This window comes from Cydia strobilella, chromosome 3 (genome assembly GCF_947568885.1).
Source record: "Cydia strobilella chromosome 3, ilCydStro3.1, whole genome shotgun sequence".
In the NCBI taxonomy this organism is placed as follows: Eukaryota; Metazoa; Arthropoda; class Insecta; order Lepidoptera; family Tortricidae; genus Cydia; species Cydia strobilella.
The window spans coordinates 18,396,034-18,972,749 of NC_086043.1; the positions used below are offsets into that span (position 1 = coordinate 18,396,034).

The 576,716-nt window shown below is 36.4% G+C and overlaps 4 protein-coding genes, 2 long non-coding RNA genes and 1 other non-coding gene across 7 annotated transcripts; 5 read left to right on the forward strand and 2 right to left on the reverse strand.

The window, feature by feature from the left end:
• Positions 1–8,521: 8,521 nt before the first annotated feature.
• LOC134756301 (carboxylic ester hydrolase-like) lies at positions 8,522–11,464 on the forward strand. The gene is made up of 3 exons (XM_063693131.1): positions 8,522–8,719; positions 9,333–10,585; positions 10,869–11,464. The coding sequence occupies exons 1-3, from the start codon at positions 8,537–8,539 to the stop codon at positions 11,368–11,370; spliced, it is 1,938 nt and encodes a 645-aa protein (XP_063549201.1). The 5' UTR covers positions 8,522–8,536; the 3' UTR covers positions 11,371–11,464.
• Positions 11,465–12,690: 1,226 nt separating this feature from the next.
• LOC134756052 (uncharacterized) lies at positions 12,691–310,681 on the forward strand. Its single transcript, XR_010129098.1, has 2 exons — positions 12,691–12,808; positions 308,334–310,681. It is a non-coding gene; the product is annotated as an uncharacterized LOC134756052 (long non-coding RNA).
• LOC134756036 (peptidylglycine alpha-hydroxylating monooxygenase) lies at positions 120,333–139,523 on the reverse strand. The gene is made up of 9 exons (XM_063692807.1): positions 139,197–139,523; positions 134,586–134,643; positions 133,348–133,435; positions 132,007–132,082; positions 131,426–131,552; positions 128,819–128,867; positions 128,218–128,363; positions 126,631–126,820; positions 120,333–125,912 (listed from the first exon to the last, which is right to left on the reverse strand). Exons 1-9 carry the CDS (start codon positions 139,302–139,304, stop codon positions 125,741–125,743), a joined length of 1,014 nt encoding a protein of 337 aa, XP_063548877.1. The 5' UTR covers positions 139,305–139,523; the 3' UTR covers positions 120,333–125,740.
• LOC134756037 (cytochrome P450 6j1-like) lies at positions 158,124–170,509 on the forward strand. The gene is made up of 9 exons (XM_063692808.1): positions 158,124–158,330; positions 161,399–161,528; positions 162,128–162,334; positions 162,603–162,790; positions 163,150–163,286; positions 164,676–164,770; positions 165,508–165,634; positions 165,998–166,252; positions 170,319–170,509. The coding sequence occupies exons 1-9, from the start codon at positions 158,146–158,148 to the stop codon at positions 170,489–170,491; spliced, it is 1,497 nt and encodes a 498-aa protein (XP_063548878.1). The 5' UTR covers positions 158,124–158,145; the 3' UTR covers positions 170,492–170,509.
• LOC134756047 (tyrosine-protein kinase Drl) lies at positions 240,430–310,681 on the forward strand. Its single transcript, XM_063692830.1, has 13 exons — positions 240,430–240,870; positions 284,820–284,947; positions 287,692–287,798; positions 289,136–289,266; positions 295,905–296,091; positions 300,508–300,635; positions 301,241–301,356; positions 305,354–305,531; positions 305,927–306,089; positions 306,818–306,961; positions 307,311–307,470; positions 307,772–307,908; positions 308,093–310,681. The coding sequence occupies exons 1-13, from the start codon at positions 240,762–240,764 to the stop codon at positions 308,202–308,204; spliced, it is 1,800 nt and encodes a 599-aa protein (XP_063548900.1). The 5' UTR covers positions 240,430–240,761; the 3' UTR covers positions 308,205–310,681.
• Positions 310,682–426,391: 115,710 nt separating this feature from the next.
• On the reverse strand, positions 426,392–480,739 carry LOC134756053 (uncharacterized). The gene is made up of 2 exons (XR_010129099.1): positions 480,644–480,739; positions 426,392–426,477 (listed from the first exon to the last, which is right to left on the reverse strand). It is a non-coding gene; the product is annotated as an uncharacterized LOC134756053 (long non-coding RNA).
• Positions 437,178–437,250, forward strand: Trnav-aac (transfer RNA valine (anticodon AAC)). Its single transcript has one exon. It is a non-coding gene; the product is annotated as a tRNA-Val (tRNA).
• Positions 480,740–576,716: the final 95,977 nt, after the last annotated feature.

Sequence of the window (576,716 nt, forward strand, 5' to 3'; positions counted from 1 at the left end):
TATGCGTTTAATAAATCATTATTACTAAAAAACGATAAATAACGCAAAAAAGGCGGACTTAATGCCAATGGCACTCTCCTGCAGCTGTTTTTGTCATAGGCCACTTCCGACATCCGATATCGGAAAGGCGCTTCCGAAAAATTCAGCCATGTCGAAGCCCCCCGTCAGCTGTCGGACCGATAATATTTGTTTGTGTGCGTATGTGTAGGCATAATGCTTATTGTAGTGTGCGTGACCGCTAAAGTCGCTCCCCCGCGGCCTGAATACGTGGATGTCGGATCCTACATCCGTTATCGGATCGGAAAATGTGAAAACGCTCTAAAGATGGGTATTAATTATGAAGTTTGCCTTTATTAGATGAGAGAAGAAAAAGCCGGAGGATTCCTTGTGATATGTTAGCTTTGGTCAGCGTAATTGAAAGCTTTTTTTTCTTGTTTTAGATATCATATAAGTACACTACGTACATTATACGTAGAGTTAGTCCTCAAGGTACCTTTAGTAATTAGAAGGCCTTTAGAAGGTAAAACATGTGGGCAAGCTACAGATACATTATAAAGAAACATATGCTTAAAACGAGAGAATAATTTATTCCCTATCTTGTAACAACATATAAAAAAATATGTAATAGTATTGTATAATTAAACCTAGACTCCTTAACTCAAAAAAATCTTTTTATTTTAAGATTAGTAGTTAAGTTTTGTAAATAGGCATGTATTTTTAATGAAATAAACAGTTTTTTTTAATACATATTAAAAAATACACAAAGGATCCTCACAAAATTAGAACAACGATTTGTTAAAAGGTAAAAAAGTTTTGGTAAGCAATTTTGGTAGAGTCGGATCAAGGTAGCTGGCATTTGTAATGATAAGTGTGTCAATGGCAACATTAATGTAAATTTCTATGAAAATATGACGACTGTAATGTCACTCCCTCACTTTGTTATATTCAAGTCGGTGCAATGCTACTTGACGAACTCTATATCGGTAAGTAATAAATAGTATTTAGAAATACATAGTTTCATTCAGTTTAAAGGCACTGATTTTTCTTTTTAGTGTGAGAAAATAAACATTAATTCTGTTTTTTATTTGCTGTGTAAAGGGACCCACTGATTACCAGTCCGCCGGCCGATATCGGCCTGTCAGTTGTTCGGAACTTTTAAATTTTTGTTCTAACTGACAGGCTGATATCGTCCGGCGGACTGATAATCAGTGCCCCCTTTAATATGTTTCCTTAGTTAAAACCAAAGATAGATATAACTCCGTAATAGATGGATACAGTCTAAGGAAAAAACGTGCCTCGAAAATCAAGAAAATTTGATTCTCGCTCAGAGGGCGCTACTAGTTTTGGCCTACAGTCGTATAGATGGCGTTGACGGTTTCGTTTGTTATTTAACAATTTTAACGCATATCAGTGAATGAACATGGGTCAAAATCATAAAAATAATTAATGCAAATAAAAAAAATCATTTATCTATATTTAAGTACATTTTATCGTATTTTTATAAATCTTCATTTTTTGTTTTAAAGTGTGTCGACAGATGGCAGTGAATTTACTGGGGTTACAAAATTTACTATGACAGTACCGCTCTAGTATAAGTTACTCTATGTTAAAACTAAGGAAACAAAGTCTAAAGACTTTTTTGCTTTATTTTCTAGAAATTTTACGCAGATTACACAAATACAGTGTTTATTTTTAACCTATAGTAATGTCTGCGAGGTGAATATGCCTTGCAACTAAACAACTTTTAGTATAGGACCAAGATTAAAATCCCGGACAAAATATGCAACTGAATACATGTATATGAATTGTATGTATGAAGTGTATCCCATAGTGAACTTTGATCAGTTTTACCTACATAATGCAGCTCGCAAAATCGTAAGGTTAAACACATGTATAACGACAATTAAAACAACATAATCAATGCATAACGACCAGTGTAAGCAGATACTACAAGACCTATACCAGGGCGAAAAGTAAAAAGTGTTAGGTACGAATAAGTGCATGCTATTATGCCCGATAATGTTGCCTTCATAGCTAGAGGAGTGTCTCTAATTGTTAATAATTACACTACTTTCTTTGAAGGTATGTCGTGAGTTGCAGTGATGGTTGGCAGTTTTAAAAGATATTATACTATGTCGATAGTTGACATCCGTACGACTTACGATATCTCAAATCGATTCAATAATAGTAGCGACAGTAGCGATCCGCCCCGGCTTCGCACGGGTTATACAAAACCTTTACGCCTCAACTACACGCCAAATTATATACCTGAACCTTCCTCAAGAATGAATCTATTGTTAGGTGAAGGTGAAAATGAAAACCTCATAAAAATCCGTTCAGTTGTTTTTAAATTTATCGCGAACATACAGACAGACGCGGCTAAGGACTTTGTTTAATAAAGTGTAAGTGATGTAGTGATAGTGATATATGCTTATAATAAATCATATACTTGAATTTTGGTGTTGTAGGCATTATTTAAAAGCCTATCTATAGCCATATTAAGCTGCAGATCTGACAACTGTCGTGCCGTAAAGGTAACTTTAGGATGACAACCGCAGCAACATTGCTATTGCAGCGTTACTGCTGCAGCGTTGTATGTATGTATAAACTCTTTATTGTACAAAACACAGAACACAAACATGCGTTGTCGCAGAAGATGTTACTGTCAATTTCAGTCACTTGCCGACCAAATATTAGCATTATGTTTTCGGATGGAGACCGTCATACTACAGAACATCCTCTAAGTAACGGTGTCCAACCCCGCATATCACTCAACCACTCTTCGTTAGTCGACAGATAAGCCAAAACATTAATACATTTAGATGAAATCTCGAGTTTTTACAGTAGCAATAAAATAGCATCATTAAGGCACGTGCGTACAATCTAGTTTCATTAAATTATGAACGCGAGCAGGAATCCCTGAGTATTCTATTTCGGTAACGCTTCCCTGCGCTGCGCGTGCGTTTGGGTTTAATGTACTGGACGTGAACATTGACTCAAATGTTTTGTTTCAATCAGTGCTGAAGGAATAAATGAGGTGGTTGGTAGGCTGTTTGGATTAGGTAGGTTTTGATGGATGGGTACATTTATCAAACGGTCGCTTCTAGGTTTGAGGCCTCTTAGTAGGAGGAAGAGGAATTGGAGCTTAATAACTAGTGATGCAAGTGTGAGTCGGACTCGCGCACGAAGGGTTCCATACCATTACGCAAAAAACGGCAAAAAATCACGTTTCTTGTATGGGAGCCCCACTTAAATATTTATTTTATTCTGTTTTTAGTATTTGTTGTTATAGCGGCAACAGAAATACATCTGTAAAAATTTAAACTGTCTAGCTATCACGGTTCATGAGGTACAGCCTTGTGACAGACAGACGGACAGACAGGCAGACAGACAGAAGGACAGTGGAGTCATAGTAATAGGGTCCCGTTTTTACCCTTTGGGTACGGAACACTAAAAACAAGAAATAGATTGTACTCAGGTAAATAGGTATCTACTGTTAAGGAAGTCCATCAGAATAGGTATTCTTTCCAGGCGTGGGTGGGTCTCAGGATTTAAATAAGTATTACCTATAACAGGGCTCTGTAGAAATTATGAAACATCCTTCTTTTGAAGCATTTAAGAGCTTATATCTAAAAGTACATATAGCGGAAAAGTATGAAAATTTTGTTGTTAATTGATCTCATCTACCTATAAAATTGATTCCTTAGTGTTATGAAAAAAATCACACATTTATGTAAATATAACATTAGTTAAGTACACCGTGGAATCAATTAAATTGTGGCCGAATAAAAGTATTTCACTATGTAGGTAATTATTTTTATTAATTCTCGTCGGTCGTGTTTATATTATGATCACTTCACAATTATGCTATTCTTTATTCGCACCCAGTTTAATTCTTATGAGCCTTCGAATTCGAAAATAAAGCCTTGGAAAAGTGTGTGTAAAAACATGATCTGCTCCTTAAGCAAAATTATTGAAACTGAAATATTCGTATTATTAAGGAGCAATTTATTTTTCAGTCGGATGAATCGCCAAGTCTAAGTTACCCTTAGAAGATTTAAATTTCAAAACAAAATAACTAATCGGAAATTACTGTAAGCTTATTCTCAAAACAGTAGCAATAGTATGATTATTATTTGTTGCCAGCAAATTGAAACAAACAAACGAAGAACGTGCCCGGAGCGCACTACAGCGTTCAGTTTAAAAAATATCCTCCACTAGTTAGTCGGAAACGATTGGAATATAAGAATTGATTTTATAAATAACGTAGCATTTGTTTATCGTATCGAAGTTCCTAATAGTTAATATAATACTCTAGAAACTGCCTGAAACTTTTTCAGTCATATAAATAAAAGAAGAAAGAGAGAAAGTTATAATATGTAGAAGGCTCTCATTTTATCGTGTTACCATTTTTTTTAATAACATTTACAATCGGGTCTATCGCGAATTTATTTTGTTACCTTTATTTACCGACGTTTCGACACAGGTTTCATTGGTCGTGGTCGTGGTCGCGGCCAACTAAATGTGATTTAATATGCGTTCAAAACGAGAAAGTTTTAAATTATATTTTATGTTTTAAGACACACCCTTAAGTTTTAGTTTTTCCACTATTTAATTATTTTTCCGAATTTTGCCGTTATAATTCGGTCTTTATGCATAACAATAACAAGAGATCTGAAAAACGCATGTTTTCAGCTGATAAATTGAATTATAAAACTTTGTAGGATTTATTTGTGTAGTTCATAGTTTGAACTGCCCAAAATAATAGACAAAACAAATATTTTTGTCTCTACAAATATATTTTTTGTATAAGTCTAGTGATATTTTTTTATATTTTGTGGTCCTTGAAATTCAATTTATAAGTCCTCATTGTTATCAGACAAATAATTACAATTCATTTAAATTGGCGCGTTTTTAAGTCCTAACCTCAATATGTTTAACCAATGTAGCTTATACGAGTAGTAATATCGTTAATAAACTGTAGTTACGAAGAAAGTTCGTGATAATTCACCTGAAAACTGAGACTAATTGGAACTTGGAACACGCAACGTGCGTTGCTCGGGTTGCATGTTGCAGTATGAATTCGGGTTAATGATTCAATCGGGTTTCGAGAATTACATGCAAAGCCAATGATTAACCCTTAATAAGGCCCCAGGGGATATCAAAATTTCATTTTGGATTAGAAAAATATATATGTACTGATCATTCAGGGTTCTTTAGGCCGCGGAAAAAAGCCGGGAAAACATTAAGATAACAAGGGAATACATTAATTTTACATTATAACATATTTTATTTAGAATCAAAAATGAACTCGGCACATCACACTGGCTACGAATAATATGAAATACAAATGTTTTATAAAATTAATGCTTTCCTAAATTTTCCAGAAAATATTTTAGGCAATTTATCGTCGATTACACACGAAATGATTTCTTTTTGGGATTTTATTATTGTTTAATGAACAGAATCAGGCAGAGAGTCGTCACAATTCCCGTACTCAATTTAATAGGACAACGTTCAATGTTTTCCTTATTTCCTTGTCATTTCAATACCTAAATTAATTAACAAAACGCTCTCTCTACGTTAATTTGAATATATCAACGAAATTTGCAGAAATTCGATTGCTTCTTAAAATGTTACAAAATCTATTGCGCTTTATAATGTACAAGAATATTTGAATTCAAAAAATGGCAAGACATATAAACAAACTAATTAGACTTTAAATTACTTCGTAGTTTGAAATTACGTATTATATAAAACACTTAAACGTTGTGTTTACATATTTAGGTTAAAATATATGTAATTAATTAAAAATTACCCTTAATATATTTATATAAAGTACGCATACTTTTGAGTTCTTTCTGCTTGTCTGGGATAAAACTACGAACAGAAAGCTATAATAGTAAGTATAAAACTAAAATTATCGTAGCAGCACTAGTAGCAATGGTAAGGTGACTATGGGACCGTTACGCGCAAAAAGCTGAAACGAAACCCCGTGTGGGCCGCAGACGACTTTTTGTAAGAATCCCTGAACTGGGGTTCCTTAAAACAAGTTGCATCTATATTGACGTCAGGGTTCTCGTTTTAGTTTGCCATTATACATGATAGTTGCAAATATTGTAGCTAACTATTGGACGCTTGTAAAGTCAAACTCCCGTGAGACTCAAACATATTAAATTATTTTAAACCGGGTCACTCACGTATTATTAAGTCGAATAGACATGTGTCGTAAATTGGACCGAAACACATCGAGCTATTCGACTTAATAATACGTGAGTGACCCGGTTTAAAATAATTTAATATGCTTGTAAAGTCAAAAATTAACTAATATTTTGATGTACATTATCTCTTATAATATCTCTATTATCGTCAATTTAGCTCATACTTGTAGGAATTATTGGTAAATTTAAATTATCTAATTCATTTTCAATCACTTCAGAATTGTGATTCATCGAAATATATCTACAGATGGTATGGATAAATAGATTTGAGGCCCCTATATCCGTTAGGGAAATTGCAACATTCAGTTTGTATTTCTCGGGAAGTAAGTACATTATTTGATAGTTACCTCGACGGGCTTTAACGGGGTTTACAAAAAATAAGATGAAAAAAAAAAATTGTTACCTACTTACAATACGATAGTGAGGAGAAAATAAATCTACAATTTCACGCAGAACTAGGACAAAACATGCTGATCACACTTGACCTTTTTTTGTCCGAATGCACATTATACAATATGCTACGCATAACGTTTAACCTTTCGCCTTCCCCAGCGTCTCCCACAAGGTAAACTACTTAGCCTAAAACGACCTAAGACTCGTCACACGCCTATACCATCTTCAATCTAAAGTCTTAGGCTATAAGGTTTATTTTAGTTAAGTAGAGGGTGAGATATTGTGACGTTTGCGTGTGTGGACACGGACCAACGTAGTGCAACATGTGGCAAGGACCATCGCTGGCTCTGCCCGGGAGATGCTCAGATAGCAGTTTACGGTAAATTAGATTTTTTCAGTTTTTCGTTGTTTGTTAAAAATTAGGTCAGTCTTGGTTTGATTGAATAGCAAAATGTTATGGCTTAAGTCCGCGGCAAGCTCAGCCGAATTTCACCTTCCCATACAAACGGAGATTCGTTTCATTTTAAAACTACGTGTTGGATTCTAATGAAACTTTGCACATACAATGACATTAGGTATATCTAGTTCTGTAATTAGTTTATTCAGCTCTAGTGTAACAAACGAAATAGAGCAAAAACAAGTTTTCTATGACTAACTTAAATTCGCTGTATTTTTTAACTATGATATCTGAAGCTATAAAAACTAATTACAGACCTAGATATACCTTATCCTATTGTAAGTACAAAGTTTCAAAGCAATCTAGCTAGTAGTTTTAAAATGAGAGCGTTACTACGTTTATACTACGTTATGGAGAACCAAGCTTGCCGGGGATTAAATAAAAAATTAAGCGCGTTTAAAATGAGACAGACTTTTTTTAATTTTTTATCTTTACTCACGCTTTTAAAATGTCTTTCTTTAATCGAATAACGTCTCTACTTAGTGTCCCTGTCAAATTTAAACTAAATTAAATTAATAGAGGTAGGTATCATAAATTACTAAAAGGATAAAATAATTACTCTTAAAGAAATTATTTTCATTATGTTAGCTCCTTCAATTATTTGCTACTTAAAATTTGTGCCTGCACTAATTTTTAAGATAAGGCAGCCTTGGGCTGGTGCCTTTAGCGAATATGAATTTCGACTAAGTATGTTTGCTTAATTGAATATGCCAAAAATATTATTATACTATATTGTTCATTAAATACGAAGTAATGACACACAAAAATCAATCTTTGAAGTAAAATAAAACTACGGTATACTTATCCGATTCACGCATAAGATATTACGAGTAGGTACCTATTCTGGTTAGATCTGCGTTATAGGTACAGGTCTCAGAATCTTTATTCACTTATACGAAAAAAGCCAGTGAATCAGTAATTCTCGTGAAGATGAACGTCGCAGGCGATGGCACATCACATGTGGCACACATTTCGTGCCCCCGCGCAACACCCCCGCTAAGGGAACCGCTGAAAAAAACGGACCACTACTTTTTCAAGTCAAGTGAAAACATACCCTAGCATTTGACAATACAGTCGATTTTACGGGAGGCAGTACTGTGGCATCCCTTCGATGGTACAGTTAGACTACTACAAGGGACATTTTTTCTGCGAAATGATATTATAAGGTCAATGACCTCGTTTCTGCACTTAAAGCGTTCTTTAAATGTTGAGTAACGTAAAATGAGAGACCTAGAAGACATGATTTCTAAGGAACGCACATTGTTTTTTTTAAACTAATGTCACGTGAACAAAGATAAGCCCACGTCAAAGTTACACCACTATAAGTAAATAAAATGTTATCTTACATTGGAGATTTTCCGAGAATATGTATCTATCTGATCGAGATAAATTTGAGGCTATTTGACGTATTTCCAATATGGACTTCTAGAGAACTGCATGTGTAACGAAATATTGAAACGCAACAATGAGACCAATAATATTTATTGGATTTTGTTTCTTCTTTGGTGTGTGGGGACAGGATGTGCCCGTGACAAACCCAAGCGTGGAGATTCAACAAGGGACTGTTATCGGTACGCTTAATAACGGAATTTACGAGTTTCATGGGATACCGTATGCTGATTCAACTTCAGGGACTCACCGGTTTAAGGTACCTAAATAGTAAATCAATGATAAGTAATTCTATTTATCAACTTTTCTACTACATATGTATGTAATTATCGTCCATAACACTAGGCAATGCCAGGCATACGTCCAAATCCTTAAGCTTCAAATGTGGCAAGTACCTACGTACAAACGAAATAACTGATTTGTGACCCCACCATAGAACGTTATCAGTTAATCACAGTACTTAAATATCAAAATAATTTTACTTTTTAAATCAATGTAATGCCAAGGACGTAGTCATAGTCATAGTATTTATTCATGAAAAATACAGGATTGTGATTGAAAATACATGAGGAGAGGGAAAAACAACAACAAAGAACTTAATATACAATACAACTAGACAAATATCAATCAAAAAATTACAGAAAATGTGAAAAGGTGGGTCAGGAATCTAGTTGATCGAACTGGGGTACATTTCAGTTTTATTTTTGTTAAGAAAAATAATATTTTTAATTAGAACTAAGAGAAACGAAAGCTGCTGCGAAAGCACATACCCAGTTAATGAATGAAATTCATTCACTTTAACAGCTAGCTGTAACATGCTTTTCTATATATTCCATGTTTCTAATGTACCACGCTCTTTTTTTTTATTTTAGGCACCCTTGCCAGCACCTACATTTGAAGCACCTTTTGTCGCCAATCGAAAAGGTATTAAATGCGTTCGAGCGTTAGGTGTCGGCTACGAGGGAGTAGAAGATTGCTTGGTAGCAGACGTTTACACCACAACCCTTGACAGCACCCACAAACTCCCAGTCATGGTCTGGATCAAAGGCAGAGAGCTCGACAGAGTCTACGAACACGAACTGTCCTTTAAAAACTTTCTCGAAAAAGATGTCATAATCGTGTCCTTAAATTTCCGAGAGTCAATATTCGGTTTCCTATGTTTAGGAACGGAAGTTGCGCCTGGTAATGCTGGGCTCAAGGACATTATCGCAGGCTTGCACTGGGTTCAAGAGAACATTGAAAACTTCGGTGGCGACCCTGACTCTGTAACGCTCTTTGGACATGGAAGTGGTGCCGCTGCTGTTGATTTAGTATCTCTATCTCCAATGTCTGAGGGCTTAGTCCACAGAGTGATAGCGCAAAGTGGTTCTGCTATCGCTCCATGGGCAGTTACCAGAGATAATTTGGAATATGCGATACAAGTTGCTGAAGCTCTTGGTCATACAGTGAGTGATATTAACAAGCTTTCGGAAGTGTTTACAAAAACTAGCGTAGCAGCATTGACAGCAGTCATAAATGAGCTTAAACTCTATGACAATTCATTAGCATTCGCACCTTGTGTGGAAAAACAAACGTTAGTATCTTCTTTGCCATTTATGACTAGATCACCATATCAAGTCCTCCATGATGGAGAGTTCTTGCAAATACCGATAATGACTGGCTTTGTTGATAAAGAGGGCACTATAAGAGCCGAAGAGGCGATAGAAGATAATTGGCTGGAGAAAATGGATGAGTCGTTTGAAGCATTTCTGCAACCTGATTTAGAATTTGAAAACGAAGAAGATGAAAAACGTATAGCTGATAATATAAAACAGTATTATTTTGGTAGTGATGCTATAGACATGGATGAATATCTTATGTATCACGGTGATACTATGATAAAAGTATCAGCTATCCGAGAGGCACAGTTAAGAGCGGCTTCATCGACATCTGTATATTTATATCAATTTTCTTACAAGGGAACTTTGGGAGATCCATTTGTTGGCCCAGTGGAAGTCAACGGAGCAGCTCATAGCGAAGAACTGGCTTACTTGTTCCATGAAACTACAGAGCAGGAATCCTCTCAAATAGATCTAACAGTAAGCGACATTTTAATTGAGCGGTGGACAAACTTCGCTAAAACTGGGTAAGAGCCTAGTTTTCATATTTTTATACTGTGTAAATAAACATAATGCTTAGCTTTTCTGATCTTTATTATCAAAACTCATAAAATATAGTAAGTATATGAAAAAGTATGAGGACATTAAACTCATTTTTCAAGAAGCATATTTATTTGTATTTGTAGAGGTGAGATATCTTATGATGAGAAATAAAACTTTTGATAATTTAGCAAAACAGCTAAATCAGCAGCTTTTTGTTTTATTTATTTAAATCAGTCAAAATCACTGCATAATGTTTCCTTTTTTCAGAATCCCGACTAGCCTTACTTCCCAAGTAACTTGGAATCCATTCACGTCGGACAATAATAACTTCCTCCACATACTAAATGATGACAGCCAGCAGAGTTCCACTTTTGAAGTAGAAATGCAGAACCCTCATGCCGTCACTGTTGCGTTCTGGAACAGTATCTATCTAGGACACTTTAAGGATGCCGAGGGTCAGTTCGACCTCAATGAAAGGCAAGAACCTGATGATATCAACGTTGTAGATAATGTAGATAATAGCAATGAAAACACAGAAGACGGTGAAGAAAATCCAGAAGGCAGTGGCGAAAACCCAGAAGGTAGTGACGAAAATACAGAAGGCGGCAATGAAAATACAGACAGTAATGAAGATATAGATGCTGTTGATACTGATGAGAACGATGACGGTGAACCTGATTCAGCATCTACGGCTGTTGCATACACGTTTTCCTTTATTGCCGCATTCGCGCTGTTGAACCAATTTCATATGACGTGGATTAGTTCTTGAAAAACGAGTCACTAGTGTGAGCTACTAACTCAGTTTTTGAACATTTGTTAAAACTTTCGTGGATTTAATTTTTAAATTCGACGCAAAGTGATTAACTCAGTTTTTGAACATTTATTAAAACTTTTGTGGATTTAATTTTTAAATTCGAAGCAGTGATTTATTAGAAGTAACAGTTACTTTAGTTAAATATCGCCTAAAATAAAGTACGAAATTACATATTTACATTTACACAATTTTTTAGTACGTAATTTTAGTACACTTAGATGACCTTTACGTAGATGAGTTAAATAAATAAATCCTACAATTTACATAAAGTCTTCATTTGTTCACGTTGTCTTATTATCCTGTAGGTACTTTTTTTGTTTCTTTAACTGGGAATTTAGAAAATCCTTAAGAAATGTCGTTCTTTATTGAAGATTATAAATTATAAGACAAAATTTGTAAGTCCCCTTTATTTTAAACAGTTCTTTCATTGAATTTTCAATAGTGTTCATGGCTGGATAATTTTTTTGACAGTCTTTACCATGGTTGCCAATAATTTGTGACATATATAGTTTACAAAAAATATGATGGGTTAAATTGCACCATTTGCTCTAGGTATGTATAAAAAGCACTGGATTTCGTAATATCAGTTATAAACTGCTACCAGCACTTAAGTTCTTTAAGCCTTACCGACGTACCGTTACGTGTCACGCGATGAAGCGTGTTTTATTGCCAAATAATGTCTTATAACATAGAAGAACGTATGGTGGTTACTCCCTTGCTTAATAGTGGTCCTATAACTTCAGGTGTAGGTGAGTGGACGGGGTCGGAAGGTCAGCGTTTAGCCATGCAACTTGATGCTCATAGATGCGTTATGGTTTGAATGTCACCTGTTTGTAATGTTAGCTCTGGGGAAATGTTTAAGTCAGGTTAGTGGATTTATCAACTTGTTTTTTAAATCCATATTTTTCTTCAATGTTTATTACTAAATTTAAGATCGAGAAAAATATCTAAATATGTACATGGTAGTGTGTCCGGCCAAGTTCGAAAAAAAAAAACTGTGTGACCCAGCTGTAGTGTTTTTATGCGAACCCCTTCGAGTTTTTTTTTATGTAAAAGTATAATGACTTAAACTTTACTTTTTAATGAGTTTTTGATTTCTTGTGGAATATTCATCTTATATCAACTTAATTGGTAAGTATTAATATTCAAATTCGACTTCATAGTATAATCAGGTAACGACATGTTCGTGCCTAATATAAGTAAGTATCGGCCCGATTCGAACTGTAAAATACGTCAAATATTCGGTCTAGAAACAATGTAATCCATAACATGTGTCAGTGCCAAAAATGACGTTTTTGTTTGAAGAAACGTCACTTTTGACATTGACATATCTAATCCATATCGTTTCTAGATCTAATATTTGACGTATCTTAAAGTTCGAATCGGGCCGAATGTCAATAACTGTAATTCAAATAATTCAAATTTGATATTTGTACTCGGTAGGAATCAAAGGATTGCTATCCAAGCAAGATTTATCCCTGTTTTCTACAAAACTACTAAACAGTTAATTTAAATTTAATAATTTATCCAAATAATTATATAATAAGCTTACCTTAACTACTATTAAATTAATGTGTTTACTTTATTGTAATATCTTATTTTTTGTTATTAAATGAGTTACAGAATACGAACATAGTGAATATTCTGAAAGCAGATGTCAATAACGTAAATAATTTCAAAAAAATCCTCATCCGCTTCAAAAACCCACCGAAGTATTTTTATGACCATACACACATAAATGTATTTTGAACAATATCGGTGCTTTAATATGCTTTCCGTTAAGTATGTTTATCAAACTGCAAAGCTGCCTATTAAGTACTACAGGGCTGTCCAAATTTGAGTAAACCATTCTTTATTAAAAAAATATAAAAAAAATTACAGAATAGCTTCTACAAGATGGAAAAAGGAAGCAAGGTGGCCAAATTAAAAGATGGAGAGATGACATCAATAAAATTGGAGGAACAGAATGGCCTTAAAAAGCTAACGAAAGAGAGGGTTGGAAGAACCTGGAAGAGGCCTTTGTGTCACAGGACACGCTGGACACCAAATCAAGAAAAACGATGCGAGGAAAAACTGATAAACAATGATACCAGCAATAAAGGCTATAATAAATAACAATAATAAAAACATTCACTTAAAACATTATGGAAGAAAGATGACTATGATTATGGAAAATACGCAGTAACGTTAATCAAGTTAAGGAAAAAGTTGGGATCCTATCATATCAAAAATTCAAAAAGTTGGCGCACGTGAGATAAAGTTTGGAGATACTCCACTGATAAGCGCTTATATAAGATAAAGGATGTTATGGTTTTGTGAGTACTTTATTGCTGATAACGGTGAAAATTTATCTACCTATATTGCTTCAGCAATTGACAGAATATAAAAAATAAACATTTACCATACAACCAATTAAGTGACTACGTGCATATTTGCATAAATCCATTAGCTACATAATGCAATAATAAAAAATTCAATGAAATACAAAGCCAACTCCCAACCCCATCCAGCGTTTAATAGCCGAGAGGTTTGACTGCCCATATATTTATGAGGCACTGTGAGTACATGCATGTTTCTAGAAGTACTTATTATGTATAAGCTACTTGGGTATGTACTTCTAGGAACATAACTAAATTTTATTTCAATTTTGTTTTTTATCCTAATGTTAATTTTATTATAATAATTATTCTGTATATTAAGTAATAGATGTAAGCATTTTAACATAGCTATAAGTTCATACTAACACAAGCTATGAGTGTAAAAGTTACTCGAAATAAAAATGATTTATTTTTTAAAGCGTCGCCTACACGCCCTATATTTATGAAATACTTTCTTATAAAATACTTAACTTTACGTAGGTTGTAGGTAGCTAAGCCTCAACACTACAAAGTAAATGACACAGTGAAATAAAAATAACTCGTAATTGTCAACCCTGTGCTCGTGGAGGCAATAAACAGTGCAAAAGTGCAGATTTGCAGCGACGGTTTATGTTTCGTAGCGTAACGCAGCTGGTCATAAATGTGCCGTAGAATGTTGAGAGCACACGTAAGGGTATATTATTCTTCTGGGCAAGTAATTATATTTTGACTTGAGAAGTAAAATGTTCCTACTTTGCTCCAAAATTTGCTCCTAAATAAGGAAATTATGAACATTGTTTACCTATCCAGGGGTGCAAATTTATATACCTATATATTTACGTATACCTGAGTATATACAGAAACTATAGAAATGTAATATTTGATTTGAATATAGGTACTAAACGTTCAATCATTTTACAGAGTTCAAGCAGAATTAACTATCCACAGGGGAGTAAAGTAGGACCTGTCTACGCAAGTTGGCGTTACAAATGTTGTACTTGATTAAAAAAAAATTCAGTTTAGGTAATTATAATACAGCAATTTATCACCCACAGAAAATATTTCCCACTTTTTACAAAAAATTTACTATCTAACAAAATTAATCGGCAATCATCGGAGGCCCTATACATATAACGTCCGCCGACAGCAGCCAACGGCAATCTTCAAAAACATATTGAACGACAAACTCGAGTTGTACTGTATTTAATTTAATTATAATTTACTAGAATAAATCTTTGTACTTACACAATTTTTAAATAACAAGTCTTCATTGAAGATGACTAGAAAGGGGCCTAGGCCTCAACAGGTGAATGAAAAAAGTGATTGCATTGCCAAATTGTTTACACCTCACCTGCACACCAGTCTACTTTGCTCACTTTACAAATGTGACGAACGAGATGAATTACAATGCTTGTAATTATTGATCGTTGATAACAATATAATATTGAACGTCGCTGTAGGAGCATAAATCATGAGTATTTTAAAAACTAGACTATATGTCAAAAAATATTATAAAATATGAATAAGGAAACAGCACCTAAATAAATCTTGACTATGTTGAATACAAAATAATACTTAATACAAACAGCTATTTTGATGAATATTTTGACTGTGTATTGACAGGATGATGTCAATATTGCCATTGTTTTCATTTCATGTCACAAGCAAAAATTACCTAAACCTTGTATATGTAGACACAAATCCGCTGGTTTGAATTTACGTATATATTCAGTTACCTACGGTGATTTGCGCGGCGCCGCACACGTGCTAACCGCTTCCTTTTTACCATGCTGAAGGTTCATGTGTAAACAGTAGTATGGACATACCTTTCATTGTTTTATTCTTATAGGAATCACAGGAATTTTCTTATTTAATTAAAATCATTTCGACTACTTTGGAATTTTATTAAGTAAATGTCTTTTTCACCCGTTCAGAAATGTGTCTATAAAAAAGTTTAGAATGATTAACTAGTAATGGTACCACTCTATTAAAATAATTACACGTGTCGAGCAAAGTACACGTGTACCAAGTAAAACTTCTTAAAAATGTATAGGTCTTTATTTCTAGGCTTTTAGTTAAAGCAAATTCTTCAAAAAAATTATAGAAATACTGAAGGGCTATTAGAAATCTTGGAATTTAATATTCACGCTTCAGAATAAAAATCAGTTTATAAAAAAGGAAACATTCTTTTATAAAATAAAAGGTATCCTAGCTAAATAACTACTTCATTAACTGTTAAGAGCAAAATACAAGGTTTCTTATTTATAAATTTTATACACCGAGCTTGGGAAAAAATGCCGGTTGTATGACCAGATTTTCGCTTCTACAGGTCGCATTTCACAACCGATCCGAGATTCGAGAGGAATACAGCTCACAGACCCACTAGTAATATTTTTTGATGTAATAAATACCTACATTTAATTAAACATGTTGGAATTGGTAGCGCATGGGACCGGCAATCCAAAGATGTGCACAGTTAATTTTTTCCTTGTGATAGACATCGGTATTATACAATTAGTATTTTAGTAGGCAATAATTAAAATTATTCGAAGCTCACCCACACAAGTCCGCTGAAGCACTCGTGCGCAGGCCATGTGCTCAACATCCGCCGCCTGCGCCTGCGCCACCTTTGGCCGCCGAAACATCACACTTGATCATTGCCAAACCTTATCTCGATGGAATAAGGCTCACCAATAATCAGCTAACTGGATGCGGTGGTGTCGACTAAAGTTTACTTGGATCAACCATTCTGAAAACAAACTTTTGGTTTTGAGATGATCGATTTATTGACATAATTGGGGTCCGTTTGGCATATTTGGTCATATGTTGTTACGAGTACATAAACTTTTCTTTTTTATTTTAAAGTTGACCTTTGGAAACCATTGTTACACTTTATACAGTCAAATTTAGGAGATTTAAAACAGAGATACAAAATTTGTAAGTGCTCGTTTATGACGAAATAATGAAAATTTTTAGCTGTTGAAACACAAAATATTTATATATTTGTATTGCCCACAAGGGTGGTTTTTTACTTTTTCAGAGGAGTTATTCTTTCATATTCATAAAAGTTGAACAACTAAAAAGCATCGAGAAACTCCTGTTACCTCAATTTTGACTTGGAATATTCCTACTGATACATATATAAGTATGGTTTGCTTTTATTATGCATAACGTCTTCTGAACAAAATTTGTTTGTTTCCAAAATAGGACGAACGATTTCACTCTATGATGTGTTAACGATTCTAAACTAAAATTTAACGATTTGACACCAAGCAAGTTTTATGACAATATAAAACACTGCGCTCCAAAGTTTTGACGTTTATAAACTTATTAACACAAACTTTACAGCTTCTACGATAATAAAATTATAATTGTATAGACTGAGTTCAATTGATTTAGAAAGTGATTTTAAAGTTTCCGAGTCTGAAGCAGGTAAGTATTTGATTGGTTTGATGCGAATTGAGAGATAAAATTGAATTATGTCTTACCTGATTCAACCATCTTCAAATATAGGTAGGAAATAACTTTAATTGTTTTTGAAGGGTAGGTATTAAAGGTAAAAAAATATTTTGCTGAATATATTTAAGTTTATAATGGTTATAGTTGCTTTGCAAAGTCAGTCATTCATTGTATCTGAAGATGGTCTGCCTGTAAGACGGTTGTATAGTTTTATTACATACTAAGATACGAGTAGGTAACAGTAAGAGCAGTTTACAATTAGTCGTTATGGAGATTCTTAGACGACCTTCCTTAGTCTGACAGTTGTCTTTCGGTTGACATAATTAGCCCTATGACCCCAGGCCCTATGGGCCCTATGGCTCTATGGTTCACTGGTAGAGAATGCTTTTAGGCATTAAATCCGCCATTTGTACATTTTTTGTATTTTGTGCATAAAGTTTAAATAAATAAATAATTTATCAGGATTGTGATCGGTCGCTTCTTCGTACAAACGCAATCCCCATTTTCTTTTCTGGGTGGAAAATATTTTCACACCATTTGATATAGGTATATTAGTTTTTAATAATTAAATTTTTAAGCGTCCCTCCGCTTTCCTCATAATAACGCTAGATTCTAGAACATGGATATTTCATAGTGTATGGAAACTATATCTACTTGATAACCTAACTTTTAATATTCCTCTCAAAGGTATTAATGTGATTATATCTGACATTGGTGCCGCACACTTTTATTTCGTCCTTGAAAAACTAGGATTGCGTATGGAGGTATTCCCCCGGCTAATTTCCATAATAAAATAAATTTAACTTCCCATGTGACTAGAATACATTTACTGGTAGTTTTATGTGACAATGTTGCGTGTTACTGAGGTTTGTTGTATGTACAATTTATGGGATCGTTGTTTGTTCACCACGCTTATAATATTCCATACCGTAAATTGCTGGTCCAACACGTTAATAGTACATTGTGCAACATGGGGTGTAAGTTAAATATTGCAAACGAGAGTATAGTTAAATCGCAAAGGCTTGCCGGAGCGATTTATAGACTCGAGTTTGCAATATTATTACGCCCCGAGTTATACACAATGTATTTCATCACACTTGCGATACAACCATGAAGTATAAAGACAAAAAAACTGTTAATGCTACTATGTGTATGTGTACTGTGTATGTGTGCTGTTGTGTTATGTGTGTTGCAATAGAAACTTCATAACTCCCTAGGGAAAACGCTTTTTCTATAGTTCCCGCTAAGCTTGCGTGCAATTCCGCATTTACTGAGCGAGTGTGCTGAAAAAATATGTATACCGTCGTTTCGTACCGACCCTGAAATACCTATATATACGAGTGTCACTGTCAGGAGTCAAAGCCCCGCATAAACCCATAATATATTATGCATCTAATTGATTCATTAAGCGTATTTGTATTTCCAAGTCTATGTACCATTTACTCAAACTTTGTCAAGAGACTTTCAAACCGACGATATCTCATACAAGTTGTATCTGCTAAAATCGGTTATTGATCGGACACTTATTTCTGTGAATAGCTTCTAATCCTTGACCGACAATCCGAAATATCCTGCATTGAAAACAGTACTGAAATAGTAGCATGAAGTAAAATTAACCCGTTCAGTGTCTAGGCCGTTAACCTACCTTCTTTTTTAGAATTAGATGTTATTGGTAAACAGGTTGGGGCATTTGTCGGCGGAGAAAATCATTTGTGGTACATTTTTTTTTATAAATGTACCTCCTTTTATGATACGCAAATACTTCTATTTAATTGTGTCTATGGAAAACGTTTAAGTGGAGTTAATTATGTTAAAATTATTTTAATATTTTTTAACATACTTAATTAAAAATGTAGAACTCAAACAGTAGAATAAGCCCGTGGTACAAGTGTCAGTTTATAATTAACGTTTCATGTGTGAATAGTAGTAGTAGTAGTGGATTTGGTATTTTATAAAAATACTATCTTTTACCCGCGACTTCGTCTGCCTGGAGTTAATAATTTGGGTAGCTTATTTTCTATCCAATCTGCTTTGTATCGATTCCCCGTACAAACTTCCACCCCCTTCCTTCCCCGGGACTCAAACTATCTCTGTACCAAATTTCAACTAAATCGGTTCAGCAATTTAAGCGTGAAGAGGTAACAGACAGACAGACAGACACACTTTCGTATTTATAATAGTAATATGAATACTACTTAACACTGACACTCAGGCCAATTCGAATGTACACTGACATGAGATTGACGGCGCGATTCGGGAAATGATTTAGAGATTCACTAGATATGAAATATTAAAGACATGTGACGTCCCACGGTAAAGGTACCTTCCTTATGGCGGTTGGAGCTTACGCTATTATTAACGCCGCTCCAATTTATATTGGAAGTGCCAGCCGCCATACCTTACCGTGTACCGGGTACCTCTTGCCGTGAAATGTCACATATATGTTATTTAGTTATCGTGCGTTTCGCCTATTATGCAAATAGTCATGTACGGACAAGTACGAGATAACTGAATGACATCAGTTAGAGGTCTTTCTGATATCAGTGTCTGTTCGAATTGGCCTGATACAAGACACATACGTGCCTCCAGAACACGTAAACTTTTTACGTCATCCAATACAATCCATTTTCTCCAACTTCAGAGCAACAATGCAATTGAAAAATGGAGGCCTGAATTATAGAGCTGGCTGCAACTAGTTCGACAAGCTCTCCGAGAAATGAACGGGCCGTCTGTCTGATGGGCGTCTTGCACTGAGTAATTGCTACTATTTTGGGAGTACCTGGAGCCAGGTAGCTGCAGTGTAAAGGATATGGTTGAGCACGAATTTGAAATTCATTATGGAGAAATGTGAGCCGGATTTCCATTCAGATTTTGAGATCCCGTTTTCAATTGTTTATGCTGTTACTTTTTTCAAATTTTTAATTTTATATCCTTGAATATAACCAAAGATAGATATAACTCCGTAATAGATGGATACAGTCTAAGGGAAAAACGTGCCTCTAAAAATCACGAAAATTTGATTCTCGATGAGATGGCGCCACTACCTTTGGCCTACTCTCGTATAGAGGGCGCTGACGGTTTCGTTTGTTATTTAACAATTTAAACTCATATCAGTTAAAAAAACATCGGTCAAAATCATAAAAATAATTAAAGCAAATAAAAAAAATCAATCCGTATTTAAATACATTTTATCGTATTTTTATAAATCTTCATTTTTAGTTTTAAAGTGTGTCGATAGATGGCAGTGAATTTACTGTGGTTACAAAATTTACTATGACAGTACCGCTCTATCTTATTATATCCTCATTGATATAACTGAGAAATTGTAGTCTCATAAAAACATAAATTAGGTGATTGCATTTTGGGAGAATGAGCCGTGTGCATTTCAGGGTGAATCGATTCTAATGAAAATTTATACGTATTAAGAAAGAGTTTAAGTATGCATCAACATACTCATACTCATTCTCGTTTATTGATAAAATATTCTTAAAATATTACATGTCCACATCAGAAAATAGATAGACTGCCTAATTTACAGTTTTCTCTACTTTCAAAACTTTCAGTTGCCCCCTCGTAGGTATATTAAGGACTTGAATTTGATGGGTTGATAAATTGACAATGTAGTCCTTTATTTCCACCGTCCAACCCTATTATCAAGCCCGCGGGCTGTCTTTAAACAGCATTACGAGAAATTCTTTTTTTTTCTGAAATGGAATACTTTTGACCACTGACTCTATTGAAATTATCACAGAATACGAGGACAATCATTATTTAAACTAAAATGAAAGTATGTTTTATTAAAAAAAAAAAAATTGTTGAAATAAATACCCAGTATATGCTTCATTATGGAATTTGCTTAAGTTTAACAACCACAAATAAGTAGGTACCATTAAATTGCGGTTTTAAGAGTTATCCAGGAGAACGTAAGTAACCATGGCAACGAGGGATACTAAAAAGTACCTGGATAAACATACAATTAAAATAATCTTAAAGAAGGTTACTACTATCTCGCTAAGCGCCACTTGCACCATTCCACTAACCCGGGGTTAACCGGTTAAACCTGGAGTTACCATAGTTACCAGTAAAATTTGACACTGGGTTAACGGTTTAACCGCTTAACCTTAGGGTTAGTGGGATGGTGAAAGTGAATAAGTATAATCCTAAATTGGGAGTTTTTTTCTGGAATTCGTTTAACAATATGGCTTACGTTACGACACAAGATCCTATTTTACCTAGAGTTTTTGTATACAGAAGCCTAAAGACATTCACCCTGTCAGTTGTTACACAACCTTCCAACTTTTATAGGGCGAATACGACTCACAGCCCGGTTCGAACAATGCTTATAAAAAATCGGTACGATACCGATCTGTCAGTGTCAAAAGTGACGTTTTTTGGTTGAAGAAATGTCACTTTTGACATTGACAGATCGGTATCGTACCGCTGTGACTTCTTATAAGCATTGTTCGAGTCGGGCCGTCGTTTTACATGAACGAGTTTAAATTATACAAAGCTTTGAAAAAAAAATTATTTTTCTAACTTCTATTTTGCTCGACTGGTTACATTATATTTAATGCCTATAGAGAGTTAGGGATCGACGACCTTTGACATATGTATTTAGTGTAAGAATACCTTATATAACACGCCAATAAATTTTCATGACGAAACGGTTGGATGCTTGGTATGATTTGTAAATAAAAAGTTATTATTTATAGGTATATACCACTCAAATTGGTAAGTTGGCACAATACACATTTTGATTTTTCCGTCATCATTTTACCTATATTCTGTTTCTATTTAGGGTTCCGTACCCAAAGGGTAAAAACGGGACCCTATTACTAAGACTCCACTGTCCGTCTGTCTATCTGTCACCAGGCTGTATCTCGTGAACCGTGATAGCCAGACAGTTGACATTTTCACAGATGATGTATTTCAGATGAGGCACTGTAGTGCGTCAGGCATGTTCGCCGAGGCGCGAACGGACGACTTTTATGCAATTAGACGAAAAAGAGTGGCCTCATTACTACGACGTGTGCGCGGCAGCACTAACAGCATGCTAATTGCTAAGTGCGTTAGACAAGCGCCTCGACTGCCCGCTGATTAGTTACTGGACAAAAGTAGTCATTGGTAGGTCTAAGTATATATAGGTTACTAACATAGTGTTAAGGCTAAAATGTTACTAACAAAATATGGATTGTTTTTGGTCCGGAATAAAGAATTTTTATTTATTTTAATTTAATTTCTGTTGCCGCTATAACAACAAATACTATTGTCTCCGGTTACCGCGATAGTTACTCATGAAATAAAAACGGATTATATCGCGTATATTGAATTTATAATACATCCCGACGTTTCGAACCCTTTACAGCGTTTGTGGTCAACGGGTGACTGAGGAAAAACTACAAAGTGTAGCAAATACTAGCTAAAAATTAAATTTGTACGAAACCCCTCGGTGGGCGAGCCAGAAGTACTATGTGAAATAGTATGAAACGCTTATTTGTTTCTTACATAGAAAATATATGGCGCATTACTTTATAGTAAAAAAAAACGGACTACAGAGTGAAGTCTCGGTAGCTCAGTTGGCAGAGCGATGGGCAGTGATTCAGAGTCGCGAGACAGTGAATTTTCCACTCTCCATATATTTCTAACCATTATCGCATCGTTTACAGACGTTTCTGCTTACTAAAAAACCGGCCAAGTGCGAGTCGGACTCGCGTACTAAGGGTTCCGTACCATTACGCAAAAAACGGCAAAATAATCAAGTTTGTTGTATCTTAAATATTTATTATATTTTTTAGTATTTGTTGTTATAGCGGCAACAGATATATATAATTTGTAAAAATTTCAACTGTCTAGCTATCACGATTCATGAGATGCAGCCTGGTGACAGACGAACAGAAGGACGGACAGACAGACAGACGGATAGCGGAGTCTTAGTAATAGGGTCCTGTTTTTACCCTTTGGGTACGGAACCCTAAAAATTAGACTTTAAGCGAGGTTTAGATTAGCAAGAACTTGCATGCAATTTTTATTACATTGCGGTATCTGATCAAACTTTTGAATGCAGTTTACCTCAGTAGTCGGCAATGTAACGTAAATTGCATGCAAGTTCTTGCTAGTCTAAACCTCGCTTTATACTCACTTTCTGTAGACAATTTGCAACAAGTAATTCTATTAGGTGCGGGGTGGAGCGTATCAATTCTGCATGAAATACTATTACTTATTCTGTGGTTTAATTAAAAGGTTTCTCGAACGTACTCTCAAAAATATAATAAATAAGGAAACTAAATGAAAATCTGAATTGAATTTCGTCAAAAGTCGGATGGCTTCAAGATTATTGCCAAAAGGAAATGGAATTTTTCTTCTTTCCGTTTCAAGCTCTCGGTTAGTAAAATATTAAATAAAAATTAATGCAAATATTCTTGACAGGGTCGTATTGGTATTGGTCGGAATAATTAAATATTTATGTTACGAGAATTATATAGTGCGACGGTGTATGTGGGGCAGCGTGGCATCGGAATGAAGAAGGCTTATATGCAATGAATAATTATTTTTATTAAGGGCAGGTGGGGTTAGAGACACCGGGGCAAAGGAAACACTTGTATGGAATCTTCATACGGTTTCTCTTCCCAAGCAAAATAAAGTATGTTTCACTTACCCAACTTGACTATACCTATATTTTATATTAATTTTGATAATAAAAATTTTCCGTGCGAAGAATACATGTTAAATAAAGTAAAACAGTACGGCTACCATCAGTTTTGCTTTGCATAATATGAGAGTACGAGCGAGATGCATAGAAAGTAAATTACGTTCTCGATGGCGTTTATGTCAGTGCCAAACTGATGGTAGCCGTACTGGTCACTCACGTTTTATGACTTCGCACGTTTTGTTGTTTTTAGTCTGCGTTGGTCCGCCAACGCGTACTCCTGATAAAATCCCTCGTTATGGAGCGAATCATGTCCAGCAATCTTGACTTCTACTCACAAAACGTGAGTTTTAATAAATTTTATACTAATCTGTTTTTCTGTCATGCCATCTGGTTATGTGGGTAATATTTATGTTTAAATTCGGCTTAAATTCCGAAAACGGCGTAAAACGTCTTTCATAACTGTAACTGTAATATTATAGATGTCGCTATTTATTTTAAATCATAATTTTTAACGGGCATTTTTATACGTATTCAAACCGCGAAAGTTTTAAATGCTATCTAAATACAATATAAAAAACTGTGTTACACAACAAAAGTCAAATAACAAACGAAACCGTCAACGCCATCTAAACGAGAATAGGCCAAAGGTTGGTACCTATTGGTGGTAGCGCCATCTGTGCGAGAATCAAATTTGATTTCCGAGGCACGTTTTTTCCTAATACTTTATTCATCTTATACCGAGTTATATAGGTCTTTGCTGCATGTTTTATATTTTATCTCTATCCCGTATACCTAATGTCCTGTGCTGTAATTTTTCCTTAAACAGTTAATTTCCTGAAAACTACAAGTGTACCATTTTTCAAATTTACACGGCAAACACTGGAAAGAGCGATTTATCAATGATTTTGTACGGGATCGGTTACAAACAGCGCCCTTTTCAACAATCAAGTTAATTTAGTGAAGAAAGAAGGCTTCTGTCAATAAAATCGCTGTCACGTCATCGATTACACCCAGTACTCTGCAGTGTTGTACCATTCCCGGAATAATTTTCCATGCGGAAATATTACCGGTAATGTTCCCCACTCGAGGAAATATTTATAAAAATATTGGCCAAGTTCCCACGGTTTTTTCCGTATTATTCTCGAAGCCGCGCCTAAGCCTAAGCCCAAGTAGGCTGCGTCGTTAGTTTTAAATTCTTGTTTACAAATAATATTCCCGGTAACACTAACGTATAATATAGTACTAGAATATGCTTATGTGGAAATAAGTGTTGAACATATAAGAGAATGGAGACTCTTACTAAATTATTAAATTAAAAAATATAGTTAAAAGTTTGCACATTTGGCCATTTCGACGTGTAGGTTATTTGATGTGATTGTGTTTTTGATCCTTACAAATCTTGAATAACAAATATGGGCAGAAAGTGCTCCAACTTAGGTACCGACGTCGCCATACTATCTGTATAGAAAAGTGGATACTTACGTTAGGGCACTGACTGTAGTCGGTTCCCTGACATAAGAATCTACTTTTCTATACAATTAGTATAGCAACTTGGGTGCACCGTCCGTACATATAAGTAGATATATAGTAATAAAAGTTAGTTGGTAGTAAGTTAGCAGCTCTAACGAGGTATAGGATGTCGCGAGAGAAATGTTTGTGAGATATATCCAAGAGGAAATTTTCTCCAGGAGAGGAATAATATATTATAATTATATAATGTCGTCTAGTACGCATAACACAAGCTTTTTGAGCTAATACTGTTGGGACTAGGTCGGTTAGTGTCAGATTGTCCTGTAATATTTATTTCAATCCCGCGGCACATCACTAGCACATCGATTCTAAGGAATCACACGAGCCATTACGTGTTCTTTTGTTGCACACCGCCAATTGCTATAAAGAGGGAAGTAATTTCTTGTAAGTGTAATCAACGATTGTTTGCGGTTTGATTATTAATTTCACTTCAAACGGCCCTTTATGTGATTTGATGGTACGGTAAGAGTCGATATGAGTCTGAACAGGTGCCTTTTTCTGACAATTAGGTACCTCACTTCTACATATGATTGTCTGATATGATATGACAAAAACCTTTTACTAGATTGTGTCCATCGTATGCTGAAGATAATAATGTCAAATTGTTAATAGTAGGTAGGCTAACGAAATTAAGTTATAATCATTCACTCTGATTATCAGGATCAGCAGCCACGGGCGGTTTGGGTGCGGGAATGATTTCATGTCAGTATTTAGAACTTTATTAATTACTAGCGATGCCCTGGCTTTGCACGGCTACACACAACCTAAACAAATTAATACACCTGAACCTTTCTCAAGAATAAACAAATAAATAAATATTACAGGACATTCTTACACAGATTGACTAAATCCTTACAGTAAGCTCAAGAAAGCTTGTGTTGTAGGTACTCAGACAACGATACATACAATATCCAAATACATAGTTAGTACCCCAGACTCAGTAACAAATATCACACAAATAATTGCCCTTACCGGGATTCGAACCTACGACCATCGGCTTCACAGGCAGGGTCACTACCCACTAGGCCAGAGTCGTCAAAGAATCACTCTATTTATGAAAATCGGTTCATACATACAACATACAGACGCGGCGGGGGACTTTGTTTTATATGTTATAGTGATAAATAAAATATTTACCCAACTATGAATTAAAAAACCGGCCAAGTACGGGTTGGACTCGCGTTCCAAGGGTTCCGTACATTACACAATTTAAACAATGTATTTTTTATGTGAAATGTCTTTAAAAAATCCCGTAGGGGTCGGATCAAAAACTAAGTAATTAAATCCGACTCACGCTTGACTGCACATTTCTAACAGGTTTTCCGGTGATTTATAGGTAAAGATCTATTTTGTGTATTTTTTTCAAAATTTTTGACTTAGTAGTTTCGGAGATAAAGGGGGGAATGGTCATTTTTTGCCTATTTTCTTGAATAACTTCTAAACTGTTTATCTTAAAACTATAAAAAATTATATTTGAGATTTTCACAATGAGCTCTTTCATTTGATATGTAACACGATATAGTTTGACAAACTTTATTTTTTGATATTCTCATTTACCCCCCAAAAGTGGCCCCTGTGTTTAAAATTATTTTTGTTTACGTTACATGTCCATCTTTGGGTCACAAACTTACATATTTGTACCAAATTTCAACTTAATTGATCCAGTAGTTTCGGAGAAAATAGGCTGTGACAGACGGACAGACAGACAGACAGACGCACAAGTGATCCTATAAGGGTTCCGTTTATTCCTTTTGAGGTACGGAACCCTAAAAAACGGGTAGTACGCTCCATACTACCTATTTTTAATGTTTTTTTTTAATACCACGTCGGTGGCAATCAAGCATACGGCCCGCCTGATGGTAAGCAGTTACCGTAGCCTATGGACGCCTGCAACACCGGAGATATTACACGCGCGTTGCCGACCCTTTAAAAACCTGTACACTCCTTTGGAGCTCATTCCACAGCCGAAGCGTACGCGGGAGGAAATTCCTCTTAAACCGCACAGTACGCGACCATTTAGGAATTTATTTGGGTTTTATGTGGTTAGAAATTTTAAAATAAGTAGTTTCTATTTTTCCAGTTTACCTATTTTGGCTAGTGTACATTAAATTTTTCATATCAGGATCAATTTGCACGGAAAATGTCAAGATCTCAAGAATCACAAGGCCGGATAGGTCCAAATTACGTCATCAATATAAAGAAGCGCTGTTGGGCCACCAAAATATCTGTCCTAGATTCGGTCCAGCTCAGGTAAGCTAGCTATATCAAGCCAGCGGTTACAGCGATTGTCGCTCAATTCTCATTAATTCCTGGACGGGGTTAAGCGGTTTTCTGTGTTGGCGATTCCAAAAATAATTGCCAGCCTTTTGCATTTTAACTGCATTAATGTAAATGGAAGCGGAATTGATTAAAAGTGAGTGTCTGAATAGAGTGCCGGTTGTTATGTCGGTATTTCAGTATGTAGATGTTTAGTATTGTTTGACGTTTTTTGAATTTGATAATATTTTGTGGCTACCTAGCTTTAACTAACCACATTTTACCTTCCAAATTTAATATTTATGGTACAGTCTACTGCAATAATATGTTACTCTTCAAAGGCCGCAAAAATATATGACAGGCTCTTATGGCTCTACAAAATAAATAAGATCGTCTCAGATATTGTTGCGGCCTGCGTTGTGTAACATATTATTGCAGGGACTGTTCCACGATTTCTTTTTGTTTTGATTATATGTAAGTATATGATCCCAAGATTTGCAGAAAACCAAAGCAATCACAGTGCATAAACCGATGTGTAAAGATATTAAAGACATCGTCTCAGGTTTGCTTAGCAGATCTATATATCTTTTGGTTGACATCATGATGATTAAGATGATTGCATATTTTAATAATTTTGTTATTGCATACATTTCTTCAATACACAACTCTTACCATCTCTGTAGATCCTACGATTATACACCGTAAGAGGTGGATAATTGGATATATTTGAAAAAAAAAACCTAAAACAACAGGCAGCGAGTTATTTTAAGATGAACTCTATCGATCTGCCCTCCATCGATTTCCTTAGTTTCTGTTTATCAGTAAGGTTATAAAAGGCCAATAGGTCTGAGGGTCATCCTACCCTAAGTGCGGGTGACATTTCAGCGTGTGCATAATTGGGAGTGGGACTGACGCCTCCCCCCATCCTCCTTCCCAGCGGGCGGTGGCGTCGACGTGTCAAGTCGGGAGGTGAATAATATATGGACAGAGGAAGCGGATGGCTCTGCCACTTAGCGGGACCTGAATAATGTATACGTCAGCAGTGAGCAGTCGCATTGTTTGCTGGTCTCGGATGCAGTTAAGTTGCAAACTGCGTACCTAGTTTGGCTAATGAGTCGTTAGACTCGTTAGTGCGGGAGCGGTATTATATTTTTTTATTAAGGATAGTGACTAGGCGAGTTCGCTAAGTTTGTGAAGAGGGTCGTCACTGACGAACGTGCCATTTTTTTTTACAAAATGCATTTTTTTATATAAAACTTTACTGGATATGTTATGCGACAGTGAAACTTTCTTTGTGATGTTAGGATAGACATGCCACTGCGCACTACTAGTTGTGAAATTTAAGTTATTCTTTCTAGACAGTGTTAATATAATAATATAAATGTTGAAATAGAAATCAAGACACGAGGATCTTCAGGAGTATATAGACATATGCCTCGATATTGACAAACAAATGCAGATGACTAACTAAAATAGTAAAATATACGTAAGACTGTTCAGCGCAATACACTAAAATTTTAGTTTTTTTGTTCACCGTATATGCATGTTACACCTGGTATAAGTAATAATAAACAACTGACAAGTTAAAAAGTAAATGTTTCAAATAATAAAATTCAATGGAACCCCAAATTGATATAGGCAAAATGTGATACCGTTAAGTAGATAATTCAATTATTCAAGACTTTCATTGCACTGAATAAAACCTAGTTTCAGGAAGACAGGAAGGCAGAGCAGGCAATTAAAACTGGTGCTTCGTACCTTTGAAATAAAGTCCTTATTTACCTAACTATGCTCATTAAAGTAGTAGCTTCTCGTATTTATCTAGGTTAGAAGAAAAAATGGCGACCGTTAGATATTTTAAAATTTGGGCTTTTAAAAGTAGTGAACATTAGCGGTTAGTCAAGGTATCTACTCTGCTGTTTTTTTCTAACGTTGGATCCAAAGTTGCTAATCAAAAATGCGCATTGTTTAGAGCTCCAGAATAAGCTCTAAACAATGCGCATTTTAAAAATGATTTTAATTTATAGAACTTGATATTTTGAAGTAAAACTACTTTAGGCGCGACTAGAGGGTAACTCAGATTTTTTTCTGACGGAAGTAACGCTTAGTAGTGACACACGCACAATAGGACATACGTCAAAGTGCCAACATAGCGATAAACGTCATCGTCAAAGAAGTTTTACTTCAATCGCGCGTAAAGATTACACGCTCACACTTTTTTTTGTTGCCTTGCCCTATTTGTCACGGACTCACGGAAACTAATTACGTAATACGTATACTCAAGCAACTTTCAACACTATATAAATGGTTGTCAAAATCACATATTTCAAAACTATCAACAGTGAAGCAAAAAAGTTCATTACTTTCCGTTTCTGAGTGCATTTAAAAGCAATAACTCGCGGCAGGGCGGCGTACGCGCAGGTGGCCCGGATACTGAAACGGGGGGAAAGGTTGGGGGGGAGGGGAGTAGGGGAGCACCCTCTTTACTTCCGTCATGTTTCAGGGTACGGCGTAGGTACAAACAGCAACACTCCTAGCTGTACATTGGTGGACCTTATCACAAAAGGTGTAAGATTCACCGATGGACAGTTAAGTGTGGGCGATGGTACGTGATGTTTTATCATCCTTTGTATTAGGGCAGCTTATTTTGGCGTTTACGGGGAATGAATCAGTGCTTGATTGGAAAGTGATTGGGGATTAAGTTTTGAAACGATATTAAGTAAGTTAGTACTGAAACAGCTGTAACTTAAATCGTTTTCTGTTTTATACACTAACGACTTGTCAAGAAAATAATAGACGGTTAGGTAAGTTCACACATACATAGGGTACGTACATAGGTTAGATATTGCATTAATTCTAGCCTTAGAGCGACATTACCGAGTGACATTAGGTATAAGCTCCATAAAAATGCTCCCACGAAAGCTTCTTTAAAAAGTAATATATCAACTTCTCCTTAACCTCCCCAAAGATTCCAGCGTCAAATTACGAGTAGACGCAGGCATTAAGGGATGATGAAATAATGAACTTAGTAACGCGATAACTCGATTTTATGCTACGCTCAAGTTTTCAGAATTAAATTTATGTAAAGATAGATAAAAGATAATTTATTCGTGACGATCACAAAACATGTACGAACATGTACAGACAACAACAGCAAGAAAAGAAAAAATCATTAAGTGTGCATCACGAAATGAACCCAATTTAGCATAATGCTAGCTATAAAGCCAGCGCTGGTCTTCCGTAGAGCTTATTCGGTGACACGACAGATAACACATAAAGATACATATTAAAACATTGTGTCCTTTAATTATGACTTTATTTTTGTAAAAATGGGCCAATGATAGTGTTTTAACGTGTCAATCAATGGGTAGCCTAACTTATCTAAATATAACGTGTGGAAATTGAAAAACAAATTGACTGAAAATTTTACATTTCTCTGCCATCTAGATCTCCACGATACAGGTTGTGCCTAGTGTAGGAGTTTGCTGTATTGTGTTCTTTTTGTGAAATAAATATATTTTGAAATTTAACAGTAAGTACATTTTATACATCACAATAATAAATTAGAAATGGTTATATTTATTTTGTCTATATGTTACAAATTTTCAATTTCAATTTATTTAAAAAACACATTTACATGACATTACAGTGTATAAAAAAAATGGAATTAAACAATAAACTACAAAACTAACTAAAATATTTTATTCAAAAAGACCTCCGCGAGCTGTACCGGGTGCAAAGGTGCCCATCACACTTGCCGCGTTACCACGTTGGATAGCGATGGCCAACCTTTGCACCAGGTACAATAAATTACTCTTACTCTAAACTATACTACCATAGAAATTATATTATAATATTTTATTTATATTTTATTTTATTATAATATTTTTTCGAATTTTGATATTTTTGAATTTTGATTTACTTTACTTTATTTATACCATTTTGTTTTATTTTACTATAAAGTTATGTAGCGCCTTACAGAATAATAATAAGGTATATTAATTAATTCCAAATAAAATGCAATGAAAACAGTACAGACGCTTTATTTAGATTTTAATTTTGAATACATTTCTGTGTTTTTCGTTTTGTTATTTTTTATGTACAATAAAGTATATACATACATACAAACATACATTTTGATGGACTGATGGAAAGTAGTAGTAGTAGTAAATCACTTTATTGTACAAAACAAAAATTGTTAACATGAAATTCATATAAATTTAGGTACAAAGGCGAGCTTATCCCTATAAGGGATTTCTTCCAGCTAACTTTAGAGTAAATGAGTGGAAAGTTGTAGGATTCCATTTTCGCCATTTCAGCCATGGAACCCTAATGAAATACCCACTGCCCAATTGAGTCCCATTTACCCACATACAATATTTAACATGCAAAAGGACATTTAAAAAATGTACATCCACATTAACCCTTAAATTGAGGTTTAATGTACCTCAAAAGATTTTAAATATGGATAGGGTCAATGACCGCCTTTTAACACCGGCTGGGAAGACTCCACGACTTCTATCTAAATAGACGTAACTTCATCCTTAATTCAGTAACACATATGCCCTTTGTCCATTAAGAAGACGGTACTTCCTGTGACAATTTGTCTGTTTTTGTGAGCAGGAATTGCTTTTTTGTTATCCGTTAACGTATGTGAGCTAATGATGAATGTTTTTGTTAGTTTCAGTTAGCTTGAATAATATGTTCAACAGATTCCAATAGCGGCTTCATATTTCAGTCATGTACGCAATTATCTGCGTGAGTCTGACGTTCGTTTGGTTCAAGACAAGACTTGCCACTATGTTGACCCTTGTATAGCGATTTCTAAGATCAAGTTCGCCATAAATTTACGATAGTACTTGATCTTAGAAAAACGGAGAGACTATAACTAGGTTGTTCATTCATTATGCTCCCTGATGCTTACGTCTCCCAAGTCGCTCTGTGACTAAAAATTAGTAAAATAAACTTAAAATACCTGATGGGTCTTGTACAGTCAGCAGCAGAAGTTGCTAAGCAGGCGAGGTGTTCAAAATTACCTTGAAACGCTCTTATTCTCTTAACAATAAAGTCGCGTCATTTTGAACACCTGGCCCGCTTAGCAACTTCTGCTGCTCACTGTACTGACAGAATAACAAAATACTAGTGCGTAATTTTCGATTGAGAATTGTGTATCCGTATTTTCTTTCAAAAAGAGAAAAGACAAATTAGATTGAACAAGTTTGGGAACAAATCAAATTATTTTATTAAATATTTTGATTTGTTTTTTTAAGTAGTCACACTACTATATATAAATTAAAAACTGTAATAGATGTCATATATTAAAGAAAAAGTGACGAAGGCCGGATCCGGCCTTCACCACTGGAGGGCTTCGTCACTTTTTCTTTAATATATGACATCTATTACAGTTTTTAACAAATTAGATTCTTGAAATAAGAAACAGTTTATTTAGTGTAAAGTAAAAACTTAACCTATATATTTGCATTTTTGTGTAATCATTTGAACAGATTCTAGACCCGATGAAAAATCCTAGCTAAATTCTTGATGGAACGTTTCGCTACCTTGTAAATTTGTAATTCAATCGCACCTACTCATTTGCAAACCATGTTTTAGCCCTAAAATGTGCTATATATAATTATATACATGTTTGCACATTATGAGATTTAGTATAAAATTAAATGGTATAATAAGTAGACATATATAATTATTCCTTTTGAAATTTTCTGCATTATTCTGGTATAGTTAATTATTATATAATTATTATAGTAATAGTAATAGTAATATAGTAATAGTAATTTATTTGCTTTAAATGTAGTACAATTGTGGTGTTACAATGGTTAAATGAGCGTACATTCAGACTTTAATAAGTCATGCAAATTATTTCCTTAATAGCTTAATCTGAACTTATAATTACTATTTAAATATTTAGTTAAATTATTAACGGTTATTACATGTAAACAAATAAGAATAAAAAGAAACAAAGCAACACAATCAAATTACAAATTAAAAACTGAATTTAAAATAATATAATCAGTATAGTCAGTTATGTATATTTGAAAAATTACTGACATTCATAAAAAGATTTCAATACAAAAGGAGAATAAAACATTAAAATAAAAACTGTTTAATAGAGATAAAATATTGAATCACTATTTCATCGATAACTCTAATGACTATTACTGTCATTTGCCTACAAGTTATAAAAACAAATATATAATCAAATAAAACATCATCTTTTCAGTTAAGTAACTAAGGCCCATGGGCCTTAAGACAAAAATAAATACAATCCAAATCTAGTAAAAAAATAAAAAATCACTGGCGACAGTGGCGACGCTATCCGTTTTTCTGCCGTGACTTCATAAAAGAAATAATACTTCATCGTCATACTATAGAAATACCTAAGTGCAATAAGAACTAGCTTCTAGAAAACATAATGACCTACCACAATCGCAGCACGATCGCTTCGCCATGTCGTGATTACCCATTCTGCATTCGCTAATTCAAATTGACACATCAGGCCAGCCCGAAATACCCCGTCTGGCGGTGGGGGCGCCCCCTTCTCCATTTATATCCGCGAACTGTCGTCATAATGCTTTTTGACAGTACAAAACTCATACAACTCGTACATTTTTAAATGCAGTTGCAGTTGGATTTTTGTGATTTTTTTGTTATTGGTTGTTGGAGTAAAATGTGCCGGTTTGCAAAAAAAGTGCAGGTAAACCAAAGGAATACTCACAAAAATATGCAAAAATGTAACACAAATATGACTAAAATGTATGGGAATTATTTGTGTTACCTACGTCACACTAAGTCACACAAAGGAAGCCAAAATCGACGCCGGAATATGTTTCACCGCGTGTAAAATAAAAGTGGCGTAGATTCAGGAATCCGCAAATACCATGCTGATGGCCAAGTAATTTATCTATAGAACAATGTGAAAACAGTAGTAGTAAACGGGTAGCTTGTCAGTTTTAACTGCCATCCAAATTTCCATTTTTTTGCTACAAAATAAGTACTAAAACACACATTTTCTCACCATTGTCCGAAAACCAATATAGCTGACGACACGTGCGTTTGCGCCGGCGTAGGTTTAAAGTTTTTAAGAAGTAAAGATAAACGCTTGCGTTCATATTTTTCCTTCAAACGCGTAATAGTCCAAATAGCGTAACACATGTGTGTAACACAAAGAAACGAAATCTGTCCCCGAATGTCAACACAAGATTATGTTATATAAAATATACGTTAAAACCGTCTAACAAACATTTTGATACAAAGTTTTTGTATGTATAAAAGACATCATTTAAAAAAAACACGCTTAACCAATTTACACCAAGGTTATGAATTTTTATTTACAGTGGAGTATTGCGAGAACATAATTATGCATTTTGTACCTATGGGAGAAAAAATACAACATTTTCTTAAAAAAAATTTTTTAAACTACTGAAAGCAATAATCAAAATTAAACTATCGTGAGACATAATTATTTCAAAACATTTAGATCAGTACGGTTTCACTCACTATTATTTTTAATCGCTTTTGGCGACATGTTTCGGATTCGTCGGGAATCCTTCCTCAGGCACGACTGTCCGCGGCGGCGGATTAAAAATAATAGTGAGTGAAACCGTACTGATCTAAATAGGTACTTAAAGCAATGTTTTACTGTATAAGTGTAAAATTCCTGTTAGCATTTGAGTTACACTACTTATATGTGTTTAAAATGATTGTATGTGCAATATTTTTTTTACAGGTATTTTAATATTGAAAACATTTTTGATTGTGAAAACTACACGTTTTTTGCAATTCACTCATAAATTATTTTACCGTTCAAAATTTTCCCTGCTAATATGTAATAACTAATAAGAGTAGGTACGCATTACACAGATTTGAGTATTTCATATTAAAACTGTCTGGTTTATTTGCTTTTTGAATGATGTTTACTATCATAATCGAATCTCTCCCGTCCACGATTTTCTATCCATCTATTCGATTAGAAAAACACGCTAATTATGGACGGTATAGAAAGGACGACAATCTCTTATGGCAGAACTATTGCAAAAGTGACCAGCTTTCAGCTGCAAATAATAGTTCCTAATCTCTCCGGTGGCGCTAGTTAGGCTCTGGGACATTAGTATAACATGAACCAAATTACGTAGGTTGTTTTTGGTAGTATTTCGGTGTATGGTGGCGCCGCCTAATTACTGTTTTTTGATGGACACTTTTCATACATAAAGATTTGGCTCCTTTATATAGTCTCCATAACGCTAATAGGAGAAGCCTCAAAAATAAAGAAAAAATATTTTCATGTGACTATCCGGAAAGTTCAAGTTTTTAATTAGTTAAGAATGCGATTGAAAAAGATTTAGTCTAATCGGGACCGCTTCTTTTTTCGGAAATTTCTAAATACAAAATTAATATTGGGAAGTATAATGAAAGAAGTAGATTTTGTAGTTTAATAATAAATGATATTATATAGGGGCATTACAATAAAGAAGTGGATTTTCTTTAAATGTTACTTTATAAATTCAAGCTTTATCCTTCCGGAAGCAGCCATCGATCAACACTATTTATAGGCTCAGTTATACTCGATCAATATTTCCCTTAATCAATCCGTGCGAGTTCGCACATAAGTAATGTGCCAACTTAGCCTCCCACGCGATATTGTTACGACAGGTTACATATCAATACCAATTTACCTTTACTTTAGCTTAATGTAGGTAAGCATTTTACTTAACAGTTTTCTGTCTTTTTTTTACAAACTTAATATGCAGTCAACTAATAACAACAGATGTCCAAGACGTTGTATTCAAAACTAAAAAACCGGCCAAGTGCGAGTCGGACTTACGCACCGAGGGTTCCGTACTTTTTAGTATTTTAGTATTTGTTGTTATAGCGGCAACAGAAATACATCATCTGTGAAATTTTCAACTGTCTAGCTATCACGGTTCATGAGATACAGCCTGGTGACAGACATACAGACGGACAGACGGACAGACGGACGGACAGACGGACAGCGGGGCCTTAGTAATAGGGTCCCGTTTTTACCCTTTGGGTACGGAACCCTAAAAAGAAAATAAAACTCGAAAAAATCCTACCAGTTCAACAACAAGAAAAATCCTTTGTTATTCTGAGTAAGGATTAGGATATTGAATGGCGCTGCAACGCCGCGCCCGCGCCGCCACAAGTCCACAAATCCTCGTAATCAAAGTATAAATAATCGTTTACCAATGCGTCCGAAAACACGCAAACCACCGGCCGTAGTACGATATTTCAGGAAGGTATTCCCCCGTCCGTCAGACGCAACTTCAGCACATCCTATTTATAAGCGTCTATGTATAAATTCACTAAAAGTTAACACCACAACACACGTAACGAATATAAACTCGGAAAAGCCTCTATTAATAATCGACCGACTGACTTTGCTACCAAAAATAATAGTCTAATTGTGAAAAGTTTATGCGCGATGGGTCGTGGACCGGTGCTATCTTGGGGAGGCTAAACTTAGTGGTGCGTGTGAGCCAGATAGTATGTAAAATTAGTGCTGAGTCTCCGACCGAGACGGCGTCTACTCTGGTGATGATGACGCCGTTTGCGTCCATTCACTGCGCCAACCACGGTGACGAACCTCAGTAACTGCCAAACTTGTGACATTCCTCCGCATGGCCCAGGTGACATGGTGGTCTTGCCAGGGTATTTTGCGTACGCGACTGTTGCCTTCGCGCTAATGAGATAATGACTGCATACGGCTCAATGTTTACAATGAGATCATCGGCCATGCACTACAACTAAATCATGTCATAACTTGTCAGCAGTTACTATACCTAGCTATTATGGCTGGCATGTCTCAAATTAATCTATACAATTAGGAGTTCACTTTAGGAAGAATCTGCGCCAAGTGCCTGAATTATTTGACACTAAGCTTCTCAATCAGCTTAGTGTCAAATAATTCAGGCAACTTAGCACAAGACTTTGCTAGGTAAAATTCTAATTTATTTGAACAAACTGATATTTTTGTGTTAATACAGTTTATATTCTATGATATCTTTTATTAAAAAAAAAACTTGTTCATTGAAGCATGCTCTTGTTTCGTAACTGTATGTAAAAATTAATGAGCTGTTTTTTTTCGATAATGTTACATAAAAGGGATCTCATTCCATGTCAAGGCAAGGCTCAAGCGCTTCGTGAATTTTCAGGCCCTATTGAGTTTCGAATATTCGTCCCCAGAAAATGAAATGAAGCGGCAAATCAAAGGGTTTTTGAGGGCTCTTGTTGACCGGTAAAAACAGAATTTGTAAATTGACCTACCCTTTGTTCGGCGATAAAATCGATGTAATAAGCACGGCTTGCGTAAGCTAACGCGTAGGTACTATCTGTGTCTACTGATGTTAAGAGGATAGGGGACGATCGGTTCTCCATACAAACGTAGTCCTCATTTTCCTCCCTGGATATTGACATTATGGAAAATATTTTTACACAATTTGATGTATTTTAACCGTGTCTCTATGGTTTAACATAAGTAATTATTGAAAGTCATAATGTAACTCATTACATTATTGACTTTCAATAATTATGTCAAACAAACTATGACTAATGATAATATGACTATCAAGTCATATTATCATTAGTCATAATTTGGTTTTTCTCAGAAACGCGTAACTTTTCAGGATTGCCATAAAACAAACCTAACCTAACCTATCTATAGGATAACCCGAGGAAAATCCTGAAAAGTTAACGGTTTCAGAATTATGACTAATGATAATATGACAATCATTACATTATGACTTTCAATAATTATGTCAAACAAAGGGACCCCATTTTAAATCATAGCTAAGCCCGACCGTTCGTTTTTTTTTTCGATTTTTACTTTATTATTATCTTTTAAAAAAATTTATGAAACCAGATTTTCGCTCATAACCTATCAGATCGTGTAAAAATATTTTCATTAATGTTCAGTTTCCAGAGAGGAAAATGGGGAATACGTTTACATGGAAAACCGGTTTCCAGGCGGTGGTAAGGTCTTTGTTTGCAGTATTTTATATTTATCTTAACATGCTTTGTTGGCGGGATGACGGGTGCATTCAGTTGATAAAGACCCGGAAATGATGCCAAGCAACTTACGAAGACGAACTACTACTACTACTAGTTTAGCCTGTAGGTATTGTATACCTAGTCCTGTTTTTTTTTTAAATAAATAAATAAAAAAAGTATAAATCTTCTTAAATGATTTTTACGTCTAAGACCCTTATCTGTTAAACAAAAGCCATTGTTTTTTTTTCTGCTAGCGGTCGGCCATTGTGTGCCATTGTCTCTAAGCGCGTGCCACGGCACGTGTCATTGTATCTAATAATGGCACACAATGGCCGACCGCTCACATAAGAGAAACAATGGCTTTTGTTTAACAGATTAGGATCTTATACGTAAACATCATTTGAGAAGATGCAGACTATACCGCTCCTGCAACCTTACATACATTTCGATAAATATCTTTATTATAAATAAATAAATAAATATTATAGGACATTCTTACACAGATTGACTAAGTCCCACGGTAAGCCTAAGGAGGCTTGTGTTATGGGTACTCGGACAACGATATATATATAATATATTAATACTTAAATACATAGAAAACACCCATGACTCAGAAACAAATATCTGTGCTCATCACACAAATAAATGGTATGGTTTTGTGGTGGTCATGGTTTTTATTATCTTCTACTTCTTCTCAATCGGATACTCTTGTCAGAGCAGTCGTGGTCATACGTTGTGATACATTCCCAAAGTTTCAAAAATATGTGTACGCTCTTACACCTTAGACAATAAAGTCCATATTTTTGAGCCATTTGTCTGGATCGATATTTTTGCCTTCGACTGTACGGCCTTTTTCGTTATTTCCCACCATGCTTCTCTATTTATTGCATTCCGCAGGCACAGATTTAAAGTTGACTCGGTGAGAGCTTTGACTATATCTTTATTATAATTTTGTTTTAAAGTGAAAGTTATTTTCACGACAAAAAATATTTTTAATACAATATCGTCGTGTCGGTAATTTAAAGCGTAAAAAAGAAACTCTTGTGAAACAATTTGGCAATTGTTATTTAATTTAATACGTTTATTGTAAAATAAAAGAGATAAGTAGAATGAATTAAGGGGTGAAAAGATGACAAAAGTAACGTTAAAAGACATTTTCTGTCTATAATAATATTTACGTAGCAATGTGAGGGCGATTTTCATGGTTTTTCAATGAACACCATTATAGTTAGGTATTTGTTTTACAAGGGGGCAGTCGTTGTTTAATTACTCGTGCTAATATTGATACCAGAGCAAGCGAAATATTCCAAGCATTTTTCACCACGCCAACACGAGGAAAATACTAACTGTAAAATATCAAACAAAACTAAACCGAATCAACTCCAAATGAACGTTATTAATTATTTATAATTCAAAATCATCATTTAAAAGTCAATTCTACCAGCCAACATAAGGAACTCAAAATTTGCATCAGATTACTTTGTTTGCCCCACATGTGGATAAAAAGCAACTTTCTTATCAGTTTTCAAATAATCAAGAGAGCCTTTACCGTGTGGTGTGGTGAAATAGTTATTTGTTATACAAGGGTGCAAAGTTGTATTTTACCCGCGAGTGTGGAATTGAAACACGAGCTAGCGAAAGGATTCTATAGTTGAACCACGAGCGAAGCGAGTGGTTCTAAAATAGAATCCTGAGCGTAGCGAGTCTTTCAAAACACGAGAAGTAAAATACATTTGCACCCGTGTGTAACACAAAACTTTTCCCCTCACTATAGCGAGGAAAGTGCAACATCCACAGGCGTTAAATCATCTTCATCACTGGAATCACTTATTTTTTTACGATATTATAACAGAAAACACTGGAAATTCTGATTTTTACGTGAGTCGGTGATCGGTGAGAAGTGTTTTTAAGTAAAAAATTTGTTGACAATGTTGACATTTCTGTTCTGACGTATGAAATGTCAACGATGCGTTTTGAAATTGCATCGACTCAACTTGTGCCTTCAGAATTATATTTATATAAATAAAAAATCTAACGTTTCCTATGGAAATTTAAGGTTTATGACTTAAAATTATTAAATAAAGCTAAATTTGGTCTTTTTTATTAGATTCTCAAACCATTTATTTAATGATAATTAATATCGAACGAACCATTATTATGAGCGTTTTACGTTTTGTTATCTGTCAAGCTACTTAAACACGCTCCATCCAAGGTCAAATTACTTTCCCCACTAGTGGATAAAATGCGTTTTTCCCCGCTTGTTTTAAAGGATAAAAGACGGCTTTCCGAGCTAGTGAGGGGAAAAATGCTTAAGTTAGCTAACCAGCAATAAACATTTTGTTTATTACAACATTTACAACACTTTCAAAGCGTTTTGTGCTTGTAGCAAAAATGCGTAGCTGTAACGCACGTTCATACAGTTAAGTACAAGATGGCTAAATAACATACAGTTAAGTACAGGGTGGCTAAATAACATACAGTTAAGTACAGGGTGGCTAAATAACATACAGTTAAGTACAGGGTGGCTAAATAACATACAGTTAAGTACAAGGTGGCTAAATAACAGGTATACACTTTAGTTTTGTAAAATTCTATGAAATATAAAAAATATTAGGTATTCCTTGTTAAATATAGTATTTAGGGCCGGCAGTTAAACATGAAAAATAATGTCAGAAAAATGTCCACCTCTAGCAGCATGGCAGATGTGAACCCTTTTCATCGAGTTTTTCATCACATTTTCACACATTTCCTGCGTTATCTCAGTGACTGTGTCTCGAATATTTTGTTTTAATTGCTGAAGGTTCATTGGCCTGTTAGCATAGACACGTCCCTTTAGATAGCCCCACAGAAAAATGTCAGGAGCTGTTAAATCAGGCGATCTTGCGGGCTAATCAATGTCACCGTTTCTCGAAATTGGCCGCAATTTTCTTAGAGTTTCCGCAATACATGATTGGGTTGAGTAAAACGTTTTAATAATTAATACACACGTTAACGTTGTTCCGTCGTAAAATGCTCCATAACAAATTTGCCGTATCTACACAAAGTAATTTTCATGCAACAACTGTCATATTTACCGCTAAAACCATGGAGACTATATAAAGGAGCCAAATCTCTATCTACGAAAAGTGTCCATCAAAAAACAGTAATTAGGCGGCGCCACCATACACCGAAATACTACCAAAAACAACCTACGTAATTTGGTCGGGTTATTTGTTGCCTTATATGGTTCATGTTATACTCATGTCCCAGAGCCTAACTAGCGCCACCGGAGAGATTAGGGACTATTATTTAAAGCTGAAAGCGGTCACTTTTGGAACAATTATGCCATAAGAGATTGGCATCCTTTCTATACCATCCATAGCTAAAACAATGGTTCCATTTTTACCGCCTGTCACTATGCCTGTCAGTTTCGCACTTACATACTTGTTAGAACGTAACAGGCATGATGACAGGTGATATGAAAATGCGACCGTGCTACGGCCGCTGTACGAGAACAGATGGTATCGACGTGCGCCAGTTTCATCTCGAACCTGAAGGCCTACCGCGAACCACGTTCGACGTGTTGCCTGTCTGTCGCACTTGTAAATTCATACGTAAGTGTGACGTGGCTCGCGATAGCCCCTCTGGACAGGACAGCATGTGCTTCATCGTTTAGGAAGCCGTGCGTACCCGAACATAAGCTGCTGAAGGAGGACGTGCGACTCGCTTTATAGGTCTAGAACAAAAAAAGGTAATGTAACAATTCAGTAACAAGGCACCATTATAAAAAACACATTTTTAGGGTTCCGTACCCAAAGGGTAAAAGCGGGGTCCTATTACTAAGACTCCACTATCCGTCTGTCCTTCTGTCCATTTGTCTGTCTGTGTCACCAGGCTGTATCTCATGAACCGTAATAGCTAGACAGTTGAAATTTTCACAGATTATGTATTTCTGTTGCCGCTATAACAACAAAGAATAAAGAATAAGAATAAAGATCATTTATTTTCAGCTAAAGGTTACAGACATTCCAGGGGTCTCCGCACTAGGCAGTGCCTGTATCGCGGGGAACCAATTATAATTTAAATTTCAGACTTTGTTACAATTAAAAACTATCATTTAGTAAAAAACTACTACTAACTACAAACTAAGACTTAATCTAGACACAATATTGAAACTAAATTTTGTTAAATATGGCTTCTGTCTCGGCATAATTTTGTGAGTGCAGCAGTTTGAAAAGCAGTTTTTTCGCTTCCATTTGTGTGCAATCCCTGAGGTTACATAGTTTATTTATAGCATTGTATGTAGACGCCCTGATGCGTTCCCCAAAACTAAAAAGTACGGAACCCTTGGTGGGCTAGTCCGTCTCGCACTTGTCCGGTTTTTTTGTCACTTAACTATGCTCCTACGCTCTTTAAGAAATACCTTAAGCCAATTAATAATTAAGTAGACGTCTTTAGCGACTAATAAAATAATATAATATAAAGTGCTGTCAGCCTACGCCTGAAATATGGAACTGTATGAGTTTCAAAAATAACTATAACTTTTTCAATCACCTTGTTGCTAAAAAAATATCATTACATAAAAATGTCATAAAAATATCTATAAAAATAGGGGTCCCTTTGTTTGACATAATTATTCAAAGTCATAATGTAATGATTGTCATATTATCATTAGTCATAATTCTGGATTTTCCTCGGGTTATCCTATAGATAGGTTAGGTTAGGTTTGTTTTATGGCAATCCTGAAAATTTACGCGTTTCTGAGAAAAACCAAATTATAACTAATGATAATATGACAATCATTACCTTATGACTTTCAATAATTATGTCAAACAATAGAGACTCATAAAAATAGTGTATTATAGTCAAACTAAGGGCTCTACGGAAACATAGGTGCATGTATTTAATAAAAGCAAGCGATACAAAACACCAACAATATAAATAAATAATTTAATGGGTTATTTATACTGTAAATTAATTAAATTAAAAATAAAGTTGAACCTAGGAATAAAATAAAAACAAACTATAACAAGGTTATTTGAATATAAAACCACAATTTACACAAATATACTAAATAACAATATTATACATGCATACATATAAACACGCTTATTTCCCGGAGGTGTAGGCAGAGACCACGGATTTCCACTTGCTACGATCCTGACATACCTCTTAAAAAAAAAATGTTGTCTTAAATATACATAGGTCCTACTTTAACTATCAATAATTTTCCATTAATTTTCCATATTTTGCGCGTAAATAAAAAAAAACCGGCCAAGTGCGAGTCGGACTCGCGCACCGAGGGTTCCGTACTTTTTAGTATTTGTTGTTATAGCGGGAACATATATACATCATCTTTGAAAATTTCAACTGTCTTGACAGACAGACAGACGGACAGACGGACAGGGGAGTCTTAGTAATAGGGTCCCGTTTTTACCCTTTGGGTACGGAACCCTAAAAACGCCTTATTTACAAAAAGGTTAAGAGGCAATTAACGACCGATGAAATTATATTTTCCCTCATTTTCAGGTTTAAGGGTACTTCCTACTCAAACCGGTATTGATAGCACGTTCCACGTGTCTCAGAATTTACTATTTAATGAAATATTGACACAAAGACATATGAAATTAGTATCCATATAATCGATTACAATTTCTTTATAATCGATTACGTGCATACAATTTTTCTAATTTAAATAATATTTTGTTGTAATTGTAAACAATAAATGTAATTAGCGTATTTTAAATTTATTAATAGCATATTTAAATTAAGTAAATTAATTAATTAGCGTAATATTTACAAATAAACGTAAAAAAACATTAGTTTAATAATTTAATTTTTATTTTGACATTTTAGGTCTCCTTAAACGCAGCCATACTTGTCTATGCAATTTAAAAAGTTTATATTTAAAAAGTTTTGTACAAATATTTCACAAAGCATAATTATGCGGTTCTGTATTGTGTATTGTAAATACTTAGTTTAAATCAATAACTTTATAATAATAAATATAAGTGACATCCGTCTTCATAGTGTTCTTCCGAAGATTTGGTTCAAAGGGGTAAAAGCTAATTTGTTACCAGAAAAATCTACAAAAATAATGTACTTGATTTTCATTGTATCATTTTAGGTGTTTGCTGCTGTCTTTGAAAATATAATAATATTAGGTACATAATTATGAGCTGTAGGTACTTTTAATTTGTCAGTACAGTCATGTCTGAAAATATCGATACGGACAAAGTGCCAGAAGTACTAAGGTCGTGAATACATATTTTTGGCACTTTGTCCGTATCGATCTTTGCTTAAAATAATAATGTTTTGAAACCTAATATACCTATGTATGTAATTTCCTCATAGGCGATGTGAAACGCAGTATGTGTCACATGGTAGCAAAATTATTTTCACCTTGGGCGTTAACACTTGAATCCCTCACTACGCTCAGGATTCTATGTTAGAATCCCTCGCTACGCTCAGAATTATATTATTGAATCCTTCGCTTCGTTTAGGATTCAATTGTACGCCCTCGCCGTAAATATGTCATTTTGCTCCCTTGTGACATTATCTACTATTCCACGTGATTTTGAACTTTGTTTTAAAGTGATAGGGTTCCATTTTGCATAACCCTTATACCTTACAAAGGATTAAAGATGTTAATAGGAAGGTAATTAACAAATATCTGTTACATTTAAATTGTAATATTAAGTTCATAATTAATTTTCGAGTACTTTAATAGATCTCATTAAACAAAATCACAAACATTTTGTAAAAAAAACAATCACGATTGTCGTTTTTCTACAGAGCAGTAAACAAGTATGAGTCACGTTAAAGCTTCTACACACGTTGCAAATGGCATCCATCTTAGATAATTGCTAAGTAGGAGCAACGAATTCAATCGATCGATGAAATGCCGCAATGTATTGCAAATCGACGATGATGTTTGGAGAGGCCATTGAAACAGGCACTGAATTAAAAAAAAAAAACAATAAAGCATCAAAACATCGCACCGCAAATCGCAAACAAAACAAACCGACCTACCCCCATAATCGTTCAAAATTTAAACTGCAACTTCTCGCAGCTGTCAAAGCGTCCCTGTCTCCAGACTAAGAACAAGAGCCAGGGGCATCAGTTATTCATGCTGTGAGTGCTTGTCTGCCACCGAACGAGTGTCGGCTCGTGTTCGCTCTGTTTTGATATAATCTGTGTTTTTGATTTTCGAACATTGGCTGATATTTCATTTTGTTGATATTACACTACTTTTGTGTTTCTTTATTTGATCACGATGTTTATCATCACTTTTATTAAAAATAAATAAATTTACTAGCGATATCTTACTGATACATCCATAGCTGCCGTGAACTGGTTAGTGGTTGACATGTCAGAGATAATATATGATTGTGTGAGAATAAATACGTATTTATTTGCGTTTTTATAAAGGTGTATTAGCCTTCATTAGTATCATTATCAACCTAGTTAGCTAAGTACTTAGGTCCAAAAAAATAAAAACGAGTATTGGCGTATTAATTTTTACAGATCGATTCACCAAAGCAGAAATTGCCGAGAACTGTTAATTGACGAGGATTGTATACTCGTGACTTAAGAAAAAATACAAGAAAGGCCGACCCCAAGGTAATGGGACATCGGTGAAGTAAGATATGATGGTCTGATGATTCATAAAATCTCAAGCAAATGAAATTAAGAACTGTAATAGATGTCATATATATATATTAAAGTAAAAGTGACGAAGCCCTCCAGTGGTGAAGGCCGGATTCAAACCGGCGTCTTTAGCTATCGCGGCTTTCATTTCGTTCCATTTGGAGTTGAAACTCTAGGTCCATGGGGTCCCAGCGCGCATAAGTTGTTTGCAGAAATCGCGAAGCGTCTGGTTGACGTAACTGGTGACCGAAGAGCTGGCGGCTTTCTCGCACAACGTATCAGCATTGCGATACAGCGGGAAAATGCCGCCAGCATCCTTGGTACAATGCCTCAAGGGCCTATTTTAGATTTAAGCTAGTTATTAATTTCGTTTACGTAGTACCACTGTATATATCTTGTATGTAAATAAATTTGTAATCATTTATATATAATAGTGTGACTACTTAAAAAAACACAAATCAAAATATTTAATAACATGATTTGTTCCCAAACTTGTTCAAATGAAATTAATTAAAGAAATGACGATTATCACTTATCATAAGTGTTGACACTGGCCAATGATAAGTATTCTGACAGATTTTGACTTAAAACATATGACTCATTGTCACTTATTCGGTTAGTTTACGCCAGCTTTGGTAGATTTCTGAATTTGATTCAAAACACGTCTCCGTGTATTATGGTTAAAACTTCGCGTTGATATATTGGACTCTTTTGCTGTAAAGTTAAAAGTTATTTTTTAGACTTATAACCAGGCATCCTAAACTGCGAGTGAAATCCATTAAAGTACTAGGGTTTTCATATGTCTAACTGGTTGTCATACGTCATTTAAATGGATTTCGCTCGCAGTTTACGATGCCTGCTTATAACATAACTGTTGATATAAATTTTGTCGTTATATACCCATAATATCTTGTCGCAAAACATTTTCAACTTTATGCTCTCATAATAAGGTACTTTTAACGTCATCTTAAAGTAGATACTTATCAGCAGTGGCTGCACATAGAATTATGGCTGTTTATAAAGGACCTGACAGAATAAATAAAAAAATACAGCACACCGGCGCGACTAATCTCTCGTCATAGTAAACGGGTCATTAAAGACGCCATCAAAATGGGAAATGTGGCGGGTCGCCGGCGTTCGCGCGGGGCTACCAAAGAGTATGAAAGTACATAAAAGAATATGTAACGCAGATATATATTTGACTGTAATTTATTGTACTTGTCAGCTGGAAGACATCCACTAGCTGCTAGACGAAGGTCTTGCTTGAAATGTGTTCACAACGAACGGTCGTACGCTTATCCTATCCAAAAGGTTCGGTTTTCGGTTTGACTAGATCAACTGCCTTCCTTAGTGAAAACCTACGTACGCTTTGTCTTGCGGTACGTTGCCATTAGGTACTAGAAAATATTTCTGCCCTGTCGGCTATGGTTCACTACTTACTTACCTATTTGCTACTACCATTAAAATCGGGCTGGTTTAGTTAGGCTTCAGTACAAATTACTTGCATGAATGCTTCAATGGTTTTTAAACACATTTTGAATTCAGGTAGTTATAACAAAATGCAATTTACATCGAACAATGAAATCGAAAGTACACATTAACTCACTACGTGTCGGCACGATTAATGCTGCAGAATATTAGATATATGAAATCAACGGTAAATTGAATCAAATCAAGAAGTAAATTGAACTACATCACTTTAATAATCAGTACAAAGTCGCTTCTACCTCCCAAATCATTGTGCAAGCGGCTCGGAGGGGCGCAGGGCAGGGCGGGCGCCGCCCAAAATAGCTCGCACGTGCCGCTCGCCGCCGGCTGCCCACGCGCAGCCAAGATGGCGGCCGCGCACCCTAGTGTGCGCACGTACATACAACACACGCGCAATTGTACCACCAACATATAAGAAAACGAGGTAGCTCTTATCACTTCGTCCTAAAAGCTTTTCTTGCTTGATTCGTTTCTAGGTGCACTCGCGTTAGTGCTGTCCTATATGATAGTTTCACGTGGCAGTGTGTGTATGTGATTGATACGCAATTGTGGTACGTATAGGCGGTCGTGATTGGCTCAGTTGAATTGTTTGTTGTATGTTGGCATGCGATATTAAGAATGTAGCGGTTGATGGACGAAAGTTTATGAGAATTATAGTGGAAGAGATTGATTACAATCTAATAGGATAAGAGTAAAATATTGACAGCAACCGAAATAATACCTGTATTTTCAAGTAAAACTCATTATCTTTGTCATAGTAAATATCTTTCATCTTAGCACTTTATCAATTACGTCGGTTCAATTCACTTGACTTTAACGAAGGACTCAGCAAGTATGATGTATACTCAACTCACACACCGCAGTGACCTACCCTCTTTCTGATTCGCACAGTTTCTACTATCTGGGCTATAATCGCGAAAATCGAAGTTCGCAAATGGCGGGAATCTTTCTCTGTTACTCTAATTACGCCTTCATTGGAGTAAAAGAGAAAGATCCTCGCAACATAAAAAGCGAATTTCGGTTTTCGCGGTAGGTCCCCTGTACTCTCACAGAACCCGTTCCACCACACGTCCACGACACACAACTCTCACAATGTCAACTTTCTTCTAGAAAGAGTCATTAATATCGTTTTGTAAAATGACTTTCACTGGAAGCCAGATATTTGAAAGTACAAACTCACAAAATTCATCTACAATTAACATGATCCTTTGCCGAAATATCGAAAATTCTTTAACAAATGTACTCATTGAATCCCGTAATTAGAGTAATTTTCCAATATAATGTAAGAAGACCGCAAGCAATTTGTGTGTTGTGTCCTAAATATGTCTAAAGGTGAAGACACCTGCTTGGCTGCACATTACCGACTCATTAACAGTATTGTCTTTGAATTGACGTAATAAATAGAGGACGAGCGATCCAACAAGGGAGATTAGAGGATACCGGACATTAGCACATACCACGCTATCTGTACTATTCTGTACAGATAGGTAATATCTTGATGTTCGGAAGTTCGGATACATGTCCATTACAGTTAATGCAATCGTGTGTATACTTGTATAGGTGATTCATCAATTATGTCATTGAGTAGCTTAGATTGATAAAATTAAATGTGGAAATCGTAATTTCATATGTACATTATATTTTTCATTTCTCATGCTCTGAAAGAGGGTCATTGTTGTTCTGAAAGGTGTGTAGAAAATGATACGTGTCTGCACTAGAGCATTTTACGTTCGAAGTACGATTTTTTTTAATTTTTTTACTATAAGAAATTTGAATTTTAATGGATTTGTTATACAATTTCAATTCTGATATTTGACTCTCCATTCCATAAATAACGATACTTTTGCCTAAATTGTTAACTGAAAGTACCCTTAAGAAATACTATAAAAATGTATACTTGGTCATGTTTTTTAAAAAATACATGCATTTTACTTTCCTTGTATTGGAAATGAAAAGTAGAGTGTTTAACTCGGGGTGAAAGGCATCATTTCAGCCTTGGACTATTGGCGCACTCACTGCGTTCGAGCGCCAAAATACCTCGGCGGGAATGAGTGCCTTTCATCCCTTGGTTAACAATCAACTATTACTATTCAGTGACAAGTGGCTAGTTCGAGTACGGACAAGTTATAGTGAAGACGTCTTAGAATATTTATTGTAAATTGGTTGTTATTATGTTTGTAAAAACGCTATTATTCTTTAAATGATTTCTTAAATGATAATTTGGAATAAATTGAATTTTATAATAATAATGTAAAAATTTGTAATTGTAAAAATATTAATATTGGGATAATTTTATGATAAATTATAATTTAATATAATTTAAGCTGGTGAATAATGTATAGCTGTTAAAATATAATTTAGACTAAGTATTATTTAAGTAACTATGTTGCTATGCCCTAACGGGTGCATGTTGTAACCTAAGATATAAATAAGACCTAATGTAAACACATGTATGCAATAAATGATATGACTATGACTATGAACAAACGATTAAATTTAAAATATTGGTACAAGTATAGTTTTCATCATCAACCCGGTAATAACCCAACATAGTAGATTGGGTAATCAAACTCTCTTTTAATATAATAGGATAAAAAGACTTTCGAAGTTCAAAAGCAACAGCAAAGCCACCTGAGCTTAAGATAAGTTTTACAGTAGTCCTTTTGTAAGTGGCGGAGCACTTGAGACTATCTTAGAGCTACTTAAGTATACCTTCATTAATGACGAATCATTCATCATCGACATGTGCGGAGAATTAATCGCTAAAGAATGAATCAACTACCCTTTTTTTATAAAAGGATTATGTACAATCAAGATTACTTGAAACTTAAGCTGTTTTAAAACCACATAATTTTGTATAGTTGAATTTATTTGTGATGATTTCTAATGCCGAAACAATTGCTTCAAATATCGTTCTTAAGTTCTAGGCAAGACGATTCAAAATTTAATAAATATTCTTTGAATTATGTACATCTTAATTTATTTTGACTGCAGGTGTTCCGGATTCCAAGACACATGTGGGACACTGTCTCCCAGACATTTGTTGTCAGTTCTGGAAAACTGGTGATTCATGAAAACGTTAATAAAATAAAAGGTGCCGATCAAAGGAAACATTTTTGTCTGGTTATTATTTCCGTTATGCTGTAGACTCGTCTAGTTCGCGATTCATCAAGCAAACATATTTAGATCCTGACACTAAAGGTCAGAGTGCTATGTTTTGGATTTAGATTTGCAAAAGAGATGTTTTTATCTTAATTGCTATCGAAAATATTTCCGGGAATTATACATTCTCGGAATGCGTAGTAGCAAAAAAATGTTGTTATTTAACGGCTTCTAATGAACATTTTGCGACTTACAATCTGGCAGTGAGTCTTGATTATCTAAAAAAAACTTTTTTTTAGACTCGTATAGGTAATAAAACTATGAAAACGGATTATATCGCGTATATTGAATTTATAATACATCCCGACGTTTCGAACTCTTTACAGCGTTCGTGGTCAACGGGTGACTGAGGAAAAATTACAAAATGCAAAAATACCCACATACTAAAATAATGAACAATCATAGACTACAAACTTTAAGGCTGGTTGTACATGCAAAATCGGTTCATAAGGCTTGTTATACACTATAATTATTTTTCAAGTAAAGATATATATATATACGCGATAAAAATAAACTATGCCGGCTCCAACCCTACACCACGGACCCGAGAAGATTTAATTCCCTCCTAAATTGTCCTAAATTGCCGGCATAGTTTATTTTTATCGCGTATATATATATATCTTTACTTGAAAAATAATTATAGTGTATAACAAGCCTTATGAACCGATTTTGCATGTACAACCAGCCTTAAAGTTTGTAGTCTATGATTGTTCATTATTTTAGTATGTGGGTATTTTTGCATTTTGTAATTTTTCCTCAGTCACCCGTTGACCACGAACGCTGTAAAGGGTTCGAAACGTCGGGATGTATTATAAATTCAATATACGCGATATAATCCGTTTTCATAGTTTTATTTCATGAGTAACTATCGCGGTAACCGAAGACAATATTTCGTATAGGTAAGTTTATGTATCATGGAAAAACAAGACGTCCAATCTTCAGGCAAAAGAAAAATTCTCAAACTCAATTGTTTTAAGATAAGATAAATAATGATAACTTCGCCATGGATTTTGTGGCAAAGGGACGCTATTCTAAGTACAATCCGGGCAACTGTAATTTAGTAATAAGATTTCTTGCAGTTGTCTGATCTTATTCATAATACCACTAGCTAAGCTAGCTTCTATAGCTTTTGACTCGACTGCAAGATAGCGGAGATTTGTATATATTATTATATATTTCCTCGTGCAAATGACTATCTACTACTTCAAAATAGATGCTCTGGAGAAAAACAGCCCTGAACGCGAACATTCCTCATATAATTTTCAGCAAGTTTACTCATATAATGCTGCGTATGCCTCAACACCACACACCTCAAACCGTCCCTTATCTACCGCACTCAACTAGCATTAGATTTCAGTAAGTTCAGTGATCTCTTCAGCCTCAGGTACGGGTGCCTGAGCACGCACACACGCATGCGTGCGGGCAGCGCAGCGGCGCGCGCGCTGCTAAATTTAGACGCCTCCCGGCGAGCTCGAGACGGCTGGAGATTTCCAACATTCTATGCTTTATACCTACTAACAGTTACAGTATTTAACCATCAGCATTGATCATGTCTTTGCATTTATTTTTACGAATTGTTAGATAACACTATTAACAATGGTACAAGCGTAAGATCTGCCATGTTACTAGGCAATTGCAATTAGAAAAGGGTAAAATAAGTTGACATGGTTGAGTATAGGTATAAATTGTTCAATGGTACGCAACCAAACAATGGGCAGAATAGAACCCATCGTGCTTAACATTCCAGTTTACAATGCCAAATTGTATTTATCAACAACCCTCCTCTCAAGAGGGTTTGGACTACTCGTATAGTCATCTTATGGACACACTTGAATTTATTTTCAGATGTACGAGTAAGTTTATTTTGATACGATTTGGACACGAAAGCCCTCGGTTTAAAAACTGCACTCCTTAAGGCCGTTCCATCGGTTTGCCGCTGTCACTGTCACATTTCGCAAGAAAGAACGATCTTTCCGCGCGCCAAGTGTAAATTTTGATCGAATTTTGTCGATTTTTATTTATTTTAAAAACGTTACCTTACAATATCGAAATTCGAAAGCTATGAAATTACTATTTAAGTTAAGATTGTTTTTTCTTCTTATTTTGTATCTCATTATATAGTATCACATAATAAATAACCGAGTAAAGTAGGATTAAAAGTCCGAGTTAGAGGTTACTTTGGGAATTAATTGTATCGAGCGAAGTGTCAAAATTCGTGTATCGGAAGCTATGTTGTTAAAGATAATATAGTCAAGAACTACATATATTTTTTACACGTCTACGAATATCAACACCTCTTAGAAAAACATGATCACTATAAGGAGATTTTTCGCCTTCTGGCTCAGGGAACCGCCTTAAGCTACCATTGCCATTTTATTCTATTAGTTATATTAATTAGTTTTATAATTTATGTATATTATTATCATTGTAACATTGTTAACTCATATTTAGGTATATTTTACACCAGCTTTTGCCCGCGACTTCGTCTGCGTGGAATTAGTAATTTGGATACCTTAATTCTTAAACAAATCTGCTTTTTAATTACTCCTTTTTTCACCCCCAAATTAATCCACACTATACATTTCCACCTCATTTTTTACACCCTTAAGGGATGATTTCGGGAATAAAAGTTATTCTATATCCTTTCCCACAGCTCAAACTATCCCCATACCAAGTTTCATATAAATCGGTTCAGCGGTTATTGATTCCCCATACAAATTTTCACCCCCCTTTTCATCCGATGTCCTTTCCCGGGACTCAAACTATCTGTATACCAAATTTCAACTAAATCGGTTCAGCGGTTTAAGCGTGAAGAGGTAACACACAGACAGACAGACTTTCGCATTTATAATATTAGTATGGATAATACCAACTACCCGGTCAATTCGAACAACGTGACAATTACTAGATACGAGAACAATACGAGATCTAATAGATACTTTATAGTTTAGTTCTCAACTAGTTATCTTTTGCAGTTCGATTCTAGAAACCAATTGTTATTTCACGCTACAATTATTGTGACGTTTTGGGATATCCATTAGATATCCTTTGGATGTCTAAGTAATATCTTAAGCAACTCTTAAAAATATCGTTCAAGAGGACATTCGGAATCGCGGAAATGTCAAATATATTAAATATCTCGTTATCGTTTCTGTTTCATATCAGTGGATATCTAGTTGATATCTAGATCATTGTTCGAATTGGCCCGTACCTTGTTTGTTGTTGCAGAAATATCATTAAAAAACAAACGTAGAATAAGTTAATTACCTACCTACAAACATTCATTTAATAAATCATGAACTGATATATTATAAGAGATGTTGATGAAAAATTGGTTTCACCTTTGTAATTGAAATGGCGAAATTGCGCATTCTTTAGAAAATCTAGCCACTTTTCTAACCTCAATCAACTAATCACACATAGCAATAGCAATTGGATTTCAAATGATCTCTAACATGTTTAGGTACTATATTTCAATGGGTACCTAATTACGTAATGTAGAAGTCTGATTTAACAAGATATGTTGCTACATACATAGTATATCAAATATGTAGTTTCGTTAACGATATCAGGAAATATGTGAGTTCAATAAAATTACAGAATTTATCATTTAGGATTTTATGAACTATTCCTAAATATCAAATCATAAAAATATGACATAAGTACTTACAAAAAAACTTAGATTAACAGGAAAAAAATACTCACTACTCATAGGTCGTCATCCAGCTCTGTAGAATACGGATAAGTACTGAAAACCGAAACCAATTTCATTTCGTTTTTTTGTTTCCTTGGAAGGTGAAAGCAGCTGTCACGAGCGAGCGAGACAGACGCCGCGCAGCTGGTTGACGCAAGGCGATATATAAATATTTTACTCAGTGAGGGAATTAATGTCCCTATATATTTTTTTTATTTCAACGCTCACCTTGGGAATTAGCACAATCCTACTTTATTATTTTGATGACACTTCCTTTCATCGTATAAAATAGGAGATCTATTTAAATATTGGGGTTAGTGTAGGTACAATTCAAATTTTCGCGATAAAGTTATTTTCCGTCAACAAAATGTTTTGTATTGAATATTACAGTATTGCTCTCCTCATTAATAGGTGTAATATGTAGAATTATCATGAAAACAGTGTCGCAGTTTCGTTTTAAATCGATCACTATGCGCGATCGTACCAAGTAATGAGCTTTCGCCAGCCGAAAGTTGTATAATGTACTCTTTCATGAAAAATAGTACCTAATAAAAATTATGAATAAAATATTAAAATATTATTAAAATATTACGAATAAAAATTGCATAATTACTTAATAATATCTGAGAGACCGAGCTTTGCTCGGAAAACATAAAAATAGCTAGATCGATTTTTCGCCCCCGAAAACCCCCATATAGCAAATTTCATCGAAACCATTAGAGCCGTTTCGGAGATCCCCGAAATATATAAATATACAAGAATTGCTCATTTAAAGGTATAAAATGAGTGCAAAAACCAAAAAGTTCACAAAATACCACAAGTAGAAGATTCTAAATGCAACTAGTAAACTGATAGGTATAGGTATAGGTTAAGATACAATGTGATATGCAATAAAGATTATGAGTATGAGTATGAGTATGAGTATGAGTATGAGTATGAGTATGAGTATGAGTATGAGTATGAGTATGAGTATGAGTATGAGTATGAGTATGAGTATGAGTATGAGTATGATCTAAGTAAATAATGTAATCAACAAAGCATTTCTCCATGTAATATTAAACTATCGCTTGTTGAAATGTCCAGAAATCGCAAACAAATCACGTATGACGAATCACTAAGTCCCATGGCCGTTCGGCGTGGGCGGCTCATGATGAACGTTGAGGGATAAACAATATGGCATACCTCGTAAACTTTACATAAGGAAATCGATGCTTTTTGTATGGAATACGAATGCGATGCCAAAAAAAAATTTTATCTTGGTAACAGAATAACGATATCCTGGGTATCCGGGCCGACTTTAGAACTAATGTCAGAACTCCGTATCAAGCAGCGCCTTTCGACTCTCGTAAAGACCCGCATGCTCAGTTTCTTCGGTCACGTCTCAAGGCGAAACAATGACTTCCTTCGTCTAGTGGTGCAGGGTAGAGCAAACGGAGCAAGACTGCGTAAAAGGCCACCTATGCGATGGACTGACCAAATCACGTCTACCATGGAAGGGCCCCTGAACGTATTTGCCAGAATAGAATAGAATAGAATGAGATTTTATTCGTAAGCACAAACAAAAAAGACATTACATAATACAAAAGAAAACATAAAATAAGATTAAAGTGCCACGAAATGGCCTCATCTCAGCATGTTGCTGGTGACTTCCAGCGCTGATCTTCCGATGAGACCATCAGGTGAGAAGAATCACGGAAGGTAAGAGACAAGAAGAAAAGATACATAAAATAACATACAATGATCAAATAGTTAAATACAACAAGCAAGAAGATACAACATAACGCTTAAATTAAAAAAATATTTATATAAAGTAAGCATCGTACTTGTAACATAACAGTCAGTCCCAGAATGACCTCCAAACACGGAAAATGGCGAGAAATCGTACGGCAAGTAACATCTGTGCCCGATGTCAGCAGTTGACCACGACACTCTGCAAAGAGTACAACGACAAAGAAGAAGAAAAAGAGAAAAACGACTAGTATTCTTAGGAACTTGATAATATTGTTTACTATTGAATAAATTAATAGTAAAGTACTTATTTATACATGGTGGCGAACAAGCGTGCGGCTCGCCTGATGAGCGGTCACCGCAGCCCATGGGTGCTTGCAACTCTAGTAGAATTACACGCGCGCTACCTTAAGCGAGGTTTAGACTAGCAAGAACTTGCATGCAATTTTCGTTACATTGCGGTATCTGATCAACCTTTAGAATACAGTTTACTTTAGTAGTCGGCAATGTAACTTAAATTGCATGCAAGTTCTTGCTAGTCTAAACCTCGCTTAAATTCATCGTGGTTTTGGCTTTCTATTAATTTCATAATTGCGTCAAGGAAATTTTCTACTAACAAAAACATTAGCGTTCAAAATACCCATCAAAAATTAAGTCCTTTAAACCAAGAACGAAAACAAAATCTAACCAAAACATTACGGGGTACAATCCTTGAAGAAATTGGAAACCGACTTTTATAAATCCCTCCGCCAAAAAGTTTCTTATTGCTAGGTTAATAGTGGTGAAATTGGGGTGAATAAAATGCTGTTTGTAAGTCGTTTCGGGTTGTTTTGGTTGGGAACGACACGTGCGGCCGTGCGCAAAGTAAACTGAGATCCTTTGGCAGCTGCGGTGTGATTATGACGCCTTGGCTGAGTCAGTTCCGTACTGACGTATTCTGCTGAAACTGTAGCAAAGCTTTGCAGTAAACGCCGAATGCCGTAGCGGGTGGAATATTAATGAAATCATTTATTGTCTGTGCGTGATTTTTTTGCTGGCAATTCAAAGAAGAATTAAGTATATATCTATCTCACAAAGTTAATATATGTATATATTATATATACTATGTATGTATGCGTATATAAATAATTTATTTATATTTATGTAAGAATGGTATGTATTTAGTAGATATTATGTAATTTATGTATGTGTATTGTATGCATTGTACGAGGTTCTTATAAAAAAAAATCTAATGCACCGCCTACAATCTTCTCTGCTGCTTTACCCTAAGGTTTTCTCTACCAGAATGCCTGGTGGCATTAAGTTCGCTTTTGGACAATAAGTTTTTTTGTGCAATATAGTATAAATAAATAAATATAGTATAAGCTTTTTACGCAAAATAACGCATGCTACCTGAAAATAAGAGTAAAGTCGAAACATGTATAGTTGAAAGTAACTACTCAACAGTGTGGCTACCACTAGCTTGGCAGCTTGGCACTGACATAAACGCTATCAAGAAAGTAACTGACTTTCTATGCTAGTCGCTCGCACTCGCATATTATTGTGAGCGAGAAGTATAGAAAGTAAATTACGTATTTTAGACGTTAGCGTAATATGTCAGTTTGACACTGTCAGTGACTCATGGTACGGGTACCGGTACAAATGAGCAAAAATAATACGATGGATTTTTTCTTTGGGTGAGGATGTAACGGAGTTTATTCCTATTTTATATTTATTTCACGTTATTTTGGTTGGTTTTTGACGGTCTATCGTTTAAATCTAAAAGATTATCCATCTGCTTATTCAGCTAAAATTAAAATATGTGGAAAGTTTTCTATAGAGTTTCTTACTTTATACGTAAATAAAAATCATGTACACTCAGCGTCAAATACTTTGTAGCAACCAAAGTAGTCAAATATTTAGTTCGGCACACGGTATTTAGTGTGGCGTACCGAACTATTTGGCTACTGACTGCTACAGGAAAACGACGCTGAGTGTACCTACTGCCTACGAGTTGTGATGGTCCACATTTTCAACATTTACTGTCTCAAAGACTAAAATTACTCAAAAGCAAACAAGTTTCGTAAAATTTCCATAAAACTAAGCCCTTGGGTACCTATAGATAGGAAGTTAGCTTTATAATATTTGATTATAATTAAGGTGTGCTACCTTGCGAAATCAGACGAAAATTTGTATAAATTATTGGGGTAATAAGTATACTTACTAAATATGTTGTGGTAGAACTGAATCCTTAGCCAAGTCGATATTGGATTTCAAATGAGTACGGGTTTACCAAAAGTAGGGCCGAAAGCCGGAAAGCAGATAGAATACCTATCATCCTAAAACTTGATTGCCAAATATTTGATTTCAATTTATTGTAGGACACAATTCAATCAGATTGCCTATAGTTAGGTACTGTGTACCTTCTTATAGATGAACTAAATAAAATCGCAATCCTACAAGTGATAACTGATACCCACTTGTTAAACAGACATACTTGAAAACTCTCCAAATGCAACAGGTAGCTCTTTCACAACATTAAAGTCCGAAATCGCTTAACCAACCAACAAACATAATCACATCGCTCGCCCGAAATTCAACCTTATCGGCATAGAGATTGCATCGAAAACCGATTGGTTGATGCAATCGATTGGTTGGTAATAAAATCGGTTATGATAATTGAAGTTAGTCGATAGTACATTTGATCTCAATCGTAACGTCTACGCCAATAAGCTAAGAATGCGTTTCAACTATGTCCTTAGTTCGTTGATCGTGTAAGCTTTGCTGGGCTTAGCGGGACAGGGCTATAACCGCGAAAATCGAAGTTCGCCTACATTGGAGTAAGAGACAAAGATCCCCGCAATTTGTAAATTTCTGTTTTCGCAGTAGCCCCGCAGGAGTCGAAAAAGGTTTGCAATATCGACAGCGTCCTATGTCTTATATGGCTATAAACTGTTGTTATTTAGTGTAGGTATGTATTACGTATTCCTTAAATATTATATTGATATTATTTTTCCTGACCTTTCCGAAGTTACAATAATTAAAGGGGCCCATTGACTATAAGTCCGCCGGACGATATCGGCCTGTAAGTTAGAACAAAAATTTGACAGTTCCGAACAACTGACAGGCCGATATCGTCCGGCGGACTGATAGTCAGTGGGCCCATGGAGACTATATAAAGGAGCCAAATCTCTATGTATGAAAAGTGTCCATCAAAAAACAGTAATTAGGCGGCGCCACCATACACCGAAATACTACCAAAAACAATCTACGTAATTTGGTCGGGTTATTTGTTGCCTTATATGGTTCATGTTATACTCATGTCCCAGAGCCTAACTAGCGCCAGAGATTAGGAAATACTATTTACAGCTGAAAGCTGGTCACTTTTGCAATAGTTCTGCCATAAGAGATTGTCGTTCTTTCTATACCGTCCATAGGTGGGCCTCTTAACAGACATAAAGTCACTCAATCTACATTAACTATACTAAATAATTGCATATTACAGACAAAACCCCTCATCATTAGAATAATTGTGATGTTTTTGTTCAATTGGGACTTCGAAGGAAAACTTCTTTACCAGACATGTTTTCTAAGATCGTTCCATCACCATCATCGTTATACTGGCGACGATCATGATATTCTTCTTTACCTTTACGAATTTCGTCGTGACAACCGTTTAGTCCATGGTTTCATAACTAGGTAGGTACATGTCATTTAAAAGCCGTACTAGATACAAATTATAGATTGAACAAATTCAATCTCGAAATTGCTGTCCAAATGTTCGACTATCGTTTTCAAGACGTTTCGAGCACCCGCTCGGCCCAAAGAGGGGGTGATTTGGTGGGTTGGCCGGGTGCCAGGCGGCGTCTCTGGCGCGCAGCCAAATCGGGAGCGCGCATTGAAAAAAAAACGGGCGTCGCGCATCTTTGATATGCGTCAGAAGCGCGCGCGCAACCATCGGGGAGAAACATTTTTTTTTTCAACTGTTAAGTAGTTTTTTTTGTTAGACGTTAAGATAGATGAACAAGTCTTTTTCTATTGTAGATTTCTCTGTTTAGATGTTTCCTTGTATTTTCCTTTGCTCTGGAGTTGAGTAACTGTAAACAAATTAAAATAAACTAGCACTAACGATCACGGAGCAAAGCCTCGGACGTACAAACAGACAGACAGACAGACATACAGACATACGAACATGGCGAGACTATAAGAGTTACTAGTTAACTACGGAACCCTTAAATGCACAATTTTAAATCAGTCATACGAAATGTAATACGAGTATGTATAGGTAATATTCAAATAGGTATATCATATAGATTCAGGCACACATATTGCGGTGCTGAAAAATGACAGTAAAATATTTATTATTATTGTTTATTTAGTACATGACTATACCTAAAACATCGTTACCTACATTCATTAAAGTGAAAATGAAAATGTTGATAGCCTAATGTGTTCAATGTTTTCCACTGACTAACACTTGACGTCAAAGCCACATTTTGCCACATAAAAACATAGTTTATTAAATTATACATTTTGAATACCAGCCAAGTAAGAGAACATTAATCAAATCAGTTAGTTAAATGACTTATCAAAAGAATGAGAAATCAAGAACTAATTAGTACGTGTTTTCTTGTTAGAGACATATCTAAGACTGAAAACTAGCGAAGCAAAAGTTCTTTACATGTTATATAAATAATATCATGTAAATAACTTTTGCTACATAATTGGTATAAGCATAAGTATTTAAACTGAATATATATCGATGAAGATCGAGTAGTCGTCTTTTGTGTTGTGTTTGTAAGTAGGTAAAATATACCTCTTACAAATAAAGTTATTGACTTATTGTCGATGTAACTATCTGAAACTGTTCCCTCATACCTACAGCAGATTTTCCAAAAGCTAGCGACCAAGTGGGAAACAATGGGCATTGTCATCGACGGCAAAAGGTTGACTAACCAACGTTTTGCCGATGACATAATTATGTTCTCCCACACTGCACCCCATCTAGAACAAATGGTACAAAACCTTAGCAGGGCAAGTCTTGAAGTCGTACTCGAAATGAACAGGGCCAACGGCGTGAAACGTAGCGTCAGAGGGCCTACCGCGAACCACGTTCGACGTGTTGCCTCTCTGTCGCACTTGTAAATTCGTACGTAAGTGTGACAGGGAGGCAACACGTCGAACGTGGTTCGCGGTAGGCCCTCTGGGTTGATGGGCATCCAATATGTCGACGAACACATCTATTTGGGTCAGATAGCATCCTTCGATAATAGGCAGTCTAAAGAAATCGATCAACGTATCGGACATGCCTGGAAGAGCTTCTGGTCCATGAAGGCACTCATGAAAGACAACCTTCCACTGACACTAAAGCGTAAACTCGTCGACATGTGTACTCTGCCTTAACCTACGGCGCCCAAACTTGGTAATTAACGGAAGCCCAGAAGTCCCGACTCAAGATTTGCCAGCGAGCAATGGAGCGCAGCATATTAGGAGTTCGTAGAACCGATCGGGTTAGGAACACGGAACTGCGCTTCAGAACTGGTATCGTAGATGTGGGTGCTAAGGCCACTAAGCTTAAGAAGCAACAGGAGTGGTCATTTCTCCATACAAACGTACTCGACTGTTTCCTCCGTGGTTTTTGAAGCTAGAGCAATGAATTTTTCAACACAGATTATTTATTATTAATGCCTATCTGTGTCGGACTGTTTTGCTTTTTTTTGATATTTGTGTTTTTTAAAGCGTTAGAGCACTTCAAATATTTCCATATATATAAATATTCCATAAATATAACCATGCTTCTCTTTACGGCCTTATTTACTAGGCCGCAAAGAGAAGCATGGTTGGTATTCAAAACTGACATCAATTAGCCTAAAAATCAAAACAGTCCGACACAGATAATTTCATTACCATTTAGATCTCAATATTTCCGTGAAAGATCCATGTCTGTGTGATAACCTTAAAAAAAACCCTCCTCACTTTTCAGAAAGCTTAATCCCTCGCACCTATCTCAATCTCGCATCACTAACATTCGACCACAATTTACGGCGTCGATTTTCGAACACTCGATATTGTTATGAAAATCCAACCACAGCCGGAGTGCTGGCATCGAGCCAGTAAGCAACAGGCGTCTACGCTCTATTGCCGAATGACGCTAGAGATACACGATCGCTGGGGGCCTGGGGGGATTATTTCCTTTTACATGTGTTCAATATAGGTACCTACGTACCTAATGTAACCGGTATTTAGAGCACTCAAGTGAATATTTTCCACCCTAAAAGTAAAACGCCAATGAACGACTTGAATTTGTGAACTACCGCTAAGAAAAGCGTCTTTAGGCGTTTAGATCAAATACAAAAAATCACAGTATTATTTACACTAACCTCGTGAGGCTAAATGTACATTAAAATGTACATATTCATTGCAATCTAATTTGAACCTTTTGATGAAACAAATAGAGTAGCATTTCTATTGTTTCATTGCGTTGTAAAACAAACGAAATTCGATCCAATTTACTTATAGAATAAGGTTCAAATTAAAAATTGAAAAACTTTATATGGTGGGTCTTACGAGGCTAAAACATATCGCGAAGTAAATATGGTTATTCCTATCTGACTAAGAGTTACCTAAATTACCGCAGAAGTTAATGAGAACTCATATATATATATTTCTTTTTCCATGTAAGATTTCTTGATTTTTTTTGGGTAATATATAATGATAACCAAAGTTGATACCTACCCACTTGACTGTATCGAGAGCAAAGTTAATAAGAAGCAGTCGTAGTATCTCTAGGCGTGTGTCCATTCGGTATAATGGTTATGTATATAGCTACTTATGCACACAATTCAGTCATGATAACAACTAAACCCCATCTCTGGCTGTTCTTGCTGATGAGTATGTACAGAAACGTGAGATGGCTTTCGTAAATTGATTAATTCTTATAAAATAGCGCCAATATAAATATATAAATATCTTGTCGGAAACATATTTTCACGGATTTATGTCTGTACATAATAATGACACTGTTGTGTTACATAATGTCGATGTGACAGAAAGTATGCAAAATGGCTAAATCATAGTAATGTACACGTGGAGTTGGTCTCTGCAAGCTAGGCAACTCTGCACATACTTATAGGCAAGCAACTAAATGTGGCACGCCACGCATCAAGACAGCCTAGCTAAATTCACTAAATTATTTGTCAAAATAATATTAAAATACAAAAAAATATGAAAATACTTTAACACTGATAAGCATAAATATAATTAATTGAGAATTGAAATGAAATATTGCAATCTTAATGAGAAATAATGACGCAAATGAAAATGAATACAGAATTTCCACAACAAGACTAGGAAAGCGGCAAAATTAGATATTTATTGCTTTGTCACTGAGTAAGAAAATGATGGTACGGAAACGTTACAAGTATAGGTCAATGGTACCTGTAGGTTGGTTTAGGGTGATAAGTTGTTTATGTCTTTGTTTATGCACTCAAACAAATATGATCAACAAAATGCGCCGTGAAACACATAAAGTCTAAGATATTTTTTTAAGGCGCTTCGCGCAGTTTTTGGCTAAAAACTGTTACATTTTAGAGCTTATAACTTCTAAATGAGTCAACCAAAAATCATGAAAAAAATATATATGAATCTTCACTCTATGGACAACAATCGCAACATTTGACTTCTTTCCTGAAATTTGTAGTTTCACCGAAAAAAAAATAACACGACAGGCCGTTTTGCGGCTAACTTTGCTTATAACTTCTAAACGGCTTAATCGATTAAAATTATTTTTAAACTAACAAAAATGTTTTAACAGGTTCTACAAATGCAACATAGCTTTTCTTAATCAAAAAATATTTTCTTAAGAAATCGAACGTTTTTCCACATTTCATGCGTATGCAGCCTGAAAATGGCGTGGCCGGCAGTCGTGTGCCAGCTTTGAGACGAGGAGGCTGTGTCGCTCGTCGCTCCGTGCCTTCCTTGCACTATGTTCGCTTATGCACAAGCAAAGTGCTATAATATCAGAGTTATTGTGGCCAAAGAATAAATAACTGCAGAGCGCTGATTTGGTTGCGAAGCGCATTAGCGAGCGCAACACGGTATTTTGCGGTCTATTACAATGAATGTAATGATAATATCCGTATATATTATATTATAATATACGTATGTTTGAGAAAACTTCATTTGAAATAAATAAATAAATGTTTTCTAACCGACATATTAATAATGTCATTCAAGTTTTACGTTTTGAAAAATGTTCCATTCCATTTTCGTGAATAACTTCTAAACAATTTAAAAGTGCTTGTTGCTAGGCCTATTTGAATAAAGAATATATTGAATTGAATTGAATTATATTGACTGTTTATCCTAAATTATAAAAAATATACATTTGAGATTCTCACAATGAGCTCTTTCATTTGATATGTAACACGATATAGTTTGAAAAACTTTTTTTATTTTATTTTCTCTTTTACCCCCCAAAAGTGGCCCCGTGTTTAAAATTAATTTTTTTACGTTACATGTCCGTCTTTGGGTCACAAACTTACATATATACACCAAATTTCAACTTAATTGGTTCAGCCGTTTCCGAGAAAATAGGCTGTGACAGACAGACAGACAGACGTACGAGTGACCCTATAAGGGTTCCGTTTTTTCCTTTTGAGGTACGGAACCCTAATAATGATGATATTCCCACGTAATGATTGAGAAAACTTCGAACTTCGAAAAATAACACATTTATAGTAGTATATGAAGCTAGTAGGTACTTTAATTTTATAAGTTAACTATTAATGGCATTATTTATATTTATTTATTACGGATAAAAAAAACTGTATAAAATAAACGCACTGTACGCCTCAATTTAGTACATACCAAGCTTTAGCTATAAATCTTAATCCGTCGATTTGACTTAGGTATTTATTTGTAAGAAACAGATAAAACACAAATTAACTAATTGAGGCTTGTAAAGTATAATGCTTAAGGGAATATATTTTTATTATAATTTACGACCTCCACTACACGCATGATCTACTCATACTCAAACAACAAAATATCTGCAAAAGATACAAAAATAAGAGGTATAGCGCCAAATGCCGCGCGCCTCTGGGCTGTAGGTTATTCTTTGAACCTCGTTCCGCCGCAGTCGCCGCACCGAGACGAAATTCACGTACGATTGCAGTGAGCGGGGTGCGGGTACAGAGACGCTGAGACGCTCAAGGCCAAATCAGCGAGAATCGTCTTAAATTCTTACCACACTTGTCGATTTTTAATAGTATTATTAGCTTGCCTACCTTGCCTACAGTTCGTATTGATTATTATAGGAAATATGACTTTCATTTTACATATTTATGTTACAGGCCAATTATTATATTACAACTTAAGTTTGAGGTCTATGTCGACCTTTTGGTAATAATGGTAATTTCAAATATGTCTCCCGTGTCGCCTCGTATTTACTTAATAAAAATTAGTCAATGATTTATGGTTAATTTAATCCTAACAACAAGCGAATTTCGTAAGTAATTCGCCGTTATTGCAGAGCTGAAAGCATGCCAGAGTACTTACTCGCTATTTTACAGCTTTATAATAAAATAGTAAGTCCAAAACGCGCTTACCCCAATTTCAACCTTAACACAGTTAGCATAAAAACGAAAACGGTTTGACTAGTTCAATAATTTTGAGACATTTCAGACCTGATGCCTTAGAAAGATGCGTGCACACAGATACAGTGGACGACATTATTGTTAATCATTTGGCACAGGTGCGAGGAGAATTAAATTCTCCACTTCAATAATGGCTCGCTAAATATTCGTTTGACGATGATTTAAGTCGTAACTATTTTTTTGTTTTTTCAGGTGTTCGTAACAAATGTATATCAATGAATATCTGTTGTTACCCTTTTTTTACGTTAACAAGCAAATTAAATTTGAATAAGTGTTTGTCATTTTCATTACCATTAGGTAGAATAAAATGATAGGTAATAAATTAAAAAGCCTTTTAGATTTCTTTAACTTAAGACGAGAGTAAGATATTTAGAAACTACGGTCAACATTAAATTCGCCAAAATGGTTAATACTGTCAAAAACTGGAACGAAATGGCATAACTACGAACGAGAAAAGGTCAAGATTTGAGCGGGCGGGCTTCCTATATGTGTAATTTTCAATCTTGCTTATTCATCCTTATAACAACAGTGTAAAATGGGAAATTTACCAAGTATGTACTCTACTGAAACTTGCATGGAGCACGACTCGCAAAACAGGCACGTTGGATGTTGACTTACGGAAAATTCCCAGAAATACTTACTAAATAGGTTCACTGAGCAGAATATGAAATGTTCTTGAAGTGATTTTGATTATATTAGTATTCATTAGATTATATTGTGATTTTGATTATGCTGTTAATATAAGCGAATACTACTTCATATGATGATTGAGCTCCTCCTATATTCTTTGCACTCGTTATACAAATCTGACAATAAATAATACAGTAACGGAATAAGAAGGTTTGTCACTTTTGAACCTTAATGCCATTACATAAAATCGAAAAGCGACAAACCTTTAAATTCCGTGACTGTGCCTTCATAAGTTAGAACGTAATGAACAGAAGACGCAACTTTCCTCTATCTTCAGGAACAAAGATGATAGGTATAAATTAAGCTTCGTAGGTGAAATATTGAATAGATTATGTTCGAGTGTACACAGCGGCGAAGATGCTATGTGGCGATGACCTCGACTGGACGTCTAGCCAAATGTTAACGTTGCGTCGCAGATAAACAAGATTTCTATTTGCTACTTTCTCAACCTCGTATTTTCCTTAGCGCTGCTTTGAAAATAGAACTTTCTGGTGTAAGGTTCAGGGTTTGTTTTGTATTAATTTAAATTAGAAAAATAAGTTGATGAGAAGTTGATCTGACAATCTGAAACGATTTGCGTCTAAAATAGGTAGTACAAAGGAGCAGTGACATTTAAAGATTAACTGCATTTAAATATATGATTTTTGTTACAACTGCATATCTACTCCTCGAATAATGTTTAGTTGGAATAATGGAGTTGAAACTCTAGGTCCATGGGGTCCCAGCGCGCATAAGTTGTTTGCAGAAATCGCGAAGCGTCTGGTTGACGTAACTGGTGACCGAAGAGCTGGCGGCTTTCTCGCACAACGTATCAGCATTGCGATACAGCGGGGAAATGCCGCCAGCATCCTTGGTACAATGCCTCAAGGGCCTATTTTAGATTTAAGCTAGTTATTAGTTTCGTTTACGTAGTACCACTGTATATATCTTGTATGTAAATAAATTTGTGAATTATCATGTTTAGTGCAATTAAAGAAATAATATCGGAAATCCTGCACCATTTTAGGACGTGTTTACTTTTTACGAAATATGCTGGTGTTGTGAACACAAAAGAAAACATGTGCAAATAATAAAAATATTTAAAAAAACATCCTCTCTTCAAGACAAGCGGTCGTGAAATTGGGAACACACATCATTATAATAAGGTTGCTAAATTTATAATTTTATTTTTTTGCTTTTGAGCGAAAAGCTTCAGTGCTAAGTACGAAGAATTGCAGGCAGTGTTAGTTTAGCCAGTAGCCGCTGGCGCTAGCAGCTGCAAGCTGGCTTTTGACACATGGTATGGTCGCATTCATAATTATTAATTGCCTATGGATTTGTTTGTTTCTTAAATGTTTTTCTTTTTCTTGTAAGAAAAAGTATACATACTTGTTTTTATTTTTGTTTGTGCTTATAATGTTTTTTTTTTGTGGTTTGGTTAATAAGATTGTAATTATTCCTTGTGTGTATTTTTGTAATGTTTTAATATGTATCTTTGTGTGTTATCTATCGTGGCATCACCGAATGGGCCCTACGGAAGACCAGCGCTGGCTTTATAGCAAGCATTATGCTGAGTTGGGTCCATTTCGTGATGCACACTTGATGATTTCTTCTTTTCTTGCTGTTGTTGTCTGTACATGTTCGTACTTGTGTTGTGATCGTCACGAATAAATATCTTTTATCTTTTTTTTTAAAGAAGGGGCCAGCCCTACCTAATACATATGTATTGACACTGTATATGAATCGCCATTATTTCAGATTGGGTCAAGTGTTCTTTCTATGTTTTTGTATAAGTACATAGATCTGCTAGTTAGTCCATTGTGCATACATACACAAAAATTCTACCATCAAGCAATCTGTTCATTAACTAGGCCAGAGCGAAAGATAATAAACATGTGTGCGCTGAAAAGCATTGCCAAGAGCTTCCGTGTCGCGTGCTAGCATTTTACACATTTCTAGGTCACGCTACTTAGGTATACCTAAACGCCTGCGTTTGTTTTTGAGATTTTTTTTTGTAATTAGAAAGTTACAGGCAAATAGGTAGAACATTATGATATTTACTGCTGTACACAACCAATAACGGATGGGTTTAGTTCATTTGATTTTTACAGTAGTATTATGTAGGTACGGTAGATATGTATGGAAGTAGTTCCTCTAGACTTTTTACAATAAACTAATTTAGCTTGGGACATATATATGGAGAAACAATACGTCAAATATGGATATTTCCATTATTTGAAGCATCCTGTGAATGCTATACTGTCCAAACCATTCGAATTTGTATTTTTTATACACTTTGAAATCGGTTAATGAATCGGAAAGAAATTAAATTTACAACATTAACCATACCTAGTCGAAATAAAAAACTAATTGTATCCGCTAAGACTTCTTAATATTACTATAAGATTTCGGTTTCTGCCAAATTGCTACCCACTATAACTTCAATTTTATTGCAACAATACTGTAAGCTAATAATCTGAACACCTATCGGAGTATCAACAATATTTATGTTTCCTCTGCCAAGAGTACTCTAGTAGGCGGTGCGCTACACTTTCTATGATTTAGGTTGATGAGGAGAATGTTCTTTTTTTGCTAATTTTTGTCAATACATCACACATTTTTATTTCTACACTTTTAATAATTTATGTCCTGGAATGCCCCTTTCTCCCTGGCTTTTTTTAATGTTGGGGAAATGCGTTTACGCATGCCACCTGGTCCCGCGAAACCAGGAGCGATGACGGACTAACCAGTGGTAAGAGTACCATCACAAACTACCAACGAATGCCGACTTCGCCTTGTAGAGAAGCGCCGCTGCGCAGGATCACTATTTATCAGCATTCGACTGCGTGCGTTCCGAATATCTCCCTGCCCTGCTTGAGTTGCTGTATTCTCCGTTTTATTTTCTTTTATTGAGGTGTGCAATAGAGTATTTAACACAGTGTATTGTATTGGATAAAGCATCATATTCATCATACTCGTAATACATTAAATTGGCATAATGCTTACCTTTTAATGCTTTAAAATCACAGAACGTATCATCATGTAAATACTTAATTTGTGCAGTTCGAATGACCCTTTAAGCATAAGCATTATGGGATATACTTAATAGCGTGAAAGACAGATAGAGTAGAAAAACATAAAGTTTTCATATAATAAAGCGCAGCAAAATTTGGTCTTCCCCTTATTCTGATTCCATGGACACACTAGTGTCTGACGAAAGCAGACGTAGGCAAAAGCGAAAGAAAATTTATATGCAGCTAAATGTCTCGGAGACGTGAAATATCGGTCGGCGGTGGCGACATGGCGATGTCTGCTCAAGGATGTGGCTGAGAAATATACGAACACAAATATATATTACCTGCTACCTACATATATGTGATTTCCAAAAAAATACATTGACTCACGCCTCGACAGTGTAAATATTATTAAAGAACTATATACAGTCCGTTAACTCTCAGAATTACCTTCGGATTTTAGAAAGATACATCGGGTATCGGCGATAATACGCGAAGGTGATATTGCTGTTCTGCTTTCTTATTAACTCACAAAAAGTTTTAAACTTACCGCAAAAAGTTAAGGATACCTAATGTCTCAATGTAAAATAAGCCCTAATTTAATGACATTATGCTTAATATTCGGTTTATGGATGGTATAGAAAGGATCGCAATCTCTTATGGCAGAATTGTTGTAAAAGTGACCGCTTTAAATAATAGTTCCTAATCTCTCCGGTGGCGCTAGTTAGGCTCTGGGACATGAGTATAAAATGAACCATATAAGGCAACAAATAACCCGACCAAATTACGTAGGTTGTTTTTGGTAGTATTTCGGTGCATACATATATAGTGTATATAGTGGCGCCGCCTAATTACTGTTTTTTGATGGACACTTTTCATACATAGAGATTTGGCTCCTTTATATAGTCTCCATGATTCGGTTGATGACTATATTGCGATTTGACTTTTTGTCATAATCTAAATAAAATAGAATCAGAATTTGAAATTCGAAAACAAATTTGAAATTATATAGAGTTGATAATACCAGTCACATATTTCAATTCATATGGAAAAAGTATACAATTGGAAAATTGTGATATTATTGTAATGGTGGTATTAACTACTCTTATATAGTTTAAGGCTGAAAAGACGACTGCACTCTTTGGGTGTTGGATTGCAACTAAATCAGTAAGACACTGTCATTTTCTATTACGCGATTACGTCCGATTTTACCCGAAAAACGAATGTCATTCTGAGAGTTAACGGACGTACTAACCTATTGATATTAACTACCGCCCCGGCTTCGCACGGGTTTCACTTCCTCAAAAATCACTCTATTGATAGGTAGGTGAAAACCGCATGAAAGTTTTTGAGTTTATTACGAACATACATACAGATAGACGCGGCGGGGGACTTGTTTTATAAGGTGGTCTTCCCATAAAATGAAATTTCTACGAAAGTAGAAATTGATTTTAAAACGACTATCTTTACAAGAACCAAGTAGCTAATCGTCGAGCAGGTCGACATTTCCGAATATGAACAAATTTGAACTCCTATTTAATTATATTATAAGTGTTCGTTCTACACATATCCCAACTTCAACAAAAATATTCCATCCATTGACCATTTCATACAATATATAAACAAGCTAAAGTAGTTTCTAGAAACTATAACTGTTAGGCTTCTAAGATTATTAAAATAGGTAGGTTGAGAAATGTGGACTAGTTGTGAAAGTATCAGGTACTTTTAATATCAAAACACTTTATGACCAAATCTTTAGCTTGCAAAATAAAGGTATATGACAAAGACTTTTGAAATCAATGCCGAATGTGTATACTTACTAGATGCAGATAGATACATAGCAGAGGTAGGTACAAAAACTTACATAACGGGGGAACCATTGTGGAAGTAAACATTCCAGGTAAGATCATTTACTAAAATTAATTACAGGCTGTGCACTCTATATTCTGTTAAACACAAGAACAAGAAATCAGCGCTACATAACGTACCTACGTACAGTATGCGTTGAGAAAAAACAAATGCATCACGGACGACGGCCTGTATAAGCAAACACGAGGCAGGTGAGATCAGCGACTATACTGCACTGCAGACTGTTCAATTCAATTAATATTCGAATTGAAAGCTAGTGTAGGTATTGTAAATAGGTAAAATGCATTATTTTCCACATAACTTTCATTTGTCTTTATCCAATGAATACGAATAAATAAGATATAATTACAAATGGTGACTTACGCTAGCTACACTCAGTAGCTGTATCGTTTAAGACTTTGGAGTAGGTGAATAATACGATAAATAAGATAGATTAAATACAACTGCTATTGCTTTTTCCTATTAATAATATTTATGCTTCAATTTAATTCACCGCAATTGATATTATGTTACCTAATATGTACTTAGGCTAAGTAATAACAGCATGTTTCGGTTACTCCCTTTTGTAACTATAGTCAACCATACAATGAATTCAATTATAACGAGTGGTAAAATAAATAAACAAAGTTTTAGCCTCATTATAACAGGGAGGACCCTTCCCCCTGATTCAGCGTAAGTAAATTTCGTTTTAGTTGCCGGTTTCATTTTATTTTGGAAAATGTTTAGCTTACAGGGCAGAAGGAATAGCGATGGATTGTGCAGTTTGCCATCAACCTTAAGGGGGTTTTCAGAAAAGATGATACCAATTAGACTCAGAATCACGAGTACTACCTATATGAAATGCGAAAAAGAAAAAGTGTCCCCAGTTTTTCATACAAATTTTGGGTGTCAGTCCATACAAAATGTATGTGAACATGCGTTACAAAACATTCGTCATGTCTTTGGGACATATTTTTTTCTTCTTTTTAAATCGATAGTCCTCGTGATTCTGAGTAGAAAATATCCAAAAGTTAATGGATTTTCGAAAAAAAGTAAATGGTACACTTTTGAGTGAAAAAGGGTTAAACGTGATGACAAGAAAAAATAATCCTATTTAGATACTAACTTAGACTTAATAATATATTTATGTAATTCTATAACCAAGCAATGACAAACCAAACTTTAGTAAACATTGCCCACTCTGCGGTATACAGTCTCATTAGTCTGTGCCGAAACGTGAGCCAACCAAACGCGCGGAGGGCGGGCGGCGCGCGCGCATATGCACGTATATGGCGCGCGAGCGCTATAATACGCATCACGGCTCTATGGAAGATTTTTTAAAAGCAAATAATGTACAGTCGGCCTTAACCTTGTCAGACCCAAAGGTAATTTTTATGTTTTTTTAATTTGGGATTTTTTCATTTATTTGCACTACTTAGTACACTGGGACTTATGCAAACTCTTGCCCGAAGAAATTGGCAACACATACCCCCAACAGAGTGGACTGACGATGTGCGGGCGTGTGGTAGTTATCCACGTTAAAACACCCGTCACTTTTTAAAACCGCGAGATTGAAAGAGACGGACAAGTACTTACAATTAAAACCAACATTTACCATACTGGAAAATCATATCCATACTGGTCAAGCACACCGGCTGCTAACATAGGTCTGACTGTTGTGATATTCGGAAGGCACTTGTACAGCAACGAAGGTATTCGTTTGAATTGACGTTTGGTTCATACAACTAATGTCGAAACTGACCTATTTGTCTCTGTTAGATGACGTGTTCACAGACGTTCAGTGCACCTATTTAGCTCGTCATAATGTCAGAATGAGACGACGTAACGTAGCCAACATAATTATGTAAAATTCTGTTTAAATTTATGAGAAAAGTAGGACATATAACAGCCGCATCACGACGAATCAAACCATATTTAAAATATCTTAATGAAAGAGGTTGCAACAGCATAGCTTTTTTGTCAAATAGTAATAAAAAAATTGTCTTCCTTAAATAATGATATGATTCTAGACGGCTCATTGACAATCATAACCTAATTTGTGCGACAGTCGCTATCCTAGTAGGAAGACAGTAAATAGGTCGAGTCACTGGCGCGTTGCCAGATTAGTCACTGGTGGCCAGTCGGCGATGTTAAAGGTTACGCTTGATATTTGGAATTTTTTACATCATTGGCAACTTCGTCTCTTTTTGATTATACTTATTGTGTGAAATTTGTGTAAGATATGAATTCGACTATTTCGACTTTGTACATAATTTAAATAGGTTTTGTTGTTGTTTTGTTGTTACTCGACTACGGGAAGGGAAATTTTAGTATTTGTTGTATGTAGTTATATATATTCTTATCCTTTTTATGTTACCATACCGTCAATAAATAGCTGGAATATTTTAAACGAGAAAACAAATTATTGGTACCCCATTCATGCGTGAGTCATGCTGAGTGGCAACCTTGACACTGAATCGTTATTCGCTATTTCTTTCTTCACAATAATAGAAATTATACGTTCGTTGTCGCTTACTGATACTGATACTTGGGGTAACTCCAGGATCCTGCAGCAAGGACTAGGAAGCGGAGACTACAAGGGGAGGCGATGTTGATACAAAATAGCACTGTAAGCTCGCATGGCTCTGCTGATTCAACCTAAGTGGCAGCGAGTCGGTGGAGTATGTGAGCGTCATCTCACACCGGCTGAGCCTCAAATGCGAAATCAAACAAAGTACGCGCGCAAACCTGCTTATTACGCAGCAACCCCTGCCACCCCTTCGTAGGCACCCGCAGCCTGCCTGAGACACCGGAGCACCCGGTAGATGGGACTGGAGTGTAGGGTTTGCAGTCAGGATAGTAGAAGAGACGGGAAGTTTTTAGCCGACCCGAATACAGGCATCGTGAAGTCAGCATGGGGTAAATAGATACTATACTCGGTGTATGATGAATACTTGGTATAATAGCTTGTGAGGGAATGTCTGCTATTTATATATATAAGCCCCCCCCCTTCTTTCCGCTTAAAGAGCCGGGATAATCTTGTCTTTAGTACGTAATGATACATTCGTTGTCGTTTACTTTACTAAATAAGAACGAAGAAACGTTTATAAAAGTAATAAATACTTCAAAAAACCGGCCAAGTGCGAGTCGGACTCGCGCACGAAGGGTTCCGTACCATTACGCAAAAAACGGTAAAACTGTCTAGCTATCACGGTTCATGAGATACAGCCTGGTGACAGACAGAGAGACAGACAGCGGAGTCTTAGTAATAGGGTCCCGTTTTTACCCTTTGGGTACGGAACCCTAAAAATTAACTCTAAAGAAAAAAGAAAAGAGGAAGTTCAAAAGATTATAACGGCATGTATACGAACGATATTCCATGCCACAATTACATTTACTTATTACTTATACAGAATTATTTTTATGATTGCTAGTGACGCAGTGGCCAAGGTACTGATTTTCCGTCATAAGGTGTTCAAAATAACGTAATTTTGCACATATAATATGTAATTTCGGAAACTTGTCACATTCTGGCATTATATTTCTGAAAAGAAAACATTCTTTGTTACTTATACAATTCCGTACAAATTTTCCAGATTTTTGGAGAATTTCCACAATTTGTACATAAGTTGAGCGGCTCTTGTGAATTTACAGAACACAAAGTTACATTTTGTTTTCGGTGTGCTGTAAGTTCGTAAGTAAATATACTTTAAGATTGCACCACTAAGAAAACAAATTCAAAATAGTTATTTGTTAAACAAGGGTGCAAAGTTGTATTTTACCGGCGAGTGTTTGAACACACGAGAAGTAAAATACATAGTAATCATCATCAGGTTAATTATAATCATTTATTTATTTATTTAAACTTTATTGCACATAAAATTATAAGTACAAACATATGTTTAATCATCATCAATATAAGTAAAAAATTTGTTGACAACGTTGACATTTCTGACGATGCGTTTTGAAATTGCATCGACTCAACTTGTGCGTTCAGAATTATATTCAACATCATTATAAAAAAATCAAATGTTTCTTATGGAATTTTAAGTTTTATGACTTAAAATCATTAAATAAAGCTAAATTTGGTATTTTTTTATTAAATTCTCAAACCATTTATTTAAATGAATATCGAACGAATCATGAGCTTTGTTATCTGTCAAAAGCTACTTAAACACGCTCCAAGGTCAAATTACTTTCCTCACTAGTGGATAAAATGCGTTATTACCCGCTTGTTTTAAAGGATAAAAGACGGCTTTCCGAGCTAGTGAGTGGAAAATAGATTTACAATCCTGTACTGTAGTTAAGTGGAGTTGTAGAGAATGTGCCTGTTATCCGGTAACTGATCACACAGCAAACAAACAAATAACAAAATCATAACCCTTCCTTTAGCCGTAGCAGGGTAAAATTGAGCTGAACCCGAACATTGCAGGTAATCGGATAGAGTAACGCAGCGGAAGCGACCCGACCATTATTCGGTTTACCAAACATCATTAACTGCACCACGTGACCGTGGGTGGTCAAATAAAACAAATGAAATATGTTTATAATCAGTGTGTACTAGGAAGGTTAGGCTTGTAGGAGGTCAATTCGAACTTGTTACACTTGACATTAAAACGATATCTAAATTATGTAATTTAGTTATAATTTTCGCGTTCATTTCGCTCGGACTTGTCTTGCGTCTTGGAGACTGGGCGCGAATGAGGACAAAATGACTTCATTTAGATATCTTTTTTTTTTATGTCAGTTGTAAGTTTGATTTGATATTGTGTCCGTAATTGGTATACGGTAGAAGTCCGAGTAATCGGCTCTATCACGGTACCTACAAGTCATCTTTAAATTGTCATTAGAGGTGCCCTGATGTCACCTCAGTGCCTTTGTTCGCAGAAAGCAACAAACGTACGGACGTTTGAGTTTTTTTTTTCTTAAATATATGAGTTCGCCATTCACGAAAGCAAGAATTGTTTGAGTAATCAGTACAAATTATATTTCGCCAACTAGGTATAATAATTGAGTGTCAAACGTAGTTGTATTTCAGCAGGTCTAAGCGCTCCAGTTATCATTGAGGTATTCATACCTATTTTTTCTCTCAGTTGCGCGTGATCACGCCGAATGATCTAGCGCCGAGTCGAAACATGATACGCGCTCGCGCATTCCTTATACGGTTGTAATGGGCGCCGCCGACCAATCAGGGCCCGGCCCGCCCAGCCCGCTGATTTATGATTGTGTGTGTACTTAGTCTGATTCATTATGCCTAGATCGACTAGGATGCGATTATATAAAAGGTATATTAGGAACGTTATACATAAAGTTCTAATTTGTAGGTGTGTTAAATATGTTACCTAAAGTCTAGACATGGTAAAACAAATGCTCACAATAAAAATTACATGGCGACTGTAGCAGAGTTTGTGCGGCAGCGTTGACGCAGTCATTGTCACTATCAATCTCCTTGATAAATTCCGTTGTTTTCACTGCCACATTGTTGTAGTGATGAAAACATTTAATCCGTCATTCAATTTATAAAGGAAATCAAATCAAAGATGTAAAGCGTAAGCGACATCTGTGAAGACAGATCTGTGAAGGAAATTAACGGTGACATTTCCCATTTCCAGCAACCTATTCCATTTGCACCAGCAACGACTGTCATATAAATAATCATACTTGTACTATAATGTCTATAATCAATTCATCTACCACAGATTTGTGGTAGATGTATTAATTATAGTACAAGTAGTACAAGTATGATTACGTATCAATACATGTGCAAACCCTTTTTACCCGGGTCCGGGTCGAAACATACGACACTTCGTTTTCTATAGAAATCATCACGTGATCACCGGTCACCTGTCATAGAAAATCAAGTAGCGGTTGCCTCGGCCCGGATCCGGGCCGTTTCAGCATTTTCGCACACTGTATTTCTTTCCTGTAATTTTCATACAGGACAAAATAAGGAAAAAAAACCATTCAATTCAATTCAATTCAATTCAATTTATAGCCTGTTGCGGATTACATCATTTGTAAGTCGATGACGAAGCCTGTTGCTGATTTGATTTTGTGTCCACTTGACGAAGCCTGCGTTGCCGATCACGATCTATGCATGGATGTTATTTACTGTTTTATTTATTGTGACGTGAAAATAAAAGAATTGTTCTAATATTCAATTTATTTATTTCGCTTGAACATACACAGTTGTTATGGTTACATGTCATTGGGATGTTATAGGTACATAGTGTAGCTATTAAGTGTTACATGCATGTATGGTCTACCACAATATGGCATGCAAAATCTTAGACTAACCTAAAATAATAATCTAAATAATCTAACTACAATGTTTTAGGTTAGTTTAATTTTTATACTCTATGTTTAGGTAGTTATTTATTTAATTTTAAATTGTATTTCAATAAAAATTCCTTAAATATTACAATTAAAATGTCAAGCTATCAAAATATTCCATTCCCATGAGAAGGCACTTATTCAAATACTTATTAATATTTTAGCCAAGCTGACGGATCCCAAGGGTCGAAATCTGTCTCATCGTATTTGTCAAGCGTGTTCCATAGTTTATCCAAAAATCAAGAATAAACTAAAGTTTTCCTCTGTAATGGAAAACACGCTCAAATACCACTTACTTCACCGTTTATTGTAAATAGGGCCCATGTGTTATCAAAATTTGTATGAAGTTAAGCCATTTTAGAATACCTGAGCGGTATTTACGTAGTTCAGGCCATGTTCCCTCTCAGTGTGAAAAGCCAAGTGTTCGTCTCAGAGTCCTGTATAAATGTGAGCTTTTCTTTGTCGTTCCCCTATGATTGAGAATCGTAACTATGTGATGCGGTCGAGGACCAAACTGGCTGCTCTCTGCAGGGAACAACGAGTACGATATCTATCGCCCTTTGGTACGCTCGCCCTCTACTGGGTGTATTCTGATGATTTTTTTGAGCTGGTGCTGGTGCACAGAAGTATGATTTAGATTTAGATTTATTTATTTCATAATATTAAATTACAATATAAATTATTTTTAAACTAATCTATACGAATTTATATTATGATCGTCAATTGGAAAATAATAATTGATTATAATTATACAAAAACAATACACAATTTAAAAACCATTTGAATAAGCAATCGATTAATTAATTAATTAAATTTTTAACAATGTCAAATAAAATAAAATGAGAAAAACAATGTCAATACGGCTAAGCAAGATATCTCATAATGATCGTCAAAATAAAATGAAATACACGTCAATAGAAAAATTAATAAATTAATGAATAATAAATATTACATTTAATTTATTATATTACATGGCATCGTAAGTATCAAAAAATTGAGGATCTTCTCGCAACAGAGAGGGGAGAAAGTCAATAAAATAGTCATAATATCTAGGGAAGAAAATGGAGACTACATTTGTGAAGTGCTCGTCCACTACCATCTTAAATTAAAACAATGCATAATCAATCATCACATGTGACTTTAAGACGATAAATAAGGTATTATTGATTGCTTTATTGGTACATTTTATAATTGGCTTTGCTAATAATGTAATTATAATAAACGTATTATTGATAATGGTATTTGATATTCTCGGGTTTGCTTTATAATGGTTTGTAAGGAAATTAAACTATTGTTAGTTCATAAGAACGGAGCGAGGGTCAAGGTGCCCGGGATAAGACACTTTGTTAAGTAAGGCACTACATATACCTGAGATGAAACGGTCAAAACGTGATATCCCCTTTAACGTAATTGTTTTGTGATAAGACAAATAAGGACAGAATCACTGTTTTATTACACTTAAATATTTTTTTGCATAACAGTTACAGAATATTTTGTTACTACTTACACAAAAATTGGGACTTGCGAACTTTAGGTACCTACTCCGGCCAAGGTGGGTTTGTAACAACAACATCGGTTTTAGAATATTGATCGATCGAATCGTTTGTGATAGTGGTTTGACCTCTTAAAGTAGGTAAGTACCCACTACATACTATGAAAACCTGAGATAAAAATAGTCAAAACGTGCTATCCTCCTTAAGACTTGACTATACTGATTATATTATTTTAAATTCCATTTTTAAATTGTAATTCGATTGTGTTGCTTTGTTTCTTCTTTATTTTTATTTGTTTACATGTATTTACCGTTAATAATTTAACTAAATATTTAAATAGTAATTATAAGTTCAGATTTGCAGACTTATTAAAGTCTGAATATACGCTCATTTAACTATTGTAACACTACAATTGTACTACATTTAAAGCAAATAAATTACTATTACTATAAGAAAATTAGCCTGAATATTTGTGGTCTAAGCTAGATTTAATTCATCAAATATACTTTAGCAACAAGCACTTATGAATAGTATAATACCTGTACTATCTTAACCTAATTATCAGAGCAATTTATTGATGTTAATATTATTCTATAATAATATTTAATTATTATACAGATCGAATTTATTAATGATAAACGCTTTTTTTCCACATAAACACAATACAAAAAGTTAAGTTCCACTATCGATCAGAGTCGGGTAATCACTACTTCAATCATTCATACGTCGCTTAGTCAGAGAATAAGCTGAAATAATCATGCTGCTGATGGCTATTTGACGATACTCGTGTGACTCGTTTATGTATTCTACTAGTTATAATCTGTTTTTAGTGCTTTGTACAAAACTTTGTTCACGAAGCACTATTTTAAGATATGGTACCTATTTTACATTAAAACAATTAAGTAACTTTAAGAAAACTTTTCATATTATTATTTTGTTTTCATTTACCGAACTAAAATTAAATTATGTGATAGATTCACCAGAGTTAGGTATATCTATAAATAATCATCATGTGCATTTAATTGACATGTTTAACACTTTGTCATGTCAACAATTGTTTGTTTTAAATCCCATTAATTCATTATCAACGTGTCATTTGATTTATCAACGTGAAGTGGTCAGTTAAGTGTTAGGTAAAAGAGGTTCTAACTAGAATAAGGATGTTTTTACTTTTAATTTTCTCCAATAAACATTATAAAACCTATAATGTTTCATATAGTTTATCAAAGGATCTCATTTTAAATATATAGAAAGAATCATACTATTTTTGTCTTACACTAGTACTAGCACCCAAAAGAAAAGGATGAGTGTAGTTTTTTTAATTCTTATTTACTGACAATTTGGTTTGACCAACTATACTTAAATATACTCCAGGAGCTGATCCAGCCAGCCAGGATCTGTCAGCTTTAACAATATTGGTGACTAATTTATGAGCGAATATCAATAAATGAGCGTTCCATACTATTTTAGTCACAATCAGACCATAACGGGATTCGTAAAAGTTACCTGAGAGCCTATAGCCATTATCGAAAATATAAATTTACGATTACGCAATATTGTAGAGAGGTATATATACTGAAGTTACGATTTTCTTACTGCTGACGTGTGATGAACCCAGTTATCGAAAAATAATTATGGATGAGTGCGATGAGATGCGTTATAATTTCATATAAGTTTGCCGTTTAAAATAACACTTGCACTGCGTGTGTTATCAAAATCGTTCCAGATTTATCTTGGTCTTACTCTAACTCTTTCTGTCGAGCAGTGTTAAAAAGTGACGTTTGCATGATGTCGTTATTACGCGATAAACGTGTCTATGTTTGTCTACGAATTGGCAAATTCGAACACTCGCCGAAGAAAATCTGGAAAACATAAACAACCACAGCTACACAATAGGTCATTAAGAGAGGACAAAAGACCACAATATCTCGAACCACAAAGTTGTAATTACTATGGGGAAAGAACACTACATTATATAACTCCTAGAATCTATAACAACATACGATTTCTGTCTGTAAATGAAAATATTACCAAAGCAGCGTTTAAAAGAAAATTAAAAATCGAGATGTTGGAAACATACTTACCTAAAAATGCATAAGATCAGTGTACAAACCTAACATGTGCGTATTAAAATATATTAACAACATACTTACATAAAATGTAAATTTATTCTAACACAAATAAATGCATGCTTTCTTTTCCTTTTCTTCTACTAACAATAGAATAAGTCACAAATGTAAACATTTAATTAAGTAAGAGTTGAGCGCGGCGCGCCAACAAACTGGTTACTCCAGTTTGGCGCATTTATAGTATATGTGTTACTGTGTAACTGTATTATATGAATAAATGAATAAAAAAAAAAATGCGCAAATGCTCCTCAGCTATAATTGCTGCCGCAAAATAATTGCAACAATTTTCACCGAGCGTCATTTCATTTCTTTGCACGGATTCTTTTACAAGTCCGGAATTATAGATGACACATACCCGCTTCAAAGTCACTTAAACAAGTAAAATGCCACATCATTTTCATATCAAAACAGACAAGGAAATATCTAGAAATTGTGATTGGTTTACGGGTCAAGCGTATGGCGTATGGGAGTAATATCGTAAAATCATTGGGAAGTAACAATTTTTTGACATTTCTGTTATTTTCGGGTTATGCAGGAAAAAGGAAGAAAGAAAGTAATAATGCAAGAACATGTGCAATTATAATGCATAATTCTGTATAAACTCGACGAATGCTGGTGTGATAAGGCTATTGAGGCTTAATATGTAGTAATTTCTAATACAAGTGTGGATAACCAATTCCATGTGAATGTCAATATTGTCAAATAAGAGCGAATGTGGGGCGCTTAATTGGGAATTATTGGGAAAAGGGTTTTTGTGTATTAGCAATTATTAGGGTAATTGTAGTCCTTCCTGTCAGTTTGTAGTTCAGATTTTAATTGATTTTTGGCTGATCGGTATTCTATCTATGTATGTAGTTTTGTGGCCGCTTTCGCTGCAGTGTCTGCAAATTCGTTACCATGGATACCACATTGAGCTTTGGTCCACAATAGTTCAACTTAGGTGTTTTGTTCATGTCCATGTACCAGGATTTGTATTCCGTTAGTGTACTTATCGACTTAACTACTTCAAAACTCCAATTGAAATCAAGCACCAGCAGTAGCCTCAACAAGTAATATAATACTCAGCCTGGAAGAGTTGTAAGTATCGCCCACACGCACTCAATTAATCGCTTTCAAAATCATAGGAAAAATAAATCTATGTTCCCTAACTTAAGGTAGTATTTTGTTTGTTCTTTTTCCTTCGCATCTCACCGTCCTTGTACAGTCAACTACAAAAAGATGTATCCTAATTTTCAACTTATTGCTGTGGAATAAGGTCCCAAAGTGGATACATCTTTTTGTAGTTGACTGTACGGTGGACAAGAATATCCCAATTATCCCTGAAAAATATTAATAACTTAATTTTTTTCAAGATTAAACTGTTCTACGATTTATTTTCGACAGATATGATGAAGGTACCAATGTAATATCGCCCACCCTGTTAACTGACAGTTCATAAACCTTATTACAAAAGCCTTAAGGTCCACCGATGGACAGTTAAGAGTGTTGCTGTTTGTACTATTTATATACCTTTCATTAAAGGATATTATCATCATTATAACATCATTTCACGCAGACGTATTCGATATCGCGTCGTACTAATGGGCGGCGTGTTTTTTTTTATCGACTATGATGTTTGTGTTAAAATTCAAATTTATCAATCTGTTAATCACAAACTAGGTGTCCGTTTGGTCGTCAGTTTTCCCTGCTACTGATTTATTCTTTCAAGCGTTAACACAGTCAGTGCTACCGACCCGCTAGGCGGGTTCTTTGCTCGTAGGCATTTTTCGCTACATTTGGGTTTTCCCGTGTTATCGGCTACGAACGTAGAGCGTAGCTCGCGCTGGCAGTCAACCTTTGAAAAATTGTGTGACAAAAACGTAAGATTGAAAAACGAGCCTTAAATGAGAAAGTCATAATAAATATAAAAACCTATCCATAACACATTATCGGAAAAGAAGACACATTTGATTAATTTATCAAGTACACAAAATATATAATTGACACCCTAAAAACCTTTAAGAGTCCCCGGCAAGCGCGGCCGAATTGCACCTTCCCATACAAACGTAGTTCCGCTCTCATTTTAAAACTACGTATTGGATTGTAATTAAACTTTGCACATACAATGACATGAGGTATATATCTAGGTCTGAAATTAGTTTATATAGCTCCAGTTTATAAAACAAACGAAATAGAGCAAGAACAAATTTTGTATAAAAAATTTAAATTCGCTGTATTTTTAAACTATGGTATCTGAAGCTACATAAACTAATTACAGACATAGATATATTATTGTAAGTACAAAGTTTCAGGGCAATCTAGCTAGTCGTTTTAAAATGAGAGCGGAACTACGTTTGTATGGAGAACAGACGTTGCAGACCCTTAATATGACATAATAAAATCGCTTACCAGACTTACACCATGAAACGGCCAATCCCGGCGGAGACCTGGAAACTCGGGACAAGGCCACCCGTATTCGCTGCGGGGACCTGTCCCAACAAATCAGTTAACCTACAAGTTGATTCTAGTTCTATCCGGCAAAGAGTAACCGACCCCCCGTATATTTAGCGCGGACCGATTGACTCACATAACTGATACAAATAAAAAAGTAAAAAAACATAAATGATACAGCAATATTATAAGGTACTAAATACAAGTTTGACCGGGGGTTCCCTTAATATTTATAAAACTTTCGAGTTTCCAACAAGTGTCCCTACGAGGTCAGCTAATAAACTTCGATGTTAACAACCATTTATACGATTTTAGATTAATACATCGATTCTCAGTACTGAGTAAGTATTATAGACTGTAGTACAGACAATTCAGATTCCTCGCCTACAACACCGTACATCTTCGGAGCTCTAAAACCTGATTATATTGACACCCGAGTAAGCGAACGATTTCAAAATTGAACCGCGAGCGTAGCGAGAGGAATCTTGAGTGATGCGAGGGTTTCAAGGCACGAAGAATAAACAAAGTTTGATCATAAAATTATATCTACCTCTCATAAAATAAAACAATATCTACCTCTTAAACTAGATTAGAGATAAATGACGCAGATCCCTATAGCAATGACCTGAAGAGGGTGCGCAGACGCCGCGCGCCGGCTTTGTGACGCCGCCAGAGTGCTTCAAGTGGTCAAGTGCGCATTACGTTTATGACCTACTCATATTTACTGGCTTTCTAGTGGCTGAGTTACTTTGAGACAATAAATAAATAAATATTATAGGACATCCTTACACAAATTAACTAAGCCTCACAGTAAGCTCAAGAAGGCTTGTGTTGTGCAGGGTACTCAGACAAAGAAATAAATATACAAATACAATATTTAAATGCATACATAGAAAACACCCATGACCAAGGAACAAACATATGTGCACATCACAAAAATAAATGCCCTCATCGGGATTTGAACCCCGATCTATCGGATTCATAGGCAAGGTTACTACCAACTAGGTCAAAGAGATTGTCAAAGGGGGAACCAGTAAATTAAAAATACTACACTGAAAATCCGCAAATGGCGAAGGCCAAATAAAATCCTATTAGGGCATAACGTCAACTAGAATATCTGCAGGTAAATCTTCATCACGTAACTGTGTTTGCAATCACTGCAACCAGGTTAAAAAAAACCTTTGTTGTTAATTTTCGCTAACGCCTATAAAATCAATCTTCGCTCAAGCCATGCACGCTATGAAAAGGCCGCATGGGTCAGTGCGTGTGCTCACTGCACGTGAGCGGCCCACGCCTGACCACGTGCGCAGCCAGCTTTATTGTGTTATAATATAAAGCCGTAGATTTTCAAGTTTATATTATGGCGGGTTTTATGTGTAATTTGTTGGTAAAGTTTGAAAAAGGGTCTTGATTGTAAACGGATTCTTAACCACGCACCCACGAGAAACTAAAAGATGTGCTGACCTAAAAACGTGATGCAATAACAGTCAAAGTAATGTTGGTTCATCCTTAATACATACTTAATCGCATAAAAAATAGAATTGGTACTTACCCGAACGTACGAAAGATTGGAATGGTGATGAATTTCATAAAATTATTATATCAAGCACCGGTAAAAACGTTTTTTCTTATTTAATTTCTATACGACGGCACGCACGTCGTTCAACTTTTGCTGTCAAACTAACCAACAAGGTTAACAGCTGTGACCAAAGCGTTCGTCAATCAAACTATCTAAGAAGGCATACTGCGGTGTCATGGTTTTACCCCGTGTCCCGGTTTTGGACCAATCTCCCTAAAGTCGCAGTGCATCTCACTCGCAACAATATATCACATTAGCAAATGCTTCATTCCTTGGCGTCATTTTGAAAAACTAATATGCAATAAATTTACTGCAACATTATGCTGAGTCGAGACTCCTTTTTAACATCACGCTGTTTTTAATGCCAATGTCAATTAATTTAGTTAAGAAGTAATGTATCTAGTTAGGTACATTAGTAAACTATTAACCTACATATTTTATGTTTCATGTTTTGTGATGTTAAATAAATTTTCTCTCTCTCTCTCTCTCTCTCTCTCTCTCTCAATAACGAAAATCCCGGGTTTTTATGACAGATAAGAAAACCATAGATGCCATGACACCAAAACCCTTATTTTCTTTTTATAAGTATATAATTTTCAGCCAGTAAGATTTTGAAAATTGTCTCTAGGTACTTTTGGGACACCCCACTATTACTGCAAATATATTTTTCATGAAGTCTTAATAAATGGTTCAACTCATCCGTATTATTCAAGTATCCCAAACTCCCCTACACAAGCTACAGGTTTACACGATCGATCTCGACCCTCATGACCTCAGAGCATCCCAGATCCCAGGTCGCTGGAACACTTCCTCCGCATTCCTACGCCCACGCACCGCTCCTTGTATAAAAATAATTGCTCATGTTACACAATATCCGCTAGATTGTACTCATGAAATTACTGTATAAAATTAAAATTCCTAAACATGCCCTGAAATAATGTTTTTTTTTTTAAACTGAAGCATGATGTTGCGAGCGCTTTTATGAGAAGTGCCGGCAGTGGATTTTCGTACAACTTTTAGAGGATTGGTTAGTAAAACATTATAAATTCCTCGGCTAGGAAAATGATTGCTAGGCTTGTATCCTTATTTATACTATTTCAACTTATTATATGTCTTTGTAATATAGGTACTTACTACTTATTATTCAAAAGAAAAAAAGATGGAAGGCGTCATATATACGGGATGTAGGTTAGGACTTTCTGTAACAACGAATAAGAAAATTACATAAGTAATAGATTAAATAAAAAAACCGGCCAAGTGCGAGTCGGACTCGCGTTCCAAGGGTTCCGTATATTACACAATTTAAACAATGTATTTTTTATGTGAAACGTGAAACGTTTTTAAAAAACCCGTAGGGGTCGGATCAAAAACTAAGTAATTAAGTCCGACTCACGCTTGACTGCACATTTCTTATAGATTTTCCGGTGATCTATAGGTAGAGATCTATTTTGTGTATTTTTTTCAAAATTTTTGACCTAGTAGTTTCGGAGATAAAGGGGGGGGAATGGTCATTTTTTGCCTATTTTCTTGAATAACTTCTAAACTGTTTATCCTAAAATTATAAAAAAATATATATTTGAGATTCTCACAACGAGCTCTTTCATTTGATATATAACACGTCAACACGATATAGTTTGAAAAACTTTATTTTTTAATTTTCTCATTTACCCCCCAAAAGTGGCCCCCATGTTTAAAATTCATTTATTTGCGTTACATGTCCGTCTTTGGGTCACAAACTTACATATGTATACCAAATTTCAACTTAATTGGTCCAGCAGTTTCGGAGAGAATAGGCTGTGACAGACGGACAGACAGACAGACAGACAGACTCACGAGTGATCCTATAAGAGTTCCGTTTTTTCCTTTTGAGGTACAGAACCCTAAAAAACATATACTTCCTATGATGTTTGTTTACGATGAAAGTAATGTAAATAACCACATTTTGTATATCATTAAAAGTACAAAAAGGATTTAATTCAAACAAAATACATAAATATTCAGTTTTACTCTTAAAATAACCATTTTGGTAATGCCAAGTCATTATATGTATTAAAAAATAAAGATATCCAATATTGATACGATTTTAACACCCCCTGGCACTGACTAAAATACCGACTTGGTTTATATTACATCTCAAAACTTTTTTGTAACAGAATTGCGTTGCGAGACGCATCTTCTTACATGTTTTGGACCCGGGTATATCCTTAAACTGCGTCCGGACCCGGATATGTCCCTAAACTACGTCCAAAAGAGAGGTATGGGCACTGTGAATGACATCTCCTTTGTGTGGTAGGGCACAGGACAGCGGATGTCATTCCAGATCTAGAGCAGAGCCCAACTGGGGAAGTACCTCCACCTTACAGAAAACCGCAGCCAAATAACACTAGACGAAGTGAAGTGTAGGCATAGAATATTAGGTATTTATAGGATTCAAATAACATGTAATTAGATCATAGCTTAGCGGTACCATATACGGAGAGTCATGTAAGATGACTCTCCCCCATATTAGGTTAGGAATGTAATCCATATACGGAAAGTAATGTAAGATGACTCTCCTCTATATAAGGAATGGAATTTAGGTAAACAACCATTTGACACCTTTCACGTGTAGACCTCCCAAGTAGTGTGATTCATAGTTAACCTCGATAATTTAGTATATAAAGGATTGTATCTTTTGAATTGAGGCATTATATCTACAGTTTCTACTCGACAGTCTTGTGTTTTACTTCTGTCTTGGGTCCCATCCTTACATGGCGATCCTGCCAGTGGCGTAAAGTCTACGCCATATGGCGCCTGCCGGTGCAGTAGGTGGTTCTGCACTGGCGGGGCGCGCTTCAATGGCAAAAATTCGTGTGAAAAATACAAGAAAATAATTTAAAACTCTTAATATGTGGACATTCGCAAGAAAAAAAAAACAGTGTAAAACTAAAATATCAAAAAGCAAAAACTGAAAGTGAAAAACAAACAATAATTTAAATAAACTAAAATAATGTGTGGGAAAGTGGACTCTAGTGATAAACATACGTAAAATTAAATAAAGCAAGACATAATATGGACAAGAAGGCAAGTGATATACCAGCGCCGGTTTGCTAATATAACGTAAATAAAACTATTTTTGTGAAAAATCTATCAGCGTGAATGTGAAAACGTGATTTAATTATTCGGATAAAGTACTGTGCAAACCAAGACTGCATGTGTATGTGATGACGGTCATTGCTAGCCAGTAACCAGTAACGAAAGCTGTGGGCGCGGCTAGATGACTCTAAGTGGACCCAAATAGACAAGAAGAAATGGACTCTTATTATATTAAGGTACACTCAATAATTGTGTTCGAGATTTTAATTATTTTTTAAGTGTACATGTGGATATTTGACTTGATTGTCATAACAAGCTGTATTTTCGGGATAGTTATTTATTTTATTTATTGCAAATATGCTAATAAAATGCTAATATATAATATGCTAATTGGTTAATAAAATGTATTTAAAAAAAACATAAATTAAATTCTTAGATGTAGATTCAATAAATTTAAAAATGGAAATATTAAATTCTTTTAATTTTTTCTTACTAGATTCTTAGGCGAAATGCATTAAATTTATTTATTTTATAATGTTTTTGTGATTAAATAATGTTTTATTATAAGGTAAATTAAATAGATATATGTCAAGTATTAAGGAAAATACATACGTGATGATTGTGATAGATATTTTAATTATTATTAACAATATTTTTTTAGGATAGTTTTTTTTTAAGTTTCAAATAATGTTAATACAATACTTATATAAATTCAATTCGTAGAGGTAGATTCACTAGGTAAGTTTAAAAACAGAACAAAATTAACTATATATAAGCATACCTATACATGCTTATATACCACAGAATAAATATATTTTTTTTAAATTACTTCTTAATAGTTCCTTGTCAGAATACATGTTTTTTTTTGTAATGTTTTGTAATTTAATAATATTTAATAATGATAAGGCAAATAAATAGATATAGGTATGTCATGTAGTAAGGAAAATATATGGTAAGACGAAATTATTTCTCTGGATTAATTAGTAGTTCAGAAAATGAGGTTAAAAAAAAGGGTATTCAACATGTAAAAAACAATAAATATGAATTACATTTCAACATGTATAAAAGCCAGATAACGCAAAATGAGACAAAAAAAAATCGAAATTTCGGGGAAAACAAAAAAAAAATTAATTGAAACGATAATTATGTAGTGTGTCTATGAACCAATAAGATAAATACGAGTAGAGCATAAATTCAGCTGAAAGGTTGAGGAAACTGTAACGGATAAGTATCTTGATGAGTGAGTAGCCTGATCACCTACGAGCTGTTGAGATTCTTTTCTGCTTAAGTTTAAAAGACGTACGAATATTAACAGATGATAAAATTCCAGTAATAATGACATTGAACAAGATAAGGGCTAAAATAGCATAAAATTAATTATAAAAGAGAATAAATAATATATCGGAAATAAATGTAAAGAGATACATAAGAAAAGAATGCACATTGAGACTATAGTTAATAAAAATAAAATGAAAATGCCATTCGTTAGCTTCAGCCCGACGAGAGCTGGTTTACGAATAAGAGCATTTTAGCAAGGTACACAGGATACAAGGCAGGCATGGGAATCCTTGAACCCCTCACGATACGCTCCAGGTGGCATTCGGGAAGGTTCTTGGACACATGGAATGGATATTGAGTATAGAAAGTAATGAAGTGTCAAAAGAACTGCCTGAAAATACCCACTAATAGGGATAATAATGATAAACAAATAATATATATAATGTGTGCGCGCACTTATACTAATTCCTTGTATCCTTAATTGAATGAATCAAATATACGAAGAAATATGATAAGGTCGGCCGACCATGAAAATATTGTGCAGTGTATCTTTGCAGACGTCATCCAATATATGAATGAAAATAATGCACAATAAATGGGAAAAAAAAAACAACACAAGACCATATTCCCCAGGGCAAATGACGCGAGCCGCCTTTGTCAAAGGAATTGGTAACTTATGAAATAATGACGTCATAAATAGTGATAAATGTGCATTAACGTAGAAAGAATAGAGGGATAGGAAAAGCTGAATAAATCCGAAATGAATAAGAAACCAAGAAGGTATTAAAAAAACTACGAGAAAAGTAAACCAAATAGGAAAGGCAATGATAATAATAATAAACGAAGTTCCATATTTAAAAAAAATAAAATAATAAATAAATATTAAATTTTTGCTTCACATTCTTATTTCATCACTATTCACTGCTTGTACTTTACTTTTTAATTTTATTTTGTTGTAACAAATAAGTAATAAAACAATTAAAAAATAATAGCAATAACAAATAAATTTATAATAAGCGAAGAGTAAGAAATAACTTTCATCAAACTGTTGTGTAATTTATGTGATGTGGGACGTAAAGGAGAACTAATAGAAGAGGAGATTGGAATAATTAAGACAATAAATTAGAAATTAATTTGTTATTAAATATTATAGTATTAATAGTTTATTAAGTAAGAGATTTATGTATACTTAATGTTTTATTTTACATTAATATGTTAAATTTTATTTTAGCATAATTATGAACCATACTTATTATAGTGGAAGACATATGAATATTATTTTTGTGTTATGGATAAATAATTATGAAAAAAAAATGTAAAAAAAAGAAAAAAGAATGTAAAAATATATATATGTAAAAACAAAAATATAAAAAATGTAAAAAAAAGAAAAAAAATATATTCAATAATATATTTTTCCTTTTCCAAAAGGAGGGAGATGAAGTGTAGGCATAGAATATTAGGTATTTATAGGATTCAAATAACATGTAATTAGATCATAGCTTAGCGGTACCATATACGGAGAGTCATGTAAGATGACTCTCCCCCATATTAGGTTAGGAATGTAATCCATATACGGAAAGTAATGTAAGATGACTCTCCTCTATATAAGGAATGGAATTTAGGTAAACAACCATTTGACACCTTTCACGTGTAGACCTCCCAAGTAGTGTGATTCATAGTTAACCTCGATAATTTAGTATATAAAGGATTGTATCTTTTGAATTGAGGCATTATATCTACAGTTTCTACTCGACAGTCTTGTGTTTTACTTCTGTCTTGGGTCCCATCCTTACAAGACCCTACTCATAGTGTTTTGTTCCTGCCGGTAAGTAAGGTTGCCAGAGCTCAACGAGGGAGACGAGTGTTAGGGTCGGCAACGCGCGTGTAATATCTCCGGTGTTGCAGGCGCCCATAGGCTACGGTAACTGCTTACCATCAGGCGGGCCGTATGCTTGATTGCCACCGACGTGGTATTAAAAAAAAAAATTCGTGTACTCATACCCATACCATACTCATACTATACCATTACACACACACACACACCATACCATACACACATACACATATCATAATTATACACATTTTCATTCATACGCACATCGTACAACGTATCGTACCTTATACTTAACCTACTAATTGTATAATCTGCAAACGTAACTTTGTTATCGCATATATTCATATGGGATTACAAACTTACTTGTGCAGTTATTAAATCTTTAAAACGTGACTGATATTGCAGTATTTTTAAGTTTTTATTGGCTTAATATAACATATACTTAACATTACTTTTAAAAATTATGTCTTATTCATCATTGTGCGAAACAATTTGTCAAACATTAGCACTGGTCTTGTTCATAAAAATCAATGATGATTGAAAATGATCCGGTAAGTATTTTATAAACCATGTATAAACTTTATGTACAAAAACCTTAAAATTATGAATATTGTTCACATAATATGTATAGTTTACTTAGGCAGAATTGGATCATAATTACCCACAAAGGAACCAAGTAGGACCATTTTACGGTAGGTGACGTACAAAAGGCGATTTTAATGTCATAAAACATTATCGAGCGATATATAAAATAGGTACGTATCAAACATTTAAATCGAACTTTACCTCAAATTCCCACTTGATCAAATTCCTAGTGCATATTCCCACCCGAGTAATGGTTTTCGTACCCGGCGGGCGGCTCCATGGCGACGCGCCCACGCTACCGCGACCCGGCAGACCTTGACCCCGCTCAGCTGATCGGCACGCGCGAGACATGCCCGGTAGAAACGTGGGGCTGAGATTGGAAGTTTTAGTTTCTATCTAGATTGGAGGTAGTTTAGCACCTATGTTTTCACGTATGTGTGTTGTATAAAGTATTGTGAGTGTTGTGTGTCGACCCGGTGACATCCCTAGTGCGCAAAACGTTCAAGTTAATAAAGAAGACCAAGTGCGGGTAGTTCGAAAAACTCGCGCGCCTAGAAGATGTTGATGTCAACTTTAGCCAGTCTTCTCCGAGACCACGGCGACAACGCCGTCCTCGAAACGTCGGAGGTAAATTTAAAACTTATGTTACGCGATTAAGTCCCGTCGTTGTGAATAATAATGAATTAAATATTTGCTCACTTAGATCCGATGTCTGATGATAAGAAACAGTATAACCATAAACTAATCTTCATCATCATCATATCAGCCGAAAGAAATCTATTGCCAAATATCGCTCCCCCAAGGATCACTAAAACAAGCTCAAGAACGCCTTCTAATGGTAGAGGGAGAGCAATAATAAATACAATTCCAGCTTATTGCTGTTATTACTTGCGCATTTAAGAATTAACCCCAGCTCAGCCACAGGCACCAATGTTATACCTTTGAAGTTTCGCTTATAAGAGCACAAAATATTTATGGTACAATTTCCGTTTCTAAATACGTAAATGTTTACTAAAGTTGAAAATTTCAGTAAAAGGTACTTGATTTCAATGACAACTCCTTATTGAAATATTGATATTAAATATTGCTGTTCATAATTCTAATATTGACCATCCATACTAATATTATAAATGCGAAAGTCTGTCTGTTTGTCTGTCTTTCTGTCTGTGTGTTCCCTCTTCACGCTTAAACCGCTTAATCGATTTAGATGAAATTTGGCATAAAGATAGGTTGAGTCCCTGGGAAGGACAAAGGATAGTTTTTATCCCGAAAATCATCCCTTAAGAAAGTAAAAAGCGGGGTGGAATTGAGATAATTAATGAAGTGCCTGCTACCTTGTGTGCATAATATGCTCAAATTGAATGATTACTATGAGAATTTTTCCAGGCGCTATACTTACTTTAGCTGCTGTTACTAAGTCCACGCAGACGAAGTCGCGGGCAAAAGCTAGTATTTTATAATTACAAGTCACGCCAGGGCCAAAGATTGAGCCTTATATTTGACCCTAGCGTGAGCAATAGTTCAACATCATTACAGGTAATTGAATTTCACTTTTTAGTATAATTTACATTATTTATTTATTTGTCGAACCTACAGGGCAGTGTAGATTTAATACGAAAGAATTTTTTACAGGTTCATGTAGCGGGAAGCGTAGCACCAAGCCGCGGCTTGCTACGAAACCGCCGTGGGCAGCTACGCGCTACGCATAACCTGCGCTACGAGTCAAATACAACCTTTTACACACCATACGCCGTTTTATAGCAGACATTAAAAAATAACAAAAGAAGGGGTTATTAATAATATATTTAGAATTATCTATAGTAAAAATGTATGTCAGAGAGTTTAACTAGCGCTTTCCAAAGCTTTGGATTTTTTTTTCGACTGTTCTAAAACCTAAAAAATATAAACTACTGACTGACATTCCATTTTAAAAGTTTTTATATTTAATCTTAAACTAAATTTTAATATACGTTTAGGTTTGCAGTTATAAAATTATTTTAGGTTATAGAAGACTGTCTATTAAAAAGTTTTGAACGCAAAGAACTTAATTTTCATCAACACGTGAAGCGAAAATAGAAACCCAGGTGCAACTGACGTGGGTGGGCCGTGACGCACGCGTGACGTCATCACCTATCGCCATGAAAATCAAAAAAGGCTTATATCCTTACCCGTTGAGTAAAGTTACTACAGTTTTGTCCTGAGAGGTGTGGTCGTGTAGGGTTGAGTGGAACCATATATTAGAGTTGGCAGCTTCGCGCTTTTAAGTGCTGAAAGATTTTTTTCACCTCAGCAGCTCGAACAAGCCTACTTTTCTCACTCCAGGGAGTGAGGAAAGTGCGACTTTCCTCACTCCAGGGAGTGAAACAATGTAGCTTTTTAATTTAGTGAAGGCCATGAACTGCCACTTCATACTTCGGAGTCTATTACAAATTCGAAACACATATTTGAACTTCATTCGCTATCCCTTTCTATTCGTTAAGAAAACAGAAAGTGACAGAAATAGGTCGATTCATAGTTCGACATTCAAATTTCATAGTAGACGCCCTAAACACCGCTAACAAGTAACACGTTCGAAAACTCGCAAATTAACTAAATATTATAATTTTTAAGAAATAGTTTTAAATGTATTTTTAAAATTAAAAATATTTAAACATAATGTTTAGTAATGAAGCCAGTGCACTTGCGGATAAAACACGTAAATGAATAATTCTAGTCTTAATAATTGTTATTTCTGTGCACGTATACCACGCCACGAGTGCGGTTTCTGAACGCTACCTAAAAAAAAATTGCGTTAGCGCCATTTCATTATTTTTTAATTCTTCTTTTCTTGTTTGGTAATACATATTAAGTATTTAGTGTTGAATAATATTAAAATAAAGCGAAAAATATGAGTGATTCCAGTGAAGATGACAATATTTTGACTCCAGAGGAGTTAAAAAGAACAGTAAAGGAAGCCGAGTTAAATTTCCTCCCGGCAAAATCGCGCGAGAGATATCTAAAAGCCTATGATTTATTTAACAATTGGAGGCAACAAAAGAGTGCCAACACCTGCTCAGAAACAGTACTTCTGTCCTATTTCATTGAGCTATCGCAGACGAAACAACCATCAACAATGTGGGGTATATACTCAATGTTAAAAGCAACTTTAACAACAAAGAAAAATATCCACATTGACAAATATCCAAAGCTCATTTCATTCTTGAAAAGGACTTCAGTAGGCCATAAATCGAAAAAATCCAAGGTTTTTACGGCCTCAAACATCGAATCATTTTTAAATGAAGCCCCGGACTGCTCTTTTCTCGCTGCAAAAGTAAGTGTGATCTGTAATCTGTAACTAATTATAGTATTTGTTGCACAATATCTAAATTAACAGTGCCGTATTTAATGTACCTAATTCACTAAACAATTGTCACGTTTAGGTTTTAAATACTCATATTTCGTATTTTTATTGCAGGTCATCCTCATTATAGGAATAAACGGAGCGTGCCGCACAAGCGAACTTTTAAATTTGACTGTGAATGCCGTTGAAAAACACTCAGATGAATTGCTATTAATAAACTTACCAAATACGAAGACAAACATTGACAGGTCCTTTGTTATTCGTAAGGAATATGCACATGTTGTCGAGAAGTACAAAACATTACGCCCTCCTAACACGAAAACAGATCGATTTTTCTTGCAGTATCGCAATGGCACATGTTTTAGACAGCCTATGGGAATTAACAAAATAGGCAGGACTCGAGAGAAATTGCCAGTTATTTAAAATTACAAGAGCCGCAGCTCTACACCGGACATTGCTTTAGGCGAACGTCTGCCACGCTTTTAGCAGATTCAGGCGCCGACCTAACCACATTAAAACGCCACGGCGGATGGCGGTCGAATACGGTTGCAGAGGGCTACATCGAAGATTCAATAGAGAATAAGAGTAAAATCAGTAAACGTATAGTTGAAACCATACACTTGAACCAGCCCTCAGACCCGTGGTCTCGTCCTGGTACATCGAGAGACATGAATACTGACTTGAATCAGCCCTCAGACCCGTGATCTCGTCCGGGTACTTCCAGAGACACGAATACTGACTTGAACCAGCGCTCAGACCCGTGGTCACGTCCTGGTACTTCCAGAGATATGAATATTGAAAACCGTCCCAAGTCGCCTACCTTTACTATTCTTCCATCACAATCGCAATCATCGGTTACAAATAGTCAAGTCGCGAACACAACCATCACTGTTCCTAACAAAACTGTTACTTTTAATTTACAGAACTGTAATAATTGTACGTTTAACTTTTAATTTTTTGATTCACGTGTTTTTGCAATTGATATTTCTAGAAGCTTTCATTTCATTCATGAATGTAAATAAAGGTGGTTAACTTTACTTGATGTTGAATTTTTTTTACCTATAATATGTTCTCACTACTGAGGTGAAAAGTTGTATGTGTCACGCGAGAGTAAAGTTATTTTACATCTCGTGTTTTTGAGTCCCTCGCTACGCTCAAGATTCTAACTTAGAATCACTCGCTTCGCTCGTGATTCAATTATAGAATCTTTCGCTTACTCGGGACTCAAAATCAACACTCGCATGAAAAACCAACTTTCCTCTCTTGTTGCACAAATAACTATTTTCCGTGCCATCTACAATCTACATAGTATTGCCGTTATTTTGTGTACGTAATGTTACGTTAGTTTTGCAAAGCTTTGTTAAGTCCCCGGCAAGCTCGGCCGAATTGCACCTTCCCATACAAAAGTAGTTCCGCTCTCATTTTAAAACTACTTGTTTAATTGTAATGAAACTTTGCACACAATGACATGAGGTATATCTAGGTCTAAAATTAGTTTATATAGCTCCAGTTTATAAAACAATACATACAACAATATATACAACAGAAATAGAGCAAAAACAAGTTTTGTATGAAAAACTTAAATTCGCCGTAAACTTAAACTATGGTATCTGAAGCTGCATAAACTAATTACCTTATCCTATTGTAAGTACAAAGTTTCAGAGCAATCTAGCTAGTCGTTTTAAAATGAGAGCTTAACTACGTTTGTATGGAGAACCGAGCTTTCCGGGGGCTCTTAAGAAGGGTGTGAAGTTGTAAATGTTTCACATTACTGACATAAAATTGAACATTTTTACACACATTTCATGAAATGAAATCGGTCTCATCCATTATATGTGACATTCCACGACGAAAGGTACCTTATGGCGGTCGGCGCTTACGCAATTATGAGCGGCGACCCAATATTAATGCGGTACTACGCGACGTAAGCGCCGACCGCCATAAGGTACCTTTCGTCGTGGAACGTCACATATATCCTTGAGGCGTATTAAGATTGTAATAATTTGTTATGGCTAATGGTCTGTTAGTGTCAAAAGTTTCTGGTTGAGGAAAGGTCACTTTGACACTGACAGATCATATTCATAACAAATCCAGATCAAATGCAAAACCTGTTATAACAATCAGAATACACCTTCTTGTTAAACAAGAATCACCGTCACCTCTAACATAATTAGAGTTTTTATTTATAGAATACGGAAACGAGTTGTCGATCATTATAATTATGCTGCTAATTGCTATTATTATTCACCACTGACAATACAAACGTTAGTTGACATTGTTTTATAAATGGTATCAGTCGATCAGGTAGGTTTTTGCGATTGTGTCGGTTTTTTATTTAATCGTATGGCATGCATGTTTAGGCAATCAGAGTACAGCTTTGAGGTTGTTAAGCCGGGTAACCACGTCGGGTGTCAGGGCATCCAGGTCCTCAGCTGGGCCAGGATAGGAGTGAAGCGGGCAGCGATTGTGTCGGTAAAATATTGTGTTTTAAATAAAATGTAAGGATTCCAATGGTACCATTATTTTTTTTTCCTTTTTGAATGTTTAAAAAAACTTGCATTTTGAAACTTTGAGGGCTTGTTTTTTTTTATTATTGCAATATTTTTATTAAATTTTCTATTTATTGTGATAAATTGCTAATTTTCTAACTATTTAACTAGAATCAATTTTTTACTTTTTTATTTTTATTTTATTATTTAACTAGATTTAGTTATAAAATTCAACATGTGTTAATAATTTTAATAACAAAACTTCCGTGAGACACAGACATATTAGCCGGGGTTCTGCGGTGACGGAACACGTATTGGATTCGGATTAGACTCACTATATACGTTTCGATAAGGTAACCGTGCTGGCGAAAGAAAAGTTTGTGATTCAGCGAAAAGTACGGGAGGCTAACGAAATTAGTCGTCATCCGAATTTTAATCGTGATTGTGGTTGGTCAGTGCCTCCGAGCTGGAAAACTGTTTTGGGTACTACGGCGGTGGACAGTGTGGACGAACCATTAGCGAATGACGTAGTGAGTGTTGTGTGCAACCCATCATTTGTCAATAATGCCGTAAACGAGGGTAGTTTCTCGCCCCCCCCCCTGCCGCCACCGGCGCCCGCGCCGAGTCATCGGGCGCGGAGGGCTGCGGCCCGCAGTCTGCGCCGGTCCGTCACCGTCGACGCAAGCTCCTGATGACGCTACTCGGTACGAAGTGAAACATGTCGAGCGTTTTCGACTTAAAATACGTGTGACCCGTTATTAATATGATTAATATGTGTTAATAACCCTACTATATAAAAAATATATTATTGACTAATACTGTTCATTAAATTTTAAAGAGGGCTTACGCAAAATTGTAGTTTTTCATTGAATTAGTATAGAGTAGTAGTAGAATTAGAAACTATATTTACACGGGCAAACACCAACCAAAACCCTAAAAGGTTTAAGGTATATAAAAAAACTTATAATTTTAGTATAAAATTTCTAGAATTAGTCCAAGATAAGTCTGTTGATAGCACACGCAGTGCAAGTGTTATTTATACGTCATAATTTCAATAACACTTGCACTGCGTGTGCTATCAAGATCGTTGCAGACTTATCTTGGTCTCACTCTATTGACCTAGCCGATGGATCTGACGAGCAAAATTTTAAAAGGTAAAAACCCGTGTGAGATCTCAAGTTTCGCGCGGCCTCACATGTCTTTTGCTTCCTAATAATTTCGTGGCTCTACGCCCTCTCTTAAAGGTAGTTTAAGAGTTGAAGGATATGCAGAGGTAAAGTCACTATTAAAACAAAACTGTGATTTCATAACACGCCAATTTTCACGTGTGTAAGTACCTATGCGTGACACGCACACATTCACAACTCGAGGCTGAGCGATGAATAGTTGAAACCGGCTTGTAATGAAGTCACAGTTTTATCATCAGGTATATATATATATATACCTTGCCTTGCTATCTGTCAACTCGTGGAATAAAAACCACAAGAAAAATCTTCTTTCGAAATAAAATTACATAATAAAGTACTTAGTTTAGTGACCTACAGAAAATTGTTTAGGTAACTAATCTTTTGATAGAAACTCCATCCATAGTTCGTGATCAGCAACGTAGGCTTCGTCAAGTCGACATAAAAGCAAATTAGGTACAGGCTTCATCTGATGATATATGATATGATGATGATAAATGATGTAATCCGCAACAGGCTTTGTCAATCTTAACCACTAGATTAAACTAGGCTATGGTCCCCATGACACTGACATCGTTGCCCCGTTGAATTGCGAAGGAAATCTGTTGGACCAGGTACGATCCGAAACGAGGCTCGCAACCCCTATCTTTCAGTCGCCGACCCAATTCCCACACAAACTCCTTAGCCTCCGCACCCAAAGGAAAGGCAAAGCATGCAGTACAAAATCGTACATTGGTTCTTTCATTGGATCTTTAAATTGACTGGCAAAACCATTTTGAACACTCCTGACGAAAGCAGTGACGAAAAACTTAATAACGTGAAAAAGTTTCATTATTATTTTGAAAATAAGTGTACAGAAGAAATAATCTTTTCTAAAAAAATGTGATATTTATTAATATTGTGGAACAACATTACGAGACTGAAACTCAATGAAAGTCCGAAAGAAACCGCAGAAATATTAGAAACTTTGTTGAATGAAATGTCGTCTACATTTATGGGACTTTACAACTTTGTAACAACTGGGCATTCAAGGAACAAGTCAAATAATTTTTATTGAATATTTTTTGATTTGTGTTTTTAAGTACAAATCAAATTACTACTATATTTATATATAATAAACTGAAATAGATTTCATATATATACTACAGAAAAAGTGACCAAGCTACTCGGTGGCCTAGGCTAACGTCCTGACTACTAGAGCACCCCGTCGTGCCATGAGGCGTGGTCGGGTGGTGTGGTGTTTAGGACGCTAGCCGCGTCCATTTTTTTCCGCGTCCAGTTTATAACTGGGGGTTCATTTATTAAACACGCTAGCCTCGGATGTATGTTTAGCACTGAGTATTCAGGTGGCTTCAAACTTATAAATTGATATTGTCAGTTTGATCTTATTTTTTATTTCCTTCATAAATGCACATATGCATTATACATTATTTAACAATTTAAACACAAATATTTGGCCTTTTTTGTTCTCTACGCAGCTGAAGACTCGCCATTTTGCTTTAGAACTGCGATATTCGAATAATATTCCCGCGTGAACAAAGATTCAAGTTAGTTTTGTACCATAATTGTAAGTTTTTGGATTTTAGTTGGGTAGTTTTACTTTCGCCGTACGTACCTACCTACTAGGTTTATCAATCGCCTAAACTAAACCAGGAGCAAAATGTTCGTGCTCATCGACAAGTTATCCTGACCAAGATTCTAGCCCAGAACCGCCAGTTTGGTGTATTCACACCGGGCACAGATGACCCGTTCCAGGACCCGGATTCGAACCCAGACCCGGAAATGATACTAGAAAAGTGGGTTAGATTAGGGTTGAACTGCGATCCTCACAGAACCTAACTGCTATCAGAAAATTGGAACATGGAAGTCAGTTTTTTTTCTTTAAAATTATGTAGTAGTATATTTAAAGATATAATCACCCACCGTATCTCCTGAATACAGTGGTTCGTATTTTTCAGTCAGGTCGTTTTGGTACTTTCAGGCAGCTATGAAGATTGAAGCTTAAGTGGTCATATTTTTTACATTGTTGTCTGCCTCTTTCGCAATCATGAAATATTCATATAAGTAATGGCTTCCCTTTTGCACACTTTAATTTAGATTTAAGCGTAAGCGTCATTCTAGTCCTATGACATGACCTCTTCGGTCAATCATACTCGTACCCTGGACTAGTATACAAATACGATAAAAAAAAACATATAAAAACTAAGACAAAAGAACAAGTCCATACATATTTAAGTTAGCTAATTTACCATACGTACCATGTTACTTTGCACCCACATAAAACATTAATCATGACAAATTAATTATAGGCTACCGGTTATTTTGCTTTTTTCTAAAACACGCCGTATTACCACTGGTTAAGGTCTTCGTATGAATTTAAATCAGTTGCATTCGTTCTAGTAATCCTTATTAGACATTCTTGCGTTCGTATGTTGAATAATTGTTTTGTAACAACGGTAGCTGGTTAATAAGGGCTTGAGTAAGAAGCTAAAGCGAGCTATAGATACCTAGTGAACTATCTACGGCCCATATTTTCACTGCAATATGTGGCCGGCCACATATTGCAGTGAAAATATGGCCCGTTTAGAAGCCCCTTTAATAATTCAAAATATTTTATTCCGTATTTAGCTGAAATTAGAAAAAAGGGCAACGATTTTGATAGCATACGCAGTGCAAGTGTTGTTTATACGTCATAATTTTATAGAAGTTTCACGTTTAAAATAACACTTGCACTGCGTGTGCTAACAAAATCGTCGCAGACTTATCTTGGTATCACTTTAGTGTCTAGCCCTTTACCTACGGGTGTCAACCAGAGTTGCCAGGAAGGCAACACCGCTGCAGTACAGGTGTCAACTATAGTTGATCGAAGATATGTTCTTGTTCAATATTTTTTAAATCAAAACGAGACCTTGTGTCTTGGTAATAGCGGTCACATTATGCATTGGGATTAATATAGGTGCAAATAAAAAAATATCATAATGTTTCGGTAGATGGCTCTGACATAAACATATTTTTAAAATTACCGCTTTTTAGCTGTCAACTGGGGTTGACACCCGTACTACAGAAGCGCAAATAATTGAACTCAATATGGCCGTCCTAGTGTTGTTTTATATTTCATCGACTTGTTATAGAGTGAGTGAGTGAGACGTGTGGGTGTTTTGAATGTTATTTTTAGTTTTTTGAATTTTCTTTGTCCAAATAGTTACAAAATTGGAATATAATATTTTTTTTAACTAAAAACATAACTTGCTGAGCTTCTATCCCGTACTTACAGAAATATCGACAGTTGTATCGATATGCGCACATTACTATTTTTCGTCAGTAGCAGAGATTTGTTTCTATGCAACATTTTAAGTAATTGATTTTTTGCAATATTTCAATAATTATCATCATTTAAGTATTTAGCTGTGTCACATATATAATAAACTAATACTTTAAAACTTAACCTTGAGAAATTCGCTAATAGTAACTTAAAAATCTTCAATTTCTTAGTGATTAATATTAAGTGTGAAATAAGAAATATAAAAATAAATAATAAATAAATAGTATTATTTTAAGTGATTAGTTATTAACTAACCATATTATACTTAGTGTGTGTGTGAAATTTCAAGCACGTACTCGTAGCTGTAGTACTTCAAAAGTTACAAGTAAGTGAAATTATGTCAAATCGCTGACTCTCGCCAATACATGCCCGTATCGAACGGTGACTGGGTGTTCAAAGTCCCCGTAGGTAATGGGCTAGTGAATACCTCCTGGTAAGTATAGCAATACGCGTGTTAAAAAACATCACTAATGTAAATAACTATAAGCAGGCGAATAATATATGGCGTTTTCTATGTGATAAAATGACAGTCACTTTTTTAAACTGACCGAATGAATGAGTTAGACTGTGTAAGCATAAATTTTAGGTCTGTGAGTTAGACACTGTCGCTGTTACGTTGACAACTATGACAATGATAAGGTAATAACCGCACAGATAGCATCAAATATATATAGCGACTACCTATGTGGTCAAATATATCGAAATATATCCTTATTTCTATGGTTTCAAATGTGTGTTAATTACGATATATTTAGCCACATCGAATGGTGAAAATTATTGAAACTGCAAAAAATATATACGAGGAACCATATATAATACGGCGGAAAAAGAATGTATTTTACCCTTTTGCCTTACCGTTACCCCACATAACTTTAATTGCCGTTAAATCAATTTTATCAATTATTCAAGGACTTCAAATAAATTATTTCCCTTGGCCCATACCCGACGGCACGTGACGTCAAACCAATTTCCATATGGAGAAAAGCCGTATTTATGTAAACTTTGATAGCAGTTACGTCGTTTTTCTTTTTGAGCTATTGGACGTACGTCAAGCCAGTTTAAACTGGAGTGTAGGAAGAAATCACTAATGAGGTTGTAGCTTTATCCTGCGGAAATAACTTCCTTCATTAAATCATTAGCTATTAACGTAGGTAAAAAGACGTATCAAAAATTACTGTCCAAATATCTTTAATTCTACAGGGCCGTATTTAGTATACCTGTAATTTGGCCACCGCGTCAACGTACCCATGTAGCTTGGATACGGTGACACTGTCATCTTCATTCAATTTATAACCTTAAAGGATGACTCACGTTAGACCGGGCCGTGTCCGAGCCGGAGCTTCCGGCGCTTACTTTTCTATGACATGACAGGTGATCACGTGATGCTTTCCATAGAAAACGAAGCGCCGGAAGCTCCGGACCGGACATGGCCCGGTCTAACGTGAGTCATCCTTAAACCAGCCATTTGTTATATATTTATATACAGTTCTGTACCGACTTATTTGTATTTAGTAAATATTATATGACTGAATTTTTATTTAGGTAGGTAACTATATTTTCCTTCAACAAAAGATTAGCAACGTATCCTATCAGCTGCGCAGCTAGCAGTCCTTCCGAATACACCGAGAAAAAAAGGTATATGATATCGAATTATATTCTCCCACACGGGACACACCGTCACCGGAATCTACAGCCGTGACAAAACCATCTTTATAACCATTCTGATTTAAGAATTTGTCACGGTTTTGATCTTGTTCTGACCTTGACGAACAATTAGGTATCTCACGCGCACCAATAAATGCGAGCGAAATGACTAATAATGATGATGATAATGATGATGCTCTCCTGACCGATTTCGACCACAGCGACTGTGTGCTCTGGAGTAGGCAATTTTTAATTCGCGTTATTAGCGTGTAGCTGATCCGCTCTCTGGTGCGCCCTTAGGTGGCTCACGTACCCTATCTTCTTGCTAAATACTCGAGCGCATTTTGGGCACGTCAGCGCACCACCTACATAGTTGAAGGGAATCGAGATTGGTGGCCGAGCCTTAAGCTCATCTCGTTTCCTGTCGAGCTCACTGCGGCGTTCAGTCTCGAAATCGGTGAATCGATCGTGAATGAGGCTCCGCCACTCGGGTCGCTGCGCTGCCTTCCGCTCTCAGACCGAGGGCTGCAGTTTGCATCTCTTCATATGTCTAATAATATGACTCACTGAATTTCGTGTGCACCAATCAGCGACAGCGTTCTTCAAGTACGTATAAGATCAAAACCATAACAAATTGATAAATTAGAATCCTATATCTCAGGATCAAAAATACGTCCGAAAACGTAACGCCAAAGATCTGGCCAGGAGATTGTTTGCTCTGGAGCTGACAGTTTGGTAATGAACCGATACATCAGTTGTGAGACTGAAGCTTCATAAAAGACCTTGTGAATTATATTTGCCGTGGAATAGTTGCTACGTATTACTGGAAAGTGCATGGTAGCCGTAATTATGAAAATTTAACTAATATACACTGAACAACTGGTGATTTTGGGGTCGTGATCCCAAATGTCAAAAATGCATTAAGTAAATGGTCACACTGAACAAGGTTTTCCATGGAACCTATATGATCGTGAAAAAAAAAACCGGACAAGTGCGAGTCGGACTCGCCCACCGAGGGTTACGTACTTTTTAGTATTTATTGTTGTAGCGGCAACAGAATTACATAATCTGTGAAAATTTTAACTGTCTCGCCATCACGGTTCACGACAGACAGACGGACAGCGGAGTCTTAGGAATAGGGTCCCGTTTTCACCCTTTGGGTACAGAACCCTAACAATACCCCATACGTTTCGTCTACTTTGCGCCCTTAAACTATAGGTACACTCAGCGTCAAATATTCTGTAGCAGTCAAATTGGCGAAATAGTTCGGTACACCATACTAAATATATGGTGTACCGAATTCCTTGACTACTTTGGTTGCTACAAAGTATTTGACGCTCACAGTACCTACAATAGTTTTTTTTTTCACAAATTGGTTTGTCCCATGGGGAAATTTGGTTAGGATGACTATCTTAACACGTTTTTGATATTATACTGGAATCGCGTCTTACTTAACATCTACGCTTATATGCGTAACCTACGGGGAGCAGAACGTGCTTGCACCTCCTAAATTTACGATCGATCCCACTTATTGATTCTGGTTCCTATGAATAGTAAAACTGAATTACTTAATGAAACATTTTACACACGCTTTTATTACGCCAATATTTTGGACTTGTGAATCAATTATATGAGCTAGATGTAAATTAAAATCTTGCAAGCTTTACCTAAACACTTAAATTCATTCAATCGTTAGTTACAAGACTTACAAGTTACAAGTGAAGGTAACAAAAAGTATTAAAAAATTATAAATTAATACTTACCTAATGATCGCCATTAAAAACAAATTGTACTTAGAAGGTAGTTAATTGTAACGTTTGGTAAACAATTTTTATTCCAAATTATTTTACTTTTTATGATTGAATTCAGTTAAATGTTACTAGTAATAAGTACAAAATAATCTAAGGCAAATCTTTAGATTTATAACTATAGATAATAATAGAAATAAAAAATTACCTTTATTTTCTGAAACTTTGTTAGTTGGTTGCTGAGATTATAATTGGTATTCCTACAAAATGACCCGTCTTCAGGTACTAATGTACATTAGTCATGATTTCCGAGGAAAGCTTTCCAGGTGTGCTTACCTACTACTTCCATGATTCAATAGTACATTTAGAGTATAACATTTTATTACGCGTGGGCGTATTATGTAACATGTTTGGATGGAAAAGATTGGTATGAATAAATAGAATACACCCTGAAAATGGTCCATATAAATAATAACCTTGATTTAGATAATACAGTGGATTATTGAGATATTTCGTCTGCGTGAAATGATGATAATAATCATTGATATATACTACCCTATGTCCTTCCCCGGGCCAAACTGTCTCCAATCTCCATACCCATCTAAATCAGTTCAGCGGTTTAACTGATTTATGCACGAAAAGGTAACAACATACTGACAGACAGAAGTTACTTTCGCATTAGTAATATTATTAGTAGGGATAAAATATAGTTAGACAACAATAACTAATGAAGTAAAATTGTGCAGATCTTTGGAACTACGAGTAGGTATGAGTGGAAAATCGAAATAACCTTAAAAGACATGTCTTTTAGCTCATGAGCTTAAATCGAAATAGGACAATGACGTCATAGGCCGTGCGCTTTTTGTATGAGCACTTTTACCAGGGGTGCACCTTTATTTTCGCAATTTTTGTAGCTTTTGGGGTACAATAGATAGTGTTTATTACAAGCATTTCAATTACAAGGCAAGCTAAATCGATTGACATCTTTTAAAAAATCATGCACGTTGCTAATTATTTGCGATTACATATTATAAGGGATATCCCACACTATCGTCTCCCAAGTGTTGGCGTCTAGTCAACTCTATGGCTGCTGCTCGACGCAACGTTGGCGCAACTGCGCAGCGACGCCATTTTCCATAGGGCTGATAAGGCGCTGACGGTCAAAAGACGCTAAAGCAGTGGTTCCCAAAGTTGACTGGGGCCGACCCACCTAACAAAAACTACCAAATTCTTAAAAAGGGGGCATAAAATATTATTGGTAACGCTCAAATCTTCAGGGCCCACTCAGTATTCGTTCGCGACCCACCAATGGATCGCGACCCATAGTTTGGGAAATGCTGTTCTAAAGGGTTCAGGTGATCACTTTCTACGCACACGACGCGTTAATATAACGAATACCCATATCGCAAGATGAAATATGCTTTCTTCTTATCTAATGAATCAGTAATAAGTTCTTTATTGGCTAATAGAGACAGAAGACATGCAAAAGGACCTAAATGAATTGTATAGGTAAATAAAAAGATATCAAAATAGTTACGATTTGGTCCAGAATTAAATACGAATGATGCGTTTTTCTCTTGTTTTATTTTTATTTTTGTACAATAAAGAGTTTTACTACTACTACTACTAAATACAATAACCGAGCCGATAATATAATAGCCGACGCTGCCATAACAACACCGTAGATAATGGCGCTTAATGCGGTAAAGGTTACACAATGTTCATTTTATAAATCGTCTATGCAACTGTAGTTCACACCTAATCCAATAAGGCCGCCGCAACGCAACACTCGTGCACGCAATGCGTTTAATACCCCGGAGTTAGTAAAGCTATAATGGAGAGCTATTTTTAGGGTTCCGTACCCAAAGGGTAAAAACAGGACCCTATTACTAAGACTCCGCTGTCCGTCTGTCTGTCACCAGGCTGTATCTCATAAACCGTAATAGCTAGCTAGTTGAAATTTTCACAGATGATGTATTTCTGTTGCCGCTATAAAAACAAATACTAAAAAAAGTACGGAATCCTCGGTGCGCGAGTCCGACTCGCACTTGGCCGGTTTTTTTTTGTGTATAAAATTTGAGTGTCGTGAACACGGCACATTCACAGGAGCATTATCGCGTCTGCATTCATTTATTTCAGCCGGGTCAAAAACTTCTTTAGGTAATACCTCCCAACTATAGTCCAAAGCTAGGCCTAACTATGGTCCAAAATTAACTGTATTTTTTTTCATTCAGGTGTGTCTGTTCAGCAAAGATAGATATAACTCCGTAATAGATGGATACAGTCTAAGGAAAAAACGTTTTTGAGGTCTGGTCGACCTATGGTCGGGTTTTCATGTTTTTCAGAAGTAAAATATGTTAACAAGCTTGAAGCTTTCCTAAAAAACTTAGGTATTTTCTAACTTTATATTGTTGTTTTGGGACACAATTAAAGCATGACTCACGTTAGACCGGGCCGGAGCTTCCGGCGCTTACTTTTCTATGACATGACAGGTGATCACGTGATGCTTTCCATAGAAAACGAAGCGCCGGAAGCTCCGGCCCGGTCACGGCCCGGTCTAACGTGAGTCATCCTTAATAGGTTTCTAAAAAACAATACCAGTACTATTACGATGATGGTATCTTAAATTGAACTTGAAGAAAAAGTCTAGAGGTATAATAAAAAGTTAAATTCTCCTGTCAAATTCTTCTATCATCCTTAAGTTGGAGAAAATTGATGACCTGTCATGAATACGGTAAGTTTTTACTCTGAAATATTTTAATTTAGGTTTACTCTAAAATATTTTAATTTAGGAAACGGTAATGTCTCTCTCTCTATCACTTCGATCCATATAAGTGCGACAGAGAGACATTAGCGTTTTGTTGGCTACGGCGCAAACAATTGGCATCTTGGCTAGGCCCCCAGATATACCTACAGGCAAGGGCCTGACACTCTTTGATAGAGAAAGATAGTCTTTTTGCGATTCTTATAAGAGGAAAGAAAAAATGGGACCGGGTGGCATCATAGGTAGGAGGCGATGGCGAAATACCGAAATTTATGAGTGAAAGAGAAAAAATCCTATGCTGCCCAAATTTTATATGAATATTGTATAAGAAAATACCTATTGTGTAAGAAAAGTACGATACATAGTTCTATGCTTTACAGTACCTATATATAAGAAGTGCCGATTAGTACATCACCTCACCACCTGCACTCACACGATCTCATACACCTACACACACACATACACACTCACTCACTCTCACACACACACACACACACACACACACACACACACACACACACACACACACACACACACACACACACATATACACATTTAATGTAGATAAAATTGTATTAGCTTAAGTTTTCTTTCTGCTTTTGTTAAACTAAAAATTACTTGTTGCTACGGAGGAGCGGGGCTTCCTGATACAGGTATAATATACTTAAAAGGAAGTCCCAACCTACTACCTTGTAATGTAACATTTTATGAATGAAATAAAATATTTTCATTTTCATTTTTTCATTTTCATTTTCATTCTTTCTCTTTCCCGCGGTCGCTCGGTGGCGCGTCTATAACTACTTGTATATACTACGTCTATGCCTACAGGTCTCATTTGTTTTATGAAATTGATAGAGTCCGATAAGCTAACTCTACCTACGCCGAATGGGGTTGGCCGGTCGAAGTGTTTAGCAGATGGCGCCAGCATAGCTTGCCCTGTCAATCCCTAGAATTGTGTCAATTTTTTAATGCCCTGGATGCCAGCTCTGTAAACCAAATCTCATAGAAAAAGGGGCAAGCTATGATGGCGCCATCTCTGCAAACCTTTGACAGTTGCCAACCCCATTGGTAAGCATCAGAGTGTAGAAGGGCAACACGGTAAACATTAAACTCCTATGAAAATATAGGTAAATGTTTATTGTGGCTCCGCCAGACTTTGTCGCTGCCAAGTCAAGTAGTAAAAAAAATGTTGTAAGTATCTCTGCTATTTCTGTTTTCCACCGTCTGTTAAGTGTCAAATGATGACTAAAAACTAAGCTCCTTCTGAATAATCATTAAAAAAAAACTATTTACCATTTTATTAATGACAGTTTCAAAAATAAAACATTCATTTAATAGTAATCTTAGTTCACCGTAATCCTACTCGAGTATTGTGGATTACTTTATGCGATTTTAGAAATAGAAATGCGACTTCATTTACTTCAATAACATGAACTTAATAGGGTATTTTCCACATGTTAAATTTTGTAACTAAATCTAGTTAAATAGATAGAAAATGAGCAATTTACCACAATAAATTGGAAGCTTAAAAAATATACGGGTTTAATAAATAAATACAAGACGTCAAAGTAAAAAAAAAAAACAATAATTTCCAAATAGGAAAAAAATAATGGTACCATTCGATTCCTAACATTTTATTAAAAATATATATATATGGCAACAATATACATAAACGCAATATTTGACCGACAAAATCGCAATTTCCTTGTTTTCCTCGGCTTTTAACTTCTAAGCGATAGCGTCGTTACATGCTGACGTCACGATGTAATGTCATTTTGTATAAAGCGTTTCGTCAGTAAAGTGCGGGTGCCAGACTGACCATCATTCGTGACTTTTGTATTGCTTTAAGACAATGGGTCCCATACAGACATTTGATCCTCAAAACAAACCTGATCGACTGATATCATTCATAAAAAAATGTAGAATACCCTATTTTCATAGTTCCGTGTCACAGTAAGCTAACACTCTTGTAACACTTACAAGTACATTGCACGAGTTATACATTAAATAGGCTTACTATATCGCGTAAGGCCTATTTATAGGCTTCCGTGGGTGTGTCTAGGATAATTCTAGTGACCAGTATGAAATAAAGACTAATAATTTTAGAACAGTTTCTCAGAAATGAGGATTTTAACTATATACGTAGATTAAGATTTTGTCTAAACAGTCTCTTCCTCGTCGATTTCTAGGTAGAATAAAGGATGGCCCACGCTAAAACTACTTATATACTATATACTTTATGTTTTAAATATATTTTTTCTTTGTAATACGTTTGTATGAAATGTAGTTTACCATGAATAAATGAATTATATTTTATTTTATTATTCTAAAAACGGTCCGGGTCGAGGCTTCCGAAAGTATCGGCAACATATATATACATATATAACATATATACAGTAACTTAAGACAAAATGAGGGTTTTTACACTGCCACGCAACCTAATTGTGTTTGGGGATTTTAGAATTATCTTGATGAGTATTGAATAGTTATTGAATAGTTTATAGTTGCCTGTGGAAAGAAACGTACAGTTAGCGATAAAAGCTTGTAGGAAAATTGATATTTTTGCCAAAAACTGATTTTGTGAGTAAAAATATATCCGTTATTTAAGGATACATACATCATAGTGAACAACGTAAAATTCGAGCGTGCTGTCAAGGGTGCCATCCGTCAGTGTCACTTAACTCTCCCTCCTTTTGCTAAATTACTAAAAGACGTAAGCAGCATAGTGTCCCCTCTCCCCTCTAACATGCGCCGTTTCAGGAAAAAATACAGATTTTTTTACCTACCTATGTAGTATATTCATGTTTCTTATACTGGAGAGATATAGGTATGTCTTTATTTTTGTCCGACCATAATATCAATTAAATACCTAGGGCGAATTTGCCTCCAAATGTTTTTCAATAGTTGTGGAACAGGAATAAAGTTTATTTAAACAGTCATTATGACGTCGCTGACGTCACTGCTACTTTTGTAAAACCGTGTAACAATACAATATACTCTTAATATGTGTTGCCTCTAGTTGTTACTTGATTCTTGGGCTGAATAGTCTCAAGTAAACAAACCTCTTGAGCCACCCAAGTGTCTGATATCGTGAAAATGTAGGATGTTTGGACGGTTCAGACATCTTGAAAGTATTTATGTTACGTGAATAATATATTAAAATTACTATAATTTGTGAAGGTTAAAACATAATTATGAAACAAGTGCTTACTTTAGGTACTTATTAGTTTAATTATCTAATTTAAGTAGTGGAAACTGTTTTGGCTTATGTATGTATTTAAGTGTTGTCACGTTACTCCCTCCTCCACGTATATTGGAGGAGTGAGTAACGGAGCTGGGAGTGAGGAGGTAGAAAGGAAAAGATAGATATAACAGGGGTAGGTTCTTTATTTAACGGCTATTGTCTAAATATGACACGCTACAGATGGTTTAAATTACAAAAAGAATAAAATAAAGTTTATAGTCGCGCTAATAGCACGTGCAAGGCAGGAGCACGCACACGGATAGGCGCGCTGATAGCACGCGCAAGGTGAGGCGCGCTGGTAGCACGCGCACAGTAAGGCGCGCAGATAGCACGCGCAAAGGTAAGGCGCGCAGATAGCACGCGCAAGGTGAGGCGCGCTGGTAGCACGCGCACAGTAAGGCGCGCAGATAGCACGCGCAAGAGTAAGGCACGCAGATAGCACGCGCAAAGGTAAGGCGCGCAGATAGCACGCGCAAAGGTGAGGCGTGCTGGCAGCACGCGCACAGTAAGGCGCGCTGGTAGCACGCGCACGGTAAGGCTCGCTGGGTAAGGCGCGCTGATAGCGCGCGCACGGTAAGGCGCGCTGGGTAAGGCGCGCTGATAAGCACGCTCTTCAAAGAGGCGAGGCGCAGTGACAACACGCGCCTGTTGAGGCGAGGCGCGCCGATAGCGGGCGAGGCGCGGTGACAGCACGCGCCTGTTGAGGCGAGGCGCGCCGATAGCGCGCGCCTAGGAGACGAGGCGCTCCGCTAGAGCAACTGCAAAGCACCACCGGACTTGGGGGCGTGCAGAGAGCGCCAGACTTCGCCAGGAACACAGGTAACCTTTTAATGAGCGCGATCGAGGGTTTCTTGATGGTGCGGGGCCTGGCTTGGCCCCGCACGGACCCTTACAACTGATGTTCCTTTGTTGGGAACTAGAAGCAAACTGAATTCAGATGTCCGCTGGGCCGCTTATATAGCTAGCAATAACATTTTCTAGAATTCTTCTTTACTTCGTTATTAATTTTGAAAATATTTGAAAATATTTGTTCACCAGTAACAATTTTTTAGGTAAAATTTAGAACAAACTAATTGAAAACTATACGACCTAAACTTCATGCTAAGGAATTTAGAGTAAATTATTAGTTTGACGGATTATGTCAAAACAAAGAAACAAATATGTCAAGGAAAATTTATAGTGAATTTTAGGTCGATTAGCTTTGAAATCATTATAAAAACATGAAGTGATTAGAAAAACAGCAAGGTAAGTAACCGGACGGGTCAGGGCCGTATTAGGGTAGAAGGAGTTTAGGGAGAATTGGAAATGGTAGCCAGAAAGTAAAACATTTTAAATCAAAAGTTTCAGAGAGTAATTTGGAAGACGAGAATCAGACAGGAAGACAAGGCAAAAGCGTTAAGGAATTATAGCCGATTGGAGAATCCAGAGCATCAGCCCGTGGGAGTAAGAACTGGGAGTTAGGACCCAGGTATGAGATGCTACATTACCCCAAAAACCACGGAAAAAAAAACTTTGTCGTAATCTTAAACGGAAAAGTTTTTTTTTTGTGAAGAGTTAAGTTTTAGGGGAAAGTAAAGGAAGTAAGTAGTTAAGTAAGCAGGTAAGTAAGTAAGTAAGTAGGTAGGTAAGCCAGTAAGTCAGAAGAAAGAAAGAGCAAGCTCGTTAATGGGGATGAATAAATGGAATGAGGGGATGAGTGATATAATGGAGAAGAAGATGAATAGATCGAGGAACTTCCCTGCACTCATACATCGCCTGTCATAATCACGCATTCATAAGTCTCTGGCAAAGGAAGGGGATGTGGTTCACGCTCTATGACGCACACTCCTAAGAAGTCCTCGCTATGACCTGAGGCTTCTTTATAGAAGGGAGTAGTCAGCCGCTCCACTGGAAAAGATAATAAGATAATAATGAACGACCTAAGGCTTATTTTAAGGGAGTAGTCAGCCGCTCCGCGAAGATAAGTTTATGTACAAGTTCTAGTCGGTTTAGAGCCGACGAGAATAGAGAGTAGGGGTAGAGCCTACTTCTAGGTTGTGGTAGGGGTAGACCTACCACAGTAGAGTAAAAAAAAGTAGTGTTTGACCATAAGGCTTATTTTTTTCTTCAGAGTTGGACTACCGCTCTGCAGGGTGAAGAAAAGAAAAAGAAGGGCACTTGGCTTATTAAGCCACCCGAGAATATGAAGAAATATCTACAGATGACACACACACAAAATGAAAGAAATGGAAAATGGCAGTTAATGAAGAATGAAAACGAGTTTGAAGAAGGACAAAGGGGAGGAGGAGGACGGGCTGAGCTGCAGAGTAAAAGAAGTACAATTATTATAAAGTTAAAGACCTATAAAAAGTACATCATTAGAAATAAAAGTGATAAAAAAAGTAGCTATCTAGTCTGATTGCTATAATAAGATAATCTAAAAAAACGTGCCATATTGACTAAGGAAATAGAAAATTAAACAGAAAGAGGCCGAAAAGTTATTTAAGATTTAAAGACACGGATTCTGTCTATAATTTAGAATTTAGTGGGTTAAGAAAGCCGGTAAATTTAAAAGTTGGGCGCCAAAACTGTCACGTTACTCCCTCCTCCACGTATATTGGAGGAGTGAGTAACGGAGCTGGGAGTGAGGAGGTAGAAAGGAAAAGATAGATATAACAGGGGTAGGTTCTTTATTTAACGGCTATTGTCTAAATATGACACGCTACAGATGGTTTAAATTACAAAAAGAATAAAATAAAGTTTATAGTCGCGCTAATAGCACGTGCAAGGCAGGAGCACGCACACGGATAGGCGCGCTGATAGCACGCGCAAGGTGAGGCGCGCTGGTAGCACGCGCACAGTAAGGCGCGCAGATAGCACGCGCAAAGGTAAGGCGCGCAGATAGCACGCGCAAGGTGAGGCGCGCTGGTAGCACGCGCACAGTAAGGCGCGCAGATAGCACGCGCAAGAGTAAGGCACGCAGATAGCACGCGCAAAGGTAAGGCGCGCAGATAGCACGCGCAAAGGTGAGGCGTGCTGGCAGCACGCGCACAGTAAGGCGCGCTGGTAGCACGCGCACGGTAAGGCTCGCTGGGTAAGGCGCGCTGATAGCGCGCGCACGGTAAGGCGCGCTGGGTAAGGCGCGCTGATAAGCACGCTCTTCAAAGAGGCGAGGCGCAGTGACAACACGCGCCTGTTGAGGCGAGGCGCGCCGATAGCGGGCGAGGCGCGGTGACAGCACGCGCCTGTTGAGGCGAGGCGCGCCGATAGCGCGCGCCTAGGAGACGAGGCGCTCCGCTAGAGCAACTGCAAAGCACCACCGGACTTGGGGGCGTGCAGAGAGCGCCAGACTTCGCCAGGAACACAGGTAACCTTTTAATGAGCGCGATCGAGGGTTTCTTGATGGTGCGGGGCCTGGCTTGGCCCCGCACGGACCCTTACAACTGATGTTCCTTTGTTGGGAACTAGAAGCAAACTGAATTCAGATGTCCGCTGGGCCGCTTATATAGCTAGCAATAACATTTTCTAGAATTCTTCTTTACTTCGTTATTAATTTTGAAAATATTTGAAAATATTTGTTCACCAGTAACAATTTTTTAGGTAAAATTTAGAACAAACTAATTGAAAACTATACGACCTAAACTTCATGCTAAGGAATTTAGAGTAAATTATTAGTTTGACGGATTATGTCAAAACAAAGAAACAAATATGTCAAGGAAAATTTATAGTGAATTTTAGGTCGATTAGCTTTGAAATCATTATAAAAACATGAAGTGATTAGAAAAACAGCAAGGTAAGTAACCGGACGGGTCAGGGCCGTATTAGGGTAGAAGGAGTTTAGGGAGAATTGGAAATGGTAGCCAGAAAGTAAAACATTTTAAATCAAAAGTTTCAGAGAGTAATTTGGAAGACGAGAATCAGACAGGAAGACAAGGCAAAAGCGTTAAGGAATTATAGCCGATTGGAGAATCCAGAGCATCAGCCCGTGGGAGTAAGAACTGGGAGTTAGGACCCAGGTATGAGATGCTACAGTGTAATTATCTATGTGTCATTTTTCGCTGTTTGTTTCCCATTATCAATAAATAAAAAAAAAAAATACAGTTATATGAAACAAAAAAATGATTGTAGTTTGTAGGTACTTACCTAGATATTTCTATTTGTTTCGATGCATACATTTTACATATTTTCACACGAAATAAATATGTTCCTATTGTGTCTCTCACGTAGTCTTACTACTAAGTTACAATAATTTCTCAAAAATCAAATACTAATAGAGTGAGTGATAGATACCTCAGGGTGGCCAGAGGGCTGGCAGTTACCTCGGCCAGAGAATATAAGCCTGATCATCCAAAGAGATAAAGCTGCCAAACGCATGAAGGCGACAGGGAGCTATTTTTTTAATTATAAGTTTAGTTTTAATTTTAACGATTAGTTAACTGTATTTAATATTTGTTGCTATTGTACGTTGTTCCCAAATAAAGCGCAATACTATATTTTTTTATAACGTATTCAAGCTCAATAAATTTCAAGTCCGAACCGATTTTTCAATATCACTTACGGTTGTTATGAGCGCCACGAGCGGTAAGACAGTTTAGTACTTTTCAGTTAGGTACCTAATTGTTTAACTTGGCCTGAGGTTTGTATGTCGTGTGACAATGATACCTGTGCTAGAATTAGACCAAGACAAGTCTGCGACGATTTTAATAGCACATGCAGTGCGTGTTATAAAAAAAGTATTTTAAACGTCAAACTTCTATGAAATTATGACGTATAAAATAAATAACTCGCACTGCGTTTGCTATCTAAATCATTGCACGTTTCTTGGTCTAACTCTATTTAATCCTTCTTTGCATGTTTTTTTTATTTGTGAAATAAATCAGGATAATGTTAGTTGATCTCTAGATTAAGAGAAAAATATAAAAAAAAGATAAAACAAACAGAATTATATATGAAAATGTATGCACAAAAAGTAACATATCAAATTACATACCTGATACACATCTACTATCCTGCGTAAATCAATATCTTCGCAGTAAAATCCTTCAGAATACAGGTTGAAAGTCAAACGTCTTCGTAATTGGCGCGTAACGGCGAACCCGCGAATTCAAATTTGAAATGTTAAAATTCTGTTTATATTTTCTTTCACAACTATAGGTTCCATTTCAAGCTGTACTGTTGTTGAAAGTTGACAGTTTTAAAAATAAATCACATCCAAAAGTTTTAATTCATAGGACAATGTTATGATGGACATTTCCATCACCATGCAAATAAGGGTTAAGCTTGACCATTTATAAATTGGAAATGTAGGTAGTTTCCAAAAGTACCTATATATATATATATTACACCATCATACTTGATAAAGTTGTTTCCGAATTTATTTTTAAATTAATTATTACTTGTAGATACACTAATAGGTACGTATGAAGCGTTGGTAGGCACATCATTAATTTCACGGTATACCAGGCGGGTTCATATAGACATAGGTAATTATTGTATTGTACGTCAATACGGGCCGTGAAAGAGCTGCGCTAGTATGGAGTCGAATATGTTGTTTAGGTGAGTAGGTATATACCTATACCTACGTACAAATTTGAAATGACGTAGGTACGGGTTCTCAGACTTCTAAGGCCCTACCAGGAAAATCTAAATTTCGTTATCTGCCCCTCTATTACTCTTGCATATTCGAACGACAGAGAGACAGATAACGAAATTTCGATTTTCACCCTCTGGAATGACCTAGCAACAGTCTGCACAAGAGGTCCGAGGAATAACGTGCGTGTGACAGGCAAGAAGGGCCCGATTCTTCAGCTGAAAGGGTTGCCAACAACACTGACAGATAATATACAACCATTCATTCAACAAGGCCAAAATACTCACCTTTGACCCTCTTTATGCGTTTCCTTTTCTCTGTCCATATAAAGGTTAGGGTAGCGGCTGGGATACCTACGCTGAATGAATGTTGTCGTGCGTAAAACACATTTTAAGTTAATATAAATGTGCCGTTTTCAACCAAAAGGGTACTTATTGTCGGTTGTCAATAAGGCGCTATTTCCATATAGCTTCAATTCGAAATCAACCTTATCGACAAGCGACAAAGTGGTACCTTTTGGTTGAAAACGTCACATATACTCTCCAACTCATCTCATTTGTTAGCGGCGACTTCATGCTAAAAGTTCTAGAATAAATACCAATAAAGTCCGTCTCCTTACTACCCAACGTGAACGAAGCACCCACGCAAGGGCAAAGTGGGGGACAAACGCAGCTGGAGAGAAAACGTGCCCTCCCCACCCCCCTACCGCCATGCGAGAAATAACTCCTGCCCATCCATGCTTAGCAATCACTGTTCATATAGATTGTAGGGGAAGGTCATTTCCATTTTTTATAAGGTCTTGACAATGAGTAGGTACATCTTGATAGATAGAATCAGTTTTCGCCGAATTTACGGATTATTTTTGATAAAAATACATGAAAGATTCTTTTAGTGGAGGTACGTAAATACTTTCATCGGAGAAAATGTAATAAAGATTCTGCTTCGTGCCTGGAATCTACATAATTGTCTTATAATATTCAATTTTATTAGGGTTCCGTACCTAAAGGGTAAAAATGGGACCCTATTACTAAGACTCCGCTGTCCGTCCGTCCGTTTGTCACCAGGCTGTATCTCATGAACCGTGATAGCTAGACAGTTGAAATTTTCACAGATGATGTATTTCTGTTGCCGCTATAACAACAAAACGGAACCCTCGGTGGGCGAGTCCGACTTGCACTTGTCCAGTTTTTTTTTTATTGGGTCGGACTAAGCATACCTACATTGCACAAGCCTGTGCAGTGACAGAGTACCTAATAGTTAACCATAAACGTCCAATTCCTATGAAAGTATGAAGTCTATAATGGCACCGCCATACTTTGTCACTTCAAAGTTTATGCAAAGTCGGCTTAGAACAACTATAGGCACTCGTAGCTAGTACCTACTTAGGTAATTTTCCAGGTATAGTAGGTAACGAAGGGTTAGGTAAAGTATGCCTTTGCTAAAATTTGGGAAATATTTAAAGCAGGGATGCGAAACTCCTCGCTTCGGGCAAACTCTGCTCCATTCGGCTCAGCATTGCTCCGAGCAATTATTAGGGTTGGCACAACTTGACGTCCCTTTGCGTGCACGACCACAGATAAGATAATGACCTGAATTTTGACAACCCTAAATAGCCGAAAGGCCAGTGCCATATATTAGAAAGGGACATCATGGTTCGACCCTGAACCGCAGTCAAAGGAAGTTTCCTTCCTACAAAACCGAAGTTAGAAGGAACCTTCTATTTATTCTGTGCTCCTACCTAGGTAATTGTGTTACTGGTTTCAAATAAAACTCTGCATTATATTATTTTAATGCCTCTGAAATTACAGTTGACTGTACCTAACCGCCTTTATGGGTAAGTTAGTTACCTGTCAGCACAAGGTCTATAAACGTAGGCATATTGCTCATCCCAGCTTAATATTAAATTCCTTGGCTTGCATTCAGAAATCATCTTTCTGGACGCTAAGCGCTACTTGCACCATCCCACTAACCCGGGGTTGACCCGTTAACCCAGTGTCAAATTGTACTGGTAACCATGGTAACTCGAGGTTAGTAGGATGGCGCAAGTGGCGCTTCGCTAATACAGTCAAAAAAATATATTTGCGACCCATTTCGAACCTTGTCACAGTGACAATTAATATGAAAGTCGTACAAAGTACAAAAATGGGTGGGAAATTAAATTCTTTGACCGTAAAGTCGCCATCGGATAAATCGGAGCGGCCAAGGCGCTCACAAATATCTGAACACGCCTCTATTGATCAGGCGTCAGAGCGCTTGTTCAGATATTTTTGAGAAACTCGGCAGCTCCGATATATCTGATGGCGACTGTACCTAAAACAAAGCATAAGTTTGTACGTACTTAGGTACTTAATATCTGGGAGACCGAGCTCTGCTCAGAAAACATATTATAACTCAAAAATGCGCGTTTTCCCAGAGATAAGATCTAGTTACATCGATTTTTCGCCCCCGAAAACCCCCATATAGCAAATTTCGTCGAAATCGTTAGAGCCGTTTCCGAGATCCCCGAAATATTTAAAGCATACACATATACAAAAATTGCTCGTTTAAAGGTATAAGATATGGTTTTGTAATAATATTTGCAGCTGTGTAACCAAAATTGTATTGATTAATAATTAAAACTACCATCATAAATTAGTCCAGTCCACTTAAATAAATTCGTTAAAATCTATGACTTGACAATTAATAAGTTGTTTAGGTAAACGAGTCATCTAAATAATGAATAAATAAAACAATCAGGAAAATATAGATATAGTATATTTATTTTGCACTTCCCCGTTTCAATACAATATGAGATTTGTAGTAAATAGGAATGTTAGGTTTTGAAACTAAATTTTGTAAAATTTATTAATTACTGGTAACTCTGTATGTTTGGGTAACAATGAACGGACTTCAAAAGTTTTTGTAAATAAAAAGTGTCTAGTGTCTTTGATATTTTGGCACCTAAGATCCCAATCGTTTGCGCCATAGCGAACGAAACGGTAATGTCTCTCTATCACTCTTCCATATAAGTGCGACAGAGAGCTTTGATTGGCATATTGGCTAGGCCCTCTGAGATACCGTCTGAAAGTTTCCTAAATTGCGAAATTTCCACATAAAAAAAATTCGGAAACCTCATATTTTTGTATGCGAATCGAAATTTTCCATTTCTGTAATAAAATTTCCTCTTTTTCCTGTAAAATTTTCCTGAAATCTCCTAGTACTTTTCCAACTTTAAGAAACTTTTTTAGCAACGCATACCTGTAGTATAATGTTACCCAATCATTCTAAGTTTCCAGTAAATCATATACAGTAAGTGATATTAGAAGGTATAAAATATAGCTTTAGAGAAAATATAACATTTTTTTATATTTTTTCATGGGTTTCCCATATTTGCCACTCACTTATTATGACGTACTAATTATTATAACAAGTTTTGCTTTCAGCTTAGCACATCGATATGATTAAAACATTAATTTTAAAGCTAACATATGTTATACTAGTTTAACATCCATGGAATAAAATACATTGTAAATTAAATGATATATACATAATAATGTGTCATTTTCAACCAAAAGGGTACTTATTGTCGCTTGTCAGTAAGGCGCGATTTCCATATAACTTCAATTAGAGATCAACCTTATCGACAACCGACAATGTGGTACCTTTTAGTTGAAAACGTCACATATACTCTAGTAGTTATCGCATAAATATGATTTACTTACTCTAGCATTTTACTATACATTTCTTATAGATATTTTAATGTATAATAGTTAACGTAATAATAGAAACCGTAAATGATGTCATAGAAATTGACTATCCAGTTCATGTAATTGATTGATTCAGGCTTTATTTTGTGAAATTGTATAAGTATTCATTTTGTGAATTAAATAAATGTAAAATACTTATTTTGCTGTTGTCATTACTGAAAATCAGATAGCTACATCAAGTCTTGTTGTATAATATTCTAGGTCTAATGCGCTGTCTTTATGCGCATTTTTTTACGTATAAATTCAAGGTTCATTTTGGAATAAATTTACGTGCTCACTTTTGTATAGGAATGTTCACTTACTGTCTAATAACGACAAATTATAACGTAATAATACTTTTCCCAGGCCTTTGCCACAGGTGCATGGGGCTCTATTAGTTCTATTTAACAATATTTAATAATAGCGTGACATGGTTATTCATTAAATTTTGACAATATCCTTCATTAAACGCTTTTCAAGCTGCAAAAAGACATAAAGATCATCACAGACAGTCGGGAAAGATTGTCTGTGAATCCCGAATATCGTCCAGTCACACTGTGAGGCCCTATCAAAACCAATATACAACCCAAATTTCAAGCGAATCATTCAGACACTTCTGAAAAATCTATTATTATAGAAATACATATAAAGTTCAAAAGTCTCTGAATAAGCGTTAAGTTTATTATACTTAGGGATATACATAATTTTTACATACATTTTCAAAGTCCAGATCGCAAGCCAAAGTCGTCCGTTAAAGATATAATTTAGGGAAATAAAATTTCTCAATCATAGGCATAGGTTAAATAGTTTTTCTTGTCACTCTAAACCAGCCATTCTCAAAGCGTGTTGCGCGGAGCCCTAGGGCTCCGTAAAGCTTCTGTGGGAAGCGCGAATACTTAAAATACTTAATAAGAAAAAAAACAGCCCAGTTGTATAGAAGAGCTGTTTCTACACTCTTTTTTTTTGGGCTTCATCAAATATTTCGCTTTCCAAAAGGGTTCCGTCACCAAAAAAGTGACGCTGCTCTAAACTAATAAATTAATCGAATTTAAACTGTTGTGAGACATACTAACGCGGAGTGGCTCACTCCGCGATTTTGTCGCGTCGCTAAAAGTACATGCGGCCCACACCAATTTTGGTGTCTAGCCATAGTAGTTGCTGCGCACCGCTACGGAACGGAGACCTGTTCGCGCTTGCGCCACCTAGCGGCCATATTTGTCGTAATAGACGCGTTTTGTTAGAGAGTTAATTTTCTGTACCTAGTACTATTATTTATTCTGTGCCATTACATTAGCATATAATATTTATTTTTTATTGTTGTTACCAAATTAAATTATTCATTTACGACAAAACACTGAGAAATTTTATTTCATGATTTAATAGTTATCTATAACATAAAAATATGTTGTTGGTCATATTTATACATTCATATTCATAAAACATTACAAGCCTCAATTAGTTAATTTGTGTTTTATCCCTTTCTTCAAAATACATATGTCAAAAGGTCAGACTAAGACAAACGATTAACAGCTAATTAAGGCTAGTAGCGCGTTTATGAATAGAGCCAGACCAAGATAACCCTGCAGTGATTTTAATAGCATAGACTGTATTCATAGAAATTTGACGTTTAAAACAGCATTTGCACAGCGTGTGCTATCAAAATAGCTGCGAGTTCTCTTGGTCTGACTTTAACACCATTAAAATACTACTTTATCCTAATCCTTCGCTGAAATTAGAAGTCATCGCCAAGGAAAAAACATTAATGAAACTCGAATACAATAATAAATATCAACATATTTATATACCATTTTCCTCAAATTATGATGACTTTCTTATATAATTTTTAAGCGAAGTTGTAGGATTAAACCAGTGCCTAACTATATTTTTTACAAACACGACTAAAATAGTACAATAATTATTATGCTCTTACAGTTTTTGTAAATAACAGATCAATTGTTTGCACTTCAGATCATCATTAAATAATAAATAGATCAGTATTATTTGTATGAATAAGAGTTATTCGCCTTATTTATAGCCGTTCATATATTTTTTTGATATTTTGGATCCAAATCCACAAATTGTGCGTTTGTTTAAAAACTGAGAACAGCTAAATAATATGCTGTAGTAATTTTAGTACATTTTTAATATGATTTTTTAAAGTCTTTCTTATTAAATGACTAGAAGTAGATATAAGTAACATGTTAGTAAATACTGAAGAAGTTGATAATGCTACAATATCTTTGTTTTTTTTTTCAGATCTTTTTTTCAGATTTTTAAATACAATTATATATATTTAAACAAAGGAATGTTTGTTTTTCTTTCTTAGTCTTCGCAATTGGAATGCATAAATTAAATAATATGTCAATTTGAAATAATTTACAAATACATTTGGAATATCACGACAAAATAGCAAAATTAGAGTCAGAATCACATGTGGCTAAGAGGAACAAGTGTTTATAATGATGTGTGTACGCACGTTCTTGTTCTTTACAACAAAGGTGTATTATTTAGATCATTTGAACACCAGACCGGCTTAGCATTTCTGCGGTTGACTGTAGGTCTATCAATACCTAGTGTTACCCCGTGTAGAAGACTTTTCATAAAGAGGTAGGTTCTCATAACAACTACAATATCATACATTTGTTTAAAAGAAGGAGACGTATATTATATAGTTTACCATTCAGGCAGTGTTTCTACTAATGGGGGAAATTTTAGTACATAACCTATAGCCGTCCATAAGCCTGGCCTTTCATTCCATTGTATTATGAATCTTTATTGAAAAAATCAAAATTGCATTTGTCTTAGCTTGATTTGTGGGCTAGAGGTTAAAGGCAAAGTTGTTTTTGCCAGTTTTATGTTACTACAAGATTCGGGACGGCACATTATTTGAGACGTATGTACCTAGTACTAACGAGAGGTTTTTATTTAATATAAAATTCTACACCACTAAGTGAAAAGGCGCGTACCTAGGTCTAATTCAACAAAATTGTATACGAAAAAGGTACGAACTGAATACAACAAGTAACATTTCTTATTTTCTTTCCCTACTTTTCCGTCAAAAGAAAATAGGTATGACACTATTTATTATGTCAGTGGCTGAAAAGGATGCCAACCAACATCTTTTTCTAAACACTGACACGATATTTGTAAGACAGTTTCAAGAACAGTGATGTTCCTCATTTTTGCTATGTAAGATTTTTATATTTTTTCGCTATAGTTAAAAATAAAAATAGAAACTGAAACCTACTTTGTAAGTAAGTACGCGACCTCCAAATGATAGAATAACATATCACATCCTCCTAAGGCCCAGCCATACAAGATCAAAAGACCAAAATTGGCCAGTGAAATTTGAACCTATTATGTAGGAAATAGAGTAGTTTTTGTTTTGTTTTAAAATTGAATGAAACAAAACAAATGCAAAATTTCACCGAACTTAATAAGTAGGTAATATAGGAGGTAGGACCGTGAGAGGATATAACAACTTGTAACTAATCAATCCATTCAGCGTCATGATCGTTCCTGCACTGAATAGATCAAGATTTAGACTCACACATCAACCAGCTATGGCTACGCGAGATGAAGGCTTCAGTGAACGATGAGTCGCCATGAGTGTTCATATTTAGCACATAGCTAATTTAATTTTCAAATGCATTTAATGCTTTTTAGGGTAAAAACGGGACCCTATTACTAAGACTCCGCTGTCCGTCCGTCTGTCCGTCTGCCTGTCACACGTCACCAGGCTGTATTTAGTTTAAGAGCAACATAAATAACCATCTAGATTGATTCTATCATGTCGTCGGCCGATTCGTACTTGGGTCAAAATTGTTTTCGTTGTCTTGTTTTTTGTCCCCAAAAAATGTGACGGAGTGGAGTTTTTGTATCAGGTGAAATTTAGTTCTTAATTTTTCTCATTTAAAATATAATCTACAGCTAGCACACATGCGATAGCAATCGAGTTTTTCATTTATTTGATAGAAGACGGAAATACAAGCGTGACAGAGTGGTCAGAAACAAGACAACGAAAATAATTTTAAGCCACTTTCTTTTTATGCTTGTCGTGTTTAAATAGGTATTCAAATTAGACTTTGCAACGACATGAACGCGACATAGGCCTTTAGTAATTTTTATTACCGGAATCGGCAGTGTTAAGATTAAAGTCTTTTTCACATTATGCTACCTAGAACGTGGGTCGAGTACCGGTAAATTCACGAAATTGTGATCAATCTGTCATGCCAAGTGTGACAGTACGTATTAACGACATCTTTTTCCTATGAAAATGGGAAGGGGTCTAAAAATCGTAATTTTGTGTGATGAATGGACGACCCCGTACACGCTGCGAAAATTATGTTGAAGTTTGTCCTTAAATCTGCTCGCTCGCATTCCTTGGTAGCAAAATGTGAGAGAGACACACTCAACCAATTTACGTGTACTTGGAGTTGTCTTGGACAGGTATGCGGTTGAAGTTCTGCGGCGCGCGCGACCAGTAGTAGTAGGGGGGGCCGGCCGAGAAGCAGTACTTCTGGTCCAGGGGGGTGTCGCGCTCCACCCAGTACATTAGGTAGAAGTTGCACATCTCGTCCTTGTTCGTGGCGCTGGAATGGATAAAGTTCATTTGAAATACTAGTAATCTCGCCAAATCAGGAAAAGGCTTATCAAAGTCTACATCTGGAGCTGGAGGGTGTGAAACGTGGACAATGACACAGAGGGACAGAGAAAGACTTGAAGCCTTTGAAATGTGGTGCTGGCGGCGGATGGAAAAGATTAGTTGGACCGAGAGAAAATCTAACGAGGAAGTTCTCAACCTTGTGCAGGAGAGGAGGTCCCTGTTGCGAATCATTGAGAGCAGAAGAGGGAAGATGGTTGGGCACCTGTTACGACAAGACGAATTCATAAAAAATATTGTGGAAGGGAAAGTAGAAGGAAGGCGGAAGAGAGGGAGACCAAGAAGAACATACATGGATCAACTTAAGGAAAAGAAAAACGTCGTGTCGTATCAGGTGGTCAAACGAAAGGCTCAGGAAAGAGATACATAGAAATTGCTCCACCGACAAGAGCTAGGCTCTTAAATTAATGATGATGATGACGGATCTTGTATGGGGTAGAATATCGGGAACTCCTGGAGTCTTTCTCACTTAGGTACTAGATAATGATTTTATGAGACTCATCCGATCCTAACAGTATGTTCGTGAGTATTATTCATCACACACTTGGCAGCAACCATGTCTTCCTTGTTCCTTGTTAATGGGGTAGAACATCTGGAAGTTCTGGAATACCTGGAATCTTTCTCATTTACTAGATATTGAGACTCACCCAATCCTAACAGTGTGTTCGTGAGTATTATTCATCACACACTTAGCAGCAATGATGTCTCCCTTACTAATGGGCGAGGGGTCTTGTATGGGGTAGAACATCTGGGGCAGCTGGGGGTTCTTCTCGCCTATCAGGTTCCATTCGTCGCCCTGCTCGTTTTTACGGACCACGTAGCCGGTTACCACTTTTCCTGGAATGAGCAATGATTTGATTAGTTTATTGTACGATGAGCCATTCCGTTAATGTCTGATGTTCACTAATATCCTTCCAAGTAATAAAGTTTTATTGTCAAATGATCATAAGAAAATATTAAATCTATATTAAATAATTCAAATGGATGTTCGTTACATTCAAGATTGGATATGGGCTGTCATTGTAAAAATCATCCCAAAATCGTTTACACATCAACATCATTGTCTGGAAGAGACCGCTTTTAAGTGATAAGACCGCCTGTTGTTACCTCTACGTAATTGTCTTTATGTGATTCTGTACATGTATTGTAACTGTGTGAGCTGTACAATAAAGAATTTTGTATAGGGTATTTGACTGTATTAAAAATAAATTATTTTACACCATGAAAGAAATAAAGCACCAGAAGGTTAATAGAGAAACGTAGACAGCAGTTATTTTTAAACACAATTTCTATTTTAAAAGCAGTATATAACTATAAAGAGTGGTAATTTGATTGTGACGACACATGCAAGTGTTTCATATAAATTCCTTAGTAGAAAGTAGTTTTGACAGTTCGAAAAAAGAAACTGATTTGACTAGTAGTCAAATACCCTATTGTGTATCATTGGTAAACCGCACTAAAAGTAACTTTTAAAAGTCATACTTTATGTGCACACATCCTTAGGGGTTTTTGGCGTTCAAAAGTGTAAGAGAATATTTGTATATCGTATTTAATACATTTACAATCAAGTATTTAAAATAAGGAGCATTCCAATTGAATGTCGCTTACGAATGCTACTCCTTTACTACTTCTGAAAATGTTAAGAAGCCGATGTTTTGTCTGATGTTTCATGGCTAGGTTTTTTATTTATTTAACCAAAACATATCTTCCTAGCACAGTCACAAAAATAGTGAGGACTACCGCGACCCAAAATGAGTGTTGGCCTCCGACACGAGTACACGCCAGTCGTCTCGATCCTGTGCCATGTCCCGCCAGTTATCGGCATGGAGATCGCGCATGTCTACTCCAACAGCATCGCCCCAGCAATACCTGGGACGACCGATCGGTCTCCGCCCCACCGGGCGTCCCAAGTAACAATAACCTGACCTGACCTTTAAACGCCACGCCTATTGTGCGCGGTGCGTCATCGTGAATTTTGTCGGCAAGCATATTGGGCTTTAGCCGCGCGCGCCTCAGTCGGGCTAGCACATGATTAGCGCGAGAGTATCTGGCCGAGACACAGACGGGGACGGGTATCCCTCTTTAATTTATACAGTTAGTAAAAGGTAGTAGATAGGGTAGTCTATCTCGAGGCGAGATACTGTCGCGCCAATCATGTGCTCGGCCTACAGTTGACATCTTTCGCGGTCAAAGGATTAAAAGTTAAAATAGAGCAAACCTTAATCATTACTTACCGAGAGAATGAGTATGAGTTCGGAACGCGAAAGGATGGATGACTTTGTCCTCCGTCATAGTGCAGGCCGTCTCCATATGTTCCACCTTCTTAGGAGGAATGGCTCCGCTGGTGCCGAGCAGGAATACGCCGGCTTGGCGGGGCATCCTGCAATGGGAATTGAGCTGTGAGTCAAGGGGATAATGGTGAGTTTAGAACAGCAAGAAACACTTTTATACCACTTTATCGTTTATTTCGCATTGCGCAGTACTTTGGCGAAACATGAACAAGCTTTATGCAATGCGAAATGTACCCTAAGTCGAGGTGGTAAGATCGAGTTTTGATAAAAGACAACCCTCACAACAAGACCAAATCACGGCAATGGTGGATATGTACGATGCGACGGTCAACGTGAAACAGCAAATTCAAAAAATGTAGGCGCAAAGTTCAATTGGGATGTTAGAATCAAGATACTTTTGTATAAGTCGCAAGGTTTGCATCTTATGTGGATGTTTGTCTATATAAACGTAACTTTCAGACTTCGAAAACGCGAAACCATTTCGACTTTTATGTCTGCTAGTGGTATTAATTATTTTGATGATACAAATAACGTGAATACTTACTGTTCTTGTGTATACTTCAGAAGGACACCCGAGTTATCCGTTTTGCCTTCTGTAAATAAAAACAACAATGTCAATATCAACATCTTCATTGTTGCAATAACATAATCGCATCACTTCTTAAATAATTTATATTTGCTATAGTTAAACATATTGATATCATGTAAACAGAAACAATGTCAACAATACGTGTACATCGTTGACAACGAAAACATTAGTTAATAAATATAAAAACCGGCCAAGTGCGAGTCGGACTCGCGCACGAAGGGTTCCGTACCATTACGGAAAAAAACAGCAAAAAAACACGTTTGTTGTATGGGAGCCCCATTTAAATATTTATATTATTCTGTTTTTAGTATTTGTTGTTATAGCAGCAACAGAAATACATCTTCTGTGAAAATTTCAACTGTCTAGCTATCACGGTTCATGAGATACAGCCTGGTGACAGACAGACAGACGGACAGCGGAGTCTTAGTAATAGGGTCCCGTTTTTACCCTTTGGGTACGGAAAACTAAAAATGGTCCCTGCGGCGTAGTACCGAAGATGCTGGCAGCATTTCATCGCTGGATTGTTAAGCTGATACGTTGAGCGTGGAAGCTGCCAGCTCTTCGGTCGCCTGTAGCATCTGAGTACTTTCGACAGCTTTTTGAAAAGGCTCAGAGCGCCAGGGACCCACGACCAAGGCCCTAATCGCCGAATGGAGGAAAATTATAATCGGCGCCGAGACCTATGTATTTTTCAAAATAAGCCGTCCAAATATCGACTTTATTGCCCATGCGAGAAGATTTAAACTGAATTAACAGGACACGATTTATATTTACCTCAAATTGTTTAAACTAACAATGACAGGAAACTCTAAACGGTGTAAGTAATCAACAACTACGTGAACTGAAGCAGGTAAAATGTACGTCAGTTGTATTTTGTACTTTGTCAAATTGTACTTGGACAAGTACCATTTTCACCACAACCGAGAATACTACTAATGTCTATTAGCTTAAGTATCATCATGTCAATTAAAAACATGTAGATTTGGTTCACTTCACTCTGACTATGAGACAGAGAACTGTACAAAAGCATTGTTATCGATATCTCTGCATCTGTATTATACTCTAGGAAACCAATTATCATTTGTATGCTAAATGGTTTAACATAGCCAACGGTAAATACAACAGGAATTGTAAGCTAACGTATTTAGAGATTTTTTTTTTTTTTAATTCAGGTGAATTCACAAAGTCCTAATTCCCTGCCACCTTCTTAGCAATGGCATGACGAAGTCTTAAGTACCTTTACTTTTTACCGTTTCAAAAAATTTAATATGCGAAATAAGTTGTATAAGTGTACCTAAGCATAAGCATAATATTGACATCAACTGTACCTAGTAGGTATATAAAATTAACCGCTACCTTTAATTGACATTCTGGCGACCGCTTTTAGTGCCCTGCCGAAGTTGATGTTCCTTGGTCTGGGGTTCGAACCTCCGTAAAGGGCATTTATTAGTGTCGTGAGCGATATATAGCGATATATTACATAATATACGTCGTCAAATTATCACACGAGACTTATTGCGCCTACCGTGGAACTGTCGATTTGTGTAAGTAATACCTACTCGTATCCTAAGATATTTATTTAATTGTCTCCGCACGCATGTCTAAGAAAACTGTACAACTTGTACATCATTTTCTAATTTGAGTAACATGTTTGAACAAAAATTGATTTGTGTAGTTGTTCACTCAACGTGTTTCGATAAGGCGCATGGCATACAGCCATAAAATTTGATTACGTATTCCGTATTTAAGACTGCGTACAGCAAAATCAGCGAATAAGGCAGTCACCGTTTAATGGCCAGTGTTCACATTTCTCAATAAAAAAATATAATAAATGTAATTAAGTATTATCCCAAAGAGTGTGTTTACAATCTTGAAAATCTTAAATCTTTTACAATATAATGAATAGACTTTTGCAACGTTGTACCTAAAATGAGATGAACGAGTGTCAGCGTTTAGTAAAAATTGTATGAAAAAGTCGATGCTTAAAAGGATGACTCACGTTAGACCGGGACGTGTCCGGGCCGGAGCTTCCGGCGCTTCGTTTTCTATGGAAGGCATCACGTGATCACCTGTCATGTCATAAAAAAGTAAGCGCCGGAAGCTCCGGTCCGGACACGGCCCGGTCTAACGTGAGTCATCCTAAGTTATAAAATCGTGTGATTTTGAAAGCCAGATAACTGGGCTACAACCAAACAGCCTTTTGAGATATTCAATCGTAAATGTAAACTTTCGTAAAATTTCCATACATTCCATACATCTGTCAAAATTCTCCGTTGATTTAGATGCCCGCCGGGGTTCGTCAGAGCCGGTCGAGTTGCTGGACGTGAAAAATTGACATTTGATGAACAAATGATGATCACTTCACTTCACTTCACTTGTATAGACTAAAGCAACAAGACAATTTTATAAATCCGTCATGAAATACATAACAGTATAGGGGCATTAATAAAACTTTATTCGGTGTATTAATAGGCGCTTCATATAAATCATCCCATTTGTCCACGCTAGGAGCGTCTCAAGTATTGCGTCCACAATCTGAAATATGATAGAACTTCCACTAACCTGGGAACATCGACATGTAATGCACTTGAAGCACCAAGTACTTGATGGGCGAGTTCTTCCCGATTAGGAAACCGACTCCCTCGGGGAGCGTCAAGCTAGGAGCGTCTCGAGCCCATGCGTACACGATCTGAAATGTGATAGAAATAGCAATTTAGAGTTGAAGATTCTGTACAACACTTTGCGTAAGAGAATCAAAAGCAAATTTTTACGTTACAGACGGATATTATTTTAAGGGTTCCGTACCCAAAGGGTAAAAACGGGACTTCACTGTCCGTCTGTCCGTCCGTCTGTCTGTCTGTCACCAGGCTGTATCTCATGAATCGTGAAGCTAGACAGTTGAAATTTTCACAGATGATGTATTTCTGTTGCCGCTATAACAACAAATACTAAAAAGTACAGAACCCTCGGTGCGCGAGTCCGACTCGCACTTGGCCGGTTTTTTCAATACTTGAAACTCAAATAAGGAAATCACGATATAAATGTACCGGGGCCGTTAACTTAATATTTTGTCCACGAATGTAAATCTTTTGAAATGTGTTTGACTCAATTAATTTTTCGCATAAATGTATCTGTGTGAATACCTGAGATCCTGAGCGGCACGGGCTTGCAGTGTTGTACTGAGCGTCAATTTCATTGCTTGACATCTCACCACAACTCCTGTAAAAAGACAATGTTTACAATAAGGTCTACAACCAAGTTATTCTATTATCATTCTATAAATGGTATCCTTAGATTTAAGGACTGCTGCAAGAGGGACCTGATCTGCTTCGATATTCAACCTCACAATTGGGAGTCTCAGGCTGAAATGAGACCAGAGTGGCGTCGAGATCTCAAAGCGGGTGTAGACAAACATGACGAAGACTGGTTAGAGAACCTTAGGCAGAAAAGACTCCGCGCTGCTAGACCTCCTCCCTTGGGCTCTCATGTTTGTGATTGCTGTGGCAGAAGATGCCGCTCTGGTATTGGATTCTTCAGTCATCGCAGACGATGCAAACAACCTCCCCGTAACACCTGATTTTACCCGACGCTGCAAAAATCATCTGCTATAGATGTCGTGGCAATTATATGTTCCTAGTGTTATAATTTTGTAACTACAGCCGATACTGTCCCAGTTCATTTCTCCGGCGGTACCTATTATCAAACTAGACCTTATTGGGATAAGTTTATTTATAATGTGTAAACTATAGGTACTTAGATAAGCAAATTACGTAAATATATATCATCATCTTCCTCACGTTGTCTCGGCATTTTTGGTACGGCTCATGGGTGCCTGGGGTCCGCTTGACAACTAATCACAAGAATTGGCGTAGGTACCAGTTTTTTACGAAAGCGACTGCCATCTGACCTTCCAACCCAGAGTGTAAACTAGAGGCCTTATCGGGATTAGCCGGTTTCCTCCTCCTCCGGATTGAAAGTCGCACGCCCTTACCGCTAGGCTTTTAAGTAAATTATATATTAGATTGAATACCGAACGCTGTCCCGCCTGCATTATTTACAATATATATTACAGACGAAACATTATATCTCAAAGGCTTGTAAGATGTTTTTGAATTGATATTTTAAATACCGGTGTATTAGACCGGACATGGGACCAAAGGCTGTAAAGGACTCATCAACAATGGCCTTAGTCTATTGCAGACTATAGAAACAGTGTCAGGTAGGGCGACAACATTTTCTGTGGCTATGTAAGCCAATACGGGAGCGGCAAATACGCCCACAAGCATGGCAGTTGTACTGTGCCCGTGGCGGACAGATGTCGCTCTGATGACGCTTGGCTCGCTTACTAAGAGAGTGTCTTAAACCAAGCGTCATCGTGAATTACTACGCATCAACGCATCGTGTAAAGGACTACGCTGTAAGAAACTGGGTCATCTTACCTCCTTAACAGACTTTAAGTCATAGAGGACAGGTAAAATACTTACCAAACACTATCGTTCGAGCCTGGTTCTGAGCATCCATACAGCAGCATGTGATGGGCTGTGTGCATACTCGCGTTTGGTTCAAATCCCACTACAAAACAAACAAAATCATTACTAGGAGTATAGTGAATGCTTCATCTGTAGAGTTAAATATAGTAAATCGAACAGTATTACCATAACAAATCCTACACATGTATTTCTGCAAATAAACCCATCATCTTCCAAGCCGGGACAACGGCATTTTGCCATGGGAAAGAACCGCTTTGTATTTATTATCGGAGTACAATAAAGAATATTGTAGGTATTGTATTATGTATATCCTCTGCAACTTTTGCTGTTTACTCTGATACGGTTAAGCGGTCGGTATTTCCCCAGAAAGGGGAACCTCCATGCGTAACATTTGGCACTTCAATGATAGTTAATCGCTCGAGTAGGGTCATTATCTGTAATTTTAATTTAACCTCGGTCCAATTTTGTTAAACATACTGTTATCAAATCGATTACCCGCATTTTATTAATTTCTTTAAATTTTTCTTGTAGGTAATAAGTATACAGTGAAAACCAAGTTATAAATCAGTGCATTCGGGACCAGTTCTCTCACACATACCCAATTATTTTTACCTACTCACCTATTTTTATTACCTAAATAACGCTTTTAAAAAAAATGCAACTACTTAGGCAAAAATCTAGATGGATAATAGGTTCACAACGTTGTCACTGTGTTATTTAGAGGTAATTTAATTAAAAAACTTGCCGAGATAAGGCACTTATTTTACAGTAAATCTCTACGATGTCAAATGTTGATGCTAAAATTTTTCAGATGAATCACAGCAAGTGTAACAAGTAGGTATAACAACTCTATCGGCCCGATTCGAACAATGCTTATAAGAAGTCACAGTGGTACGATGTCGATCTGTCAGTGCCAAGTGACGTTTCTTGGTTGACCTGACTGACGTTTATCTGACATGTCACATGGCTATTCTTACGTTACATATACATTGCACGTGCCTCTCCTCCGCAAAAATCGGCAGACTGTTTTGTACAAAAAATTACAGACATGGCGTCTCCGTTTGGTTATATCCTCTAAGGAAAACCTCGTCCTATGAGTTATCGCACGCTGTGCGTTGTGGTTTGTTGTCGCTTGTATAAAATTTCCGCATCACACACTTCGCAAAATGCTGTCCTCTCTTCCTAGCTTAGCATAGCTAATATTTATTGCAAGGGTTATCAGATTGACTCACCTATGGAATAGCTTCTGTCTGGGAAGATCCGGATGGGAGTGCAGAGGTATAGCTCATCCTGTAATCATTCAATGTCAATTAGACATTAGAAATGTTTATTTGGATTCTTACGGGAAGTATTTACGTATACTGAGTTGTCAGTTAAAAATACTGCCTTTCTAAATTATTTGCGCTTTATATTTCTCGCTTTTAATCCCATTCAGAAATAATTTCATCGTTATGATGAAATTTAAAAAGAGATTATGTAGAAGAGGAAGAGGTACCTACAGTTACATATTAGTCTGTGCGGAAAAGAAGAGTCGTAGAATGTATGGGCTCCCTTACATTTTACGACTCCTCTTACCGCACAGACTATGTAACAGTAGGTAAAATGTGTAAGTACTAATGTACTTAAGAAATAAAAAACTTATCATTATTTTGTATTGTTATGTTATGAAATGTGTGCAGGACCGATATGGAATCAATGTCAAATCTCAAGTGCTCATTGGAAATTAATTTTTACAATAATTTTAAGTACAGACTTATATATAATTCTTGTATTATATTTTATTATAGACTAACAAGTGTTTGATGTTAGTCTCATTTGATGGAAAATTATGACAGGGCCACAAGACAAGTGTAGCTTATTGGGTCAGAAACATCTCCAAGAAATAGGCCTCCTTAATATTCCCTAAAGCTAGAGTCTAAGCTAATATTTGAATAAATCTATTATCACACATAATTTCAGATCTTTTCATGTTTACCCCGTATTTCATATGGAAAGCAGCAGTCCTGCTTTACTGTGTGGGTGTATTCATCAGTTTATTCGTTGTATGTCGTGATGTGACTGTCCAGTCATAACACGATATACAACGTATAAACTGATCAATACACCCACACATCCCAAGGCTATAAGAGCCATCACCACCCACGCATCGTTATCTGCCTAATAAAATCGTTCAATAGCTTTGATAAGGTTATTTTAATTAATGATTAGATGGTAAAGTTCAAAAGATAATGGGAGAAGCGGAAATTGATTTCTAAATTCTAAATTTCTAAGTTAGCGGCAAAATTGAACGAAATATTTAAGGGGACCCATGCCCCAATGACCTTCGATCTTATCTTAGTTTTCTAATGTTTTTTGTAGCTTATCATATTAACAACAACGGCTTTAAGCAATATAGTATCCCATATTTATTTCAAAGTTCATTGCTCTCGAGATATTTGGCATCAAAGTTGAACAATTTTAGGCCAAAAAACTGGTTTTCTGGCCATAACTTTTGTGTTAGTTTAAAATTAAAACCTTAGACAAATTAGAGACGTCAAAGACGAACCCAAATAATGTAGATTTCGTATATGTAAGATCTTTCACAGCAATCGAGATACGAAAAAAGGGTTTTAAAAAAATCCGGTAGACTAAAATTGAGATACAAGATTGAAGAAACGATAGCCGTTCGTCTTATAAACTCTATATCTATCGAGTGCAAAAGTAGGAAATACGATTCAAAACTTGTCAAAAATCGATAAGAACCTCGGAGTCAAGTGCCGATATTTATTTAAACTTTTCTAGCTACTTCTGCTGCCGACTGTACTTTCATAATTTAAAATTCGACACCAAAAGGTAGTCATAGTAAGAAGAACCATTTTCTTATTTCAAAGTAACAATGAAGTTACATCACAAATTATATTAATATTAATTATATATATTAATTTTATATTAATAAACAAATTACACTAATATTAATTATATACCTATAAATTAAGGGACAAACATTTAAGGCTATATCCTGAGACTGTATATGTAAATTTAAAGCACACTATACATTGAGATTTTAAAATAAAAATTCTGAAAACTCATAGGTTGATGTACATTCGCCATCAGATATATCGGAGGGGCCAAGGTGCTCACAATTATCTAAACATGCCTCTTTTGTCAAGGTGTTAGAGTGCTTGTTCAGATATTTGTGAGCACCTCGGTCGCTTCGATTTATCTGATGGTGACTGTACCAACATACATAAAACATAGATTGCCATTGGCTAATCAATTATATTTAAATAGCTGACATAAAAACTTATCAAATAAAATAAATGATTGTATCACATTTATTTTCCTCATTTCACACTTGGATGCCTATGATAATGATACGAACATTAAGTATGTGTTTTGGTAATGGTTATGTATGATGGCTGTGTTTTTATACCCAATTCCAAAACGAAATGATTCAAACTTACAGAGTATGCCTAATGAAAAATAATAAAGTTGAATTTTACAGGAAATCCATGACTTCCTACTAAAAGTATTTTCACCACACCAGCTCTTAAAGGCTCTCTTGATTGTTCAAAAACTGATGAGAAAGTTGCATTTTATCCACATGTTGGGTGAAGTGGTCAAATGCAAATTTTGAGTTGTTTCCTTATGTTAGCTGGCAGAATTGACTTGTAATTGATAATTTTGAATGATAAATATTTAATAACATTCATTTTGAATTGATTTGCTTTTGATTTTGTTTGATATTTTACAGTTAGTATTTTCCTTGTGTTGGCGTGGTGAAAATTTTTGTGTTTCACTTGGTAGCAAAATTTGTTTAACCCTCATGCCTTCAAACCCTCGCAACGCTCAAGATTCCATTTTTTTATTTTGGAATCTTTTGCTTGCTCGGGTATCAATATTGGGTGTTATTTTAAATATCTTTTTATACAATAAAGAGTTTACAACTACTAGGTTAAACAACAACTTTGCCCCCTTGTGAAACAGATAACTATTATTGACTAATATCAAGGGCCTGACACTCATTGATAGAGAAAGATAGTCTTATTGCGATTCCTATAAGAGGAAAGAGAAAATAGTGCCATGCTTTGTCCTTATCACCGACCAGGTTTTTTTTTCATGGTCTGGTTATGGCAGCATAGGTAGGAGGCGATGGCGAAATACCTAAATTTATAAGAGTGAAAGAGAAAAAGGATTATGCTGCCATACATTAACCTGTCAATACATTTCTCTTACCCCTGGTCGCTCGGTTTCATGTCTATAACTACTACACTATGTCTATGACTAATATTAATTATTGTCTATTGACTGGCTTAACCTCTTGTCTATGTATGATAAGGATCCTAATCCTGACTGAATTGTTAGTCATCTTGAATTTTATTTGAGAACTGTTTTTAGGGTTACGTACGTAAGGGTAAGAACGGGACCCTATTACTAAGACTCCACTGTCCGTCTGTGATAACGGTACCTGTAGTAACCGTGATAGCTAGATAGTTGAAATTTTCACAGATGATGTATTTTTGTTGCCGCTATAACAACAAATATTAAAAAGTACGAAACACTCGGTGGGCGAGTCCGACTCGCACTTATCTGGTTTTTTCTGCTCCTTATGGAACAACCAAGATTTTAGACCGCTACACACATACGAAAGTTTAATGGATATTCAAATGATAATAATAGAGAGCATTACTGATAAGCTTCATAAATTATTTTTTTAACAATTGATCCAGTTGTGTAACAGAAGTAATAATAAAAGACAATGTGAAAGAAATATGAGTATCGGGATTGACATGTGAGGATTTTTGTTTCTTTGTCAGTATTGGGGAGTCAAGTGTTAGGGTTGTCAAGAAACTTCAATTAACCACTTTTTTTATTATTATTTAGCTTTATCCCACATATGGGTCCCCAAGGGTATAAGCCTCCTCTATTTGTCTCCAACTCTCTTTGTCGGTGGCAACATCCATCCATTTTTTTTAATTAATTACTTTTTTAACAATTAACCACTAGCACAGAATAAATAATAGCACTACCGTACAGAAAGGAAAACTGAAGTTTGACAGCGGTTCAGGGATGAATCATGCTGTCCCTTTTTAATATATGGCACTATCCCTTTTGACTAATTCAAGCCATTATCTTATCTGTGGTTGTGCATGCAAAGGGACATCAAGTTGTGTCAACCCTAATAATTGCTCGGAGCAATGCTGAGCCGAACGGAGCTGAGAATACCCGAAAAGAGGAGTTTCGCACCCCTGCCACTATAGAAAGCTAGTTAAAAGTTTGGAGCTGGGCAGAGGAAAGGGAATTTAACATGAAAATAAAGATTTTTTTTTAATAGAAGAATTCTTTGAATGAAAAAAAAAAATTGACTTCACTTCAGTTACCATCTTTCTCACAGTAATGCAAAACAGAGCTATAATAATAATTATTACAACAACATTGAATCAAATTACAGAACTATAGTTAACACAAGAGAATTATAATTTTTCACAGGCCTTAAAAATCTGTTATTAAATGAAGAAATGTTCTTCTTTAAAAGTTTAAATGTAGTACATACAGCCAGGTGTGTAAGAAATGTTTTAAAAGTTTTTCACTGTAATATTTTATTTTCACTGAAATAAAAATTTATGATAAGTTGACATAATTATTATCATAATGTTGCTGTAAATCATTTGACAAAAATTATCGTAAATTAAATTTAGTTTATTGGACGGGTATAGCAAATATAACTTTTAATTAAATGTTCGGCGAATTAAAAACCAATAACAAAAAATGAAAAAAATCCAATACGAATTTGAATATGGCCTTGATGCAAAGTTTGGTTGCGAAATATTTAAATTAAGAATTAATAAAGTTTTATAACTTACCCTGTGTGGATAGACATTAGGCATTAAAAGCTCGTACGTTGTCGTTTCGAGACCGAAAACTTTACCGCAATTTCCAAACGCACATAACAGAACAACTAATTTAATCATGTTAAAAGTAATTTAAAAAGCAAACAAGCAAGTCGGACGCCGTGCTGACCACGTCCTGTCTCTGAGACTAAACTAAATGAACGCGCGTCTGGCGAAACGTTGTTATGATAATTTTGTTTGATCCGCGTTGTTTGGTCAGCGAATCGTGTCTACACGGCAAAAGCTACAAGTGTTTATACGGAACTATTTTTATCCGCGATCGATAATCGCTGCGAACGTCATTTGTGTATTGCCAGTCTACTTACAAATCTTATAATAGAGTACTTTCCAACTAGTCAAATCAGCTTCTCTTTTATATGGAATTTATATGAAAACGAGTATAGTGACGTTACGGTCAACTCGCCTACTTTTGATATTTCTATCGGATTTATTAAATAGAAATTGTGTTAAAACAAGAGCATTAGCACGATTTCATAGAATATGTATTGGCAACACTTTTCCGTTTAGAAATGAGACGAAGTATGAAATAAACATGAAATAAGATTTTTAAATATGATATATTAAACAAAAATGCCTCAAATAATTTCCTTAAAACAAGTTTTGTTTTTGTTGCAAATTATATCATTTTGCTTTTATACTTTGAAATTAGTTTCCTTAATAAAAGCTCTGAATATTACTGAACGTTGCTGAATGTCTACAAGTTACTCGGATGGACAATAGATGTCACTAGCTGTACAAACCGTGAAAGCCGATGTGGGCGACATGATGGCGACGTGTAACACGATAAATATAACAGATGGCGTTGTTAACCACAATTTAGTTTTTGCAAAGTTTTTGATTTAAAAGTTGACCAAGTATTGTATGGGTTACCGTGGCCTTACCACCTCACATAAATGAAATGTTTATACCTACTTGATAACTATTTCTGGTTTAGCTTTACTAATATATTTCAATTAAAATATATGATACAAAACTAAACTGACGACCTTATTTATATTAATAGACTTGGTTCCTATTATGTACGTTACTTTATCCCATTATTTTCAATACTTTAAGAACTAACCCACCGAGCAGCGTAATGGAGTTGTCTTGTAGTAATAATGTGATCTGTCAAGTTTCAAAACTACCGCTACCGCTCCCCTTTGAAAAATGCTATTTCGTTTAGCGAAATTGGAGACGACAACTTCAAATTGAATAAGTGAAGCCTTCACTTGTGTGGACGATACCGGGTTTTAGGGAAAATTGTAGCTAGAAAATTAGTTGGGTAGGTATCTTGTTATAAAATTCTAGCTAGACGATAACAAATGAACGGAGTTACCTGTTTTGGATGAAATGAATTTCCGATGAATTATATAGCTATGTATAGTGCGACATAAAATAGTATAAATAAAATAAAATGAAACTAAAAAAAATTCCATACTAAATAGTTGCCATGTTGCCTTTACCTACGGGGACTTTGAACACCTAGTCACCGCGCCGCACCAATTGAAAAATTTTAAGTTACTAAGTATTAGCGAATTTCTCAAGATTAAGTTTTCAAGTATTAGTTTATTATATACTGAAAACAATAAAATAAATATTTAAGTGGGGACCATACAACAAACGTGATTTTTTTGCCGTTTTTGAGCGTAATGGTACGGAACCCTTCGTGCGCGAGTCCGACTCGCACTTGGGCGGTTTTTTTTATCATTAGCATAATTCCAAGACGAGGTTGCGGGCAGAAGCAAGTGCAATAAAAGGTGCAGAACAATATAGCTATGACCATAAACAGTATTTTCGAAAACTGGGCAAAAACGCAAAAAGGCAACAGCCAACAATTCACTAAGGCTACTACTACTGTTAAAACTCATATCACGTGCAGATGTATCGAGCCATGCGTCAAGCAGCGAGCACGTCCGACCTTGACGTGGATTTACGTGGCAACCCTAGTTTCCTTTCCGAAGGAACGAGTTTAAGCTCTTCACTATTATAACTTGAACTCTAGGTCTGTCTGAATGTAGTAAAAGACCGCGGGCGAGGAGCATAACATATCGTCACTATCGTCAGGCATCGCCTCCCGGCTGATACTTTGTCAGCTGATAGTTTACGCTGCCATTCCTCAGCCTACCAACGGAGCGGCAGCAGACGTCCACAAGGGTTCAATCATATCATACACAGCCGTTAACCACTATACGAGTTATCGCCCGGGAGGCGATTGGTCATGGAAATTTGTTCCTGGCTCGCGATCTATAATGTTTAGTTTAATAAATAGTTGCCCAATTATCACAGTAGATGGCGCTGTTCCAGGGGCTATTTCGCGCTGTTAAGATTTTTCTACAGCCCCTTTTAAGGTCGTAAACGTCGTATTTTTGAATCTCGAATTTATGGTAACAAACTTGGGTAAAGAGAGTATCTAATAGAATTGAATTTGTCCGGCCGACTTCGCTTTTCCATAGTAAATTGTCAAGTAAAGTGTTTCAAATCAAAAAATAGTAAGAAAGTGCAGTGCAGTACAGTATTAAGTAAACAAGATCCTTTACAACTAAGAGTAAAGGATGGTTCAGGGTAGAACGGCCTGACGCGTCCGAGACTTCAGTTTTCTATAGAAAGCATCATACATTATGATCACCGATCATCCGTCATCATAGACATAGTATATACAAGTAGTTATAGATGCGCCACTGAGCGACCGGGGGTAAGAGAAAGAATACGCACTTATTCATATAAAATTCCGGCAGCATAGGATTTTTTCTCTTTCACTCTTATAAATTTCGGTATTTCGCCATCGCCTCCTACCCATGATGCCACCCGGTCGGTGATAAGGACAAAGCATGACACTATTTTCTCTTTCCTCGTTAGGAATCGCAATAATGTCCGTCATAGAAAACGAAGTGTTAAAGCCCTCGGCCCGGTGCGGAACGTTTATAGCGTGAGTCATCCTTAATCCAGGATCAGGTTTTTACTGGTTTAGCCACGAAGGCGTTGGGAATAAACCTAGTTTTGTGGGTGAATGGGGCATTTGATTTCCCCTTTATTGATATTGGAGATTGTTATGGATTGAGGGTCTTTGTTTGAATGCTTAATGTGTGGGATCTGGAAGGAATAGCTACTGGATTTGTGAGGAAATTTCATTGATGATTGTCATGATTCCATTTTTATCGAACTACGGTAAAGGAAGGTTTTACACTTTAGTTCTTCGGAAGTCCGGACGGTATTTGCGCAAGATTTGGGTCGTTGTTGTTCTAAAAAGTGTGCAGAAAATGATACGTTTCGGCTCTAGAGCATTGTACTATCTAAGTACGTTTTTTTCTTCTTTTTTTTACGATAAGCAATAACAATTTTGGTGGATTTGTTGTACAATTTCCATTCTTGTAATTAAGTCCCCATACCATAAAAATAATGATATTTTAATCTTAATTGTTAATTGAAAAAAAAAAACCCTCAAGAAATACTTCTTATTAAAGTTTATACTCAGCCGTTTTTTCAGCTGGTATTCGAAATAAAAAGTAGTGTTTAACTCGGGTTAAAGGCACCATTTCAGTCTCGGACTATTGGACTACCTCGTCAGAAATGGGTGCTTTTCATCCTTTGGTTGGCAATGTGTTTTTGACTTTCAAAAGGGACGAGGTTTTATTAGCAGTAGAGGTGGACTCGCTGGTTCAGTAATAGATGGGCGAGGAAACAGAAAGCCGTCTTGATATGGTCACAATATATTTTATTTTATAAGCACGATATAAGCACCTGTAAGGTGAAATGTGAAGAATTAGTTATAGCGTTTACATGGTAACCAAAATAGAAAAGTAAAAAGAAGGAATTAATATAATTAATATATTATAAGGGCCTGACACTCTTTGATAAAGAAAGATAGTCTTATTGCGATTCCTATAAGAAGAAAGAGAAAATAGTGTCATGCTATGTCCTTATCACCGACCGGGTGGCATCATAGGTATTAGGAGGCGATGGCGAAATACCGAAATTTATAAGAGTGAAAGAGAAAAAATCCTATGCTGCCCAAATTTTATATGAATATTTTTTCTCTTACCCCCGGTCTATGGTATATTAGGTTCTGTTGGTGTTGCTTGGTTTTATACAAAAACCGGCCAAGTGCGAGTCGGACTCGCGCACGAAGGGTTCTGTACCATTACGGAAAAAAACAGCAAAAAAATCACGTTTGTTGTATGGGAGCCCCATTTAAATATTTATATTATTCTGTTTTTAGTATTTGTTGTTATAGCGGCAACAGAAATACATCATCTGTGAAAATTTCAACTGTCTAGCTATCACGGTTCATGAGATACAGCCTGGTGACAGACGGACGGACGGACAGCGGAGTCTTAGTAATAGGGTCCCGTCCCTTTGGGTACGGAACCCTAAAAATCATAGTGGTACGAGTAGGTAAATAGAGTATCTTGGTACCTATACTGGGTTAAATTAGTTTATTTTTGACGACCGCTCTGGCCTAGTGGGTAGTGACCCTGCCTGTGAAGCCGATGGTCCTGGGTTCGAATCCCGGTAAGGGCATTTATTTGTGTGATGAGCACAGATATTTATTCCTGAGTCTTGGGTGTTTTCTATGTATTTATGTATTTGTATATTATATATATCGTTGTCTAAGTACCCATAACACAAGCCTTCTTGAGCTTACTGTGGGACTTAGTCAATCTGTGTAAGAATGTCCTATAATATTTATTTATTCTTAACACTATTCAAACAATATTAAAAAAACTTTTAACCCTTTCTACGCTTGTAAAGTAACGTTGTTTATACGAAAATACGATAGAAAACACCTGTGTTATCACCTATGTTGATATGAATATTTAAAGTAAAAACAATTGAGGTACAGATGTAGGGTATAATTGTTTTCCATCGTATTTTCTCGGAAACGTTCGTATTTGTCATGCTACTAACCTTCAGTCAACCTCAGTAGGTACTTTTTGTACCGAAACTGACTGAAATAGCAAGACACGTTCGTGCGTTTCCGTGAAAATGCGATGGAAAATAACTAGGCACTACATATCTAGGTCCCTAGATTCCAACGCCCAGACATTTACGTTTTAAATGATTATGAGTAAATAATATATTAAAACAGACCACCAAAACATTTGAGTAAATAGAGCTGCTACAGTAAATAGAAAAAAAAACACTCCTATCTATTCTCCGAAATATATCCTTTAGCGATTTTAGCCACTTTATACATAAATATTATTGCAAAATATTTTCAGCCAATATCAATTTTTCCTCATAAATATTTAAAATATAAATTTTCATCCCTCGATAAACAGGACGGACCGGTGCCTTAACAAGGTATTTATTGGACTCAAATTGAACACAGAATTCTTGTTCGTTTCCCTTCTGACTATGAAAATTCTGTGCGTGGTGTGATTAAAGAACGACGAGCGACAAATTTTGAGTTCACTATTTTACATAGAGAAATTACACACATGTCGTTGTTTATTTGCTTTTTACCTATCTGTCCCAGAAAATTAAACGAGTGCGAGTCGGGCTCGCGCACGAAGGTTTCCGTACCATTACGCAAAAAAACGTATAAAATCACGTTTATTGTATGGGACCCCCACTTAAATATGTAATTTACTCTGTGCTTAGTATTTTTTGTTATAGCGGCAACAGAAATAGAACTGAAAATCTGTGAAAATTTCAAAGTGTGAGATACAGCCTGGTGACAGACAGACAGACAGACAGACGGATAGACAGACAAACAGACGTAGACAGACAGACAGCGGAGTCTTAGTAATAGGGTCCCGTTTTTACCCTTTGGGTAAGGAACCCTAAAAATGGTATAAATCTGCGAAATTAAATTATTGTTAAACTATTTATTACCTTGCGCAACTTCGAATCTGTGCTGTTATGCACAGTATATAGTACTCCACATCGATTTCGATGACGGCGACCTCAATAATTAAGGCTTTTTCCTCTCATGAGGTTATGTGGCTGTTATGTTAGTACCTATGCTACGAGTACCTAGGTTATGTTTTGCCAATTTAAATATAAGTATAGATGACCAATCTTCACTTTAGTGCTACCTTCATAACTAGACTTTCAAAGACAGGTTTTAACCATTTCTTAAAATTATCGACATAAATAAAATTTATTAAATTATTAAGTACAACGATTTAAAGTGAACTAATTGAATTGACAGTAGATGTCGTTTCTATTCGAGGATAATTAAATACACAGGCGGCCTAGCCAAGGTGACGATCGCTTGCGCTTCGCCATCGAATCGCTTTGTGTCTCTCTATCACTCTACCATATTAATGTGACAGTGACAGTTGGGTTTCGTTCGCTACGTAGCGTTAGCGATTGGCATGTTGTCTACGGGGCCTGTTTACCAGCCCGCCTTTTCCCATAACTTGCGTCCACTCCGCCTCCCCCGTCAACTCAAGTGAAAAGAAATCAAAATACCAACCGATACGTACATTTTATCGGCAACTTGCAATCGTTGCACCGGACCCCTTACATATCTAAGCATTTCTGTTCTCCGTGTAATACTGGCCTAAACGTTCGGGTGTGATTGTGACTTGTGACATTTTTCTGGCGTGTTTTTTAAGGCCCCCTAAAAGGGCGGTGTTATCTGTCACGTTATTGGTTTTCTTTTATTTCTTGTTGTAAAAAGTTGGAGCGACTTGTGTACCTATACGTATATGTGATGCTTTGTGGCGTTTGTGGCCTACCGCGAAACACAAAAATCGATATTTCGTTATCTGCCTCTATCACTTGCATATACGAGTTCAGTTACGACAGTCATAATGTGCGCTTACGGAAAATGCTGGAGACGATGAAAGTCTTCGAAAAATGTATCCGAATTGTTATCTTTTGTATTCAATTTCATTTATTAAATAAAGATAACAATGATCTTAATTTTTGTTAGTATATTCTTAAAATAATGTTAGTACTTAAAAATTAAATTAGATTTTTCATTTAAAATTATTTCATTAATATTGTATTGTCGACAGGAGGTTGTCGAACGTTTTTGACCGTGGTTTAAAAACACCACCCTTTTAAAAGTTCAAAAAATTAACTAATATTGACATAAACATTCCCCTTTACAAAATAGGTTAACTTGAAATGCCCAAACTCTGAAGGTTAACAAACTTGGCACTCAGCGACATTACCGCAACAGGCCTAGTTGCGTTTTAATTAAGCAGTTTCGGAGACGCTTTACACCTTCTTGTCACGCGAGCTGATCCCACAGGCTTCGTGACGTCAGTAGAGTCATAGAGTACAAATACAGACTGTAGATTTATTAGGAACTGCTGAAAATGCTCGTCCGCCAACCTTGACTGCCTCGCCTTGCAAGGAGCTTTCCACTAAAAGGGCCCACTGACTGACTGGTCCACCGGACGATATCGGCCTGTCAGTTGTTCGTGTCAAATTTTTGTTTTAACTGACAGGCCGATATTGTCCGGCGGACTGATAGTCAGTGGGCCCTTTTAGTGGAAAGCTCCTTGCAAGGCGAGGCAGTCAAGGTTGGCCCCTCGGCCCCTTTAGTATTGGAAGCCAATTCAAACTCTCATCATGCATTGTCGGCATGGATCTCTGATACTTACGCTTCTTAGGAGTAAATGTTTTTAGAAAGAGTATTTCATTCAATAGAAACCTTATAAAATGTACTAGGTTTAAAATACTGCATTTTATAGGAGTATTTATGTCAACGCATCAGTCTATCAACGTAATAGAGCCTGTCAAACAAATAACAACACCCCATTTTCTGGTCGTTTAAGGAAAGGTCAAGGCGATTTTAGGGAAAATCCCCCGACAAGTGAAACGCGCCGGATGTGCCAGGGGTTGACTAATGTAATATTTCATACGGCTGAGAAAACTCGGAATAAAATAAGCTGATCTATTATTACCTATATTCAATTATTGGTTACTATTTTATTTGGAAACAATTTTGGCTCTTGTCGGTGGAGTATGCGCCAGTGTTCTCGGTCCTCGGCTAGGTTCTTTAGGTCCCTGTAAGACACGACATTTGCTTTTGCTTTCAGTTGTTGTGTTGATGTTCTCCTGTACAGGTCGCATTTCTTAATCGATTCTTGTGAAATTTAGTGAGCAAGCTTGATAATTAAACTCAGTTTTTTTTCGTTTCTGTTTTTGGAAAGTTTTCAAAATGGCGGAGCCATGGGGCTTCGCGAGTGTACAGCTCACAGAGCTCTAGTGACTATTAAATGATTCAAGGCTTTATCTGGACATGTCTTACGGATTTCACCTATAACTACTTATTTTGTTATTCTATAGGTATAATAAGACCGCAAGCAAAATATATTATCTACTTTATGCTTGCTCTAAAACCAATACCTACTCTTTGTCTCGCTATAATGTACGGCGGATAGAATTTACGGCCTGTTTGCGTGTCGGGCCGCCATTTTTGAAAACATCTGTCATGTGACTTAACCGGCGTATAGGTTAGGTTAGTGGGTTAACGGCTTTATTTTGGGAAAATCTTACACCTTGTTGTAGGTTATGTCAGCCTTATCTCTTTTTGAGGAGTCTTAGCGATATAAAATACCCATGTTAATGTCTGCAAGATGTTTTTACAAAGGCAACTTTTATAGATCTGGAAGCATCGTGTACTCGTATATTCGCAACCTACTGGCAAAAAACAAAAAAAATGCTTGAAAGTTTTTACAAATCATTATTAGTTTTAAATTTACCTCCGGCGTTTCGAAGACACCACCGAGACCACGGGGACAACGCCGTCCTCGAAACGTCGGAGGTAAATTTATTAACTTATTTTACGCGATTAAGTCCCGTCGTTGTAAATAATAATGAGTAAAAATCGTGAAAGTTTAAATCAGTGTAAATCATTATTAGGTATTATTTTAAACAATTTTTCCAGTTGGCAACAATTATAGGCATGCCACTTCTCATTCTGTTTATGTCAAAAGGCATAAAGTGACCACATAATTAAAACCATTTTTGTCCAAATAAAAAACTTCAATGCATCGTTTATTAAGTACCTATACTAAAAGAAAATGATAAATGAAATACATTTTTTTTTGCATTACAAAAAAGGTAAACAATCTTGACGTGTCTTCACATTCACCGCTGAGCTACGGTCGTAGTGCTACGTCGTAGGCGATAACATGGGTTTCCTGGTATGTAGCGAAAATGCTTCGTAGAGGCGAAACGAAAGCGTGTCGTGATTAGCGCTGAATGGGTTAAACACGTTTATGAAAGCAAAGGAATGTATGTAAATGATTGTACATATATGATTTATAAGTGTTGTTTTTCAATAAAAAACGTCAAGATCGCTTACTTTCCTTCTTTCTAATGCTAAAAAAACGAAGTATATTCACCGTTAGCCATGTGAATACAACACAACCTTTGTCGACTTCAAGAAACGTATAATATAGATAGATCTAATCTCGACAATCCTGAGTCAATTTGACCAAGCCTATTTAAATAATCCAACATTACAGAAAGTAATTTCTCGAAACGAAGACCACGCACGAAAATTTCCGTAGTTAAATATTGACGCATCTATGCGTCAAGGTTATTTCAAAGTTAAATGTAGCATGAAAAAATAAACAGCCCAGCGCTGGTCCGCGACAGCCTCAAACTGGCACTAACATGGACCTTATTATGAGTGTTTTAGTGTTTATTTTGGCTTGTTTTAAATTTAAGTAGGAGTCGGTTATTGAATATCCGTTTGCAGAGAGCGATCCCTTCCGGTTGGCTAGATTTTCCATATTGTGCCTCCTACCGGAACCCGGTTGCTTTCCTAATTTGAAATTTGTTTGTGTTCCCGCCTGATTGACTTGTGTATTGTTTTGAACTTTTGGGATTTACTGGTTTTATAGTTCTGTTTTGTTGACGTGAGGCTGTTTGCTTTGTTAATAATTATTTGAATAGTAATCTGGTCACGGGGGCTAGCCAAGATGCCAATCATTTGCGCCGTAGCGAACGAAACGGTAATCACTGTTCCATATTAATACGACAGACACATTAGCGTTTCGTTCGCTACAGCGCAAATGATTGGCATCTCGACTATTACCCAGGTAGCAAAATGACGTCAAATGACGTCAGCGACGTCGTAATGACGTAGTAATGCCGTCATTATGACGTCGCTGACGTCATTTTACGTCATTTTGCTACCTGGGTAGGCACCCAGATACTGGGTACATTCATACGCGTCAAAATGTATCGACCATTCTGTAACAGCTTAACAAACATAGCTATGTCTATGTGTATGTTGTCCTGTGTATGTGTGCTTTATGGAATAAATGTCTTTCTTCTTCTTCTTCTATGTCTCTATATGTAGATCAAAGACTGCAACAGATAGTTTTGTACGCAGACTATAGAGATTTATCTCTAGGTACGGGTTGGTCGCCACTTGAAGGGATACAGGTAGTTAGACTATTAAGTAATACATATACTGAATACAATTATGTATATGACCGACGGACAGACGGACAGACAGACGGACAGCGGAGTCTTAGAAATAGGGTCCCGTTTTTACCCTTTGGGTACGGAACCCTAATAAAAAAGGACGGAAGGCCGACGGTACCCCAAGTAAATGGGATAAGGTCCAGGCAGAAGAAGATGAAAATGTCACCTATATCATCAGCATTTTCGTCTACATGTTTAGAAGTAGGTATGAAAATAAAAACAAGTCTACATAGGTAAATACATATACAATCAAGGCTATAATAACTCAACGTTTTAATAAGGAAATTTATAAAGTAATCCAAGTTTTAGACATCTTCCTACTTATTTAACGGCTCCGCTTTTAACATGATAATTGGGACATCAAATTAAATTAAAAACGGTAAATATGAGTATTCACGAATGATAGCTATACGATGGAACCCCTCAGTCTATTTATACCCCAAGCTACTTAGAGTTTCTTAATTTATAAAAAAAAAATCTATACTTTTATTTATTGTGCAACATATTTATACCAAGTATTAAAATTTCCGAGGTGGTTTAGTAGTTAACAAAAAAAATTAATATTACAAAATTCAAAGTAATAAATCAATACCAACAAATTATTTGTTTTTAATTTTTAATTCAGTTTATCTAGGTATATCGTTTTTAACTGATAAAGGACTGAACTTTTTATAAATAATTGCAGTAATAAAAAAAAACAATTTGTTATGCACATTTAGCGTCAATCTAATTAAACAATATCATGAGGGTAATAGGTACTCACGTGCAATTAATGTTATTATAATATCATTTTTTTTTTCAATATCTCCATCTCCCCAATATTTCAAATATCTGCATATATGTCATAATCTTTTCATTTGAATAATGTATAATTATTTATTTATTTCATACCGCCGTCGTCGACTGGGCTTATAACATAAAAGCAACCTGTGAGTATTTATACGAGTAGTGGGCCAAAACGCAGACGGTTTTAATGCAATTAGCTGTCAGCCGAGCTCCAAAGCGTATGTCTAATAATTCGATCAAATTAGGATAATTTCATACCTACAGAATTGTGCTGGAATAGCCACAGAAGACGAGTTTTATTTTAAAACATATGCTATATTGATTTGAAAATTTTCTTAGTACTTCTCTCTAGCAGTAGAGCACTATGCGTAGGTTTACCATTAACATTAAAAGAAAACCGGCCAAGTGCGAGTCGGACTCGCACGCGAAGGGTTCCGTACCATTATCTATAAAAACGGTCACCCATCCAAGTACTGACCCCGCCCGACGTTGCTTAACTTCGGTCAAAAATCACGTTTGTTGTATGGGAGCCCCACTTAAATCTCTATTTTATTCTGTTTTTAGTATTTTTTGTTATAGCAGCAACCGAAATACATCATTTGTGAAAATTTCAGTTGTCTAGCTATCACAGATCACGAGATACAGCCTGGTGACAGACGGACAGACGGACAGCGAAGTCTAATAGGGTCCCGTTTTTACCCTTTGGGTACGGAACCCTAAAAATTAAATTAAAATTAAATCTAAGGCAACTAAGGCCATAGATACATACTTTACAAACTAACATACACACTATTTTTTATAAAGCTAAATATAAACGTCCATATCTTGAAGTTTTTATAATCTTTTAACCTTATTAAGCACTAGTTTTTGGCAAGAAAATTTCGCCATCACCATCACCACTAATATGTTATAGCTAGAGCACACCTTTCCCTTTCCTCTGTCTAACTACTTTTTTCCGCTCCTAATAAATTCAAATTAGCATTCATTTTCCAAGTATCATTTCTAGTAAATTTTATTTCTATGGTGTAAAATTTTTCATCAGTGAGCAGCAAAATAAAATGAAATGTTTTAATTAGAAGTATTTCATGTTTTCTTAACATTCAGTGATAGCACCGTTCTTTAATATTTTTTTCAGCCTTAATTTTTTAAAAGAGTGCTTTACTTTACCTCGTATATGCCCAAAACTTGTTTTAGCTCTGAATTCCTTGAGTTTTTAAGCTCATTCTCCTACTAATTTTAATGAGTAGGAGCGAGTTTTATAAGGTGGGTCGAAAACGACCCAACGGGCATATCTGGGTTAGTGTTCATAACGTCAGCTAATCTTTGCCGTTCTAGAGAGAGTGGCGGCGTCTCTAGTACCAGTCCAATCCCTAATATTTCAAATTATTTGAACCCAAGACCATCGGCTTCATAGGGTCACTCTCACTACTGACTAGGCGAGACAGCTGGTCGTTAAAATATAGGTACTTAACTACCGAGAACATGGCCAATGTCCAAAACACTAGCTAAGCTACAGACGGATTTAAAAGAAGACATTGTGAGGATTTATAAGGCATCGTAAAGTTAATGGTGGGACAGGGAAAAACTTTTGGCACGTCCATCACTAATGTTTACCTCGTAACTTACTTTTAACCACGCGACTGTTTATTGTGTACCCGTACTAGATGTGAACAGCGAACGAATATGTGTGTAAATCTATTGAGATAAATTTTGCTTAGAAATACAATTAAAATAATTAACCATACAAAATAATTCGCAATGTAAAGTAACACACAAGTTACGAGATAATAGCTTTTTAGGGTTCCGTACCCAAAGGGTGAAAACGGGACCCTATTACTAAGCGGAGTCGCTGTCCGTCTGTCCGTCTGTCTGTCTGTCACCAGGCTGTATCTCATGAACCGTGATAGCTAGACAGTTGAAATTTTCACAGATGATGTATTTCTGTTGCCGCTATAACAACAAATACTAAAAACAGAATAATATAAATATTTAAATGGGGCGCCCATACAACAAACGTGATTTTTTTGCTGTTTTTTCCGTGATGGTACGGAATCCTTCGTGCGCGAGTCTGACTCGCACTTGGCCGGTTTTTTTTTTAAGTAACCGTCAACGCTTGTTGGCACCTACTATAAAAAGCTCGTATCTCGTAACGGCAAGTGCATAATTATTTTCCATCGTATTTTCACGGAAACGTACGAACGTCTCTTGCTATTTCAGTCAGTCTCGGTACAAAAAGTACTGACGTTGACTGAAGTAACATGACAAATACGAACGTTTCCGAGAAAATGCGATGATAAACAGTTATGCACTACATCTATATCTCGTAATGTTTGCTGTACATTGCTTCTCGGTAAATTTTCATAAATTAATCGTAACTTTAAAAAAAAAGTGTGGAGTGTCGTAGAACACTCGGTTGGAACTTGGAACGAAGTTAAGAAAGGCTGGTGACGTGTTCATGTTCATGCTCATGCGCATGTCTTGTCTAGTCTAATTGTGTTGTGTTGTGTTGTGTTAATTGTTATCTCTTCTCCATAAATGTTCCCCGCCCGCACTTTTGAATATTATATAGGTACACAATATCAAGATAGAAAGGCGTGGAGGGATCTTGTGGAGGCCTTATGCACCTCCGGGGTGTCTTAGGACAACAACAACAACAACACAATATTCCGCTATAAAAAAGTTGTGATTGCATCAACGGTCACTAAAATTTATTATTGGCTAAAATAAAATTCTGTAATGTTTTTGTCAAACCTCTTGCTCGAAATTATATATTTGACATTGTCAACTTGCGCGCTGTACAGTTGAGTCACTCGCGGAACAATAATTTAGGTAATTCAATTTTTTTACTATATTTTTAATTGTAATGGATTTTTATTCTTTTGATTTGTGTAATTAATTAAGACATTACCGGTGGTGTAATGTCTAATATAAATGTATTTGCATGCATTGTACTATGTTTTTATCTGCAAATAAACGATTGATTGATTGATTGATTGGCTGATTGAATACACGTGTCATCTTTAAGCCAGATTTCTACCTATAGTTATTCTAGTTCGTTGCAAGTATTTATGATATCGCTGTATGTCTTTACGCACATGTCGAATTGAACCGTCTGTTTAACAGATTGCTAAAAGCAGTTTAAAATGTCCGTAAACAAATCCACCCGAGTATAATATAATCAGGGCGGTCCCCGGCTAAAAGCCCCGTAACGACATTACTTTCGTTTTTGAGCATGGTATAAATCAATTACTCGGTTTCACGTAGTTTTCATACTTCAGGCTATATTTCAAAGGGCGGTGTAGATAGTGTAAATTTATGGAGTTTAAAAGTCATGGTAATAATTAGTAGGTACGTGTTTGACCTTTAGTCTGCATTTTGATAATTCTGCTTCCATGTTTAACGAAAATAAAAACTTACGTCGGAATAGTGGGCGGTTTCCTCGGTTTAAGGCGGATAAAATCTTAAACTTCTTTTTATTTTACTCTCTCAACAAGATCGAACTTTGATAGAAATAAAGTAGATGGGATCGTAAGAACAATAGCGGACTAGGTTGATGATATCACTACGCCTTATAAAGTCGCCCTCCTGTCTCTGCATGTTCGCGACAAACTCAAAAACTACTGAACGGATTTTCGTGCAGTTTTACCTATCAATAGAGTGATTTGAAAGGTTTAGGTGTATATATAATTTGTTACGGTTTTGTGTTCTTTACCTGTGCAAAGCCGGGGCGGGTGGCTAATTAGTTATGTAATAGCAAGTTGACACAAATAGTGTACAAATAAATTTACATTTACTATACAAAGTAATATGTTTTCATTGCTTTACAGTGTACAACAAACCATTCGCATTTATATTTTCAGATTTGTAGGTATCGCAATAATAACGTTAAGGTTCCGGTCGTTCTAAGGTCTCTTTCAGTACCGAGTTATATATAGGTATATTATATTCTCTCAGCCCTTGTGGGGGTCAATTCCGTATCTCCATGAGCACAGGCTGTTTGTACACGAGGCCTTCACGCTTGTGTGGTTCGGTTAATTACATTTTGGCTAGATTCGCAACACCCTCCCTGTTGCACAATCTGAGAAAATATAATATTGTAGTTATAGGATTTTCACTAGCAGCGTTACTGTAAAGAAATACTCAATCAATGAATCAATCGTTTATTGATAACAAGCGTTATACGTCATTTTTTGTTTCGCACACTTCACATACAATTATAAATATGTCGTTATCAGGCATCGTAAACTGCGAGCGAAATCCATTGAAGTGACGTACTTTGACACTTTTACTTGACTTGACTAAGTAACAACCCTAGTACTTCAATGGATTTCGCTCGCAGTTTACGATGCCTGGTAGTTATTCATGCTTTACTATGTGCGTCTTTTTCTTATTTAAGCTAAGTTACCTGAACGTAGTCCGTGTGTGATATTTGGTAAAATAGGTACATTTTGTAAATACAGTTATACTAAACTAACATATTCTGTCAATATGTTTACACATAACCACAGAATAAATAATAGTACTACTGTACAGAAAGAAAATTTCCTATAAAACTGAAGTTTGACAGCGGTTCAGGGTCGAATCATGATATCCCTTTCTAATATATGGCACCATCCCTTTCGGCTATTTAGGGTTGTCAAAATTAAGGTCGTTGTGCCAATGCTGAGTCGAACCAAAGATAGATATAACTCCGTAATAGATGGATACAGTCTAAGGAAAAAACGTGCTTCGAAAATCAAGAAAATTTTATTCTCGTTCAGAGGGCGCTACTAGTTTTGGCCAACTGTCGTATAGATGGCGTTGACGGTTTCGTTTGTTATTTAACAATTTTAACGCATATCAGTGAAAGAACATGGGTCAAAATCATAAAAATAATTAATGCAAATAAAAAAAAATATTTATCCATATTTAAATACATTTTATCGTATTTTTATAAATCTTCATTTTTAGTTTTAAAGTGTGTCGACAGATGGCAGTGAATTTACTGGGGTTACTAAATTTACTATGACAGTACCGCTCTAGTATAAGTTACTCTATGGTCGAACGGAGCCAAGTTTGCCCGAAGCGAGGAATGGATTTAAAAATATAGGACAATTGAAAATGGTTGCCTTTAATTAAACAAGTTGGAACTGCCAATTATAGGTAGATTATAACTCTTTTCTTAAATAGTTTTGTTTCTGTTACTTTTTGCCTATTTCGGATCTTAATACCACCCCCCCGTAACAAGTCAGGTCAACCTTGCACTGAAAGTAGGTAATAATAGGCTTGCGAACCATACAAGCACGGCAAACTGACTGATTTAAAAACAATAAGCAATCAGCATCACAGAGCGCTGAAAATATTAACAAAAGAAGATCAGAACTACATACAATCAGAGCCCTTTTCAGTGTGAAAAAAAAATTGTAAAGCGCGTTCTACACTGTCACCTCCAATCCAGTTTCAATTAACGTGTCCAGAGGAGCGTGAACCCACGCGTTCCATGGGCGGGGTACACATGTGCGAACTGGCAGTTTCGAATCTGTGGTGATGCTTGGACAGCGAATTGAAAATGGAATTTTGATGTAGCGAATAGTCCATCTTGCGCGTACTGAGACATTGTCTAATAGGGTAGTTGCCACATGTTGAATTTTATAACTACATCTAGTTAAATAGATAGAAAATGAGCAATTTATCACAATAAATTGGAAACTTAAAAAATATATGGGTATAATAATAAAAAAACAAGATCTCGGAGTTTCTAAACAAAAACTTTTTTTTAAACTTCCAAATAGGAAAAAAAATAACGGTACCATTCGATTCCTTATATTTTATTAAAAAAATTGTATATTGTATAGCAACAATTATACAGAAACGCAACATTTCACCGACAAAATCGCAATTTCCTTGTTTTCCATACATCAGAACGGCTTCTAAGCAAAGTGACACAGTGACGTCACGATGTGACTCAGTAGTGATGCCAAACTTTGACCATCATTCCTGACTTTTATATTGCTTTAAGACAATGGGTCACATACAGACATTTGATCCTCAAAACAAACCTGATCGACTGATCATAAAAAAAAATGTCAACTACTCACAACAAGTGTCTCATCTCAATCTTATACTATAAAGTAGTAGGTAGTGAAGTTTGAGGTTTATATGTTCAACCATCTTTAGATAGGTAGGTACAACAAATCCAAAAACAAAGTGTTTTTGTATGTTAGGTATCTTTTATAAGATTCAACCCGATCACAGGCGGAAATGCTAACAGTGACTGCGAATGGTTAGTTAAGGACCTTTCTGAATTTAGTAACAGACAACAGGGACGCAGCAATGCGTAGAAGCCTAAATTTAGGTAGGTGTGTAAAGCCTTTTAGTTGTCCTTCGGCTTCGCAAAAACATCACACCTGCACGGCAAATGATTACTAATTAGTATAAGTGAAATGTTAGTAAATAATAAAATAATTTTCTAATGTCAAATCAACCATCCCATTCATATTTATCCCGGTTTCATCAAACCATCATACCTTATGGACACTGATTACTTCACTTTAGTGTACCTTAGTTGTAGTAGTAAAGAAGAGAAGTTTATTGAGAACCATAGGTGACAGAAGAGGAAAGATGCTTGGATACCTGTTACAATACGACAAATTTATCAAGAACACCATAGAAGGGAGAGTCGAAGCATAAAGGGAGAAGGATAGACCAAGACCAAGCGTATATTGACCAAGTAAAGGAAAAACTATACGATATACATGGAAATCGCTCCACGGACAAGCGTCTAACTCCTAAATACATGATGATGATACCTTTGTTAGTAATGGTATAACATAAAATAATCTTCTAATGTCAAATCAAGCATCCCATTCATATTAATCTCTATCACTCCATCATACGCTCAAGCAGGCAACCAAAGACGTTCTTAATCCAATCAAAGCCCGATTGAGTTTTAATCCAATTGAGTTTTAATTCAATTGGCACGTTGTATTCCTGTCTTAACGCACCCTCCCAGACGGGGTAGCTAATTATGCGCCTAGGGTGTCTAGGGCTGAAGCCTAGTTACTTGCCGAAACGGGAATTAATTCTGATTTAGAACTCGAAAGTGGTGAAGACTCTAATTTGTATACAAATTGGCTGCACCTAGGAGGGACGTGAATATGTGTGTAAATGCACACACGCATAATTTAGTGGGATCGTCCAAACTGTAGTGATTTTTTTAGTGTAAGAGGTAAAACATGATTTACACACTTGCTCTTAAAAGGCGTTATTACACGTAGGCTATGCGGTCCGTTAATCCTAAATTTCGACCTAGGGCTGTAATGTTTTTTTTTTCATCATACTTGCTAGGCGAGGCTTTTTTTTCCTTACCTACAAGTGTAATTAAAAACATAGTGTGTGCCACGGGCGAATTACGAACTTGTCTTAATTAATTCAATACACACTTGTTCATAAATTCTTGTTTACCGCCCTAAATACACAATGTACTATTTATTTGGTCGTGCGTCAATTACGTTACATACTCTAAAAAAGGTTCAACGATTGGGAAACAGACACAATGAAATGACAACAAGAGCAGCTTAGGGTTTAATAATGAGCTAATAAAACGTTGGATACAAAAACAAACAAGACAAACTAAATCATTACAAATAAAACTATGTATCATATATTGTACATATTATATCGTAGAAGCCGATGTGGCAAGAAATTCAGTATACACTGCGACATCAAACTACGCAGACCCTTTCAAAACATGTGGCTATATATAGCACTAGCGTTGATTGCCCTTGTATATTATGTGTTTACAAGTTTCAAATATGATCATTGGGAGAAAAAAGGAGTGCCCACAGCGTCCGGAAACGAAAGGTTTTTTGGACACTTAAAGCCTATTACACTGGTGAAAAAACATTTGATCGAATTTTATGAAGCTATGTACAAGTAAGTTCCAATGTAGCATTTACTTCACTGCATGTGATGTTTTCAGGGATACAATTGTCGGTTGTCAATGTTCAATTCCAGTAAAAACTACCAAAAAAGTTATTCTGAAATCAATGAAATTTTAGACTTAAACAAGAAATATGTACATATTCATTTATTTACATATAGAGTATAAGAAACTAGGAAGTTTGTTTATTCTTTGGTTGTTTATTATTATTACGCCTTCCTGCATCACTCATGTAAAGAATTTGTGTTTGTTTATCATTTAATTGTAAACAAATGATATTAGGGCCTATTTTAGATTTAAGCTAGTTATTAATTTCGTTTACGTAGTACCACTGTATATATCTTGTATGTAAATAAATGTATATAAATATATTGTAAACAAACATGGAGGTATACAAGTGGATTTTCTTAATGGGTCGGTGAGAGCAGCTACCAGCTAGCTGCTACGCGAAAATGGTCTTAGAAGACCTTCCCTCAATTTCAAATAAATATAGGTTGGCATTTACAGATTTTGGAAAAAACATACAGGGTTCGAGAAAAAGGTATCATTTTTGGCAACTTTTTTTATGTCTATCGATCCCATTCCTATGGATCAAAAGCTTGTATGAGACCAAAAAAAATTTACGGCTAGAAAAGCCTCAAACCGAGGAAAACTTCCCATAATTTGTATGAAAATGAAAACTTTTATTTTTCACGTCGTTTTTTATGCCAATCGATTCCATTCCTAATTATAACTATGATGTCATTTTTGCGTGCAATTCGCTTGTAATCGTTTGTTGGTACATGTACAGAGCGAGACGCAAGGTTGAATAACAAATTGACATCATTTTGACATCTACACACGAAACACAGTCACGAGATAAAAACCCAACGTGGTGCTGTGTAGAAATTGCAAGTCACTTTTAGATATTCTAATGACAGGATACCAGACTCAATTGATATTTGTGGGAGCATTCGTAGACCAAATTTAAACTGGGGGCCGATTCTATATAAATGTTTGTTACGGCTTTGAGCTTGTTATGACTAGTGGCTTTGTGAGCTGTAGACCTCGCGATAAGATCTTCGTTGAGTCATTATCACAGCGTAACTTGTAACATAGGTAGATCTAACTTACCTTAAGAACTAAGGTGACTTACATGTGTCTTGACTATGACAGTACATCTTATAAAAGCATGATTTAATATATTTTGTACTAAAAAAATTCTGACACTCATAGTACGTACTCTTATAGAGGTTTAAAAATAATCGTTGTAAGACCATTTATCAGAACTATTAAGAACAGTAGTGCATATTAAGTGCATTTTCAAAGAGCTCTTGATATTTTTTTGCACAAAAGTAACCTTAAAGTGCATTCTTTATTAGTAGAGTCTGCGTTGAGTGTTTTATTAGTCTTTTTTTATGATCTAGGAGGCAAACGAGCAGACGAATCACCTGATGGTAAGGGATTACCGCCGCCCATGGACACCCGCAACACCAGAGGGGTTGTAAGTGCGTTGCCGGCCTTTAAGATGGGAGTACGCTCTTTTCTTTCATTTATAAGTACAGTGGTCTTATAAGAGCATTTTCAATAAGAAATAGCTCTTAAATATTTTTTGCACTTAATTAACGCATTCACTGCCAGGCGTGGCCTAGGAACAAACTTGTATGACGGTGAACGCACATGTGTGTTGAGGGCAGTGAATGTGTTAAGCATCTTAAAAGTACATTTTCTCTTAGTATAGTATGCAGTGAGTGTTTTATTAGAATTATGACGTGCCCGAGTCAAAACGGTGACCTTCGCTAACGCTTCGGTCAATAAGAATTTTGATACGGCTCGTAGAGTGCATCTCACGTGCACCAATAAGTCCACGGTCCAGTCAGCGTGAGCCATTGTCAAGGTCGTATTAAAACAAGATCAAAACAAAGTGATTTAAATTCGTTGGATTTTATTGGTGTTACATATTTTCCCTAGTGATGATTTTCAAAAAGAAAGTAGCCCAAATATGAAGACATATCCCCAAGAGAAAAATCCTCAATTGAATAAGCAATATTTATTAGTTATTGTATTTTATAAATTTAATCATTATTTATTTATTCGATTTTATGTATATATATGTTTATTTAATATTTTTTGCTCAATACATGATGGTACAAATGGCAGACCTAATGCCTTAAGGCATATATGCTCCACTATATATTAAAATAGTAATAATAATAATAATACATGCTTGACTTACACCTCTTTATATATATTTTTACATATTCCCAAACCACTCACTTCCACATTCACTTTCAAATTTTTCCTTGTATATTGTTTCTAATTTGTCTTAATTATTAGTTACTGCCTTTACTGTTCTGAGCTATCTTCTTGCCCTGGGCTCCACGGAAGACCAGCGCTGTAGCATATAGCTATATGTTAGAGCATATACTGAGTGGTGTCCATTTGTAGCCTCTATAGCAGCATCAATATTGTAATCATTGCATGTTAGTATAAGCTACTTGTATTTAGTGTATAAGATCTTCTTCTTTTTAAACTTGTATGGTGCGGTATGTAGATTTTTACAATAAACGTTTTCTATTCTATTCAATAAACTCAGATGAGAGGAAGACGTGCAGGATTCATTGGTCGAACCACGGCAGCGGAGAAGAGATATGGACTACGACCAATGATGTTGGTTGATTCCCTCACGTCTTCTCTCATCTCCGCCTTCAGTGGAAAGGCAGTCTAATCCGAGGGCCACGGAACGCGCGCTCCGAGCGTCGACGCTGCGTCTTTTTGTACCCAAGGCATTTATTGTGCCTAATAATAAAGGCGTTTGTGGTGCGCGTGCCGCGGCCGCTGCTGGCAACCATCGCGAGCACGGACTTCTGGTCGAAGTGTGATATTTCGGCGGTGACGCCGCAAAAGAAAACTGCGTCACGAAAAAGATTTTTTAGTTTTTAGTATTTAAGTTTTATTATTGTATATATGTTAGTTTGTAAGGTATGTATTGGGCCGATTATTATCGATGGCTATTGGGCCTTTAGTTGCCTGAAAATAAGTGATTTGACGGATTGATTGATAATGCCTCCATTTTTGACAGAGAATTTCCTGACGCGCCATTGATCGGGTACTATATGATGTGCGTCCCCGCATTAATGGTAAAGGACATGGATATTATCAAAACGATTCTCGTATCGGAATTCTCCAGTTTCAACTTCAATGGATTTACGGTAAGCCTCTTAGCTTTCAGTTGTTACGGGTAGTCACGGTAATTAAAAGAACTAACTTTCTAAACAAAATCAGTGTTTTATTGGCAAAAATTAACAACTAAACCTAAATAAAATTAAAGAATAAATCTAAATTATAAATAGTGGGCGCCAGGACAAATTTCGTCGGTTGTTCGACGGGGAATCTTCCAATCTCTGCCAGACTTGCTAGCTCAGTCTATGTTCGTTTATAACTTATCGTAGCCGTACTACGAGGTCGTTTCGGTAGGCTAAAATGAAATAAAATAACATTAAAGTTACCCGCCCATTAATGAGATTGATAAACTCTCTGTACTAAGATTCTTATACTCATACATAGCACTTACCCCTTTCGGAGATATTGCGGCACTTTTATTATAAAATAAACTTCGTCACTGCCACTGACGGAATGTCCAGAATTTAATTACATGTATTAACAACAGACAAAAAAATCACGTTTGTTGTATGGGAGCCCCAATATTTATTTTATTATATATTAGCAATAACTTTGCCTCCTTGTAAAACATATAACTATTATGTTTCTTTCCTTTTGTCTTTTTTTAACAATATTTTTTTAATTATAGGTAGACAAAAACGCCGATCCAGTGGCTGCTGCACACCCATTCGTTCTCAAAGGCGAGGAATGGAAGTCTGCTCGGGCTCAAGTAACCCCATCTTTGAGTTTAGCCAAGCTGAAGGGATATTTGCCCAGTATACTGAAAGTGGGAGACGAAATGGTTAAATATGTAAAGAAAAACTGCGTTGGAACAGCCGAATTTGAAGCCCGCAAAGTAAGATTATTAGTAGGATATATAAAAAATAAGCTACCCAAATTACTAACTCCACGCAGACGAAGTCGCGAACAAAATTAGTAAAAAATAAAAGGGCACAGCAGAGGCTTTTGTGTTATGTTCGAGTGTTTTTTTTTTCGAGTAAACCAGCATCTTTTTGATTTTATTTTATGTCTTAATACTTGCTTGGAACAAAACTCCCCATTTTAAGAATGAATCATAAAATTTTTGCAACAATTTTCTTAGCTTTCTCTTTCTTTTATTACAGTTATCTATGTTGTATGCCACAGATGTCATAGGAAATGCCTTTTATGGTATTGAAAATAATTCGTTTGAAAATAAAGACTCATTGTTGTCTATGTTAACAAATGAGATACATTTTGAGACCACAGTTTTCAAGAACATCAAACAAATTTTTCAACGTATGCCGATTATAAATAAGTTTTTCCCAGCAAGGTAAGTTGCTTTTCTAATTAGAGGCAAACCGCACTATTATTTCAACCTTTACAAATGTCTTCGTTCAGCAGTACTTATTCTTCAAAACTAATTAAGCTTTTCATGTTTATAAGAAATACTTTCTGCCTGCAATTATTATAATAATTAATTTTTATAGGGGCCTGTCAGCCTCTCAGTTAGAAAAAAAAGTTGACAGTTCCAAACAACTGACAGACTGATATCGTCAGGCGGACTGGTAATCAGTGGATCAACTAACTTGTTGTTACTATTCGTCACTTCTTTTTTCTTTGTCGTGCCTACTGAATGATTTTGTAATGTTAACCAACCATTTTATACACTAAATATTGTTTTTTCTGCAGGTTTACTTCACAAAAACTCACGGACGTGATGGTTGCGATCACGCGCAAGGTAATAAAGGAAAGATTCGCGAGTGGTGAAAAGCGAAATGATCTCATTCAACTTTTGCTAACACAGAAGGAAAACGACACTAAAGGAGGTACGTCTTACAAGTTTTAATTTCAGCATCAAAAGTAACGGATCAGATTCCGCGTCAATAGTATAATCAAACATCAAACATATAAATGTTTGCTGAATAATCAGCAAATAGGCCACAGGGACACTTTTACATGTCAATTTTTACAAGCAATAAAATTAACCAATAATTACAAAAAAACAATTACAAATATGGAAACAACATCTATTTAAATAACTTAACAAAATTATATATTTCCCTATATGTAGAATATTTAGACTGGCAGATACTTAAATGCGAACTAGTACCTACTCGTACATAAACCCTGACCAGGAATATATGATCACGCGCCATGTTGTGGAATTTCACTGGAACGATTTTTTTCATACTATACTTAACTGTCACCCTATACATGCGCAACAACAGCGCCCTATTGACAATGATCATATATTACTGGTCAGGCTTTATATATCTATTCGGAAGAGTACACCAGGATGGCAGATACATTGGCGCGTTGTTTTGTTTCTTCCTCTAATATTGACGCTGACTGTACATTTGTTCAATGCAGAATATTTGTAGTGTAGGACGTATCATTGGAATACAAATGTAGAATTAACATTACATAAAGAGACCGTGCCAAGGTGTATTAGTGCAAATAATATGCTAATAGTATAAATGATCCGTAATGCTGTGAGCGTTCTACAGAAGATATACTTAAACGAGTAAATAAAATGTGTAACTACCTACCTACTTTTGTAAAGGTTTTTTTATGATATAGGTGGCAAACGAGCAAACGAATCGCATGATGGTAAGCGACCGTCGCCCATGGACATGCAACGCCATTCATGTATAAGAACGTCAATTAATGAGTATGCTGCACGAAATAAGTAATTATATTTTGACATGATAAAAAATACCTACTATTCTCACAGAAGGAACCGAGACTCCTAGCCACCGCAACTCGGTATTTGGAGTCGATCTCCACACCCACGACTATACCGTCAAAATTTAGTATTATTAGCCATGTATATAGTATAGTAGTAAATACAATAATTTGTTATGTTTATACAGTTTATCCGTTTTGTCTTGTCTTGTTAACCACGAACGCTGTAAAGAGTTCGAAACGTCGGGATGTATTATAAATTCAATATACGCGATATAATCCGTTTTCATAGATTTATTGTCTTGTTAAATTAAGTTCAATGTACAGTAACCTAGCTATAACTTACATGTTTGATATACCTGTTAATGTAAGTTAGGGAAAAAGAAATTAGGGATTTGGCCGGACATTTTGCCGGATATGCAAAAAGCCGTGACGATTGGCGAATGACATGCCTTTGCCCAGCATGGACACGATATAGGCTATACATAAAAATGGAATATATGTTAATGATACAAATTTCTCATTTTCAGTATACACAGATGAGTACATGAGCGGACAAATGTTCGTAATGATTGTGGATTTATACGAGACTGCTAGCAATACTCTGGCGATTACGTTATATCTAGTAAGATTTATTTTTAACTAACAATAACATTTATTAGACTTATATTGACCGGGATATAGACCGTGATTACCTTTTGTATTATTTGTGAGTTCCCGATATTTCGACGCAGACACCCACCCGCTATCTTCAGTCACCCGTGAACATGATGCATGTAACTGCGTCGAAATATCGGGAACTCACAAATAATACAAAAGGTAATCACGGTCTATATCCCGGTATATATAAGTCTAGTGAAACTAACCGTGAAACATTCAAAACTCTAATAACATTTATGTCTATTTTTACTCATGTTTTTCATATTTATGCTTTACACTGTATATCAATAATAAGCCCGTATTATTTTCAGTACATAAAATAAAAATAAAAAAAATTGGGGACAATCTTACAGAGATCGACCCGACCTAGTCCCAAACTAACCTAAGCTTATGCTATGGAGACTAGGCGACGATATACATACTTATATAGATAAATACATACCTCCTTACATACATAGATAACATCCATAACTCAGGAACAAAATATTCGTAATAAACACGAAAATAAATGCCACCTCCGACTTCGTAGGCAGCTAAGGTCACTACCGAGTACCGACTAGACTAAGAAGTCGTCGTTAACTTTTTTAACGTTAGATATAAATTTCCCTTTCAGAATTTTCCTCGATTTATCTCTAAGGCTCTCCGTAGCAAAATTAGTTTTATGGTAAACGTGCAGCTTATTTCCAACCATTATTATTTCAGCTCTCGAAACATCCAGAAATTCAGGAGAGACTCAGATCTGAGGTCAAAGCAATCAAATCAAAAAACAATAGCGAATTCACAATTGAAGATATCGAAGGTGCTAAATATCTCGACATGGTTTATAATGGTAAGACTAACAGAAAATAAAGAGCACAGCTGTAAATATCCATAACGGAAAGGAAAGTTCGGATAGATACAAATCATGCCAGTTGATTCATTTGTTTTTTTGATGGTGACAAACTATGCGAATTTAATATTGTAGTTGGGCAAGCCATTTCCATCAGTAGCAAAAGGTGGAAGCTCATAGAAAATTTGAATTATGCGCCTTTTTCTACTGACGAAGTGGATTGGCTAGAGTATACTCGTATTCAAGTAGTTTATTTGCTCGTACCCAACTAATGCTATAATAGATAGCAAAAAAAAATCTTTTAGCACTTAATTTCCCTTCTTTTGCTATTATTTCAATTCTTAACCCAATTTTTGTTTTCAGAATCATTTCGGATGTTTGGCTTCTTCTTATCTAGAGAATGCACCAGCGACTGCTACGTACCCATGCCAGGATCTGAACCCTTCAAGATCACTAAGGGTACACCCATCGTCATACCAGCAGGGGCCATCCATAAAGACCCCAAATACTACCCGGACCCGGACAAGTTTGATCCGGAGAGGTTTACTGAAGAAGAGGTGGCTAAGAGACCGAGGTTTGCTTTTCTGCCGTTTGGAGATGGACCGAAGAAGTGCATAGGTAAGTCAAATATAAAAAATGTAAGTTTTTATGATATCAATTCAACGAAAAAATGTGACATTCCACGACGAAAGGTACTTATGTACCTTATGTTATGGCGGTCGGCGTTTACGTCCCGTAGTACCGCAAACCAACCACATCCTATGCTACAGCGGCGAGATCGCAGGACGTAATGGCGTAGGCTTCCTAATAAAAAAACAGTACAAGGAAAATATTAAAAATTTCATCGGCTTATCTGGAAGAGTGTGCGTACTACAACTGCAAATAGGAAAAATAGACTTGACACTCATACAAGCATACGCGCCGACATCACGTTCAAACGAAAACGAAGTCGAATCCTTCTACAGCGACCTCGAAAAAGCGCACAGCCTTGCTACGAAGTATATTATATCTATGGGCGACTACAACTCTATGATTGGAATACCAAAAAGCGAAGATAGTCTCATAACGGGAAAGTATGGCTATGGCACAAGGAACACTAGAGGTGAAAGACTACTTCAATACGCAAATGAAAATAAACTAATGATTATTAACACTGTCTTCAAGAAGAAACAAAATCAAAAATGGACTTGGATTTCGCCTGACAGAAAAACAAGAAACGAAATTGACTATATTTTATCAAACTCACCACACATCTTCACCAATTTCGAACTTATATCCAATAAATTATTTTCTTCAGATCACAAGCTTTTAAGGGGAACTATACGACTAGACACCGTAAGGAAAAGCAGAAAAAAATACACAGAGAAATGCAATCAACTTATAACGGAAGAGAGTCGTAAATCATATTTAAGCGAACTTACAAAACTGAAATCTGACCTCAACATACATCAGAACGAGGACGCTTTGACGTACTACAAAAAACTAGAAAGCTCCATACAAACATGTCTCAAAAAAGCTCAAAATACTAACACTAAAAAAGAAAGTATACTTTCAGACAAAGCCAAAGAGCTCTTACAACAAAGAAGTTTACTACAGCACAAGAAGCTTTCGTCGGTGGAAAAACAAGAGCTTAAGATACTATACAAAACAACAAATAAAGAAATTAAACAAAATTACAAAGAATATAGACTAAGAAAAATTGAAAAACACATGCTAGAATCCGGAAGTATGAAAAAAGCAATGAAAGACCTCAACCGAGAAAAACAATGGATAACATCTCTAGACACCACAAGAAAACATCAATCTCGCTCCGATGTCATTACATCAGCAACAACTTTTTACAGAAAACTCTACAATAACCCACAAAGCTCGGTGAGTCGCAATAATACTGGCATGAGTAACAACATAGCGAGAGACATAGCTATTTGCGAAAATATCAAACAGCTAGATGAAATAGAAATACTCAAACAAATATTAAAACTAAAAATGGGCAAGAGCTCGGGACCAGACGGAATCTCCAACGAAGCCATCAAAATTGCGAAAGACATTCTTTTAACACCCCTCGCACATCTTTTCAATAAAATAATAGTCGAGGAAAAAATACCAAAATCATGGACTGAATCAGAAATAATTCTCTTATACAAAAAAGGAAACCCTAACGACGTAGAAAACTACCGCCCCATCAGCTCAATGCCCTGCCTGTATAAACTATTTGCAGCATGCTTGCTAGAAAGAATATCCAGCGACATAGAATTGCACCAACCTATCGAACAGGCCGGCTTTAGAAAAGGCTACAGTACAAATGACCATATTCAGGTATTAGACCAGATCATAGAAAAATATGTAGAGTTTAGAAAGCCATTATACATCGCCTTTATTGATTATAAAAAAGCGTTTGACTGTATATCGCACCAAAGCATATGGGAGGCACTGGAAAACCAAAATATTAACAGCAAGTACATACGAATAATAAAAAACATATACTCAAATAGCACAAGCATAGTCAAGCTAGACCGAACTGGCAGCAAAATAAATATACTTAGAGGAGTAAGACAAGGAGACCCACTCTCTCCAAAACTATTCATATCAGTCCTCCAAAACATAATGAAAGAGCTGCCGTGGTCAAACAAAGGCGTCTACACTGACGGCAAATATCTCAGCCACCTTCGTTTCGCGGACGATATCGTCTTGTTCGCGGAAAACGCCGTACAGCTAGAAAGTATGATGACGGAACTTCAAGCTGTCAGTAGCAACATCGGATTGGAGCTCAACGTAAACAACACGAAAGTTATGACAAACCACACCCAAGACCCAATTCACGTAGCTGGCGCCTCAATCAACTACGTCGACGACTACATATACCTCGGCAAGCAAGTGTCATTCCACAAGGACAGAAACCAAATAGAAGTTGATAGACGAATCGCTCTGACATGGAAGAAATACTGGAGCTTTAAAGAGGTAATGAAGTCCAACGTACACCCATCTGTAAAGAAAAAAATCATGGATACGTGCCTACTACCATGCCTTACGTACAGCTGCCAAACATGGATATTTGATGCAAAAGCCAGAAATAAAATATTAACTACTCAGAGAGCAATAGAAAGAAGCATGTTAAAAATAAAATTAAAGGATAAGATTAGACACAGCAAAATTAGACAGCAAACAAAAGTACTCGACGCTCTATCCTACGCCCAAGGCCTTAAATGGAAGTGGGCCGGTCACGTGGCTAGGTACCAAGATGACAGGTGGACAAAGAGAGTGACTACATGGAAAGGGCCAGACGGAGACCGCAGATCTGGAAGACCAAAAGGAAGATGGAAAGACGAGATCGTAGAGATAGCCGGGGAAAATTGGACGGAAATAGCGTCTAACAGAGACAATTGGAAATGCCTGGAGGAGGCCTTTACCCGCCGAGGGGTCCACACCTAAAGAATGTGTTCAAATTAAAAAAAAAAAAAAAAAAAAAAAAAAACACTAAGAAATTAATAATTATTCTTATCTAAATATTTCAATGAACAATTTATAAATAATGAAAAATTATAATATGTAATTGCACGAATGTGAATTAAAATAATAAATTATATTCAATATTATTTGCTAGAACACCACATAAATATTTTAAAGGTAAACTATCGATAACAAAATATATCATGTTATGTATCAACTGAATTGGAATAATAAAGGCTTTTTTATTTTTTATTTATTTATTTAGTACCGCAAAAGTATTGGGGCGCCGCTAATAATGGCGTAAGCGCCGACCGTCTTAAGCTACCTTTCGTCGTGGAATTAAATGTCACAGTAGCACATTGTTTTGCAATAAAAAAAAAAAGAGAAAAACAAAATATATGATGCCACAGAAAACGTATAATCAATATTTTTTTATAGGGATAGAAAGGTGTAACAAGTTAACAACCGTAAGGCCAATACGGGTAATTGTGGCTGCGGGCTAAGTGTGGCTAGCTTTCACATTGGGGCCTATTTACATATTAATTAGTAACTTGTTACTTGCGTGGCAAATGTATGAACTCGTAATAAACACTTATCAATGTATAAACAGCTTCAATGCGAAGGCCAGTCACACTTTCCTCGCAGACACACTAAGGCCCAACTGCACCATCCCACTAACACGGCGTTAAGCGGTTAAACCGTTAACCCAATGTCAAATGAATTTTATTCTCTAAAGGATTTCTTTGAATTATATTCTTCATGATACTGTACAGTATACTCTGTAGTTTTAATTTAGTTCTAAGTGTCCATTGTATACCCGAATTGGGTCACCGTTGAAACTCGCATGTCACATAACATCTCTGTAACACGGTTGTACAATAAAGAACAATCAACAATGATACTGGTAACCATGGAAACTCCAGGTTTAACCGGTTAACCCCGGGATAGTGAAATGGGCCATCCGTGTTGACCCATTGATTTGTTATTACTATAGAGAAAAGCCATATCAAACTATGAAATTGTCGCAATCACAACCTGTTACAAGCGACCAAAATGTCGTAAGCGCCGTAAAATTCATGGCGCTTACGCGTTTAGGTAGCGAGATTCACGCTCTGCTTCTATGGTTTGATATCAAAACCGCATCAACTTATGCCGCAAAATACAGGTTCTCTGTGCAGGTTTTATACGTTAATAGTAATAATAGTTCAATGAATTACCTTATAAATATTTGTTTCAGGTGCTCGCCTTGTCGCATTGCATATAAAAGCAGCGATCATCAAGATCCTCGACAACTTTAAGTTGACACCTTCACCAAAAACCAAATACCCCTTCGAAATCGATCGGCATTACTTCCTCACTTTCCGGCCTATAGGTGGCACTTGGGTGAATTTCGAACCGACTACTCAATAATAAAATGTCCTTCTGCCTATACCTTCCTATGACAGTTTCTTCATGTCTCTTTTGGTTGGGCTTAAGTCATAAGTCATAAGTCATTTATTAAGAAATAAATAAATAATAAATAAATACTTATTTCGTACAAAAACTTAAATGATAAAAGGCGTCCTTTTTTTAAGAAATTATTGGTCCCCTACACCCGCGATGATTTCGGGGATAAAAATTATTCTATATCCTTCCCCGCAACTCAAGCTATCACCATACCAAATTTCATTTTAATCGGTTCAGCGCTTATTGATTGCCCATACAAATAACCACCCCCCTTTTCACCACCTTAAAGGATGATTTCTGGGATAAAAACTACCCTATATCCTTCCCCGGGACTCAAACTATCTCTAAGTATACCTATACCAAATTTTAACTAAATCGGTTCAGCGGTTTAAGCGTAAAGAGGTACCACACAGACAGACAGACTTTCACATTTATAATATTAGTATGGATATATTTAATATATATTTATATTATGGAAGTATGGATGGTTAACGTGTAAAAGAAAAAGCTGATACAATTGCAAGAAACATGTTTATCCCTACATTTTCCTGCTTCACGGACCAACACAAAAACACAATCAGCCTCACAATAACTAAACCAACACTTTATTACGTATCGGTATTACGAAACCCTTTGTCCACAAAAAGGTTAGGGAAGGAATATCAGTAACCGCTTTCCGTAACGCTCGTCATTCAATACCCGGTGATATCTCATTTTGACGCGCGAGTGAAGCAAAGAATGGCGATTCGGCCCTTGAGGGCGGGCGCAAGTCATAGGGGAATAGTCTAGGTGATTTTGGGATCGTGATCCTGAATATCAATAATGTGTTAAAATGGTCATGCTGAAAAAAAAAACATATGACTGACCAGACATTGAGGGGCCAGCGGTATACCTAATTATATTTATTTTTTCACGATTTTCATATCGGTCCCGTGGACCTTGTTCAGTATAACCATTTTAAAACATTTTTAACATTTGGGATCACGATCTTAAATCACCCAGTAGAAAAATCTGTACGGATCTAATGCACCAGTGCAGCACTAGCCTCTTTAGTAAACCATAAAGTAACTTATACATACTGTACCATTACTGTACCTTTAACAGGTTTTTGACAAGTTTTCAGAGATAATAAAATATGACATTGATGCATCAAGGCGGTTTGTTTACAGAGGACCTACCGGGTAACGCGAATCCGATATTTCGCTATCTGCCTCTTTATCGAGTGACAGAGATGTTAGATAACGAAATTTCGATTTTCTTGTTTCGCGATAGACCCTCAGATTGTGGTAGTGGCAGAGTTTCGAGTTTCGAGTAATATTCCCTATTGCAATCATTAAATCTTTGGTGCCAAGTCCACAGGTCTAGAATTGCGCTTAAGCTTAAAGATAATAAAAGTGTGCAAAAGGGAAGCCATCGCGTATATTAACATGTCGTGGGTGCCAAAGACGCAGACTACAAATGAGAAAACGTGACCACTTTTGATCTTCATAGCGGTCGGCTTGAATCTTCAATAACCGGACTGGAATATTCGCAAAGCTGTACATATGTACTAAGTATATTAAGGTGGGTGGTTATATATTGGAAAATATTGTTACAAAAGCAATACGGACATATTAATTGTGATTTCAATACTTTCAGTGACACTTGTCATCATTCCGATTTTCGTCCCGCTTTTTAGGGTTCCGTACCCAAAGGGTAAAAACGGGACCCTATTACTAAGACTTCTCTGTCCGACTGTCCGTCTATCCGTCTGTCCGTCTGTCTGTCACCAGGCTGTATCTCATCAACCGTGATAGCTAGACAGTTGAAATTTTTACAGATGATGTATTTCTGTTGCCGCTTTAACAACAAATACAAACAAGTACGGAACCCGCGGGCGAGTTCGACTCGCACTTGTCCGGTTTTATTTCTGACAGGCAATCATGTACATTCTAGATCTGTGGGCCGGTCAAACCTCTTCTTACTTGCTCCACACTGAATAAAATTTATCTCGCCAGAGGCTGCGGCCTCTCGGCACTGAACATTGAATTTTGTGTCGCGTCGCATTTTTCCGAATATCGCCCCATATAAGAACAGAGATTACTTTGTATTGAGAATTATACAATACAATCTTATGCCCTCGCTTGGCTTTTTGCGGTAAGGAATGGAAGTACCTACTCCTTCCGTATAAGCTAATCGAAAGCTAATCGAAAGTAAATCGAAGTGTGGAAGCGGCGTGCAAAGAAAACTAGAATGACTCTAGTAGTCCGGTGGCCGGCTGCATGAGACCCTACCTGACTGCAAAAACTGCCAGGCTAAGGTGAGGCCGACCAAGACATACGTCAACAGGTTTAATTTAGCTATTATAATCCGTTTTGTTTTTTCATTCTATTTTTCGAGTAGGTAAATTTTAGCTGCCACATGGTACCATAAATTCAGTCGGACACAGGAAACTGCCAACGCAGGATTTGGCCGACCACTTTTTTTAATTGTCCTCAAAGGCAGCTATCCTAACATACAAATTCTATTTTTCGATTAGATTTGCATAGTGCTGCACCGGTAACGTCGCAACAGTAGTGCAGCTGCAGTCAGAAATAGACTGTCACCTTAAATTTGCATAGCGTTATTTAACGCAAGTATGAAGTGTCGCATTGACCGAACGAAACATCGGACTGTTTCAGTTTGGGCAAAAATGCTTTCGTAATTTTCGTATGTCCGACTCTATACTACCTATGCTATGATCAAAAATTCATCCTCATTATCAAAAACTAAAGAGCTGTCTGCTCTGCTTTTGTCTGTGAAGCAATCTCCATATTTTCTTTTCTTAAACCTTTTCCTTAGCAGCCTGATACGACACTTTCTCCTTTATGTTCACTTTCACTTCTTTCTTCTTCACTTAATCCATGTATGCTGAAAAATTTGAAGCCTTATTTACAAGAAGCGTTGAAATCCTCTAACCAGTCAAACACATCCATTTAAATTTTCAGTCTTGAGGGTTAAAGGCTCTACCTGCACTGTATTCAACCCGTCAAAACCATTCTCAAATGACGAGGGTAACCCATTACAATACCTGCTTGACCCCATTCTTGATCGAGGATAATTTGAGCGATTAATAAAGGAATCTCTCAGTTTGTTTGTAAACCATCAAACTTAACTTTGACTATGACATTTGATTCACATATCACTTCATAACCAAACATTTTCTAAAGCCACTGTTGCAAAAAATCAGCAGTTGACGGATTCAGAGCTTTCCGGATCTGCTTTTCTATGCTATAAAAACAATTAAATTAGCAAATAAATGAATGATATAATATATGTATTAACATATCACTTTCGTGAGACTATGGAAATAAATTAAAAACAGTGGAGTATATTACCTACTTTCCTTCTTTATATTTTCGCACTTTTGAAGGCACTGTTAGTTGGGGGATTAAAATCCAAAATTTCGTGACTATCAAAGGCAGTCCGCCCGCCCGCGTCAAGACCATCCGGATTACAAGATTTACCGGATTAGCGAGACTACCGTAATTAAGCGGTCCAGGTGTTCACAATGATCTACACAAGCTAATTTTCTTAACAATAACGTTAGCTACTAAAAAGTAAAGGGGTAAATACAAACATGAACGCTGAAAACATTACACTCTTTTTTTGGGCAGTCGTGTAAAAAATACTTTATTGTCTTAAACTTTAATATTGAAAGAGGGAAATGAATATTTTATTTACACAGGGCAAAATTTGGACTTTTTATTAACGATAAATTTAACTTTTTAGGGTTCCGTACCCAAAGTGTAAAAACGGGACCCTATTACTAAGACCGCTGTCCGTCTGTCCGTCTGTCTGTCACCAGGCTGTATCTCATGAACCGTGATAGCTAGACAGTTGAAATTTTCACAGATGATGTATTTCTGTTGCAGCTATAACAACAAATACTAAAAAGTACGGAACCCTCGGTGCGCGAGTCCGACTCGCACTTGGCCGGTTTTTATTATTTTTAATAGCCTAAACATTTGAGAAGATTGGGACGTCTGGGTATTAATTAATAATAATGGATAATGATAACCTTATATAAATATAATCAAAATAATTTCTACACAAAATATACAACTTAAATAACTAAAATACGAGGAGTACCTAAAAAGTTTCAGTATACGATAAATTTTGCAATTTTGTAGACTGCGCTGTCAACAGCTGAAAGTGACGCTAAAAGCAATATCTGCATACTTTTTAATAACACGCTGTAGGTATAAGTATAAGTAGTTCAGTAAGACTTTAGAAAAACGTTTGCATAGGTAGGTACAGTCAAGAGTAAAAATATGGGTGCACTCATCATCATCATTCGCTTGCCCTTGTCCCATTCACTTGGGGTCGGCGCAGCATTTCTTTTTCTTCCATACATCTCTGTCACCCGTCATCTCATCATTCACTTGCGTTAGTTTCATATCATCTTTCACACAGTCCATCCACCTTTTCCTCGGTTTTCCTCTCCTCGTACTTCCCTCCACATTCATTCTTAATACCTTTCTCGTCACATGACTTTCATCCCTCCGCATCACATGCCCGTACCATGCTAGGCGATTTGCCCTTACTTTTTCTGTTATAGGTGCAACTTTCAGGCTTCCTCTTATATACTCATTCCTTATCCTATCCATTCTCGTCACGCCACGGGTGCACTCATCATACTCAAAAATATGTCCCAGTCAGCGAATTAAGAACTACGGGACATATTTTTGAGTAAGTTGTATGATATTTTCGAAACGAAAACGAAAGAATAAGGTTAGGTACGAGTAGGTACTTGATATTGATAAAAAAAACGAAATTTCATTTTATTCAGTATAGTTACGACTATAACCAAAGCGAAAAGTAAAACCCAAGTCACGCCAGCAAAACTAAGATTTCCTCAATATTCGAAGACCATTCAATAGAATCTTTGAATCGGAGCATTCATTTCCTCTTTACATCTCCCTCGCACACCGGAAGTGCTGAATATCTCGACGGCAGCCCCTGCAGCAGACTGCTGTTTCCGGTTTCTACGTCCGTTTTCAAATACCCTTTTTGGTTTAAAGTAACAATTGCCTTTTATTTATGTTTTCCTTTCCAATTGTTTCGAAGTGAACGGTCGAATTCTTGTCAACAAGTTAGTTACCTATTGATAATGTCTTATTCATATAATTTATGAATTTGCTAATATTATTTATGTGATAGTTTGTATGTTTGGATGTTTGTTTCTCCGTCACGCTGACTGCCAAACAAATTTGTTTGTTGCACATGAAATTTTTTTTAATTGAGAAAGGACAAAGGATGCATAATATTCTGGAAATCATCCCCTTAAGGAGGTTTAATTGTTATTCCAATTTCTACGACAGCAACATTTCAAAGACTTAGGTACCTACTTGCGGTCGAAGGTATAAAAAACCGGGCTTCCGTACTTTTAGTATTTGTTGTTATAGCGAAAATTTCAACTGTCTAGCTATTACGGTTCATGAGATACAGCCCGGTGACAGACAGACAGAGAGACGGACAGACAGACAGTGTAGTCTTAGTAATGGGGGTCCCGTTTTTTTACCCTTTTGGTACGAAACCCTAAAAATATGATACCCTTGAAAAGGGATGATATTGAATTTATTCGATACTCTTGCCGTCCAAAGTTCCCTTTTTCTGGATCAACCGCGAATCGGTAACTAAATCAGCCTGTAACGCGATTATTATGAATTCCTAGAGCTAAACGTCGTAAGCGACATTAAAATAACACAAAGATAAGACGTTTTGCAGGTGAGTGATGTTTTTGAGTTTCGAATACTACAGGATGCTTTTATCCGTAATAGAATGTAATATTGTGTGCTTCGCCAATGTCTACTTATTAGAAACTACGTGTAAAGGAAAGTAAATTTTAAAATAATGCAATTTTAAGATGGTGAGAGTGATTTGTGAAGGTAAAAGTGAAAAATGTGGATAGATAATATTAGGTTGACATTTATTATTTTATTAATCGTCAGTGTAAATACAATTTGCACCTTATCACAATGAGATACAGACCTTTTAGCTCTTATTAAAATTAAGATTAATACAGTAATACCCCAAAATCCTAATTTTCTCAAGTTTTCACGTATTAAATATTTGAAGAAAATAAACGCATGTGTTCTTTTACGAGCAATTCAAACAAAACTAACATTTGTCGGACAACCTGATATAGTTATAGTGAATTTACACCACTTGCACCATCCCACTATCCCGGGGTTAACCGGTTAAACCGTTAACTCAATTTCAAATTGTACTGGTAACCATGATAACTCAAGGTTTAATCGGTTAACCCCGGGTTAGTGGGTTGGTGCAAGTGGCGCTTAGGTACGACTAAATTGTCTACATATATTACCATTATAAATTACCACCAAATTTCTGATACCTACTTTTAGAAATGAGTTTGATTGTAAATAATTCGACAGTATCAACATCTTCTCAATTGAATAACTACTTATTAAAACTTTTGCTTATAGTTTCAATTTACTCTTTACGTTAAACATGTCGCGCTAGTGACTAAAACAAGTGAGTCTAAACCGTGAAATTATTTAATGTTATTATGTTAGTATGTCTCACAACAGTTTAAATTCGATTACTCTTTACGCTTTTAAAGTTCCGTAATTTCAGTTATAATTCAATCAAAATGTTTACTTTTTCATCATCCCGATAATTCCATCATTTTCCGTCGGGCCAGCTACCGAACCCTTTAAAATTCAATTATCTATGATGCATTTCACAGGAAGGTAACGAGATTACGAAATTCCCGGCCCCCATCGGCTCATATTTGAGAAGTTAGAGGATTTGTCATCGGAGGCGTTCGACCGGCAGACATTAGGTACTTACGCCTAGATACTCCCTTGATGCAAGGAAGTTATTCCAGTAGTCATAGGGTGCGCGGCAAGTTGACTGTTCGTGTGAACCAGTACCTATAAAAAAATGGCCCAGCCATGATTTTTGGCAGTAAGCGGTAGTCAATGAGCTATCGGCCTTAGACCCTTGGTGAGGCGCAAGATCGCCACGCTTGGTCGATGTGAATCGTGAAAAGCGTGTTCTCCGATAATGCATAATTATGTTGGATCTCATGGTCTTACTTAATAGATCTAGAGAAATAAAACCTTTCTCACTGGCCATGTGAAATTAAATCTTATGTTAATCTAAAAAAGACTGTCAAGAGGTTTTTTTTATCGGTACACAGTATTTTTGAGCGCTTGACTCGCCTGTGCAATTTGAATACTGACTACGCGACCAGGGGTATTGATGTACACGGGTTGTTATTGGTAGGCGTTTCGGAGGGAGGCCGATACGTTGCGCTTGCTGCTGACAGTTTTTTTTACATTTTGCACAGTAAAATCAGGTAAGCATATATACTTATATTCTTAAATATGACTTAATGTTTACAAATTCTAAAAAATCACTCCAATTCGAACGTACACAAAACACATCAAAATGATATCTAAATCGCGTGGGTTGTATTATTGTATGTATTGGCGCGAGGGAGACACACGGGTGAAAGATACTTAACAAATAGACATCATTTGAATGTCAACATGTATGTTTGAATTGGCCTCTCGGTCACCTTCTCACCTCTTCTCCACTGGAGGAAATTTAATTTTTTTAATAAATATACTTTAATTATTTGAAATAATGTCCTTTGCATAAGAGAATAATTATAACAATTTACTCCATACCAATTTATGCACGATATTTTTAATGGAAGGTACATTTTTAAAAGTAGAATATTCTTTCAAAATGACCCAAACCACCCGGTCATGACATGACTAATAACGTCAATGCTATTGTGTATCAAAAGCGAAATTAAGTAAAGATCAACATTATGTTCCTATTAAAAAAAGCTATGAACCACAAAAATGCGCCATGAAATGTTTATAAAGCTCTTTTATGATTACTACTCGTGCAGTCATTAAATTGATGACAGCTAACGAACAGAAATAACTATAGAAGGAATTAAGTACTATTTTTATGATGGAAGTTAAAATTGTACTAAAGAAAATAGATGAAGATGGCTCATGAGTCATAAAATAGTGATAACTGGCTTTTACGTAATTGACGATTCTACTGATACGATCGGAGCGTCAATACGAGATGTATAATGCTATGATACGGGATATTATACAATGATATTTTAAGTGCGGACTGCCGTTTGGAGTGGAGACGCTTAGGCCGTGGGGTCAAGGCGCGCACAGCATCTACAAAGAGTTGGCCAAGCGCCTAATAAACGCAACGGGTGAAGGCTGGAGCATACCTCGCCCAACGCATCGGCGTTGCCGTCCAGCGCGGCAACGCCGCCAGCCTTCTGGACACTCTACCGGACGGCACAGACCAATTTGGGGCCAATTTTCTGTTTGCAGGCTTTTACTTTTTAGGTAGTTTTGGTTTAGTTTGTTTAGTTCGTAGTTTAATTTATTGTTTGATTAATTTTCGCATTCCATGTCTCTTTCTCTTTCGGTGTGCGGGAGCTCGTTAGCACGTGCACATTTCTCGCTTGCCCAGCCGTGACTAAAGGCAAATTGTATAATTTGTCACAAGCTAAGCGCTTCTTAAGTTGAAAATCATTGATAATATTATATGCAAAAAATGGTTCAAAAAATCAGTACCTATAAGAAAAATTAAGACGAATTAGATTGAATTTTGATAAGTTTTAAATTAAATTATAATTAATCATATTAACTCTTGTACATTTCGATTTCTCGAGCGCGGAGGCTTTTTATAATCAAATGACTGACAGGCGTATTCGGATTTTAATAACATGTTGTGAATTAGATCCATAACTGATCCAGATCTAATTCTAAATCGGTTATTAATATCCGAATACGCCTGACATTTTCATAATTCACTAATCACAAGTCCTTATAATATAAATCTAGAATATCATTTAGACATTTATTTAGTTAACATTTAAGAACCTTCGTGCTTTGAACACATATTAAATCACATTTATAATCGGGACTATCGCGAATTTCGTGCGCGAGTCCGACTCGCACTTGCCGGTTTTTTAAGACCGTTGCCCTATAAAGGTTTCAAATGGTATTTCTTATTAATAATCAAAATAATAAATTTATAAAAATACCTACATTCATATTAACAACACAACTGCTAACAAGCAATAATAAAGCGAAAGTTCATACGGACACGCAAACAGCCAGCAACTCCGCAGACAGAATGCAAGCAAATAATGAAAGTTCGTCACCGTTTGTTCGACGTCCTTAAGGGGGAGGCGTTTCATGACAGACAGACCTGTATTGTACATTAATATGTATTAAGTTTGTGCTTTTCCAATTAACAGTAGTTTTCGCGAGTAGTTACAGCCTTATGGTGGGTGTTGCAGATAGTCACAGCACTATATTGGACTGACAGGTGAGCATCGCCGCCATTGCCGGGTGCCGGCGTGGCGTCGTAAGGTCGTAGGTAGCGTGTTTACAAAGCTTTACAAATACAAACTGTTTACATAGCTTTACAAAGCTATGTCTGTTTTCCGTGTTTTATCGTGAATAGTTTATTCTGATGATAATATTGATGATTGGTTTAGTTAGTTTAAAATTTGGTACGTTTTTTTACTGATGATTGGTTTATTTAGTTTAAAGTTGGTACGTTTTTTTCATTGGTTGGCGTCGCATTGTCGCGTCAGCAAAAACGTTAGCTTAGGAACCCTGTATTACATATTAGTATTCAGTGGTGCTAAGCTAATAGGTTTGCTGACTGTACATCAGTGTATCAGAAGATTAAAACCCCCTTATTCATAAAACTTTACGGGCCTGATTTAGTTACGTTATAATTACGTTTTATCCCTTTCTTACAAATACATCAAAATGACAGATAAAGACAAACGATTCATTGCTAATTCAGGCCCGTAGCGCGTTTATGAATAACGCCATAAAGGTTTATTATTTATAAAATCCAGTTTTTCTACAAGCAATAACAGTACATGACACCTTGTGAAAGAGCTTCTTAAATAAACTAAAAACATCGAAAGAAGTATTAAAAGTAAGTAAGTAAAGTATTAAAATAAAAATAAATTACAATACCTACTTTTACGGTAAGTAAGTACATGAGCTCAGTCTGCGCCGGTCCGTCACCGTCGACGCAAGCTCCTGATGACGCTCCTCGGTACGGAGTGAAACATGTCGAGTGTTTTCGACTTAAAATACGTGAGTGACCCGTTATTAATAAAGTTTCATTTTAGCGTCTAGGATAAAAAAATCAAAGGTTGATTTCGTGGGAGTGTTTGAATTAAAAAGCCTCCTCCTCCTCTATTATTCCTAGATCCGACTAGGCTAAGAGGAAGTAATGATAAAGTGGACTTTTGCCGGCACTGAGATGACTAAAAATATTACCCTTAAGTAAGCATGACGGCATCCTAATTAAACCGTGTTACAACAGGCATCGCAGTCTTGTACGGCCGCCATTCAAACAACTCAGCAACGCAGGTAGCTTCCGTAATTAGCTTTAGTGACAACAGACGCTTGTTTACACTTGAACGTAGGTTACATGGCTCTTATTTATGGTACATCACTATTCTTATCTTCCTCGTGGTTGCTTAGGTGGCCGAGATAGGTACACTTTTTTTCTGTACTGTACTTTGGTACAAGTATTTCATTGTGTCAAAAAAAATGTGTCAAAATTTAGCACAGAAAATCTTATCTGCACATGATTTACTTAAATACAGAATTATACGATATTTTTATAAATCCTATACCCAATACTAAAATTTAATACGCGTTTGTATTTAAACCTCTTACAGCCCTCAGATCTTTCTGGAGTGGTTCACACCCCCGCATCAGCCGTTCAAGGACACTTCAGAGCAGATATAATCCAACAAAATATAACGTTTTTTAAATAAAAAAGGTCACTATTACGTTAATTTTAAGGTTCAAAATTCTGTAAAAGGAAATGGAATTGTGGTCTTTTAAAACGATCAGTTTTGCTGTACAAGCGCTTAGGCTGAGGGTAGTATTTGCTTGATTTCTAGGGGATGTTATTTGTTAAAAATCAGAATGTGTAAACGACAGCGTCTTGAATTAATATAATGTACACGTTGCACATACTCGTAGCACCCTCAAAGCTTTAAACTCTTTCATGTAAATGTTAAGGTAAAATAGTAAATAATATAGGTATTTAAATACATATTTTTATACAAACATATACTTATTAGATTATTTTAAACCGGGTCACTCACGTATTATTAAGTCGAATAGCTCGACATGTTTCGGTCCAATTTACGAGGACCGTCTTCACGGAGACAACATGTCGAGCTATTCGACTTAATAATACGTGAGTGACCCGGTTTAAAATAATCTAATATGTTTGAGTCTCACGGGAGTTTTATAGTTAAAACATATACTTGTTAAATAAATACTATAAGTTAAGATAAGTTATGTTTTGCAATAGACAAATATGAAACAAAGAAGTGGCCTATCACATATATTTTTAAAACGATATTTCCATAGACAATGTTTTGCGGGAATAAAATACTTTCTTTTTAAATCTACTTAGCTATTAAAATAGCTATTTATGCAACAAGTGCGGAAAGTGTATGATTTCCGACGAGAGGAATTTTATTCACGAGCGAGCAAAGCGAGCGAGTGTATAAAGGAATAAGAGTCGGAAATCATCTTTACGCGCGTGTATCATACAATGTTTTACTATGCATAGTGCGAGTAATTAAAAAAACATATCATGGCAAATAAGTTTAATTATTAGAAGGAGTGTTTTAAATCGACACGAGTTGCGAATTACCTATTCGCACGTGTATCGTACAACGTTTTACAGTACATATGGCCCTTTAAACTTTCGACATATGCACGAAAAGTGCTCTTTTCCGCACTAGTGCGAGAAAGTAGCACCATATGTACTGTAAAAAAAAATTGAAAACAAAAAGCACTAGTGCGGAAAAGTAGTACTTTGCGCATGATATTGGCTTCGTAGGAAACGCACTTTTCGAGCACATGCATTGTAAATGGATTTTAAGTTTGTATGAAATGAAAATATTGTATAAAATATTCGTAAGTCGTCTCTAGCTCACGCCGACATTTTCAAAGTTTAAATCTATTTAAAGAAAAGAAAGTAAATGTTTTCCCGCCAAACGTTGTCTATAGAAATATAGTTTTAAAAAGCATATGTGATAAGCCACCACTCTGTTTCATATTTGTCTATTGCAAAATTTATCTAGCAATACTTGTTCTAAATTGTGTTTTGTCAACATCAAAATTGAGAAGCTCAAAATAACGGAGGCACTTACCTACCAGTAATCTTTTAGAAAAGTGCCCTTTGCACCATTGTTACTTTATAATAATTTATTCCGCAGATGGTTGTAATGAGAAACTCGTACCTAGGATACCTTAAAAATCCTTTAGAATTCTTTAAAGTCCTTCATAAAACCATTATCTTTTGTAAAAGCTGCATTTATTTATAATAAGATATTGAAAATACAGCTTCTAACATCTTGCCAATTCTACAATATCAGGAACACATCAGCAATAAAATCACATCGTAAAACTCGGAAACTTTCGCAACACCCTATATGTCATTGAATATATCACTCCGGTCGGTGTCGTGGAAAATTCTCTTCAAATACTAACAAAAACGAAACAAGAAGACCGTGTGCCAAGTTTCATCTTCATATTTTCCCGAAGAAATGTCTGCAGATGATCAGAGACCAACCAACATGGATCTTCCGATCGCGACCAATCGCCTTTATTTCTTGCTAATGAAGTGTAAAGTTACAAAAGCGAGGGGTCAAGGTAATTTTGTGGTAGTAACGCTAAGTGAAATCGAATATTTTTTTCGTAAACTCCGACCTCTGTTGGTGGCAGGCAGGGTTTTTTGCGATGCTATTTTGTTTTTAACACGTAGGCAATAACTATATTACAAGGTGTTGTGAATTGATCTCGGTTCGTTTCAATATCGTGAAGAGAGTTCACATGAGTTTTATGCGTGGTAACTTTTTACGTTAGGTGTTAAAACTTTTCTTATTTTTATAATATTGAAAGAAATATAGTAATTAATAAATATAATATAAGAAATATAATATTTATATAAAAATACCTCATGATTATTGATAAGTTGATAACCGCTTGTTCTTTTTTAGAATTAAAGAAGATACTGAAACATTTAAGACACAAAGTTTTGTGTGTATTTTCAGTTTAAAAAATAATGTCAAGGTGCAAATTTCTTAGCTAAATAAATAATGTGTATGCAAACCTTACACTAGATATATTACAAATTTTACATGTGGAATATCTATCCAAATAAATACTTTACAAACACATTATGGGCCGAATTCTTGTGTGGGACGTTATTTGCGTAGATACACCGGCACCGTCCTATATTCTAGGCACCAAAATTGTGGCTGGTGTGGCTGCGTCCTCGGCCGTTGCTATTCAGCGGGGCGACGCGCCCATTTTCTGGGTAGTTTGTGGCTTTCTTTTATTATGTTTTACATGTATTCCGTTTTAAAGCATCATAAATACTATCTACAACAGGCACTTTTATTTACATTTTTACCTACACCACATTGATGCTTAAATAGGACGCGCATATTTCCCTGTCTATAATGTGGGAATGACATCACCTGAAGACGGAACTTCTAGAGTTCATAAAGAGCTCTCTACGTTTTAATAAATTCCACGGATATTTTCATAAATTTGCAAGCAACATTAACATTTTAGTTGAACATGTTTGCATAGTCATGAATAGAGGATCGTACCGAAGCTTTGGGTATTAAATATATTAATTTGTTATATTATAATAAATTTTATATAAAATTTTATTCATGCTTGTAGCTAAGCTTCCCTTGTCTATGAAAATGGAAACCTTACCAACGTACACGGATATGTGTACGTTGATGATGTTTATAGCAATTACCATAGAGTAACTTATACTAGAGCGGTACTGTCATAGTAAATTTTGTAACCCCAGTAAATTCACTGCCATCTGTCGACACACTTTAAAACTAAAAATAAATATTTATAAAAATACGATAAAATGTATTTAAATATGGATAAATGATTTTTTTTATTTGCATTAATTATTTTTATGATTTTGACCCATGTTCTTTCACTGATATGCGTTAAAATTATAAATAACAAACGAAACCGTCAACGCCCTCTATACGAGTGTAGGCCAAAACTAGTGGCGCCCTCTGATCGAGAATCAAATTTTCGTGATTTTCGAGGCACGTTTTTTCCTTAGACTGTATCCATCTATTACGGAGTTATATCTATCTTTGGCAATTACCTACGAAGATGAAACAAATACAAACTTTGATTTGGTTGTTTTTTGAAAATGTATTTAACATTTTAAGTAAATCTAAAAAAAAACTAATCGGAAACGACATAAGTACCGAATCAAACAAGAAATAAAAAAGGAAATAACATAAAACTAAATTTAACTATAAATCCCCAATCATAAGAAGAACACCCCGTCCAACAGGTCGGTCTGCGGCACGGCGTGAGCCCTTTCATACTGGCGGCTTTACCCCTCTGTAAATAAAATAATAATATCTGTGAAGTTGCAAGTGAAGAGATTATAATGAACATAATCCAAGTGCATTGCAATAAGAATCAATAATTTCAATTAAAACTGATCTACGTACTATCTACCTACTTAGTACAGTCAGTAAAAGATAAATAAATAAATATAATAGGGACATTCTTACACAAATTGTATAAGTCCCACGGTAAGCTCAAGAAGGCTTGTGTTGTGGGTACTCAGACAACGATATATGTAATATACAAATACATAAATACATAGAAAATATCCATGACTGAAAGAATGATTAAAGATCTGAGCACATTTTAGTTTTGAAAAGAATAAAAGCGCGTGGAGATAATTTTGAATACATGGTCCGCTTACTTCTGCCGCTGATTGTATAATTAAAACTTAGGTTAATATTTAAATTTATATTTTCAATGCTTGCAATTTATTTTGCAAAAATATTCCAATTCAATTGAGTTCAAGTCCACTTAACCCTCGCTAGAATGTGCACAAATCGTAATTTTCTCCAGAAGATTGAAGTAGAACCCCATTAAAATGTACACATTCAAATTTATCTGGAAAATCTCTAGGTAGCCCATTACTGATTGTATAAAAACCTTTAAGAAATATGTTCAAATATAGAAACGTAAACGCTAACTTAACTGGTATAACTTACTCAACAAACTATATAATTATGTAGGTATATCTAGTTTTTTTTATGATATAGGATGCAAACGTGCGTGGAGGATCACCTGATGGTAAGCGATTACCGCCGCCCATGTACACCCGCAACACCAGAGGGGTTGTGAGTGCGTTGCCGGCCTTTAAGATGGGAGTACGCTCTTTACTACAGATTATAAAGTATAAGAGGTAAAAAAATTTCTTCATGAACTGCAATCATAATTATTGGCCTGTAACAGTTATGGTAGACGAGAATTTGTAATGCCTTATTGAATAATATTTAAATTAAACACGTAAGGTGCCGTACAAATTAATAAGGGACTAGGTACAGGAATATGTTTAATGAGGTCAAACCTCGCTGTAATTAAATATGATTATGTAGTTACATCATACCTTACACCTTGCGTCTATAGGAAAGAAAGATGGCCAACGATCACACTACAAAAACCCTAGCACACCCCATACCTTATCCAAAGTAGCACGCATGGCTTCGCTTAAGCCTTCACTGTCTTCCAATCCAAAAAGTACTCTCAAGGTTACAGGATCAAATGAACTTACGATCTTCCATCCTCAGTCGTGTATTACCGACTACATTAATATTCATCGATGTTACACGTCTATTGACATATCAAACCTGATCAGTCTCCCATGTAGGGCCATAATTCACCCTGTCAAAAATATGGATCAGGAAATATTATTCGGAGGATGACAAAATACAATTTTCTACATGCTCGATTGGGAAAGAATACGTTTGTACAGAACGGTTCATAGTAAAAATCAGGTAAATATTAACTAACTTTAGCTATTTATCAGTGAAACTGGGTCTTTTGGGTCTGGGTATAGATATGGGTCGATTGTATTAGTATCGGGCTTGTTCTCTAATCATGCAATGTAATTATGTCAGTCTAAACAAAATAATAGAAGATTCATTAAGGTAAGGTGGGGTAAGAGCAACATATTTGTCATTTAAGTTGTTTGTTACCCATCAATCAAATATACATTTGTATCATAAAATTTATAAGGAAGCGGTGTGTAGCTCGCTGTTGCGCTGCTGTGCACGTTGGCCGACCGGTGAGACTCACCGTGGCCAAGCGTGGCTCACTCCGCGATTTCGTCGCGTCGCTAAACGTACATGCGGCCCACACCAATTTTGGTGTCTAGCGTCTAGCCATAGTAGTTGCCGCGCACTGCTACGGAACGGACGCTTGCTCGTGCTTGCGCCACCTAGCGGTCATATCTGTATTAATAGACGCGTTTTGTTAGAGAGTGAACCTTCTGTATCTAGTACTATTATTTATTCTGTGCCATGGCTAAAGTACTGGGTGCAGCTATGTAAATATGAGTACATGCCCCATTATGTAAAGTTTTGTTTTAATGTTATGTTTGTACTAACCCTAGATTTAAATATTAGTATGTTACTAACATATTGTACATTATGGACTTTGTTCAAAATAAATTTTTTTAATGAATATACTTTTAGGGAGACTTACTTTCTGAATCATTTATTCTTTGACTCCAGTAGCTCTCAAAGCGCTTTATATCGAAGGATTTAGCTTGACGTCGACATCTGAAATAGAAATAAAATTGATTTTACGGAATAAAGGACGCTGGTATAAGGCTTGAGTGGGGAATTTGAAAGTAAATCACTGTTAGAAATACAGTCAATCGTAGGTATAGCGAATGCGGGCGGGCGGATAATAATCTAATAATGTAAAGCGAAATATAGACAAGTATAAAATGGAAAGCAGCAATCGAAAACCAATCAAGCTATAAGTACAATCTTAGACTTAGTTGTTTTAAATATATGTGTTCGTAGAATAGCACGAAATTTTAGGCTAATTCTAATCAGAATAACGAGCACTATCGATTATGAAAACATTTAATACGGGTCTCCATTTATAGCTACTCTTTCCTAATTCATACGTTACTTCCATAAAAGTGTAATATTTCTCGTAAGCTTAGCCTTAATTTTATTGGAATCATAAAAACAAAATGAACTTTTACACCCAAAACACTCCTCAATCACAACATAGGTTACAAACATAATTTCTATTTTAGGCTTCATTTAACTAGCAGTATCAAAACGCGGCGCTGCTGGAAAATGGAAAGCATAACACCATCAACCTCCTAAATGTCTTGAATAAACAGTTTAAATTAAACGCAGCACAATCGTTTCGTTTAGTTATTGCTAGTGTTCGAGCTGTCATAGGTGCACAGTGGAGTTTGAGTTCTGTCAATACCGCATGTTTGTACGGGATTGGCGTAATGTTTTTTGGGGGTAGGTTAATATTACTAAAATATTGAGCGTTGTTATAAGTAATATTTCATGATTCTATTACTTACGTAACTATCAGCTGGATATTTGGTTGTGGGTCTTAATTTAAATCCAAACTTAACTTAAAGCTGTACCGGTAAACTGGGGTTATTATTTGAATCGCGGGGAAAAACTTGTCATCGATTATACTATAAGGCAATGGTTACTTCTCAAGGAGGTTCGCTCTCCATACATAAACAATTGCGTTTTATTAAGTCATTACACCATATTACTACATACATATGTGCGCATCTATCAACTTTCGAATATTCGTTTGCGCTAAATTAATAGTAAAAACTTTGTTTTAAACAGAAATCACGCAAAATATTATTTTGATGTTCCATTGATATAATATAACGTTTTATTGCGAGTTTTTTTTATCAATTTAGCGCAAACGAATATTGGAAAGTAGATAGATGCGCACATATTTATGTAGTAATACTGTGTAATGACTTGATAAAACGCATTTGCTTTTTGTATGGAAAGCGAACCACCTTAAGCTTGCGTTCAAAGATCAACTCCCTATTTCTCAAAATAAAATTCGATAATCAATGTTTCCCACGATGTACTTAACTCAAGATTACGGTAACGATTCTACGGGTTATTGTAAATAAACCTGCAGTACTACGATTTAAAAGTCCGTTAAAAGATTAGCAATGGCTTAGGCCATTTAAACAAACCGATTCTGCCGAAACCATACATCACCTTCCGAATTCAGGCAACTTCGGACAACAATTTAATCAGGGAAATTATAACTCAGTTAATGCTATTAACTAATAGGTAAATATACTTAGTAAAAGGGGTTCCTTTCAAGATGCAGTAGGTACCGACCTAAAATGGTTAAGATTATTCTTTTAAAATATTTTCTCCGTTCAAAATTACACCACGGCCGCAGCCGAACAGTTCAAATATTTAGCGGCCGCCGAGGCCTGAAGAGGCCAATTTGTGCCCAATTTGCTGCGTCCGCATTAGTTGTGTAAATAAAATATTTGACGATAAACATGGAAATATGGAATACGTGGTCGATGCGTGTTATAGCGCTTAATGAACTGTTGAGTAAGTTATCACGAATACATGTATGATATTTGGTAGATATGTGTTTGGTAATCAAAATAAAATAATTAACGCTTAAGAAAACATTATCTCCCTATTATTAGTTCTTCGATGTGACAAAAAGTTGCCGTTCATCATTTCGATTTTAAAATAAGTCTATTATCTTGTAAAATTTGACAGTTCCAAAGTGAACCGTGACTACTGCTATACAGTTACAGTATACACATCTTCTGATTTTTTCTCGAGTTTTAACACGCATATTTTAGGGCATTCCTTTTCTGATTCACAGAGTATACGGCAAATTCTGTAAAACTAAAAACGATGGTTTATTTATATATACACTTTAGGCATCTAGGGCATATGATAGATACTTAAATTGCAAAGCTATTGTAGAAAATAAAATAACGCTAAACTACATTCCATTAAACAGTGAGCTTGTGAGCATGTGTGTGTATTTCCTGAAGCAATAATAAACACAATCCATTTCTAAGATTATAGGATGACTCACGTTAGACCGGGCCGTGTCCGGGCCGGAGCTTCCGGCGCTTACTTTTCTATGACATGACAGGTGATCACGTGATGCTTTCCATAGAAAAGGAAGCGCCGGAACCTCCGGCCCGGACACGGCCCGGTCTAACGTGAGTCATCCTTATATCTAAAACACTCACCAAAATTTTCTTTTGAACAATGTAATATACTTACAAAGTATTACAAACCAAACAATACCTTCGATACCATCTTAAGTCATTTCATTAAAACCGTTGTCCCGTAATATCTTTTTAATTGCCTTATAATAAATAAAAGACCCGTCACCTCCCACAATCGAAAATGAAAGCAATCATCGGTCACTCACCCCTGATCAATATTTCCGCTTTTCATACATTTGACAGTTCTGACTCAGTGGGTCACTACTAATTAGTTAATTTAAAAAGATCATACTACTCGTACAAACTTAAATGCTCATACGACCTTTTGTATTTAAAAGGTTGTTCTATGGCGGGAGTGCAAAAGGTTGTATGTGCATATTCGCTCCGTGCAAAGCGGGTGGTGAGGGAAGCCGAAACGATCACAGCGCTCACTACGGCTAAAAAAGTCAACTACGTCGGGAGGCATGTCCTGTCAAATGTATGATTTTGTAGTAAACATTCGATGTTTTTAAGATAAAAATGGTCTACACAGCAAGCTGTGTTGTTATAAATTGTGAAAACACTAGCAGAAATAGTGACTGCAAATTTTATAGATTTCCTACAACATTGTGGAAACAAGAACGGAGGTTCATAAGATGTTTTGGATGTATGTTCGAATATAGGAATTACGTATTTAGTGGTTAGGGTGAGGTAATGGTTGTAGGATGAGTTTGGAATTTAGGTTTGGTGAAGCTTAATAGACAGGTTGCCTTTCGAAATTGCAACACCATTTGTTAGTACTCAGTGTACTCAGTGTATCAGTAAGATCCATCTTCTAGAATAAATAAATGAATAATAATAAATTGACTTGACGACCGGTCTGGCCTAGTGGGTAGTGACCCTGCCTGTGAAGCCGATGGTCCTGAGTTCGAGTCCCGAAGGGCATTTATTTGTGTGATGAGCACAGATATTGGTTCCTGAGTCATGGGTGTTTTCAATATATTTAAGTATTTATATATTATTTATATATATCGTTGTCTGAGTACCCATAACACAAGCCTCCTTGGGCTTACCGTGGGTCTTAGTCAATCTGTGTAAGAATGTCCTATAATATTTATTTATTTAAATAATGACCGATATATACGCACCGTAGGTTCAACACCAAAGACCGATTAATCGGTCATAGACTACAGAGCAACATAGACCTATATGCATATGCATTAGTGTTCAATTTTATTTCAGTTTTGACACTTCGGTGACGTCTTGTTTTGTGTTTGAAACGGCGTCGAAAAGGTTAACACTAGGAATATCGTATAGTGCGACATGAAATAGTAGAAATAAAATAAAATGGAACTAAAAAAATTCCATACTAAATTGTTACCATGTTTAAGCATTTACGTCAAAAATGTGACAGTTACATAGGAAGTGGCGCCCTCAATAATTTTCTACAATTTCTTGTCGCACTATACTTTGACCCGCCTGTTCCTATCTCTATAAAATAAAAAAGAAATAAAAGGGTACAACTACATAATTCCGAAAAAAAATATTCCGAATTTTAGAATGTCGAATTTTATCATTCCGATTTTTAAATGCTCGATCCATCAAAATTCCGACTGTCGTAATTACGAATGATGAAAATCACGAAAATTTATTTTTCTGAAAATCCAAAAAGCCGAACCACATAATTCCGATTATAACAATTCTGATGGTGACAAACACCGAATTTAACAATTACGATTTTTTAAATCACGAATTCCGAATTGTCATTATTCCGAAATTTTTAATTTCGAACCACATAATTCCGACTACAACAATTTCGACAGTGACAAACGCCAAATTTAACATTTACGATTTTCAAAATCACGAATTCTGAATTGCCCTTATTCCGAATTGACGTGATTCCTATTTTAAATATCCCAATTTTTAAATTTCCGAATAACGATATTCCGAATATATTGTTAAAGTTCGTTTTCTTGGGGGTCGCAGTTCTAACTTAACCTAACCCACTTTTCTGGCAACAGGTCGTGCCAAAAATATTTTATGCCGAATTTACCATGATGCTGCACGACAGGCACACGTAATAATGACTAAAACGTGAGTCTTCATTTGAATATCACGGATTTCATTTTTTCGACCTTATAAAAAACCGAATTTTTGAATACCGAATTACTAAAGTAAAACGTGAGTATTATGAAAATCGTGGTTATAAAAATCCGAAAAAGGTATTTCGGAATATTTGGGTGTTCCCGAAATAAGACTATGAAAACGGATTATATTAACGGTTAAAATGATTAATAACGGATTAAGTTAAAATCGAAAACGAAACGCAATCATAACGGAGGGCTTCAGAATAATGGGATGTAGTATAAATTCAATATACGCGATATAATCCGTTTTCATAATTTTATTTCATGAGTAACTATCGCGGTAACCGAAGACAATATTATTATCTATAGCACGTGCATAATTATATAGCTGTCCCACTCGCACAGTGTCACTGACCGCCGGCTTCGTGGGCGGGACAGCGATAGAATTACGAGCGTGCGATAAAGATAGGATCAGGCAGGCCCAAATTCCTCGTGATAAGCGTTCTTTCTTTAGCCTATTATTACTTATAGTTGGTCAAACCAAATTGTCAGTAAATAAGAACAAATAAAACTATACTCATCCTTTTCTTTTGGGTGCTAGTATACTAGTGTAAGACAAAAATAGTATGATTCTCTCTGTCTATGTTCGAAAAGAGACAGTCCTTTAACAACTCTTAGAATACTAAATATACGAATAAACCGATAATAATCCTGTGCTACTCTAATTAACCTATAATTCAAAGCATTATTTAGTAAGCCACTAAAATTGGTGGATTAAGAAGTATATGAAGTAATTAAGCAATTATAAATTGTCAAACTTAATTATACAGTATTTATTAACTAGGGAACAATCAAATTATTTATATGAAATATTTTGATTTAAGTAGTCACACTACTATATACTCGTATAAATTATAAACTGAAATAGATATCATACAATAAGGGACCAAGTGTATTATGAGTGTTAGTTACAGATAATAAGAAAACTCCAGATCTTAATATTAGTGACGTCTCCAATCAAAAGGTACCACATTGTCGCTTACCATTAGGACGAAAATTACTTGTATCTATTTACCTAACTGTAACGTGATCTGGGTTCCGGCAGAATATCAGTGCTCCGCTCAATAGAGTGGAGCGTATAGCTGAGTCGGAACCCTTTTGTTGTTGCTGCAATGCACACAGCGTGCAGCTAACCACTAAAAACTAATTTTTCGTGTTTAAGTAAAATTTTTATTTTTTGTTAATTTAATTTAGTACATAAGTTTTGTTCTGACTGCAATGTACCTACTTACACCTTACATTAAAATTGTGTGTTTTGCAGCATCCAAATAAACGTTTTATCTATCTATCTATCTATCTATCTATATTTATACGAAAAACGTTTTTTTGAAAACGACACATTATTTAAGCAATAATTTGTAAGTATAATAGTCTGCAAACAACTGTTTGTTTCTTAAATACATACCTAATTAGAGAAAAAGATTTTTACTAATTGCACAACAATATTCCACTGTAAGTCTTTACGCAAAAAATGCAACTGGCCGTTTACATTCCCCCAGTTTGCAAAAGCCTATCACGGCATACCTTTTCGAATTAGTCTCAGACTAAGCCTTTATTGTACCGCGTGTGCTGCACTGATACCGTGACGTCACGAGTCATGGTCACGAACAAACGGTATTTCACAAAACTTTTTTCATTTCAAGGGCCACTTTATGAAAGGGGTGCGAGTGGTCATCGTGATTTTATTGGCAATTTTATTTATCCATTTATCAAAAGGTACTGTTCATGTTCAGCCAGACGCGTTTAAAAGCACAGTGCTGCTGATACAAGTGCCACTCGTACATGGAAACTTTTTTGATAGTGAAAATCCCACTTTTGCACTAAAACAGCTAACCCCGGAAAATGGTTAATGATAAAGAGAACAACGAAGGTTGACATAGTTTGCTATATTGTCCTAATTACTGGACCCGGGCATCTGACAGCTGTTCATCGCGTTAAAAAAACACCAATGGTAACAAAGTAATTAATGTACAGTTGCTAGTTAGACCAAGAACAGTCTGCAGAGATTTTGACAGCATACGAAGTGTCAGTGTTATTTACGAGTATATGTCATAATTTCATAGAAGTTTGACGTTTAAAATAACACCTGCACTGCGTGTGCTGATAAAATCTCTGCAGAATTTTCTTGGTTTAACTTCTACATAGTTTTACAACATCGACTATTATAATAAAAACCGGCCAAGTGCGAGTCGGACTCGCGTGCCAAGGGTTCCGTACATTACACAATTTAAACAAATGTATTTTTATGTGAAACGTGAGTGAAATGTCTTTAAAAAACCCATAGGGGTCGGATCAAAAACTAAGTAATTAAGTCCGACTCACGCTTGACTGCACATTTCTAATAGGTTTTTCTGTGATCTATAGGTAAGGATCTAATTTGTGTATTTTTTTCAAAATTTTAGACCCAGTAGTTTCAGAGATAAAGGGGGGAATGGTCATTTTTTGCCTATTTTCTTGAATAACTTCTAAACTGTTTCCCCTAAAATTATAAAAAAATATATTTGAGATTCTCACAATGAGCTCTTTCATTTGATATGTAACACGTTATAGTTTGAAAAACTTTATTTTTTAATTTTCACATTTACCCCCCAAAGTGGCCCCCGTGTTTAAAATTTATTTGTTTACGTTACATGTCCGTCTTTGGGTTACAAACTTACATATGTATACCAAATTTCAACTTAAGTGGTCAAGTTGTTTCGGAGAAAATAGGCTGTGACAGACGGACAGACAGACAGACAGACAGACAGACAGACAGACGCACGAGTGATCCTATAAGGGTTCCGTTTTTTCCTTTTGAGGTACGGAACCCTAAAAACTGGAATCGATTAAGAGCTACACGACAGGAGCACATCTATACATACGATAGACGTACGTTAAATTTAATTGCGTAGAAATTTACAATGCCATACCACTGAAACTCAATTCATGTCAATAAGTGTACTATGAAAATCCTTTTATAACATTAAAACTTATTCATATAATGCATCTCCTCATATTTCAATATTGAATCAACCTCAATTGTATGCGGCGAACAATATGCGAATCATTTGGAAATTGTTCATTGTTCAATATAAATCAGCCTTTTATAGTAATAATTTTTCGATAAATCGGTCATTCGAGCTTTTATCACCTTCGTTTTGCATTAAAACTGCTTTATAAGCGGTAATTTGACAACAATATGTGATTTTTATTTAGTAACCTCTACTAAATAGGTACCAATAAAGATAAAAGACAACAGCTTCTGGTTGTGAACATCATCATTATCATCAGCCATTATGCACGTCACATTTCTGAGTAAAGGCCTCATCACAAGAAGGATTGCCCGCCGTAGGCCAATGCCAATCTCCAAACACACCTTTGTATTTTTTGGAAACATATATGTATTTTCGCACCACATGCTCGACATTGCCCAATTATATATCATGCAAACCTCGCCTAAAGTAAGTCATTATTGCTGTAGGTCTCTATGGAACAATTTTTCATACGAATTCGAATCTCATTATTAACCAGCGGGTTATAATGAGATTCGGTACCATATTATGACCCGGCGGGTTATAATGAGATTTAGTACAAACCGGCGAAATTAGAACTTATTTGAAAATCGAACTGGCCACTACAAGCCATATACGCAAATCAAAGACAATAAAACAAAAGCCGTGAGTGTTGCAAAACGGTGTAGTGTTAGCAGGAGGTTGAAGTTGAAAGAATAATTTGTACGTTTTTAAAAAAAAATAAGTTACTTTAAATTTTAATAAAACGTTGTTTCTATTAAGTAGCCTTGCTTTTCATTGTCTCGCAAAAGGTGAGAAAAGTACTACTAAAGTAAGTATTCTACTTTGGGATAAAGCAGTTTTCGTCTTGGGCGAGCTTGAATCCTCGCTTCGCTCAGGAATTAACTCTTAACATCCTCGCTACGCTCGGGAGTTAAATTTGGAGTCCCTCATTTACTCAGGATTCAATATCGAGTCCGTGACATAAAACAGTGCTTTATCCCTTCGGTGTATAATCCTACTATTGGATGTTAGGATTTCGCATATTATGATACCTATAACTATACAACTGGGACCTTTGTCTTGTTTTTCGAAATTTCATTTATTCTGTTTGAAATAATATATTTCAATACAAAAGTGAAGCCGTGCTGTGTCTTTCGGAGATTTTACATTGTCTTTCAGGCATTAATACATTCAGTGCCAGCCCGAGCTACGCGCTACGAGCGTAGCCGATAACACGGGAAAAACCGTATGTAGCGAAAAGCGCCTACGAACGGAGAACTCCCCTGGCGAGTCACTGGCACTGAATGTGTTAAGTTGATAATTTGGCCAGTAGATTTATTATAGGTACAGAAAATCGGGAAAATACTATTCTGAACATTTATTTTTTGTGAATATGCAAAAATATCGAAGAGATTATTCATTCGTGCAGTTTCGACACGAGTGCATATTAAAATTTAATGAATTAATACAGCTGAATTCGACGGCGATTCTGATATTGGATGAAAAATATCACAGAGATTTTAACTTTGTATTTGATTGAAATAAAACTATGAAAACGGATTATATCGCGTATATTGAATTTATAATACATCCCGATGATTTTTTTATCGCGTATATATATATATCTTTACTTGAAAAATAATTATAGTGTAAAACTAGCCTTATGAACCGATTTTGCATGTACAACCAGCCTTAAAGTTTGTAGTCTATGATTGTTCATTATTTTAGTATGTGGGTATTTTTGCATTTTGTAATTTTTCCTCAGTCACCCGTTGACCACGAACGCTGTAAAGAGTTCGAAACGTCGGGATGTATTATAAATTCAATATACGCGATATAATCCGTTTTCATAGTTTTATTTCATGAGTAACTATCGCGGTAACCGAAGACAATATTTGTATTTGATTGTTATTTCTTACTTTTTTTTATGAAATAGGAGGCAAACGAGCAGACGGATCACCTGATGGTAAGCGATTACCGCCGCCCATGGACACCCACAACACCAGAGGGGTTGTAAGTGCGTTGCCGGCCGTTGCGTTGCTTTACTACAACGTGCCTCGGAATATCAGGAAAAAGTTATACTCGAATAGATGGCGCCACACCTTTGGCCTATACTCGGGTAGATGGCGTTGGAGACACCGTTTGATATTAAACAATTTTTACACATCTGTGAAAGAACATGGTTAAAGTCATATGGCGTTCTAAAAAAACTATCCATATATGTATACTTATATAATTGTTTTGATATTTTTATACATTTTCATTTTTAGTTTTAAACCTGTGTCGACAGATGGCAGTAAATTTACTGTGATTACATAATTTACTATGACAATAACCCTCTATACTATATTCTCTTTGCGCAAACTAAGGGATATGTCTAACTTGTCGTAAGGAGTCGAAGTCTAATCGCACTCAACTCATGTGTTTGTGATAGTACCAAATAAACAAGGATTCGTAATGAACTACACGACGGTAGGTATTAAAACTTTATTTCTATTAAAAACTCTCAACATAAAGTCAGGAAGCAAAACATCGTTATGCTTTCCAGTCGCATCAACCTTTCACAAGACAGACTTAAGACGAAAGTGGAGGACCCGCGCGAAATCGCCTTTTCATACAAACGTAGTTCTCATGTTCCTCTCTATGACAAAATTCGTTGTATATCAGCCATAGCTATGCCCAAACATTTGTTTTTTTTCGAATTTTGAATTATTATAAGATTTAGGAGCATTTAAAATTTTGTATGAAATCTGTTTTTTGCTCTTCATTTTTAAAGTAACAAAAAAAATCGAAAAAAGTCAAACCTAGGGGCATAGCTATGGTTACTATATATCGATGTAAAAATATTCTCCATAATGTCAATATCTAGAGAGGAAAATGGGGACTACGTTTGTATGGAGAAGCGGCCGTCTCCTTTCCTCTTAAGCACATTTCCAATTTAAGAAATAAAACCTTGCGCACACATTATCTAGCTAAGTGCGTCCGCAAACAGCTTTAACACACTCTTTTCAACGATATCAAACAAGTCTAGACATGACAAAAATACCAACATCCTTGCCATTCCCTACTAAATCCTCTGACAACTCGAAATTTGCTAGGGCTAGAGAGGGGGACACGAGCGCTAGACTCTCTGGTCGACATGAAGATAAGGGTGCATACAGACTAACGGGGAGATCGACAAAGAAATGCAATTAAATGTAAAATAGGGGCTGTTTCACACGATTGTTGACACGGCGTGACGAATGGGGAGCGCGGGTGTTTCGTCTATTTATTTGATCAGTCTTGGTAAGTGGGAATTGGAAAAGATCTGTCACTATTGATCTAATGCTTTAAAGTTTTTTTCTATCTAGAAATGTACAAAGCGAGACTATTTGTGTCGTTTTGTAGTAAAAGGATACTTATTTCCGTAGACAATAAGGTGCAACATTCATAGTTCAGTTGACAATGAAGAAGTAACACTATCTCAACAACATAAAAATATTTTATGGAATTTAAATTTATGAAAATACCAAAGAATGTTTTTGGATCCGGCTCTCAGTAAACACACCATATTAATATAGGACAGTAACTATATAATTTAAAAACAATATAAGACAATACGTACCATTAGCAATCGTACTCGAATTATAAATACTTATTACAGTTATTACTCATTATTAAAATGATAATGAGCTTAAGGCATCATAAGCACCCAAGAGCAATAGAAAAATTTCTAAGTGGTTATTTTGATATTTTTATATGGATACCACGATTTCTGTATTTCCTATCAGCTGGCATGTAGTTAGCTGGAAATAAATGACGTCCTTGCTCAACTATCACTGCAGATATTAGTCAAAATGTATTTGAACTAGTATTATCAATTAAGCCTCAATCAAAGCTTGAAGACTTGAGGCTTCAAAGTAAGCCTATAGTAGTAAGAAAGCTAATTTTTTTGAGATTCAGCTGAGGCCATACTTACAACTTTATTTGAACGTTAGCGTAGTCAAAGTACTGATTATACTTATATTTAAAAGTATCATAGCAATTACCAATTCATAATACAGAAAGTTAAGCCCGCGGGTATCGTGTTAACTTTCCGACAGAGCCAAGGAGATTGCATTTTAAATCACTGCCGAAACGCCGGGATCGCGTAACAGCGTGCAATTCGAGTTGTATTTAGGTTCACTTTCAAATTTGTGATGCCCTAGAACCAATATCGTACAGGAGTTTAAAGAACTAATTAATAAATGTTATAAAGCTCAAGTCAATTGTGGTCAAAATGTCTTATAGGTCTACCAGAGGCAGTTGTTAATTTAGTTTTTAGTAGAAGCGACCGGTGATTTTTTAATAAAAGGTAGCTACAATTCGGGACTAAAACTAGTTTATATATGTGACGATCCACCAGTAAAGGTACGTGGCGTATTAGCACCGCATTAGTATTGGAGCGTCGTTAATAATAGCGTAAGCTCCGCGCTGACCACCATAATGGTACCATTACACTTGGAACGTCACATATGTTAGTTTTATTTACTGAACATAACAAATCAGCTTCATACAGCCAAGCCTTGAACCAGTCTGCTACTGACCATAATAAATTCTTACCTCAGTTAAGCGGATTTTGAATCACATAAACCTGAAAAATTGTTATTTGTAGCAAAGTTTTCTATATTTTCCGTATTTTTTCCTAATCAGATTTCGATGGATCATCAGTATTTTTATCACAACCGTAGGTATTTTTTTTATTTTTTTAAACAAGTCAATATTGTCATCATTACACGCCATAAAGCCGGAACGCTCGGAGTTAACGAAGCACGCTCGACTAAGTATTTCCGCGGCGCTACGCAGTACGCACCCCACGACGACGGCTGATTAGACCGAGACGGCGCCATTGCTTTACGGAAAAAAATACGTGTATTTAAAAAATTACACGTACGTCATATTTAAAAAAAAATTGTAGTTTTGACATTTGTCCGCGAGACAGTAGATTGTCGCGCTTATGCCACAGATTATATAATAGTGCGATTCGCGAGAGAGCAGCTCTATTTCGCAGCATTTTCTCGCCTGCCGATTGTCGCGTCTGTCGCGCCCATCATGTGCTAGCCGTGCAGGTGCTTTTATTATATGCATGGTGTAAAATAATTTATTTTAAATACAGTCAAATACCCTATACTATTCGCTTTTGTCACAGTTTATTCCAAGATAAAATATAACAACCCACCGTATCTCCTAAATGCAGCTTTTTAGGGTTCCGTACCCAAGGGTAAAAACGGGACCCTATTACTAAGACTCCGCTGTCCGTCTGTCACCGTGATAGCTAGACAGTTGAAATTTTCACAGATGATGTATTTCTGTTGCCGCTATAACAACAAATACTAAAAAGTACGGAACCCTCGGTGCGCGAGTCCGACTCGCACTTGGCCGGTTTTTGTACTTTCCAGTCCGCTAAAATTACGTTTTTTACATTGATGCTGTGAAGCTCAAAAGTGGTCACGTTTTTCCATATGTAGCCTGACTAGCCTGCCTCTTTCGCAATCATAAAATGTTTATGATTGCGAAAGATATTACGTGATGGCTTACTTTTTGCTTTCAATTATTTATCTTTAAGCGTAAGCGTCGTTCTAAATTAAAAAAAAAAAAAAAAAAAAAAAAACTGGCTGGCGATAAAGTAGTTAATGGCTATCTCGTCTAACCAATACACTTATACAGTGAGCGAGTAGCCGCGAGGTCGAGCGGCGTCTCCGGCGCATCAGTCTTGCTGCCTCATCCATCACCGACCGCATCTTGAGGCAAAAAGTTCAGCAAGAGGAATTCAATTTAATGTTCTAAATAATAGTTTTAAAAGACCTCCTATATAGGTAACCTAATAAACAGTTATTTTTTTCCGAATACCTTTTTGTAGTAAGTTTTTAATGTTTTAAGGATAAGTTCCCTTAAAGGGAACCGCCTTTGTACTGCCTATCCTGTGCCATATTTGTGTTTTGTACAATAAAGAGTTTACATACATAATACAGTACTCTTTTTACAATCTTTCCTTTTTATATGACACTAGCTTCTGCCCGCGACTTCGTCTGCGTGGGATGATGATGATGATTGATAAAAACTATCATATGTCCTTCCCCGGGCCTCAAATTATCTCCATTCCAAATTTCATCTAAATCAGTTCAACGGTTTAAGCGTGAAGAGGTTACAGACAGACAGACAGACAGGCAGTTACTTTCACATTGATAATACTAGTAGGGATACGAATTAATTATAAAACAAAACCAAACCTTATAGTAAGCCCAATTATGCTGGTAATACATTAGACAACGAGTACGTACACAAACACCCACGAAGTTGACGGAGTGTACTTGTAAATAGCTTGTCACACAAATAAATGTCCTTTCCGGCTTTAAACATACGACCATCGGCTTCGCACCTAGACCACTGTGTAAAGTAAGGTCACCAAAAATATAGAAAAAAAACTTTATAAAGTTCTGGTTTCCTAGAATAGCGGTGCCATCCATATATCGGCCATCTCCATGCAAAATATTACGGCTAAATATGGATGAGTAGTATTTTGTATGGAGACGGCACCGCTATCCCAGGAAACCATCAGAGCTTAAGCACAGAAATACATAGAATTTTACATCAAAATTAATTCCATTGCTCATTTTTATCCACCAGAGTAAATTTGAAGACAGCATCGAACTCAAACTTCAACACCTAAAAAAACACATCAGAGAAAATTTTAAATCACTCGTGAATAAATTACCCTAAACCACCAAAGAAAATTTTAAACAGATTTCCGGCCGAAAATATGTATCCGGGTGAAAACAGGGTTGAAAAACACCCTGACGAGGTGTCGCAGTCGCCCCTTCGCCCCCTGGTGGTTGATGGCAAGTTTATACTGTGTAACACGAGCTAAGTGAATCAAACTGTCATTCTGGCTGCATTACGTAGCAACTGGAGGTGCTAGATTGGTATGGATAAGCTGTAAATGATTATTGGCTCGAATCCTGGTAAGGCCATCTTTGTGTGTGTGTATCACAAATATTTTGTTCCCGAGTTGAGCAGTAATACCGCAACAGCAATGCAGTTGTAGTTGTCAGCCGAATGTCACCTTTAATATGTTTTTATAATGATCCTAGTATAAAATCAGCGGGGAAAGAAATCTTACAACTAGCCAGATTTTACTTCACGTACCTTAAAAGTTTCTATTTATACTGTCACAATAAACCATTGATAAAATTAAATCATAATTCAATCTATATACGTCCTTCTGCTGCTACTCATGCGTGAGAGGGCTTGGTCTATAGACCCCACGCTAGCCCAATGCGGATTGGGGACTTCACATACACCTTTGAATTACTTCGCAGATGTATGCAGGTTTCCTCACGGTTGTTTTCCTTCACCTAAAAGCTAGTGGTAAATATCAAAAGATATAAACATAATATCACCGTAAAAACATTAACCTGCATTAATAGAATAGAATAGAATAGAATAGAATAGAATAGAATACATTTATTAACGTCACATGATGGTTGGTTACATTACAGGAGAAATAGACAAAGAATATAAAAGGAACAGACGAAAAAAGGACGGACTCAGCGTCAAGCCGCAGCGCTGATTTACTGTAGGGACCTAATTGCATGTACAAATACGGCTTAGCACTGATTGACTATCACATAAATCACGTTATTATTTCGCGGATTAGCAAACATTTTTGTTTCCGCAAAGTAACGCCTGATTCTATTAATTATATTGACATGTTTTTTTTGATTCCAGGTCATATCCTCATTATTGCCAATTCTCACGGTTTGCGTAATATCATCCCTTGCAGAACAGGGGTGCACCTTTCCATCCTCGCACCCTTCTGAACCGAATCTTTTCTACCGTAAAAACATACCTCCCATTTTTTTCCAATTTGTCTGCCGTTAAAAAACTTTGGGCACCAGTAAGGTGAAAAAAGTGAAGTATCTTATGTCGACAAGTTAGAAATGACATAAGGTTTATTTCAGTGTGATTGAATAAAAAAATATGGGACAATCTTACACAAATCGACCTATCCCCACAGTAAGCTCAATAAGGCTTGTGTTGTGGGTAATAGACGATGATATAGATAGATATAGATATATACTTAAATAAATAGATACACTGGCCCCGTCCTATCTTCATGGCACTTCCGTCTCACCGGGTGCGGCTGCGGATGCGGCTGAGCGGAGAAAAGGGCCAAGTACGCTGTATCGGCCAAGAATATAGTTTAACCCCTTTTGGTGTGGCAATACTCGGCCCGTAGGGTCCCGGTGCCCTGAAAATTTTCGGAGCCTTTTCAAAGAGGCTGGTGGATGTGACTGGGGACCGTGGGGCTGGCAGATTCCTCGCATAGCGCATTAGTATTGCAATTTAGCGGGGTAATGCTGCCAGCATCTACGGCACCTTGCCGAGGGGTGAATTATTATTTTAATTTAGGTTTAGGATTTAGTTACGTTTAGTTTTTAAGTTTTGATACTATATTATTATTTATTTGATCCAATAAAGATTTATTAAATAAATAGAAAAGATCCATAACTCAGGAAGTGTTTAATATTTGTGATTTGTAATGAACACACACAAATAAATGCCCTTACCAAGGTGCAAGGATTTGAATTCGAGACCTCCTGCTTCGTAGGTAGGGTCACTACCGACTAGGCGTTAAACTTTTGATATAAAAGTATTTATCGTTTAGAATGGTTGCCATTTTGTTCTTTACCTATTTGTTCTGTTTGACATTATGTATCTCCGTTTGTGACGCGTTGGAGCCAATAAATAAAACCGCTAAACCAGCTGAAAAAGCGCTGCAAATAAAAGGTACGTGTGACCACTAGACGTGATCAGGTGATGCTTAAGCGCTTAAGCGATTTAAGCCAAAGGATTTTACGCCCGACGGATTTCAGCAATCCACGCCTCCGGACAGCGACTGGGCGTTCAATACGTTTGAGTTATTGCTATGTGGAAAGGAATAGAGTCGGACCACGCAAGTGCTACGTCAAGTATAGAGCTTATAGGGATATGAATGCATTCTTACTACCAAGTTTGTGCAAAGTTAGCGTGGTCAGAGCATAGTATATGGCACAAAATAAATATTCAAATTAACTGATCTGCAAAAAATCTATTAAAAATCTTCATTAATGCAATGTACGTGCTTACGTTACAAGAGGTTTCATCAGTGATGTTTTAATCACAAAAAAAAAACACGTTAAAATTAATTTGTAAGATGAGACAACACAGAGGAAATATGACAGCTGGAAGTTTCTGAATCTAATTAAGAGCAAAAAGATATGATGGGGGATACTATTGATAGGGTTGAAAGCATAGGGAAGAGATCAACAGTTTGCGACAATAAATATTCGTAACATCGGCGCGAGCGATACGCACGGGCGAATTATAAAAAAATTGCATTATTTAAATATCAAAATGCAATTGTATTGGCCTCTATCACACGTAATGAGAGCCCTTCTCGCCCTGCGGACAGTGCGGACTGCTCGCGTGGAATTGCGAGCCGCACGACCGCCGCCAATATTGTCTTTAAATGCATGCAACTATGCGGAACCGGAGCAAAGTGATTCAATTTTACTATTTCAATACAATTTTTTTCAATTTATTTATTTCCTTTGAAGACAATTTTAATTTTACATCATGGTTTAAATCACAATTAAAATCGGGTCTATCGCGAAGTTATTTTTTTACCTTTATTTACCGACGTTTCGACACAGGTTTCACTGGTCGTGGTCGCGGCTAACTGACGTCCCAGCAAAATGTGTCGAAACGTCGGTAAATAAAGGTAACAAAATAAATTCGCGATAGACCCGTTTGTAAACGTGATTTAATACCTACATTATAACTTAAAACTGTAATATGTGTTCAAAACGCGAGTTTTAAATGTTATATTTTACATCATATTGTTCATAAGAGTAGGAAATTCCTCCGTACTAGTAAAAACTGTAGGTATGACGGCAGGAAGCACCACCTCTCCCAGATCACATTTTAATCTAAGTCTAGATTATGTTTTATAAATTGTAACGTAGCTCTGTTTAGTGAAGTTTTACAAAAACAAAGCTTAATTTCCTCTTAACCGATCGAAGAAGATTATTAAAAATATATTGAACTAAATATTTACCAGAAATTAAAAAATTATATTGATTATGTTACTCATAAACGTCTGTGAAATATAATAAGCCGAAGCCGATGTAATAAATTTCAGGTTAAAATGACAAATTATTTTCATTTTCTGCGTGCTTGGCCGTCCATCGTTTCTCAATCCACCAAAGTAGCGATAGCTGACATTTACAAGGCTTCATAATACATTAAAGTTAAGGGAATTATGCACTTTGCGCATGCCCGGACAGAAATAACTGATGCAGTAACTGGCTTTCATTTAAGTTTCAACAGCTTTGTGCCGCGCCTAATGGGTAGTAAAAATAATAACCTGCAATACCTGATTACGGTTTGAATCGACGCGAAATAGGCTTTTAATTCTATCTAAATCAGCGTCTATAATTGCAGTATGCAATAAATAGGAGCACATAATCAGACCGCAGTCACCACGTATGCCGTTCATATGCGGTCCGCGGTTGTGTCGGTAATGTCCGGTGCAGCAGTTTGAAATGAAACGGGCAGATCAAGTTCAGACGTTGGTTCAGTTTGAAATGTTCAGCATGCAATTAGCATATAATGCAATTTCTACATATGTAGCATGATTTAAATAAAGAATGACTCATGCTAGAATGCTGGGTTCAGTCTTCCGATACTCCGTTTTCTATGGCGGATGATTTGTGATTACGTGATGCTTGTAAAACTGAAGTGTCGGACACCTCCTCGGCCTGGTCTAACGTAAATCATCCTTTAGACTTGCAAATTTCATAATATATATGGGTGATGCAATTTTATATAGAGACAGAAGTATTTACAGTTCATCTCTGCTCTGCTGCTATAACTGGGCCAAGATAACAATCGTACATCGAAAAACGCTAATGAAAATAAAAAAACCGGCCAAGTGCGAGTCGGACGCGCGCACGAAGGGTTCCGTACCATTACGCAAAAAACAGCAAAAAATTACGTTTTTTGTATGGGAGCCCCACTTAAATATTTATTTTATTCTGTTTTTAGTATTTTTTTGTATTATTTTTTATTTATATTTTATTGCACATAAAATAAGTACAAATGGTGGACTTAATGCCTTAAGGCATTCTCTACCAGTCAACCACTGGGCCAAAAAGAGACGTTTGTTGGTGCAGGCTTTGTACTGTATTTGAAAATAATTGAACGATATCACTACCTACTATTTACAAATTAAATACTAATTATAGTATACCTATTGTATTTAAATCATAAACTTAAACATATACATGAAATAAAACTATATACAATATACGCGATATAATCCGTTTTCATAGTTTTATTTCATGAGTAACTATCGCGGTAACCGAAGACAATATTAAACATATACTTTGTATGATACACTTACATACATATATACTTATACATGTACCTTCTGTGAAACATTACTTACATATCAGACAAATGCTTGCGCAGCAAACGCTTGAACGTGAATTTACTTTGAGCTTTTCTGATATTGAGTGGAAGGTCGTTCCACAGGCGTGTCGCCAGAACAGTATAGGAGTTGGTCAGGAAACCAGTGCGATAAGGGGGAATGGAAAGCTTAAGGCTACGGGAGGGACGGAGAACACCACCAGGGCGAGCAGTAACAAATTTAAATTTGGATTTGAGATATTCTGGTGTGTTGGGATCAAAAAGAAGAGAGTAAAGTGTACCTAACAGTCTCAAAGATCTTCGTCGGGTTCCCACGTAAGGCCACTGTCTATAATCAGACCCAGATTTTTCACTTTAGGTGATAGCGGTATCACGACATCCTCATACCTGATAGGTGCTACACTATGTAAATCCATCAACGCCAGCATGCGTGGGCTCCCAAGTACGATCGCTTGACATTTGGTTGGGCTAACTACGATCCTAAAAGAACGTGACCATGCAGAAAGATGGCTTAAATTGCTATTCATGATAAAGACTGCATGATCCATGTCCTTAACATTTGCGTGTGTATAAAGCTGCAGATCGTCAGCATATAGATGGTAAGAGCAGCCAATGTTAGGGGTAACCATATTGATAAAAATTGAAAAAAGAAGAGGCGAGAGAATGCCACCCTGTGGAACTCTAGCAGAAAGATCACACCAGTCAGTATTTGTTGTTATAGCGGCAACAGAAATACATCATCTGTGAAAATTTCAACTGTCTAGGTATAGTTCATGAGATACAGCCTGGTGACAGACGGACAGACGGACAGACGGACAGCGGAGTCTTAGTAATAGGATCCCGTTTTTACCCTTTGGGTACGTAATCCTAAAAATGTATCTGGATGACAGATGCTACAAAAAGTCACGTGAATATTTGTTATTTAGCTTTTGATTAACGTTTTCTTTCAACAATTCTTATCTTGGTTAGACCACCTGATGCTTTATTAAAATAGAAATAAAATAACAGACCGGAGTTAGTGTGAGCAATCTCAAAACTTTTCCAAACCTCACCGTGTCATTTACCAACTTGGAATCACGCGAGAACACTTAGGGCCCACTTAAAATTTCCCAACACAAATTCGCTAAATGCAGCAATGTTTTCAGTGCAAGTTGCTAAGTACAGAATTTCTTAACTCCTAATTACTTGAGAGTTGTTGATAAGTTGCGGTTAGTTCGAGACGTGCAGTGCGTGGATTAATATTGCTGATGTGGAGTTAATAAATTAGTTAATATTAGGGAAGCTTTAATAATGATTAAGTTTATAAATTTACGTTACAGATGGCAGGCATATTATCGTAGAAGAGTTTGATAAATGCCCATGATTATTTTTACCATCACATCACTCGCCGTCTATTGGCCCGCCGGCCCGCCCGCCCGTCGGCCTAGCCCAGATGACAATGGTTGACAAATGATAGAAAACGCCAACCGTTGACAGAAAACGCCAACCGTTGACAGAAAACGCCAACCGTTGACAGAAAACGCTAATCGTTGACAGAAAACGCCAACCGTTGACAGAAAACGCCAATCGTTGACAGAAAACGCCAACCGTTGACAGAAAATGCCAACCGTTGACAGAAAACGCTAATCGTTGACAGAAAACGCCAATCGTTGACAGAAAACGCTAATGGAAACTTAAGAGGCAACAGGGCTGGTCATTTCTCCATGCAAACGTACTCGACTGTTTCCTCCATGGTTTTTGAAGCTAGAGCAATGTTTTTTCAACACGGATTATTATTATTAATATCTGTGTCGGAAAGTTTTGCTTTTTTTAATGTTTTTGGATTTTAAGGGGCTAGAGTACTTCAAATATTCGCAATAACGGCCTAATTTACTAGGCCGTAAAGAGAAGCATGGTATTCAAAACTGACTTCAATTAGCCTAAAAAGCAAAACAGTCCGACACATTTCATTACTATTAAGATCTCAAATGCTGTGAATATCTGCTTTACGTTGACATTGAATAAAAACTCAATCCAATATAATCAGCAAGATCTACATTAGCATGAGAGTAATATATTCCGAGGCGCAAATTATCCCGGAATATAGGAGAAAGGAAATAAGCAGTAATTCTCTGACATATTCTACTATCCAAGCGGATATTTCGATTGCCGAGGTATTTGAATAAAGTTAACCCCCCTTCCGGGTCAAACAGTGAGGAATTGAAAACAGTACGTAAAGGCATGTAATGACATAATTAAGGGTCTCTATTGTTTCCTATAAAGTTTTAAGTTATAATGTAGGTATTAAATCACATTTACAAACGGGTCTATGGCGAATTTGTTTTGTTACCTTTATTTACCGACGTTTCGACACATTTTGCTGGGTTGTCAGTTAGCCGCGACCACGACCAGTGAAACCTGTATCGAAACGTCGGTAAATAAAGGTAACAAAATAAATTCGCGATAGACCCGTTTGTAAATGTGATTTAATATGTGTTCAAACCGCGAAAGTTTAAAATGTTATAATGTAGGTATTGTTTGTCCGCATTTTCGTTAACATAATTTGTTTTTTCTCAGAAGCGCGTAGGATGTCTGATATCTATATGATGATGTCTATGTGGGTCGGGAGTTCGATAGCCCACTTGAAGTCTTCTCCCTGTTCTCCCTAGGTATAGTACCTTGGCGATAGGTTCACCGACTGTCCATTGGCTCATTGCAACGGGAGTAAACTAGGCCTTATTGGGGTTAGTCCGGTTTCCTCACGATGTTTTCCTTCACCGAAAAGCGACTGATAAATATCAAATGATAATTCGTACATAAGTTCCGAAAAACTCATTAGTAGGTACGAGCCGGGGTTTGAACCGGCGACCTCCGGATTGCAAGTCTTAGTCTTGCCGTCTACTTCACGTTATTAGTTTAGTTAGGAAGTAACCAGTTTCGAATGAACTCAACAAATGTATGCAAACACTTATATGTATGAAATCTTAGTCAATAAAAAGTACCTATCGTTGAAATTGGTATTTAAGTGCTACCCACGTCACCCTACAACTTAAGTTTGTGATCGGTTGCTACGAGCAAGCTGTAAAAGGACCCCAAAAGCAGGTTAAAGACCAACTGTTAGTAAACTGTATACTGCGGCAAGTCGTGATGAAACGATGATTGATTTCTGTTTGCACTGAGGGTGGGTTGCAATTTAATATCTTATTGTTAATCGAAGGAGCGTTTGCGTTGCGGGAGAGCTTAATTATTGTAAACGCCATCATTGTTTTGCTTATAAATTTAGTTGCGAAACAGGTCTTTGATGTTTGTCTTGGTAACGGATTGTTGGCGGGAATGGTTTCTTGATTTGGATGGAAATTCAAACAATTTCCATCCAAATTAAGAAACCATTCCCGCCGTTGTAGGATATTTTACGTAAAAAGACTAGTAAGTAATTCAAGACGAATAACCTCCATACAACATCGCGTTTCACTCGGGCTTTTTTACTATTTTTCCGTTTTGGCTGTAAACATACATAATTATGACATCTGTCACCTACTGTTTTTTGACTTTATAACGTAAAATCTAATTTTACATTTCCACAACACACAAAACAATATACAATATGAAGACGTGAGTGAACGTGCTATGTCACATTTTTCAGATTTTGATTTTAGGCGATAAATATGGATTTGAAGCTATGAATAGCTTCATACTTTCAGATCTCATGTTTTTAGGCCTTAAAAGCCTTAAAATTATGTTACAAACATAGCACGTTTATCCACTCACGTCTTCATAAGTATAAGAAACGTGTGATGCAACATGCACGTATAATATACGGTCATATTATGACCGCTTTGGCTGTCACTATCTATTTGATGCTGATTTTACAAGCCTAATTAGCGCCATATATGTTCAGTAGGTCTATCGAAAATTATATCTAAAACTCAGCATCAGCACATCAGTATCCTTCCAGGCGCAATCTTTCAAAGTTTTATTGGTGGCAATCCTGTGAAAACGGGGTACATACAACAAGTATTTTAGGTGTTACTACATGGGCTTTTTAATTATCACAGGTTTTGTTCGAAATACTACTATCTATACCTCATCTTAGCGTTTATCTCGGTTGCATCCTCCGCTATTGCTTCAAAGCCCATCAGGGTCTTCGTTTCTACTTATTCTTCTCCACTTCGCACGGTCTTCGATATCCTTTTTAGTAAGGTCATTGGCACGCAATTCATTCCTCGCAACGGCCAGCCAGCATCTCCAGGGTTTTTCCCCTTTTTCCGAGTCCAGGCGTAGGTAACATAGCCAAAATGTTACCCACGTAGCTTGCCGGTCTTCGCAAAATGTGGACGTACAAAATTACGTTCGAAATACCACTGTGTAGATAATTAAGTAACTTTTAACTGATTATTCATGTACACCCCTGCTCAAACATCTAAACACCATTGTGTAGACACTAATTCAATTTCTTGGTCGTCAAATACTTAGGGATATTTGATGAGATTAAAACAGCATCCATCTTTATTAAAACAGTTGAGTTTTAAGGAAACTCTAGAGATTATTCGGTTAACTTCAAGTCAACTTTTCCATTAGACGAGTGTTACCGAGCCTAAGCGAAGGGATTGAATTGTAATTTGTGTGATACACACAGTCACCTAAGCTCATGCGCTATCTATTGTGTGTCTGCAATCTATTCAAATTTATAAGCGTGCGTATAATGGATGCGTCAACGGAATGTAGGAAAAACCGGCCAAGTGCGAGTCGGACTCGCGCACCGAGGGTTCCGTACTTTTTAGTATTTGTTGTTATAGCGGCAACAGAAATACATCATCTGTGAAAATTTCAACTGTCTAGCTATCACGGTTCATGAGATACAGCCTGGTGACAGACAGACAGACGGACAGACGGACGGACAGACGGACAGCGGAGTCTTAGAATAGGGTTCCGTTTTTACCCTTTGGGTACGGAACCCTAAAAATTACAATGAGAAAGTCAAAAGTCAAAGCCAAAATATTCTTTATTCAAATGGGCCTAGCAATAAGCTCTTTAAAATTGTCAAGTTTTACAAATATTACCTTAATCTAAATATCATAGCAATTTATTGATGCAATTATTATTGTTCTTAAATGCGCTTACCGCGTCGTTCACGTCGTAAAACAATGTAGTATCATGTATATCATGATTATCAAATGTAAAATGGGTGTGCGGCAAACGCTTTGCGCTAAACACTGCGTTTATCGCATGAACCAACCGCGCGCTTTAATGAAAATTCAGTTCATAATAAATGAAAATATTATGCGTCAGGTTAGTTAGGAGTAAGTTTCAATTGTTTTTTTAACCGACTTCATAGTTCTAAAAGTAAGTTCTTAATTCGGTTGTATGTTTTTTTGTATGCTTGTCACCACAAAAGTCTGTAATTTATACATACAAAAATTAGAGAAGTTTCCAAAATTTTTTCATGTGGAAATTTCGAAATTTTGGAAACTTTCCGATGGCACATCATTACACGTGAGCATCACCAGTGTGTCAGCAAGCACACTCACCTAATAACATTAGTGTAATTGCGATGCAAGGAAAGTTTGTCCATTAGTGGCATTATAGATGGGTTTCAAATTGCATCCTGCCCACTGGGACCTAAGCGGAGGGTGATGCGAATATTTCGATTGCTTCCGTAATAGTTTCCTTCTGTGACGGTACTCGGTGGAAATATTTTTGATTTTAGGTTGCGTTTGGCGTATAATTCTTATTTATAACTTGACAAGATTTTATTTGGCCTTCGACATGTTTCGGATTCTGTGGTATATTTACCTACTTTACTGGCAAGGAAACTCTTTGACAATAGACTTTGGAAGTCATCAAAATAAATGTCACCGATGTAAAAAGAAGAAAAGAGTTCGCAATTTTAAACGGTCTATTAAATATATTAATAACGGGTCACTCACGTATTTTAAGTCGAAAACGCTCGACATGTTTAAAAGGTTTTACCACAATGCAAGAAAAATATTTTGACTCCAATATAGCATTTACATCAATTAAATTACATCAAATAAACATTGTTTTAAAATTAGGCGCTGACATGACGGGTACTCACATTTTATTTGAAGATACATGATGTACGCATATTAGACTTATATTGACCGGGATATAGACCATGATTACCTTTTGTATTATTTGTGAGCTCCCGATATTTCGACGCAGTTACATGCATCATGTTCATGGGTGACGGGTGAAACTAACCGTGAATCATTCAAAACTCTAATTGTACGCATATTATTGCCATATTTGTAAGCTGCTTGTAGTAACACTATCTCAGGGCCAATTATAATCTTGTCAAGACTTTAATAATAATAGGAATGGAATTTAATTTCAGTAGCATTTCGTCACGTTAGACATGTAAGAAATAATGAAAGAAAAACAGTTTATTCATATAAATCACACACAAAAACAATAAAATTAGTTGGTAGTACTTATTCAGCTACATATGTGGTGCATAATTATTTTCCATCGTATTTTCACGGAAACGTACGAACGTGTCTTGTTATATCAGTCAGTCTCGGTACAAAAGTAGTGAGGTTTGACTGAAGTAGCATGACAAATACGAACGAGAAAATACGATGGAAAACAATTAGGCACTGCATCTGTACTTGTACTAAAATACAGGTTAACTAGCATGCAAAAATCTCAATACGACTACAAATATATCTGTATATCTACAGAAAATAAATCTTTTACACTTTAAAAGATTTCTCAGTCAGTAGCAGCTTGAAGATCTACCTTTCTCATTTTTCGTCCTAAGGTTCGACCTACAAACTTAGTTTTAAATGTCGCACACTTTACCGCTAGAATTCCAATCACTTGCTATTCAGTCGCTTTTTTTCAATAGAATTTATAAACGGCACCAATAGTTCAAAAAGTTACCAACACCCGAAACTTACTTCATAAGTCCCGGGTCAAAACATGAAAGTGGCCAATTTCCCACTTGGAAGTCCTCACTAGCCCATTGTCTTGACCGAAATTAAGTTTGTCAGAGTAAGTTGGCACGCCGCCGAGTTCGGTGTTATATATCTGTATTTTGTACTTGACTATTTTGAAGTTACTTATTTAAATCTACGTTACTTTAGGTTACTAGCCTTAATAGAACACTTTGTTTGATGCGCTCTCGTTTCGGAGGACAAGATTCTCTTTAGATCACTGAGCCAAAATAGTTAGTTAGTTGTTTGATGAGGAAGTTTAGGTTAGTACATCGCGCAATCCTCGCCAATGTGGATGATACCGATTAACTGGTTGAAGTCTAACGCAGCATCTTACGTAAGCGAACAACTCGCGAACGCGAATCGAAACTGCGCGGCGCGGCGCGGTGGGCCCACGGCGTTCGCTTTCTCAACGAGATCGCCCACGTATTAGGACACTTCTATAGGTAGGTTTTAGATGATTGAAACACCACGCGCCGCATCGCTTCGCTTCGCGTTCGCGTGTTGTTCGCCTACGTAGTACGCTGCGTTACGCTGCGTCTTACCTTACATAAGCAAACAACTCGCGAACGCGAAGCAAAGCGGCGCGGCGCGGCGCGGTGGGCCCACGGCGTTCGCGTTCGCAACGAGATCGCCCACGTAGGACACTTCTATCCTAGGTATCAAAGGATTGATTCACCCCGCGCCGCATCGCTTTGCTTCGCGTACGCGTGTTGTTCGCCACGTAGTACGCTGGGTTACGGCTCGGCCACGACATTGCGCGACTAGCCGCGGCGGCAGCGGCAACCATAGGTTGGAGCGAGACGCAACGATCGGACCTTTCGTTCCCACCTATGGTTGCCGCCTCTGCCGCTGCCGGTCACGCAAAGTCGTGGCCGAGCCGTTAAGTGCATGAAGCTGATTAGCATTATGTTAAGTAAGTCATAACTGTATTATACCGGGTGTTTCCTGTAACAGGAGCAATAAATTAAACTGGAGGCTGTACGCCTCAAACTGAGCAACATTTATTTAGCAACTTTTTAAAATTATGAGATTTTTAGATTATACCTTTTTATATTATTTTCAATGTACGCTGCCATCTGTGTGTTTGACGTTGCTTGTCACTCTTTAAACATAACAAATTTTGCAATACATTGCGTCTTAGAATAAACTTTAAAGTGTAATAAAAATCAAAACACAAGTTATTTTTAAAAGTTGCCGAACTAATGTTGGTCAGTTTGAGGAGTACAGCCTACAGCTTAATTTATTGCTCCTGTTACAGGAAACACCCGGTATATATTTAAACTTGCTTTAGTCCCAAAATTTAATTACCTACCTTCTGCTAGAAAATAACCGCGCAACTATTAGCCAACCGACTGAGATAAGTGGTAAAAGTTTCTCACTGCGGAAAATGAAGAAAAGTCTTCTTTGTTTCCGGCTCTGTAATGTGCAGGCCAACATAATATCTAAGAATTAAAGTCAGACCAGGCGAGCGCATTGTTTAAAATGCACTCTACACAATTAACTGATTATAAACCTTATGTCTTTGACCTTAAACCTCAATGAGTTTTATCTGGAATCACCAGATTGATAATTATAAGTTAGTCAGTAAGCTGGTATAGTTAGTAGTTTTAAGATCATATTGTATGTTCGAAATGGGCAACTGTGTAAAAACGTACTAGGAAAGTAAAATGCTCTAGTGGAGAAACGTATCATTTTCTGCACACTTCTTAGAACAACAACGACCCACTTTCAGAGTATGAGAAGTGTAAACTATATTCCTTCGTCAGGTAGGGAAAAAGCGTTCACAGAGTTTCCTCCCACCCTGTCTCAATTCGCACTCGTAGTACCTATCTCCTAACTTTGCATATTACAAAAATAACTTTTCTGGCAGTTACAGGAAACTTGAAAACCTAACTTTCATTTACTTTTAAGGCGCCTCTGAAAATCACAGACAATTTGGAAAATTGGCTGAAAATACCTGAAATGTCCGATACGGTTTAAATATTACGCCTCTTTTTAGAGTAAACTTCCTGTGGTGGTTAAATCGCAGCTTAAATATGGACAAGATATTACACATTTCTCGCAATTTTTTTTTGTTCGCGGTATTTCCAGACCATTAAGACTTTCAAACTTCAAAATTCAACATTTATTCAGCAAATAGGCCACAAGGGCACTTTTACACGAATAAAACAATAATACAAATATAATGATGATGATTATGATTGTTTCATGTCCTAATCTGATAGATTATTCAGTGCGTGGAGTATCAAAGGGTAACGAAAATTTAAACGACGCACGGTTTAGGAGATACAGTCCTATAAATATGTTTTTTTTTCTTTTTTCTGTTTTTTATATATTACTTAGAGATTCCTGAAACGGGGACGAAAATTTGATTATTTTTGCGCTACTACGCACGGTTTAGGAGATACAGCCCTATAAAGATGAAAAATAATTAAAAAAATATAATTCAGCTGTTTAGCCTGTACATGAACACAGACGCCATGTTTACATAAAAATTTAAAAAATATATACTTTCCGGCCTAGGCCTTCAACTTTGTATGAAATTCCTTTACAGTTCTGACCGAAACGTGAGACTGAAGCCTGTTATAACGCACGTACCTAATGACGAGATTTCATTGCATGTTTGAGAGAAGTTTATATTAAAGTTGACATTTCCTGCTGTAATGCAGTCGTCATGACTGCACCAGCATTACAGGGCGACATTACTGCCGAATGTTGATGTCGCCGCTCGGAATTTTGGCATTTGCGGCATCAATGCAGTCAACAGCAATGCCGCGCCGCAATACTGCAGCAGTAATGCTGGTGCAGTCTGAATCCGAACGTCACCTTTAGACACAGTCGTCGCTGAATACAAGTCACCCAGTTTTGTTGTGGCCCGTACTGGTGATACTGTCAGGGTGCCTAGACAATGTGCCAATCGTTTACGCTCCGTAGCGAAGCGTAGTCATCTCTCTGTCACTCTTCCATATTAGTGCGACAGAGACAGTTTCGTTCGCTACGGAGCGTAAACGATTGGCATGTTGGCTAGGCACCCAGGTGGTGTAAATAGATACCTAATATTTTAATGTAATTTTATTACACAGTGTCTCACTTAAAACAATAGCACCATCTTAAATAACTGTAGCTGTGGAATTCTCTTCTGAATTTGAGCGCGCGCCAAGTTTTACAATCACAGCCGTATGTAGGCCAAGAGGCTGCGGAGGCTTAGGCTTTTTTACCCTTTGTATATTGGCGGGAAGGTATGTTAATGCACATTCTGCGGGTCTTTTGTTTACAAAGACATTGTAATAAGGAGCTAAAGGGGGCCACTGATTACCAGTCCGTCGGACGATATCAGCCTCTCAGTTGTTCGGAACTGTCAACTTTTTGTTCTAACTGACAGGCTGATATCGTCCGGCGGACTGATAATCAGTGGTCCCCTTTACGGATGCATGTTATTGACGTGAACAAAAATGAGTGGAATAAGATCGAATGAAAGTAGCAAAGTAGCAAGTAGTAGTTATTTATCTTTGGTAGTGGAGAGCAGAGCAGCTGTTAAAAAGGTGGAACACGGAAAATGACGGACTGGATCAGTATTTTGCTATAAATAAATAAAAATCGGCCAAGAGCATGTCGGGCCATGCTCAGCGTAGTTTCGTAGTTTGTAGTATCATATACGTTACAAGAATAAGAGACTAAGGGAGTACCATCCCAGCGCTTTGTAAGTACGTCTTTTTACGAAGAAGATAATATTTTTCGCTATAGTTTTCATCGAAAGTATTTATTAAGGTTTTGTTTCACGATTTTTTTCATATTTTTTGGACCTATGGTTCAAAAGTTAGAGGGGGGGGGGCATATTTTTTTTTTCTTTCGGAGCGATTATTCCCGAAAATATTAACTTTTTAAAAAAAATGTTTTGGAAACCAGTATTTGTTTTTAAAGACAATACAACGAACGACCCCTCACACTATTGGGTCAAAGCTAAAAAAGTTTTTATTTTTCCGTTCTGTTGCCATGCATGATTAACGTATCCATGCCAAATTGCAGCTTTCTAGCACTAACGATCACGGAGCAAAGCCGCGGACGGACAGACGGATATGGCGAAACTAGGTATAAGGGTTTCTGGGTGACTACGAAACCCTAAAAACGTACAAAAACAGCTGAACCAAAAATGAAACACTATAATAACAAATATAACTTTTCAACCCTTTTACTAAGCAGAATATATGCGGGATAAAAAGGAACTAAGTATATATGTATGTAGATAAGATATATTTATGGAACTGTTAGTATCCTTATAAAAGTATTTTAGTGCCTACTTAAGTATATCCTACAGAAACACCTCGCAATATATAAGGGTCAACAAAATACCTTGTTTACATACAAAACATTTCAGATTTAAAGGTCCAAGATCCTTGTTAGGATCCTATTTGTCGATGTCCTTTATTATAATATCGGATTTCCGTCCGTGTCCGTGTCAGAGCCAAAGCTGTGTATCCACATTTTGTCGGTAAACATGTCTCGCGATCAAACAACATATCCGAGAGAATATTTACTCGGAACTATCGACATTCTCAATGTATTTTGGCACAAGTTATAGGAGGAGCGGGTTGAGATAACTCGAAATGAGTACAAAAATATTTTAGGTACCCAGCGTTTAAAAATGCTCATATCCTATGTATTTTACTCGAGGAAACACTTCTTGGATAAAACGGATTGGGCGTCGCGTTTAATTTTAATTTTGTTTATTTAATTTTTTGCCGTTTTGGGCTGACATGACATTGTGTCATGACAATACGTCTGTGCGGTGACAAAAATGTTACCTATATACAGTACAGCGTTGTCTTCAGAACTCTAAATTTTAGATAAAATTTTCCTCATTTAAAGTTACTTCTAAAGTCCGAAGTTATCAAAACTGTTTACTCACCAAATGTTATTAGCAAAATAGTCTGAAGGAGAGTTGAGCCAAGTACAATCAACGTTAAATCTGGCGGCAACAGATGTTATTTTATAGGAAACCGTTATTTTACAACCAATTTTGTAATCCAATGAATTACTAGTGTATGATTTATGAAGAAGTTTAAACTTAACTAGATATGACGGTGCTCTCCCTCCTCTTTTTATCTCGAGGTGTGTGCCTAAAACTGGCTACCAAAATTTCTGTTTACATGGCGATCGTACTGCCAAACCCTTTATACTTTTCCGAGACGTGGTACGTGTACCGTCATCACAATTGTCCCTTAGACCGGTTCTCCACCTCAAATGCTTGCGTAAGTTCATGAACTGATGGTCTGATCGAGTACCGAAATACCGTAGTTCTGCGATGAGCCAAGGTCGGTGAAATAGAGGTTTATCTAATGCGTCGGCAGCTTCGGTGGCGCGGTTACGTATCGCGTATGGCGGAAGAGAGAGTGGCGAAGTGCATCTTTTATTCTGAACTAGAGGAGGGTAAGCCGAAACTTGGCGGACAACTCCTCCGATACAAAGATGTTCAGAAGCGACACATGAAAAGGTGCAACATCGAGCCCTCTCAGTAGGAAGATTTGGCAGCACAGCATAATCCTGAGTGGCGTAGGCTGGTGCAGGACAAAGTGCGCGATTTCGAGGAGCAGCGTAAAGTTGACCTCGACGCTAAGAGCGACGAGTTGAAAACCCGCCAGCCTGCTCCCATTCACTACCACTACGTGGCTGGTGTCCTCACGTGCCCGTAATGTGCGCGAGGGTTCACCTCGAAGATCGGCTACGTCAGCCATCTTCAGGCGCACGAGCGCCTAGCAAACTAGGAGTCGAAATCTGCCGGAAGGATCATCATCATCATCAGTCATTCTTTGAGAATAATATGTTTGCGGTTGCGTCTAATTCCCACGACTCTTTTCATACATTTTGTATGAAATTTATATAGGTCGCGGCAATTAAACCGCAGACATATTTTTTGAGAATGACCCTTAAACCAATACTAAGTGACTGTTAATGAGTGAGTTTTAACTTACATCGACTGTCGATAACGTTGACAGACGGTATGGTACAACTGCTGCGGTTCGGGTATCCAATAATTTGAAAACCGCTAACGCCTATGGCTTAGACTCTGGTCTCAGTTGTGAAGAGAGAATAATGTTCAGGATAGTTTCACTTTTCCGCACCGCTGAACTGGATGCCATGAATATATCGCGCAACTTTTAAAGCGGAATCATTATTGTCACTGCTAAGTTCGAATTTTAAAATATTTCTCTCACAGTGAAGTTTTCCGGGCATTTTATGAGGCGTATTCAACTGAAAATTTTCAAGTGCGTTATGTTTTTTGAAACTTAGACCCTATTTTTTATTTAGTAGAGTTTTTGTTACAATGACGGAGTTGTAGGATGTGAACGTTAAGAAAGTAACTAAATGAGTTTTTTCTTACTTTTAGTTCAAGAATAGCGCCGTTGGCAAGTTTCCAATTTTTCTGAATATGTTTTCTCATATATTAATAACTAACAAGAAAAGACAGTAGAATTTAAATAGGCATTTTATGATAAAAACAAACCTAGGCACGATTTCAGTTAGCTTATTGTCAGTTCGTTAAATCACGAATGGTGATACGTAAATTGATCGAGAACGTTTGTATGGAAATGACCGCTAATCTATCCTCTTAAATGCTGATTTTACTTACAAATCTTCCGTGATTTTCGTTACTTTCAAGTTTGAGTCTTTTATTTTAACGTCGACAAAACAGTTTATATTTTAAATGTATCACGTATAAATACAAAAGCACCCATTTTAATTGCCCTAGGGAGTATTGTGTTGCAGTCCGGTACACTGGTAATCTACATTTAAATAGGCTAAGCTGTTTAAATAAGTTAAGTGCATGTAATTCGTACTTCATTTTATTCTTCCAAAAAAATGGTTTTAGAAAAAAATACTTGCCGTCTGGAATTTACATGAAATGAGATGGTGTTTAAAAGTATTAGATATGTACATATAGTAAAGTTTTAGGTAAAAGGCACGTTAAGGAGGAATTTCAGCAGTATGAGGCACTGTGCGGCACAAGCATTTTTGTACTGAATTTGCTTGTGCCGCGCAGTGCCGCACACTGGTGGAATCCCGCCTTAAAGGTAACATTTTTGTATCGTACAAAAAGGCATCAAAATATGACATACTGATGGACAGACGGTTATAGCGATACTTTCGTTTTTTGCAGTTTGGCTAAGAAACCCTAAAAATTAAACAGTTCAAAAGTATCATAAATACGAGTGCATGCATGCTACTTTGCCCGCTTTCCTAATACAATCGTCCAATAATAGCTAAAAAGGTATAAAAGCGTACGCAAGAGTGCTCCATTTCCTACTTCAAAAGCAATGGTCGGTGTCGGTCCTCATGGGCCAATTCTCCCTATTCTCTCCAATTACGAGGAGAGCGGGGGAAATCGCGCGACGAAACAAAGGGTAGTCGGGGCACTTAGCCGCAGTATCTGGCACTAGATATATTGCATTTTACAATTTGAAATCATTCATTTTAAAAACAGGTAGGTATTGGTAATACTTTTGCAAAAGAATTTGTCCAAAGAGTCACAAAAACGTAAGTATATGATTCAGCAATTATTTATATAAGAAACTTTTTGGCAACTATCGAAACTAACTCTACATTTTGTTGAAATTATTTCAAATCGACGGTTTACATCAATGTAAACCTATTTAAAAACATGAAATAAACCTTTAAGATATAATTATTAGGTATATTATATTATCTTAATACTACCTTAATAGTTCATTTAAATAGGTTTACATCGATATAAAACTGTCGATTTTAAATAATTTTAACAAAATGTACAGGTAGTTTAAGAGTAATTCATAAAAAAAGTGGCCTTTTATTTTATATTTATATCTATAACATTGGAATAACTTCGAAAGCGGATTAATTTTAAAATTGGCATTATCTATAAAACCAGAAGCACTTCATACTTTACCAACATAGCAACACTTACGCTACTGCAACCGGTACCGACGAACGGCAAACCGACTGCAACTTGTATGGGTACTGCACGCCGTCGCAGTTGCCGTGCAGTTCCCATACAAATAGGCTAGATGACAAATTGTTATTAATGGTATCAATCGATCAGGTTTATTTTTAGGATCAAATATCTATATGAGACCCATTACATTAAAGCAATACAAAAGTCAGAAATGATAGTCAAAGCCCGACAGTCGTACTTGACTCGCGAAAAGCTTCTAACAAAACGATAAGTGAACGTGACGTCAAGTTCACTGAGAACCCATTTTGAATGTATGGACAAAATAAGAAAATTGCGTTTTTGTCGATGAAATATTGCGTTTATGTATATAGTTGCCGTACAATATTTTTTTGGATAAAATGTAAGGAATCGAATGGTACCTTTACTTTTTTCCTTTTTGGAAGTTGAAAAATTACTTAAATTTTGAAACTTTCAAGTCCTGTATTTTTGTATTATTTCCATATATTATTTTAATATCTACATTATTGTGATAAATTGCTCATTTGCTATCTAATCTATCTATGTTACTAGATTTTGTTATAAATTTCAACATGTGTCATCATCCCTATTGTAGTCAGGTTGCAGTCTGTCTGTATCGGCCCTTACAAAATGGTGTATAGGAAATAGCTACTTCCATAGAGATAGGAAGTGCAAAGCGTAGTCTAGCAATTATTTCAGCTTGAACTCTGCCGAGCGGAAAACTTCTTGGATTGGAAGCGGAGTTTTTGTGCATTTTAACAAAAACATTGCACAAGGGAGAAAAATGGGACTGGTAAGATAAGTTAAAAAACCGGCCAAGTGCGAGTCGGACTCGCGCACGAAGGGTTCCGTATCATTACGCAAAAAATGGCAAAAAAATCACGTTTGTTGTATGGGAGCCCCACTTAAATATTTATTTTATTCTGGTTTTAGTATTTGTTGTTATAGCGACAACAGAAAATACATCGTTTGAGAAAATTTCAAATGTCTAGCTCATCACGGTTCATGAGATACAGCCTGGTGACAGACAAAAGATCAGAGGAGGTACGGAACCCTAAAAAAGAGCAAAAAAGTATAGGAAATTGTTTTACTTAGCAGGTTAAAAGAGATTAGGAGGTTTATGATGTATGTACAAATTGTAGGTCAGATGTGTTGGAAATATTGGTACCTATTTTACGATTGTCAATGTGATTTTTCGAAACGCCAGGATAATCTGTACGAGGTATAATTCTAAAGCTGACCGCATCTTATCAAAGGAATTATGATAAACTTGGACTAGATAGGTGCTTAAAATCAAGAGGAGATTATTCTATCGAAAACTATATCCTAATACTAAACTATTACACGTTTCAAAACAACGTACCAATATGCAACATTGTTGCGCTTCTTAACCGACCGCGATTTGCTGAAGTTAACCAAGTAGCCCGAAGTTTGCCGAAGTTCACCGAAGTTTCACGAAGTTCGTTTAATCTGGCCCGAATGGAAGGCGAGGCGTGACGGCGTAAAGTTTGGTGACTCGGTGTTTGGTAACTGGTACTGGTCTTACTCCTATCGCCTTTGGGGCGAATGAGAATATAATGGACCTTGGTTACGCATGGTTATTGTGGATCTTATGATATTTCGTATGATGTAACATACGTGTATGTGTGACTCAAGGTGTAGCTATACTTTACATTTTGCTAATTTCGGCAGACGTCATTATTTGGTACCTACTCAAGCAATATAGAGATGGGCTCACGATAGTTTTTGAATTCAGGTCAAATTGTTAATAATATACTACCATCATTGGCCACAGCATCTTGACAGATGATTGTTGCAGCGACAGTTTATTATGAAGAAGAGTTCTGTGCGCCATCGGAGAAATATGTGAATTTTGTGGAAAAATATTAATTAGATTTTTTTTAGACTTTAAATATTTATATGCATTATTTCCCCAATTTTGGGCTGATTTAGTTGCTTGATAAGTATCTTTTAATATTGTACCTAGTAAGTGAATTGTTTTAACGTCCGATTTTTTATTTTGTTGTGAACCCCAAGTAACCGTATTTGTATACCATTTTGATTTCTTTGACCAACATAATAACAATAACCTGTCAGTATGGTCAGCAGTTACAAAATCATCCTACCTTTTGTAACGTATTTTATAGGTTATTCTGTTTTTTTATTCCGTAGACTAAAATGACATTTCATGTGTAAGAAATGTCATGTCTTACAAAGGAAACGTAATTTTAGTCGGACTTCCGGTTCGAACGCCATCTTGATAGTAGCCTCGTGATTAATTACTTTGTTTTTTGCTCATTAATATTTTAATAACAAAACTTCCGTGAGACATAGACATATTAAATATATTAATAACGGGTCACTCACGTCGAGCGAACATGTCGAGCGTTTTCGACTTAAAACACGTGAGTGACCCGTTATTAATATATTTAATATCTCATTAATATTGTTTAAAGTGTAATATCGATCATAGATTAGTATATGTTATTACTGTAATAGATAAGAAACTCTCGGACATTTCACGTTCACGTCTCTACTAGTGCTGCCCCTAGCGGTCCTGCTCTCAACTAATGAGACTGTATATGCAGTAAACACGCACACATGTACACACACACACACACACACACACGTACTTATGGGTTCTTTACCTACAAGTAACAACTTTAATATTGGAAACTGATTTATGTAGTAATCTTTGTCGTACCAATTTCCATTTGCTTAGAAAACTACATAAATCAGTTTTTCAGAATAAATAAATGAAAACTTATGTTGAATCAAGTACAATATATTATTTATAAGTACCTACTTATTTACATACGTTCCATTCCAAGTAACTAAGACACATGCAAATACAGCGACGCTTTAAGCGCACTTCCGTGAAAATAACTTAACAGCAAGTATGTAACAATTTATTTCCTGACTATGTTTTAAACAATAATTAGAGGCAACCTAATTCATTTCTTCTTCTTGATCCCAAAATAACTTGGAAAGCTTCAATAGTTTGATCCAACTTTTTTTGATTTAATTTAGATCCATTTTTGTCGCATATTTCATAGTTTTGAGAACATTCAAGCTTTTTATCCACAATTTGTGGTGCGGTGATCTGGGTGTTACAGCGCATTAGATTAGGTAGATTTTCCTTTTTTAGGTTCACTGAAATTGCCATTGACAACATCGAAAAACTTATCGAAGAAAAGCACGATACCTGCCGTGTCGCAACTTTATTCTGAAAGCTTTTTAATACCTGAAAATATATTAACAGTTAAGATGTTATCAAAAGTATAAAAAGGTTATTTTACAGCGAAACAGGACAAGTGTTGAGCATGCATTTTAAGGGTGTGCTATTGTCACATTTAATGTTAGGTAACAAGAAATCAGTGAATCGGGATATTATTCATGTAAAATGTCGACAAAGGTAACGTATTGTGGTTGGATTTTATCAGTAGATGTATGTCTTTCTAATTTTGGCAGGTTGTAGTTGATTTATCAGATTAAGACCTAGGCACGGAAAATAGTATCTTAATTATGATAATCAGAGCAACGTGTATGACGGGCCTTACGGGCACTAAGAATGGTGCTAGTTCAACGGCTGTTATTTGAAATGTTACAATGTTCCATGTTCCATCGCCAACATTTCATAAATATGCTTTACCCGAAGCCTCTATCAAAGCTTTTGATAAAGATGAAATAATAAATAAATGTTCAGGAGGTATATATATATTATAAATTCGAAAATTTACTTACCATGCCCTTATACCGATGTACATACAAGAAGGTACACAGATTCGGCGCGGCCCGGCCGGCATTGCTTTTCATCTTGCCTGCGTTGGTTTGGTTGAATGAGTACGAGCACAACTCAACACAACTTACAAGGTTGGTTGTGATATAAAGAAACGCTGTTTGTTAATATCTTAACATAAATCTGACCAAAAATATGTTTAAACGGAATTTATATTAAAAAACAACTTAGAAATAATTTCAAAATTTCCCGTCAAACCAAACGTCATTTGGTTTTTTTATTCGTCTAAATACGTCAGTCTGTCATTGTACGGTGTTTGCACTACATATTAAAAAAACTACTTTTACGTTTCAAATTTATTTTGTTTCCTAGTTCATTTGCAACGTAAGGTTAGTAACACTATCAAAACATTTTTTATTAAAATATATTCTTCTAGATTTAATTAAATACGATTAAGTTACCTGCTTAAATATTTGTTTTGGTATATTTTGTTTTCTACTATCTACACACAAGAATGATATCTAGCCACACTCAGCCCTCCTTATGCTAAAGGCGGTATCTCAAAAACGAATGAACTGGAAATGGAACGTTATGATTCAAATTTAAGGTACTTATTTGCATGCAATCTTCAATTGAGATACCGCTTTTTAGCTCAGCAGGGCACCACGGCTGAGGAATATATGTCCAGCATAACCCAGAGATGGCATTATTATCAGCATTACATTACTCCTCTTCAGAGATACTATACCATGATATCGATAGCTTTATTATACAGTAATCTAATGTAGTAGTGTGCAGTGAATGGAGAATTAATCTCAAAGCGTGTTTAAACACCATTTTGGAGTCAACGGCCGGTAGTCCACGTGCTTCTCGTAAAATCCAGCTATCGGTTTTACGAGTCAACTACAAATAATAACTACCGAACAACGTCGTGCTCTAAGAGCATTTGGTATTTCTACCTCTAACCGTGTCTGGCTAGAGCCCTAGAGGCCCATTATTTTATTATTTACCGTACACTGGCTGAAATATTAATTCGATCCCACGTGGATCCCACTTTGACGTTGGCGAAATCATCGACAGTATCGATGGAGCCATACTACCTAAAGATTGATTGATTAATTTTAGTCTATGGAATAAAAAAAACAGACCTTAGTTTCTCCTTAGTCCAATGCCCGGCAAGCGATTTTGCCCATGCCGTGGCCATGTGTTATTGCCATTTTGTTGTATACCTTGATAATATTATAGTTGCAAGATTCTTGTTTCATTTTGCCGAATAACGCCAAACGCAATCATTGACCATAGCGAGCATTAACCATAATCAGGGACCGTGATAAATATAATGTTCATCAAATAACTGCGATTTATGAGGAATTTCCACCCGCGGACGCTTCGGCTGTGGAATGAGCTCCCTGCCAAGGTCTTCTCGAGGGGCTATAGTATGCGGTTCTTCAAAAAAGGAGTGCACAGGTTTTAAACGGTCAGCAACGCGCATGAAACACCCCTGGAGTTGCAGTTCCGTAGCCTACGGTGACCGCTTACCATCAGGCGGGCTTTAAGATTAGGTAGGTACTACATCCCAATCTACTACATGTACATCCAGGTACATATCAAAATTAGGATTTATTTATGGTTGGTCTTACGAAGTTAAACATTTCTTCTTAATTTCATGCAAAGCTATTAAATATAGCTACTGACTATGCGTATAAACCTCCATTTGCACTAGCCCTTCAATTCGGACACTGTAGTCCTAAAATATTCCACACAGTCGACTGCACTTGTATAGCCGGTTAATCCATCACCCTATAACCGTACCTTATCCAAAACGCCGTATCTTCAAACAAATTTCATATAACCGCCGTCTTTTTGTTTTATGTTGGCACAAGACGGAAGCATTCAGGGAAAATGGTCGACGCAATTGGCTTAGGGATTCACAGCTTGGCGCTTTGAGGTGACCGGAGATAAAGGATAGGGCAGATTAAGAGGAAAGGGACGACCGCTTAACCATACAAAAGTAAGCCCACAGTTTCCTCTCTGTGGCCAATATAAAGCAAATTGTGTAAACATATTTTTGCACAGCTATGCCCCGAATCGAAAAAAACTGGCCAAGTGCGAGTCGGACTCGCGCACGAAGGGTTGCGTACAATTATGCAGAAAAGGCGAAAAAATCACGTTTGTTTTATAGGAGCCCCACTTAAATATTTCTTTTATTATGTTTTTAGTACATACTTATTTGTTGTTATAGCGGCAACAGAAATACATCATCTGTGAAAATTTCATCTGTCTAGCTATCACAGTTCATGAGATACAGCCTGGTGACAAACGGACGGACGGACAGTGGAGTCTTAGTAATAGGGTCACGTTTTTACCCTTTGGGTACAGAACCCTGAAAAGTATCGGGATATTCTGAATGACAGATGCTACGAAAAATCACGTGACTATTTCCACATCAAGGAACGAGTCCCGTGTATATTTTATTAACTTATTATTTTGGTCGAAAAACAGTTGTTGCAATATTTGTATCTGCATTAAATAACATAGAGTTAGACCGAGAAAAGTCTGCAACGATTTTGTTAGCATACGCAGTGCAAGTGTTATTTATACGTCATAATTTCATAGAAGTTTGACGTTTAAAATAACACTTGCATTGCGTGTGCTATTAATACCGTTGCAGGCTTCTTACTCTAGATTCTTACTTACCTTATACTGTTTTAGTAAAACATAATGTGCTTTTTAAATAAAATGCTTGATTTAGTATTTTTACAAAGTAAATTAATACATTGCATATTTTGGTGTAAGATAATCAGCGGGTACACAATTTTTCCTGTTTAGCGGGTAGTTATAAAGTCGTAAACCTAGAAACCTATAATTCTTTAAGTTTACTTTTGTAAGTACTAAGAAATAAGCGTCAAGCGGGTTTGAATAACAGTTTTCATCGACAATATCGAAGGAGCCATACCCCAAAAATTGATTGATTGAACAGCTTTTTTGTCACAAATAACTAAAATAAGTAATATGTACAATTTTATAGGTACCTTTCGGATTTATAACCCGGGTGTATATAAAACCACTAAAATAGGTTAGTGTACTAAAAAAATGTAAGGGGGCTAAGCACGAATATTTTAGTAAGTACATTGACCCGCCTGTTTCTTCTTTTCCCTGCAGAAGGGTGCCTAATAATGCTGGCTACATTCCCCCTCTGAATGGCAATGCTGATTCTTTGGCCAAGAAATGACAGCCCAGCTCTAGTGCAAACATAGCGTGACGTTTTCAATCAAAAGGTTCCACATTGTTGCTCGTCGATAAGGTTGATTTCGAATTGAAGCTATATGCAAATAGGGCCTTATTGACAACCGACAATAAGTACCCTTTTGGTTGAAAATGGCACTACAGTTATCATACGGAATTTATTGTACGCCTAGTTACATCCGTTTCAATATAAGTAAGCGTAGGTATCATCATCTTCCTCGCGTTGTCCCGGCATTTTGCCACGGCTCATGGCAGCCTGGGGTCCGCTTGGCAACGAATCCCAGGAATTAGCGTGGGCATTAGTTTTTATGAAAGCGACTGCCATCTGACCTTCCAACCCAGAGGGTAAACTAGGCCTTATTGGGATTAGTCCGGTTTCCTCACGATGTTTTCCTTCACCGCTCCATCCAAATGATATTTCGTACATAAGTTCCGAAAAAATCATTGGTACGAGCCGGGGTTTGAACCCGCGACCTCCGGATTGCAAGTCGCACGCTAGGCCACCAGCGCTTCTCAAGTAAGAGGTATACGTACACCCCAGGCCAATAATATGGAAACAAGCTTGTATTTCAATAGAAAAGTGTGATCTTTCAAGCGATGGATTTTATACTACTCATTGACAATTTGGTAAAAATAATAATAGAACATTTCAAAAGTAAAATACTCTGGCTGTGATAGTTGCCAATTCAACATTTTGTCATGTAATTAAAGGGTAGGTATGATTATGTAACTTTGTCCTACTTTATTTTTTTAGCTTTTTAACAATATTTTAGGATGTTTTGATATTAAGCGTGTGTTTTTAATCTTTTGGGTTTGCCTAATGTAAGTCTTAGTTTACAAATATATAGAACAAAGATAGAAACATGAGATATTAAAGAAAACAACGTTGTTTCCATACTTTGGGCCTGGGGTGGATACTAAATATAGTTAAGCTCTAAAGTCGTTTACATTACACCGCACCCTTTCAAGACTTGTACCAGTACTCGCCTACTCGAACGGTGGACAGTCATGCAGCGTGGCATGCCAGTACAGTATAAACATTGTATCGCCCCGTCCACGCCACAGGGCAGCTCTGCAGCAGAACAAGGCTGCCCTTATCATGCTTACGAATTACTTCATACGGTTATTTTTAATTACTTTTAAGTGTGAAATTGAGTTAACTTTTGTGCGTGTATATTTTAAGATCCCTTTATTTGATATAATTATTGAAAGTCATAATGTAATGATTGTCAGATTATCATTAGTCATAATTCTGAAACCGTTAGCTTTTCAGAATTTTCGTGAGATTATCCTATAGATAGGTTAGGTTAGGTTTATTTTATGGCAAATTATTAGATTATTTAAAACCGTTTCGGTCCAATTTACGAGGACCGTCTTCACGGAGACACGACAAACATGTCGAGCTATTCGACTTAATAATACGTGAGTGACCCGGTTTTAAATAATCTAATATGTTTGAGTCTCACGGGAGTTTTATAGTTAAAACCAAATTATGACTAAAGAAAATGCGGAAAAATAGAGACCCGTATATTTTTTTTTATTTTGCACGCCATTTCGCAAATATAGAAGGGATACTAATTACGAAAAAGGATATTTTATAAAAACTTGATTTCAATATCAGATATCGTGACCAAAGCGAATATATTAGATTAGATTCGATATAGATTTTAAAAGTTCGGCAGCGCGCATGTGACACCGGGAGTTGTAGGTGTCTATAGGCTATGATGACTGCTTACCATCTGGCGGGCCGCATTTTGGTTTAGCACTAATGTGGTAGGTAGTTCTATAAAAATTATGAATGCAATGTGAATATTTTAAATAGACATCGGAATTCACTTAACATTCTACTTAATTCACACTTAAAGGCATTATCATGTCTTTATTCAAGTCACGGATAACCGTTTGTTTAGATCCGGCAACTCGAGACGCGACAAGAGTATCCGGGCGCAGTATCGGGTGCACAGATTAAGTACATAATGAGATACGCCACTCATGTCGTAAATTTGCGTTGTTACATTTTTAGGGTTTCGTACCCAAAGGATAAAAACTGTCCGTCCGTCTGTCTGTCTGCCTGTCCGTCTGTCATCAGGCTGTATCTCATGAACCGTGACAGCTAGACAGTTGACATTTTCACAGATGATGTACTCGTATTTCTGTTGCTGTCAAATACTATATTTAAGTGGGGCTCCCATACAGCAAACGTGATTTTTTTGCCGTTTTTTGCTTAATGGTACGGAACCCTTCGTGCGCGAGTCTGACTCGCACTTGGCCGGTTTTTTATTATTATTTTAAACGATTTTTGAAGGGACCCATAACGATTAAAAATTCAATTGTTTCTTTTTTCTAAAATAAAATCTTTTTTTATATAACGCCGCCCTTATTGAATATTTTTGTGATTCTAATAAGATGCAAGATAATAAATAATATCTACTAAACTAGAAGTATATTCTGCTGTAGCAATAGTAAGCAAGATGACTTAGTAAGCGTTGCAGTAGCGAAAGTGTTGCCAAAGTATAAAGTGTAGATATTAGTGATTTTCAAATATTAACCCGTTTTCGAAATTACCCCAATGCACCTTAAAATATACCAACCTAAACCTGCGTTGAGGACATGCTTCTAGCCTTAAGAAGCTTGCTATGGTTGACTGCGTTGAAGTAAATAGGAGCACAAGCAGAGCTCATTCGCAATAAACAAAAGTTTACATAATGCCACGGGAATCAACAAACAAGAAATGTAGAGTTCCGTAGAGTTCTTTAAGGATCGTTAAAGAAGAGATGGACACAAAACCTCGAGTGCCTTGACAACTCAGCATAGAATACATTAAATGCTCAAATGAGTGAAAAGCTAACAAGCCACACGTTTATTAAATTTGGCGCATACATGCATCCAAAGTTTGCCACCATCATGCTATCAATTATTTATCTTTTGGTTTTTCTGAACCTTTCATGGCACATCGAACTTGCTCGCGAATAATTTGCTTTGGATGGTCGCGCGGAATCAATATTTTAGGAACCTATTTTTGGTGGCGTATCTATCTACCTTATGGCATTTTATACTCTGTGCAAGTACCCTAGCCCCGCTAGGGGCACTCGAGAAGAGATTTAAAGCTTCGCCAGCCAATATTTGCCCGGGTTTGCTGTAATGTGAGATAATGTATTTGGATTACAATTACAGGAAATTCGATTATGGACCTTATTTGGGTTTGTAGGTTTTTCAATAATGTGTTAAATTTCATCTAAGTATTATTTGTTTAAAGATTTTTGTTTTACTCGTACAGTAGGTAATGCGCTTAAAGACATAGGTAGTTGTATAATTTATAGAGCTTCTTACTTAATTTGTAAATGATATCTCTATGAAGTAGAATGTTTCTATTGATGGGCTTATTTGAAAAAAAAAAAACTGACAAGTGCGAGTCGGACTCGCCCACATAGGGTTCCGTACTTTAACTTATTTTTTTATTTGTACAAAAAAAATCTTAGATTTTTTCCTGTACTTGTAGTGTTAGACGATATTACTTGCCAAATTTCATATTTCTAGGTCCACGGGAAGTACCCTATAAATTTGGATTCCCTTGATAATGTCGAAACGAAATATTACGTTTTTTGCGGCATATCCGGCCGTAATTTTATTTTAAGTTCACTTAGAAGTTTGTTTTTTTACAGCTTCAAGGGTCTGTTAAAGTCTATTGCGTTTTTGCAAACGATTCTGTAAGACGAGTGGCACAAAATAAAAAGTATAGCTACAAAATACATTAAATAACACAATAAAGAACCCCTGTAGAAAACCAGCGATAAAACTAAAATAAAACATTTTATCGAAATCATTCCCAACTCTCCCAGCAAAATTTTGCAAATACATTCAATACAGAAGCATCGAAATAAAATATTACGTTTAAAGATAATTTTATCGCAGCGCGTTTATCGTTGCCATTTTAAAAACAGGTCATTAAGATAAATGGTTTATGTGGCTTCATTTATTTTTGAATACAGCGGAGTGCTTTTTTTAACTTTTTTTTTCACAGTTAGTAGATTGTGCAAGTGTTGGCAGTCGCGAAATAACCCACTTTAAGGTTTGCGTAGGTTGCCCAAACGGCTAAAATGGAGTCTTTATAATTTCGTAATTCATGCCAGCATTTAACTTAATGACGATCGGTTTGGCCTAGTCAGCAGTGAATTTGCCTATGAAGCATAGATATTTATTTATTATTTATTTAATCTTCATTGCACAATACATGATAGTAAAAATGACGGACTTAATGTCATAAGGCATTCTCTACCAATCAATTAAGGAAGATATTTGTTCATGAGTGGTGTTTTCTGTGTATTTAAGTATTTGTAAATAATAATTAAGTATATACTATATCGTTGTCTGTGTACCTACAACACAAGCCTTCATGAGTTTATTGTGGGGTGGGGCTTAGCCAGTTCGTGTAAGAATGCCCTATAATATTTATTTATTTATTATAGAAAATTATCTTTATTTTTTTTCATTCCGTAAATTGTCATAGATCATCATAATTTAAGAGCATGGCTCTTGTCGGTGGAGTAGTACTTATGGGTCATAGATAAAAAACTTTATTGTAAAATATGTTGTTTAGTTAAACTTAGTGTGACCTGTAATACATTATTACCAATAAATGATATCTATGTCTATAATATTCTTATAGTACTTATCTATGAGGCCTGTAGAGTATCTTTCCACTATCAACAAACAACACAACAAAACAATTCTATTCTATTCTATTCTATCATAAAAATCCTGCGTAAGCTAGCGACACTTAAATCGATATTGGTATAAAGGATGACTCATGCTAGAACCGTCCGGGTCCGGGCCGAGGAGTCCGACACTTCGTTTTCTATACACACGTCTTCACGAAGAACTGTATATTATAGAAGAAGACTATAGAAAACGAAGTGTCGACGCTTCGTCGAAGTGCATTTTTTAATGATATTTGTACAAAATAAATCTATTCCGTCTCAGAAAAAAGGGGCAGAAAAAAATTCCAAAATATTATACTCGAGTAAATAGCTAGAAGCCGAAATGAAGTCTTAATGCCAACATCCCTTGTATTACAATAAAACATCTCCGTAAACAATCCGTCCAATATTGTAAGAGATCGCTAAATGTTTGAGCAGACTGGGCAAATTAAATGGGATGGGATATTCGTGGATAGATTTAAACATTTGAAACAGCGTCCAGCGATCGGCGTGAGATTACCGTGATGCGCAAGAACCTGCAAATAAATAAATACTTATAGGTAATGTTTGCCGATTTTGCGACAAAATAAATAGCACACTACTTTACCTATTTAGTACAAGAAACAAGAACAGACAGTAAAGAACATGTTTAATCACAATGTCATGTCAATACGTTGATAGCTAGAATAACAAGAAGGATAATACTAGTTAACACAAATTAGAGAGCTATGGAGCGCAGCATAATTAGGTGTAAAATTAAGGGATCGATTCCGAAACACCACGCTGCGCTTTAAAACTCAAATAATAGACGTAGCTCGGAAAGCGGCTAAGTTGAAATGGGACTGGGCTGGTCATGTCTGCCGAATGCCGGACGACTTGTGGGCCAAGTTAACCACTGAGTGGGAGCCCCACGAGTCGATGGCGGGATAACTTGGACTCCTTTCTGAGAGGCTGGCCAGACATAGCACTAAACAGACACGAGTGGAAAAAGAGGGGGGAGGCCTTTGCCCAGCAGTGGGACACAGTGGGCTCTGAATAATAATAATAATAACACAAATTAAACGTGTAACACGAACTCTCTAACACGGTTTAACACATATTTTTAGTCACTCGCGCGCTTCGAATGTTTCAAAGAGCCTAGCAGGTCATTTCGAACGTATACTGACATCAATGATATTTGAATTATGTTATTTAATTATCGTGCGTCAAAAGTAAAAATAGCCTTAATGATAGCCAACCTCCGGCAGAAGACGGTACTATAAGAAGTGAAGAATTATCGTGCGCCTCGCCCGCGCCAATACATGTATGGACAAGTACGATCGAAATGCACGATAACTGAATGGCATCAGTACACTGACATCAGAATGACATCTACATTCTGATGTCAGTGTACGTTTGAATTGGCCTGTGAGACTCCATTTTCTAGCACAAACAGTGCATGAGCATGAGCAGCGGTCACGATAGCCGCACGCCGCGTTGTGTGTTAATATGTCGCGCGAGGGACTGAAAATACCACGATAATATGTGAGTGAAGGGGCCCACTGACTATTAGTCCGCCGGACGATATAGGCTTGTCAGTTAAAATAAAAAAATTCCGAATCCGAACAACTGACAGGCCGATATCGTCCGGCGGACTGATAGTCATTGGGCCTCTTTAAACCGTAAAATTAGCTTAGTCATCATTCGAACAGGAATCTCTTTTATTGAATCGTCTCGGTACTAACTAAGCAAACCAAGTCACTTCGATACCTAGCTCCGTTGTTTGTGATCTTAGAGTTACAAGATTGTTATAAGGGTTTGTGAGCGCTTGTCGAAACTGTTTCTGATTATGACTTGCGCAAATGTACCGTATATATCAATGTATAAAGGATGACTCACGTTAGACCGGGCCGTGTCCGGGCCGGAGCTTCCGGCGCTTACTTTTCTATGACATGACAGGTGATCACGTGATGCTTTCCATAGAAAACGAAGCGCCGGAAGCTCCGGCCCGGACACGGCCCGGTCTAACGTGAGTCATCCTTAAGTACTCACGAGCGAGGGATATTTAGTGTTAGTAAGAACTCCAGTCTTTCAAGTCAAAATTTTATTGTCAGCCGAAACTGTGTCAAAACCGAACCTTTGGTTTTAGTACCGTTTTGTACAAAAAATCCGGTTTCGATGGGACAATAACATTTGTTTCGCCTTTTTGCTACCTTAAGCTTTTCCTGGTTTGTCACTAGTAAAAAAAAGTTTTAAATCTTTTAAGCACAAAAACAAGTGAACTGATTGGAAATACAATTAAACCATAGGTACGTTCATCAATCCATCATTGAATATTTAAATACTATCACAACTTCACAGACTCCACAATTTTGAGCCCGATACGATTTAAATAATTTTATATGGTTTTCACCTTACTTTAATAAGAGATTCAATCAGCGTTAGCATAGAGTAATATAATTATGATCAAATCTGTGGCGTTAGCGACTTATGCTGATTAGTGCTGGCGATATGCAATCGGGGTGCCTAGCTAAGATGCCAATCGTTTGCGTTACCACAACGAAACGCTATCTGTCTCTCTATCGCACTGATATGTATAAGAGTGATTGAGAGACAGATAGGACAGGTTTGTCACTAGTAAAAAAAAGTTTTAAATCTTTTAAGCACAAAAACAAGTGAACTGATTGGAAATACAATTAAACCATAGGTACGTTCATCAATCCATCATTGAATATTTAAATACTATCACAACTTCACAGACTCCACAATTTTGAGCCCGATACGATTTAAATAATTTTATATGGTTTTCACCTTACTTTAATAAGAGATTCAATCAGCGTTAGCATAGAGTAATATAATTATGATCAAATCTGTGGCGTTAGCGACTTATGCTGATTAGTGCTGGCGATATGCAATCGGGGTGCCTAGCTAAGATGCCAATCGTTTGCGTTACCACAACGAAACGCTATCTGTCTCTCTATCGCACTGATATGTATAAGAGTGATTGAGAGACAGATAGGTGTCGTCTCATAAGACACTTCGCTCGCACTTATTGGTGCGCGTTAAATTATTGATACGTCTATGGGGATATTAAGGATCACGCTAGAACGGACCGGGTCCGAGCCGAGACGCACGACATTTCGTTTTCTATAGATCGCATCACGTGATTACCAATCACTCGTCATTGAAAATGAAGTGTCGGACGGCTCAGAACGGCCACGCACCGTTCTAACTTGATCGTCAACTCGACTCAAGGTCATATTAAAAATTGTTATATCCGAATCAGACTCTTGAACCGTAAAAAACATAAAAGTGGTGAAAAACTAGCATAAGTTTATTTGTGACTGTCGAATAAATTCCGATAATTTTCGCTGGTATGGCGCCCGTTTTGTTCGGCGTTGCAGACAATAACATTGATTGGATTCGAATACGAAAATCGTAGTGTATTTTAATTGGTCTGTGTATAACTAGCAGGTGATAAGATTTGAAAATAATAACATTTGTTTGAATGATATGCACAATTTAATATATCTACAGAACTATATTTTAGTTTTGAATCCTGTTAAAATATAAACACAGAACAGTAAAATTGCGCTAACCAAATTTGACATGATAAAAATATTTGAATGATTTTTCACTTCTATAGAATCTTACGATGTTGGGCGTATTCAACCATCTACACCTGCTTATTCCAAAAATATAAGCAAAACTTAATAGGAAAAAAATAGAAAAGCAGTTTTGAACGACGTTTAAACCTTTTTTTATACATTAATGTATATATAACTAAAAATTATTTAAATTAAACGCTAATTTTAATCTTTACATTAAACTATATGTATACTCGTAAATGAACTAAATTAGTCTATACCTTCACGTTGAAGGTTTTCTTCCAAGCTAAAATAAGAATATATATTTAAATATAGAAAAAATGCAAGAAAAGTTTGCAAGCGCATAGCTCGCGTTTTTCGAGCATTTTCCGCGAGAGCGCGCTTCGAGCATTTCTCGCGCGAGAAGGCATTGCTTACACTGACGTAGAATATGTGAGGTGTAGTCGGCGTCATGTCTGAGTGGGAAATCGGGTGCTTTTGGTGCAAATTTTACACATTTCTTTGTAGGTAACCAAAGTCAATTTACAATTTTTTGCAGATTTTATGGAATTTACTACATTCTGTCTATAAAGTCTTGGTACTCTCATAATTTCAAAGTTTTTAGCATAAAAAAAGTGAAAACCATTTTTCAACCGTTCACTAAAGCATAGTTAACTTTTAACACTAATTCCTAACTTTACATTCAATAGTATACTCGTTAAGGAACTAAATTAGCATAACACAAAGGTTGAGGTTTGCAAGCTACCCGACCCGTTTGGAATAAAAAAAAAAATAAGAAAAAGACAAATGCAGGGTAAGCTTGCAAGTGTGTAGCTCGCGATTTTCCGATTTTTGCTTACACTGACCTACGATCCAATTTGAGCAATGCTTATAAGATGTCACACCGATACGATACCGATCTGTCAGTATCAAAAGTGACGTTTTTTGATTGAAGAAATGTCACTTTTGACACTGCAACATCGGTATCGTACCGCTGTGACTTCTTATAAGCATTGTTCTAATCGGGCCGGTAGAATATGACAATGTGAGGTGTTGTTGGCGTCATATCGGGGCGGAACAAAATATCGGTTTATGGTATAAATTTTACACCTATTTTTTTGTAGGTAACAAAAGTGGATATTACAAAACGAATTCGTATTTTTTTAAGACTGGCCTACAGTCTTACCTAAACGGCGCGATTCGGGAAATGAATTGAGATTCACTAGATATGAAATAGTAAAGATATGTGTCGTCCCACGGGTCAAGGTATCTTATGGCGGTTGGCGCTTACGCTATTATTAACGCCGCTCCAATTAATATTGGATGCGCCGCTTACGTCGTATAACGCCGCAATAATTTGTGGCGCTATGCGACGTAAGCGCCAGCCGCCATAAGGTACCTTTTGCCGTGGAACGTCACATATCTTTACTATGTCATATTTAGTGAATCTCTAATTCATTTCCCGAATCGCGCCGTTTTTGTCTTGTTTAAGCAGACAAACATTTTGATCAAAACGCATCTTGATTTTGGTAGAGCAAATGGTAGTAGTAGTAGCAAAGATAGATATAACTCCGTAATAGATGGATACAGTCTAAGCAAAAAACGTGCCTCGAAAATCAAGAAAATTTGATTCTCGATCAGATGGCGCCACTAGTTTTGGCCTACACTCGTATAGAGGGCGTTGACTGTTTCGTTTGTTATTTATAATTTTAACGCATACCAGTGAAAGAACATGGGTCAAAATCATATAAAAATAATTAATGCAAATAAAAAAATCATTTATCCATATTTAAATACATTTTATCGTATTTTTATAAATATTTATTTTTAGTTTTAAAGTGTGTCGACAGATGGCAGTGATTTTACTGGGGTTACAAAATTTACTATGACAGTACCGCTCTAGTATAAGTTACTCTATGGTAGTAGTAAATAAACGTAAGTTTGTACGCGATTAAGTCCCTTGTTAGTTTTAAAATTTTGAGTTAAAATCGTGTTAGTTTAAATCAGTATAGAGCAAATAGTGTTGTGTGGAATTTATACTTATTTGTATTCCGACTTAAAAAGTTGTATCTAACAACTTTAAAAGAAAAATGAAAGTATGTAAGTGTCAGCGTCACTGGGCAAGAAGTCAAAAAGTAAAACATTTGAAAAGAACTCTTCCACGACTTTGCCGTATTCGTGTAAAAAATAAAACAGTGCAGCCCTAAAGGATTTACCTGCTCGTCGCAGCCCTAAAGGCATTTCCTGGCCGTCGATCTACCACTATATACTTCTATTTTCATATTTTACAGGTAGCAACAGAAATTGCTAAGCGGGTAGGGTAATCAAAATGGTCTACTACAACCTTCCAGGAAAGGTGGTCAAAGTTTTATTTCTGACTAATAAGTTATAGGTAACTTGTGTTTAATTCATTGTTTTTTAAACTGATTTCACAAATAGTAATTAATTATTGGCTTTCTTTCAAAAGTTAATCAAACTAAAGAAAAATTCTGAACAAAACAGTATACTCAACTTATTTTGATCGTTTAGATTATTAAATTTCCTAAGGTCGAGGACGAGGTCTAATTACCTACCTAAATGATGAAGTTGTAATCAGATATTTTTGAACACCTCTCGCTCGCCTACCTATTTCTGCTGGTGACGTTCGGATTCAGACTGCACCAGCATTACTGCAGCAGTATTGCAGCGCGAAATTACTGACGACTGCATTACTGCCGCGAATGTCAAAAATCCGGGTATCAACATCGATATTGACATTTGCGGCAGTAATGCAGTCGACAGTAATGCCGCGCTGCAATAGTGCTGCAGTCGACTAATAGTAATAGTGCAGTCTGAATCCGAACGATACCTTAACAGTCTTTGATACAGGTGCAGCATTTAGCAGTTCTTATTAAGCACACCATCCATCAGTGCCACGTATTACTTATGCATTCGCCACCGGCCGGTAATCCAGCGCGGCGGGAAGTAATGTTTTATTGTACTTTATTTAGATAATTAGTTATCGGCGTGAGGTATTTTTGAAGCCACCTTTGGCATGTTTGAATTGTTTGCTTAACCCTTAAATGCCAATTTTTTTGCCTGAAAATAATATACGTAATTGTTTGCTGATTATGGGAAAAATAGTAAAAAAATATAACATCGATTTTCACTGAAAAATGAGTGTTAGAAGTTGCATAGGCTAAATCATATTTATGTAAATATATAATTTTCAGTAAGAGATATATGGAAAATCTTACTGCCATCAGGAAGGTACACTATTTGTGATACAGCTATGATAAAGTTTTTCAATATAAAATAATTACAAGCCCCGAAAAAAGACGTCCAGAATCACATTCTTTTTAAATTTGCCGACATTTTGTCTTAAAACGAATGTAATGTTTATAAATAAAAATATTGCGTTAATTTAATTTTGAATAACTATTTATCACTTTTTAGTAAGTTAATTAGGACAGTCACGGATTAAAATTAAACGAATAGACACAATTTTAAGACTAAATCAGATTTGGTTCAAGCTTTAATAGGTATATTTCTAGCGAATATTCAGTCTAAAAAGTTTGTATGTTACATCAACATCGTATTTACACATGATAGTAATAATTAGTCTCCTAGAGCCCCTAGAGTAATGTAATTAGGATGCAGCAAATTGCCCTTTTCAACCCTATTAGTCATCTAATGCAAAATATTGAAGCGCAGAAACAAATCTATTTATCGCCACTCTTACTCTGTCACGCTAAATAAACCCAACAGTATCTGTATAGAAAATAGAGTTTAATTTTATTAGTACTCACCAAGCGGGCGTAATGCAAAACGGAAACTCCCTTAAGAGACAAACTCAATTAATTCCCTTTAAAACACAAGTCGCTTTCAATGAAAGCCTGAAAATTTAAACATTTTCTGATACAGCTCTAAAAGCTTCACATACATCGCTTTCTTTCCTACCATCTTTTCTTTTAAATTATGAACAAAAGCAGCAATGTACATAATACGAGTCCTTGTTCAAACTGCGAGAGGGTTGTACAGTGCGCATGACAGTAAGTAACTTGTTGGCTCGGAAAGCGTTTCAAAGCGGCAGTGCGGCGTCCGACGTCCTCAGCGTATCCCGCTGGGGTTTACCGCTCCCAGACTAAGTTTCCGTTACGAAAAATCCGCGAAGAGGGTTCGAATTTTGAATTCGAAATGGATTAGGCGTGTTTTGTTTTTCATTGACTTTTCTGTCATGTTGGAAGCGGGGTTTTACGAAATATGGATACAACGTGACTTTAAAGAAATTAAGATTGATTTTGATGGAATTATTGAACTGTAAGTGTTTGTGATGGCGTTGAAGAGACTTGTTATCGCCTGGGCGGTCTGGCTGGCGTTGCCATTGGCAACGGGCCATCTTAACGTGCTCATCAGCCAGGCTGAAGTGATGAAATTGCTCGGTGAGTCTGATTAGAAACTGCACTTGTCTAAGTCTTGAGACTTGGCAAGTTTTCGGCGTTGTTCATCTTAACTATGTGATGAAACTATGTTGTTGAAAATGAACCTTCAGTGAGAGTACATAAACTACCTAGGTATTAGAAGAATAATTTCAAGGTATTGGTAGGTTTAAGTTGTACCGTATAGGTGTTGTAGATAGCTCAAAAATGTAATTAAGAACTAAGTTACAACTATATTTATATATTTTTATATATTCACACGTGGTTTTTGCCTACCCTTCAAACCAAACCGTGGCCACCTTTTTTTTTAACGTTGTGGTAATGCTGTTACGCATACCTACCTACCTAGACCTAAAGAGACCTAGAGAGGCGTCGGGGGTTATGTGGGACTCCCATCTCCCATTCCTTTCTCTTAGCGAGAGAAAGGGGAGAAGTCCTACCCACTAAACCCACATCGGTTTTACCCGTATTGCCGTATGGGAAAACCGTGGCCACCTGCGGTATTACCAAACCAAGTTTTAATTATTTTGTTCTACCTATGTGATACGGATAAAATTGAAATTGACAATGTCATAACGACACCAAGGGTCGGTTGCACCAAACTGTTTGTCATCGTTAAAGAGTTCGCTAAGTTTCATAGTAAACCGCCGCGGCGCGCCGGCTGACGTTGATCAGTCTGTCAAGTGCGGATGGTGCAACTAGCACTAAGAAATGACTGCGGTTTTGGTAATGACAAAACCTCTTGCTCCTTTAAAGAACAATATAAAAAATACTTGATCCCTCCACTTACTCACCTATTTAACATCTGCTTTTCTACTGGCGTATGTTCATCACACAAATAAATGCCCTTACCGGGATTCGAACCCAGGATCATCGGCTTTACAGGCAGGGTCACTACCCACTAGTCCAGACCGGTCGTCGAATCGATATGTTTCTGACAAAATTATATTTGTTGTAAATTAAGGTGGGGTGAAATATTTACCAAAGGGGTGTCGACACTGTCGGAAGTACACAAAATAATGGACAGGTAAGGTTATTGCTGAAAATAAATATCTAGTTTTAATTATGTGACTTTTTTATCTACTTTAGCACTACCATCTGTCAATGAAATGACTGATCAGCCAAAAATAAAACAATAGACTTTTCAGAATAACTTATACAATTCATTGTTGATTTTTTAATAGTGTGACTGGTATAATTACAATACCAACATTATTTAGTGTAATTCTAAAATAAACTTGAAGTGGTAACAGTAAGTACCTACGTATGTTCGGGTCAAATCTTGCTATCTAAATTAGACCCACTTTCCATTATTCGATTGATCTGAAACTTCATATACATACTACATATATTATGTAAGGTTTTGCCGAGGTTTTCCCGAGGGGCTACAGTATGGGGTTCTTCAAAAAAGGAGTGTACAGGTTTTTAAAGGGTCGGCAACGCTCATGTAATATCTCTGGTGTTGCAGGCGTCCATAGGCTTCGGTGAATGCTTACCATCAGGCGGGCCGTATGCTTGTTTGCCACCGTCGTGGTATTAAAAAAAAGGTGGGTGACGACATCTTGATGGTAACGGGTGAGCAAAGTCAAAGAGGTACCTCCATTTTATAATTAGAGCAATCATAGATATATTCATAATAAGTTGTTGCGTTGAGTCTGCTAAAAAGGATATCACCAATGTTGCCTCTTTTCTGGAAATACCCTTTTATTTTACATCAAATTGCGACTCATATCATTCGTACAATTACTTTTACGTATCGCTAAGCAAAGTCGTTCCATATATTAAATTTGCGACGTGACGACATTTCACAATCAGAACATTGATATTTCTCGTATTTAATATGTATTTATTTAGGTACATACGATCTGATACATGTCATATGTAGAGATAACAACGTGAGCTACCAACTAGGTATAGTTTGCATCTTCTCAAATGATTTTTACGTCTAAGACCCTAATCTGTTAAACAAAAGCCATTGTTGATTTTGTGTGAGCGGTCGGCCATTGTGTGGCATTGTTAGACACAATGGCACGCGCCGTGGATCGCGCTCAAAGACAATGGCACACAATAGCCGACCGCTCGCACAAAAGGACAAGGGATTTTGTTTAACAGATTAAGGTATAAAACTCCCGTGAGACTCAAACATATTAAATCCTATCATATTAGGTCCTCGTAAATTGGACCGAAACATGTCGAGCTATTCGACTTAATAATACGTGAGTGACCCGGTTTAAAATAATCTAATAGATTAAGGTATTAGACGTAAAAATCATTTGAGAAAATTTGTACTATAACCTCTTTAAATTTTGTATAATTTTATTGGTTACTCTTTATAAAGTAAAGAAAGTGGAAATAGAGAGTTTACTCTCCAGGCGGGTGTTGTTCCTGGGGACCGAAGTTTACTAAGATTTGAGAGAAGTTGTATATACTTATAGTAACAGACATTCGTAATTCCGTAAGCGCGATGTAGAAAGTGCTAACGCCATCTATTAGAATATTGTGGCACGACGTTGGCAGTGGCAGAGGAAACGCCGCAATTCTATTTACGCGTTTTGATCCGCTTCTATAAAACGTTATTCCAGATTCATCATATGCGCTATTATATAGAAATAGCTTCTGCCCGCGACTTCGTCTGCGTGGGAAGATGATGATGTTTGAGAAAAACGATCCATGTCCTCTGGCCTCAAGCTATCTACATACCAAATTTCATCTTAATCAGTTCGGCGGTTTAAGCGGGAAGAGGTAAAAGACAGACAGATACTTCTTGACGACCGGCGTAACCAGTCGGTAGTGACCCTGCCTATGAAGCCCATGGTCCTGGATTCGAATTGCATTGTATTTTTTTTTTATGAAATAGGAGGCAAACGAGCAGACGGATCACCTGATTTATTTGTGTGTTGAGCACAGGTAGGTATTTGTTCCTGAGTCATGGGTGTTTCCTATGTATTTAAGTATTTGTATATTATATATATCACCTGAGTACCTACACCACAACACAAGCCTTCTTGAGCTTACTGCGGGGCTTAGTGAATTTGTGTAAGAATGTCCTATGATATTTATTTATTTTTAAACATTTATAATATCAGTAAGGCCACCAGAGTGCAGGACTAGCCTTTTTAGCAAACCATAGAGTAACTTATACATACTGTACCTTTAACAGGTTTTTGGCAAGTTTTCGGAGATAATAAAATATGACATTAATGCATCAAGGCGGTTTGCTTACAGAGGACCTACCGGTAAACACGAATCCGAAAATTCGCTATCTGCCTCTTTATCGCTCGAATATGCAAGAGTGACAGAGATGTTAGATAAAGAAATTTTCTTGTTTCACGATAAACCCTCAGATTGTGGTTGTGGCGCCCTGGCGCCCCCTACGCAGCGTTTCGCGTAATATTCCCTATTAAGATCACAATATTATATCAAACCACCAAATTGCTATACATTAATTATCAAACCAGAACACCATGACACAGTTTAGGTATAATCACATTAAAACAACAAAGACAAATTACGTGTTATCAAAATGGATCGAATTCCTGTGCTAATGGAGCCTGAAAGCGATACTATTGATACTATTAGAGGACGCATTGTCGAAAAGGCTTTTGTATAACCGGTTTTTATGGGTAAATAACAAAATGATTCCCTTTTTTTATAAACGAGAAATATTAATAGATATTCGTTGAAAATAAAATGTACCGAATATACTTTTATAAAAAAAAACCGGCCAAGTGCGAGTCGGACTCGCCCACCGAGGGTTCCGTACTTTTTAGTATTTGTTGTTATAACGGCAACAGAAATACATCACCTGTGAAAATTTCAACTGTCTAGTTATCACGGTTCGTGAGATACAGCCTGGTGACAGACAGACGGACAAACGAACAGCGGAGTCTTAGTAATAGGGTCCCGTTTTTAGCCTTTGGGTACGGAACCCTTAAAAAGAACCGACATCATCATCATCTCACGCTGATGAAGTCGCGGGCAAAAGCTACTGTTACACATGAGGTCACATTTGGATTGACAATGCACCAGCGTTACTGTGCAGAATTGCTGCCAACTGCATGCGGCAGGAAATGTCATAATCATAACCAAACCCCGTTATCAATATGGCAATTCATTGAAAATTAGGGTTACTTACTTACTGCTGTGGCGCGACGACCCGAAGTGGATCCTGGCCTCCGACACCAAAGACCGCCATGCTACTCTGTCCAAAGCCGTCTGGAGGGCGTGCTGGAGTACCAAGTGGCCGGAAAATTTGGGTTGGCAAATCTATATTTCACAGGGAACCCTAATATCACAGTTTGTACCTAACATGGCCCAAGTAAAATATTACAATAATAATTTTACCAAGAAATAATATCCATTAATTCACAACATAATTATTTAATACCGAATAATATTCATTTAATACCGAATTCCCAACCCCCGCTTAAGTGATTTTTTTTTCTGATTTAAAACATTTGTAAATATAACACATACACATACTCATATTTGTGTTTGTGGACATTATCGTGTGAAGCATAGACAATCTTTTGTTTTGGAAGTTGGTTCAAGTGCCTACTTATTTTTACACCTTTCTCTTTAATTATAAGGTCTTAATGAGAAATTCTCAGCATTGTGTTTGTTGCGAAAAGGAATGCTCGAGGAAATATCAACTATAGAACTAACACAACCAATTAACAATGAAAATATCATCCAATCACTTATTTCCTGGTTGATCGGTAAATGACATATCAACTTGTTTCCAATTTCCTCCAAAATATTCCTATACCGCATTGCGATTGACTTGCGTCACCTCCGCACAAAACCTCTCACAACTGTTGATACGCCACAAAGGCATTGACGACCCCTGCCTTCGAAGATCAAAAAATGTAATTATCTACCCCTGATCTACCCTCAACCATTTATATTTGTACTACAAATTCGACGTATGTGAGTGCGTGTCCGTTTATTGAGACGGCACGGGAAAGTATAAGAGCTCTTTCCCACTGGCGTCCAATTTATTGCAGTTACGGTTTTCTGCAGGATCCCGTTTTTAGTAGTACCTATGCGTGCAGTATCCCGCAAACAGAATGCTCGTGTGAAGGTTACTATATGAGCATTATGAGCACGTATACTACTAAAACGGGATCCTGCAGAAAACCGTAACTGCAATAAATTGGACGCCAGTGGGAAAGAGCTCTAAGACTATATTTTTCCGTTAATACTTTAAGACACCATCGTTAGCTTTTCATGTTACTACACATTTCTTTCATCTTATTTTATCTTTTAAACAAGTTATTAATGTGACTACCAATGACGAACATTTTATGTCTATTTCAACGGGTTTATCTCAACATTGAGGGTATTTAAGAATCTCTTATTCCAAATTTAACTAGAAAAACAAATGAAAGTAGGTACCTAATCTTAATACAAAAAGCTAGAAAACAACTGATTTATCGTTACAATTCAACTCTTAAGTCTATTTACTTCCAGCACTAACCATTCACTTTCCCAACTATGAATTCGCTTTCCAACATGTAACTTTCGCCATCCAACAATGGAAACAATCATAGTGCACCCGCCACTACTTTATTACTTTAGGGAGTACCTACTGTCAGATCTGAATTAAAATCTTATTAGAGATAAAAGAAACGCCACTGTGCAATGCATACGGAATTGAGACATAAAACAAGCTGTCAGATAAGTGCAGTGGCTGAATAATGGTCAGTGCATGATGGTATGAAGGCTGCATAGTTGTGATATTGTTGGATATCTAGAAATGCGGGGACGTGAGCTACATGCGAAAGATACTCGTGGTAGTGTAATCGGGCTTTTGTTTGAGAAACATATACAACTTCCTTGTAGGTACATATATTATATAAGGACTTTTTGACAGACAAAATCAGGGGGGTGTCACTGCGCAGTTTAGGTCTATTTGGCCGGCGCACCGCCCGGGCAGGTGTATGGCAGTGGGCTGCCGCTCGCGCAAAATTGAAAATACGCAATGGCTTCGAAACCTAAATCGCGATCTAATCTGTATAAAAGATAATGTTCTGGTTACGGAAGAACAAGGAAGCAGAAAAATCATTTTTTTTAATTCCGGACTATATTGACCGACATATTTTCGAAGGAATAAGCACTTCTGTGGCATACATACTTCCGTGAGAATCAGACATACTATCTCCGGCTAAAAATTTTATGTTTACAGAATCAACGTTTGTAATTTCTACATATTTATCTTAAAAATAATAAATCAGTAGGTATAGGTACAAAAACTTGTCAAGTAACAACCCCGTGTCGACACTCGCAGCTCGGTCATAAAACTGCGGCGCACAAAGAAGATTCACGGTTCGTGCGCGGTTATAAGTTTCAATTTTTCTTGCAGGCGGCGAGTGTAGGTATAATTTTGTACCTAAATCTGGCTTTTGTGAAGGAGTGAATTTTCTGTACGGTAGTACTATTAGTTATTCTGTGACAAAATGTCTGTAGGAAACCAATCAATTATATATTTGTTATATTCGTACTCTCTAAGAAAGGTTATACTTTGTCAAATCAAAATGGGACCGATTTGGACGACATTTATTCTTGAGTTATTTCAAATAATAAAAATAATTCTTGTAAATAGGTACTCGTTTGCTTTTAGAACATCCTCCGCTATAGTGAGTATAATTAATTATTTAGTTAACTTCGGTATTTAGTAGACAAAATACGAGTAGGTAGCATAGGTAACTAGTGAGACGTTGTGACTGTAACCTACCTGTAAATAAGGATAACTAGAATATTCGACCTGTATTTTGAACGTAGAAAATACTTCCACTTATAATTTACTACTAAAACATGACTAAAACTAAATAGGTATCTTACGTGTTTGTTATTTGTATAGTTACCGAGCCATATTTAATAATGAACACTTTACTATTCAAACAGTTATTTCGAGAAACGATTCGCTTAAAACCCTTCTCAATAAGTCTGTAATAATGCTTTTATATATTCCAACTCACAACTTCTTATTGAAACCAAATAAATTACTTCAATAAACTATTACTTTTATAGAACGACAGTTCAACGTACACTCGATTAGACAAGTACATAAATCATTTTAACGACAAATGACAGTCGTATGTGTCAAAAATAATAGACTGGAGCGACATCTGTCGTGCGGGGAATTAATGACAGTTCAAACATCAATTTGGGAGTCTTATCGTATGGTTGCAGCGGTGGGGTGTCAATGTATGGTCGACGTCAAAGATGTGTAACAAATTTAAACCATATTCCTTTGTGATAAGGTTTAAAATATGTGGATATCTTTAAAGGCGTTCGTATGGGGTTATTTTGCGATTTTTGTAGTGGAGTTTAGGGTAATGGTGGAATAAATGGGGTGATTCGGAGCGCTGAAGAATGGCAAAGTTGTGTCTTCATTTTAAATGTGTGGGGTGCCGTGATTACACACGTGGTATCGTATAATTAGATCTCAATTATTCTGGTTGCCAAACAAAGTGATGACTAAATGGAGTTGTATTTATTGTTGTAATATACATACAAAACCTACTGGTGTAGGATTATTGATGAAAAGGCCTTGAGTAGGTAGGTTTTGCTGTATCGGTATTCCAGTTGCAGACTTAATACTTTCCTATTTCAATTCGAGTCTTATTGTCTTCCTATATATGTACAGCATCAACAGGAGACAAACTTCATAAGCTATACAAAAATTTCTCACGACTTGCTACCACTAAGCTTTTCGGGCACTAAGCAAAAGTTCATTTTGTGTCGCTCTTTATAAAAAGGGTGTTTTGTTTTAATGGGAGTATAATAATAATAATACTCTATAATAGTACAATAAACTTCACGATGTAAAGCGCCAATCATCATTATCATATACATCACATCACTGCTCTAAACTAGTGATGGGAAATTGCCGAGAATATTTCCGATTGAGAGAATATTCTCGGAAATGTTGCGGAAACATTTCCGAAACTGGCAATTTATCTAAAAGCGCGTGTTTTTTGTATAGAAACTAGATTTTTTCTAATGATGAAATATTTTAGAAATACAAGGTTCCTTATCCTTACGTTGAAACCGGGATCATTTCACTTGAATTTCATGAATTTTTCGTAAATTTCCATAAATTGCCGTAAAATTCTCATAAATTGCAGGGAAATTTCCTTGGTAATTTATGTTTTATTTTGGAAATATGGTGTATAAATAACATTTCTATATGTTGTTTCTCGCAAAAAAAATGCTTAAAAATGCATTTTAGTGATTGACATATATTTAAGTGCTAGTTTTGTTAAATCAAATTATAACTGCATGTGAACGCATCAATTAGTCCCCTCGATGAGACTGGTTTCTTCGAAAGTTCATTGTTGAGGTCACACAATATCCCTACAGTTACCTACTAACTCTTTTTTTGGTACAATAGTGGTACCGTCAAAAGGGCATAACTGCCGTAAGTTTCTTTAGAACATACGCTCTTCTTGTACACACGTTTCCTTAGATTTTTTTAAGATTCTTAAATTTTATACAAATACATATAAGAAAGCAAAACAAATAAAGTTTAGCTAGAAAAATAATGAAAAACTCTAGGAAGCTGTTGATTCAGGTTCATAATCTCTTAAGACTTTCGGTTCGATTATCTCCCAAAGTATTTATTTAAGCAAGAAATGATCTTAAATACCTTGAAATCATTTTTAAAACCCTATTGAATGATGGGGCACAAATTTATGTACGTTAATTTTTCTATTAAATTAAAATTTTCAAAATATTCCTATCCCTACCTTAGAAACCCTTTTAGGTATGTATTATATTTTCCATTTGTAATATTACTAAGTAACTCTTTTGACAGCTCTACTGACTAAGAAAAGTGCAATATAATTATCAAAAAAATGTAAATTTCCCTATTTTTCACGTCAGGAGAATATTGCGGAAATATTCTCAGTAAATTACGTTACCGAAAGTTTCCCATAAAGGAAACTTTCCGCTCGCCCATCACTACGCTAGACACAGGTATTCCTCAAGGATCTCCACATTAACCGATAGTACGCTGTCTTCTAATGGTCCCCTGCGATATTGATCAGATCGTCGGTCCTTCATTACCTTTTTTTAATTACACCATATTACTTCTGAAACGACCATCTTATTCTGGCGTGAGTTTTCCACGGTTCATAAACCAGACATCCGTATGAGTACCGTACTTAGACCGTTTTGTTCATGATAACGTTTGCCTCCCCTTTTCACTCAGAATCTAAAGGACACACGTGGTAAAATGTTATGAATAAAATACGCTATTTTGTATGAGCGTTGCTGTTAAAGTGATAATATCAATAAAACGTACGTGAAGTCGGTTTATGGCGTAGTTTATGGCAGGCTTAGTGCGATTTGTAAGGTTAAGGTGCTAAAAGGGCGTACTTGTAATAAATATGTATAGTTACAATTGGGGAAGAAAGGGTCCCATGGTTTCTTAGACTTATAGATGCACGAGACGACTCTACCATCCTTGTCCCTTGGGCGAACGTCGAACTATCTACATAACAGGTATCTTCTCGTACAAAATATAAAAATCACATAAAGTACTCTAAATCGGGAGTAGTTAAACGAAAAATTATTGATTGTTTTTTTTTGATAGGATCCTTTTCATAAATTTCGTTGAATTAAAATTGGATTTTTTCGTAAAAAGCGTGTACCAGGGCCAGATTTTTTATTACTAATAATAAAATTACAAAAAATTGGGGTAAAATTCTATGGAAGTGCTGAAGGGAATATATTTTTAGAAATAAGTGGAATTTCTCTTTACACTTTACAGACGAAGAAAAAATAATAAGCTATTTAATTTAAAAAGAAAGAAGGTAAAGATTTTAGGTTTCAAACGGTCCCCGACTATTACTATTATTATATACTAGGTTTTCTACAAACTAAGACTGTCTTGCAAATCATTTAAAATAAAAAACATCACGTGCCCTTTAGGCCCGTCTGTTATGTGGGTCTTGTACTTATGTACTATCTACGATCATATTGAACTATTTAAAAACAAACAACAACACAAAAGCAGAAGTTCACAGGCTCCGTGTTCTAACGAAGACGCATGCCGTCCATTTGTGCCCGTTTGCTATGTAATGTGGGTCACTGAGCTGTTGTACATGGTAATGAGGGATGACGACTCCTTTCGCTATTTAGGTCCTGTACCTTATGTAATATCTACGTACCTATTGAACTATTTAAAAACAAACAAAAGCACAATAGAAGTTCACAGGCTCCGTATTCTAAATTCTAACGAAGACGCATGCCGTCCATTTGTGCCCGTCTGCTATGTAATGTGGGTCACTGAGCTGTTGTACATGGTAATGAGGGATAACGACCCCTTTCGCTATTTAGGTCCTGTACCTTATGTAATATCTACGTACCTATTGAACTATTTAAAAACAAACAAAGGCACAATAGAAGTTCACAGGCTCCGTATTCTAACGAAGACGCATGCCGTCCATTTGTGCCCGTCTGCTATGTAATGTGGGTCACTGAGTTGTTGTACATGGTAATGAGGGATAACGACCCCTTTCGCTATTTAGGTCCCGTACCTTATGTAATATCTACGTACCTATTGAACTATTTAAAAACAAACAAAAGCACAATAGAAGTTCTCAGGCTCCGTGTTCTAACGAAGACGTATGCCGTCCATTTGTGCTCGTCTGCTATGTGGGTCACTGAGCTGTTGTGTTATGGTAATGAGGGATGACGACTCCCTTCGCTATTTAGGTCTTGGGATTTATGGACTTTATACTGTGAAATGTGGCTATAAACAATGATATCAGATATAACAATACATACTGTGAGAGGAAGGAGTAAACTCGGGAGTTAAAAAATATCTCAAATGTTTTGAGCGTTACATTAAGAACATATTATATATATTAATAACGGCCCCGTTATTAATATATATAATATGTCCGTGTCTCACGGAAGTTTTGTTATTAAGAAATTCATAAACAATTCAAAAGGTAATCACGGTCTATATCCCGGTCAATATAAGTCTAGTTAAACTAACCGTGAATCATTCAAAACTCTTGTAAATTGATGAAATGTAAGACGTTGTTATCTAAAGACAATTTTTAATAGCAGAAGTGCCATATTGATAATTGAAAAAGTGGTGTTTTTTGGCTGCGTAAGTCACAAATTAAGGTACCTACATAGAATATTAAGTAGTCAGTTCTTTAAGTATTTATATTAGATCATTTATTTCTTGATAAATATACATAATATGAATATTATCTCAACAGTTTTATACCACCTTCCTAAAACCCATAGACCATAGATAATTTAGTTTCAACAAAAATAACATGTTATAAATATACTAGAAAAGTTACAAATGGAGCTGGTATAACATGTCATAATAAATAACTTAAATGACAAAATGACACTCGGGACCCGTTTGTCAAAATAAGGGCGCTGAGCGCTGAGCACCATTAACGTAACAAACTTTTACAAATTGGCGTTTAAAACGCATCAGTCAGTGTTACCATGATGAACAACTCACCAAACCGTCACGTGAGTTGCTATGGTACTTAAGTATAACAATCGCTTTTAAAACTTAAGAGTCTGGCACTCGAACTAACCAGTCATGACAGTCATCCAACTAGTACTTAACGAATACTCAGTCTTATTATGTAAACTCAATAAGCTTACGAACACCAGAAAAGTATATACTTAAATGAGAAACTAATTCAGATGTGTGCATTATTTCTAAGTCACGAGTCACAACGGCTAAAATTATTTCATTTAGAATAGAATAGAATATAATAAGATTTTATTCGTAAGCACAAACAAACAAGACATTACATAATATAAAAGAAAACATAAAATAAGATTAAAGTGCCACGAAATGGCCTCATCTCAGCATGTTGCTGGTGACTTCCAGCGCTGATCTTCCGATGAGACCATCAGGTGTGAAAAATCACGGAAGGTAACAGACAAGAAAAAAATATACATACAATAACATACAATGAACAAATAATTAAATAAGAAAAAGGTACAAAGGCAAATTTACATAGATCATATACCTCACCATTCGATTCACCCGCACCATCCCTATAATAATACTTTAATATCCAATGATCTGTCCATCTCGCATTGAATCATAGTTGCCTGCATAGGTCTCTGCATTTTGTTGTTTTACTAACACGGATTTCCCGTGCACCGTTCGACTCACCCGTGCTCAACTCGCTATAGGAATACTAAAATGTCCATAGCATTCACTCTGTCTCGCGTTGCATTATAATTACCTAGATAATATGTTCGTGTTATATTTTTCAGTTAGTTACACGGGTTAGGTACACGGCTGTGTCTGACTGCTCGACTCACTCGTCTAGCTACATGAATAACTCTGATGTCCAACCATTCCGTCTCGCGTTGCATTATAATTGGCTAGATCTGCTCCTGTCATTTTTCACGTGACACTGTCGAGAACCCGTGGTAATACATCACTTATGATGGATGGTTCTGATATTAAAGAACTTATATATTCCTGGATATTTATGGGCTTTAAGTGTGAAATCGGGGCACATGACGGTGGATACGTTTAGGTGAAGGTAACTGAGTGCATAAATACAAAAAAGGAACTCGAAAAAATGTTTAAATAAAAATATTAATTTTATCTTTTTATATTGCTGCCAATAAACTACAGTAAGTAAGTTCAATGTACTTTGGTGTCAATGTAATCATAAATCCATTGTTTGCATACTTTTTATAGATACTTAACTAATTTTTCCTACTTAACACAAGAAAGTTCGTAAATATAATAATGTGACGTTTTCAATCAAAAGGTACCACATTGGCTCTTACCATAAGGACGAAAATTGCTTGTATATTTATACGAAAAACCTGTCAGAGCGTCCTTATGGCAAACGACAATGTGGTACCTTTTGCTTGAAAACGACTCATATGTGCGTGGTAACCGAGATATACAACGACCGACACTCGTACATAGTAATACGTCATCCATTGTAAATAAAGATAAAGATAAGATAAAGATAGTTTATTATGCAAGTAGGCATATTACAATGCGCTTATGAACGTAAAATACCTACACCTCTCGAAGATTAAATCCCCCCTCAGTTGGAGGAGGATATCCCAACATTGGACCGGTAACAATATATGTATGTATGTATGTAAACACTTTATTGTACATAAGATAGATTACAAACACAACAAAAGAACAAAAATATATACAATGTACAAAGGCAAACGTAGTCAAACGTAGGGGCATAGCTATGGTTATACATCAAATTGTGTTAAAATATTTTCCATAATGTCAAGATGTACGAGATGGAGCGACGACCTGGTGAAGGTCGCGGGAATTCGGTGGTTGCGAGCGGCACAGGATCGGTCGGAGTGGCGAGCCTTGGGGGAGGCCTATGTCCAGCAGTGGACGTCTATCGACTGACATGATGATGATGATGATGAATGTCAATATCCAGAGAGGAAAATGGGGACTACGTTTGTATGGAGAAACGGCCGTCCCCTTACCTCTTGAGGTGACGTTTGAATTCCAACTACAGCTGCATTAATGTTGCGACATTACTGTACCTGTATTTTTTTTATAAAATAAGTGACGTTCACCGCCACATTACTGCCGCGATTATGAAGTTTAATCCGTCACTCATTTTATCAAGGAAATTGACAGATATAACGGCGGCATCAACGGTGCCGCAGTAATGTCGCAATAGTATGCATTTTTTTTTATTACAAAAAGGCAAGCATTTGACCGCAATCTCACCTGATGGTAAGTGCCGATGCATCATGCTTACCTAAAAGACAGCTGCTGTTGACATTCGAACGTCACCTTTAATCGCTTTCGAAACTAAAGGTTACAGTCCCGTTCTCGCCGGACAAAGAATGAAGGACTTTGGAGCAGGCTATCTAGAATCAAAGGAATTCAGCTCCATACATCCGGCACATGGAGATGGTGGAAAAAGCTGTTGAGTAGTTGACGAACCTTTTCTAGGGGGTAACTGCACGAAAGATCCCTATGGGTCGAAGTGTATCCGCAAGGGCCCCCGAGAACCATAAGATAAGGTTGGTTGACTGGTGGCTGATATTTTGGCATGTTAAGAATGACTCACGTTAGACCGGGCCGTGACCGGGCCGGAGCTTCCGGCGCTTACTTTTCTATGACATGACAGGTGATCACGTGAAATTTTTCCATAGAAAACGAAGCGCCGGAAGCTCCGGCCCGGTCACGTCCCGGTCTAACGTGAGTCATCCTTTACTCTATCCACATATATTGGATTCTGAATAAAACCACAGAATAACTAATAGTACTACCGTACAGAAAATTCACTCCTTCACAAAAGTCGGATAAAACTTCGCCGAACATTAAAAGCAACAAAAAATTTAAACGTCGATAAAATACAGTAAAATATAGCCCTTAAATATGTCACAATCAGATAACCCATTGTTTAAGAGTTCATTTAACTAATACACAATGCAATTAATATCCTCTCTTGCATAAAATCAAATGTGCCATATTTTCCGTAAACACACAGTACTAAATAAATGTATTTTATGAGCCTTTAAATTTATGACATGTGCGTTGCGTATTGCGTATACGCCGTAAAACATTGATAACCAGTGCAATCAAATAGCTCCCTATGGACTGCCAAAACTGGTGGAATGGATGCTTTGCTGTGAAACATGTTTGCTGAAAGGCGGATATTAGCCATACTGATCATTACTCATCAGAAGGAGCCATTGCATTGTAGGTCAGCATGTTATGATCACAATACAATTAATCGAATGTGTTAACTTTTTCATTGAAAATAAAGCTATATTAATTTCTATATTTGAAAGAACTTTCTAAAAAGTTAGGTTATTTAGGAGGAGTAATATAAAGTCACAACATTTTAAGCATATAACTTTAATTGAAATGAATTACTGAACTAGATACCATTAATTTTTTACTGCACTTTTAAAGGTATTTTATTAAAACTGAAAACAGACTCAATAACAAAATCATAATAAAATGTAATCTTAAATTAAAACTACATACAAAAATAAAAATAATACCTAAAAAAATGGGTGACAGCCCAATATGTTTTGGTTTATTAGGCTAGATCACCCAGATCCTACCCCTACGGAAGGAATCCCAGAAGACTAGCTGCGTCAGAATAATTTTCTTAACTGCCTACTTTTACGGAACTAACCGGTTAGTTTACTTACATTCTACATCGTTCAATAAAATACTGTGTCTATTATTACTATGTCTAATATTGTACCTATCTTTACCCATTACAACATTTCCACTGTTTCTATTAATTCACGAAATCAAGTAAACCTCAGTATAAATAAATCTAAACTACCAATTACTGTAAGCCTACAATTCGCGTTTGTTTGCTTGGGTTCTCTATAAATAGACCGGACAAAGGACACCGTGGGAACCATCTGGTGCAACACGACCGTTTGTCAACCCTTCAGCAATTACAAGATAGAATTAAACATAGACTGGAAGAAAGCTTAAGGTTTGGTGTAACAATGAATAATACAATGGAAGGAGTACGTGCTAGTGTTACACGGATTGTTATTTAGTTTGATACTAATCATATAACAACCTGTATACAAATCACCACTATTTTTTGTACTTGGGTATTGCAAAAGTAACTACTCAATATCTTTATTGCTAATAAGGAAGAATCCATGCAGTAGTGGATACACAATATCAAACTAATTTGAACAGTACAAAAAATAATTTTAAACATGTCAAAAATATAGATACCCAATAAATAACACATAATTAACATGCTTATAGTGCAACATAACATAGTAAAAACTAAATAAAATGGAACTAAAAAAATCCATACTCACATACTAAATTGTTGCCATGTTTTAGCATTTTACGTCAAAAATGTGACAGCTACGCAAGAAGTGGCGCCCTCGATAATTTTCTACAATTTCTTGTCTGACTATACTTTTAAATTAGAACATAGTTTAGTTTTGGGAATAATGTGTGTAATTAATATATGTTCAAGTGATAAAAAGTTCGTATATTATTATATTTATTATGTCCAAGGCGATAAGGGCGGCTAACCCATGTATTTTTCTTCCCTTTTGTGAAAACTCACCTCATAATTTGCCACCGTAATGACCGGTATTTATAGCCGCTGATAGCTTCGACAGCTCCCGTCAGACTGTCAATAATTATCGTGTTCTATATCAGTATTGTTTGACGTGAGTTGACCAGCGCGATATTTCCAGTGAATTATTTAAGAGGGCGGAGTTTACAAACGGGAAATAATAGCACGAGTTTCTTTGCAGTCTTTTTTCTTTTCTTCAGCTGAATGAGTAATAGGTAACAATAAGGCTGTAGCAGGCCAAAATGGATATTTTGCGAAGTATTTTTTTAATAATATTGTCTGGTTACCGCGATAGTAACCGCCGCGCCGCCGCAATTTTTTTATGTTGACTAAATACTTTGTTTTCGACTCTCCTGTTGGGAAAATTCACTTTGCAATTGAAGATAGAGTTAGACCAAGCTAATTTGGCAGTGATTTTGATAGCCCAGATTATGCAAGGGTTATTTAAACGTCATAATGTCATAGAAGGTTGACGTTTAAAATACCAGTTACACAGTCTGGAATATCAAAATCGCAACCAACTTAACTTAGTCTAACTCTACCCGCTCTTTCCTTCGTCTTCCAAAATATATCGGGTGCAATGTGCAAAGGGTCCCTTTCAAGACTTTTAACAATCTAATTACTATTTAATTAATTCCAACACAATGAACTGACGATCTAGTCATTACCAGCTCAGCTGACGTCATGATGGTTGACTTACGAAACTTTAATGCACTTAGTCAATACATATATTTAAAAAAGCGTACCTTATAATGTTTATTTCTATTAACCTACACAATAAATCAATCATTAAACTTTACACAAACAACAATAGCTTAGCTTGCACGTGTTCAGTTTATTTTGCCACAAGTATACACTCCATGCTGTGATGTTATTCCCATGACTATTGAAAGTACGCATTTGCCTCTAAACCAAAACATACACTCCGGTTATAACCGATTGTTATTAATCTAAAGGCCAAGTTATACCAGTTACAGCAAATTGCAAGATAAAATATAAACTTGACGCGTGACGGAGTTATAGCTTGTTTACCTTTCCCATTACACTGGCGGGTAAGTTAATGGATTTTAAATTATGAATTTACTGTAATTTGATAAAGTGGTTTTTAAAACTTCAGGTACATGGTGCTATTTTTGGATTGTCATGTTAGGGTGAAAGTCCGTGAAACTATAAAGATAAAGTACCCACTAAAAAACTTCTAAACTAAAGTATTTTTATAATTCAGCACTTATGCCGTACTTCGTTAACGGCTTTAAGAAAAGCATTTGGTAATTGACATAATTTCAAATCTCTGTTTATTCAGAAAATTCAGATGCTGTATTATAAATTATGAAAATTATTTCAACTAAGCTTATATTAACTTGAATTTAAATTCCATTATGCACAGGTTGTTTTGTATTAGCCACACATTGGAATACTCATCATCATCATCATCATCATCATCATCATCATCATCACCATCATCATCATCATCATCATCATCATAATCATCATTTTATTCAGTAACAATATTACATTGTGTTTGAAATCATACCGTATGGCCGTTATTTATAATAAATGCTCATCGTCACTGTTTTAATTAAAAATTGTTTATCCATTTCTGCTCTTTTGAGTTTTGACTCATTATGTTTGTCATAAGACGCAAAAACACAGATTGTGCTAATTTTAACGTGGACTGGATAGAGTAGAGACTGGACTGTTACAAAAAGGTTCATATTTATATTTAACTTTAGTCAAGTGTATTAGTTTGTGTTTGTTGCTAAGTTAGTCTGTTTTCCAGTTAAACGGAACCAGGAATGAAGTGGATTCCGTTCGCATTGAACTAACAAACAAACAAAGTTTTTAACTTTTTCCAAGTCCCTGTTACTTTCCAAGTATCATTATATGTATCTGCAAAGAGTGATATTGAATAAACCACTGTACTGTATATAAATAAAGCGTATTTTTAAACACAATATCATTTATAATATATAATATAAGTTTAGTTAAAGGACGCATCTAGTGAAGCAATGCACAATCAAAAGAAAATGTTTTTCTTTTGCTGCAGAAGATAGTTTCGTTTTCCTCTTTTTATTTTGTTTTGAGTTTAGCACGAAAAGCATTGTTTTAATTAAGTATTTAGGTATGTTGAGATGGTTTGGATACGTGGAAAGAATGAGTGAAAGACGGCTAACAAAGACTGTGTACAACAAAGACTAACAAAGGGAGAGGTAGAAACGGGAGTTGGAAGAGGCAGACCTCGGCGGACTTTCTCTGATCAGATCGGGGAAATCCTGAAAAAAGGCCAGGTCAAGAGCACCCGGTTTAGACCGGCGAGCGTGTATGAGGAATGTTATGAAAGTGAAGGAAGCGAAAGAAGTATGCCAGGATCGTAGCAAGTGGAAATCCTTGATCTCTACCTACCCCTCCGGGAAATAGGAATTTACATTATTGAGAAAAAGGGAGCACAAATTAGCCACCGAATGCTATAATAATTTTATTTCATTGGCTGAAGACAGAATACATAGTGATCCTACTTATTTTTGGTCATTTATGAAGTCAAAATTCCCTAGTAATTGTGTTCCCGACCAAATGTCTTACCTTGGTGAAATTTCTAAAGATGGTAACACAATTAGTAATTTTTTTAATAGATATTTTAACTCTGTGTTTGTTACTATTCTTCTGTCTTACCCGATTACTTGCATGTAGCTAATGATTCCCGGATTGATCTTAATACCGTTGATATTTCCGAGGATTGCGTCTTCAAGTTTTTAGAAAGAGTAGATATTAAAAAGGGCAGTGGTGCTGATTTGATTCACCCCCTTTTTATCAAAATGTGCGCCCGTGAATTGGCAATGCCTTTAACTCAAATTTTTATTAAGTCCTTAGCTCATGGTCACTTTCCCTCCTCTTGGAAAAAAGCCTTGATAACACCAATTTACAAAAGTGGCGATGCGCACCTGGTTACTAATTACAGGCCCATTAGTAAATTAAACATATTTGCTAAAATCTTTGAAAAAATCGTTTACAACAAAATTACTTCTGCTTTCTCTCAACACATTGCGCCTAGCCAACACGGATTTTGTCAGGGTCGTAGCGTTGATACAAATCTCCTGACGTTTACTGATTTCATTATCAATAGGATATCTTCTGGCTGTCAGGTGGACGTCGTGTATACTGACTTTTCGAAATGTTTTGATAAAATTAATCACAATAACTTAATCAAGAAACTTTTTGAGCTCGGTATACACGGCGACCTCCTTAGATGGATAAAGTCTTACCTGTCCAATCGCAGTCAGGCGGTTGCCTTGAAGGGTTATACTTCATGCTTTCTTCCTATACCTTCCGGAGTACCCCAAGGATCGCACCTTGGTCCCTTATTGTTTATCTTATATGTCAATGACATGGCATCCTGTTTTCGGAACTCTGAGCACCTCGTCTATGCAGATGACACAAAGATTTACAAAGCTGTGTCCTCGGAAGCAGATTGCCGTGCATTACAGCATGACTTAGATAACTTTTTACTCTACTGTTCAGATAATCAGCTTTTCTTAAATACTGATAAATGTTTCATAATCAGTTTTAATCGTAGAAATGACCCGTTAATTTTCAATTACACTTTAGCTGGAAGAAATATAGCCCGGGTATATTCCATTAGGGACTTAGGTGTTACCTTAGACTCGCAATTGAATTTTAGTCTTCATATTGATAATATATGTAAGCGAGCTTATAAGAAGTTGGGGATGATTCTCAGAATTGGACAGCCCTTCAGGCGCCCCAATACCTATAAACTACTTTTCTATTCCTTTGTTAGGAGTATACTAGAATTTGGTTGTGTTGTTTGGACACCTCAGTACCAAGTCCATATTGATCGCCTGGAAAGGATCCAAAATATTTTTTTAAAATCACTTTGTTACAGGACGGGTAATTACTTCGAACGCACTTCGTCAGCAGCGAAGCATTTTTGTGTTCCTTCCCTCTATAACCGAAGACACTACTTAGATGTAATGTTCTTGTTTAAAATTCTTAAAGGTGTGATAAAATGTCCGAATCTCTTAGAATTAGTCACTTTCAGTTGTCCGCACCAACCCCTACGTTCTAGACCTCTATTTCATATCAGCTTTGCCCGCAAGAATTACGCTCGGCACACATTTTTCAGACGAGTCCCAAATTATTATAATAATCACCTACATGACATTGATCCTTTTCACACTTCCCTGTCTAGTCTTAGAATGAAACTTAGACATAAATTGTTTTAATATGTCAAGTATAAATATAAATAAGTAAATGTATAAATGTAACTTTCCGGCTTTCCGGTAGGACAACCGTAGGCTCATGTTTTTCTTTTATCTCCTTTTTATCTCTGCTGTTTAGTGTGTATGTTAACATTATGTACTTACTAATGAACCTCCAGGTCTATTTTCTTAAGTATGTTAAGTACATTTGTACTTCAAACCCATTTGTATATGTGACTGTTTGTGTTCTAAATAAAGTAAAAAAAAAAAAAAAAAAGAAATAGGCGTGATTATATGTATGTATGTATGGTTGTATTTAGGAAACTATTTGTAATTATTTTGAAAATACAAACTGCAATTTTGGTAAAATAAGGTATTTGTGTATGAAAAATAGTATTCAATGGATATTTAATTTTATTCTATAGTTAGACAATAGCAATATTCTAAACTTCCTAAGTACTGATTTGTTGTGATCGAGTTTGTATAATTAGAGGATAATCGCACTTAAACTATCGTGAGACATATTTCAAAATATTTATCAGTACGGTTTTTACTCACTATTATTACATGTCGCCAAAAGCGACTAAAAATAATAGTGAGTAAAAACCGTACTGATAAATATTTTGAATTAGAGGATAGTTCAATACTCGTATCGTATCGTTGCAAGGTTATGTATCACTTAACTATAAGCATATGTCATTTTATTCTCTTTTAAATTGCCTTATTACTGATAATAACCGATTGAAAAATAGCCACATTCATTATAAGCAATTTAGCACCATACTTCATAATATTATTAAAACCAGTATATACTTGAAAAGTCGACTTTTTCCAACGATAAAATATTAATCGTGTGAAGCCCGTCAACATTCACAGTAAAAAAAAAACGAACCACTTATACAATAATCAACGTCAAATATATATATACGATTTTCTACCTATTGTCATTGAAATAAAACGTATAAAAGGACATATATTAGATATTCTATAACTTGAAGAATTGCTAAGGTACAAATTACTTTAATGGACGATTCAAAGCTACCACATGACGTGTAAATTGTTACGTTCGTTCGTCATTTGAAAAGAATATATTCGTGAGAAACTTTTCTTTTCCTTTTCAAACGACTATAAACTGTATTTTTAGTTGATATCGTTACCGATGACGGCGATGACTGAATAACGATCTTATGAAATATTTAGTAAAGTTTAAAAAATAATCATTTCTCATGCTCTGAAAGGGGGTCATTGTTGTTCTAAAAAGTGTGCAGAAAGTGATACGTTTCTGCACTGGAGAAATTTACTTTTAAAGTAAGATTGTTTTTCAATTTTTTACGATAAGCAATTGAAATTTGGTTTTAAATGGATTTTTTATACAATTTCCATTCTGATACTTAACTCCATTCTATAAACAAGGATACTTTTACCTAAATTGTTAATTGAAAGAACCCTTAAGAAATACTAGAAAAAATTATACTTAGACATGTTTTTAAAAAACACATGCATTTTACTTTTCTCGTTTTCGAAATGATAAGTAGAGTGTAAACTCGGGTGAAAGGCATCATTTCAGCCTCGCACTATTAGCACTCTCACTGCGTTCAAGCGCCAAACTACCTCGGCAGAAACGAGTGCTTGGTTAACAATCAATTCATCTTCAATTTTTCAAGTCTTAAATGGATAATTATCACAACCGAAATTTAAAAATCTTAACTTGCTCCTCAACTATAAAAATTAAGAGGAAAGTGAAGTAGTGGAGTGGTCCCTATTTTCCTCTTGTTATATTAACATTATAGAATATACGTTAGGTAAGTATATTTAATTATGAATTCCAATGTATTTTGTTTTCAAGTTTTAATACTAATTTGTTTGTAAGTACCTTACTTAGATAGTTTAGTTTTCTATGTGTGAAAGTAAAGAAAGAACAGATAGGTAACACAAATATTCTTTTATAATATGAATAGTAAGCAAAATCATTCAATGGAGCGCTGGTGGCCTAGCGGTAAGAGCGTGCGACTTTCAATATGGAGGTCGCGGGTTCAAACCCCGGCTCGTACCAATGAGTTTTTCGGAACTTATGTACCAAATATCATTTGATATTTACCAGTTGCTTTTCGGTGAAAGAAAACATCGTGAGTAAACCGGACTAATCCCAATAAGGCCTAGTTTACCCTCCGGGTTGGAAGGTCAGATGGCAGTCGCTTTCGTAAAAACTAGTGTTTACGTCAATTCTTGGGATTAGTTGTCAAGCGGACCCCAGGCTCCCATGAGCCGTGGCAAAATGCCGGGATAACGCGAGGAAGAAGAAGAAGTAAGCAAAATTTTTTTTTTTTACATTTATAGCGAGATTTTAGCAACAATTTCTACCAGATATTTGTACAAACAATAACTATTCTTCTCAAGACAAATTAGCGCCTTCATCTCCAAGCCCTGGCTCAGCTATAACACGTTTTGTTTTCTTTAAAACAATTTCGGGGACGCAATTCTGGAAGTCGGGACATTGTTTTGCACTATAAGGCTAAATGGTGCCAAATGCTTGAGCCAAAAAGTTATAGAAGCAAGGCAATACATAACTACTTAACTTAACTACTTACAATTTTAAGTTAGGTGCATGAAGTTAGTGCATTATTTGTGTTATTTAAAATAAATAATAATTATGTAAAAAAAAGTTAAAGTTCGTTTGTGAAATCAAAGAAAAACTAAAACTTTTAGGCCTAAGCTTAGCCGTTTTTACAACGGATTATATCGCGTATATTGACACTACACACACACACGCACGCACGCACACACACACACACACACACACACACACACACACACACACACACACACACACACACACACACACACACACACACACACATACACAGCGCCACTTGCACCATCCCACTAAGCCGGGGATAACCGGTTAAACCGTTGACCCAGTGCCAAATTGTACTGGTGGGTTAGTGGAATGGTGCAAGTGGCGCTAAGTGTAACTGGGTTCGTAACCTAGTGTTACCGTGTTGCAGTGTTCGTTCCTCCACAAGAGTCAACTGCGGTGTGGATGCACTTATATGCTGGTTTGCCACTATCATTAAAAATCGTGCTTGTATTTTCCTTTAATAAAAAAATTCAAAACATTTACATATTCTAGTCTAATAAATGTATTACCCCATCTCGCTCTAATTAACAAAGGCTAAAGTTACAATTTATCCCCCAACAAATAAACTTGTAATGGAGATATTCGGTAATTTCCCGCAAGGTCGCCTACGTGACGGGCCAGGAATACTTTGCCGGCAACAAGTGGGTATAATGTCGGAAAATAATACTTTATCGAGCGTTATTGCCTTCCGCTTTGCAGATGTGTTCTCCATTCATTCGTTGTTTTGGTTTTATTTGGACTTAATGTGTTTTAGTTGATTGATGTGTTTGGTGCTTTTATTTATTTTACGATGGTGCTACTTTACCGCCCTAGTGCAATAATTAGCACATTACGTAACTATGTCGAAAATGTAAAGGGCCATATGTACTGTAAATACGTAATTCGCAACTGGTGTAGATTGAAAACACTTCCTTCGGTTGTTTTTAGGGTTCCGTAACCAAAGGGTAAAAACGGGACCCTATTACTAAGAATCCGCTGTCCGTCTGTCCGTCTGTCTGTCTGTCTGTCTATCACCAGGCTGTATCTCGTGAGCCGTGATAGCTAGACAGTTGAAATTTTCACAGATGATGTATTTCTGTTGCCGCTATAATAACAAATACTAAAAACAGAATAATATAAATATTTAAATGGGGCTCCCATACAACAAACGTGATTTTTTTGCTGTTTTTTTCCGTAATGGTACGGAACTCTTCGTGCGCGAGTCCGACTCGCACTTGGCCGTTTTTTAATTAGTCGTCACTCGTTGCGAAGATCCTATTTTTCGCACTTGTATCGTAATGTATACTATTACGTAAAAAATGTTGTCGGAGGTACTTGTTCGAAACCTTTCAAGATATAAATTTAAATATTATTAAAAGGTAGGCAACAACTTGTAAAACCACTGAAGTTGAAAGAGTCTATAGGTTGTGGTGGTCGGTTACCGTCTGGTAGATCATAGGTACGCCGTACGCCTAAAAAAATAAAAAAAAATAAACGGTATAAAAAAATAGAATATTTAATATTTTAATATCGTACTTATTCTTAGTCAAATAAACCTGAACTTAGTACACTGGTAGAGAATGCCATGAGGCATTAAGTCCGCCTTATGTGCCTTTTTATGCGCAATAAAGTTTAAATAAATAAATAACTAAACCAGAAGTTAATGGTATTTTTACGTCTGTTTTTATTATCAGTATACCTTAATAGTTTAGGTAAATGTATAATTATTCTTCGAGATCATTATCTAACAGTCCTATATCTTACTGAACGGCATCTATCTAAACCATAAGACGCAAACTGAAACCTAGTAGGTATTGTGTTGACTTAACCCTATCATCGCAGTAATTTAGAATTTAGATATCCAATCCACTCTTGAGGACTAGGTATACTATTCTAATCCTATAGTCAAAGGTACCTATCTGACATGACTGAGATTGAGACTGTATAGATAGATAAAGAATAATATATAAAGTATGAAAACTTAATTTATTTGTTTTAGAAATTACTTAACCTATTAAGATTAATTTAACTGGGTACGCACGTAACTATTATAAAATCGAATAAACGCTCGACATAACATATTTCGATCCATTTTTGAGGATTTTTTATTCGATGTAAAGATAAAAAAGACACTTTACCAGCCCCTGTGATGTCATCGAAAGTAATAAGCATGAGTAATCCACATTTGCATGCTCTCATATCAAGCACTTGAAGCTAACACGTGGTCACAACATGTCACTCTTCATAAAGCTCAATTTGTGTAATAAAATGCCTTCAGCAAAACTGCATTGTGATGTCAGTTACAATCGCTAATATTAGCGATTATAAGTGACATAACTGTTAGAACATTCTTAAATAAGATTGGGAGTGCACGTGAGATAGTTCCCAAGGAGTAGGAATATAAAACGTTTGTGTTATGTGGCGAAGCCAGCTAAAATATATTAACAAGTATAGATAGCCGCGCCACAGAGAAGTAATTTTGGTTTTAAGTATTTTCAGCATCAAATAAGGCTTAAGGCGGTTCCCTGAGCCAGAAGGCGAAAAATCTCCTTATATGATCCTGTTTTTCTAAGAGGCGTTGATATTCGTAGACGTGGAAAAAATATATGTAGTTCTTGACTATATTATCTTTAATATCATAGCTTCCGATACACGAATTATGACACTTCGCTCGATACAATTAATTCCCAAAGTAACCTCTAACTCGGACTTTTAATCCAACTTTACTCGGTTATTTATTATGTGATACTATAAATAAAAAAAGAAGAAAAAACAATCTTAACTTAAATAATCATTTCATAGCTTTCGAATTTCAATATTGTAAGGTAACGTTTTTAAAATAAATAAAAATCGAACAAAATTCGATCAAAATTGACACTTGGCGCGCATGATCTTTCCCGTCTTTCTTGCGAAATGTGACAGAGACAGCGGCAAACCGACGGAACGGCTTTAAGCTTACTGTGGGACTAAATAGGTCGATAATATATGTATAAGATTATCCCGTAATATTCATTTGTTTATTTTCTAACTGGGATTGCCCTCTGTAAATCAGTATTGTTCTCTGGTAGTTTAAGCAAAACTGTCGTCATTTATCATTAATGAAAGTTATTACAGCAAACGGGTTGATATTTATATTTAATTCACTCGCGTGATATATTTTTACAAGCTTTTATTTGACTTGCCCTGTTAGTATGCATGTTAGTTGGTTTGTTAGTTAGTGTGGTTAGTTTGTTTGTTAGATGGTACCATCGAGCTAATATGATGATGGTCATGAAACAACGCAACCTAATATAACCTTTGGGGTATCTAAAATTGTCTTGATGAGTATTAGTTGCCTGTAGTAAAAAAATATAGTCAGCGATAAAAGCTTGTACCAAAACTGATATTTTTGGAAAAACTTATTATTCTTTTACCTATATAATAAACCTGAAATGTCAGTCAATCACACCATTTTAGAGTTATAATGCAAACGTAGGTGTATGTTTATGTATATGTTCGAATATCAAATAATAATGTTTACAGTACATATGGTGCTACTTTATCGCGCATTACGTAACTACGTTAAAAATTTAAAGGGCCATATGCACTGCAAAACGTTGTACAATACACGTGCGAAAAGGTAATTCGCAACTCATGTCGATTTAAAACACTCCCTTCGGTCGTGTTTTTAATTATCGCCACTCGTTGCAAATTTCCTACTTTTCGCACTTGTATCGTAATGTTCTAATGTGATTGCATGTTTAAATTAACAAATAATTATAATAGCACAAGGCTTTGTTTCTTTGTTACTCATCAAACAATCATCCTAAAAGCATTCCCGTTTCAAACTTAATTAAATAACCATGACTAAGCAACTCCTTGCATTCGATTTCAGTTTCAGTAAAATTTGGAGTCATCCTGCATTTGTAAAGCATGTTATAATACCACCGCATTGAAATCAATACTTAAATGCAAAGCGACGTATCTGCCTTACCACCTGAGCTACTTAAGACCTTATAGTAGAATTTACTTATGTCGTAGAACTCATAACTTCCGAGAAAATGTCTTATGTGGTTATACAGTTTAACAAACATAGGGCGCTGTATGAAACAGTACACACTCTTTTGTCGCGCCGTGGGAACGGAGGCGTGCGCTCGACAAGAATACCATTAGTCAAATCTTGTGACCGAGCAAAAACGGTCTTAAGGAAATGTCTAATTTTAAGCGGTTTTAAAGTGGTTGGCGGTTTTGTGGTGGTATTTTAAAATGTGGGAATGTTGTAGCTGGTAAAATATCGGCAAAATTATTTACGAAATTAATCACAAATTCTCCTCTCCTTGAAATTGTAAATTATAGTTATAGTTTTTAGTTATTTACGCTACAAGTGCGGAAAAGAGGAAATTCGAAACGAGTGGCGATAACAAAACACGACCGCAGGGAGTGTTTTAAATCGACACGAGTTACGAATTACCTATTCGCACGTGTATCGTACAACGTTTTACAGTACATATGGCCCTTTAAACTTTCGACATATGCACGAAAAGTGCTCTTTTTTTATACTACTGATGTTAAGCAGTCTCCGTAGCCTATGTACGCCTGCAACTCCAGAGGAGTTACATGCGCGTTGCCGACCCTAACACTCCTCTCCCTCGAGCTCTGGCAACCTTACTCACCGGCAGGAACATCTTTTACGCACTAGTGCGAGAAAGTAGTACCATTATGTACTGTAACAGTTATTTACGATACAAGTGCGGAAAAGAGGAAATTCGAAACGAGTGGCGATAAATTAAAACACGACCGCAGGGAGTATTTTAAATCGACACGAGTTGCAAATTACCTATTCGCACGTGTATCGTACAACGTTTTACAGTACATATGGCCCTTTAAACTTTCGACATATGCACGAAAAATGCTCTTTTACGCACTAGTGCGAGAAAGTAGCACCATTATCTACTGTAAAGTATATTGCAGTGCCCAACAGGGTTCAAGACCTAGCTTATAAGTTTACCACCTGTACAATTACTTTGTGAATTTGCAATAAAATATTGAGTACTAGCTGTGCCCGCGGCTTCGCCTGCGTGGAATTCGGTCTGTTTCAGTAAGCGGCTAATTCACCCCTAATTTATCTCCCTGTCCCCTGGAGACAGAACTTAAAGTAAAGTTGACAGATGGATACGCTAGAGGACTGTAGTCCAGATAAAATATTTTACAATTAGGTACCTACCACCAAAGATAGATATAACTCCGTAATAGATGGATACAGTCTAAGGAAAAAACGTGCCTCGAAAATCACGAAAATTTGATTCTCGATCAGATGTCGCTACTACCTTTTGCCTACTCTCGTATAGAGGGCGTTGACGGTTTCGTTTGTTATTATCTAACAATTTTAACGCATATCAGTGAAAGAACATGGGTCAAAATAAAAAAAATATTAATGCAAATAAAAAAGATCATTTATCCATATTTAAATACATTTTATCGTATTTTAATAAATCTTCATTTTTAGTTTTAAAGTGTGTCGATAGATGGCAGTGAATTTACTGTGGTTACAAAATTTACTATGACAGTACCGTTCTATAATATTATATCCTCTTTGCTACCACTAAATAAAATTACACTACAAAATGAATATTTTTTTTGCCCTTATTCAAATTTTTGTCGTGATTTAAATGGCATAGAGTAGTATAGGTGTATTTCGAACGATACAGTACCATTTTTGTTTAACGTCCTTGACTGTACCTATGCAAATCGGGTACACTACATAATTCCGAAATTTTTTATTTCGAATTTTAGAATGTCGAATTTTATCATTCCGATTTTTAAATGCTCGACCCATCAAAATTCCGACTGTCATAATTACGAATGATGAAAATCACGAAGATTTATATTTCCGAAAACCCAAAAAGCCGAATATTGTAAATTCCGAACTACATAATTCCGACTATAACAATTCCGATGGTGGCAAACACCGAATTTAACATTTACGATTTTCAAAATCACGAATTCGGAATTGCCCTTATTCCGAATTAACGTGATTCCTATTTTAAATATCCCAATTTTTAAATTTCCACTTTTCTGGCAACAGTTCGTTTTCTTGGGGGTCGCAGTTCTAACCTAACCTAACTCACTTTTCTGGCAACAGTTCGTTTTCTTGGGGGTCGCAATTCTAACCTAACCTAACCCACCTCTGGCAACAGTTCGTTTTCTTTGGGGTCGCAGTTCTAACCTAACCTAACCCACTTCTAGCAACAGTTCGGGTTCGCAGGTTCGCAGTTCTGTCTAATTTATTTATGCCGAATTTTTATGCCAAACATATTTTATGCCGAATTTAACATGATGCGGCACGACAGGTACCCGTAATAATTACTAAAACGTGAGTCTTCATTTGAATATCACGGATTTCATTTTTCCGATCTTGTAAAAAACCGAATTTCTGAATACCGAATTATTTTATTTCCGATCGGACAATGATTTTTCAGAATTTAGGAATTCGGAAAAAAAATATTTTCGGAAAAGTGTAAAATCGGAACTTTAAGCTTTCTATCAAGTGACAATCGGATTTTAAGTTTTCGGAAATAGCACATTCGTGATTTTATTCCATCGTGTTTTTAAAAATCGTAATTTTGATATTTCGGACTTATAAATAATCGGGATTATGAAAGTCGTGGTTATAAAAATCGGAAAAACATATTTCGGAATATTTGGGTGTTCCCATCAAAATCATGTCATCCAAATCGGTCCTCCAGTCAAATCAGTCAAATGACGCCGGCGGCGGGCAGCGTCTGCCCCTTTTTTTTTTTCGGAGTTTGAAATGCATCTGCCCCTACGACTTGTTGATGGTCATAGCGAAGCAGACGCTCACGGGGACCTGTAGGCGCTTGAAGCGGAACGGGAAGTTGCTCGGAATGAGAAGGATACGCGGGATGAACACGGCTTCTCCGGCGCCACACTCCGTCAGGATCTGCTCCTACATATGTATTACGTACGATATATTTGGGATCACAATCGAACTCGCGCTGGCTTGCCGTTTCAGCCGAAAGCGAAGCGACCTGCCTGGCTAGAGCGCCACTGAGTCTCTCACCGTGGTTTTTCTCAGTCTCCTGAGACCGTGCCCCTTGTGGCCGCAATGCATTGCGAGAATTTTGCGAAAGATTCGATTTTTTTCGGAAAGGCATGGTAACGCGTTTAAGTCCCAAATCGTTTGACATTTACTGAAAAATGATTTTTTTAAAGTACCCACCTTAGTGACCATTATTAAGAGGAAAGGGCACGGCCGCTTCTCCATGCAAACGCAGTCTCCATTTTTTTGGTTAAAAACTACCCTATGTTCTTCCACGGGACTCAAACTATCTCTATACCAAATTTTATCTAAATCGGTTTAGCGGTTTAAGCGTAAAGAGAAATTAAAAAAAGTTTTTTCATATTTTTTGTGTTTTCACTCGGGAATGGTGTCATTTTGATATCATAAATGAATTCGGCATACCCGATTTATACAAAATCGATACCTAACTTGGCCTAGTAGCTAAAATGATATAGTTATCAAGATAAAGTTTTTAACCGCTTTTTCACCACCATGGGGGATGAATTTTTAAAAACGCTGAAAGTAATTTTCTTGCTTTTTAATATAATAACGTTTTGCAAAGTTTTAAGTTCCTAGCTTAAAATAAAATTTGCACCCCAAGACAAACTTTCATCCCCTTTTCAACCCCCTGAGGGGTTAAATTTCCAAAAACGTCAAAATTAGTTTTTTTGTAATCGTCTATCATACCTTTCTAAGAAGTTTCAAAGCATTTGTAATGGATTCAAACTTTCAACCCCCTTTTAACCCTGTTAGGGGACGAATTCTTGAAAACGCTAAAATCACTTTTCCTGTATTATAATAATATGCTCATTATACAAAGTTTCAAGTAACGCACTCAAAAAAAAATTGATCTCCATACAAACTTTCAACCTCTATTTCACCTCCTTAGGGGATGAATTTTCAAAAACGCTGAAATTAGTTTTCTTGTATTTCAATAATATATCTTCTTACGAAGTTTCAAATTGCTAGCTTAAAATAAATCTTGAACCCCATACAAACTTTCATCCCCTTTTTAACCCCCTTAGGGGTAAAATTTCTCAAATTTTTATAGCCTAAAACCTGGCCGTGGATTTTTTCGACAGATTAGTAAAGTTTGCATCAAAATCCGTTCAGCCGTTTTCATTTGTAGCGCGGTCAAATAAACAGACAAACAGATAAACAGACAAACAGATAAACAGATAAACAGACAAAAATTCTAAAAACTGTTGGAATGTGTTCTGTTATCGATTCTAAGTATCCCCAGGCAATTTTTTTTCGAATATCTTCCATGTACAGACTTTCGACCCTCTTCCGCTTTATTATATGTATAGATTGAGTATAAAGTTAAGTGCTTAGGTAACTTATAAGAGGCAATAAAAAATAAATACTTCAAGATGGGCAGGAATAGTTTTCTATTAGCATACCGAGCGTGAATGCTATGTTATTGGGCAAGTGCATTAAAAAAAAAACCGGCCAAGAGTAGGTATGTCAGGCCATGCTTAGTAGTTCTAGTTAAGTATCAGGGTACCGTAGCTACCTTTCTGTCACAATGGGCTGCCTTGAACCTATTAGAAAGTATTATGTACGTAAGGTCAACCGGGACAAATGCGTTACTGTTTTTTAACATGTTTTACTTTCTTTGAAATTGAAATATCCTTTTGTTCTGTGCTTTCTGTAACTCTTTGCCAAGATAATTCGTGAAGTAACTTTTTCGTTGCAATATAATTAAAATATATAGAGAATATAGAAATGTTTCTCTTTTAAACGGAAATTTAGGCGCATTTGTCCCAGTTGGGCAAATTGAGTCTTTTTAAAATAATTTATAAACAATTATGATAAGACTTTTCAAAACTCATGAAACGTGTTCATAATACAGTATTTTGGTATAACCAATACGATGGGCCAAAAACAGCAAGTAACAACATCCAGTAGAAAATATTATAATTTGGGTAAATGCGTCCTTAATTTGTAGACGCATTTATACAAACCTAATTTCCAGATGTTGTAAACCCTTTTACACGATTAAAAAGTAGAAAAAAAACTGGAAAATGTAGTTCCGTTCTATAGAAAATCTAGCATTAGAAAATTTGCATGGTCGAAGGGCTGAAATCTTAACTTCGCGAGATTTTCTACTGACGAAACTTTCTTGAATAGCTGCTAAAACTACTTATCAAGTATACTGGTAAAACGACGTATCTAGTAAAAGGGTTTTGACCACTGACATTGGGGCAAATGCGTTACATACACGCAATTACCTCGGCCTTTTGCCAAGTTAAAAAAATATCCTCCAAGAATTTGACATGGATTTTTTCCAAAACAGAAGTATTATTAATAAATTGTGGTTCACATGTCTCAGTTAGTTAATATTGAGCACATTTATTAATAAATATTACCAAATATCTAAAGAAAAACGAGGCTGTACTTAAACGGATTTTGTTGCCTTACCTTATACACCGTGTAGGTCTGGAGGGAAACAAATTCTCAAAATAGCGAACTAAATATTTGAATACGGTTCGTTACGGTTTTTCTCTAGATGGAGGGAGCTGTAGTAACTTTTTAATGTTGTTTAAAAAATAACTCGATTAGACGCAATAATCCCATAGTGGCTATTATCCCGGTTGACCTTACATTACAAGAAAAAGAGAATATCTTCGTAGCGGTACGGACTAGACTCAGCGAAACTATAAGGGTTCCTCGTCGACTACGGAATCCTAAACATGTAAGTAAGCAAAACCAGTTTGCTCTGAAGTTGGTTCCCGCATTTAACTGAATGTAAAACTTCAGGTTTATAGTAACAATTAAGATAGCAAAGGTTCGCGCCTCGCGCCATTATTATTTTTGTACTGGTGGTCAGAAATGTCAGAATCTAACCATTTCAGCCGAATGTTTACTGTACGTTTAATCCGGCCTCAAATCTTAAGTCTAAATTTAGACATATGTTACACGCCACCCACGAAACGTCACAATATTCCACATTATGACAGTGAAATGCTCAAGACATGCAAATGAGTCAAATTATTGTCCCCGCGTCCTGACACACGTCACTTACAGGTGGAGACGCGATAGCATCAGCTGCTTGAATATGAATGAAGACATGTTATGGGGTATTGAACGGGTTAAGTAATTTTATAACTTAATGCCCTGTAAGTATATTAGTTGGATTAACAAATGTTAAAATTATGTGAAGACATTTTTTGTTCCCGCTCATTTTGATATACTTTATTTTTACTTTATTAAGGTCATGGTGGGTTAAGAGAAACATATAGTCTATTTTGCTTGTAGCAAGAGAAACAGTACGAGGATTCCCTACAAGTGTTACTCTTGCCCTAATGTTGCTCTTATCCCATAAACCTTACAGATAATAAATGGGCAATTTAGTACACCAGCTACAGGTACACTAAATTGTCTTAATTCTTAAATGATTTGTTTAGTTTGAAATTGTATTCTGCCAAAGAGAAAACCACTTAAAGTTAGTTAATTTTATTTATTTATTTCATTTTATTGACTTGACAATTTAATTCTCATTTATCATCATCATAGGCCTCTCGTATTGCACGCCATTGAGCACGATTTGCGGCAACTCTGATCCAGCTCTTGCCAGCCGCCTTGCTAAGGTCATCGCTCCATCTAGTTTGAGGGCGTCCTACGCTACGTATTCTCATTTATATATATTGTAAAAAAATACACGCGAATATTTACGTGCATGATCATTTTCTTCTTATAAGGTATTTAGTTACTCATTCTAGAGAAAATCTTTTTCATTTTCAACCTTAAGTCCTTAGGGTAGGTTTCGAAACTCGACGAGTTTGGTGTAATCTTAGGGCGATGACTCACGCCAAGGCAGACATATAAATTCCTTAAATCATTATTGGAATATTAACACCTATCTGTTGTCACAGTTGACAGGCTTCTGACAAATATATTAATATTGCGAACACGAAACCCGATAAGTAGCAGTAAAACTTTAAGGGCATCGGCAATATATTGAATTATTGATAAATGATTTTTCTCAGAATAATATTTTTTCAAACCCACTCATGTTTAAAGCCCTACGATTATTATTATCCGTAGAGATTATAAAACATCTCTGTTTTATTGTAGTAATTATTTATTTTAAGATTATTGTAAATAATTTTTTACCTAGGTATTGGCTGATGTATTTATAATGTGATACCTTTATATATTTATTATTATATATATATTTTTCATGTCACTATAATAATAAAGTGCTATGTACTATCTATACTATGGAGAAGAAAATAGAGGCCTTCGAAATGTGGCTGTACCGCGTATGCTGAGAATATCATGGACCGCAAGAATAACGAACAGATATCCTAAAAAGAATGAAGAAGAAAAAGGAAGTACTAGCCACAGTTAAGCGGAGAAAGATTGCATATTTTGGACATCTACATAGACATGAAAAGTATAATATGTTGAAAGTTATAATAGAAGGAAAAATAGAGGGAAAACGGGGAAGGGGAAGAAGGATAATGAACTGGCTCGATAACATTAAAAAAACCGGCCAAGTGCGAGTCGGACTCGCGCACGAAGGGTTCCGTACAATTATGAAAAAAAACAGCATAAAAATCACGTTTGTTGTATGGGAGCCCCATTTAAATATTTATATTATTCTGTTTTTAGTATTTGTTGTTATAGCGGCAACAGAAATACATCATCAGATCTGTGAAAATTTCAACTGTCTAGCTATCACGGTTCATGGGATACAGCCTGTTGACAGACAGACGGACGGACAGACGGACAGACGGACAGCGGAGTCTTAGTAATAGGGTCCCGTTTTTACCCTTTGGGTACGGAACCCTAAAAATGGACAAACATTAAGGACGCGGCCACGCTAACAAGACTGGCCAAGAGTAGAAAAGACTGCAAAAGTGGCCACCGACGCCCGCTAGGGCATGGTAGCACGCAGAAGAAGAAGAGTAAAAATAGGATGTCACGGTAACTATTGTTTTGACTTGTGAAAAAGCACTTGAGGCCACTTAAGTACTTTTGAGCTACTTATGACCTTTTGACATAGGTACGGACCTATGTCAAGATTTTATATTTTATTTAAATACCCGGGCTTTTCGCAAACATGTCTAGGTAATTTATTGGCACTTAGCAACGAATAATTTTCTATTCGACTTTTTGTAGCTAATAATTTAATTTATAATTAGCAGAAAAGACGGAAACACAGCGCCAAATTATTAACATTTCTAACAGAAATAATAATTATTAATTCCGGTAGCCTTTACAGATCTTAGCGTTCAAATTAACTAGAAAAATCGCGCTTTTAACTTTTTTAGGGTTCCGTACCTTAAGGGTGCCAAATCATCTTAATACTATAACTGTAGCATATACGAAAATCAAAATGACGGTCCGAGTCATTCCGTATCATTATTACTATCTCCTTCACTCTTGATGCGTCTACGTAAGGGTGAATAAAGACCTCCATTGGCCATATTATGTCTGTTTCTCAACAATCTCAACCGTGCGTTTCTCCAGAAATTTCTTGGCTCGCCTGGGGTATTTCCGGACCGATACGACCTTCAAACCTTCAAAAAAAGAGCGTCCTCCCATTTTAAATGCCGGCAACATACTTGTAACCCTCTCTGGTGTTGCAGGTATCTATGGGCGACGATGAATGCTTACCAACAGGCGATTCATCTGCTCGTTTGCCTCCTATAATAAAATAAATATTGACGCTATGTATCGTCGTTACTTATCGACCCAATGCACAGGATAATTGTCAGTTCGCAAGTTGATAGGTAGGTTTTGATAGCACACGCAGTGCAAGTGTAATTTATACGTCATAATTTCATAGAAGTTTGACGTTTAAAATAACACTTGCACTGCATCGTTGCAGACTTTTCTTGCTCTAACTCTAACAACAGTTGAAATTTTTAAAACACGTGTATTTGATTGTCATTTTAACACCGAATAATGATAATATAGTAAATTTTTAAACACTTCATACAAGACACGTCATTTTTTGTATTAAATAAACATACGGAACCATCTATTTCGTAGTCCGACACGCACTTGGCCGGTTTTTTTAATTGTACAAAGCGAAAACGAGTTTTTCTACAAAACGTTGGTAGGTCAATTAGGGCGTAATGACGAGAAACTTATCAAAGGAGGTTTTTCGGAAAGACGATAATTAAAAACATAAATTTTAACGAGACCGATTGTAGATGAAACTGTCCCTTTTTTTACAAAATAATTTTAGGGTGGTAAGCTTTTCACGCCACTGGCGTTCTTGTAGGCTTTATTTAGAGGCACGTGGAAAATTAAACGAAAGCGATAAAAAATCTGTGCCAAAATCTTGTTTTTGAAATAATTATTTTTGAAATAATTGTATAGTCCTCCTCGTCGATTTCGATGACGGCGACCTCAGCAATTATGGATTTCGCCTATTATGGGCCCGAATGTGGCTAGCCAGGCCGAACTTGGTCATAGACTCTTCTGCAGGTGTTACAATAGAGTTGGCCAGACGCGTTATGCGTATACGCATAAGAGGGCTTCGATCTGTTTTTATGTAATAATAGTAGTTTAATACAAATACAAAAAATACAAAATTATTTATTTCATAAAAAATTACATTTACACAGTAACACATACAGTAGTTGATACAGTAAGACGTGCCTTACGTAAGCTGCATAGAAAAGTTGTAGCTGCCGGTAGGTACTATCATTTTATAAAAGCTAAAATCGCTTGCAATTGAAAGCAAACTTGCGTTACCAAGTGCATAATATAATAACTATCAAAAAACCAAACAACATGGAGTAATGTACGAAAAAAATATTCCTGTAAATATTCAGTTTTCGTTGCGTTGTAGCCGGCTAACTAGCGGTAAATGAAAACATGGTTCTTACAGTAAATACAATTGAATAATAAAAATGTGTACACAATTATTACTATAACCGTCAGTACCTACGTGAGCCATTAACTAATAAGTGATCGTCACTGGCCTTAACGTCCATGAATCTTGATTTTCGTTCACGGAACCGAACGATGAATATATTGGCCTCAGATGTAGGGGGTAAAGCTTAGCAGTAGTGTTGTTTCTTAAGACTAAAACAAGAAGAAATTGCTGCATATACAACCTATATATGTGTACCTAATAATTGTCAGCAATAATAAGGCATAAACATAGAAAAATATGAAATAAATGTATTAAGAGTTGTGTGATTTAGACAAAAAAACAAGGAACAAGGACATTTTTGTTTTACCGCCGGCCAGCAGTGCGCGCGGTGGCTGCACCGTGCACCGCGCAGGTTTGCTATTTATGTTACAATTTCATAAATTATCAAACCCATTTTGAATAGTCGATGAAAACCAGTTTAAATTTTTCATCAACCATAACGAGAACAAATCAAATATTTATTAAGAACGGAATCTCGAACTAATAAATAATAAGCCAGAAAAGCACTCGTAAGTCACTTTCAATTACATTCAAAAACAAGAACGGGATAGGAAAATTTGCGAAAATTCCGCTCGCAAAATAAGGAACAAACTCAAATTTATTACGGTGATAACAGAACTTCGAAAAGGCGGCATAAATTTCAGTCGAGTGTACTTTGACTTGTATATTTTGGAATTACGAGCCCTGGAAAAGTTTTCGGCATAAGCATATTTGAACTTTTTTTATGTGGAATAGTTTTTAATGGCCCGAAGTCTTTCATAGACTTTTTTTTATAAATTGCTTAAAGTTGTATTAACTTAATGCAAACGAATATATAAAAAAAAATAAAGATAAAATTAACTAACAATAGTAGATTGTTAACCAAGGGATGAAAGGTACTCATTTCTGCCGAAGTATTTTCGAGGGAGGTTTGAAGCTGAAATGATGCCTTTCACCCGAGTTAAACACTCTTATTTTCATTTCGAATACGAGGAAAGTAAAATGAATGTGTTTTTTTGAAAAACATGACTAAGTATACATTTTTATAGTATTTTTTGAGGGTATTTTCAATTAACAATCTAGGCAATAGTATCGTTACTTATGGAATGGAGAGTCAAATATCAGAATAGAAATTGTATAAAAAATCCATTTACCTAAACTCAAATTTCAATTGCTTATCGTAAAAAAATTAACAAAATCGTACTATGAACGTAAAATGCTCTAGTGCAGACGTATCATTTTCTGCACAACTTTTAGAACAACAATGACCCTCTTTCAGAGCATGAGACATGAAAAAGTTATTCTTGTCTAGTTTTGGCTCCAGAAATATTAGGTATATTAATATTTTACACTTATTTAAAAAATACCAATTAAATGACTGCGGCTAGTTTAAAAACTCGTGCAGATAGAAGATGTTGAAGTCAACTTTTGTCTTACTTCCTTCGGGGCCATGAGGACAATGTCTTCAAAACGTCGGAGGTAATTACTCTCTAGTTACTCGAAGTATTCCCAAAGTCCATGTCATGTACTCATGTACTTAAGCTTGGTATAACGGTATACATCAATAAAGACGCCTAAAATTTAGCATGCACAATGCGTACTTCATAAAACACCAATCCATTACAATCACCATTACCAGTTAATCTACGAACCACACAAACTTCTCGAATTTTTGTCGCCCCGGGAGCTCAGATAAAGCCTTTATTACCTCACCGCGCTTATTTACAGTCTAAACTCCGGCACATTTATTAAAACGGTGATAACATGCTATTTATTGTCTTCTTGCCTCCTTAAGTCGTGGAAGCACGCGAGATTTTTGTAGGTGTGATGTCGGGGAACAATATTAATGTACCTGTAACATACTATGGTTTTGGACGTGTGTAAACAATGTATTTTTTATGTGAAACGTGAGTGAAATGTCTTTAAAAAACCCTTAGGTCTCGGGTCAAAAACTATGCAATTAAGTCCGACTCACGCTTGACTGCACATTTCTATTAGATTTACCTGTAATCTATAGGTAAAGAACTATTTCGTGTTTCTTTATTCAAAATTTTAGACACAGTAAGTTTCGGAGATAAAGGGGGGAATGATAATTTTTGCCTATTTTCTTGAATAACTTCTAAACAGTTTATCCGAAAATTATAAAAAAATATATATTTGAGATTCTCACAATAAGCTCTTTCATTTGATATGTAACACGATATAGTTAACTTTAAGATACGTCAAATATTTAGGTCTAGAAACAATATGGATTAGATGTGTCAGTGTCAAAACTGGTCGGAATCAGTTCCAATATGGGTATTTTTTATACAATGAGAGAAAATTTAGTAGACTAACCGTTTTTCCAACCGTGTGTTGGAAATTAAGAATTGGTGGCTGTTTTTCCGCTCGGCTATCATTGTATGTGTGTGTATCGTTTTATTATTTTAAACTTTATTGCACAATTAAAACACGTACAAATGGCGGACCTAATGCCTCAAGGCATTCTCTACCAGTCAACCATAGGGCAAAACAGTAATTCTCACACTGATCCTTAGGCATTAAGTTAATTCTTTGTCGCAAAACAGTTTGTGCTGCCAAATTGCGTCCACCTCACCATTTCATCTCCGCTTATCCTTTCAGCGAAATTAATATTCTCTTTATTTTGTAACACCAAAACTTGTTATCCTGTTGTCTTTGATCATTTCCCCTCGTTAGCAAATTCCAACACCGAGTTGCTTTCTTGTACGCAAATATAGTTAATTTCACATTACTTTGCTTTACACCTTTATGAAATGCAACACTGTTGTCATTAAGGAACCCTTGCTAGGGAAATTTGTGTTTTACGTAGCGGACACTAGAAATTAAAATGGGTTGTTTAGGTTTACAGGTATTAGCGCCTTTGACTCATTAATACAAAGGAATCGCTGCAGGGTCCCGTACTGTCATTAGTGCGTTTTAATAACATGCGAGTTGTGTTTAATACGCTGAAAGCTTAGTTTAAACAAGACGATATTATTATAATAATAGAACCTGTATTTTCGAAGTGTTTGGTAAACTGGCACGATTTTAGGTATCTTACGGCAAGTTCATATTGGGTCGAAGGTTAGATTTGAAAGTTGTATTTACTATCCAATTTTAAAGAAGGTTCCATCAGTGTAAAACGTGGTTGTATTCAAAATTACATCAATATTAATTATCATAACTTAATGGTATTCCATTCATAACAAAAAATAACAAGATAAATACTATTTTAGCGAGATCACCAAAGAAATAGTTTCTTGTTAACAATTTTTTTAAATGCCTACCAAATATTATTTTGAAGTTCTGCCTTTAAACACACCCTAAATAATACATTATTTGTATCCAATACCTCAGAAATACGAGCCCCATCAACAGTCGTTTAATCGATCGTTAGCGACTGAAACTGTCCGAATATGAAGTGGTACTTCGCTCAATTGATGAATCACCCCCGTCTGCTACTTCCGAAAAGAAAAACGAAGTAAGTATCCTACTGTCACTAAAATGTATACAATTATACGCCCTATTCCAGTGGAGTAAAGCGCGATAGAGTAGGTATTTCATGGAGCTTGGCTGTTTGTATGTGATTTTTCCTAAAGACGACATAACAGCTGTCTTTGAACGAGTAACTGCCTTTATTTTAAGGATATTTGTATGTCCACTGTCTGCATCACAGATCAACAATGACGCTTACGGTTAAAGACAATAAAATTGAAGTGTACCAAAGGGAAGAGTACCAACTTTGCGAAAGAGGCTGAATTCAAGGGTCAGCTTAATAGCGGCCGCTAACGGCCGCTTGAATGTACCAAATCGTAAGTTTAGCGGACTGGAAAATACGAAAAGCTGTATTTGGGAGATACGGTGGGTGATTATAACTTCCAAGTATGGTGTATTCCAATACACAATTACAGAAGCAATCACATATAAAGTTTTTCTGAATTTAATAATTCCAATGTCTGATACTTGACATAATTCCGAATTTGGACGCACTTTTTATATTTAACAGGCCATCTTTTACATTGTGTTGTGGTCTGTATAGTATTCATGGTTATACTAGTTAAAGCCGCTTAAGAATATTCTGAAGGGATCATTGACAAAAACGTGTCTCACGCAGGAAAGTTTTTAACCGCGATAAAATTTATAAAAACAAGCTGCAGGGACCAATGTTAAACAGCGTACCTACTGTCCGCGCGCGAATTCCGTGCACGGCTGAGGAATGTTAGGAATGATGGGCGTCATGATAGAGTGGTGTCATTTTGTACGTACGGGCGGCGCACCCCCCCCCCCCCCCCCACACTTCCTCGACCTCCGAATGCACAGAATTGGCGCGCGGACAGTACCTAAAGTATTACCCGAAAAATCGCATTAAACGTGATCGTATTAAGATTTTCCTACTTTAATTGGAAAATTTGATGTTCAAGTGACATTAATCTACTGAAATCACTCGCTGCATTGAGGGTTCTAAGTTCTGAAATAATTTGCTACTTCAACTGTATATATAGACTGTTATTTAGCCTTAAGTATGAGAAAACTATAACGTGTCACAAAACTTATCCATTGACCACCTTACGAGTATTTACTCGTAAGAGATAAGATAAAAAGTACAGAAAAGGTATACAGTATTTCTATGAAGAACATTAAATAAATGGTGCATAACGAAGTTGATGTACGGAGATTCTAGGAGTCCCCGCACTAAACGTAACATGACATGACACTATATCGGTACAAATGGAGCAAATTGTGCAATTTTTATATGATTCTATAGTTAGTTAGACGCAATAGCAATACATTTCAATAGCCTTATGAAAAACATAATCCAGTCGAGTACCCTGGAATTACATTTATCTGCAATCGATGCAACCCATCATTTCTTCCAAATCGAGCTCAAACAAAAAAAAGACTCAGTTCCATAAACACAAGGTTCAAAATTATAACCAGCAAGGCCTCCCTACACTTTTCAAAAGCAAATAGTGTTAGTTGGATAATTGACGCAGTGGCAACCCTAGGGACGATAGGGATGCACCCTGTGCAATCGTTCGTACGAATTAGAATAATAAGATTTCCCTGCAATTTGAAATATTGAACAGTGGAAGAGCGTTTCGACGTAACTTAGTTTTTTTAAGTGCATTCGTTTGCATAATGAATGACGATTGCGCGCGAAAATTTGTGTTTAGGTGTTATTAGGTGGATAAAAGGTACCTTCTATTACGCTTTTATTCAATTTGCTTCCATAAGTCGTTAATGTTGTGTAGGATTCCTAAGATTCGTATACGAGGATTTGAGTTCCTAGCTTCAATCGAAGATAAAGAAAATGCTGATGTATTTACTGACAGCTGGACAGCTGGGTTAAAATGAATTGTTTCTTTAATACCCGATTTTGTATGTAAATTGTAATTTTACTAATTAAATTTTAAATCAGATTTTAGCTAAATTTCTCCAATATTGCGTGTTGACGAAAGCTGTGAACTTATGCATGTCAATGAAAAAAAGCTAAGAGACATCCATCCATCCATCATGGTCGGTGTTGAGATTCTTTTAAGACATTTATTTATATTTTGATGTCCACAATTGTTTTTATTGTATGATATTTAATCAATATATTTTTTAATATTCTAATAAAATCGAAGAATTCCTTGTTCTTATCAAAAAAAATTATGAAATAAACATATTTCTAAAAGTTAGATTTTGCTAAGTGCTCAGCTTACATAATATATACCTACCTACATATTTGAGAAATGTACACATACAGAGTTTCCATCAGTCTGATTACGCAAGATTTACAGTCCCGTGGCGAATATTATTCACTGGTTGTAAAGTTGAATGTTTATTCTAATATTTTACTAGGCTTAACTGTAACCGTCCGTTAAAAGTCACGTGTTTGCTGTCGAATGGAGGTCAAGTTTATAGACAAGTGCTACATTTATTTTTAAAGGAGCAATATATTAAATTAAATTAAATTAAAATTCATTTATTTCGAGTATCTGATGTGACTCATAGGTACATAATACAAACATTAAACAAAACACAAACATTAAACAAAACACAAACATTAACCAAAACACAAACATTGAACAAAAAACTACAAAAATTACATTAAGGTAGGTAACTGTGGTAAACACATTGACACCCTTCATCTATTTCTCAATGTGTTTACCACAGTGCCGCCAGGCATATGAAGTCCGCAGCAAAATGTGATATACGGACAAAACTTGTCCGCAATCATTTCTAGGACGCTGTTGGAGCTGGCGCGGACGCGTCGCACCAGGGACGCGGCTCGCAGGCGCATAGTAGCTTTAAAACACGCCACATGCGCCTCCGCAAACATCCCTGACGCGCTGCAATATCGCGGCAGCCCCATCAGCGCCCTAAACGCGTTATAATATTGTACTTGTAGGGCCTTTTACGACTTCAAGGTGAACTTTCGCCACAGACACACAGATATATAATACAATATACACAACAGAAATATACACAACAAAACACGCATAAATATACACAACAAAATTAATTCTAAACATACAATAAAAACATAAGTACATTTGCTTAGCTGACCTATTAGTCTACGTACCTAATTAATTACAAGGCGAATCCAAGTTAAAAAAATAGATAAGCATGGTCGACCGCAAATGTTTACACTGCATGACTGACTACAAGTTGAATTTAAATAGTACGTATTGTGAAATCAACGTCTCAAATATAAATCTTACAGGCAGCAAAATCTTCTAGTTCATACGCTATTAACATTATCAGAAGTACATATTATAAATAAATAAATATTATAGGACATTCTTACACAGATTTACTAAGTCCCACAGTAAGCTCAAGAAGGCTTGTGTTGTGGGTACTTAGACAACGATATATATAATATACAAATACATAAATACATATAAAACACCCAAGACTCAGGAACAAATATCTTTGCTCATCACACAAATAAATGCCCTTACCGTCGAACCCAGGACCATCGGCGACACAGGCAGGGTCACTACCCACTAGGCCAGACCGGTCGGAAAATATATATAATTATATTTTATCTTATCGGAGTGTTTATTGTACTTCTTCACTAATATGCGACATCTCATTGTTTCAGGTCTCGACGCAGAACTATACTACGTTCGAGAAGGCGTGGTAAACACCTACGCGACAGGTTTCATCGTACCCGTGCCAGCGCACATAGCAGATCTGGAGTTTATGTGGCAGTCCTTGGGCAGGAAACCAGTAAGTTATTTTTAATTAGCCTACAAAAGTGTCCCACTGCTGGGCAAAGACCTCTTTTACGCCATTTGGTCCAATCTAATGCTCATTCCCGCCATTCTTTACAAAATGTATCAGGTTCCGTCATCTCCGTTTTGGTCTTCCTCTGCCCCGAGATCCATCCTGTGGGACCCTGTCTGTGGCTAGTTTGGTGTCATCTCCATCATCCTCTTTTTCTTCTTTTTCTTCAAGTTCTTGGCAATGTTTTAATTCTGATTTAAACTTTCACGATTTTTACTCATTATTATTTACAACGACGGAACTTAATCGCGTAAAATAAATATTAAACCCACCTCCGACGCTTCGAGGACGGCGTTGTCCCCGTGGTCTCGGAGAAGACTGGCTAAATAGTAGAAAAATCCGTGAAGCCATTGAAATCAAGAAACAGAAATTTCAATCGAGACGAAGGTTTTAAGATCTCATCCACATGGAACCCGGTCATTAGTAAGTGTAAGCGAAACCAAATATCGAAAGTTGAAAAATCGAATATTGTGAGTGTTGTGTGTCGACCCGGTAACATCCCTAGTGCGCAAAACGTTCAAGTTAATAAACAAGACCAAGTGCGGGTAGTTCGAAAAACTCGCGCGCCTAGAAGATGTTGATGTCAAATTTAGCCAGTCTTCTCCGAGACCACGGGGACAACGCCGTCCTCGAAACGTCGGAGGTGGGTTTAATACTTATTTTACGCGATTAAGTCCCGTCGTTGTAAATAATAATGTTTTAATTAGTAGGAAACTAAGTAAACTGGAGTTATACTACATATGTGTATGTGATATACTTCACGACAGGTTTTATCATGTTGGGCAGGACAGCTATGAGTTCGGCTAAGAGTAAGGTGGACACAAGGTTGCTGTAACCTTAAGAGTCACACGAATTTAGCCGCCGCCATACAATCTTACTTACGCTCTCATTTTAAAACAACATTGAAATAACAAGAAATTTGGCATGAACATTTACGTACCATATATCTATTTCTGGTACTAGTTTTCGTTGCTAAAAATAGATACCTAATCCACTTAATAAGGAAACTATCAATATAATCTACTCAAGGGAATAAAAAGGATTCTCTTATAGATACTTCTTATATTTACTCAACAACTCTTAATTTCATCAAAACATCGCCCAACTTCGCTAACGAAACTATTCATCGCTAAGTAGGCATATATACCTTAGTAACTATACTGGTATCTATTGAACGAAAAATAATACTGCGATTAGAATATCGTAAGAAGCGATTTGATACTCATACTCATACTCATACTCATATTATTTATTATATTTCTAATATAACATGTCATCATACTCTGTCCGTTACATTAAGTTACATAATAATTGATAATAATAATTAATTACAAAAGTATCATAAATTAATATTCACATTTCAATAAATTATTCCAATTCACATAATGATTAATGTCAACGATTTTAAAAATTACATCTTTTACTTTTGTAAAGACCAAAAGTTTTACTATTTTAGCGGGTTTTACACTTGTCAGCTGTTTCTGTGTTTATATTGAAATATTCGTTAAAAAAAAAACATTGTCAAAGCTAAACCTATTATCTATCCTTGAAAAATAACCTCAATATCCTTCAAACCTTCAAGAGAAGAGGGTACTGTTCGCATCTTAAAGGCCGGCAACACATTTTCAATCCCTCTGATGTTGCGGGTGTCCATGGGTGACAGTAATCGCTTACCATCAGGTGATTTTCCTGCTCGTTAGCCTCCTAGGTATATCATAAAAACTGCCCACAAGCTCTAAGAATCTGTAAAGGAGCCTTGCCTCCCCCCATATGGATCAGACTACGCGTCAAAATTATCTACTATGTCTACTTATATAAATTACGAGTTTTTAGTATTATAGTTCTCTAATGAATTCACAAAAAGAACAATGTCTGTGAACATATATGTATATACCTATAGTAAAATAATTAGACTGTAGTATGTATATTGTAGTTAATCTATAATAGACATTTATTTGTATTTGGAAAATATTAGAGGGTGGCAGATACTTTAGGCGAGTTGTTTCATCCCCTACTATTGATGCTGATACCATAGAGTAACTTATACTAGAGCGGTACTGTCATAGTAAATTTTGTAACCCCAGTAAATTCACTGCCATCTGTCGACACACTTCAAAACTAAAAATGAAGATTTATAAAAATACGATAGAATGTATTTAAATATAGATAAATGTTTTTTTTTATTTGCATTAATTATTTTTATGATTTTGACCCATGTTCTTTCACTGATATGCGTTAAAATTGTTAAATAACAAACGAAACCGTCAACGCCATCTATATGACTGTAGGCCAAAACTAGTAGCGCCCTCTGAACGAGAATCAAATTTTCTTGATTTTCGAGGCACGTTTTTTCCTTAGACTGTATCCATCTATTACGGAGTTATATCTATCTTTGCTGATACATAGACGTTAATTTTCACACACAACAGAACCTGAAACATGCAGGCAAGACTCCGCGCTTCCAATTTGGCTTGAATGCTATTCCATTTACGAAACAAAAGGACAGCATTCGTTTTGGAATGTTCTAACGAGCTTCTGTTGAGCTCTTTGCCCACCCAGCATAACCGTAAGCGACATTTGAATATCAGGTTGATTTCGGAATACATTCCGTGAGAATAACAAACTACGATCGTTCGGCACTTAAACACAGTTCGTACGTTCGTAGTTGTACATATCGTTTGTTGCAGCTACCGTACGTCATGGACATAGATTACGAGAGCCGAGGTGCGATGCTGCCACCGCAAGTCAACATCTCGGAGAGGGGGATGGTGCCCACCAAGTTGCAAGCTTTCAGGTAAACACAGTCTAAGATGTAGCTGGAGTGAGATTATAGTCGGGCTTCATATAAATTCCTAATACGGTCCGCCTAAAGCAAAGGGGGCGCAATATAAGGACTTAGAAAATTTTTGACCAAAAGTGAAAATTATACAGGAATCATAAAACACTTAGAAAAATTTCATTCGAAACGCTAAAATAAGCATGTTTTGTAGAAAAAACTTTTTCTCTAAAATCAAAAATGGCCGAGATATTGCACCTGAAAGTTGAGCCGATTTTTAGGACATAGAAAAAGTTCGATGGGTGTTGTTGTCATTATGACCCCTATTTTTTATGATGCTATCGTATAGAAGACGCTATTAGCCCATATTAGGTACAATAACATGTCTGTTCTGGCGCTCGCCGGCCGCTACCGCGGCACGCTCGCTTCGCTCGCTCGGCTTCGCGCTCTGTTTGAGCGCGATCATCGCGGTCAACCTAACACACTCCTCCTCGCTTCGCTCGTCGTCGCACCTATCTTGTCTCTGTTACTTAAATTTACTGTTCCAAATGATTGATTTTAATTTGTCAAGTAGTGGTTTCAACTTGCGGGTCAAATATATCGGCCATTTTTGATTTTAGAAAAAAGTTTTTCCTACAAAACATGCTTATTTTAGCGTCTTCTATACGATAGCATCATAAAAAATAGGGGTCATAATGACAACAACACCCATCGAACTTTTTCTGTCCTAAAAATCGGCTCAACTTTCAGGTCCAATATCTCGGCCATTTTTGATTTTAGAGAAAAAGTTTTTTTTTACAAAACTTGCTTATTTTAGCGTCTTCTATACGATAGCATCATAAAAAATAAGTGTCATAATAACACCAACCCCATCAAAAAAATTCTAAGTCCTGCGCTCCCTTTGCTTTAGTCCAACCCCTAATACCATAGGTCTTATTAGCTTACTATATTTCAGTGCCTAATAATCTGTCTTCGCATTTTAACGTACCTGGGCCATTTTAAAGTTGTACAGAATATAAATGATAACGGAATGGTAATAAAAATCTTGGGAGACTTTTGTCCTATAAGAATCGAAAGATCTCGTGACCTTGAGTAGAAAGAATATAAAAATTCCCAAATCTATTAAAAAATAAGTGTAAAAAAAGACTAAATAAAATGGCCTACCTAATTGTTTGATACCAACAATGAAGATATATATTTTTATATAGATTATAAAAATAAGACTTGTTACTGTGATAGGGAAAATGTCGATTCATTAACTCCCGAAATAGAAATGATTCACATACATTATTTTAATATACTTCTAAGCATACTCTTAGCAGTTTAACTTCTGCGATACTTTCATTTTAAACCAGGGTGCGCTTGCCTTGCACCGGCAGCAGAAGCGCCGAGATCCTGGTGACCATGCAACTGAACATTTCGGCCCCTGATCGCGCCCATAAAGATGTACGGCTCCTGTTTAAGAGGAACAAGATCTGCTTGAAAGGTGAGTGATGTTAGCAAGAATGCTGAGATCCTGGTGACCATACAACTGAACATTTCGGCCCCTGATCGCGCCCACAAAGATGTATGGCTTCTGTTTAAGAGGAACAAGATCTGCTTGAAAGGTGAGTGATGTTAGCAAGAATGCTGAGATCCTGGTAATCATGCAACTGAACATTCCGGCCCCTGATCGCGCCCACAAAGATGTACGCCTTCTGTTTAAGAGGAACAAGATCTGCTTGAAAGGTGAGTGATGTTAGCAAGAATGCTGAGATCCTGGTGATCATGCAACTGAACATTTCGCCCCCTGATCGCGCCCACAAAGATGTACGGCTTCTGTTTAAGAGGAACAAGATCTGCTTGAAAGGTGAGTGATGTTAGCAAGAATGCTGAGATCCTGGTGACCATACAACTGAACATTTCGGCCCCTGATCGCACCCGCAAAGATAAACGGCTTTTGTTCAAAAGGAACAAGATCTGCTTGAAAGGTAAGTGACACTTATACACTTATTCACTTTTCTGCCTCAGTGACCCAAAAAAAGGTCTTGGACTCTGACAGAAGAGAACGCTACTCTCTGTTGCGTTTTCCGAGAGCGGACAGGTATTTTAGGGCTTCGTCATTCTATCGGTATTTGGGACGCCCGGTCAGACTTTTTCCACCCACACCACACACACTTTTACCAAAATAAAATAAAAAACCTTTGTACAACAACCATAAACGCACTCAAATTTTTGGTATAGTAAAAAGTAAAAACTTATTTGACAAGTAGTGACTTTTTTAGTCTTTGCTAAAAACAGTTATACTAACACATACCATAAGGTTAACCATAGCAATAGTATCCTATCAAAACCAGTACATGTAAAAAGATGCAAGTCTCGAAACGCAATTCTTCTACTACAGAAAAGTTTTGAGATGAAATGCGAAACCAAGTCGGTTATTCAGTGCCAGGGGGTGTTAAAACCGTATCAATATTAGATTAGGTATCTTTATATTTTAATACCTATAATAAGTTTGTTTACTTACTTAGTTTCACTTTGAATGGCTAAGCAGTTTTAAACTTTCCCACCAAACTAAAGCTAGAGACAGTTACTTAAAATGGTGAAAAAATAATTTAATTTTATGACTATTCTGCCAAATTGCTAATAGCGAAACTTGAAGGTAGTAACAAAATCTTATTGGTAATTCAATAGTCTAATAAAACAATGAAGGATCCTCTTACACCCAACTTCATTGCAATTCCTGCTCAATAAATTATTTTACAACTACCAATATAAAACTGAGAACAATTTTACAAAGTTCCACACTTTCCCTGGCAATAATAATAACAGTAAATCAACTTGGCAACATTGGGAATAGTTTCGAAAATAGAGGGTGGGCTGCAAAGCAAAATAGTTAACATGGACATGGCTACCCCATGTTAAAGAGCTTTAAGGTATGTCCAAACTTGTGTGCTTCTATGTTCGACTCATGCTTTTCTAAAATGCATACCTCAAAGTCATAGCGCATGGCCTAAATATTGTAATTAGCATGCCTCGCAATGACAATAAAGTATGGCACGCACTGGATGCAAAGGAAGACGATAATAAAAAAGCGCTGATGTGGACATATCTTTACACGCTTACTGCAATTTTCTTTTCAAATGTACTCGTACAATTTAAAAAAATCCTATACACTAAGGCGTTCCTTAGCAAGTGTAACTATTTACTTGCATTACAGCCAAGTCAGTTTACTTGACAAATTGAGTGCCTACTATATTATTCTGTACCACTATCGAAGTTTCGTCGTTCTGTGAGATATGTGTGGTGTTTTATTTGTCAAATAAGGAAGCATTTGGCGATGTTGGCACGAGATGAGTAATTTTGCATCCGGTATGTTTTTCTGAGTGGGGTGATCTTTCATGTTTTTGAGCTTGAAAAGTAAAACTGAGTCTGCAGCAAAATATTCCAGTAATAAGACCGACAACTTTTTTTTTTTGTACAAATCGTCGTGTTGCTAAGATTTAGTTTTGTCGTTAGTAAAGAACAAGGATAAAATGAAAAGTAGACGAGTCATCATTTGTATTATAATATATAACAATCAAGCCTGTTGCGGATAGCGTTATTGTTTGTGCCTGATGCTGATTTGTGGTTGTACCCACCTGACGAAGCCTACGTTGCGGATTTGAATTTGTCAACCTTGTATTTATCAAATAATTTCGTTTTGTAAATTGATTGTACCTAAATATTAGTGGAAATAAAAAAATAAATTGCTATTTGAAATACATAACACAAAGTAGCACTACAAATTTACACAGTACTCAAACTATATACTGAGGCAATAAACTTTGTAACCAGAGCTGTAATAATTTGTACGATATCATTATTATCTTCAAGTTCCCTGCAGCGGTCCCTAATCAAATTGTCACATATAACGAACGACCATAGTTGTCTGGCCTTGAACTTGACGGGTACACGCGTTGCCTCGAGGCTTTCCCACTATAAATAGTTTGGCCAGCATAATAACCATCAGAAAAATGGCAGTTTTGTAGTAACATAGGAAAAGCTATTTCCGATGAAGAATCCGAGTACCTACGTACAGAGTATTTATGACTACGATTTAATGCTTATGACCGCCGTATTTTTTATAATTAATAATTATGATTAGTAATTTTTTGACATCTGTCAACCGTCAAAAAAATTATGCCTCTTTGTAATTGTGTCTTATAATCCCTAGGCCTCTACCTACAACCTATATTTTATCCCCCTAATTTATTTAAATGAAAAAAAAAAATTCGTGTGAAAACAGTAGATTGACTTGAAAATTTTCGATTTGGAAATAACGTTAAAATTAAAAAGATGTCTCATGCCAAGAACAAATCCGAGAAACCAAAGGCAATCTCGAACTAATACGTTCATCCAAAATCCTTACCGCGAAGGCATTAGATACGAATCCCACTAAATGAAATATTAAGGATAATAGAAAAACTTTGCGAGGGAGCGAAATGTCTACATAATAACTCGACAAAAGGTCTTATGTGCCAATATATTTCAACGAAAATACGTCATTCAAAAATGAGCTAGAACGAAACAGGTAGGACGAACGATGACTTACATCACCTCGCTGAACGAAATATCTGTATACTGTAATAAGTACTATTATGTCATCTCGTATAAGGTTGAAATTGCAAGGACATTTTTAAGTAATATGAGAGCTTTCGAGTGTTATTTAGCACGTTATTAAATGTCAACGACACGCTCTTTGAAATATTGATTACTAGCTCCAGACATTTTAATTAAGAATCAAGAGGTAATATTATCCATGTATATCATCGTATATTAGTTTGAGCGTGGATATTGAACTTTTTCATGTGCCTATCGTTATATTTTGAGGTCCAAAGTGACCTTGTTGCTACTGTTGCTAGTCACAATTGAACATCTAATATGATTTACTTAAATTTAAAAATTTCAAACACGTCCAATGCGCACCGAAGGTTCCGTACCTCTATTTTTTCTCCCACTAACCTCCTCTATAACATTAGGTAGGGGGAGACCGGGAAACTTGCCCACATGGCAGACTCAAGTCTCCCATTTAGTCACTTTTTTAATGAAGGTTCTTAAATCTCCGACCAGGGCAACTCAACCCGGTCTCCCCTTATTCCTTGGTCTATTATTTTCTAGGTTAATTAAAAACAATCGAAATAAGCACCCTGGGGTTCACATTTCCAATAAAGAAGAACTTGACAATATTAAAGGTTTCAATTTTCAAGTATTCCTTAAGGCATTTATCAAAACGGCCAATTTTATACACTCCACAAATCACTCCCTCACATTCTATCCTACGAGTGTATCCAGAGGGATGAAGACGTGAGCACACTAAACAAATTTTATCAGCATGACATTACCGTAAATACCTATAAGAACTTTTGGCATAAAATCACACATATGAAAAGCCCTGTAATATTCTACCAACTTCGGGAAGGGTTATGTGACTTATGAGTTTAGAACTCCTTCTAATTCTATGATCTTCTTCATTCTTGTGTGGGTATGCTTTTGTTGTGTGTTTCAACGTAGCGTCAAAACCGATTTTGGTGAATAAAGGGTCAGTTGTCTCGTTTGCATCATGTGGGTGACATAGGCTAAATTTATAATAAATAACTGAATTTGAGTCCTCGGACTTTTTGCTAAAAAACCTTCAGATGGGGTTTTTCATGCGGTTTGCTTGTAGTTAGGTTTTTAGAGCAGTTTTTTCGAAAAATCCTTTTGAAAATTGACTAATGAAATGATTTGCTTTTTTGAGTTAAATAAATCCAAAACTCTGAGCTGACCTACCGTTCATAGTATTACTACTGTGGCGAAGACTTTAAGGGACGCTCCCCTCCTTAATGTGTTTACAACGAAGTATCGATTGTTCTATTGTGCTTTTATTTGACTTGTAAATTTTATGTTTCGTCTTACACGCCTGTTATTATAAAAAAGGTACTTGGGAAACTTTGTAAGTAAATGTAAAAAAAATGGCTATTAGTAGGGAACTCATTTTTGAGTTACGAGGCTCGAATTTGGGTATAGGATGTAAGTTTATCAAATTTCTTTTCTACTTGAGTATACTCGTATTGGTGAGTTTATATCAAATATTGATCCTGTTTTAGGTTTTTGACATACAAATACTTTCATTAAATATCGTCGGTAAACTTTTAAAACATGATAACTACAAACAAAACCTGAAACATACTTTCGAGAAAACGCGAGTTGAAAGTTTGATCTTCAAATGTGGGAATTTAGAAACGCGTTTTTACTAATTTATACTTACACTTAACATTTTTGGATATTAACATTGTCTATAAATTGATAAAATTGATATTTTTAAACCGATAAAATATACATAAAATATTGGCCGACAAAAACATGGGATGTTAGAGTTATCATGTATTACTGATTATGGACTGATTTTTGTGTATTAATTTATAATCATACAAAAAATAATTATGTATAATTAAAAATAATGACAGTGATAAAAAATACTAGTTCACACGGCATTATAAGCAAATTATAAAAACTAACGTAGTAATAAAAGGTTCCTTTAAACATTTTGCGTGACCAGTTTTATGAGATAGGTAGTTTTAAATACGCCTATTTTTTTTTTACGTGTACATTATATTTCATTACTTAGACAATAATATTGACCGGGATATAGACCGTGATTACCTTTTGTATTATAAGTCTAATCTAGTTTTGTTTTAAGTCTAGTAAAAATAACCGTGAATCATTCAAAACTCTACTTTCATTTCTTGTCTGTTAGTACTTTTTTGCATTCTGTAACTTTGTAAATAATAAACATAAATTATAAGTTGTCACATATATATTTAAAACAATTAAATTTGAACATAGCTGTATTCATAACTCATTTTTGACCATTTTGTCAGTTATCATATTTTGGATGTATACCGACTACTTATACTTATATTCAATTCTGTCGTTCACATCTTCTACAACATACTTTATGTTGTAACTATATATGTGAATAATTTCAAAGAAAAACCTACACAGAAAAGTTCGGCGGAAGTGTTCAAAAACCTACATAAAGAGCTATACAAGAAAATAAGTTTCTTAAACGGTTTACGAAACCCGACATTGAAACTGTACTTAAAAAAAATGGTGTCAAGATTTTCGCTCCAGCGAAAAAGATTACTTTCAAATTGCTTCCATAAAGTGATTCAGTTTCTAATATCCTTTTAAATAATGAAAATTTAGTCGAGAAAAGTTATTTTGGAGCTTGGCAAATTTTAAATGGCTCCTTGCGTACGGAAGTAATTTTATATTATAATGAAGTAAAATTCATAATTCTGAGATCGCGTAATAAGTAAAATGATAAAATTCAATGCAATAGATTTGTGTAGTTCAATTAAATTTGTAATTATCGGTGGTGACCGAGCCAATGCTGTTAATTGAAAACGTGACCTACAGGGAACCTTTGGATAAGGACAGTACGCGTTTCTTATATCAGGACTACCTAGATTTCGAGGTACCTATCTAAGAACAATGTTTAATTTTTTTCTAAATTCTGAATTTTCGTTACTGCTCAATTTGGATTATACGTAAAAATATATTGAATGATTTCGGAATACAATTTACTTTACCTGCTTCTTACCGCTTTAGACTCTTTCCACTGAGGCTGAGATAAGCGAAGATAAGAGGAGACGTGGAATCAACCGATAGCTTTGGTTGTAATCCATATCTCTTCTCCGCTCCATTGAATCCGACTCAGTGAAAAGGCTGCCCCAGACAATAGTCGTATTTCTCATCTACAAAACAAATTGATCCAAAGCGTGTAAGGTGTAGGCTCTAAAGTGATAAGACCGCCTGTTGTTACCTCTATCCAATTGTCTTTGTTTATGTTAAGTACTGTACATTTATTGTAAACTATGTGAGTTGTGCAATAAAGAGTATTGTATTGTATTGGCAAGGCATGGCGTATCAATCAGCATCAACAGTAGCGCATGAGATTTCGTATTATCCACCACCCACCATTCTTACAGAGATGCGTCATATTTAAAACAAAAAGTGGCAGATACATTCAGCGCGACGTTTTATTCACTACTAAGTACTATTAATGATATCTGTTCCAGTCAAGCTGAAACTTCATTCATATCTCATCCTCTCCGCCAGGCCTATCAACAGTAGTCACCCACAACGAAACCGCCATGCTGGCCGGCGACGCCACCCGCGGCTCCAGCGGCGTAGCCTTCGCTGCTGGCGGCTGCGCGGCTGCAGCGCTGGCGCTGCTGGCAGCTGCGGCCGCGGCGGGCACGCTTTACCGGCGGGGCGGGAAGGCGCGCCATCATGATTCTATACAGTAAGTTCATATTATTCGAAAAACATAGCAAACCTTTGTTAAATTTTATTCTTCCCAAGATTCGTTAAAAGATTATCAAAGGCTTGTAAGATTTGACAGACGTTTATGATAACGCCATCAATTTAAATGCCTGTACACACCGGATGCGTGTGCGTGTGCACATGAACGTGAGCGTTGTAATATTCAGATCCTTATGAGAGACGATCTTGTGCTTACTTATAGCAATTAAATATTTGATTGATTGATTGATCTTGTGATGATGATGATGATATGAGAGACGGTATAGCTTGTGTGACGTGTACGGCTCCCATTTAAGCGCACGCAAGATTTAAACCTATGTATTGCTCAGTTGGGTCAAAATTCATCTCGTTGTCTTGTTTCTGACCACTCTGTCACGCTTCTATTTTTGTTTTTTATCAAATAAATAAAAAAGTTGAGTACTACTGCAAGTTTTTCTAGCTGTAGATTATAATTATCTTGAGAAAAATTAAAAACTAAATCTCACCCCATACATAAAGCTCCACTCCGTCACATTTTTGGGGACAACAAACAAGATAACGAAAAGAATTTTGATCTAGTCATAAAATCTATTCTTCCTTCAGAATATGTGTGCTGGGCAATGAGAAAATAAAAATAAAGCATTTAGTTTCAATTACATCGCCTTTTTTATTGTTCAATTTGTTCAGTTACAACGCAGCCGACCAGAGTAATAATAAACACATAAACGTGCTCAGCTTTTGTCATTTCCAGTTCGTTTTTATGGCCACTGCTTTTATTAAAATTTATTGTAACACAGTTTTGTTTTACTAGTATTTTCATGTAGGTATGTAACTAAACTGTTTTTTTTTTAAATTATAAGCTTTTTACACATGCATTTTATATTGATGCGAGGCAGAAGCTATTGATATCATATCACATAATTTTTAAAATTAGTATGCTACTATAGTTAAAGGGTCACATAATAAGTAAGTTCCCTGTAAGCTAGTCAATTTTAAGACGTTCACGGACACAACCCCATTCTCGAAAATGCGTGATGTGGCACAGGTAAATCCCATATAAGATGTTTTCCCGTCTATGGACGGACTGCCACATCGCATTTTCTATAAAAGTTGTACAGTCGCCATCAGATATATCGGAGCGACCGAGGTGCTCACAAATATCTGAACACGCCTCTATTGTCAAGGCGTTAGAGGGCGTGTTCAGATATTGTGAACACCTCGGCCGCTCCGATATATCTGATGGCGACTGTACCACATATTGACAGCTCAGTTTGTACACTCATACATCGAAGAGGCTCGTGATACGCATGTCGTCTATAACAGTAACGTTCTCAGTCGTGTCGTGCCACAGCATGCGTCATGGCCCTGTATTGGTGGTGGTGATGCATAAAGCCGGTAAGTAAGTCACTGAGGATTTTGTTGGTGTACCTAAAACTTCACAAGACACTTGACTTCATTAAAATCCTATGAAAACTCGTAGTCTGTGGACTGGATTGTGATTTTGTCAAAGTAAAAATCGTCGGCTACAGCTCATCAGGTTTATAAAATATAATAAAATGGTTTAAGTGTTTATATATGATTTTTCTATATTTTCTTTTATCTATATTTTGTTACCCACGGGCCACGGTTTGAAGGTAACATAATCTTTTATATCATTATCCGACACGAAATTATCTACTCTCTACTACTATCTACCTGTTAATACCACTTTATTGTAGGTGTTACCTACTTAAGTTTTTCCTAGCAAATGCCAAAATTTATCAAGCTAGATATTTGTGTCGTAAAACGTTTAACAGACAAATGTATGTACTATTCAACACTCGAACTTTTTACGTTTCCTTCATTAGCAGTTGGCTGAAATTTACCCCAGACAAAAATACGAACAAAATCCTGTTTATTACCATAACCTTAATACAAGCGTACATTTACTAAAGAAAGAATATAATTTTCATCGAAAAAATCCTATTTTCCTCGATGTTTTTCCGCGAGATTGAAATAAAACTCAATTGTGCTCCCATGCGCGAACTTGCTTAACTAGAAAACAAACAATTCCAGAAATTGGGTTACTAGAAACTTTAGATGGATATTAAATGAAATCCCGAAGATTATTCAAAAGTGGGCAGTTCCTTTTTAGGTTATTACATATTCGGAGTTAAATTGCCTGTAGTTAACAAATTATGCCGCTCTAATAGGCAATTAAATCTAAAAGTTTGGTGTATAACGAAGGGGCAAAATCGTTTTAGACATCATAAATAAATTTAAAGATTTAGCTTTGAACATGCCTAAACTTAAGTCTATTTATTTTACCCGTAAGAAAGATGAATGAGTATAAGAAAACCGGACAAGTGCGAGTCGGACTCGCCTACCGAGGGTTCCGTACAAATTTTATTTTTAATATATGTTGTTATAGCGGCAACAGAAATACATCATCTGTGAAATTTTCAACTGTCTGGCCATCACGGTTCATGAGATACAGCATGGTGACAGGTAGACAGGCGGACAGTGGAGTCTTAGTAATAAGGTCCCGTTCTTACCCTTTGGGTACGGAACCCCAAAAATATTTGGCCTAAACGGTTATCAAAATCTAAACCTTCTGTGACTTTTCGAATTTGTGGCAGGATTTTACTCAGTTCTTTAGTAGAAACTTTTCCAAAACTGGTTACGGAAGTACTAGCGAAGAATTTCAAGTTAATTTACGCTCGTTAAAATAATCCAAACAAAAACTTTGTACGCAAATAAACGAATACGATTTATCTAAACCACTGAACAAGATAACTCGTACCGAATCGAAACGGATAATTTATATGAGTTCTTTAAAGGTATTGATATATTTTACATGTAGGTAGGTAGGTACATGAATAAATTTAATTTGAGTATGGATTCACTGACATATTTACATATGAAATGTAATCATAAGCTGAAATCGATGGTCTTATTGGAATCACTGAGCATTGATGTGGCTGTGACTTTAAATATGTTGCATTAAAATATGGTTTACTCTCAGTCTATGAAATGTAACATCGCAAATATGTAAAAAGGAGCCAACTTATTAAATCAGTCAATTTCATATTGTTACAACAAAGATTGTGTTGCTTAGTGTCTTTAGTGCTACTGGTAATTGTGTATATTGTTTCAACCAAATAATTTGCTGGTCTGCTTCGGTTCAATTGCACATACCTACAAATTAAAATAGGTAATATAAGTAAACAGTCGCCATCACATATATTGGAGCGGCCAAGGTGCTCACAAATATCTGCTGAACACGCCTCTATTGTCAAGGCAGGGAGAGCGTGTTCAGATATTTATGAGTACCGCTATATCCGATCTCATTCTATGTGCAAGCAATAAGTTCCCAGAATCTTGTTTTACACCTTTGCAATTCTAACTAGTTAACCACTTGAAGAAAAAACGTATTTTTTTCCCTTTTCACCATAGCTTCACAAAGCCAAAATACAAAGCTTTATAATACCAAAATATTTCCAAAAACGTATCCATTTAAAGACTCTAGCATATTTAGTTCAATAGATCGTATATAAATAGGTCGACCCCTGTCTCTGCTGATGGATGGTGTGGCGGCGATAGACACTCAATCCGAGTTTAATTATTATGGAGATTTAGACTGCGCGTAGGCAGGTTCAGCCGCAGAAGTGGGGTTAACTGATTAATTTATTTGATGATGTGATGCGGAGTTTGAAGAGACGCAGTTTTTTTTTTAATTATAGATTTTTTAAGCACGGAGTTTATGTGACTGCTACATAATAAAAGGCTTTAAATTCCGGTGTAGGTTTATGAAACGAGCTCAAAGCAAGTTTCATAAAAAATCACACCAGTGTTGTAATGCCTAAATACGTACAGTTATGTACATGTATTACAAATTACAATGATGAAGAGATGGTTTTATTGCAGTCATGAGTCATTTTCTAGTCTTCTACTACACATGAATGGATTATTTGTGGTATTTTCTATAAAAAGGGACCTTATTGTCGATGGTGCTTACGCCGCACAGCGTCGCGCGGCATTGTATTTATATTTGAGCATCGTTTATAATGGCGTAAGCGCCATCGACAATAATGTCCCTTTTTTATAGAAAATACCACATTTATCTTTTGAATGAGCGAGTGTGAAGAGCGAGTTAAGTCTTACCATTTCAGCTTGGGCAAAAAAGCTTTCGTATACTGTGTGTCTAGCGGTTTGCCAGTACAGATCGCAATCCTCAACCTTATCGTGATTTTTTGTGAGCAGTTTCGATAATTATTTGGATGATTTATAGATTAAGAATTTGCGAATGCGAATTTTTCTAAATGGCGGAGCGAGGTTAGCGAGGTCTACAGCTCACAAAGTTACTCATATTTTGTAATATTATGTATCCCAGTTTATATGTATAGTTTATCCCAGTTTTGAAAATGTTTGTCCACAGTACATCATACACCACAGCAGCCTACGGCAGTCATCAGAACGTCCTTCTGCGATTGGACACCCTCGGCAGACCACCGAGCTCCACTGGATCTTATGCCACAATAGCCAGCTTACATAAATTTCCGTTTGGTACATATTATTCATTTATTCATAATAAATTAAAATATTTTTTATTGGTTTTAAAAGATTACTAAGTGATTACTACTTTAAAGTCAACATCAAACTGATGGACAACTAAAGTGGCCAAGTGGGATACTTTTTACAAGTTTGTGAATACTATAATTGTATAAGTATTAATAAACTTGTTATGCAAGAGAAATTGGCACCGTGATTTTGAAAATTTTAAAAGAAATGCAGCTGTGTTCCAATTACAAATGGTTTAAATTTCATGAAAGTAATTAGTACTAAGGTCAGGTGTGGTAAAAGAAACACTGGGAGAAGAAAACGCTTATAGGGAGTCAGACTACGCTAAGTTTTTATGGCAAGTAATCCGTCTATTACGGAGCGTTTATACTATGGATAGTGATAATGAAGTATGTGTTCTTACTGCCAAGTTTGTGCAAAATAAAGTATGTTTCTCTTATCCCACCTGACGTTTTTACCCAAACAAGACCATAGACATCGTTTATTTAAATTTCTAAGTTATTTGTATTACTTTCAAGTATCACAATAAGTATTTTAATAAATTTACTTCAATATCTCCCTGATAATATGACGCTTTCATGAATAATCAGGCAGCAGAAGATCCCCTTCACCGTACGCGACGACCCACATCGGTGAGCACGTGTACGCGAAGCCGGATTCCCGGGTGTCCTACTACGCAGCTTCTAATCTCACGCACGTCTCGCAGGTGATTTCATTATTAATAGTTTTCGAGTTCAATCCACTTTGCATTTAATAGGTTAAAGTAGGGCAGAGGGAAGTTATGATTGAATGTGGGGCAGCTCAGGCGGAAAATTCTCATCGTCATATATTATATGAAGAAGAAGAAGAAGAAAGACATTTATTCCATAAAACACATACACAATCACTTGATACTTTGTGATGCTTGTTTACAGCCATAATCTTCAATGTGAATAAATACATGAATCATTTTGAACTTTTACAGTCAATTAGGTCAAAACTATTCGGAAAATAGACATCTTTATTGTGGTGGTTAACAATTTCAGTGCATTTTACTAATGTTTTCATCATATACCTCTTAAGAAGTAGAAGGTTTGAATTAAACATGTTTAACGTAAGTGTTCAGTAAGAAAATAAGGTCACGCAGTCCACTTGTTGAATAATGTCCAGAGGAAAAACGCATAACGCAAAAGAGTTAGATCCAATTGTTTTTTTACACGATTTGGAAGTTTTACTGTGAGATAAAAGATAACACTTGAGACACATTTTAGAAAGTGTGAGTTTTTTCTTGAGTTACCTCTCAATATGCGCGACCATGACAGGGTTGCTGATGAGTAAGGTCACAGGTCTCCTAAGAATAAGCTTATTAAGGTTGAAGGATCTTGCCGCTTAACCTGTCAACACATTGTATCTTCATAATCGTTTGATGAATTCATAATTATCTTGCAAGTATCTTTATGGTGACGGTTCATCGAGAACTGTTGTACATTAACCCGATGTATTTTCTTCTAGCAACCCTTCAGTCAATGTGTCAAAGCGTAAAAACTTTCAACCTAAATATGTCTAAGAAACACTGTCTTTGCCTTGGCTAGCATTATGTAAAACAAAATTAAGCCTACCGAACAAAGCTAAAGTAGCATCCTTGTTCATAACCTTCATAAAACACGTTAATACTTTGGCACAAGGCCGCAAGATACCGTCACAAAATGTGTGGACAGTTTTCGTGGAGTAGGTAAAACCTTCACCTACATCAAGCAAAAACTGACGCTGTAGCCTGCAACGTAAATTGTCCAACTTTTTTATTCCATCCGAATAAAACTCCTTCACCTCATTAAGAATCCAATTTAAGACGAGTTATCCTGTCTGCAGGTAATACAAACGTAATACAATTATCAATGTTCACAGAATTGAAGAGAACTTCGGCTAGAAGCGGCAAAGTTGCCTACTGTCGTTTGATGTGCGGAAACTGGGAGTTGAAGTATTGTTTTAATCAAAACTTACCTACTGTTGTATAGTGAAGTTAAATTGAATTGTCTTAAGTTGTAAACAGGTGTACAAAAGCCGAAATTATTGTTTGTAAGTTTCTTAAATAATCAATGTTCTGCGTTCGTGTTTATGTTATTGTGTTCTTGATCTTTAATTACTTAGAGTTTTAACGAGAACCTCGTTTGACGTCTCCAAATTAAATTAAAGAAAGTCCAGGTCAGGTTTATTTTACACATAAAAATGTGTTACTTACTCTGAAGTTCCCTATCCTGGCTTTTAACCACTAGTTCAGAGTACAACAAATAGGGTGTCAGTTTATTAACCTATTAAGCAGAGAACATATTTTTATATTTAATTGATTATTTTTAAGCCCTAGTGACCTAGCGGTAAGAGCCGCTTTCAATCCGGAGGTCGGGTTCAAACCCCGGCTCGTATATACCAATGAGTTATTCTATTCGGCACTTATGTACCTACGAAATATTATTTATTTGATATTTACCAGTTTATTTATTTATTGATTTAATCTTTATTGCACAAAAGAAAATACAATCGCACAAAAGGCGGACTTAATGCTATGAGGCATTCTCTACCAGTCAACCTTCGAGTTAAAGTTGCTTTTCGGTGAAGGAAAACATCGTGAGGAAACCGGACCTCCTAATAAGGCCTATAGTTTCTCCTCCAGGTTGGAAGGTCGCTTTCGTAAAAACTAGTGCCTACGTCAATTCTTGGGATTAGTTGTCAAGCGGACCCCAGGCTCCCATGAACCGTGGCAAAATGCCGGGATAATGCCAGGAACATTGTTTATTTTGTACTGCTTTAAGATTTAATAGAAGTTAAAACCTAATCATTTGCTTCTTCAGATATTCTTAGTGACTAGCCACTTCCAGCGGACGGTTCGTCACTATTAGGCCCTAGCCAGTTTTTAATTTGCGATCCCCTTTTGTCCGTAAATTTTCGCGCCGCTGGATATCTCCAGGAAACATGAATTAGTGCTCTTTAGCGGGGGAGGGTTAACGAATCCGGAATGCAAATAGGGGGTATCAACAATGCACAAAGATCCTTGGAGCTGTTGGTTTGGAGTCGAACTTAATGAATTTGCTCTGGATAGTGTCTTTGACGCTGAGATTAATTGCAGTTTGCAGTTTTGTCCGGCTTCTGCGGAAAATTGCTGTTTATACTTTGTTAATTAGTTCCACTGTTATTTGATTGAGTTTTTGATAATAAAAATATACCCAACAAAACACGTTTAACCCTTTTTCAAATTCGTTAAAGGTTTTAATGGAATAAATATAATCATTAAGGTGTTCATTTAAATAATTTTGCTACAGATACCTACTTTGATAGAGCAACATCCATTGTTTACTCTTGTGTGTTTTCTTGTTTTTTCCAGATTTTAGGTGTCTGGTGCAATATTTGGCTGTTTCCATTTTTGTTAAAAGTATCAAAATAAAATTTATTTAGTGCATATATTTTTTTGAACGTCAGATTTTTAGGCTTAGGGAAGCTAATGTAATACTTTAGGTATGATCGACATATTTAATGTTGACAATGACACCCCGGCCAGACCATCGACCACAGTACTGGAATGTCCCCTCACAAAATATATGGGCCATGTGAATGTCTTCAATATCCTGGCTGAAGAAGCGGCTGCTTACCTGAGTAGGGCGAAATTTTAATTTTAAGTTGTTAGTATAATATGTCTGCCTGCCGAATGCCGGATGACTTGTGGGCCAAGTTAACCACAGAGTGGGAGCCCCACGAGTCTAACCGGGAATCCGGCAGACCTCGTCGGCGATGGCGGGATAACTTGGACTCCTTCTTGACAGGCTGGCCGGATATAGCATTAAACAGAGACGAGTGGAAAAAGAGGGGGGAAGGCCTTTGCCCAGCAGTGGGACACAGTGGGCTCTGAATAATAATAATAGTATAATATAGGTATTCTCTAAAGTTTTGTATCCAGTGACATGTAACGAAGCCATACGATAAATTAATAAATAAATGTTTATATTAAATACTTAATCAAAGCAAATTTAGCTGCACACCTTAAACGAAAAGCTATCAACGTGTAATGTTTTACATTGCCGAGCTATGGGTTGGAAGACCTTTTCCAATCTAGCAGTAAACTCGATTAGCGATAGCGTTCGCTCGGCGCTCAATGAAATTATATGCCCGAGCACCTGCCAACTGGGTTCAGACTTCCGAACTGTGTGTATAGATTTATATCTGTAACAGTGCACAGGTATAATGGGGCTAGATTAAAAACGATAGCTATAGCACAGCATGGCGTTTTAAGCTGCATTTTTCAATATTTTTCTCTAAATAAATATAACTTAGAAATTGTATAAAATTGCTGTAATTGAATGTTTTGTTTTCGTGAATTTTAGCAGCATCGTCTTCGTAAAATGGGCCTAAAATATTTACACTGACTCAAGTAAATAAAAATCGATTCGAGAACATGGAGTTTAAAATTAAGGAAATCCATTATATTACTGGATGATTTTGGAGTCGTGATCCCGAATGTCAAATCAAAATGATCGTACTCATGATTTTAATAATTATGTAGACTACGCATGGATTTATATCGATTGTCATTGTGTATGAAGTTTATATTACAAACTCCTAAATCTACTTATAAGCGCCTAAATAAGTAGAGACGTGAAGGGTTTCCATACGACGGTTAAAACTTCCTCAGCCAACCCCCATTTTAGCCGTTCCTATAATCGGGTACCCATTTTCAGACCACAATAACAAAGGACCGCATCACAGACCCCGCTGAGCAGCTCCGAATTCTGACAACACCTCGTTCGAATATTCGTCTTGAGATCCTGGTTCATGAGGGGACGTTTGGACGAGTCTATAAGGGGGTGTACAAACGAGGGGATACGTATGAAGAAGTCTTAGTTAAAACGGTGTCAGGTGAGTACCCATGTAATTGCGTTAGTGTAATTACTTACATACATACGCTTATGGTATTACTACTATTGCTGATCTGAAAATAAAATTTCAATGTCATCAAATATGATGAATACCTGTCCCGGCCCAAAATTAAAATAATTCTGTTTGATTTATATCACATTTTTGTCCTCATTTACCCTGCTTTATTTTTAAGTGTGTTACCAGTTCTTTTTTTTTGTCTTAATTTTCTTAAACAGCTAGATTATTAATTGAACAAAATTGTTCTTAAATATGTTATCGCATACTCATTAAATACATTTAATTACTGAACCCTAAACGACCAAGTTAAATCTTCTTATTTCTCTAATCAAGTGATATTGAAACAGTTAAAATCTGTATTATATTATGTTATGCAGAAGCAGCATCAGCCATGCAAGCAGCCCTGCTCGTCGCCGAAGGCTTAAGGCTGTGTGGCCTCGTCCACAATAACGTACTAGCACCAATGGCAGCCTGTGCTGAAGAAGCGCGAAAACCGCTTCTAGTATATTACTGCGCTTCTCACTCTTCCAATCTTAAAAGGTAAGTAATCCTCGGTGTTGATTATGGAACCTCGCTATTTTGTCATCAAACAATTTCTGTCAGTGCCATCGTTAACGACGTAAAGTTGTCTCAGATTAGGTAATTGTCTAAGACAAAATGTTGAGCTACCTACTTTGATAATATTTGTTGTTGTTTCGTCCTCCTATTTGTACTTCTGAGGTTTATTAGAATACGTTTATATATGCCTTACCATCAAAAATTGTTTAGTTATGCAGAAAGTAGTGAACGACAGTCATATCATAACACGATATTAATTGTTCGTTATATATTTCCATAAATGTATTTTTGAGCTCTCATTCTTTGAAATTGTATGTTGCTTCGACGCTTTCCAGTAACACTGAAGACAAGTGTCACTGAAAAGAAAAGATTGATATGCATCTTTTATATACTGTGAAGTACTTCACTCTTTTACTTCACTAGTTCAGTTTCCTTTAGTAGCTCAAAAGATCCATCTATATCAACAGTACGTTCGCGGATATATTGAGTTGAATGAAGAATTTGATAGATCATTTCATTCAATGTGAATCACTTAAATAAATAAATTTATGAATCGAAGGTTTAAATGTGGTGTCCTTTTCACTCTCTAAGCGAACGGGCATGTAAACTAAATAAATCCAAACTAAACTAGTGAACGAAAGAGTGACATTAAGTGAAGTACTTCATTTGAATCTTTCATTTGCGAACTACTCATGTCTCCTTTCTACCAGGTTCCTAACATCATGTCGCCTAGGCCACCAGGCAGCACCAGCGACGCGGGAGTTAGTAGAGCTTGGTGCGCAAGTGGCTTGCGGCATGTCTTATTTACACGTCCAACGTTTCGTACACGCCGACGTCGCTGCGAGGAACTGCGTGTGAGTTAAATTTTTTTACAGGTTAATTAACTGAAACAAAAACGAGTAGTACCTAATAAAACCTGTGTCCAGCAATAAGAATCATTACCACTGCTTCACTGCTTTTAACACATAAGATTGCAACTTCCCGCATTCACACGTGCATCTGCTGGATTGAACGGATTGCTTGTTGTTAAATGCGTCAACATTTAATAAATATATTATGTTATGTGACACTTCTAAGATTTTTTTTTATCATAGGTCCTTTCTATTACTTAAACTGACATTTCCCGAAACCATTTTCACGTAAGTATTATCATTTTCCATATTATGTTATTGCATTTTTGACCTTTTACCCGATTTTTTTTAGAGTGGATGAGAAATTGAGACTGAAGGTGACCGACAATGGCCTATCCAGGGATCTGTTCCCTGATGACTACCACTGTCTTGGCGATAACGAGAACAGACCAGTGAAATGGATGGCGCCAGAATCTCTTCTGCAGAACCAGTACACAACAGCTTCTGATGTGGTAAGATCTTAGTAGAACAAAGCATCAGACATTAGTAAATGTGAAAAGAAAAGTTACGTTAGTTAAAAATTGATAAGGTGCATGGGCTGCATGAAAATAAATGTGAACACTACAGAGAAATAACAAAAGTTAGAGATGTGACAAAGAGCGGCAATTTAAACCTATCAAGTGTTCAAGTAAAAGTTAAAAAAGTCTGGCCAATTGAAAAATAAGAATATGTTAGTATGCGTGTTCCAAATTCGGAACATATTAAAAAACTGGCAACTGTCTTAAATTGCTAACATTTATTTTATATTGTCAGTGGGCGTTAGGGGTAACGCTATGGGAGCTGGCAACTCTTGGTGCTTCTCCATTAGCTGAATTGGATGCTGCTGATGTTGGAGCATTCCTCAGCGGAGGTTATCGGCCATCTCAGCCACATAACTGTCCGGATGAACTGTAAGTACTCAAGGAACAAATAATAAAAATAAACCAAATCGGACATAATAAACTATAATAACCATATGAAAATGAAAGAGAAGGACTACTGCAATAATCTTAGGATTATCTTATTATTAATTAGTAAATTCTTCTTAAGGATATCGGTCAATTTAAGGAAGTAACAGATAATTTTTTAAATCAGGTATGGCCTAATGTCCTGGTGTTGGACCACTTCTGCATCAGCGCGACCGACAGCACCTCAGCTTTTGGCGGCCCTTCATGACTTCAGACAAGCACTTAGCACGTATATCTAACTTTTGTTGATTGACCATGTCACTGCTTTATTCTGTTTCAAGTAAGTAGCTTTGAAATATGTATAATGAAGAGTATGCTTTTAAACTTTTTATTAATTTATGAGCCGTTTAACTTTTGGAATTTTATAGTCAATTCAAATAATCACTCGGCACTATTTTTCGTATACTTACTAAACCCAAAGTGCCTGCCAAAGAATCTTAAAATCAGCTAAGTAGATGGAACATAAAATCATTAGGTAAAATCAAAGATGGAATATCGGATGGCGTAGCGCTTGAGCCAGAGAATTGGTGTAGAATAAAGTAAGGAAATGCAAAACGGTGATATATTTTTAATTAAGTCATAAGAACCCATTATGAGTACGAGTATACCCAAAATACTTAATTATCTTTCTTGAAATGAAGCTAGTTAGACCGTAGGTATCATAGTAAGTGACATTACAGCAGGATATATAACCAAAGCAATTAAATGCCCCCAAAGACGGTTACCAAAGATTAGGTATAATTTTAAGATAAATAAAGTTAAATTATCTAAACTAGGTTGGACGAATGCATGTAGTAATTTGGTCTTGCAACATTTTTATGTAACTTTTATCAATTTTATGTTTCGAATATCTACTACTATCAGTTTTAAGAATACGAGTGTGATTGTTAATATTAATAATAGTTGATTTATTTTAAAAGCATATTGTAATATTTAGTTTGCCATTGTTAATTTGTTATATGTACTTAATACAATTTGTACACTTGTTTAATAATTGCACGTTATACATTTTCGAAAAATTTAGACCAATATCGCCCAACCTCTTGTGTATGTACATACGAAATCGATGCAAAAGGAATTTAATTTTGATAAATGGAGCCGATGGCTTTGATTAATTTAATTGCGATATTAATCGTTGTAGACATAATTATTAGGATAGAGTTCCTGAGGACATAAAAGTCCGTCCAGGCACAAAAAGGAAACAACACCAAAGCAGTAGTTAGTCATGATATAGTTGACGGAATGGTTTCGATGAATCTAAAATGTAATGAAAAATTGAAACGAATTAATTAGTAGCATCGACAAAGCAATAATAATAAGATCTCATAATTGTTGTAGTATCAGTACCCATTGCTGCAAAGATTCTTCAAAACCATTGATCGTGCAACTTTCATGATAAGAAGATGTCTATTAAACCACAATTACTCATAGAAAATATATAAATAAACTATTCAATATACCTAACTAGTACTTAAAACGGAAACATAACAATATTCAAATATACAAATTGTGTAAATATATGAATTTAAAAATCAATGTCAGATTTTTTCAACCCATCATCATAGTAACAAGTACTTAAATTGAGGTTAGAATACAAATCTATTAACAAACTTCAAATCGGTGTCGTCATTTAATGGTAAAATATACGTGTATTATAAAGTGAGATTTAACTGTAGATAGAAAAACCAATTTATTAAATTATTTTAAACTTTATAACTTTTGCTATTGTTTGTTGTTTGCACATTTCATTATGTTTTCTTTATTTATTTTTTATTCGACTCATAATTGCGTGCGTTATCAGTATTTAAGCTACCTCAACCATAATCTGCTTGCTGTTTATTCTTAAGACCCTAAATGCTAGTTAAATTATTATTCCCGCTAGTTGGTATATTACATGAACAAACATCATATTTGTTTGTAAAGTCTTTAAATCATTAAACTGGCGCAAAGGCGTCATTCAAATTTCAATCAAAAACCTAATTTCGATCATCTTTTTCATACTTCAGTTATTTTACTTTGAGAAATTATTCATCTACGTTAATTCCAATATTTGTCATTGTCATAATATATATGTATATGCTATTAATACTTGTATCTAAACATGTTATGGATCAAACAGGGTCTTTAACTCTTAGGCATTACCTATACGTGTTTCTTAATTTTAATGTGTTGCGCTTTCTACTAATACTTCGTAGCTTGATGTTAACTTTTCTATTGTAAAATCGGTGTTCTTGTAAGATTCTAGAAATAAGCGCACCCTAAATAAAATATTAGAATATAATTAAATCTTGTAATTGCGCGATCGGTATTGAACAACATGCAAATATGTAAGTTGGAATACCTAAGTATATTATAATGATTTGTACTAAAAGGCGGAGCCAGTAAAGGATAAATGTAATTAAAAAAATCTACTTTAAATTCACCACTGATTTTTCGAGTCACGGATCTTTTATAAACTAAAACCTTCATGACTACTCTTAGAATATTTGAAATAGCCTCAATAGTTCGACATCAGTACTTATAAATTGTATAGATATAAAAACGCGTCATTTTGTATATTTAATGACTGAGTGCCAGATGAATGTGATTGTATGTTACATGTTGAACTGTGTTTAAATTATAATATAAGTAACTGTTTCTAGTGGTAAATGGATGTATTGTAATCAATATGGCTTCAATGGCGAATGAAACGAAATAAAGGTTATTTTATATTATAGTATAGTTATTTTATTTTACAATTCAGTACTCCAATATCTCATTTCTCTGACAATATTTAGATAAATATTTAATTTTCAACACACTTGCTCGTAACATGCAAGTTATTGAACCACTTTTAGGCTCATAATCCTAGATATTAAACACGCGTGCTTTTTCATTATATTATAGAACTTGTGTATTATGAATGATAATCCGACTGACTTAAGAAGGTAACTGATTGCTAATTATATGTATGGAAACAGAGCCTTCTTAAATTTGTCGAGTGAATTTTTACAACACGGACTGGCGGGTGCCGGCGCCCCGCCGACCGCCTGCCGGGGCCCGGCCGGCCAGTCAGCGGCAGGCGCAGAGTTTACTGTTTTAACAATCAAAATTTGATTAATATGGAAGTTTACTTTTTTTCCTCGCAAGTGTGTTAAAAAACGCCGTATGAAACGCGTGTGCATTGGTCATTACACACATCGGCTTTCTTATTGCGCGCTCGCTGTAGTAGCACACTTGTATCACAATGTACTATTATTAACTAGCATTAAAGCTAAATAATTAATAAAAACTAGAACGTAGGCTAAACTAACAAATTAGTAGATATTCAAAGTATTACGTTACGTGAATGATGTCTCGCAGAAGTATAAAAATACAAAATGCAATGGGCAAAACACTCGTATGGGTAGAGTATTTAAGACAAAAATATACTTTGTAAAACACGTGAGTTAAAGAGCTTGAAAAGGGTCACATTAATATTATGTAAGTTATTACGGTTTTTCTCTAAATTTTGCCGGATAGGTACTTTGCTGTGAAACATAAGTAAGATTGGTCATGATCATGAATCAGTCTTTTATTAAGCAATACTTTATCGAAATGGCTCAATCCATCAAAAATCGGTTTCTGCTAAATGGTTTTATTATCCAACTAGATTTCAACCCAATATTGCTAGAAACACCAAAACGTTGTAAAGCGTAAAAAGCCAGTATCAAACTTCCAGACCGGTACATAAATCAGAGCACTTAATGGCGGGCGCTCCTCTGTGACCGTTTATTTACTATCAGATTACAGTGTTGTGTGACCAACTTTCAGTTGTTTTTGTTTGATAATGCCGCTTTGCTTTGTGGTGAAACGTACGAGGTGTTTTGAAGCCGTGCTTTGAGGTACTCGTATGTTTGTATGTAAGTATGTATGTCGTGTGTTTGTTGTGTGTGTTGTGTTTAAGGATTGTGCGAAACGTGACATGGTTGCCTTTAACATCCCATGCAACCAATGGCAGAAACTGGCTGAAGACCGACCCATGTAGCGTCGTGTTATTCATGATGGTCAATCCAAGCACGACGATGCCTGGTTCTCCTTACTAAAAGAGAAACGCACGAGGCGCCACGAGCAGGCCTCCAACCCCCGCCCACCTGGGGAAGCATACACCTGCTGCGTGTGTGGCCGAGGGATCCTCTCTCGTATAGGGCTTTACAGCCACGAACGCAAGTATCGTAACACTCGTAACCGCGATGCTGCTTGAAACATCTGACACAGATGACAAAGGCCTATTTATTTATTTATTTATGTAAACATTTGTGAAGTTTTCAACCAAAAGGTACCACATTGTCGCTTGTTGATAATGTTAATTTCTAATTGAAGCTATATGGAAATAGCGCCTTACTGACAAGCGACAATGTGGTAAATGTGGTAAAAAGTACCCTTTTGGTTGAAAATGGCACATTTTATTGTAAGTACATAAGACAGATTACAAACATAATAAAAAGAAAATATGCACATTGTACGAAGGCGAAATATTCCCTATAAGGGATCTCTTCCACTCGACCTCGTCATAATACAAAAGGCATTGCGAGGATTTTATACAGACAAGAATAACTGAAGCTTTTTAATTATCCCATACTTATTTACTTATCATTTTCTCTTGGTTGTTAGGGCGCACACCTTTTACTTTTTCAACCCTTTTTCATCTACTGTCATCATCAGCACGCCATTTTTCTCGATTTTGGGCTCTGTATCTAAGGCAGCGTATACTACGTAGGCGAACAACACGCGAACGCGAAGCGAAGCGATGTGGCGCGGGGTGAATCAATTCTTTCATACCTAGAAGTGTCCTACGTGGGCGATCTCGTTGCAAACACGTACGCCGTGGGCCATCCGCGCCGCTTCGCTTCGCATTCGCGAGTTGTTCGCTTACGTAAGACGCAGCGTTAGATACAAAGAGCCCAAAATCTTTGGCGATACCCATCTCGCAAACTGACCTCCAATATTTCAAATTCTTTACCAAGTCGGAATACGATTATACCTAAGTCAATCAAATACTCAGCGTCAAATACTCTGTAGCAGACAGTGGGCAAATAGTTCGGTACATCATACTGAGTATATGGTGTACCGAACTATTTGACTACTTTGGTTGCTACAAAGTATTTGACGCTGAGTATACTATATACAAGTCGCTATTATGAACTTTTTCAATCGCTCATAATATATTTTCCATATTATTATACCTGATTACTTTGGTATTATCAAAACAAATCAAGTTAACAGTTACTTTTTATAATTGAGGAGTGTCTTTTTCAAAAGGGTTTTTAGTCAATCATAAACCCTTTTGAAAAGACACTCCTCAGTGTTGGTCAAATATTAAGGTACTCCACTTTCCTAGAATTTCATCCACGACATAGACTTTACCTTAGTAAGCTTACTAGAGGTAGGTACACATACATAAAACATGCTTGGGTTCCTTTCAACGTGTGAAATATTTAGCGCTAGGATCTAGGATAGACAAAACATGCGCTCTAGGTGCGAGGCGTGTTAAATATTTGACAAGTATGTGCAATGCATTTGAGCCCGAAGTTCCCACGGTTTACTTTTATTTCGTTACTTGTTTTGCTATAATTTATAAATGGAGAAATTCTTTGAGACTCAGGGGAAATTCGTCGACTTACCTAAGAGGGTAAGATGTTATAAGGCCTATTGCGGTTATTTTTTATTCGTGTTTTTTTTATGATTTTATTATTCTATAATTAAGGTTCTTTTTATTTAATTAATTTTCATAGAAAAAGGTATTTTAGCCTACCTTAATCCCATGCTAAGGGTAAAAATATATTAAATTTCGCTAAAAATAAGGGCACTGATTTAAACCTTCACGATTTTTACTCATTATTATTTACAACGACGGGAATTAATCGCGAAAAATAAGTTTTAACTTTTACCTCCGACGTTTCGAGGACGGCGTTGTCCCCGTGGTCTCGGAGAAGACTGGTTAACTGCTGGCTAACTGCTGGCTGGCGATTAAGTTACGTCGTTGTAAATAATAATAAAAATAAGGTCATTAAACATGCCAACCAACTAATTTGTGCAACCTCTTTAATAATTGCATAGAATAAACTTTCCCATTAGTTTACACATAGTGTTAGTTCAGCTAGCCATTACACGATCATGAAAAGCATCCAAGATCACTAACAAGAAAAGTTCACCCACGGTATGGCCATACATAAAACCATCTACTAGAACAGCGGAATGTCGGAATTCATACTCGTACTATGAACTCCGACAGCTTGAGCTGAGAGGAATTAGTCACAGCGGGTGAATTTGTATTTAGGAGAATCAGTTATGGCGAAATATATCCAGTTCAATTTGTGGTAAGCAGGTCTACTACAGATACGGTTGCAGAAATTTACTATGCATTTAGATAATAATAATAATAATAAATGGCAGGTGTCCGGAGTTCTTTACATAGCCCAGTCTCATTGTCCACCCAAACTTCAATCCATAGACCGGTATACTGTTCACTTTTTCTGCAATAGTCCCAATGCCTGCTGCGACCGGTTCATGGGTGTCTATTGTTGCGCCTGTGAACGGGTTCCAGCAGGCGTTCTACATGACATTAAAGCTCTCCAAGGGGCCTCTACGTGTTGGATCTATATCCCCACGCAAGCCTATTAAAAGGCCGGGATTTATAGGCCCGTGATATCCAAGGAGATACAAATAATAATAATAATAAAATACTTTATTGCACACTACAAAATAAAGGTTACAGAGAATACATTGGAATTTAACGGCGTAGGTAACAACAGGCGGTCTTATCGCTAAACAGCGATCTCTTCCAGACAACCTTAGATTTTATTTAGGTACTACTTATGTATTTCATTTAAGTTTATCTGCTGTAATTTTCTCTTTTCCGAGCGCATAGCTCATAAAAGTCCAGTCAACGGTGCAGTAAACACTAGTTTATAGTGCAACTGCAGAGATGTCGCTACCGGTTCCTGCCCGTGGTGGACTGGTGGTTAAGTTGCACATTTCCGCACCTTTACTGCATTTGTGCACCTTGACGATTTCATGGAGAGCATAGGGAGCAGTAGGAAGAAAAGATTTTGTTGAATCTTAAATCTAGGCTTGAAAGTCAATTTATTGTACGATGTCCACGCTGACTAATTGCAAAAAGTTTTTGATTCAACTATTTTGATCCTTTGATTTTTTTTACTGTCTAGTGAAAAAGTTCGCACATTATTCAAGTTAATCAAGTAAGCACCTCCCATCGCCGCTAAATCACTCCCAAGGGTACAATCGACCTACAATCACCTTAACGTCGCGTCAGTTCATCAGCTTATGGCGTTATTCATAAATGCGTTTCTTGCCTGATAGTTTGAATCGTTTGTCTTTATCTGCCATTTTAACTTACGTATTTATAAGAAAGGAATGAAACATAATTTAACTAAATCAGGCCCGTAAAGTTTTATAAATAAGGGGGTTAGTCCATAAACCGCCAGATTTCCTTACATCTTCATCTGACCACAATCTCGACTTTCCGCCCTAGCGCGCCAAAGCGAAAAATGGTGAAAGAAATCGCCGTATCAAAGAGAAAATTGTCAAAAACACGACTCCGCGTGCACTTCCGTCAATTCTCTCCAATTAATAACTTGAAGCCGTCCTTTTTTAACCTTAGCAAGATTTAATAAGTGTGTCTCCCTCGTGTCCCCTTGTTTGAGAAGCCCCGTCGAGATAGAGTATTGCCACTTTGTCCCACCACCTCCTGGGGCTGTTTATACACAGTGAAATTGCAATATTTCCGAGGCGGGCTATTGAAAAATTCAAAGTTTCACAAAGCGAAGAAAATGGGGTTTGAACCTTATTAAATTGCAAACGCCTGTTTACTTTGTCGTGTAATGACTGGATGACTTTTGCGGGTAGACGGACGTTTGGGGCAAGTCTGTATTTACTATTTACATTATTATAAAACAATTTTTTTATGTACGGCTTTTGATTATTCTAATGGAATTTAAATGCATCATTAGCATGACACTCCGAATTTATAGGATTAAATTGTTTTCCAAATTCAATATTTGAATTAAAATCGAACTGCTAAATTTTGACAGTGAATACTTTTTCTCTTCCGTCTCTTATTGACTACTAACGCTGTACAAGATTCGAAAAATAGGGATACATTTTAAAATCATACTATAATAAAGCTACTATACTATAATAAGTTAGCAGAGCAGAGTTATGCTTCTCTTCTTCTCAGACACAATGGCACGCGCTCAGACAGAATGGCCGACCGCTCCCATAAAAGAAACGATGGCTTTTGTTTAACAGATTAGGCGTAAAAATCATTTGATAAGATTCATACTATAAGTACGCATTCTACCCAAGTCGCAAAAGTTTAATTTTCGTGTACCTATAATTTGCATCAGAATCCCCGCAGCAATCAGCGCAAGAGTATTTCATTAATTTAATTCCGTTGCAGACTCGCAGTAAATCATATTTGTCACCAATTACTGCAAGAGGCATGCGAGTACACGAATAACTGTTGAAACAAAATAAAACAATCGAACGCCGCACCGTGAAAAAGAATTATCTTTTGACGTGATGTTTTTTGTTGTATAAATAAAATTAACCTGCTGTAGCTGCTGTGCTGTGTCTGTACTAACGAATACTGAGCAAATTGAGTATAGTCGTTATAATCGGATTGTTGTTAAACTAAAGAGCAGTGAAAAAGGGTCACTTTGTGTCAAACCACTGGTACGTTTTTGCCCATAAAAAACCGGGCTGGTTATTCTACGGTAACGCAGTGGTAAATGCCTTATTTTCATACAAATCGGGATACAATCAAGGACCACTGAGTTACTCTGATTAAGAATATTGACAGTAGTTATTTATTGAACAAAGCTATCGTGGTTAATAGCCTAATTAAGCACCTTTCTCGATCACAAAACATAAAATGAAAGTAATGGCCAAATATCCTAAAATATGCATTTTATGAAAAATGTTAAATACGTGCAACAAAAAGTAGAATGGCCCGGCTATGGTCATCATAAAATTGGGATGATGACACAATACATGTTGAATTTTATAACAAAATCTAGTAAAATAGATAGCAAATGGGCAATGTATCACAATAATGTGGATATTAAGTAAAATAATATATGGAAATAATACAAAAATACAGGACCTGAAAGTTTCAAAACTTAAGTTTTTTTTAAACTTAGTTAACTCGCTTCCTTACATTTCATCCAAAAAAAGATTGTAAAACCACTATATACATAAATTTTCTTGTTTTGTCCATGCTTCAAGATGGGCTCTCAGTGACCTTGACGTCATGTTCACTTATCGTTTTGTTGGGAGCGTTTCGACTGTCGGACTTTGACTATCATTTCTGACTTTTGTATTGCTTTAATGCAATGGGTCTTATGACTCTCATGTAGACATTTGATCCTAAAATAAACCTGATCGATTGATACCCACCATAATGAAAATTTGTCATCCAGCCTATTATCTGTTCTTTAAAAATTCTCTATTCACAGGTTTTCCTTATAATATCACCATAACCACACCATTGCTCACCCTAGCTCCGATTCAGATGAAAATTAATTGAATTGCACCGGACAAAGCTGATTTTTGTTGCGAAGTCGGCGTAATGTGATTATTTCCAGTTTCACATAAAATTGGACGCTTTCGATGGATGGATTTGATGAACCTTTGACGTTGTTTGATTGGTTTATGGAATTTCACTGTTTGAATGAACATTTTGGATTTTAGGATTGGCGCATTGAAAAACGTTGAATTAAATATGAAAGCTATCAATTTTCTTTCAACACTGCGCCACTGCATAAGTGCACATTGAAATCATAAACACAATTTCACAACGTTTTCAAGAACAAAGTCTGCAATTTATATTTTCGAGAAATTGATAAATAACTTTTGTTACATTTTTTTTGCCTGTACACAACTAATCGGGTTATTTATAATTAAGTACTTAACCTACAATTCTTTGTAATAGTTTTCTTAGTAATGAATGAAACTTTAGGCCTATTTTTAGTTCATTTTTGTATGACATTTGTAAAAGGCTGTTCGTTTTCTAAGTCAAGTAAAAAATTCGTACATAGTACAAAAAATGTTGTCTTTTTCTTATCAGATTTCCATGTTACTATAAAGATAGATACTTTTTGAGATAGAGGTAAACCGTTCCCTGTTTCGTGAGCGAAGCAGATATTATTTTAAGATAAGTGTGACAACATCTGAACACGCAAACAAAAACATAATCTTTTGTGTTTCTCTTAACTAAAAATACATTTTGTGGAAAATTCAGTAGTAAGAAATTTTATAAATAAACAGGTTAACGTAGGCTTTATTTGATACATGCGCATGTTAGACAATACTTTAGTTATTTGTTTTTGTTACACTCTTACAGTGAATTTTGATAAAAACTCTCTCTCTCTCTCTATATTATAATTCGATATTTATAATTTTAGAACTTGTAAATAAACTCTTAAGCCTATTATATTACATGTAGTATGGCTACAATTTAGAGCGTCAGATATGTTTTATAGAAAAAAGTTCAGCAGACATTTGCAGCTGCAGTTGCCAATGCCATTCGAATGTAACCTGTAATTAAAATAAAATCGATTTTGTTGTCACTAACTGATCATCACATCACTGGCTGGTGTAATGTAACTTATTTTTGTTTAAGTATTTAGTTATAAAATATTTTGTTACTGGTATGCAAACATTTATTTAAGGGTAGTGATTTTGTCTTTCGGAAAATGCTAAAGAATATTCAATCATTTCCTTACAATAATAGCAGTCTTCGTCCCAAACTTAAATTCTTATTACACTCATAAATCCCATACGTGCTCGCTCCAATATCTACAGCCATATTTAGGTGCACACTTCCAGCGATTTATATCGTTCATTACTGCCCACAACTGTACGCAATCTCAAGACTTATCTTGAGAACAATCTGGGCATTCTTGGCCTGTATTCTTATTGCATGCGTGAGCGTTGAGGTTTCAGGCTGGCCAGTGTAACACGACCTTAAGATGAGTTTAGTATACTTGCGTAACACAAAATGCGGTGAAAATTTGCAAAAAATTGCCTGCCCAGTGTTTTTCTATCAATAAGCTTCCTAATAAAGGAAGCGGAAGGCAAGAATTAGATATAGAAAGCGGTTTGTAGAAAATCGTTGATCTTTTTTTTTTCAAGCAAACAATATTGAGGTAGTTTATGAATAACTATAAAATGAATGAATAATATGATATTTAATTTCCTGAATTTTTGCTATGAGGCAGTTTATCATTACGGAGTTCCGTTAACATTTTTATGGTTTTCATCCGCAATTCCGCCTTGTTTTGTAGTGCGTTCCAAGAGAAAATGTACCTTTTTAGGTGTGCTTTTATGATTTGAAGAGTACCATTGATTTCCCCGGGACCATAATAAAAAAAACTGGTATGTATATAGTATACGCTTTCAAGTAAAAAATAAAATCATAACTCGGTTTTGAAGTGCTTCTCGGTTGTGAAGTGCTTTTACAGGAACTTTAACCTTTGCTAGGCAAGCGATTAGAACAGCATACCTGGCCTCACCTTTGCTGCAGCATTTGTCCTTAATGTCCACTCTTTCCAAATCAAAACGGTGTAAATCCAAGCAAGTGCCAATCAACTTTGTATTCTAAATCGATGTATTTAGGGTTGAGTTGTGCTGGTGATAATATAAAGTTGGTGTGGTTTTGATGATTGGAAGGGAAGTTTTTGTTTGAGCAAACTCATCAATTTAAGAGGCGTGAAGCTGTAAGGTAGCGTTGACCTAGTGTGTTTGGAGTTCTTTCGTCACGCGTTTCGATGTTATTGCGGTGGTCGGGAAAAACTTTTTTGGCTTACTGTCCGGCAGGCAAATTCGGATCTATACAGTTTTGTTTCAAGTTTATTATTCCGTTAAAACCGTTTTCACGGTGCTTTTAGAATAAGTGTGGCTTTGTTTCGGATTGTTTTATGGTCTATATCAGAATGTAAAAAAAACAGACTGGTCAGTTGTTACTGTTAGGTACCGACATAAAAAAAGGATATCAATACCTTATATATCAATTCGACAGTATAGTATAGTAACCCAATTCGTTCGAGTGAAACTAATTCAATTATAATGAAACAATCGACTGTTAAAAGCTGCTTGTCGTGTCGCATATCAATTGTCAATCATCAAAGTGGATGACAATATTTAATAATAAAAAATTCAGCCGTGGAAAGTGCGGTGTTGGAAACCCAAGAAATAAGGCGTCTTCATTTTGGAAAGGGAATTAGAAAAAAAAATACAAGTTTCCAAAGTTTTTCCGTGTGGAACATTTGGCAAATTTGGAAAATTTTCATAACATATCTCTTTACCATACCTACACTACTTTACCATTTTTTTTGATGAAACAAAGGTTATTTATTCATGTAGATAAAAATTAATAAATGAATTATAATAATAAGAAATGAATTACTTATACAACTAGCATTCTACCTTTAGTAAATCATTTATTTTCATCATTTCAGTTCGTGTAGGTATATAAAATAACTTTGATAACTCTATAAGCAATGTCTATCTCATTTCCGATTCCATCTCACAGAGAAACTAGCATGGCCTTGCCGCATACACCACTTAAAAACACTTGGATAGATAGAAAAATCCCGTATTATTTTGGACTGAAAGCGACCGGATATGAAAGCTAGCTGGAAAGCTCGCTTCCGCTCTCTCAAAGGCACACGTGCTGCTTTTAGTTTCTTTGTACTTTTAAATTTGAAAAAGTTCCTTTTGCACAGTTTTTATGATTCGTTTCTTCGACACAGTTTTGTTTTTTTTATAATAAATTGGGCTAGACGTATCGTAAAGCGAGGTTTAGACTAGCAAGAACTTGCATGCAATTTTCATTACTTGCGGTATCTGATAAACATTTTGAATGCAGTTTGCCTTAGTAGTCGGCAATGTAACGTAAATTGCATGCAAGTTCTTACTAGTCTAAACCTCACTTTATCATTCACGCGTGCATTTCGCTCGTACTTATCCGTACCTACACAATACAATGAAAACAAAATAACAACATTCTGATATCACTTTGATGTAAAATTGTAAATTTGATTTGACCTCCAGGTAGGGTTTTTATGCATGGCGTAGGTATTTAAATGTACTTTTTTGCCTATTAATTTGATTTCACTTAAACTATCGTGAGACATATTTCAAAATATTTATCAGTACGGTTTTTACTCACTATTACACGACTAGTGCACGACGTACAACCGCCGCGGACACTCGTGCCTGAGGATGGATTCCCAAAGAATCCGAAACATGTCGCTAAAGCGACTAAAATAATAGTGAGTAAAAACCGTACTGATAAATATTAATTTGATTTGATTAAATTTGCGAGTTCCCGATATTTCGGCACAGTTAGCTAATCGTAAAAATTTGCTATAACCTTATAACCTATAGACAAGAATAACATATCAATCCCACAAACGACATTAACTTTATAGTGCGGTAAGCTCACTATTTACGTTTGAGTGTGGCCGTTTTTTCCCACGGGTTGGGTCGTACCATAAATTTCTGTATCGACGTGTCCAGGGTTGCCATAAAGAGGATATAACGTGACGGCCGCGAGGTTTGGCGCATATGAGACTTGACGTCGTGTTGGACTCGGATTTTATTGGTTGGGATGACGGTTGTGATGTAAGTATTTTGTGTTGCTAACATTTTGCAAGGATGTACTCTGAATAACACTAGTAACTACCGATTTTTGTTTTTCTATAAAGACATAAATAATGTTTACTATATCAGTGTGTTATTATTTTAAAGATACAGTTTGCAGGAGAAGTTACTAAGCGGGCGAGGTGTTCAAAATGATCTAAGCGCAACTTTATTGTTCAGAGTGTAAGAGCGTGTGCAGCTCATTTTGACCTCCTCCTCACATGCTTAGCTACCTCTACTGATATCTGTAAGTAAGTATATCAACTTTGATTTATGAATAAGGTTTGGGTATTTGTATTTGTATTCCACGATAACCTACATGCGATCAAATACAAACATACACAAAACAAATACAAAAAAACTCGCGCACGAATAGGACTCGCGCACGAAGGGTTCCGTACCATTACGGAAAAAAACAGCAAAAAAATCACGTTTGTTGTATGGGAGCCCCATTTAAATATTTATATTATTCTGTTTTTAGTATTTGTTGTTATAGCGGCAACAGAAATACATCATCTGTGAAAATTTCAACTGTCTAGCTATCACGGTTCATGAGATACAGCCTGGAGACAGACAGACGGACAGACGGACGGACAGACGGAAAGCGGAGTCTTAGTAATAGGGTCCCGTTTTTACCCTTTGGGTACGGAACCCTAAAAAGCAAGACAAAAGATGTATTTCATGTGTGACAACCCTATCGAAAAGCGCGTTGCACGTTTTGTTTCCACTATAACAGTAAAGTAATATGCTCCAACGCCATTGCCCAGCTAAGCTTAGTCGGCTTTAGATTTTTTTGCGTGTGTATAACGGCCACAAATAAATATCACAGTATTTCGGTTGCGTAGAGCAATCATAATAATACCGTTAGGTCAATAATGAAGCACAAAATGAATCGCTGTGAACAATGAACATACAAAGTGATTAGATCGGAGTTGGTCAAATTGTTTGGAAAGAGCGCACTTATGCTTTACGCAGCGTACGTCAACCATAGAAAAGGCACTAAATCTTTTATAGCCTTTACAATAACAGTGTGTATTTATGGGATGTACGGGTTCCGCTGGGTTACTTAGTTTTATAGTACCTTGGTCTAACCAAATTGGCAGTAAATAAGAACAAAAAAAACTATACTCATCCTTTTCTATACCCATGTAGCGTGATGACAATATATCTACGTCAGTATTTTTTTGTCGCGTTTGTGTCTGGCATCCAATCGAAAAATAACATAGGAATAAATAGATTGAATAAACAAACTTAGAAGTAAGTCTAATTTTATGAAACATCAAACCAGAGCATTTGTCAGGCTATCACTTGACGAATAATTGAACTGAAACCACGCTGAACTTCCAAGGGCTCGATAAGATAAAATTTGGGCTTCGAATGATTTATTGCGATTGTTCGAATGATAATTGTAAGAGCTTTTCACTCGCTATCGAGATGGCAACAGGCAGATATTAAGTCGCATTTAATGAACATCCGAAAACGGGGTGACTATGAACAGTTTTTACAACAACAACTTTAGATAAAACAATAAATTGCTTTACTAATAGAGAGTTTTCGGATCTTAGGTCCGTATCTTCTAGGAAAAAGCACAAAATTAAAAGAAAAAGAAGGAATTTGGATTTCTATGCCACTTCGAAAGTTGTCTCAGTGAAAATCAAATGATATTCCCAGGGCGTTTATAGGTATTTATTGTCACTGCAAGTGGCACAAAAAGATTCATTGATCCTTTTGATTTTTAATTAAATCGAAGTAAGAGTTTTAGAATCAATGACAGCGTGGCCAAGGCCTTATTTCTACGGAGAAAGGAGCTTAGTTGAAATTATTTGAGAATTATAAGGTTGTTTTGCAAGCTCTATAAATATTTAGATATGTGTGAATATGTGAATTAAAAATATCCATGACTCAAGAACAAATATTAATGGTCATTAAACCTACTTAAATTGTATTTTGTTATTATTTGTGTTTTCTCGTATCTTTGTATTTTTGCTTTGTAGTTCGCAGTGCCTTAGTAGTAATACTGTAATGCTGTGTAACTGATTTGAATAATAAAATAAATAAATTATACAAAAAAAACCCTGCATTTGAACCATAGAGGAATAAGTAACCTTAGAGTGCTCACTGCGTCAGCGAGCACTCTCAGCGTCTTACGTAAGCGAATAACTCGCGAACGCGAAGCGAAGCGGCGCGGCGCGGCGGGTCCACGGCGGTCGCGTTCGCGACGAGATCGCCCACGTAGGACACTTCTATAGGTATCAAAGGATTGATTCACAACGCGCCGCATCGCTTCGCTTCGCGCTCGCGTGTTGTTCGCCTACGTAGTGCGCTGCGTAAGCTTACTTATCTATTTATCTATGATTCTAAGCCACTTCGTAATAGGGGTCAATACAATTTAATAAAATATAATAAAATAATTTCGTAACACGTAAAGGTATATGCAATTTGTTCCTAAATACTGAGATCTTAAGCGCCAGTTGGTCACACCGATTCAAAATTCGATCACTTAAGCGTAAGCTGAAACCCAGTGCTGATAATAACAGCTGTGCAGCATAACTACAGAGTCAACGTTCCAGTCGCAATGTCGTTACGACATCGTTTTTGCCGTTTTCAAATGGTCATAGTCTCTAATGTGATCGTAGTCCGCTATTGTTTCGAAATTATTTGGCCATTTTCGATTCTAAATTTTGTTTTGAATCATAAATATTAAAAATAGGTTAGTGTTGCTACTATTGCTACCATATTCAATGTTGAGAATTTGTCCGATGTTGTTGTGTGATGAATGCCCCATGAGTGTAAGTATATATATTAAGAAAGCTGAGAAATGTCATTTGAAAGCTTTTCATATGGGCCTAAGCAAATGGTTCTTAAAACTAAATTTATACAACTGGGCTAAATATGGTTCGCGGTCATCAATTTACGCTGTGTTGAGCTATATTACCACAAAAAACAAAGTGTTTACTTAATATAGCTTTAAAAATTAATTTGTACATTTTTATACCACGTCCGTGGCAAACAAGCATACGGCCTGCCTGATGGTAAGCAGTCACTGTAGCCTATGGACGCCTGCAATCCCAGAGGCGTGTTACATGCGCGTGCCTGACCCTATAAATACCTAATTATATAAAAAATTTAAGTAGGTATAAAACGCTGCAAAAAAAAAACACTTTTTCGGAAGAAATACATCGTAAAAATCTTAAAGAAAACAATATCTCAAGAAAGACCCCTTGATGAATTTATTTGAAGGCAGTGACCGCATCAATCTCGTTTAGTCTATAGTGGCGCCCCGCATTTGTCACCAGGCGCCACAGACTCGACTACTAGGCGGATCACGTAAGACCGGGGTCCCTTTGTTTGACATAATAAAATTATTAAAAGTCATAACATAATGTAATGATTGTCACATTATCATTAGTCTAAATTCTGAAACCGTTAACTTTTCAGTAAGGTTATCCTAAAGATAGGTTAGGTAATTTAATGGCAATCCTGAAAAGTTACGCGTTGCCAAGAAAAACCCAATTATGACTAACGAAAATGCGGACAAAAATACATTATGACTTATGACAAAACTTAATGGAAACAATAGACCTCGTTAGACTTTCACACATAAACGCTCGGCTCCCGTACTAATTTGGTATAAAAACCGTAACTCACTACCGCATCGCACCAAGGTCGCAGTGCGGTGCGGTAGTGTGTTACGGATTTAAGAGCACAACCGCTTATTTCAACTTCGTTCACAGTTACGACCAGTACTCGTGTAAATTAAAAATATTTACCTTCTATAGTTAAGCTTTAGTAGAGTACCTACCTGGGCTCTTGTAGTATAAAATGGTTCCCAATGTTGATGTTCCCTTGCTTGTCAATATTTTTCATATTATTTCGTGTTTAGATTTGCCCATGATTGAATTGTATTTTGTAAGAAAATCTATATATAAACTAAAATTTTGCGTTAGCCCCTTATTAAGCTGAGATGACGCCACAATTCGATGGGATAGTTGTTAATCAGAGCCAAGAAAGTTGTGTAATAAAGAAAGTACTAATAGGCAAAACAAATTCACTAGAAAAACACAATTTCATATCAACACTACACGTCAAAACAAAAGTATTCATCTAAAATTGACTTAGCATATAACAATGCAAAACAAATCGTATTACCATGTCGACAGGGTTGTATTTCCGTAGTCAAGGGTATAATGGCATAATTGGATTGATGGCGTAATAACTGCGTTGTTTACGAGAAGTTGGTTAAAGTTTAATTGAGTCGGGTATGGACGAATCGGTAAGGGAGACGCCGGTTCCGCTTTGCACCCGCGGATGTGTACCGGGAACTTATAATTAGATTTATAGCATGAAGTGGTGTATGTATTATTTTCATATGTACATGCATGCAGCTACATTTGGTGCATGTCATATTTAGACTCACTACAGCTCGCTCCACTAATACATATAACTCCGCAGTAAATATATGTGCCATTCACAATCAAAAGGTTACTTATTGTCGGTTGTAAGGTAAGGCGCTATTTCCATATAGCTTTAATTTGAAATCAACCTTATCGACAAGCGACAATGTGGTACCTTTTGGTTGAAAACGTCACATATATGCAATATGCATGTAAGTTAAAATTAAATCAACCTTGTCCTGTAGTGTGTTTTTAGCTGAATAACAAATATTACGATAATCCTCATTATCGTTACACATAAGCGACAGAATCCCATATGACTTTTGCTTAATATCGATAATCTTGTAGCATTTAGTGGCAGTTTTGGTGTCAGTGTTTTTCAGTTATAGCTTAGTCAATTTCAATGGAAATTATTACTTAATCTGAGTTGTAACGTTAATTAAGTATCATAACTTAACCCTCTCCCTGGAAATTGCATATACAGATTTTTAAACTCAAATGATAGCCACTTTAACTACTATAACCCTACTGATCAACTAACTGAGATACCTAATAAATAAAAATATATTTTATTCATAACTAATTGAATAACATATCGAAGACTTGAAGTGGATCCTGGCCTCCGACACCAAAGACCGCCATGCTTCTCTGTCCAAAGCTGTTTCTGTCCAATCGACGGCACCGAGTTCGCGAAGGTATTTTTGCACTTCGTCTCTCCATTTGGTATGCCAGATTACGTTCTCCAGAGTTCTGACTTACCTATAAATAAATAAATATTAAAGGACATTCTTACACAGATTGACTAAGTCCCACGGAAGCCCAAAGAGGCTTGTGTTATGGGTACTCAGACAACGCTATTTATAATATATAAATACTTAAATACATAGAAAACACCCATGACTCACAAACAAATATCTGTGCTCATCACACAAATATTTAGAAAAAAAAATTTTTTCGCATCGCACTGCACCCACCTTAACAATTTCTGTTTGGCCCAGTGGTTGACTGGTAGAGAATGCCTCAAGGCATTAAGTCCGCCTTTTGTACTTGTTCTTGTGCAATAAAGTTTAAAATAAATAAATAAATAAACAGGCAGGATCACTAGTTCACTAGGCCAGACCAGTCATCAAATAAAATAGATATATTAATATAAAATGAGTATTTACTTGTGGTACCAAGCGGAGCAAACCAAGGGAGCTGAGACTGGGAATTACCGATTCCGGTATAATAGGGACACTGCTTGTTGATGTGTTGACGTAATGAATGTAAAGCAAATGTTGATGCTCCGGCAGACGGTGTTTTAATAAATAAATAATAATAAGCTTACTGAAAAATGGTAAATAAGCAAATAGAATACATATATTTCATAAAATAGGCACGTTATTTATAGCACGGTTTGACAACGTCGCATTTTCCAATTAAATCGCACATCATACAGAAGAACTCCAAAATAAATGAATAAAATATTTGAGCGATATTATTTAAAATTTTATACACTACACTTTGTTTTAGGAATTTTCATGTTATTTTTACTCAGAATCGCGAGCTTTTTCGATTCTAAAAAAGAGTCCCAGTATTTCCATCAATTTTTCGTTCCTCCCATTCCGTTTCCGTCATACAAAGTACCTATATGAATAATGGTAACGGTATGGGGATAAAAATCTCTTACTCGGTTTTTACTTTAGATAATATATACATTGCTCAAAGGTTGACTGGAAGAGATCCCTTATAGGGATAAGTCCGCCTTTGTACATTGTTTATATTTATGTTCTTTTATTGTGTTTGTAATCTGTCTTATGTACAATAAAGTGTTTACATACATACATACATACATACATACCAAAGATTCAAGAAGCAAAAATATATGACTTCACGTCATAAAGGATGACTCACGTTAGACCGGGCCGTGTCCGGGCCGGAGCTTCCGGCGCTTCGTTTTCTATGGAAGGCATCACGTGATCACCTGTCATGTTATAGAAAAGTAAGCGCCGGAAGCTCCGGCCCGGACACGGCCCGGTCTAACGTGAGTCATCCTTAATATCGATACCTTTTATATAATCCGAGGCATGAATCAGTCACTTTCAAGCTTAATTTTAATTTAACCGATACTGTATTCAAGTGAAAGCAAGTACCTTTTTCCCTTTTGTTCAATATCTGAAAATTTGTTTAATAGGTTATCCTTTCCATAAAAGGAGGACTAACTAGGTTACAAGTACTCGCTACGACGTGTTCACTCTGTAGCAAAAAAAGTCGTAGCACCCTCTACACAATTGCTACGAAACCTCATCTCACCATTTCCAAAAAAAAAAACAAATCCAAACCCAATTTACTACGACAAGCGCCTATCTCAGTGTTAATTTTAAAGTAAGATGGGACTTTCTCTCACCAAGACCCCGAAGTTTACTTATTTTGCGCGAAGTGCAAAGTCCTTGTATAAGAGGACTATTTGCTCAAACTTGCCGGAAGTTTCTAGACTAAATTTAACTTTTTATATATAGATAAAAATATTGTTAGCGATGCTAGCGGTTTTAATTAAACAAACTTTGTAGGAGTAAGACAAAGAAGGGAATATAATTTAAATAGGTATGCATTTTCATTGTGTAAAAAATGTGTGTTGACTTAATAAGTCCCTCTACTTACAAAACTTCTGTATTAGGTATATTGCTAGGAAATTATATAAAACAGGTTGGCTAAAAAATAAGTGCATTTCAGTTGCCATGGAGGTTTTGGGATTATTCTGAGCAACTTTTACTATGGGACCAACCACGAAATCGCAAAAAAATTTTTTACCTCCCATTGAAAATGGACCAGCCAAAATTTTTGAATTAGTTAAATTGCGCCTTAAACTAAAATTTTATAATAAAAATAAAATTTTAATTTAACACAAATCTTTTCAAGGGAAAAACCCAACAAGGAAATTTTGTTTCATTATCTTAGCCTGTTATTTTTTCTATTCTTTATGTCGAAAATACCCTAATGTAATTTAAACATAAATATCTATTGCTTCAAGGCAAACTCAGAACAAAACAAAGACCCACCCGAGCAATCTTCCACGACATTATGCTAAGCGCACACTAAATTCCACTAAGCCCACAACTATTTACGATTTAACACATGCAAATTGTGCCCTATCGAGAATCAAGCCTCTCAATGATGGATAAAACCGGATAAAACCGGCTTAAATCCGGTTAAAACCGGATTACATCGCTTCGAGGCGGAGACGTTCATTTATTATGTAAATACGCGACAAATTAAATCCAATGGGAATTTCGTTTGACAAACGGTTAAGTTGTAAGACGCATTAGTGAGTTTATTTGGATTCATGAGACGGATTTGAATTTTGAGGGTCGAATTTTCACGTATTCTCGATAATTTGACACTTGTCGGTGGAAGTATTTATGTTAATGAGTTTTAAATTGCAAATGAGCAAATTATTTTGAAATTTTTAATATTTAGTTTGCCAGAATTAAATGTGGGGCAAATTTTCTGTAAAACTCATGTTAATAAATACTTCCAGTATTTATGTTAATGAGTTTTAAATTGCAAATGAGCAAATTATTTTGAAATTTTTAATATTTAGTTTGCCAGAATTAAATGTGGGGCAAATTTTCTGTAAAACTCATGTTGAAGCCCTGGGGAAGGAAGATACTAGGATAACATATAGGTATAAAATATTAACATGAATATTTGCCTAACATTGTTTGTAGTTATAAGTAGTTTATAGTAGACTAAGGCAAATATAATGATCTGTAAACATGAATTTGGCGACACAACGGTGTGGTACTTGTGCGTCGCCGCGTCGCCTATACCAACGTAGGATTCGGGAATACAACTCTCATCAGCCAGAAGTTCACTCTCGTAATGGTCAGCTGAAGTAACAGATGAGGCTACTAGGAAAGGCTTTCTTTAATCTAGACCAACTATTGTGTAAAAAGCGTGAGAAACCATTGAGCGTCCGAATCGAACGAGCGGTTGTCATAAGATCCTTAGGGGAGGTTTTTGTTCGGCGTTCAGCGTTTAGATGATACAGTAATTCATATTTTGTGTAAGTATCCAAGAATTACGACTCATCGTAGATTAACCATGAAACGCAAAATATATATAGTCTTATCATCATCATCATCATCATGTCAGCCGATAGACGTCCACTGCTGGACATAGGCCTCCCCCAATGCTCGCCACTCCGACCGATATAGTCTTATATTAAATTAAAAAAGAAGCATCTTAATAAAAAACCGACACCACGCAGTCATACGTAAAAGTCAAATAGTTACCCCGATCACCTGCTTTACTACTTCACATTACTCCACCTTCAGTACTAAACAAACACATTCAAGAAAACTCGCACCAAACTTGATATCAACCTTATGACTTCCCTTTAAGATTGAAATTCCCTTGAGACTATAACAATGTACAGTCGCGTATGTAAGTGCGATCACGTTTCCATGTCAACAACTAAGTTTGAGCTGTAGGCTTGTTCCGATCGCTTTCTAAACGCAGGCGACACGAACGCTCAAATAGCCTGTGTTGTTGTTGTTGTTTTATCAACATCATCATCGTATCGGATCGTAGTTTACCCTGCTAGCTTTTCTGCCTCAGCGGCTATTAATTCCACAAGCAATCTGGCACGGCCACTACCTACCACTAAAGTCTGGCAACTCTTAGCCAAATCAAGCCTTGGTTCTCTAACGGAAGTCCTCATCTCGATCGACATGATTGTAGTTACGTTTTTTGCATAATTGCTATGTATCTTACGCCTTGGTCACAAAACGCACGCTCCTATGTCCGACCACCATACATTGGTGACGCTGCCTTTCCACTGAGGCGGAAATGTAGAGAGATAACATTGGTTGTAATCCACATATCTTCTGTTCCGCTGGATTACAAGCACTGCTATTGTTTGATTCCTCTCATCTTCGCCGCGCCGCCTCAATTGAAAAACAGCCATAACAAATGTTTGATGGTCGGCGTCAGCGTCAAGCGTGCACGTTCGGAGCATGCGTTCCGTGATCCTACGGCTGAAGGCACAGTAAATATATCATAGATGACGCCAATGCATCTACTTCGCGTGTCCGAACCCCGAGAAATCCTCGGGGTTGACTGTCGCTCTTGATAGTCCACGCGCGTCAGTTGTTGCAGCCGGGGACGACCGTGAAAACTCAAAAAATGCCTCGTTGCGTGATAATTAACTGCAACAGCCCAAAAATTGCGAGCACTCAAAGGCAAAAACATATTTCCTATCACAGGCAAGTAATTTTAAAATTATATTATGCGTAAATTTTGTATGAAAAAGTCAGCACGCTTGGTTTCAATACAAATCGTGATATTTATCATCTAGGGTATATATTAAATCTGTGGATGAAGGTCTCTGGTAAGCTTGCTAGCTTGAGCATTCGATTCAGCAGGCATCAGGAATACGGCCGGGAGTTTATTGGACTCCGGTGACGTCACGGCGATTAAGCCGCTTGATGGCAAACTAACTAAACTAAATTAACTGTGCTCTGAAAATGACAGGCTTCTCAAGAATTTAAAGGTTTTCGAGAAGTTTCAGCCTCTTGGCATTTCGACATATATTTAGTTAATGACATGTTATGACAACATGCAACATCATACTAACCCGGAGTTAAGCGGTTAAACCGTTCACGCAGTGTCAGATTGTACTGGTAACCATGGTAACTCCAGGTTTACCCAAATAACCCGGGTTAGTGAAATGGTGCAAGTGCGCCTTAGAAACATAATTATATTGGCATCAAAGTGGTATTATTATGTTTTGCGTTTCTAAATACGGCTCCATAAATAACTTTTTTGTGTGAAGAAGCTACCTATATGAAATACATTTTGTGACATATCATCATCATTCAATTTAAGAGCTGTGGGCTCTTCAAAAAAAAACAAAAAAAAAAAAACGTTTATTTTTAACAAGGTTTTTCCTATGTGTCGAATCCTCCTTTTTAAGCTTGTGTTAGGAGGTATTAGTTGACCGAAGCGTTGCGAAGGTCTACGGTTTGACTGGCGCATTTTGCTTTTGTATGTCCGGATGTTCTCCTCTACAGGTCGCAATTCTCAACCGATTCTCGTGAAATTTTGTGACCAAATTCTATGATTAAATAGAATTTTTTTGTCGATCTGGTTTTTGGAAATTTTTCAAAATGGCGGAGTTGTGATAGCTCGCGCCTAAACAAATAGTCGTATCGATATCATAACAGTATTTTCTTTTTGAGAGATGTTTACAGATTAAATGTCGAAAAATGCAGAAACTTTGTATTGCTAGTTTTAGCGGTATTTAGATATTTAGTTTTTACTCGAGAATGATTAGCTGAAGTTCGTCAGCTTAGGTAAGCACTATCTTAGCGTGTTTTGCAAACATTCGCTTTTTTAGTTTGCACCGGGTGGTCTGTGGTTCGATCCCCAGTAATTGTATGCTGCTACATAACTTTTTGTATTTTTTTTACACTTAAAATTCGTATTTTTTTTTTTTTTTACTAGCCTAATTTAGTGTCCCACTGCTGGGCAAAGGCCTCCCCTCGTTTCCTCCACTCGACCCTGTCGTTTGTAGTGTCCCGCCAATTTGGATAAAATGCGTCTAAGTCGTCCCGCCATCTCCTTTTCGGCCTGCCTGCACCCCGGCCAGCACCATCTATGGTGTTCCGTGGGTCCCACTCGGTAACCATTTTGGCCCACCTTTCAGGGTGCATGCGGCAGACATGCCCAGCCCATTCGTATTGTTTTGTTTTATTTGTTTTTTATTTTTCTATTTTGAAATTGATTGATCAAGCGCGAGCTAAGCGTATTCGTTTCATTTTTACAAGCCTTTATTTAACTAGCCCTAAAAATATGTTTTATTTTTGTTATTTTAGTTTTCTAAAGTATTCTGAACGGCAGAGCCATACGTGTAGTTAGCTTTAAGTGGTTCTCCTTATTCCGAATTTCATACAATTTGATTTACAGTTTTTCTTTTAAAATACGTAGATTTCTTGCACCGTAAACTTTGAGGTTTAAGTAGTATAGATTCGTTTGTCTGAGCGGGTTTATGGAGCCAATTATTCAATAATATTATTGAAAAATTCAATAAAAAATTGAGAAAATTTTACCCAACGCCTGTTTGTGTGAATAACCTTTACACTATCCAAGTCAAACAAGATGGTAACTTTAACACAGGTGACCTAACTAAGCAGTGCCTAATTTGATCGATAGGTGGTGACATCGTGAGGTCAAAACGGGCCGAGTTTTAGGGTTCCGTACTCAAAGGGTAAAAACGGGACCCTATTCTCCTCCTCCTCTGTCCGTCTGACCGTATGTCTATCACCAGGCTGTATCTAATGAACCGTGATAGCTAGACAGTTCAAATTTTCACAAATGATGTAATTCTGTTGCCGCTATAACAACAAATACTAAAACGTACGGTGGAACCCTTGGTGGGCGAGTCCAACCCGCACTTGTGTGGTTTTTAGTTTCAAGCGCTTGTTTTCGTGTGGGTCCCTTCAACATATTTTTACTACTAAGCATTTCAATACTTTTAGAAATTCAAAAATCAGCTAGGTAAATATACAGGTTGGTTTGGGTCATCAGTGAGGGCAACTACCAGATCCCGTGCTGCTACGCGATATTGGTCTTAAAAAACCTTCCCTCAATTTTAAATTTATGAAGATTGGGGTTTACGGATTTTGGAAAAAACAGGTACAGGATGCGAGAAAAAGGTCATTTTTGACAAACTTTTTTAGACGTGAAACGAAAAGTGCAAGTCTTTAAAAACCCGTAGAGGGGCTCGGATCGAAAACCGATATTAACGAAAAAGTGTTATGGCGCGGTGGTGGTATATTATGAATGGTTTCGATATAAGTGTATCAACGAAAGTAGCCATTACGTGCTGCTGACATAGATGGCGATGATTCTGCGCTAGAAACGACGCATTCGAAGCTAAAATGACCCCTATTTGCAGTGTTTATTTAATAATTACTCATCAGTCCATTAACCGATTTCTATACAATTATTGCTATATTTTGCAGTCTTTACACAATTTTGATGAAGTGTGACTGTTTCTACTGTTGAGTGTAAATTTCGATTTAGACGTCATATTTTTGTTGCATGCGTTAATATCAACACGTCTTAGAAAAAGTTTGAGTTTTGGAAACGATGGTGATAATTCGTAAATTGTGCACAATCACTTTTTGTAGTTAGTCGGCAGGACAGCCCTAGACACATCCATCTTAAGCTATGCTCGCGAGGTCTACAGCTCACAGAGCCACTAGTAATAGTATCAGTCAATCTGGTTTGTTTCGAGGATCAAATGTCTATATGGGACCTGTGCTTTAAAGCAATACAAAAGTCACAAATGATAGTCAAAGTCTGACAATCGCACTTTACTGACGAAACGCTCCTAACGAATGTCACGATGTATTGCCATTTTGTTTTGAAGCCGTTTTAATGTTAACTATAAAACTCCCGTGAGACTCAAACATATTAAATTATTTTAAACCGTTTCAATGTATGGAAAACAAGAAAATTGCGATTTTGTCAGTGAAATATTGCGTTTATGTATATAGTTGGCGTACAAATTTTAAATAAAATGTAAGGAATCGAGTGGCACCATTATTTTTTTCCTCTTTGTATGTTTAAAAAAACTTGTTTTGAAAATTTGAGGGCTTGTATTTTTTATTATTCCGATATATTTTTTAAGTTTTCGATATATTGTAATAAATTGCTTATTTTTTATCTATTTACATGACTAGTGCCTGATTGCGACCAGACTTACTCAACAATAGTAATTTACTGCAGTAATGTAACTACATCCGCACTTCCATTATCCCACCTTAAGCAATAATTACAGGGCTGGAATTCACTGTCACACACACACACCACCCCCTAGCGTCACTTAATTTAAATAACTCACTCTATTACCAGTGGCATTGATTATCCAATATATCGACTCCCTACATAGCGCTAGTGTCCACTACTCCACTCCTATACATGGTGTATGTAATTTGGACAGTCCTTTATACAGGGTGTACAATGCTACAATGCCGGTGTTTCAATTACGTGTGTAGACTACCGCACGCCTCCCGGCTCCTTTCTATCCAATTAGGATTAAAGGTGGGTCGGCAGTTGTAGAGGATTTAGTTATTAAATTGCGAAAATCAATTAGCCTTAAATATAATATAAAATAATATATAAAATATTGGCAGTCAAATTGAAATCAAAGAAGAATTTTACTAAGTTGAACTTACTAGTAAGAAATGATAAAATTTTCATTAAGAACAAATACATAATAGAACGACTATTATGTATTTAGGTCCGGGCTCATAGACTCTTTGGCGATGATCCATCTGTCAAGTCAAGGATACAGAGCCTTGAGCATCGCCGTCGAGTCGCTTGCCTATCGGTGTTCTATCGGATACATTTCGGGGAGTGCGCACAGGAACTGCACGACCTGATCCCACCTTCCCCTTTCCATCATCGGACATCCAGGCGCGGGGAGCGTATGCACCCGTTCGTGGTCCACATTCCATTCGTTCGGACGAAACGTTTTGCTTCCACCTTTTTGGTACGGACGGCTAAGGAATGGAATGCGCTCCCGCCATCTGTATTCCCTGATCAATATGACCTCGGTCTCTTTAAAACAAGAGTGAATAGGCTGTTACTGAACCGGTGAGCTCCATCTTAGGCCCTGTCTTCACTTTCCATCAGGTGTGACTAGGGCCAATCGCCGATCAGTTTATAAAAAAAAAAAAAAAGTTACCTTCTTTTTTTAGTTCATGTCGACGATATATCTATGTACCTATTTATTATTTAAACAACAAGTACCTACATATTAAATTTAGTTAGGTACTTACCATTGTATTAAAAAGAAAGTAAAAATTGTAATTATAGTGCTACGTATTGTCGGTCCCATGGCGATTTTTTGGCACTAGCTAACGAAGGTAAGTAAGTACGTACTCGTAAGTAAATACGAGTACTAGGAGGGCCACTAGCACCATCCCACTAACCCGGGTTAACCGCTTGAACCTAGAGTTACCATGGTTACCAGTACAATTGGCACTGGGTTAACGGTTAGTGGGCTGGTGCTAGTGGGGCTTAGAGAGTTAGTATGTCAAACTATAAGTAAAACGTAGTGGTTATATTCTCTTTGACTATAAGGGCCACTTGCACTACTCACTAACCCGAGGTTAACCGGTTAGACTTGGAGTTACCATGGTTGCGAGTACAATTTGACACTGGGTTAACGGTTTAACCAGTTAACCCGGGTTAGTGGGATGGTGCAAGTGGCCCTAAATGTTATATTTTTTGAAGTGTCATAGACTTACGAGTACCTACTGCCGTGTCACGCGCAAATCCGTTACGCAGCGTACTATCGGTGCGGAACGGTGAATCAATCCTTACCTATAGAAGAGTCCTACGTGGGCGATCTTGTGGCGAACGCGAATGCTGTGGGCCCGCCGCGCCGCGCCGCGCCCCTTCGCTTCGCGTTTGCGAGTTGTTTGCTTAAAATACGTAAGACGCTGCGTTACGGTTTGGGTTTCAGTCCAAGCTGCAAGGGTAACTTTAAGAAATTATATAACTGGTGTCGAATGATTTGGTCATCTCACCGTGGATCTCAGGCCTTATCAAATTAACCCGCTCCCGCTTATGAAACCAATCCGCTATTAGAAGCGCCACGCTATTTAATGGATCTCATCACAGGAATAATGCCCGGTATTAGCGGCGGCTTTTTGAAACTTCCTGTGATTGGTTTTTAATTATTTAATAGTATAAACCGTAGCTTATAGTTGTAATTGTGTTTAATCTGTGCCGGTGATATTGGATGGATTTAATTGATTGAAAATCTGCTTAATTAGTGTTATTAAGTTCCAAGTTAAGTAAATGGAAATGTTTTATAGCTACCATAGTTTACTAATAATGACAGTGTACCTAATTATAAAATTATAATATGCATGTTGTGTATTGGAATGGTCGAAAAAAATAGGTTTCGTATGTCTGATCGTCGACATTTTGGCTAAGAAAAGCTTAACCTACCGTCAAGTAGATTATATTGTGATGCATACCTATGATGAGAGCATATGATTAATATTTTTTGTAATAGGCATATAATAAAAAAAATATACAAATCACCTCCTCCGCCTCTGGCGAGATTTATACTTGCGGCTGAGCGGCACTGGGTGCCGGTCTACCAACTAGGCTTATTCGACTCCGAAGTATATTTCCATCATATTCTTTAACGTTAGGTATTAGTATGTATGTTACTAACACGTTATGGACTTTTGTTCGAAATAAATTATTATTAATTGATTCATTCATTCATTGATATATACGCATTAGAGGGGCTTCTAGCGTGAGATATCCAAATGTTTGAATTCTGCCTGTTGAAGCATTTTTATAATTAGTTTAAAAACTACATTTCCATGAGCATACAATTCTGCTGAATACAGCATATAATTTTGTATGTCTAACAAGTATAAAATACGTACGTAATACGTATAAAAAGCCACAACTCCAAGAAAAGTGAAAACATAAACATTTCAAAACAACGTAACAATTCTACAAAAACGGCAAACCATTCCGTATTAGCACATTCTCGTCTCCGGCAATCGAGACAAAAATCGAACCGTTCTCGATAGTTTTATTCATTTCAGTAGATTTCATGGGTGAGGAGATCGCAAATTGCGCCGTTCTGGCGCGGCGCGGTCGTAATCGATTGCGCTGCCATCTGTTGGGAAAATAATGACTCCGTCTGGTATGCTTCGCCTTTATTCTGGAGCAGTATATGCAGGGTTGAGAAGGAAATTTGGAAGTGCATTGGAAACTGCAACTTATTTAGTAGAAAAAAATTTACGTAATTAGGGTAATAGAGACTATAAAGTTTATTTTTTAATTTTATTTTATTTGTATGTCATTTCCCATGGTGTTCCGAATTCGGACATATTTTGGGAGGAGTCCGCGTAGCTGAAACCAACACGTAGAGGCCTTTTAACACTTTAATGAAATGCAAGAGGTACACCGAGCGGATGCTGCTCTTGTCTGTCATGGGACGCATGCAGAGGCAGCACCCGCCAGGGTGTAAGAAAGCGATGGACTAATAACTGCATGGGTTATGGCTACAATTATTATTATTATGTCTTTCTCTCTCTCTCTTTATTTATATATTTCTTATTATTATTGAATTATGGGCCGTTCTGAGAGTCACATCGACCAGCAGTGTGGCGGCCCTTTAAATTTCAGTACTAATGGCCGTTGAATCTAGGAATTTTCATATTCGTTGGGCTGTAATGTGCTGTACCACATAAGGTTGTAATATAAAAATGTAATTAATATACATTTTGTATTTTGACCCATTTCAGTGATGAGACTATAGAACGATGGGCGCCAAGATAAAGAACAAATGTTCATACCAGTAAAGGTATGTTCGGACTATGAAAAGTATGAAAACAAACTGTAAGTTTAAAATTATTTAATGTTAAGGGGCCCACCCATTACTAGCACGCCGGACGATATCGGCATGTCAGTTGTTCGGAACTGTCAAATTTTTGATCTAACTGTCAGGCCGATATCGTCTGGCGGACTGATAACAAGTCAGTGGGCCCCTAGGTACTAGTTTTCGCAGTTCGGCCCATGCTGCCATAGCCCGAGTGGCCGACTGGTAATGGGTGGGCCGATTTAGTATGTCTCACAACACAACAGTTTAAATTCGAAGACTGTGAGTTGTTTGCGTTGACTGTAAGAAAGCCCGCGGAAAACCAAAAGCCGGCCATAATGAAACTATTTATCTCCCGAACACAGATCGGCTCGCTCGATCGCGACCCTTCGATGCTACATCGGTTTACTCCGCACTGCTCTTTGATTAGTAAACAAATAAAATACAATTTATTTCAGACATGTACTTTTTTAGATTTTTTTCATTATTATAAGTTATGAGCGGAAAACAAATTATACACATTTTAAAAGCTCCTAACTTATAAAAATAAAAAAAATCTAAAAAAATCAAACTAAGCTAGCTCTGTGGTTAACGTACTTACATCAAACTGCTTAAAAATATTTTCCATAATTTATTTGTTAATGTTAATATCCAGAGAGGAAATTGGTGACTTAGTTTGTATGGAACCGGTCGTCTTCTTTCCTCTTAATTATGCGCTTGAAATATGAATTTATGAAAACAAATTACAAAGTTCAAACGATTCTTTTTATTGCTGTTATTAGGTAGATTTGTTGATCTATTGCCGTGTGTGATTGCCAAATCGTTAGGTATATCATTAAAAAGGAAAAATGTGTAATATTGATACCTTCACTGCAACAACAGACTTGATACCTACCTGGTTATTGATAGTGTTTGCTTTTCTCAAGAAACTTTAATGTTTCCCGTTGAAGAATGAAACGTTAGCCCCAAGTGGAACTCAGATCATAAGGCGTTCACGTTGCCACCTTCGATATACAATCTATGTGTAATTTAATACTTACTGAATTGGGTCGTACCTCGTACTTTAATTACTAATACGGATTCTGCTATTGAAATGGCTGACTCTAACTGGGTGGAATTTAATATGGGTTTCCGTTGGTATATGATTTCAGGGGTGCTTGCTCTTGTTATTTTAACGCGGCAATGGTTTGCTCAGTAATTCAACAGGATAACGTAATGTTGTTTTACTTCTATACTTTATTGGTGGCCTTTAGAATCACTTTGCAAAGTATAAAGTAAAAATGTGCCAGGTATGTTTAGAACAATTTTATTTAGAATAAAATGAAAAGCTTTAAAAGGGGGCGTAATGCCAGGAAATTAGAATGGGATAAAAGATATGGCGCCCCGCGCGAAACTTCAGGGGGACATCGCTTGTGTTTTCACCTTAAATCTCAGAAAATATACTTTTGTTTACAGTTTTGCTCGTCAGATCCCTCGACTTCACTTAAAATAAGCAATTTTAAACTAAAATACAGGATTAGACGATTTCGTGTTTTTTTTATTCTATCTAGCCGACTTTAAAATATTAAGCTTTTTTAGAAAGTTTGGAGTCTGCGCTAACAAATATACCTAGTTTTACAAAATTTTGCCTTCATGTACATATTATCTTAGTTTGACTACCATTTCGTTTGTATCTCTCTCAGTACTTAAAGGTTAGCTGGAAGAGATCCCTTAAGAGGATAAGTTCGCCTTTGTACACATTTACTGTATTATCTCTGTGTTATGTACTTGTTTTGTGCAATAAAGTGTTTACTACTAGTCTAGTTTCCGTGTGAATTTTTACATGGCTTTTGCCCTTGATTAAATCATGTGAAAATTAGATAAATATAAAGTACTTCGTAGTAAGCAATATTACAAAGTGTAAGATGTAAGTATGTCTGTGTATGTGTACCTACTAACTATTGGTAGATAGTCAAAGCGGCCATCTTCTAACTTATGCGGTAACTTAAGCAAGCAGTGCATCTAATCTGGATGCAGATGTTGTCTACAGATGCATACTGCACTGGCATACATTCTGGTGGCTTTACTAATAGGGCACCGCCCTAGTGCAACTGGAAATGCAATGGGCTTATTCCGAGTTCTATTATCAGTCTTATTGATGGGAATTGTTAAAAAGTCTTTAAAACCGATGAGATATAGAGATATAACAAGATCTCTAAAATTGTGTCGTATGTATTATTATTAGACCGCAAATTGATTTCTGATCTTTGGAGTGGTGTTAGGAATCTAGATATTAGGAAATGTATGATAATTGTAAGGGGGAAATTCTAAGGGCTGGTGGAGCTAACGGCACTACTTTTCAGCCTGGCAACATAGGGTTTTGTAGAAGCTTTGAAACACCACTAAATACAATGATCAAAAGCCAAACTGCGATCTAATAAGTAATAATGGAGCATTCCATGAAATTGTCTACCGTTGTCCCATACAAACGCGAATTTGCTGAAGATTTGCAGGTATAAGAGTTTCCGAGTAAGTCGCAACAGGATATAAAATGCGTCTGTACGGGACAGCCCGTGGAATGCTCCTAATATGTATTTCCCATCACGGAACTATGGTTTTCCGGACATTTGGGAGGCGTGCGCGGAGCCGAAGCCCATAGAGGGTCTTTTAACACTTTAATACGATAAGGGGTACACCGCGGATGCTGCTCCTATCAGTGTCATGGGATGCACGCACAGGCAACACCCGCTAGGGTGTATAAGGGCAATATTAGATATTTTCAAATTTACCCCGCTTCCGAAGTTTGGTACCTAATATTTACATTTTAATTCATGTTTTCCAAAAAATGATTGACAGCACGATTCAAAAATTAAAATGGCGTCATCTAACATGCAAATTATATACTAGATAAGTACTACTTTTTTAACCTTTTATGTATACTTTTACAACTACTGAACTTTTGCAAACAATGAATAAACTGAAACTAGCTCTTAGTCGGCATCGTGGTGGCTCCCTAAAAGCCCACAGCTCATGAGAAAATTGAATCATGTCAGTGTTTGTCCGGCGACTGCATTTAATAACGTTATGCACTTAAACGTAAACTCAGTAAATTCATTACCAATGACGTCACGTTCCAGTGATCCTCAAAGGGCATTAAAAACTGGATTTTTCCATTTTTTACTTTGTTCATTTAAAAATTAACTGGAATCCGCTTTTCGGGTCCGGTTTGTCCTATTCGATTACTGAAGTGGATAAACGGGAGCAAGTTATTTTTAAAATTAAGTTGTTACGCTCATTTCGAACTTAATTCTTTCTGGCTGTTCTAATGTGAAAAACAGTGTTTTTTCACGGAAAACAAGTTGTTATACACATACCATTATATGAAATCATCTACTACCATAAAACCACCCAACTTTAAAGATGACTCACACTAGAACGGTCCGGGCCCGGGCCGGGCGCCCCACACTTCCGTTTTCTATGACAGGTGATCGGTGATTACGTGATGCTATCTATAGAAAACTGAAGTGTCGGACGCCCCGGCCCGGGCCCGGACCGTTGTAGCGTAAGTCATCTTTTATTACTGCAACTATGGTTGACAAGTTCAATAGTTAATTAAGTATAAAATATCAAGGTTCTTTTTGTTTTGTCAGTTTTTTTTTCTATTTATAACTGTATTTTTCTGTAGACGTAGTTTTAACGACATTCAAATAATAGTCACACATTCAAATAGTAGTCAGTAAACGCAGATATTCTAGTTAATTTTGGACTATAGTTGGGAGCTAACTTACAGGACTATAGTTTGGTGGTACTCTAACTACGCTATTGGAATCTTTCCCATGTTCGGTTTTGAGCATCAGCACTTACGCTCATCAAACATTACTTCGCAAAACAAATAATATCAGGATTTCCGTGGTTTCAACCGAAAAGCAAAAAAAAACGCCTGGCTACTTTCTAGAAGCAATCAAAGTATACAATGATAAATAAGTACGGCTACCAAGCTTATGACTAACCTGACACTATTATTTGCTAACGTCTGCGTAGCTCACTTTCTATACATCTCGCTCGCACTAATATGCCAGTACGAGCGAGATGCATAGAAATTAAGTTACGCACAGGCTAGCGAATATGTCAGTGTCTTGCATAGACCTAGCATTACATAGACCAGCTATACGCGTGCGCCCGTAAGGGATAGACATAGATGACGTCATAAACGTGGGGATACCATATTGGTAAAAATTACCCCAATATTTGATATCACGTTGGGGCGATTACCCTGGAGGCAAAGTTAGCTTGTTTGACGGTATTAAAAAATTGTTAAATAAAATGTCAATGGGCCGTTCTTTTTAGGCGTATAAACAATGAAATAGCTCCTATAATTCGCGCAGGTGGTACAAAACTAAACATGTTTAGTAAATAAAACGTAAAATAAAATGTATTATGGGTTTTAATTTAAAGAAATCACAAATCGCAATCACACCAATTAATGTACACCACATTTAATCTTCACAACATTTGATTATTTCTTTTTTTGAATTAGAAGTACGAAAAAACTTCGAGGTCAAAATTACCCATAAAATTATGATATTTTCATCTGGTATCCCTAACATGATTGTTATGCAGCTAAATTAAGAAGAAGTTTAAAAATGGCTGACCTCAGACTCCTACCTACCTACGTAATTTGGGCGGATAATTTTACAAATAATGTTTTCTTAATTTGCGTAAATAATTGTGATATTTTTATTGAAATCGTTTGATTCTACATTGCTTTGAGTGTAACGTAATTTTACGATGTTATTCTCACATATTGCGTTAAGAGGAAGGTGTAAAATACCGTACTTACGTGTGAAAGGTTATGATCTCATATTTTTGCTCAGAGCGGCTATTACAGCCGATTACAGAACAATTCACCAGTATTTCATCAAAGTTCAAGCATTCAAAACGCTAACCATCACTATATTTCATAAGAGAAAGCACAATTTCATACAAAACAACGATAATTAAACAAGCAACGAACAAACATGACATGTCACGTACTTATTTGTTTGCCACAACCTCGGTTGTGGCAGCGGTGGAAAAGTGAAACTATGACAAGGACAAACAATAACAGCGCTTTCTCTGCTACTCCTACTGAAAGATACATAAGACTATCCCGTTCGGTCATTTTCCCCCACTCCTCATGACCGATCCAGTTATACTAGATTCATGGTGTCTTGTCAGTGACAAGCTCGTAGTAAGAACATTTTCACATTGTCCGATCCGATGTCGGGTGTAGGATCCTACATCCGCGTAGGTATATTAGTCCGGCTGCGGGGCGCGGGCGCCGGCTTTAGCGGCCACGCACACTACAACAAACATTATGCATACACATACGCACACTAACAAATATTATCGGTCCGAGCTGACGGTGGGCTCCGGCATGACTGAAATTATCGGAAGCGCCCTTGCGATATCGGATGTCGGAAGGCCCTTAAGAGAAAAACAGCTACAGGAGAGTGCCATATGGCATCACCTCCGTCTTTTTTGCGTTATCTATCGTTTTTAGTAATAATTACTTATTAAATGAATAAATAAATACAGAAAAACACATATGTCTTACATGTTACTTCCATCCGACATCCGATATCGGATCGGGCAATGTGAAAGCGCTAGGCCACAGTTGTAAATTGTTTTAATTTAACTTACTCAGTGGTGGTTTAACCTGGCTTCATATAAGTATTAACTAACATTCTACTTCTACATATTACGTTTTACATAATTTACCATCAAACCCTTATATAACCGTGTATTTATTTGCGCAAACATTAAAAACGTTAAACGGTCCGCTTAACTTAACTCGGCATGCAGCCCTCGCTTTTACAGACTAACTTTAAGGTAACGCCACACTCGACAGACTCAGGGCAGTATTTCAACACGCTTTAAAGGATCTTACTCACTGATTTAACCTCAAGAGGAAATGGGACGACGTCACGTGACCGCTTCTCCATACAAATAATCCCCAGTTTCCCCTCTAAATTTGATGTACTTACTTATATTAACCACAGAGTGGCTTCGTTTGTTTTTTTTTACGTTTTTTTTAAAGGTAGGACATTTTTACGCCATTTGATGCTACATACAACCCAACAGCTATTCCATCGTTTGATTAAAAAAAATGTATGGAATTTGTTTAAATAATGGCCATAATGTCAAGAAAAATGGACACACTACGTTTGTATGGAGAAACGATCGTCCACTATCCTTTTAATAAAAGTCCTACAAAAACAACGGCAGCAATTTTATCGATAAGAAATATATTTTCTAGACAACAACATCGGAAAAGTGCTGTAGGCGGTACGAAAACGAATAAATAAATCGAATTATCTTATAAAAATATTTTAATGTGTGTTATTTCAAGTAGATTACTATATAACTACATTAATACATTACTATATTAATTATAAACTGAAATAAATATCATATACAAAAGAAAAAGTAACCAAGGACCAAGGCCTCTAGTGCCCAGAGCTGGAATAGAACCAGCGCCCTCTGCATTCGCGGCAGATGCCCAGACCACTCGGCCACTCGGGCCATGGCGGCATGGGCCGAACTGCGAAAACTTAACCGACTAGATATCAGTCAGCCGGACGATATCGGCCTGTCAGAAGAAAAATTTGACAGTTCCGAACAATTGGCAGGCCGATATCGTCCGGCGGACTGATAGTCAGTGGGCTCCTTAAGAGTAAAATAAATGCTGTACGAACGTGTTTACGTATTGTAATTTTCTTTCAACTGCGACACCGTGTCGTCAAGACGTGAAAAGCCCTCGCCCCAAGACATCGTCCTTTGATCTCCGAGTGACAGAAATCAGGCAATGACTTAATTAAACATCAATTTGACTCCCCTCCTCAAATTATTGATGTATCTGAAAGGGTATATAAAAGTAACTACGGTAACTTTGGCATATTACGGAATATGGAGGTTTTGAATTGGAACAATGATTTGCTCTTACATGTTGCTAATGTATTTGGGAGAGATTGTGTCGTTTATGTAATTTATACATGTATTGTAACAAAGATGTGTTTATATTTACAACAAAGGTGTGTTTTAAACCTAATATCGTCCTACTCGATATTCATAATATTTCTTGAATATAAACTAAAGGGCTTTATACAATGTTTAAACATATTCTTACTTTTCACTTTGCAAACATTATTACGGGTTACATTGTTTACAGGTAGACATTTAGTTTAGCATTTATACATTTCTCTATTTATTGTGTTATAGTAATACATAGTGTTAGCGATTTCATTCATCATGATAACTGACTCTACAAATAAAAAAGGGTCAGCTCTTTCATTACCTACTTGCAAACCTATTTATTGAAACTATAAATACCCAATATCTGACATTGATTTAAGTCACTGTAACAAAAGTTTAAAATTACATTAAATACTTATTCGGTTACATATAAAATATTTATTCAGTTCATATTAATGTAAAGCCTGACCAGGAATATATATGATCACGCGCCATGTTGCGGAATTTCACTGGAACTATTTTTTTTCATACTATACTGAACTGTCACATGCACAACAACAGCGCCCTCTTGACAATGATCATATATTACTGGTCAGGCTTTAATCACGATTACAATATTTCATAATTATGTAATTATATAACAGTGGAATGGTATATGCCAAGGTTTATCGATATCGACTTATAAAGCAACTTTCATTTTGCCCTCACACTTTAACGTCAAATCAAAATTGCCCCTTTCATCGTCACACCGGGCTATGTTCATAATATCTTCGCCGTTACATTTATTTCCCAAACCTAAATCAAAGTATGCTTCAATATCGTCCAATATATATTATACTGAACTCCAAGCTAAATCAATCTGAGCTTGAAACTGGCCTACTGAACTCCAAACACCCACCTCAACTCGGTTTAAAGAATGTCTCAGATAAACACAATATATCTCAATTTAAGGGTAAGCTTACGGGGACCTAATTACGTAATTCCTCCGGTCGACTGTGCTTTTACTTAATTGCGATTTAATGCCACGGTTCGCCTTAAGTGTTTCTTGAGGATACTGGGTCAGTTTGTTTTCATTTGCAGGCTTAGTTTCAGGATAGTTTTTGTTTAAAGTGACGTATAAATTTGGTTGTAATGGAAGTGATAAGTAAATGAAATAATCGGTGGGACAGTCATATAATGTTAATTTTGAGAAGCGTTTTGTTTTAACGCATATTGACTTTATTGTTATTGTGGCAAGGTTCTACTTAAATAAATCGGAAATCAATTTATTCGATTACGTAAAATCAGTTTCTTACAAAAAATCTATTTCTTTCGACTGAGAATGAAATCGTGCTTCACCTAGTTTTAAATGGTTGTTTTTTTCACCGAGGAAATTTGTAAACTAGCTTTGATTAAGAAAACGCATTTAGAACTAGTTTCAAACAAAGCAATTAGCGTAAATATTTTCAAACACAGATATTTTCAAACAAGCCAGTTAGAAAAAATTACTGAAGTAGTGTAAACGCGTTTTAACTTTTAACCAAGGCATTTAGCAAAACTGGTTTTAACTGGGATAATGTCAGTAACTTCTGACATTATCCATATGGATCAGTATTGGGCCCTAAAGGTGACGGATGAAAAGAGATTGCATGTAGCGGAGATGAAAATGTTAAGGTGGATGTGTGGCGTGACGAGAATGGATAGGATAAGGAATGAGTATATAAGAGGAAGCCTGAAAGTTGCACCCATAACAGAAAAAGTAAGGGCAAATCGCCTAGCATGGTACGGGCATGTGATGCGGAGGGATGAAAGTCATGTGACGAGAAAGGTATTAAGAATGAATGTGGAGAGAGGTACGAGGAGAGGAAAACCGAGGAAAAGGTGGATGGACTGTGTGAAAGATGATATGAAACTAACGCAAGTGAATGATGAGATGACGGGTGACAGAGAGGTATGGAAGAAAAAGACATGCTGCGCCGACCCCAAGTGAATGGGACAAGGGCAAGCGAATGATGAATGTCAGTAACTTCTGATACTTCTCAGTTCTGGTACGTGACCTATGAATCGTCACTCAATATTAATCAAAGGTACCATTTATGTTGAAAACTCAATGAGGAAGATCTTTCCAATATTTATATACCCTATTTATTCAAACCGCTCATTTTCAGATCTCATTAAACAGTGCAGTTCAGTAATCACAAACAAAATTGGGTAAAAAGGTTTAAAACCTTTTTAAATTAAAACCCTCATCAGTATCAAAGGGCCGTCGATTTCGTCACGGTGACCTATTAGGGGTCACTGAACCGTGTCCTACTACGCTGGGGTAAAAGGGCGTAACAGCCTGGATTTTCTTTTTAATCAGAGACAAGGCGAAAAATAGACTGCTGATTACTGTTGCTTACTTTTACTTATTTTGTATAATTATATTCTCGATTCCCTGGCAATGCAACGTGTATTGTTGATAAATATTCGTAGCGTGAATATAGTTTTAGATTCATTAGGCTAGGTAGGTTAGGGGGTACCTACTCTACCCTAAATGTAATTTAAAAATAAAGTCTAAGGAATTTTGCTACAATCTACTAATAAGGTAATAATCATATGCGCACAATACAGTATTTATTTACGCGTACTGTTCCCTACTGATTAGATGTGCCATCAGAAACATTCCAAAATAGTGAAAATGTACGAACTTCTCGGAAACATTCCGCAATTTGCACATCTGTACCCCCCCCCCCCCCCCCCCCCTACTTGTAGATATCTGTTGAACGGTGACACTTGGCTAGATCTAGTATCTATCTTTTTATGTCATTATAGCTTTTATTCCAATCGCATAATAGGCACCCGAACTGACGTAAAAAAGAGTCATTATATGGAGATCATCAGTCTTCATTATTTACGCGTCTCTTTATTTCATCCAAGACCCGAGCCCCTTGTAATTTTCACAAACTGTCACCCTGTTGTAATTAGTGATAATCAGAAAACGAATTCGCGTCTTTTCCGTTTTTAATGACGGACAAGTATTCAGTTTTTTGAAATTAATGAAAATCGCAATAAGGAAGACGAAATTTTTTGTGACTATTTTTTGAAGAGTCGGGAGTCATGGAAGACAAGGGGAGAGGCCTTTGCCCAGCAGTGGGACACCATAATAGGCTAGTAAAAAAAACCGGCCAAGTGCGAGTCGGACTCGCGTTCCGAGGGTTCCGTACATTACACAATTTAAACAATGTATCTTTTATGTGAAATGTCTTTAAAAAACCCGTAGGGGTCGGATCGAAAAACTAAGTAATTAAGTCCGACTCACGCTTGACTGCAGATTTCTAATAGGTTTTCCGGTAATCTATAGGTAAAGATGTATTTTGTGTATTTTTTTTTAATTTTTGACTCAGTAGTTTCGGATAATAAGGGGGGGAATGGTCATTTTTTGCCTATTTTCTTGAATAACTTCTAAACTATTTACTTTAAAATTATAAAAAAAATATATTTGAGATTCTCACAAAGAGCTCTTTCATTTGATATATAACACGATATAGTTTGACAAACTTTATTTTTTAATTTTCTCATTTACCCCCCATAAGTGGCCCCCGTGTTTAAAATTAATATATTTACGTTACATGTCCATCTTTGGGTCGCAAACTTACATATGTGTACCAAATTTCAACTTAATTGGTCCAGTAGTTTCGGAGAAAATAGGCTGTGACAGACGGACAGACAGACAGACGGACAGACAGACAGACAGACATACAGACGCACGAGTGATCCTATAAGGGTTCCGTTTTTTCCTTTTGTGGTACGAAACCATAAAAATAGTTAAAAATATACTACAAGAATTTTGGTATATAAACATAGAAAAGAAACGATGAGGATGAGAAAATATTGTACTTGTACCGTGTAGGTTGTTACAACTTATATTATAATTCGTGATAGTGATTATTATTAACTTGTTTTTGTTTTTAATACCTACACAATAACAACTTTACTTACAAAACAACGGACAATAGAAACTGACATATAATTACAGGCATTTTTTTCAATCCTACTATCATTCTTATCCCCATTTAGAAGTTAAATAAATTAGTAACATCCTGTTTACACCTACGAGTTTTATAACTCAATACAATATTATAACAAATTTCTCGGCAATGTGTGTAACAGCTTAGAGAAATATTCACTCAACAGTTTATCGAACCCTTTTAAACTCTCAAACAAAAACGCCTCAAACATGTTACTAGAATATTCACCATTGCTCGAATTCTATCATGTAAGCTAGCCACGTAAACTTTTTGACCTACTCCTCTCTAAGTCAAATTAAACCATTCAGCAAGCTCATTAAGGTTTATTTTTCATAAGTCATGAATTGGCGCTTAAATCCATTAATAATTGGAGCTCTATAGGTCAGAGTTTCCTATCATAACTGCATGACGGCTCAAAATTCTAATACCACCTATTTCTTACTTATAACATTTTGGAAAAGGAATTTTATGGTTTAGGATTAAGATTCAAATTCGAATGGGCTGGTACAATTAGAAAGGTGGTTTTAAACGTAGTCGATGAGCATTTCAACATTGCATTTGAAATTGGTGTTTCCTGAAAACGAATAAGGTTTCCCATTCGTGAACGATGCACATCTATAGTTTCATGAATATTGTTTTATGAAAGATTTTTAACTGAGTTCTGTGAATAGGTTATATTGCATAAATTTAAATTGACTAAGTGATGAGATTGTGCGTGAGTGACTCGTGTTATTATTACTGGGGCAAGGTACAAAATACAGAAATCATATTTCTCGATCATACTTTGCTACTACTATACCTATGTATGCAACTGACCAGTCTTAAAGTCATTGTGATGATCTAACCTCCTTCTAACTCTGGTTTTTAAGAACATTTAATGAACTCAAGTTTTGTATATATGTACATTGTTTGACAATCATAATATTAATGACATTGAACTTCTTATTAAATGTTCTTAAAAACCAAAGAGTTAGAAGGAGGTTAGATCATCACAATGACTTTAAGACTGGTCAGTTGCATACATGGGTATAATAGTAATATACGCAGCCGTTCGAAGGCTATTACTACATTGCAGCTTCGATATATCGTAAACATCGTAAATTCCATTTTACGATTAAAGCTCGCTGCGATGTAACAGGAATCGATTCTGAAATATGAGTGGAAATAATAGTCGATTATTGCACTGTAAGCGATATTTTAACCGATCTTGAACTTTTCTGTATCTGTATTAGACCCAATTTAACCAAACGGGAATATTAAATAGCTTTTTTGAAGAACCTCATAGGTACGAGATTTGTCTTGGCACCGACTACAAGTCATATCAGTTTCTGGTACATATAAAAGGGGTAATATTTTATTTTATCCTTTTTGAAAACGGGTATCTTTTGTTTTTTTTTTCTAATATGTTTATCGTATAACGCGATTCGAAAGGCCTCGAGCACTGAGTCTTATATTAGAGACTCTTTCACTAATATAAAGGTTTATTCGCTTTATATATGATTATATTATGTATTCTGGGGACTTCAATTCAATAAATGTAAACTTGATTTGATATTGTTCTTATGGCATCCAGCTCACTCATAGATTTGGTGCGTAGGTTTTTTTATAACATGGAATGCGCTTATTTTTACTTCATTCCAGGTAAGATAACATTAGACAAAAAAAAACCCAGAATCAGAGATTTTAAACCTTTTTTGTGAAACTGTAGCGGCAGATCTCAGCAAACGACCTCGATTTCGATTGTGAACGAATACAAAAGCAAATAGTAGACAGTGACAGTAATTAAATACACCAGATATCAACCGTTGTTGACCTCTGCCTCTTTAGCCTCCTGGGCATTTTTTTCTGTAGTGATGCACTGGACTTTTTTTTAGGATATGTAAATTTAATGTTATTTGTGCCCAGAATCATGAGCTGATTCCATGCTCCTAGGAAAGAAACATGTCCCAAAATTTTCATACATTTTACGTACTTTCCATTTCGTTACCGCCGTACTCGGCCGTGCAGTGTTTGAAGAATGGTAACGGAATGGAAAAAATAAAACTTGGGACGCTTTTTTCCTCCTAGTAGGAACGAATGAGCTCGTGATTGTGAGTAGGTAGGAAAAACATTAAATTAACCTATTTAAAAAAAAAAGTCCAGTGCATCACTACAGAAAAAAATGCCCTTCAGTTCGATGAAATTTATACCCTATGCAATTGGTACAGTTGCATTTCTATTGTTTGGTTAAATTTTCAATCAAACCAAAATCAATTCCATTCCCTGCACTATAGGTTCATATTTCAGTGGCGAATATTGGATTTTTCATTTATGTGGCTGGGCCTTAGGAGAAGTGTTTTATATATGGAGACTTCCTTAATGTAGGTATTGTAAACTTCTTCACCTGTAACTAGGTTTGGAGCGTGTAATTGAATGACATTCTAAGAATTGCATTATAAAGAACCATTTTTCTTTCTGTCTAATCCTATCCGGAATGGATATTTTGTCTCATGATTCATGAATCATGAACCAGTTGGACGTTAGAGGCGTTGCTCGCGCAGATTCGCAGCCCCTCTGTATCCATCAAGTGATGTCTTCATATGCAAGCACAATTATTGCATTACCCTGTCAGTGTATCAGATGACAGGACAAACACAGGCGTCCCCGGAGACGGTTTATTAAGGGGCGACGGTGATTCATCAATTGCCCCTATGTCACCTTAAGTTGAGTGCTATTGGGGTAGGCATTGCTAAGAGATGTTTGCTATACGGGTGTCATGTGACTAAATTATATTAAAACTAGCTTTTGCCCGCGACTTCGTTTGCGTAGAAATAATATATCCAATATCACTTCCATACTAAATTCCATCCCCCTTTGCACCCTCTTAAGGGATGGGATCCGAGATGAAAACTATCATATATATCCATCCCCGGGACTCAAATTATCTCCACACGAAATTTCATCTAATTCAGGTCAGCGGTTCAAGCGTAAAGAGGAAACAGACGGACAGACAGATAGACAAATAGTTACTTTCGCAATCGTTATATTAGTATGGATGTTAAATGTAGGTATTATCCTTAGTAGTACCAAACTAAAACAAACATAACTCGTAGCATTGCATGGCTGAAGTGCCAATGAGTAGGTACCCAATCATTGCACAATACAAGAATGTATTGGCAATTTCTTGAGTACATACATAAACCTGTGTACGAGATAAATATGTAAACTTATGTGTGTGAAATATACATGTGCAAAGAGTGTCTATTTGCACATATATATTTCGGAGGGCATGTAAGGTGCATTGGTTACTGTGTAAAATGAAACGTATTGAGTGAATGAGACAGTATACTTGAATAGACATTAGAAAGAAAGGGAAGAATGATTGATTGAATGAAAGAGATAGAAATAGGATTAGGTCTATAGTAAGTTGAAAGAGCAACATATTCATTATGGCCGAAAACGTTGTTTCAATTCTTACACTTAAATGATCTGAATGATCATGTTTGTCAATACTGGATAAAAATGGCGTCCTTTTTCTTGATAACCCTGTTTACTTCAGTTTTGCGTTAGTGCCCAGCAGGAAGTGTTTATAGAAGCAACGTCATCCCAAAACACGATGATTCGAGATTTCGTAACAATTGCAACGAACAACGGGTTTGAGTGGCGCTAGCTGTGCTTGGGGTCAACAACCCCGATGATAAAACTCTTTATTGACCCCGAAAGCAGATCCCGATGAATGGAGAACCTCTTCAGATTTTAACCACTTAATATTGGTTTTATTTTTAACAAGAACAGTCCTTCTTTTTTTTTATATTAGCCTATTTTGGTGTCCCACTGCTGGGCAAAGGCCTCCCCTCGTTTTCTCCACTCGACCCTGTCATCGCCATTTTCCCACCATTTGGGGTAGAATGCGTCCAAGTCGTCCCGCCATCTCCTTTTTGGTCTGCCTGAACCCCGGCCTGCACCGTCTATGGTGCTCCGTGGGTCCCACTCAGTAACCATTTTGGCCCACCTTTCCGGGTGCATGCGACAGACATGTCCCGCCCGCCTTAGAGTCTAAGAACCTTAAAGTCTTATACATAAGGAGCAACAAAATACTTCCATACCTATTTATTCCATTACCTACGAATAATAATTTTCGCATACCATTCATTTTTGTTATATGTATACGTTTATGAACACAAGCTTATCCCCTTTTATCCTCTTTCAGTATGCAGGAGCTCGTTAGCTAGTGCACAAATTATAGCTACGAGTAGCCTAAGCGTGACCAAAGAGCAACTGTACAATTTTTACAATTTAAGTGCTTCAATTTTGGAGTGCCTATAACCTATCTGGAGTTATAATATCATTAATTGACTTTACATGGATAAAACGCTGGCTTACATTATCCCTCTACGGCATCTCTAAACGTGGGTACTAACTACCATCACCTTAATAATCTAATCTCTCTTAAAATTCTCAGCAAAACATTTCATGTTCCAGCATAACTCAAAACCGGCCAGTCAGCTCCCATACACAATCCTTTTAACGAAAAAACTTGAGTAAGCAGTAATTTTAATAACAATTTGCGGGAAATGAATCCTAGCGGGTGTGCAAACACTGAAAGTTTGCCTACATTCGATGAAAAAAAGTTATGCGTTGAGGTAATGGGAAGTTTACCGTTGTTATTACTCGGAATTTCTGGTTTTTTTTTAATAAGTGGTTTAGTACCCCGCACCGGCGGTTTCTTTTGTTTTTTCTTCTAACGTTAATGAGGGCTAACGCGTATGAATTCGCCGCTAGGGGCGCTAGTGTAGATGGTGGTCTTCGCAAAGTTCGAAATGTCAAATGTCACTTGTCACTTCAATGACTGACAGCTGTTCTTGAGTCTTTTGGACCACCATCAACAGAGGCGCCAACTGGTGAGCAAAAAAACGATATCCCTCATTCCCTTGGTATTTATTTCCTTATTAAATTAAAAATCGTCTTGCTACGAGTAGGTCAAAAATAATAGTTAGAAAGGGCGACATTATATCTTGAAATAAAAACTCGATTTTGATATGTGTCCAGGCTTTCAAGTTCAATTGGAAATTTAGTAAGGAGGTTTTCCCATCGCATTGGGTTGACTTTTTTAACCATTTCACCGCTGTAGAAATGTGTGAAATAAACAATATTAATTATGAAGCCGTTCACAATTGTGAGTTAAATTTCCGATGTACAGTGGTTAAAAGGTCGAATCCAATTCAAGGTAAATCCAGTTCAGGGCAAACTAATTTCTAATTTAATTGACATTGACACTAAGATAATGCAGGCCCACCAAAGTGTTACGCTGAATACGATACAAGAATCCTGTTTCAAGATTTACGACAAAACCTTAACAAAAAGCAGTAAAATACTTGATTCATCTCTATTTTTCAGGATAAAGAAATTTTCTGCGCAATTTGAAGACAAAGTATTCTTCTTGACATAATTTAAAGCCACACAAAAGCTCGTCGCGGAAAGAATTTAATTTATGCCACTAATGAAGACGTTAGCGTGTACTATGGCTTAATCAGAGACGAGCTAAAATAAAGAATACATTGATTTAGCACATTTAGTCGCATCAATACAAATGATGTGCCTAAACGTCATTTTTGAGAAGAATTTATTGCATTGAAATTGAGACTGTTTAGTAGATAATATCGTGGCATTTTTATCACTTATCATGTCATGCGTCACTTTCGCACTTACATACTTGTTAGAATGTCACAGGTCATCATGACAGAAGATAAAAAACCGACCGTCTTAGCCCTACTGAAGGTGGATACATCACTAGAGTTTTTAAAATTATATCTGTCTGTCAGTTATAATAACTAAATTTCAAATCCAAAAAGGAGTTTGCCACGCGAAGACTAGGACGGGATAATGATAACTAGTCTGTATTATTTAATCGTCTATTATGCATTAACTAGGGCTTGAAGAAAGACAACTTGCGCAATATCCGGTTTTCAAAGAGTTGCTCTGAGCTTTGCTAAACTCTCTCTAATACTTGCGTTTCTCGAATGTCGTGGAATACATTGAAGTCCAAAAAGACAAGATTTATCTGGAGTACAGCCGAATTATTTGGATTCTGTACCACAAAAGGAAAAATCGGAACCCTTATACACTCGTAAGACCGTGTGTCTGTCCGTCTGTCACAGTCAATTTGCTCCAAAAATACTGGATTTAGTTGAGGTGTAAATATGAGTCGGTGACCCTAAGACAGCCATTATGTAACGTTTTGGAGGGTAAATTAGAACATGAAAAAAAGTTGCAAAATATAAAAAAATGTGATATATCAAATGAAATATCATGCTAAGAATTTCAAATATATTTTAATAATTTTGTAATTAATAATTTTGAAGTTATTTATGAAAACAGGCGAAAATTTATCAGATATTGGAGAGTAAAGTAATCACTTTTACAAACACAGATAAGCGCTGAATTATTCTTCTCTGCTGCACAAATTGCTCTTTAGAAAAAATATGAATTAATTACTGTTGCAAGTTTTAAACGAGTTGTCGTCTGAAAGTATGGCCTTAATGACGATTGCAACAGTTTTATCGCGGGATTCCCTGCACTGCTAATATCCTTGAAAATCTGCGTTGAATATGTAACGTTATACGTTACACGTAACTATTATTATTAAATTAAACTACAAAAAGAAATAAAAATACCACTTAAAACTAATTTTACAAGCTATTATTTACAATTAAAACTATATAATAAACATAAAAATGCAACATGTATTCGTCGGCGCCGTCTTAGCGCTCCGATAGATTTGAAATGCAACATTTTAGAGCTCACGGAAACAAGTTCTAGTGTTTGTCGTATGACGAGTTGCATTAGCGGATCGTCCTGCGACCATTTCACGGTTAAGTACTTTAGTTTTATAATGATTTTTCCTAATCATGCATTGTAACGATATTGCATCAGAAATTATTTCCACCCTCATTTAAAAAAAATATAAACTATTTCATCATCTTTATAAATTGTAATCTCCGATTCTGATTGTGAACATCCACGGCATTACTTCTACATTTTAGGTGCTTTCTTTCTTCTGCCGCTTGCCGGAGCGGTATTACTACCGCGATTAGGACCAATCATGGAGATTGACAGTGATGTCGCTCGCGGCAACACCGCAGCAGTACGTAGCTCTGGTGCAATCGTCATCTGTCATAGGTTACGTTACTAAACTAAAATGGAGTTAGGCCGCGGCCGGTTATGTTGCTAGGTTGATTGATGGCAGGTAGACCAAAATGTTAACGGAATGGTGGCCGCTTTCAGATGAAAGCGTCTGGCGTCCGTTAGGTCGTTGGGTGGACGACATTCGGAAGATTGCGGGTCACTTCTGGATGAGATTACCTCAGGACCGGGACAAGTGGCGTACTGGAAGAGAGGATCCGAATGGCACCTTTATTCCTTAGTATGGTACTTAAATAGTTACGCAGTGCCGCATACCCGGTCAAATGCCTTGCAAACACATAAAGTCGGCTAATATGGAAAAGATGTGCACATGGCGCTTTTTCCAACAACTCACAACTTTGTGAATACTAATGCGGGGATAAACCGGGTGTTGAAAACTTTGAGGCCGACTCTAACTAAAAATATCAAGTATATTGGTTATTCACACCATTCGCAATAATAGGCTACATGCATAAAAATATTTTATTATGTTCAACGTTGAACAACCACCAAATTACTGCAATAATGTGAAATTTGCAATTCTTTTGTTACATTTTTGTTATGATGTTAAAAAGGTACAATTTTACCCTATTTTTATTGCCTAAATGTATATTCAAGAATTTTATACAATTTCTTATGTCATAACGAGAAATAAATGTACGACAATTATATGCTTAATGTTTTGCGGCGAAAATAACAAAAAAATGAATTTTACATATTGTCTTTCCATACAATCTGACGCTGCCTGTTCCGCCTATGACGTCACAGTCACGTAGTATATTTATTATGTTCATATCATTTCTGTCATTTTGGCATGCAAAGTAATTATATAGTTAATCAAGTGCATAAGCGATTGATATAAATACAAGGACACAAAGCATTGATCACGTCGTAGCTTCCAGTTTCCAGCGAGTTGAAAACTTGTTTCATTTGAAATTAAACGCGGGGTAGGAAACGAAGTTGAAATTATTATTAAAACAGCCCTTTCGATTTGCAACGCTCCAGGAGGCTTCGCAGGAAAGGAAACTAAAGAAATTTCAACACGACTGACTACCTCCATTTCAATAAAGTGAAACTGACTGCTGAAACTGTGGAGTTCAATTTTAAAACAACTTTTAAGAAACTCCTTAGAGCGCCAAACGATGGTAAAAAAAATCCGGACATCACTGTAGTACACAAAAGATACATTTTTGAGTGTTAACTGTTGGGTATTCAATTTTTTATAATTATTTATTGTTGTAACTGTGTTTTTCTCTTTTATCTGTTCTTGGAATTTCTTTTAAATCGAATACTCAGCCGCTAAAACATGAAAATTTACCACTTTTAGCGTAAATGTTTATGCTCGTAATATAGAGACTATTTAAATATTATCGTGCACAGTCCAGGTCATGAATTTTTGCTGTCTGGAATGCATTAAGAATAAATACTTTTCCTAACACTGGATCAATGGTGGACCGATGGTCAAAATTGCACGAGACTGTCGTTTAAAGACAGTTGAGCGTGCAGCCTGTCTCTCGGAGATCCCTAAGGCAGACATTGGCAGCGACAAATGGATACCAAAGTGCCAATCTCTAAGAAAAAAATTAATTACTTTCTGATGAAAATAGTTTAATTTACGTATCAGGCCGTGCCACAAGCCCTCAGGAATTTTCATACACTTGGAAATTTCGACCCATGCCACGTGCATCCCACCGTGACCATATGGCCGAGCGGTCTAGGCATCTGTCGCGTAAACAGAGGACGCTGGTTCGATTCCAGCCTTGGATACTGGAGGCCTTTGTCATTTTTTCCTTTATATATGCCATATATTTCGATTTAAGTGCCAATCTGTACACTGCTATATAAAAATTGTCATTTAAATTATCGTTAACCCGTATACTACCTACCTACATTATAGTACCTACCAGCTAAAATGTTGAGTAAATCAGTAAGTAGTTACTTAAATTATGAAGTTCAAAGTTTATGCTTCGGAAAAATTATGAAATACCATTTACTTATAATTTTGACTTTTTTTAAGAACCTACCAATATCGGCTGACCAATATTTTATTTCCAAGCAAACCTTGTATAACTCCACAGTTTACAACAACCGCAATAAACACAATTTTATTATGCGGTCTCTTTTTAACGCAATATTAAGTAATTCAACTTCCTTTGAAATTTTTCCGAGTGTGAAATTCCCGTTCATTCAGTGGCGGTAAAATGAATTTCGATACAACTCATTTTTGAAGGGACGATGCTTTTGGTTACGTATGATTGAGCTTTGAGTTTTATAGGATTTAACATTTCGGAATGTGAATAAAAAAATACTACAGTACAAAAAAATGCTCAAATAAATAGGTACCTAAAAGATAATAAATAGTAACTACTTATTGGGACGTTATGTACATTATATTGTCATTTAGCTGAAAATAACAGGAAAGTTATATAATGATAAAAGAGTAGTCCAAAGTACATTATAAGTATATTACATTTGTTTCCCAAACCCAAGTTATGAGGGTTCAAAAAAACGACGAAGCGCTTCGAGAAAAGGTACGTAGTCACAGATTAATAAATAGTTACTACGTAACAGATACATCATTCCCATTCAAAAGCGAAAATACCTACGCTATAATAGCCTACAAAATCTTAATAATAATACCTGCTGCTCAGGACGAGAAGAAATATACCATAAGTACGCGCACAAAGAGTCGAGACTGCCTTGCTCGCCGTGCGAGCCACGTGCCAACGCGTCATCGTAAGAATGCGCTAGGGTTGTACCATAGAGTAACTTATACTAGAGCGGTACTGTCATAGTAAATTTTGTAACCCCAGTAAATTCACTGCCATCTGTCGACACACTTTAAAACTAAAAGTGAAGATTTATAAAAATACGATAGAATGTATTTAAATATAGATAAATGATTTTTTTTATTTGCATTAATTATTTTTATGATTTTGACCCATGTTCTTTCACTGATATGCGTTAAAATTGTTAAATAACAAACGAAACCGTCAACGCCATCTATACGACTGTAGGCCAAAACTAGTAGCGCCCTCTGAACGAGAATCAAATTTTCTTGATTTTCGAGGCACGTTTTTTCCTTAGACTGTATCCATCTATTACGGAGTTATATCTATCTTTGGTTGTACTGTTACTTATGTTATTATTGTAATAAAACGAATGTTGCGAATCAACCATATTTTTCATTAGTCAATCAAATATTTAAAAACAACACTTATAATACCTGACTCAAAAAACTCCTTAATTTACGATTTACCTACTTATGTTCAAAGAAATAAATGATGACAAAATTCATAAAGATAGATTTAAAATACTACTCACCTTTCTTCGTCTCTCGGAAATGAAAAAAAAACGACAAATTTTCCTTTGTTTTTTGACTTTTACACCCATCTACTGCACAATAATTACGTGGTTTCGGCATTTCGAAGCGTAGGCGCGGGAAACGTGCCGTGCGAGCGCTCAGGCGGGCGTTCGGCGGCCCTCTGTCGGTTGCATCGTCGACGATACGCCGAGCGGTAGGCATATAGCGCGTGGCTTTGAGCGAGTGAAGGAGGCCTGACGTAGTGCTCTTGCGCTTCGCTTCGCTCGTCTTGGCGAGGGCACTGCCGTGCCCCTAGATAACCAAACTTTAAGCATAATTAATGAAAAGAAAAAGTGGGATACACAATAAAACAACTAAGGTTTTATAAGTAATTAATTAAACGGCAAACCAAGTGGCAGTGCCGACTTAAAATTTCGATGTACTTACAATAATATTATACAACTACAGATAAGTGATTCTCATACATAAGGAGCACAAAAAATACTGCGATATTTTTATTACCTACGTATATATCAAACTTTACTAATGAATTAATTTTGCAAAACATTCATCTTTCTTATACTCCTTGAACATCATAAGCTTGTCAAGAGACCGAAAGAGAAAGATCTCTTTCCGTGTGCTTCCCGCTCGTTTGCACGTGAACGGCTATAGTTTGCCTAAGGCACGACTACAGAGCAACTGTACAATTTCTGGACTACGCACATATCTGCGGGCTCAGCACGATCGCATACTTATTGCCTGTTAGCATGCCTGTCACGTTCTAACAAGTATGTAAGTGCGAAAGTGACAGGCATAGTGACAGGTGATAAAAATGCAACCATGCTGACACCGCTGGAGTTAAAATATAATTAGGTTCACGCGATAAAATTGACTTTTGTTCTAGCAAATCACGCGTCTCAACATAATTCCCCTTTACAAGTATCAGGTTATTGCCCACGGCGTTACATTTATTAAAAACGGGGTAAGTACAGTCAGCGCCGCATTGTGATCCCGACAATGGCCTCGGGCCATTGATTTTCTTCCGATGAAATGGAAAACAATGAGCTATTGGCAATTTCTATATTTCTTGTCACCGTGGTGATCCGTCTGATCTAATCCATCGTTGATATTGCGGAGGTGATGGGAAAATATTAATTTTCACCTCAGTAGCTCAAGCAACAACTTTAGAAATATGTTGTACTAGTTATAGTGTTTTCCCCGTGGTGGTGAAGTTATGAAAGCTTTAAGCCTCTCGCAACGCATAAACAGGATACCACCCTTTTACATAAATAAATAAAATAATTTTATTTCAGATATAATCCCATGGTTGTTAGTTTTTTTTTTAATTCAAATTCAAAAATGTTTTATTTATAAACAGTGCTTTTCATAGGTTACTAATACAACTTTATATATTTACATGTTTACGTGATGTTTACTGACACTGCACAATACAAATTAAATGTAACTTAAAAATTACCCGTGACACCTACACTAGGCTAGGCCTGTATGATATCGTAGGCTGCCACAATTACGATTGACAAACATTTCTCAGCTACATCTGTTTCATCGAATTTATCCTTAGGTTTCATTCAATCATTATTCCAAATGATTCAAACTCACGATTTCTATACATTATTAAATTGTAAAACGGGACGTTCAAGCTGATAAACAAGACGCGGCTAGAAGATGTTGATGATGTCAACTTTAGCCAGTCTTCGAGACCACGGGGACAACGCCGTCCTCGAAACGTCGGAGGTAAATCTTAAAACTTAAATACGCGATTAAGTCCCGTTTCACAATGTAATAATTATTCCAAATGTATTATTTTATAAAGACATCCTGTAAATATCTTCAGTCTTCTAACGAATAACGAAAATGTTTTCATAATCTTATGAATAATCATAACCTCTTAAAGACCTGCTTTCAAAACATTTGTATATAATGGAGAGCTTTCACTTAAATTGTTGTTTAAAGATGACAGCGCTGCATAAATTTAACTGGAAGTTTCCGGATTGTCATTAGTAAATCACATTTAGAAACGGGTCTATCGCGAATTTATTTTGTTACCTTTATTTACCGACGTTTCGACACAGGTTTCACTGGTAAATAAATTCGCGAAGACCCGTTTCTAAATGTGATTTAATATGTGTTCAGACCGCGAAAGTTTTAAATGTTATATTGTCATTAGTACTTATACATGTTTAATTGACCGTAGTGGTTGAAATAATTGCCAACATAAGATGAACATTAAAACTGTAGATAACATATTTCTTTTACTTAGTTGTTTAGTGAAACATATTTTAGAAAACGATCCCGTCTGCGGACAAAACAACAAATTCTCACGCTTTCTTGTTCTCCCAGCGACCCTCCTTACGAAGCAGAAGGTCCCGGGTTCGAATACTTTGAATCCTGGTAAGGGCATTTATTTGTGTGCTATGTATGTTTTCTATGTAAATCTGACATATGCGATGCTGATCCTTTAGAAATATACTGTATAGATAGACTCCTGTTTAGTGTTTCGTACCCAAAGGGTAAAAACGGGACCCTATTACTAAGACTTCGCTGTCCGTCTGTCTGTCACCAGGCTGTATCTCATGAACCGTGATAGCTAGACAGTGATGATATGACAATGATGTATTTCTGTTGCCGCTATAACAACAAATACTAAAAAGTACGGAACCCTCGGTGCGCGAGTCCGACTCGCACTTGGCCGGTTTTTTGAACTGGGACGTTCAAGTAGTATGGGCCTACAGTACCTATAGTTCATTCTACAGCCGAAGCATTTGCGGAAGATAATATTTTATTCAGTGATTCTATTATTCTGATGGTCAGAAAAAAATCTTAATCATGTAGGTAATTCATTTCTTATATGACACTGTAGACAGAGATGGGCAAAATGTAATCGACTAACGATTAACGATTAAGATTACAAGAATTAATTGCGACTGACGATTGAAAACGACGATTGATCAATCTTAGTTGTATAGAGTGCAACTAATTTAGTTGCAACTAAATTAGTTGCCGATTGATTTCGGACAACTAAATTTTGTAATCGACTAATTAGTTAGACTATTTTCTCGCGACTAATGTTAGAAGCAAATTGAATAGAATACCTCGGTATGACTATGTTGACAGACTGATTAGGACATCTTAACGGATGTTTAAAAATAAAATAGTCATGTATTATGAAATAAAACTATGAAAACGGATTATATCGCGTATATTGAATTTATAATACATCCCGACGTTTCGAACCCTTTACAGCGTTCGTGGTACCCACATACTAAAATAATGAACAATCATAGACTATAAACTTTAAAGCTGGTTGTACATGCAAAACCAGCCTTAAAGTTTATAGTCTATGATTGTTCATTATTTTAGTATGTGGGTATTTTTGCACTTTGTAATTTTTCCTCAGTCACCCGTTGACCACGAACGCTGTAAAGGGTTCGAAACGTCGGGATGTATTATAAATTCAATATACGCGATATAATCCGTTTTCATAGTTTTATTTCATGAGTAACTATCGCGGTAACCGAAGACAATATTAGTCATGTATTACTTACGATATTTTGACCGTTTCTAAGGAGTGATATCTGTTCTCACTATTATTTTGCTACTAAAGTAAGTAAGTTTAATGACCACACGTTGAAAACAAAATAGACCGCGTAGATAATAAACAACATGCAGATGTGTCATTCAATAGAACGTGTTATTTTTAGAAGATGCGTCGGCACTTGCACCAAAATGCAACAAACAACTTCCAGTTCCAGGTAAGTAGGATTATCCCATTGTTTTGTCACCGCGTGACACTAAAAAGAGTTTTACTATTGTTAGAGACAGCAAAATAGTTTCTATGTCTAAGATTTACTCAGTATCGTATAATTCAAAGTATTAATAATGCACCAACCTACTTTATTGTTTGCGATTTGTAAACAATGCAGTTTTTCGCTATTTGTCGTTATTACCAATATATCGTTATAATAATATTATGGCATTATTTGCATTGTCATTCAAGCATTTCAAATTAAACGTGTATACATAATTTTAGCTCAATCGGATGAAGATATCTGCTTCAAAATAAGTCGCAAAATTCTACCCAAACTAACATAGTTACAACATACGAGTACCTCCGTATGTTACATACATACGTACTTGTAGTTACATATTGCAAGATAATAAATGCAAAAACGGGCGACTACGTAGTTTTAATATAGATTTAATCGTGAAATTTAGTCGATTGAAACTAAAACTAATTTAGTTGTTAGTCGAACATTCTCACAACTAATTTAATCGCAACTAAATTAATCGCGATTAAAAAATGACGATTGATATTTTTAATCGATTGATTAGTTAACTAAAAGTTTAATCGATTAATGCCCATCTCTGACTGTAGATATACTTATATGACACATGATTTAAAATAATCCTTTCCAAATTTTATGGACCGCAGTTGCAACAATAAATTTTAAATTATCGGCAAAAAATATATACCGATACCGATACTATCATGATTCATGAAACACACAAGTCACACGAGAGAATTATACATACATACGGACATTAATTGTTTTAGGTAGAGTTTAATACAATTTGGTCTCTCAATACTTACACTATGAAATGTCCATTGTAACACAAACCGTAAATATTTTACCAATAAAAATCCAGGACTACTTATATCTTAACCGTTTCGTAGTCCGGTAAAAAGCGGGACTTCGTCGAGTATGAAGAAGACATTAGTTTAAAAGTAAACACGGATAACTTAAGCGAAGCACTAAAACCTAATTTAAAACGAGAATATTTTAAGTGGCTATCTAAAACCGCGAAGAAGAGCTGTTGTGGACTCTCGTTAATGATGTTTACTCGGACAGCCACTTCAAAAACTAAATGAAATATATCACTGATTAAACACAAACAAAAATAAACCTTTAAACTAACACAGTTGAGTACAAACTTAAGTGCAGCAAGTAATGGCCAGTGCAATGGTAGCTACACTAAGGATTTCTCAAAGAAGAAACTGTAGAATTTTGTTTGAAATTCATTCCGACGATCAAACTTTGGTTTGCAAACTAGTTTTAAAGCAACTTGATGCTGCAGATTGACATTAAAATGTTGAAAGTTTTTATTTAAATGGGATTGCAATCAAAATTTACTTAGATGATTTTCAGTTGAAATGCTTGAATATTCAGTAACGCAGCGTACTACGTAGGCGAACAACACGCGAACGCGAAGCGAAGCGGTGCGGTGTGGGGTGAATCAATCCTTTGATACCTATAGAAGACAAGTGTCCTACGTGGGCGATCTCGTTGCGAACGCGAACGCCGTGGGTCCGCCTCGCCGCGCCGCGCCGCGCCGTGCCGCTTTGCTTCGCGCTCGCGAGTTGTTCGCTTACATAAATAAGAGTTTAGACGTTGCGTTAGATTCTTTGATAACACTGTCAACTACTACGAAACGATACGAACGATATTATAAACTGCACAGTTTATAATATAAACATCAAAATCAACAGATTGTTCATTCGGTTGGTAATATTTAGGTACATACGTAAATAAAAATTGACATTGGCTCACTAACATTAATTGGCTGTTGTCAGAAAACCCAAACTCATAAGAAAAAAAAAATCAGAACATGTTTGGTTTTTGTTTGAAATGGTTCAACATGGCTCTTAAATTATTGGTTGTAGTTGCGAGTGATGCTAAATAAATATTTTACGAGTGCAAAATAATTTCGATATGGATGTACCTACATCATGTTTGAACTGACACCAATTTTACCAAACGTGCCTTTCCTCGGTTAACCCCCAATAACTGGGTTTCCACATGTTACCGCACGGGATATTTTTTCTCTTTGCCCCGAATACCTGCGAAAATCGATAAAACTACGAGTGCATTTTCTGCATCATATTGCTGAGTCACAGTAGTCTGTTACTTCCCAATTTTATTTTCAACTTAGAACCCATCGGTAAGCAACAACTCAATAATAATATCGTTTATTCTTTTAATTTTCGGAATGGAGACGGTATGGGTCTACAAATCTAATTCAAACTTACATTTTTACATCGAAATGATATCTAAATGATGTAGTTTTGTTATCATTCGAGCGTGCATTTCGCTCATCCCATCATATGTATATTGGCACTAGCGAGACGCACGGCCGAATGATAACAAAATAACATCATTTTGATGTCAAAGTATATGTTTCATTCGGCCTTAAGGTTTTTTTTAGTATCATTTTTAAGTTTAAAGAGCTTTGTCACGGCCTTAAGGTTGTGAAGCTGTTTATGTCTTCTCTTTCTTGTTTTGAAATGTTTTTTATTTTATTCCCTATAACGAGGCGATTATTTAGTTGCTGTTTATAGGATTATATGTTAAATTATACCTATACACGGTGTTTCCTGTAACAGGAGCAATAAATTAAACTGGAGGCTGTACGCCTCAAACCGACCAACATTTGTTCAGCAACTTTTTTAAATTCAGAAATTTTTAGATTTTACCTTTTTCATACTAATTAAATATTATTTTCAATGTACGCTGCCATCTGTGTGTTTGACGTTGCTTGTCACCCTTTAAACATAACACATTTTGCAATACATTGCTTCTTAGAATAAACTTTAAAGTGTAATGAAAATCAAAAAACGTTATTTTGAAAAGTTGCTGAACAAATGTTGGTCAGTTTGAGGAGTACAACCTACAGCTTAATTTAATGCTCCTGTTACAGGAAACACCCGGTATAATCATAGCGTTGTTATATTTTATGGTTCCGTACTCAAAGGGTAAAAACGGGACCCTATTACTAAGACTCCGCTGTCCGTTTGTCCGTCTGTCTGTCACCAGGCTGTATCTCATGAACCGTGATAGCTAGACAGTTGAAATTTTCACAGATGTATTTCTGTTGACGCTATAATAACAGTCCGACTCGCATTTATTTTGTCCGGTTTTTTGTTAGTTACACGCCTGAAGGTATTGCAAATCCATAATTGCGACCACAAATTCACAAACACAAATTCACAAATTCGGCGTCTCCGGTTTGAACTATACAATATTTATTTTCAAGCATCCATAGGCTACTGTTACTGTAACCTGTAACCATCAGGCAGCTTGGACTTTTGAAATAGTGACTGGCTGAAAAATGTATATGAAAAGTAATAATTTATCTTCATAGCCCTAACTGACATGAACAAATTATAATGTATTTCTAATCACCAACAAAATATGTCACATGTATTCCATGGAATTCCATTTTCATAATAAATAATTCTCCAACGCAGCAAAAGGCCGCTTCTGTTTCAACAATTTGATATCGTTTTCATGTTATTTCGATACGGCCTTGACTCGTGTCAGCATCTCTCGCACACCAATAAGTGCGAGCGAGGTGCATTATGAGTCAACTCCTGATTGCAACCCGTGAGCACCAATAAGCGTTAACGGCCCACGCTGATTGGTGCAGCGGTGGTCGCTGACTCATGGTCGTATCAAAATAATACAATATATAAAAACCGATCAAACATCGTGAGCGTTGTGTATTGAACGAATGACATTGCTAATGCACAAAACGTTCAAATTCCGGGTAGTTCGAAAAACTAAAAACTAGATGCAGTGGTGTAGCCAGGCGTGGGCGAAGTGGGCCTTCGCCCACGGCCTCGCACTTGAAGGGGCCAACCCTTTTCATTATCTTGGGAATACACATTGAAAGAAAAGGGCCTCGCAAAAGCGACTTCGCCCACGGCTAGATTAGTTCACACTACGCCACTGGTTAGATGTTGACGTCAACTTTAGGCATCTTTTCTGACACCACGGGGACAATGCCGTCCTCGAAACGTCGGAGGTAATTTTAAAACTTAATTATACGCAATTAAGTCTCGTTTTCGCAAGCAATAACATATAAAATTATTAACAGAATTGGCCTCCAGGTAATTGTAAGTGTCAGCGCATGTCACCGGAAGTCGTTAGGGTGTCGCGGCGGCACTTCCGGCGCGCGACGGGATAATGGCGGTTACGGTTAATTTTACAATTATATTTCATACTGACATAAGTTTTATGTGATGATTTAAGTTTATGGGACATATTAATTATATTGTAGCAAAGATAGATATAACTCCGTAATAGATGGATACAGTCTAAGGAAAAAACGTGCCTCGAAAATCAAGAATATTTGATTCTCGTTCAGAGGGCGCTACTAGTTTTGGCCTACAGTCGTATAGATGGCGTTGACGGTTTCGTTTGTTATTTAACAATTTTAACGCATATCAGTGAAAGAACATGGGTCAAAATCATAAAAATAATTAATGAAAAAAAAAAAAAACATTTATCTATATTTAAATACATTCTATCGTATTTTTATAAATCTTCTTTTTTAGTTTTAAAGTGTGTCGACAGATGGCAGTGAATTTACTGGGGTTACAAAATTTACTATGACAGTATCGCTCTAGTATAAGTTACTCTATGATTGTAGTAAGGTTTTGTATTATGGTTGATTGGTTGGTTGTATGTAAGGTTGTATGGAAAAGATCGTTCTTTAGCTATAAAACCGTCTGTTGTCTGCCTCTATCTTTAATCAATTTGTTTTTTTTAAGTTGTATATTTTACTGACGTGTGCCAATAAAGAGTATTCTATCTCAGACTTCGGCACAAGATCGACCGAAGTGGAGACATACAGTGAGTACAAAAGTGCAGGCCTTCGAAGAGCAGAGACGAGTGGAACCGACCACCTGCGGTCATCAACTACAATTTTGTCGGAGGAGCCACCTGAGAGCCCAGTCGCCGTGGCCGAAAACGGCCAGGACACTAGGATGATGATGATTTATTAAAACTATATTTTATATTTCTATATTTTCAGCAAAGTAATATGAAAGTGGCTAGTGTCCCAGTTTAAGCTACTTGCTTATCCAAGTGCACCTCGGGGCGGTTTTGTTTTAAATTTAAGGCGACCTGAGGTAAGATGAGATGCGGCACGATACATGTATTCTTAAACACTACTTTGTCCTCGATGTACCTAGACTGACTCTTGTGGATAAATTGCCACTTTCTCATACATTTTTGATGAATAAAGACAACCTTTACGGGCTGGTGTGGTGAAAATTCATTTTAATATGTTTTTGTAACACAGTACTTAGTCTTCTTTAGAGATACTAATGGTTATGTACCAATTGCATTTGGTCTTATGAAACCTAATTAAATATTAAGATAATATACCGCTAAGCGCTATAGTTCCTACACCACACATACATACCAACGCACTGTTACATAATTATAAGCCCCGTAATTTATGCTAATGTCACTAGGAATGTAAATGTAATTGTCTGTAAATGCGTTCAATTAATTCAGTGTTCAGAACTAAGTAAACCAATACGACAAAGTAATTGATTATATAAAATCTGTTTTACGTGTGGAATTGTCACTTCATCTGTTGTATTTCAGTATATATTACTATCGTCACAATATTATTTATATCGTCAATATTTTGAACAATAACTGAAAAAAGATTCCATCCAAATATTCCAAAATAGTTTTATTAGCAATCGTGCTAAGGAATATGGGGCATGGGCAGCAACTACTCTTAAAATCAAAATCATTAGCTAAATTAGTAGTAATGAAAAGATAATTCAAACGTATTATTTACAGGCAGAATCAAAAATTTTACAAATAAATATATTAGATATTTCTATGAAGTTTACAACAAATCACATTTATTTATATGATTACGTCGTGTTTTAAAGCGAAGGACAACATTTTTACGGTTTTTTTTCTTTTATTATTTTCAGGAAGGAAGTTATAATATAACTATATTTACAATAAGCCGGCACAACGCTCAAAGACAAATCCCGCTAGTTTCTTTTTTTACAAATAAGCTGGCAAACCGCTCAAAGACAGAAACAAACATAGCTTTTGCGTTATAAACCATTTTGTAATGGAATGGTAAAGTGACTTCGAACATTTGAAAATTTCTTTACATGATTGCCGTCTACAATTTTACTTGACTTCTGGAAACTATCCTATTTATTGTAATTACACCGTTTCAAAGTTGCTTGGTGTAGCAATTAAGTGGACATCTAGGTCTTTCATTGCAATCCCCTTTATTTATGGAAGAAAGACAAAGGAATGAACGCCTGTAATCTAGCTTCTAGGTAAGTATTAAAGCACTGACGGATGTAAATTATACGGCAGCTAATCTAATTTGTAAAGTAAGTACCTAAGTATTCTGGCAAATAAAAACAAGGCTATAAAATTATTAGTTTCCAGACACTCTGAATGTTACATTCAAGGAAAATTTGTTAATAACACAGACCACTAATACTAATAGGCTAATATTAGAATAGGTATATAGGTATTATGAAACTATTATTATGTAACACATTGACGTCATCATGAATCATTACATTTGCGATGACAGTGTTGTGATGTCATCATTATTGTCAAGTTTCTATGAAAATATGTCGTTTACAATGACATTTTGTTTTTGTTTTAATCGGTGCAAAGTTAGCTTTGACGGACTCTAAGGGACTACCGCGAACCACGTTCGACGTGTTGCCTCCCTGTCACTCACGTACGAATTGACAAGTGCGACAGAAAGGTGCGATATGACCGCAAGGTGGCGCAAGCGTGAGAGCGTCCGTTCTGTAGCGGTGCGAGGCAACTACTATGGCTAGACACCAAAGTTGGTGTGGGCCGCAAAATAAATAAACATCTTACATAGATCAACCTAGCAAAGCTTGTACTATGGGTACTAGGCGCCGATTACATACTTATATACATAGAACACACCCATGACTCAGGAACTAATATCTGTGTTCATCATACAAATAAATGCCCTTATAATATTTAAAACCTTCGCGCTTTGAATACATATTAAATTATATTTACAATCGGGTCTATCGCGATATTATTATGTTACCTTTATTTATCAACGTTTCGACACAGGTTTCACTAGTCGTGGTTACCGGGATTTGAACCCAGGACCATCGGCTTCATAGGCAGGGTCACTACCCACTACAGACCCGGTCGTCATTTTAAAATCATAGCGTAACTGATTGTGTGGCGGCGGCTAGGATCGCGTGACTGAATAAGATAAACCACGATAAACTAAACCCTTTCTAATCCTCCTCTGGGTCTCTGATTGCTCACTCATTTATCGGCCCTTTCCCATGTGACTACACCAATTATCAAGCTTTCATTAAAATGTTTAATTGCCTGTATCCCGTCCGCAACACACGTGGAACAGTTTTCTTAATTCAGTTTGTTAGTTTCCGATAGTCGTTAGCTCCTGAAATCCACAACTCAATTAAACTTTAAAGGCCCTTGACATGCTTTAATGAAAGCAACCCTATTATTGACGCGGAGTTCTGAACTCAAGCTCCTCGCATACAAGGTTGAGATTTGAGTAACGATTGGTTGAGTGTTAGGGGACTAAAATGTTTTTGAATTATTGAAGGCCTTTTAATTTGTTGTACATTGGTAGAATGGCGAACGCTTGAAAAATGATATGGTTGCTTAGCAATGTGGACTTTGTCGAGGTACAAGGGGTGGTAGGTACTTTAGTTTTTTTTTTATATCACAGGAGCTCAGAGACTCGTGTTTCGTCTTAAAACACAATTATAAATATATAGAGGTAATTCAAAAATAAAAATAAATAAAAATAGCATCTAGAAATAACTAAGCTTTAGTTAAAAAGTGGAAGCAAAACCCGAGGACAGTTTTTTAATTACGGAGTTTTTTTGAAGTTGTTATAATTGCAGCCGCTTTCGAAGTTACCGCAATGCATCTTATTGCGGTAACTTCGAAAGCGGGATCATTTTGAAAATGGAAAATATGTACTAAAGTAGGATAACTTTCTACTGTACTGTAGCAATAGTTAGCAAGATGCCTCGTCGCAGTAGCGTAAGTGTAAGGCCTGAGTGGACGCTCAAAGCGGAGCGTTCGGCGGGGCTTGCAGCGTGGCGTCGGGCTCACAAGTGATTTGAGAAGCGTGCACTAAGGCCGCAGCGCTCCTATACATTTGCATTTGTTTAACATGCACGCCGCACGCCCCGCCCCGCTGCACGCCCAACTCGAGCGTAAAAAACTAGTACCTATAATCAATCCACCTCGCTCATAAAAATCGGCACAGTAATAATGATAATTTTCCATAGCATCCTACATAGACTGCTAAAATTGTAATCTCTCCTTCTTGCTTTTGCCTTAGTCGGCAAAAATAAAAATAATTGTATTCGTCGTGGCCATCAGATCTTAGAATTGATCATTTGATAATGTGGCAATCATTTCATGAAACGATCGGTTGGCCATGGCCACGTCATAAAAAAGTCAAACCTAACCTAACCATTTCATGAAGTGATCAATTCTAAAACAGCATTTCACGAAATTATCAAATTCTAATATCTGGCCACGACATATATGCATTTCTGTGCGTAAGACAATCCCACCGGCCCAAGCCGTATAGAATAGAATAGAATGGAATACATTTATTAACGTCACATGATGGTAGTGTCTCTTATGTCTCAGGGTCTCTTATGTAAAGAGAGTGTGAAAAAAGGAGCGGACGAAAAAAGGACCCCCCACTCAGCTTAATATAGTGAAGTATAGCGCCTCTTAGGCCCACTTGCACCATCCCACCAACTCGGAGTTAAGCGGTTAAACCCTTAACCCAGTGTCATTTTGTTGGTAACTATGGTAACTCCAGGTTTAACCGGATAACCCCGGGATAGTGGAATGGTGCAAGTGGGCCTTAGTAAAGTAAATAAATTGAACGTTTAAGAGACCCATTCGGTTATGTCCAATACAAAACTCTTCCACGTGTCTAATGAAAGTCCAAATTTAATTACACCAGGTTTCGAATAAGGAAGTCTCTCATACGAGGAACTTTAATAAAAGACATTTTAACAGTGAAGTTCGAGACAAGTACATAGTAAAGACGTGTAGTTTCTGCATAATTTGGCAGTCGCTATACTTTTTAGATTCCACATGCAACTTCGCACTCAGCGATGATATCCTCCTGACATGTCATAGGACAGATCTTACGACTGACTACCTATCATAGAGGAAAACCAAATGATCGGTCCGGTGAAGGCCCATGGGCCAGAACACCGACCGCTCGGTTTTCCTTTCAAATTCCAAATAATTGCGAAATTAAGGATGACTCGCGTTAGACCGGGCCGGAGCTTCCAGCGCTTCGTTTTCTATGGAAAACATCACGTGATCACCTATCATAGAAAATTAAGCGCCGGAAGCTCCGGCCCGGTCTAGCGTAAAGGATGACTCACGTTAGACCGGGCCGTGTCCGGGCCGGAGCTTCCGGCGCTTACTTTTCTATAACATGACAGGTGATCACGTGATGCTTTCCATAGAAAATGAAGCGCCGGAAGCTCCGGCCCGGACACGGCCCGGTCTAACGTGAGTCATCCTTAAGTCATCCTTTAAAGTCTAAAGTTTAGACTGTTAATTGATACCATAGTTATGTATAGGCTACCATAGTTAACTCGACATGATTGTAGATTGGGTCAAGATTTTTGTAAGGCGCTTTGACTATGAATTATTACCACAACCAAGATATCTACACTCTTTGATACAATCAGTAGATAAAAAACAGGGTGTTACACCGAAGTCAAATAACCATACTTTATACATTGGTGCATCGTGTTCGTGCCATCTCTGCAACAACAACAAACCAGACACGTTTTGTGGCGATTGATAGTCCTTATTATCCAACAGTCTACGGCGAAACATATCCCAACTTCCTGGTATCCCAACTTTAATAATGAACTACTTTCGAGTTCATGCCTAAAATGTCTATGGGAATACCTGGGGAACTCGAGTGTTAGTCAAACATGCCGTGAAGAATGACTATGAACTTGTGACTTTGTTTCACATCTTTTGTTAGAGAATAGTTATTACTTTTTATAGTTTTTCGAAAATAACTCTTAAACGGTGAACAAAAATGCACCAAATAAATGTTCTATTACATAAGTATTCTACATAAAATTTCCTACAAAATATATTTAGTACACTTTTTCGCTAGGATCAATATTTCAAAATATATTAAAGTGGGAAAGTTACTTATAATTTGTTCCTAGGTCGTTGTTTTAGTTTTTCGTTAATAACTTGTAAACGGTAGCCTATAGCAAAATAGAACACCGTGTGTATCTATTTTGCAGGAAATTTTATACAGATTACTTACGTATACGACTAGTTTTTACTATGGGACACCGTTTACGAGTTATTTACGAAAAACTATAAAAAGGGACCTTTAAATGGACCATGGTAACTCCAGGTTTAACCGGTTAACCCCGGGTTAGTGGGATGGTGCAAGTGGCGCTGTGTGTGTGTGTGTGTGTGTACTACCCTGTACTTATGAAATTAAACTATGAAAACGGATTATATCGCGTTTATAGAATTTATAATACATCCCGACGTTTCGAACCCTTTACACTTTACAGCGTTCGTGGGCAACGGGTGACTGAAGAAAAACTACAATGTGCAAAAATATTCGCATACAAAAATAATGAACCATAATAAACTATAAAATTTAAGGCTGGTTGCACATGCAAAATCGGTTCATAAGGCTAGTTATACACGGTGCCTATGAGGAAAGGGAAAAAATTGAACCACGCATTCCTGGGGTCATGAGGAGTAATAAATTTTATACAACCTAGGTCGAATTATGCCTTTTAATTTTTTTAATTTTTCACACATAATAAATACAATAACGTTATACAATAAACCTCTTTTCAAGTAAAGATATACGTGATAAAGCTGTACCCTGTAATTATCACTATTGAAATAATTACTCAAGAACAAAGTAAACCAAAGATTAATTACTAGATATTGGTGGAACAATTAATGTAATTACACGAATTTCCGTTGCCGTAGTTACTAATATTGAGCTTAATTCACTAATATCAAACTTACCTCTAATAATTAGATCTTAATCATGATTTCGGGGAATATTAAGCGCCATAGATAATTGAATTTATAAGTTTGTACTTAGGTATATGCAGTATGACGTTACTTATATTGACGATAATTATGATTTTAATAAAATCTAAAATAAGTTTGCAGCCCGAATTGTAAAGTGGGCACCGAGGGTTTAAAAATGAACTCAACTTCACGGGTGTTGTCCAGAGAATAACAGCGTAGGTATTAAAGTGTGTACGTGTGTGTACGTGTGTGTACAGTGACATTTCTCGCGCCACGACTGCAACAGTAATTCTGCTGCGGTCGCAATCCGAACGATACCTTAATTCGCCTGCGCCACATACTTCCCGCTTCCAAACTGCCGTAAGCTCAGCCGCTTAATTAGGTTACAAATCGCCACAATTATTATGAACTCATGTCCCCTAAATCAAATCCCAACTAAGGTGTGCAAAACACTAATTCCTCTCCTAACAAGGCCCCAAGAGTCGGGTTATTAAGTACCTCATAAAGTTATGGGCCTATAAATAATAGCACCCTTGTCAAAATGGCTTATAGGGCCTCGTATGACGAAGGATCGTGGATCGCGTGTCTTATGTATGTAAACTCGATATGGAAGGTGAGATACTTAATAGATTTAACCCTTTCAAAGTTCAACATTGTAAACTAGTTAAAAGGAAAAAAACACATTTTCATGTCTTATCAACACTCGTATTAGACTCAATTTGTATCAAAAGGAGTCCAATTTAGTCTTGAATATAACAAGAGTATTTTTGTCACTATTAACATATGTATATGTATTATTAATAATAAAACCAACCAACCTATATTTAATGCAAGGTACCACCATTTGGGACGCTTTCAATGGTCTAAGAAGATACAGAAACCACCCCGTATTTTACGCTACTTTTTGTGTTATTACTGTTGCGATATTACTGCTGTTACTATCAATTTCCTTTAGGTATAAAATGAAGGATGATCGCCGCCGCATTACTGCCGCGGTTATGATATACAAGCCATCACTCATTTTATCAAGGAAATTTACAGATAGGTACAGCACCCGCGTCAAAGCCGTAGGAGTGATATCGCAATAGATTAATGCAGGAAGTTGCCATCCCAATGTCACCTTTACTCTTCCTTTGTCTACAGTACATACATACAGGACCCGGGTATGTCCTTAAACTACGTCCAAAAGGACCCGGGTATGTCCTTACACTACGTCCAAAAGTCGTACGTCGTATGGGCACTGTGAATGACATCTCGCTTTGTGTGGTAGGGCACAGGACAGTGGATGTCATTCCAGATCTAGAGCAGAGCCCAACTGGGGAGGTACCTCCACCTTACAGAAAACCACAGCCAAATAACACTAGACCCTACTAATAGTGTTGTGTTCCTGCCGGTGAGTAAGGTTGCCAGAGCTCGAGGGAGAGGAGTGTTAGGGTCGGCAACGCGCATGTAACTCCTCTGGAGTTGCAGGCGTACATAGGCTATGGAGACTGCACATCAGGCGGGCCGTATGCTTGTTTGCCACCGACGTAGTATAAAAAAAAATATAGCACCAAAAATGTAACCTAGTCCCCACTCAATAATGTCCAAACGACTACGGGTACACGTACACCATTACTTAGTACTCTAGCCGTGGCTATTGCGTTATTATGATAACGATACTAATGAAACCAGCATTTCGGGTGAGTTATATTCGAAATAATACGCTAGCTCGTTAGTGTCGCGGAGCTGGTAAAATAAAATCACAAATCTGCTCAATAAAACGTTCGCAGAGCGCTGGCGGTTATTCTCGAGATGACCGACTTTTCATTTTTATAAGAGAGCGAAATTTATTTTAAGAGATAAGGATGACTCACGTTAGACCGGGCCGTGTCCGGGCCGGAGTTTTCGGCGCTTCGTTTTCTATGGAAAGCACCACGTGACCACCTGTCATGTCATAGAAAAGTAAGCGCCAGACGCTCCGGCCCGGACACGGCCCGGTCTAACATGAGTCATCCTTAAAAGTCAAATTGTAAATAAACAAATAAATCTGTGACGCTCTATTTTCTTTGTATTACAATTTTTAGCAACGAAATTACGTAGTCGTATTCGTATGAAAGTAACATACAGCTATGTTAGGGCTGAGGGCCTGCCGCGAACCACGTTCGACGTGTTGCCTCCCTGTCACACTTAGGTACGATTTTACAAGTGCGACAGAGTGGCAACACATCGAACGTGGTTCGCGGTATGCCAGATATAGCTGCATGTAACTTTCATAATCAATTACTCATGCCAAGTTTCATGATATCAGCATGTTATTTTAACTTTTGACTAACCAAAGCCGATAAAGGTTACAAATGAAGATGTACTATGGTGGCGGCTAAGTTCTTGTGACTCTTAAGTTCATCATCATGAAAATTGCATTGAAGATAATCTCTTCAGTTTTTAATCAGAGTGAAAGAGAAGCACTGTGCAGTCGTTTGCATGTTAATTATAAGATGTAATGTATCGAAAAGATGTGTCCCGCCGAGTTTGTTGCCGGTCCCATATTAGGATACCCTCCTCCAAGTGAGGGAGGATTTAAATTTCCTCGAGGTAGAGTTTTAGGGTAAGAGCCGGCGTAGTTTTATTTGACGTTCATAAGCGCATTGTAATATGCCTACTTGAATAATAAATCGAAATAAGACGTAGGTACATAAATTTACAATTTGTTTTTAGCCGGATTTCTTGAAATCGTATAGAGAAGAACATGTAAATTGTACATTGTACCAAAGATAGATATAACTCCGTAATAGATGGATACAGTCTAAGGAAAAAACGTGCCTCGAAAATCAAGAAAATTTGATTCTCGTTCAGAGGGCACTACTAGTTTTGGCCGACTGTCGTATAGATGGCGTTGACGGTTTCGTTTGTTATTTAACAATTTTAACGCATATCAGTGAAAGAACATGGGTCAAAATCATAAAAATATTTAATGCAAATAAAAAAAATCATTTATCTATATTTAAATACATTTTATCGTATTTTTATAAACCTTCATTTTTAATTTTAAGGTGTGTCGACAGATGGCAGTGAATTTACTGGGGTTACAAAATTTACCATGACAGTACCGCTCTAGTATAAGTTACTCTATGATTGTACCTACTGTGACTAATGTCCCATGCAATGTCTATAGGGGCCGTGCGCGTTGGATGGTCTGCCATCTTGTGGCCTGAATCGGAAACATAAACATGTACATTGACATTTCACGCCAAAGCAAGTTCTGTCATCTACCGTTTTCGTACGTTTTCTTGTGCATAGTAGGTTCTGCCATCTTGTGGGCTACATCGAAAGCATAAACTTCACATTTACGCTTCGCGCCACAAATCTGACGGCTCCTGTGCTGCCCTCTACAGTTAACGCACGCTCCCTATTGTTGCAATATGTCAACAATTTTAAATGATATTGTTTCGCACGCCTCCATAGTAGCCACCCAGTTGCAACGCAAGTTTATTTTATTCTAGTCCTATTTGGGGATAAATGCAAAATTTGGATACTTTCCAAATTAACTCTTAAGCCGAGCTTCCAGGGGGCACGCAATTATCATGCACTGATATCGTGCATTTGCCAACGTACTTGTTTATAAAACAAGGCGAATTCGGATTTTTAACATGTGATAATGTTTTGATATGAATCTGAATCTGTCCTTTTTGTACCAAAAGATGAGTGCAGGCGAGATACACTGAGATTAATTTCTAATATAAATCGATGTTGAAGCTAGTAATTTTTGAAAAAATCCTTAAGGCTCGGCCAAACACAAGGCGAGACGCAGCGCCGCGGTCGCGCGGCGCGACCGCCGCGCATGTTAACAGGTTAGCGACGTCAAACAGACTGCGCCCCGCCGGCCCCTTGCGTACACGCGGCGCGGACGCGGCGCTGCGTCATGCCGTGTGTTTGGCCAAGCCTTTACGTATGAGCAAAGATAGATATAACTCCGTAATAGATAAATACAGTCTAAGGAAAAAACGTGCCTCGAAAATCAAGAAAATTTGATTCTCGATCAGAGGGCGCTACTAGCTTTGGCCTACTGTCGTATAGATGGCGTTGACGGTTTCGTTTGTTATTTAACAATTTAAACGCGTATCAGTGAAAGAACATGGGTCAAAATCATAAAAATAATTAATGCAAATAAAAAAAAAACATTTATCCATATTTAAATACATTTTATCGTATTTTTATAAATCTTCATTTTTAGTTTTAAGATGTGTCGATAGATGGCAGTGAATTTACTGTGGTTACAAAATCTGACTATGACAGTACCGCTCTATCTTATTATATCCTCTTTGGTATGAGTCAAAGAGGTTTGCCCCATAACGTGGAGCAAGTCAAATCTAGTAAAAATATTATTTATTCAAATAGGCCTATACATAGCTTCAACGAGAGCACGCGTTGGCTGCTATTGAAGAAATCCCTGATAGCCTGATATAGGTTGACTGCTATAGTTATTGGCCACTACATAGTAATTGGCCACTCCTAACAATAAGGCTTCAATTGGCTTGTTTCTTTCTGATTAGGAGTGGCCATTACTATGTAGTGTAGTGGCCAATAACTATAGCAGACACTCTAGCCCTACGTATTACAATTGTACGTGTGTATGTAAAGCTGTCAAAGGACTTTCTAATAGGTACCGCTGCGGTTCAACTAGGTTCAGAAGTATATTTTTTTTCTTAATTGACTAATATTGAAATTTTACCCCAATATAATCGACCTAATCCCACAGGAAGCTCAATAATGTTTGTGTTGTGGATATTCGCGATAAACACACAAATACATAGAGCCCCTTCTTACCAGGATTTGAAACGGTGATATCTCGCTTCGTAGGCAGGGTCACTACGTACCGCCTATATTATATTATGCATACTTCATATTTTGAAAGATTTCCCAATTTACCTATGTGCAAATAGTAATTTGGATCAGCATATTCGTCGGCAAGGAAGATAATACAGCGGCCGGTGCCTTAATCCCGTCAATGGATGTCGCATCATGACGGGATTAGCGGACGCGTGACGATGCGCGCTGGCGCAAAGGAAATGATCACGCGATTTTGGACGATATCATGGGTTATGACAATTGGGATATGTAGTTAAATAGATAGGAAATAAGCTCTGTATCACATTAAATTATATTTTTTAAGACCTCGAAGTTTTAAAATTTAAGTATTTATTTAAGTAACTTACAAAATGAAAAAAAAAGGGCACCGTTTGATTCCTTACATTTTATTAAAAAATAAAAGCGTTGACGCTTGAAATGTGTCATTGATAGTCTAGGAGTCGGAGCTCGGTGAAGCATGCTCATCTAGGAGGGCGTATTCGTGTATTCATATATGTATTATGTCGCTTTGTCGCTCGACCCATTCATGCACAGAAAACTGAAAAACACTCCTATACAAATTAAATCTAAGTACCTATGTACAATTCTAAAATGCGCTTGTACAAAATAGAAAAGTGGCCTACGGACACTTATGTACAATATATGCTTTTCCAGTGAATATTAAAAAGGTAACGAAATAATTTACATCTTGACACTTTTACAACTTAACATTATCATTGTCAAGTTACTTAGTTTGTTAAGGCATCATCGTATCTACTGTCATTTATTTGTTATACATTAAAGATAGCAGTTGAATAATAATTTTAATGTGGCAACCTTATTGCGTTACCCCGTGTAATACAGGGGTAGGTAGTTGGGAAAATAACAATACACTACTGGCAACACGGTAGGTAGTGGGGACACGGAGAAAGTTGGACAGGCTCGTTCACTTGGGTCGAGGCAGTCAAAGACACATCGTGAAGGATCGGTCAGATCAGGGTACCTGCAAGTAACTCTATTGTTGTATTAGTAATAGTTAGAGTAACCATACGAGAAGAATCTTAACGATACTTACTTACAATTTGTCACTAGCGTTGGTTAAACACGAATTAGTTCGAAACTTTTGTTGCGGAGTTTAGGCATTAGACCTAAAAGACTTGAAACGCTGAATCTTATCACTTAGACCGAAGATCACCACGTTCAAAGCGTTTGATTGATTTATTACTGTGTTTGCCATTCAGCCTGCGATCTATGAACAGTGGACATTGTTTCATTGGCAGAGTGAAACAATTGGCATTCGCCCGCGGGGTTAGGACATGACAGGGGTTCGTTGTATGTCTGTCTGTCTTGTTTGTGGTTGGGGTAATGTTATATATAGCAATGGAAATGGAAGCTTACCGTTAAGCCACTCAACTTCAGTCCAGTACTACAACTATGGTTTACAAGTTAATTATAATCAATTTTTTTAACATGCAGATACGTCTGCGAGCGATACTCCAAATTTTTATATTAAAGAAAAAAATGGAAAAAGTTACACAAAAAAAAAAGTATAAAATAATAATAATAATAATAAGTAGTATAAAAATTTGAAGTTAATTATAGTGTGGCAAGCCATTTTCGTCAGTAGTTAAATGTAAGTAGATGCGAAGTTATCTTTCGATAGAAAATTTGATTTACCGCCTTTTTGACTGACAAAGTGGGCTTGCCAGAGTATAAGTATGAATACTAATTATATTTTTGGTTTGGCCTGAATTTTGTCTTCCTTTTGTGAAAATGTTTTGCCTTAGAACTGACGTTTAAATAATATTTACACCTGAACGAAGATATTCGAGTTAAGAGTATGACCCAAAAGGGCCATAGCTGAGTCCTTTTGTATTATATTTGTGGTTTTAAAAGTACCCGCCACTGTATTTAAAAGTAAAAAATGCTAGTTTCATAGTTTGTCAGCAGTTCCATTTCCCCAAAGGCAGGAATTACTATAAAAAATACCGAAAACAATATAATATAAAGATCACAATAATTATATTCAAAGCTCCCTTGATTTCTTGAGTATCACAAATACCACAAAAGCAACCCCCGGCGACTTGTGAAACTCCTCTATTTTGAAGTTGGTTAAAAATAATTCATTGGCAGTGTGGTGAAACGATTGACATTCGCCCGCAGGGATAACGAGGGCGGTTTGAGGTTTGTATGTCTGTCGTTGTGTCTGTTATAGTAATAGATATAGCAATTTGTTTATGTATTTAACCTTTATCGCCACTATATAGAACAATATTGAATGGTGGACGTAATGCCAAATGGTATTCGCTACCAGTAAACCACAGGGTATTTTCGGACCGATATGACCTTCAAACCTTCAAGAAAAGAGCGTACTCCCATCTTAAAGGCCTTCAACGCACGGCGTCCATGGGCGGCGGTAATCGCTTACCATCAGGTGATCCGTCTGCTCGTTTGCCTCCTATTTCATTAAAAAAAAAACGGCCAACCAGAGACGATATATTTTTCACAAACCAACGAAGGTTCTGTGTTAAAAGATTGCTCTTCAAGTATCTTCTAAGCAGAATCTCGTCTCATAAGAATAAATATATGAAGTTAAAAGTAGTGTCCTAAGTTTCGGTTTCGATTTCGGTTTCGGCAAGTTTCAGCATAAAAATCAAGTTTCGGCCGACGGTTTCGGCCAGAAAACTGCCGAACCTTTCGGCCGCGCCGAAACAATATATTTCGATATCACTCTTTGACATATATCTAAGGACGGGCCTTACGGGCTTACTAACAATGTTGTGACCAATCGCGCGCGTGATGCGAACTCATCAACCAATCACGTTGTAGCATAAGACTGCACGATTGGCTCGAATTTGTGTGCGGCACACCGCTTTATACTGTCCCCATTTTTATTGCCCCTAAGGCCGTCCTTAGATATATATCAATGATTTCATTATTTCGTGCTAACGCATGTAATGTATTAATGTTACAGTTTAATTTGAATGTAGGTATAATTATGGACCTGGTCTGAAATAAAGAATATATTATTCTCTTTATTTATTATCCATCTTAGGCTAGGACATTTAATAAATAAAAATCGTGTTTCGGCCGAAGCTTCGGCTTAACCGTTTGACCGAAACTACTAAACTTGGCATTCGGTTTCGATTTCGGCAAAAATCCGGTTTTGGTCCGACACTAGTAAAAAGGAAAAATGTATGAACCATTACTTCCCTACTTACGTAAAAAGTTAGAGCTGAATTGCGAAGTAAAAATAAGTACCCAGCACCTATTCCAATTGCCTCACTTGAACCAGCAAACCCAATTTCAATAAAGTAACTACTTACTATTGGCAGTCAATATTCATAATTCAGTTCTCTAACTGACCCGATATCTGGTCTTGTAATTCCCATTGTTTGCTTGATAGTTAGCGAGTCAAGGTCTCACGCTACGTCTCATGTAAGCGAACATCTTGCAAACCCACACGGGCCCACGGCATTCGCGTTCGCAACGAGATCGCCCACGTAGGACACTTCTATGGATATCAAAGGATTAATTCACCCCGCGCCGCGCCGTGCCGCTTCGCGTTCGCGTGTTGTTCGCCTACGTAGTACGCTGCGTCAGACGTCCCAGTGTCTCGCATGACTAAGGGTGATATTCGACCTATCTAATTGTCTTTGTCCAAAAGAGAGGTATGGGCCGTATAGTGCTCTTACGGCCCATACCTCTCTTTTGGATCCTATAGGCTAAGAAAAAAAAAAATATGAAAATTATTCTAAAACTTATTCCAAATCCCATATCTTGAATACGCTCATGCAGTGTGCTCCTCAACCTCGGATCTTTGTTCTTCTGGTTTGGCAATACAATGCTCGGTAACTCGGTATGCCATTGAAACGACATCCCTGTGTTAGTTTGCGCAACTGAGTTGATAGAAATCTTTTTGTGCATTCCATTTGGATCTAGTTTTAAACTTGATCTTATCTAGGTCTTTCGGAAGCTGAACATTATATTGTTGTATGTGATGAGGTTTTAAACCTAAACTAATAAGAGATAATTAAAATAATAAAGACTAGCTTTTGTTTCTACGAGTAGGTATGCATTCCCGGGTCTCTATTGTTTCCCATAAAGTTGTAAAGTCATAAATGTATTTGTTTGTCCGCATTTTCGTTAGACATAATTTGGTTTTTCTCAGAAACGCGTAAATTTTCAGGATTAACCTAACCTATCTATAGGATAACCTTATACAAAAATCCTGAAAAGTTGTGATGTCTACCCCCAACTTTTTTATAGGCTTTTCGTCGGGTAGTAACACAAATCTCTGTTTTGACATTTTGCTGGGACACCAGTGTAACCTGTAGGCCGAGCACATGATTGGCGCGACAGTATCTCGCCGCGAGATAGACTACCCGTCTTTTACTAACTGTATGAATTAAAGGGGGACGGGTAGTCTATGTCGCGGCGAGATACTCTCGCGCCAATCATGTGCTAGCCCGGCTGGGTCGAAACGTGTGAAACAAAGGTACCTAATGAAATAGATTCGAGATAGACCCGATAAAATTATGTTATAGAAATAGATATAGAAATAGAAATACTTTATTTGGTGTAAAATATAAAACTTAACCTATTACATCTTATTCTAATATATTCTAACACCAAAATGGATGCCACTCACTCAACTCAGCATATGCCGATGACTAAGATATTTAGACATGGCGCTGGTTTTCAGGGCTACCAGGGAAAACACAATTAAATTAAATTAAATAAAACAAAACTAAGCTAACTTGTGGGAGAAAGTGGGTTTGTGAACAATTAGAGTTTAATATGTGTTCAAAACACGAAAGTTTTAAATGTTATATACCCATAACCGTTTCATGGAAAGATTAGAAATTATAAACTGAAATAGATGTCATATATTAAAGAAAAAGTTACGAAGCCCTCCAGTGGTGAAGGCCGGATTCGAACCGGCCTTTAGCAATCCGGGCTAACGCCTTGAACCCCCCGGCCACCCCGCCACGGCGGAACCAGTCCCAATTTCTCGTCTATATGCCATTTGTAAGACTAGGCGTCTTTGAGCCCTAAATTGTGTATAGATTAGAAAGTTCAAATCGCCCTCCATGTTAATGTGAAGTGAATCGGGCTTATGTATTATGTACCTTAAATACATAGGTAGGTGTACGGTGAGTCAATTGCAGCCGGGAACGCTTGTTTTGTCCAACAACACATGAATATTTACCCGCCCTCCAGCACCAGCTTGCCGGTGCTTACACAGCCGGCAGAGTAGCTTCATTTTAGGCTAATTTAGTCAGTTTTGGTACTTTAATCATCAAGTAATATAATTCTCTGTCATTACATAAACTTGTAATGTAATTACAGAGAAATTTTGTAATTAGCGTTATTCTTTCGCACATCAGATAGCAACTTGCTGAACTTTCTAATCGTTGACAGCAACTAAAGGTTTGGCCAACAAGCTTCTTCAAGATTTAGCTTTAATATACTTAAATTACATTCACAAATTTTTCATTTACATTCTTTTTAGTAATTGCATATTTATAAAATATATTTATAACAAGTAATTTACGTATAGGTTTGGTGCACACATAGATGTACGGTGAGTGACCCATGAATATTCACCTGCCCTCCAGCACCAACTTGCCGGTGCTTACACAGCCGGCAAAGTAGCTTCATTTTAGGCAATTTTAGTACTTTTAGTACGCTGTGATTTGGCAGGTACACAATTTTCTTTTTCAAAGTGATAATTGTAACAGACATTAAAATGCCACATACATATGCAACATACGTTATTCACAACTGTTAACTTTAAAATCCCGTGCGTTGATAATCATTTGTCTCTATTTTGATATTTATATCTGGTAAAATAAAAATAGGTTAAAATTAAAATAGGTTTGCTGAGTTTTTTGAATAAAGGGGTAGGAGCTTAAGTTTACGACAAATCTTAATACGAAAAAGAAAAACTACTATTAGTCGACAAATCACCGTAAGAGCGTTACATCGTTTCTGTACTAAATTAACCTTCCAATATCCAAGCGGTGGAACTCTCTACCCCGCTTATTATGATCTGTTATTACTATATTTAAAATCTCGTTCAATTTTAAACCATATCAAAATGAAATAAGGTTCGAAATCGTATGACTTTACAAATGTAGTTACTATCTTTCGGTTGGTGTTGTAGAATCCTCAAGGTACGCGTTATGCTGTCAACAAAAAGTGGAATCAATGGTATCGGTGTCTGGAGACTGGTAACTTATATCGCCTCGATATCAATGAAAGGATATCTATTCTATGGTCTCATTTTGTAACTGTAGATTTACGGGAAAAGTTGCGTAAGGCGTATTGGAGTTTGTAAACGGGGTAATACAGGGGTATTAGATTTAAGGAAAAGCAATCATAACAAGTACACATCGCAATAACCCCCAGATTACAAAAAAGTATGTTTTTTGGAAAACTAGTAAATAAACAGTAAAATGGGTTGGAAGTATGATAGGTAGGGTTTTAGAAAATTTTTTGGCATTCACTTAGTTTCTGGTAAACTTTTTTCTATTCTATTCTATTCTAAACATACCTACTTCTTATTTTCAAGAAAAGTATCAAAAAAGCTACGGACTATCCGGATCGCCACCCTGTTGTTTTGCAATAAGGAAGGCATAGTAAAAAGAGAAAAAATCTGCTTTATATTCTCTTTATTATCATTTTCTCCAGCCTATGAGAATAATAATAAAAGTTTACTTGCTCGCTTTTAAATCCATTTAAAAAATAAACGTCTCAAAGACAATAAGTTCTATTTCACACAAAGTTCACTGGGGAAATTTGTCCAAACCGTACATTGGAAACTCAATAAAATTCTTCAGGGAGCTCTCACAGTTCGCAAAAGAGGCGAAATCCAATAAACGCTGGTACCTGGTCTTGTGACAGTTCTAATTGCTTTAGGAGCAGGTGAGTCGAAACTTGAGGGCGTAAACTAGTGTTGATTGGACCCGGAAATCTCTAAAAATTGGTATAATAACAATAACTTAAATATTTGACATAAATTATAAATGTAATCGGCGAGTGCCTCGTGTACATAATAAATACAGAACGTCATCTGTCGAATAGAGAAAACAATTTCACTCCTCGTCGCATCCAAAATCATACATTTCCTTAGTATGTAGGGATAGGGATAAGAAATAATACTTCTACAGTGCGTCGTCATTAGCGCTCAATAATTAGGGTAGTCAAAGTGGGCACATGCACCCATACAAAATGGTAAAGACCTAGTAAATAAGGTAGGAAAATCGAAATTTTATCTTCTAACGGCTACAAGTTGTGCTGTTTCAGTTGCATTTTGATTCAGGCCAATCAAGATGCCTGCAGGGCTCAGTGCAGAAATTAAGTATGCCGGTTATTATGTTTTCCATATCTACTCGTACAAAATATTGCCACGGGAAAGACCCATTGGATGATGATCAATACAAAAGCTGATATTAGAATGGAATTCATTCATAATTTCTCCATGCAATTTCGAACCTCACTGTACCTACTCGAATTTTTCTGAAGATATTGGTTCTTTTGAGTGATCGTCTCGCCTGTACTTGAAACCAATCAGAACACAGCCCCTTGTCTTCCCACGCTGGAATGTAGGAATGCCGTTCATTACTAGCAGCGCACTCTCAACTTGCTACCTATCCAATTTATTCGGATTTTAGGACAGTTATATAGGACTCGGTTTCGCAGGAGTTTCATATGAAATTTCTTTGGAAATTACTGCAAGTCTGAAGTTTTTACCTCCTGGTAAGATTATAATGGTGCAATTGTGCATGAATTGCTTAGGCTAAATACCTATTGTATATAGCAGTCGGCTTCTGTACGAGCGACTACTTTGTTGGAGTTGTTTGTATTATTTGTTCAATCGTATGGCTTATTTACCTACTTAAATATTTCACACAATGAATAGCTGAATTATAGTTTGTCAAAGGACTGTCTCATTTCAAACATAGACATAGAGAATCATACTATTTTTATCTTACACTAGTACTAGCACCCAAAAGAAAAGGATGAGTACAGTTTTTTTTGTTCTTATTTACTGACAATTTGTATCGACACACATATTTTAAACCCTGTATGACGCCTTTAAAATACGTACATAATGGCCAACATTAAGATTAGACTGTTTTGTAACAGCAAATTTATTATCTGTGTAAATGTTGTAGTAGTCGCCAGTAGCTTCATTATTGTATCAAAATGAGCATGGAGACTATATAAAGTAAATGTTGTAGTAGTCGCCAGTAGCTTCATTATTGTATCAAAATGAGCATGGAGACTATATAAAGTAAATGTTGTAGTAGTCGCCAGTAGCTTCATTATTGTATCAAAATGAGCATGGAGACTATATAAAGTAAATGTTGTAGTAGTCGCCAGTAGCTTCATTATTGTATCAAAATGAGCATGGAGACTATATAAAGGAGCCAAATCTCTATGTATGAAAAGTGTCCATCAAAAAACAGTAATTAGGCGGCGCCACCATACACTGAAATACTACCAAAAACAACCTACGTAATTTGGTCGGGTTATTTGTTGCCTTATATGGTTCATGTTATACTCATGTCCCAGAGCATAACTAGCGCCACCGGAGAGATTATGAACTATTATTTAAAGCTGAAAGCGGTCACTTTTGCAACAATTCTGCCGTAAGAGATTGGCATCCTTTCTATACCAACCATAAAAATGAGGGCTAACGCGTATGAATTCGCCGCTAGGGGCGCTAGTGTAGATGGTGGTCTTTTCCATAGTTCGAAATGTCAAATGTCACTTGTCACTTCAATGACTGACAGCTGTTCTTTAGTCTTTTGGACCACCATCAACAGAGGCGCCAACTGGTGAGCAAAGAAACGATAGCCCTCATTGATTCGGTAATATAATGACATTCAAATTTCAAACATCTCTAAAAAAAAAAATTTTATTTGACCCCTATTCTTATAAGTACCAGTCGAGATGACGTTTCATTTGAAACGAAATGTCAATTGCATACAATTTTGACAAATCTCGCATGTCAGTTGGTATCGAACGATATGGCAATTAATCGACCCCGACTCTAGCTTGTCTCTGAATTAAAAAAAAAAGCTACGGATGCGTGACATGCGTGAAAAAAGTTTTCATTTGCCGCCATTTATTGACGTAGTTTTTTTTTTTTTTTTTAAAGTATGGTACATTTTAAACTTGGTTCGCCAAACTTACGTTTAACGGCGAAATGATGCACTCATTTTCAACGTTAGTACCTTAAGCTTAGAAATAAATTAAAAGTAGAAAAATCCACTGTCTGGGTGGGACTTGAACCCACGACTACTGGATGACTAGTATAGTGCTCTACCATCAGAGCCACCAAGACCTTACCCAATGCAGCGAATATTTCTACCATATATTAGCCATTAGGGAGGCTCTAGTGACATCTACCCTAAGATATCGAGTGTTACACTTCTTAAACGGCTACCGGAGTTCCAGTCATATTGAAAATTCACCAGTAACGATGCGCTATCCCATACTAAATTAATTAATTTTGTAGGAGAAGGGGAGGCCTTTGTCCAGCAGTGGGACACCAAAGGTAAAAAAAAAAACTATGTATATGACTTTGACCCATGTTCATTCACTGATATGTGTTAAAATTGTTAAATATCAAACGTTGTTGTCAACGCCATCTAGCCGAACATAGGCCAAAGGTGTGGCGCCATCTATCCGAGAATGACTTTTCTTGATTTCCGAGTCACGTTTTTTCTTAGACTTTATTCATCTTAGTTATACGAAGTTACATAATAATATGTCTTTGCTCAACTCGACTACCAGTATAGTCGCCATCAGATATATCGGAGCGTCCGAGGTGCTCACAAATATCTGAACACGTCTATATTGTCAAGGCGTTAAGTGCGTGTTCAGATATTTGTGAGCACCTCGGACGCTCCGATATATCTGATGGCGACTGTACTGGTTGTCGATTTGAGCAAAGACTTATTATAGACATAGACAGTTACCTGTGTTTAGAAACAAATATTTCGTCTCACGTGGCTTCAAATTGAACGGTGTTTTATTAGAAAACTGCCGTTCTGACACGGGTCACCCCTGTGATTGCATATCCAATTAAAATTTCAGACTGAATCGAGGCGGCACTTGTATTCACTTTCTTAAACGGCAATACACCTTTAACTTAAATAAGCAAATGTGTACCTAAACTGCTTGCACTCAAGGTTAGTTTTACAACGATTCAGTCGAGACACATACGAGGTTACGAAATCCAATTATGTAACTGCAACCTACGATGTAACTTTTCTAATTACGTTCCGTTATTCAAAGGATTTTTTGTTAAGTATTTTTTTTTAACAAGCGATTTCTATTTTAACTTGCAGTCCAATTGCGAAATTATTCTTATTGCTATAGGTTCGTTTTTTTTAACAATACTTAATCATTAATTTCAAACATTGGCAAAACTAAGCAGTTTGTTATTTTCCCTGTCTTATGTTTTCCTAACCCTTGAATGCATAGTGATGTATGTATGTACACAACAAAAAACATATAATTTTATGCATAATTAGGTAAAATCTATTTGGTCCTGTATAATTATTTTGATTGTAAATTAATACGCTTTCCGTTGTTTTATTCAAATTTGCGCAGTATTTAAGTTTAAAAAAATTACATTTCTTTTAACACGAAATGGCGGAAAATTGGGAAAATTTAATGATTTTTAGTATGTAATTTAGGCGGTTTTTTGGGGTTTGTAATTATTTATATTTAAAATCTTTATTATAGGTATATTACAAATAGTATAAATTTCTAATGGTAGTAAGATTTTTTATATCTTTTACCAATAATTGTATAAATTTACATAAATTATTATTTACCCTATGTAAATTCTAATACTGGTTAAGCAGTGAAAATCGATGTTTTAATTTATATTTTTATTTTTCCTAGAATCAGTAAACAATTATGTAAGACATATATTAATTCCAGGCAAAAAGAAAAAATCATGCATTTAAGAGTTAAGCTTCGTGTATCTTCACCACAAAAAATATGGTGTTAATATATTTTCCACTTCATCCTTGTAAATAAATAACAGTTTTGCACAGACCACAGATTTTTTAGAAAGGTACACCTAATAAGGACTCGCACGAGGATGCTCACAATAAATCGATATTTCTTATAGTCTGTGTTTTAAACTATAAAGTAGGTAGGTACAAGCCATATACTCATATTATCTATGCAAGAAACAAATAAGCATTCCATACTACTTATTTCCTATGGGCACGGGCAGTACGTCACAGTTAAAAAAAACACATAATGTAAGTAAGTCTAGCATGTAGTACTTTTTTTTTCTGTTTTACTTGCAGTTTTTTTGTATATTATAAAGTTTATATTTTTTATGATACAGTTCCATAAACCAATGACAGATACTCTTTCAATTATTCAAAAAACTGTCAGTCTCGCAGGCCGCAACCTTTGTTCATTTATTCTTTTAAATTATGGCTTCAGTCCAGTGGGCCATTTCGCCAATATTAAGGTCTTAGGAGCTTTAAATACGAGTAATATTGCACGGTTAGTACGGTGATTTTATTAGCTCTTGTAAGGCGATAGCTGGACTTAACAAGGGCCACGTGGGGCTACTTGGCGTTGACGCCAGAACGGTGGATAAACTCGTATCTAGATTAATTCTTTATTATCCGCACACTTCCACATTAGTTTACTGCTTAATAAGCTATCAGTATTACACTTTACGTAACATTAATCAGCAAAAACAAAGAAATTAATCACGACCCGATGTCACCAAGATGGCAGTCGACAAGAAGCCTCTCGCAGCCTTCAAGAATGTTTTAGAAACATTTTATTTACTACCTCACATTTTTCAAGGCATAGCCTTTAGTCTATAACACGAAATTGTATTGCCGTCAGACCATTCACCAAGATACCTAAGATTGCTAAAATTCCTTTCTCTTCAAAATACCCGCGTTTCTATTGTTCTTTTTTTTATTTTGACATTGTTTTTTTTTGTTAAAGCAATTTTTGCTCAAAACGTTCAATTTCAGCACCAGTAATTACTCCACATGTTGAGAAATATGAAGTCTTCAAAGAAAACGAAAATTGCGCGTCGACACAAATAATGCGGGCAAACAACACGGCAATAAAGATTTATTGCTGAGATTTTTTTACGAGGCATGACGATGGGGCTAACGCATGAGCAGAAGCGGGTAGGATGAGGAATGAATGAATGAATGAACCTGGAGTTAACATGCTTACTAGTACAAATTTGACACTGGGTTAACGGTTTAACCTAAAAGAAGACCCACATGCACTATAAGTGGGTCTTCTTTTAGGTGGGGATGAAATGAGACAGTCCTTTGACAAACTATAATAGTATAATAGTTACAGAGAATCATACTATCTTTGTCTTACACTAGTACTAGCACCCAAAAGAAAAGGATGAGTATAGTGTATTTTTGTTCTTATTTGGCCAACTGTATATTTAAGCACTATAACTTATAGCAGAATTGTAAAGCCTAAAAATTTGAGCCTCAAGTTTGACAACTGATGTGGATGGATGTGTTCTTAAGTTCTGTTATTCGTACTTATTAAAAGTATTATAAATTAAATTTCTAAAGAAACCACGACTCTTCGATACTATCATGATTCTATCATATCTATTTTTATAAAAATATTGATGTGGCGTATCTATTTCATTTTCAGTGTTTTTATTAAAATTACCACCTTGCTTCGTCACATCGAGAAAGTTTGCTGAAATGGGAGTACGTCGGTCAGAAAAATACATTCTTTATTTCCATTTCGCAGCAAAAAAATACTACTTATCGTACTCGTTTTTCATCGATTTTTTTTAAATACAGTAACATATGTTCAAATAAAATTAGGATCCGCTTATCGCTCTTCACACACACGTTGACGCAGAACCTGCGAAAAAGTTAATGAACTGACGAACGGAGGCGCAGGCGTCGCCATGGCGATATTCGGGAGGAAAACGCCATGTTTCACTGATGGCGGACTATTTGTAAAAATATATGGAATTACGACTAATTTTAAATATTCAATTACATACAGGGAGTTTGTCAAGCGTTTTTATGGCTGTTGTTTGTTTTATCTGGATATTTAATACTGTGGTCATAAGATTTATATGCCAATTATAAAATAAAAGTTTAGTCTTTAGATATATGTAGGTACTGCCAACGCTACGTTTCATTAATGGCGGACTTTGTAACAATGTATGTGTTTAAGAGTCATCTCATCTTCCTCGCGTTATCCCGGCATTTTGCCACGGCTCATGGGAGCCTGGGGTCCGCTTGACAACTAATCCTAAGAATTGACGTAGGCACTAGTTTTTACGAAAGCGATTGCCATCTGACCTTCCAACCCAGAGGGGGAAACTATAGGTAGGCCTTGTTAGGATTAGTCCGGTTTCCTCACGATGTTTTCCTTCACCGAAAAGCGACTGGTATAAATATCAAATGATATGTGTGTGTTTAAGAGTATTTGTAAATATTAAATCACATAAAGGGAGTTTGTAAGCGAATAGCGATTTAATGGCCGTTTTGAAGTATAAGGCGTGTTTTATTTAGGCATTCAGTACTATGGTCGTGTAATATTTATTTATTTGTTTACTATGGTCATAAGATGTAATGCATAAAATTGTGAAAGAAAGTATTTAATAGTTATTAAATAAATGCACTATATATTACGATTACTTGGTGATTTTAGGAGCCGTGGAATACGAATTTATTGAAGTTAAAAACCTTTGGCACAAACGGAACTGGTATGATGATAAATAACATAATAGCCCGGCCATTTATTAAGTAGCTCCATCTCGCATCCAAAGCGAAGAACCATTGCAACGTGAACCGTAACTCTAGCACTAACTCCGGTCCATAAATACTTCGGCACTATCGTACCTAGGAGGGTGTGTTGGGGTAAGATTGAACCGGGTCAATAGATCACAGAATAATTAATAACCTACTACCTGACAACGTAATTATGTAGCATTCAGTATACCACAATACCGTAATTTGAGTGTAAAGTATAGGATAAAATACAAATTGTCTATTTAATAGACGGTTTATGATGCTGTGTTACACCACGATGCCAATCGTTTTATTAAAAATTGTACAAAGAAAGAAATAGTCTGTAACTAAAAAAACCCTCTCACAGCTAATCTGGACCGGTCATGGGCGACGGTATTTGCTTACCATCAGGGTATTTGTCTGCTCGTTTACCTCCTATATCGTATATTATTTTATTAACGTTATGAGCAATCATTACAAGATGCCAATCCGTCGAACAATCTGACTGTAGTCCATCTTGTCCCAATATACCCAACCTAGTATTTTCAGTACCCAATCCTTGCATTCCTAGCCATGCGTCCCGGTAATTGTCATTTATTACTGCAGTCGAAGTACCAATTTATCTTGTTTTGTGGAGAATTATGTAATGGCGTAAATGCACTCTGTGCGGATGTAATAAAAGCTATTTTATTTAAAGTACCTAGTTTGAGGGAGTTTGCTGAAACGTGTGTGAGTTTTGGTTCGATGTAGTTGAAGAGTTTTGTAGCTGTTGTTATTTTAACTATATCATAGTTTAAGACAAAATACCTGTAACTACACAGCGGATGTCATTCCAGAGCAGAGCCGAACTGGGGAAGTACCCCCACCGTTACAACACCTGCCGGTGAGTAAGGTTACCAGAGCTCAACGAGGGTGCGGAGTGTTAGTGTAAGGCCTGAGTGGAAACTCGAAGCGGAGCGTTCGGCGGGGAGTGCAGCGTGGCGTCGGGCTCACATGTGATTTGAGCAGCGTGCACTAAGGCCGCTCCTATACGTTTGCATTTGCTTAACATGCACGCTGCACGCTCCGCCCCGCTGTACGCCCAACTCGAGCGTCCACTCAGGCCTTACACTTAGGGTCGGCAACGCGCATGTAGCTCCTATGGAGTTGCGGGCGTACATAGGCTGCGGCTGAGGCTGCTTAACATCGGGCGGGCCGTATGCTCGTTTGCCACCGACATAGTAAAAAAAAAAACACTTTGTTATATAACCTCTAGTCGCCCTACCTAACCTTTCTTTTGACAATTCGGAATTGCATTAGTCCTGGCAAGTTTTCGTTAATTGTGGGCGCGGGCGGCTAGAGGATAAGGTAAAAGGGTACAAGTACGTTATACTTATCAATGTTAATCAATATTATTTCGAGAAGAAGCAGCATTTTGTTTGATAATTTTCAATACCTATCGCAGCTAAAAATCTACTATTGATATAGTGTACTCGTAGCGCATGTCGCACATAATATATCAATTATGATCTTAAAAATGAAATAAAATCAACACTTATTTGTAAGTTCGAATTGGCCTCCATTTCTTGTTCTATTATAGATTTCTGCTGAAAAAGTTTAATTCCACTATAATAAGTACCTACAATTCACCCTCCTATTCGGCCTAATAAAATGCTTTATTTAGTTCTGATGTATCCTATACTCCTCAGAATATTTTAAAATACATAATAAACGACTACTTAATTACAGCTCACAAATAAAACAAGGTATTAAGAGCACACGCATTAGCTAAGCCCCTTTTAATCCTGGATATACTGGTAATGCCGGGTTACGGGCGGAAATGCCCGTTTTCTTTACAATACATGACGGATTACAAGTTTTGCATGAAAACATGGCGCCGCTACTAAGAGAACTCGCCGGGTTTTCGCTAAAGATAATCTCTTTGCATTTCTAAGTTACTTTATAGTCCATTACCTAGTCCTTATGCTCTACATATGTTTTTAGTAGTAAGCGTTATAATTATGCATTTCGATTCGATTCGATTAACTTGAAATTTTAATCTAGTTTTTAAGATGTTACGCGTGTATTAAAGGGTCAGGCAGTGCGTTTTCGGACTACCAGGGGCCCGTTTATCAAAAGCTTGTAGCTTGTAATACAAGTGGAAGTCCCTTTTTGACAGCTTTTTTATACTACGTCGGTAGCAAACAAGCATACGGCCCGCCTGATGTTAAGCAGTCTCCGTAGCCTATGTACGCCTGCAACTCCAGAGGAGTTACATGCGCGTTGCCGACCCTAACACTCCTCTCCCTCGAGCTCTGGCAACCTTACTCACCGGCAGGAACACAACACTATTACTTGATTATTTGATTTTTTGACAGCTTTTGTTAGAAAGGGACTTCCACTTAGCTACAAGCTTTTGATAAACAGGCCCCAGACTGTAGGAAGTCCATATGCTATGGTTGCTGGTGATTCTAAACAAGCAACGGTGCTGAGGTGAGACCATTTCGTGGCACTTTTTCTTTTTATTTATGTTTCTCTGTTTTGTATAATTTTCTATTTGTGTATGCTAACGAATAAATTATTTATATTCTAGTCTATTCTATTCTATTCAACGTCTACAAGAATGTCGATTCTCGCAGCGTTGTATTGTCTAGGACTTGCCAGTCTTTCGTTTCCTGGTTTTCTGGTAAAAATAACTAAACTAAACAATTATAAAGAAGATTCCAACAAAAGGAACATAATAAAATAAATTAATAATGTATTATTATCATAGTAATTTGACATTAATGATGACATATTGCCGCACTTTGTCATTACAAGTTCCATGCATAGTTAGCTAGGTCCTACTTTAAAAATACCAATATGAATCACATCCTGGCCCGTTTGAAAAATGGTAGCGTTCAGAATCGTCTCGCGTCACGTGTACCTACGTGACGTCATCATTTTAAATTTGCGTCGCGGCCGCGTCACGTTCGTGACGCCACGAAAAACATCAAAGACGCCGTCAATCTTGGAAACGTACAAACAGCAACACTGTCCATCGGTGGACCGTATGCCTTTTCTAATAAGGTTTAGGTACGAACTGTCAGTTAACAGTGTGGGCGATGTTATAGAACAGTGTACATACAGGCTTGATACAACTGACGCATGTAATTACGAGTTTTATGCTTTACAGTTTTCTGGGGCGTGAAGCGGAAGAAGTTACTTTCGTGTTTTGCTTATTTATGGTGTGATAGGATATAAATAAGATCCTAGGTGGAAAATACACGATGTCGCGTTCTGTACCTTAAGAACCTCCGAGTTGAGCCCCGTGTATGTAAAGCTGAAATTATTGGTTTGGAAGAAATTATTGATTTCTAAAATAAAGCTTTAATTATTTCAAAGATAGATATAACTCCGTAATAGATGGATACAGTCTAAGGAAAAACGTGCCTCGAAAATCAAGAAAATTTGATTCTCGATCAGATGGCGCCACTACCTTTGGCCTTAGATGGTGTTGACGGTTTCGCTTGTTATTTAACAATTTTAACGCATATCAGTGAAAGAACATAGGTCAAAATAATATAAAAATAATTAATGCAAATAAAAAAAATCATTTATCCATATATAAATTTCTTTATTTTAATTTTTAGATTTAATCGTGTGTCGATAGATGGCAGTGAATTTACTGTGGCTACAAAATTGACAATGACAGTACCGCACTATCCTATTATATCCTCTTTGATTATTTTAATTAAAATATTAAGATCTATGGCATATGTATGTCAAATTCATTACATCTGTCAGTTCGATGTTTTCTACTTAGCTACCGCTTGGTGTTAATTATACATATAATAATGTTTATATAATTTATAATTGTGAAGCAATTGTCGTGTACCGTGTCAGGTAACAGGTTGTATAACGCATGATTGCATCTTGTATGCCCATCGGACTTCTATGCGACTATTTTTCGACCCAGTAAACACGACACTGCGCGCGGCTATTTTCCCGTAAATAAGTCACATAAATATATGCGTTTTTGTGCCTTGTGTGTGTTCCGTTTTATCGAAGTCGTAATAAAATGGTGAGTTAACTTTTTTTCAATTAGAGGAAAAACAGGTGTACCTATACCCAGCGTTCGGAGCTACAATGTATCAGGTATGTGATATTAAATATTCACAACAAGAAATTTTCTTTTTAGGGTACCCTATTACTAAGACTCCACTGTCCATCTGTCTGTCCGTCTGTCTGTCTGTCCATCTGTCCGTCTGTCCGTCTGTCCGTCCGTCTGTCCGTCTGTCCGTCTGTCTGTCAGTCTGTCTGTCACAGTTGAAATTTTCACAGATGATGTATTTTTGTTGCCGCTATATCAACAAATACTAATAAGTACGGAACCCTCGGTGGGCGAGTCCGACCCGGTGTTTTTTTTTTTACCCAAAAAGCGCTGTGCTATATACCTACTTAAGAATTTTAGGTTAAACGCACTTCTCTTGGCATGCCTAGACTGAGATCGTATGGCGAGTCCTATGAATTCTCGGTCATGGGACTGATTTTGTATAAAAAACTAGGACCGCGACTAAAACTAATAGGTGTGCCGTACTTACTGAACTTTAGCACCTAAGTATTGTTCTGTACTGCAAATTACAATCGAAAACCACTAGTAACTAGTTTACGCAGAATAAACACAACAACATCAGCATCTTCCTAATAGACCATTGGCACCGGCGTGCCAAACTGCGCCTTGGCAGCGGCCAAACGCGTGCCAACAGCGGTGCCAAACAGCCGCGTCTAATGAGACGTGTTTAGGGTAATAGGGGTATACATAATACAGATACATGCCTAGTGAGGCGGATAGAAAACATAATGATACTTTGGAAACTAGTATTGTCATCTGTGGGGTGGATAGTAGGTTTATCCGTCAATACTTCACTCCATCAATAACTGCTAAGTTCGTTTCATACTCTCTTGCTACTCTAGCGCCACTCTGGAGAGATTTGGAAATGTTATTTAGCGTGTACAGCCAAGTTCAAAGAAAAAGGAACTTCTTACATGAACCATTTCGAGCTACTTTTGACCCCTTCACAACTTGAAACCTATTTAACCTACTGACTGACTTATAGATCAAAACCCTAACCCACTTCCAGATGACCTAGAAACTTGAAATTTGGCATCAAGGCAGACTATTAGGCGTATATAAAGGAAAAAACCGGCCAAGTGCGAGTAGGACTCGCGTTCCAAGGGTTCCGTACATTACACAATTTAAACAATGTATTTTTTATGTGAAATGTCTTTAAAAAAGGTCGGATCAAATACTAAGTAATTAAGTCCGACTCACGCTTGACTGCACATTTCTAATAGGTTTTCCGGTGATCTATAAGTAAAGATCTATTTTGTGTATTATTTTTTTTCAAAATTTTTGACCCAGTAGTTTCGGAGATAAAGGGGGAATGGTCATTTTTGCCTATTTTCTTGAATAACTCCTAAAATATTTATCTTAAAATTATAAAAAATATATATTTGAGATTCTCACAATGAGCTCTTTCATTTGATATGTAACACAATATAGTTTGACAAACTTTATTTTTATTTTTTCTCATTTACCCCCAAAAGTGTTTAAAATTAACTTGTTTACGTTACATGTCCATCTTTGGGTCAGAAGCTTACATATGTGTACCAAATTTCAACTTAATTGGTCCAGTAGTTTCGGAGAAAATAGGCTGTGACAGACGGACAGACAGACAGACAGACAGACGCACGAGTGATCCTATAAGGGTTCCGTTTTTTCCTTTTGAGGTACGGAACCCTAAAAATCTGAAAACTGAAAATTTTTGACAATTGACCCTGGTTAGATCTTTTTTTCAGCTTGGGCTAAACTGCTTTCATGATGAATACTAGTAAATTCTATACAAAAAGTAATGATATCCCAACAAAAACATAAATGTGAAATGAGAGTCATTGACTCACCGACAAAAGAATTGAGATTATATGGGTGCCAAGTTCTGTGCTGTGTAGAAAATCCTGAAATTATAAAGGATAGGTATCTCATTATTACTCATTGGCAATGCATAAATTAAATAAATATTTAACAATAAACTTAATAAAGCAAGTGCTTATAAGAGGTAATTCTAAATATTATATGTTATAATTATAAAGTTCAATGAAATCATCTCAAATGTCTGTAAAAATAGTTAATAATTAATAAATTTAATTTTCAACTGAAAATTTATATGTACAAACCTTTTGTGATATACATATGATTCATCAATGCATGATCATGATCATACGATACATTATATTATATCACATACATAACACAAATTATGTTTAAAAATATGTCGATTTACATGAACATTCTATTTCATCCGGATTCAATCCGACATCCGAGGCATTTTGAACCATACAATAGTTATTTCTTTTAGTTGTTGTTTAATCTTTTTTTGCTAACTTTGCTAAATTTGACAAGCGAAAGATACCAAAATTGAACCAAGAGCGTATGGAGTAGTTCGAAAAGTGTCATTTTGAGCGTTGCGAGTGTTTCAGAGCAAGAGGGTTAAACAAACTTTGCTATCGAGTGAAACACATAATTTTTCACCACACCAATGCAAGAAAAATACCAACTGCATAACGTTACAAAAAAATGAACGTTATCAAATAGATTATTATTATATTAAATATAATTCAAAAACATCGTTTAAAAGTAGATTCCATATTTTTAAATTAATGTGCATCAATTTACTTTTTCAGTCTTGTGGATAAAATGAAACTTTCTTATTCGTTTTTAAAGAATAAAGAGAGCCTTTACTAGCTATTGTGGTGTGATATTTTTCATCTTTTGCAGACCGTTTGATCTAAATAACAGATTTTAACGTCACAGACGTCAAGCCAATCCCATAATACCTTCAATCACGCCGAAAAAAGAAACCGCCATAATTTATGTACATATTTCTACTAGACCGTAAGCAAATTAGGCTCACATTATTCACCCCTCTGAATTGGTGCTAATAACTGACTGGGATCGAATCTGGGACCCCTGGTAACACAGATCCCCTGCCAAGTAGATGCAACACTTGTATACAAGTAAGAGGTAACTATATATATAAGGTAGGATCAAGGAGGGGAGTAGAAAATACAGTGGCTTAAACCATATACGTGTATTTTCTACCGAGCCACTATTCCCTCCTTTACCCTACTGTTCGGATTCAGACTACACCAGGGCCGTGTTGCATAACAAACTACAACTAATTTTACAAGCGGAACCTTTTCTAATAAGTGGAATTAGAAAAGGAGTTCCGCTTGTAATATTAGTTGTAGTTTATTATGCAACACGGCCCAGCATTACTGCAGCAACTCAATGTTGCTGTCCTTAGACAGGCAGGCAGGCAGGTAATATGACGCTGCAAAACTGCTGCAGTAATGCTGCCGACTGCGCTATATAAACTGGGGTGCAACAAAATATTTTAGGGTCAAAATTTTGGTTATTATGAGATAAGGTTTTGCATCTTCCGAGCCGGGCTAGCACACGATTGGCGCGCGAGTATCTCGCCGCGACATAGACTACCCGTCCCTCTTTAATTCATACAGTTAGTAAAAGACGGGTAGTGTATACAATATGATGCGGCAGCTAAGTTAAGTAATCTTTGCCTTATGTACACAGTCTACGCAAACTCACTATCCGCTTTAGAACTTTGTCTGTCTAACACCCCTAACCACATCCTTTTATTGCCCATACTTGGTATTAAAACGAGAAGGTTCTAAAAGGGAATTTTGTCGACATATGATGTGACATGGGCCTGCTTTTGAAATGGCGACGGTTATCTCAGTTTGTTTTTTGGATTTTGATGGATGCGTTACAGGAGTAATTTATAAAGGTTTAAGCAGACGGGGTTAGGGTGAGAATAGAATATTACGCGAAACTCTGCGTAGGGGTCGCCACTACCACAATCTGAGGGTCTACCGCGAAACAAGAAAATCGAAATTTCGTTATCTAACATCTCTGCTACTCTTGCCTATTCGAGCGATTCGCGTTTCCCGGTAGGTCCTCTGTAAACAAATCGCCTTGATGCATCAATGTCATATTTTATTACGTCTGAAAACTCGTCAAAAATCGGACCGGACTCGTCAAAAGGTACAGTATGCTTAGTCTCACACTTTGCTTAGTGAGAGAGTGAGACGCAATGCACATTGGACCAAAATATTGGACAGTTGGAATACCAACCTAAGACGCGTTTCAGAATCTTCAGCGGGTCTTAGGTACAGTATTAATATTAAGGTATTTGACTAAGCACTAGTCAAATCAGCTTCTTTTTTCGAACTGTCCAAACGATTTTACTACTATGGAATTTATATGAAACACTAGCATGTGTGATGTGACGTCACAATCAAATTACCTACTCTTTTTAGTTTTATAAGAGTTTTAAAATATAAATTATGTCTAAAAATAACTGCTGTCTACGTTTCTGTATTAATCTTCTGCTACTTTATTTCATACATGTTGTAAAATAATTTATTTTAAAGACATTCACATACCCTATTTATTTAACTTAATTTGTCACTCACTTTCATTACTTTCAGCAAACTCCGAACAATATCTCTTTCTGTTTAATGAAAACACGAACAAAGTTCTCTGTTCGCTTCCTTTCACCTCTCTCCCAATTTAGGCGATGTTTCAATTATTTCAACACAATTGTTACTTGAACTTTACTTTTCTATAAATATCCATTGTTTATTTAATGGTTTCTGCGACCGATTATGTTAACGAAGATGTAATTTTGGTTCAATTTATAAATATCTAGTTTCATGAAAATAATGAAATTTCATAATTACTTTACAAAGTATGACGATGGTCGTATAAAACAGAAACATATTTTTGTATCGTACTTTACATTTTAATATAATTGAATGACATAGAGTTTTTGAAACAGACTTTATCATGAGGTTTCTTCTAAATCAGGCACGTTATGCGGTAAAATGAGCACAACAGTCGTATTTTGAGATACACCGTGCTATTTCATTAAAATTGTTTTTGGGCGGATCAACTATTTATTGTTGTTATTCTGCCCCGTCAGCCGCGGGACAATAGTAGCACAGTTTGTTTAAAGAACGTATATACCACGTTATAATAACACAATTGTCGCTGCGCGTACAAAAGTCGCTATGTGATTTTTTACGATTTTTTGGTTTTGATGCCATTTTGAACCTTATTTCTATACGCATATGCTCCAAAAACAGCGTGGCGCTTATTGCAATATTTAAGGATTTATCAAATGTAGGTATCTGACGCCCATACAATGAATGCTCTTCCTATAATCGCTAACTGGAATAAATCACATAACTACATTAGCTTATTTGAACAGCAATTACAGACATGTGCTCGCTATGTGATGCTTGACACATAGCGATATTTTCTATAAGTTTATTTAAAAATGATTAGATGCGCTTGCTCCCGATATGTAGTTTCTCGCACATAGCTATATTTTTATACTAGTTGCAGTCGATGTTATGTTTCTAGACTGTGCGTTTTACTATACATAGCGGGATTTTCTTATAACAATCGAGTCTACCGTATATTAAACTATTATCTACCCTCAAGTTGTATACAGGTCCCTACTAAACATGATTATTTCATGTGAAGCGCTAGTGGCCTAGCTGTAAGAGCGTGCGACTTTCAATCCGGAGGTCGCGGGTTCAAACCCACGCTCGTACCAATGAGTTTTTCGGAACTTATGTACGAAATATCATGTGATATTTACCAGTCGCTTTTCGGTGAAGGAAAACATAGTGAGGAAACCGGACTAATCCCAATAAGGCCTAGTTTCCCCTCTGGGTTGGAAGTCAGATGGCAGTCGCTTTCGTAAAAACTAGGGATTAGTTCTGTTGTCAAGTAGACCCCAGGGTCCCATGAACCGTGGCAAAATGCCTGGATAACGCGAGGAAGAAGAGTTGACCTTAATATTTTTTGCCTATATTTTCAAAAGCCCGACTTTTAATTGATTGCAGGTTTATTTCGGAAATTATTTAAAACTCAACTTTTTGAAATTCCTTAATAATCTTTTTTTTTTTTGTTGACAAAGGCCCTCCGGGTTGGGGAGGCATTTGGATATGTGGGACACCCTCCTGCAACCATCCTCTCCTAGTAAGAGGAGAAAAGGAGATATACCCACTAAAAGCCACTCCGGCGCTCACCCTTCTGGCCGTTTTCAAGGAGGTGCGGGATGCCTGAGATTCTACTCCTTCCAGCGGCCCTGGCTTATCTTACTCCGGAGTACCCACACCGCTGGAAAGGAGAGTCATTGACGCTTGACCCACTGCCAATCGTGTAGCGCCGTGTAGTGCGGACCCCCACAGCCCGCTGGCCCTGCTAGGGGTTTAGGCGGACAGCAAATTGTGCCCATCTTCTTCACCGCCGTCTGCGCCGGTTCGGGTGCGCGTCTTCAGCTCCTACTCTCACGCTCCGTTTCCGCGGCCTCCTTCCTTGAAATGACGGTGTAGCAGAAGAAGGCAACTGCGTTCCATTTCCTTTCGCTGCCCAACATAGTCATTAATACGTTGCGCAGCGAAACGTTCCCTAATCCAAGAGCCGCCGTCATGGTGCGACACTCTACGGCCCAACGATTGCATTCTTGACTGCAGTGTGCCTCTATGGTATGAGATCCGTAGCGAAAGTCCTCCAGGTCGTCCTTCTAGCTTTGCTGCATCCGTTCGTGCCCTTGTTGACGTGTCCTCGGCAGTTCATCGGGTGCAGGGAATTAATTTAGGGCCCTGCACCTGACCCTCTCCCTGTGCGCATCGGCGAGTACCAGAGCCTCTAATTATCACCCATTTTTTGACAACTTGAATCATGAAAACAACCTAACTTCACTGTGATTACTTACTTAATAAAGCAATGCAGGAGAAAACCAATGACAGTCCATTATAAGACTGTCATCTGATATTTGACTGTTGAATAAGTATATAAGGGGAAGTTTGAAACTACCACCGGTAACGGAGAAGATGAGGAGTAGTATATAGGTTCGCGCCGTGGTATGGGCATGTAACGAGGAAAGATGAATGTCACATAGGCAAAACAATGTTAGGGATGAATGCTGATGGACGGAGAGCGGATGGTAGACCCAAAAAGGAAGAAAGGAGAAGGAAAGAAAGGAGTGAGTGCTGAGGTGACCAAAGATAGAGGAGAATGGAAGAGAAAAACTTGTTGTGCCGACCCCACATAACGAGGGATAAGGGCAGGAAGAAGAGAGTCCTTAAAGAGATGAGTTTTTACATTTCAAGATTTTAAAGGCAACATTTTGATTACAAAACTAGAAAAAATAGTTTTTTAGCGTTTTTCTCCTTGCTTCGTATATATGTATATTATTTGATTACTTATTGGGCTGGCAAATAATTATCAAACCAATTTAAATGAGTTACCTAGGTAAACATATTTAGTTCAAAGATATTGACTGAAACAAATTGATCATAAAGTAATAGTTATAATAAAAAAGTACGTAGATTATTAATTCACGGATAAAATTCAATTATATTTATATTGACTTACATAGCATTTTTTTCTGTTTTATTGAACGCTTACATCATATTATTAAATAGCCATGTGACGATAAAGAACAAAAAATGTATAGGGTCCTTAACAATTAAATCTAACCATGTAATGGTAAGACACCAAACAAAACTCGCTATGTGACATATTTATGAAAAAGTATTTTTTTCATATTATTAAAACTGAAATATTTTTTCATGTAATTCCTTAATGTATGTTAAAGTGCAAATACTTTTGTCACAAAAATATTGATTCATTTATGTCCAATAATTATCGAAATAAACAGTTTTTTGTGTCTCCTGTAAAGTAGGTTAAAAACACATGGCGACTTTTGTACGCGCAGCGACGAATTGGTATATGAAGGTCTCCGCTTCAAATTGGTCAAAAATGCTTTCGTATGTCCAGAAGTTCTCCTCTGCAGGTCGCATTTCTTAACCCATTCTCATGAAATATTGTAAGCAGGTTTGGCACTTAGTTAGATATAATTTTTCTGTCGTTTTGTTTTTGTGAAAAATGTTCAAAATGGCGGAAATTGGCATAAAGGACTTAAGCGCCAGCAAGGTCTATGGCACTTACTCGAGACTACTGTGTTTGCTGTGATAATGATTTAGCGAAGTAAGTTTTTATTTTTATTTTTTAAGCTTATCTCGATGTCTACAGATCACAGAGCCAGTTTAGTTTAATAACTAACTCACTAATGCTACGGCGTAGCATTAACAATGTATTTTCGTAGTAGACTTCGTAGATATTGCAGCGTTACGTAAAATGGTAATCCGCTACGAAACTACTACGATGTATATCAGTCATAGGAAGTGGTCTAACCACACATTATTTCATCAATTAACAGCTAAGAAACTAGGGAAGTAAATGTAAATTAATACAAATGTCAATTTGAAATAATTTTCATAGGGCCAGTTCTATATTCTATATAAAATATCGAAAAGTCTTAATTACCTTTTTATCGGTACAGACACCACAAACAGAGATAAATATATATTTAACTATCTTTTACCCGCGACTTCGTCTGCGTGGAGTTAGTAATTTGGGCAGCTTATTTTTTATCCAATCTGCTTTTTATCGATTCCCCATACAAACTTAACATATAAGTTTAATACATTTTCATCATCCCTTGAAATTTTATTTTTAGCGAGATTTTAAAAATGTAAACCAACTAAATGAAAACCTCCATAAAACAGCGCGTGCTACAAAAAAACTATTTGTCTACCGGCGCCCGCGGTTTTAATAATTCCACAATAGCAATAAAAAAAATCCTCGACAAATCTCCGCAATCCCTCTGACGGCCAACTAGGCACGCCTTCAAAATTATTAAGCCTTTTCAAAGTCCTGAACATAAACTCATGCAAAGCAAAAACAACCTCATCCCATCGAAATAAAGTTAAAAATCATTTGCCGCGTCAGGAGTAAGTTACATCGTGCTTGCTTTAAAATCCTGTTTACGATGTCATGGAATTTTACGCTCCGGGGTTTAATAGCCCCTTCTCCCTCCCTTTTCACCGGCTACGTCTGTCCCGCTCTACGGTCCAGTCTCATTCAGTTCGACTTCCGTATAATCCAATACCATACTGCAGAAAGGATTTGTATGGCACTTTGGGAGCTTTTCCGTTCAGAAATATCATTCGTTCTTGAGGCAGGGCTTAAGAAAATTGGTTACGCGGCTTATGTTGTGGGAAATAAAGGTTCTTTATAAGTGAAAACAATGAGGAGTCTTGGGAGTTTCAGATTTATCTTTTCTGTTTCTATTTCTACTTGACTTAACTGGATTTGAGGAAGCCATGACGTTAAAGCAACTTTAAGTATTTAGCACTAAATATCAAAGCGATTTTGCTTGCAGCGAAAGCGACCGAAATAAAAGAAGGCACGCAACTTCACATATACATAATTATGTTAGTTGGGTGACAATGCAATATTATGGTACCATCGAGCTAATCTGATGATGGACAGGAGGTGGCCATATTATAACTCTGTGATATTAACAACACAACTAATTGTGTTTGCCATTGTTAGAATTATCTCGATGAGTATTAGTTTCTTGTCGAAAGAAAAGTACAGTGAGCTATATAACCTTGTACCTATCATGAAATTTTTGACAATAACTTTTTGTAAGTCATTTCGCTTATGGTGTAACCGGCGTAGTTTTAATTTATAACAAAATTTAGGTCATCTGACCGAGGTCAGATTTAATCGTAATTCATCGACAAACTTAAGTGTGGTGTGACATCACAATTTATGTATTTGATCGACACGAAATGACATGCACAATATCGATCAATGCAAATTTGTGATAAATTCCTTCCGTGTTACTTACGAACGCTTGATATCTGTGAGAATGCTTTCAGAGAAATAAATGACAAGGGTTTGATTGCAATGCAATATTCTCATTTTACAAAATAACTTATTTATGTGATGCCATTTTGTAGCGAAGAGAAGTGGCTGCAAAAGGTACTAAAGAGGTATTTTCAGTTAGTTTTAGATGTGAGCCAAATTAAAACAAAAGAAACCAGCATCACCATAATCCCTGTGCCCTACAGCTAACAACAGAATTAGTAGCTTGCATTCCACCCGTCGCGCTCAAATTTAATGGTCCTAACTGCCCCAGCTTCCTCCAGACATGTACCCTTTCAGACCACCCATGTTATTTCCCTAATTTCAGGCTAATGGTTCATTATGGTCTAAATTACAGCCGGCACGATGCGTTCCGGTTAATTTATTGGCCGTGTTTCATAGCTCGTACATTTTGTTTGTCGACTAGGTTGGTCACGGCGATGGTTAACTGTGTTCCATAAATTTTGATAGTTTTCAACTAAGTTACAGTTATTGTGAATCCGGAGGTTACACTTAAAACTAAATGATAAGCAATTTACGAATTTTCCACCAAATTAGTAGTAGTAGGGTCAGGTTAGGTAAATATAAGCACGGGTAAAAATAAGACAGTTTTTAACACTCAAAAACTTATTATATTTCATTCCTATTCCATTTAAAAAGAAGTCTGCACACAAGGCTTCTTTTTAAATGGAATATTTAGGAATGAAATATAATAAGTTTTTGAGTGTTAAAAACTTATTAGTCTTATTCTTACCCGTGTCTTATAACCCTAGGATAGTAGGATAGAGTAGTAGTAGGGTAAAAGATAATAATTACGTACATAGGTAACTTCAAAAAAAATTAAAATTAATAAGCAAAAGAATATCCCGTTGTAACGTTAACTGGAAATAAATAGTTTTTTTTATATTTATATAACTGGCCCCTGTTTCACCACGCTGACTTGAAAAGTTTACCCTACACCAAAGATAGATATAACTCCGTAATAGATGTTTACAGTCTAAGGAAAAAACATGCCTCGAAAATCAAGAAAATTTGATTCTCGTTCAGAGGGCGCTACTAGTTTTGGCCTACAGTCGTATAGATGGCGTTGACGATTTCGTTTGTTATTTAACAATTTTAACGCATATCAGTGAAAGAACATGGGTCAAAATCATAAAAATAATTAATGCAAATAAAAAAAATCATTTATCTATATTTAAATACATTCTATCGTATTTTTATAAATCTTCATTTTTAGTTTTAAAGTGTGTCGACAGATGGCAGTGAATTTACTGGGGTTACAAAATGTACTATGACAGTACCGCTCTAGTATAAGTTACTCTATGCCCTACACTGGAAACTTGCCCAGGTAGGAGACATGGACTTTTTAATTTTAGGGCAGACAACCTGGGAAAGTCTCTCGGTCTCCCCTGTACTACCCATTAGAGTCAAACCAAGTTGACTCTGCATGACATTTGCAAAGACAAAGTGTGGCAATGTTATCATTACTGTCCAATTTCTATGAAAACATGTCGTTTACAATGACGCTGAAGCTTAGATGGACTCTATGTATTTCGTAGCATTGTACATAATTTTGACACAGAACCATACTTAGTATCTTATTTTCAATCAACATTATCAATCAAAATTCGGTTACGTAGGTAAATTAAATTCACTACTGATCATTATCACGGCACCAAATTATCCACAATCATAATCCTATCCATTCGATATATGCACTCCACATTTAGGCAGTCCGAGCTAACCAAGTGGCCATATCGAGCACTCGATTCGAGTGGCGCAGAGAACCATCGCTAATATTCGACTCCGATACTCGAATCGATTTCGAGATACTCGAAATCGGCGATGCGTAATCGATTGGGACCGGTTCACAAGTTACACTTGTAGTGCAGTCTGAAGATGGCTTTTAGTATGACGACAATGCATTTGATCGTAAAGGAGATACTAGGGCGTTACGAGTAGGTACTATAGGGTGTAGTGCTTACTGACACATGGCTTGAAGCCGGATATGACAAAAGACCGCCAAAAATGGCGCCGACCCCAATTAAAAGGGATAAGGCAAGGATAATGATGACGTTAACGAGTAGACAGTTACTTATCGACCGATATTAATCTCGGCAAAGTTGATAATGAGGTTGATGCTTATGCAAAGGACAGTCGGCAATAAAAATTAACATCAAAATAGAACGCTGTAAAGGGTTCGAAACGTCCGGATGTATTATACTTAAATTTAATATACGCCATATAATCCGTTTTCATATAGTTTTATTCATGAGTAACTACCGCGGTAACCGAAGACAATATTTTCAAAATAGTTATTTGTTTTCAAAGGAGGCAAAGTTGTTATTTAATTCCTCGTGCTAATGTTGATACTCGAGCAAGCGAAAGATTCCCAAAATGAACCACGAGCGTAGCGAATGGTTCAAAAAGAGTAATCTTGAAGCACGAGAGTTATATACAAACTTTGCTACTGAGTGAAATACAACATTTTTCACCACATCAACGCGAGGAAAACACTAACTATAAAATGTCTTACTCTCAAATCAAATACTTACAAAATATAAATCGCGCAAGTTTAAAAGTCAATTCTATCACAGCCAGCAGGAATCAACTTAAAATTTGCACCTACTTACTTTGCCGCTCTTGTAGATAAAAGGCCACTTTCTCATCAGTTTTTGAAGGATAAAGGTAGCCTTTATGAGCTGGTGTGGTGAAAAAATATGTTTTAACATACTTTGCTGAGTACTTCCGCAAAGACTTCATGGCAGCTGTGAAACAACTTATTTATTTATAGGAAACAATTCTATTGAGATGTCCTAATCTGTAATTCATTAACTAATTACGGATAATTCTTAATTATTTATCACACTAAAGCCTAGAAACAGTGCTATGTGTGATTGGAATGGTTCTCCACAATCCAGGAGTGTCTCGGATTCCAGCTTAATTAATACTTGTTATGGCCAGTTAATTAATTTCAACGGAGGGGCTGGATTAGGGTCCGAGGGGTTCATTTTAGCTTTATTGTATTACTGATAACGCAAAATTAAATGGAAGTGACCTAAGTTATTGGTGATTTCCTATATTCATATTTTATTGGCTAAATTAAAGCGTAAATTATTCGCTACGTGGCAGCACATGTTTTCCATTAGCCGAAAAGGAGTTTTTATACCTATCCTTCTCAATACGGATATGATGGTCGTTCTTGTCTACGTGACAGCGTGACAAAACGGTTTTAAAAAGTGACGGTTATTTTATCACACAGATAAAACCATACATAATACACCTGCAGATCATGTTGATCTAATACGAAGGACAGAAAGGTGTATGTTCCCTGTCTTAGCAATAAGATATCAGGAAGTATATTTTCGAAAGATACGATTGTAATATTATAGTTATACCCCCTAAACATTTCGTAACTCTTCGCCGCAATACCATGTCATGTGACATGTTGTCTTAGCTCAGTTAAACGACAAATGATAGTCAATATCAAAGTCAATATAATCTTAATTCAAATAGGCCTAGCAACAAGCACTTTTAAATTGTCAAGTTTTAAATATTACCTTAATCTAAATATCAGAGCAATTTATTGATGCAGTTATTATTATTCTTAAAAACATTGAATTATTATAGATATGTCAAACTTAATAATAAAAATTCACAAGAGGATAATATATTTGATGAGGATGTACTTTAATAAATAAATAAAAATAAACCACCAAAGTGGCACGCGTACATTTTAACACATTCACTGCCAGTGAGTTGCTTTACGAGTTCTCTGTTCGTAAGACATAAACGCTTTTCGCTACATATTAGATTATGGGTAACAGTATGAGATAGTGTATTATTATAATTTTTTTGCTTGTATGTAAATTCAATGTTGACGTGTAAAAGTGCCCTATTTGTTGAATAAATGTTTACGTTTGAAGTTTATGGTTTTCCTATGTTAGCTACGCTCGTAGCGCAAATAACGCGCTGGCAGTGAAAAAACACTACTTACGGCCTGATTCAAACTTTAAGATACGTCAAAAATTTGCTAACGATACGATATGGATCGGATATGTCAGTATCAAAAGTGACATTTTGTTTGAAGTTACGTCACTTTTGACACTAACATATCTGAACAATATCGTATCTTTAGCAAATTTTTGACGTATCTTAAAGTTCTAATCAGCCCGATTGAACGTCCCGGATGACCCTTAAGAAAAACTTGACAAGATTCGAGTTAGGCACTAGCGAAGAATATCTCGAACAAATTTTCTTCTTCATTCTTAAATTATTTAAATCGCTGTGAATCTTTAACGAACTTTTTTTCATTATTTTGAGTAAATAACGAAGTCAAAAATGTCTCATAACAATGTTGAAATTTTGTCGCTTTAGTTATAAGTTAGCCTACACAAAGCTTTTTAATGACCAATGACCATGCATCAGGGTTGTTGGTGCGGGAATGATTTCGTGTATTTATAAATTTGTTTATTGTAAAATAATTACCAGACTATGTATTAAAAATAAATAGTAAGCTCCAAATGTGCTTAGAAATATTAAAATAGTCGGTTTTTAGAGTTTCTACCAATTTTTTGGCTAGTGTTTAACATTCCCGCACCAAAAACCCCGATGTATGAGAATTATCATTTGTTTCTGATAAAACCTACTTGTTTATGTAAACCGCAAGCCGCTAATAAACCCTGAAAACATAAAAACCCTTTTAATTATTATATTTAGCTAATTAAATTTCATGAAAACCGGTTACTGTATACAATGTTACGATAATTATTATATATCACCAGCGTACAAATTAAGTGAAGCAAATCACCTATTAATTTTGGTACCTCCTATATTAGTCAAATGTTATATTATAATTTCAACCTTATTTGGAACTTCTTAAAGTTACTTTTTCAATACAGTATCCCAGCGGGATAAAGCTTTTAAACAAGTACTAATATAAACGCGGCAGTTAATTAAAGAACTCATAACACGTACTTGCATACATTAATTACAAATATATCCGTTCGGATCGAAATCCAACCTTATTCAAAACATGTAAGGTTTAAACTCGAAAATGTTCAAATCTTGTGAAATCAGTTTTCAAATATTTTAATTTAACCGAGCGTTTGGCTCGTTTGTGTTTTTGAACGTTACAATATCCATAATTTAGATTTTGTTTTTAATAAAGAGGAAAATGAATTATGTTCGCTTACGTAAGACGCAGCTTAAGATAAACGTTAATAATGTATGGAAATGATAGCTCTCCTTTCCTTTTTTTGCAAAAAAAATTACATATTGGCTAGGCCTGTTGGTATTTTACAGACATTTTTTCTTAATTTACTCCCGAAGATCAAAAAATAATGCCCCATTTTATATCAAAATCATTCGCGTCAGTTCCTGGAAATTCCTTTGATAAATTGAGTTGCCGCAGTGCTGTTGCGATGAAAACATTCAACTCCATCTCTCATTTTATCAAGACTACAGATACGCCCATTTACCGGTGCTGTAAGTTTGTATAGCAATGCTTTCACAAACGAAATATATTTTGCAAAATATTTAGCATCGTAAGGCCTGCCATATAAGATATTAATATTTTTAATTTGAGTTGTGTTGTATCCCAGGTAGCAAGATGACGTCAAATGACGTCAGCGACGTTGTAATGACGTAATAATGCCGTCATTATGACGTCGCTGACGTCATTTTACGTCATTTTGCTACCTGGGATAATAATTGTTTTATAATAAATGTTGTTCTTCGTGCTTCTCGTACTCTGAAGCTGGCTGTCCTCCCTCGTCGAACTGGATTCTTGTCCATCTCATTCACCTGCCAAGCAGTTCGGCTGTGGAATGCTCTCCCTCTGCCTATCAGACAAGCTTAGAGCAAGCTTACATTCAATAGCAAGTTGCGTAAGCATTTATTTGAGAACATACGCGACTAAATGTCTACGTGATGTCTCACACTAGGTACATTATTATTAAATATATGTATGTTTATTTATATATACTAAATTTGTATATATGTAGGTATATTTTTAAAATGTATATTTGTGTAAGTATAGTATCATAGTAGTCTCGATTTGGATCTTTTTCATATCCACTCTTTACAACCCTGCACCAAACTGTCGCTGTTTAGCCTAATGGTTGACTGGTAGAGAATGCCTCAGGGCAGAAAAGTCCGTAAAAAAAATTTTTTAGTAGAAACTTTTATCGTTAAATGTACTTTTCTTTCCACAGGCAACTAATACTCACCGAGACAATTCTAACGACCCCAAACACAATTAGCTTGCGTTGTTTTAGCACAGAAAACCCATGGCCACCTCCTGTCTCGATCATCAGATCAGCTCCATATAATATTACATTGTCATCCGATATACATATGTATGCAAAATTTCAGCTCAATCGGAAATCGTAAAGTGGGTCAAATTAAGGAACGAAGCTATTTTAAGATTTGGCCCCCATTAACTATCAAACATGTCAAGTGAAATAAAAGCTTGAAACAATCCGAAACAAATGTCATGTTAAACAGGTTGTAGGTAGATACAGCCGAATATAATGTTACCTTTTCATTATCTTTCCGTATACATAAACATCTTACCTGCTATTTTCTCGTCAGATTATGACCATGAAGCGAGTGCTCGCAAATCCGTCTCACATGACCGTAACACAACTCTAATTCATCCTTACATCCTATAACATCTTTATGTAACACCTAAGCCTTGACAGCTTGACATAGCAAATATAAGACCAGTACAACGACTTATTATTATTGGTACAATATTTAAGCAAATTTGTAATTTTGTTCTTTATGAAAAATAAACAGTTTAATTTTTTTTCTTTTTTAGATACATCCTGGTAACAGACAGACGGACATACGGACAGTGGAGTCTCAGTATGAGGGTCCCGTTTTTACCTTTTGGGTACGGAACCCTAAAAAGGGACCAAGCCCTCCAGTGGCAGAGGCTGTATTCGAACCGGCGTCTTCAGCTCACGCGGCTAGAGTTAGACCAAGATAAGCCTGCGACGATTTTGATAGCACACGCAGTGCAAGTGTTATTTTAAATGTCAAACTTCTATGAAATTATGACGTATAAATAACACTTGCACTGCGTGTGCTATCAAAATTGTTGCAGACTTATCTTGGACACCCAGTCACGGTGGTCCCAAAACTCAAAAAAACCGGCCAAGTGCGAGTCGGACTCGCGCACAAAGGGTTCCGTACCATTACGCAAAAAAATCGCGTTTGTTGTATAGGAGCTTAACTTAAATATAAATTTTATTCTGTTTTTAGTATTTGTTGTTATAGTTGCAACAGAAATACATCATCTGCGAAAATTTCAACTGTCTAGCTATCATGGTTCATGAGATACAGTCTGGTGACAGACGGACAGACAGACAGACAGCAAAGTCTTAGTAATAGGGTCCCGTTTTTACCCTTTGGGTACGGAAACCTAAAAATGATGTGTTTCGTCAGTTCTATGATAAATATTATTAAACTGTCTACGCTGCTTATACTACGCTCAAAGTGAGGTGTAAAGATTTGCCTCACAAATTGGAAGCCTTCAGTAAACGCGGTAATCGGATTATGAGGAATTAAGGCCGGGCCCGCGCAGACAATTTACGCCATTTCGTGAGCCAACTCGAACTATCAGTCCGATATCAAAATGATGTCATTCTGTTACCTTTCGCGCGTGCATTTCGCTCGTATCTGTTCGTACACATAGCTGTAAAAGTACATAGCCACTTTATATTGGAATTCATTTATAAAGTGGGTATGTACGTTTCCAGCTTGCTGTACATGTATTGATATCAAAATTATATCATTTTGACATTGGAATGTAAGTTCGAACTGGCCTCCGTGATTCTCTCGCTGCTGAGTGGCGTTCCGTAAAACAACACAACAATTCAGGGTTAATTTCACTAGACTCGCCAACAACCAACAACAAGACCAACATACACAACACAACACAACACAACACAACAGACAGACCAACGAGTATGAACGCGACCAGACCAACGAGTGTGAATGCGACCGGTGCACGGTGGTTGTAGCCGCCGTGCAGGTCTCGACGACAAATAAAAGACTTCGATTTGAAGTAAACGTGTAATCATATAGGTGCTGGTTGCTTTACAAGGTACAGTTGACGTAAACGGTTAAAGGTGTAGAAGTGGTGCCAGTGGTGGTAATAGTATGGAGGCTGATGCGAAAGTGGTTAAGCTAATTTTGAAGGTTAGAATGGTAGTCTAAATTTAGGTGCCTCTAATTGGCCGCGATACAGGTTATGTGGAGCGCTCCTATTGGTGCATTTAAATAAGCCTCCGCATAGTAAGCGAGCCCGACGGCTGCGTTTTGCTACTGCATTATACACATAAAAGGTTGCGTTCGCAACAGTGGTAACGTTGAAAGCGAACGCAGCCGACGCGCACGAATGAGGGTAGACCGAGCGCGGTCTACACAACTTTGACACACACCCATCTTCAGTTACCCGTGAACAAGATGCATGTAAGTGTGTCGAAATATCGGGAGCTCGAAAACAATACTAAAGGTAATCACGGTCCATATCCCGGTCAATATAAATATGGTCCACAAGAAAAAAATATTCGATTTAAATCATTATAATTTTAGAGCGTTGGACGTCAAGTGTTCCCAAATCCTCCACTTTACCCTTTAATATTAAGGTTGGTCATTCAAATAATAGTCACACTTAAACGAAGATATTCGAGCTAGCTTACTCCTTTTTAAATTGTTAACAGTATTGTTTTATTAAAATTTAAGGTCGTTACTTAGGGATGACTAATTCAATTATTTATTTGTACGTATCTCAAAGAAACTAAGTAGGTACACATTTTTGCATGTTTCCGAAGTATTACAGAATTTCATAAAACAAGCATGCTTAAAAAAGGCTAGACATTTTGCTAAAACTGTGCACTAATTAAAAGCAGAATCAAAATTGTTCTATACATAGGACAATTTTTTTGTGCACTGTCCTATAGGTAGGACGCAGGATAATCCATTACCGCGTCTAATTTGACCTTAAGCCGCTTACGGCGTGTCACCGCCGAGGATTAATTATGTAAAGTGTCGTTTTGTGGCCTGTGAGGAGGACATTCAAATTGCTGTGATGACAATGCAAGATTACCGCGCATCTACGTAGAAAGTGTTAATTTGGCTAAAACGTGTTTTTCAAATGTGGGTTTTTCTAAGTAGTTGGCGTGGGCTAAAATATTTCCGTTGGTTTGTTATGGAAAAAATATTTTTATTTGGGAAATAAATGAGTGTACTAGTTACAGTTTACTATAACACTGATTTATTTCACAAATAACAATAATTTATAGACTATTATTGTTATTTTCACAAATAACAATAATAGTGTCTGGGTTTATTGAACCAAATTGAGATGACTAAAAACTATCATCATTCGCTTGCCCTTATCCCATTCATTTGGGGTCGGCGCAGCATGTATTTTTCTTCCATGCCTCTCTCTCGTCCGTCATCTCATCATTTATTTATTATTTATTTATTTAAGCTTTATTGCACAATACATGAAGGTACAAAAGGCGGACTTAATGCCTTAAAGCATTCTCTACCAGTCAACTCACACTCACACAGTGACTCACCATTCATCACCAGTGATCATTCACTTGCGTTCGTTTTATATCATCTCTCACATAGCTCATGCACCTTTTCCTCGGTTTTCCCCTCCCGTTACTTCCCTTTACATCCATTCGTAATACTGAAATAAATGTCATATCTTCTTCTTCTTCGACCTAGCGTTTTCCCGGCCTAGCGCCAGGAAATAAATGTCATATACGAAGGAAAAAATTACCAAAGCCTCCAGTGTCAAGAGCTGGAATCGAACCAGCGGCCGCCGTTTACCGGACAGGTGCCTGAACCGCTCGGCTATACGGTCACGGTGGCATGGGTCGAAATTTAAATTTTTCATAGAAAATAATTTAATATGTTCTTAGAGCATTCGTAATACCTTTCTCGTCACATTGACATTCATCCCTCCGCATCACATGCCCGTACCACGCTAGGCGATTCGCTCTTTATTTACCTACTACTAAAAACTATCATAATATTTATTAACGACTAGCTTCTGCCCTGTGACTTCGTCTGCGTGGGATAATCATGATTGATAAAAACCTCCCTCTGTCCTTGAACTTCTTCCATACTTAATTTCATTTTAATAATTCAGCGGTTTAAGCGTAAAAAGATAACGAATAGACAGACAGACACAGTTACTTTCCCATTTATAATGTTAGTAGGGACTAGGGAATATGTAGGAAGGATTTTTGAAAGACGATTTTTAATAAATAATTGTACGCAAAATTTATAAGATGGCCGTGGTAAATACAGGTAGGTATTAACTTTCATTCTAAATATAAAATTTGAAGGTTTCAGAACTTTTTACTAGTTATTTGTGAACGTTCTACTTATAATTAACCATAGTAATCATTATCTTCTTAAAAATAATAAATAAAAAGGTACGCCGAGTATCATGTTATTAAATAATACAAAAAGGGTCCGTGCTAAAAACAAGGTTATTATTTCCTTTTAACATTCTTGCTTTGTCTTAAGCATCGTTTAAAACGCGTATTTATTAAACCGTCGTTAAGGCCCGGCCCCCTTTATTGGCCCTCGGATTTCATTTAGTGGCTACCCCTTAATCGTTACAGGTAGGTTACAGAAAGTGAAGAGAAAATAACAGTAGGCAGATGTAGTGCATAATTGTTTTCCATCGTATTTTCTCGGAAAAGTTCGTAATTTCGTATTCGTTATGCTACTTCAGTCAACGTCAGTACTTTTTGTACCGAGACTGACTGAAATAACAAGACACATTCGTAGGTTTCCGTGAAAATACGAAGGAAAACAATTATGTACTAATTATGTGCCCATCCCCTTGGCCATCGGCCATATAAACTGCCCCCCCCCTCCTCCCCCCCATAAGCTGGCGACGCCTTTGAGGATGATGAACATTTTTGTCCACTGTTTGTGTATTTTGCCCCTGCTGTAGGTACACTACACTAGGAGGTATGGCGGGAGATTTTTCCCGGAGGCTAAGCATTAGGTGCATTTGTGATACTAATTGAAAGAGGGGAATATTATTGATCAGTTATATTTTCCGACGCGGATTTCATTTCTCGGCCTTTGGTTGCTATTGCATTAAAAACCACATAACTGAGAAAACTGCGAGAAACCTAGTAGAATTATATAGATTTGATGAGACTTTATGTTTTATTAAAGAATGTAAATCGTAGGTAAGAGCGGAAACAGGGAACATTTAAGTAAACAACATTAAATTAATTATTTTTTACAAATAATCTAAGCAAAGCAGTTCATTGGCATCAACTTTTTTCTCATCGCTCCATAAATTAACGTCGAAACGTCTGAAACATTGTGTTTTTATTTTATTTGTGAGAGATACTTCCTGCCTCGCACAGCTAAACTGTGGAATGAACTGTCGCCTGCGGTATTTCCGGACCGATATGACCTTCAAACCTTCAAGAAAAGAGCGTATTCCCATCTTAAAGGCCGGCAACGCACTTACAACCCCTCTGGTGTTGCGGGTGTCCATCGGGCGGTAATCGCTTACCATCAGGTGATCCGTCTGCTCGTTTGCCTCCTATTTCATAAAAAAAAGATCTTTATTCAATAAAAGCCTCATTTTAATAGTTTTCCAATATCTAACATACTCTTCAGAAAGTGCTCCATCATGATAACGCTACCCTATTCACATAAAAGCTTAACAACTAAACTTCCCCCTTTAACTTACGCCCTTTTAATACGAGCATCCCACTCTGCCCCCGTTCTCCCTCGTACTGAATACTAAAACTAACAAAACTGAACTTAACTTATTCATAATCACGTCCTTATTCTAAAACGGGAGGTCTTTACATAAAGTCTTTGTGGGGTGTGACGGACGATCTGATAATAATGTGGAACACAAACATTTAAACTAATGAGCATTATGAATTAATTTACAAGCTTAGTAAATTAAAACGGGTCACTCACGTGGTTTAATTCAAAGATTGCTTGACATGTTTGGCGGACCTACGCAGAATGTAGACTTTTATGTGTCTCAGTTTTGTTATTCAAATTTACAAGCTTGACATTGACGGCTATATATAGAGAGAGGTATAAATACTATAAAGTCATCATTTATATTATATTCAATATCCATTTATTTGAAAGTTGGATACTAAACGCGCTAGAAAATTTAATTTAAAAAATTCATAGGTCGTAAGGGACATTTTTTCAAAATATATTATCGATAGAGTAAAAAGATTTGTGTAAAATAACCTGCATTCTGCAGTCTGGCAATCCAAATTTGTTAGTAAATAAGAACACAAAAAATATACACCCTGTTTTTGGGTGTTAGTACTAGTGTAAGACAAAGTCAGTATTATTCTCTCTGTATATTCGTTGTTTGAAATGAGACAGTCCCTGGCCAAACTATAACTCATTTTCGCCATTTGGTCACTTACGCGCCTTGAGTCGGCGTTCGGCTGCGGTAGACGATATCCTACACGGACTCTGGCTACACTAAGTACGCGTGACCCGAACTAACCAGACTCAAAGGGTCCAAACCTTTGCCTATTCGACTTTGAAACTAATTGACCACCTCCTCCACACGAAATTAAACCGCACAGTGCGTCGACCGATTTAATTCGAAACAAATGGAAATGTTACCAGAATTAAATGCAAATTTATTCAATTAATCCGCCCGGCTGTATTGGGTGTCGCTGTGATTGGCGTTAAGAGGAAAGTGGACGACCGCGACCGCTTCCTCGTACAAACGTTGTCCCCATTTTCCTCTTTGTAAATTCATTCAGTCAAGAAAATATATTTCTTATATTTATATATATTTTGATGTTTGACTATTTCATTTTTTTTTATTACTATAAGAGTTAGCTTCCAAAAAGATCTTTTTCTTTTTCCATTTTTCCTTTAATATAAAATTTGGAGTATCGCTCGCAGACGTATCTGCATGTTAAAAAAAAATTGATTTTAGTATGGGTTAGCACATTGTTACTGGTGAATTCTCAGTGCAACTTGAGACTCCGGTGCCGTTAAAAAAAGATGTAATCGTCTTACGGTAGATGTCGCTTTACGCCACCCCAAAGGCGTGTATACATAATGGAAGGAATGGAAAGATTTGCAAGGTTCTGGTAGGCTTCCGTAGCTCAATTGGTTAAGGCTGTTCCATCGGTTTGCCGCTATCTTTGTCACATTTCGCAAGAAAGAACGGGAAAGAACATACGCGCCAAGTGTCAATTTTGATCTAATTTTGTCGGTTTTTATTTATTTTAAAAACGTTACCTTACAATATCGAAATTCTAAAGCTATGAAATTACTATTTATTTTAAGATTGTTTTTTATTCTTCTTTTGTTTATAGTATCACATAATAAATAACCGAGTAAAGTAGGATTAAAAGTCCGAGTTAGAGGTTACTTTGGGAATTAATTGTATCGAGCGAAGTGTCATAATTCGTGTATCGAAAGCTATGTTGTTAAAGATAATATAGTCAAGAACTACATATATTTTTTCCACGTCTACGAATATCAACGCCTCTTAGAAAAACATGATCATATAAGGAGAATTTTCGCCTTCTGGCTCAGGGAACCGCCTTAAGAGCAACGCACGGATTGCGGAGGTTGCGGGTTCAAATCCTGCCGGAAGTGTAACTTTTTCCATTTTTTCCTTTAATATAAAATCTATGTAATTTGGTTTTCACTCCTAACACTTAATAATTAATAAACCGAAAACAGTCAAACGTCTGTGCCCCATGGCATAGTTAATATATATACATCAAACTATCACAGAGGAAAATGGGGATTACGTTTACTGTATGGAGTCGGTCGTCCACTTTCCTCGTAAGTCGCTCACCCGTGCGAAAGTGGTTTGGCGTTTACAGAATAGGGACGTATGGTAATGACGTGCATTCGAAATTTTGTTTGGCTTGAAGATCGGTGAGGGTATGTTTGAAGGTTAGATTAAGGCATAGACGCTTTAAGTTTAGGTACAGTCGCTATCAGATATATGGGAGCGGCCAAGGTGCTCATAAATATCTGAACACGCCTCTATTCTCAAGGCGTTAGAGTGTGTTCAGATATTTTTGAGCACCTCGGCCACTCCGATATATCGGATGGCGACTGTACGTAGCGTAAGCATATGTAGCTTTCAAGAAGATAAGTAAGCCGGCAGAAGCTAGGGTAGCCGTGATATTGCTTTCTTGGTACCTAAGTGCTGACAGAACAATAACAATATAGGTAATGTTACAAGAAATCAGATTTGAATTACGTAAATATAAAAATATTGTACAATTTCGTAACTTTGATAAAAAAAAATTTTTTAAGTAGGACATACGTGAAAAATATTGAATTGACAACTTTAACTTATTTTTCATTTCTCATGCTCTGAAAGAGGGTCATTGTTGTTCTAAAAGGTGTGCAGAAAATGATACGTGTCTGCACTAGAGCATTTTACGTTCGAAGTACGATTTTTTTAATATTTTGTACGATAAACAATTGAAATTAGAGTTTAAATGGATTTGTTATACAATTTCCATTCCGATATTTGACTTTTCATTCCATAAATAACGATACTTTTGCCTTAATTGTTAATTGAAAGTACCTTCAAGAAATATTATAAAAATGTATACTTATTCATGTTTAAAAAAACACACATGCACTTTACTTTCCTCGTATTCGAAATGAAAAGTAGAGTGTTTAACTCGGGTGAAAGGCATCATTTCAGCCTCGGACTATTGGCGCTCTCACTGCGTTCGAGCACCAAAATACCTCGGCAAAGATGAGTGCCTTTCATCCCTTGGTTAACAATCTACTATTGATATGGATATGCTGTACAGTGAACCTACATTTAGATTTGTCTTAAAATGAATTTAAAAGTAAAATGATAAAAAAAAATGTTTTGTAAATAAGGCTCCTTGAAATTGAAAATGTATATGTACTGATATACAATTTAAATACAGTAAGTACCTTACACTTGTAGGCACCGTTTAGTAAAATAGACAACTATGATCCCAAATTTGCAAAATTTGAGAAAATAGGCAGGCATAAAATTCAAACTTAATTTTAATAAATAAAATACAGTTAGTGTCAACCTTATAATAGGTACGTAATGTACTACGCGACAGCAAACGTTCATATCTGCGACGAGTATTAAATTATTTTATTCACATCTAGTTGGATATGTGGGGTTAGCGGCACAAGTTATGAGATGTGACATCATCTATTTGAAATGAGGCATTGTCATATTGTCAACGATCATAGTCCCGATAGCCGTTTCAGCGAATGGTCTCATAGCGAAGAGTCTCGACCAACACCTTGAGGGACTCTCGCTAGGTGGTTGGATCAAGGGTCAGATGCAGAAGGCGGTAATCTTGGACACGGCGCGGATGGTCCGGCGGTTCCTCTCTCTGCCGCCCTGACCACCGGCAGTTTGGGCCCTGCCCCGCTGCTTGCGGCACCCTGAGGCATTTCAAACAAATGAAATGGGGCATTCCATCCAATCCAAATCCATATGCAGGTGCATACATTTGTAAAATACCTAGGCCGTTAAATTGTTTAATGTATCAAATGGTATCATACTAAACAGACTCCTTAACTTTATCTGAAGGATTAAGAGAGGAAAGAGAGAGGAGGACACTAATTTCCATTTTCAGTGGGTCCCCCCTAACTATACGACCGAAGCAACTTTTATTGAATTAATTATACATACAATTTCTCATACCACGCCATTAAGCCTAGCACAGGAGCGCCACGACAGCATCTCGTTCGCGAGATAGACCACAAGTGAGAGACTTAATCTAAGGGTTTCTAAATGAATAGTAATAAAAGACGGGTAGTCTATCTTGCGCGCGAGATACTGTCGCGGCTCCCCTATGCTAGGCTTAGCATTAGCAGCAGGCTTGCTGACCAAACAAAGTCAAAAAGTTCAAAAATGTTAAACAACCGGGTCAGAATCTTGTACCTTACATCAGACTGGTAACAGATGTCTGCAATTTATGACTAACTTAGAGACGTCCGTCCTTTTGTGCCCCGAGCCGGTCTAGCAAATATACTCTTAATATTCCTTTATTGCTTATTTCTGTTTTGATCTCGCAGTAATGAATGTTATTTGAAAATTGTTAAATTGTGTTGAATTAGAATAGAATAGTATTTCATTTAATCAAGTAGGATTTTACAATCTCTTTTGGATCGTCAAAACGTACATTACAACTAAATTAAAAAATAAATAACAGCGTACAAAATACAAAATTCAACAATTAAAATTTACTACCAATACAAATTCATTCATTTATTAGAATGAGACGAGTCTAACGGAGCTTAGCTTTTATTATAGACAGTTGATAATAAAAGTAAGTATTGGTAAGAATATAGCTAAAGCCCCTATTGCATACAATATGGCAGGTATGTATGTGTCACTTTATTGCACATAAACAGGTTGTATTTGTGGAAAAAAAAATCGCATTGAATAAATTATTTTTTGTATGACTTTCCCATCACGGAACAATGGTGTTCCGGACCTTTGGGAGGCGTGCCCGGAGCCGAAGCCAACACGTAGAGCCCCTTTTGACACTTTTGTGAAATGTAAGGGGACACCGAGCGGATGCTGCCCTTGCCCGTGTCATGGGAAGCAGGAAATAATTATTATTATTATTTGTATGTCTTTCTATATCTCGGGACCATGGGGTCCCGGACCTTTGGGAGACATGCGTGGGACCGAAGCCAACAGCACAGAGGCCCTTTAAGACAAGTTTGATATTATGTAATACACCAGCTAAAACCCATTCACGGGTACAAATAGATACCCGTAAATCGGTTCCAGCTGGCACACAAGCTATTGTAAATACAGTGGAGAAGAGTGTAGTACTATTTATTTGACTAACTCTAATTATTGATCTTACTAACATATTAAAGGGGTTCATGGCGTTAGACGCGATAGCTAAAGACGCCGGTTCGAATCCGGCCTTCACCACTGGAGGGCTTCGTCACTTTTTCTTTAATATATGACATTTATTACAGTTTTTAATTTATATATAGTAGTGTGACTACTTAAAAAACACAAATCAAAATATTTAATAAAATAATTTGATTTGTTCCCAAACTTGTTCTTACTAACATCCATTTATATCTTACCTTATCCTATCTTATGGCACTAACGATGAAGTGGCATTTCAAATGTGCACAGCCAACTTTGACGTAGTTACACCCTGCCATACGTATACAAAGTGCTGTAGGAAACCTTGCATCTGTATGCAAATTCGAGTGCATTGTGCGTCCGCGTCAATGCCGGGCGGGAGACTTGTTTCCAAACAATTGTATACGTTCGGAAGTTAAATCAGGTTGTATTTATACTATATAGTCTGACTTTATTCAAAAAGCTTGCCGTTTAAGTCGAGTCGAACGCTCAGATGAATTTACGGTTGATTTGCCAACGAAAAATTTTCAACATAGAGATAACTTGGATATTTCTCATATTTTTACTAGAGGAATTTTTCGGTACTAAAATGGCAAGTTATTTATTTTTTTGATTTTTTTCAGAAGTTTTAAAAATGTTTTCCTTTTTTAAGAAAATTTCTGCGACTTATTGAGAGTCGCGGCCAGAAGGCGCGAATTGCGAAAATGCATCTGCTTTATACCGCCTATTGGCAAAAAACGATTTGCCTCGTCATTTTTGATTCAGACTGCTAAGGAATGGAATACTGTTTTCCCTGAGAAATACGATCTAGACTTTAAAGCATGATTGAGCAGGATATTATTTAACCAGCAAAAAATCTCCAAACTGGTCAAATGAGTGTTGGACCGCACGTTGTGTGCTACACGTTGATTTTCGTTTCTAGGGTTCCGTACCCAAAGGGTAAAAACGGGACCCTATTACTAAGACTCCGCTGTCCGTCTGTCTGTCTGTCACCAGGCTGTATCTCATGAACCGTGATAGCTAGACAGTTGAAATTTTCACAGATGATGTATTTCTGTTGCCGCTATAACAACAAATACTAAAAACAGAATAATATAAATATTGAAATGGGGCTCCCATACAACAAACGTGATTTTTTTGCTGTTTTTTCCGTAATGGTACGGAACACTTCGTGCGAGAGTCCGACTCGCACTTGGCCGGTTTTTTTTTATATATATTTATCTAGGTATTTATTGGAGTAAACCTCCCTAAAAATATTTTAACAATATAACTACAATACACGCCTGTACGCCGTTTTGAATATCTGTAAAATTAATACACAAACAGACCGACGACATTTAGCCGACCGAGGCCTAGAAAGATCTCTTTCATTTAATTTTATTTTGAATTTTCATTTAAAAAAATTAAAATAGCATTTAACGGGCAATTGCATAAAATAGTTCTGCCATTTTAAAATTAAAGACGACTCGCTTATTATAGGCAAATGTTTGGAATATACACTCCTGGCGTCGTAGCACGGTACGCTTATCACCATGCCCGTCACGTTCTAACAAGTATGTGAGTGCGAAAGTGACGGACTTAGTGATAGGGGAACCATGCTGCGCGGGCTGGTGTGGGATTTGATTTTGCGTCAACGGTGTCTGCGAAGTTGATTGACGCTTTCAGAACCTTATTACTATGTGAATAGAGGTTAAATTGAGCAAGTTTTTATGATTTAGGGACGTGTGGATGAAATGCGGTGTTTTGTCAGTATTTTATGAGGTTTTTTGTGTGTGTCGGCATGAGGTTTTTATGTAATATTTTAGAGCCTTTAATCTGTGTAGTATGTAATAATAATGAGGGCTATCAATAATATCATACTAAAGGCCTGCCTTCCACAAACTTCAAGGGGTTGGTAAATTACTTGTGTGGTGATTTTTCAGTACCTAGAAGATAGCTTAGGTTGTAGACTACCTGCATCTAGTAAGTATTTTAAATTAAAGGAATAATCCAACTTGGGACCTTATGAAACACCGGTCCAATCGCTCTTAACCTTAACCAACTGAGCTACCGACGCCTACCAGTAGCGCGCGAATCTTTCTATTCCTTCCCTTCTTTATTAAAGAAAATGCTGTATCGTTTGCACACTGCATGATAAAAAAAAAATGTTTATTTCAAGTATTTCATTTGAAGTTAAATAACATTATAAGTGCATATTAGATAAAGATAAAGATAGTTTATTATTCAAGTAGGCATATTACAATGCGCTTATGAACGTCAAATAAAGCTACGCCGGCTCTAACCCTACACCTCTGCCCCGAGAAGATTTAAAATGAGCAATAAGAAATTAGCAATTTGATCCTCCCGTATTTTCGTAAACTACAGGTTGCATTTTCCCTTTTAACATTTTACCTACGAAACTTATAAAAGCTGTCAATTGCACACAAATTCACACTTTATATAATTTTTTAACAAAATACTTCGTTCGCAGACAAAACACTTGCTATTCAGAATCCAATTTCACGTCTCAGAGAATAAGGTCCTTTTTTATTAACCCAAAGCCGCAGTAAAACCTTTGTTAAGAAAAATCTACAAACAATCCGGGCGTAATATACTTTGCAAAATTTTTGCTTTGCAATTTTAAATTCTCGCTTCTGTAATTAAGGTTTAAAATTGTATTGCGTAGTAAATAGAAGTCATAAAGGAAAACCTCTAGTAACAATCAGGTCGTAATGTATGCAAATTACGGTAGGATAAGGGCAAAAATCACTTTCCTTTGGCGAATTTCGTAACAAGGCGAATTCCGATGGGATGACTCAATTAGAACGTTTTTGTATGAATATTGTTTGAATTCAGGTTATAGTAGGGGAAGTAAATGTAGAAATGTATGGAGCAGTAGGTACCTATGCACTTTTGTCTCACGCGTCGCTGCTTGGCACGATTGTAGCTTGGCTCATTCATACTAAGCTGATCTAATGCCCTAGCTACGAGATTAAGTCTTGGCATTTTTCATACTCGCAGGGTACGCTGACAGGTGTCATTTCAATGCAATTTTGCGAGATTTGGCATTTTTAGGTTATAAATTATACGGAGATGACACCTGTCACCCTACCCAGTTTGAAAAATACTATAGATTAGACTATAAAATAAAATTTTAATATCCTCCAACGGAGTGAAAATCTAACCCTAAAGTTAAACAGAGTGTATTATTCCAAGTTGCATGCTGTATCGATGGAGGCACCGTGGTTCCGCCCTGGGGATATGATAATGCATTTGAAGTTTTTCCACTTGGCGCTCTTTTGAAACAAAACGGTATAGCTATTAAAAATGACATGCTAAACTTTTTCAAAAACGTATTATCATTATCGTACTTTAAATACTATTGCTGGTAGGCCACTTCAAGTATTTGTTTGAATTGTTTTTGTGTTGGTACATAAATATCTTTTTTTTATGTCCAATCACCGGTGGTGCTTTGTACAGTTTGTACACCTATGATCTTAACCAGATTGTCGACTCATCTTGGTCTTGCTGGTTTTTTTTATCTACCTACGTCATCTTGTTCTAGGAATTTAGGAAATCTTATCTTACTGGTCAATTAATTGGTCATAGGTTCTAAGAGTAATATGTCCAGATTGTCAAAGAAGTTAATACCCGAAGAAAAATGAAAAAAAATCACCGCTGTAAATATTAAGGCTGCCGGTCCACTGAGGCAGAGACTCGCTAGATTATAACCAATTCTATTCGATTCTATTGGTTGATTCCGCACAATCTCCGCTCGCCCCCGTGGACAGGTAGCCTAACTCGTGATAAAAATAAAAACCTGTTTTATCATTATTATGTACTTACCTCAAATTATGCATTGAATTATCAATATGCGTTTAAATGAGGCAGAGAGAGTATTATAGATTACTAAAGACAACATTGAGACACCAATGGCTCTTAAATAGTAAACTTTAAGTAGGTATTAAAAAAAACAGTTCAGACCCAAGTGGTCAACACCAAGTGTTAAAGCAATCTAAAAGATTACACTCTGATTAAACGCGGTTTAAGGGGAATGCTTTACTACTAACACAGCAATCTGTATCTATGTCATCACATTACACGAGAAAAAAATACACCTACTTCTAGTATTTTACCCGTGTAGATAGGTAGAGCAATACATACAAATCATGTTGGAAATTTAATAACCAAATGTAAGGCAACAACCAAAATTCATAATATTGTCCATTATCCATTTATCTACGTCAAGGTCGTACGTAGTAAAAAAATCAAAAACTCAAAAAAACGTTAAATCAGAACCGGCTTCCGCGGAATCGAATATGTAGGCATGAGAGCCAACTCGAACGTACGTTGATATCAGAACGGCATCTAACTGATATCATTCAGTTATCGTTAATTTCGGTCGTAATTGTCTGTACACGGTATTAACACTAGCGAGACGCACGATAACTAAATAACATGGTTCAGATATTATTCTGATATCAATGTAAGATCCTGCTAGGCAAGAAGTAGTAGGCGCATAAGATTCTTAATTTTCACAGCGCTTTATACGTATAAATATAACACTGTACAGAAACCTGCAAGACGTTCACTTGATTAGAAAACTGACAAACAGATATACAAAATACGGAGAAATAAAATATTACTTACTATAATAAAGAAACTCACATACATATATATATATATATACATACAAACATGAACGCTGAAAACATTACACTCTTTTTTTTGGGCAGTCGTGTAAAAAGTAGATACATATTACATATTTAGAAAGGAGGTAAGTACCTACTTGTGTTATTAGTTATTATGGCTGAGGTCTTTCATAAGGAATTTTCCCGAGATTTTATGTAAAACACTAGGTATGAGGGAAAATGCATTTACATTTTGTTCATTTTGTGCTCTAAAGCTTAAAAGTGAGTAAAGTAATTAACTTTTCAGAGTGAAGTACACCGCTGTTATGCAGAATATGAGAGCTTAATCTTAGTGAATTCTGAGCAAAGTGAAATAAAACATGCTACACGTTTATAGGTCAAGTAAAGCTTTGGACCTCATATTGAACAGCGTCATATTGTACAGTCGCCATCAGATACATCGGAGCGGCAATGGTGCTCACAAAAATCTGAACACGCCTCTATTTTCAAAGCGTTAGAGTGCATGAAAACAACAACAAATACAACAATGAAAATGTGCAATGAGTGTTGAAATACAACAACATTTCGACAGTACTTTACGCCGAATACAGCCTTCGGTGTCCTTTAGAGATCAACAACTTAGGAAATAATAGATGATTATAAAAACATGGCTTAATAGAGCGTGCATATGCCAGTTGTAATGTATATAATTATATCTGAGACGTCACACTTCTTCGCTTGCGTTGCACGCTCGTCTAAAGGTTATGTCCTTACCTACCATACATGCAACGGTGTGAATTGTGATAATATATATTTTTTTAATTTTGCTAGTTTGTTTAGCCCTTCCTTTTTGTCTAATAAATTTATGACCTGTCTAAGATAAAAGTGATCCTGATTATTACTCTCTAGGCTATGTTACTTATTGAATTTATATAAATAACGCAAAATGGCGATGATGGAAATCTATTATTACATCATATATTTATTATCCTACATTTAAATTATGCACATTTGTCATTTCTTCACCCATACTTGCAATTTATCACACGCAATTGCGCATAAAACTAAGAACTTATAAAATAAACATGGCTGTCTGAGTGTCAAGAAACAACAATGGCATAATAACCCCCATTACAGCACACTTGGCCGCAATTCAAATCCGACAAAGAGGATAAAACTACAATACAGATTATGCAGCAGGGTTGCTAGATCAATTTAAAATCTTGACAGAATTCTTGAACTAAATGCTTTAATATTGGCAAAGATAGATATAACTCCGTAATAGATGGATACAGTCTAAGGAAAAAACGTGCCTCGAAAATCAAGAAAATTTGATTCTCGTTCAGAGGGCGCTACTAGTTTTGGCCTACAGTCGTATAGATGGCGTTGACGGTTTCGTTTGTTATTTAACAATTTTAACGCATATCAGTGAAAGAACATGGGTCAAAATCATAAAAATAATTAATGCAAATAAAAAAAATCATTTATCTAAAATACATTCTATCGTATTTTTATAAATCTTCATTTTTAGTTTCAAAGTGTGTCGACAGATGGCAGTGAATTTACTGGGGTTACAAAATTGCAATATGATATTGGAATCGAAAATAATTTTAATAGTTTGTGTGTTTAATTGTTAATTTATAATCAGCAAATACGATTTCATCAACTTTAAATAATAGGTAATTAAAGTAATAAAAACTAAGTAGATCTATGTAATTTCCGGGTTTTGGAATCAAAATGTAAACACTTAGCCCAGTCATTTGACGGGTTACTAGTATGGGGAAATTTCGCATCAAAACACGTCTTTCCACCCTTACCTTGGCCAAGTTTTGATAGCTTAGAAAAAAGTGAACAAAGACCATCGGTATATGTAATATGGGCCTTGTTGCCTTAATTAAATTTTAAAATAATAAATAATAAAAAGTGGAAGGCCCTAAGGGCCCCACTGCCCCCCCACCAACTAGATGTGACCAAGTTATGGAAGGTTTACCGTTATACAGAGTGGCTAAAAAATAAGTGCATTCCCGTTGCCAGGAAGGTTTTGGGATTATACTGAGCAATTTTTACTATGGGACCAACCACGAAATCGCGAAAAAAATTTTTACCCTCCCATAGAAAATGGACCAGCCAAAATGTATGACAGTCAAATTTTTTTTTTGCGATTTCGGGGTTGGTCCCATAGTAAAAGTTGCTCAGTATAATCCCAAAACCTCCCTGGGCACGGGAATGCACTTATTTTTTTAGCCACCGCGTAATAAGGGAAAATCCCGGCGCTGGTAACCCTACACAGAGCAAGCCCGGCGTTTTGAGAAATATGCAATGCACTTTACGATTATTGCTTCCTTTGCGCTGAGCGGTGATACTGCTGTTTTATTGCGTTTTGCGTTGCTTGTCGGGAAATTGTTTTTGTTCTTTGTTTTTCTAACGGATAAGGGAAACTTGTTTGACAGTCTAATTCTAACAATAGTTTTTAATTGATATCGTGTGATTGCACGCGCTGATTGGTGCGCGCGAATTGCACTGCGAGTCGTGTTGAGATTGTATCATAACAATATCGAAACTTCAATCATTCATGTGTCAATTATATCAATTCTACAAGCTTTTAAGAGTGACTTTATGTTTAAGTAGTATTTTAAAAAGTAAAAAAAATATAGTTAGAGAACACCGAGTGTGAGTAGGTATAAAAAAAATATACCTTAAATAACATTACACGTTAGAATTAGAATAGATACTAAACTTTACAGGATTTAGTTTAGTCAGACGTTCGCTTTCAAACGAAAGGAGTGCCTGGCGTCCGTTAGCTCGTTGGATGGACGACATTCGCAAGTTCGCTGGTCACTTCTGGACGAGATTGCCTCAGGATTGGGACAAATGGCGTACTCGAAGAGAGGCCTATGCTCAGCAATGGGCGATAAAAGGCTGATATGATGATGATGATCATGATGATGAAGTTTAGTCACCCACGAAGTTTTCGGGGTAAATCTGGTTGCGACCTATTACCCCGTTGCAGGCATTACCATTTTTATAGCGGTGCGTCTGCGCATTATGCAGATTGTCGAGTAACGACTCCGTTAGTACGGAGTATGGTACAAGATGTGAAAGGATCAAGGATGCGTCTATTCTTAATGCTGTCTAGCTTACTAATGACGTTATTCACAAACGTTTGTCAAATCTAACAAGCCGTTGATAGTCGTTTGTCCATATCCGTCATTTTATTTAACATTTCTATTTGCTAGGCAAAATTTAGAGGCTTTTAACTCTTGTTTAGAGGTTACTAAGTTTTATGAATAAAGGGGCTCCTATTTGGCTTACCTTTATTTTAAAGTTTCTATACATAGATGTCAATATCTTTTGAGGAATTCAATTCAAATACTGAAATATACCTACTCTCTCTTAACGTTTATCCCATTTTCATCCTCAGCTGCTGTTTCGGACCAACCGGAGCCCAGAGGGCCTACCGCGAACCACGTTCGACGTGTTGCCTCTCTATCGCACTTGTAAATTCGTACGTAAGTGTGACAGGGAGGCAACAAGTCGAACGTGGTTCACGGTCCTCGGGGCGTTACTTTATTTTATCCACTTCGCACGGTCTTCGCAACCTCCAGCGTGTCAAGTGGCTTTTACCGTGTTCTGACGGGGGCAGCACATGCTGGTTTTCGAAAGACGTGACCGTACCTGGCAGTAAAGGCGACACTTTCAATTTGTCTGCCACCTAGAAGAAGTTGAAAATTGCCGGAGATGCGATAGCTCCTTAAGTCCTTTTACGTTAATAGATTTCATATAAAAAAGCGCTGATAGCCTAGCGGTAAGAGTGTGCGACTTTCAATCCCGAGGTCGCGGGTTCAAACCCCGGTAGTTACTAATGAGTTTTTCGGAACATGTACCTACGATATGTATAATTTTATATTTACCAGACGCTTTTCAGTAAAGGAAAACGTCGGGCTAATTGCAATAAGGCCTAGTTTGCCCTCTAAGTAGGAAGGTCAGATGGCCTTTTGTACAGACCACAGAACTGTGGTACAGACTAGTGCCTACGCTTATCATCTCGGCAGTGTTTTATGCCTTGCGCCTTACGTCGCCATGTTCTGAAAGCGAGTGTCGCGTAATGTATGCAAACCCGGTTTAATATTGACTTGTTTGCAGCACTTTGTTCGTGGCTGATTGCGCGATAGGCACGGTGGCGCAAATGAACATGTCTCGGCTTGTTTAGAACAAACATCGTTGAACTTAAGGTTTTGTTCTTATTTTGATACGATCTTGAAGATCGCTCACGCCGATTGGTGAATTCGAAATGAATGGTCATGCTGAGATGTGTTTTCCACCAAAGTTTATAAACAATAACAAATGAAGAGTAACCGCGCCGCCGTTTGTAACAATCATCGCAACAGCTAATCAATCATACGTAAGCTTCTTTTACACCGAGAGGCGTATCCAGATGTTAAAAGTATTATGTTGATTTGATAATATAATATGCATTCTGATAGTAGGTACATATCTGGAAGCTGATCGAGCAAGCTGCTTCCAAACCGGAGGTCATGAGTTCCAATCCGGCCATATACCTATTCCAATGAGTTTTTCAGGACTTATGAAAGACAAATCAATTTGATATACGTATACTAGTTGCGCATATTTGTAAAAAAAAAATTTCGCATGTAATCACCTAATCCAATAGTTTATTAATTCATAAATCCAACACTCCAATACTACATGCTAACCTGATGGACACGCTTCAGCAGGGGACAGATCTGAAGGACTTTCAATAGGTATTTCTACTTTATTTCGTTGGATTGCTGGCCTTTAAGATGGGAATTCGCTCTTTTCTTGGTTTGAAGGCTGTATCGGCCCGGAAATACCGCAGGTGACCGTTCATTCCAGAGTAACTATAGTGCAAGGAGTGTGTGTGCAGAGTGGAACATGGGAAGCGTATCGGCTGTGGTGTCTCGTAAATACAGCCGAGTTCAAAGATATGTTTACACTTTTGCACCTTACTCCTTTGTAATAAAGCGAAAAACGTAAACATATCTTTGACTTCGACTGTATTCATACGTTACGAGTGTGGTGCAAAAGAGGGGCAATGAAATGAACATAAAATTAAAACCACATATTTTAAATCTGAACATGCCTCCAGTTTGCAAAGTCCATTAATCATAAAGTTTTTGTTACGAGGTTAATGAGACGGAAGGCGTAAACAACTTGTTTCTTTATTTTGAGGCTCGTTTTAAAGATAGTGGAATTTAGCTGATTCTTAGATGATCAAACAAACTTTCCTGAAGTGAAGGTCGATCTTAATTGTCATGTCTTCGCTGAATAATATACGTGCCTCCAGGAAGCTTTTTCTAACTAAGTCTAGCTATGTTACTCGACGTCATGAAAAAAAATGGACTGATTCATATGGGACAATTTATCCAATGAGATTGGTCCCATATAGGTGCTGAATAGACTTAAGTATTTACTCGAGCAAATAATCGTGAATGAATTGTTCGACGAACGCTAGTTATATTCTTATGTTCGCGACAATGTTATCAGCACCTTAAGTTGTCCGGTATGACCACTATGGCCCATGTATATACTTCTTGTACAGTCAGCGTCAAAAGCAGCGGATGAAACAACGCAACAAAAGTTCAACAGGTCGCGTTCAAAAGTGTTTGTCAGTCTAATTATTCTACATATCATTTCTTGTAAGTTATTGAAGATGGGTTTGACGCGTAGTCTGATCCGCTACTTTTGATGCTGACTCAGTGGCGTAGCTAGGCGTGGGCGAGTGGGGCCTTCGCCCACGGCCTCGCCTCGGACTTAGGGGGGCCTCGCAAAGCCAACCTTTACCTGGGGAAACACATTAAAAAGGGCCTCGCAGATGTGGTTTTCGCCCACGGCTAGATTGGTTCACGCTACGCCACTGCTCAATATGGCTCAAGTTTGAAGAATCAAATAATAAGATCATCCGCTAGCTGGCGCGGGTGCCATTGTACGCGTCCGCGCCAGTTAGGGTTGCTCATATTATTTTTGGTTAACCCGCTCACCCGCTCCCTGCAACCGCGTTAGCTAGCGGACGCCCTGATAGTAGATACGGCCCGTCTTTTGATGCTTGGAACTCATGAGGTACCTATTCGTAAAAATGTTTTTATCTAATTCTTTACCGACACTTTTTTTGTGCTGAAATATTCCATATAGTGTTACGAGATAACTTTGGGAGGAAATAAGTAGAAAAACTTTATTTGATATGTCTTGTCCCCAGCAGACTTTACTTTTAAAACTATAATTACTTGTACTGTACGTGAACTAACAAAACTTTCTAGGTACTAGTACATCATAGTGACGAGTTAATTTAAAACTTATACTATTAATTTTATTTTAGGTACAAGTACCTTAGTCGATCTTTGAGTAGGTTATTCAGAAAATAACTGAACTTAAATCATTTTACGGTTTAGACTCACTTGTTTTAGTCACTCGCGCGACATGTTTCGGAGAGCCTAGGTCTCCTTTCTCAAACACTAATAGTGCGAGCAGCGTTCACGACGACCGTGTATTGCGTACTGCCGCTGCCGCGCGCCGAGAAAGCCATTTGGGGGAGGGAGGTCTTGCACTATCGTTGTAGGCAGGCACAGTGGTGTGTTTGGGTTTGGGTCACCTAACACTTGTAGCGCCACACAGCACGAACTCACTATTAAAATAAACTCACTAACTCACTAGTAAAATGATTTAATGTTAGTATGTCTCACAACAGTTTAAATTCGATAACTGAACTTATAAGAATATTGGTACAATTTTCTTTTGCTGGTAACAAGTTTTGTACCGAAAACTATTTTATTAACCAATATACATCGTTTTATGTATTCCGCACTAAACAATGAAGCCCTGGGGATCATACTTTTATTAATTCTCCTCCGATGACATTTTTAAGTTATTTAAAAAAAGCGAAACGGCAAATGAAATGTATATCTATCAATTTATAGCAAACAGTAATTAATAAAATATATTGCGTAATATAATGCCACGCATTATCTTTACTTTGCCCGGAATATTTCCAATTAGACTAATTTGTTCTTAAATATTAGGGCGGAAAACGGTACAATATTTAACGATCAGATATTACCTTTTATCGCCAAAAGGTATTTTACTGTAATCAGCCAGTTCTGAATTGATATTAATAATTACTTGTTATTTGGCAATTAATGATGTTAATTGCTTATTTTCATGATTTCAAAAGCCATTTCGGTGTTGTTTTGTTAGGCTAATAGATAATTTTAATTTAGAAGAATTATATGTATTGTATAGCAAATAATTTGCAATACGGAGTCCAATGCACGGAGTCATTTTGATATCAAAATACAAGTTCAAATTGACCTTACGGACAGGTTTCCACAATATGTATTTAAATAATAAATTTAATCTATTCTATCTATCTATCTATACATATATAAATTGTTAGGGTTCCGTAGCCAAATGGCAAAAAACGGAACCCTTATGGATTCGTCATGTCTGTCTGTCTGTCTGTCCGTCCGTATATCACAGCCACTTTTTTCCGAAACTATAAGAACTATACTGTTGAAACTTGGTAAGTAGATGTATTTTGTGAACCGCATTAAGATTTTCACACAAAAATAGAAAACAAGAAAAACAATAAAGTTTGGGGGTTCCCATACTTAGAACTGAAACTCAAAAAAAAATTTTTTCATCAAACCCATACGTGTGGGGTATCTATGGATAGGTCTTCAAAAATGATATTGAGGTTTCTAATATCATTTTTTTTTCTAAACGGAATAGTTTGAGCGAGAGACACTTCCAAAGTGGTAAAATGTGTCCGTCCCCCCCCCCCCTGTAACTTCTAAAATAAGAGAATGATAAAACAAAAAAAATTATGATGTACATTACCATAGAATGTAAGTCTCACTGGCAATTTTATATTTTTCCAAGTTATAGTTGAAAAAAAAAACTTAGTTGTATTCATTAAGTTTCATTCACGAAGTAATAAGTAAATCATATAATTTACCAAAATATTATACGTAAGTATGAAGATTAATATCGCATGTCATAATATATCAGTACAAGTCGAGTTCATAAATATGTATACATTTATGTTATTGCAATAAGGTGAAAAAATGGATACATATATGATTTCGACCGTACACTATCTTCATTTTATTGACACCTGGGGCCCGTTTCTCAAAAGCTACAGCTTACTTGTAATACAAGCGGATGTCACTTTTTGGCAGCTTTTGTTAGGAAGGGACTTCCAGTGTATTACAACAAGTTACAAGCTTTTGAGAAACGGGCACCTGATACAAATATCAAGGTCCCAAAATAACTTGATTGAACTACTTTCATCGATTCTTGTAGGCTATAGAGCATACAACTGTTAATTTCGAACGTGTCTCTCAAGTTTCCGTGGTGTAGCGGTTATCACATCTGCCTAACACGCAGAAGGCCCCCGGTTCGATCCCGGGCGGAAACACTTTTTTCTTTAAGATTTTAAATGTGACTCATTTAAGTTTAATTTTTTTAAACACAAACTCGAAATAACGGACTAATTTTTTTTGATAATTATATTTGAGTAACATTTTTATTTTAAATTCGTTTGAATATTTTTTGATGTCATTCTATGCTTATGCTAATGAAAATAAGGTGCTAAATATGACCAAGACCGTACCCGTTTACATGTATTTGTCTTCATACAATTTGAGCTACAATTTATCGGTTTTATCGTCAGTTCTTCCGTACAATGAATCTACCTATAATAGTCACAACTTTCCGTTAGGTCAAATGTATTTTACACCCATTTCGATAGTATTTAAAATAACCTAGAATTTTATACATTTTTATATGAATGATATACGACGTTATGTTTTTAAGAGTGGAAAATTCGTTGACACGCTAACGAAGTGAGGGCAAACTTGTTAGAGGCGCAAACAAAAAGCTTTGACACCCTTAAGGTTATGTCAGAGACGAGTAAATACAATCATACTTAGAAAAAACTAGATGTCAGATTGCAATAGTTCAGTTAATCTCGTCTTCAAAATTAAAGGCGTTTTGTTGTTGTTGATTACATTACTTATTGACCAAACAAGCTCGCGAAAGTTACATTTTATCCACAAGAGAGAGAAAGTAACTTTATGCAAATAAATAAATTGTAATTTATAGTGCGACATAAAATAGTAGAAATTATATAAAATGAAACTAAAAAAAACATACTAAATTGTTGCCATGTTTAAGCTTTTTACGTCAAAAATGTGGCAGTTACGTAGGAAGTGGCGCCCTCAATAATTTTCTACAATTCCTTGTCTGACTATATACTTGGCTGCAAATAAATAAATTGAAACTGAAATATATAAAACTTTCATATTGAAATCTGATTAACCTATATGTGTAATTAATACAATTACAATAGAAGGTAGGTATATAATAGTTATTTACGATACAAGTGCGAAAAATAGAAAATTACCTATTCGCACGAGTACCGTACAACGTTTTACGTACATATGGCCCTTTACATTTACGTAATGTGCTTATTATATAGCACAGGGTATCGTAAGGGATCACCAAATGTACTGTAAAAAGTTATAATAAGCAAACGTCATTCATTCGCAGATAAGTATCGCACTCAGCCATCGCGAAAGCGATGATTTCCTAGATGAAAATCTAGGAAAAACTTGACAGAAGAGCACAACCAGTAACTTAAATTAAGTTAGCATTCTATTTTATTAGCTAGTCTCTGGTTATGTGGTGATTATACTGATTATAGTTGTAGTGAGATGTTTGTGTCAAACTTGTTACGCTGCCGTGAAAAGGTTATTATAATATCCTACATTATGTACACCGGTAAGTACGTCCTTAAAGTTACGTAGGTACTTATAATGACGAATTATGATGTAGAAACAAAAATTACAATATTACCGATGTGATGTGTGATACCGGGCCATGTTAAAATTTTGACGTAAATTGAAACATACATACTGACGTGTTGCTGTATTCATTCACCTTTAAAGATGTAATTATTTTTACAGTACATATGGTGCTACTTTTCTGCACTAGTGCGTAAATTAGCACATTTCGTAACTATGTCAAAAATTTAAACTGCCATATGTACTGTAAAACGTTGTACGATACCCGTGCGAATAGGTAGTTCGCAACTCGTGTCCATTTAAAACACTCCCTTCGGTCGTATTTTAATTTATCGCCACTCGTTTCGAAATTCCTCTTTTTCGCACTTGTATCGTAAATAACTATTAATGTTCGCGGTGGTTACCTAAATGAAACGGATTCCTTAAGGGGCCCACAGACTATCAATCCGCCGGACGATATCGGCCTGTCAGTTAGAACAAAAATTTGACAGTTCCGAACAACTGACAGGCCGATATCGTCCGGCGGACTGATAGTCAGTGGACCCCTTTAAAGGATTATAAAAAATAGCCTTTCTATACAGGATGCTCTTTAAAAAAAAAGTTGTAAGTACTTACCAAACTTTGAGGGGTCCATACACTTTGAGGGGTCATACTGAACAACTTGTACTATGGGGTAACCCCGAAATTGCGAAAAAAAATTTCTACCTCCTCATACATTTCGGTGAATCAATGTTTTCTATAGAACAGCTAAATTTTTTTCGCGATTTCGGGGTTGGCCCCAAAGCATAAGTTGTTCAGTATGACCTACATATTTACCCTCATAGTTTGGTCAGTGATAACAAAAGCAACCTGTATAATTTTGTGTTATGTAGGTACAGTCCCTACGGGCCAATTTATGAATAGGAGGTTTTTTTTTCGTAACAGGATCGAAAGAGCTCGTGATTCTATGTGTACTTACTAGTAAATAACATATTTAAATTAAAAAAAAATATATAGTTAAAATATTAAAATTCCAAATTACTTTTATTATTTTACACAACTGGACAGATAGACGATAGCGGAACTTCGTACTACAAAAGTTTTCACCAACGGTTGCGACTAGTAACCACCAAACTTGCGACGGCCCACCCCTCTATTAGGCCTTATTAATTCCTAATTGTTTCCTAAACAGACAGCGTGGGGGCTAACTCGGTTAGGCACAGAACACGGCGCCAGACAGTCACTATCTGTATTACAGCTGAAGTCCACCTGTCATGTTGTCGTCGTCAATTATGCTTGTATAGTGTAGCCTTGCAGGTTTTTCTCGAAGACCAAATAAATTTTTGCCAAATAAATCTTTTTTCGTATAAGCTTTTATCACTGACTGTTCTTTTCTTTCCACAGGCAGAATAATACTCATCGATACAATAATTTATTCTAATAACCCCAAGCACATTTAGTTTGCATTGTTTTTTCACAGTTCCCATGGCCACCGCCTGTCTCCATCATCAGATCAGCTCCAAGTCATGATAATATTGCATGATCATCCGATTTACATATGTATGCAAAATTTCAGCTCAATCATAATTTCAAGATTTAACTTACACTATTTTACTGACATACTCACTAAGTAATACTAACAGTTGTAATAATAAAGTCCGATTCTTAGTAGTGTAATATATTTTAAAAAAAGTTTTGGAGCGAGCATACAGCATGGTAATTTTATACTTAACTTAGAAGTTATGTACGCAACATATTATTACATTTACAATATTAGGTATAGGTTTTGGGGAAAAACACCTACCTGCTGAAAAGCATGACTTAAGAGTGTCGCTTATGTACCTGACGAGCATGAAACATAAGAAGCAATTGTTTAACAAATGGGATTGGATCACCTTGTAAAACAAAGTGCCCCGCCGCGTCTGTACAGTCGAAGGCAAAAATATCGATCCAGACAAATGGCCAAAAATATGTGAACGCGACTTTATTGTCTAAGGTGTAAGAGCGTACACATATTTTTGAAACTTTGGGAATGTATATATATATATATATATATTTATGACCTTGACTGTATAGTTATGTTCGCGATAAACTCAAAAACTACTAAACGGATTTTGAATGCAGTTTTCACTTATTAGGTATCAACGAGTCTTGAGGAAGGTTTAGGTGTACAATTTGTTATGTTTTTGTGTAACCCGTCCGAAGCCGGGGCGCGTCACTAGTGATCTTATAAGGTAAGTCTGTTTTTTTACAAATTTGAATTAAGGTTTGTCGAAAACGCTTTTATACAGTTGTTTACTTTAGTAGAAAGATGTCTCAACAAATAAGTCGTTCTCGAGAACACGGCACAGGTACTCTTACCTCAAGGTACTTTAAGATAAAACAAGTAACCTCATTTTAAAAAGCCCGCCCGAGCACTCAATTTGTTCGGGACCGAGTAAACTTATCTGGCTTGGCTTGTTTGCTGCCAGCGCCTGACAATAACCAAGAGCAAACAGTGGTCGGGATACATCTTGCGATGCTCTTGGTTGTAGGCGCAAAGCGCCCTGACTAAAGGGCCAAGGGCTTAATTGGAAATTTCGCTATCTGTCTCTCTATCGGTATCGGTTTTGCATATTCGAGTAATTAGGGAGCTAACGAAAGTTAAACTAAATTACTTAAATTAGGGATGTTATGGAGAATATGAAACTAAGAGATTCGCTATTTAGAGGATCGCGCCTATCACTTCAATATATTTTAAAATCCATTTTATCATGGAAGATTACCTATTTCCTTTCCGTCTTAATTTTGTTTGCAGATTGAAATCTGCAATCAAAATACAAACCAACAAGATTATTAGCAGACGATTGACTAGACTACATTCTAAAAAAAATACAGTTCATTTGGGCAATTTACTCACCAATCATAATGATTAGGTACCAATTAAAAAGTTCTACAGATCCGCATTCAATTAGGTCTAATATTAGTTAGCTGAACTGACCCAAGTATAAATCTAACCGTCTCCGATATTAGATGTATAAGTTAATCAGGTATGTACACTAACCTAATTATCTAGATCAATACAGCCGCAGAGCCGAACCGACTGCATGTCAAGTTGTCTAGCACAGGTGTTAGTTAATAGACACGTAGGTTATTGTTTAACTATGTTATAGACCGAGAGATTGCTGCGAGATATTAACTGCATTCAATAGTAAAACTACCCAACTGTAGTCCAAAACTTACTTAATAAGTATTAAGTAAGCCCCCCCCCCTTGTCACGCAAAATAGGCGCCAGTCGTCTAGTTGCGGAAAATCTCCCGAACTAAAATACAATAAAATACAAGTATTAAGTTCAGGTGTTCAGTGTTCAGACTACGAGTATTATTTGAATCTCATTTGAAGTTCTGAGTCAAAATATTATTTTCATTAAAGGCCATAAATTCCATTCGATTAAAAAAAGATTATATAGAAACTTTATACATTAACACAATATTTCACCGTCAAAATCGCAATTTGCTTGTTTTTTATACTTCGTGATGTCACGATCAAGTACCACTTTTTTACCATTTAACGGCCTCCGTAGCCTAATCGGTAGTGACCCTGCCAATGAAGCTGGACGTCCCGGGTTTGTGTGTTCATCACAAATATTATTTGTTCCTGAGTTATGGATGTTTTGTCAGACTTTAACTAATTTCTGATATTTATATTGTTTTAATGCAATGGTTCCTATATAAACATTTGATTCTCAAAACAAACCTGATCGACTGATACCATTCACAAAAACTTGTCATCAATTACGTTTACGATGTCCATTGTTTACGATGAAACAGAACTGCAATATGCTAAATATTTCAAAACCTAGCCCGAAATTCGAATGGAAGCTTCGTTGCAAATGTTGCACCGATGTCTCGGTCTATTTATATTGACAATGACAATGACTGTATAGTTGTAGCATGTCTGGACAAACACGATGATGTAGGCTTTACTAATGATGGCCCTGTTTTGTGGATACAATAACATGTCACATAATAATATAAAGGTGCGTACCTACTATATTCATATTTCTATGGTACCTTCAGAACCTGCTGAAGTAATGAACGTTCGCGTTTGCGTTATGTCTATTTTTGTATGGTATTTTGAACAGCGCTCCAAGCGGGACATCTGAAAACTCAAAATCCCATACAAAATGACACTTAACGCAAACGCGTACGTCCTTACTGACATAACTAACTAAACCAAGACGTGTGTCCCCTCTGGCCACAGGCAACCCCTTTTTCCCCGGGGTGTCCCGGGGGGAAGGAATCTTCCAACTTAGTTAAACAATAAAAAAAAACGCGTACGTCATGTCACGCTATCTATCGAATGAAATTTACACTGCACTAGAGATCCTGATCTGGTAAATGCGTCGCGGATACTAATGTGCCGATGGAAAGTTTCCGAAATTGCAAAACATCTCATCATGGGAAAAATAATCTGCTGGAAAAAACATAGTTTATTTGCTCCGGTCAAGAGGAACAACAAAATAAGTATTTATATTCTTATTAAATTGCGCCATCTATACAATTTTAAGATTTTCAATTCTTTTCTAAGGGCTCTAAATGCGGTATTTAAGCTTTAAATCTACTTCGGCAACGCACATGTAACAACTCTGGAGTTACTGCTTATATACCATCAGGCGGGCCGTATTATGCTTGTTTGCCACCGACGTGGTATAAGAAAAAACTTTTTTGACTATCACAGCGGTCAGTCAAGTCCAATTTAACGTTTTGAAATTATAAATAGCAGTAGGGTGACAGTTTTCATATAGGCAAATGACTAATAGGTAAAACAAAATAATGTTATACATCTACAACATTGACGATTTTCGCGGCGTAAGGGCTCTCAGTCTTTTTTATATATTTACCAACAGTCACGCTCCGTGATTTTTGAGCCATTTAGGGTTCTAGCTAAACTAAATTGGACATTCCATAGCGTAAGTATTGACACACTAATTTGGCTAGGACCCTAAATGGCTCAACAATCGCGGAGCGTGATGGTACTAGACTAGACTCTAAAATACCTTTCCTTTCATTTACTATCCATTCGATACCTTTTCATCTCCAAAATATTATTTCTCCAATTGACTCAAGCCTATCCTGGCCTAAGCCTGGGCTTCGCATGCCAAAATTTATTTGACCGTAAAATATGCTTTTCATTTATAACCCTTTTTATTTTTTTTATAAAAAAGTCTGACAAGTTAATAGTGTTTAGAGTTACACCAAGAAAAGTTTGCAGAGATTTTGACAGCACACGCAGTGCCAGTGTTATTTATTATACGTCATAATTTCATAGGAGTTTTTCGTTTAAAATAACACCTGCACTGCGTGTGCAGACTTCTTGGTTTAACTCTAGAACACGTCAAGAATGGCATCCTGGGAGCAATTCATGCGTAAAAATGAGCATAGCTTTTTTTAAATACCTACCACGTCGGTGGCAATCAAGCATATGGCCCGCCTGATGGTAAGCAGTTACCCTAGCCTATGGACGCCTGCAACACCAGATATATTACATGCGCATTGCCGACCCTTTAAAAATCTGTACACTCCTTTATTGAAGAACCCCACGTAGGAGTTTTATCGCTGTCACGAATGCTGGAATTGTTATAAGTTAAGGACGCTGAATTTCAGGGGTATGAGTGTCATATTGTCATTAAGGTCTTGCGTAATTTTAGAAGAACCCGCTTAAGTAACTTGGCAAGAGGTTTTTTACCCTACATGAATTTTATGAAATATACCTATATAAGTGAGTGTCCTGGAAAAGAAACTTAATCCAAACAAAATGGTAAGCCTTTTAATAGAGTAAATAATTAACTAGTCCTTTGTTTTTTTAGTATGGTACCGTTGCCAATATTCACTTAAAATCGAAATGATGTCCATAATTTACTATAAAGCACCTACTAACTATACCTACCTATCGCGGCGAATGACAGTTAATTTTATATGGAATAGCAACTATAATTCATAATTCATAATTCTTTATTGCAACCATGGTACAGTATAGATGTAAATTATAATATACAATGTCTCACATGGACCCTGTAAGGGCACAGCATATCACTTGCTTACTCATAACATATTATTATTATATTTATTGTATTGTATGTAGCAAATTATTAATTTATCTAAAAAAAATCTATTTACGAGTGAATTGCAAAAAAAATTTACATAGTTAAGGACCTGTAAGTATAACTTTTATCCCCGAAATCATCCCTTAAGGATGTAAAAAATGGGGAGGAAATGTATAGTGTGGACCAACTTGGGGGTGAAAAAAGGATGGATTAAAAAGCAGATTTGTTTAAGAATTAAGGTACCCAAATTACTAATTCCACGCAGACGAAGTCGCGGGCAAAAGCTAGTAAGTCTATAGTGAGCTAACACACTTTCATGCTGCATATAACTTAAAAAGAAATGATTTAATTGTCGTAACACAATGGAGTCAATTAAGACTAATAATCACTGCTTCTTAACTACGCTTAATTATGTAATTTTTTTTGCAAATCACTGTTACGTGTCACGTGTGTGTCAGCTACTCAGCTGCTGACACGTAAAATGTTTGTAGCCATTTATTAGAAATTTACCTACCACATTCATTTATTTAGGAATGTAACATTTAAGTAATAAAAATACGGTAAAAACATATTTCTTTTTTTTTTAATTAACGCAACTTAAAGAGACTTGAAAGAATTGTCATAGACACCATCATTCGTCGCGAGAGGTGTAAAATTTAAATAAATCAAAACCATTTTTATTGAAATTTGTTCGGAGACAGGTGTCAGATCAAGAACCTCATTCTCTAATGTCGGTTAAAAATATTTTGGTAATTACTTATGTGGCCACGATAGCTCTCGATCTTCGTCCACAAACTTCTTTGACAAGCGATCAGTCATCGCGGTGGAACCAATTTCTTGCCACGCACTTGGATACTTACTTCATACGTAGGTGGGCCGATTTTTATTCTGTTGACGATTTTATTACTTTGTCAGATTTTGACAAAATTTGGTGGATTCCCTATTACGAGTATGTAGTTACAATATAAGCGCAATTTCACCGTATGTGCTAAGAAGTCTTCTACTGAGCTGTGAAAAAGTATGGTAGGGACGTATTTTCGGCTCAACGAAAAATTACAAACATTAAAATAAAGCCCACATAGGCTCCACGCATCCGTATACCTATTGAAAACGCAGGGTGCACTCTAATTGGCCTTCATAATTTCCAGTCTCCACTACAATATGGTCTCCACTGTATCCAGATTCTGCGGTCACCACACACCTTTATATCTATCTATATCTACCATTATAAACCATCATATCTCGCATTTGCCCTGCATTGGAATTTGAACTTTGTTATTTAGCTCTTTGGATTGTTTTTAGACTGAAACGCGTGAGTGAAATAGGCGCTTGAAGAAGTAAGCCAGTCAATATACTAAACGCACAGCTTGCTCTCGACAAACTTAGTTTTATCGTTGTTAAGGTTTATTATAGTCTCTAATCCTTTCTAATAAGGTTGTAGGGTTGTTTTATGTACTGCATGAAGTTGGTAGAAATGTGCAGTAGAGGCGTCGCACCATGCATCCGTGCTCGTAGGGTGTTGCTAATATGCGTGCATGCTATAGTATAAATGTCTAGATATACGTTTGTAAGGTTTTTAATTAAATTTGGAACTTTTGAAGATATTTTGCTTTCATAAACAATTATCATATTATACAATTTTATTTTCAATGGTGTAATCAAAATTTAACTATCGTGAGACATATTTAAGTATTTAGATCAGTACGGTTTCACTCACTATTATTTTTAGTCGCTTTTGGCGACATTTTTTCAATGGTGTACCTACTTAGTTTTTCATTTGCCTTAAGATGTGTCCTATCGTCTGATGCCCTAGTACTAGTGATTTTAAATTATGTGCATCAATTTCGAATACGTATATGAAATAAGGTGTCCGTTAACCCGCCAATTATGAACCATGGCATAATAGGTAAGGTTACAAGGTACCGTTGAAGAAGTTGACGATATTCGTACCTATTTACTGCCTTCAACAAATCATTGGCAAGAAACACGGAGTCCAACTCAATTTCCAACCCGCCAAGCGTGAGCCACCCTTGTCCGACGCCGTCATTTCACGCGTATCTTGGCTGCAGCCAATTACATTGTGATGGACCTGTGGCCAGGACTGTTGAGCTCTGACCGCAGATAACTTTAAGGACAAGATAGAGTGCCTATGAAAGACAATAGGGGGCCTAGCTAAGGTGACAATCGTTGATAAGAAATGGCAATCGACGATGACGAAATGATCACGTGACTTTTCCTAGCATGTCTTCCCGATACATTTTTACTTTACTTTCGGTGTTTATCGATGTCGGTGCTACGATTGTCGGAGTACTGATGTGATCTCGGAAAGTTTCCAAAGTTAAGAAATTTCCGTTTCGAAAAATTTCCGAAACTTCTTATATTTTATGGGGTTCGAAATTTTCCTTTTCCAAAACGAAAGTTTACTTTCTAACTTTTTTTTAAACTATCCGCAACTTGCACATCTATAGTGCAGAGTTATCTTGGTCCGAATCTATCCCTTAACCTGCGAAATGATGAACAGGGTTAGGGCAAGAAAGGGTCAGGGCAAACTGGACGGTTGTATGTACCAAGTGTTTGGTCCACTGATCGGATTGATTGGGCCTGGCCGCTTACTTTGTTCTGTCAACAAGTACATACTTGTCTATTAATTGGGTATTATAGGATATAGGAATAATTATCTGGTTACAAAGTTGATTATATTATGTATAAGAAATGGCCTTTAAAATTGACCTCTGGGTTCATAAGGACTAATTTAGCTACCTATCTTTAACACTGAATAAATAGGGCGGGGTGAGCTGTGACCGATTAATAAAATTTTCGATCCTTATCGAGTTTCGGAAATTATATATCAATATAAATGTATGTAGCCGTATTTTGAAAGACAACTTACAAGCCTTCGAAAGTGGGACCTTGTAAAATAAATTATTTGAGAAAGGGTTTTGTATGTATGTAAACACTTTATTGTACACAAGATAGTGTAGATAGGTTAAGACATAATAAAACAAAATATGTATAGTGTACAAAGGCGAACTTATTCCTATTATTTGATGAAATCTGAACGGGGTAAAAATGGGGTTGAAATTTTTTAAATACTTTTACTTCAAAAGTGGGACCTTGTGAAAATAAATTATTTAAGAAAGGATATTTTCATGAAACCCTAAGGCGGTGAAATTTGGATTGATAGTGGATAATTGGATATACCTATAGGTAGGGTATTATGACATAAAGTTAGGTCATCCATAGTTTGAAATATTGGGAGCTTGTCTGACTTTACCACCACACAAGAAAATAGAATTAAATTGATTTCGTTTTTATAATCGAACAAAACAAAACAAAAGTAACTGTTCCATTTAATAATGGTTTAAATATCATTGACGGTAATTTGTACTAATATTAGGACCGTGGAACGCTCGAGGTTACCTCGGTGGCTTTTCCCTTTTTTCTTTCATCTCTATTATTGTTATCCCCATTTTACGAAATTCATGTATAAATATATCGCGCTATTAGTATTTAAACGGAGCACCCCGCAAGCAACCCGCAAAAAGAACTCAACAGGTAGTAATAAGGCTTCTCCATTGTCGCCATTTAGTGCTCAAAGCAATTGTATCGCTATTCATCAAAGGCCTACTCAGTTTCCATAGGTCGTAACAACCATGATTTTTTAAAGAACGTTATGCTGTTTTGTAAAATTGGTGAAATAGAAAACGCTAAACGAGTTTTAAATGTCACAAAGGTGAGAATATTTTTGAAACGTTTTATGTGCTCATTGTTGATAATGTCGTGATACTACATTATTTTTCACCACACCAGCTCCTAAAGGCTCTCTTTATCTATACATATATTATAAAATAAAGTCCCCCGCCGCGTCTGTCTGTATGTCTGTGTGTCTGTATTTTTACGATAAACTCGAAAACTTCTGAACGGATTTTCATGCGGTTTTCACCTACCAATAGAGCGATTCTTGAGGAAGGTGCGAAGCTGGGGCGTGTCGCTAGTTCTTAAAAATTAATTTACTGACTGTTTTAGAAGTAAATTCACCTGTACCTACGGGTAAGTAAAAAGTAAATGTAATAGTATTAAATTACCGTCATACGCTATTGACAAACAGAGGCGTTTCGCTGCCACTCGCTGTTGAAACCATAACTTAATTTGCAACATAATTCCTGTTGCGGCATTTGAATTAGGCCCTAAATTAAATAAATTTAAAATTATTTACCTTTTTGTAAGAAGAAAGAAAAAGAACGCCACACTGCAGGCTAGCATGCACTGGGCCCAAGACAGAGCGGCCTCGAGAGCACTGGTGAAGAGTGTCCACATTCGTCACGGCCTTCAGCCATGAGGGTACAAGGAAGAGAAATTTTTCTTAGGGTGTTTGAAGTTCACTAAGTGATTGACGTTTGCTTAATATTTTCTTAAAAACTACCTACGCAAGGTAAGGCTTTCCATCAGAGAAGGGTCCTTACGCTTCACATTCATAACGACCCTTCTCTAATGGAAAGCCACAATTGTATCATGCAAAATCTAGGTATTAGTACACTTTACCATATTGACGTTAGCGTCAATATGGATAAGTGTGGCTGCAGGGTAACAGTCCTTTACATTTTATTTGTTTATGCTTTGCGACTAAACGCAAGTACCAAATGTACTTATATTCGCAATAAACACTAATAAATGTGTAAAAATGCCCCAATGTGAAGGCAATCCACACTTACCCGTATTGACCTTATTATTTTCAATTGCATGATACAATTTGTGTGGTGATACAATAACAAAACTGTGAGTGAAATGCGAAAACTTAGTCAGTTACTTATTTATCGTCGTTATCCCCGCGCAATTATTTTAAGACCAAACTGATTTCAATATTACTTACGGCTATTATACAGGCTGGGATACAATACGCCGCCCTTACCGTAACTTCCCCCCTCGTGATAAGTTTACGCAGAACAGTGTTCCTCCATTCGGTGCCGGAGGTTTGGTTTTATAGTAATAGTGAATTATGTAGGAGCCGCCGGCTTATGGTAACGTGCTTATGTGTAGTTGTATGTCTTGGATTTAATTCTATACGTCTGCAGGTTTGCATGTAAAATATGGAGATACGTTGTTTTTAATTAGATTAATAGTAAATGAATAATAAATATATTACACAAATTGACTAAGCCCCACAGTAAGGTCAATAAGGCTTGTGTTGTGTTGAAAACACTCAGGAGCAAATATTCGTGCTCATCACACAAATACATGCCCGTACCGAATGCCTTGATTGCCTTGAACTCAGGGCCATCGGCTTTATAGGCAGGGTCACTACCGACTGCGCCAGATAGGTCGTCAAAAGATGAAGAAGTCAAAATAAGGTTAGATGAAACAATGGGGCAAGAGAAACACTTGTAGGGCATTTTCATACTGTCTCTCTTGCCCCGAGCAAGTAAACTATGTTCCTCTTACCCCACATGATCTTATACCGACTTAAAAATGGTAATTCGTAAATCTACTTTTTACGTAAGTCCCATCTTACATCTTCAAAAAATTTATATTATTCACAAATTTTGTGGCGACTAAGTAAAGCAGTGCTACTATAATTATATGAAATATTTTCACAGAAAATTGTTTTTTGTCAGGTCGGAGCAGATGAGAAAAAATTGTTTTGAGTTTCTTGTTGAGTTTTGTTTTTATTTTATATAATTTTCCGTTGTAAAGAACAAACGAGCAAGTTTCACTAAAAGTAATATCATATCAAGATTAGGTTTCGAAATTCGAATGCCAACTCCTACACTTGATTACACTTCGCTCCGAATGAGAAATTAGTTAATCTGAAAATTGAATTTTCAGCAAAAGTTTTAATTTACTTGTTTACATACGTGCAGGTATCAATATTTACACGATAATTAACATTTTTAGACCTCCCAACATGACCTTTACCTTTCACAGTTTTATTGAGTCTGAAAACACAATGGCAGCTCACGGACAATAGGGCCTGCAAAAATATTTGCGAGGTGACCGCTAGACCGTGGCACCGTTCAAATGATTTATGCTTAGTTTGTTTGTAACTAATAATAATGGACTACATATTTTTTGTTTTTCGATACTTGTTAATCTTTTATCACTACATATATGTATGTAATATAAAACAAAGTCGCTTTCCGCTGTCTGTATGTCTGTCCCTATGTACCTATGCTTAAATCTTTAAAACTACGGATCGGTCGCACTTAAACTATCGTGAGACATATTTCAAAATATTTATCAGTACGGTTTTTACTCACTATTATTTTTAGTCGCTTTTGGCCTGAGGATGGATTCCCAAAGAATCCGAAACATGTCGCCAAAAGCGACTAAAAATATAGTGAGTAAAAACCGTACTGATAAATACTACGGAACGGATTTTGATTCGTTTTTTTTTAATAGATAGAGTGATTCAAGAGGAATATTTATATGTATAATTTGTAAAGATTTTGTGTAAATTATTTGAACTACCCGTGCGAAGCCGGGGCGGGTCGTTATATATATGTTATTTTTGTTGAAGTCTCGAGTTCTTACGAATTCGATTCACTTGTGTATAATAACGGTTCATTTGTGCGATTTTGATAAAATTTTGTAAGTTTCAATTTCAAGAGCTCCTCATGCTGACCGGAATAAAAACGAAACCCCAATATGGGACAAAAAACGGTACCAATGTATATTCCCGTAGTTACCAAAATTCCATAGGTTTTCGTAATTCGGATTTATTTAAATGATTTATAGGTACGGTGAAATTGCGCTTATTATATTTTACAGATTAGGGAACTCTATTTTTTCACCAAATTGTATCGAAATCCGAAGAAAAAAAACGACATCAAAATTAAAACCTGCCCATAACTTATAGCACTACTAAATAGGAATCAAAATGTTTATACTTACGTCTAGGTTGAAAATCAGAAAGTGAGTCAAGTAAAACTTGCAAGTTTTGCTGGTAACATCCTAGCTACCGCCCCACCGCATAAGGAACAAGTAAAATAAAAGTTCCTTTACTTACTGAAAATCTTGGTGTTTGCTGCTGGCCTGAAAATAAGAATAGTATTTACTATGAAATAAAACTACTTTAACGGATTATATCACGTTCGTTAATATAGTTTTATTTTATTAGAATCATGAGTAACTATCGCGGTAAACGAAGACCGATCTTACCATACAAATAATTCTGCCATTTTTTGCGGGGGGAAACGTGCACACAGTCGCACTTTTCACTCACTACATGCAAAATCCAATCTGTAATGACAACACAAATACATAGAAAATGACACACGCCAAAGACAAATCTTGCACACCTCGATCTCTTATTGTGTACTGACGAGTCACAACACGCATGCCATAGGTACAGTTGTTGTACCTATGCTTCGGCAGAGGGGAAATAGAACGAATGCCGTCTCCCTTCCCGGTGTTGCTCGAAGGAAAATACATAATTATATTAAATAATTCAAAACCAATCAAGCTATTTCATAAATACATAAAACCTCATTTTGATAAACCAATACACTGCAACATTCTAATTAAAATGCAAATCGGCAATACATAGCGGCTTTATAACCACTCTTTCCCAACAACAATCACGGATAATTTCATCCCGATTAATCCCGTGACAAATCCGGACATTTCCAAACGCTACTGCATTTCACCCATTAGACCTTTGTTGTTAAGGGCGTAAAGGTGACTATCCACTGTGAATGTTTATCCAGTACAAATGAAGTTCGAGGTATCCAGACGCGAGGAATCCAATTATTTTGGATGCAATCAACACGGTATCGAGTATGAGGAGAAGAGCCCGCTTGGTTTGTTCCAAATCGCGCGTTTACGCTGCATCAAAATGACGTCTTTTCATGTCAGGTCATTACTTCATAAGGTCTTTTACTAACAGTTAGTGATAATAATACTAATAATCTGTTCAATTTTTTTTTATTGTATTTCATTACTTTATTTTATTCATGTGAACTTACAACTATGTAGTACAATAACATTAATAATAAATACCTAAAAACTAAGATATAGAAAAACTTCTCAAATTATAAACTGTTCAAATTATATTATAAATCAACAATACACCACTGATCGGCGATCGCACACTTTAGTTATCTGTTTGCGAACTTTTTTCAGTTTGATTAAAAGTGACGACGGAGGACATCAAACTAAATTATATATTTTTTAAACCCGTGGTTCAATTGTCATCTAAGCTGGCTATCAACGCAACTTGTTAAACTACACACAAAATTAAATTATCATGAATGATAAGTGTGATGCACTTAACCAAATTGAGGTCCAAGTTTTTGTTCCGTCCGTTTCGTGCGACCGGTGGGAGCGCTCCACCTCTCGACAATTGATACAAAATAACATCAAATATCCTACTCACTGTCAAAATATCATCAAGAACAAATAAAAGACCGCAAGAAGCAGACAGAAGGAAAACACCACAGTGGAGCGGTTGCCTGCAAAGTGAAAAAGCTGAACCACACGCGCAACTGTCAGCATCGTGCAGTAGACGCATCCACGACGGGATGTCGGTTGGGTTCGGCTTGATCGAAACAGCGTAACGATCGACTATTTACAGTTATTGCGATTTTTCGAATGCTGTACGGTAAACAGACTTGATTTACCCAAATTTTACTATATGAAGTATGTAACTTTATGAGAAGTTAGTTGCGAATACTACTTATTGCATGTGTCGCTCTTAAAAAAATCAAAGACGAAAAATTTAAACCTCGAAGGCCGAAATAAGTAAGTACAAGTACTATGAAATGTAAAATGATTCTAATAAAACCTTATAACAAAGGCTTGTTGAAATCCAGGGCATACTCGGCAGCGAGACAGTCATCATCGTCAGTAACTTAAGATCTGCGCTCTTGTTGTTGAAGCAATCTCCACGTATTTATTTTTACAAGACTGCCCAAAAAAAGGAGTGTATACCTTCCTTGACAGCCTGCCTGATACGACACGACGTTTACTTACTCCTTCACTTGATTCTTGGCTTTCCTCTCTTCCTGTTTCCTTCGACATTGAATGAATGCTTTATTTGCATATGAATATTGGGTTATATAAGTAAGTGTTTCCTTTCTATGATGGTCTTGATGAATTCATCGTGTCGTAACAGGTTCCCACTTCTAACTAATCAGTCATAGTCTAACAAAGAATACCTAATATTTAGATAAATCTCGAGTTGACTCATGCATGATTAAATAAAGCTAATAATGTGTGTGTAAATATGATGTTATCGCAGTGAATTTGGAGATGGTCCAACAAGTCGATTGAAAAAGGGCCCGATGTCGCGACTCCGGTACCTACTATTCAAAATCGTGTTTACCGTTCGACACAAACTGCAACGAATGGTCCAAGCTTGAAGCTAGTTTGACTTTTGATTTCAGTACATTTCACTACTTACATTAATTTCATCATTTCAACTCATTGTTGTTAATTTTATTACGTGTTGTATCAATTTGTGTTTAAATCTGCATACATTGAGAATTAGAAATTATTTAGCTTTTATTATCATATCAACCTTTTATCGGCCACTGCTAAGCATAGGCCTCCTCTTTGAGTACACCGCTTGCTTATTTTGCTTTATTAAACATTATGTAGATTTTGATAAAGGAATATTCGACAGCGTTACGACGGCAACGACTATCTCAGCTCGCAACCCATCCTAGGTAAGGTACAGTTATTGTTATCGTCAACTCGATAGCCAAACCCTTAACGTCTTTTTAAAGATCGCTACGTCTCTAATCTTGATTACCCAACGTCGCCCTACCCTCTCACCACAAAAGGCAAAAGTCTGGGTTCTTCGTAAAAGCAATATTTTCGCCAAGAGGGGATGGTACGGCGATAAATTCAATTCCCATTGATAGTTAGTACCACATTAGTCCTCCTTTTGTACTTTAGGGCCCTTTGAAAAAGTCCAGCGACGTCTGGATACGTTTTATTGACGCTATTCATGATGTGATTTATAGGGAAAGTAGCTGTAAACAGTATTCAGAGAGATTTTGGTGAATTATTACGTAGGTAAATTAGGGGGTATATTTTGCCAACTTTTCTAGATAAGTTAGGGAGGTTTATTATACCTTGAAATTTATTTACAACAAATATTTCTTTAACTAAATTAAGACTTATGGATCAAAAACCTAACCCACATCCAGGTAAAAGGAACAGCGATACATTATAAACTAAAATCTACTTTACTGTTGCAAAAATCTTAACCTAAATCAAACTAAATCCTAAACTAACTATATTTACGAAATACGCCCCGCGCCCCTCCAGATGCAAAGGAGCCTATCACGCTCGCCGCGTTACCACGTTGAACTGCGACAAATAGATTAGTATTTCATTTGAATTGCTAAAATTAATGTAGTCATACTTAAGTGTACAAAGCTGGCGCTTTCTATTATTCAATAGGGCACCAGGACTAGGACCTAGTTGCTATCATATTCTTCATTTCTAAGGGTGTAATAGCTGTCGTGATATCTTGTTACCACCGAACGCCCATTGTCAATATTGCAGTTGATTGTTGAACGGAACCTTAAATCTGTATGTATCTAGAGCCCATCAAGACACATCGTGTTCTAATAACTAGAATCAAGCCACCAGCACGCTTAATAATTTCGCTGCTGCTAATTACGTCGGCTGCCGTTCATCATTCTGAAGGACTATTCTGAAACGAGGACTGCAGGGAAACTACACAGAAAAGTCAGACATTTAATGACACACAACGGAAATAAAGGTTCAACTGCCAAAAATTTGTCAAAAACAACTTCTTTGTCCCCAATTTCCTCTTTTCAAAATGAAGCCATCAATTCACGGGCAATTAAAATAGGTCACTTTTGTTACCAGTCTTCAGTGCCACTTTGAAAAATTAATTAATTATAAAAAAACCGGCCAAGTGCGAGTCGGACTCGCGCACCGAGGGTTCCGTACCCAAAGGGTAAAAACGGAACCCTATTACAAAGACTTCACTGTCCGTTGTCTGTCACCAGGCTGTACCTCATGAACCGTGATAGCTAGACAGTTGAAATTTTTAACAGATGATGTACTTCTGTTGCCGCTATAACAACAAATACTAAAAAGTACGGAACCCTCTGTGGGCGAGTCCGACTCGCACTTGACCGGTTTTTTTTGCAACATATTTGAGAGCTTCTGGTCTTACAGTTTTACAGTACTTTTAAATATTCATTGATAGGACTAACGTACTTGTTACAAATCATACTGCATCTAAATCTAAACCTTCATCAGAATACCCGGCAGCCATTATGATCGTACAATACGCGGCTCAAAACTAAATTAGTGCGCTAGTGCGCTAAGCATTCTACGAGTATTGCGCGGCGGTCGGCGGGTGAATCAATCATTTTCTTGTTTGCGATAATTCGGTCATAACAATGGGCCCGTGTTTATGACAAACACCATTACGCGTTTGTGGTTGATTAATTGATTCGAGCATTTCAAAATAATATTGTCTTTCATTTGACTTTTTTTTGTTAATATACCTATAGACACTTCCTCTTCACCTTAGCCCGTTTTCAGTAGCTATTACGCTCAACCAGCAAACTCTAAGAGTACTTATTGACATACTGTATAAAACCGGACAAGTGCGAGTCGGACTCACACACCTAGGGTTCCGTACTTTTTAGTATTTTTTGTTATAGCGGCAACAGAAATACATCATCTGTGAAATTTTCAACTCTAGCAATCTTGGTGACAGACAGACAGGCAAACGGACAGACAGACAGACGGACAGACATACAGACGGACAGAGAAGTCTTAGTAATAGGGTCCCGTTTTTACCCTTCGGGAACCCTAAAAAGCACAGCACGTGAGAGGCTCATTTAAAAATATGCTCTTTCACTCATTCGTTAAGCATGGCGGCGCTATACATTATTAGCGCTCGGAAAAGAGAGGCCTAGAAAGTAACGAAACTGAAATTCATGTAGGTGCAAACATTTTGTAAGCATAAATCGTGAAAGTTAGGTACAACCAGAAAAAAACTCAAACCTGTGCAAAGCGCTGATTTACCTCTTAAGGGATATATATCCCCAAGGCCCAAACTATTAGCATATAGGTACATACATTATAGTAGAGTACTATCTGCAAAACTTTTAACTGATCATCAGTGGACTTTATTTACTTGTAATAAGGTCGATTGCCAGTTAACAGGGGGACGAAGGGGACGATCGCAGCGATGCAATACGCACACTTGGGTTCAAAGGGATGCGTTAATTGCCTACGCTTCGCGCCCGCCCTTTACGTCTGCACGGTCAAGCGTGATCGTGAGTGTGGTTTGTGCGGATAGGACTGTGTTCGGTAGCGCTGAAATGGGAGTGTGTATTGGATTGGTTGCCTTGTGTGTTTTAAATAAAAATAAATACTTAAGAAAACATCCATAAATCAGAAACAAATATTTGTGACGAACACAAAAATAAATGCTCTTACCAGGACTTGATACTAAGGAGGCTAGGAATTAGTTTTACGAACCGGATCCAGAATTCGTCAATAATGCCGAATGCCGAATGAGCACCTCACTATCTCCAACGTTAGTGTACCTATTCCACTGGAAGCGTCAGGAATCCGAATCCGAGGAATTATTAGTATTACAAATCGATACAGTATGGAACTAACGGAAAACCAATAGTAACTAATTTACATATTCATAAAAATCGGCAGTGCGATATCGAAACGCATAAGGTTAGATAGTCGATTGCAGTTCGGCAAAATTGCATACACGGATCGCACGTGCATTAAGCGTATTCAATCCGTGACTGTACGTCAGTGGCTAAAAATAAGTGTATTCCCGTTGCCAGGGAGGTTTTGGGATTATACTGAGCAACTTTTACTATGGGATCAACCCGAAATCGCAAAAAAAAATTTGGCCGTTTCATACATTTTGGCTGGTCCATTTTCTAGGGTAGGGTAATTTTTTTTTCGCGATTTCGTGGTTGGTAGTAAAAGTTGCCTAGTAGTAAAACAGACGTGAGCTTTTAAAACTTAGAATTTTAGATGGTCTACAACTCTACACGCCGTAGCCTCCGGGGAAACGAGCACGTAATACCTAATTACTTGCTATAACTTAATGCCATAATGCTGCCAAAAATTGAATACTCCAAAAATCCACGTCTATCACTAAACTCGATTTTACTGTAATGTTTCTACGCGCATAAATTTACGTGGGCGCAATTAAACTCAGCCGTTGCGACGTAGTGTGTACAAGTAAGTACACGCATTCGGTGGTGCAGTAGATGCTCATCAATGGCATATTTACTTTTATTATGGGATCTAGTATATGGTAATCTATGGCATACACGATGCGCCAGATGCAAATTATTTGCTCGCACAAACAGCGAAGCTTCGTAAAATGGACGACCGTTCCGCGTGCGTGAAAATTTCAAATGAACAATTTTGTTTTCAGAAAAGTTTTTTCGCCCGACAAAAACATGCATTTTACCGTTTCTCGCTTAGTCGCCGTCAGGAGTTTTAATTGTTAGAGGTTTGCCTTTGTTTGTGTGTTTGATTAACACTGTGAAATGAATTCTACGTTATTGTTTTATCCGAAATTGATAAAAATGAATAAAAAAACTGTGTCGCTTAAATGTTGCTTTTTAAAACCTGGGGTGACCTGGATTCAGACTTTTGCTCATATATGTATACTGATGTACCGTCGGAAAGTTTTCAAAATTGAGAAATTTTATGCTAATTTGGAAAATTTTAAGTTTAGGTAATTTAGGGAAGTTAGGATATTTTTATATAGGGATTGAAATTTTCCGTTTACAAAAACAAGTTTTCTTAATTACCTGTGAAATAAATAATACTTCTGCACCTACACCAAATAATATTTTTATAGTTTCGTACCTTAAAACCACAAATAAACATTACCTAAATCAAATGTAAATACAACCAAAAGGAGAAATTTCATTTACATAAAAATCCGTTGCAGTTTATGAAAGTAGACATTTAATTAGCCTAGAATAATATTACTATTGTGTGCCCTTACAGGGTGTCATGATCTGACTTTATATTATGTAACACCTATTATGTACATGACAATACAATAAATAAATGATAAATGATAAATACACAGGGAGCATTCAATCAACAGAACATTAATAAACAACTAAGCGTAGCTTTCTTTAAAAACCATTTACGTCGAGTAAACATCTTGTTCAAAAGATTGACTCCGAACCCTCATAAATATACGAAAATCATGTTTAGAGAAAACATCAAACACGTGGTTTTTATGGTTTTACTAGCGTTCCGAACGATCTTAAAGATGAAAATATAAAAAAAATACATTTCCCCGAGATCAAAGCCCCGTCACCTGCAAGCATTTATGAATGAACCTTTGATAAACTGTTGGCTTTTGCTATACCTACACCTCAACCTATTTACCAATGCTATTTAAAATACATTTAAACTACCTTATTAGGGACAAAATAAACCCCATATTCGCTTAAAGATGAATAAAATAGACGAAAAATAAGCGTTGGCTATAAACAAATCAACCACGTAAATTTTGCTCTCGTTAAACCGCAAACCGCGCCTTAACTTACTACTTTGAAGAGCTATTATCGCGTGTATGCGAGTTTCTTAGATGCTGGGTATCATTTGGTGATAATCGGCTAAGGCTTTTAAAGTTTAAACGTTGTGAAAATTGAATTGTTCCCCGGCTAGCCGCATGCTTTCACCGTTTTACCGCGGCACTGTGGGGCGAAAATCGGCCTCCCATAGACCCAAATTTATGTTTAAGGATTGAGATTTTTTTAATGCTATAGGCCTCCCATTATTTACAGAATTTAACATCGTGATAAAATAAACATATTTTTTTTTACCTGACGGTTACACTTTAAGATAAAATGTATTACTTAGAGCTCATGGAAAGCGTACGTACGATGTGACTCGAGGTGTAGGTTAATAATTACTATCAGATTTCGCGATCAGATTACCTACACAATAGTTTTAATTTCAAATTTCATTAGAATCATAATACATACATTTATTTGACTTCTCAAAACTACTTTTATCTAATAAACTAGAAAATCAGAGCTCTAATGTCTGGGTATGGGAGGCCTGTCCCGACCTCCCGACCCTGAAACTCGGTTGCGGGCAGGGGTATTTGTTACTGTGTGTGTGTAGGTCCAAATATGTTAGGACCAAATAGGGAAATAATACTCAGAAAAAAAGATAAAAAATCTCTTTTTTTCTTTTTATCTTTTTTTCTGAGTATTATTTCCCTATTTTGTCCTAACATATTTGGACCTACACACACACACAGTAACAAATACCCTTGCCCGCAACCGAGTTTCAGGGTCGGGACAGGCCTCCCATCAGACATTAGAGCTCTGATATTCCAGTTTATTAGCGCAGTCTCAAATTCGACGGTCTTGAGATCATAAATTCATAAATAATTCACTTGACTAAATACGTTTCAGTTTAAGAAGCTTTAATAAACTGGGATATTAGAGCTCTAATGTCAGTGTGTATGGGAGGCTGTTTGCAACCCCACATCGCAGTTGCGGTGAGGCGGCGAGGTGTGTTTGTGACTGGAGGTAGCCGAGGTGTGCGAATGCTATCGGATTTCGCGTTCATTTTGGGTTTCTGGCGGAATGAAATCGCTGAAATGTTGAGGTCGGCCGGTGTCGGTGACTATTTCAGTACCTTTATTTGAAATTGAGTTTGGCTGCTTTGGGTACTGTTTAGCCAATTTTTTTCAGTAGCTATAGTTAATAATCTAATAATATACGTAAACAAATAAAACGGCAGTTTTAGGGATATATGTAAATGATCCCACCAAAAAACAATTTAGTTATCACATCTCATGTGAGCCAAGCTTCTAACTCTACACGCCCTAACTTTACAAACTCTACACCTTAGGCAAAATATATGGCTTGGCAGTTTCGCTACAGTCACATAGGTGTTAGGATAAAAATTTATTTACTGTTTATTACTGTTATACAATAGTTCTTGTATTAGTTTTAATTAAGGTAAAACACATTATACCTATACTAGTAGTAGTAGTAATCACTCTATTGTATAAAAAATAAGTTCACATGAAATTGAAAGAAATTTAGGTACAAAGGCGAACTTAGCCCTATAAGGGATTTCTTCCAGCTAACCATAACATAAGCATAGCATTATAATTATTATAAAACTTTTTATAAGAATTAAGAAGCCATGAGTCACTGACAGCGTCAAAACTGACATAAACGCTAATGTCTACGTAATTTACTTTCTATACATCTCGCTCTCACTAATATGCGAGTACGAGCGAGATGCATGGCAAGTGTTATGTTCTCGATACCGCTTATGTCAGTGCCAAACTGGTGGTAGCCACATATTCTCCTATTTCAAGCACTAAGACTACTGGAGACCTAGGTTCTCCGAAACATGTCGCGCGAGTGACTAAAACACGTGAGTTAAAACGTGAAATTAGCTTAGTTAGGATATCTCACGACAGTTTACATTCGGTTAATTTCTTATTTTTAATAAGCGGTGGTGACCGAGTGGATCTGACGTCCGACTTTCAATCAGGAGGTCGCGGGTTCAAATTCTAGCTCGTACTAATGAGTTTTTTGGAACTTATGTACGGAATATCACTAGCTTTTCGGTGAAGGAAAACATCGCGAGGAAACCTGCATACATCCGCGAAAAAATTCAAAGGTCCAAACCCGCATTGAGCTAGCGTGGGACTATAGCCCAATCCCTCTCGTGAATGAGAGGAGGCCTGTGCCCAGCAGTGGGACGTATATAGGCTGAAATATTACATCTTATTTTTAGTTCTGTCTATGCGAAACTTATATACCTTCATAAGTTCATAAACATAATATTTTGATATTGCCGTATAGGTACCTACCTACTACAAATATGTTTCTTTGAAGACCACAAGAAAACAAATTACTTCGGGCCCGTTTTTCCTTCCAAACGACTTAAGGTTACATTAAATTTGTCAAAGGAATCCCTGAAAACGTTTAAGTACTCTTTTGATGTATCGTTAGACGTTGGTGAAATTTTGACGTAAGTTTGTGAGGTTAACAAGCTAAACGGCAATACCATAACCCTAGATGTTCATTGGGAAATGTATGTGATTAGGTACCGACTTAGAGGCTATATAGGACCTTCTAGGCTTTAAGGTAATATGTATTAAAAATCCTATGTTGTGAGTACACACGTGTACTCCTATGAATCCTCATTTGAATTGTGACGGTTGACTTATTTAAGTATACATAATTCCTTCAAAAAGCATAGGTACTTCATTATTAAGATGGTTGGGTATTAGATGTGATAGCTTTTTGTTGATAATCATAATACTTCTACCTGTTACATTAAGATTATGTTTTGTATGAACTAAAGTAACCTTTTTTTTAATGGTTCTACTTTTACTGGTGGTATGGCCATATTCCGTAAAACATATTATAAACGCGAAAGTAACTCTGTCTGTCTGTTATATACCACTTCACGATTAAACCGCTAAACCGATTTAGATGAACTTTGGTATAAAGATCAGTCATAGGGAAGGTCGTAGGATATACGTCTCGTTTCATTTTGCGGTTGTTTTAAAAAAATCGGCCAAGTGCGAGTCGGACTCGCGCACCAAGGGTTCCGCACTTTTTAGTACTTGTTGTTATAGTGGCATCAGAAATACATCATCTGTGAAAATTGCAACTGTCTAGCTATCACGGTTCATGAGATACAGCCTGGTGACAGACAGACAGACGGACAGACGGGCCGCGGAGTCTTAGTTATACGGTCCCGTTCTTACCCTTTGGGTACGGAACCCTAAAAACGTCGCTGTATAGTTTTATTCCTTTTAATTTAAACGTTAAATCAATTTATCAATTGTTGTAAAATATCTCTATTATGTAACCTATAGTCAACAGCTAAACAACCTAAGTTTATTCCGGAAAGCATTTTCGCATAGAATTATAATACCCCCGTGAAACTGAAGGCAGTGTAGATATGAAGTTATGCACATTGCACACAGATGCGATTCATGCCTGACTGGATTGGCTGTATTTTTAGGAAAATGCTACGTTTTTCGATTTGAATGCGTTTTCTAACTGCGTTGCAATAACTGCAAGCGTATAACGTAGAAAAGTCCGACTTGTGTTTATGACAGATTGCGACATGGCATATATCCTTATATAAGGGTGAAGTAATAGTACATTACTACAGAGGCTGGGAAGTAAGGGGTTGCCGGCCGAATGCATATATACGGCCGAACGTCACTACGTTCACTAGTTTGACATATCTATAATAATTCAATGTTTTTAAGAATAGGTAATAATAACTGTATCAATAAACTGCTCTGATATTTAGATTAAGGTAATATTTAAAACTTGACAATTTAAAAGTGCTTGTTGCTAGGCCTATTTGAATAAAGAATATATTGACTATTGACTATTGAGGCCGGATAGTTATGAGGCCGACAACCCCTTTCCACGCCGATGTATGTATAGTGCTTTTCTCAAACATATATGCAATTAAATAAATAAATAAATCTCCACGAAATTTAAGTTTTATTTCTAAAGAAACTAAAAGTAAACGAGGCACAAAATATAACTACAACCTATACGTATTTTTATCACACGTGTTGTATATTTTACACATGTAGTTTATCAATTTATTACACAAATTTTCAAGATATATTTATGTATCTGATGTTTTCGCCTTGCATCCGTCTGACTCTAGTTTTAGCCACATAACTAAGATTACATAGTTTTTTTTGTTGATATTATGCTTCACACACATCGTTGCCTTAAACATGAAATATATTTAACAGGTATTCATTTAATATTTTCGTCGAAACTCATATTAATTAACACAATCAACAACGCACAATAAATCCAATAAAATAGAATTACAGAATGAAAAATGTTCAACTTTACCTCCAAAACTGTTAAAAAATACCTACGCGTGTTTGAGTAGACATTTTTACCGCTAATATTTAAATGAAATATTTTAAATCTGTATTTGTAATTATAGTTTGTCAAAGGACTGACTTATTTCAAACATAGACAGAGAGAATCATACTATCTTTATCTTACACTAGTACTAGCACCCGAAAGAAAAGTATGAGTATAGTTTTTTTTTTGGTTCTTATTTACTTACTGCCAATTTGGTTTGACCAACTATAAATTTGCAATTCAATATTATTGGAATTTGTTAATAATGTTTTATTTGTTTTTTTTTTGGAAATTCTATACTATACAAATAAACTGCAAAATATATCAAATATCGTTTATTGTTTTTTTTTAATAGTCGTATTGGCAGAATGTCATTCCGAATTGATTCCTATTGATTATAGTTTTTTTATGGCTGAATGCAATGATGCTGTGTCACAAAGATATGTAAAAAGGAAATTAAAAAAAGCCACTTCCCGGCCTAGGCCTGCAACTTTGTATAAAATTTCATTACAGACCTCTCGTCTAGCCGCGCCTGAGACGTGATACTTCCCAGCCTAATAATTATAAAGAACGTAATATCAATATTACATAGCATGTTTGAGAAAAGTCAATTTTGTTTAACTTAAGCGACAATTCTGTATAGTTTTATTTAATGATTTTTACCCGAACTAGGGCATTCTGTAGGTATGCAATTTTTTCCCACCAAAGTCTAGGTAGGTATACATAGCTGCAAAAGTAACTACATATACTCACTTTAATTAAGTGGAAAAATTCACTATATAGTGAATTATTTTCCACTTTTAATTTTTTCCTAAGCTTGCATCGTTTGCAGACGTTTTTAAAAAAACAAAAATTTATTTGGTAGGTAACGGAATTGTTTTGTATATTTGCCACACTATGTGTGCAGAACTAAAAGTGTGTGTGGTCGTTGCTTCAGTTCTACCTTTACTTGGCTACTTTTTTGAAAGCAAACTTACAAGTTCATAAAATAATAACCGCTTATAAAAGACAAAAGAGAACGCATTTCCCGAATCTCCGTTAGCAATAACCCTCGAAACGTGAAGTGGCGAGATATTGCCTCCCACAGCGCTCATAAAGATATTTTAATGTAATAAGCTTTCTTTGTGCATAGCGTTTCGAAAGGCTTTTAGTTTATTATCCCAGGTTATGAAACTAGCGCGCGGTGGCTTACCGGCGTGGCTGCAAGGCATGTGAGGAATGAGTCTTGGAGGTCTATTCAGTTTTTGTTATCTATTTGTAATGGATATGATCTGTCAGCTGTCAAAAGTGAGATTTCTAAAACCTGAAAATACTATCAGCTATTCCGTCTATTAAGAAATTGCTGTCCGAATAAGTCTCCTAGCGCTTGGGTGGCATTGGAACACATAAAAATAGATATTTACTCTTGAAATGAGCCTTGGAGACCAATTCAAGCGTACATTTTAACATCAAAGTGAAGTCTAAATGATGTCATTTTAGTTATCATTCGCGCGTCCATTTCACTCGTACTTGTTCGTATCTCTTCTTCAGTCGTTCTGTCATTGCTGAGGATCGTGACATCGTGTTCTTCTGTTGAAAACCAAGTTCCTCCATAGGCCTTATCCACTTGTTACATGAATTGGCCTCCTGGTAGTAGTTTACACAATATTACAATAGGGTAAAAGATCTTCATCTGCAGCTTCTAAGGTCCTATCTGATTTGGTGCTAAGGAATCGGTATTACATAGATAAATTACTCTGATTGGTACATAATGACGAAAGGATCAATAATGATGATAATGACTTAATTAGAAAGGACCTTTCTTCCGATTTTAATAATTTGCGTATTCGCTATGTTCCTATGGCTTGGCATGCAACTTACGATACCGTACCGCGGATTTATTTTGCGCTAAAACACGAACTTTTCTGTACATGTACGGATTTGTTGAGACTAACGTCGACTAACTTACATTGAAACTAAATCATAATTTAGACGGTTTAATAAAATGGCTACCGAGTTTATTTTATACATTTACAGCAACATGGGAACGATAATGTTTCACATATTATTATTAGCTGGTTTTGTGATTTTGTGTTAAAACCCCTACATATCGATGTATAACGTATACATTATCGGTAGTGTATGGTTGGTTTGCGACAGGATAGAGCATTGACAATCAAAACTTAATTTTTACTTTCAAAGTAACTTTTGTTTACCACAGTGCTAACGCCATCTAGTGTAACTAATGAAAACTATTACGTTCATGAATGCCTAATAATTCCTCGCAAACTAATGTTAGCCGCTTCAGTCCAGTATGTGTTGAATTAGTTCACTGCATGGCCACTAGATGTTAGCACCAGTTTGCCTTTTTGCGTATATGTAGATATATCGGAGCAGCCAAGGTGCTCAAAAATATCTGAACACGCACTCTAACGCCTTGACAATAGAGACGTGTTCAGATATTTGTGAGCCCCTTGGCCGCTCCGATATATCTGATGGCGACTGTACATGTGGATGTACATACATTGCGATTTTGGTATTGAATAATTTAATGGTTTACTAATTAGAAGTCAGTACCTACCTAGCATAGGTATTTATTAAGTTACAAATTTAAAATTAGTTTACATAAGTAGTTGATAAGGCTCTATAATCGAATTGGTGGTAGACAGGTGCAGGTGCATATTATCAAAGATAGATATAACTCCGTAATAGATGGATACAGTCTAAGGAAAAAACGTGCCTCGAAAATCAAGAAAATTTGATTCTCGTTCAGAGGGCGCTACTAGTTTTGGCCTACAGTCGTATAGATGGCGTTGACGGTTTCGTTTGTTATTTAACAATTTTAACGCATATCAGTGAAAGAACATGGGTCAAAATCATAAAAATAATTAATGCAAATAAAAAAAATCATTTATCTATATTTAAATACATTCTATCGTATTTTTATAAATATTCATTTTTAGTTTTAAAGTGTGTCGACAGATGGCAGTGAATTTACTGGGGTTACAAAATTTACTATGACAGTAACGCTCTAGTATCAGTTACTCTATGATATTATGAAAATATCTACCTATTTACTAGGTAAAGGTACTTAATATCTTTCCTACGTAATGTTTAGTAATTATCTTTTGAATATGTATTTTAAATTTTTATAAATAAACTACAACTATTCCATTGTTTAAAGGAAAAAATCCTACCTACCAATTAAATAATTTATTTTCCTTTTTCTCATTTCTGTTTTATTTAACCTTTGTCTGTTTATTATTTAAAATCTTTTCAAAAGTATTTATCTCTATACATGTGAAAAATACTTCATAATTAAATGGCTACCTTTTTTATAAATAAAAATAAAAACGATTATTTGTCAAGCAAGTTAGAAAAGTACAATAATGACATAAAAACATATTTCAAATGATTAATCATTTTACAGTATTTAGGTACATAGGGTATAAGCTAGTCTAGGAGTACGCACTTAAAGTTATAAAAATTATAAAAAAAATATCATGGTAATCAAATTTGCCATTATTCCATGTATAATTTAATCATCTTTCATAAAGTGACGTAAAAAGTAGCAAAATGAAGATAGTTTTCTAATAATAATAACAATTAACAAAAATGGGAATTTAGTACTCCCCTGTACTACTTACGTGCGTACTCTTACCCTGTTGGATAAGAGTACGCACGAACGTAGCGCAAGCTAGTGTCACTTGGCTAGGCACCCTGAACTCTTTGGCGACTGGCAGGAACATCCACAAAGCGGAAGACAGAGGAGGCCTTTGCCCAGCAGTGGACCACAATACAATCTATAAAAACCCGGCCAAGTGCGAGTCGGACTCGCGCACCGAGGGTTCTGTACTTTTTAGTATTTGTTGTTATAGCGGCAACAGAAACACATCATCTGTGAAAATTTCAACTGTCTGGCTATCACGGTTTATGAGATACAGCCTGTTGACAGACAGACGGACAGACGGACAGACGGACAGCGGAGTCTTAGTAATAGGGTCCCGTTTTTACGCTTGGGTACGGAACCCTAAAAATTACAAACATTCCAACGTTCATTATACAGGATGTTTTTTCACCAACTCAAGTATCATCGCCTGCGTCCACACTTTAGTAATAACTCTGCTGCAGTCACCATTTGAAAGTCACCTTTATATATTTTGCTAAATTTAAGAACATTTTTTTCTTTTATACAATAGTAGAAACATATATCTGTACAGTCACGATCGTTCTATTATATTACAAAATTAGGTTTACAAAGCAACAATAATAAGCTTATTAGAGTCAGACTATAGCTATTATAGTAAACAGTTAAAGTCATTACATTAATTTGAACAGAAGACTCGTAACTATAGCTCACACTGGGGAATAAGAGCGTTTTCACATTGTCCATCCGATATCGGATATCGGAAAGAAGTAAGTTAATTAATATGAAAGTATAATTGCCTATAATATGTTTGTTCCGTTTCCGTATTTACTTATTCATTGAAATCTGCATGGCAAAAAAAAGTTGACCCAAAAAAAGGCGGACTTCAAGGTGGCACTCTCTAATATATTTCTTTCCCATAATACCTGTCTGCCTTACGACATCCGATATAAATAAATAAAAAATAAAATAAATAATAAAAATATTAATTTCCAGTTAATGTTACAACAATAGGATAATCTTTTACAGCAAAGGTTTAAAATCTAAATGTTAAAGCCTAAGATATCGGATAGACACTTGTGATAATTAATTACAGACAGTTGTCGGACTGATAATTTTTGTTGGTGTGCGTATAATTATGTGGGGACGGCGCGCCCCAGTAGCGCCCTATACATGTACCCCGCAGTCCGACATATTATATTATCGGATGAATCCATTCAATATCGGAACGGATAGTGTTAAAACGGTCTAACACTGGGGATTAAATGTAATGGTGCGTTAGGAAACGTTGATTGGCGGGTCTAATCACAAATGCCTCGGAAGGTTAGAGTTTAGGCCTTGGAGGCGCGCGATTTTCGCATCATCACACACGGACAGTTAACACACTTTATACAGTAAACTATGTAGCTTAGTGCAAAATTGCAAAATATTTTATTAAAATCATTTGATCTGTTTCCTATAGCAGGGGAGTTTGGTTCTGACCGCGGCCGGGGTCGGTTGTGTTCCGGGGGCCCTTTACAATGGCATTCGCAATTGCATCTTGTCGCCAGATGTTGACCGGACCGTGATAGTTTTTACCGACGCGAGCATCTAGATATGCAGTTTACGTTTCTCTAAAATATCTGCTTATCTCGAAAAACGTGGGTTGGTTGTATGTGAAAGTGAAACAGTGAGTGGCAATGTTAACAGTGCAATTTACCGGTGAGATTTTTCCATTTCACGTCTTTTAAATAACGGTCCGTTCTTAACAGTGTTTGCAGGTACAACTACATTAGGCATTGTTGGGGTTAAGTTAGTTTAAAAGCAAACGACTTAATAGGCTACAAATTGTACGCCTGAGCCTTCCTCGGGAGTCGCCCTGTTGATGGGTGGGGGCCGCATCGCATGAGGGTCCGCTCGGTGGTTTTTAGGGTTCCGTGCCCAAGGGGTGGAAGCGGGGCCCTGTTGCTGGGACTCCGCTGTCCGTCTGTCTGTCGCCGGCCTGTGTCTCGTGAACCGTGATGGCTGGACGGTTGAAGTTTTCACGGATGATGTGTTTCTGTTGCCGCTGCAACAACAAATACTAAAAAGTGCGGAGCCCTCGGTGGGCGGGTCCGGCTCGCACTTGTCCGGTGTTTTGAGTTTATCCCGAACGTGCAGGCCGACGGACGCGGGGGAGGGGGCTCAACGAACAAAGAACTTTACTTACTGCGAGTTACTATTACTGACTGCGAGTGGTCAACGTTACGCTTCAAAATTCCTTTTGCATTGTCTACACGATTTCCTGCATGCGCAGTCAGTGCTACAACATGTGCAGTGACAAAAAAAGGGTATCACTACGCGGAATTACAGGACTCTACCACTCAAAATTGATAGCTATGCAATTCAAGTAAGGTGCTATTTGTGTGCTTTTTTGTGGTGCTATTTGTGTATGAATTGTTTAAATGAGTGTTGTTTAAGTGACAACGTGCCGTCCTCTTGTGCTCGAAGTATGGGCATTTTGGTAGACTTCGTTTTTTATAATATAGGAGGCAAGCGAGCGGGGAGAATCGCGTGATTGGGAATTGATGTCAAAACGGCAAAAAATAAACAAGAAGATAAAATGCTACCTATAGGACATCCTAAGACGACCAAAACCTCATCTCTTCGAAGCCGCATAAAATATAGCTACAGAGCTCCATTCCGGCATCCCTCTGAGTGGCTCAAATGGCAGACGACAAAGGCGAATTCATCAAAGCAGCAAGAGAAATATATCAACTGGACGATACCGACAGCGAATCAGACGAAGAAGAACCAACACCTCGAATCGACGAGCAAACGGCATCTCAAGATGATATTGGCCTCGCTTGGCACAAGATGTTACGAAGACCGAAACGAAAACGATGAGAAGCATATCACCAACGCTCTCCCTCGACGACATAACCTACCCCACCTACCTTCCAATATTGGCTTAAGGCTGCATAGCCGGCTGATTATAACTATCCCTTTCCCATCCCAGAGCGTGTCACTCCCCATAAAATTACGTCCCCTGGTATGCCGGCTAGTCCGGAGCAGGCATGTTCCTGGCTGGGTGTGGCGTCTCTTGTCTTGTCTTGTCTTGTCTATCATTTGATCTGTTTCCTATAGCATTAGAAGAGACTACACGATTTTGACCTATCTTTTTATTGAAAAACGCTTTAAAAATAGTAATAGTAGCAGTAAATGAACATACTATATAATTATTACATGTTTGCTGTGACTTATTTTTCAAAAGTGTTTTTTAATACAGAGACACGTCAAAATCGTGTAGTCTTTTTCTAATGCTAAAATCCATAACAGAGTATCCGACATATTTTCCAAGAGTGCCCATCTACTCGATATACTGGAGGCCCCCCGGAAGACCTGATAAAACTGAACGACAAAGCTATCAAGTGGATTAATTCTCTGGAGTTAGATTTATGATTTCTCTGTATCTGTATATATTAACATAATTCCATACGATTAAATAAATAAAATGCTAAAATAGGTACTTATAGTTAAACTATTAATAATATTATTCGGTAGAAATGTTACTAATTTGTTATTGCATTTTAAATTTTTAATATTTTCATTTGCATTAAATTAAAATATTTAAATGTAAAAGAGAATTGTTTAAAACGTTGATCTCTAGCCCAATGCACGATTACTTAGCAAAGTTATTAGGTACTTACTTACTTACTTACTTATAGAAATTTATTTATCTAAAATTTACAAAGAATTAGTGAGTAAATACTTTTACCTACCTTTTTTGCATATGCAAATTGAAAATAAATAAGTACGTCAGTAATTTTAATTTGACCTTTAAAATAAAAATTATAGTACCAATATCACGTATTGTTCTAACATTAAACTAACAACGTCATTGTTTTTTCATGACACTTGCTCGTAATAGTACATTACGATACAAGTGTGATAAATAGGAAGTTCGTAACGAGTGGCGATGCATTAAAACACTACCGAACGGAGTCTACATGTATTGTACAACGTTTTACAGTACATATGGCCCTTTAAATTTTCGACATAGTTACGTAATGTGCTAATTATCACACTAGTGCGGTAAAGTAGCTCCAAATGTAAAAGGTGTTACTACACGTAGGCGATGCGGTTCGTAAATCCAAACTTTTGACTTAGGGCTGTAATGTATGTACCTACGAAATTAGGGAAAAGTTTCATTTATTTCCCTTTTTTTCCCTCACAAGTTATGTGATGAAAAACATTGTGTGTGCAGTAGCCGCTAGTAAGCGGTACAATACGGCGGTAACCCGTGTTAAACAATTCACACTCGTTCCTAAATTCTTATATTTTGTATATATACTCAATGTACTACATATATACACAATTTACTACATATTTTGAATTACATTTTTAAATTTTCACGTTTAAAAGAAGATGCAGTCGCAATATCAAGTTTTGGTCACGAGGTTTCAATAAATAAATAAAAAACAAGTAGGTATTCAATATGAATTATTACAATTTACATATAACAAAGACGCAAGCAATATCGCCTAAGCTTCACAACTTCAAGCTTGCAACTAAATCACCGTTAGCCGCATAAAAGGTTCCCATGAACTAAATTACAGACAATGTAAGGCAACCACACACAGCCTTGTTCGCGGATTTTACACACCAGCCTCTTAAGGGCTCATACTTATTAACGCTCAATTTTATATTTTATGTACAAATTTACAACTTAATCAAGTCACTATTAATATGATCAATTATATTCATCAGTTTTTCTTTTTCGATATTTTTATTTGTAATTATAAGCGCTAAGTCATATCAATTAGAGCCTTAATCAGTAATATGAAAAACAATCTCAAATAACACCCTCCTTTCCTTTTACTCGTATTTAAAAATATGGTTGTAAGTTAAAACAAGAACCTCGTTTTATTATATATTTTTTGGTCATAATATGCAGCTAAAGTTATATTCGGATTTAGACTGTAGTAGCGTTACAAATGCAGCGTTGTTTTGCAGCATTGCTGCCGACTGCATTGCTGCAGGAAATCTATTAGCTAGGACATTGATATGAATTTTCATATTTCAACAACCCAACAATGCAACAATGTGCATGCAGCACAGCAACCCGGTAACCTTTAACATTTGTGCCATTTTCAACCAAAAGGGTACTTATTGTCGCTTGTCAGTAAGGCGCTATTTCCATATAGCTTCAATTAGAAATCAACCTTATCAACAAGCGACAACGTGGTACCTTTTGGTTGAAAACGTCACATTTATCCTTATTCTACTGCGCAGTCTTGTCCACTAGTTTTTTAGCACAACGGTTTTTTAGACACTTACCCCTGAAAACGGTCTCAACTAATGTTACCTCTTAATTTTATGCCTCAGAGCCTACGCCGCTCCCGGCTCGAACAATGGCGGTGATTGACAGAAAACATTATGTATGCATAATGGATGATGATCCTTGTTATGAGGTCCCGATTAAGTGCCAACTTGTCATTTTCACACCTTCTTGCTAGGGTTGGCGATTGTTTTACGTTCTCACGATGGTTAGGATTAAAATCGCAATAAAAATTGTTATTTCTATTAAACTATAGGTATAATCAGATCTGATGATGGATATCCGTAATGTTATAACTCTAAAAATAAAATAATATGGAAGGATTGCGAACAATTTACATGTTGTTAGGTACTATTAATTGTTCCTAAATGAATACGAAAATGGGTGAAATAAGATAAAAGAAACATACGCTAATCCAATAAGGATATAATAGGATAGGGCAGTACTATCATAGTAAATTTTGTAGCCACAGTAAATTCACTGCCATCTATCGACGATTAATACTAAAAATAAAAATATCAAAAAATGTATTTGTATGTGGATAAATGTTTTTTTTTTTTTCAATATTTGCATTGATTATGTTTATATTATTTTGACCCATGTTCTTTCACTGATATCCGTTAAAATTGTTAAATAACAAACGAAACCGTCAACGCAATCTATACGAGTGTAGGCCAAAGGTAGTGGCGCCATCTGATCGAGAATGAAATTTTCTTGATTTTCGAGGCACGTTTTTTCCTTAGACAGTATCCATCTATTACGGAGTTATATTTATTTTTGGCTAATCATAACAGTAATTATCAATTAGAAAGTAAAGAAGAAAAGGATTATCTTATATATAAAAAAATACATACCAATAGCAAAGATTAAAGACGAAGTAAACAAAGGATTACGTGATAAAATAATAATATAACTCGACATTTTTTGTACATTGGGCTCGTCATTAGCTGCTTAAAATAATACAATTAATGACGGTAGCACATTAATTATCTCCTTCGTTAGTTGAACACGGACAATTTGACCACTTTCCAAACCTAAGGTCAACTACAGTGATAAATAAGACATTACATTAAAATACGGAATACATTTTCTCAATCAACCAAACAGATTAATGGTCCAAAATTGTTCGCAACAAATTGGTCTATATTAGATCCATGTTCATTAATCATTGCAAAGACAGCGGAATGAATTATTTCAGCTACTTACTTTCGTGATCTACCACCTCTTGCTTGCATACAATTGAATTTGAAACTTGAAACGTTTGTGATATAACTGCTTTTCCAAGCATAAGTTTGGCAATGATAAGAGGTATCTAAATTAAAAGAATTCGTGTACAAGGATATGCTATCTAAATCTGAATGAGCAGTGTCATTAAGTTGTTGTCGGAAACAGCTGTTTGGACATTTTGAAATTCCAAAACCGGAGAACGATTTCGCGAACAATGTTGTAGAATGTTATTACATGCAAGTTTGACAGATATTTATCTATTTATACACCTAGAGTGACCAATGCTGGATAAAGTCCTCCATTTTTCCATGTCCCTTGAACAGTCTCCCACCAGTCAGTGTAATAAGTATCAAGTTCATCTCCATCAAGGTCTGAAGCGAAGGCAGAATTAACTTTAGGGATATGGTCAGTGAATCATGTATTGGGTTGTTTGAGATAAGCTCTTTCTAAAGGTCAGATTATGATAGCGACTGCAGATCGTTACACATTAAGTAATTTTGTTTGTCAAAATATGTCAGTCAGAACGATGGCGCGATTCGTTTTATTGTTTTGACAACACATTTTAGAATTGGAGGCCAAGGTCTTTCTGATGATCTAATAAAAATATTATTGTAACGCCTTAGGCCCGAAGAGCGAGGCTAAACAGCTCCATCTAAATTCTAAAATTTATCACTTCGTTTTTTTACAGTTTTTATGTGTTCAGAGTAAACAACTTCAGAGTACACGCATTTTTGGGATATTGCAACAGATGGATTGCCATCCATATAATTTATTTTCACGTTGCTGCACGTGCTGGCGGTGGATGGAGAAGATTAGTTGGACCGAGAGAAAATCTAACGAGGAAGTTCTCAACCTTGTGCAGGAGAGGAGGTCCCTGTTGCAAATCATTGAGGCACCTGTTACGACACGACGAATTCATAAATATTGTGGAAGGGAAAGTAGAAGGAAGGCGGAAGAGAGGGAGACCAAGAAGAACATACATGGACCAACTTAAGAAAAAGATAAACGTCGTGTCGTATCAGGCGGTCAAACGCCCAAGAAAGAGATACGTGGAAATTGCTCCACCGACAAGATGTAACTTGACTATAAAAACAGTTGCCTTATTTAGACAACATGAGTCCAGGCCGATTATTGTTATATACCTACTTAGTAAAATGTTGTACCAAGTCGACAGCCCTACAAATATCAGCGTAGGAGGCAAGGATACCCACCACTTAATGTTATAGCATTAGAAACATTGTCGCCGCATGGATTAGCCTAATGTTCTTAGTATAATGCTGGTAAAATGCTCTTTGAATAGGCGAGTACCTAATCTATTGCGAATATGTTTAAGAAAATGGTATTCCAACCTGTCTGTCGATGATCTTGTTATGGATGTTATCTTTAAAAGTATTACAAGTCATCAGTAGCTTGAATTCGAGCTGTCCCGTGTTTTTTTGTGTTGGGGTGTTGGTGTTAAGTACAGCTGTTCTTATGTATTATTTTTCAAGCATATCCTTGTAACAAAGCCTCTGATTACCACAGAATGAAATCCCATATTTAAAAACGAAAATAACATACCCGTGATAAACCTGCAATGCTGTTTTTTCTCGACTTTGTTAAAGGCTAATGTTTAAATTAAATATAGCCCAGTTTTAAGTTAATAAGACTACTGCCTACTTATTAAGTGACAACGTAGAACATGGAACATGAGATTTAATAGTCACTGATGATGTTCAAAGGGTTTAATGTTTATTATTTTACCTAATAGTTGAAACTAGTTTTTACCAGAAATTTTGAGGCTGGTCAATTTCATTTGTGAAAATTCATGAAACGTATTTATGATATTTAGCTTATTGTAAGTTGTCTTTTACAATATCAATGTATATCTCTCTTCTCAAGCCGTCATCTTTGCGAACACGAACATTCGAAAGTTTCCTAGAACCCAATATTAATTAGTCAATTTCTGCACAGCTAAGAAATTACGCAACAAAATCGCCATCGGATGGTTATCGGACAAAATTATGGCATTCGTGCCATATATCCAAGCTATAATCCAGGCAGGAATGTAATACCTAAGATTTTAGGTCACTTCTAAGAACCGCCAACAAAAACTTAGGTAAATTCACCGGACGCCATTTTTTTCGACTAAAAAGTCGTTCATCATTCCAAGGTTGCGAGCTAGACGTGTACCATAGACTACCTCATATAGAAGCCGCAATATGAAGACAAGCCTGTAGTACTACCAAAGAGAATTCAGTGTGTAGAGGCTTATTGTCATAGTAAATTTTGTAGTTACAGTAAATTTACTGCCATCTTTCGACACATGATTAAAACTTTTAGAATGCCGTATGACTTTGACCCATGTTCTTTTACTGAATATGTGTTAAAGTTGTTAAATATCAAACGTTGTCGCCAAATACACGAGTAGGTATAGGCCAAAGATATGGCGCCATCCTTTTCGAGCTTAAATTTTTCGACATTTTATACTAAAAACACACCAGGCCGCGTAGCCAACATGTCAATCGCCTACGCTCCGTAGCGATCGAAACGCAACTGTCACTGTCGCACTAATATGGAAGAGTGATAGAGAGATACAAAGCGTTTCGTTGTCGTAGCGATAGCGATTGGCTGATCGATTGGTACCACCAGTAATGAAAATTTGTCGTCTAGCTTTTTATGCTCTGTCTAGCGAGTGAGTGTACGATGTTGTGCACAAAGGATGCTTGTCTCGGTTTTTGCAAAAAGTTTTTTCGCAATGTCATATGTGTAGGTACTAAGGAGTCACGGTAAGGTCAATCGTGTTTGGGTTAAGTATTTTCTTATTTGGCGTTGTGGAAAAAAGTAAACTTGATTTTTTATAGTCTCCGTTTATCTTTTTTAGAAGGCGAGGTCACATTCTTTGTATGGGAATCCGTCTGTGATTTGGGTGAATGATATTTCTTGGTATTTTGATACTGAACTGACTGTTTAATATAAACTGTCGTATAGGTACCTACCTATCGCCATATCCAAATATATAGGTATATATACATTTGACATACGTTACTAATAGGGAATATTAGGTACTGCAATGTTCTGCCGACATTAGTAAACTATAGAGCAACTTATAGTATAGCACCTATACTATGCCGTAAACGGTTTCTTGAATTGTTTTCGCAGATTATTTGTTACGAATAAATATGACATTGATGCATCAAGGAGGTTTTTTTACTGTTTATGCTAATGGCGCCCCTTACGCAGAGTTCTGCGTATTATTCCCCATTCTTAACTCTCCTTTAACTGATGGATAAAGATCCCCCATTCCAACAATGGACAAAATACGAATATTATTTTCACATAAATGGTCATTTCAATTTTCAACTTGTAGGTAATTGTATTGTATAGGAAGCGCTGGTGGCCTAGCGGTAAGAGCGTGCGACTTTCAATCCGGAGGTCGCAGGTTCAAACCCCGGTTCGTACCGGTGCTTACCAGTTGCTGTCATTTAATATTTACCAGTTGCTTTTCGGTGAAGGAAAACATTGTGAGGAAACCGGACTAATCCCAATAAGGCCTAGTTTCCCGTCTGGGTTGGAAGGTCAGATGGCAGTTGCTTTCGTAAAAACTAGTGCCTACGTCAATTATTGGGATTAGTTGTCAAAGCGGCCCCAGGCTCCCATGAGCCGTGGCAATAATGCCGGGATAACGCGAGGAAGAAGAGAGAGATAATTGCATAGGTCTATAGGTACGTAGAAAAACGTACACAACCCAGGAATAACTAAGATATCCGTGATAACCGCACAAATAAATGTCCTTACCGGGATTCGAACCCGGGACCTCCAGCTTCGAAGGGAAGGTTACTCAGTACATAACAAGCTACGAGACAGTCATTACGTGGGACCAATACTTATATCCGTGTTAACAAGTAGGTAGGTATAATTATAAAAAAGTAACTTACTTTCCATGAAGTACTTTTCCATAATTATGAATTATGACGAATCATTTATTTCTATGTGTATGATACAATGTTGGTAAATCGAAGGGCAAGTTCAGTGTAAATATCATAATAAAGGTAACATACCGTACTCGTACAATTCTTTTAAGTCATCTTCCTGATCTTATCATCCTAGTATAGGTACATATTTTTTTAGCATAAAAAAAAACTGCAAAAGTAACTTAAAAAATTGCACAAGTTTAGTAACTTAGAGAAAAATGAAATCCCACCAAAAACATTTTCATGTAAAATGTTGCCAAGACGAACTGTCAAAAAGTTATCAGATATCTTGTACAGCCAAGCTTCTGACTACAAGCCCTAACTTCACAAACTTTACACCTTAGTCAAATTATGTGGCTTGGCCGTCTGGCTTGGCTTAGCACTTAAATTGTTTTATGCTTAAGTCCACTATTGATATATTTGATATCATATCCCGAAAATTTTGTTTGTCTGGTATAATCGAAACCCAAGTTATGAGGGTTCTAAAAAAACGACGTAGCGCTTCGAGAAAAGGGTAGTGCCCTTGCGCTTCGTTTTGATCGTCTTGGCGGGGGCTCTACCGTGCCCCCAGATTAACACAGAACCGTACCAGTCATAGCATTTTTATGTCAGTTGCAACATAATTTTATATTTCCCTTAATTTTGATACACAAAACACTCACTTTTTACCTATCGACCACCTTGAATACGCAGTACAAAAATGTAGAAACTAATTTTAGCTTTCCTGTCCCTCCCGATGCTTGACAGAGAGGTCGGTCCTTGAGAAAACGAGGTACGACCAGAGATTACCTAATAATAAAGATTGGTACCACATACATCTTAAAAATTAATAAAATAAATAAATAAATATTAGGGCACATCTTACACATATCAACCTAGCCCCAAACTAATACGACCGTATGTGACCGAATGTGACCGTACGAGTTGACACTTGACGTTTACATTAGCGACTGCGTAAAATCAATCGCAGCCCATCTCTCTGGCACTGATGTATTGGTGCGATAGAGAGGGAATGCCACAGAGTTCACGCAGTCGCTAACGTAAATGTCAAATGCCAACTCGTGGTAGCCGTGCTGTTGTTTGTAATAAATAATTTCAGTTCTATACATACATACATACATACATACATATAATCACGCCTATTTCCCTGAGGGGTAGGCAGATACCACGGATTTCCACTTGCTACGATCCTGACATACCTCTTTCGCTTCCTTCACTTTCATAATGAAACTTTCAGTTCTATAATGGCATTAAATGCAAGATTTCCCTAATTTCTCATTGTAGCATATTAACATGCACAAAAAGTATACGCATTAAATGCAACATGAATGAAATAGACAGTCATTTGTTAACTCGTCACTGCAGAGATGCTATCACTTCGACCTTACTTTTATTTCTACTATTTCGCTTTGATGTGAACTCCCACGAATCACGCTTTGCTAATAAACCTAATTGAAATGTATAATTTTGTAAAGTTTATGTTGATTCCCATGGCCCGCTTGTGATAACGGTTGCACAATATGAGATTGTGATTGTGGCATGCCATAAAAAGGAGTAGGTAAAAACTAGTGTCCCTTTTCAACACATTGAACCTAGCAATGTACCAAAGAGACTTCTCAAAAACTGCAAAGTTACGTTGGTGGCCAACAAGCATACGGCCCGCCTGATGTTAAGCAGTCTCCGTAGCTTATGTAAGCTTGCAACTCCAAAGGAGTTACATGCGCGTTGCCGACCCTAACACTCCGAACCCTCGTTGAGCTCTCGCAACCTTACTCACCGGCAGGTACACAACACTATGAGTAGGGTCCAGTGTTTATTTAGCTGCGGTTTTACCCATACCCATACCCATACAAAAATATGAGAAAATTTTGGAAATTTTTCAATGGTACATCAGTAATTAAAGGTACCTATAGATATTTCTCCTTCTGGTTCAAGCAACAGCATGATCAGACAAAGCAATCGAGATTGCGCATAATTTCTTGCACGCAATTAAAAAAAAACTTCCCCGTCTTCCTCTTTCATTCGCGTAATTATTCATCAAGGCTTAATGTATGCATTACAAACCTCAAGGTTCGTAGAATAACCGGCGCTGTTCCAACAATGATGCGGAGGAAGCGTTTACAGTCATTAGACGGGCCATCTGATTGCGATGACGAAACAAATTATACTGAAAGGTTTAGGAGCCAGCAATGGGGTACAACCAAGGCTCGGAAAAACGCCCACCATTTTGAAAGGATAACCATAATTTAGGACCCATTTATGAGTCGAAAATGTTCGTTTACAGTCACCGTCTACGGACGTCATTTGGCCATATTTTATCGTTGACATTGGTTAAGGAAGTCTCTGTTGTACGGAACAGATTTCAAAACGACGGGCATTTTTCAGAGCCTTGGCTTACAACCTGTTTCAGGTAGAACTAAAATAAATATTTGAACATACTCCATACGAAGAAAAAAATCATAATACTCGTATTCATAGGTTAAAAATCGTATTTACGTTAGAACAAAGTAGACGATCGCTTCTCCGTATAAAGGTAGTTCCTTTTTTCGTTTCTGGATATTAACATTATAAAAAATCTTTTTTTTTTTATTTGAATCATATTAACCACATTTGAATTATAATATTTTTAATATTGTCTTCGGTTACCGCGATAGTTACTCATGAAATAAAACTATGAAAACGGATTATATCGCGTATATTGAATTTATAATACATCCCGACGTTTCGAACTCTTTACAGCGTTCGTGGTCAACGGGTGACTGAGGAAAAATTACAAAGTGCAAAAATACCTACATACTAAAATAATGAACAATCATAGACTACAACCTTAAGGCTGGTTGTACATGCAAAATCGGTTCATAAGGCTAGTTATACACTATAATTATTTTTCAAGTAAAGATATATATATATACGCGATAAAAACTATGCCGGCTCCAACCCTACACCACGGACCCGAGAAGATTTAATTCCCTCCTAAATTGTAGGAGGGTATCCCAATATGGGACCGGCAACAAACTCGGCGGGACACATCTTTTCAAAACATCAGAATGTCCAGCATCATCCAACACTAAGGTCTCACAGTCTTTGTCTCGCTTGCTCCTTTATCAGATGGACTACAGGATCCCAAGCTGGTGGTAGAGAAAAGCCATCCATATAATATTTTTAATAATTATTAGAAGCTTCTAAAAATGTGTCCATTTTTTCAATCTCTCCTGAATTTAATTTACTTTCATAACCGATCTTTAATCCATACACGGCAAGATTTCATATTTAATACGTTTTAAGATGAACACGTGCAGCGTAATTGTAACTCGAACTTGACTTGTATTTATTCCCAACAATTTGCATTCAAGTGAATGGTGGAACTTAATTTAATCGTCGAATAATTATCGCTGTCGCCGAGTGGAAACAATGTTGGCTCGCAACTGTAGCTTGTATTGCTACTCGTGGGTAATAACATGAATAAAATAATTAATATTTGTAGTTTACTTTACTGTTCTTTTACACGTCAGGGTTGCCATATTCTCTCTTCTCTTATAAGCCTCAAGTCTTCCACAACCTTTCTAGATCTTAGCTTCGCATATACCCTTTGGCACCAAGGACTGCTGTTCTAACTACTAAAGGTCACCCCTGTATCAGGATATACAGATTAATTAGAGACACCCTCACTAACAGACCCTTTTAAGAATTATTGGGACACAAAGCCAGCCAAACTAGAATTCTCAATGTAACCACGGATTACCTCAAGGACCGGTATTAGCTCCCATATTATTTAACCTTTACATACGAACCCGCCCTTTGCTCACTAGATACTTAATTCTCGCGTATTATATAGGTAACGTCAGTTGTACTAAATCCACAGCAGCAGGAATTGCGTGATAACAACACATTAAATTAAAGTATTTATAAACGTAGGTAAGAATGACAATAAGTAACACACCTCATCCATATTTATCTAGATCAAGAAACATATCTATAAGAATATCTAATTTATAGTTCCACAATCATACAATCTAATGAGGAATTAACTAATGTATCTAGTTTTCCCGCTTTTCAATGGCAAGGAAACGGCAACTTTGCATGTGATTAACACAATACTTTGTTATTGTTAGCGCGAGATGGAGGTCAAGCCTATAAAATTACAGTTCGCGCAAGAGGTCCGACATTGTATAAAACACCTAATTTTATAAGTTTACCCAATGTCCTGGTAGATGGCGCTGTTACGACTGGTGAAAATCCTACATCTTGCGAACGTTTGTTTATTGTAGTATATTTATCGTATATTTGTGGACTTGTGTGGAGACTTCAGTTAGATTAAACATACATATGTATTTTTGTAATTACACTCGGTACATCATATCGTTTCATTTCTAATTACTCTCACACAGACATAAAAAAAACAATCACTAAAAATCATATGAACTATGAAATTTAGGTACTACTAATAAAACTAAAACTAAATTAATCTTTAAAAACTAATCGAATAACCCACCCCGCATCGCTCCCGGCGAAAAGGTGTCCATCACGCTAGCCGCGTTTCCGCGCTGAACCGCGATGGACAACCTCTGCGCCAGGAACGACCCGGAGCGGGGGTCGTGGCCCCTTTCCTGCAGGCGGCGTCCCAGCTCCCCGAGAATTTTTTTGCTTCCGCGCACCAGCACCCAGACGTCTCCACGGGACTTAGAAATAATTAGAAATGAAACGATGTGATGTAATATGATTAAAACTATATTGATTTGATTAAACTCGGTTGTTTAATTTTTGCTTTGCCTTCGAAACTAGATCTACAAAATCGTACACACTCAGCTAATAAAGCCTCGGACATTGCACATGAAATGTATGTTACATGAAGTTTTTATTTAACAAAATCCACCCTAATATGGTTATTTACCGCTCTTTTCCGCGAGTTAGCTACTGTCTAATATCTCCGAAGTCTCAAAAATATATTTACACGACCTTATTGTCAGTGTCTTAGAGGCGGGTAAATATATTTTTGGAACGTTGGTATGTAAATATGCAAATATGTTTGTGATCTCGACTGTATCGTGCAGTGCAAATACCATGCAGAGTTAGCTTGGTCAGACTCTAATCTTGCAAACTAGTGAGTGAATTATTTTTTTATGAAGCAGGAACGTCTGCGAGCGTTAATCCAAATTTCTAAATTAAAGAAAAAATGGAAAACGTTTACACCTCGGCAGGACTCGAACCTAGCGAAGCGATCATTGGAACACCGGTCGAATCGCTTCTGCCAACTGAGCCACGGTGGCCTACCAGATGAAAAAAAAAATTAAATAATGATTTATTTGTGTATCAAAAATGCAACTTATTACATAGTAGAATTAAATTTTTAGGAGTATTATATTGTTAGACAGCCTAGGAATAGTGTCCTGAGCCCTAAATTAGGTAAACCTGCCTTATAGGGATCAGTGAATAAACCACCGCCAGTTCTAGCAATGCAGCAAAGGTTGGTTGTGTACACAAGTTAAAAACAGATACAGACAGAGATATGATGGAAATATGACATTATCAACTATAGTATATTCATCTGTATTATAAATGTGTGTGAATCTTTTCATCCCTTCCCTCAACGCCTTAAGGGTGGCGTATAGCAACATCTACCTAGAAGAATTGATCATAACAGGCACCTGAGTCTCAAGTTATATTGAGAATCCTCCCTTTCCATTCCCGTAGATGACCCGTCTCGCACCAGATCCTGTCAAAGGCGTCAAGGTCATGTCGCCAACGCCGTCGAGGTTTGCCGCGACCTTGGGGTCGTTTTTCTGGGGCTCAATTGGTGGTTGATTTAGCCCACAAGCCATCCGGCATACGGCAAACGTGTCCCGCCCAGTCCCACTTAAGCTTGGCGGCTGTTTCAGCCACGTCAGCTATTTGGATTTTGGAGCGTAGTATAGTCGTGTATTTGATGCGATCGGTCAACTTCGCGCCGTAACAATTTACATGTAATTTATTACTTAATTACTTATCTGCCCATTGTTCATAACATAGGTAAGTAATTAGATTGCCTACTTATAAAAGTTTTCTATAACATGAGAATTTTTACTTTTCTCACGCAATAATAGCACGTATTAGGTATGTCATAAATAATAAACAATTATCTAAGTGACTGGTGCATGTCATTAGTGCAATTCTTTGTTATTAGAATAACAGAAAACGCACAAGGCCGTCTGGCTATGAATACTTGCATTAAAGTAATAAATAAATATCATAGGGACATTCTTACACAAATTGACCAAGTCCCACGGTAAGCTCAAGAAGGCTTGTGTTGTGGGTACTCAGACAGCGATATATGTAATATACAAATACTTAAATACATAGAACGTTGGTTCTTAATTAGCTGATAGGTACCAAAGAATATAGAAAATACTTTATAGTCCTTTTTAGGGTTCCGTACCTCAAAAGGAAAAAACGGAACCCTTATAGGATCACTCGTGCGTCTGTCTGTCTGTCCGCCTGTCACAGCCTATTTTCTCCGAAACTACTGGACCGATTAAGTTGAAATTTGGTACACATATGTAAGTTTGTGACCCAACGATGGACATGTAACGTAAACAAATTAATTTTAAACACGGGGCCCACTTTTGGGGGGTAAATGAGAAAATTCAAAAATAAAGTTGTCAAACTATATCGTGTTACATATCAAATGAAAGAGCTCATTATGAGAATCTCAAATATATTTTTTTATAATTTTAAGATATACATTTTAGAAGTTATTCAAGAAAATAGGCAAAAAATTACCATTCCCCCCTTTATCTCCGAAACTACTGGGTCAAAAAATTTGAAAAAAATACGCAAAATAGATCTTTATCTATAGATTACCGGAAAATCTATTAGAAATCTGCAGTCAAGCGTGAGTCGGACTTAATAACTTAGTTTTTGATCCGACCCCTACGGGTTTTTTAGAGACATTTCACATAAAAAAATCATTGTTTAAATTGTGTAATGTACGGAACCCTTGGAACGCGAGTCCGACTCGCACTTGGTCGGTTTTTTTATATATTTTTTTATTTAATGCTATATGGTATTCCTACAATATTTAGAAATGAAGGAAACACTAAAAATAAAGGTTTACATAACAGTAACATTTTTTTTACCACATACAAAAAACCGGCCAAGTGCGAGTCGGACTCGCGCACGAAGGGTTCCGTGCCATTACGCAAAAAGCCCCACTTAAATATTTTTTTTTCTGTTTTTAGTATTTGTTGTTATAGCGGCAACAGAAATACATCATCTGTGAAAATTTACAATGTCTAGCTATCACGGTTCATGAGATACAGCCTGGTGACAGACGGTCAGACAGACAGACAGACGGACCGACAGCGGAGTAAATAATACGGAAATAGGCGGAATAGGGTCCCGTTTTTACCCTTTGGCTACGGAACCCTAAAAAATGGAAAATTTATGTACCAGAGTCGTTAACTTTTATTGTTTTGTCCACAATTAGTGACCTTTGTCTAAAATGTGTTTGACCCTTATGCTCAATACCAAATTAATAACCCTCAACTAGCCTTTCATTACTATGATCTACTTGTAATAAATGTCATCTGTATTATGTGCATGTAAATATTTGCAAATATACCTACTAAGAATGAATGAATGAATGATGGTTTTTTTCGAAACACACATACACAACAACGAGGCTTATAATAATAATCAATAATAATAAATATTATAGGACATTATTACAGTTTTTTATACCACGACGGTGGCAAACAAGCATACGGCCCGCCTGATGGTAAGCAGTCACCGTAGCCTATGGACGCCTGCAACACCAGATATATTACATGCGCGTTGCCGACCCTTTAAAAACCTGTACACTCCTTTTTTGAAGAACCCCATACTGTAGCCCCTCGGGAAAACCTCGGCAGGGAGCTCATTCCACAGCCGAAGCGTACGCGGGAGGAAATTCCTCTTAAACCGCACAGTACGCGACCATTTAGGTGCTAGGGTGTGAGGATGAACACCCTGCCGATGGCGAGCGGTGCGGTGATAGAAGTGGTGATAGATTGACTAAGTCCCACAGTAAGCTCAAGAAGGCTTGTGTTGTGGGTACTCAGACAATTATATATATAATATACAAATACATAAATACATAGAAAACACCCAAGCCTCAGGAACCTGTGCTTATCGCACAAATAAATGCCCTTACCGGGATTCGAACCCAGGATCATCGGCGTCCATTCGCACATGGAAATTGAATTTGAAATACATCCCGACGTTTCGAACTCTATACAGCATTCGTTGACAACGGGTGACTGAGGAAAAAAAGAATATTTAATGGAGGTAAAGGTAAATATCTATTTTTCCCTAGTCACCTGTTGATCACGGACACTGTAAAGGGTTTGAAACGTCGGGATGTATTTTAAATTCATTATACGCGATATAATCCGTTTTCATATTTTATTTCATGAGATGTAAAGTAGCGGAATAAGTCTGAGGAGACGGAGAGATGAGGATGTTGGTGCCTTTAATGATGCAGTAATATTTAATCACTATAATGAGCCAGGTGTGGAAAACACCGCTGAACTTAGGTCATGCTAGGGATTGTCTCTGTCATTAATGTTTTTGTAACGCTCCGATTGGCTTATTTGCATACGCTTTTTTAATTATCAGCGTACTATTACAACACTTACTATTGTTTCTTAAGCGTTTAGTTTTAGAGTTCCGAAGCCGTAGGGTACTGGGGCAGAGGTTTTCGAGTGGCAACCGCGACCCAGAGGACAACACTTGCTTACTTAACTGGCTCAGTGCTGACACAGGAAAAGCGCCACATCACGCCAACAGGATACTCCAACGTCGGGCAGGTATCTTAGGACTTCGTTACCCCAGCGGTATCTGTAAGGTAAGAGCGTCGCTAATAACCGGCTTTAAAGTTTTCGGAGATGAGATAGGTAACCGTTACATCATCATCATCATCATGTCAGCCGATAGACGTCCACTGCTGGACATAGGCCTCCCCCAAGGCTCGCCACTCCGACCGATCCTGTGCCGCTCGCAACCACCGAATTCCCGCGACCTTCACCAGGTCAGGTCAGGTCAGGTAACCGTTACAGTTCATTGAAAATAAGGGTTTATTTTAATCCGACAAATAAAAGTTGATTAGCAGTTTAAATATTTTTTTGCGTTACATAAAGCAATTATTTAACAACATTAATTTACAGTAGATCTGTATCGGATCGATAATAAGAAACTATTACCACAAGAATTTAATATCTTCTAATAATGGGTATTAGCGGTAATCCTGCAATTATTGTAGCATATAATCTTCAGTACCTAACAGTGAAGTAATTATTTTGTTATTGCTTGTAGAGCCGAGGGCTGTTTTCGATAAAAAAAATATGACCAATTGAACTGTAAAACTCAAAAACTTCTGCTATATAAGAACAAAATTACATATTAATTTCTCATTCATCCCTTTTAACTTATTTATGACAAAAATGGTTTAATATAAATACAGTCGCATTAAAATAAATGTCCCGTTATCTTGAAGCCAGGATAAGGCTAATAATGACCGTACGCGATGCTAAAAAATATTGAATAAATAGTGAGATGCATTAAAATCGTTCTAGGAACAAAAAAGGCTAGCAGAAGCCCACACATCCGCTCGAAAGCCTTAATGATGCCACTGGACAAAATCTAGTTTTTATCCTGCTATGTAGTCATTTAAGTCATAAGAGGGTGCCTGTTCAATTGGCATAAAAACCGTGTACGAGTATCTAACAAAAATACGCGCATTGAATTCCTTTTAACCTTCGTTTTAAACCTTGAAACTTTTTTTATCTTTTTTTACCTTTTTTAACCTTTTTTTTTGTTGACCTTTTTAATAAAAATGATAAAATATATTTATTCATCACGATGACAACACATGTACGACCATTTACAGACAACAACAGCAAGAAAAGAAAAAATCATTAAGTGTGCATCACGAAATGGACCCAACTCAGCATAATACTAGCTATAAAGCAAGCACTGGTCTTCCGTAGGGCCCATTCGGTGATGGCACGCCAGATAAGATAACACAAAAATAAAGATACATATTAAAACATTACAAAAATACACAAAAGGAATAATTAAGAAAAGGCGATATTGGCCCCAAGATTATTTGGGTGGCTCATCAATTTTTTTTTGGTTCTGTCCTGTCATCCAGGCGATAATAGTAGCATAGTTTGTTATATTATATTACAATCTACTAATAGGTACATTAAGTAGATGACCCATTACGGAAAGCGCTTATAACTACCATAAAACATTTTTATAACAATATGATTCCTACAAAAACAAAAAAAATCTGCTCGTCGACTGTAATGGCTGAATTAAGATTTCGTATACCAAAATGTTATTGGGTACTTTTCACGTATGGGCTCACAACTATAATATTCATTTCGTAACGGTTTGACCAGTCACGTGGCGCCGCGATCCAGTGGAAAAGACACCAACGCGCCACTATTTGATGAGTAATACCTGTTCATATATTATGCATGCGTTGATGTCTTTTGTACTACTGAGATATTTACCAAATTTCTTTTATTATACTTCACACAAACCTTTGAATTTCATTTGAAATGTATACTTACACTATGTTAGGTAGCATTTATGATTAAAGTGAAAGGCACAATCTAAACTGTTGACAATTGGAATATAAACAATAAATAAAGCCTTACAGAAAAAAATAAACTACAATTAACTAAACTAAAACTACTATAAAACTAAAAATCTAAATCTAAAATGGGCCCCCGTGGCATGGTGCCGAGGATGCTGGCAGCATTTCCGCGCTGGATCGCTATGCTCAAGCGTTGGGCGAGGAAGCTGCCAGCTCTCTTATCTCCGGTCCCATCCACCAGCCGTTTCGCCAATTGCCGGTATAGGCCCTGTGCTGCGGGGCCCCATGGACCAAGAGTCTCGACTCCAAATGCAACAAAGTTGTAGTTGGTGTCGAGACTCCCGTATTTGCGCTTTTTAATTTCCTTTAATTATTTAGGTTTTATAGTAAAAATAGTTTTAGATGACTCGCAGACAAAGTATTGTATACAATAGTGATATAATCAACACAGTACTCGACCGAAAAGCTCTCTATTATATCACGACTGTATAAAATACTATTTTAAAATATCCAAAAATACATTTTTGGATATTTTAAATACCATAAAACAAGTATTTAAAAAGTGACCCAGACGACGACAGATCATGGTAACGAGCGTCAAGAAAAATAGATTCACCCATTTACAAAAGATTTAAACGTCTTGGAGCTTAATGTTATTAATGAAAATAATTCACATATTAAATGTAAATATATTTTCCCTTTTTTGTGGGACGTACTTACCTGACCTATATTACAATTTATAAATTGTATATCATCATCATCATCATCATGATAAATTGTTTATACAGAGATGTCAATCACAATGAAAATATTAACGATGATCATCTCCGGCCAACGTGGGATTCGAAATTTTTGAACCCACATTTTTGGATTGCTGGTCGAACGCGCTACCAATTCCGCTAGCTGACCATCCGTCATTCACCGCGAATTGCAACTGTGGCAACGTCACTAGCACTAAGGTTTACAACACATTTACATATATGTACATATATTGATTCCGATTAGAATAATCCGATGAAACTTGACGCCATTATGTCTTTCCTGTCGCTTTCATTAGTAGTCAAGCGGTCTTTTGACATGGTCTTTGGGTCTTCTGTAAGGATGGAGGTACACTCGTATTTTTGGACAAACGAGATTTATTATATAGTAGTAAGACCTAATATATGAACTTGAAAATTCTTGTAGATTTTTTTATCTTTTCTTCTGTCGAGGTTCTCTCGAGGGACAACTATTATAATACACGCGCACAAGTAAAATTATTAAGGATCGGCAAAACGAATGAGTCATCTTGGGAAGTAGAGGTGCAGGTTATCGTATGATCGTTTGTCACGGACGTGGTATGTTTTTCATTACCTAATCCAGGATAATTTATCAATCATAATATATTTGTGCTAAAACTATACTATCCGCTTGTATTTTACACCACCCGTCGTTAGTTTCCGCTGCTCGTCCCTGAGAGGCGGGACCGTTACTCGGAGTGGAAGGGCCAGTCTGGGCTAAGTTTGTACTGTACTTATAATTGCAGTTAATTCTGCGGTATTGGCAAACCCGGTGAGCGCCGTGGCTATAGGACGTGCGATTGATAATGGTGCAGTATTTTGACAAAACTGTTAATCATTGAAAGCATTTGTTGCACTGCCCATGTCTAGGATATGCTTTTAGGGTTCCATAGTCCCCTAACATCATTGTAATTGACGTTAATTGTCACGCGTCAAAAATTATAAAATTCGCAATATATTGCGTCTATAAACTTTAAAGCGTACTAAAATAAAAAAACACAGAAAGTTACTTATTTTTAAAAGTGGCTGAACAAATGTTGGTCCATTTGAGGAGTACAGCCTACAGTTTCATTTATTGCTCCTGTTACATTACAGGCTACACCCTATATAGTAAATGGTGTACCAGCATTTTTTCTCTTCAATTTCAGGAGTTTTCAAAAGATTTCTCTCTCTTAATTTTTTGCACTGTTGAATATCTTTATTCTCTTCTTTCTTTCAGCTAGTTCGCTATCTCGCTTCCTCTCTGCTATGCTCTCGTGATATGGCTGCTGAATGTAAGTAATCAAGCTAACCTATACCTAAGATAAAGGTGGATGCACACGTGCTTTGGGTGACGCTTATTATATTAGAGATGTATCAAACTTCATGAAGGTCACATCCATATTAAATCAGCTAAAATAACGTTACTTCCTTACTCCGTTTGCTCAGTGACCCAAAATGAGACTCGGCCTCCGATAGAAGTCAGCGCCACTTTTCTTGGTCCTGCGCTACTTTTCGCCAAGTTGACTCAGAGTTCACGGTCCAGCGATACCTGGGGCACCCGATAAGACGTCTTCCTGCTAGGCGGTCCACAGGTATGCTCTTTTCACTTTCCAAAATTCATCCATTCTCTTAAGATGGCCGTACCAACAGAGTCTGTGAGCCCTAAGGATGACAAGCTAGACCGGGCCGGGGCCGGACCGGAGCCTCCAATGCTTCGTTTTCTATGGAAAGCGCCACGTGGTCATAGAAAATGACACGCATCGGCCCGGGCTCGGGGCGCTAGAGCGTGGGTCATCCTTTAGTCTCCCCCATGATGATAAAAAGAAGATTGAGGCACTCTAATTTAGCACATACAGCATAAACCCCTAGCTCGCACAGGTGCACACGCCGTGGGAGCCTGCCTTGATCTTGACCACGATTGATCTTTTTATCTATTTTCTGTATTCCCTTAATGGGCGCCGGTAATTGCTAGAGAGATGGGAAGTGGACATTTAAAGAAATTCATTGTTAATTGGTATTGGTTAAATGTATATTTTTAATTACTTTATAGTTACGAGCTATAGTCTTAGTTATAGGTAAAATAGTCTATATTTTTCGATCGTCTCACTTCAACTAGTTCGTTCGTTTCCGCTACGTGTTTCTTCCATATTAGTACGACAGTGACAGTTGCGTTTCATTCGCTATGGAACGCAAACGATTGGCATGTTGGCTACGCACTCTGATGGGCAAAGGCCTTGTTTTCGTTCCACGTGTTCCTGGTCCTCTTGTAGAGCTCACAGCTGTGCTGTGTCACAAGAAATTGACTACTCAATACTATGTGGAAAAGACCGAAGGCGGTATCTTATATAGTGACTTGTGTATTTGTGTTAGAGGGTTGCCATACGTCCCCGTACGCGGGGACATTTCTACGTTTGAAGCTTGGTGTCTCGGTGTCCCAGCGAATAAGAAAATGGTCCCGGTGTGAAACTCATAGAACATGTCCAAGGATTTTGGAATGGGTTAGGTTAGGGATTTGTCATATTTTCTTACAACCTACGCTGCCAAAATCAAATTATAAAAAACCGGCCAAGTGCGAGTCGGACTCGCGCACCGAGGGTTCCGTACTTTTTAGTATTTGTTGTTATAGCGGCAACAGAAATACATCATCTGTGAAAATTTCAACTGTCTAGCTATCACGGTTCATGAGATACAGCCTGGTGACAGACAGACAGACGGACAGACGGACAGATGGACAGACGGACAGACGGACAGATGGACAGATGGACAGACGGACAGACGGACAGGCGGACAGCGGAGTCTTAGTAATAGGGTCCCGTTTTTACCCTTTGGTTACGAAACCCTAAAAATCAATTGTCCCGGTCGACGTCCATATAGTTATGGCAACCCTATACTAGTCTCATATAATAATTATCTTCCTTCATCCAGCTGAACCGTCCTTCACCAGTCTATCAAAGGTCTCAATCGATGTCGCTACCCGGGATTTAGTCATTTCCAGCAGCAATGCAGTCGACAGCAATGTCGCGCCGCAATACTGCAGCGGTATTGCTGGTGCAGTCTGAATCGGAACGGTACCTTAAATCTGAATTGATCAGTAAGTTTGTATTCATCACGATTACTGGCATTCAATTACAATCAGCCTCAGTCCAAAGCCATAAAGAGGTCTATAACAAACACTTAACTAGCAAAGTGAATTATATTATCTCCTTAATCATTGTAAAATAGTATGAAGAACTTAAACGAACCTATTTAAGGGTGTCAGTGTAACCCTCCCCATACATTAACTCTACTTTAAATTTAAATAAATACATATATACTTATATAAACCCTTTACTTACTTACTTACTTAAATAATTTGGCCATGTGATCGTCTAGATAGTTGTTAGGACCCCTTGAAGTGAACCGCGGTACCCTAGATTCTTTAAAGAGTATCAGCTAAGTTTTGGACTCTGATTCTATTACTATTATTACCTAAATCTTAAGGATTAATATTTATGGTATTAAAGATATATTTTATTATGATACTAAGGAATAATTAAAGGAATATTTTAATAGTTACAAGAGTAGAAATAGTATATTGTGTCACAAGGAAGCAAGATGACGTATTGACGGCGAGGACGAACATAGAATCCTGAACAAAACGAAGGATTCCATAATTGAATGCTGAGCGTAGTGATGCTTTCTAAAATGGAATCTCGAGCGTAGTGACGTAAATAATTTTACATTTTTATTAAATCTATTCGTATAAAGTAAATGCTGTTGAAGGTTTACATATGATGTTATTTAGGTAATTGCAGCATATATGGTTAATATGAGGTTAAAAATGTTGTTGGAAAAATGAGTTTAAAAATGTTTTTGGTGAAGTCCCGCTACGCCTATTAAGTCTTCGGGATAACATACAAAGCAGTACTCCTGGGATGAGCCCATTTACACCCTAGCTTTTTAGGAAAGTTATAATTATACTATCACCTTCTAAATGATGTGTGAGTCCACACGTACTGCTTCGCATGCTCGATGCGGGTCAGAAAACTCTTAGCCCGTTTCAAAACATCATTCGGGTCACCTATCCTAACATTGTAGCCAGACGGGCTATGACCAACGCTTCGCAACCCTATGCATTCCTAGATGATTTGATGAAAGAAGCGCCAAGTATCATCAATCAATCAAAATTACTTATTTTTTTATGTTCAAAAGCTAGGGATACTGATCCCTTTTTCCCAATGCCCAAAACTAAAAGAATAGACTGTATTTCTAGTCTTTAGACGCACAAACGAAGTACTAAGATTATTTACTATATTTTATGAGACAGAAATATCAAGTCGAGCATTATTCCACTCTGACTCCTCCCATTGGACTGCTCTTGCCTGCCAAGGGTTCCCTAAAACAAACCATTCTTCTATTCCAGAACGGTATGTATACCTAAACCCAGCTTGATATTGTAGGAATTTATTTTGTATATACCTTGGAAACCAAAATGAAATATTCAGTACCTCGTTTTTACATCAGAACACTAGAAATTTTAGCAAAATAAAACAAATAGTATAGGATTTTATATCCAACAATACCTTTTTACGCAGATACATTATAAAATAGGAATATCTAGGCAATTAAACCCCTTGCCTATTACACGTACGCTTTTTAGGATAATGAAGCCATATTAAAAGTCTTTAATAGAGAAATATATACCAACCAGATCAGATTTCGATAAATAGTGTGCGATTCTACCCTACACCTACCTGGAGCCCTAGCTAGTACACTCAAAGCACAATCCGTACTTACCATAGGCCTAGTGCTTTGATATGTACGCAAGTGTATCCCTAACTCTCTGTACAGTTCAGGAGGCGACCCTGAGGTATGGCAACCTATCGGCCAGTGTTGTGTGACTCCCCCCTATACAAGCTCGCAAGCCCGGTGGTATAGGATAAGTCGCCCTATTCCGTGTCTATCAGTGGATCAGCACCCTTAGAACACACCAGCACTACCTACATTGGAAGCTCTGCCGAGACTATGACTGTAAGTGTATGACATCAGTCACGACAGAATCCTCCCCTGCAGCCAGCACTAGTATGAACCGGAGCACCGAAATATATAAGTATATTTAATAGAAGACCGGGGATCAAATACTGCCGACTGCAATAAGCTCCGATTACTCGGAATGGCACGCACGTGATGCCCTTACATTCATCGGACAGCTGGACCTTGATACCTGGGAGGTAGTTCATCTCTTAGGTAAATATAACCGAGATGCCAAGAGCCTCAAATCTTGGAACAAAGACTCCCAAGCATCCACTTCTTAACACCGCAAGGGAACTGGATGTTTGGCTGGACAAACAGTCTGTCCAAACAATGATCTGGCTTATAAAATAGTAAAAGCACCACATAGCAGAACACTAAGATAATTAAGTTGACTTTCATGTAACTAAACTTTTCACAGAACAAATAAACTAATCAGAGAAATGAAATTCCCCCACTGTTATCCAGGCTTAACGTTACGAAAATTGCTTTTCGTAAAATCAAACCAAGACACCATTCTAAGTCCCTGATATGCACGATATTTACTATCTGTGCATAGCTTTACGGCACTAAGAACAACACAGCGTAGGAAACCTCACTTCACAATAAAATAAATCAAACAGGTAAGTAAAGATCCTCCATCAGTCCAGGTTTAATTCCACAGAGATAGGTTTATCTTTGTACAATCAAACACAGATCCAATGTCCCAAGTTTAACTTCGCTTAGATAGCTCTAAGCTAGGCTATACAAATGGACAGAGTGACAGAGCAATTTCACTTACGAAAGTAATGCACGCGCGAAGCCAGAGACACTGCTAGTTTGACGGATAGAAAATTAATGAATCCCCCCTGCCCCGCTCCAGCTATTTATATTGGCCAAATGGCGACATATTCTAAAAAGAAAGATCATAAGTCCTGGTTTGTTTACCATTAAGGAAAGGCATATGTCCGACACTTTAATGCTTACAATCGCTTAACGCTGGCAAATTAAAATATTCTAATAATATGGTAATAAATCTTACGAATTTAATTACTAAGATAAGGATTTAATCCCTGGTTTGTTTACTATGTCTTACGCCTATCATATTAAAGGCCATATTCTTCATAATTCGAGAAAGCAATTATTAAACCATAAAACCGTAAAACTAGCGACACACTCCAAAAGGGAATAGTCTTAAATCCTACTTTGTTTGTTAAATCATCTGTAGTACATATTAAGAATCATAATCTATTAATGCTACCAAAATAACCTACGTAGGCATTTCTGCAGGTGCGATCTTGGAATTGCATTTGTGTGGTACTGTAAAAGCGGCGACAAAAAGTTACTCCTGTCTTGCTTACTAAACTTTAAGTCAAACATATTAAAGCTCCAAATCCATTAATGCTCACGAAGGTGACTTTTACTCACACAAGTAAAACTATCTACCAAAGGTTTCTCACGAACACATGTCTATAATCCCGCCTTGATTAATAAGCTTTATGTCAAACATATTACAACCCCAAATCCCATAATGCTAACGAAGACGGTTTTCACGCACACATGTAGACTAGCTCAACGAAAACGGTATGTTCCAAAATCTGTCAAACTCCATTGTGCTGACAATTTTCCATTTTTAGATTATTTTTTATTTAGCTTGTTATTTCAAAATGATGGCCGTTTTGAAATATTTCATGTTTATTTTTAACATATTGTATTAAAACATAAATAAACTTAAAATTCAATTATGGCAACGTCTTATTTCTATCGCACCTTTCGGACTTTATATTTCATAACGATTTTGGAACGTTACGTCACTTACGTCACCCTCAATGTCAATAAACAATCGTAATGTCAATATATTTTCTATTTTCTCAAGCGGATTTCTGCTTGTATTTTGTGTTTTTACTAAGTGAATTAGTAATTTATTTAACCTCAGTTATATGTGATAAAACGTAGGCCGTGAAAGCAGTGTTACAAGTAATTATTGTTAGACTATTTGATAAAATTATGAAGAAAACCGGCGATGGAAAAGACCGACGAAAACGAACTTTGCTTCAAGGCTAAAAATGTAAGTTTTATATTGATAAGTAAGCTTTTTACTGTGTAATAGGCTTCTGGCCAGTCACAGCCGCCCCCAATAGGTTCAAGTTTTTGTAATGGATCACAAGCGTGTGCTATGGAAAACTTTAACCTATTTTCTAGTCATGAATAAAAAAAATTAATTTCCTCTAGATTAGTCGGAAAATTTTCCCCCCTTCTTTAAATGTGTGGTGTGTATTCCAATACTAAGTGACTGTTAGCGACTCAGCTCTGAAATTAGTTCATTAGAACACTGTCAATGAATAATGATGACTCTTTCCCCAGAAACTTCGCTCCGCCAGAAATACCGGGTTGTGAATCCGGTAGGTTCTAATAACCCGTCCTTGCCAGCTTATCCCGGCCGCGGCGAGTATTCTTTCCCTCTATGCGCCGTACCCCTCCGTAGAAGAGCATCTGATGAGACAGCAAAGACTTTCCATGCAAAACGAAGAGACCTTTAATTTTTATAAGTACGGAACCTTCAAGCTCCATTGCCAAAAATTCAAACCAAATTTCATTGCCCTATCACATCCAGCCACGTTTTCTCGGCGCATGTCTTATTTTTGAATAAAATATACCGACCTTTAAGTTTGCTTGGGTGTTTTTTTTTTTTTTTTATAAACAAACTTAAATTGACAAATAAGTACCACAACATGATACGGTAAAGGCATTCTTTGTCCAAATCAAAGAACTGTTTATTATTATACCTAATACCAATGAAACCAATAAATCAATTGTATTTAATTAACTCTTGAAAAGAGCCTCGTCCTTCTAGACGCTCACGGCCCATCAAATTATGTCGGATGTCGGATATACCTCATCCAAAATAAGGTGTGTAAGATTTTTGAGCGTCCGTATACCTTGTATAGTCTTAGCCACAAAAAACTACCCTTTACATGGGTCTAATCCAATGGATTTTAACCTACTGATAAGATTTTTCTGGCTAATTGTGTTCCCCGCTCCCCCCTTTTTTTTGTTCTCCCCTGCAAAATCCGACAAATCTAGTCTGATTACACTCTAGCCTTTGTCTATCTGTATCGATCCATTCTTACCAACACTTAAATACATTCGTCTACTTTGCATTCATCATCTCTCATACAAATTCTTACATACTCATAATTATAAGTACTCGCCATACACACACACAACCATTCCTCCTCAGTTACGCTTACACACGATTTCTACAGACAGCCAAAGCTCTCTTGTGTAATCAAATCAAAAAATAAGAAGAATTTTTTTTTTTTTTTTTTTTTTTTTACATTTATACTTGAATAATAACAAAAAAAAAACAACTATCCCGTCCTAACCCAATACTAACCCATTATGCCCACAAATAAAATATATATCCACAAAAAAAAATTTAAAACTAGTCATATGTCGACTGAAGCAACTGTTAGTTTAAGTTTATTTTAGCATAGTTCTTAAATGATCTTTCGCATGAAAAGAAAAGTTCGCTTTTTTTTTTCTAGTCCTATATAACTATAAAAAAACTAGGCATTGATCCCGAGCCTACCCTTTAATAATTTTATTTTTATTTCTTATTTATTAAATTACTATCTGTAAATGTGTTTGACCAATTATTAAGATTAATTGACTCTCGTGGGAAATAAATGCATTTACTTAACTTATTTTTTTTCTTCGGTTCACTAGATTTTTCTTTGTTGGTTCTCAACCGAACGCTATGTCAATGATGACACCCCATGACCCATTCCCCTGTCTTTTGTTCAACAAAGTTGTTCAAAACGCAACACTAACAACTCATTTTGCAACGAACAAACGCTGGAGATGTACAGTCACCTGCAGAGAAAAACGACCCTTCTTGCATATAATTTTGTAAGCAAATACTAAGCGAAATTGTACTAAGGATAGTGGATATAGAATTTGCACAAGCACCAACTAACAAGATGGCATTGCACAGTGGTAGGTTTGGGTGAACGAAAGAACAACCACAGATGATCGCGACCTCGCGACCCTCAGTCATGAGAAATCGTGGAAGAGAATGAACGAATATTATAGATGACTGTACATACAAATAATGAAAAAAATAATTCTGAGATGCGCTCAACCATCCTACTTTCAACCCCAGATAGTTGATATGGCTGCTTGTACTGTCTGACAATTCCTCTACCAAGGGCCCTATAATATATTACGCAATAATCATAGAATTCTGATCTCATCACCTTAATACTGGGAAATTTTGTTTTAATGAAACTACATGTCACTTATTTAAAAACTGGACTAAAATCCGGAATGCGTTTCATACATGTAAAAACAAAATATATATATACTGACTCTATTTGTATTTGTACATCGTCTTTATACAACTAGCCCATTGGCCAGTCAAAATAATTCAACCATACAAATAGATAAATAAAAAACCCAATGACACTTATAATGCTAATGATGATGATGATGATTACGAATCATATACCATATATGCTGCAAAACATATCTTTTATAATGTTCATTTTGATTTCTGCCGATGATTATTAATTAGACTTACAACATCTCACTTACTTTACACCATAACATACAACAGTGATATCCCTTCATGTTAGATGGGGTATCAAAATTTACAAAAGAAAACATTTCCTAATTTTTTATTTGATTTTACCTACCTCATAAAATATAATATTAAAAAATAAATTTTATAAGTATAAGTTTTCTATTGAATGTTCTCTTCTTGGTTGGTATCTTCCATCTTGTAGATTTTCTTGAAAATTCTCTGCAGTCCTTAAGACGGTGGCAACAGGAAAAACAGTGGTTGTCTTTGTTTGGTTACACGAACGTCTTGAATACCGGCCTCGACAAATCGGCAGCACAAATATTCACATTCTTCCACTACACTAGAGTATTGTATTGTATTGTACACTTGAAAACACGTAATCACTACTTATTAACACTATAAAACGCACACACTCACAATAAACCACACTCCTGAATCATAACACTATTAGACTCCAAGGCATCCTAGGTTCTAAGTAACTTTGAACTAAATACCTACTGACTTTGTTTTATAACACTGCACAAGTGCATAGCCAATATAACTGGTACAAGTAAATTCGATAAAAATTTTGAAAGGAAACAGACTACGGAACATTGTATAAAAATTTAGTTCTAAAATGATCCAAACCATAGCCATAAAAATTTGCAAAAATGTCTAATTATTAATTCCAGTTCGTAAAAGAAAGTAAAAAAAAATTAAAACTTATTCACTACGTGGGATTCGAACTCGGACCTTATAAGAATATATATCCCATACATTTGTCTGCCCTAGAGACCGCTAGACTATCAGAGCGTTAAGAGGCTGGTCAAATTTAGCAATGGCTTTCAAAGATGCACCTTTTGTATTTCTTTTATTTTTTCCACGTATATATTAAGGAAAAACGGCCAATTGCGAGTCGGACTCGCTCACGAAGGGCTCCGTGTCATTACGCAAAAAGAAAAAACGGCAAATAAAAAAAATCACATTTGTTGTATGAGAGCTTCACTCAAATATTTATTTTATTCTGTTTTTAGTATTTGTTGTTATAGCGGCAACAGAAAAACATCATTTGTGAAAATTTCAACCGTCCAGCCAACACGGTTCATGAGACACAGCCTGGTGACTGACGGATAAACAGACAGACAGAAACAGACACCGGAGTCTTAGTAATAGGGTCCCGTTCTTTACCCCTTGAGTATGAAACCTTGATAACTAACAGATTTTTATTTCTTATAAGAATACCCAAATCCGAACGTAAATAACTACATATACACTTCTGCAAGTAAATTATTATGGAATTCTATGAAAAACGCTATTAAATTAAAATTTATGTAGATGGAAAATCCAACAAGCCTGTATATTAAAATTCTGAAATGTTTCAAGGATTTGAATTGTAATGCAAATCATCGTTATACCGTATGTAATATGAACAGGTTTAATATGTAAACATAACCTATAAATGTTCCGACTTCTTGTGCTCGTTAAAATATTTGTACTTACGTGTTTTATGAACATTCCTCACACTGTTACACTTAACTGATGCACATGAACGAACCCACATGATTTTTTGTTAAGAAAATGCTCTGGTATTCTAAGTTTCTTAAGATCGCAGCACGGAAAACCAATGAAATTAGCACACTAGAAATAACTATTTCCCACTCAAATACGCGTTTTCACTCATTTATGAACCTTGTCCGAGATAGGTTCTGCATCCGTATTTGTTGTAACCACCTTTTACTTCACTAAGAACACTCCCTAATAGCATATTTCTGTTCAAAACAAAGTTCGTCGTTTACAAGACCGACATGACTGATTATAACTACGAATTATCTGGATTTCTTGACCTTACTTTGTTCACATGCATCCGATCTAAACTTCTTCATATCCTTTATTTCACAAAGGATTTTAATCATTAACACTACTCACAGAAAAAAATTTATGAATAAACAACTTTAAAAACTAACCCAGTTACGAGACGTTCCCGACATTCGACAACAACTGTCAAACGTCTCAGATGCGTATTTTCCTTTTAAATTCTAAAGTATAACTTGATAAGTCACGTTCGTCAATAAAAATGGCGGCAAACTCGAAAATGTATGCGCAAAAAGCTATCTTCCATAAGCCGCTCCAGACTACGCTTCACGAATGAGTGTGGAGGGATCTTTAAAAAAAAATTGAATCCCGCGCTTGCTGTTGAATTGTATTTTTATTTTATCGATTTTTAGAAATTATCTTCTTTATTTTTTCTTAACACTAGCAAAATATACGAATACTCAACTATAACATGTCAATGTCAAGTAGCAATACCATTAACGATTGACATTTACTTACTTACTCACTCTAATGCTGGATTTACATTCGCGTCTCATGACTCGGCTTGTAGCTCGTACAGGAATGTAAACCAGACTTAATAATGTCGTTTCCCGATCCGAAAATCTACATTGTCTGTACTCATCCTTTTCTTTTGGGTGCGAGAACTAGTGCAAGATAAAGATAGTATGACTCTCTCTGTCTACGTTTGAAATGAGACAGTCTTTTGACAAACAATTACATATTAAGATGAAGGATATTTTATAGTAATCGATGAATAATAATAATCAACCTTAAAATATGGAATAAAACAATAATAAAAGAAACCGTCAACTACAAATTATTTTGATCATTGCAATTCAAAAAACGTCTAAAGTACGATACTAGCTGGCTCTAACTTTACATGTATTTCAAAATTTTGTAATTTGGTAAAATTTATCAACAAAGGAAATCTATTTTTCACTGCGTAAATGAAAATGGCAATTTATTTATTTATTATTTTCGATACTAAATGAAATCGATTGTGTGAACTCGCTTTTTTTTCATAAACGTCATTCTCTATGACCACACGCACACATACATTTACTACTACAGCAACACGCACGCATACACTATGCGACGAAATTAAAAACACGTTCCAATAATCCTGACAATACACCAAACACGACCCACACAAATTGGTCGGACTCAAAGAGTGAATTCGAAAATAACTTGTCTATAGCTCGTGAAGCTGACTTAGATATAAGATCCCTACAGATGGCGAGAGTAAATTAAGATTAAAATAAACAAAAACGCTAATATTTTATCATCTAGTTTTTAATTTTTATGTAATAGCATTTGAATGGTAAAACGCTTTTATACAACATAAAAAACTCAATAATTGATCTAATAATTTCAAACCATAAGCTATTTCTAGAGAAAGATGGAACGTTCCTTTTCTGTCTCGTGAAAATAATTTTTTTGTCTATGGCGTATTTTCGCTGCCGCGAATCCGCCATTTTTCGGATCCTGTTGTTTGACATATGTTTTATTGTAGTTTTTTCTCTTCAAAGATACTTTTACAGATTATGAAGGCAAAATTATATCGTTGTGCTAAATTTAATGACAGAATTATAAGACTAGAATATTCTCCTAGGGTCTCGTAAAGTTTTCACGAAATCGAACAAGTATATTACAAAACAAAACCGAAATGGAAGTGCCTAGTATTATGGAACTATTATGGAATAAACGGTGAATTTTCTCGTCAAAAACGGTGTTCCCAGTGTCCTCAAATAAGTACGAGTGCATCTATTAATAGCCCAAAGCAACAAATGTCTAGAAATGAGCCTACAGAGCGGATGAAATGGATTTAAAAGTTCCGTTCGCTTCAAGCAAGGTAAAGTTATGTTATAGTTTTCTTATTTTAGATAAGTTACTGCTGTTTGAAAGCTGTTAAAACATACTACTATATCACTAATCAGAAAGTATTTGTTCGCAACTAGTCCTATCTATCATTTAATCTACTTTCCGGACTGATCTTAAGTGTTACAAACTAACTTTTGAGTCTCCAATTTTTATCATTCTACTTAAAATGCTTATGACTGACGTGTTATGTTGCCTTATTGTTACGCTTTGTTCAACAACATGATCACAATTCCTTTTGAAAAACTGACAAGAATCAATGTAAAAATTGGTATTGGAGAAAAAAAAATGACATGTTGAATTTGTCTTACACTACCTGACATACTGTTAGGTCTCCATTACTCCCTCCCTATTGCAACAAGGCTTACAAACTGTGTTTGCTTTTCCAGCCAGCTGAAAACTCTATTGAAATGTTTCCTGGTGCTTGATATACATGACTGTCATTGAAGAAAAACAGAAGTTGAAATTTTGCTGTGGAAACTTTTAAAAGTAAGTATAAAAACTCTGTACCCATAAAAATACTCTTAGCTGGTCCTACTGTATATGGAATTTGAAAGTGTCATCGCTCTAGAAAGATGAATTGGTAAATATATTTTTTTCTGATATAATGTTTTTCGAACTTGAAAGTGCAATATATTATAAAACTTATAATGATATGATAACGTCAGCTAAAAATAAACAGGCTTCTTTGCATGTTAATGACAATTGATTTATACACTACAAAAGAAAGTCCCCGCTGTGTCTGTCTGTGTGTATGTATGTTAGCAACAAACTCTAAAATTACTGGACGGATTTTGATGTGGTTTTCGCCTATATTAAAGAAAGTTTAGGTATACAATCTTGTGTAACCCTTGTGAAGTCAGGGCAGGTTGCTAGTAATGAATATGTATTTTTCTGAAAAAGGCACCCGCTGCTGTTTGCTGATGTTGAAATATGTGGACCTAATATCCTTCTGTCAGCACAACCCATTTTCCATTCAAGAAGGCTTTTTATCAATAATGTCAACATATTTTACTTACTTGCTTACTGTCATACAATAAATGTTTTCTTTTTTCCTGCTGATTATTTAAATATTGGAAGCAATTTTCAGAAACACATTCTTAAACACTACTATCTGTTGCCACAATTTATTTCTTAGTTGCCTATGCATTAATCATTTTAAATGGAACAACTTAACTTTTTTTGGAGTGAGCGACATTTTTTTTTATTTGAGTGGTTATTAAATATTACTACTTACTCATTTACTTTACTGATCACAATATTCCTCTTATTGCAATAAATTTACCGTTATATGCCGAACTTTTCAGCAAACAACCTAGTTGCCGGCCGGGTGATACTTCAAGTTGGACGGAGAAAAATTTCCAGTGCTGCATTCCTTGGTTCTTCTGGAGGCTTCGACAATTTTCCTAGTAAGTACGAGTAGAGTCAATTACTATGCTACTTAGAACCCAATTTTTAAACTAAGCCCTTCTTAGAAAATAAAAATCTCGTTTTCCATAGTTAAAAAAACTGAACTGTTTATTCTTTCTTTTTTTTCTTACTAAACTGTGAAGACCTTACCTTATAAATAATAAATACTTAATAAGACTAATAAATATACCCTACTTTAACTAACTTTTTTACATTTTCAATTCCAGTGTTTGTCGGAGTACTGTCCCCGTGCCACAGCTTCGTCCATCCGGCTGACTTCAATGTACATCTACTGAATGCTTCTATTTATGAAAGGTATTTTGTCTCATTATATAAATACAACACTAATTATAAGCTAAAATATTCATGACTTAAGTCTAACATTAATATTTTTCTAAAACCTGAGCAGTGAGTCCCCGGTGAAAAAACAGAGCGATGAAAACTGTCTTCAGCCTTACATACCTTATGCTAATTCTGTAGACTTAAATAACTTATTCTAACTTATTTGTAACCTAACTTTATGGTAATGAGTCCTGTAAGGCAAAGATTCTCAAACTTTTTTGGATTTAGAAAAAATTTAAGTACTACCTATGAACTTAAAATCTCCCATGGATGTTTGGGTCGCTGAATGCTATTGGAAGTTGCATTAAGACGCTGGTATGATTATGTTACACTTGTAAGTACTTACATTACATGGCTATCGGTCGTTCTTGGTGCTTACGTTCTACATGGGTATCCAGTCTCGATGACATGAGAAAGAGAGCTAGAGCGGATGGTGTTTGCGTTTATATACTGCAAATTTACGAGGTGGAGTGACGACCTGGTGAAGGTCGCGGGAATTCGGTGGATGCGAGCGGCACAGGATCGGTCGGAGTGGCGAGCCTTGGGGGAGGCCTATGTCCAGCAGTGGACGTCTATCGGCTGACATGATGATGATGATGACTGCAAATTTTTATTATGTTATTATTAGAGATCGCCTACAGCGATAAGACTGGCTGCTGCTACCCTTACTTACATTGTAAATTTGTTATTGAAATTTTCTTTTGTGGCGCAATAATGTGTATTTACTTACTTCCTTACTTATATCGCGATAATATTGCCGAAACTCGGGAGAGTACATGTGATTGCGCCTCTGACAATTGCAGACTGGTTTTGTTGAAGTACCCACTTATTTTGATACACTACACAATACTTAAAAGTAATGACGCGCCCCCGCGAATGGATGTATGAAGAGAAATGTTGATATTTTGCCCAGCTAAAACTGACTCTAAAGCTACTTATTCTTACTCTTCCTTTACTGAAATTTCTAATACTTGTTTAATTTATTTCAGACTGCCGAGGGCTACTGATTTCAACACTCCGGTTCGATGGCCGCATCTCAAGAATTTTGCTGCAACGCTGCCTACTACTCCGCATGCTACAGAAATAATGAACTCCACATTCTTTCTCTATGTTAGGTACTTACTATGCTAGCTTAAACTACCTTATTTAAACGTAATCAGAACACGATTGAAAAAGTACCGCCTACAAATCAGTAAATTTATCTCTTTATACTACAAATATGCTTATGTATGTACACTGTTCGCCCAGGTGCTTGGCGAGTTACATATCGTCGTAATCGGTTTTTATGTAATTATTAGAACAAGACAGCTCGCAGAGGCTCTAGTAGCTAATAGTATTGACTATAAACTGTAAGCTTTACATATTTCAACGCGATTCCTACAAAATATTGAGACATTTAGGGTTCCGTACTAAAATGTGAATAGGTAAAAATGTCCATACGTATGTGTATGTCCCACTAAATCTCTAATAATAATCGTATGATATACTATTACTATTTAGTTTGATGTCCAAATTTCATGAAAGATGGCGCTGTTACAAACGCAAACTAGGTAACGCTAGTTCATCCTAGAATATTTATATTAAACTGTCAAATAAGAAAATAAATGATTGGTAACGTAGTAACTTGTATCTCTACAAGCAATCACGGCTACCTTGGACTAAGTGTCCTTAACAACATGCATGGTAGTTAACTCTGTTTGTCATTGCCAGGTGTACCCTGCACTCAAATTCTCGTTCATACATACATAAAGACATGTATATTCTACACTTCTACAGTAGCATATGTGTGATGTTTACGTACACCAATCAAACCAAATGTAGCCCTAGAATGACGTCACCGTCACTTAGACACAATTAATATTCTAAACGTGAGTCTAGCAAAATTATCTGTTTCTTGATACTATTATATGAATGTCAAGGCTACTTTTAAACTGTTAGATGATGTATGCAGCTCTATTATTGTTTCTGTAGCTTATAGTGTAGTATATTTATCAGTAAACAAGCCGAATCCAACGAATATCAACGCATGTACGTAGCTATATATTTTTTTAATGATATAGAAGGCAAAAGAGCAGACAAAACGCCTGGAGCCAAGTGATCACCGTCGCCTCGCTAAACCAGAGGGGTTGTAAATGCGTTGCCGGCATTTAAGATCAGAGAATATTTATGATATAGAAGGTAAAAGGACAGACGAATCGCCTGAAGGCACATAAATAGCGTCGCCTCGCTAAACTAGAAAGCTGAAAGTGCGTTGCCGGGTTTTTAAGCTGAAAGAATAAGAAAACCGCGAAATACGCCCCCTTTTCGTTAGTATCCTTGCGTGTAAATGGACAATTTCACGCCCCCGCAACCTTTCGACTAAAGAATACCTTACAAAACTAATTATCTTAGCCTAGGTTATCTTAGGTAAACTTATTTCTAGACTATTGGTAATGGCCTCCTAGCCCAGTTGGTAGCGACCTTGTCTACGAATGTTGTCTGACAAGTGCATGCTCCTACGCGTATTTTATCACAAGTATGTGCTCCCAAGTAATGGATATTATTTATTTATCTAAGTATGTACTTATCAATACAGGTATGTACTACGCCGCCTAGTATTGGGAGCGTGCATGAACTATAGGGCAACGCATGAGCAGTCAAATTTTTGGCGCGAGGCATAAATGTGAAGTTTATGCTTCCGATGTAGCCCACAAGGTGGCGGTACCTACTATGCTAAAGAAAACGTACGAGAACGGTGGATGGTAGCACTTTCTTTGTCAATGTGCATATTTATGTTTCCGATTCAGGCCACTAGATGGCAGACCCTTCAACGCTATAGAAACCGTCCGCGTTTGCTTACACTGAAGTTAGGTCAATATGTGAAAGACTGACACGAAATATTTATTTATTTATTTCATTGTTATTATTGGTACCTACGATGGAGCTAAATTCTTAACGAAACTATGACGCAATAGAAATAGGTCGGCGATAAGAATAACCGTAGTAAGCGCTAAGGTATAGTACGAGTACGTACGTGGGCTTTAATTTTGTTACTTTGTTTTTCAGGTGTCAAGGACGCAAAAAGATGAATCTATCTTTGTGATGATCACCAATCCTAGCACATGAAATGAATATGGAAAGGAATCCCTCGGCGACCAACGGCGCGAAGAGAACGAGAGAAAATTGTAAAATAATAAGAAAATTTGATAGAACTTTTATTTTTATGTGTACATAGAAACTATTGACTAATAAAAATTGACGTTTCATGATTTTTATTTAAGCACACTACAAAACTTAGTAACTTATGAATAATAAACACTGTTTCACGAGTTTTATTTAAAACCAAAATAAAAGCAGGGTCCAAAACTTAGTGTACTCATTCCATTCTCACGCCAACAAAATGTAGCCGTAAGGCTACTCCTATTATTTAATGTAGAAACCTTGGTATCCAAAAGATACCTAAGGGTATACTTTAGATCCCTTGGTCACTGCACCAAAATGTAACCCTCCCCATACATTAACTCTACTTTAAATTTAAATAAATACATATATACTTATATAAACCCTTTACTTACTTACTTACTTAAATAATTTGGCCATGTGATCGTCTAGATAGTTGTTAGGACCCCTTGAAGTGAACCGCGGTACCCTAGATTCTTTAAAGAGTATCAGCTAAGTTTTGGACTCTGATTCTATTACTATTATTACCTAAATCTTAAGGATTAATATTTATGGTATTAAAGATATATTTTATTATGATACTAAGGAATAATTAAAGGAATATTTTAATAGTTACAAGAGTAGAAATAGTATATTGTGTCACAAGGAAGCAAGATGACGTATTGACGGCGAGGACGAACATAGAATCCTGAACAAAACGAAGGATTCCATAATTGAATGCTGAGCGTAGTGATGCTTTCTAAAATGGAATCTCGAGCGTAGTGACGTAAATAATTTTACATTTTTATTAAATCTATTCGTATAAAGTAAATGCTGTTGAAGGTTTACATATGATGTTATTTAGGTAATTGCAGCATATATGGTTAATATGAGGTTAAAAATGTTGTTGGAAAAATGAGTTTAAAAATGTTTTTGGTGAAGTCCCGCTACGCCTATTAAGTCTTCGGGATAACATACAAAGCAGTACTCCTGGGATGAGCCCATTTACACCCTAGCTTTTTAGGAAAGTTATAATTATACTATCACCTTCTAAATGATGTGTGAGTCCACACGTACTGCTTCGCATGCTCGATGCGGGTCAGAAAACTCTTAGCCCGTTTCAAAACATCATTCGGGTCACCTATCCTAACATTGTAGCCAGACGGGCTATGACCAACGCTTCGCAACCCTATGCATTCCTAGATGATTTGATGAAAGAAGCGCCAAGTATCATCAATCAATCAAAATTACTTATTTTTTTATGTTCAAAAGCTAGGGATACTGATCCCTTTTTCCCAATGCCCAAAACTAAAAGAATAGACTGTATTTCTAGTCTTTAGACGCACAAACGAAGTACTAAGATTATTTACTATATTTTATGAGACAGAAATATCAAGTCGAGCATTATTCCACTCTGACTCCTCCCATTGGACTGCTCTTGCCTGCCAAGGGTTCCCTAAAACAAACCATTCTTCTATTCCAGAACGGTATGTATACCTAAACCCAGCTTGATATTGTAGGAATTTATTTTGTATATACCTTGGAAACCAAAATGAAATATTCAGTACCTCGTTTTTACATCAGAACACTAGAAATTTTAGCAAAATAAAACAAATAGTATAGGATTTTATATCCAACAATACCTTTTTACGCAGATACATTATAAAATAGGAATATCTAGGCAATTAAACCCCTTGCCTATTACACGTACGCTTTTTAGGATAATGAAGCCATATTAAAAGTCTTTAATAGAGAAATATATACCAACCAGATCAGATTTCGATAAATAGTGTGCGATTCTACCCTACACCTACCTGGAGCCCTAGCTAGTACACTCAAAGCACAATCCGTACTTACCATAGGCCTAGTGCTTTGATATGTACGCAAGTGTATCCCTAACTCTCTGTACAGTTCAGGAGGCGACCCTGAGGTATGGCAACCTATCGGCCAGTGTTGTGTGACTCCCCCCTATACAAGCTCGCAAGCCCGGTGGTATAGGATAAGTCGCCCTATTCCGTGTCTATCAGTGGATCAGCACCCTTAGAACACACCAGCACTACCTACATTGGAAGCTCTGCCGAGACTATGACTGTAAGTGTATGACATCAGTCACGACAGAATCCTCCCCTGCAGCCAGCACTAGTATGAACCGGAGCACCGAAATATATAAGTATATTTAATAGAAGACCGGGGATCAAATACTGCCGACTGCAATAAGCTCCGATTACTCGGAATGGCACGCACGTGATGCCCTTACATTCATCGGACAGCTGGACCTTGATACCTGGGAGGTAGTTCATCTCTTAGGTAAATATAACCGAGATGCCAAGAGCCTCAAATCTTGGAACAAAGACTCCCAAGCATCCACTTCTTAACACCGCAAGGGAACTGGATGTTTGGCTGGACAAACAGTCTGTCCAAACAATGATCTGGCTTATAAAATAGTAAAAGCACCACATAGCAGAACACTAAGATAATTAAGTTGACTTTCATGTAACTAAACTTTTCACAGAACAAATAAACTAATCAGAGAAATGAAATTCCCCCACTGTTATCCAGGCTTAACGTTACGAAAATTGCTTTTCGTAAAATCAAACCAAGACACCATTCTAAGTCCCTGATATGCACGATATTTACTATCTGTGCATAGCTTTACGGCACTAAGAACAACACAGCGTAGGAAACCTCACTTCACAATAAAATAAATCAAACAGGTAAGTAAAGATCCTCCATCAGTCCAGGTTTAATTCCACAGAGATAGGTTTATCTTTGTACAATCAAACACAGATCCAATGTCCCAAGTTTAACTTCGCTTAGATAGCTCTAAGCTAGGCTATACAAATGGACAGAGTGACAGAGCAATTTCACTTACGAAAGTAATGCACGCGCGAAGCCAGAGACACTGCTAGTTTGACGGATAGAAAATTAATGAATCCCCCCTGCCCCGCTCCAGCTATTTATATTGGCCAAATGGCGACATATTCTAAAAAGAAAGATCATAAGTCCTGGTTTGTTTACCATTAAGGAAAGGCATATGTCCGACACTTTAATGCTTACAATCGCTTAACGCTGGCAAATTAAAATATTCTAATAATATGGTAATAAATCTTACGAATTTAATTACTAAGATAAGGATTTAATCCCTGGTTTGTTTACTATGTCTTACGCCTATCATATTAAAGGCCATATTCTTCATAATTCGAGAAAGCAATTATTAAACCATAAAACCGTAAAACTAGCGACACACTCCAAAAGGGAATAGTCTTAAATCCTACTTTGTTTGTTAAATCATCTGTAGTACATATTAAGAATCATAATCTATTAATGCTACCAAAATAACCTACGTAGGCATTTCTGCAGGTGCGATCTTGGAATTGCATTTGTGTGGTACTGTAAAAGCGGCGACAAAAAGTTACTCCTGTCTTGCTTACTAAACTTTAAGTCAAACATATTAAAGCTCCAAATCCATTAATGCTCACGAAGGTGACTTTTACTCACACAAGTAAAACTATCTACCAAAGGTTTCTCACGAACACATGTCTATAATCCCGCCTTGATTAATAAGCTTTATGTCAAACATATTACAACCCCAAATCCCATAATGCTAACGAAGACGGTTTTCACGCACACATGTAGACTAGCTCAACGAAAACGGTTTGTTCCAAAATCTGTCAAACTCCATTGTGCTGACAATTTTCCATTTTTAGATTATTTTTTATTTAGCTTGTTATTTCAAAATGATGGCCGTTTTGAAATATTTCATGTTTATTTTTAACATATTGTATTAAAACATAAATAAACTTAAAATTCAATTATGGCAACGTCTTATTTCTATCGCACCTTTCGGACTTTATATTTCATAACGATTTTGGAACGTTACGTCACTTACGTCACCCTCAATGTCAATAAACAATCGTAATGTCAATATATTTTCTATTTTCTCAAGCGGATTTCTGCTTGTATTTTGTGTTTTTACTAAGTGAATTAGTAATTTATTTAACCTCAGTTATATGTGATAAAACGTAGGCCGTGAAAGCAGTGTTACAAGTAATTATTGTTAGACTATTTGATAAAATTATGAAGAAAACCGGCGATGGAAAAGACCGACGAAAACGAACTTTGCTTCAAGGCTAAAAATGTAAGTTTTATATTGATAAGTAAGCTTTTTACTGTGTAATAGGCTTCTGGCCAGTCACATCAGCACCACCAGTAAAAACGGCGAAGTAATAAATCTCCATTTTAACAAATCGCCACAGATAAATCAATATATTTCTAGTAATTGCTACATTAATATAGCTGGAATGGAGGTCGATTCGAACTAAGCGTTGTTAATTTCATCTCGTTCTGGCATTATTCGCCCATGCATATCGCTCATACTTTGTTTTACCTCCAAAGATATTGAATACATAATTTCACCTATCATTATTAAGGGGGCCTAAACAAGATGACAAATATTACGAGTAGTAACGATTACGTTACTTGTCATCTTGTTTACTTAGTTTGTCAAAGGACTGTCTCATTTCAAACATAGACAGAGAGAATCATACTATCTTTGTCTTACACTAGTACTAGCACCCAAAAGAAAAGGATGAGTAGATTTGACCAACTATATTTCCATACATTATTTAAGTTTCGAGTGGCGTTTTTTATCAACTTATGTCATCCGGCTATGTCCCTATGCCTATGTTGACGTTAGATAATCTATTGACCATAAAAAATATGGCGGAGTTTGGCATTTATTTCAGCTGTTTAAAGGGGCAAGATTTTCCCTTAAACTTCACATCGCTTCCACACATCATTAGCCCATAAGGCAAACTTATCCTTTTAAGAGATCTCTTCCAGATAATCTTAGAGTAATGACTATGGAATACAAATGTTGAGAAAAATATTGAACATTAAAATTATGAACAAATCAATATCACATACCTACTCGTATCAAAAGTTCGAATGGCGCGCCGGGACTGGTTGGTGCGATGCGAATTAGCGAAACCACAAGAAGTAAACTATTAAGAGCATGGTTTTTTACTTTTAGATCTTCGTCGCGATCGCATCCGTTGGTCCCGTTATAGTACAGGATGGGCAGATTATATTCATGTTGGAATGACTGGATGAGGTACCTATAGTTAAAAAATTTAAATAACCAATTCTTAATCTATTATCGATTTTTTTATTACATTTCGATATGGTGGGCTGGATATATGAGTATGGGAGATATATGGGTCCCCTGTTCTGTACATAATAAGCGTAATTTCACAGTATGTCTCAAACATGATAAAATAAGGGTTACTTTCTTCACACAATAAGAATCAATGTTGATGAATAAAAATCCTTTTTTATTCCATTTAGCACAGGCCCGGGTTTAGACCTGGGGCCACTTACTTAGGCACTCGGTGTGGTACTTAGAATTTAGGGGGCCCTGCTCCATTTCAAAACCATTGCTAGGTTGCCTGGGCCCCTAGGCCTGGGCCTTGGCGGAAATCCGGCCCTGATTCCGGCATACTGCAAAATAAAGGAAAAACAGCACACAAAGTCAATAAACTATAACATTTAAAACTTTCGCGTTTTCATCAGACACCACATCATAGCATCATAGAGGCGTGGGACATCAGTTAGCCGCGACCACGACCAGTAAAACCTGTGTCGAAACGTCGGTAAATAAAGGTAACAAAATAAATTCGCGATAGACCCGATTATAAATGTGATTCGATAAACTGACAATATTGACTTTGTTAGCAACATTTCAAGCAGGTGTATCGACTGCTAGGTCAACTAGGTACAGTTACTGCTGACAGCCGATTGTTAATTCAATTTAAGTCATAATCAATATTAATTGACATTTACCTTCGAAAATGGTCAACGTGTGTGTCAAAAACTGGTCGTCAAGGATGTTAAGACATGGCGGACGATATTGCGGGCAGAAGCTATTTATCAATGTACAGAAGACCCTAAAAGTGTCTTTAAAATTTGACTAGTTTGAAGACATGCAAAACCACAATTAGGAACAAAAACATGAGTGTCCGCTGAGTTGCGACTTGCGAAAATACCATCGTTTTCGTAACTTAGCTCGCCTTTGTACCTAAATTTATATGAATTTCATGTTAACAATGTTTGTTTCGTACAATAATAGTACATTATTGTCGAGGCTCGGAAGTAGCTACTTGCTGGCTGAGGATTCGTTTTAAACGGACGACCTTGGGAGTCCGTTTAATTGAATCCGAAGCCAGCAAGTAGCCTTCCAGCCGAGTCATATATAGTGCTTTTCTCAAAAATGGCGCAAGAAATACAAATATAATAGAAATATTTTACAGAAGCAACGTTCTTATGTATATATTTTCACAGAAAAAAGTAAAAAGATTTGCTTTGCCGCCGTTTTATTTTTTTAATTAAAAATAAAAGTGTATTTTTCTGCTGAAAGTACACTAACCTATTTGAGACACCTAAATAGTCGCGGTACCAACGTTATAATAATAAGTACTGATCATCCGTTTGGCTGTTTAATGGACCTATGCCTTCATTTGATATGGCCACTTCAACTTTTAAAAAGTTTGGAACTCGACAAATAATGGAATTTGTATGCAACATTGCAGTCCTGAAATCGAGACTGCAATGTTTTTTAACTTTTTAATTTTTTGACTGACCATAAACTACGCACTTCGCGAACTACTTTTTAACCGGCAACGTCGACTTTGCCGTCCATTTTTGAGAAAAGTGATTTACTACTACGTAGTGGAAGATTTTTAGGACACAGCGAAATTGCACTTATCGTGTACAAAATATGCAACTCTATTTATCCATCAAAATTTTATCGCCATCTGCCAAAAATAAATCGGCTCATTTGTTTTTTGTTAATTAATTTATATAGGGACTTTCAATCTTAAGATTATGCCACTCCCATCGTACCTAAAACTAAATTACAATCATCTACGTCCTGACAGTATAAAAACTAATATAATTAATATAATTATACACAAATAAATATATCTCCTTTGCCTCTTCTGAGCTTGGCGCCGCCAAGATGCTTTGAAATGCGCCTACATCTAACCTATTAAGATTTCGTGACTTGATCAACAATTGTCTATTGCATTCGTTCCGCACACATTCCACTAATACATGTTGAACGACTCTTTTTCATCATAAAAGCGATCTTTTTTAGAGGAATGTGTCCTGAACGAAGTCTTAATGCTATCTTAATTATTTTCCTACTTAACCTAGCACTCTTAAACCAAGGAATACGAGGAGGTTCACATTGCATAGTCCTGTACCATATACCTCTTTCTTTAGAAATTACTTTCCTATTGTATTTAACAAAGACAATAATACATAATATGTAACTTTTCTGTAAAGTCTGGTGTAACTTCTGCTGCAATTGTGTGGCTCCATTAGCCACGATTCCGTTTTATTTGGTTTTATTTTAATGATCAATTCAACTTAAATGGGTTTCTATTGAATTTATTTATTATGAATAAACTATAAATCTCCATTTTAACAAATCGCCACAGATAAATCAATAGTAATTGCTACATTAATATAGCTGGAATGGAGGCGTATTCGAACTAAGCGTTGTTAATTTCATCTCATTCTGGCATTATTCGCCCATGCATATCGCTCATACTTTGTTTTACCTCCCAATACATTGAATACATAATGGCCAGGCCAGGTCAAGAGCACCCTAAACCGGCGAGCGTGTATGAAGAATGTAATGAAGCGAAAGGAGGTACATATGTCAGGATCGTAGCAAGTAGAAATCCGTGGTCTCTGCCTACCCCTCCGGGAAATAGGCGTGATTATATGTAAGTATGTACTATAAAGATACTAAGTGAGTACCTATAGATTCTTGATTCAATGTCCGACATAAAAAAAGTTTAGACATGTGGTCCCTTGGTTTTAGTAGACATGAAACAACCGGTAGAGCTAACTATAAATTAATTTAACTATCACCTACATTATAATTTATAATATTCCAAATGTCCATGTAGTCGAAACTGTTATACGTCAATTTGTAGACTTTTTCAAAAGTTGCAACGATTAATAACATTTGAAAAAATCAAGATTAAAATAAACTTAACGCGATTAAAACCTCTCCATTATGTTCACTTTTCTTATCTTTATGCCATTTCGCCATGAATGGTTGATCTGTTACTTTATTAAGTTTATTTTATCCTGGAACCAGATTGGCAGGATCTGCCTTATCCATTTAATTGCAACTCACCTGGCTTCGGTTGTTTTCTTATTCCCTTTTCATGGGAAAAAGATGGTGACACCTGCAGCTAGAAATGTTAGGTTCTACTGATGTTTTTGTGTGCGTATCTAATACCTTTTAGCATTTTAGGGTTCCGTGCCTCAAAAGTTAAAACGGAAGCCTTATAGGATCACTTTGTTGTCCGTCAGTCCGTCTATCTGTCAAGAACCTCTATCTCGGGAACGCGTGGAAGTATCGGGTTGAAATTAACCATAATATATACTCAGGTCTCTGGCCATTGAAGCTGTGAAAAAATCAGACTTCTAAGTTAACGTAAAAAAAAGATATGACCGTTTATGCCGCAAAAACATATAGGTATTTTGACACTCATGTGAATCAAAATTTATAGGGTTGACCTAGAACTATGAAAGGCAAATAATATCGTCTTACACTACAAGTACAGGGAAAAATTTGAAAACTACTTATAAATTTGTAAAAAGTAACCCTCGAGAGTCCGACTCGCACTTATCCGGTTTTTTTTGAAAATACCTATAATGTGCGTTCCACTTTTTGTTTTCGCTTTTTAATGATCAAAATAACGGCATGTCCTTTAGACATACAGCAAAAATGTCCAAGTTTTTGTACTTAGTTTTCTGTTTGCATGTTTTTTGCACGATAACCAACATTGTATGAAAATTACAGGCTTGTCTTTAAAGAACTAACTTTTCGTAAACCTTATTGTGAACTCAAGATCCTCAAATGGTCTGTTACCCCCTTAAATAATTAGTTAATTTATGTTTTATCCCTCTCTTAAAAATACATATTCTTGACAGAAAAAAAAAATTGACAGTTCCGAACAACTGACAGGCCGATATCGTCCGGCGGACTGATAGTCAGTGGGCCCCTTTATGAATAACGCCACGCGCCATTTGAATACCAGTAACTATAACATATTATACTCTGATTCCATCTTTAAAAGTAATCGTTCCGAAAATGACGCCCGCCATTAGAATACAAGTAACTATAATATAATCTGATTCCATCTTTAAAAGTAATCTTTCCGAAAATGACGCCATTAGAATACAAGTAACTATAATATAATCTGATTCCATCTTTAAAAGTAATCTTTCCGAAAATGACGCCATTAGAATACAAGTAACTATAATATAATCTGATTCCATCTTTAAAAGTAATCTTTCCGAAAATGACGCCATTAGAATACAAGTAACTATAATATAATCTGATTCCATCTTTAAAAGTAATCGTTCCGAAAATGACGCCATTAGAATACAAGTAACTATAATATAATCTGATTCCATCTTTAAAAGTAATCTTTCCGAAAATGACGCCATTAGAATACAAGTAACTATAATATAATCTGATTCCATCTTTAAAAGTAATCGTTCCGAAAATGACGCCATTAGAATACAAGTAACTATAATATAATCTGATTCCATCTTTAAAAGTAATCGTTTCGAAAATGACGCCATTAGAATACAAGTAACTATAATATAATCTGATTCCATCTTTAAAAGTAATCGTTCCGAAAATGACGCCATTAGAATACAAGTAACTATAATATAATCTGATTCCATCTTTAAAAGTAATCATTCCGAAAATGAATTTTAGGTCACCTTCATCTGATTCCGACGTGTCAAATTTAGGTTTTTTTGTGCTGTCAAAAATAAAGCGATACAGGGCAAGGTCCGCATATGGAGTTCAGGAGGTGTCCATCAAACTGACAGTTATTGGGCTCGGAGTGAACTGCACGACAAATTGTAATCATGCGTGACCTATATTGATTGAAATAATACGTTTAATTGATTAATTAATGCTGTTTATGCATAATTGCACTGAATAAAATAAGTAGACGAACTTATTATATATCTTAAAATCTTGTTACTTAAATTTGAACCACTTCCCGGTGTCTCATCTGAAATTTGGCGTACTTCCGTATTTCCTAACATGGATCTGACCTGATGATGAAGTCGGAAGGTAGCCAAAGAAACTCTTCGATGGAAAAACATAAACACATAAAGTTTAGGCTCATTAGAAAAATCTCGAGAAGTACTTGATAGACACGCAAAGGAGAGAAAGTACAATCGACAATAAGTGCGTATGAAAAAAAAAATTGACAGTAACATGTTAAATATGAGACTTAAATATAGCTCCTTACATTACGGATCTCTAACCTATCATACATTATAAGTTTAGATACAATAAAGTATGAAAGGTGTGCTAATACTGGTATTGGACGGATGATACCGGACCGGAACCGCAGATGCCGCGCATCCGGTGACGATTGACTGCCATTGATGCACAATTAGATATAGGGTGCTGAAGAGCGGAGCGGAAAGCGATTTGTAAACACTTTGTACAAAACAAGTATGAGGAAATCGAGCCTGGGCAAGGAAGGAGAGGAGCATGTAGCAATTTGATAAATAATATACAAAAAGTATATCAATTATACCGGTTCCTGCCACTGTAGTTGTTCGGGTTTGAGCAATCAGTGGAGAATGGAAAGCAATGTTATACTTACATCCTTACACTCAAAGTGACAAAGATTGTCAATTACTTTCGTAATCAACAAGAAACCAAGTATAATCCAACATATATTGATCATTTTCGCCTAAGAGGCTTATTTTAGAGACCTTGAGACAAAACTGTATTCTGGATGGGTATATATTTATTTCGCCGACGAAGTGGTAAAATAAATGGAAGAGGTATCCTCTACAAACAGAGTAGCGTTGAATTTTCATGCACAAATAAGGATTTCCTTGGATCTAGAAAATAAACAGGATTTTCCTAATAACTACTGTTAGAATATAACCGCGCTGTTCCGCTACCCGCTCCGCTCATCACTACTACCACTACCGATCATCAAGCTTGCTTGTATATCTTGTAACAAGGGACCAAGATTAAACACTAATTACGAACTGTGGGTGTTCGTGCGACTAATATGGACATGGAAAAAGACACCTGGCACTCGCGCATCCTTTAAGGATGTTACTATCAAGTTATTAATGGTGATAGAAAAAGTTTGCATCGACAGGTTGTCGACGGAAGAAAATAATTATTATGTTGCCGTGTGAACAAAGGCTATTAAGAGTATAGTGGACGACCGATTCTCCATACAAACGGTCTCTATTACCCAACCTGGATAATCACATTATATAAGATATATTTACACAATTTATTTTACATTAACCATAGCTTTGCCCCTTCATTTGACTTTATTCTATTTCCTTGATCTAATTACAACAGTTAGGAGCAAAACATGAATGCCATATACATTTTTAAAGTACTTTTTTTGTCCCCTTTCGTCTTTATTTTAGCTGACATAATGAATGTCGAATGAAACTACATTAATTCCTACGATAAACAAAACTTAATATGAAGAAAAAACTATTTTCATGAGCGCCTAATAATATAGAACTAAAGTTTATGCTAACGAAGAGAAAAATATTAGAAAAAACGAAATTTAAAAATTATTTGTCTTGGGCGAGTCTCGAACTCGCTTACGTCTTTGGGATACCGGGTAAGCACTAAGAATACTAAGTTATGTATGTTTTCTATATACAATAATTTCTAAGTTGACATTCAAGCGCAAGCTGCGCAAAATTTTTTTGAAAAGTCTCATGATTAAGTGTCTGCATAGTAAATTTAGTAGCAGGCAGTAATATGTATATATATTTATTTATTTATATTTATATATTTATTGTTGTATATATTTATTTTATCTTCATATTACATTTATATTTGTGCCTATTAATTTAAAGCATTTAGTTTTAGTGTTCTTTACATACCAACTATGCTTCTCTGTTTGGCCTAAAGGTTGACTGGTAGAGAATGCCGTGTAGAATTAAGTCCGCCTTTTATCAACGTATATTTTTACTGGACAATAAATATTATAAATAAAATAAAATATTATGTTGTATACATCTATTATTTAAATACAGAATACCAAACAATGCCAGTTCTAAACTACTTAAATTACATGTTCAAACCCATAATTAAATAGGTTAGTAGGTACTTATAAACTAGAACAAATTGAAAAGAGTAAATAAAATAACACCAAGTTAAATAATACACTTATGCAGCATTCTTGGTGGTACCAAAGGTGTGGGAAAGACAAACTATAATAATAAATTTAAATATTTCTCCTCACATACAAGACATTAATGCCACCCATTATTTCGTTATTGGTAAATATATTGTAACTCCGTCCACCGCTGTGAGGACATCTGCCAGTCTCCGCATAGCTCAGGCTCCATAACGGAATAGCAAGATTTATGCCACTTTAATTACACTGACATTCCGTTTTCATGCTCAGTTTCCTTTCTGATAGACCGCACGTTTCCTCCTTACAAAAATAAGGCCCGAAGCGCCTATAAACTCCTTTAATCCAGCTGACGTTCTTAATTTAAACGAGCGGATAATCGGTTCTGGCCTTTTTGGAAACCGCAACACCCTCACCAACACGTTCATGCTACCAATCTTTAATACAACTCTGCTAAGGATGATTTTCGATGCAACTGCTAGCACAATAGCACATTCAACTACGCTTTTCAAAATAGCGAAACATTATTTACTGTAAAATACATTCTAAATAGAATTATGCATTGCAGTTAAGGTTTAATTTTGGCTATACTAGATGTAATAGATAAGTTCAGATCGTAACGCGATGCCTTTTAGTTTTGCACAGGCATTTGTTGTAGGTATGAGAAATTGGTCACATTGCTTATTGACTCTTAAGACGGGAATAAATAGGAAATACAAATAAATTGTGCGCAATTGATAGTGTAAATTAAGGACTTTAATATGGAGTCTGTTTAAATTGTGTATTAATGCAATGCTGTGATAATAATTATAGAATCTAACAAACATTTCACTAGCGATAGTCCGTCTTTGCTAACTTTTCACCAACTTGTATAGAACAAAGTGAAGGAATGTCTTTATAAACTTCATATTTGACTTGATATAAATTATGGCATTGCCTTACTTTATCATTGCAAAGGCTGTGCAGAGTTACCTTGGTCCGACTCTACCAATTAGTCAAGTAAAACATAAAAAATACATTATTGAATATCTTTCGCCATTTTTACTTTTTATTACGTCGGAAGCTTGTGTAGTTTAACATGCAAAAAAAAATCAAAATACATCGTAAAGAATTCTTATTAACATTTTACTCACAAATAAAATATGCAATCAGCCTGCTAATTAGCGTCATTATAAAGTTAACAAAATATACAAACCGCATTCATAAGTAGGTACATATAATCATTTATCATTACCATTCGAAGGTGTGCCATTAATTCAGAACTAATTTTGATTAAAATCATAGGCAATTAACTGATTTTTATCCATTTAAGTTACAAGGCTTTAATTATGTAGCTTAACGTTTTCTGGCGGATTCACTACTACTACTACCTTTGGCCTAGATGGCGTTGACGGTATCGTTTGTTATTTAACAATTATATTTTCACCGCACAAACTTCTCATGATGATATTAACCTGTAGTAGGCGCTATCAGCGTGCCTTTGATCATGACTTTTAGAGCAATAATTCATAGCAAAAAATGAAAAAATTTCAACGAGAATTCACACTGTATCAGATTTCTGAACGTACACTTCCTACTTCCCGCCTAAGACACCTGTCAGTATCACCTCATTGTCGTTTGTCATGTTTGCCAAACGGTCTTGACTTTCTATTAAAATATAGTTTTGTGTAAAAAGTACACGAAACTCCTTAAAATATGTAAAGAAGAGTGACCCAATTGTAAATTGGAAGATAGAATAAGAAGATCGCAGAAGAAGATACAAGAACGTTCGCGATCAAGGTCGAGCGTCCCCTCGCCTGCAATTCGGCAGGGCCGGTATGCTGGAACGCGTTACATGTTGAGATCACGATCTTGGACCTATTCTAGGTCGGCAACATAAGATCCCTATCTCCGCCAGCGGCGTCGAGAAGTAGATCTCGCTCGGCATCCAGATGTAAACCTCGCTCTCCGATAGTGCCAGCATTCCAAATATTCGATTAATTTTACTATTTAATACACCTAACATTCCGAAAGGGAACATTATTACAATTAAAAATTGTTCATGTTATTTTATTTCCATTTGGTGTTAGTGCTGTGCGTTTGGAATGTTATAACTAGACATCTCTAGTTGCTGACTGCACTCGGTGGTTGTGCTGTACAATTTGGAACGCTATTTTAGGCGTATCTGGTTGTTTACTGCATAAAATGGCTGTGCTAATCATTTTGGAATGTTAATCTAGACATCTCTGTTTGATATTTGCACTTGGCAATCTTTGGCGTACTACAACTAGGTGCGTTAATTGCCAGTAGCCATGGGATATTGTTGGTGTTGTCTCATATCCCTTGCCAACAGCACTATGAAAGCCACCTTCAGACTTGTGTCTTGCTAGACATACTTACACTAGACTAGACACAGCTCTTAACCAAATGAGTTAATCATGTGGTATGCCACAGAAAAAGGCTGTCCTGTGATATGTACTCATCTTCAACTAGGTACTGCGAATGCGTAGTGGCAAGTCTTGCTAGATGTACTTACCTACAAGTTTTGTGGTGTGTTCGACTAGACACAGCTCTTAACCAAATGAGTTAATTATGTGGTATGCTAAACTCATTGCATGATTGTGGCTCATGATATATACTCATCTTCAAGTATATGAATTTAAGTAGGTACTTATTATAATTTCAGCAAGCGAAGAATTAAACTAGTAAATCTTGACCTTGTGGGAAGGAGGCACCTTAAATTTGGATATAGTAAAAATCCTTCTAGGATAATGTTGTTGTCTATTTGCAGATATAAAATTAAAAACAATACAAAACAAATATGACCTGGACAAGATTATGAAAATTTACTTTGCACTTACAGCAATTTATTGGTGGTCCGTAGACGACCCCACAGACTAAGCTGCGGATGGTGAAATGCTTGTCAGTATTTACAGTCACTACAGCCACTACAGGCTAAGTATTGAAATGAAACAAAATACATTTTATTATTCCTTAACAATAATGATTTAGCTCTCAATAATTTGTGTGCTGTAGCCAACTATTAAAAGGTGCATATGAGGTTTTTTATTTTATTTTTTAAATCTTTTAAATATGCTGTTGACAAGTGACCTTCTTAGAAAAATCTAGCGAAGGACTAATGACTTGTAAATTATTGTAAGTCTTACTTACAGCCTCGGTCAGCCGTATCAGTCATATTTTCCAATGTATGTCTTGCTTACTTACTAATAACATACAGGAACCCTGGTCAAAAGCATCGATAAGGAAGCGGAGCAAAGTTTTTCCTCTGCAGTCACAAATGTGGCCGCACTCAGTGACATCACGGCAGCCTGTGTTCATTTGGAACAAAATTCTTGAAGCTGTGGTTTGCTTAAATTATATACTCTTTTCAGCAATAGCATCATATTTACAAGGATTTTGTCCGGGATATCTCATACAAAATATGCAACTGTGAATGTATACTGCATGTACAAATATATGCCTATGATAAGCAGTTTAAGTTAAAAGAAATTGGAACTGCCATAAAACTAATAATACAGGATTGCTATATGAGCATTGCTCCAAGATGTATTTACTTGATTTATTGGTGATTTCTGGAATGTAGAAAACATCTATGTTTCATGTGAAAATATGAGATTTCAGTTTTAAGTCCCGTCTAGACTATTGGACTGTATTTCTCTAGCTAGCTATATGAATCTCCTAATAAATGTTTTATTTAATACTATGTACTATCTATAGAAGATTAGTCTTGATACCATTACCTACTCGTACATGGAACTGTAATCAAGTGGAGATAGCTTCTTGGCACTTACCTCAGAAAGCTGACTAATATCTAGATTTATTTCTTTACCCAAAACTCAAAGTTAAATAAGAGAAAGCTCTCTATAAAATTGTTCATATTTTTATAAGTTTTAACTGCCATATAAATGGGTTGTTTGTATAGCTATGGTGGGCTATGTGTATTGTTGCAGAGAGAAAATATAAAGGTATTCTGAATTCAATATGGTTAAAGAAATGTAATGCCAGTATGTCACTTAGTGTGACATGATTCGGTGGCTAATTAAAATAAAGGGTTATAAAATTTATGAATATAATTTTATTTGCAAATGTTTATTCAATTCAATTCACTTCAATATCGACAGTTGAATTATGAAAGGAGCCTAATAGAATAAATTAAGAAGTCTTGTTCAACTTATGGTGGTCTTCCTTATGTATAAAGACCTTTCTTTCTCATTTGCCAGACTGTGGGATACTTCTGAGAGAAGACAACACAGTTGTCGAAAAATGAAATACCTACAGTATTTTTACCACAGTATTTCTGTATCTGGGAACATCTGGTAGTGGTGTGAAAAAGAAACATTGTAATGTTCTGTTTAAATGCTGTATGTGTTAGAAGTGTCATAAGCAGATTGAGAAATAATAACGTAAGATTGCGGAGATTTAACGCAAATCGAACAATGAATATTTTTGAAATTTCCTGCATCATTTTGAAGCTCCATATACCTACCGATGAAACATGTGAACGCTTGACATATATCTTGGTGATGCCCAGATGTTTTTTATACATAGATGCTTTCACATTTTCAGGGATATAAAAATTGCTTTATCTATGCTTTCCTTCCATTTGAAATGAAATCTAAGGTATCAAAGTTCTAGGAAAAGAAGAAAGCACGGTCATTCGGGTCATTGTACCTACTCAAGTTTGACAACTTATATTTTTTCTCTGTCTGTCAACATGACAGTTGTGTTGCCGTGGTTATTTTGTAAAGGTGGCTTCACACTAATGTATGTGGTCGCCACACATAGGAATTGTATAGTTTGGAGCCCCAGCTCTCATTTACAAAAACTTATTCCGTTAACCGATTTCAAGTTTCAACAGCGTCCTATCCTGATTATCCGGGAAGTGCCATCAGCCATGGCACGGAAGAGCGGAGGAGCGGCAGAAGGCACGGAGAAGAGGAGTTTCCGGTTATTGCGGCTAACAGTATGGTAAAATCCGTTGCGGCCAACACCATTAAGCAGTATGATAATAATTAAAACACTGATATATGTTTTTTGTGAAAATAATTACTTTAATTATTTTATGGCACCCGTTCCAGAAGTGCTTGCTGTTTTTTAATAGCATTATGTAATGAGGGAGCTAGGTATATAAATGTAAACTTTTGTGAATTTGCTCTAATGCTTTTATTGGGAAAAAAGGATCTCCTCAAATGATGGAATGGAACGCTTTATCAATAACGATTTTTCGATTACACCCACCTCAACCTTAAAATGTAAACTGGCACCCTTAATTAGTCTTAAATTATTTATCAACAACGTCACAAATTAATTAATAACAATATTTCATCACAGACCTAAAGCTCGCTCCAGATTACGCGGCCCGAAGCCGCGAGCGCGAGTGTGGAGGGGGCTTAAGAAAAAGTTACTTTAATTAGCTATTGTGATTGAACACAGAGTGCAAAACCCTGTTCGTGATAAAATATCAATTTTTTACTAGTATTCTGATTTTCTGTCCTTATAGAAATTTCAGCAATCTTTGCTATCCTTAGCATTCATTTTACAAGGGAAAAAGCTAATTTGAAATTGAATAAGTTTTGCTCAGGCCAAAGATTGTTTAGCTATTATATAAATGACGATGATAATATTCGTGATGGTAGTTGATAGTGATTACTTATTGCCCCCAAAAACCTCATAAGAAAATCACTTCCCAAACGATTTGGAGATGGATTAAGTTAACTCTTAAATATGTTACTTATTTATGTTTTTTATTTATTTATTATTTTCACCACTCATTTAACCTGTTATGCGTTGATGTCAGCCGAAAATCATTTAGAAATATTGATGGAAGAAAAACATCAAAGTGGAGTGACACTTCTAATATTTTTTGCTAAAATTCATAATAGGGCCATAGTGCCATCCATCCAATAATTTTGCTAGATCCTTAGTATCTAGTTAATGAGAAAATAAGTGTTACTATAGATTGTAAGCAGTAACACACTGTCAAGAGTTGCATAAAGTTGTTGAATTGGCTAAAAATTGCATCTCATGCAATCCTTTGATTTCTTTGATAGTCTTATAATAATTAAGTTTTAATGTGGTCTTTGGTAGTGCTAATGAAATACCTATTAATAAGGAACAAATTATTATTTGTTTCAACTATCATGTGATAGGTAGTTTGATGAAATGATGATCTCGCTAGATCCCTAAATAATGTAAGAACTAAATATCCATATTGGAAATACAGTTAATGATAACTAAAAAGGTACCTATTTTTTATAATGAAATCGTAAATCATTGTTAATAATTGATTTCATTGTTGCAATACAAAGCCATAACAAACTTTGAATACCTATCTCTAAACATCTACAAGTTAATATCATCATGAGAAGTTTGTGCGGTGAAAATATAATTAGGAATTAAACGAACTTACCTGTAAGTGAAGTTCGATTCTAATTATATGAACCGCACAAACTTCGAAATGATCCCTCCCGCCCAATACCCGCGTTGTCCTGCGACAACTAGGGATTCTAACAGTGTAAATCCCTGTCAAAGTTTAAGATATTATCGGCTTTGCTGAGTTGTGGGCCAGGCTGTTATGTCTGGTGGTATGTTCACTGCCAGCGCGAGCTACGAGTGAAGCTGATAACACGTGTTTTTTCCGCTTTGTAGCGACAAGCGCCTAAGAATAGAGAACTGGCAGTGAGTGTTATGACTTGGCTTGTACTCTAAACTAAATGAGGTGATACTGACAGGTGTCTTAGGCGGGAAGTAGGAAGTGTACGTTCAGAAATCTGATACAGTGTGAATTCTCGTTGAAAATTTTTCATTTTTTGCTATGAATTATTGCTCTAAAAGTCATGATCAAAGGCACGCTGATAGTGCCTACTACAGGTTAATATCATCATTTCGAAGTTTGTGCGGTTCATATAATTAGAATCGAACTTCACTTACAGGTAAGTTCGTTTAATTCCTAATTTTAACGCATATCAGTAAAAGAACATGGGTCAAAATCATATAAAAATAATTAATGCAAAAAAAAAAACATTTATCCATATTTAAATACATTTTAACGTATTTTTATAAATCTTCATTTTTAGTTTTAAAGTATGTCGATAGATGGCAGTGAATTTACAGTGGTTACAAAATTTACTATGACAGTACCGCTCTATCTTATTGTATCCTCTTTGCTATGACAGTACCGCTCTATAAATAATATTATATCCTCTTTGGTATTAACCTGCAAAATCAGTAAGTTGTGATTGTGTCCATGGCCAACCACATGTACAGCCAGCAATACTATTCGCTTAGCACCGTTGCATACAAACTTCTATGCAGGGGGGGGGGGGGGTTACTTTTCTCTGCAGCTGACCAGCTGACCATTCCATTCATTACGAAGTACGCGGTACGTACCTATTGTTAATTTTTTTTATAATTATTTAAAAAAAATAAGTTCCGCCGAGTTTCTTGCGCCGGTATCTTCTCGGGTCTGCAGTGTAGGATTAGAACATTTAGAACCAGTGGTAGTTATTGCCATTCATAAGTGCATTGTAATAATGTCTAAATTGAAACACAGACTTTCATTACAGTACTAGTTATGTAGGTTCTTGTCCTTAGAGCATAAAACAATTGCCATTAAGAAGGGATTTTACAATATCAGGCCATACTCTGCTAGATTAATATTTACGAGTACCTATAGGTACTTAGACCTATACATAAGTTAAAATACGGAGTCAAACCTTGAAATCGCAAAAAAAAAAAATTGTTGCCATATTGCAAATTATTTATTATACAATAATTGATTCGATTATCATTGTTTTATAATAATTTCAATAAATTAATACCTAGTCACATTTATAATATTTCTCATGGAAATAGTCCACCAATGCTTTTTTATTAAATGCAAGAAATACACACTGGATTAATGAGATATTAATGCATTTTAAAACGGATAAAATAAGAGTCTCACCCTCACCTCACGAACCTAGCCGCTACCACAGGGCGGACACGCTATACATCAAAAATCACTTGCGTTTCTATGTGTGAACGGCAGTCTGTACACGCGTCATGCGTCTTAGTGTGAGTAAGTTGCTTAAAAATAGTACTGAGCGGCCGGCAAACGGCCGTCAATCTGCTGTCGCAGGGCGAGGTAATTCGAGTCGGGGCGGGGCGGTGCGTGGCCGTTCTGTATGATACTTATTCTGTGCCGCCACCATACAATCGAAGTTACTCTCTCATTTAAAACGACTTTCAGAAATTACATGAACTTTTACAAAACGTTTACCAGCTCTATTTTCTTTGTACAACAATTTCTAGCAACGAAAAAATAGTATCAGATACAGACAAATCTTACATAAATGTTCATGCTTAATTCGTGGTTCATGCCAAGTTTCATGTTATTTAAGCATATCGGTTTAAAACGAGAGCGTAACTTAGATTGTATTGCAGCGACTAGGTTCATGTGATGCTTAAAATCCTATGCAAGTATGTATAAAAGTTGCACGCCGATCCTAAAAATAGTTAAGGCGCTTACAGACAAGCTCGCGCTATCTCCGCTGAATCGGCAAGATTTTTTTTTACAACTTACAATTTTTAATTACACCGGTCCTGAGCGACGGAACAATTTGACATTTACCAGGTGTGTTTTTTCTTTCGTTTACATTACGAGAGAAATGATCTCCAGCTATTTCCCTTGGGCCGAGAAATGCAGCCTTGACGGGGCGACGAACCGTCAGAGAGGACGCGAGAGTGTTCATTCAACTTACTTTTTTTAAATATTGTCTTCGGTTACCGCGATAGTTACTCATTAAATAAAACTATGAAAACGGATTATATCGCGTATATTGAATTTATAATACATCACGACGTTTCGAACCCTTTACAGCGTTCGTGGTCGACGGGTGACTGAGGAAAAACTATAAAGTGCAAAAATACCCACATACTAAAAATAATGAACCATCATAGACTACAAACTTTAAAGCTGGTTGTACATGCAAAATCATAAAAATGCTAATTGTTTTTATTAAAAAAATCTATAATTTATTTGTTTACACACTTATTTAGCTTCACTGCGTATCACTACACTTTATAAAACAAAGTCTGTATGTTCGCGATAAACTCAAAAACTACTGAATAGATTTGCATGCGGTTTTCACCTAACGGTAGGGTGATTCTTGAGGTTTAGGTGTATAATTAGTTAAGGTTATGTGTAACCCGTGCGAAGCATATTTCTATACATATGTATTTCAAATCTTCTTACCTTTTAGAACTACTTCCAGGTGGTGACTTAGTTCAAATTTGGAGTACATCCGTAATTCTGATGACTATGCAACAATATGCTACAATGAAACTGATCGGGTGATGCAGTCAGAAGGTAAACAAAGGAACTCCTGGATGGAAAACACAAAGACATCGAGTTTAGGCACATTAGAAAGGTCTCGAGAAGTACTTTATATACGTGCAAAAGAGAAGAAGTACAATCAGCAATAACAGTGAGTGTCGTAGAATATTTTTGTGGCAATAAGATGTTCTCAATTCAAACTGGTGAATGTTGGCCATTAAAACTATTTATTTGGGAAATCATCTTCTAACGGTGTTCAAATACCTGGTGGTGAGGATTTGTCCGGGACTCCGTTTAACGATTTTTATGCGGTAGAAGTCAAGTAGGTAGGAATATGTACATTATTTTCTTATTCTAGTAACCAGTAGATTGTGAAGCATTGTTTTTATTTAGTAGAGAAACGGAGTTTCATGTTATCTTTTATTAGGTTAGTAAAAAAGCAAATAGAAGCCAAACCTTTGTTTTGTAGAATAATTTTAAACTAAAATTGAGTAAAACTTATAATTAGGTACTTAGCTTCGTTACTAGAGGAATGTATCCTCTCAATAGTCACATTTAAGCCTCTTGTTTGTGTATGATAAGATTGATAAGGGTCCTGCGGGCTGAGCACGTTAACATTTTTATCGCCTGTCACCATGCCTGTCACGTTCTAACAAGTATATAAGTGCGAAAGTGACAGGCATAGTGACAAGTGATAAAAATGCAACCATGCTGACACCGCTGTTCGAACTCTTAGTCATATTTTAACTTGTTTATCGAGAACGATTTTTTCTGCTCCAGGTATACAGCACAACCGAGGTTTAAACACACGATTTTTGACCACCACACTCATATAAAAGGTTAAGTTCTCACAAGACCAAATAAACTCTCTCAGCTTACCTCTCTGTCCACACGCAATGCATCGCAAAGTTACTTTTTCTACGAAAATAAAAGTAAAATTAAAAGCTCAGGACCGTTGAATGAGATTATACATACATACTTGAATATAAATACATGTAGATGTATGTCTCGCCATATGTCCCAGCGAATAAATTGTACTTTTTATAGTATCTCATATTTTATTGGCACACACTTACCCAGTATGGGGCGAAATTGTGGTTGGTGTGGTAGAATGGTAATTTTGATGGTTATCTTACTAGTCGAAAAATATTTTATACTGTCTGTTAAGTGTTAACACTAAATAAGTGTTGTGTTAGTGTTAATTGATTATAAATTAACATATGTAAATATGTATGTGTATGCGGTTAAGTCGTTACGTCTGAATACTCTGAATCGATTTAGATGAAATTTGATTGGGAAGCAGATAGTTTGAAGCCCGGGAAAGGACATGCGTTAGTTTTTATCCATCAATTATCGAATCGAAGTATTTCTGGGCAAAATCTAATGACAGGGAGTTACTATATCGATAAATTTAAATATCGATACGATTGCATCCATGGTACACAGGTGTTACGTATATAATAGTTTGTTTCACATGGGCCCTACTTTCCCCTAATACTAGTGATCGCCCCCGACTTTTTATATATGTTCGTAAGTTTAAGAAAAAATATGATGAGTGAAGTGTCAAAACTCCCTTTAAAATAAAGAAGAAGGGAGTTGACTTATTATTGTGTTTTATGTGAATACTTTCAATAAAATTATATTTTTACAAATACTAGTATATGAGAGAAGCCCACCTGTCATTAAATTTGCCACCTAAATTCCGATGCCTGATGTCAACTATACTATTTTACAAACCTGTGTGTGTACCCTGCTGATAGGTGTCATCTCTATACAATTTATAACCTAAATAAAAATGCCAAATGTCGCAAAGTTGTATTGAATTAACATCTATCAGCGTACCCTTCCAGTTTGAAAAATACTATAAAACCCAGAAAGGACAAAGCACGGGCAAAGTATTCAGTCCTCACATTAGTCCAAACGTAGCTGTCAGCAATACTCACATTTCTAGCCCCCTGCGGCTTAGCGACATGATTTCATGACGCAGCTACGTAGTCGACACTGCAATACTGCTGCAGCAATGCTGCCGGCAACATTACTGCAGGAAACGGCAAATTTACTGTAAATGTGTCGGTAAAGTGAACCATTTCATCGTTTCCGCTAGCAATGCAGTCGGCATCATTACTGCAGCAGTGTTGCAGCACAATATTATACTACCGATTGCATTGCTGCCGCAAATATCTTCCCTGCTTATCGCATGTGCAGTACTTGCAAGAAAAACATCGTTTATAGTAGTTTATGTGACTGCTACATAATGAAAGGCATTAAAACTCGAGTGTGGGTTTATGAAACGAACGTAGTAAGTTTCATAATAGAATCACACGAGTGTTTTAATGCCTGAGAACAAGATAAACAATTGCATAACATTTCTACTGCGATTACTGCATAATTAATTTCTGAATTTGTGATATTTTTATGTGAAAATAACATGTAATATCCAATTAGAAATAAATATATCTATCTATCTATCTATCTATCTATCTATCACGGCTGTGATCATGGCAGATATCAAAATCGAAATTTGACATTTGCGGCAGTAATGCAGTTCAACAGCAATGTCGCGGCGCAATGCCACAGCATAGCAGCAGTAATTCTGTTGCAGTCTAAATACGAATGATACCTTTCCTCACATTTCTAGCCCCCTGCGGCTTAGCGACATGATTTTGTACCCTTGTTCACGAGTTCAGACCTTATTTGCCGCTTTATTTTAAGGTTACCCTTTACTTGATATTTATCGTTCGTCCTTCGATTTATTGAATTTGTCACAGTGAATTTAGTATTTATATACATAGAACAGTTAAGATACCGGACAATAGTCTAAACGCAAAAATTTAGTCCAAGTGTAATTTATTTTCTTTCTTTCTTTCAGTACTAATACTTTTAAGAACGAACATAATATAGTATGAATTTTCTCAAATGATTTTTACGCCTGAGACCTTAAGGTGGCTTTTGTTTAACAGATTAATCTGTAAATTGTTTCTTTTATGCGAGCGGTGGACTACCGTGTCTAAACGCGTGCCAAAGCAACAATGTCGTTTGAAGAGCCGCTGTATCGTGGTGGTTTTAAGGTTCAAATCTTCAAATTATAATTATAGAATGGATTTGAGGGCGTTTCTCACTGAACAAGAAAAGTAAGCTATTCGGTATATTCCGCAAGTTTTCCAATGTTCGTATTCGGCCCAATTATTCGAGTGTCGAATATTCGGCAAATATTTTTCAATTTATTTGGCCTGCACAGCTGCGTGTTTTCGTGTATTAACGCATGTTATTGGGCGTTTTTATAAATACATTTCGCGGTAGGGGATGTTTTTTCAAACGATGATTTGTGAATGATGACGTTGGGGGTTATTGTTAATAATGTTAATTTTGGGGTTTGGGGTTCAGGGGCCATCTTTGGTGTATGGTTAACAATGGATTTGTTGATTAACTTATAAGATAAAAATGTTGCTTAATTGAATCTTGTAATGACATTCCTTTTCTATTTTGTTAAGTTTGCTGCTTAGGCTGCATAAACGATGCTCCGATATAAATACAATGCCGCGCGATGCTGTGCTGCGTAAGCGCCATCGACAATAAGGTCCCTTTTCATAGAAAATGACCCAAATAATCGCTGGGAAATCGTTCAATAACACGGGTATCAGAGTAGACCCAAAGCAAAGGCGTGGGAAACCGGCTTAAAGTTTTGCCTCCATTAAAGATACTTCCGTTAAATTTTAGCTCTACATCTCTATGGAAAGGCTACAGACGCCATATTTGAAATTTTGAGAGAGAGGTAGAAAAAGTAGAACTGTGAAATGCGCTTGGCGCGCTGTTCAAAATTTCGATACAAAAATTGACATAACGCAAACGCGAATGCTCGTCACGCTATCGAATGACCACCACACTAAGGGTTCTGATAGGACCATAGACTAACCCCCTTATTAATAATCGTCTACTAAAGTTGACAATACAATACAATAAGGGTGATTAGTATATACAAGTAGTTATAGACGCGCCACCGAGCGACCGGGGCAGGCCTCCTTCACTCGCACAAGGCCACGCGCTATATGCCTACCGCTCGGCGTATCGTCGATGATACAACCGACAGAGGGCCGCCGAACGCCCGCCTGAGCGCTCGCACCGCACGTTTTTCGCGCCTACGCTTCGAAATGCCGAAACCACGTAATTATTGTGCAGTAGATGGGTGTAAAAGTCAAAAAACAAAGATTTTCATTTCATTTCACTTCCGAGAGACGAAGAAAGGTGAGTAGTGTTTTAAATCTATCTTTATGAATTTTGTCACCATTTATTTCTTTGAACATAAGTAGGTAAATCGTAAATTAAGGAGTTTTTTGAGTCAGGTTGTTTTTATATTTGATTGAATAATAAAAAATATGGTTGATTCGCAACATTCGTTTTATTACAATAATAACATAAGTAACAGTACAACCCTAGCGCATTCTTTACGATGACGCGTTGGCACGTGACTCGCACGGCGAGCAAGGCAGTCTCGACTCTTTGTGCGCGTACTTATGGTACATTTCTTCTCGTCCTGAGCAGCAGGTATTATTATTAAGATTTTGTAGGCTATTATAGCGTAGGTATTTTCGCTTTAGTATGGGAATGATGTATCTGTTACGTAGTAACTATTTATTAATCTGTGACCGGGGGTAAGAGAAAGAATATTCATATAAAATTTGGGCAGCATAGGATTTTTTCTCTTTCACTCTTATAAATTTCGGTATTTCGCCATCGCCTCCTACCTATGATGCCACCCGGTCGGTGATAAGGACAAAGCATGGCACTATTTTCTCATTCCTCTTATAGGAATCACAATAAGACTATCTTTCTCTATCAAAGAGTGTAAGGCCCTTGGATAGGACCAACTTTGACATTTGTAATATTATTAGTCTCATGCATATTGACATTTACCGCGTGCATCTGCCTAAGTTAGCGTTAGACACGTGCCAAGGTGAAGCGGGTGTGCAACCTGCGTGGGCATTATGTGAATATGCCTACTAATGTACATTCTACAGGCTCATCCAAAATTCTAATAACTTTAAGCAATAAGATCGAAATTTACAATCAAAACTTTTACTCGCAAGTCTCGCAACCATTTTTAGCAACGAAAACTAGTACCTTACGTACCAGACACAGACAAAATTTCATGTAAGTAATTTAAGCATCAAGTCGGTCGTTTCAAAATGGGGACGTTACTTATTGATTATATAATATATGTAAATAATTCCTACGCTTTAGTCGTCTGACTTTACATAGGTATCTAACATAATCAATGATTTTTTGGTTTAACAGTAGATTCTCGTATTTATTATACATTTAAAAATTTATGTATGTAACGTATCTAAAAACCTTTGTTTATGAAGTTTTCCAAAATTAACAATTCTAGAAATCTCAAGTCAATACCCAGCCTAATCAATCGAATGTCATACTTATTTGGCTACTAGGGTGCCTAGCCAAGGTGACAATTGCTTGTGCTACTACAACAAAACGCTTTTTGTATCTCTATCACTATTCCATATAGAGAGATTCTTCTAATATATATTAGTGCGACAGTGACAGTTTTGTTCGATATGGAACGTAAACGATTGGTATGTTGGCTACGCACCCATTAGTGTTTGCATACATTAGGTATTTAAGTTTCAATTGGCATTTTCTTTTAACGATTCTCACCTTTACTACGCACCCGTTGTCAATTACTATTGTAAGGAGATCGACCTAAGGTGTTTTTTTTTTTCTATTTTTTTTCTAATCAAAACTCAACACCAATGTTCACTAGTGTTCTTCCTACCATAATCCCATTTACTTGGGGTCGGCTCTCCTTATACGGCGTCGCCAGGAGCGTCTGTCCAGCCGGTCTAGCCAAGGTGACAATCGCTATCGCTTCGACAACGAAACGCTTTGTGTCTCTCTATCACTCTTCCATATTAGTGCGACAGTGACAGTTGCGTTTCGATCGCTACGGAGCGTTAGCGATTGGCGTGTTCGCTACGCAGCCCGGATCGTCTCTGGTGATATTATTTTTTTTAAATAGGAAAAAAAAGAACTAAGAAAATCAATAAAACGGAAGCTCAAAAACGAGGCGAGAATATATACGAGTATTAATACACATAAAAGCCTTGAACAGTAAAACATTCAAGAAATCCGTGTGACATAAATCTTTCCTGGCAAGTGTAATAGAATCTTCATGCCCTTAATAGGGCCATCGTTCGTACTTTTACCTTAGCCGTCGAAAGCCAGTTTCCGACTTAGGCCGGACCTTGCCGGTTGCGACATCTCGACCTTTTGCTCGTTATGAAGGGATGTGCAGTCAGAGTAAGTAGGAGGCCTTGAGGTGAATATGCTTGGCTTGCTAGCTTGCCCCGAACGGAGAACTTGCAGCACTTACATAATGATCCCTCTTACTCCTTAAAAGGAGGCATAATGGCAGTAAATTACAAGGGGACACAAAATATGCGACAGAAGAAATGGTCATCACGCGGGTTTTCCTCCCGCTAGATCCTTCGGCTATATCACCAGCCATTTAAAGTTATACTGCTATGGTATGTAAGGTAGGTAGATAACGATAAATATGCAACTGAAAATTCGACATGTTATCGTATTTTTTTTATTATTATATCAAGCCAATTTCAGATCTTGCATGTTCGTCTAGTTTCCGCTTAGTTTCCGTGTGATTTTTGTGTGCGTGAGCTAACGATATATATTTAAAAAAAAATGAATGATTGAATCATGAAAGTGACATTGCATTGGACTTTTTAGAAATCTAATTTTTTTTACGTTACATTTTAAGCATTTCACTAACATTTATTTCCTATAAAGAAAAATTTAATTTAAATAAAATTTCTCTGCGGAAAATGGATTTGCGTTTTTATATTCATGGGTCTTATGAATATGCCATGCCAGCAAGCTTCTACGCGACTTTGTCAGCGTGGAAATATAATGATGATTGCTAAAAACTACCCTATGTTCTTCCCCGGGCCTCAAACTATCTTACCGAATTGCAGCGGTTTAAGTGTGAAGAGTTAACAAACAGACAGACAGAGTTACTTTCGCATTTATAATGTTAGTAGGGATTTGATAATTATCTCTTTGAACTGTTAATAATGTCATTCTGATAAGCGACACCCGTATAATAAGTATAACATTATAAAACAGCAGTCACGAGCCTGTAGAACTTTATAGTAGGGATTTGATAATTATCTCTTTGAACTGTTAATAATGTTATTCTAATAAGCGGCAGGTATCCTGTTCGGATCCGTGACACATCATCTGGGCCCGACGGAACTAATCCAAATGTCTTCTAGAACAATAGGGCCTCTCGAGCTTGCTGCGCTAATTGCTAGGGTTACCTCTGTCTGCATCTGTAAAATAAGTATAATATTATAGAATAGCAGCAGTGGCCGCGAGCCTATATAGAAATCTGTTCCCCCGGCTTACTCATATAGCTTTCCATACGGTCTTGTTAATAATTCTACATGAGCAGGATGCACCTGTCTGCATACTAACTGCATGCTTTTTAGGATATATATAGTACTACATGGCTGTAAACAGGACCGAGATTATAATTTTTTTGATTGACGTAAAAAACGTAAAAGTGTTAGAAATTTTATTTAAGCTTTTACGAAACGGGCCCCTGACTATAGCCTCCTAAGTCCCAGAGTAATTTATACAGCTTTGAATTTGGAACCTTATTTTACTCCGTTACATATGTAGTTGAACATTCGATTTGATTTTATCCTTTTAAAAGGACATCGGGACTTGGAAGGTAGCTATTTTAGAATTTTTTCATATTTTAAGGACATAACAATAATATTATTGTGTTGTGATCCTACATACCTTAAAATATCATTACAGGAATTACGCCGCAAAAAACTACTTGTCTATAAAAACATGCATTTCAAAGAACCTTATCAATTGTTCTGCAGAAACACGTCACATATAAGGATTAATTAAACCAAACGGTTTACCACAAAAATATTAATGGGAAGAAGAAATGTTAATATTCCTTAATTCAATAATATTCCTTATATTCCTAATATAGAGTGTTCATTGTAGAGTTTAATTTTTTTTGCGGTTAATACTTTAAAGTCGTAGGAAAATTATACCCTGGAATCATTTATTTTAATCTACATAAGGAAACAACTTCATATAACAGCAATATGGTCACAGGAAGAAAACAACTTGTTTCAATTGGTACCAAATGCAATATATCAATTTAATTTAATTTAAAAAAACCTGCAATATCATCCAAAATTTTGGTCCTAATAACAACGTTAGTAGGTATTTTCATGATTTAAAATCATTGCATAGGTATAGGTATAAATTTCGACAAACACGTAGACCGTAGCCGACACCAAACTGTCAAAAATTCGCACTTTGGGGCCTATATAATACTAGTGGCTTTGTGAGCTGTAGACCCCGCGAGGATATAGCTTTAAACTATCTAAATGTAGTTTAAAACTGAATAACTGTATGGCTCCGACATTTTGATAAATTTTCAAAATCTGAATAGACAAAAAAATCTACTTACTTAATCACGAACCTGCTCACAAAATTTCATGAGAATCGGTTGAGAATTGCAATCTGTAGATTAGAATATCCGGAGTCCGGATTCCGGACATACGAAAGCATTTTTGCCCAAGCTGAAAAGTAGCCAAGCCTATCCCTCTCGTGCTCGAGAAGAGGCTTGTCCACAGTAGTTCGGGACGGGACTTACAAAGGTAGCACAGTTGACACCCCTAGACCAAATAAGTTTAATGTCACTGCATAATACTCAACCTGCGCAGGGCAGTGTCAATCACGATGTGTCCTTAATCACCGGTCGATCTGTGGTTTTAAACGCCGCGTTGTAATGCTTTTGCGTAGCATAAATATTATAGAAATATTATGGGTCAAAATGACACAAAATAAATTAGTCCCACATTAAATTAGAAAACATGAAATGGGCTCATCCACAGAGAAAAACAAAATTGTCTCTTTTCCGTAATCAAGGAATAATTAGGAAGGATTTAACATAAAAAATCAGAAATCGGAGAATGACAGAATTATCGGAGCAACTGTCCATACTGCTCCCATACTTTAGGTTCTATACCCACAGTACATTAGAAAAAATAGGCTCATCAACAAAGAAAAACAAAATTGTCTCTTTTCCGGAAATCAAGGAATAATTACGAAGGATTTAACATACCTACTTTTTTTCGACAATTTCTCTTACAAGCCTAAAGGTGACGTGTTTACAAATAGAGATATACTGCAATGGCAACAAGGACGCTGCAGCTGCATGAGGTACTGTTGTACTGTACTACAGCTGTGTCGTTGTTCCTGCCGCTGTATCTGTCAATTTCCTTGATTAAATGTTAAGACGAAATGAACGTTATACTCGCGGCAGTATTGCGGCGGCGGACGTCACTCATTTTATCAAGGAAATTGACAGATATAATAGTGGCAAAAACGACGCCGCAACACTTATGCAGTTGCAGTTGACATCCGAAAGTCTACCACAGAATAAATAATAGTACTTGGTACGGAAAGTTCACTCTCTCTAACAAAATGTGTCTATTACGACAGATATGATTTGACCGCTAGGTGGCGCAAGCGCGACCAGGCGTCCGTTCCGTAGCGGTGCGCGGCAACTTCTATGGCTAGATACCCAAAATTGGTGTAGGCCGCATGTACTTGTAGCGACGCGACGAAATCGCAGAGTGAGCCACGCCTGACTACTTTTTTTTTTGAACCTGACTTGGGCTCTATTGCACTAGGGCAATTAGAGCGGTAGGACTGCGTGGGGGGATGGTAGCCTGGGGAAAATCCAGGACCATTCCGCATCACACGAGACGGTTAGACTAATTACTGTTGAAAGCCGTATCCACAGCCAGAAGTCAATTGACATCGGTCAGATCAATAAATCTTGTCATATTTAATAAGTGGCGTTTTTGACACAAAGATGTATTCAAATGACAGGCTTTTAAACATCGAGAGTACAATAGAATCATGTCAAAGTACTTTAGCTCGTGCCGTCAGCCCGTCATAGTGAACGGACGGAACGCACTATCTGTTTGAACACAATGCTTAGTAAATCTGTTTGTTTGAACTATGTCAAGGCGCGAACAACCGTCGATGTTTGAAGAGCCGCCTCAAATATTAGTCGAACGATGCTTCACCAGTTTGTTCAACATTCGAAGTTTGACTGGTACAAAAATTACGATGTATATGTTTTTCCGAAAACCAAAAATAAGTATGCAAGTTTATAATTATTGGTTTTCGAAGAAATTTTATGGAGAATCCGCGTTGGAAGTTCTGCGACCTTGTGGCCTAAATTAAAAACAAACTTGAAACTCCACGCCAAAACAAGTGCTGCTCACTACATTTCTTGCACGATCCCTTGCACGTTGGAGGTTAAATCGTTAAAAAAAACTTAAACTTCAAATAAACAAGGAACTTTTGTGCTTCCCCCTTACAGTTTACGCAGGCACTCTGTAAATATTAGTAACATTTTAGCCAAATGATCTTCGGTCATGACACATGTATGGAATATGTGTTGTTCCCAAAGTTGTATAGATGGCAGCACCACCTCTCTCGCAATATCGTAGTCCCATATGGGATTCGTATTGGAGGTGCCAGAACGTACCTACCTACTGCTCGCCTTTAGAGTTGGTCTAAGACGCCTATAGTATTTCTAAGATTGAATATTATATTCGAGAAATTGCTTTGTCACTTTTTCTTCAGTAGGTATATGTCTATTTCAGTTTATAATTGAAATATGTATTCATACGTGTTCATTTTCCTCATATATAATATATATAATAAAACTTCCTTTCCTTACCTTTTACGTCAAGGTCCAGTAAACGTCAAACTTTCAGATGACTAGTCTTCTTAAACCGTGATTTTTTTTATGACGGTAATTAAATTCAATATACGTTTTGCTTATTGTAAGTACCTAACCCAATTAGGAGTAAAATCATGTACACATTGATATAGAACAGGCGCGCACAAGCCCGGCCCCATTCTTCGTCATATACATGCGCGATGACCCTATGTTACAAAGGAAAGTCTGTTTAAACATGTACTTTATCACACCAGAATACGGTATAGAATCGAATGAGCTCAACAATGTGAGTTAGGGTTGTTATCCGTAGGGCATTCATGCGGTCGCATTGTCACATCCACTCTTGCGCAACTGAGAGCAATTAGGTCATTTTTAACGGATTATGTCGTAGTAATTGCTACAAACAATTTTATGTCATTCCCAGACAATTTGCTGGGTGCCATATTGTTTATGCTTTTTAAATAATAGCACTTACTGGCAAATGAATTGTGAAATTGACCATGAAGGATAATGCTTTGTAATCTTTATATGGTAAATTTTATAGTCAAACAGCAGGTTTCGTTTATTATATTGGCAAAGATGTAATTATTATCCTTTCCAAAGATAAAAGATGATTTAAAATAAATGCAAGGGACTGGACAAAATGTCCCGTGACTTTGAAGAAGTTATTGACACATCGGCATTATAGTTGACATCTATTGCACCACGAAACTTTTTAACAAATGGACACAGGAACACAAATGAACAAGGAGCGCTGGTGGCCTAGCGGTAAGAGCGTACGACTCAATCTGGAAGTCGCGGGTTCAAACCCCGGCTCGTATCAATGAGTTTTTGAAACTTATGTATGAAATATCATTTGAAATTTACCAGTTTCTTTTCGGTGAAGAATAACATCGTGAGGAAACCGGACTAATCCCAATAAGGCCCAGTTTCCCCTCCGGTTTGGAAGGTCAGATGGCAGTCGCTTTCGTAAAAACTAGTGCTTACGTCAATTCTTGGGATTAGTTGTCAAGCTGACCCCAGGCTCCCATGAGCCGTGGCAAAATGCCGGGATAACGCGAGGAAGAACACAGGCCACCTACAAAACATTCTTTATGTACAATATCAGTGGGAATTAACTGGACGTTTATTAAATAATAAATTTTAAGTCCCGTTCTGCTAAATAATGAGTAAAAATTAGTATTATGTTTTAAATGTCGAATAGGTGTTCAGTCCGGCACCGACGGAGGCAGATTAAAAGAACCAGGTGTGGAGCATCCACATCCACTGATGACCACGATCCTCAGTCATGAGGGAGCGATCACAGAGAGAGAGAGGTGCTCAGTCCGAGATTTAACGCATCTTCTTTGTAACTAAGTCTACGAAAGGAGGTCAGTGACGTCACCCCAAATCTAAACAGATGACTGTCCTATTTCACATCCAAATCTTTCATGACATTACAATCTTCCATGTTAGACATGAACTGTAATTAAATAAACATTAGCAGTCTGTCTGGCAATAAAAAAACCGGTCAAGTGCGAGTTCGTTTATAAACTATAAACACTAGGTATTTTGAAGTATACTAAGCATAATTGTGTTTGGACAGAGTAGCATGGCGGTCTTTGGTGTCGGAGGCCAAGATCCACTTCGGGTCGTCGCGCCACAGCAGTAAGTAAGTAAGCATAATTGTGTACAGCGCCGTCTATCTGCAAATCGGCTAACTAATTTGCGCGACCCGTATGTTGGTTTTTCAGGGATAATTCTTTATCATGTGAACCGATTTCAACGATTTTTGATTTATTTAAAAGAAGGCGTTTTAAGTATAATAAAAACTCGCAAATGTGGTAAAATTGCAAATTCTATTCGGAAAAGTTTTTTGATAATAAAAAAAAGTTTTCAAGATAGAGGTGTGATTGTATTTTTACTGTAATATTTATGATAATGTTTATGTTATGTAAAAGTTTTATAATTTTTCATTGGTAAACTTCGGAGATATGGGCCCCTTCTTACTAACCTACACTAACCCCTAACCCCTAACTTTTAAATTAAGATGCTTTTTGCCACTATAGTTTCTTTTCTCGCACGAAAAGTAATATTAATATATATATCAGTCGCAATAAATACAAGCAGACTTCGGTGTTGACCGATTATACATGGTGACATTGGAAACAGCGAAAATAAAAGGGAATTGAATAAATTCATAATAAAAATTTCTTGCTGCGATGTTGAAAATCATTTTAGACAAAAAATATCCTACAATAGTTAGGTTGGTCATGGTCAGCTCGCGGCTTACACTGCAAGTTGGTATTTCTCATACAATATGTGCTAAAAGTAGCTACAAGCAGTGGTAGCTGCAAGTACCTTACATTAGGTACATGTATACTTAATAACCCTAGTGTCATGAGTGTCACATCTTTAAAACCAAATTTGGCCTGGCCAGCCATATAAAGGGACCATTAAGAAAGGAATCGCAGTAACTCGCTAGGGTCGCCGTCTCGACGACGTCATTGAGGAGGACTATACTACGACATAGTTACATTGACATGGTGATCAATTAAATACAGTAAGATATAGTGGTCTTTGGAGCAGAATATTACGCAGTTTAAAAAAAAAAAAGTAAACTGGGTTTTTTTTATCGCGTATATATATATCTTTACTTGAAAATAATTGTAGTGTATAACTAGCCTTATGAACCGATTTTGCATGTACAACCAGCCTTAAAGTTTGTAGTCTATGATTGTTCATTATTTTAGTATGTGGGTATTTTTGCACTTTGTAATTTTTCCTCAGTCACCCGTTGACCACGAATTTACAATCGTTCGAAACGTCGGGATGTATTATAAATTCAATATACGCGATATAATCCGTTTTCATAGTTTTATTTCATAAGTAAACTGGATTTAAATGTTGCACCATTCACTAACCAGGGGTTAATCGGTTAAACCTGGACTTACCATGGTTACCAGTACAATGTGACACTGGGTTAGTGGTATGGTGCGTGTGGCGCTAAGAGTGTTATAAATTCAATATACGCGATATAATCCGTTTTCATAGGTTTAGTTCATAAGTAAACTGCATTTAAATGTTGCACCATTCACTAACCAGGGGTTAACCGGTTAAACCTGGACTTACCATGGTTACCAGTACAATGTGACACTGGGTTAGTGGTATGGTGCGTGTGGCGCTAAGAGTGTGTTGTGATAAGCACAAATCTAGATGAATTTGTAAAGTTTCAATGCTCATTCTGATCACGTGTCTAAGATCATCCTCTATTTCGCCATATTGACTGAACAATTGAGACAATGTTAGCTCTCTTTAGCAAGCATTTTAAATCATTAGGTATTTGCACTTGCGTCCTCAGTGACCGCCTAATTAGAGAGGTCTTCGCCCGACCACGGGCTGACTTTCAAACGCTCTCTAAACGGAATTACTTAATTTACCTACTTTTTATCGCCCACAAAAAGGTATTGACAGAGACGTGTGAATAATAGACTGATAATTTCCATAATCTTACTTCTAATCGCTGTAGCATTGTTGTAGTTGTAGATGGCGCTACTTACTTGAAGTTTTTGTTTGCACATTTTAGCAGTGCGAGCGTGCTGCATGGTCAGTAAATATAAATAATCAATATCAAATTAACAGAATTAACAGTTCGAACAAGTGTGCGGAGGCACTTTTCATGAAGTTAAATAACTTCTTGTGTAAAATTTGCATTTGATGTGGACATGTGGATAAAATGCGTTTCTCATTCGTTTTTGAACAATCAAGAGAGCCTTTACCAGCTGGTGTGGTGAAAACCATTTTGCTCTAGATTTTGATCACTTTTTTGAGTTATTTTTAAGAAACACCTACCTACAGCGAAACGGTTAATAATATGACTAGATTAGTTTTCCTGTAGCAGCAGCTGAAAGTATAGCAGAACTACCCCAATGCAACTGCAGATATCACTTGCCTCTCTTTATTATATACTGGTCTCTAATATTGGGTATTTTTTATTTGATTTAAATTTAGGTATCATTAGCTCGGTGAAGTGTTATTATTTTTATGTGCCATAAAGTATTAATAGAGTAAAATTATATTATTAGTATTAGGGCCAATGACCATTTTATTTTGTTGCCATTTTCATTTCTAGGTGTTTTATTTTCCAAAAACCGGCCAAGTGCGAGTCGGACTCGCGCACCGAGGGTTCCGTACTTTTTAGTATTTGTTGTTATAGCGGCAACAGAAATACATCATCTGTGAAAATTTCAACTGTCTAGCTATCACGGTTCATAAGATACAGCCTGGTGACAGACAGACGGACAGACGGACAGCGGAGTCTTAGTAATAGGGTCCCGTTTTTACCCTTTGGGTACGGAACCCTAAATACTGAGTTGTATTTGTGGATATAGTGGCAAAGTAATCTGATGCAAATTTTGAGTTGTTTCCTCGTGTTACCTGATAAAATTATTGACTTTAAAGTCAAGATTTTTAGTCAAAAATATTTAATAACGTTCATTTCGATTTGTAATGTTTTGCAGTTGATATTTTTCTCGCATTGTGGTGAAAAAAATCCGATATATCTGATGACGACTGTACTTGTGTGTGAACAGTCGCCATCAGATTTATCGGAGCGGCCAAGGCGCTCACAAATATCTGAACACGCCTCTATTGTCAAGGCGTTAGAGTGCGTATATCTGATAGCGACTGTACCAGCACTGAGTGTAAACTGTAAACTGCGTGTTTGTGAAATAGCAAGTATGTCGTCACTCCAGACAGCTGTGCCCCTCGTGCCCTATTTCTCAGCCACACTGTATCCCTTGTTAGCTGACCCGTATATCACAAAGGAGTTCTGTGCACGTGCGATCTCTATGCTACTATGCTACACTAGAGTAGATCATACAGTACAGTAATCCATATTCAAACCAAAGTAAGTACATGCTGCCATATTTCATTGTTGGTTAAAATTATAACGGCCTCCTAGTCGGTACTTTTTCTACGGAGCTGGAGGTTCCGGGTGCGAATCCCGGTAAGTGCATTTATCTGTATTTATCACGAATATTTGTTTCTGAACTATGGGTGTTTTCTATGCAGAATAGGTATTTATACATTAAATACGTCTCTCTATTGTTATCTAAGTATTTATATCGTCGTCTAGTATTCACAATACAAGCCTTATTGATTTTACTGACTAGACTGATTTGTGTAATGCAGCGTACTCCGTAGGCGAACAACACGCGAACGCCCTTTGATACCTTTAGAAGTGTCCTACGTGGGCGATCTCGTTGCGAACGCGAACGCAGTGGGCCCGCCGCGCCGCGCCGCTTCGCTTCGCGTTCGCTTGTTAAGCGAGGTTTAGAATAGCAAGAACTTGCATGCAATTTACGTTATATTGCCGACTACTGAGGTAAACTGCATTCAAAATGTTTATCAGATACCACAATGTAATGAAAATTGCATGCAAGTTCTTGCTAGTCTAAACCTCGCTTTACTTAAGATACTGCGTAGGATTGTCCAAGATTTATTTATTTATGATTATGTGTTTAGTATACTTTTCTTCTGATGACAGTGACGACTGTGGGCACTCACCAACGATCTCCAAGCCGCTCGGCTCGATACACTTAGTGTAGGTATACAGCCTCTAATGTGGCTTAAGTTTCTGAATTATTGAATAGAACAGTATTAAAGTGCAGTGCTCGTCTTTTGTCGTGATTTTAACGACAAACGTAAATTCAAAAAGGCCTGAAATATATTACTGTTTTAGTCCTTACTACGTTTTTGGGGGCTTATCGCGTATGCTCTAAATAGTTAAAAAGGCGTATATGTATAGTCTAAGTAAATGAGCATATGCTATTTTGACATGTAAGTTGTATGTATGGAGTTGTAAGGCCCGATATACGAAAGTGGATAGGGTGCTGTGATGACTCAAATCCGTATTTTATTTAAATTCAGTACCTGGAATTAAATGCTTTACCTTTTTTACTCATTAATTGACCGAAGCGTCAGCGAAGGTCCCAGTTTTGACTCGGACAAACTGCTTTCGTATGTCCGAATGTTCTCCTCTACAGGTCGCAATAACCAATTCGTAAGAATCTTATCGCGAGGTCTACAGCTACAGCTACAGCTACAGAGCCACTAGTACATAATATCTACTATGTAGTAGCAGGCGTGGCTCATTCCGCGATTTCGTCGCGTCGCTGCAAGTATATGCGACCCACACCAATTTTGGTGTCTAGTAGTTGCCGCGCACCGCTACGGAACGGACGCCTACTCGCGCTTGCGCCACGTTGCGGTCATATTTGTCGTAATAGACTTGTTTTGTTAGAGAGTGAACCTTCTGTACCTAGTACTGTTATTTATTCTGTGGTAGTATTAGTAAATAGGGCTTAGCTAAGATGATAATCGTACATCGACAAACGCTAAACTGAAAGAAATAATGTATCGGGATTGTGCTACGAAAAGTCATTACGATTAACCTCAACTAGGCCCCCATACCTACATACTTGTCACATAACTACCTGATAATTAAGAAGTATCCGTCCAAGTCTATTTCTGTCTATTTTTTACCTATTGGAAAGTAGGCATTAGGTAGGATTTCTAACTAGAAACTTTTACTCTTGTTAGAATTTAGGTTACTCTTCGAAGTCCGCAAATATATGTGACACGATCTTATAGCTCTACAAATATAAGATCGTGTCAGATATTTTTGCGGCCTTCGTTTGTGTAACATATTATTGCAGGTGATTGTACAAACAAACCCGGATACTCAAGGCAGGTATTTAACTCTTCATCAATCATGTATCTGTTTTATATACATCTTTTTTTGCCCATAAATAAAAGAAAAACGTAATTTTTCATGGTTGAATGGTGAAAAAATGTGTGATTGATTGTACGTTATAACGCGACAAAGACGCTAACGTAATTTCTCAATGACAGTGACATCTTTCGCTTCCGGCTACTGCAAAAACTATCTGCTGCAGTCGCAACTATAGTCTGTCAACCCATTTCCGTCAGTGGAAAAAAGCGGAAAATTTAAAAAATGTAGACGCGAAGGGTAGCCGTTCTATAGACATACTGACAAACTTGTTTGACCGGCTACATCTAGAGAATACTAGACAGTTGAAATTTTCACAGATGATGTATTTTTGTTGCCGCTATACTAACAGATACTAAAAAACCGGCCAAGTGCGAGTCGGACTCGCGTTCCAAGGGTTCCGTACATAACACAATTAAAACAATGTATTTTTATGTGAAATGTCTTTAAAAAACCCGTAGGGGTCGGATCAAAAACTAAGTAATTAAGTCCGACTCACGCTTGACTGCACATTTCTAATAGGTTTTCCGGTGATCTATAGGTAAAGATCTATTTTGTGTATTTTTTTCAAAAAAATTTGACCCAGTAGTTTCGGAGATAAAGGGGGGAATGGGGGGGAATGGTCATTTGAATAACTTCAAAACTATTTATTTTAAAATTATAAAAAATATATATTTGAGATTCTCACAATAAGCTCTTTCATTTAATATGTTACACGATATAGTATGACAAACTTTATTTTTTAATTTTCTCATTTATCCCCCAAAAGTGGCCCCCGTGTTTAAAGTTTATATGTTTACGTTACATGTCCATCTTTGGGTCACAAACTTACATATGTGTACCAAATTTCAACTTAATTGGTCCAGTAGTTTCGGAGAAAATAGGCTGTGACAGACGGACAGACAGACAGACGCACGAGTGATCCTATAAGGGTTCCGTTTTTTCCTTTTGAGGTACGGAACCCTAAAAGTACGGAACCCTCAGTGGGCGAGTCCGACTCGCACTCGGCCGGTTTTTTTAGCATTAGAAAGAAGGTAAGCTATCTTGACGTGTCTATATATTAAAAATAAGTCACAGCAAATAAGTTCAATTATAAATCATATACGATCTTTTACATTCTTTTACTTTTATAACTTACTTACTTACTTACTGCTGTGGCGCGACGACCCGAAGTGGATCTTGGCCTCCTACACCAAAGACTGCCATGCTACTCTGTCCAAAGCCGTTTCTGTCCAGTCGACGGCGCCGAGTTCGCTGAGGTCTTTCTGCACTTCGTCTCTCCAGCGGTACCTAGGGCGTCCAGACGGTCTTCGGCCACTTGGTACTCCAGAGTACGCCCTCCAGACTGCGCGATCTTCCCCCATCCGGACTACGTGCCCGAGCCATCGGAGCCTGGCGGCTTTCGTTTCTCCGATGATGTTAGGCTCGGACACCAGATCTTCAATCTCGTGGTTCTTGCGGAGTCTCCAGGTTCCATCCTCTCGACGTGTGGGTCCCAATATCTTGCGGTAGATCTTCCGCTCGGCTTTTATAACTAATATAGAATATTTTTTTAAAGCGATTTTTAATATTTTTCAATAAAAAGACACGTCAAGATTGTTTACCTTTTTTCTAATGCTAAAAAAAACGAACCTTAAATGCGGTAAAGAATGCACCTTTAAAATCTGTAGGTTTTTACCAGCCCACGGTGTATGTTTTAATTATTTGTGGCTTTCCATTAGATAAGGGTTCTTATGCTTCATGAGTAATAAGGACGTTTTTTTCAAAATTTCTTTTGGAATTTCAGATGGAAAGAACCTTATTGCACTTGAAGCGGAAGGACCCTTCAGTGATGGAAAGCCACATTTGCTCGTGTTACAGGGCCCTCCTTAAGCAATGTCAACACATGTTTCTAGCCGATTCTAAAATCGGATCGTATATGGTTATTGGGGTCGTCGCTTTGTTTCTGTCGAGATGTCTCAACTGACCTTCTATTGAACTGTGTTGTTTATTCTTTGTGGTTTGGGATTGAAGATACACGCTCAACTTGGAATTTGAGGTGCGGCCTATTACTGGGGGAGTAGGGACCAATAACAATCGTTTATTTATAGAAAACGCTGAACGAAACTTTTCTTGTCGCCCATAGACACTCGCAACACCAGAGGGGCTATAAGCGTTGCCGGCATTTAAGATAGAAGCACGCTCTTTTCTTGAAGGTTTAAAGGTCGTATCGGTCCGGGCGAAATACCGCAGGCAGTTAATTCCACTGTTTAGCTGTGCGAGGCAGGAAGTTTCTGGAGAAACGCACAGTTGAGGACTGCCATACTTACTCTTCTTCTTTAGCGAGTATGCGCCCACTGTTGGGCATACGCTTCTCCAAATCTCCAAGCAGCCCGAGTTGCGGCTTCTCTCCTCCAGAGTGGGCCTGCAATATTTTTGATGTCATCCTCCCATCTTCTTGGAGGTCTGTGATCTGGTCTTTTTTAGCGAGGACTCCACGCTAGGACACGCTTGCTCCCTCTTAAGCCCGGTTCACATTTGTCTGACATGTTGTGTTGTGTTGTGTCGTGACGCATATTGGTTTCATACATTCAATATGATTGCGTGCACATTTGACTTACGCAGCGTGCATCAGACAAATGTGAACGCAACCATATTAAATGTATGAAACCGATATGCGTCACGACACAACACAACACGACACGACAGACAAATGTGAACCGGGCTTTATCATCTCTGCGACATACGTGTCCGGCCCAGGCCCATTTTTGAGTTGCAATCCGTCGGCCGATGTTATAGACATAGTATATACAAGTAGTTATAGACGCGGCACCGAGCGACCGGGGGTAATAGAAATATTCATATAAAATTTGGGCAGCATAGGATTTTTTTTCTTTCACTCTAATAAATTTCGGTATTTCGCCTTCGCCTCCTACCTATGATGCTACCCGGTCGATGATAAGGACAAAGCATAGCACTATTTTCTCTTTCCTCTTCTAGGAATCGCAATAAGACTATCTTTCTCAGACCCAGTGTCAGGCCCTTGGCCAATGTCTACTACTTTGGTCCGTCGCCGTATCTCCTCGTTTCGGATTCACGTTCATACTTACTAGATTTTATTTAATACCAAGTTCTACAATCTGACGTATGGTCTGATACTATTCCAATATCCAAAAAAATAAGCCAAAAATCTTCCAGAAATAAACACAAAAGTAGCACAATCGTATTTTTTCTCCCAAACCTGGTAATCTCGCAAAACCTGACCTGCCTCACGTGTTGCGCAATCATTTCCTCCTTTGAAAAAGGTCTTAACTGCCAAGTAACTTCTATTAAAATACGTCATTATTAATTTTTCCTTTTATCAGAGAAGGGCTTAAGCGCCAAGCTAGTACAGTGTAGATAGGACGTTTTGTAGTGTAAGTAGTGAAGCATTGTTGTCGGTACAAAGGGGATTTTTTTGCCCTCTCCAAACAGGAATGCTCTTACTTTCTTCGGTTTTTTGCCTCCGTCCGGTGTGGGGTAGTTCTATAGTTCAGTATATTATATCGTTTGATGGAAAAACTCGTATTACCAAAGAGGATTTAATAAGATAGAGCGGTACTGTCATAGTAGATTTTGTAACCACAGTAAATTCACTGCCATCTATCGACACACCTTAAAACTAAAAATGAAGATTTATAAAAATACGATAAAATGTATTTAAATATGGATAATTTTTTTTATTTGCATTCATTATTTTTATGATTTTGACCCATGTTCTTTCACTGATATGCGTTTAAATTGTTAAATAACAAACGAAACCGTCAACGCCATCTATACGACAGTAGTCCAAAGCTAGTAGCGCTCTCTGATCGAGAATCAAATTTTCTTGATTTTTGAGGCACGTTTTTTCCTTAGACTGTATCCATCTATTACGGAGTTATATCAATCTTTGGTATTACCAATAAATAGGAAACAAATGTGTCAGTAATCATAGAACAAATTAAATTACTTCCTATGAAAATATTTTAATTTGCGTTTTTCAGGTAAACACACTATAAACCGAAATAAATAACATATACGAAGGAAAAAATTACCGGAGCCTCCAGTGTCCAGAGCTGGAATCGAACCAGCGTCCCCCGTTTACCGGACAAGTGCCTGAACCACTGCTATTCGGCCACATCCGGCTATTGTGGCAGATATTTATTTCGTTAAATATGTCAGTGTTTAGAGGATGGAGGACCGCTTCTCCTTACAAACGTCGTCCCCATTTTCCTCTCTGGATATTGAAAATTTTGATACTAGGAACCAAGCCCGGCTTCGCACGGTAAAACAAATTATACACCTAAACCTTCCTCAAGAATCACTCTATTGATAGGTGAAAACCGCATGAAAATCCGTTCAGTAGTTTTTAGGGTTCCGTACCCAAAGGGTAAAAACGGGACCCTATTACTAAGACTCCGCTGTCTGTCTGTCTGTCTGTCCGTCTGTCCGTCTGTCACCAGGCTGTATCTCCTGAACCGTGATAGCTAGACAGTTTGATATATTTCTGTTGCCGCTATAACAACAAATATTAAAAACATATTAAAATCAATATTTAAGTGGGGCTCCCATACAACAAACGTGATTTTTTGCCGTTTTTTTGCGTAATGGTACGGAACCCTTCGTGCGCGAGTCCGACTCGCACTTGGCCGGTTTTTGAGTTTATCGCAAACATACATACACAGACAGACAGATAGCGGGTTCGCCACAGAAATAAATATACCAAATACATATATTAAATCTGTGGGGTTCGCTTTATTTGATCTGTAACGCTACCCAATACCGCTCGGCTGTCATAGGTAACATACATTTATCGCTACCTGAACGTTCCCACCATCACATGTGATATATTGCTGTCTCTCTCTGTCACACAGCCTACAGTTATGCCGTCTCACTCTGACAATGCATTCGACGTCATCTTTCACTCTCACTATCGAACGGTGACTATGCGAAATAGTAAGATGAATTTTTGAAGAGGTTTTTTTTAATTTAAAAAATAGTAGGTTGTAAAACTAATCATATTTGAATTTTACTTATTTCATCTGCACGCTTCCACAAGTTCATCACATTTTCTATGAAATAAATTTTTCCTCGTGTAATTGTTTCAATTTTAATACATCGGTTTTTTAAGTTTTTTTTAGATGTTCACTAAACTTATACCTACAAAACTTACCTAAATATCCAAATAAGTACTTATGGAATAGCTATCATCCCTACTATAGTATTTTTAAACAGCTTGGGTACTGTGATAGCTGTCATCTCAATAAAATGTTGCGAGATATTGCGTTTTAGGTAAAAATTGTAGGGAGATGACAGATGGCATAAGCTATTTTAAAAATACTAAGTATATAAGATAGTTTTTATTAATCATCATCATCCCACACAGACGTAGTCGTGAGCAGAAGCTAGTCTCTTTGTAAACTTACACTGTATACTCTACCTCTACACTTACATAAGAAGTAGAAAATAAATGAGGGCGCCACTCTCTTCGTAACTGTGACATTTTTGACGTAAAATGCTTAAACATGGCAACAATTTTGTATGGAAATAGTTTAGAGTTAGACCAAGCTAATAAAATTAATACTTGCACAGTCTGGGCTATCAAAATCGCTGCCAACTTAGCTTGGTCTAACTCTAGTTCCATTTTATTCTACTCTTTAATGTCGCACAACATACATACTTCTCAATTTTCTGAGGCATGATCTGTTTTTTCTGCATATACTGCATTATGACGTAAAATCATTGCAGTGAATCGACGCGTGGACTTTCTTTAAAGTGCGACAGAATAACATTGTGCCGCAAGTGCGAAAGAGACGGCGTTATAAAACAATGTCAGGGTTTTTATCAACAGTTCCCAACAATGATCTCGTAATATACTTTCTTCAGAAGAAGGTAACTGCGAAAACTGCGGACTTCGCTTTATATAAAACTTAGGATTGGCAACCTACCCTAACATATATTGACCTTTACACTAACCTCTTGATTATTGACATGTTTATTATAACTCGATAATTACGCTCAAGTTAAAATATAAAAAAGATAGTAAATAATTCTGGAATAATTAAAAGTCACTAATATTTTATTAAAATCAAATTTTTGTATTAAGTAGATAACTAACGTTTCAAACCAAAAGTCTACATACATAATAACAAAATCGGTTAATCAAACGGTTACATACTTTGAACTTATGATAGCATTAGCAAAGCAACCCTCTGTTTTGCTTATACATAAATCGGTTTTCTTAGCATTAGAAATAAGGTCAAAGAAAGGAGGTAAGGATCTTAACGTGTCTATTGATTGCAAAACACTTGAAAAATAAGTTACAGCTAATATTTAATGCTATATAATGCATATATTATGTCCATTAAATGTTTTTTGGTTTCATAAGTAATAGTTTTAACAGTGTTTTTCAATAAAAAGACAATTCAAGATTGATATCAAAATTTATAAGATTTTATAAATTATTGGTTTGGTTACCCTTTTTCTAATACTAAAAAAAGAAATACAGTATCGGCCGAAGCCGGATTATCCGGATTACAAGTATTGGCTGAAACTGCCGGATAGGTTTTTATGTCGAAACCTGTTGAAGCCATAACCGAGACTTTCGGAAGTTGGACTTAAAGGGAACGTGCATTAACTGTAGGTGGCAGCACGGGAGCCCCCTGTTTATTGGCGCGAAATGTAAATGTCAAGTTTAAGCTTCCATAGTAGGCCACAAGTTGGCAGAACCTACAATGCACACGAAAACGTGAACTAGAGGGCAGCAATTGCTTTGGCGTAAATGTGTCAATGTAAAATTTTTAATTCCGATTCAGGCCACAAGATGGCAAACCCTCCAACGCGCTCGGCCCCTATAAAATAAATAATATATCAAGTCCTAAGTGTCAGCGATCACCTAGTCAGTATCAGTAGCGTGCTACGTATTAAAAACGCTCTCCGAACATCTTTTGAATATCCAGTATAAATCTGACCTCCGAGCACTCTTCATTAATACTAATCTTGGGCTCAAGTTATAATAGTTATATTATGCTAGTGGTATTAGTATTTCACAATCGAATGATTAGTGAATGCCTTTCCTCTGGAGACTGAAATCATATTGCTCTCTCTTTCATGCTTATTCAAACCCAGCGCTGCTAACAGGGATGGCATAATAACTTCATCGCCTCCTGGTACTGCGACTACCTATATAGTAAACTCATAGTAAGAGCGTTTCCACATTATCCGTTTCGATATCGGATGTAGGATCCTACATCCGTAATGTAAGGCCGCGCGCGCCGTCCCTTCTTCAGCGGCACACTACAGGAAACATTATGCCTACAAACAAACAAAAACGCACACAAACAAAAATTATCGGTCCGACAGCTGACGGGGGCACCGCCATGTTTGAAATTATCGGAAGTGCCAATCCGATATCGGATGTCGGAAAGCCATGAGAAAGACAACTGTAAGAAAGTGCCCTGTGACATAAAGTCCGCCCTTTTTTCGTTATCTATTGTTTTGCTATAGATAACGAATTAGCTATAACTGGCGGGAGATGGCACAGGATCGAGATGACTCGTGTCGGAGGCCAACACTCATTTTGGGTCGCTGCGCCATTAAGTATTGTTTTTTATAGTAATAATGATTTCTGAAATTTTACTAAATAAATACCTACAGAAAAAACAAATAAATAACATGTATCATTTAACTTCCATCCGACATCCGATATCGGATCGGGTACTGTGAAAACGCTCTAAGAGAATAGTACCATAGAGTAACTTATACTAGAGCGGTACTGTCATAGTAAACATTGTAACCCCAGTAAATTCACTGCCATCTGTCGACACACTTTAAAACTAAAAATGAAGATTTGTAAAATACGATAAAATGTATTTAAATATGGATAAATGTTTTTTTTTATTTGCATTAATTATTTTTATGATTTTGACCCATGCTCTTTCACTGATATGCGTTAAAATTGTTAAATAACAAACGAAACCGTCAACGCCTTCTATACGACAGTTGGCCAAAGCTAGTAGCGCCCTCTGAACGAGAATCAAATTTTCTTGATTTTCGAGGCACGTTTTTTCCTTAGACTGTATCTATCTATTACGAAGTTATATCTATCTTTGCTCGTAGTAATCGGTGAAAGAGTGACAGTTTAATGTCACTCTGCATTTTCCCGCCACGCTCCAACGCGTGGAAACCGATACTTTCTCGTGATTCTTAATTAAAGATGCGATGTTTAATGTTTTTATGGAGATTGGTGATTTATCAACTTTCGATTTGTATTTTAACTATAAACTTAAATATTTTTTATCACAAATTTATTTACATACAAGATATATACAGTGCTACTACGTAAACGAAATTAATAACTAGCTTAACCAAGGATGCTGGCGGCATTTCCCCGCTGTATCGCAATGCTGATACGTTGTGCGAGAAAGCCGCCAGCTCTTCGGTCACCAGTTACGTCAACCAGACGCTTCGCGATTTCTGCAAACAACTTATGTGCGCTGGGACCCCATGGACCTAGAGTTTCAACTCCGAATGGAACGAAATGATACTCTCTACCGAGGCTCTTATATTTATTACGTTTTAAAATTTCGGCGCTTTCCGCCGCTCCGCCCGCTTTTACATTAGTCCGTTGGAGGTGGGACGGTGCCAGTGTGTCTACGCAGGTAGCATCCCACACCAACATCCGTCCCAAGCTCCAAGGAACCAAGGACATCCCATCGGGCCTCTTGCCATCATCTCTGATAATACCAGTCGGCTCAAGAAGAGCGGGTACATTGATGGTGGCAAGAGACCGACGGATTATGTCATTAAGCGACGCATGTCTTGAAAAACGGCCGGCACTTTTTTGACAAGATAGATTAAATTAATAAACTTAAATAGATCATAAAGAAAAATTGGCAAAGTCAAGTGGCCGAGGCCGGAAACGAACCAGTCTTCAGCTTCGGCTTACAAACGACTTAATAATGCAAATCAAAATATTAAAAAAAATTGAATTGTTCTCTACTTAGTTGTATTTTTAGGGTTCCGTACCCAAAGGGTAAAAACGGGACCCTATTACTAAGACTCCGCTGTCCGTCTATCCGTCTGGCCGTCTGTCCGTCTGTCACCAGGCTGTATTTCATGAACCGTGAACCGTGTATTTCTGTTGCCGCTATAACAACAAATACTAAAAAGTACGAAACCCTCGGTGCGCGAGTCCGACTCGCACTTGGCCGGTTTTTAATGTTTAGTAACGCTGCGTAAGTGTTTATTTGCCTGTTTGAACCAAAAGTTTTAAATAAATAAAGAATAGCCCACGCAAACTAAGTAGCGAGCAGACGCTAATACAAAATACATACTTTTGATTGCAGAAACAAGTATCCTATCTATAATATAATATGAAGCCCGATTTTAAATCTCCCCTATATGAGTATTTCGCATTTATAAAACTTACGAAAACTACGCCGTAATAAAAAGGATCCTTTCAATACAAAATACCTTTCAACCATACAATACCTATTTATCCGACACGCGTAACCAGTAATTTATAAAACGACGCAATTTTTTTTTCAATCCCATTTTTTTTCTATTCAGCAGTGAACGTGTGCTCACTAAGATTATCGTTTCTGAATATAAGGGTCTACACCTACCGTACTAAACTTTTTTTATGAAGCATAAACGTCTGCGAGCGTTACTAAAAAATTTTAATTAAAGGGAAAACGGAAAAATTTACACCTCTGGCAGGACTCGAACCTGCGACCATTGGAACACCGGCCGCGAGAAGCGATTGGACCGGTCACGAATTAATAAACTCCGTAGGACCGGTAGTGTTCCAATGGTCGCAGGTTCGAGTCCTGCCGGTGGTGTGATTTTTTCCGATTTCCCTTTAATTAAAAAAAAATCCGTACTAGAGTTCGTCATACAGGCCAATACGAACGTAGAGTGACATCAGACTGATATTTGAATCATGTTATTTTGGTTGTCGCATAATTGAATGCAATCTGTTAGATGTCATTCTGATATCAATATACGTTCGAAATGACGTGTAAGCTAACTTTGCACCGACTTGAATAAAACGAAGAAAACGAGTGATTATAAACATCATATTTTCATATAAATATGCCATTAATTACGACATTGCCACACTTTAGTCTGACTCTACTACTGAAGAAATGAGGACAGCGACTGTCAATTTGATTGTCTATGGCATTTTCCAATTACATACAAAAAATGTACCTACTATCGATAATATCGATATCTTCGAAAGCGAACTTTACGTTTAGTTTTTACCGGCTTTCCACATTCAGCTTTCCAAACAGGTCAGCAATACATATTCAACTCAGAACAAAATATGTAGGTACTGACGTCGGACGATCGTGAAATCTTCCCAATCATTATATTCCTAGGAAAATTATAAAACGTCGTCGATTTGTAAAATAATGTTTTTTTTTTTTTCAAAACTTACAGCAAATGTACAAGATATTCTGACTTAGGTATTTAAATTAACTATAAAACCAACCAACCAAGCCAACTTAGATAAAAAAATACCAAAGTAAGTAATAGGTAAGTAATTGTTTAAAAACACTTCGCCATTGCTATTGATAACAAAGGTCACCTATACGGTAGGTGTGTGCCCGTCTATTAGGAATTCCTAGGGGTCGATTTAAAAAAAAACACAAGAAAGAGATGGAGAAATCAGTTTTTTTGTCTGTCTGTCTTTCACATAACTTTCCCCGGGTATAATGGGACCAGGTAGGCGGACCCAAAAAAAACGTGCCCTTATTTTTGATTGTGACATTTAATAAATTCAACGATAGGTTATGATTTGTAGTTGTACCTCTATCATCGAAAAATGAACAAAATTTTGTATTTAGTAATAAACGCAATAAAATCTTGATATTCTCTTTGTTAATTTAATGTTATAAATATATTTTTATCTGTCTTCTGTTTTTTTTATGTTGCATATTTTTTCTGTATAATTACATTTATTTAGTCTTTAGTTTAACATATGTAAATTTATTTTGTTTTATTGTTTTGTTTACTGTCGTGATTGATCCTCACCTGATGATCTTATTTAAAGATCAGCGTTAGAAGTCGCTCATGCTCAGATGAGACCATTTCGTTGCATTTTCTTGTCCTATGTTTTGCTGTCTGTTGTATAATTTTCTCTTCTGAACTTGTGCTTTTACGAATAAATTATTTCTATTTTCCTCATAGTTCTGCGTAATGCTGATGCTATAATTGTTATAATACCTACCTACCCATATTGATGAAAACAAATACACATGGTAAATACCCGTTAGCCGTTAGCCGGTAGTACTATTAGTTATTCTGTGATTTAGCCAGGTAATTTAGCCATTAACTTTTACTTTAAGTTCACTGTTTCTTTTTATTAAATGCTGTGTTTATACCTCTAATTAGTAATGCATCACTGAATGTTTCTTATGGTTTAACGTAAATTAAATGTCGTAGATGTAATAACTGTTAGTAGACCTTAATAAATAAAATAAAATACCTTGTTGTTATAGTAGTTATCACGATTGCCCATTTAAAAATGTCCGCAACACAGAACAATGAAAGTACTCACGTACACAACGAAACTATAAAACTTGAACTCCTAGGGTCGCGTTGCACAACGCAAGCAGGTACCATCACAATAAACTGACCAATCCTCAACTTTAATCCGACGGCTTAAAGTCTATCATTGGGTTGTGATAATATTGCTATCGTCACAGTTCTAAGTAACCTTTTATAAACCTTAATTCAACGTGTTAAGGTATATCAATTGTCAATGCTTGGGGCTCTTACAAATCTTACAATGGACATTATGTACATAAGGATGTACACGTGTGTTTGACGGTGGGAGATTGTAGGAAAGTTTTTTGCACGTGTGATGTTATGAAGGATCAGATGGTATAAGAAATGGCTATATTTAACTATATTTTAGGGACCACGAACTTTAAAAGACAAGAATAACAACTAACTTCCAGCGAAAATTAAATTTTGACTTGCAAGAAAGGATTTAATGAGACACAGATTCAACTCCAGTCTCGGCCACCGGAGGTCTAAATCATGACTGAATCCTCCGTATTAATAAACGTCGGATTTCTACACACATGGTATTTTTATGTAGTAAATTTTTATTACCCGTTTTTAGTATTTCATATTTTAATGGTCAAAATTAACTTTTGATCACGTATCACGGTTGTGCATAGTGCAAATAGTGCAATATCAATTTGTTCGCGAAAAAAATGCAATATGATGACTAAAATACGCAAAATGATTCGGCGTATAAAATACCTCTAGAATAGAAAACCAACGAAAATAAAATTCTGAAAATTATACAAAAACATAAAAAGTTTCCATGAAATGGTCCCATCTCAGCATGTTGCTGGCGACTTCCAGCGCTGACCTTCCGACATACACAGACAATATATTAAAAGTGTATAAGGCATATAGTTCTAACATAGATCTAAAATTTTACACATAGCAGCAGCAACAAACAAAAAGTTAAATATATTAATAACGGGTCACTCACGTATTTTAAGTCGAAAACGCTCGCGGCGAGTACGGAGTGAAACATGTCGAGCGTTTTCGACTTAAAATACGTGAGTGACCCGTTATTAATATATTTAATATGTCTGTGTCTCACGGAAGTTTTGTTATTAAAACAAAAAGTTTTCTAGAAAATTGCGTAATTTTTCCACTAAATAATAAGAAAAGTCACATTGTATCGCAACTGTAAACGTTAACCTTACCAACCAAACTAACACCAAATGGTTGTTCACACAATAGTTCAACGATGTGAGAATGTGTGAAGGCTGCACCAGGGTCGCGAGCGTGATCTCAGTTTACCTAGTCAACGGTATTACACGACTAATAAAGAAAGGAATAGGGCGTCCTTTTTAAAAGCAACTCAATAAAGCCTCCAGTTAACAATTTTGCAGGTTTTATCTATACCTAACCTAACCTAAAATAAAGTCCGCACTGGGAAACCGCGTATCTGAGTGTGCTAGACAGTCTGCCAACAGGGAGAGATGGCGGGAGATCGTGCGTAGAGCTGTGTCCGCCTCAGTCCGCCTCTACTACCGATGCGGACGCCTCAACGTGACCACGACCGCTCTGTCAAGAGCGATACGACAGAGAAGAAGAACCTAACCTAAGGTATAATTAGTATACCCAAACCCGTGTTTACAATGGGTTTTGGGAATTTAGTAAATAAACATTTTAAAACCCACTGTTATTTTCGAAACTTGTTAGAGAGCAGAGTCTTGTAGAGACAAAACTCGAGTCTAAGTTGAAAAGGTCGAGTTTCGACTTAATTTTGAAGGTCTGAAAAATTGAGTCAAGTCTTAACCGACACTATGTATTGTATGCCCAGTTCTTTAGCACAGATAAACGACTTGAAACAGACGGACTGCATCCTACAAAAAATCATCTCATAAAATTCATACTACATATTATAACTGCACCAATATTCAACATGCAACACGGGAGTTTTTTCAATCTGGCAACTTCTTCGCTCAATGCATCAGTCTAACAATCCAGCATCTTGGTAAAGTCTTTATACTTTAAGTGTATCGTTAAGTACGAACTCAAGGGAAAACTTTATAAAACAGCAATAAGACCCGCTATACTTTATGGTACCGAGTGTTGGGCATCCAATAAACAGCAGCTGTCTAAGCTACACACGACAGAAATGCGCATGTTACGCTGGTCAGCGGGTGTCACACTGCTGGACAAAGTACGGAATATCCACATCAGAGGGAGTTATAAGATCGCGCGCATAATCGACAAGGTTAAAGAACGCCGCCTACGATGGTATGGACATGTACTCCGCCGCCCTGAAGACCATATGGTACGAGCTGCCCTGAGCATACCCACGACAGCGCGAGGGGCCGGAAGACGGCCCGCCACCTGGTTGACGACGGTCCAGAAGGACCTAAAAGAGATAGGAATAGACAGCACCGTAGCCCAAAACCGGGAACAGTGGAAAATGCAGACAAGGAGAGCCGACCCCAGATGATGGGATAAGGCTTAGGCAGATAAAACCTAATCTAACTGTTGATATGTGTTATTATGTTCTATAGGGGTCTGATCTGAGGGTATTTTTGAGCCATATCTGATATAAGGTTTTTTTCTTCTTTTTTTAGGGACTTTATGATGCTTTCAATATCGTCTAGCAAATTCATTTCGGCCAAGCCTATCGAGCTTAATTTGAGACTATTTCACTGTCTCCTTGGTACGATTTAAAGAAACAAAAGGTTAATAAGCTGCTTAAATATGTTATCTAAATGTCCTTTTCGTGATTGCTCATTGAGCAGCTGCGGAATAAATGTGTCCTTCTCAAGTAAAAGGTACCATCGTCGCTTGCCATAAGGACGTGCTGACAGGTTATTCGTATAAAGACACAGACAAATTTCGTCCTTATGGTAAGCGACAATGTGGTACCTTTCACTTGAAAACGTCTCAAATGTGGTGAGTTTTTATTTTTACATAAATACGATTTTTCACGTAATAGTGTAAACGCCAACCGCTATATAAGGTTCCTTAACCCGTAGAAGGTCACATATTTATTTTTACTTAGTTTTGTAAGTTTAGATTGATTATAAGTTGTCTTTCTGTCCCTAAGGATATAACAATTTTGTGAAACTAATAATGTGTTTTTACAATAAACCGACATTTTTAATTGGACATTAAATCAGATTTAGTTACAAGATAAATATAAAAGGCTTACTCGTAACTGTCAATTTTTGCCCTAATGTAGGCTATTTAATGTATAATACTTATGAAATGTATATTTTATACCAGCAAAATTAATTATCGTTATTCTACATTAATTGAAAAAATCGCTAATCAAGTTTTTTATATAATTCGCATGTTATTGTTACACGAGTAACCATAATTAAATAAATTATTAAAGGCAAATTATTTATTATTTATCGTATGGCATATCTTTACATGTCACTGCATAATTAAATTAAAATTTAAAACTAGAATCATTAAAATAATCCACGGCTTTCCCAGTCAAGGTCTTGAGCTCTTCCAAGTTGCCACCGAATTTGGTGTTGGGGCATTCTAGCACCATGTGACGGATAGTTTGTTCCGGTCAGGGCTCGGAACCGGTATTTTTTAAAAACCCCGAAATAGCCCAATATTTTGAATTTTTTTATGCTCATTACGTAGGACTGAATCATGTATTTAGGAAACAATTTTGCATTATTAAAACGTCCCATTAAAAATGAAATTATAAACAAAAGAACGAAAAAGAACGTAATAATACCGGTATTTTTGTATGGAGCAAATACCGGTTCCCGACCCCTGGTTCCGGTTCTCCACATCCGCAAAACAAAAATAAAAAACAAGGCAAATATATATGGTTCTTCTATTTCGTTATTCATCACTTCATCAGTATGGATGGTTCACTGGTTGCAGGATAGATGGCACCACTCAGCGCAAACGCAGAATTTTATACCAAGTATGAAAGAAGAGAAATTTTAATGCAACTGTAATGAAATTGAAGCTTTAAATTCTATTGCCCTAACCACCCCTAGGAATTATAATATAGTGTATATCACAAGAGCACTAAATAAATTGTGTGAGAAAATTTTTAACCGGTTTTTTACTAATTTGGTACCTAATTCTAAATATAATAAGGATCGTAAAAATAAAAATCGTAATCGTAATCGTAATCGTAATCGTAATCGTAATCAGTAAAAATCAGTAAACAGCAGATGAGACTGCGTCTCATACTGACTAGGTAGGTACTCCGAGTAGTCCGAGTAAAACATAGGGTGGTATTCCATGCCATAAGATGTGAAAATAATAAGTCTAAATTTAAATCTATGTTAAAAATACACTACCTCAATATTTTGTAGTAATTGCACTACTATAATTAAGTTAGTTAAATAAGGTACATACGTAACTAGAGACTGATGAAGTGATGACCCCACAGTCAAACTGTATTGAGTTTTGCGGGGCTATGATATGATTATATTAAGAATACTGTATTTTGTTAAATAAATAATTAAAAAAATGAGTATTTGCTTCTCACATTTTGCTTAGTGAGAGAGTAAGACGCAATGCACATTGGACCAAGAAATTGGATAACAACCATAGCTACTGCAGCTCGAGATCCCCTTTCACGCCGCGCAGTGTCGTGTCGACACAGCGGATACTTTCCACTCGATTTTCATAACCGACGCTTATCTGATACCGGCTTTGCGTTGCACAGGTACAGACAGCAACACTCTTAGTCCATCGGTCTTAGTACTCTTAGACCTTATGCCTTTCGTAATAAGGTTTACGAACTGTCAGTTAACAGTGTGGGCGATGGTACCTACCTACTACCTACCCGATATAGCCTGAGATTCTTAAGCTTTATAATATAGCAATAAGCTTTGAAGCTTCTTACCACGTATAGTATGAATTTTCTCTAATGACTTTTACACTGAAGCCCTAATCTGTTAAACAAAAGCCATTGTTTCTTTTATGCGGTTAGCTCCCGTACAAGCCACGCGTCAAAGCAACAATGTCCTTTAAAAAGCGATTCGTGGTGGTTTTAAGGTTCAAGTCTATGTACATCTAGGTAACATGTCGTGGAAATGTAGCACGATCGACCACCTCAATGAAGGCGAGCGCTCATATTATTACATAGATTTGAACCATAAAAACAATACGATATAGCATCTTTTTAAACGACATTGTTTCTTTGAAACGCGCTCAAAACGGAAGCTGATCGCTCGCATAAAAGAAACAATTGTTTTTGTTTAACAGATTAGGGTCTTAGGCGTAAAAATCATTTGAGAAAATTTACTATACCTCCCTACGTAATTATTGAACTAGTTGCATAAGATATTCAAAACATTATTTAATACAAATTTTGACGGCTTCCGAAGCGTCCCTGGTTCAAATCCTGGTAAGGGCAATTATTTGGGTGTAGGTACATTGCAAATATTTGTTCCTGAATCATGGATGTTTTCTATGTAAGTATATATTATACTAGCTTTTGCCCGCGACTTCGTCTGCGTGAAGTTAGTAATTTTGGTAGCTTATCTTTTATCCAATCTGCTTTTTATCGATTTCCCATACAAACTTCCACCCCCCTTTTCACCCCCTTAAAGGACGATTTCGGGGATAAAAAACTACCCTTTGTCCTTCCCCGGGACTCAAACTATCTCTATACCAAACTTCAACTAAATCGGTTCAGCGGTTTAAGCGTGAAGATGCAACAGACAGACAGACACACTTTCGCATTTATAATATTAGTAAATATGGATTAGTATGGCTGTCGCGAATAGGTATAAGTAGGTCTAGGCATAAAATAACGTGTAAATAATTGACGATTCTGTTTTATATTCTGTTTGTGTGATAACTGTTTTATTTCCATTTCGTGTGTTTATGTTTTTACTTTTATATGTTTTACTTCTTTTTTGTGCATAGTTATAAGAATCAATGTCCCACAATAAATATTACCTATTCCCTAACTCTGTAAAATAGCGTAAGCTGATTGGCCAATAAATGGAAACTGACTCTGCACAACACACCCACGTGACACAGTGGGCGGGGCGCGGTCGCGCTCTCATATAAATATGACTGCCCAACCTAGCCTCGTCAGTCTTTCTACAACACCTCTACACTTAACATCTTATTAACCCTAAAATAAGTGTTCTTACTAACCCTCACACTAACCCGGTAACATGGTGGTGGTATTTCTGAGGTAATTGGCAGCGGTAGCTTCACTTCGGCCAGCGCGTTCCAGTCTTCGGCGTACGAGCTTCATCGGAAAAACAGTCTACGCTCAACAATGGCCAAAGATAGATATAACTCCGTAATAGATGGATACAGTCTAAGGAAAAAACGTGCCTCGAAAATCACGAAAATTTGATTCTCGATCAGATGGCGCCACTAGTTTTGGCCTACACTCGTATAGAGGGCGTTGACTGTTTCGTTTGTTATTTATAATTTTAACGCATACCAGTGAAAGAACATGGGTCAAAATCATATAAAAATAATTAATGCAAATAAAAAAATCATTTATCCATATTTAAATACATTTTATCGTGTTTTTATAAATATTTATTTTTAGTTTTAAAGTGTGTCGACAGATGACAGTGAATTTACTGGGGTTACAAAATTTACTATGACAGTAGCGCTCTAGTATAAGTCACTCTATGGTATGGCTATATCGTCGCCTAGTACCCACAATAACACAACAACACAACACACAATAACAACCACAAGTAAGGTTACTGTGGGACTAGGTCAATTCCTGTTTTTTTTTTGTTTACACTATCTTTTGATATTATAGTTATGTATTATGTATATTTAACTATAAACGCTTATATAAACTTATGGCTAACCTTCGTGAATTTAGGTCAACCAATATTAAAAAATATTTAAACAAGTTAAAACCTTTCAACCATTTCGGCAACACAACATTGTAGCTTGATAAATTTAATGCTAGCACCATCATTAATCAATGATGACCTTTCTAGCATTATTCTGACATAACAATATTTATCCGGAGATCGTAGTTCTTTCGTAATGTTCGAAAAAGTCTACAAAATCGCTTCTCACGATTGTTACTTTCTAAATTGATTTCAATATGAGATCCATCGGTCCGACTCCGAGCCCATATTGGGTTTTATCCAAAATGGATCGCTAGAGTCTTTACGAGTCGATACGTTGTTTTTGGTATTTCGGTAACTTGTTTGAGAATTGCTTGTACTGTACTTTTAACATGTTTTAGATGAATTCGTTGTAAGAAATGTAAGAATGTTTGAATGGATTCTATTTTGATCACGCTACGTGTTATCCCTAGAATTTTGTTTTTATTTAAATGAGAAACTTGAACAATGCAGTAATGTTGGTTTATTTTGAATGAATAGGTTGAATAGGCACTTGCATACTTTCACTTTTATACGAACTGTCTCGGATTTTTCACTTCGTCGTTCCCTCATGACTGAGGATTGCGATTTCGTGATTATACATAATGTTCTTTCTTTCTTTAAGAACTGCGATCACCTAGTAAGATTTTGTTCTTTTGTTTAACGCACACTTTACTTGCAGAAAAAACCTATTATGAACATTTCATTTCAGTTCAAACCAGCAAAATCCATTATTATTTTAATTTGTTTCAAAATCAACACTTATTTAATTTTTAACAAACAGAAACATCTGCGATCGATGCTATTAAGCTTAGAATAAATTTAAAAGTTGAAAAATTACTGCCTTGGGTGAGACTTGAACTCACGGCCTCTGGATCGATACTCCAGCGCTCTGCCAACTGAGCCACCAAGACCTCATCCATAGTCAGCAAATCTTCCCACTATATGGGAATTTTGGGTAATTTTTCCACTTTTAAATTTATTCTAAGCTTAATAGCATCGATCGCAGACGTTTCTGCTAGTTAAAAATTAATTTAGAATGGGTAGCACATCGTAACTGGTGAATTTCCAATATGACTTGGAACTCCGGTGGCCGTTTAAGATGTGTAACACTCTTACGGTAGATGTCGCTAGGGTCCCCTAGACCCATATAGTGGGAAGATTTGCTGACTATGGATGAGGTCTTGGTGGCTCAGTTGGCAGAGCGCTGGAGTATCGATCCAGAAGCCGTGAGTTCAAGTCTCACCCAAGGCAGTAATTTTTCCACTTTTAAATTTATTCAACACTTATTTCTCAAATGTGATATTAATTTCTGTCTAAACACACATAAACATAATAAAGCGATATAAGGACGAAGATGCGCGATGATCCGATGATTCACGCTCGTAATCTTTATAATCAAAGTTGCCTCTGTGACCCAAATAATCCAAGCGAGTAGTTTCATTGTGAACACACATCTAAACATTACGATTACGCACACCAACATTGTTACAGTAGTTGTGCGCTTTTATTCAAAAATATTTTATCTCGATTGCAAATTTCTATCCAGCATAACATGGTCTCGTTAGCTTTGCAAATTACGAGCTATGGTATTACTTTACGTACAATGGTTATCTTGAAATGGTGCGCGCGAATTAGGCAAATGTAGCGAATAACAACCCTGTTCTAAGACGAATTTATGAGAGGCATTCGCATACACAATATCACATTAAAGCTACGAAATCTAAGCATCTAAACTAAAGGCGTGTACAGGGTTTTAATCAGCCAAACTGAAAATATCAAGGCCTATTTTAGTGCAAAATGAGTGAATGTGCGTTCACACATACTTACACTAGCTTTACGTGTATTGTAGGATGTTACTACGAAAGCGAGATGCGTGTATTATATGAGAATTAGGACATTCCCGTCTGCGCCTAGTCTAACTAAATGGAATGTAGAAAGGATAGATTATAAACAATAAACAAATATCTACAAAAGATCAATGAAAAAAGTGAAATAGTCGATAAATGTAAATAGTGCACAGACACAGAACAAAGTGTAAGTTGTTAAAATACATTTCTGTTAAAGATTGCATCTTTAAAAATGTTGCATAGAAAATCTATGACATGAACCTATGTATAAAGTATAATGTTCCTGCGTATTTCTTGCAACGAATGAAGTATTTTGCCTCTGTGCGAAAATGTGAGCTTCAGGTGCTTACAATACAGTACTCGCACAGAGGCAAAATACTTGATTCGTGGCAAGAAATGTGGCTGTGGACCATAGTCCACATGGTGGTGGATTTTTTTCCATTTGTATTAATATTTCGCCTTAAAACCACAACATTCAATGGTGTATTTGAGTAAATTTTGGACCATAGTTGGGAGCTTTTGACCTATAGGTAGTTTTAAGTTAGGTACTTTAGATTATTGTTATTATTTGACGATCCTTCTCAGGGGAAATTTTTCATATAATGTATAATTAATGAAATGTTTTTTTTTTTTGGATTATCTTGCTATTATTTAAATTTATTTCTGACGATCACAATATAGATTCTTATAAATTGACATTAATGTAATTTGTACTGTAATCATATGTTGTGAAATAAATATATCTAATCTAATCTAATCTATGCTAATCTATGCCTACTTTATAAGACTATACCTATATATTATTGTTGCTATGAAGTATTTGAAGCTTCAGTTAAATAATATTGTCTTCAGTTACCGCGATAGTTACTCATGAAATAAAACTATGAAATCCCACCACGAACGCTGTAAAGGGTTCGAAACGTCAATATACTCGATATAACCCGATTTTATAGGTTTATTTCACTGCAATTAAATATTTACTTCTTTTTGATTTCCTAAAAAACACAATTAATCCCCTAATAGTTGGACGCTATTTATCAAATAGATTCATAATTATTATGTTATTTAATGATTACTTTTTCCTATCATGTATTAATGGGGACAGGAAATAAGGTTTTCCTATTTGAATTAATTACTACCACGACAAAGATTAAATAAGACTAATATTTAGACGACCGGTCTGGTCTAGTGGGTAGTGACAAGTGACCCTGCCTGTGAAGCCGATGGTCCTGGGTTCGAATCCCGGTAAGGGCATTTATTTGAGTGATAAGCACAGATATTTGTTCGTGAGTCATGGGTGTTTTCTATGTATTTAAGTATTTATATATTATATATATCATTGTCTGAGTACCATAACACAAGCCCCCTTGGGCTTAACGTGGGACTTAGTCAATCTGTGTAAGAATATCCTATAATATTTATTTATTTAGAACTCGTCCCTTATATAATATTTATACCATGTTTTTTATTTCATTTGTGATTTTAGTATAGGTACTATTTCTCGTTATTTATAGGTAGTTGTTGCTGAGAGAATTAGAGTGAGTACCTAGAGATAATAATTATAAGAATTTAAAAATTCAGCCTAAATACTGCTGAGCACAGGCACAGGCCTCATGCGCGAGAGTGCTTGGTCTGTCCTCCTAACGGCCCGGCCACGACATCGCGCGGCGGCGGCAGCGGCAAGCGGCGGCCATAGGTGGGAACGAAAAGTCCGATCGCTGTATCTCGCTCCAACCTATGGCCGCCGCTCGCCGCTGCCGCCGCCGCGCGGTGTCGTGGCCAGGCCGTAAGGCCCATCAGCCATACAAGAAAAAGCTCTAAAATTTGCCAGTGAACTTTGTTTTGTTTTAAACGTAAATAAAACAAAACAAAGTGTAAGTGCTGAGAAAATCCTAGTAGTTACTAATTAGTTTAGTATGTATAGTACTTAGACCTAAGTTTTAGTTTTAGTTTTATTATAAGTATATTATTTTTTTGTCATGGTAATGTTTTGCAATAAAGTAAAAAAAAAACAACTGTTCCAATTGAACATAATTAGGTTTAGGTTTAAGATTCTTTATTCTCACTAAGATTATAAGATCATAAGATTTAAATTTCATCGAACTTTACTTTACTATAGGTATATAGGACCGTGAGCCTTAGGAGGCTATAGTCTCCACGCTGCACGCTGGCCCAATGCGTATATGGCCAGCACATATATAGACTTCACATAGGTACCTTCACATTTGATCTGCAGACGCATGCAGGTATCCTCACGATGAGAACTATCACAAATTAAATTATTTTGTAAACGCAGTCATCCGTAGATGTATCTTTATCAAATGTCATATGTCTGTCTCTCGATGTAGTCTTAATTAAACATGTGTTTCATTTATCGCAACAACGATTATACAACAACAGTCAACTGTCAAAGACCTACATATATGTACAAGAACGCTTGTCATCTAATCAAAATGCGACATAACAGAATCGTGTCAAGTGTCATTGAGACTTTTTTATGATATGGCAAATGAGCAGACGAATCGCCTGGTGGTAAGCTTTTACTGTCGCTCATGGATACCTGCTACACCAGACGCATTGGAAGTGCGTTTCCGGCCTTTAAGATGGGAGTAGGTACTCTCTTTTCTTGAAGGTTTGAAGGTCGTATGGGTCCGGAAGGGAGGAAGTCATTTATTTGATTATTTCCCTTTGTAACGTCTAATTCCACGTAGTTAAATGCAAAATTTTATACCCACCATACCCACAAATGTCCATCTACTTAGGCCGTTCCATCGGTTTGCCGCTATCACTGTCACATTTCGCAAGAAAAAACGGGAAAGACGATGCATGCCAAGTGTCAATTTTGATCGAATTTTGTCGATTTTTATATTTTTTTAAAACGTTGCCATATATTTTTGTTAATTATAATTAATTATATTATTATTATTGCCGAATATCAACGTCTCTTAGAAAAGTATGATCATATAAAGAGATTTTTCGCCTTCTGGCTCAGGGAACGGCCTTAAGCTGTAAAATTTACAATCAAAATATTTTGCACTTTTACGTCTATGATCCTTTGTCTACGGAATAATTATATATGCTATATCAACTCCGAAGGTCTTCATGTCACTGTTACAGCAACTTATGACAAGTTGAAATAGCTAAATTATATAACAACGCCCTAATGTCTAAATTACCATGATTGTAAACTTGACACGTAAATAATAGGCCTTCCCTTGAGTTGTTTAAATAGTTTAATTGGGGCAATTATTTATGGAATGGATAAATGGAGGATGCAAAAACAATCAAGAAAAGCGATCATTACTTTGGTACTTAAAAAACATTTACTCGCTATAAATAGAGTTTCGGAGTAATAGGACCAATAAAAAAATGCACATCTTTAAAAAATAAAAGGAAAGATTCACTTTTCCGGAGGATTGTGTAAGTACCTAGTTGCCTTTTCTACCTGTCGGAACAGCGCTAGAAATGCAAGTGCATTCCGTTCGCTAATTTTATTGCACTTCTTTAGCTGCATTAACCTAACCTTAAAATCTGCATAATATAGTTTTTGTTTAATTTTAAAATAACCTACATTTTTGAATTTTTAAACTAACTTAAAAGGAATGAGAATCAACCTTCCAAACCACTTCCGTTCGCCCCTAAAAAAACAAAACATTTCACCTCGAGGCTGCAAACAAGCGAGAAACAATTGATTACGCCCGCCTCAACGCGTGCGCAACCGAAAAAAGTGGTCCACTAAGATGCAACGAGAAAGAGACAGGCATACTTTCATCGGTACAGTTTGCGATAGCGAAGCGAGAGGGGGCATCGAAAGTAGTCCGTGCGATAAAGACGGAGTAAGAGTGAAATTGTTGAGGCAACTTTCGCTGAACTCGTTTATGTTACGTCAGATGCGCTTGCGTTGCGTAACTGAAGATTATGAGTACGACACTGATTTGAATGATCGCTGGAAGTTAACGATTAGATTTAATGTGTTTCCGTTGTGCGATAATGAAGTCGGGATACTTGTTATGGGTGGTGTAGTTTTACTAAAGAGGCAACCAAGAATAAGCGGACATCTCGCTCGTTTTTGCGGTTCTCAAAGGTTGGCAACGCATAAGTGGCTCCTCTGATGTTGCTTATGTCCATGGGCGGCGATGACTGCTTCCCATCAGGCGGCTCGTCTGCTCGTTTGCTTCCTATTGCATAAAAAAAGGTTAATTAAAATAAGACGATTCGAATGTAATCTGTTTACCTATATCCAATATCCAAAACTTCACCGATTTGGTCGCAGTCTTTTGTTGAGGCATAAATAAACAATTGACTGATGAGACAGCGAGGGGTTTCAGGTAGATTTTAAATTTTAACCAACTAGATCACTGCAGCAAGTGTGAACCATAATTTTGAGCGCACATTTTTTGGGCGTCCTTCAATGCCTTAAATACACAGTTTGTCCTGCTATACAATTGCCTATCAATTGATAAGAAAATCTATCTGTAGGGATAATAATATGATGGTTACACTTTTATCGTCTATCGTCTCACTTATGACATTTTAAACTTAACATGATGACATATGTACCTACATACACGACCGGTCTGGCCTCTAGTGGGTCATGACCCTGCCTTTGAAGCCGATGGTCCTGGGTTCAAATACTGGTACGGGCATTTATTTGTGTGATGAGCACGGATATTTTGTTCCTGAGTCATGGGTGTTTTTTTTTTTTTTTTATTCATGTATTTATTTAGGGGTGTTTTCTATGTATTTAAGTATTTATAAATATATATATCGTTGTCTAAGTAAGTAAGTACCCACAAGCCTTATTGAGCTTACTGTGGGACAGTCAATTTGTGTACAATGTCCTATAGTATTTATTTATTCATTTATTAATATTGTCTTCGGTTACCGCGATAGTTACTCATGAAATAAAACTGTAGAAACTAGGTATAGAACTAGGTATGTATTCATTTATTATTTATTTATTTACATAGGTAGACAAAGGCAAAAATATCGATCCAGACAAATGGCTCAAAAAAATGTGAACACGACTTTGTTGTCTAAGAGTGTAAGAGCGTACACATATTTTTGAAACATTGGGAATGTATATATATTTATGCCTGACTGTACATGAAAATGATAACGTCAGAATCTAGTCCACCAGTAGGGAAATTGTTACAAAACGTTATGCATGGCGGCCATTTTCTCTAATCGCCTTTTGATTCTACCGTCATTGTTGTCGGTTATGTTATGTGTATAATTTACATGGATTTATACGCTACTTGCTTTCACTATGATACGCGTAGTTACAATAAAATAGAAGAAGATTTTTATGTATTGAAATTCTGCCGTGTTTTGTGATCAGATTTTCGTGTTCTATTGTTTTGTGAGGAAGTCTAGGTATTTGGGATTGATAGACTAGATTATCTGGAAACTCCGGAAACGGACTTAATCTGATGGAATTAGGTGATTTTCGTAATTAAATTCATCGACATTCTGAGGATATACGGATTTCTTCATGTTCTTTTTCAGACATATATTTATCAGAAAATTGACCAGAAAGGAGAACATTGGCAAAAAACTACTAAATAATCTAAATTTATAAAACAGTTCAGAAAAATAGATAGGTACTTGACATATAACGCAGTCTAACCCAGAAGATCGAACCTTGAAAGTTGAAATTATAACTTTAACTCGATTCAAAATTGGGATGAATATTTTCAACGACTTTTACGCGAACGAGTTCGCTGGCGTAGGCTATTTTCTTATAAAACATCGAAGTGAGTGTCGAATAGAGGCCCAGGAGGCCTAGCCGACACAATCGTGCTTCGACAAACGCTGATCAAAAAGGAAAAATGTATCGGAATGACAGATGTAACGAAAAGTCACGTGATAATTTCCTACACTTTCGATTGGTGTTTTCTAACAACGATTGTCACTTCGCTAGGCCCCCAGATCATATCAGCGTGACACTAGCTTTTCATTTTAATGAAGACATAAGGACGTAATTAACACGCAACGTGTACAAACATTTGGAGGTCATTTTGACAGCTGTGACAGCCCACATCCGTCAAACGATGTTTGTTTCTTGGTGACAAATGTTACGCGCTTCGTTTGCGTTAATTATGGTAGTAGGAAGCTTGGAGGCGAATGCTTATTCAAAAAACTTATAGCCCAATCACTGACATATAGACAAGCGGTCGGGAACAAATTGTGTCCGCGAGGTGTCCGCCATTTTTTGCGTTTGACGTCTGTCACTAAGCTTTAGAATAAGCGCATTGAGGTGCGGAAACATTTTCTTCGAGAGGCCGCCTCAAGTGTATACACTCAATGAGCCCAATAAGAAAAGGTATACAGAACTTATGTGGTTTCTAGTAGGAGTGTTCTCGAGAAGGGAGGAATATTCATTTTGAAACCTGCAATTGGATCTTTTATAATGTTATTATAATTATACTAATGATTATCAGCTACTTACAAAATGCGTTTGGTTTATGTTAACATTTATTCTTGAAAAATAGAGGATATATCACGAATACTAATTAGTACTTTTATTCAAGAGACCTTCTTTTATATCATGATGACTGATTAATTAATTTATAGTTACATATCTATTTTATTTATCTTCTAGTTACCCAAAATAAAAACCTACTAAGACAACCAAAAAAAGATTCAAAATACATAATTATTATAATATAAGTAAGTAATGGAAGGCCTCTGTTCGGAGAGAGCTTCATCATCATCATCATCATATCAGCCCTTTATCGCCCACTGCTCAGCATAGGCCTCTCTTCCAGTACACCACTTGTCCCGGTCCTGAGCTAATCTCATACTTAAGAGAGCTTATACTTAATTATGTACATATATTTTAATGAAAGTGTTAGATAAATGCTAAAACAAAACATAAAACATTTATTTCTAGGCATTTTAATACAAAACACTTGACATTATTTGGAAGCATAAACAAAACAATCAATTGTGTCTTTCACCTACGCCAATAGCCTGTCACTGTCACTATTATTCAAACAAGAAACCATTACCTATTAAAATACTTTCTTATTTCACTAATCACTTCACTCTCGCTTTAATACCAACACCTTAAATACCAAAAGAAAGAAAGTTACATAAAAAAATGTCGTATAAACACTTCACCATCCACAAAACAATCTTTAACAGTACGCTCGTAAGGTTAGAAATTCCATGACAAAATATATTAATCTAGTGTCATGTATGCCGCTAAATGGCATATAAATAAACGTCTATGATTTAAGTAGTTAATTACATAAAGACGTGTATGTGATATATGGGAACATATAAATAACATAACGTAGAATGATTACTGTACTTATTGAAAGCTATACTTTTAAAAACCGGTTCCAATCTGTAATAAAGCTTGTTTCAAGTATCTAAAGTCCAATTCAGAGTATATGGTAATGTCACGGAACATTTCGCGCGCCAAATTGATTATTGATTCGTTTAAAAAACTGTTTAACGGTATTATTGTATAATATTGAAATTATAAGTGCTGTATTACCTATTTCTTAATTTACATAACCTAGCCTTACTTATGACCTTCGTTAAAGTGCACGAATATAATATATTAGCAGATATCGTACTTACATGGTAAATTTTGATGCAGCGTGCAGCGTAGTTGAATTCAAGGAGTTGCTTAAAACAATTTGAAAAGAGATATTCAATTAGAGGTCCATAAATAAATATAGTCACACTTACACTAAAGAAGTAAAGCTTTTACCAATTAAGAAGATAGGCACCTGTTCTTAGGTGCTTCTTAATACACATGCGGTTATCCTTATTCATGGTCGGAATTATAAAATGATATGAACCATTTTATAATGCCGACGTTTCAAGTCTCCCGGACTCCCTGTATCCCACTCCACCATCTAATTTATTTCTGTCAATTTTAATGGGACCAACTTAAGTAGCTGGTGCTAATGTTTAAATATAGCAAGTTCCAGCAATTCCGAGTCACCTTAGACCGTGAGTCATGACCTTTCCTTTTGTCAGTCGCCGGAAGAGACCGATCAGGATTCCTGCCCACCTTTTTTTAGCAATTTCGACTGTTTTTTTTTTAGTTTTAGCTTGGGCCTGTTTTGACATTTAGAAAGATATAAGGAGTTGCTTTTATAGACGTATCGATTTAAAACCTACCAAGAAAGGATAAGAATATCAAGATCCAAAGAGAGAACATTCTTTTTTTATGTTTAAATCTAAAACGCGGTGGTGGTTAAGTGGATCAGACGTCCGGCTTTCAATCCGGAGGTCGCGGGTTCAATTCCTGGCCAATCTTCGTATTAATGAGCTTTACGTTACGAATGACTGAAATATCATTTCATAACTTAAGTATTTTTCCCCTAGCTTTTCGGTAAAGGAAAACATCGAGAGGAAACATGTAAACATCATCTTCCTCGCGTTGTCCCGGCTTTTTGCCACGGCTCATGGAGTCTGGGGTCTGTTTGGCAACAGGAAAAATGTACATCTGCGAAGAAATTCAAAGGTGTGCCTGTCACTTTCGCACTTACATACTTGTTAGAACGTGACAGGCATGGTGACAGGCGATAAAAATGCGACCGTGCTTAGCCCGCTGTGCTCAGCAGTCGGACGTACCTGTAGTATATAGGCTGATGAATTATCATAATATTATATGAAACTAATCGCGGAACGTGACTAAACATTACATGTATACTGTAGTTCGTACCTCTGTTACTACTAGTTTAATGGAGTCCGTCTTAGCTAACTCCACCGACTTGGCAAATGCCATATTTCGATAGGAATTGACGTTCATGGTGGCGCTTTCACACTGTCTCTTGCCAACTCACGCTGCCTACTTCTTTTACAAATAACCAATTCCTTAGAATTACAGTGCAATGCTAAATGCAATCCTCCTCAAATGAAATGGCTCAAAAACTTTTTAGTACAGTCAAGTGTAAAAATATGGGTGCACAAATCATCTCAAAAATATGTCCCATAGGTCTTATGTCAGCGAATTAAGAACTAGGACATATTTTTGAGTAAGTTGTCTTCACCCAAACTTTTACACTTGACTGTACCTATGGGTTAAAGTTATGCGACTTTTCTTTGGACATCTTAAAATAAACGGAATCTGAAGCCTTATTTCGTACTAAACTTTCTACTTCTTTAATTTTGTATAAAAAATTACTTACCCAAATTGTTAACTTTTGTAATCTCTACAGAAAAGACGCCGGTTTCTCGTTTTTGACCCAAATATCCATTATAAAACTCCGATCCAGATTTAAAGCATATCGCCGATTACCAAATTTATTTTATTTAGAGATATCGGCGGTATATAAAGGCCCGACTAAACTGAGTGGTACTACGAAAAGTTAATTCGCGGTAGTGATAAGTGACGCATGTCTTTCTATTTTTTCCTCAATGCTGTAAAGAATTACTCTTTTCTGGGGTCGATTATAATATTAGTTCAATCGATCAATCGTTCATTTCTTGCTAAAGGGGCCCACTGACTATCATCCCGCCGGACGATATCGGCCTAGCAGTTGTTCGGAACTGTAAATTTTTTGTTCTAACTGACAGGCCGATACCGTCCGGTGGACTGATAGTCAGTCCTTTACCAAAAAACAAATAAGGAGAATGTTTGATTTTCGACTGCAAAAAATATTTTTAAATAGGTACTAGTAGTAATGTATGCAGTGTAGGTACCTATTTAATTTATTTGTTGTGTTTGAAAGCTTGAATTTTTTAAAAGTAAACTGGAACATCATTTCTATAATTAATCTTAAAAACGATACCAAGTATAACCAAAACAAGTTTTTTAGTCAAATTTACTATACGAGCTAATCAAAATATATGGGTATGTACTATAATTAAACTTTAGTGAGTACAATATGTTTTTAATTAAAATTAAATTATATAAATTTATGCAGCTATCAAGCTTAAACCCCGTCAGTTAATAAAAGTAAGATAAAATAATGCTTATTAAAACATTAATAGGAACACTTGTACAGGAAATTATGTGTATTACCAAGGGTCTGATAATAATTATATATCCAATTAAACTAACACTTCATGCAAAATTTACCACTCAATACTCCGATCATTTTAAACTCAAGCATATTCGACAAAATTCTGTCAAAACGATTTAAACCTTCACA

Coding starts and splice junctions, on each gene's coding strand:
- LOC134756037 (XM_063692808.1), top strand. CDS start 158,146: ATGTGGCTATATATAGCACTAGCGTTGATTGCCCTTGTATATTATGTG. Junction 162,335..162,602: donor CCGAATTTGAAGCCCGCAAA/GTAAGATTATTA, acceptor CTTTTATTACAG/TTATCTATGTTGTATGCCAC. Junction 166,253..170,318: donor TGGACCGAAGAAGTGCATAG/GTAAGTCAAATA, acceptor TATTTGTTTCAG/GTGCTCGCCTTGTCGCATTG.
- LOC134756047 (XM_063692830.1), top strand. CDS start 240,762: ATGGCGTTGAAGAGACTTGTTATCGCCTGGGCGGTCTGGCTGGCGTTG. Junction 240,871..284,819: donor TGAAGTGATGAAATTGCTCG/GTGAGTCTGATT, acceptor TCATTGTTTCAG/GTCTCGACGCAGAACTATAC. Junction 306,090..306,817: donor CACTCTTCCAATCTTAAAAG/GTAAGTAATCCT, acceptor CCTTTCTACCAG/GTTCCTAACATCATGTCGCC.
- LOC134756036 (XM_063692807.1), bottom strand. CDS start 139,304: ATGATTAAATTAGTTGTTCTGTTATGTGCGTTTGGAAATTGCGGTAAA. Junction 132,083..133,347: donor GGCTCGAACGATAGTGTTTG/GTAAGTATTTTA, acceptor GTCTTTTTACAG/GAGTTGTGGTGAGATGTCAA. Junction 125,913..126,630: donor GAACACACTGTTAGGATTGG/GTGAGTCTCAAT, acceptor TATCCATTCCAG/CGCCACGAACAAGGACGAGA.
- LOC134756301 (XM_063693131.1), top strand. CDS start 8,537: ATGAGACCAATAATATTTATTGGATTTTGTTTCTTCTTTGGTGTGTGG. Junction 8,720..9,332: donor CAGGGACTCACCGGTTTAAG/GTACCTAAATAG, acceptor TTTTTATTTTAG/GCACCCTTGCCAGCACCTAC. Junction 10,586..10,868: donor ACAAACTTCGCTAAAACTGG/GTAAGAGCCTAG, acceptor TCCTTTTTTCAG/AATCCCGACTAGCCTTACTT.